Source organism: Ambystoma mexicanum, chromosome 9 (assembly GCF_040938575.1).
Source record: "Ambystoma mexicanum isolate Mex_15411 chromosome 9, UKY_AmexF1_1, whole genome shotgun sequence".
NCBI classification, from domain to species: Eukaryota; Metazoa; Chordata; class Amphibia; order Caudata; family Ambystomatidae; genus Ambystoma; species Ambystoma mexicanum.
The window spans coordinates 639158261-639734976 of NC_090931.1; the positions used below are offsets into that span (position 1 = coordinate 639158261).

General features: G+C 46.6%; 3 protein-coding genes across 4 annotated transcripts; 2 read left to right on the forward strand and 1 right to left on the reverse strand.

The window, feature by feature from the left end:
* Positions 1-15346: 15346 nt before the first annotated feature.
* VTN (vitronectin) lies at positions 15347-54646 on the forward strand. The gene is made up of 8 exons (XM_069615345.1): positions 15347-15554; positions 33015-33134; positions 36629-37006; positions 39635-39774; positions 40353-40509; positions 48413-48568; positions 50961-51263; positions 53330-54646. The coding sequence occupies exons 1-8, from the start codon at positions 15491-15493 to the stop codon at positions 53443-53445; spliced, it is 1434 nt and encodes a 477-aa protein (XP_069471446.1). The 5' UTR covers positions 15347-15490; the 3' UTR covers positions 53446-54646.
* A 28011-nt stretch (positions 54647-82657) lies between these two features.
* KIF12 (kinesin family member 12) lies at positions 82658-337406 on the reverse strand. Of its 2 annotated transcripts, XM_069615346.1 has the most exons (19): positions 337281-337406; positions 311438-311503; positions 264566-264644; positions 242505-242626; positions 225263-225338; positions 224375-224509; positions 206367-206502; positions 158972-159063; positions 157098-157248; positions 155988-156106; positions 143623-143727; positions 142175-142319; positions 138582-138711; positions 135028-135135; positions 122560-122695; positions 120524-120604; positions 113847-113995; positions 85068-85246; positions 82658-84144 (listed from the first exon to the last, which is right to left on the reverse strand). In XM_069615346.1, exons 1-19 carry the CDS (start codon positions 337298-337300, stop codon positions 83975-83977), a joined length of 2199 nt encoding a protein of 732 aa, XP_069471447.1. In that variant the 5' UTR covers positions 337301-337406; the 3' UTR covers positions 82658-83974. The 2 variants fall into 2 exon arrangements, with proteins under 2 accessions (XP_069471447.1, XP_069471448.1); XM_069615347.1 differs by lacking the exon at positions 120524-120604.
* A 77036-nt stretch (positions 337407-414442) lies between these two features.
* LOC138487359 (serine/arginine repetitive matrix protein 1-like) lies at positions 414443-415171 on the forward strand. The gene has a single exon (XM_069613939.1). The coding sequence runs from the start codon at positions 414443-414445 to the stop codon at positions 415169-415171; it is 729 nt and encodes a 242-aa protein (XP_069470040.1).
* Positions 415172-576716: the final 161545 nt, after the last annotated feature.

A 576716-nucleotide genomic window follows, 5' to 3' on the forward strand; every position in this document is an offset into this window, starting at 1 on the left:
CCAGGCGGTTTTACCGCCGCGGTTACCGCCGGACTCGTAATGAGGCCCAATGTATTCATGTATTGGAAATGAGAAGTGCTCTGCCAGGAAGCACTACATAGAAAGGGCGTATTGATGGCTGGAAACTGCATTGCTGTGTACTTTACTGAGCCATGAGAAAGTAACTAATGCATTAAACTAGATGGCGTTGGCGAAGGTGCAGAAAACAGCAAATGGGAACAGTACAGGGCAGACTTTAAAAACATATTGGGCCTCATTACGAGAAGCTCAGTAAAAACGGGGTCATTACTGGTATGGAGGAACTAGCGGGTCCGTGCTCGTATGATGCCGCTAATAGCCGGTGATTACGAGTGCGCGAGCACGCACGAACCCCTATGCCGGTAATGGCCATAACGCCATGGCGCTAAAGGCCCTCCAACCCCCCATAGCGCCATCACAGGACCCGCCGATACCATCTCCACCTAGGAGGCACCCCTTAGTACCCCCCATAGCGCCATCACAGGACCCGCCGATACCATCTCCACCTAGGAGGCACCCCTTAGTACCGACCCGGTAATAACATCATGCTAATACCGGGCTCGTAATACTGGACCCGGAAGTAACGTTATCGCGTCGGAACGGGAAATGCGCCGCCGGCCATCTTTAAAAACACAATCCATTGCAATCCTCCCAAAGCACCAGTTGTGTTCAGGAGAGACCAGTGCCAATCCCTTCACCATGTCAAAGGCTACCAGGAAAACAACCCCCCCGCTTGCGCAAAAAGCGTTTTTCAGACGATAAACTGAACATGCTGGTGGACACCCTTGCCGCCCATGCAGAGGTGATCAACCTGCAGAACCTGAAAAGGGAGGTGCAGCAGCGCAAAAAGGAGATCTGGGAGGAGGTAGCCCACAAGGTCTCTGCAGTTGGCACCACCCCACGGACAGTGAAAGACTGTAAAAAGAGGTGGGATGACCTCCGCCTCAGGGTACGGAATATCCTGGACAGCAATAGGAGGGAGGCCATGGCCACGGGCGGGGGTCCCCACTCACCTGCCAAACTGTCACCCTGGAAGGAGACGTGCAGCATGTTTATACAGATGGCTTTGGGGAGATCGAGGGCTTCGGGGAGATGGAGACGGGTGCCGCAACATCAGGAGATGGAGGTGAGTGACCCTGCAGATCCCAGTAGGGGAAACCATGACGTAGCACAAGTGATGTGGAAGAGAGCCTAGGCAAGGCAATGCATGTTCCAACACACACAGACATATCCTTGTTCAGATGGAGGCCCAAACCCTGCCAAACTGAAATGCATGCTGAGTGCCAATCCCATTACCAACACACAGCCAACACACACGGACCGTGCCCATGTAATACATCACACAAACCCCAATACAAAGGCATTCCACCTGTCATGCAGCAAATGCCAAAATGCCCCTTCATACTACCCTGTGTGACACGCCTGTAAGATATGAATGCATGATAAATGAAATACTCCACAGCACCATATAATGCATCTTGCATGTAACACCATCACCGATGCCCTGCATCTCTTCTACCCCCCCCCCCCAGGCACCGATGGAGAAGATGCCAGTGAGGAACCAACCACAAGGGCATCCACGTCCCGGTCGAAGACAACGGCCACCGACAAATCCACCTCCGGGGTAGCCTCACAGCCCACACCAACACCCAGGGCGAGTGGCCAGGCCATGGCACACATGAGGGCCCCACATCAATGCCTGACACCGTGGACACAGAGCTGGCTACACCAGTGGAAGGCGAGGCCGTTGCCCCACTGAGCAACAGATACTGCAGTGGAGGAGTTTGTGGACCAGGATGGACTGCGCATGTGCCATGTCCACACTCCCCAAGCCCCGTGTCCACCCCCTAACCCCACACTCAGCCCTCACCCACCTGCAGCAGTGCGGATCCTTTGCTGCACGATTCGGACCTCAGCAGCCTCCCCGAGGATAGCACTGACAATGAAGGCCTGGTCGCAGCACCCTCGACCACTGCTGCAGCCACCACCAACCTTGAGGTTGGCTAGCGAGGGTGGAGGCTAGACAGGACTCTATGTTGGACCTTCTCCAACAATATGTCGTGGATGGGGAGGACACGAGATGTGAGATTGCCCAGGCCATAGCGGTGACCACAGCCGCCACAGCGGCGAACACAGCCGCCGTCAATGCCTCTGCATTGATGATGCGTGACAGTCTGGGGGCCGTCACGCAGTTCCTCACCTCCATCCTGCTGCACATGCAGCAGCCACAACCCGCACCAGCCGTGCAAATCACCACGGCTTCCACCCCATCCACCACACCCGCTTCCTCTGCACCCACTTCCTCTGCACCCTCCAGCCCTGTGTGTCTAGCAAGACGGAGTGCCAGGCACTCAGAAATGCTGCCCCCGGACATCAAGAAGTCCAGGAAATAGTGTGGGACAACTATGGGAGTGGGTTAGATGGTGTTGGCGGCATATGGGTGTATTAGGGGGAGTTCACTGGGTGATTTGGGATTTCACTGGGGGGTTTTGGGAGTTCACTGGGGGGTTTTGGGAGTTCATTGGGGGTTTTGGGAGTTCACTGGGGGTTGGAGGGGGGTTGCACTTTCTGCAGTTGATATCAATACACCCGTTGTGTTAAATATCATTCAATGCCTGGACATTGTTCATTTCGTGTGTATACATTTAATTTATGACGGTGCACAGTGCCCAACTCCCCACATTCCCTGTGTGCATGTCCACATGGACACAGTGTACAATGTGTCACTGACACATAACTATCAACGTCCCTGTGGGTCAGAAGTATTCGTCAATCAGTGATTGGCGTACTGTACGGCCATCCTGTGCATCACGTACTAGCAGGGGTGCTGCTTCTCTTCCGTCTTCATCCTCATCATCTTCACCCGGTGCGTTTGCATGTCAATGTCAGGTGGCAGTGGTACATTTCTCCGGACGCACATGTTGTGCAGCATGACACAGGCCATGGTGATCTTTGCCACCTTCTCAGGCATATAAAGGAGTGCTCCACCAGACCTGCTTAGGCAGCGGAACCGCGCCTTCAACAGGCCAAAGGTCTGCTCAATCACAACACTGGTACGGGTATGTACTCGATTGTACTCCTCTTCATGGCTGTTCTGCTGATTCTGCACAGGGGTAAGTAGCCACGGCTTCAAGGGATATCCTCCATCACCTGCAAGCGAATATAAATAGGTCTATGTGAGTCACTCTGAGCTGCCAACTTCAGGATTCACAGTCATGGCCGCAGCTATTTGCTGTAGACATGCACATGTCCCTGTACGTATGCACGAATATTGTTTAGATGCATTCTATACTCCAATATGGTGTGGTAGTCTGGATGGCGTTGTACAGATGATGCAGGGTGAATTCTTGCATGCTGATGCGGATGTACTGTGGCTGCAGGACAATGTTTTGCCACCCATTTTTGCTGTGTATACTACACTGTGCATGGTCACACTAGCCACATTGGCACAGTTGCAATCATGTTTAGTCATGCATTGCTTGACATACCCATGGTGGCCAGGTTGTGCCTCTCACATGTTGTCATTGATATACGTAATTGGTCCAATGTGTGCCAGTGATGTGTTATGTTGGGGCTGGGAGGTTCAGGTCAGGAGTGTTTAGCTCTGCGTGCATTCTCCACTCACCGTCCATTCCCACCCAGGTGGAGTATGCATCCCCCCATTCCCACCCTGGTGGAGTATGCATCCCCCCCATTCCTACCCAGGTGGAGTATGCATCCCCCCCAATTCCCACCCAGATGGAGTATGCATCCCAACACATCACTACCCCGATGCACTGCCATGGTCCAGTCAGGCAACTCACCAAGCAGCCAGGCACGTCGTCCAGCATGTCGCTCCATGTGAGACGGGGTAGCGTGGAGTTACGCAGCACCATGGCATCATGTGTCGATCCGGGATATCGGACGCAGCAATGTGTGATGATCTTGCTGGAGTCACATACCATCTGCACATTGATGGAGTGGTATTGCTTGCGATTGCAGAACACTGCCTCTACGGCATGAGGGACTACCAATTCTACATGGGTGCAGTCCAGGACACCAACACAATTGGGCATGCCTGCCAGTGCATAGAAGCCTACTTTGGTGTCGGCTATCTCCTGGGCAGTCCGTGGTAGGGATATGTGGGTGCTAGCGTGCTTCAGGAGGGCATCCAGCACATGGGTCAGCACGCATGAAAATAGTGGTTGTGAAATGCCATGCAGCTTCCCCACTGTGTGCTGGTAGGTGCCTGTGGCCAGAAAGTGGAGCACAGACACCACCTTTAGTAGCAGGGGGATGGCAGTGCATATTTCTATGAGGCTGACGATGTCGTTGTGTATCATGTCCACTATGGTGGTGATGGTGTCCCGGTCCAACCGGTACAAGTCTGGATCTGCTCAGGGGTTCGATTGAATGGACTGGGTCTGATGCCAGGGATTGGTGGCTGCCTACGAGGTACTACTGGCTGCACTGTTGGTAATTGCTGGGCCTGTCTCACCCCCCTTATCCTCCTGCGTCTCCTCTGTGCTGCCTGTTGTTGCTGCTGTAGTAGTTGTTGTAGTTGCTGTTGTTGCTGTAGTTGTAGCAGTATAGGCATGTCCTCCAGCCCCATGATTGCAACAGCTAGTGGTATCATTTTGGTGTAGGAAGGGGTGTGGTGTGTGGGTGTACTGCTTTTATACTGGGCCATGCTCCATTAACTCCACCTGTGGTGATTGTGTGCACCTGTGGCAGTTGGCTTGATTGCAGATTGCTGTTTACGGGTGGTCTACGATGCCTGTATAGCCGCCATCGTGCAGGCCCTAATTACTGCCTTTCGGGATGCCGGTAACTGTATGCCCGCGTGGGTTGTGATGTCCTCCTATTACCAGCATCCCGGTATTTACTCCACGAAGGGGCGCGTGTACCTGCGCATGCCGGTATGAGGGGGCACGGTACGGGCAGTGGCGGTATTGTCAGGTTGTCGGGTCGTAATGCCCAGGACCCGTTAACGATGCCGGTACTACCATTCCGCCTTCGTTTTTTCGTTACCTCCATTCTCGTAATGAGGCCCATTGTGCCATTAAAGTATTAAGAGATAAGCACCTTGTTGGTTATGTTGTGTTTGCAAATGTATAATGCGCTCTATGGCCCAGAGGTTGGGGTTTATTGCTGGGAGGGGTGATGATAGCACTCTAAGATTCTGGTGCTGGCTTCAGGGAGAGAAGATGGTTGGTCTAAGGTTTGGGTGCTGCCTTCTCAGGAGAATAGCTCAGGGGCAACGTGCTCCCCTTGGAAGCAAGACGACATGGAGCACCACAGGTTCGATCCCCAGGTCCGCGCTTAGAAACCTCTGGGTATTAAGCGCGTTATAAATAACCTATCATATCATATCATAAGGTGGTTGTTGTTATTATCATTAGGGTATATATTGAGAGCGGACATGGCTTCGGGAAGCACCTGAGTGCTTTACAATCATAGGGGGAAGTACACAGTGAGGGAAGCAGAGACAAAAGGCACATGGAGCTAACAGGGGAGGATGACTCCTGAAGCCAGTCTCTGGTGGAATGTCACACATTTCTCGGGCTGATTTAAAAACGAGAAGGGATTTGAATGGGGTGGGATTCTTCATGAATGGCCGCCTACATGGCGGTGGTCAATGATCGTGGGCGGTTGCAGAGGGTGCGGGTAGTGAAGCTCATTACCTGGTTGAGAGAAGCAAAAGAGTGAAGGGAGTGTTCCATTAGAAAGCTGGAGCAGTGACCCAGACCGCTGACAATGCGGGTGGCGAGGAGTGTTTTGTTACAGTGAAAGGTGAAATGGAGACGGTTTTGGCAAATGGGCAGGTGGTTAAACCTGGCAGCCATAGCAGTGGAGGCGATGAAGTACTGAGGTGTCAGCTGTCAAAGAACACCCCCAATTTGTGAGCCTTAGGGAATGGGGCAAAGAGCGGAGGGAAAAGATATTGGACCAGAATTGGAAATCGGCGGAAGGATCCTTTTCGTTTAGAGGAGCTGAGTATCAGGCAACAGAGCCATCCAATGACAGAGGGCTTGTAGGCAGTGAGTGATGCAAGAGCACAACTCGGGCAAGGATGAGAAGATGAGTTCAGCAGGGGTGTTGCTAGGTCTGGAAAAGATCCAGGGCTATGCTAATTTTGGGACTGTCGGGACTGGGGGGCTAGCTAGACTTTTCTAGCTATAGCTCCCTCAGCCCACCCTAGCAACACCACTGGAGTTAAGTCTCATTGGCAAATATCTCATATGAGAAGCCAGGGGAGCAGATGCGTCTGCAGAGAGGGGAGTGGTAGATTGTTAACAGGAGGGCACCCAGGACAGACTGTGTAAGGACCGCTGCTGGGAAGGGGGCAGCGAGGCAGCCCCAGTGTTCCAGGAATTGGAAAAGGGCGATCAGTCATGTAGGAGCTCCCCCCAAATGATGACGGGGAACTGAAAGCCAAGCTGTGAAAGAGAGTGAAGGAGAGAGGGATTATCAACGTCCAAGAGATAGAGAAGGAGCGGTGGCAGATATGATATGATAGTTTATTTATATAGCACCTATACACAATGTGTTTCAAAGCGCTCCAAGGCAAGGGAGGGAACAAGGGAAAATCCAATGACATTCTTACAGGCCATGAACAGTAACGATGTCAAAATAACTACCGTACTCGGGGGCGCTGTTGCGCCGAAGTAAGATGGCCGCCTAACTGCGGAGCTCCGAGCCGGGAGAGCGTTCGATTCCAAAAAAAAAGACTCTTCTGCTGCGGCCATCCTCCCGTGTGCGGGTGGTGCTTCCTCCTCAACGCATCCGCTGCACCACTGCGGATTTCTGGCCCCTGCGGCCCCCCCTGTGGACCGTACTGCTGCCCTCTACTCAGCCGGGGTCTGACTACGCCTGACCGCCCGCCCGCGGCTCCACCGGCTGCGGCTCTCCCATCCACTCCAGGTCGCGGCGCTGCGGGCCGCTGTGGGGGAGGGGCGCCGGAGCCCTCCTCGTCTGCCTGGGCTGGCCGACTCCCGCGCTCCATCGACGGCCTCATTGCTCCTTCTGTGGACCCCACGCACCCTGCCTGGACCTGTGGCAGCCTGTATCGTCCGGCTCCCGCGGCGCCCGTGACACCGTACTGCCTGGCTCCCTGTCACCACACCGCGGGTGCCTGCTTCTCCGCTCTGCCTACTTGCGGCGCCCCCCCCTACCCGCGGCGCCCGTGACGCCGTACTGCCTGGCTCCCTGGCTCGGGCCGCGGGGAGCGGACCCCTCGCTGCGGACGCCTGATTCTCCGCTCTGCCTGCCTGCGGCGCCCCCCCCCCCTCCGGCGGGGCGCGGCCCCTCTGATCCACGACAAGGTAGGGGGGTCCGGGGGAGAGGGGCCGCTTGGCTTTGCTCCCATCTACCACGGTCCTGAGCTGCGGCTAAGCCTACGGGCTGCGCTAACCACTGTGCTGCCCCCTGCCTGCTCCTGTGGTCTCGGCCTGCATCGACCTTGGTCCCCGAGCCCCAGCGGACACTTGCTCTGGGACTCCACAGCTCTCTCCGGCCTCCACCTCGCCTGCCCCCCCCCCCACTCTGGACCCTCGAGTAATACCCCTCTCAGCTCCACCTTTAGCCCACGGACAACTGGCTCCCCTCACCAGCCAACCCACTGCTAACCAACTCTGTGGGCTCTCCAGCGCTCCCAGGCTTCTGCTGGCGGCCGCCAATAACCCCGGAGCACTCCTGGAGGAAGGGTCCTCACCCTCTACAATTACTGGGCTCCCCCTACACACCACTGGCAGCCTCACTCCTGGCCTACCCCACTGGCCCTGGGCCCGGCGGTCTCGCCCGCTGTGCTCTGTTGGGGACTCCTGGGTCTCCCCCAGACTCGTCAGCTGCTCTCCATACCTTCCCTCCTCCCCACCTGGGCGTCCTACGGGTCATCGATCGGAAGGCCTCCGGCCACACCTGCACCTGATCCTGGACACCGGACGCGTCATATAACCATGACCAAAGGAGCCGGATCTAACAAGAGGCAGGCCTCGCTAAATATGTTTGCCAAAACTCCCTCCAAACCTCTAACTGAGGAGTCACCAGTCATCGCAACGCCCTCTACCTCCGACGACTCGCAGAAAATGATGGAATACATGCGAGAGGGTTTTACCGCGCTCCACAGTAAGCTGGACGATATGAACGGGACCATCTCATCCATAAAGGCCCATATCGAAAAAACGGACAGCAGGGTCGCTGAGATCGAGACTAGGGTCGGCACCGCAGAGGACGACCTGGTCTCCCTTCGCACAGCGGTGACCACCCTGACCAGCCGGGTCTCTATGGTCGAAAAGAAGAATGACGACCTTGAATCCCGCTCCAGGCGGAATAACCTCCGCATTGTCGGCATTCCCGAGGACGATATTGGGGAGCCCATGGAGGACTATGTGGAGCGCACCCTTCTGACCCTCCTGGATAGCCCCAACCTTTCGGCACAATTCGCAGTGGAGCGAGCTCACCGCTCTCTGGCCCCGAGACCCAGGCCGGGCGCCCCACCCCGCCCTATCATTGCCAGAATCCTCAATTTCCGTGACCGCGACGCCCTGCTCCGTGCGGCCAGGGCCAAGGGTGAGCTTCATCTTGGGGCGGCAAGGATACACTTGTACCCGGATTACTCTGTGGCTGTGCAGCAGGAACGTAAGACCTTCCTTGCGGTGAAAAAGAGACTCCGGGACCTAGGGGTCAAGTACTCCATGCTCTTTCCCGCCAAACTGAGGATTGTACACTCTAATCAAACACACTTTTTCACTATCCCCGAAGAAGCCTCGAAATTTATAGATGAACACTTTCCGGGTTGATGTAGACAATGTTGATATGGGTTGTATGGTTTCTCATTGATTGCTGTTGTAATTGGCCCACGGGGTGGGGCCGCCACGGCGCTCCCCCCCCGCGATTGCCCCTATTCATCGTACTTTATTGTAGTTTATGTTGCTGATGTTGCTTCATATCCTATCTGTGTCGGTGTATTTCGCATCCTGCAACTGTTTCGCTCACTGTAATGACCATTTCTTAGGGGTCCCTCCCCGGGGTCACCCGACATTTCATCCCAGTCACTTTGCTTGTTTTGACCGCGGGACCCATGCCCCTTCTAGCTAAATACACACCCAACTATGTGGATACCGCGTCCTATCACACGGCGACATCCCAATCTCCGCTGGGCCCACTCTTTCACAGATTTGGTCCTGAGGTAACCCGCATACACTCTAACTGTCCTGCCTAATTCTACTACGTAGCATAACTCTCCTTACGCTCTCCCGGTCCGGCACGCCATTGCCCGGCCGCAAGCAGACCCCCAGGCGTTGATGCCTAAAAGTTTACGTTTGTTGTGGTTGTGTTTGGGTCTCGTCCCTCTGATTGGGGGAGGGATGTGGGTGGGGGGTAACTTGGGAATGTTATGGTTTGTTAAACTCTTGACAGCCTTCAGAGGCACCACGGGCACCACGTGCAATCAATTCACACATATGGTCGGAGGACCGCATACTCCATGGTTACACACCGTTCACCTTACTGGAATCCACTCTTATCTATTCCACCATCACCCCTTCAAATATGGCTGATACAACTCTGGCCTTCATGAGTTGGAACGTCAGGGGACTGGGCAACCATAAAAAGATGCGACAGATTCAGCTTCACGCCGAACGCCACGGAGTGAAGATCCTGTGCCTGCAGGAAACCCACGCTCGCTCGGAACACTGTGAGCGTTTTGCCAAGCAATGGGGCCCCCAGAGGTATTATACTAATTACTCCACCCAGAGCCGGGGCACCCTCACCCTAATACATAAAAGCCTGAAGTTTACGTGTCAGCACTCCCACATAGACCCACTCGGTAGGTTTGTGCTCATCATTGATGACCCTGACTTCTACCTTCACCTGGCCACTCTACTCGAGAGCTACCCCCTAATTCCCATTCTATGGGGCGGTGACTTCAACACGATATTAGATGTCAACCTGGATAGATCGGGTTCTCGCCCCCGCCAACTTTCTAGAGCAGCATATTCTATCCTCACCTCGCTCCCCCACTTGGCATTGGTAGACGCCTGGCGCCTGATGTATCCCGATGACCGTACATACTCCTTCTACTCCTCAGTGCATGACTCCCACTCCAGGATAGATAGGTGGCTCGTCACAGATATACTCGTTAGATGCATCACCCACTTAGCCATACTTCCCAGGACGCTATCGGACCATTCACCTGTACTAATCTCTTTGAACTGGGGATTAGATGCCAATAAAACTAGACAGTGGAGGCTGAGCCCCCACTCGCTTCTCGTCCAAGTCTTCGTGTCTGAACTTGAGACCTCTATTGAGGAATATTTCGAGTTCAACCTACATTCTGTCCCAACACACGCAGTGCTTTGGGAGGCCTTTAAAGCACACACTAGAGGGGTTGCCATCTCCAAGTGTAGTGGCATACTTAGGGACATCCGAGCCGACATCGCTGTCAGCGAATCGGCCCTCTCCGTCTATGAATCCCAATACGCTGAGGACCACTCCCCGGCCACACTAGCGCTCCTGGGCTCTGAGTTGGACAGGTTTCGTGGCCTTGCTGAGCGCGAGGTTAGGTTCTTAGATTCCCCCCAATCAGCGAGAAAATACGGCGAGGGTGAACGACCCGGCAGAATGCTTGCTAGACTATTGCGCCGCGAGTTTGGGGCCCCCCATATCCCTGCCATTTCCAGACCAGATGGCACACTTGCCACCTCCCCTCAGGACATCAATTCCGAGTTCCTCGCATTCTACACGTCCCTGTACTCGGAGGTAGACAGTTCCCAGGTCTCCGATATCAACACCTTTCTGGAGAATCTTCCTCTGTCAGTCTTGTCGGACGACGCTAGCGCCTCCCTTGAGAGGCCTTTCGCCTTAGAGGAAATTGTGGAGGCCATTGAGTCACTGGCGTCCGGTAAAGCCCCCGGCCCCGATGGGATCCCGATGGACTTCTATAAGCTATTTAAGACCCAATTGGCGCCGCACCTACTAATGCTCTGGGAAGAATCGTGCGACAGGGGCATACTCCCACCGTCCCTCCGGGAGGCATTGATTACAGTGCTCCTTAAATCAGGAAAAGACCCTACGCAGTGCAGCTCATACCGTCCCCTATCTCTGATCAATAGTGACATTAAGATATTTGCCAAGCTACTTGCTAACCGCTTAGCCCCGTACATGTCCCACATTATCCATCCAGATCAGGCCGGCTTCGTCCCCGGCAGGTCCACCTCCCTAAATCTGAGGAGACTTTTCAATGTGATCACCAGGATCGACCCTGCTACCCAGGCAGTGGCGGCTGCATTGCACATGCAAAAAGCTTTTGATTCAGTCTCATGGAGATACCTATGGTGTGTTCTTGAGAAATGTAACTTCGGTCCTAACTTCTGCACCTGGATAAAGCTCCTTTACACCGCCCCGTCCGCCAAAGTCCGCACAGAAGATAGGTGCTCCTCCCCCCTCCAGATTTTTAGAGGAACACGCCAGGGATGCCCCTTCTCCCCGCTTATCTTTGCTATTGCCATGGAGCCCTTTGCTGACATGATTAGACAGTCGCACTCGCACAGAGGGTTGCGCACATCTGGCCAGACCGACATAATCTCCCTCTACGCTGACGATACCCTTCTGTATGTTCAATCCCCTGTAGTCAACCTTCTGCCCATACTGAGGGATGTGGCCCGTTTCGGTGACATATCCGGTCTGAGGATTAACTGTTCTAAATCTGTATTGTTTCCGCTCACAGACTCCACACAGGCTCCCCCCGAGTTACATGGGTTCAACTGGTGTTCCAATAGCTTCACCTACTTAGGTGTGGCGGTCTCCCGGCACACACCCCAGCTGCGCGATGACAACTTCCACACCTATCTAACTACCCTGCAGACTAAGGCCGCCAGCTGGACTAAACTTCCCCTCTCGCTTGCGGGCAGGATTGGTATACTCAAAATGATTGTACTGCCCCAATTACTGTACCGATTTACTAATCTGCCTCTTTGGCCAGGGGATAACTTTTTTCGAATGCTTCGCAGCATATGTAACACCTTCCTGTGGCACTCCGGAGCTGTCCGCCTCAAATTCTCCACACTATCCGCCCCTAAGGCGTTGGGTGGTTTCAGCGCTCCCGATTTTGTCAGATACTGGGTGGTGGCCCAAGCACAGTTTGCGGCATTTTGGTTCAATACTGTCGACCCCCCCCACATGTTCGCCTTGAGAAGCTGTCTGTCTGTGACCGGGTTATAGGTTCCCTGATCCTCCAACCGATCCTCCCTGATCCGAACTCTGCAAATCCAGTGACCAGCACATCCCTGGCCCTTTCCAAATTCTGGTCCATGGTTGACACTCCCTGCCCGTTCCACGGGGACCTCCCGCTGTGGAACTTCCTGCCCGGTGTCCCGCACGTTCCACTCTCAGTGGTCACCCGCTGGGCTACTGCAGGCTTCCTGACTCTGCGCGATGCCTTTGAGCAGGGGAACTTTATAGAATGGTCTGACCTCCCCCCCTTACTCAGGCGCCGACCCTCGGTGTGGCTACAGTACTCGTCACTCCGCGGACACCTTAAAACCAGATACTCAGACTTCCCCGCCTTGCCTCCTGATGAACCGATAGTAGAGGAGCTCTGCTCCTATCTTTCCTTCAAAGGCAAAGTGTCGAGGCTCTACGCCTTACTTCAGACCAGAGCGGCCCCCCACTTCACCGAGCTTCGTCGCAAATGGGAGAGGGATCTTGGCTTGGAGGTCACTGATGAGAGGTGGGCTCGTATGTGCGCCCGCACCCACGAGGTTTCCTACAACACTAAATTTAAACTCATCCAGCTCAAAATCCTGCACAGGTATCATTATACGCCTATGAGACTTCATCGTATCTCCGATGCTAACCCCCCCTCCGGTCCCAGGTGTGGCGCAGACCAAGCGTCTTACATGCACATGCTGTGGCTCTGCCCCCGGTTATCCCAATTTTGGCTAGATATTTGCTCTACATTATCTGACATTCTGGAACACCCGATAACCCCTACCCCACTGCATTGTTTTTTCCATGATTTCCCTCAGTTGCCTCGAGACTCTAAGAAACTGGCAGGTCTCTGTATGCTGCTGGCAGTTCGCTGTATATTATTGTGTTGGCTCCGCCCTAGAACGCCTACCTATACACAATGGCTCGGTTCGGTCACATGGGCTCATGACACCGAGCAGTCCTGGAGTGCGATGCAGTGCTGCCGCTCCAGGCCGAGGGATATCTGGCCGAAATTTCGAGACTATATCTCTGCCCTGGCCTCACCATCAACTTCCGCCACTGCCTCCCCAGGCGGTCCCCCATAGTGGATGTCATGTAAAATGTATGTGTTAATCACCTGTACTCTCCATTCTTCTAAAGCGTCACTTTTTGATATGAATTGTATTGCCTAAAAATTTTCATTGCGTGCTTTCTGCACTGGTGCCATGTGGCTCCCTCTGTTTTTTCTTTGTTGTGCTGTCAAGTTAATAAAAAGAAGTTTAAAAAAAAAAATAATAACTACCGTACTCAGCCTGACGACATTTCAGATAGTGCAAGAGCTAAAACATAGATAAGGAAGGGAGAGTGGGAAGGAAATGGAAACAGACAGGCGACTACCGTATTAGGCCTGACAACATTTCTGGTAGAGCTGGAGAAAACAAAAGGTGAGGGAGAGGGGTGCAGAAAGGAAGGGGAGGAACAAAACAAGCAACTATCGTACTAGGCCTGACGACATTTCAGATACTGCTGGGGGGGAGGAATAAAACAAGTAAGGGGAGGGGGGAGGAGACAGACGAGGTTGCTATCATACTAGGTCCAGGGTAAATTCTGATAGAGTAAGTGCATAGAAGAAAGTAAGGGGAGGAGGAGATAGGGAGAGGGGAGGGGAGGAGAGAACAGAGAGTAAGCAGTCAAAAAGAGCAGAGAAGCAATAGGGGAGAGCGAATACAATTACAGAAGTCAGTAGTAACACATAATGTTGCAAGCCAGGAAACAAGATGAAGATGGGAACAGTATGATTCAGGGCCACCATGAGAAAGGGTGACGCACCGTGAATCAATGAATTCCATTAAAGTAAAAGTGGTGAGTCATGAGGGGGCTAAAGGAGGGGGTGAGCACTGTCTCCCCAGAATGTTTGCTGCAGTGCCTAGACCGGAGGCACCCACTGAATCCTCAGCCCTTCAGGTAGTCAGTGGTGTCCCAACTTGGACACTTAAAGTTAAAGTGAGACCAGAAAAAAACTTTACAACAGCAATGCTGACTATCCTGAACCAACAGAAGTTACGGAATGTGCCGGATGGCCATGAAGACGACCTGGGATGGAGAGGACAGCAACGGCCCCCAAATCCCTCCACCATAATCTAGCTGACACTGGGTTTAACATATGGCGGAGGGTAAGAAAATGAATAAAACATACGCTCTCTGATTGCCAGTCTTGGGAGGATAGCTCAGGCGCAACGCGCTCGCCTTGGAAGCAAAACACAGCAGAGCAACACAGGTTCTAATCCGGGTCCGCACTTAGAAACCTCTGGGTATTAAGCGCGTTCTAAAAAAAAAAAAAAAAAACGATTACAATGGCTCTTTGTCATGTTTTTGTAGGTCCAAAGGTCTTGGTTTGGGGTGCGCATTACGGGTAATGGGCGGCACTGCTTGAGCTATGCCAGCCTGTGTGAAATTGCATTTTTCTGGTGATCCAATAAGGATAATTATACGGGATTCTTTCTTGGACCGGCACAGCCACAAACAACCATTGCTCGGGATAGAAATGGGGACTCTGGTTTGCATACTATAAGGTTTACACAACTGTAGTGCATTTCAGCCCAAAATGTGCACTGGAGCAATATTTACCTGAGTGTAAAAATCCACCACTGAGAAACACATTTTCATCAGGCGAATTTTCAATGCAAATTTGCATTACACATGTACAAGGTTGATGTAAGAGAAGTCTGTTGCATGCAGTGGTGTGCACACTTGTGACTTATTTACGACGGTTTCTGGTGTTTGTTGTTTATCTAAGTAAATAAAGGCCCACCTGATGGTAAGGTTAAACAAACCCCAGTTCCAGGAAGAGAGGATGTGTTTGGGAAAGCGAGGTGGGGGCTGCGGTGGGCAGTGTAAGGTAGAGTCTTGTGCAATGGCCGCTTTTGGAGGCCAACAACTTAGTGGGCGACTGTTATGCGAGTCCAATGTGTCTGGCACGGGTATGGGGGCTGGGACTGGAATAGATAAGACAAGTGTGGGTGGGATTTCAGACTTGGGAGGGCTGACACCAAAGGTGGGGAGTGGGTGCTAACCGGAAAGGTATGGGTGGGCAGAGACAGGAAACGTGAGGGTGGGGTAGCGCGTGAAAGGCGTAGTCAAAAACAACTGGGGGGCGACATTTTAGCTAGGCTGTGGATGGTGACAGAAAACTAGTGTGGGTGGGGGGCAGGTCCTGAGAGAGGTACGTGGAGTGAAAGGCCAAAGGCAGGGAGGGCCAGTGGACCAGTGAACTCGGTGCTGAGAGGAGCTCCCGTCTGCAACCATGAAGGCGCTGCTCCTGCTGGCCACAGCGCTGGCCGCCCTCTGCTCATCTCTGGCCGATGAGGGTAAGGAGAACGACCACTTCCGGATAGCGAGAGGGGTGCGCGTGAACTGACACGGGATTTTGAGTGCAGGCAGGCAGGAGGGGGTGGATAGTGGTTATGTGTGGGATGAGGAAACCGAGGATAGAATAGCACACGGGTATGCACCACTGGTGGGAGAATGAACTCCTACAACTTCGTTTGCCTTCAGAAGGGAAACGGTGAGCCAGGCCTAGACTCCCAGCAAATGTGGTCGGTAGCTGGGGTGGACTGTGTGCCCTAGGAGGCCAGCTAACGCTTAGAGGGGTGAGGAGGAGGCGAGGCGGGAGAGCAACTAAGGTGGGGTGCCAGCCAGGCCAGTTCTATTTCACTCAGCTAGCACGAGCCAGTTTGTTAGCCCTCTGACAGAATCGAACTTGAAATGCGTGTGTGGTAAAACCACAAACATGTCTGGAGTGCGGTTGGTGTGTGGCTGCACACTTGCATTTTTTTTAGTGGTGTGCAGTGTAAACTCTAGACTCTATAGTAAGATATCATTTTGGGCTGTTATCGGAGCTGGGCGCGGAGGTCCACGTGGAACAGTCCTCTGCCATTTTGTATAATGCACACTCTACGGTTTTAAACTTGAAGCGGGAAAATCCATATATATATATAGTTACACCATCACCCAACCTGAAATTTGTATAAAACCGTGTTTCGTTTTAGAGCTAAAACACCACTGGGGGCCGCCGAGAGCCGCAAATAACATGTTTTAACGCGGGGGAACATGTGAGCACCCAGTTACGCGCAGCCGGTACTCCATGTTTTGGCGCGAGCCTTTAGCGCCGGCCATTTCGGCGCACCACTGTGGCCGCAGAACCATTTCGGCACGGCCACAGTAGCGCGGAAGCCAACTCGGCACCCGTCATTTGGCGTGAGGGTCGTTTAGACACGGCTGGCATTGCAGCCTGTGGGCATACCGCCATCGTGCCAAATGAGCTCAATAAACCAGTTTACACTGCCCCACACCTGCAGGTTATTTATGTTGTGAGCTAGAAAGGCAGCAAGAAACTAACACTAATATTACCAACCCTTATTAAAGAAACTGATGCACTAACCGCTGTATCGCAACTTGTACTGAAGTAGCACCGGTGGTGTGAGAAACACTAACGTTTCATATTTGCCAACAGTCTGTGACCAAAAAGATGTAGGATTTCTCAAGTTTCAAAAATAATACTTAGCATAACAAGGACAGCACAGAAAATTACAAAACATACACTGTTGGCACCACTGGAGCATTCTAAAATGCACAACCCATCAAACAGCACAACATGGAAAGATGCTCAAATGTTTAAAATGTATAATTGTGAATGGTAAATTGACACCAAATTCAAGCACCTAACTTCACAGAAGGTAATCACACAGAGCTGGTAGGCAAGGTTTGCCACGGCTCTGTAGCAGCAGCCCGGGCAGTTCCTATTTATTCCTGTATTCAGTGCATGTTGAACACTGAACAACATGGAGACTGACACCCTCCTCAGTCTGATAGGCAGATGCTGTGTGATGGGGGTACGCTCTGCCACTTGCCTTCCCTGGTGGTTCACCTAAGGTCTATCCCAGCAAGAGTGCAGGGCAGAGTCGTGTAGCTGTCAGGTCAGTGGATTGGTCTGAGCCCATCGCTCACATGTATCACTTACCCACCCACCTTACAGTCACATAAATTACCTGCCACTGCAAAAAGCAGTAGGACCTGTCACCCAAATCTGTAGGTGGTAGGAGTGCTTAAAAAGCAGAAGCCTACTGCCTAAATCTGTAGGGTTGGCAAGTATTACGTTTGGATAGCCTTCGTTCAGGGACGCACCCAGAACATATCCGAGGCAGGGCTTTAAAAATATAGTGGGAGCGAGATGCTGGGAATGCGTCAGAGGTGCTCATGTACACGATTCACACACACTCTTAATGCCATGCAGGGGTGTTGATTGGTCTGGAAAAGATCTGGGGCTACGCTAATGGCAGGACTGTTGGGACTCGGGGATAGTAACCTTTTTTGTTGTAGCCCCTGAGCTTCTATCCGGGGCTACAACCAAAAGACCCGGGGCTAAAGCCCCCCCGCTCCTCTACCAACGTCACCATGCATGTTTCGTGAACAGCTTTTAATTATTTTTTTTAACACAGTTTAGTCATGTTAAGGGCTCAGAAGAAAGAGCGAAACCTTTTAAGATTGTGACATAACATTTAAATATGGTTGAACATATTACCACATATAATTTAGAGACATGCAAAGAATGTCTGCATTTCTGCTTGTGATAAATCGATATCTTCGATCCACCCCTGCTGGAACACGTGCTAGAAGAAGCCCAATGTAGTAAAATGACATGCAGCACACAGAGTATTGTAAAGGCACAGGGGTTTATTGTGCTGCCTTAACTATGTACAAGGAGCAGTTAATGCACTTCTGTTATAATTATTATGCATCTCTTTAAAGGAGTCTTTGTATGCTAAGCAATCAAGTCCTGCATGCAACGCCATAAGGAGGAGCGCCAGCGAGCCCTTCTGGTGCCTCTGGGCTCTGGCGTTATCTGCCATCTCCTGCACGCGCTTTCTCTCCCCGCACGCTTGCGCTTGCTGACTCTCTCAAGCTCGCCTTGCTCACGAGTTCTCGCCCACCACACCCAATAGTACTCAGGCATGACATGCCGAAAGTCAGTGCACAGGGAGTACGTTACACCTGTACTATTCAATAATGAGTTTGCACTTACAGCTGGAGTATACTGTGTTCAGTGTTTGTGGGTGTGCAGCTTCATTTCAGCAGATCGCACATAAAACAATGTGAAACATACGCCATCATGTATCTACATATGGTCTGGTGTATCCATATGGCAAGGCATTTCAAAAATTGATTAGCAGAATGTGCTAATTAAAATGTTCTTGATTAGCAAACCCATTTGATTGCCATGCAATTTGTAATGTCACCAGAAGTTGTTTGTACCCAAGACATAAAACAAGCAACAATACAGCAATTTCGTGTACCGCTTAAATAACACATTAGTGAAAAAGACTCAGGCCTTGCAAAATGTTTAAAATTCCGCTAGACCTGCAGGTCTATAAACTTAGGATGAATGTAAGGTGATTTTTTAATAGAGATGTTGTAAAAGTTTGAAATGAACTAAATACTGAAAAAAAAGAAAACTTAGTTTAGCTACTCGAAATGCACTCGACCCTTGGCAACAGAAGACAACAAATTGAAATGTGGTTTCTGTAAAATGGTGCAAGTCACCAAAATCCCACTTTACGTTTGACATGCTGCTGCCACCCAGAGGCCAGCCATGCACAGTGACATTTTTATTTGACATTTACTGCAAACAAAGTAAATATTAAATAAAAGTTTCAAACTTCCCCTCCAAATGGTACTTGCCCTTCATAAAATCTACTTGACTATGCAAGTGGGTGAGTAGACTTTGCACGCCCTGGGTGAGTGTATGTGAAAGGTTAGCTCCATGAATGGACACAAACATATAAAATAAAAAGGCTCTGAAAGCAGTTTGGCTCCCCTCTCCTGTTTGTGCTGTTGTACAAGGCAGTCATAAGCATAGAGCAAAGTGAGCTCTGGAGGCTAAATACGGTGCATGGTATTGCAGCAGATCTGTAGATGTACAGACTGGATGGAACTATTCATCACTCCTTTGCGTACATATACATATGTAGTTAGTTTTGTGTATTCATTATGTAAAAGGAAGGAAGGTAAGAGACTAAGCAGAGTCGATGGCGTAGCAGACAGAGAACTGGACAAGCTAGGTGGAACATTGTAATTTGTGGCCATCACACTTTCAGGGTAGCTGGTATAAAGCAACAGGGTGATAGGATAGAGTGTCGAGGAGTATGGGTTCAGCTCATGGGCTGAGCACCAGTTGCAGATGTATGCAACAAGTAGGTCACAGGACTGGGTTTGCCATCAAGGGTAATTGGCTGTGTAATCATGTACATTTTCAAAAGTGTTCACTATCTATACGATGCATCTTCACCAATAACATGAAATCTAGTTGGCACTGAGATTTAGATATACTAACCTAAACTCTACTGTACATCATGGAGACACTGCAGTGTTTTACAGTAGCAATACTGTAATTATGCATTATGTAAGCAATGGCATTGCATGACTGTCTTCACAAAAATATAAAGTTAACACATAATGGTCTTTGCCAGGCAAGATATAGTTGGCTTAATAAAAGTGTCATACCGATTACTTCTGGCTTGCAATTATTTGAAGAAAAGTCATTCTTGACTAGCACTCCCACACAGGCCTTTGGCACTTAAGTGTGGAGGAGATGATTACTGCAGTGAACGGAGGAAAAAAGGGTGGAGAGATTCCTGAGGGCAAGAGAGGAATGTAGGGTGAACTGTGCTTTAATTGAACAGGGCAACTAAAATAGCTATTTTTGCTGCACAAGTGTCAATTTAATTAGCAAACCTACAGAGTTGCATAGCAAATTGCTATACGACACTGCTTATTTTATGCCTGTTAATGGTCCGGTGTACGTATGTGGCAGTCTTCAATGATAATTGCGTCCCTCTTTAGTAGACATTCCACTCAAGCGACTCGTTGATGGAGGCGATACTTTTCTATATGCTAGGAAATATTTATTCTTCTCCTCAGTATCAGTCTTTGACTCCTTAGTGTTGGGGCGAGAGTTCCCACACTGCTGCTAGCTCTACTATAGGACTTTGCCAATGGCAACGCCCTGGGGAAATATTAATTCAGTGAATTTTGAAGAAAGTGAACATTATAAATTTGAAGTTCAAGGCACTGATGGGGAAAGTTTATCATGTTGTAAAATTTTAGTAGAAGTCAATAATCTGAATGATAACGGCAAAGAAATACTGATTTTCTCTCTGCTCAATCAAATCATGAAAAATAGTCCAAGGGGTAGAGTCATTGCTCTGTTCAAGGTTTATGATATAGATGCAGGGGAATACAGTGAGGTGACATGTTCCATTCGACGCCTTCTTCCCTTTCGCTTGGAGAAGTCTTATGGCAGTTACTACCATTTGGTGACTGATGGTTCTCTGGACAGGGAGCACGTCTCGGAATATAATTTCACTATTACTGCCTCAGATAAAGGGAATCCACTGCTAACTAAAATCAAAACCATCAACCTGCAGTAGCAGACGAAAATGACAACGCGCCACGGTTTGATCACTTATCACACACTGCCTATGTGACGGAAAATACACCTGCAGGAGCTTCCATTTTTACAACCTAATTTCGGTGACTGGACTGGCTTCATTTATCTTCCCTGCTAGGTCGTCAGTTGTGGGACCCGGACAGTTGTGTGAGACTGCTGTGCACAATCTGTTTAAATATACTCCAAGCTACCAACTTATTCCACTATATGACAATCTAGGGCCATTTTCGGCACGTTGAAACGTGTCAGAGCCTATAGGTCCCTGTCCCTGCTTGCTGCGGCCAACAGGGCGCGCCGGCGGGACCTGCGGCAAAACAGCCACGCCAGAACATCAGGCGCCGAATAGCTTGCACCAGAGCGTCAGGCGCCGAATCACTTGTGCCTAAACGTCCTGCTTCGGATAGCAGGTCGCCACAGCAGGCGCAGTGTGTCTGACTGAACACTCCGGATGGATAAAACAGCATGATGAGGCATTCCATATTAGGAGAACAGGCTCGGGACCCCCTTTCAGACAACAATTCGTTGAGCTTATTCCATCCCCACCTTTCCCTACCCTCAGACCAAGGTCTGGTAACACCAGTGTGTAGTCACAGTATGCTCTGCCTGCTGATAAAGTCTAGGCGTGTAAGACCACTACGCACTACGTGTGATGAAGAGCGGAGTACAAATGCTGCATAACATAGGCCAGAAATGTCTTTGATATTCACCCCAACCCTCTGATGTGTGTGTCAGGTTGCCTGACAACTACAGAGAGCAGGAGACATACCCAGGTTTAAAACTTGAAACACTCAGTTCATGATGCTTGGTAGTGCATCAAAACATAGCTAATTACGCCCCAAAAATAGAATAATCCACCTGCGTTGTTCTCTTTGAAAGGTGTGGAAAATGGAGAAACATTTTCTATTTATTTGAATCACGTCTGCCAACTCACCCGCTTTTGGCACGGTGTTAGTTCATTCACCTGCCATGCCCTTACCCGTCCATAGACTTAAATGGAAACGTAATCGCTAAAGACCAAATCTTCTAGTTTCACCCTGCCTGGTGACTCTAAAGGTGGACAGACATGTGAATATCTCTGGGCCGGGCAGGGGATATGCACGCCCCTTGGTTGGGAGGGCTTAAGCCCCCTCACTTTGTGGCGGTTGCAGGCAGAAGGCCACACTCTGCCGTGATGCTCAGCCTGGGGAGCCGATGGAAAGGGGTGCTTCCTCAAGAGTCTGCCACATTTCTCACCTGGGAGAGTGGAGTTTTTACGTTTAGACCATCATTAATGTGGCAGCAGCAGCAAGCGCAAAGTGGCAGAGGGCAAAAGCTTGTCCATGCGATATCAATATACCCCTTATTATGAAGCAAATGCTTATCATCTCTTTGTGTAACTAAATATCCTCTGAATTGGGATGAAAGAGGCATCTAATGGGCCAAAGGAAGGCGTAATAATGATTCACCCTTTTGGGCTAAGGCGGGGGGTGCGGCGGCTTGACAGCCCAATGGGTTAATTACACCACTATTGACCAGCTTTCAAAACTGTCATCCAGCCGCCCCAAAGTTTTGAGGCTGCCTCCGCCCCTGAGACCGCACCAAAGGTTAACCGGGGAAATGGGTCAGTTTACAAACTACTTCAGTTATGAAATAATATGTGTTCCTATAGATATGGGATTTACTTGTTTGAGTAAACGTTTGTAAAGCATAAACACGTTAATGAGGCTTTATTTTGAAGAGACATTTTAGGAGACTTGTTAGCTTCCACCAACCTGAAGGTGACATTGACTGTTAAGAGGCAGTCACCAGTTGATAGGGACAACCGTTCTATAGGACACTGTGGTAACACACTGGCCACATATCCCTGCATCTTCATCTCACTCCTTTCTGATAAAGACCACATACCTTCCCCAGACCTTTGTCTCTGACTGCCCTCTCCATTTGGAGTGTACAAAATGGCTGCTAACTCCAAGGTGGTCCTATTTCCCTTTCTACCCTCTGGGCAGCTATTTCATTTTGAGGAGACGTACTGGGCTAGTATTCCTCACCACTTCACATGCCATCATGGGATTAGGTTTTTGCTGCCCCTGTCTGGCTTGGGTGGTGGTCAAGCAGCGCACTGTAGGGTCCCTGGTTGAGTGGGGTCCCCAAAACACACTCTAGGACACAGGCTGGCTTTCCTATGGAGACGTAAAGTTAGGCTCTAGCAGCACCTGCTCTGGTGAGGCCTGCTGCAGGGCAAACATGAAGGAGGTTCAATGACAACAGGGAATGCGTGAAACGGAGAGTCTCCCTTCCCTACACACTCACCAGGTCAGCAAGCTCTGGGCAGCACAGGGCTCTTCAAGAAGGCACAGCAGCTTTCAGAGGTCCGCTGAGCTCCTGATATGGGTTGTGTATCTTTAAAGATAATGGAGCACAGACCCGGGGTCGATCCTGTGATGCCAAGGCGAGCATGTTGCCCCTGAGCTATCCTCCCAGCCCAAGTCTTATTACCATAGCAATAGGAGTGTTTGTGTTCTTTCAGCACGGGCCCTCACAAATATGCGGGAAGCACAGGCCCAGGGAACCATCATCCTCTGGCTCTTTCAGCTCCTTTCAGTTCCTCACCCCATGCATCTAGCAGTAGGAGAACGAAGCGCAGCCGCGCAGGTCCTCCGACAAAGTAAAGGCATTCATCAGGGAGACCTTAAGCGAGGAACATAGAGCTACTTGATCCAGTGGCAGATCCAGAGACCAGTGGGGCAGAAAGTCTCCATCCTCTACCGCACGGTTCTCCACTTCGTCACTGCCGGCGTCTGGAGGAAAGCCCAGAGGAGACCCCAGGGGCAAATTCCAGGAGTCATTTGGGACAGGACTACAAAAGAGGTTGCCACGTCTTGTGAGCCTCCCCTAGAGATATCTGTAGGGCAGTCGCCTGGGCTTCATCAAACAAGTTTGCTAAACACTATTGGTTATCCTTACTTGGATGGCCAGATCAATGCTTTGCTTCTGCAGCCCTGCAATCAGCTCTCCTATAAAAGCCATATGTGTTGCCTTGAAGTGGGCATTAAAGGTGCACTGGGTTTTGCAGTACCTTTTGGTCTGTCTTTTTTTTGATGTGGCAATTGTGTACTTGGGATTCTTCATTAGGTAGAACTGGGACGAGGAAGATGGGATGTGGGGTAATGCTTGTATTACTTACTGGTAATCTTCATTACCCTAGGCCTACTCTTCATCTTCACAGCCCTGACACCCTGCCTGCCCTCCCTACGTACTGGATTGGTACTAGTATTGGATCACCCCGTCTTCTTTTTTATGGTAGAGGACTTCCTTGGGGGTTAGCAGTCATTTTGTACCCTCCAGGGGTGGGGAAGAACTTAAAAAAAGAGACGTTTATAGTGGAAATGGCCCGGATAAAAGTGTGTAGTGTATAGGTGTTAGTATTGTGACGAAGAAGGCGAGGTCTGGGTGTAATGAAGATTACCGATAAGTAATCAAAGCATTGCACTCTTAATCCACAAAATACACCATTTTGAGACATGAATGCCTACCAGTGGGGATAGATCAAAATGGTGGCAAACCATTGCTACACCCACCTGGTGAGGATGGAGAAGAAACTAAAGATAAGCGAGGAGACATGGAAAGAGGAGGAGCCAAGGGAAGTTGGAGCCATGTTGGGCTAGAGCTAAGAATGACAGCAAAAGAAGAGACTGGGTGAAAGAAGGAGGGCGAGAGGAAACGCGAAATGTAACATAGGCGAGATGGAGTGAGAACAATTAGAGAGAACACACATGTACAGCCTGGGTGGGAGGGGAGATGGGTTCCTTGGAGAGGACCGTAGAGTACAAGAAGTGGATAGCTTCCATCCCCCAGGGGGGCTTTGGGCAGACCCTTTGGTGCTGGTTGTACTCGCAGCTGCTGCTCCAGGCATTTGTCCCAGTGCATGTCGTCATATTTGGCTACATCTCTGAACAGCTGCTGCCCATAATGTAATTCTGTGCTTTTATGATGAATCGACCCAAGGCCTTTGAACCGAGTCCCTCAACGCGTGTGCAACAGATCTAAGTCTGGCAAAGTGCCTTTCTGGGCCACCTGAAGCAGAGTGGTAAGCGGTGTGATAACATGCTAGATTTTTAAGAAATGGGGCTGTCAGGATTTAAAACAGGGCTGACAACATTTTGACACAGGAAGGCCACTGGCACCTGAGAAAAAGAACTCTCACTCTCTACTCTCTATAAAGGGTGTCAGTCCTAAGTTGTCTTTTACTCTATACAATAAGGCTCTGCAGTGCTGCCAATGATGATGCCCAGTACACACTTTCTCTGTGGAGTACCTAAGCTCAGTACTACTTAGAAAGCATGACTCTTAATTTACCTCGCCGGCGAGCTTCTCACCAAGCACACAGGAACTAAAAGTCCACCTACCGGGCTGGCATGCCATGGGCCAAATCAGGGGAGGTGGTGTGGCATGAAGACATGACATGATAGGTTATTTATAACGCGCTTAATACCCTGAGGTTTCTAAGCGCGGACCCGGGGATCGAACCTGTGTTGCTGCGTGTCTTCTTGCTTCCAAGGCGAGGACGTTGTCCCTGTAATAAAATGAAAGTAACTGCTCAAAAACCTAGTGCTGGGAGCCCAAAAGGTATTGAAACCTTTCCCCATTTGGACACTTTGACTTCTGGGGGTAGGGGGATGGTGTGGTGGGCACCAGGCAGAAATTAAGTGTAGTGCCCTCCTATTGGCCCTGCCTCCATACTGTTTACAAGGGGCACCACTTGTGCCTGCGTAACAGCAAGGACTTTTCCTATAAAAGCAGCGGTCTGCAACCTGACGCTCCTCAGACTTTGTGGACTACGAATCCCCTGATCCGTCAATATTGACTATGCGGACTAGGGCTGATGGGAGTTGTAGTCAAAGGCATTGGAGAGCCACAAGTTGCTGTCCCCTGCCACACAGAACTTAACTCAGGGGCGTCACGAGGGGAGTGCAGGGGGGGCAATCTGCCCCGTGCCTCGCTCTTGGAGGGGCCTTGCAGCACCCCCCTGCACCGGAGTGGAAGGCAGCACAGTCCACCCGTGTTCTTAATTTACACTGGGGACGCTGCTGCCTGCCTCTCAGCAGGGTCCTGTCCCATGCAAAAGGCTTTTTTTTGTTTTAACTGAGAAATGAGAGACGGCGGGGCTCAGAAGTGAGCTCCACCGCCTGTGCTGGCAGCTCAGGCACACTGAATGATAGGGGAGAAGGCCTCTCCTCTCATGTTCACGATGCGAAAATCAGCAACATGAACATGCTGACTGACAGGAGAGGCCTCCTCTCCTGTCAGACATTGTGTCTAGGTGCTGGAGAGTAGGGAGGGCCATCCGGTCCTCCCGTGGCTGCGCAACCTTGTATGAAGAAGGGTGCATGGAGGTAAGTTGTTTTTTTTTTTTTTAATTAACTGTGTGTGTGTGTATATATGTGTGTCTGTGTGTATTTAAATGAACTGTGTTGGTGTCAATGGTGTGTTTATTTTTATGCATGCGTGCATGCAAGGAGTTTTGTGACTGGTGGGTGAATGTGCAGGTGAACGTGTTATATATATATGTGCGGACCCCACACCAGATTTTACTGGCCCAGGGGGCCACTACATTTAGGGGGGGCTACTGGGTTGCTTTATGGAGGTAAGTGATTTGTTTTAAAATTAAATATGTGTTTGTGTGTGTATATATGTGTATTTCAATTAACTGTGTGTGTATGCGTGCATATATGTTAGTGACAATGATGTGTTTGTTTTTATGTATGCGTGCATGCAAGGAGTTGTGTGACTGGTGGATGAAAGTGTTGTATGTGCCAGTGCCCACCCCTGAATTAAGGGGTGGCGGCTGCTGGGTTGTTTTACCCAGGATGCATGGATCCATGCATCAAGGGTAAAGCAAACGTAAGGGTAGAGCTAGGGACAGCATCAGGGCCTTTCAGACTTTTCAGTTCAAAGGGCCCTCGGGGGACCACAGCAAATGCTCCCATGTTGCCAGTCATCAGTCTTGTAACACAGCAATATATTCCTTTTATTCCGGGGCTTGAAATGAGCACTTTCAAATGCTCGCCTTACAAGCTGCGATTGATGAATCTCTTCCGGCTGTGACTTCCCTGGGGTACACATAAGTATTATCACCTTGTTGCCTTTTGACACCAGTTCTTCCACATCAGCCACTTGCTCACAAAGGAGGATTCAAAGATTTTCAGTGTGAATTTAGTGTTTCAGCTCCCTGCTAGCTGGCTGTCTCGCCGGGGCCTTTCAGCTCTTTCAGTTGAAAGTGGCTTTGGGGTACAACAGCAAATGCCCCCATGTTGCCAGTCATCAGTCTTGTAAAACAGCAATATATTCCTCTTTATATATTTCTTACTTTCTGGGGCTTAAAAGGAGTGCTTTGAAATGCTCGCTTTAGAGCTGCGTTTGCTGGAGGCCTTTCGGTTGTCACTTCCCTGGGGAATACAGAAATGTTATCACCTTGTTGCCTTTTAAGACCGGTTCCTCCACATTAGCCAACTTCTGACAAAGGCGATTTAAAGATTTTTAGTGGGCATTTACTGTTTCTGCTCCCTGCTGGCTGGCTGTCTTGTAATAATCAGGGGCTATTAACCCCTGGCTGTATTTTTCTGTCTCCATTATAATGTAGGCACCCAAAGGGGGCATCAGTCTGTTTTCCCCTGTAAGCAATTTGGGGCCCCCAACCGTTATGTTGAAATGGGCCCCAACTCATCTTCAGGCAGGCCTAGGTAAAGAAAACATTAGTGTCATCAGGTGGCTAGACTGGCCTACATTGAATGTTGGCCAGTCTAGCCAGTAATAACACTTATGGGGCACAGCCAGTCTAGATATACTTTTCGTGGCATGGTATTCTGTACTGGCTGTGAGTCCTTATATAGTAATACTGGCACATATTGGAGCAACCTGCATAAACATGTATGGGAACAGCCAACATGAACAAAATTTCATACTAGCATATGCTGTGGGCAAAGGCGGCATGAAATGCAATGGAAAATGCTCCTGTGCGCGGTTCGTGACTTACATCTATTGTTTTGTTTTCCATGTGCTACCATACAAAACCATTGCAAACTCTGTGGCTTTTTAACCTAATTTCTCAAGCAAGTTCTGTCAAATGCACCATTTTCATTGGTTTCAAAACAATTTTGAGGCAAGAAACCATCTCAAGCACTCTTTGTTTGGTTTGGGCTCCCTCACTGTGCACTGTGCTCTGTCAATCCCACATAATATGGTGCAAACATTTAGGTCTCTCCAGTTCAAAAATGTATGATGGGTGTTTTAATGTGCACAAAGGGGCAGGGCGCATCCTAAAACTGGCGTCACGCACCACACGTCGTCACGCCATCTTACATATATTTATGCATATGACAAAATTGTAAGTCTGGAGTGAGCTTGTTTTCAGTACAGAAACATAACTTTGCTGTAGTTGATTTGCTGTCATAATAATGAACCATATTTGGTTTCCTCCACACAAACTGAATGGGAGATTTCTTGTGTCGCCTGTTTGCGACGGCGCCGCCGTTGGCCCAGTGCAAAAAATGATGAGGGGGGCCCTCACCAAACGTTTTTCCCCCGGGCCTCACCACACCATGTGACAGCCCTGACTTAACTGCTACCTGAGACACCGGACTCGCACCCGGTTTAAGGTGCAGCATAAAAAAAAGGGCTCAATCTCCACTAGGGATGTCACTATTGACTGGCACACAGGAAGGACAGCACTCTATTCGGGACATCAATGGCCCCTCGGAAACTGGAATTGCACAGTCTATAAGATGGGACACTGCTGTTACTGGGAGCCTCTCGAGATGTTGGACAAACATCGAGCAAAGCTGAGTAAGGACTGGATCAGAACCCGGACTCTCTGATCAGAAGACTCACTGCCACCACTGCAAACCCTTTCGACCGGTACCCGCAGCCCATCACGGCAAAGACCCTGTGAAACCAGCCCTACTGTGACAAGTCCACACAGACCAAGAAGAATCCTAACCCACGACTACACACTCAACCCGAGAAGATGGAGTAATGATGCTCAAGCCTCGGGATCCAAAAATCACAGCTGATGGATAAAATCTATGAGCAAGAGGAAGACAGAACTGGGAACCTCGTTGCTACCTGGGACACATGAAAGAGGACTTGTACGCGATAAAGGGATGTTCTTGCCACAGTATACATGGCATCATAGAAGACTACCGGACCCATGGCGGCAAAGGGTGCTCACAAAGGCCGTCCGGCAAGTTAGGAGTGGGGGTAAGAGCTGAAGGCTTAACATGCTTGAGATAACAACCCACAACGCCTCAAGCTTAAAGTCTGCAGAGGAAGTCGGGAGCCTTCTTGAAAACCCCCTGACTGGCTAAACATAGCTCAAACGCCAACTCAAGTCTTGAGCTCAGCCAGAGGAGCCGAAGGGTGCTGCTGCTTGCAATTGATAAAACAATGATGTTAAGAATTCGGGAACCCAAGTCTAAAACGCATTTATTTATTTATTTATTTTATTTGTAATGCGCAGCAACAAGGCCCATAGGCATAAGAGCGCAAGGAGACACAGATTCGGATGAGAAGGCAGGGCAGGTGTGGGCAGAAATATCTAGCAGAAAAGGAGTGTCCTCATGGACAGGAGGAAAGAACAAGAAACAGAGACGACTTAATAAACAGCTTGGGTAAAGCACTGGCTGCCGCCATAGCGAGGTTTCCTCACGCGCAGGAAAGATACAAGATGATAACTGGGCAGAACTGGGCAGGCCCAGCAGAGGTGTGGTTATCGCCACTTTCTAAACCCCCACTGGTCTTGCACAGTCGGAGACAAAGAAAGTGAAGTTCATTCTAAAGGTATGGCCTCCCAGCCTGTTTCGCCCACTTCCGGGATTCGAAAATCCACACAGCCATATAATTCAAAACTGTCGAAAACCTGAAATAAGCAAAACACATCGAAAGGAGTTGGTCCCACTTCCAAGTGTCTGCTAGAGGTCATCAAGCCGCTGGGACGAGGCAGGCAGACTGGTCGCCTTCCGGCTTTAACACTTACGGCATGTAACTATTCTTTTGTACTGCGTCGAATCACCACCATAGTAGTTTCAAAGCACCAAATCCTTGTCCCAGGCATATTATACCTCTGTACTGGGGTTCCCTGACTTTACTGTACTGTGAATAATATCACGTATTAAGCAGAAAACGGTTCCTTTTGGAGCTGATATATGTACTGGGATTCTAAGGCGCTTTCAGAGCAGTAACTGCAGGAGTGGGCGGGGCCTACCATGGTTTACTATGGGAATTGAGGGGGAACACACTCGCTCTTAGCACTTAATTGGTTATAGCGATTGAGTAGTGTTGGGTGCATGATGGGCCCTGGAGCACGCTCAGGCAATCCTGGTAGATATGTCGGCTTAAACGTATACTGCAGTGTCTATTTGTGGTACCGCAGGTGCATTCCCGAATGATCATTCTGGGGCGGCTAAGCTAACGCTGACGGTAGCCTAATCCAAGAGCAGAACGTGTATTGTATTGTATTTGGTTATTTATATAGCGCTCTTTCCCCATTTGTATGGCCTCAATCCGCTTTGTGGTTAGAACACCCTCGGTAACCGTAGGCAATATGCTGGAAGTTCTAAAGGTCTTATATTAGGGGATGCATGTGTGCAATTTCACCAGTCTAGGACTTGGGTGGCTGGCTAGGCTCGACTAAGCGGAGATCAATGTTGGCTATGACCAGTGCCAGGCACTTAGATATTTTATGTTAAGTGGACGAACATACTCACCCATAGCACTTAAGGGGGTTGTGCCATGAAGTTCTGGTCTTGCAAGATTGCGCAGAAAGCACTAAAGGTAAAAGAGGAGTAAGGTAATTGTGAAGCTCCTATAGTAATGTGTGCCCGCAGCCAGCCAGGAGTCTGCAAACCGGAACTTCAATTTCAATGCAGCCCTCCCATGCCACCTACAGGCAGGGCACTGGGCCCCAGCTCTCGGCTTCTAGCAGCACTCTGATGCTTGCACATAGACCTCTTGGCTGGTCCAGAAGCCCCCTTCTGGTCCACGACGTCCACTGCCACCAGGCAAGGCACTCAGACTCCGAAGCCCACACATGGCTCTCCAACAGCAAGTGGGCCTCACAGGCCAGGCAGGGTTCTCCCCAGAGGTCCTGTGAAGCACCAGGGAGCTGGCTGATCCAATCCTCGCAGGGAAACGTCAGTGCAGACAGGACCCATTCAAGTACAATAGAGCTGTTCTTCGTTTTATTAGCAGGGAAGCAACACCCAGGATGCAAGAGGTTTAAGACGTCCAATTTAGCATAAAATGCAGACAACAAAGTAATTCATTGGTGGATTTTCAAGCCATCGAATGTGATCAATCCTAGCCTTTTCCTAAGCTAGTCGTCTCCTCCTTTTACGGCAGGGTGGCACGTCCCAAATCCCAACTGCAGCTGCTTTGTGGCTGTCAAAGTCTTAAGCCATACTAAGTCAGGGGTCTCCGCACAGCTGCTCTCCTGACGCTTTGAACTATAATTCCCATCATCCCTCACCATTCACTGAGATGCATAGGGCTGATGGGAGTTTTAGGCCAAAATATTTGGAGAGCCAAAGGTTGCAGAAGCCCGCCTTGGATCCAGTATGCCTGTGGTCATCTACACGAAGGGATTTGTGTTGCCTGAGAAGCAGAGCCGTGGGCTGTCCTTCTAGTAAACCGCAAGCATACCATTTGCTGTGGATTCCCTTTTGACAGAAGCCTGTCCGCCTGCCTCGGAAAGCCTTCTGCTGAAAGTTGTCCACATGTGTGCTCCAAATAGATTGAGATGTACAGCCCTTCAATACACATGCATACATTTAACTGAAGTTGTTAGAAAAATGTAGCAAGACCGAAACCTCTAAAAAAACTCAATTCACACAAAAAAGATGTCAACATCTCAATTCAAATTTGGAGTTGCATAGAGATACCTCTACATGCTGAAACAAATACAAAGTAATGGTCTTATGCTACTGCCCAGTTACAAGGTATGTCAGTTTAATCATTTTAAGAAGCTTGGGATAGCACACATACGGGAAAAGACTTTGAGGCACTAGAGATAATGCAAGCACCTTTATCTGGCTGCCATTTACAAATATTATGCAACTATCAGAGCCTCTCCCATTACCATTTAGCCACATTTCAGGTGCACTTGAACAAACAAAAATACAGTTGCAACTCAAGATGATCTTCCAACGCACCTTATAGGGAGACAGGTGTAGGCCTTCATGCAATATACATCTTAACCTTTCACTTATAACTTGACCCACCTCTTACCTCTCTCCAAACCCCACTCTCCTGGGTTCAACATCACCCTGGTGTACCTGGCTAGGAAGATGGTATGGGTAGGGAAGATCAAGAGGTTGGGGCAGGCAGGTTCCCCAAATACCCCTAAGGAGAAAACACTAGCTTAGAGTAACTGGAGCACAAAAGGAGAGGCAGACAAAGGAATGCTGGTGTACTGTTCTACTTAATTGTTAAAAACTTACTTATATACGTTTCCGGTACAGCAGCAGGGTTTTGTGAGTTTTTTACAAAAAGGAGCAAAACACAAGACACTATATACAGATTACACTAAACCTAGCAGCTTTGTAACTAAAGAATGAAAAGCAAAAATATAAAAAGAGTTGAAGGGTTTTTTGAACTGTCACCTGCGCTCGCTCACGCTGGTGACTGTTTTTTTTTCTCTTTAGAGTAATGGGACCCTCACCTGCGAGGGTCCTTTACTCTAATTTATTTCCCCTTCTTCCGGGTCCCAGGCACGCCTCGCGTCTGGGCCACGATTTTCTTTTTTCTTTCTGGGATCCCCAGCGCGGCTTCACGCAGCAGGATCCTTTCTTTTACCCCACCGCCCCACCCGATCGCGGGTTACATACAGAATGAGACAGGTAAGAAGTGGGTCAAGTTATAAGTGAAACGTTAAGCTGTATATTGTGTGCCCGCCTACACCTGTCTCCCTATAAGGTGCGTTGGAAGATCATCTTGAGTTGCGACTGTATTTTTTTTTTCAATCAAGTGCACCTGAAATGTGGCTAAATGGTAATGTGAGAGGCTCTGGTAGTTGCATAATATTTGTAAATGGCAGCCAGATAAACGTGCTTGCATTATCTCTAGTGCCACAAAGTCTTTTTTCTGTATGTGTGCTATCCCAAGCTTCTTAAAATGATTACACTTGCATACCTTGTAACTATTGGTACTCTCAGGGAGATGTCGTGTACAGGACCCTGTCTCTTGTGGTCATGTTTGGGGTTCTAAAGACAACTGTAAACACATGGAAAACAGAAATGTGCTGCCCAAGTGTCTGTGTCTCAAACTCTCTCTCTCTCTGCTTTTATTCCAGAGCTGTGTGTTGGCCGCTGCGAGGAAGGATTTATCAGCACCCGCAAGTGCCAGTGTGACCCTCTGTGTGTCTACTACCAGAGCTGCTGCTCTGACTATGTGAAAGAGTGCAAACACAAAGGTGCCTGCACTAACTGCGCCCTTTGCCTGTTATGATAAAGTACACACACAAGAGCACTAGCACCCACTGAGACCTAGGTCATGCAGCTGCCAGCACATCTCACAGACAGCACAAGCACCCACTGGGGCCTAGGTCATGTACCTGCCAGCACATCTAACAGACAGAACATGCACCCACTGAGGCCTAGGTCATGCAGCTGCCAGCACATCTCACAGACAGAATAAGCACCCACTGAGGCCTAGGTCATGCAGCTGCCAGCACATCTCACAGGCAGACAAGCACCCACTGGGGCCTAGGTCATGCAGCTGCCAGCACACCTCAAAGACAGCACAAACACCCACTGGGGCCTAGTCCATGTAGCTGCCAGCACACCTCACAGACATAACACACACCCACTGAGGCCTAGGTCATGCAGCTGCCAGCACATCTCACAGACAGAACATGCACCCACTGGGGCCTTGGTCATGCAGCTGCCAGCACATCTCACAGACAGCACAAGTACCCACTGGGGACTAGGTCATGTAGCTAGCTACCAGCACATCTCACAGACAGAACAAGCACCCACTGAGGCCTAGGTCATGCAGCTAGCTGCCAGCACATCTCACAGACAGAACAAGCACCCACTGGGGCCTACGCCATGTAGCTGCCAGCACACCTCACAGACAGCAAAGGCACCCACTGGGGACTAGGTCATGTAGCTAGCTACCAGCACATCTCACAGACAGCACAATAACCCACTGGGGCCTACGTCATGCAGCTGCCAGCACACCTCACAGGCAGAACAAGCACCCGCTGGGGCCTAGGTCATGCAGCGGCCAGCACATCTCACAGAGAGCACAATAACCCAGTGGGGCCTAGGCCATGTAGCTGCCAGCACATCTCAACATAACACACACCCACTGAGGCCTAGGTCATGCAGCTGCCAGCACACCTCACAGGCAGAGCAAGCCCCCGCTGGGGTTTAGGTCATGCAGCTGCCAGCACATCTCACAGACACTACAAGAACCCGCTGGGGCCTAGGTCATGCAGCTGGCAGGACACCTCACAGACAGAACAAGCACCTTCTGGGGCCTGGGCCATGCAGCTGCCAGCACATCTCATAGACAGAACACGCACCCACTGGGGCCTAGGTCATGCAGCTGCCAGCACACCTCACAGACAGCACAAGAACCTGCTGGGGCCTAGGTCATGCAGCTGCCAGCACACCTCACAGACAGCACATGCACCCGCCGGGGCCTAGGCCATGCAGCTGCCAGCACATATCACAGACAGCACAAGCACCCACTGGGGGCTAGGTCATGCAGCTGCCAGCACATCTCACAGATAGCACACGTACCCACTGGGGCCTAGGTCATGCAGCTGCCAGCACACCCCACAGAAAGAACAAGCATCCACTTGGGCCTAGGCCATGTTGCTGCCAGCACACCTCACAGACAGCACAGGCACCCACTGGGGCCTAGGTCATGCAGCTGCCAGCACATCTCACAGACAGCACAAACACCCACTGGGGCCTAGGTCATACAGCTGCCAGCACACCTCACAGACAGAACAAGCATCCACTGGGGCCTTGGCCATGTAGCTGCCAGCACATCTCACAGACCACACAAGCACCCACTGGGGCCTAGATCATGCAGCTGCCAGCATATCTCACATACAGAACACACACCCACTGAGGTCTAGGCCATGCAGCTTCCAGCACACCTCACAGACAGCACAAGCACCCACTGGGGCCTAGGTCATGCAGCTGCCAGCACATCTCACAGACAACACAAGCACCCACTGGGGCCTAGGTCATGTAGCTGCCAGCACATCTCACAGACAACACAAGCACCCACTTGGGCCTAGGTCATGCAGCTGCCAGCACACCTCACAAATAGAACAAGCACCCACTGGGGCCTAGGCCATGTAGCTGTCAGCACACCTCACAGACAGCACAATCACCCACTGGGGCCTAGGTCATGCAGCTGCCAGCACACCTCACAGACAGAACAAGCACCCACTGGAGCCTAGGCCATGTAGCTGCCAGCACACCTCACAGACAGGACAAGCACCACTGGGGCCTAGGCCATGTAGCTGCTGGTACACCTGATACACAGAACAAGTACCCACTGAGGCTTACACTTGTCATTTCCACACTCCTCCTGTCACACATTTCAGCAGCACCAGCACATAATGTTCCACAAGCCTCTTGTGCACCTGCTGTGACACTGCACACAGTGCACCAGCACTCGCTGCAGCCAAGGCTTTGATGGCTCAGACACACACCAAGCTGTCACTGTGACGTACGCCTGCAAAGTGTCATTTTTGATAGTTCCCACAGCAGCTACAGCACATAATGTGCTACCCCTGCAATGACCATGCAGTGAAACAAAGCAACACCCTCCGCCCCGTTGGGCCTATTTCTTCCTAGCTCCTGGTATCACACCTTAACTACAGACTGTTTTAACAACTTGCCAAACCATATTTAATAATTGAACACTTTACATCCCCCAACAAATAAATAATTAAATCAATCCGACTTCCTCCCTACCTATCCCCTGCTCCCTACAGTCTCCTTACCATCTTCTGAAGCCTTCCTTCCTGCTTTCTCCCATCATTTCCCTGGGGCCATGCCCCTCCATCTTCAAGACCTATTCCCCCTCTTTGCATCCCCGGGGTAGCCTGTTTGGGCAAACAGCATCACCCCCATCCTTTCCCGCGCTAATCCACCATTGTGCTTGCCCCCCCCATCCAAATGGGGCCATGCCCCCGACAACAAGCAACCTCATACCCCTTCAACTCCCCTCTACACCAAACTCCTCCTTCCTATGACCTACATCCAAGTTGACCTGTCACATCAGCAACGAAAACCTTACACGTAATTCCCCAACTAACGCCCTGACATGTCACACGAAAACTACCAAAACTTCCCCGCAGACCTAATAACCTTAAACCCAAAAAACGCGGAAAAAACGCACTTACTGGGGGAATAAGAAAGCTTCCCAATAAAACCTCGTACTCCAATTTGACCCAAAAGTACCCTAGTCTGGGGGAGGGAGGACCGGACAAAAGCTCGTCCTCAACCGTCACATGCTCCTGAACCTTCCCTGCCCCCTTAAATACACCCCAGAAGACGCGCTATGCGCAGGTCAGCTCGCTGGTGCAGCGCCCAAAACCACCCTGGGGGGGAAACGCTTTGCGTTCCCCCTGGGGCCCCCTTCTCCCTATGGCGCAGAGGCATAGACCGCGTAGGGCCTGAGTGGGCAAGGTAGCGCTGTGTGGGCATTTACAGTCACTTGTTAGACACTCCTGGCTACTTCTCTGCTATAGCGCCAGATTTGCTGGTTCCTCAGGAGTAGATTAACCACACCCAGAGAGCTCTGTTTTCCACAATATATCATCCAGCCTTTCTCCCATCATGCTGACAGAACCATGGCGCACTTACCATCTTAGCCGCGCTTTGGAACAGGCCATGACCGTTTAATATTGACATAGTTTTCTTTTGGTGTCCACAGTGACCCGTGGCGATGTCTTCGCTTTGCCGGACGATGATGAGTACCCAGACTACTTCGATGGCAACAGCACGGGGGTTCCGCTGCTGGCCACAGAACCTTTGGCAACGGAGCCCACCGTGACAGAGTCACTGGAGCCAGAGACCTGGGAGACGTACCCACTGGAAACAGAACCTGCAGGGACAGGAGTTCCGGTCCAGCAAGGCGTGGGGCCTCTCACTACCTCGAGACCCCCAACGTCCACCAGTGTCGTCACCTCCATTCCACCCCCCACGGATGCCAAAGAGAGCTCCGGGGCGGAAGAGGAGGAAGATGTGTGCAGCGGGAAGTCCTTCGATGCCTTCACAGACCTCAAGAATGGTTCCATCTATGCCTTCCGAGGTACAGGGTTCCACCCACTTTTTCCCCTAGGGCTCTTGGGGCGTACCAGGCAGGGCGGAGGCGGGGGGTGGGGATGGGGGGCAGTGTTACAGCAGTCACCGTTCTCCATTAGTGACTAGAAGGCTGATTTTAAATCGTTGTTCTGACTGCGCCTTTGGAAAACGTAAGGTGCCATGTTAACGCTAAGCAGTTGCAAGAGATTCATACAGGAACCGCTATAGGATTGTTTCCCACCGTGCTGGCCACATGCGCTAGGTGCGGTGCGCTCCAAGCAGGGCCGGCCTTTGCGGCCGCAGCGCCCCATACAGCAAAACAAAAATTTGGCACCCATCCTTCCGTGCGCCCCTGGACATGCAGGGCGGGGGGGGGGGCAAATGTTTCAATAGGCGCTGATGAAAATGCATCAGTTCTCTATTGTTATTATGCGCCCCACTCCCAAGAGCAGGGTACATTTAATTTCAGTAGGGTGCCTGCCGCACCTCTGCCACCATGCCAGCTCGGGGGAGACCTTGAAAGACTGCCCTGAGCTGGCGTGGCGAGGGGGCTAATGGTGCCCTGGGCGGTCGCCCGATTGGACCAGCCTTAAGGCCGGCCCTGTCTCCGAGAGATAGTGGCACAGCTCATTGTGACGGCCTTGGGGTAAACCTGAATGCATCTTGTAACCTGATGCCACAATGTTAGGCTGCATAATTGCTGTGGCCTTTTTGGAGATGGGTTCGTGCAGGACAGTCCTCATGCCTCTGCAGGCCTGTGGATGAATGCAGTTCTCTTTTCTACGGTCTCAGACTCTCCTTTTGTGCTGGTATCAATGCCATTTTTTTCCTATGAAAAAGGCCTTCCTCTTTGGTGTTCTCAATGAGGTCGGCATGTATTAGAAGTATGCGATTCTGATGGTCATTGTAGCAACAATCCTAATTGTAAGCAGTGTCACATGGCAGTGGACAGCAGGGCAGGTACGCGGTTGTAGGTCAATTGGTCGAATCTAAATGGTCGACAGGACAAATGGTCGACACCAAAAGGTCGACAGGTCAAATTATCACATTTTTTTTGTTGTTTTTTCCACATGTTTTTTTATTTGGGGGGTCCCCCCAACCCCCTCTTTTTTGCTAAAAACCCCTTTTTTTCCCTAAACGAAAACCTAAAAATATATATATATATAAATTAAGAAATAATTTGATCATTTGTCCTGTCGACCTTTTGTCTGTCGACCATTTGTCTGTCGACCATTTGACTAGACACCCAGGTACGCTTGTGGGGGCATAGGTGAGTTCAGAAGGGACACCTATGGGCAGCTTAGAAGTGTGAGGGGGATAGCTCACGGATATTCCCTGGGGACTAGGGAGCTGGGGGGTGTTGTTGTTTCCTAAAGGCCGAGGACCAAGGAGAGGATGGTGGAAGTTACCTAAGACTCCAAGACAGGAAACACAGGAAGGTTGCATGAGGCTGTCCTCACAGGTGGGACTGTTGAGGGAGGGTGGTGCAAAACAGACAAGTATAGCCCAGGTGGAGCGAGGGGGATGAGAGGGGAAGGGAGGAGCAGGAGAACGTAGGGGTTGTATGGGGTATTCTGGGAAGTGCCCCAGGGTCAAACAAGAACGGTTGCGGCGATCACCATGTTTGCTGTGGTCAGAGACTGCTGCCAGCAGCTGGGGTGTGATCAGAGCAGGCGGTTTTCTTTTGAGTGGCTTTTAGAGGCTGGGGACAAGCGGCATTAAGGCCGCGGGCTGGGATTCCTATTGGTGACGTCCTTGGAATTGTTGAAATGAGGAAACAGCATGAAGAAAACAGGCATGAAATGTGTTGAATCAGTGGGGGTTGATTTTTGTGCTGGACAGTGGAGCCACCCCTGGTAGATTTCTTTGAAGAACCAGGAAGAAGTGCCATTCTACAGAGAAATAGGTGAATGGGGCGGCGGGGGAGGAGGGGTTGTGGTTGCAACATGCATGGAAAGGCCCGAGTGGATATGAGGAAACTCCAGGGTCTTGAGCAATTCCATATTAGCCAAAACAAATTAGGTGGCCCAGGACTTCTGCTTTGCAGTCTGGCACCTGGCGGTTGGCCAGACTTGGCTTCGGTCACTACCTCACCCATCCTCTTCGATCGGCTAGAATGGCATAGCCAGATGGTTAAGAGACCGCCTTTGTGATAGGAATGAAACCATGCTTAGTGGTGTCTGGGTTGTTTTTCTTGAGCTCAGCCTACACTGGTTGAGGGTCAGTAGGCACTGGGCACCGGAAGCCTGCAGGGGCGGAGAGCATTAAAGTGGGTTTCTTGTGTGGTATAACGATTGGTGCGCCAGTAAGGTGGGAGGAGGAGGCGGATAGCTATGTTTGGTGAAGCAAATCCCCACATTATTATCCTGGGATGCAGAATTTCTCAAAAAGCACCAGTCCCATCTGCCATCTTGGCCCTTAACTAGGTGGAGCCCACGTGCCCTTATCATGCCTGATCGTTCTATCACCGCTTTCCATCCAGCACCTGTTTGCCATGCGCACATGTGCCTCTGTCAGTTGTGCTACAAGATAGAGCGAACTCATGCCCCTGTCTTCTACCCGCTTTCAGTCGCACAGCTCCCATATCTTGGCTGTTCTTGGTTCTCTCTATTAAACTCGTGCTATTGCTTCTCAGGAAAATACTTCTATGAGCTGGACGAGAAGAAGGCGAGAGAAGGGTACCCCAAGCTGATCGAGGATGTCTGGGGTATCCAAGGCCCCATTGATGCAGCCTTCACTCGAATCAACTGCCAGGGAAAAACATACATCTTTAAGGTAGGGTACAATATGGTATTTGTATTTATTAAATGTATAGGGCACTTTACTCCAAAGCGCTTTACATGACAACAACATGATACAAAAAATTGGAAGCATAAATGCAAAACATGAAACAAACCATCAAAACAATATGTAGAACAAATTTTCCTGGGTCGGTAGAGAGAAACAGAACAGTGGAAAAGGAAGAGAGAAGAGATGGGGTTAACCGGACGGGGGATGAGGAATGTGAGATTTCAAGGAAGAACAGAAGGAGGGGTAGGAGGAAATAGAGCGGATAGTGAGAGGGAGAGAGTTCCAGTATAGTGGGGCAAGGAGCTGAAAGGAACGGAAACGGGTAGGGGCACAAGGAGGCGGGGGTACGGTGAGTAAGTAGAGGTCGGCAGATCGGAGGTGGCAGGAGGGAGAGTAGAATGAGAGGAGGGAGGAGAGGTACGGGGGGCGCGTATTGGACTGGGGTGCAAGGGACTACATCAGCTCACTCCTCATCTGCGGCTTCCAGTAGGGAGGACGTCAGTGGTTGAATGAGGCATGTCCTGTTGGCCCCCATTTGTGACACTTTCACTTTTTACCCACAGGGCAATAAATACTGGCGCTTTGACAATGCCGTTCTAGATCCTGGATTTCCCAGAAATATCTCCAGTGGATTCGGTAAAATCCCAAGCGACATCGATGCAGCCTTCGCCATCCCTGCTAAGGACTACAGGAGCAGCGAGAGGGTTTACTTCTTTAAAGGTATGGGGGTAGATGGGTTGGGGTGCATTGTGTGTGGAGTGGAGATGAAGAGGGGGGTGAGGACGTCACTGGCAAAACTGTGGAGTAGCACGGCACTACTTCAAGAAGCTGAAGAAGAAAGATGCCATCAGCCTTCTTTCTTTGTTCGGAGTTCGCCAACAAATAGCATCTATTCCCTAGTAAAAGATGTTCTGATGCCAACCTGGTGGGTGCCTACTTGCTACACCCACTATGCCTATTTCAATACATCCCGAAGCCAGGAGGAGTTCTACTATAGAGTTCCTCTTCTGAACCTGGGGACATCTTGACCCAACTGGTGATATTGTCTGTTCCCTCGCTCGTAGAGGTGGTGGGTACCATGCCTACGCCAGAGGGCTCCTGAAACATTGAGTTGCAAAGAGGGCACATGGTGCTGGGTGACCATATTAGGAAACGGGTGGCCCTGTTAAGGAAAGTAATATTCCATCTTTAGAAAGGTCTCCAGGCAAAGTCAATACCTTTCTCAAGGGGACTTGACCCAGAAGGAGGTCCGAAAAAGGCGAATGGTTCAGCATTATACTGCTGGTGGTGCTGTATCTGCGCCAGCCCTGGTCAATTTTGCTATTCCACTTGCACTACATGTTTGACCATGACAGACCGTCAAGGTCTGAAAATGAACACACGCTGATCAAATGGAAGAAAGCCAAACTGCCATCAAAGAGACTGTGCTGACATTCCACCCTTTCCACTGCTGCCCTGGCTGCCCCTTTACGCTGAGCACCAGACGACTGCATCAGCCTGTTGTCTGGCTTGTACTTGTCCTTGTGTGTCTTGCTTTCTCAGTGCTGCCTGTCTGCTTGCTTGTGTTTGTAGACTTTGATGGGTTGGTCTACTGTCTCTGCTGCCCTGCCTGCCTTTCTACGCCGAGCATCAGACGACTACTCAAAAGCATGGTATAGCATGGGTAGCATGATGATTGAATTTCAGATTTCTTGCCACTGGGGATGTGTACTGCTTGACTGGTGTTAAGACACATTTCCTGTGTGTTCTTGTATCAAATGTCCTGGATCACTTGCACAAAGGCTTTGCGCATTCTTAGCTTTCATTATGATGGTTTGTTGAGCACATTTTTAGCTTTTCTTATGGTCGTTGGTTAAACAAAATAGCTATGGTCGTTTGTAAAGCAAAATAAGCATTAGTTCCAATTTCACCCAGCAGGGGCGCCTCTTTGGCAACTTTAAACCAAACCATTAGATTCCTTGTAATAAAAGGTCCCCCTGTTAGACCTCTTTGGAGCCCTCTAGATAGTTCATTTCTGTAGAGGACAAACAGACGGACACACTTTCAAAAATATATTGTTTCTCTTGATGGTTCAAGCCTTTCTTGATCCAAATGCTTTCATGTACATATTTGATGTTATTTGCTCATGTAGGTATACTAAAGCAGGGCAGCTGGAGGTTAATTTAGCTTGCTAAAAGGTGATCGAAAAGATCACAGCCTTGCCTCCATGTGGATTTGCAAAAGAAATGTAGTGTCTGGTTGCAGGACAAATGTATTACAGGTGGAAGATTGTTTCAATTAAATGTGTGAAAGGTTCTGTTGAGATACCAAAAGACACAATAAATAAAAAAATAAATACAAATTGTTTAAAATAGAAAGCCAATGAACTCTTACAGGCAAAGAATGTCTCTGCTGGATCTCGGATAAGGGGACGTCCATTTGTACCCTTTGATTATTCTAAAGTGTTCGGACTGCTTCAAACAATGCCAAAGCCGGATTCGCCCTGCGGTTGTTCACTTAACTACCAGACTCCTTGAGACTCTGACAGGAATTCCTGGGCAATCTCCTGTTAAGCTTGTACCCTGGCAGGAGATCACCAGTGAATCCGGTAGTGGTGAATCCAGAATAGAGGTCCCCATCCGCCCATGGACTGGAGGGCGAAGTTGGGACAATTTGAATTCCAAAAAACGGAGTCAGAGAGCAAGACCTTGAACTCCAACATGTTCGAGGTGGGGGATGACACTATTTCTACCAAGAGAGACATCATCTCACTCCTGGAGGATATTAGGGGGATGAGGGCCGACATTGGATGGAAAGTGGACATAATAAATGTCAGAATTGACAGAATGGACGAGAGACTCCCAGCAGTAGAGAAACACCAGACCTCCCTTCAGACAATGGAGACTCAAATAGATATGAGGTTGGCGGAGTTGGAGAGAAGGGAAGGGGAGGTTGCCCTGAAAACTGATGACTTTGAAAACTGTGAGAGGAGGAACAACTTGCTATTTTTTGGAATCCCGGAGAAGGAGGGAGAATCGGAAAGGGACCTAAGGAGGACCATCCATGAGGCGGTGAAGGTCTTGTTTGGAGACGAGAGCATCGATGAACCTAAAATTGACAGGGGTGCACAGGGCAGGGGTGGTGGAGAGGGGGCCACAATCAGTTTTTTGCGCGCTTCCACAATTTCCCCAACAGGCAAAAAATCCTGTCATAAGCGATGTGACAGGACAAAGTAGCCCTGGGTAATGTGAAAATAGCGATCTACCAAGACCGTTCTTCACTTACGCTGACAAAGAGGCACTTCTGTGACCCCCTCAATAAATAACTTAATGAGAAGGGAGTGAGAAACAGATGAGGCTTCCCCTTCTCAATATCCTTTGAAGTTGATGGCTATAACTATAAACTGGTAATGGAGGACGACATACAGAGGGTCATGGGAGAGCTAATGGGAGGGGGAGCACTAGTGGTGGAAGGAGATGAGAAAAGCCCTGGAGATAGGCGATGGCGCATAAAGGGGTCAAGCAGGCGCAAAGTCCCAGGCTTGAGGAAATTTATGAAACTCAATACGCCCCAGGCAGAGCCGTCTTGAGCTCGAGGAGAACAGCCAGTTGATTGGATAATGAAGTCGGTGTGACCGATGGTGAAGGGGGGGGTCGTCTTTTTTTTTTTTTTTTAGGAACATGGTGATGGAAGGGGGCCCAAGGAAAAGAGCTTAGTTAAACTGGTCTGGGTTTAGGAGCGCCGCTGGTGATTTAATCACATCGGAGGTGATAAATCTGGGTGGGGTTGGATGCTGTGGGGATTGGGGGGGAGCTAAGGAGGATTGTTTTATGTAATGTTCAGGGTGTGTCGTTTCATGAGGGGGGTGGATGCAGCATGGGCCCTGGCATCAGGCTCATCGATGGAACAGTATCAGGGGAGGGGGGAGTTATGTGAAGCTCCGGCAGCGGGCGATGTCTGGTCCTGGTGAAATTATAATTGGCTCCCTCAACGTACGGGACCTCAACAAACCGAATAAGCAATCAATGGTTCTTCAGGAATTTAAGAGGGCATGACTTGATTGGATGTGCCTCCAGGAGACACACTGGTCGAAGGGTGCAGAGCCTAGCCTACAATCCCGGGAGTTGGGGGAAATGATCACAGCTTCTGATGTGAAAAAATGTGAGGGGTAGAAGTCCTGATCTCTTCCAGGCTCAGCTTTCTGGTGGAATCGGTATTAGCCAACCCGAACGGAATGTATGTGTTTGTCAGGGGATAGTTGTACGGCTCCAAGCTTACGCTAGGTTCAGTGTACGCTCCAAACATGGGCCAATGTGAATTCTGAGAGGGGTCAGGGGCAAGACGATTGAGTTTGCGGAAGGACGACTAGTGGTGGGGGGGATTTTAACATGGTGTTGGACCCAATAAGTGACCACAAGAGAATGGCAGTGCGACCGGCAGCTAGAGCAAATTGGGGAGACTTGGAATGCTTTAAGCAGGTAAATGAGATTTTGGGCCTATGTGACTCCCTCACACGCCCGCTGGATAGTGATAGGGCGTACACCTTTTTTCAGCAGTACATGACTCCTTCTCGCGCATAGACCTGGTCCTGGTAGACTCGATCTTGAAGGCACAAATTTTGGACTACCAGGTCTCCCAATCCTATGGTCTGACCATGATATGGTGAGGGTCTAAGTGGAAATGGGGAGGGCAGCGGGCCCCAGGGGGAGCTGGAGTTGCAATGACTCCCTGTTTAAAGATAAGGACGTGCAGCAGGAACTATTCGTGGGAATCAAGGAATACTTCCTCATCAATGATATGGGAGAGGTTGGGATCCAATCTGTCTGGGAGGGCTTCAAGGCTACCATCCAGGGGGTCCTGATAAGAATAGGCTCAAAAAAGAAAAAAGAGAAGGAGAAAAGGAGAACACGCTTCATCAGAAAATAGCACAGATCCAGCCGGGGGGAACACAGGGAAAATATATATCTCCCGCGGAAGCGAAGGAGCTCTGACGGTATAAAACACAATTGAAGACCATTCTCACTCAGGACACAGAAAAGAAAACTCCTGTTCCTGAAACAAAAATATCATAAGAAAGGGGACAGGGCGGATAAGATCCTCACATGGAGACTGAGGGAGGAGAGGAAGCGGAGAACCATTGGATTTATAAAGACTGAGGAGGGAGGGTCTGTCTATGACACCAGAAGCATCGGAAACCAATTCGCAACGTATTACGGTAATCTCCACGCCTCAGAATGGATCGGGGATGAGGCACAGATAGATGATTTTTTGGGGAGACTACCCATCACGGGGATCCCCAAGGACGTTGTGGCGAACCTCGAGCACCCCATAATTGCCATCAAGAGGATGAAGTCAAGGTCAGCACCGGGGGAGGATGGTTTCTTGATGTGATTTTATAAATTATTCAGGTCATTGTTAGCTCATACCTAGAGAAGGTGTTCAACGCATGCCTTCAAGGAGAGGTCTTGCCCCCAATGATGTTATTCGCAACGATTGTGGTGATCCCTAAGGAGGGCAAAGATTTACAGACCCATCTCTCACCTAAACAGGGATGTAAAGATCCTAGCGAGAAGTCTTGGGAACAAGATTAGAGGTGGGTTTACTGCTATTAGTACATGGAGATCAGGTGGGCTTCATAAGAGGGAGGCAAGGAGCGCATAACATTCGGAAGACTATGGGCCTCATTACGAGTTTGGAGGTAGCCATGCCGATATTTGCGGCATGGCTGCCTCCAAACTCGGGTCCAGGTCCGGGTTCCCTGAATGAGAAATGACCGGGCCATTCCAACCTTGGAGGACCCGGTAATTCCCCATTCAATTAACCCATCCCATTCCGATTCGAGCCCCCATAGGGCTCAATGGGAATGGGGAGGGAGCTAACAACGGGCCCGTTAACAACGGACCCGTTGTTAGCTCCCTGGTCCTTTAGCGGCTCCCGCTAAGGACAGCTGGTTTTAGCAGCCGGCCTTGGTGGGACCCGCTAAGGGACCTCGTAATGCAGCGGTAAGGGGTTTACGGCACCGGCATCTTTACCGGCACTGTTAACCCCTTACCGTTGACCTCGTAATGAGGCCCTATAAATCTGATTTACGGTGCCCAAGTTAAGGGTTAGGATGCCTGCCTGGTGTCACTAGACTCAGAGAAGGCCTTCGGTAAGGTTGAATGGCCCTTCATGATGAAGGTACTGACGAGGATGGGGCTGGGGCCAAACTTCCTGAGATGGGTGGCGTAACTTTACAATAAACCCAGGGCCAGGGCCTGTGTCAACGGGGGTCTCACAGAGATTTTCCCGCTAACAAGAGGCACAAGACAGGGGTACCCCCCTCTCTCCATTACTTTATGCGTTGGCGATGGAACCACTGGCTATTGCGATTCGGACAAATGAACGAATCAAGGACATAGTGGGTGGGAGAGATTGAGTGCAAACTCTCACTCTTTGCAGACGATATATTGGCATACCTTACCAACATACACTCCCTCCCAGCACTCATGAATCAGATCTCGGAATATGGCCACCTCTCAAGATTAACGTAGGGAAACCTTGTATAATGCCGATACTTGAGCAGAGCCCCCTTCTTGATCCGAAAAGAAGATGCCAAGGCATGAGGGTAGACAAATAGAGCATACAGTATTTGGGTATTCAGGTAACTAGGGACCTGGACGAGATGGTTTCAGCCAATTATGATCCCCTCTGGGCATGACTGACGCACGACCTGAAGAGATGGGATCCCCTCATACTGACCTGGTATGGCAGGATGACCTCAATAAAGATGAACATGCTCCCCAGGCTGCTATATCTGTTCACAGCTATCCTGAGACATCGCCCGGAAAAGTTCTTCTTTGAAATAATAGGAGAGCTCTGTTGATTCATCTGGAAAAATAAGACTCCTAGTGTAGAAATGGCGACTCCCAAGAGATAAGGGGAGATTTGGGTTCCCAGACATCCTCCTGTATTATAAGGCGGGTTATGCTCCAGCATATGAGGGATGGCCTGAGGACCTACTGGACCTATTTTGAGGACTTAGTGGCACACCTGCTGAAGGTGAGGGACTTTCTTTGGTCCCTGATGAGGTCAATCTCGGAATGGTTACAGTCCCATCCCACTCTGGGGTGTCCTGGTCAATCTGACGAGAGTCCAGGGGCACCCATGGACTCACAACATGGCCCTCTTTTATGTTCTCTGTATAACCTTCTCACAGAAGTGGTCAGATATGGGCCTTGAACGGGAGGGACAACTATTTAAGAACGGGATCTTTCTGGACTTGGCAGCAGTTCGGGATGTATTGGGGAGGTGCTTGATTTCAGTATTCGAATATCTCAGCATCAAGGCTATATTAACGGACCCAAAGTGGGGAAGATCATTGGCAAGAGAGTTAACAGCAGTGGAAAAGGTAATTGACTTATCCACCACGAGAAAGGATATCCTGTCCAGGCTGTATAAAGCTATGAATGAGACTTGTCTACAGTGGAGACAAACATTCCAGAGGTACTGGGTAGACTTGGCTGGGGAGGAGATCTCGGAAGAGGACTGGGCAAGAATTTACAAAGTCGCCTACAAGCATGGCCTGTACACCTCCAAGATAGAAGACAACTTCAAATTGCTGATGGGCTGGCATGGAGACCCCCTGCAACTATTCAAGATGTTTGTGGGAGCCTCCCACATGTGCCCCAGGTGTTGTGGACAGCAGGCGTCTCTGGCCCACATGTGGTGGCAGTGTCCCATGGTGCAGGTCGTTTGGAAGGAGGTGCTGAGATGTATGGAGGAGGTTACAGAAATACGGCTGGGTTAGACCCGCTGCAGATGCTCTTGGGGATCCCGCAAAAGGACAGGGAAGAATATAGGCTCCCTAAAATGTGGGAAGCAGTGTTGAGAGCAGGGCAATTGGCAATAGCCCAGTGTTGGAAAAGTGAAACGCTTCCGTCAAAATAAATCTGAGAGGGGAAGTACACAACATGATGATAATGGAGAGATTGACAGCGGCAGTGAACGAGTGAACGATGGGATGAGTGAGTTTCATGCAGAGTGGAGCGCAGAGTGGAGCACACTGTTGCTCAAGTGGGGCTGGTTGAGGGAAACCTTGGGGGTCGAATAAGCACATGAGTGGTTTTTGAACTTGGGGGGGTGGGGGGGGGGGAGAGGCCACAGAGGGAGCCAACAAATGTTAAAAACAGAGACAATGAGGACGGAGCTGCTGAGACATTGGTGAAGGGAAAACAACACCACTGAACGAGTTTGGTTGTGAGGGGGGTAAAGGGAGGGGGGGTTCGAGTGGGAGTCTAGGGGTAGATCAGTTGGGGCGTCAGGTAGGGGGGGAGGCCAAGACTTTTGATAGTAAAATGGTTAGCGATTTATGTTTGAAATGTCTTGTTCTCTTAACAAATGCAAATAAAAATTAAGTTTAAAAAAAGATTGTACACTGAAGGAAATATTTAAGTACAGCTTTTTATGGAAACCGCTGATCTACAATATTAGTGCATCGCTCACAAAGCCGCTTTCGAGAATGACTGCTTGGTGAGAGTATGGGTATGTTAGTCATGCCAAAAAAGTGGAATGCCGGACTAGCTTGGTGTTATCGTCCTTTTCCTGTGATATAGGGATATCGGTCATGTCAGATATATGGGAACTGTGCGTTTTTTGTTGTTAGGTGCCTTGTTTTGGGAGTATGAATTTAAGAAGCAACCGAGCCTCCAGGACTGTCAGGACAGCCCGCCCTCGATGGCCTTTACACAGTACGCCCTGATGCAGACAGACGACGACTGGATCAAAGCCTTCGACCGGATCTTTGGAAGCAAAAAACTCAGTAAGTGGGTAAAACATTCAGTGCACACGTGTGCTCCATCATTGTGTACTTGCACCCGCCAACTCACACAGCAATGCATTCTCAAGCACATAGACACACGTATTGAACACACACAGGCCTATATTTCTTGCACGCCCAGTCCCACCATTCATAAAAACAGGCAGACATCTTGTACATATATCATTTGAAAACACCTAGGGTCTTACACTGAAACACACACAAACACGCATCACTGAAAGGCACAGTATTTTAATATATATGGGTCATACACACATGTCGAGACATGTGTCACAGGCATGTCCTCGTACAGGGGGATATAGGTCTTGTAAACAAAGTTCCACACCTCACACATGCATGGGAACAAGACACGCAAACAGACACACACATAATAAACAAAAACACACAATTGGCCTCATTCCGAGTATGGTGGTAGCCATGGAGCAACTAGCTCCATGGCTGCCTCCCATACCGGTACCGCCTCCGGGTTGGTTCAATGGGGACTTACCGGTCCATTCCGACCTTGGAGGGACCGGTAAGTCCCCATTGAATAAACCATTCCCCATTCCCATTTCAGCCCCCATAGGGCTCAATGGGAATGGGTAAGTAGCTAATAACGGTACCGCAATTTGCGGTACCGTTATTAGCTCCGAAGTTCCTTAACGGGTCTCGTCCACAACGCCTGGTCAGACCAGGCATTAAAGGGGGGACCGGCCAAGGGACCTCGGAATAGGGCGCAAAGGGTTTACCGGCACCAGTGTCCTTACCGGTGCCGGTAATCCCTTTGCACCCAACTCGGAATGAGGCCCAATGTGTAAACAAGAGCACAAGCCTAGTATACGCAGAAGCATGGAAATCACTGAGTCAATACACACCACACACAAGAGACAGACTCTCACACAGTCATGCACATTGTACAAAAATAGGATCAGGCAATGCACACATACATACACACACACACACGCCTTGTACACACCTACAGGTGCAGACCTGATAAACACAAACAAATGTTTTATCCACACAGGCATTTCTGGTTCACACATATGCACCTGCTTCCCTCTCTGAAACACAAACACACCCTGGGCAACAAAAGATTAAACTCGTTCAGACAAATTAACTCGCTCACCCCCTCCCACACAACCTTGCATTACCTGTACATACTGCCTCGGACAACCCTAGCACGCACATACACAAGGCTTGGACACTCACACAAGCAAAGTCTGACACACAGCCCGGCATCAGGAGCACTACATCCCTTTTACAGTGTCTCAAACCTCAGACAGGAATAGTATTACTTCAAGCTTCACAAACCCAGTGGCTCATATATTTTACACACACACACATACAATTATGAGCACACATGCACGGCACGCGGACACACAGGCTCACAGGCACACCTTTCATCTCTTAAGCATACACGCATATGCTAGACACACACAGGCCTCGAGCACAAAGAAAGCCCTCCCACATATACAGGCATGTCATGGTGCATACAGAGCCATGCAATGCATACAAGTACAAGCACATAGGCTCAGACCTTGTACACACCTTGGTTAATGTCTCAAGCCCCAGGCTTCTACACGTAGAGGTAAAACCCGACATCGAAGCACAGGAGGGAGACAAACGAGAATGCAGGAGGAATCTAATGCAAGACCTAATGAAAGGTGACTTCAAGTCCGATCCTCAAGAGTCCAACCACACCAGGTTTTCAGGATAACCGCTGGCTATGTAAATAAATGCCATTTAGATACACTGACTTCTATTGTATTTTGCGTGGATATTCTGAAAATATGGAGGTAGATTTGCCTATTGAAGAATGGAAACCTGAATTCCCAGAAACCCTAAGAATACTCCCCCTTAAATCATCTGGAAACACAAGGGCCTTACGGCTACACAGAAACAGTAATAACAGACAGACTCACATTCATGGTTTCCAACTATAAGACAAATCATGGAGAGCAGTTAAAGTCAAATAGGTAGGTGGAGTGTTGGGTGGAAGTAGGGTGGCCAACTTTTTAAAAAGTCTGAAAACAAAATGGAAGACATGGCAGCCATTAGCATTTGCAAAACTCAGATTAAAAGGCTATCATCCAATATCGAAAACGCCGCTCAAAAGCTGGGAGTGATATTTCAACACACCTGAAAACATTGAAGCCATTGATCTCATTGCCCTGAGCATTATTGATTTTTTTTCCGGAAATTTCCAAAGTGCCATAACTAACCAAAATAAATGAACCATGTGATACAGATTTATTTTATTGTTTGGTTTCTAAACGCGGATCTGGGATTCGAATCTCTGTTGCTCTGCGTGGTCTTGCTTCCAAGACCAGCGCATTGCCCCTTTGCTAGTCATGTACCTGAATATTCACAGCGCTTCCTTTTCCTGCATTGCTAGGCGGGGCCAGCAAACCCCAGTACATAAGCCGAGCCTGGCGAGGCCTACCCCGTAACGTTGATGCAGCTGTAGCCGGGAGGCTCTACCTGCCACAGCCAAGCAAGACACAAACCCGCAGGAACCGCCGGAGAAAGTCACGCAGAAACCGCCGGAAGTACCAGCTGAGGCAGCGGAAGTCCTGGTTTAGCTTGTTCGACTGGATGTCCGAAGAGGACGATGATGACTCCGATATTGACCCCGACTGGCTGATGCCCATCTCCCAACCGTGCCGGCCCATCCAGAGTGTCTACTTCTTCAAGGACGGTGAGCAGCAAAGTCTCACTCTGAAGTCAAAGAGTGCTCGCTGTACTATGTGTGTTTGTGTGTGTCGAGTTCTTTTCTCCACTGTGTACCAAGGGCGTTCTGTTTTGTGCGCACAGTGATCCTGAATACTGCTTACATAAAACTTCTCCTGCACAGTCGTGTGCATGCAGAGCCGGCCTTAGGGGGGGCAGGCCGGGTGGGCCGGGCGACCGCCCGGGGTGCCACACCCGCCCGGGGCACCATTAGCCCCTGCCACGCTAGCTCATGGCAGTCTTTCAAGGGCTCCTCCGAGCTGGCGTGGTGGGAGAATGCGCGGCAGGTGACATTTTGCTATTAAATGCGCCTGCCGATGCGAGTGCATTTAATAACAATAGGGTGCTATTGTCAGCATCCTATTGTTATTAAATGCGCCCTACTGCCGTGGGCGCATTTAATAACAAAAGAGCGCCATTAGTCCCCCACCACGCCAGGTCGGGCGAGTCTTTTAAGGGCACCCCTTTGTTGTTAAATGTGCCCACGGCGGCGGAGCGCATTTAATAACAATAGGATTCACAGATTCATTACCTTCTGGTAAAAAAAAGAAAAAAGTGCCACATCCTTGCCCCACCCCCTGTTAACCAGGGGCACGCGGGGAGGGGGGTGCCAATTCGCCCAGGGCGCTGATGCCCCTAAGGCCGGCCCTGTGTGCATGGTGTGCTCCTCCATTGGCATATAACGTGTCCCCTTCACAGCTGCCACTTCTGCTTGGCCTCTTTCTACAGTTCACAACATGCAAGCTAGATTCTATGTCAAAGGTGAGCAGCATACACTGTGCAGGGTGTGTATGCTCCACACTATACTGGGAGCTCCTGCCCAATTGTGCGCATAGACTGCTCCCTCCAATGTGTGCACAGAATGGCCCCCACTACTTAGTGTGCATTGTTTTCTTGAAGACACGTCTGTGGGTGTGTCTGTTATCTATTGGTGGTCTACTCGTCCGCCAGTCATCCACCTGGACTGTCTGCTTTAGGGTGGTGCTGGTGATTTAGTTTGTACCTGGTGTGAATTGGAGAAGCCCGAGTGACTATTTATTTTCATATTCTATAAACTGACCCCAGATCTCCCCATTGCCCAGTGTGTACTGTCAATCTAAGCCGTGTCTGAGAGAGGGTGGTGTCTAATGGCATTGTACATTTCGGTCCATTAGAGTGCTTTGTTCATTGTTCATGAAGATCTTGATGTTACTTGAGTTACTTTGTCCGAATGGTTTGGTTCTTGATGGGTTATGGAACACCTCGGTTGCATGTTTTGTTGGTGGTTACCCCGTTTGTCATCTAGGTGGTCCGTGTCATTCTTAGGTGACATGGGAGAGTATCTGACTAGTGTGTAGACTCTAAGGAGTGTGGTGTAGTGATCCATCCCCCTGTGTTAGGTTGTGTTAGCTCATAAATAGTGACACTGTAAGCTGCATGATCTTTGGGAGTGTGTTGGTTGCAAGAGTGTTCTTTGTGCGTGCCATGTGTTCTGTTGCTTTGGCTGCAGTAGGCTGAGGTGTATTTTCATTGTGCTTGTCTGATGATTGAGTGTTACATTGTAAGAGTCAAGCCTTGTTTGATGGTCGTGTACATTGCCAAAAGTTTGGCCTGTTGTGTTGGTTCCTTGAGAGCAGGCAGTGGTGGGTCTAGTGTAGCTTGTTTGTGTCTTCTCTGCTGGTGGCCAGTGGTCCCATCAGTGCTGGCTTTTCAAAGAATAGTTTGACTGTTGGACGTAATGTTCTTTAAAGAATATTTGTATGTTGATTTCTGCTACTGATTTTAACATAGAACATGCAACAGACAGAATGTGAACGATGTCCACTCTGCAGTGTGCTCCCTTAAAACCTTGTACAGAGTTTCTCCCCTGGTTGCATGTATTTAGAGCATGCGTGTGTGCGTGCTTGCGTGCGTGCGTGCGTGCGTGTGTGTGTGTGTGTGTGAGAGAGTGAGTCTTGGAAGACCATTGTTTGATGGTAGCGGCCTACTGCCTACAAATCCAGATGTTCCAAACTCTGTTGATTCCCTCTTCTATGCTTCTCCATTCTCTTTCAGATAAATATTACAGAGTGAACCTGGAGACGAGGCGTGTGGATTATGTGTACCCGCGTTATCCACGCCCAATCGCGCAGTATTGGCTGGGCTGCAGGGACCAGAACAAGCTGAAATAAGAAGAACAGTGCAGTCATGGAGGGTCCTATGGCTGTACTTCATCTCCATCATCCCAGGGGAGCCCTGGGGCATGCTGTAGCTCTCTGCTTTTTTCGGGGGGTCCCTGGCACTGTCCCAAGGCTATGCTATCCACTAAGTCCTGCTATCTCTTGTCTGCTTGTCCAGGGTTGAGGGATAATGCTGCTCTATCATTGTGGGGGAACAGATATCTCGGGAGGATAGCTTAGGGGCAACGTGCTCGCCTTGGAAGCAAGCCGGCACGGCGCAACACAGGTTCGATCCCTGGGTCCGTACTTAGAAACCTCTGGGTATTAAGCGCGTTATAAATAAACTATCATATCATATCATCCTAGATCTCCATTCTTGTTGTGAGGTGAGATTAGTGAGACTTCTACCACCTTGGGGTTGCTTGGGACGCTCTGCATATCTATCATCATAGGGGACCTGCTTGGCCTGAGAGGCGAGGGGGCGTCCTGCGACTCTACTATCCTAGAAGGCGTTTGAGGCTTTCTGTCTCTCTTGTTTTCCTCTCCGGGAACGTTGAGGTGGCTGCAGCTATCTGCCAACCTTCAGCAAGATCTTCAGGGAGTCCGTAGTCCTCTGCCCATCCCAGGGATGGCCACAATGTTATCCAGCTGTATGCCAACAAGCTGTCACACCTGAAACGTCCTGCGGTTCTCAACGTCCATTGTGGAGGAAGATCTTTTTCTGGGAATCCTGCCCTTATTGAGGTAATTGTGGTGAGGGTGTGTTGGTGCCTAGGACTCTGCCATTCTGGTGGTTTTCTTCTTCAAGAGGTCCCCCATGTTTCCTGAAGTTCTTTCTCCATGCCGTAGTCACAGTCAGTCTCCCTCAGCTCTTTGGCCATCCAGGAGGCCCACAGCATTCTGCAACCCGCTCACCGCTTAGCAGACACGGGAACCATCTAAGAATTGAGAACTGGCATATGAGACTCACTGCCCCTCAATCCTGGGGTTGAGTGGAGCATTTAGTGACTTGCTGATCTCCTCATGTTGACCAGCAGCACCATTTTGCAGCTCTTTTCTGCCTGACCATCCTCTTTCTAGCGGGTGGGGTGTTTGTTCTATTGTCTTCTCTCATGAACGCTGCTCCGAAGAATGCTCCAGCTCTCCACCCATGGAAAAGGCACCGCCATGCCCGCTACAGGCAAAGCACAATAAAGTCAACCGCTTCACACTGCCCATGCGTGTGTGATCTATGGGGGAGGGGGTAAGCGAGGTGTGAGGATGTTGCGACGATGGGAGTGTTTTTGACACCCTTGTGCACACTAAGGCTAAGCCCACACCAAGGTCCATACATTATGGACTGAAGACCTGGAGTGGACACGAAGGTACCGATGGGGGATGGGTAATTAGGACTGTAAGGGAGGAACAGCTGTTTCCAGTGCCCCTGGGAACCCAACATTCTATGGACACATTCAGTGCTGTAATACAAAAATAAAACAGCCCTACCACAGCATCCATCGCAGGACACATTAAAAGCTGCAACCAGTACTGATTGCTGGAGGCCCCGGCACAGAGACACCGGCACGAGACTAGAAAAAGACCACCTATGGAGGCGGTTGCGTGAACCAGACACCACATGTCAGGTTATTTCCATAAGGCTGATTAAAATAAAAGGAAGCACCAAAGTCTGTGGTTAAATGACAAGAACTCATCTTGGCATCGCTCTTTCCTAAGAAGAGTGACCAGAAATGCTGCTGCCATTACCAGTTACGTCCGATCTGGGAAAGGTCTTACTGTTAAAATCAGTTCAATTATTGGTTCAAGTTAATCTCATACCAATACCTGCACAGTGATAACATCAGGGGCGTTGCTGGGGGGGGGGCTAAGGGGCCATAGCCCCTGATCTTTTGGTTGTAGCCCCGGATAGAATCTCAGGAGCTACAACCAAAAGGCTAGCTAGCCCCCAGTCCCAACAGTTCTGACATCAGCTTAGCCCCGGGTCTTTTCCAGACCTAGCAACTCCCCTGGATAACATATTATTACACTTGCGCATCCTAATAAATAACCCACAACAGACTCTCTATCCTTGCTGTTCCAACACAAACTCAGCTGAAGCATGGCCATTCTCTCCAACCCGAGCCCGGGAGGTGTCGGGCGTTTCCCATCTCCTTATAACAGGAATTGATCTGCCTTCAGGGTCATCCCACAAGTGTTTCACTGCACAGCCACTCGGTGGCATTTGAAACTACCTACTTCGCCAGGGAGAGGCTGTCCCTTCCCATCACACAGTGCCGGGCCACCCTGCGGCTGCGCCCTGATGCTAACAGGAACAAGACTGCATTACACATGTGCAAGTAGAATCGACAACGGGGTGAAAGGTAGGTTTATTCCTACCAGTGCTAGATTTTCTGGAAAGATCCCATCCCGAGGAAGAATTGGCCACAACACACACTAAGAACACATCAACAATAGACACCTGCCTTGCTGTGCCACGCATTCACACAGTGCCCACATGGCACATCTGGGTCTATTCCAATCCCCACAGACGAGGAAGACTGCTCTAGAGCCAGTGCTTACTCAGGGGGTTGTTAGCACCAGAACCTACTAAGGTGATCCTCACATTCTAGTGACAATCCAGAGTGCCCACTTACCCTGACCGCACCCAGGGCAGTTTCACTCGCCATTTCTACGCATGGAGCAAGGTTACACAAAGCACCAGAGTGGAGAACAAGTCTGTAAACAGAAAGTTGACAAGGTCATCGTTTGAAATGAAATCTCAAATATTAAAGTTTGAAAATACACCTTTTATTTACTTTCCATGGCTGTAATTTTGAAAATGTAAAATTGAAATATTTTTTTCTTGGTCCATTTCATTTGTTAAAATCATGTGTGTTGAACCTTTACTCTGCTAGCCTACTTCCCTTCCCCATTCCCTTCTTCCCTCCTATCCTTGTGTTCATGTCCCCTCCACGACTAAAAACCATTTCTTATGTCCGTGTGCCCACCACATCCCCTCTGGTTGCCTGTGTTCACCCCCTTTGTTTGCCTGTGTTGTCCGTGTGCCCCCATCCCCTCCTCTGGTTGCCTGTGTTGTCTGTGTGCCCGACACCCCCTTCTTTGGTTGCCTGTGTTGTCCGTGTGCCCACTACCCCCCTCTGTTTGCCTGTGTTGTCCTTGTGCCCCCCACCCCGCCCTCTGGTTGCCTGTGTTGTCTGTGTGCCCCCCACCCAGCCCCTCTGGTTGCCTGTGATATCCTTGTGCCCCCCACCCCCGCCCTCTGGTTGCCTGTGTTGTCCGTGTGCCCCCCACCCAGCCCCTCTGGTTGCCTGTGATATCTGTCGTGCCCCCCGTCTCGCATGCATGTGTTGCCTGTTTTGCTTGATTTCTTCTATCCTGCTTCCCCTCCCGCCTTCAGCCCTCTCTTTCTACCCCCCCTACATCTAACCACTGCAGGAGTTTGTCTTGATACTTTATAGTTTCCCATCACCGTCTTGTTGCCAATGCTTGGATTTGACTTTTATGAACTCATTGACTCATGGTGCTTCACCCCTCTCAATTCTCGAGCTGAACTTCCCCTGCATCTCGTACCCAGGGTGTCCCTGAATCATGCTGTGCCCGTCTTCATCTGAATCCTGGCCTGCATTTGGTGTTCTCCTGCAACATTATGTGTTATTATTGATTTCTGCAATTGTATTTGCTTACCCCTCTTGCTTCTCTACTCCTTTTCTCTGTTTTTTCTCTCTGTCTCTCCTACTCTCCCTTTCTCCCTTCTCCCTCTCTCCTCCCCCTCCCCTTACTTTTTTTCTATGCACTTACTCTATCAGAATTGTCTTTGGACCTAGTATGATAGCAACAATGTTTGTCTCCTCCCCCTTCTCTTACTTGTTCCCCCCCCCTACCTCCAGCACTCTGAAATGTCATCAGTGCTAGTACGATAGTCGCTTGTTTTGTTCCGCTCATTCCTTTTCCTCCCTTCTCCATCACGTATTGTAAATCTCTGGCTCTACCAGAAATGTCATCAGGCCTCGTACGGAAGTCGCCTGTCTGTTCCCATTTCCTTACCGTCCCCCCTTCCTTATCTAGGTTTTAGCTCTTGCACATTCTGAAATGTCGTCAGGCCGAGTAGGATAGTTAATTTCACATTCTTATTGTTCATGGCCTGTAAGAATGTCATTGTATTTTCCCTTGTTCCCTCCCTTGCCTTGAAGTGCTTGGAAACACATTGTGTATAGGTGCTATACAAACATATCATATCATGCATTTTTTGCTGACATTTGCTAATATAACAGGTGATCCTTTCCCCTCCTTTCCCTTAACCATAGGTGCTGCTCTACCAAATCTGAATAGTTTTTATTTGACTATTAAGACAAGGGAATCCCTAGGTTACCCTTTGGAAATTCCCCAATCGTCTCTTCATGATTAGTTTTGAAAATGGTTTCTTACTTTTTCCCCCCCGCTTTTTGTTTTCAAACTTTTTCTTCAAACTTCAATCTTCGAATCTTCATTTTCAATTGGGCCCCGAAATCTCCTTAGACACAGAAATGTGTCTAATGTAGTACCCCAGGATTCGTCACATCAAGCTACAAAGAAACAACTTTTCTTTAGATAAAAAGGATCCAAATATTGCATAAATTTGCTAGATCCATCTTGACTTTTAGCACCATTTAACCAGACTCACCATGTGACTGTGGCCCCACACGTCTGGAGGAGGTGCGTCTCAGAGCACCCACTCTTATGCTAGGGAAACTCACCCATTCCTCTGCTTATAAGCTGTAAGATATTCAGAGCACTAGCACATTTTCTTACCATTTGGCTTTCCAGACCTTTTCAATTTAAAAGGAGCTTATGATTTTAGTAGCAACTGGCCTCCGGTCCAATTTCTCTTTCTTGGGTAAGAAGAACATGTGTTCATCCTGGAAAGCTTTTGGTATGTTTCCAAAGGAGATAAATACATTCAACATAAAAACACTGCTCGAAGAAAGGACATTTAAAAACGACAGTACAGAAAGATAAGATGGCAATTATATTCCTTATTATCACCATACAGTTCCCAGACAATTAAAATTGTGACATTCACTTCCAGGTGGATCCTGAAGGTTCTGTGACCCACCTCTCACTGGAGGAGGCAGCAGGCCACCTTTTTAATCGTGACATGATGAAATGCCATCCCAGGTAGGAAAGTCTTACTAATCGATGATTTCCAGGGGAATCATCCACCCATGTTGGAAACACTTAGAAATCTGGGTCCCAGATTTGAAAATGAACTATTTTTCAGGCAAAAGGTGAAAGCCCTTACCAGAGAAGCAACATACCCCTCACATAGTGATAACAAGGCAGCCCTGACTCCTGATTAGTTTCTTTCTTTGAATGCAATGTTTTTGTGCTTAAGTCAATCTTCGATGTGTTTTTCTTGCAAACCCCCACATCACTGGTCCATGGTCTAACTTTTATGAGAAATTTGATTTGTTCTTCTTTTTCTCTTAGCTTTTTATGTATTTGTTTTTACAGATATTTACAGATATTTTTAATGTGCATTAGCCTGAAACTGACACTAATGACTGCCCACTTCTATTGCTAGCCTCCGCTTAGGACCTCTCACTTTTTCTCTCTCCTCCAAATTATATTAAAAGTGGAAGTCTAGAATGTACCTTTGCCTCTTTTGAAATTTCTAAACGTGAATTTCTATCTACAATTGGCGCGATTCTCTTGGATCATTTTTACATTTCTTTTGCCTATTTCTATTTTCACTCTTCCAGATACATTCACATGGTTCCATGTCATTTCATCGTCTGATGAAATAACAATGGGTTTTTTTTCTGCAGATTTTTTAACGAAAACACTCATCGAAATTGTTTACTTTTTATTTTTTGGGGGGTTCCCCCATCCCCTATTATTTTTTACCTATTTCCGACCACCCCCACCCAATATATATACTTTTCTAACCCCCCCCTAAACATTTCGATTAGTTGTTTCATTAAACTATACTCGGAAAAAAAGCATGTTCTTTCATCCAACGATGAAAGAACACTATACCATGCACATATACCTATTTTCGTCATGATAATTGTACACTATCACCCAATTGTTGCATCCGTCGCTTCCGCTCTTCAGCCTCTTGAATAGCTATCAAGTTTGGATGCTGATATATGCAGTGAAAAGCTTTCATCACTAAAAATGTTGTGCGGCCACTAAATTCTCTCAAACAAAAATCACAACTGTCGTTTTCCAAATCATTGAGTAATCTTTGCACACGTAAGGCTGAAAACTTGTAGCATAAAAATAAAACGACAGCAATTCTTTTTGCTTTTTCTGAGCTTCACATTTCTTTCTCAGTACCCATTAAAGAGACTAAAACCACATTATTTAATATTCTTCTTCTGCTTACAGTTAATTCCCTCATTGGAGCTGTGTAAATGAGCCGTGATGTGAAGCTACTGTGTAAAAGGCTCACGTTAGGCTTTTTGTCAGGGCTCATTTTCATGGATTTGTATGGAGGAGAGGAGGAGCGGAACGTAGGTTAAGTTTCGGCCACTCCCTCTCTGCCATACCAATACCTCTCCTTCAAGAAGCGCACCGTAAGCAGACACAAATGGCTTGGTACCAACTTTCATTCCCATGGAAAATCAAGCCCTTCATCCCAGCAAAAAAAATCATATCTGGTGCTCAAGCCTTGGTCCTCTTCCACTTGGATGGTGGCGATGCCCTTTTGGAAGGCCTTCTGTCGTCTACCTTGTGACCCCTGAGATGTGTCCTACATGCTGTAGCACAACTCATCAAAAGACTCAACAAATTCGACCAGATTACCTGACCCTCATCGAAGTGTACTGGTACGCGCTGTAAGCATGTGTCACCTTCAAATGCTGATGCATCATCTACAAAGCTATCAACATCAAGTCCTCAAGCTACCTCGCTGAGAGGTTTCCACATCTCGGGTGGCCTACGATCCACCAGAAGGCAGGACATGTGTAGACTTGAACTCCCCCTTTGCAAGAAGGAAAGAACCAGAAGGCAGGCCTTCTCTGTCTTCACACCCAGATTCTGGAACCTCCTTCCCTTCAACACCAGATCCCCCCCTTGCGTCTACATTTCAGGAAGGAGCTCAAGACCCTCCTCTTCAAGGAATGCCTCCTCCCTAACACCTATGTCCACGCCCCTTCCACTCCCTATATTACCTCAGACTGCGCGATCTTCTCGCCCCTCCCCCCCGTTTCCTCCCATGGTTGCGTGTAGATCACTGGCTGCCTAGTTACCTGCCCTCCAAGACCCTCATTGTTAGTTCCCTTGCATTGATCCCTTGTGATCTGCTTCCCTCGCCGCGTTTCTCCCCCTAGGACTTGTAAAGCGCTCTGATGCTCAATAACTACCCTATTAATAATTGGGTATTTGTGGCACTGCTTTATCTTGGTGTTCGTTTTATCTATTTAATCATTCCTTTGCGGTTTCCTCAAAAGGTTCTACTTCTTCACATAGTTTGTTATATGGTGTTCCTCAAGACCCTTTTTCTTTTGACTTTATATACTATTCCCTTAGCTTCTACAAAACTGACCTGAATTCCTAACTCTCTGCCCCAAACCTTACATCCAAAATGGAAGATCTCTGTTCCTCTTTTTCCGTTGCTATTCCCTCAACTTCTTCACTTACCTCTCTTACTCCTTCCTCCATCTCTTGCTTTACTCGTCTCTCTGAAGCTTCTCTTAGTCTCCAGCCCCAAAGTGCCAATCCACTGCAGCTGCCCTGAGCTCTCTTGCATCTGCCCCCATCCACCCTGGTGTATACTAATTGTTTGATACTTAAATTCTCCCTTCAACTCTTCTATTTCCTCTGGCCTCTTTCCCCTTCGTTTCAAGCACACCACTATTTTGACTGTTATTTAAAAAAAGACGAATTCTGCCCCTCTCTTCATACAAATTACCATCCACTCTTCTCTTCTCGTAAAACCCCTCAAACGTGCTTTCTCCCCCAACTATCTTGATTCTAATTCTTTAATCTGCCTACTCTGCCCTTTTACATACCATTAGTTTCCTCACTTCTACTCGTCATCCCAAGCAATCCGCCATACTCATTGTTTTGTACTAATCTATTCCTTTTGATACGGCAGATCGCACCATTTCTCTGTTCCTCTTTTTTTCTCTCTTGGTGTATCTGACTTTACACTATCCTAGTTTTGTCCTATCTTTTCAATCGCTACTAATCTGTGTGGCTATCCCGGGCCCTGACGAGAAGAGTGGAGTAAGCCATGCCCCCTGCCTGAGAACGGAAGGAAGCGTTGAGGGATACATTTCTAGAAGCTTCACCCTTGCGGTGTAAGCTTGTTGCAAGGGCGCTGCTGTCTGTGGCTATCCCGGGCCCTGGCGAGAAGAGTGGAGTAAGTCCCACCCCCTGCCTGAGAGCAGAAGGAAGAGTTGAGGGATATATTCCCAGGAGCCTCACCCTTGCGGTGTAAGCCCGTTGCAAGGGTTGCTGCTGTCCGTTGCTGGGCTGCGGAAGCATTACCTACAATTGAGTTCTATGTCGGAAAACAGCCTGAAACTTGATTTTATCGTTGGGAACGTGAGCTCATTGTCCTACATCATCACACCATCTTTTGGGAGCTGGGAGCTTTGAGTACTGTTTATATTGGTGTTCTCCGCCCATGTGTGATAACGGAGGACTTGTTTTCATGTGACGGCGAGCGGTTCAAGGCTTTGTGCCTTTTTATGTAAACCCCAATCATCAACTACCAATTGATTAACTATTCCATGCAATCTGCACACTTGGCTCATTTGCACTACCTGTTCATTTGCACAATCAGCCTTATTTTGCACAGTCTTGCTTATTTACACAAATTCAACTGATATTAATTTTGGTATCAGCAACGTTGGCAGTTTGTAGTTAACTATAATGGGTAAAAGGAAAACAGACAATTCTATCTCCCTAGCGGAAGGTCACAAAAGACTATTTGAACTAATTAAAATCATTGACGATGTTAATATACTTATAGCACAGATCAAAGACCTTCTAGGAGACATCGAAGCTATTGACACTGCTGATGTTAAAAATACACTTGAAGTTCGATCTCTCTGCTCTAGTAATGCTAAAATATTGCAAATACCAAATGTTTCTCTCAAATTGGTAAAAGAAAGGGGGCATTTTTGGTGGCTGCACCTGTTGAATGGAATGCCTTGCCCCTTGAACTAAGAAATTGTGGTTCCATGTGTTAATATCCCCGCAAAAATATAGCTATACAAAAATATCACCATATTTTTGCGGCGATATTAAGGCATGGATCCTGCAGGGGATACCCCCGCAACCCCTGCATTATTTTTAAAGGAGCGGGGGACACCTCTGCAACCTCCTCTCCCAAACCCCCCAAAATTATCCCCCCAAAAAATATCACCGATGGCCGTTCCAGACGACCATATATACAGCAATATTTTTGGTGGGGATAATATGTAGTGATACAAAATTGTCCCTCCGTGGAGTGCTTTAAGAAACATCTTTAAACATATCTCTTTCGATAAACGGCCAGTCTAAGCCCCCTCTCTCATCCACTCTAACATCTACTGCTTTGTCGGTGCCCGTATGCCTCTGGGCCACTTTGGTCGCACCTTAGAAATAATCTAAAGTAAAGTAAAAAGTAAGGTGCCACTGTGGTACTCGGTGGTCGAACTTTAAACTCTAATTGTAGTGTAATTTTGAACGCACCCGATTTAACGTCAATATCGCTGAACCCTGTTGAACCTAGAAGTATTGTTAATCCCGCAATAGTGGGTGGATCTAGCGCTGCCAAGTTACAGAAAGTAGCAGACCTGTTGGGGATGTTCAGGTTTACAAATCCCCAGACCATAGTGGGGGAAGTAATTATAGGACTCCAATTTCTGGCCCTGATATTTGCCCGGGAAGAGGTCCCATTGAACGTCATCCATCCCCCGCATCAACACAAATTGTCAAGCAGAGCATCGGGGGCCGCAGTGAAAGCTCTGCCCCCCCGAGTTAGCTGTAGGGTGGGTGTGGTAGCTATGCCCCCTGATCCCTCAGCCTCATGATGATTATGCCCAGTCACTATGTACAACTTGTGCAGATAGATTCAAGCCTGTGGAGCAGTTGCCCATATCTAATTCCAGTGATTCCTATGAATTTGCTATCCCCGCGGTAAATAGCTTCGAAATACTGAACGAGGAGGTCTTGGTTCAGGTGGTAGATGAGGTAGAGACAGGGTGGACGAAGGGAGGGAGAAAGAAGGTGGGAAAGAAAGGTGGGAGAAAGACCACTTGTACAATCAGAGTGCACACCAATATTGTTGAGCCCGAGCCTCCAAGTTTGTTAAGTTGCAGTAAACCTCCTGATATAACTTGTGTTTGTAGTGTTGGGGGTCTCAGTGAAGTAATGGTTGTTTTAAATACCATGACAAAGGAATTAGTACATTTGAAAAGGGATGTGGCTAAATTGGTGAAGGCCACTGATTTAGGGGTTCCAGAGCAAACTGTCCTAGATTATGGGAAGGGCAACGTAACTGATTGGTCAGTCAATGAAATCGCCTATAGTGATGGCGACAAAGAGTTGCCTGACAATAAGGTTGTTCACATTGAAGCTGTAAAAGCGAAGGAAGGTCAGTGCTTTGCGAAAACCTCTAAGGGTCCTGGTCCCTTTACTAAAAGAGCCGAGAGCATAGGTAGCAATGGGTCAATCACTGGAGCTCTTCATCCATACTGGTAATACCGCCTGACAATGTATATAGGAACAGAGGTACCGGCTGGGATACTGATAACTCTTGGGGGAACCCGCAGGCATTCACCCCACTTAATTACAGGGGTTATCCGCCGTGGGGCAGAGGAAGAGATGTGTTTATGTATGATGTCCCACAACTGAAGGCAGGTTGTTAAGAGGACCAAGTGTCACTAGTGAATAAGTCTATACACTGGTTGCATTACGTCAGAGGCTGCAAGTCCGTAATCCGGGAAGACATTGTTCACTGTGCGAGAGGCAATATGCCTGTGGGTAACCGAGAATGTATTCAGATAACATTAGTTAATCCAGGTTTGGTTGAGGGGCTTTTGTCAATTGAGCTAAGATCATGCCCCCCAGCTTGTACTAATATTACTCTAAACTCCAAATTACCAATGTTTAATTACCCTTCATCTAGTGCCCTTAACAATATGAATTTGTTGCCAAGATTATGGATGGGACTGGTGAAAGGTTAGATGAGATTGACTGACTGGCTGGGATAAACAACACACATCTTTCTAGTCCGGCCCGGAGCCCCAGAAGACCCCGCAAGTGGTAGAGATCCCTGCTACAAAGGGATTGAGGGTGTTATCATGGAATGTGGCAGGGGTCCACAAACTTATGCTGGACTCAGAATCGGGTCAATTTATTCACAGATTCCACATTGTCTGCCTTCAGGAAACGTGGGCCACGGATAACATTGAACTGCAAGGGTTTAGTTCCTTTAGTTTAGGAGCAATACAAGGTCCTAGAGGTAGACCTTTGGGAGGGCTGTTAGTATTGATCAGTCCAGCACTGGACCTGACAGTAAAACCATTGCTGACGGGTTCAGTTGATCTGCAGTGTCTCGAGGCGATTAGCCCGAATGGGAAGTATATTCTGATTTTCAACATTTATAACAGGCCAGGTGGGAGTGCTCCTATGAAAAGTCTTAAAACCACGTGTCATATGATCCAGAAAGCCAGAACGCTGATAAACACCCACTGCTCATTATGGCTACAGGGATTTTAATGTACAATATGAACCTATAGAAGAACTAGACGGTTTTTAGGATGACCAGGATGTAGCAATTGGCATTACCAAATTGGAGTCTGCTAGTTCTAGTAGGCTCCATCCCATTGCCATTGAGGTTGCCAGGTTGATGAGCGAGGCAGGGTTGCGCTCCCGCAATGGGAGGGTCTCTCCAGATAAACCTGCTGTAGCTACCTATGTAGGGCCCAGGGTAGCTCTCGTATAGATTACATTTTGGTTAGTGCAACTAACTGGGATATGGTCTCCAGAATGGAAGTAATATAGCAGACGGATAGCAACCATGTCCCATTAAGCTTCATTTTATGTCCTGAATGAGGAGGGAACAATAATTCTGGAGGCCAAAAGGGTGGAAGTATGATCACAGTTGCTGCTAATGCGAAATAGGTGGTCAAATGGTCATCAATTGACTAGAGTGTGATCTTCCCGAGTATTTATGTAAGTATTGATCCCCAAATAGTGGGTATTTGTCTGGTGGAATCCATGTCTCCCATTGTGGGAGATGTATATTCAGATATGGTGAAGATTCTGTCATCCTTTTTTTAAAACCTGCTAGTAAAATTAGGAAGTATAACCTGGCCAACAAAGGGTGGTTTGATGAAGCTTGCCTGTTAGCTAAGCAGGACCTAATGAACTACTACAAAAATGTGATTATGATTGACAAGCCCCATTTAAGGCAACTTCGGGCTAATTACAAAGCGGTAGTGTCCCATAAGAAGTCACAATATTTTGTTAACAAATGGGATGAGTTATTGTCCTGTAGTGCAAATGGTGATCAGGTCAATTTTTGGAGGCTGATAGAAGGATAGAAATTAAGTGAAGTTGATGGGCCCTGTCTCCAGTCATTTTTCACCTGCTGCATGGTTCAACCATTTTAGTAAACTTTATAAGAAAGGACAGAATAATCCATTTGCACACTCACAGCAGTTTGTTAGGGAGAACTGCAATGAATCCCCATTGACGTTCTCAACCACTGAAGTGGAAGAGGCTATAGCTGGGGTAGGGAGTGGGAAAGCGCCTGGGCCAGATGGAATCCGGATTGATTTGCTAAAAGACAAGCCATCCGTTTGGGCCCCCCTGTTAACGTGTGTATTTGATTATGTTGCAAGAACGTGAGGTGTCCCTCAATCATGGTGTGAAGCAATTACCATCCCCTTGTACAAGAAGGGAGACAACAAGAACCCGGGGAAAGGTCTATGTAAAGGTGTTGCTGACCTGCCTGCAGTGTTGGGTCCTCGAGTGTAATCATATTAACGACCTGCAGGCTGGATTTCAGTCAGGCATTGGCACAGTGGACCAATGTCTTTGACTGTATGCAGTCTTGTCCAAATATATCTCCTTACAAAATATTAGAATCTACACTGTGTTTGTAGACTTATGCACAGCATTCAACAGCGTCTCACGATGCAAGCTGTGATCAGTGCTGAGAAGTAAAGGTGTTCCAGGGCCAGTGCCGTTTAGCATTCAATCACTCTGTACTAATAATGGGGTTTCTGTAAGGTGGGGGTCAGCCGGGGGACCACTGAAACGTTCTTGGTGGAGAGAGGGGCTGGGGGGTGTGACAGGGTTGTGTGTTGGCCCCCCTCCTATACCCTCCCAAACCTGGAACTGATATATTCCCTGATCCCTTTCATGCAGATGATGCAGTGCTGTTATCTGCTACCCCAATGGGCTTACGATGTAATTTGAATATTCTTGTTAATGGTGTAATGAACTTTCAATGGAGCTCCTCATAGCGAAAACCAAGGTGATGGTGTTTGGTCTCAAGCGTAGCAAGAACATTAATTTGAGGATTCTAATTGATTAGTGAGTTTTAGAGTAGGTATATTTTTATGATAACTTGGGGGCTAGGTTCTCGGAAGATTTATCATGGTCTGCGCACTGTACTAAGGCTGTGAAAACCCTAGAAAAGTACAGTAGCAGGAAACGCTGTTTTTTTAGTACATATGGGAGAGAAGCAATTCCCCCTGCTTTAAAACTGTATAAAGACCAGGGATGGGCGTCAGCCCTCTATGGGGCTGAGATGTGGGGTTATTGCATGTGCGCACAGATCAAGGTGGCTGATAATCAGTTCCTGAGGTCTTTACTCATGCAACCAGAGGGAGCCCCAATGGCTTGTTTGCGCTGGGAATGCGACCTCATGCCTTTGTGTGAAGTAGCAGCTAGTAAGCCATTATTATTCTGGTCCAGATCGTGGTGTACGTCCGAACTTGCAAAATATACAGAAACGATCATCAGCCTGCGGAATGTACCTGGGCCGAGTCCATTTCCATGGCTCAGGCATATCTGCATACGGTTTGCGGGGTTGGAATTGTCAACATTTTGACAATTTGGTGAGGCTATAATTATGAACATGAAAAGGGCATGTGCTGTTTTAACATGTGCACGTTATTTATTGTTGAAGCAGACAGAGGGCTTTGAGCCCTACTTAGACTGCTTGGCCCCTGGGTACTCACAAGCTCTGTTTTTTCAACTTTGTATCAACACTCTCATGGTGGACACTTTTAATGCAAGATGGACCAGTTCCGTAGACACACAATGTAAAGTTTGCAGTAACCCCGAGGAAACACTAAAACACTTCTTACTCGTCTGCTCTGGTTATCAGGGTCTTAGGAGGCGTTATTTGCCCCCCCTTGGATTAAAGGATTAAAGAGTGTCTTGCATACAGAAGCAGCTGTGTCACATTGTAAGAGTACTACTCATGTGATTTAAGTTTATTATATTACAACATTTCTCCATCGGGCAGGATTCAGAAGATCAAAATTGATATTGTGAGGTTGTGGAGCTGATTTCTTTATGAAGGATTGATTTTATTTATCTGCTGATATTATTCTTTTAATGTCTCTCTTTTGTATTGATAGTATCTAGTGATGATTGGTATCTGTTACTCATGAACTGCATTTTTAAATTTAATCTTAATTTATGGTTCTTATTGCCGAATAAAGCCTGTTTGAACACACTAATCTGTGTCCTGGGCTAGCAATTGTTCTCACTCACTTTGTCTACTTTTTAGTGTTAAGCAGGGCTTGGTCCTTTGCCAGTCTCTCTTAATACCCTTCGTCTCTCTTTGGTAATTTAATCTTTTGGCGAGAACTGTTACTCTTACGCTTATGATTTCCACACGTTACTCTACTTTTTGTCCCCCTCACTGATCGACTTCAAACTTCAGACACCCTCTTGGCTATCAAGCTCTAGATGCTCGCCCAGTCTCTTTTTTTTGTTGCCGCCCCCTCCCCCCACAACTGCCTGCCCTCTCATTCTAATCTTTTCCCCCAACTCTTCCCCCGGCCTGCAATATTGTCATTATTTACAGAGAAATTGAAGACAGTCCGGGGAAGGATTACCAATGAAGAACAACAAGAGGGGGAAGTTGTGAGAACGGGAAGGGAGCAACAATAGAAGATGAGCTGCAAAGTTAGCGAGGGAGTGAAGTGGATAAAGAGCATACAAAAGGAAGACTAAGAGATGAGGGAAAGTAGGCAAAGAGGGAAATTATCAGTGTAAGATAAAGAATCTTAGTAGCAAACAATGGTGGATTTCATGGATATTGTAGAGTTGAAAGTGGCAAGAGCGGGAAAGACAACAAGTGTGGTTGATGAAGGAAAGTGAGGAATCAAAGTTCACTGAAGTTGACGGCGCGTTCAGTGTTTTCTCTGGGCTGGCTTGGATTACCCATAATTGGTGGGTCAGCACCTTGTTGCCCCATTATGGACCGGTTGCCCCAGGCTTTATCAATATTTCTTACATTCTGTGGAAGTGTAGTGTGTTTTGCTACAATTTAGGATAATTTGTAGATGAAACATACACACGGCACAATGTGCCATTTAACAGGTTGAAGTTGTTGAACACACAGCTGAGCTCCAGGAACCCTAGACTAACATTCGGGCATAGACACTGGCAGCAGGAGGGGGGTCAGGATATATTGCAGGGGTTCAGCAGTAGCTGAACATTGGAAGACAGGGGGCAGATGCTCGAAGATGCCTTCTGAATAAGAAGTAATATGTTGTAGACCTGTCCTGCTGCGGACGGCTTTTGTGTGCTGTTTGTGGCCTCGCGCAATTTACTTAAAATTGTTGGTCACACCCACTAATCCCATTGTGAGTTGGCACAATACAGAGCAGGACGAGAGTGCTGCCATCAAGGTTAGCAAAGGGCACTGCAATCTTTTGGGAACAAAGAAATTGAAACACCCCTTGACTTGAGAGAGTTCACTGGGACACTGAGCTGCTACCCCTCATATGTTTTCTTTTATTGTATTTGGTTAAATTACTTCAACCTATACAATTTAAAATACATACAAAATACAATTATCCATTTATACAGCAAGTGAAGAGGAAGAAGAAGACAAAAAGGGGAAAAGGCATAAAACAGCCATGAAACAGTTATAAGATTAACATAATACCTCAATAAGCAGATTAAAAACTAAGAAATCCAAAATCTTGAAGCATAAAAAGCATAGCACCAAATTCCTTAATATAGTCACACTTAATCAACATACTAGCGTATTTCTACAGGTTATCAGGGAAAGAACACTAGCATACCTATTAATCTAAAACATATAGACTTTCATAGTATTGATAAAACCCCCAACAGGAAATGTCACAGACTGAGGAGTAAGACTTAACAATCTTTGCCACAAAAGGTTGTTATCCACATAACAAATATTGTATACAAATTGTCTAAGAGGAATAGCATGCAAAATAAAAGTGACCGCAGGACAGAATAAAAACATGTGCTGCCAAGTTTCTATTTCATTAATATCTGTACAATGGCGACAATATGCAAGATCACTTGAAATAAGACCTCTTTTCGCTAGCACTTCTCCATTGGGCATCCAGTTAATAAATTGTACCGTGCCTTGGCATCCAGAAAATGTATTAAGTAAAGTGCATCAGAGCCTAAACGTTTATGTTCTCGGGAGAGATGGACCAAAGAACTAGAAACTGTGCCGGTCCTCTATGGTGGTTATCCAATCCGCCCTGTATAGGCAGTCTTTACACTTCAGGGTTTTGAGATTAAATCATTCTCCTCAAATCCCAACCCTTGCAAGAGCTTTAGACAGTACACTTTAAAGTGGTCCAGTGTACCATTGCTCCCACTAATCCTTAAAACCGATACATCCTCATACAGAGAAGTGGCCGGAAGCACCCCCAATTTTTGGAACAGCAGGAACAGTTTCCAGTCTCCTCTCACACAAAATGATTTTAGGCCCAATTCAAAGCGTATCAGGGCCATTGACGTAGATTAGGTAATTTTGGCGAGAGCCCTCCTCCAAATTAGGGCTTCCAGTTTCACCAATACTCAATCTTGCATTATAGCCACACCATATAAGAGTTTAGGTACTATTCTTCCATCCTAAAAATTAATCAGAGGTGTCACAGAGAATCTGCCATATTTATTTGAGATTTTCCTCAATTGACCTGCCAAGGCCTCAGATTTATTACGCAAGAAATCCCAATAGACGTGTAGTCAAATCACATAAAATAATCGGCATAAGAGGCCCACTTATACCGCAGCTCCCCTAGCTTAGGTGAAATCAAATAAGCCTTCTCCAATGCCCCATCTAGGTCAGCCATAAATAAGTTAAACCCAAGTGTTGTCTCAATTTTTTGAGATAGCTCTCCCTCTATTTTCAGCCTAACTTGAATATTGGAGTGGGCGTGCAAATTGATTAAGATCTTAAGTAGACTGCATGAGATACCCCAATCTGCATATTGGGCCCACAAACAACCAAATCGACAGCAGATGAGAGATATACTGACGCCATGAAGATAGACTACTTCTTTTTGGACCATGCAAGTTCCTGTATACATTTTTAATAAAGGCCATTCAAGGAAGTTCCTATTCCGCATCGGAAGCCTGATTGATATTTTTTGTTTATGCCTCTTTCCAGCGCTCCAGATGTGACAATGCTAAGGACACAAATTTCTTACTATCGGCACCATTTAACATTATCGGTCGATAGTCCTTAGGGTCTGAACTAGGGGTGTAACGGTATACCGGAATACCGCTATAGATACTGTGAACAGCTTAAATGAACTCTAATAACCGTCACGTTGTTTATACTGGTATACCGTTTTAGGACATGCAGCTATTAAGTGAGCTTTTCAATCTGATTTGGAAAGGCTGCAGTAAGCAAGTGCTGCATAGTCTGGATCTTGCACTGTGGGATGTGGCGCTTGCCAAGGAGGCCTTGTTTGGCAGACAAGAGCATAGGGAAAGTGAGGCCACATTAGTAAAAGCAGCTTTGATGCTGTGACCGCTCTTTCTCTGTGATCAGTAGAGTCGGGTAAAAGATCAGCCGATTTGTAGTTTTCCCACCAATTTGAAAGATGGGGAACTGCACATCTCAGAATTCAAATGGGAATTAACTAGTTGCCCTTTTGATGAATGTCCATAAAAAGTGTTAGCTCTGTAGACTGTATGAACACTGGGCCTATCAGTGCTTTGTGTTAGTATATACATTGCCCCCCCCGACTGTCCTCTGTGTAGATTTACATATTGGCACTAGAGTTGTTGCTTCGCTTGATCCTTCACCTGCCTACTGCATATGCCACTGGACTCAAGCAGGCAGGACAGATTCTACATTCAATTTGAAGTATCCAGAGCAATGGGGGTGAGATATTTCTCTGGTCTATCCTCGATTTGTGACACCACCCATGAAAGCATTCCTCCGTCTCAACTCGCATGACAAGGGTCCTAATGCGCTCAGACCTGGGGAAAGTGGTAATGATGGGGCTGTGGTGATGTGGTGGTCTCGGCCATATTTGTGATGATATGTATTTTAACTTTGTCATTTTCAAAAAGCTTTTGTGCCACTATCTTTAAGAAGGTAAATGAACATGTATTGCGAGAATCAAGAAAGAAATCAACAGCGCCCACTGAACGCTGTCCTGTTAGGATTACATGGTCACTGGTGACTCCAACATCAGACCTTTATAATACACCAGGCTGTTGGTAAACAAGCTATAGTGATTTGATCAATATGCAACCTTTCGGTGAGTGTGTGTTGGCTATGACATTTTGACAAAAGAAACACAATTACATGGGATTTCAGACCTCACATGAGTGACTTTTCTCCCTTTATTGGGATAAAGCGTTATCAAAACAAACTTTTATGACTGATCTCAGCGAGGGGTCATGATGCCCATGCCATGTGGTTCCAAAATAATGCAGGTCGAGGCCAATAGTCAAAGAGATGACCTGTGACTGAGCGGAAAGCTCATTGCTCAAAATGTGCATTTTAACACTTCCACTGGTCACTCTTTCATTCATTTCGATCAACGAGTGAGCGCCATGAAAGACCAAATCTGCAGACGCCTTAGCTTCCTGGAGTATCAGCTAAATATGTGCAGAGACAAGTATAAAAATGCTGACCATTTATGACATTTAAGAAAATATTTGTTAAGATTAGATAACTCCACCTGCTATACCACTATAACCATGATCTACCGTCATTTGGCAAGAAGCTTATCATACCGCCATAAAACCAATACTGCGACACCCCTAGTCTGAACGAGACAACTTTTCATATATCGGAATCACGTATGAAATTTGCCAAGATTGCGGGAAGATGTTAGTAAGCAGTATCTGTTTAAAAAAACATGTCTAATATTACAGCTCAAACCCCTGGTGCATTTCTAAATAGCACATGGGTTAACATATTGGGGCCCAGAGCTCTGGACGCACTGGCCCCTCTCGATTTTATCTGAGATGTCATCACAATGAATGGTCATACTACAGTCGCGTTCCTGCTAAGGTGGCCCCTCCTTTCCACACTCGGTATCAAATGCACCCTTAAAGTCCATAGCCCACTCTTGTTCAGAGATGGAATTCGCCTATAGTATTTCCTGTGTGGCCCCCATGTTACTAATAATGCGTCAGAAGCCAGTAGCATCTTTCTTTTTGATAACGTTTTGCATGTTTTCACTATCTTGCTGATATATTTTGAATCTATGATTTTTTAACTAATTGTGATACTGCTGTTTAACCTTTTTAATCGCAGTTATACGTGAAGCTACATGTTTTAACTAAGTTCCTCACCGCCCTTCTCATACGATTTTTGCAGACTTTTATTTCCTGATCATACGGTCTCTTTGCCTTCATTATGATGGCTTTCCCTGGTGGAGTTTGACAAAAATGCTTGTTCATTAGCTCAATATATTTGTGAAAACCCTCAAGGGCAAAAGGATGCTGCCTCCAGCCATATTAAGAGTTTACCATACCGTACTGCACCTGCCCAATAATAAGAATTGCCCTCTGAGTGTTCCAAATACTATGGTTTTTCCCTGGATTTACTATTATAGCCGCTGGTAAACAGTCCTGATTAGAGCCTAACGCAATGGAAATTTCGGTATGGTCACTCAGAAGAGACCCTGTGATCTTCAAAGCCTTACACTTACCCAGTAACTTCTGGTCAACATAAATATAATCAATAACAGATTCCTTCGCCCCCTTATGCAGTGTGTTTTTTTTTTTAGAAAGATCGGCCACCTATAGCACCGTTGAGTTAAACCCAACGAGGAAAGGCAAGCCACCCATGTCCACCCACATATCAATTTATAAGAATGTTTATTCAGAGTAGAGACATCCATAACCCCCTCAATTCCTTTTTCCTCATGCAAACAAGTTGTAATTTAGGTCACCGCCAAATGATCACATACCCACTTGAATGTACTGAACACCATTCATCAGTAATTGTGTGTAATGTAACCAGGAAGTGATGTAAGGGTGCCACGCCCAGGTTCCAATAGATATTAATAATTATTAGTACCCCGCGAGGGACATTAAGCTTGTAAAAAGCAAGCTCATTGGCCCTCGCCCAGCCCTTAGCAGAACAACAAGGCTCTGAAACACTGCCGCAGCTCTGGGTTCCTTCGTTCTCTCTGTTCCATGGTAGCCATTTTGTTAGTTTGTTTATTTTTTTTACATAAGGTTCAATGGCTGTCATGGAAAGGGAGAAGAGAATATGAGTAGTCCCTTCTCCCGATTCCCGGCAGGCTTTTTGTCTGCTTTTTCTTTCCTCGAGTCGAGAAACGATCGCAGTGCTGTTTCTCGACTCTAGATAAATTGCAATTAGGACCCTGGTATGACATACCGGTGTTCTAATGGCAATATGACCCTCGAGGGGGGCATCACTGGTTGGCTAATGCCCCCGGGGTTCTGTTAAAGCCCTCGCTTCACTCTGGCTTGTAACTATGGCACCAGGGGCATTACCCTACCGGTAATGCCCCATGTCCTCGGGTCATATTGCCTAAACATAGGGCGGCACTCGCCTTCAGCTAATATTTGCACTTCCAAACCCAAAGCCCCTGGTTGAATTGTCGTGGGGATACACACATGAGGCAGAAAGTAGGTAGTGTGATACTTCCCGGGGACCGGGAAGTCACTCGGTACACTCACAGCGCTTCCCTCTCAACAGCTCTCTCGTGTCGTTCCCGAACCTGGGGAGGTTCCATAACAAAACGAGATAAGCAGAGAAACATCATAACATGAATGTCAGAGATCTTCATCACGGATATATTACAATCTAGTTTCACAGCAGATAGTGGGCCGCCAGTCAGATGGCCACCTCCGGCGGGTCGAGCTGCTCGAAAAGCCAAAGAGTAACCATCCACGACTGGTTCGGTCAGCAGCCCCAACCCTTGTAATACAATTCTATTATACATTTTCAGGCTTTCATACAAATCCACATTTTCATACAAGTGAGTGCCCTCTCGCTTTCCAAGAGACCAGTTTCAAGGGTTGTTAAATAGTGTTTGTGTCGTTCACCCCCATCACCTCTGGCACATAAAGCCCTTGACACCCAGAACCAATCGTGCACAGCAGAGATATGAGGCAGGTACTTTGATGCCAGTCGCTTCTCCAGTTCGGTCTCGCCCCCTGTATGTATGGCTATTAACAGATATTTCCAGTTGTGGGCAATGCTGCAGGGCCGCCCAAAGCGAGGCAGGGTAACTGCTGGTACCATCCGGCAAGCATGGGAGAGGGGCAGCTGCCTTCCCCCCAAGCCTGCTCCCCTCTCCCCCACAACACAAAGACATGCAGTCTCCCCACACTACAAAGCGCAAGAAGGGTGAGGTGTGAACAACACCTCACCCTTCCACAAAGCAACAGGGTGCCAATCACCCAGAGGAAACCAACAGGAGGCAGGAAGGAGTACAAAGGCTTGTCCCCCCCATTGGGGGGCAAGACAGTTGGCTACAGCCAGCCTGGGGGCTGGTCCAGCCCCCACAGCTACACACAAAGACCCAGGGCTACCCCTGGGTCTTATATAAGAGCTACACAGCTCACAGAAAAATACAAACTGTTTGTGGACCCTGAACGGGTTCACTCAGCGTCCTCCACTCTCTTTCTTCTTTTCTTCACGTTTGCTGTGCACCCAGCATCGTGTACTTCTTAATTTTCGTGTTTCACCGTACACACGGCGATCACTTCCTTTGCTTTGAACATTTAGTGTTCAATTGAGTCCCTGCTTCCACGCTTCGCGTAGCGTGGAAAATCTACAAGCAAGTGAGGCCCAGCTGTGCCCCCAGGGAGTCGTGAAGCTGCAGCAGAGTGGTCAAGTGAAGCACGGAAGGAAGGAACCCGGCGCCGCAGCGACATGGCAACATTATTTCAAGTAAGTCAGCCACAGCGCCGGGCAGAGGTTATGGTGCTCGCTGCTCATTAACAGCGTGACCAAACCAAATAGACTTAACCTCCGTTGGAGGAAAGGCAACACAAAGCAAACAGGCTCGCTCTTACGCGGCCCGCCCTACTTGATAAAAGGGGGTGCGCATGCCACAGGAAGAAATTCTTTTCAGCACTGTTTTTGTTGTTGCTTCCAGTGGAAGCAAGGCAACACAAAACAACATGGTCCGCGATAACGTGGCTGAAATTTAATGCCTAGAAACTAGCATTGCTTGCCGAGTTACAAAACGGTAACGAATTCTAAAATTAACAGAAACACGGGGGGCGGGGGGAGTAGAAACAGGAGGCCTATAATTTTGGGTGCAGTAGCATGTGAAGGTTTTACTCCATAAGGGTTGTGTTGTTAAAATCTGCAAAGGTGCAGAAAACAAAGCATCTGCAGACCCACGTGCCATGCCACAAACAAACCTATTTTGCAGGCGCATAACTAAGGAAGAATAAAAATGAACAAAATAACTGCCAGGCCCGTGACAACACGGCTGTTTTTCCATGCATAAACATCAGTCTAACAAAATAAATCTACAGTGAAAATATGAGTTTATCAGGAACTCGGGGGGCTGCCGGATAAATAAAACGGCATACCCAATAGTTTTGGGTGCAGAAGCTTGTCGGTTACCTGACAAGGGGAACTAAATACCTTGCCTGTTGTTGTCCAGGAATAGAAGCATCAATCACCTAACACGGGTGACAAACAAAAACTTTGCATGTAAGAACTTGTACCTGAACATCACGTTTCCATTTGGATAGAAAACGGGCAGTATGCTGGGGAAAGCTTTCGATGCATTTAAAAGACTATTTGTAAAATATAAACAGCATTGTCGGGAAGCCGGTCCAGTAGCACAGCTACAGTTTCGGATCCCGGCAGGGCCAAACCCAGCTTTTCTCCTAAGCCATTCTCTGCAGCACAGTCTGTAAGTGTTCGGATTGGGTTTCAAGCCAATCGCCCAGCCCCAACATTCTGAACTCGTTGTGAAATATAATTACAATTTTTTCCTTCTGAGTGATAAATGAGCACCACATACCATGTGTAATAATGAGCAGTGTTTAGATAACGGAGGGTTCGTAGCGCTATATAAATGCTAAATAACTATTGGCAGAGGGCGGGCTCTGAACAAGGTTTGTCAGAGCTTGTCAACACATTTCAATTACAGGCAGGCCCAAACTCAGTTTTTAGCCCTCGAGGCTGATAAAACGGAAGAGAAGGAGCAATAAAACCAAAAAATAGTAAGCATAGTTTGTTGCTACTAAGGGAGAGAAACTGGGGAATGTTCCCATGTTTATCATAATGACATTGGCACACACAGAACAGGCCATCAGTGGTGCAATAAAACCACAATGAACCCTGGCACTCCAGACACCCCAGCACGGTTGTTTAATCACCAGACATGGCAGGCCCCCGTGGGGAAGCCAAGAAAGCGAAGGGAAGCAAAGGAGCATAGGAGCTGACCCCGACCCAACCCTGCTTGCACTGCAGGACGTGCTTCTCCGGGGAAAAGTTTAAAGAAAACTCAAGTAGTAGAAGATATGACACAAAAGCAAGGGGTCTACGTCCGAAGATAAATGAATAAAGAATGGTAGTTACACCATAAATATGCTCCGGTGGAAACACGGGCAAGCAAACCCAAAAATGCGATGCAATCTCGCAATAGTTGAGCAGTTCTATTTGTTAAAAAAACACTGCAGCATCCACCAGTACCCTGATACGGGGCACAGCGCACAGTTAGCCGGGCACTGTCAAAAAGACAGTGTTTCAAACTGCGGATCGGAGAGCACAGCGTTTAGAACGCCGGTCTGTGGCATCCGCACAGAGCCTGCCAACACAGCTTCGAATCCCGCCATGCGCCAAACTCAGCTTTTCATCAGGGCCAAGCTCGTCCTTGCATCAGGACCAAACCCAGCCTTTCATCCTTCCGAGGTCAATAAATAAACATCACACACCAGTGGGCATAAACAGCGCGGCAAAGGCCCGAGGGCTCTTAGAGCCATATAGATGCCAAACCAAACAAAATGAAGCAATTGGTTATCATGCCCAGGAGACAAGGGTTTGTTACCCACATACCAGTACCCGGATAAAGGTCACAGCAAGACATAGAACATGCCACCCAACAAGGAGGGTGGACCCGGGACTGCGCACAACAAGCCAAATTACCACAAAAACTTGCACAAGCACTACAAAGCGCCATAACCAGCCATGAGACAAGTTTATATCTACAACACAGTCCTCTGATACAGGGCACAGCAAGGCGTGGAGCATGCCACCCAACAACAGGGATAGGCCATGGACAACGCGCAACAAGCCAAATTATCATCAAACAAGGCAGTTTCTCGAATTGCCATATGTGTTACAGCACAGCCAGCGCCAAGACACAAGCCTACCGCAGAACACTAGAAGTGTGAGGGTGGAACAAGGGCCAAGACGATACTTTGGACTGCAGGAACGAATTGTGAAACCGCTCGTACAAAAGCCAGCATAAGCACAGGGCAGAGCATACTAGTGCTGTTTTGTAGCCTGGCAGAGACGACACACAAGCCAATGCGTATCGGCATTAGCCTGAAACAAAGGCCACAAAAAAGAGAACCCGTTGAAAAGGATCTCCAACTAAATACAGCTATCCAAAAAATGGAGCTGGCCAAATATTTCTGTATAAGCAGAATAAACACAGAACACTGAAACGGGGTCAGCCTGAAACAAAGGCCACAAGAAAGAGAACCCGTTGAAAGGGATCTCGAACTAAACACAGCTATCCAGAAAATGGAGCTGGCCAAATATTTCTGTATACGCAGAATAAACACAGAACCCTGAAACGGGGTCCAAAACAACACACAACTAAGGAAAACCTGTACTGAGGGGATCCGGTTGCAACAACACTACTGACGTAGTGCAACAGATCCAGACCACAGGCACGGAAGGGGGCAACGACAATACGAAAAAAGAGCAAAGAAGCATCCAGGATATCGGGGGCTAGCCGTAAGATGCCAGGTGAAGAAGGGGCGACGACACCAAAGCGACACGGCATGGTAAGTAAGATAGCACCCACACAGGGCACTAGAAGACACAGATCCTGCACACCCTCCAATGGCACAACCAGCCAGGGTCCCGAAAGACATGCAGGCAGACGAACGGCGAGCCAGCCCCACAAACAGTTCAAAGAGCTGAAACACACAGCTAGGACAGGACAGACAACCCTAACAGTCTGGTAACACAGCAAGCAGAGTGTCTTGCAGCCACAACTCGCACTAGAGGGTGGTTTCAGAGCCCAGTCCAGCCCATACCAGACACAGCCCAACAGCACCCAAACATCGAATGATGTACGGTCTAATATGGAAAACCCGCACAGAATAACAGAGCCGGCCATTTTAGCACAACCACCGTCACACCTCAGGGGCAATAATAAATACGCAGAACCAAAGTGAGAGCCGAACGACTATAACAAAACCAGAAATTAAGGCAACAACAAGCGAGAAGTGTTCCAGACCATCAGGCCCCCTGCAACATGCAGGTAGTACGCAAGCGGATGACCAGTTTCCTCAGCGGTTGGAGGTGGCCGAGATTGGAACAGAACAGCATCAACACAGGTGACAGGACAAAGAAGCACAAACCAGGGGCCAGAATAAAAGCCCAGGCTTGCCGCTAAGGGCAGCCAAGGTAACAGGATAGAGGATATATTCCCAAAGCATAGTCACACCCTCCAAAACGGTACAGCGAGTCAGATAGCACAGCAAGTAGAGCGTGCACCCTGACACCAGGGCAGGGCCTGCTGACGCAAGGTCGAACCCCGGCAGGGCCGAACTCAGCTTTTCAGTTTTCTCCAAGGTCGATAAATGAGCACCACACACCGTGGAAAAGTAGCAGCACCCAGAGGCCTGAGGGTCTGTAGGGCCATATAAGTAACAAAAACAAAACATGTGATGCATATGTTTCCAGAACAGAATAGTTCATACAAGAGAAAAAGGTGTATTTGGCAAAAGAAAGACCATTAACACATGGGTAACATCACAAGTCAGGTTGACAGTACAACAAGATGTTTGAGAATAGGGTCACAGCCTACCAGGCAGCAAAAAATATGCAGAGGAAAATACAAGCGAGAAATAGAAGAAGACATGAAGCCAACAAACGAAGGCTGAGGCCCGAAAACTGCAAGTAGCACTGAACCCAAAAACGGGTTCTACAAAAATAATAAGCAGTGAGGAATAAACAACGCACAACACAGCAGGCCGATGCCCGAGGGCTAAGGCCAGAGTGCTGCAAGTAGCACAGAACCTGAAAACTGGTTCAACAAAATTAGGATGCAGTAGGGAACAAACACCACATAGCACAACAGGCCAACGCCCGGGGCAGGGGGCCAGTGTGCTACAAATAGCACGGAACCGGAAAACAGGTTCAACAAAATTAATAAGCAGTGGGGGAAAAGTACCTGGATGGACAGACACCACACAGCATAGACAAACAGGCCAACGCCGCAAAGGGCCGTGGCTTGCGCTTCTAAAAAACATAAGAAACTCAATAATATTTCTAAGATAAATAATCAGGCCAACACCACAAAGGGCTGTGGCCACACTTCTAGAAGCCCAAAACGTAAAGTTTTGAATAGACAAACAGGCCAACGCCACAAAGGGCCGGGGCCACGCTTCTAAAAACGTTCCAAAACTCAATAAAGGTTTTGTAGATAAATAATCAGGCCAACGCCACAAAGGGCCGGGGCCACATTTCCAGAAGCCCAAAACTATACGTTTTTTATAGACATACAGGCCAACGCTCCCACAAAGGCCAGGGCCAGTAAACAGCCAAGCTAGCAGATTACCTAAACTGTTTTTGGACGCATGAGCAAAACACGGGAAATCCAGGGGAACCAACCAGGGCTTCCCGGTAACATGCACGAAACACTAACATAAGTTGGGAAGCGAAGTATAAAACAGAGACAGCATAGGGGGCCATAAGGCTCCCCCAAGCTGGGCCACATTTAGCACGATCAAAGGAACAGTCAAACTAAGGGGAACAGGCAAGGCAGCTAGGACAAAGCAAGCAACAACTTTTTATTGCCAACACTTGACAAACGTGTGGCCCAATCTTTCTCTGGGGAGGGAAAGGGTCCCGGTAGCCCACAACCACCGTCACGAAAAGCACTAAGGTAAGTTGCGTACATATGAGTCCAGCAGTTATGGGCAATGCTGCAGGGCGGCCCAAAGCGAGGCTGGGTAACTGCTGGTAGCATCCGGCAAGCATGGGAGAGGGGCAGCTGCCTTCCCCCTAAGCCTACTCCCCTGTCCCCCAAAACACAGAGACACGCAGTCTCCCTGCACTACAAAGCGCAGGAAGGGTGAGGTGTAAACAACACCTCACCCTTCCACAAAGCAACAGGGTGCCAATCACCCAGAGGAAACCAACAGGAGGCAGGAACGAGTACAAAGGCCTGCCCTCCCAGCTACACACAAAGACCCAGGGCTACCCCTGTGACTTATATAAGAGCTACACAGCTCACAGAAAAATACAAACTGTTTGTGGACCTTGAACGGGGATCCAAACAGTCAGGAGGTTCGCTGTTCACTCAGCGTCCTCCACTCTCTTTCTTCTTTTCCGCAAAGCCCTCCCACCCTAGAAAAGAAGGGAGAAGAATAAGGAAGAGAAATACAGGACACTGTACGGTGACCACAACAAGTCGTGGGACAAGAAGGCAGCACGGGCCAGAGGGGGTAACCTCAGGACCCGGTGCCCAAAAGTATGATATTATTAGGACATGCAATTATAGTTATTGTTTCCATAACCATATCTTTAGCAATAAAATCCTACGGCCTTTTATTGCCAACACTTGACAAACGTGTGGTCTAACCTTTCTCTGGGGAGGGAAAGGGTCCCGGTAGCCCACAACCACCGTTACGAAAAGCACTAAGGTAAGTTGCGTGCATATGGGTCCAGCAGTTAGGGGCTGATGCTCTATACCACACATTCGATGCAGGAGTTGGTGATATCACATATGGAGAAATGCCATACCAAGCTGTCTCAATAACGATGCATTACACCATATACGATTCTTTATTTCACCCCTCATATCGAACATGGGCTTCAGACGCTCTCATGGGGTCTATGGGCAACACCCTGGGATGCATTCATGCTCACTGTGTTTACAACGGCTGTCTGAACCCATGCCCTTTGGCTTTGCAGAATTCTGCAGTGTCTGCAAGCACTCGGGGGCAGCCAGGGCTCAAGTCGAGGGTACACACGGGTGGACGGAGTCCCCCCACTTTTTTCAGGAGTCCCCCCACTTTTTTCAGAGGGCACCTTGATATGCTAATTTCTGGCGACGCCACATTCAATTGGTATGTTAATGAGTCCCCCCACTTTTTTTTCTTAGGACTTGACCCGGCAGGCAGCCCAGAGACAGCATGTTAGTGCCATATAAGACACTAAAATAATGTGAGAATTTACCAGAGCTTCCAAACCCATGCTCTTCTCCGATCCCCCCCACCTCTACTTCGAAACACCTCCCTCAGTCTTGTAGACGGTCTAGAAATAATCTAACTCCCTCTCCCACATATAAAATGTCTGCCACACTCTGTCCACTGAACCCATCGCACTAGTCGTAGTACTCATCTGCATCTCTGAACTATAAATGCCCACAAAAAATATGAAACTACAGACATCTTGTGAAGCTGCTGTGGTTCTGGTGGCAAGTTTTGCGGTATGCAGACTACACTACTTCAGAAGAAGAGGGGAGGATATTGAGCAGAGAGGGACGAAGGGAGCAACACAGCAAATCCCTTTCCTTCCTAGTCTGGAAATGCATATTTATTCAAATGTAATTATATTGAGCTGTGTCAAAGATTCTACTTTCATCAAAATAGTTTATTTCGGCACAAGTTATAAAAACAATAGCATAATTTCCGAGTTCATATTAACAATAAAAGATGCCAAAGATTCAAGAAATATGGCAGTACAGTCATAAAAAAAGCAAGTACTGGAAAAAAGTTCCTTACATCATTACACATGCCTTTAATAACTGGACAAGATCTGTTTCTTTTGTTTTATTTTGATAGTTGTGTGGTAAAGCCCCTCATTGGAAACCCAGTTCCTTCAAGCCGCAGGAGTGCAAAGGACAGGGATGAGAACGAAACAGTACCTAGAAGGTGTCAGGGGTGCAGTATACATTTGCAGTTCCATGATAGTGCATTGATTGTAAACACACCACCATAGAATCATAGAAAACAAAGCTATGGTCACATCTCTATTTTGAGAAGTAGTACTTGGTAGCCAGTTGGACGGCTATTGTGGGGTCTGCATCAATGGAGCTTCAGGCCTTTTGGACAGCAACTCCCATAAGACCTAGCCAGCGATGACAATGGTGAGGGGTCACGGGAGTCGTAGTCCAAAACAGCTGGGGAGGCAAACCTTGCAGATCCCTGCCAAATCCTATCATAGAAAGCACTGGCAGGAGAGAAGTGTGTGGGCCTAGCACATCTTGCTGAAATACACAAGCATGTTACACTTGCAGAATGACTCGCAAATGCTCATGTGGGAAATATTCAGAAAGTTTTCTACATCCTTAAAAGTAACTAAGCATTAGAAATGTTTGCAAAATGCTGTAACGTTTTTTATATGTTTGGACATATATTTCCTGTGAACACAAAGGAAGATTGAAATAAAATGAATGTATTGGGGATGTGGGGCTCAAAATACTGGGCCTCATTACGAGTGTGGCAGTGTAGTAAACCAAAATGGCAGTCACAAAATGGCCATGTTTTTACTGCACTGCCACATGCCAAGCTTGAAGGGAAAGATTGGGAAAACCTTCAGCAGTCGCCCAGCGGATTCTGTCTCTATTATACCTCCAAAACAATTGATGAGTTACCACTCGTGATAATTCCTCCAAACTCCACCACCACCTTCGAATCTGAAGGATGTGCCTCCAGTTTTAAGGAGGTAATCTGGTGGTTACACGAACCGCCTCTGGCGGAATTAACATTGGGAATTCTGCCACACTTGTAGGGATGTCCTGTCACTGTTGGCTACAACTGGGGCATTCCATATGCCATACACTGCTGCCAAGTGCATTGCAGAGGCACGCAATGATGCCAACAGTCACTGGTGAGAAGCCATGTCCATGATGCCCTGCTGAATTGTAATGGGAACTGCGGATAATGCTTATGCTCTGGGCTTTGGTCGTTCTCGGCCTTGTGTCCTGTTGCTGCTGCCGTAGTTCCTGGAGGTGTGCTGCAGGGGTGCCGTCCTGGTCCTCTGCAGCCTGTGGTAATGTTGCAATTGGTCTCGCGCTGGATCCGACCGCTCCTCTTGCCGGGCAGCTCGGCTCGGTCCTGCCGTCCAATTACAAAAAGACGTGGGGTCATGACACCAATACACACCACACATCCCCTCAGCACCTTCCCAAGTCACCCCAATCTATTGCGCCCTTCACAGAGTCCTCCTCAAGGATTCTGCTTCACCACCCAAAATGATACAATTGCACCCGCATTTCCAAAGGCCACAAACCGGACAATCCTGCTACACATTTTGCTACACATCCGTTTGTCATCCTGAACCTGTCATAACACATCTGAGGTAACCAATGATGTTATTAGTGCTGAAATGGTGTCACCAGTGCTAACAAGGTGTGTCCATCAATGACATCAATAGTAAGACAGGGAGCCTCATTATGACCCTGCCGGGCCGGAAACAAGGGTGCTGGTAAGCTTACCGTCACCCTTGTTTCTGGACCGGCATATTGCAGGCCTGTCTGCCGGAGCCGCGGTGGCCGACAGGTCTGACCCTGCCGGGCACAGCGGCCATGGTAGGCAGACCCGTCACGGAAGCACAGTGCTTCCATGTACCCATTCCCGTGGAGTCCTATGGGACTTCTCGGGAATGTGGAACAACATTTTCCCGGCAACTAGCTCCAGGTCCGCTGGGGGCTTGTAATGTCCCGGGGACACTAGGAAGCTTGGTGCCGGTAACTTTTACAAGTTCCGGCAACAAACTGCCGGTACACCGACAGGGTTACCGCCAGACTTGTAATGAGGCCCAGGGTGTCGAGACTGTGATGTCATCAGTGGTGATACCACTGGAACTTGGTGAAGTCCTGAGAGGCTCTTAGTGGTGTGTCTTTGTCAGGGAAGTTTGGTCACTGAGAAATACGGTCAGAATCAACACACAATGTCAAGTGCATGGTGAAGATGGCGGTGTGTGCGTCAAGAAGCCTAGCAGATGTTCTTCAGTCTTGCCTGGGGAGCCCTGGACCTACCTTTGACATCAGTGTGAACTCCTCCCCGGGACACAGAACTATCGATTTCAGGGAGGGGTGGGGCAGAAGGCAGGACTCTCTCTTGGGTGCGGGCTGCAACTACCGGGTCCGCGGGCCTTCCTTTGGCATCCGTCAAGAGCTGGCTTTGGTCTGTGCAACTTCGGCTTTTCCCCAAACCGCTGAAACAGGAAGGAAAAGGATCACTGAAAAGAAACATTGACCAGGGACAACTTCTAGAAGGCAGAACAGAAACAAGATAGACATATTGGGGCCTGGGGCCAGTATATACAAAGGTACCATTTACCTTCAAGTGAGGCATTGCCTGGAGCGTGCTAGAGGGAGAGTAGGGCAGAGGCGTAAACAGGTTAGGGCCTGAGCGGGCAGGGCTCACCCAAAATCTGCAAATGCCCACTCAGTAGCGCCATGTTATGTTATGTTATTTTGCATTTATATAGCGCCTTATATACCATTGGTATGGTCTGAAGGTGCTGGTAGGTTGAACGCCCTTGGGAACCGAAGTTCAGGTCAGTAGAGAGAGTAGGGAGAGTCAACGGCGCGTGTGCGCACCGGGTATGTGTGCAGCTTGTGCGGTATTCGTGAAATAGCTGCTTCTTAGCGGTAGGTGTGGTGGTTGAGATCAGGGGTATGTGTTCGTTCTGGCAGGATTTATCCAGACCGACTGTGGCTGCGTTAGGCCTGAGGAGAACGCCTGGCTGGGGGGGTGTGTAACCAGCAGTGATTACTTAGAATGTTGGGGAGTGAGCGGGAGATGTTAGTATGAGAACAGTTATACCGAATGGTGTCATAGTATCTCTGTGTTCTAGTTGAGTGGTGGTGTACAGAAGAGAGTAAGCGTGTGGTGTGATATGATGCGTTACATGCTCTTTCAAATGTTCCCTGCATTCCAGACCATACTATGTACGTCGTGCAGTTCTATCAAAGAAATGCAACTTTCTCAGAGAGGCTATTGGGCACAACTTCTAAATACACACATATGCTATTGGGTACACTTCTAAGTGCAACTTTTCTCAGAGAGGGTATTGGGCACAACTTCTAAATACACACATATGCTATTGGGTACACTTCTAGATGCAACTTTTCTCAGAGAGGCTATTGGGCACAACTTCTTACTACACACATATGCTATTGGGTCCACTTCTAGATGCAACTTGTTACGGAGAGGCTATTGGGCACAACTTCTAAATACACACATATGCTATTGGGTACACTTCTAAGTGCAACTTTTCTCAGAGGGGCTGTTGGGCACAACTTCTAAATGCACACATATGCTATTGGGTACACTTCTAAGTGCAACTTTCTCAGAGAGGGTATTGGGCACAACTTCTAAATACACACATATGCTATTGGGTACACTTCTAGATGCAACTTTTCTCAGAGCTGCTATTGGGCACAACTTCTAAATACACACATTTGCTATTGGGTACACTTCTAAGTGCAACTTTTCTCAGAGAGGGTATTGGGCACAACTTCTAAATACACACATATGCTATTGGGTACACTTCTAAGTGCAACTTTTCTCAGAGAGGGTATTGGGCACAACTTCTAAATACACACATATGCTATTGGGTACACTTCTAAGTGCAACTTTTCTCAGAGAGGGTATTGGGCACAACTTCTAAATACACACATATGCTATTGGGTACACTTCTAGATGCAACTTTTCTCAGAGAGGCTATTGGGCACAACTTCTAAATACACACATATGCTATTGGGTACACTTCTAGATGCAACTTTTTACGGAGAGGCTATTGGGCACGGCTTCTAAATACACACATGCTATTGGGTACACTTCTAGATGCAACTTTCCACAGAGAGGCTATTGGGCACAACTTCTAAATGCAGCTTTTCTCACAGAGGCTATTGGGCAAAACTTCTAAATGCAACTTTTCACGGAGAGGCTATTGGGCACAACTTCTAAATACACACATGCTATTGGGTACACTTCTAGATGCAACTTTTCTCAGAGAGGCTATTGGGCACAACTTCTAAATACACATATGCTATTGGCTACACTTCTAAATACACACATAGGCTATTGGGTACACTTCTAGATGCAGCTTTTTTCAGAAAGGCTATTGGGCACAACTTCTAAATGCAACTTTTCTCAGAGAGGCTATTGGGCACAACTTCTAAATGCAACCTTTACATGTATAGGACAGAGTTTCCAATGCAAATATACTGCAGATATAATTAATTTACAGTGGCGATGTTTTGTTAGATGAGTGGTAGGGAAGTATGGCCTGAAGTAGTTGCTTCTGGCCCCGCCCTTGCCACACTTACTTGTTGTTGGCTTCTTGCTTCTCCTGTGGATACCTGCAGATACGATCTGGAGTCGTCACTGAAGGAGTCGTCCTTTGCCTCAGGTCCTTAGCCGATGGGCTGCCAGGCAGAGGGCTGCCCTAGGAGAGCTGGTAATGGAGGGGAATCGTCTCGGCTGGACCAATCGGAGCGGGGTGGGCGGGTCGGGAGGCGGGAGGGAGCGGGACCAGGAAGAGGGTGCCGGGTGGGTAAGGGAAAGCAAACGGGGGATGGGGGGCCTGGAAACGTTTTTAGAGAGGGCCGGAGGGCTAATGGAGCACTACAGGTGCGCAGGACACTCACCGGCGTGGGGCCTAAACTCACCTGCACTCCAGGGTGGTAAATGGGGTGCAGGTGGGTTTGCTCACACACTAAACGCTCGCAGAGCGAGGTCGGTGGCCAATGGGGGGAGGGCTATACGGAAGAAAGAAAGACACAGGGAAAAGCGGGCAGAGGAGGGGGAGAAAGACAAGCGCAGGAGCACAAAATACAAAAAAAGAGGAAGAAAAGAATCGTACATCTGCAAGGCAGAGGCTGCAACAACGGGGTGGAATGGGGACATGAGGAAAATGGGGCCTCAACTCACCTGCGCTCCAGGATGGTAAAATGTGGGCCTTTACAGTTGCTGTAGGGGGAGGTGCAGTCAGCAAGATGATGGGGAGGACGGCCATCGCTAGATCTAAAGAAAAGAAGCAACGGAAAGAGGGCGGGACTGTGGATGGAGAGCCATCCGGTGTGGTGACGGTATGTTAAGGTGGGAGAGTATCTAAGGGATTGTGTAGCAACTTTGAGACTCTTGTTAAGGGGAGAAAAGGAGTAGATGGGAAGCGCAAGGATGAGGTTTGAGAAGCAGCCAAGCTGGCTTAGCATTAGGGTCAAGATTAGAGTGTCTGCAGAGTAGTGAGTGGCGTGCAGCTGGGCGGATCTCGCTAATTTTGACATTGGCTGCGGTGGAAGTGGGCATGATGAGCTGAAAAGGCTTAAGGTCACTCACTATCAAAGAGGACCCCAAGGTTGCAGGTCATGGGTGGCCAGGAGGAAATGAGAGATGCTTGCATGCACCTTACTGAGGGTAGAATGGGGAAACAGGACAAGATAGGAGAGTGCAAAGTGAAGCAGTGATTTATGTATTATACTGGGAAATGCAAGTGAGACATCTGGGGCCAGATTACAGTAACGTTCCCCCGGGCAAGTGAAAAGTTTGCACAGTATTAGCACTAGTGCAAAGTTTGCCCTTTTTTTGAAAAACACTGGGACACATTAAAAACCACTGCACCTCGACAAGTGCAGTTTGGCATATTAAAAGCACCAGGGCTAAAATTGCTCTAGTGCTAAAAAGATACATTTTTGATGCATTTTTGCATCAAGGCAAAGTTTGCCTTAGTGCTAATTCCATTCCGTATTAGCACTACGGCAATCTTTGCCCCGGTGCAAAAATGTAGTAAAAATGCATCTTTGTTGCACTAAGGCAATTTTTTTCCCCGATGCTTTTAATATGCCAAACTGCAGTTGTCGAGGTGCAATGTTTTTTTAATGTGTCCCAGTGTTTTTAAAATAGGGCAAACTTTGCCCTAGTGCTAATACCGTGCAAACGTTCTGTAATCTGGTCCTGGAACGCACATAATTTGCCATACGCAGCGCTGTGTAAAGTTCACTTCAACCTCATAGGCAAACCTAGCTGGACTCTATAGAGACACGCAAAGCAGGAATACTAGGATTTTTTAGAAAGCCTCTGCCTGTGGAGTATAAATATTATATATATATATCCATTGATTTTTTTTTTTAATCTAAGCCAAAAGCATAAATATTGGACTGTATGCACACACAAGGTAGTCTGAGGCCGTACCATGAGATCATTATAACAGACATGTTGTAGCTTTCAAGCAGCATTTACAATGGGATAGATCCAAAAACAAGAAAAGAAGGGCCGCACCTGTGTGGCGTTTGGAAGTGATACTGTGGAAGGAATGAAAGAAGAATTTGCTGAATAAAAAAGAACGCGAATATAGCAAATATAGCATGTCTGCCCCGTCCGGCAATCCCGTTTTCCACCGACGTCACAGTCCCCAGTTCCGGATAGGGAGCATTTGTCAGTAAGTGCCATTAGAAGCTGTCCAAGGGGGTGATGCACTGGCCTTGGTATAAGAGATTGGTTCGATGATGGCTATATGTTCTATTTGGCATTCTCCTGAAGCGCCCTCCCATAAATGGATGAACAACAGAAGGTTCCGGCAAATGCTAACAATGGAAATACATAAAGTGCCAGGCTATGTGGTGGATCCTGAACACAATAGGGCTATCAACCAACCGGGCAGTCGGAAGCCATGCCCTGTCCAACTCCAGACCTCCATGTCGGATTTTCTGGATACCCCTCATTAATAATCATGAGATAAATGTGCATACAATGATCCTAAATCCATGCACATTTTTGCTTATGCATATTAATGAGAGAAACCGCCAGGTTTCCGTTCCTCCAGGCCTGAAGTTGACCAACCCTGCCTAGAGCATCCAACAGCATAGAGCAGAAGATCTTCTACATAGTAGACCAAGGAGCTCTGGCCACTGACAGACGTGGAATGTTATCTCAAGTTAGGTGTCTAGATGGGGAGTCGATACGGAGCAGGCACACGCTGACCATGCAGTACACCTGAGTACTGGTGTCAAGGTTTTGGATGTCGCTCTTTCTCAAACCAGGAGCCATCCAAAATAGTGTAGGCCTCAAACCGAGTGTAGGGCAGGCAGCAGGTGTGCAGTTGGCATCTCAGATATTCTGGCAAAGTTTTATTTGAATAATGAAAACAATCTGTGTGAGGAGCACCAATGGTGGTTGGGGAATTGTTTAAGTGGAGGGCATACATGTTTTCCCCGAGTTGGTGTGGACTAGCATGGACTATTCAGGTGGCATCGGAGAGGGTTCTCCTCCACTAATACCTTTAAAATAATGGGTTGAAATGATGCATTTTTCAGCCCAAATATCAGAATTGGTTTTTATTGTCAAATTAATTTATCACAGCAAATGTTTGAGAGTGAAACAGTGGGGGGTGCACTAGCAGAGAGGAGTCCTAGGTGTTAGGCACTGCTACAGAAGAGGGCCTTCCAGGCTTGGAGAGAGGTTTTGAATGGTTTGGGATTGGCAGACACAAGCAGGGCAAAGCACCCAGGGTAAAGGAGTTACACCCACTTTTCAGCACTCCTGCATGATCTACACTAGGTTTGTACATCATATACCCCAGGTACCATGGAGCTATTTCGAGTGATAGATTTGGGAAGTGTTCAAAACGAAAATATGTGGAGACTACAGAACTCATTTCTTCACGACCAAAAGCAAATTGATTAATTGATGGAGGTGGTTGGCCGCTTCCTGAATACTGCAACAAACATGACACACCCCTGGCACTGCTGTGGAATTTCCCAGATGTGGTCAAATGAGGTAAGCTCATACAGGCTCATTATGAGTCTGGCGGTGTATGGTTAAAGTGGCGGTAACTGAATTACTGCCATATTACCATACCGCCGAATTAGGGGTCGTTGCTAATTCTCTCGGTAGAATTAGCACCGGCTGAATTAGTGCTGGCAGAATTAAAGCCAACATATGGCGAAATAAGCCCCGGTACTAATGCCACCAGCAGAATTACTGCCAATAATGAAAGCAGTATTTCTGCCATATTTCAAGTTGAAATACCACCGAAATACCACTGAAAATGGGCGATAATTCAGTCAAAAACACATTGAAGTTACAGGTGATGGAAATTAAGCCACAGGTGCAACCAATCCACTCACGAAGGGTACATAAGGCCCACATCTACTGCAAACACACTTTTCAACATGTTGCCGCTAGCTATTGCGAATTGGGACATGCAGCTGCTCCTGCTCCACATTGTGCTGCATAGGCTGGAAGAGAAGCACAGGGTGCAGGGTGCAGAGAGCAGGAGGAGTAGGAGAAGATGCAAGGCAAGCACCCATACCCCGGGTCAGGCCCTCATCCTGGACCTTGACTGATGACCAGCTAATCCCCCTGTACTGGCTGAACAGGGAGACCATTCCTGAGCTGCTCACCCTGATCCAGGATGACATAGAGAGTAGGATCAACATCAGCACAGCCTTAGCCCCACTGCTGAAGCTTATGAATCGGTCCTACATGTCTTGGCAACTGGCACCTGCCAGCCCACCGTGGGCATGCTGCATGGCATGTCCCACCCACATTTTCACACGTGCTTGTGCACCATCTATCTATGCACATCTCCCTGCCCACCACCCGGCACAGGAGAATGTCATGAAGGCACATTTTTATGCAGCAACCCGCATGCCCAATGTGACTGCCACTCTGGACTGCATCCATTTGGGGTTGGTGACCTCCCCCCCCAGGCATCGGAAGAGGTGTACCACACCAGGAAGCAGTATAACTCCCTGAATGTCTAGGTGACCTGCGATCCAGACATCCTCATCACACACAGCCGTGCCCACTTCCCTGGTTCCATCCATGAAGAACAGTGCCCTGCCTGGATACATGGAGAGGCACAGGGGGCAACAGACATGGATATTGGGTGAGTACAAGTGCTGCCATCACACGAACTGCTCTCACAGCACTAGTGAAGTGGCATGTGAAGGGGGTTCGCATTACCACGACTGAACAATACATTACCCTGTCAAACCCCTGTACATGCACGACATGCCCTCCCACCCCCTAACCCCCATGACAGCCAATAACCCACAGGACTAGGACATGCTTCACAATGCAGCAGTAAGAGTCACAAATGCAAATTGCCCCAAAAGGCAAGCAACGCAAGCAACAATACACACACAAACAAACACACACACACACAGAACCATTATACATCCCTATAAATGGAAGGACACTGTTCAACAATGCACAAATACAATTGCACACTGGCAGAAAGTAATGCCATGTATTCAGGTAACCATGTATGTGAAGCCATCATGGAATAGACACACACAACACAAAACTGCACAAGTCTAAGTGATCACCCATCAGGGCACATGCATGAGAGCAATGCGCAGGCCCAACACATGCACCATGGCATTCTGCTATGCCAATCACAGACCCTGAAAGCGATGAGTGTCGGTGGTGAGCTGTGTGCATTGTGTTACATGACAATGAAAATGTGCCTCCATAGTGAATAACTCCAGTACTATGAAGGTAAATCATGCTGGGTAACAATGCTTGTTAAATGCTTGCTCAGAGTGTCCATCAACATACCATTGGAAAAGACAACACATGCACAACACTCTGTGACTGACCTTTGCCCTTTCAAGTGTCTCTGGATACCCCCAGCAACTATGACTGGTGACACCCATACATAATTCACAGGCGCCACAGGTGGTGGCCTACAATGAGGCACACGTCCGGATCAGGCTGTGCATCGAGCGGACCTTTGGCCTGTTGAAGGTTGTTTCCGGTGCCTACATTGGACCAGAGGGGCCTTGAAGTACAGGCCAGAGAAGGTCAGACCAATTGTTCTTGCCTGTGCCATGCTGCACAACATTTGCCGCAGGCGGAATGTCCTCCTGCCTCCTGAAGAGGACATGCCAGCCAGAAGAGGAGGATTCACTACCTACGGGTTCTGTGCTCCCACGCAGTGAGTGGGAAGAGGGAAGGGGTGGACGTCTGGTTTGGCAAAAACTTTATAGACAATTTCTTTTTAGCACATTGATATGCACATGCTACGCACCTCTTTATATAGTCACGTTATGAATTCAACACATGCACACAATGAGGAATGCCCTAGCATTACTTCAAGGGAACAAGCATTTAATTATCAAGTGTGAAAACACCCTCCCCACCCACTCCCACTCCCCAACACACCCTCCCCACCCACCTACCTTATGAGCAAAAGTTTCATAGTGAATGTTACTTCCGAAGCCTCTTGGCATTGACCGCCTGCTCCAGCACCTTTGGTGTGAGGTTGGGCAAGGAGTGGCGCATTGGGGTGTTGGGCAGTGATCCCTCCCTGGGGGGTAACAGAGGTGGAGGGCTCAGAGCCCTGGACCGAATGTGCTGCAGAGGCAGCTGCATGCATGAGTTGAGGGACTCTGCAAAGTTCAACATGCCCTCCCTATGTTCCCTCATCCTCTGCCCTACTGTGGTGATGGCAGCAGTTGTCTGGCAGAAGGAACTGGAAATCCTCTGAGAGTATCCCTCGAGGCAGTCCCTCATTGCCTGCATGTGCTCCACCTGCTGGGCCGCCAGTTCTTCCACTGAGGCCTTCTCTATGGCACCCAGTCTCGACTATATGGCTGCCATGGTGTGGTCTTGCACACTGTAAAGGCATCATGAAGCAAGACACAGATGACAGATTCAAAGTTCAAAATAAAATGGTTATTAACTCGAATGTCAGGATAGTTAAAGGCCTAACTTGCCCTATGCTAAGGTGGGTTTTCCCTACCAGAACGAAACTAAGGAAAGTCTGAGTCATAAAGTTCAACTTAAAAGTCTGTCTGTGTCCAAAACCTATCTTTGCCCTCACAACTAAAGCTAACCAATGTGTAGGGATGTCAATAAGGAAATAAATAGTGATCAAAACACAGTTCTGAGCTTCTTTCAGCTCCTAGCTTCCTCTTCAGCTCATTTTCCCCAACCTGAAGAAAGGTCATCAAGAATCTCGAAAATACCTTTCCCAAGTTCAAACAGTTCCACAAATCCTTGGGGTTCCCTTCCCCAAGTTCAAGAAAACACAGTTCCAAAAAAAGGGTCTTGAGGAATCTGGGCCTCATTACGAGTTGGGCACTAAATGGTAAAATTGACGGTAACTGAGTTACCGCCAATTTTACCACTACGCCAAATTATGAGGTTGGGCTTTAATTGGAGGATTTACTCCAACAAAACCCCGAAGGTAAATCTTCCCACTCAACGCCAAAAAATTGGCAGAATTGGTGGAATTACTGCAGCGGTAATTCCGCAAAAAATAAGTCCAATTGAGTCCAAAGGACCCAAAATAAAAGGGGAATTACACCACCACTTGCAATCAGGCGGAAATTCTGCCTGACCAAGTGGCAGTAACAGTAATTACTTTTTGGCAGATTTATCAATGAATTTCCGCCTAACTCATAATAAGGGCCTCGGTCCTCAAGACAGCATTGCAGTTCATCAAGCCTCAGGGTTCTCTTTCCCAAGACTGCAACGTGTCAACGTATTCTTGGTTTCAATCTTTCAATGTTCAACACACCTCCAATTAACTTCACATTCCATCTGGATTGCATTAACAGTTCAAGTAAAGTGCTTCTTCTTGATTTATTTCAACAATGTCTTTGGCTGTTGTCAGACCACACCGTCCACCCATCACAGGCCACGCAACCAGGAACCCTATGCTCTTCAGCCCACACAGGTTCTTCTGTATTTGCCCCTGTGTACAGATTCACACTTATTTAGCTTCTTCTTGTCAGCCTCTTGGCTTTATGTGCAATTTCACAATTTTCTGGCTTCTCCTGGTTAGGCTCTTGGCTTTGCCACAATGTGTCAAACATCCTCTGCCAGCCTTTGGCCTTGCTACACTCTATTCAGGCACACAGTTCACTTTGTGGTGGTCTTATTTCTTCCCCACCTTTCTATGAGGCTCTTTCACACTTGCTCTCTTATTTCATATACTGCTTTCAAATGGGCACTCTCCCATTTATCTTTCATCAGAGCGTAGCTTTGCATATAAAGTTTTCATTCAGTTCGTACTCAATATTTACTTAACATCTCATTCTTAAGTGTTCCTTACTTGACTCAAAAGTGTCCAATATATTATTCAGGACTATGTCCAATTACTTTCAGATCACTCAGTCTTCACAGATTACTTGTTTCAGTTCGTTCGGCATTCTCAAAAATGTGTCAGTATTAGCTGGGCGCTCTGGACAGCGGGTGCCCTGTATTGCACTCGCCGGTTGTGCGCAGCCATTCTCTACTGCTTTGCCGGTCTTCTGTTGGATCCTCCTGGATTCATGCGCTTCACCTCCTTCTTGGCCGTCACCGAGAGCTTCCCTTCACTCTCCTGCTTGTCCTGGCGGCTGTGTGCTTCGGGTGGAGTACAGCTCCTGCAGTGCTCATCGGCAATCAGAGCTCAGCCAGATAATTAGACCCTCTCGCGGCCCGCACCCAGCCTGGGTGTCTCTCTCCTTCTCCGAAACTCACGTGGCCCCACTTCTGATTTCTCCGACATGCTTCTCTCCAGCCCGTTCCATGCCCTGCTCTCCTCTGTGGTGTGCAGCCCCACCTTTTATACTCCTTAGGAGTGTTAAAGGTCCACAGGTGTAATTGCCTGACCTATATGCAACCTATTTGTTGGACATGCCTGACCTCGTCTCAGTACTAGAGCAATGAAATAACCTGTTGGTGTTCATTACTCCTAGTTACCTCTTCCTCGTCCCAGTACTGTAGTAGTATGAATGGGGAAAATCGAAGGGAGTTGTTTTATTGTATCCCATAAAGGCCTGGGGAGGGTTAGGTTGGATTTCAGAAGGGAAAGGGGGATACCATGTCTCGCCTATGGGTACTCTGTTCCCAATCCCCAAGGACCCTACACCCAGGTGATCCTCCCTGGCTTCTCTGCCCTCATGGTCAGGATCCAAAAGTGATGGCCTTTCCCTGGTCACTTGAGAAGAGGATTCAGGTGGAGTAGGAGTGAGGATACCGTGAGGTTTCTCTCAACAGGTGGTGGGCTCTGCGGAGGGTGGGTGCTGAAATAAGGGAAGCGGAAGCCTGTGTCTTCCTCCTCCTCCTGGTTGGAGCTGTCACTGCCTTTTTGTCTGGGATAGGTTTGCACTGGTGATGCACGTCCCATGCTGGTGACGAGAGGGTGCCAGGGCCCAGATGTGTGGGTGCTGGTGCGTGGATGGTATCCTTTTGTATTGTCACTGGGGCCGGCAGTGGAGTGGCTGTGCCTGCATCGGCTTCTGTCATGCCACCTGCATCGGTGGTGGGGGGGCACTGGGCACTGATGTGGGGACTGTGGTTTCCACGTTGCCTGCCACAGTTGCCACAGCAACAGTGTCCTGTGATCTTGCTGCTTCCCTCCTGCTCTTCCTCCCGCTGCTTTCGGATCCGGCCTTTGCAGGGGTGGAAGGGGATGCATTGCCAGCAGTGGAGATGTCCATGGCAGTGGAGGAGACAGCATCTTCGGCGTCAGTGGACTGTGTACCTTTTGGGTGGATAATGACATGCTGTCAGTCATCTCACACACGTTAGTGGGCTAGTAAGACACTCATGCGAATTCGGGTTTGTTCTGATTACACTTATTTCGTATGATGGCCATGGGTGGTTTTAGGCCAATGAATGCTGCTACTGCTAGATGGAGGTAGTGCCTGCTGGGGGTGTGCAGGATTCATGCATGTGCACTTTGCCTCTTGGCCTGCCAAGATTGCTTGTTGTTGTGAGGGTGCTAGGGGTTCACTTGCCAACATGGATTGTCATGGCACATATGGGTGCTTCTCATGTTACCATGTGTTGGTATGCACATTTGACCTACAGCGCATGTGCATTACTTTGTATTCCCACCTCCCCTGGCACTTGCATGTAGTCACTGTGCCTTTGGACTGATTGCCATGTGGTTGCCCATTCCCCTGACCATTTTGCTCATCTATGCGGGGGACGCATGCTTTTGACCAGTGCTTTCACATGAGTGGGGACTGATAGACTTACCCCTATCCGAGTGACTTCCTGCTCTAGCCTCTGTGCTCCCAATTCCACCGATCCCCTCCCTGTGGAGGATGGAGCTGGCCTTCTCCTCCCACAGTTTTAGGGTGAGGGGTTCCACTGCGCAACCTCCTGTGGCTGCAGTCTCTCACCTGTGGTGGGAAATGAGGCTGCCGACCCTGGCCTTGAGGTTGTTCCACTTCTTCCTGCAGTCTTCTGAGTCACATGGGATAATGCCCACTGCCACCACTTGTCCTTTATAGTCCTTATGGAGGACCATATGGCAGCCTCCTCTGGGCAGAGGTCTTTTGATGCCTGCTGCCATACAACTCATCTGCGTGGCTCACTACCTTGTCTGCAAATACCTGGAGATTTGACTCTGTAAATGTCTGCTTACGTAGCCTCATCTGTGGGATTTTAACCTTTCCCTTTTCTTGCAACATGTTGTGACTGCTATGGTGTCTGGATGGCAACAGAAAATGAGAGATTGAGAGGGCATTGTGTTTTTAAAGATGGCCGCCACTGTGCTTCCCGTTCCGGGGGTGACACTATTTCCGCTGGCGCTAATTCCGCCGGCGCTAATTCTACCAGCAGAATTAGCCTTGAATGTGCCCGCGATAATGGTACTTTCACCGAATCTGGGTGGAATTTCCATCAGGAGCTCATTTTCGGCTGGTAACTCCGCCCAACAGAATTACCATTGGCGCCAGTGATGTGCGCACTCCTGCTGAACACCACAGCAGTAATTCTCCATATTACTGCTGTACTCATAATGATGCCCATAGTTTACACATCACAGAAGAAAAAGAAAAAGGATGACGACATGGACACTGAGATAGCAAGACTGAGCAATGCAGTGAGTTAGCATGGAAGGGTGGGTTAGAATGCAAAGGGCCCGGGTGGAAAACAGTAAAAAGGTGGAAGACACTTATAAAGAAGGTAGGGTTGGGATTAATACTCTTTACCCTTTGAGAATAGATGGGAATTTGAGCAATGTCATACAAATCAACACCAGAAAGGAGAATAAGGGGGTCAAAGCTTCTAGACCACAACATTCATAAAAGGAAGCAATGCTTACCATAGAGCACCAGATGTTTCTTCGGAACACTAAATTAATGATTGAAGGCTCTTTTGCTCATGATCGCAGAGAGTTTGCGGATATCCTTGCAGAGTTCTACAAAACCGAATATAATGATTCTAAAGTGGCAAATCTGCATCAGAGGTAGAAGTCCATTTTACTATTGAAACCTGTATGTATGCAGATGAGACACATGTGAGATGTGTGGGGGAAAGTTTGAGAATGTAATATTTTATGGTCTCCTCTTGATCATTACTGCATTATAGTGTTGAGCAGATTTGCAAACTGACATGTTTAAACAGCTGTTTCTTGCTTGTGCGAGGCAAGGCTTTAGAATTTACTGTGCATGCCTTTGTTATGAAGGCTCTTTGCTTAGTGTGTAGCTATGCTCGCCTTCACATACTTGCTTCTGACATGTCTCTCTTTTGGCATATGTAAGAATGTTTTAGGGTCCCAATTTCTTAGGAAAAGCGGCATTAGCAGACAGAAGTCATCATATTACAAGCGTTCCCGCCTGCCTCAGAGCAAGTGTGAATTTTTTAGGAGTATGTTCACCTTCAATAAATGTATTGCAATATGCTGTCCTTCCTGATAACACTGACTAAAATGAAAGAATGTAGCTGGTATCGAAGGCTTGTATAGTGGGCATGTGTTCCTTGCTTGCACAATTTTTTCAGTATTTTATTTATTTATTTATTTGAACATTTGTATAGCACCCAAAACCCAGAGGTATCTAGGCGCTTAAAATTTAAGAGATTGGTTACAGGAATAAATGTCAACTTAATCAATGAGGTTACAGAGCAGGGTACAATGCGAACAAGTGGTTAATCCACATAACTTGCAATCTTGACATACAGTATACATTATTGGTAATGTTTGCACTATTTACAAAGCGTGCACAGATTACACAGGCAGTCATATTTCTTTGCTAGATTAGCAAGCATCTTGTGTGAACATCAGAGGTTTTAGGTTTTTACGGAAGGACCGTAGGGACGTGTCCATTCTTAGTGATGGAGGCAGGGTGTTCCAGAGTTGGGCAGAAACCACCGGGAAGCTAGAACCGCCGGCTTTCTGTCTCCTGAATCTCGGTGTGGAGATTAGGCTGGTGTTGGAGGAGTGGGTAGGTCTGTTGGATTGGGTTTTTGCAATTGAATTGCAGAGGTATGCTGGGGCATTGTTTGAGAGGCATTCATGGGTCAGTGAGAGGACTTTGAATTTAATTCTGTCTCGTACTGGGCGCCAATGAATCTTGCGTCTTATTGATGAAATGTGTCCGTGCCTGGGTATGTCTAGCACAGCCCTGATTGCATTATTTTGCACCACTTGAATTTTTATGATGTTTCTGGAATTGGATCCGGAAAAGAGTGAGTTGCAATAGTTGATCCTCGAGAGGATGAGTGCTCTAGCCAGGGTAATGCAATTGTCAGATGAGAGGAAAGGTCTGCTAGCTCTAATTAGTTTGGAAGTATATGCTGATGAAGAGACAATGGCATTGACTTGTCTTGTTAAGGACAGGGTTGAGTCAATGTAGACACCTAATGTTTTTATTTCTTTGGCAACATTAATAGCATTGCCATCAATGTTGAAGGATTTATATTGTTGTGATAGGTTGTTTAGTTTTGACTTGCTACCTATGATGAGTAATTTAGTCTTCTCATCATTCAGACATAGTTCATTTTGTGCCATCCAAGCTTGGATAATGAAGTAGATTTTGTTAATGGTGTCTGAGTCAGTGTCGTAGGAGTCTGTGATAGGGAGGAGTATGTGGGTGTCATCCGCATAATTTATATACGTCACACCCATTTTGTCTAGTTTGTCGAAGAGAAGTTTGGTAAAAGCAAATATATAGTGTGGGTGATACACAGGAACCCTGTGGTACACCACACAAGACTAGGGCTGGGGTAGCAGCTGTGGAGGCTGAGAAAACCCTCATGGTACGGTTGGAAAGAAACGATTCAATCCACTTTATGGCTTCTCGGGAGACATGGGCAGCAGTTTCAAGATGATGGCAAAGGATTTTGTGGTTGACAAATAGAAAGCTGCGGACAGCTCAAGCAAGAGGAGGATGCATAGGTCCCCTTTGTCCTTAATCTGACCCATTTGTGTTTTTCGATCCAAGAGTGCTGTTTCCGTTCCGTGACCTGGGCAGAAGCCAGACTGTCTAAGGCATAAGAGATTGTTTGATTCAAGAAACCTTTGAATCTGTAGAGATAAGCTACTCAGTCTAAAATTCTTTGTCAAAACGGCACTGTGGTGATGGGACGGAAATGAGTTGGGATGTTTGGATCCAACATACGTTTTTTTATTAACGGTAGTATCCAAGCTTCTTTTAGGCCATCCGGTACTTTGCATGAGGCAAAAGAGCTATTGATGAGTGAGGTAATGAAGGGAGCCAATTCGTTAGCACACTCTTTAATGAATGTAGGAGGGCATTTGTCCCCTTTGCATCTTGAGGGTTTAAATCCTTTGATAATTTTGATGGTTTCTGAAGCAGTCAGAGGAGTGAAGGCGAATTTGTGTGTATTTTGCTGCCTTATGGAAGGGGCATCTTCAGGGATCTGGTCCTGGTTAAGTATCGCTTTTTTGGTTTCAATTTTATTTTGAAGGAGGGTGATCTTGTCCGCCAAGGCATTTTGGACGTACGATCACCATTGCTGGTTCTTGATGCAGTGGTCAGGGGTAGGGGCAGGCGATTCCAGCACGCAAAGTATGGCAAAGAGTTCTCTGGAGCTAGATTGGGCATTCTGGAGTCTCAGATTATAAGAGTCTCCTTTGGCTTTAATGGGGGCTGCCTTATATTCCTTAGTTAGGGTAAGGAAGTGGGCCTTATTTGCCGGTGTTGGTGTTTTCCCCCAGTTACATTCGGCTGTCCTTTTGGCTGCCTGTAACGTTTGTAGGCCTGCTGTGAACCAGGAGTTGGCATGTTCAATTGGTTTCACTTTCCAGACACTTAACGGGCTACTTTGTCAATAGCTGCTAAAATGGTTGTCTTGAAGAGAGCGACTAGTGAAGTAAGGTCCAATTGGGTGTGTGGAGTGTTCGTTATTGGGAGCAAGAGAGGTAGCATATTATCTCTATTGATGTTTTTCTGACTTCTTGACGGTAGTGAAGATGTAAGTAGAGTGGGTTTGGCCAGTTCAGTGGTTATAGCCGTCCTGAAGAGGCTGGTGTTGTGCTCAGACCATCGACACAGGGTATTGTCAAGGATGACAGTGGCACAATTAGGGTCCGCAAGCCAGTCTAAGGTGTGTCCTTTTTCATGGGTTGGGTGGGCTATACGATGTGTAAAGCCTTGGGCTGCCATTGAGTTGGAAAGGAAGTGTGCTTGTGAGTCAAGGGGGCCATTCAGACCCAGGTTAAAATCACCCATAATGATGATCTTTGATAAGGGTTTTGTGTTGGAAGCTAAGAGTGCGGTAATAGCATCTTCGAAGGAGGATATTGGGTCTGGGGGTCTGTACACTATGTGGAGAGTGAGGGTGCAAGTGTGGGTAAGGGCAATTTTCAGAGTAATTACTTCCCCTGATGGGAAAGAATGTTCTGCCGAAATCCTAAGATAAGAAGCTTTTTGCAAGGAGGGCTACTCCTCCTCCTTTAGTTGTAATTCTATCTTTCCTGTAGATAGTGTAGACTTCTTGGATGGCTGGGTAAATGGCCAGACCAGAGGCTGTATTTAGCCAGGTTTCCGTGATAGCAAGGATGTCTAAATTGTTAGTTGTAATGAGGTCTGCAATGTCTAGAGCGTGGGCTGGGAGCGATCTGGCGTTGAATGTATGATTCCTTGCTGGGTCTGGAATTAAATGCATGTGTTCCTTTGAGTATGAGACCGGTGCACAGAGGAAGGGGGTTGTCACTTGCACATAAGTCTCGTGCAGCCATCGGTTTTGTTCTTGTTATTGCTTTTACTAATAAATAGTTCTTTAATCCACTGCAGTCGTGAGTGGTCATTTTTCCACCCCAAGTGTGGTGCCTTAGATGTCAGATTACCTGCTGCTCTGCTTTAAGGTACAAGGGCTGCCGTGTGCGCTACCTGGTGTTCCCTGTGGGCCCGGGAGTGATGACTTTGACAGAGGGGAGAGCTGGCCGGAGTGGCCAGAGACTCGAGGAGGGCTGGCAGAGCTGGTGTGGAAGAAAGAGCCGACTGGAAATCATGGGTTGGTGAACACAGGTAATTGTGTCAATGAATTGTTATGTTTTGCACTGTGTTGTCTGAAACGGGTTGGGGTAAATGTTTGTCTCTGAAATCTGAAGTCTGGGGTCTCAACAAATGCCTGAAATCCCAAAGGATAAGGATGGTCACATTACAGCATGTGCTCAACCAGCCGGAAGAGGGAGATTTCCTATTGACACTAGATACGGAAGATGCTTATTTCCACATCCCCTTTCATCTGAAACACTGGAAATTCCTGGGGTTCATCGTCTAAGGCAGACACTATCAATTCAAGGTGCTGTCCTGCAGTTTCAAGTCAGCCCCAAGGGGTTTCACCAAGTGCTTGGCCACAGTGGCAGCGTTATTTTGCTGCAAGGGTGTGTATGTCTACCCCTACCTGGACGATTGGCTGGTCCGGTCCCTTTCTCACGCCCTGCCGGCCCTGCATACAGCAGAGATGGTTTGCTCACTAACCTCTCTGGGATTCTCTATAAACTATCCCAAATCATGCTTGATGCCGTCCCAAGATGATCTGTTCCTGGGGGCACGACTCAACACAGTATCATGCCTAGCGACACCTTCGGAGGAAAGGATAAAGACCATCCTAGGGAAGGTTCAACGGCTGTCATTGTTCTCCATCGACCTGCGTGGCAGGTGTCCAGTCAACTGGTCGACAACAAACTGGTCGACTGCAATTTGGTCGACGCAAGTTGGTCGAATGCCAAATGGTCGAATTTTTTTTTTTATATATATATATATATATGTGTTTTGTGGGTTTTCGTGTGGGGAAAAAAAAGAAAAAAAAGGGGGTTGGGGGGGGACCCCCCCAAAAAAAATAAAAAAATGGGTAAAAAAAAAAAAAAAAAAAATTCGACCATTTGGCATTCGACCAAATGGTGTCGACCAATTGTCCTGTCGACCAAATGTTTTCGACCATTTGACTGGTAACCGCGTGGCAACAGTCCGATCCATCCAATGCCTGTTGGGGATGATGTCCTTGTGCATCCGCCTGGTCCTTCATTGCAGATTGCGGATGAGACCACTTCACGAGTTGCTCGATGCCAGCTGGCAGCAGATCTCCAGCTCATGGAACGACAGGGTAGCCCTCACTCAAGCTTTCTGACAAACCCTGCAATCGTGGTCCATTTGCCCTCACATCTCACAAGGAGCTCCTTTCAGGACCCCTGTGCATCAGGAGACAGTCATGACCAGCACCACTCTGGAAGGCTGGGGCACCCACGTGGGCCCACTATATACCAGAGGCGTTTGGCTCCTGGAGGAGAAGGCACTGCATATCAAAGTCCGGGAACTGTGGGACATTTTCTGGGGTCTCACGTCTTTCAAGCCTCAGCTCGAGGGAAAGGTGGTCAGGATCTTTACAGACAACACGACCACCATGTACTACATCGAAAAGCAGGGTGGACGAGATTGCCCGTACTCTCTCTGCAGGCACAGAACCTATGGTGATGGGCCATTGCTCACCAGCTGTTTCTAGTCCTGTACCACCGGGCCGGCGTCAGGCCCGGCTCCAGGAATTTTCTTCTGGGGGGGCCAGGGTTGTGATCAGGAGGGCACACATTCCATTGGATGTGTGTCTAGGTGTACCCTTAACATTGTGCTGGCATTGATCCAGATTTCCCAGATCTGTGATCCAGCAAAACATTTCTTTTCCTAGATCTTCAAAAATACATTTTCACCCCGCTATACAACACTGTACATAGCAAAAGAGAGGCAAGGAAAATAGTGCTGCAACATCAATCTACCTATCTTCCCTTCCCATCTGCTCTCCCCTGTCTGTTATATCTGATCCGCCTTCACCCTTCACCGTCCAGTCACCTTCCTTCAGCTTCCCTAGCCACCATTCCCATGTACCTTCCCTCCCACCTATTCACACCAGCAACCAGCATGCCTTTACTGGACTGGCTTGGGAGAATTGATGGTGATGCCTCCCCCTCCTCCTCTGTGCAGTGAGGCCCCCAGTCTTTGTACCATCTCAGATGGTGTCCGCCCAACAATACCTTGCTGAGAACTGTGGCTACTCCCAACAGGCCCCGGTGGAGATGCTTGTGGTCACTCCATCGTGATGTGAAGGATATACCCTCCACCCCGAATACTGAAGTAAGCGATGGGAGATTTTGTTTCCAACAAAATTACATTTTTTTTCATTTCAAACTTCTTTAAATTTCAAGAACAGAACATGCCATGTCCAATCAATACAGGTAGTCTTGTTGATCGTAACAATATTTCGAGCACAACATATCCTCCAATAACATGCACATGTATACAATCCTCCCTTCACCCACCCATTCCACAACCCCCCCTCCTTTCCAACTGAACCCCTACAGTAGTCCCATTCTGAATGTTTCCCATCAATGGTTCATGTCCAAAATTACCTTTTGAACACAAAATTGTATTTTTTGTTGCATTTTTGCAGCTCATTTCAATTGAGTTGAGATTGCAAGGGAGTGCTAGGCCTGTAAAGGCTGCATCAGAAGGCAGACAGTGCTGGTTGAGGGTTTTGCGGCCTCCTGGTATCGCTCCGGGTGGGGTGTGCCCCTGTACATCATTGTCTGGTACATACTGTTACATACTGGTTATAACATGAAATTGTCCATGATGACTCCTTGTTTAACGTGTTTACTTTGATTTGCTGTTGAATGACACAAATGTGTTTAATAAATTACGGCCCGGATATTTTCAATGATAGATGTGTGTGTGTGTGTGTCCTAATCCCTGTGCTGCCCATCTATTAAACCATGAGTGAGGCTTTTTGGAATAGCTTATATTGTGAACTGATTCTCTTCTAGTGGCACCTAATTTTAACAGGTAAGGCATAGTAAACAATATGCCCAGGAGGATCACACACTTTGGTCAAGTGGTAAAGCCATAATTTGAGCTATCCTGAAATTTAGATACTTGACCACACATCTTCTGAGCTCAAGTTAGTACCAATATGTGTTGAAGTTTGGCTTTGAATACCTAAAATAATACTAAATTGTATACAGATTACTTTAAAAATGCACAAGTCACATGATACACCAACCTAACAATGTATTCATCATTGTAGAAACATGTTGATGAAAAGATTAAAGGGGGCATTTTTTTAATCCTAAATTGCACATATCGGAATTCTCCTGTTTGCACTTTTTTGCAAAAGGGGGCATTCATTAATTTTAATTGTTTCCACCAAGTACTGGAAAAGTAAAGAGTAAATCACAGGCGAAAATCACCTTAGCTCTTTACTTTACCACTACTTGTCTGGAAAAGTGAAAATCACTACCACAATTAACGATTGTGGGAGCCATCCACAATGGATTCCTTTGGACTCCGCCCTCTTTTTACAGGTGTAAATGTCAGCCAGGTCCCGTAGGAATCTATTGGTGTTCCGCCAACGTAAAAATACATGCCAGTGGAATACCAATTGGATTTGGCAGGGGGACCTTGTTAAGTTCGATCTGCTCTCCAACTTCACCTGTCAAATCATACAAAATCCTGCAGCTCATAAAAAATGGCGCTACATGCATTTAGCGCCACTTCCTCCACCATCCTTGACCTGGAAAAAGATCCCCTATGACTGTAGCTTTATTTTCCACATCCTGAATGGAAGCCTACAGGCTCCAGCGTAGCAATTAATGAGAACTTACAAAAAATCTCATACAGGCACAAAGTGAAATGAAATGCATCACAAGGTTATTGTTTCAAACAGCTTGTTCTGTATCCCCTTACTTACTAATCACCCAACAATTACACTTAAATAGCTTCTTAAAACCCTATATCATTATCTTTTAAAGTGCCACAGCAATGATCACTGCCGTTTTACCTTTTCCCATCTCTAATCACTTCCAGTTGTAAATAGTATGCCTCTGAGACACTTTAGAAAATAAGATCTCACTGGTAGTGCCTAATCAGCCCTGCTTTTTGTATTGCAGGGGAGCGAGTAGAGCAGGGGGGGCATTGGCATTTGTCCCTTGTTCATATGTTAAATCCTTCTCTGATTGCACTCTTTAGAAAATATTTAAATACTGCTTTTTAGTTATAAAAGATGCACACCTTTTATACTTTTCCCGCAACATTATAGAAAACGCTCTTCTTTTTTGTTATTTTACGGGTGTTCATGTCTCATTTCCGGCACTGCCTAAACACCCAGCACCCAGGATTTACATCATACTTTCCAAACAAATCCCACAACACACATGACGTATTCTGTTTACATGCAAACTTTGTTAAGTTACTCAAACAGAATGAGATTATCAAGTCAGTACTTATCCACATATAAGGGAATAAAACAAGGATGTGCATTGGCTGCATTGCTGTTTGTTCTCTATGTGGCAGATATGGGAATAGCTCAAAAGACGATTAGAGCTTTCACCCCGAAAATAAACGAAGAAGTGATCCCGTGGATCTTATATGCAGACAATCTGGTCTTTATAGACCAGACAGCAATTGGTCTGCAAAGACGTTTCAATGCATTTAAAGACTACCTTGATACTAATAACATGAAGATTAATGTCAAAAAATCAAAGGTATCGATCATGAGTTCAGCGCATGGCGACAGGAAAAACGAGAAAATCTGAAAAAAGGTGAATTACATCATCTCCCTTGGAGTCAGAATCAATAAGAATATAAACGAGCTGGGTCAATATCAGCTGATTAAAGACAAACTAACAAAGCTGACCAATCAAGGGAGAGCGATTCATAACCGATATGGAACTTTCTCCATGATACCCATCATAACGTTCTACAAACAAAACGTGGTGGCCGTGCTGACATATGGAGCCGAGGGCCTACTTAACCTATCTTGGAAGACTTGGAAAATCTGTGAGAGATTCTTCTGGAGAAAGGTACTAAGGTTACCAAATTGTCTTCCGGGATATATGATTAGGTGTGAACTCAGACTCCAACCCTTTACGTCGATAACCATGTGGAAAACCCACTCTTTATACTGGAAATGTATAATAGACTCTCTGCCAATACCATTTAAGGTTTTGAATAATCAAAGGGAGAAACAAGATAAATACCTCACACATTGGAAAAATCATTGCAAGGAATTTTTAGAGTCAAATAAAATCGAAACAGAGACCTTAAAAATAAACCTCGAGAAAGTCTGAGAAAGTCAAGAAATCATTCCAGAAAAAAGGCTAGATAAACATTCTAGAGATGAGGTGCAATAATAAATGCTGCACTTATCTAAAATGGGAACTGAAGCAGTTAAATCAGCCCCCGAAATATCTGCAAAAAGTTCCGCTCAGCCCACTACCGAGACTTACTTTTGAGGTGTAGAATGAACATCCTACTTACGAGGGAAGTTATGGATAAGAGAAAACAGATTGAACGCCAGGACGCAAGTTGCCAGTTCTGTAAAAAATAGGAGAATATGGAAACATTGCAACATATAATATTGCCATGTCCTGCACTGATGGACCGACGATCACAACTTCTAGGCGACTACTCCTCTCTGTATGACTCCAATTCTGAAAAAGTGAGGTGGAGGGGATATTATCGGCATAAAAAATTGGCCTAACAATGGTGGTGCTTAAATTACTGGAGAAATCACTTCTGGATTAGGTACATTGATGAACAGTGCTATGGAAAGAGACAGGGGACTATGTGATGAAATGTACTTTTGAGTACGAGATGATGAAATGTTAAAGGTTTAAAATGTATTAACGAATAACAAAAAAAAGAACAAAAAAAACGTATCAGTTTGAATCATCACATGTTCTGTCAGAGTAGACTAGGCTTCCAAACAAAGATACATTCTATTTAGGTTCAGAGCCCCACTGGTAAGTATGCATGAAAAGATCTGAAACTGGTCAATACTTGCCAACTTAGCCTTATCATTTTCAGGTAGGGCCTTGTTGGACCGGATCAGTGAGGTGCAGCTTGATTCCCAAGGCGCAGCAAGCAAGACACCCACATCTGGGCATATACACATTCACTTAGGGAGACAAACGGAAGCCAACATGCATTGGCAAAGCCAACAGCTTGGGCTTTTGATTAGGCATGGATAGGCATTTGCCAGGCACTGCCATAAGGGTACCACCTGACCATAAGATGGGAACAGCTGGAAAATGGCGCCAGTAACTGGGCATATGATGGCATTGCCTGGCAAAGTCTGCTAATACCTATACACAAGCCAAAACTGCTGGATTTGTGATTGCTTGTTTAAGACAGGACTTCAGTGCAAGTCACAGAGGCATTGACAAATATATTGCTTATAAAATCAACTGGCTGAAGACACACATTAAGAGAGTACTACACCAGGAGCTCATTTACATAGGCAATTAAGTAATTAAACACTCAAATGAATGCTTAAATATAACACTGTCAGGCCCTATACAGCAACACGTTTGGTGTTACTTTGTGATCGAGCTTTCTCAAAGAGTTTTAGAAAGGTTAGGTTTTGGTGGTGAGACATTGACATAGCCATGGTTAATCATTAGGTGGGTAAATGACCAGACACACCGATAGGATGTGCGCTTCTCCTCACATTTTATTGCCATCCTATCTGTGTTCCACAGCATGCGTTCTGGTTGTACCTAATAGGTAAAAAGTCTCTGAATATTTTAGAACCACTGCCATTGCTCTTGCCAGCCTTCCATACCATTGTTTGCATATCAGCCTTGACCCTGTCACTAATGTCAGGAGCCCATCCCAAACGTCTAGACCACAGGGCCTACAAATTCATATGGTTGCTTGTGTTCCAGTGCAGATGGAACATGGCCTAGCAATAGAAATTGAACTGCACCTTTTGGTGGCAGCACCAAAATTAATTTGGTAATGGTTTGTCCCCTTCTCTAATCGCACAGACATACTACAGAATTATGGCATGGAATGTTGAGCAGAGCAATGATAGTGGTAATGTTTATTTCAAAGCCTTGCATTTATCACTTTTTGATTTTACCACTCACCCCTCCAGAATTACATTTTTGTTACTATCAACCTTATCTTTTCACTTATACACTTATACTCAAGTAGTTAATGCAGCAGAATATATACTTTGAATGTAATTTGTACGGGCCCCCAGTCAGTTGACGTACCTTCGGCAGAAATCTGTGTTCAAGCAACCTTTTTTATCTGTCATTTATTGTTTGATATAGTTACCCATTTCATTAAGCATGATGTGAAAAACCACTATATTCCCACGAAAAATAAACATACTTTAAATTACAGAAACCAAAATTGCAATTTTAGGTTTAAGAAAATAGCTGTAGGCAGCCTGCTTAAATAAGTGTGCGACCTCACTTAGAGATGTGAATGGTCCTCCATCTCCCTGGTAATTTGTACTTTTATGGCGGTGGGGCATAGATCATTGTCTAGGGGAAGAAAACAAACCCTGGGCAGGCCTCCTGCAATTCAGCCTCTCAGAATGATGTCTCTGAAGTTGCTGCTGAATATTTAGAGTGACATCCACCCCCTACTCCCTCGGTTACCAGTGGTGTATAACACCACTGACATGGCCTCCTTTCTAGGGGGGAGCTAGAGGCTGGCTCTGGGGGGGCCTGGCCCCCCTGGCCCACCTACTGGAGCTGGGCCTGGCCGGCGTTCAAAACGGATGTACGTGATTATTTCGAATATGAACATATCGAACACGAAAATGTGGAATTTGAAATGTTCGTATTCGAAATAATTACCCCACAGCTAAATACTCTTCATAGACCCTGCTGCCCCCACCCCCTTACTTACCTTTTGGCGGCACACTTCGCTATGTGTCGCCGACTCCCTGCAGCACCAGTTCCCTTTGCTTCCGTGGATGGGAAACGGCACAGCAGGGTCCCTTTTTTTTGTTTTTAACATTCTTGTTTTGGTTGCGGGAAACACCCCTGCTACCCCCAATTTCATTATAGCGAACAAGGGTAATGGGGACACCCCCGCAACCCCTCCTTCCCTTTTTCACTTTAATGAAAAGCAATTGTTAAAAAAGTTCATCATGTTCAGCTGTTGTAATTTTGATAAAGCCGAAATGCGATTATTTCTACCATTTTTTTTAACGATTTCTTTGTGCAATACTGTTCAAAACACCATTGTGGACTCTCTCAGTAGGGAGTTGCAGTCCTGCCACAAATAGGAGCTTCAGCAAGCTCATGTCTTGCAGATCTTCAACGAGTGGGAACAACCTCACATCGATCTGTTTGCAACAGTGGGCAATTCCAAGTGCCAACGGTTTGCCAGCAGGTATCCTCGGGCAAGGAGTCTGGGGGACACCTTCTCATTCATGTGGGAAGGCCTATTCCTTTACTGATTCCCACCAACTATGCTGCTCTATGTGTGATCAACACACTCAAACTGGCCTGTTGCAAGATGATCCTCCTTGCTCCAGCATGGCCCAGGCAGATTTGGTACCCGAACCGTCTTCTCCTCTCAGTGTTTCCGGCCATCAAACTGCCTTCTCTTCTGGACTTGCTATCCACCGAAGAGGGGCAAGCCTACACCATGACGCAGCATCCAGGGTGGTTTTACAAACTCACCCATCCTTTATGCCAAAGGTCCCGTCTGCCTTTCATTTGAACAAGACTTTGACATCTATGCCTGCTGAGAGGGCCTTGCATTCACAGGACATGTCGTGTGCCTTACAATTCTATGTGGCACGCACAAAGGATTTTCGAAAGACTTCTCAACTTTGGACCTGTGGGGCATGGAAAGGCCCCATCGAAGCCTTCCATATCCAGGTGGCTCTCCCGCTGCATCATGCATTGCCATCAACTGGCCAACAGACCATTGCCAGGCCGGTCAAGAGCCCATTCCACCAGAGCCATCGTTTAGACTACAGCGTTCGCTAGCTGGATATTTGCAGGGCTGCTACGTGGAGGTCTACCCAAACCTTCATGAGATCCTACTATGTTGACAGGGATTCCAGGGAGGAGCCTTGTGTCGGCCAATCAGTGCTTCGCAACCTGTTTGCATGAGGTGAGTTTGTTCCAGGCGTAAGTGTATTGCTTCTGTTGAGCCTTGCCACCTCCTGTGGTTGTGTGAGTGTACTGCTGTTTAATCGTATTCATAGCATGTGAATCCATGTAAGACCCCATGCTTAGAAAGGAACAAGTTAGTTGCATGTAACTCTTGTTCTCCAGCATGGATCTTGCATAGATTCACATGCAAACCCTACCTCCTTCCCCTCTATGGCTGTTATTGGTTCCTACTGCCACTTTATGTGCGCAACCAAATCTGAAGATGGCCAACAGGGCTGGAGTTAAGGAGGACCAATGTCATTGGCTGGGGCAGTATGACCCAAAATGACAGCAATAGACTGTGCAAGTGACAGGCAGTTTGTAGCTTAAGGCTAGAATGCTTTATATATTACTGAGGATTCCCAGCCTGACGACGGGGAATAGTCAAAGCATGTGAATCCATGTAAGACCCATGCTGGAGAACAAGAGTTACAGGTAAGTAACTTGTTCCTTAGGTCCAATCTGTTTCCTCCATTTTGCAGAACTGTGGTCCACCTAACAGGACTGACACACACACATGCTATCACAAAACACTCTTCCCCCGCTGCAGCCCTCCCTCTCTTTGTTCATAGCATCTATTTCTTGCTTTGCTCACTTTCTCTCTCCTCCCTCAGCCTATGGTCTGGATACCCCTGGCTGATGCATAGGACGCCATTCAGTGGACAAGCCTTGGCGCTCTGAAACTATTATGGTGATTAATTGATGCAATATAAAAAGCATGTTAACTTAACATAACTGTTTCGTCAAGTCCTGCCTTTCCTTCCAGGCGAAGACCATGCAATCGTGGTGGTGCCATGGTAAATGCACAGATTATTGTAACAGCCTGTTGGCAAGCATCCCGGCCAAACAGCTACGAAGGCCCCAAAAAGCTAAACATGCGCTCATGTTTCACCCTCTCGCCAATCACTCCCCTGGCTGGTCATAGAGGACAGAATTACATTTAAGGTGGCATGCCTGATTTTTAAATGTCTGAATGGACTTGCTCTCGTTTATCTTGAGGGGCAAAATTAGTTAACACCCTATGAGGCTGTCACAATCAGGAGATCAGTTGCTGCTGACTGTTCCCCCATCAGCATTTGTTTCAAGGGGAGATAGGAGATAGAAGGGTTGCTGTTTTTGTCCCCAGGCTGTGGAATAGCACCCCCCCCCCGACCCCCGAGACATCAGAGCCCTTGAGTCGTTATATCAATTTCTAAGAGCCCTCAAGACCTTCCTTTTAAAATATGAGGGAAGTGGGGGAATGTGTGCCGGGGGGATGGGGGGCATGTTATTCTGTTAAAAGTAATGAATTCTTGTGCTGTTCTTTGGGACTTGTTTATGTACCAGCTGTGCCTTTATATGGTTCAGTCCGTTCTGAGTGCGTTATAAATAATCAAAGTCGAATCACAGGGGCATGAGGGTAGCGGTGCAGGTAAAGACTGCTGGCAAATTGCTGGGTGTTAGGAAGATTTTTGTTTTTGTTTTATCTTTTTCTTTCTCTTTGACGTACAGACCCAAAAATAGGCCGTTCCCGTTAATTGGAGCAGAAGGAAGGCATTGAACCAAGTCCATGTATCATGATTACATAATATAGGATGCAGTGTAAGTGTCTCCTCTTGTATTGTGAGTGACTTGCCTATAAAAACAGCTTACAAATAGGAATATAGTGCCACCCACTGACCATTGAAATATATACACAGACTGCAAGGGGTACCTCTCACTGACCGTGGGAATATGCACACTGAGAGCAGAAACATAACCTTCCTGTAGCTGTCACCTTACATTTGTGCAAACCAATCACCTTGCAACCTCACCCAAATGTCACTCATACATGACCGTGTGCCATAGCTCTGGTGGCCCCTGCTCTACCTGTTACCATGCTCTGGGTCTGGACACACCACTGACAGTATGGGATGCCAAGTGAATCCTCTATGCCTCCCCATACGGATGTAGGTCAAAATATCTATTGATAACATATCTTGTACTTAAATACCTTATACATTAAACACCTCTGAAAAGCTCCTTTTTTATTAGTATCTGATTAGCAGTGAAAGCCTTTTCCCCGTCTATTTGTTACTGTCTTGTTATTTACTTCATCTTCCAGTTTCTCCCCTTTGTAGTTTTTTCCTTACCGCCTTCCTAGCTATTGTTTATGCTGCATGTCATTTTTCGTTTTTTCCCTTTTTTTGAATTTTCATTTCCCCTCTGCCTTTATCGAGGTTGTAACCTCCTACTTCCACTCCCTCCCCTTTCCTCCACCCTGTAAACACACAAGGGCCCGCATTAGGAGTTTGGTGGTATCCCACGGGTCAAATGGTATTATTGTTCCCGCCGCCTGATTTCCTGGAATTACCGGGATATTGCAGGTGATAAAAAGGGCAGCAAATCCTCATTCAATGGACTCATGTAGGACTCCATGGAGGGAATTGCCGGTATTCCCGGCACCGGTAATACCGGTGCCGCTAATACAGGCTGGTTTTATTTGCCGGTGGGGGCCTGATTTACTTCCAGCTCTTGGCTAGAGGTAAATCAGGTAACCCCCCCCCCGGCAAACTTGTACTGTGCCAGTCCAGAAAAGTGCCGGTATACAGAATTTATTTTAATGATTCCCAAGGTGTTTTTTCAGAAAGTATTTTTCTGAAGGTGTTTTCACATGTTACCAAACCAGACTTACTTCCTCTTATGGGGCGGCTGCTGCTGCTGGCACCGGTTAGGAGCTGAGCGGTGCGTCCGTGGGCTCTGTGTTTGGTCCACGTCATTGTGCTCAGGCCGGGCATTGTGGTCACCAGTGAACATCTCCAGTGCTGGAAGATCTGGTAACAGCTGAGGAGAAAAAGAAAGGTCATCACTCAGAAAAAAAAGCCAAATGTTTAAGGGAGTGATGGGCTGGGTAGGTAGAGTGTTGGATATCAGGTAACAAGGTATTGGTGGGAGGTAGTACTGGACTACAGGGAACCCTGGATATTTTCCAGTGGACCTGTGAACCGTGGGCCTCTTTTGTGTGGGTGTCCTGGTTCTGCTCCCCTCACCCTATCTCCCATTACACTGTTCCTTCCATCTTTCCTCCAACTCCACATCCATTTGAATTAAATGCTTTGTTATACATCCTCCAGTATATTAGTACTTGCTATTAACAAACCTTGTGCCCGTTTTGTATTATGTTTAACTACTTTATATAGGGACAAACATGCTTTCAAAGTCACTATTTGGGTGGTGTCTAGTCAAATGGTCGACAGACAAATGGTCGACACAATTTGGTCGACAGGTCAAATGGTCGAATTTTTTTATTTATATATATATTTTTTAGATTTTCGTTTAGGGAAAAAAGGGGTTTTTAGCAAAAAAAAGGGGGTTGGTGGGGAACCCCCACAAAAAAAAAATGTGAAAAAAAAAAAATCGACCATTTGACCTGTTGACCTTTTGGTGTCGACCATTTGTCCTGTCGACCATTCATATTCGACCAAATGACCTAGAACCACCATTTGGACTCATTGTTTTCCAAATTGTGTTTTGGGTAGAACCTACCTGAACTATACTCGGAGGGGTTGGTCTTGCTACACACATTTGCTTGCACAGTGTAATGAGGCCACTTTATGCTCTCAGTAGTCCACCCCTGGTGAGTGCGGTAGGGTGGGGGGCTGTGGGAGGGCACAGATGGAAGTATGGAACCATGAAGTGGGGAGGTGTCTTGGTGCAAATGGGATCATTGGGAGGAATGGAGGGGTCGGGGTGCCAGGCATAGAGGGTATGGTGTAAGTCATGGGGCCTCATTACAACTCAGGCGTTAAGGGTTAACGCCGTCGTTAACCCTTAACGCCTGATTCCAATTTTAACGGCTGCTTTTAGCAGCCGTTAAAATCCATGGCGCTAAACCGCCTTGGTGCTAATTACGGCACCGTAATTTACGGTGCCGTAATTAGCGCCTTCCCCACTCCCATTATGCCCTATGGGGCAAAAATGGGAATGGGGAAGGGTAAATGGGAAATGGGGATTTACAGCCCCACTCACCTTGGAATGGGGCAGTAAATCCGCCATCCACCATGGTGTAAACGTAGTTTACACCATGGTGGTAAAGTTGGTGTACTTACCGCCTGGGTCGTAATGACCCCAATGGTGTCCTAGTTCCCTTTGGGATTGCACATGTGTGTGCGTCATGGTGGGGGCGTGTAAGGAAGGGAATCCAGGTGGTGCAGGGAGGGTGGGGCGGACGGGCAAGGCATACTTGCAAACATTCTGTCACCGGAAAGAAATTGGATTTCTTCATGTTTAAAAAATCACAAGGTGGCATAGCTAAGCACACCATGAAACTACGCTGGTCACCACAAAACTACACTGGTCACTATGAAACTATGCTGGTCCTCATGAAACTGGGCTGGTCACCACGAAAATAGTGTCACCATGCAACTAGGCTGGTCAGCACGAAACTATGCTGGTCACCCTGAAACTACGCTGTTTCACCATCCAGCGCAGTGACTTTTCAGGAAAACATCAGTTGACTTCTTATGTCACTGGCTACATGATAATTATGGAAGTAGTAGACGGGGCACGGAAGCAATCGTGCTTTATCTGGCTATGGCCCAGGGCCGGCTGAAGATATGTGGGGGGCCCATTTCAACATGATGGTTGGGAGGCCCCCCCTTGCTTTGAGAGGAAAGCAGTCTGAGGCCCCCGGTGGGGGAAGCATACATTAAGGGAAATAAAGATAAGGTTAATAGCCTCCAATTATCCCGAGACGGTGAGCCAGAAGGGAGCTGAAACACTGAATGCCTGCTGAATGGCAATGAATCCTTCTTTGTAAGCAAGTAGCTGACGTGGAGGAACCAGTGTTGAAAGGCATGCCAACAAGGTAATAACACATCTGTTTTCCGCAATGGAAGTGATGCGGGACATGCAACAGCAAACACAGCCTGTAAGGGGAGCACTGCAAAGCGCACACTGTAATCCCCAGAACGTAAGTAATATAGAAAGGAATATATTGCTGTGTTATTAGACTGCTCAGACTCAATATGGAGGCAGTTGCTGGGGCCCTCTGAGTCTCGAGGGCCATTTCATTTGAAAAGGTTGAAAGACCCTTATGCCACCCCATGGCCCATCTGAATTCCAGATGAGCACAGCATAAAATACATAGGACAAATCAAATAAAATCGTGCTTAGTGTGATGTGTATATATTTTGGGTTTTCGGAAAAGTCTAGAATTACTGTAATTCCCGCATCCATTCACTTCTTAATAAAGCCTGGCTCCGTTTAAAACATATATATTCACTTTACTCAGACTAAGGCCCGTCCTCAATATAACGCACACATTTGCTCAGCAAAAAATGTATCACAGTCTCCGTAGGGAGAATGCCAGTAATAATATGAATGACTGGCCCTATTGACTCTTGGAATGTAAGTGTCCGGCACACACCAACTTCTTCCAGGCTCGTGCGATGTCTGTAGTACCACAGTGCATAGGGTGATCAGATTTAAAAAGTAAATAAGGGACAGGGCAACTAACATAAAAGTAGGACTAACTCTTGAAAGTGGCTGTCAAGGCACTACACTTCAGCAGAGGTTGGTCGAGAAGGGGGTTTAAGTGTTACTGTTCAAATAAACACATATTATAATTAATTTATCACAAACTAACACTAGCTTGAGTTGTAAAATGCAGCCTTTCTTCTGTGCGACATGTGCATTCCTGCCTGCCAGCTATGAAGACCTACTACAAAAAACAGGGACCACTGCAGGTTTCAATGGGAACATAATCTTAAGAAAGGGGGACAGAGCCCCAAAACCCAGGACAGTCCTGGCAAAACTGTGACGTCTGGTCACCCTAACAGTGCAACTACAGAAGCATATTCGTTCAGAAGCATACCAAGTATACACATATGCTCCGTTCCACCCATGCCCCGCCCCCTCCGTCTACACACGCTGACATCGCTTCTCTATTGCTTTTCTCTTGTCGGTGCCCTATCACATTATTAACATAAGAGAAAGGGGGTGAGGTGGGTGGGCAGGGTCAGACTGGGCCAAAAAATTGCCACGGCACCAATAAAAAAAAGTGGCCCACAGTTGCAAATGTCAATTCATTCCTTTTGTGACACTGTTTGAGTAGTACCCAAGGGGGAGTGTGCATTTTAAAGAATATTTATTTAGCAACACCGGTCAAAACGATTAGTTGTATAGTGAATAAACTCATCAAACTGGCCCACATTGGCCAAAAAAGTGGCCCATACCAGCATTTCGCGTTTTTGGTTCAGTCATGGGCCTATTGCCCTGTAGGCTAGTCCGAGCCTATTGGTGGGTCTTTTGTAGGTGGAGGAGCTCACTCTCGCGGGTAATGTTGGCGCTCTTCCAGCCCACCATCCACTATCTGGAACCTCAAGATCTCATGTTATGTTGTAATCACTTGACTCAACATGAGCCAGAAGTGGCACCTTGGCACTGACGGTACCCTGAACACTAGCCAAGTTTGAAGGTGTCTGCAAAAAGGCTAATGATTTTCATCAGCTATTATCAAGGGTGGTAGGCCATACCATACAGTGGGAGCCATCATGCACGAAAAGGGACGACCACCTACTCGGCGGTTTCAAAAGCATGGAACGGCCATCTGCCAGTCACCTGACAGCTGTACATCATGAGGCAGTCCGAGAGGATGGACGGGCCAGACTTGCAGAAGGCACGATGAACCCTACAGGGCCTTGAACGGAATACGTCTCCCCACTGGCACCCAGTGCATTGAGGGCCCCATGGGTGATATATTTTCACGCACGTCTGGGAGCCCTAGATATAGAAGGGGAAGCAACATTCTGAAGCCTGTGTTGTCTCTAAATGGGGTTTTTCAATGTGCATGTGGAAAAATGGATTCAAATTGTGAAGCCCCCATAGGGCTCAATGGGAATGAGGAGGGAGCTAATAACAGACCCATTAATAATGGGCCCGTTATTAGCTCCCTGGTCCCCTTGCGGGACCCGCTAAGGACGTCTGGCCTGACCAGATGTTCTGAGCCGGTCCCGCTAGGGGACCTCGTAATAGGGCATCCCGTAATGAACGGTGCCTGTCCCGTACCGGCACCGTTCATTATGGGAGCGCCAGGGTCGTAATGAGCCCCAATGTCTACTTCATGTTTGGATGAGGGCAATGTAACAAGAAATACATGTTGAGAAAATAAGGATAAAATGTCTCTTTAAACAGAGAGTATTTAACTGCAATGAGTCAGAGTAGATGGAGAGAAGGAGATTGCCATGTGCAGGGGAAGCCTGCTGGCTTTATCACGCCTTGTGGAGGTGGAGTCCAAGCAGATCGCGAAGCTCATGAGTTTCAAAGAACCAGGGCAGCAGAGTGTGAGACGCTGGAGACCCTATGTACTGGACAGCAAAGGAAGTGGTACAAACAGCAGAAGGAAGAGGTACCTGGTAGTCGCACAACCACGTATTCAGAGTGGTGGGCAGGATGCCCAAAGAACAGCACAAAGATAACCACGATGGGAAGTCTGAATGCCTTCTGAGAAACAGCGTCTGAAGATGGCAGACGTCCAACGAGGAACCGAGAAAGGAAGACCGAAGATCAACGAAGAGATTGAGAAGCAGTAAATGAGCGAGTGTCAAGACCTGAAACCATTACCCGCATAACGAGAGGTACCGAGGGAATTGGGAACAGCAGGAGGCCACTGGGGAATCATTATCTACGTGAAGGAACTTGTCCCAGTCCTAAGGATGAAAGAATAACCAGAAGGTTGGATGATCGGAACTGTACAAATCTAAAAGAGCGAATAATAACCCGGTAGGAAAAGACCAGGGGTATATGAGGAGAGGAACTTGTCCCAATCCTGAGGACAAAGTATTATTGAAGACTACAGTTAACAAATCAAGTGAACAAGATATAAGAGGGAGATTTGAACAAGCCAGGTGGGGAGCCAACAGAGACTGGGAAGAGAACCACTGGGAGAAAGGGCAGCAACCCTATACAGTCAAAGTTGAAATCTGGAGAAAGTATAACCCTGAAACATATAACCACAAAGAGGAGATAAGGCTCGCAAATGAACAGGATAAAATAACACTGAGCCTCGGGGAGAGTATCATTGGCAAAGAAAGCCTGAGAGGAAATACAAGTAAATACAGTTTGGAAAAGGCTAAGCAAATAGACTGTTAAGAGCATATATGTGGTGACAGGAGTGTGAGGAACTATTGTGAGGGTACTACAGAAAGCACAAGATCCAAGGATTATCTTGAGGAACTACAAGAGTTGATGAGAAAGACTATCAAAGGAGATTACACTAAGAAGTATATAATCCAAAAGGAGACCTGTATATAAAAAGACTATCCACAACAAAGAGAAGATCAAGGGAAGAAGACATTCTCTTGGTTATTTACTTTAGTTATATTTAGTGGTAGGGTCAGGTAGGATTAGTTTGGACAGGAAAGGAGATACTTACTTTGTACTTCCTGACATCTGACAAGCACCTTTAGATTCTTTAGATAGGTAGGGTATTCCCTTTAGCCATAGGGAGAGATAGAGCTTATTCTTTAATTTGAATAGAGTACAAAATGTCCTCAATGTGTCCGACTCCTTCTTCCGACCCACCACACTATGCAGGAATGAAAAATAGTAAAAACGTACCAAAGAACTGACATATAACACTGGAAGTTGTATAATAATTTATTTCCTTCAAAAGGGATGCGGGATAAGGAGACATGGAGGGAAAGGGGTAGGGAGCATGTGAGAGGGTACGAGCAGCAGAAAGACAGAGTGCCCACACAAAAGAGGCCCATGATGCAGAGGCCCACTGGGACATTCCAGCCCTCGTTCATATCTTGGCCGTGCAAATCCAGCATTTTATTCTACACTGGTGATAACTAGAGTACGACAGAAGTGGTTAATTCGGGCACCTGTTTTCAAGCCCCAAATCCTCTTTATTCTTCTAAACCTTATATTGTTTCATTATGATTATTCACATTTGTTTCAGTCAAAATGGAATGCCCCTGACAGGTTACCATATTAGGATCTCCTTTATTCCAATGGGTATGTTTGCAACCATGAGCTCCCCTTTACTTCTGACCCCACCAGCCATGCAGGGTGATGAGCAAGCACTGGGAACTTTTCCCAGTGTGGCCTAAAGATTTATTTTTAAATGTCACACATTCTCATTCTGTATGTATCACCCCAACAAGCACGGGTTGAATGCTTTGCCCATCATCTTTCTCCGCCACCCAATCTCCACGGAAATTCTCCCCCCTGCTCCAATCCCTCCCTGGAGCTCTAATGACCCCCTCCTCCCTCAGGCTTCTCACTCTCCCATTGTCATGGTCTAACTCTCTCCACCCACCCATCCATGTGTGACCCTGTATTTGTGGAAAGGAATCCGAGAGTTACCTGGGGTCCCGGCTGTGGCACGGAGGGGCAACACTGGTGGTACAGGTGGCAGCAGCGGCAGGAACAGATAGCAGGTAACTTCTGGAAGCAGAAAGAATGGCTGGCAAATGAAACACAAAGCTCGAGAGTCTACAAGATAAACGGTGAGGAGGAATGGGTTTCTACCCTTCCCAGGGGAAGCCTTCACTGCGAAGAATGAGCAGAAGGAACTCATCTATCCAGCCATGGCAGCACTGAGATGAAAGACCTCATCAGAGGCCCTGAAACCACCTCCAGATAATCCTGGTCCACTATCTACAGCAGTTTAGGGTGTCCCACAGCCTATGGGCAAGCACATCCTCTCAAAAATACAGATTCAGGCGTCCCCAGAGGTCTAGGCCAATTTTACCGAAAATAAATGGTCGCAATGACCAAAAGTTCTAAAAATGCTACCACCAAAGGTTCGAACACCAAAAGTCCGAACCTTTGGTGGTAGCATTGTAAAATAAAACAACAGGGGCAGCGGGGGTGTCCCCGCATCGCCCCGCTCACTATACTTCATGGTATAGTGAGCAGGGGTTGCGGGGGACATCCCTGGAGCCTTCTGTTTAAAAAAAATAATAATAAAAACGGGGACTTTGGGGGTGTCCCCCGCAATCCTCTGCTCACTATACTTTATGGTATAGTGAACGGGAGCTGCGGGGGCCACCCCCACAGCCTTCCGTTACAAAATAAAAAAGAAAAGAAAAGGACCCTGCAGCTCCGGTTCCCGATTACGGAAGTGAAAGGGAACCGACGCTGCAGGAACCCAGCATGAAGATGAAGGTAAGTGGGGTTTGTTTATGTTGGGGGTGTGGGGTGTTATGGGTGTGTTGTGTGTGTGAGTGTGAGTTTGTGTGTGTGTTCGCATGAGAAAGTTGCGAACGTTTTGCCTGCGGTACTTTCAGCCACAGGCAAATCACTGCAAATCTCCTCAGAAGTTTGAACCGTCCTCCTAATTGTTCCTGCTGACCAATTATCTGCATACGCTCACTGTAGATGGTGTGTTGTCACATCACACTGTGTTGATGTGTGGGTCTACCCTGCCCTGCATTCTGCTACCCTCTTGTATGTTGTTTGCTGTGTAATGATGTATAGGGTAGTCTTAATGTTACTGTTACTGTTACTATTGCAATGACATGCCAAGCGCTTCAACTTAAAACAATAGCAGATCAATGTTTATGTTTTCCCTGCAAAACTGTGCCAATGTGTGCCGCCCATGCACCGGAGGGGAAAAACTACAGCAAAAACTGGGACAGTGCAGGGCCATCGTAGGCAGGGTCACTGGAAAGAATGTGAGAAAACGTGCACGCCTCCAGCCACAGGTTCATCCTAATATATCCCAAAAATAAGGAGTTAAGGCTCCTCAGGTCAGCTACATGTTCTTCATGGGTCATAGAAAATAACACACGATCCAAACAAGTGCACACAATGTCCCTGTAAAGCAACCCTATTCTAGGAAGTCTTTCAAATCAGCGTAGCGCCTATAAAGCGAGTGCAAAGTCAACCAAGCGCGAAATTGCAGACCGGAAGATTCGGTCTCCCTCGACTCACTCGTCTCTTAATGAAGAGTGAATCAACAAATGAACATTTTCGGTGAATTTAGACAAACCCGCTCCACAAAAGGACCCCCACACCAAAGTACTCTCTCACCGCCCTGGTACCTCTTCATCGGCCAGGCACCGCGTTGTATTTGCCCCTAATACCTCATCACCAGATACCAAAACCAACGTACAGGGCCAATAACTGCCCACCAGCAGCTATACCTCCTAACCAGCCCCTATTATCTTCCCACCTCCCAAATACTTCCTCATCGGACCCGGATTCTTCCACGCCACCCTCGAATGCCACCACACCAGGCCATGATATCATCTTACCATCCCTTGCCTCAACTACAGGACCGAGATGGAGGAGGTGGCGCTCGGATGGGAGATGGAGGCTCGGTGGGCACAGGGAAGCCTCAGCAGATAAGCAGGCAGTTGAGGCAAAAATACATAATATATGGCATGGTTACTCACTGGCACGAGGTCAGTCACAGGAATATGGTTACTTTTAGGCAGAGAGTGTCCGGAGGAGGTGGGAGTAGAGATGCGCAAGGACTGACTGCGCCCAGAGAAGCTGCGGCTGCTGACTGTCGGCGAGGAGGAGAGAACCCTGTAGAAAGAAAAAGAAAAAAGGGCAAATGTGAGTAACACACACACACACACACACACAAAAGAACTGAATATGGAGGCATTCAGAGGGAGTGGTTGGAAGGAAAACAGTAAAGATGTGAGAGAACCGAGCTCATTTCCAAGCCTACGATATGCACTCACCACATGAACTAAAATGATAATAAACTATTTCATTAAATTCCTGTGGTTCCTATTTTTCATGTAAAAGTCATTGGAAGAGAATGCAGGACCTATTTGGGTGATTTGAGGCTTGCACCCCAAACCTGGAGTCATCCGTAAACATAGCCAACATCAAGCACCAGAGCTAAATGTCCTGGGATGGAACCAACCACCCACCCTAGGCAAGCCCACATGACCAGGAAGGACCAAGCAGACCTGAGCTGGTGCATGTTCCCCCGAGAGGTAGGAGGCCAAATGTGAGCCCCTCTGTTTGGGCCTATGGGGAGCAGTCCTGGGGAAGCTGCCCGGAGGTTACTTAAGCGGCAGCCAGGAAGGCCAGCCAGGAAGGGCAGCTGGTGTGTAGCAACCAAGGTTGAGGGGAGCAAGAAGCACATGGTGACAAGAGTAGGAAAGCAAGAACCCCACCCCCGCCCCACAACCTAAGCCCCTGCAGTCCAGGGACACCTTGAAAATCTTTCTATGAAGCAAATTATGTTATTTATTGCTGTGACATTAAAAGAGTGACTGTTTTGTCTGATAGCATGCATGCAGTATCCTTATAGTTTGCTCGTTCTGGACACATGGATTCTTCACATTTGGACAGAAAAATAAAATATTTGCTAGAGACTCAACCTCTGAGCCACGTAATCCACAAGGTCTAGCGTGCTATATGCTCTTCTGTGGTGCCTTCCAGATCAGTCAAGGCAGGAGCCGTCCAAGTTTAGGGAAAACCCCTTGCCACTGAGATATGCAGCATAGCCTCTACCTTGAAGCATAAGGCTTCAAATAAACTCCAGTGAAGGAGGCACGTGCCTCAACGAGCTCGATAGCGCAAGGGGCAACGCGTTCGCCTTGGAAGCAAGATGATGCGGAGCAACACAGGTTCGATCCCGGGTAGTAAGCTCACTATAAATAACCAATTACAATTATGAAAAAAATGTATCTGTATTAAAGCAGGTCTTCTTCAGTGTTACATTCCTGTTACCAGATTTTTCAAATAAGAAACTGTCATCACAGCTGAAAGAGAAGTAGAGCTATAATTTGACAGTTGCTTCCAGGCCTACACTTCTGGGAAGGGGGGCAAGGGGGAATGGAGGGGCTGATTCCTGACATTCACCCGAATATACACTGTACATTGGGCTGTGACTGTAATTAAAGCCGGTTAAACAGGCGCGTGTGCTCCCATTGCTACTCCAGGCCTGACTATGAGAGGCCCCCTCAAAGCAGTCTCTGTGGCACCATCAGTGCAGGTGGCTACGGGCTGGAAGGTTGGGGCGTTTGGGCCCACCCAGGAATGGCAAACACATATGCATGGCCATTGTTCTGTACCTTGTGGGATCCCTGGTTCATACGCTCATGCTTTTGCAGATGGGATTCTGCAAGGCCAGCAGATCCTATCCCCCAAAAAACAGGAGGTGGTGGGGGCGGGGGGGCTTGTTAAAAAAAATAGAAATTGTCAGGCAGGGGGTCAGAGGGTCCAATTCTGAGACAGCGCCGGCAAACCCAGGACGACTGGTTAACATAGTGTTAATACATGTTTTAAATGTAAGTTCCACCCTATGGGGAACTGTAGGTCTACGGAAAAAGCAGCATCAAATTAAGTGATGTGTGTGGGGACATCACGTGATCGCGGGAGCGTGGTCTGGCAAGATCTCGGCCAACGTGATCTCGCAGACCCGCGCTCCGCGAGCGGGAACTCTTGGTGCCAGAGGGAGGCTGGTGGAGCGCCAGACAGGTCGGTCTGGACAGCGCTGCTCCTTAAGAGGGACCAATGTGACTGAAGGCCCAAGTCAATACCAGCTCACTTACAGGGCGTAAGTCCAATGCCATAGGAGGCCTCCTGGGGGCCCTGGAAGTACACTGCGTGCAGTCCTCTGCACACCCGCTTCCAGTGAGGTTAACTGGGAAGCTCAGCCAAGACTGTGAGTACTCGCCCTGTCCCGTCTCCTGGACTATTGCTACCCGTTCTGTTATTGAATAAAAGCAGTTGCAACTACCTTGGGTGTCCTGTCGTCCTTTGAGGCCACAACATAACTGGCGACGAGGATACCTGAATACCCACGGCCCACCATGCAAGGTGCCACGCCGCCCCCGGCGTTTCTCCCCTCGCCCGGGACTCCGGCAATTCCGTGGATGCAGTGGGAGCCACTTTTCTCCACGTACCTCGAGGCTGTAGGCGGCACGGGATACGCCCCCGCCAGGAAGAAGGCGATGTTGCTGAACGCAATGGGAGTCGAAGGGCAGCGCATTTTTGCCAGTTTGTCAGCCATACCAGTAAATGACGACGACGACAACAACGTCTACAAAGAGGCGATCCGTCGCATTGTAAAGCGTTTCACCAACAAGGAGAACATAGTCATACACAGGCTGAGGTTCTACACCCCCAAACAAGAAGGGAGCGAACCCGTGGTCGACTACATCACCCGGATGAGGGAGCTGGCGTCCTTATGCGCTTTCGGTGAAAACACAGAACAGGTCATCTGCGACATGCTGCTCGTCCACACAAACTCTAGAAAAGTACAAGACAAGCTCATACAAGAAAAGGAGGTAACCCTCGACAAGGCTGTCCAAATCGCCAGCGCGGAAGAAGAAACCTCCAGCAGGCGCAAGGAGACGGGAAGCCACTCACCCCCACCCGAATTGACGGCGCTGCAATGGAGAGGGCGCAGAGACAAGCAGTCCCGCGACAGCCCCAGAGAAAAGGGCCCCAAGCAAAGGGATTTGCCCAAATGCTACAGGTGTGCCAGTACCAAACACATGGCGAACGATCGCGACTGCCCCGCCAGAAACAAGGAGTGCTCGAAGTGTGGGTGCATTGGTCACGTGGCTCCTGCATGCACGTGGCGGGAAAAGACCATTTCCCGTGTCGATGGGGACTGTGCTTCAAGCGATGAGGACGAGTCACAGGACAGACCGATGGTCGTCATGGTCAACGCCCTTCACGCCAGGAGGGAAAAGCCCCACTGCACTATTAAAGTCAATGGGATGGAAACACGAGTCATGGCAGACTCCGGTTCGGACCTCACCATCCTTCCAATAGACACATACAAGGAGATGATGGGGAAGGAAAAAGTGGAGATCAGATCGACCCGACAAAAACCGACCGTGTTGGGTGGGGCAACCGTCGACCTACTGGGCTACATCAGGGCCCAAATTGAGTTCAAAGGGAGGTCTACCAACTCCAAAGTGTACTTCTCGACTAGAGGGCCGGCCGTGCTCGGGTGGGATGATCAACACAGACTCAGCATCAAACTAGACCCCAGCACTCCAGAACAGGTACTCATGGTGTCCTCAGGAGCAGCGCTAAACTTCAAGGAGATGTTCCCAAGCCTGTTTTCCGAGAAACCGGGGAAAGTGAAAGACTTCGTCCACAAGATTCTGCTCTAACCAAATGCCGTACCGGTGAAACACAAGGTCAGACCGGTGCCCGCCACAGCAAGGCCGGCACTAGAGGCCCACCTCCGAAAGATGGTCAAAGGAGGGACCATTGAGACAGTGGAATCCTCAGAGTGGCTGAGTCCGGTGGTTCTAGTCAAAAAGAAGTCCAGCAGCGACCTCAGAATATGCATCGACTTGCGGAGTCTAAACCTGGAGGTTGTTACCGATAGCTTCCCGCTCCCCAGTATCAGCGAAATTGTCTTGATGATGAAGGAAGCAACAATTTTTTCCGAGCTCGACATGCGCGACGCTTATCACCAGATTCCGTTGCACAAGTCTTCGCGCCCCCTAATGGCCTTCATCACTCCTTTCGGCACCTTCCAATACACCCGCATGCCATTTGGGCTGTCCTCGGCAGCGTCAGCATTCCAAAGGATGATGAATGCCCTCCTCAAGGACCTCCCAAACGTCTCTTTCTTTCAGGACGACATCCTCGTATATGCCAGAGAGAACAAGACTCATGACCAGGCCCTCAAGGCGGTCCTAAGCAGGCTCCAGGAAGCAGGAGTTCATCTTCGCCACGAGAAATGCGTCTTCCGAGACAGGAAAGTAGAATACCTAGGGTACTGCATCTCGAGGGAAGGAATGAGCCCCAAGAAAAACCTGATGGAAGCCATAGCAGATGCCCCAGCTCCGAGGTCCAGAGAGGAACTCCACTCATTCCTGGGCCTAGCGGAGTACTACGCGAAGTTCGTCCCTAGGTTCTCCAAAACCACTTCCCCCATGAGGGATCTCTTCAAAAAAGGGGCAACCTACTCTTGGGGCCCAGAGCAAGACAGGGCTTTCTCTGAGATCAAACGCAGAATTCTGCACACACCGTGAGTAAAGCCATTCAACCCCGGATGGGACACCTTCATCACCACGGATGCCAGCGCATACGGATTGGGGGCCACCCTGACCCAGAGAAAGGGCGACACTGAAAACATCGTAGCGTTTGCATCCAAGGCCCTGTCACCAGCGGAGAAGAATTACTCCACCGTGGAGAAAGAAATGTTGGCGTGTACCTGGGCCGTCGACTACTTCAGGTCGTACGTTTGGGGCACGAAGTTTAGGCTGGTCACCGACCACAAGCCCCTCATCCACATGTTGAACCCAGGTGGCACCAAGACTGCCACCCCGAGACTGGCCAGAATTGCCGCAAAACTCCAAGAATACACTTATGAAATAGCCCACATTGCGGGCTGGAGAAACGCACAAGCGGACTGCATGTCCAGGCTCCTTAAACAAGATGCCCCAGGGACCACATTCCTAGAAGACGAATGTGTCGTAGCCTCGATAAGCGACCTAAGGAACGGCGAGTATATGGACATGAGTGAGCGCCACTGGCAGGAGGAGAGTGACAAGCACTTAGAGGTCTCAGCCTTATGCCATACAATCATTTAGTTTCGGGTGCATCCTGGGACTGTTTTCATCCCCAATGTTGCGGGTTCAGGAATACAAAATTCTATGGGGAGTAGCAGACTTATGGGAACTTGCCCCGTCCACCCTTGAGGAAACAAATAAGGTAGCGGGCAGACGAATCACGCCCCTACTGGCTCACTACATTCACATGTTAATATCAGAAGTAGTGGGAACTCCCTACAGGATCCAAGGACAAACAGGTAAGGGAGCAAGGTAGGTTGTCAACAGAGCAATAGCAAGTAAGAGCAGAAGTACAGCAGGATACAAAATTAGGAATGTTTCAAGGAATAAAAACATAAATGGGAGCAAGAGAGTTGGATTCTACTAGAAAGGATAATATTCAGGAAGATTATGAAGTCAAAAATGCTAGGGGGAACACAGAAGTGCAGCATGTTGAGTCTGAATCTGAATCTGAAAGAAGAGTTGTTTGTGTTTGTATCATTTTGTATTTTCTAATTTCTACCAACCGTTAACAATTCTACATTATTGCATCAATATGCTAAGGAAAATACATTACATAAGAATCTTGTGTAAACTAACAATATTAGATTATACATAAATATGGTATGGAAAATACAGTACATGCAGTACATAAGAATGTAATGTGAAGCAACCTAGAATAATTGCTACATGGTGCACTGTGGTAACGGAAATGCCTGCACCCAGAATATAGATGTGACTGAGGCCGAAAGCTGTATGACAGCACCTCCATTTAAACACCTATGTAGCCAAAAGCCATACATTACTGTTGACTATTCAGGATTTCACCCCCAGAAGACATTATTCCCTGCAACAAGCCCAGATGTATGGGGACTATGTGGTCCTCCTCTCCCAGGCAACAGTTGGTCTTCAAAGGCTAATTAATACATTCTGCCATAATTCTAACACTTTAGGTGGACCTACCTCAATACATATAAAAGGGCTAAATTTGGTTAAGGACTCCACAAACTGCCCTAATGTAGCCTCGGTGTGTTTGTTTGTTTGTTAATTTATTTATTTATTGTGCACACCAGGCCCTTGGTTATCAGGGCGCAAGGTACAGGAGAGGTTTACAAGAATGCTTTCAACTTAGAGGTTACATGGTTACCATAATGCCATGCATACAGTCAGTTACAATAATTATAGAGGACCAAACATATAAAGACAAGGGGCCTCATTACGACTTTGGAGGTAGCCATGGCGCTATTCCGAGTATGGAGGGCCCGGTATTTTCCCATTCAGGGAACCCGGACCTTCCCCATTCCCTTTCGAGCCCCCATAGGGCTCAATGGGAATAGGGAGGGAGCTAACAACGGGCCCATTACAAGAGGGTCCGTTGTTTGCTCCCTGGTTCCCTCACGGGACCCGCTATGGACGTCTGGATAAACCAGACATCCACATCGGGTCCCGCGAGGGAACCTCGTAATAGTGCGGAATGCGTTTAACGGCACCGGCACCATTACCAGCGCTGTTAAACACATTCCGCAATAGGTATAATGAGGCCCAAGGACTATCATTACATTTACATATTTACGTGTATGGAGGGCTTGGGGGGCTATATACACAACGCATGACCGGTGAGATATTTTAGAGGGTACATTTTGGGGGTCTATCATTGCCCTGTTATAAAGTATGCAGTAAAGGATCTAAGCCTGGAGCTTGGACTCTGTAGTCTGAACTCAGGTGCAGGGTATCTCTGCCTGACACACAGAAACAAACTCTGTCTTGCAAAGCAAAGAGCAGCAAAATATAGTCTCCATAGAAATCTATGGTGCCAAAGTCACCTGTGTTCCAATGCATCAGCGAATAACACATGCCAGAGGTTATTATTATTATTATGGTATTTATTCTCGGGAGGATAGCTCAGGGGCAACGTGCTCACCTTGGAAACGCGACGAGGAGCAATACAGGTACGATCCCCGGGTCTGTGCTTAGAAACCTCTGGGTATTAAGTGCGTTATAAATAACCAATTACAATTACAGCTGAGTGTAGACCTAGCATTGAGAAGCAATGGAGCACTTTACAGAGGTAACAACAGAACAGATATACAGCAGGGGGTAGGCCACAGAGCACAGAGGGGCACAGAGGAGAGGGTACACTGTACAGGGTGGCGGAGATGAGAGGAGAGGACGCCGTCTAGCGAGTCAGGGGGCGCGGCGGGCGGCGTGATGGCCTAGGTGTTGAGGAGGAGGTAGAAGAAAGGCACCACTGGGAGCATTGGACACAGCACAGTGTGCTGAATGATCAGGCTAGAGGCCACATAGTAGCAAATGTAGTAGGAGGAATCGAGCACATCTTCATGTAATGTAGCATTTGCTCCAATGTGTTGCCCTATCGCCAGGAGCTCTGTAGTCAGATAGAGCCTGGCAACTGTCGGAAGAAGATTGGTCTAATTTATACTGCTTAAAAACAGTAAAATTGCTTAATGATATTTCATAGAATCGTACAGAACTGAGGATTGGGTGAAACCATGAAAGTGTATTATTCTTGTAAATATTGTGGATTTTTAGTTTGTATGGTTTTAATAATTCTTCAGCATACCTTTTTTTCTAAATTATGTAATAGTAAATCTGTACGGTATACTGACACTCTGATAAATGTGCGTCTTACAAATCTTTAAATTAATTTGTAAATTCTTGAAGGTAATGGGTGAGATTCTCAAAAAGTAGGACAACAAAAAAAAAAGTACAGAGGACTCGCTTGTTTTACTTTACAAATGCGCAGGTCACGTTATTCACAAAAGTGATCTGCCTTTCTTTACGGGGTGTTATTGATATTGATATTTTATTTCTATCGCGCTCGTACACAAGTGTTTCAGAGCGCGACAAGGCAAGGGAGGGGAACAGGGGAGAACAAACACAACGATCTTATTATGCCCAGCGACTGAGAACACGCAAGTGCATAGGAGAGGGAAAAAGGGGAAATGTGCATGGGAGGGGGGAGAAGTGGGAAGTGCGTAGTGATGGGTAGCACAAAAGATGCACTGGGCAGTCTTTTTGCTAGTGCGTCTCATCCCTAGCGTTAAAAAACATTTTGAGAATCTTTCCCAATGGGACTTAGTTGCAATGTGAAAAACATCAATGACAAAATATACATTCAAAATAAAAACATCCAACTCGATTGATTGATCATAGCAGAAAACCAGATGGCCTCCTCTGCCTTCGGGAAAGGGCAGTTACTGGGTCATTGGCTCAGTAATAGTATGGGTCATTTGGGGTGCTCCGATCAGCAAAGTGAGCAGAACGTGCTTTGTTTTGGAACTGCATAGTGCATTACATATCCTTAAACGTCTTCTTGAACAAAGAGGTTGATGACTTCTAAGAACTATAACCCACTAAAAAACTTGTACAAATTAAAAAAGGATATTAGCATATTCTCTAGGGTACAGACATATTCATACTTACTTCTGGACACAGCCCCCCTCAGATACAATTTGGTTATTCTAATAAATAGTACAAAAAGAAATGAGTGACTTTTTCAGCTACTAGTAGCTCATACAACGATGAAGCCTGTAGTAGAGAGACCGTCGAGCAGTCAGAATGAGAGAATTGACCTTTGTTTAGGCCGAGAACAACCTCACGGTTTTTGCCCACCGTAGGAGTGGAACAAGCCGCACCAAGAACCTCTATGCACATTCAGCACCTAGAGGAGGAATTATCCTCATTAGAACTTCCCATTTGCAACCTTTCCTCATGTCATCTGACGGAGGCACAACTCCGTTTTCTTGCCAAGGGCCTCGGTTGTGCTCCCACACAGGACTCGTCACGTACCAAGAAGGAAGTAGAACTTAGAAACCTTTTCAGGACCATGAGGCTCAAAGCATTTTTCAGTTCTCCAAATTCACAAGAAGATAGTGCTCACACTAGGTTTAGACCTTAGTCCAGCTTCACCGCAATGATAATGAGATCCCCACGGAAATTGTAACATTCAAGAAAATAGTCTTAAGGGAATGACCCTCTATTTCTGAAGGCAATACTGACTATGGCCAATTTAACAACATGAGCAACGGGTAACACTGCGCCCTTAAAGCGCTGGCTTCTAATAAAAACATTCTGATCAAACTTGCCGCCAATGGCGGTGGCATTGTGGTTTTGAACAACTCTCATTATATTGCCATGGAGACGACCTTAGTGGACAATACTGATCACTATGCTAGAATAACTATAGATCCCACTGACCGTTTGATATCCCATTTACAGGAACTTTTGTACTAAAGGTGTTGAGGAAGGTTTCTCGACTCAGAAGGAGGCAATATCCTTGACCCTGAAAGATTGCTGTCATCCAATCATATATGCCTCATCCAAAAGTCATACGAACAGTGCTGATCCACCTGGGCGTCCTATTGTTTCACTTTGTGGCTCTCTTTTGGAACTCAGTGGGCAATACATCAACACTTTTGACAACCTTTGGTTCAGGGGACAAGGTTGTTTCTCAAGTACACCATGGATGCTATAAATATCACTAAGGGGTGCCATATAATCAGGAGAATCAACTCCTGGTAGCACTTGATATTGCATCTCTATACACTAACATACCCCAGTTGGAGGTAATAGAGATCATCAAAGACAAGCTCAATGCTAGACCCTGTCTGCACACGGTACCTACAACCTTTATCCTGGACTTACTCTGGGTTACTCTTTGCTACAACCTTTATGCATTTGGGCCTTATTTGTATCTCCAGAAAAATGGCACAGCTATAGGGGCATCCGCTGCTCCCAGTCTTGCCAATATTTACATGTCCCACTTTGAGGAAAATTTCATATATGCCAACATCCCTTACCGTACACAAATCACACAGTGCAAATGTTACATTGATGATCTTATCTTTATTTGGGAAAGGCAGGGTGGAGGCTTTACAGGAATTTTTGGTTTGGCTTAACCAATGTAATTTCACTCTGACTTCCACATGTAATCATGTCACAGACTCATTGCCCTTTCTTGACCTCCTGACTAGCCACAGAAATGGCAGGCTGTATACGAATCTGTACGGAAAGGCCACAGATCACAATGCACTGCTGCTATACTCTAGTCAGCATCCTAAGGCCTTAAGATTAAGAGACAACCTTCCCAACAGGATGTGCCAGCCACTCTCCCTTATTTGCTCTCAAAATGGGGGAAACATCTCAGAGATAGCTTAGTCCATTCCTGTCTTTCAGGTCAACGTCCCAGAATGGTTCAAACACCATACAAGCTGCTTGGCATGCTCAGATAATCCCGTGGTTGGCCACTATCTGTGTGGCAAATGCAGTGCATCCGAATATACTATCAAAAACACTGTGTTCACATATGAGAGTTTTAAATGGACCTTGAAGAATTTTACAAATTGTAATTCATCCAGTTTGATTTACTTGATCCAGTGCCCTTTTCATTGGTATGACTACCCGAAAAGTAGCCACCAAAATCATTGAACACTGATGCAAAATAAGTAAAAGCACGCTGTCTGTGCCACTTGTGCAGCATTTTATTGCTAAAAATCATAAAGAGAGTGACATCAAAATGATGGTCATTGACAGACTGAAACCAGACAAGAACAGTTTTTCCATGGCCAATCGTCTGTACAAATTAGAACAAACCAGGATACTTTGGTTAAGAACCGACAAAACGGGCTTTAATGATGACCTTCAGTGGTCTGCTATTTTGCCCTAAGTGGTAGATAGGAGGCACCAATTCACGTTGGCCTGATCACTATGGTTTATTATGAACGAGAGACCCTTGCTGGTCCACCATGTAAGCGTGACTAATGCCTCAATTGCATGGTTTGCACCATTGCAGTGTTTCCTTCACTTTTGGTTCAATGATATGCTGGTCTTTATGCGTAGATAAGCAACGTGGCCGCCGGACTTGAGTGTTTCAGCACACCGTGTTGAATGTTCTAGCGATTGTACTCAGGTGAACACCTTGAGGACTTATTTAACCATGACTGACATGACCATGATCCTGATACTGCTAACAGTGTGATGCTTGCAAACACAGGTCTGCGCTGGGACCCCCAGAACTCCACGATCATGTTTAGACCCTTGGGTAGGTATAGAAGGTAAGTCCTGTATGCAATATATGCCTAAGGAGGTAGCATGTGGTTTCCGTTCAGATGCTGTTTTTAATTTAGTCCTGGAGAACAGGTATACTGACAAACTTGTTTGCATTTTTCAGGCAAATTGTTCATGATATTACCACAATGCCTTTCATGGTATGTCTGACTTTGTACCTTTTTATTTTTTATCTTTGAACAGTTAGTTGTCTCGACGACGCACTGAATCTGATCCTTGAATTGGTTGTTACGGTTTTTGTCTCTGTCTGTTGGTGTATCCTGGTGTGTGACCTGATGGGAAAAGTAACCATTGCATTTTGGATGGTTCCTTGCCAGCACGGAAGTTACTCTTTGACAAACTGGTATGGGTTCCCTGCCCTTTTATGTTAAAAATGTAACGCAGGCTGCTTTGTGTATACATACATACAAGATGTAACAGATCTAACAGGTGAATGTGTTTGATTAATTTTGCAGAATCTTCTTTGTATTCCCCATGTGAAGGCAAGGAATTGCCCTGAAGAAGGCTGGGTATTGGAATAATCACAACCCTGAAAGCCAAAACTCGAGATGGGCAATATTGAATCTGGTCCTTGAAGATTCTAGACTTTGTGGTTTTGCGATTGGTTGCCCTAGCGGTTGAGTCTCTTTATGCTGCCAGGAATTATGAATAAGGGCACATGGTCAAATAGTTTGATCAGTACCTGAATTCCATGTCAAGCAGCACTTTATATTGATTATTATCTTGCAATATTATGTGTCACTTGTTTGTTTGATGGATGTTGTGTGTGTCTGGTGTCATGTGTTGAGGTTATGTCACACACGAATGTTTGAATGCCCACGTCGTGTTAAATGAATGTTGATAAATTATATATTAGCATTTTGCAATAGATTGTGTTTTATAAATAAAATATTTTTGTACATATTAAGATGTTATGTTTTCTATGATTGATCACTAACTTTGTCAGAATGTTCATTAGCCACAGTGTTCTGTAGTTTAGGCTTCATTAACTTATATGAATCATAGGTTAGACTAAGAGTTAGGATCTTGTTAGGATCTTGTCCTGTGCATATTAAATATCCTTGAGCATACACACAAAACAATCCTCAAAACTGGCACTGGTGGCACCTGACCAGTAACTCAGACATTGATCAGAACACACAATGATCCCCTTCCCTCCCTGCCAGTCTTCTCCTTCTCCTGTTTTACACTTTCCACCTCTCCATTCTCTCCCATTGCCCCTCTCCTCCTAATCCTCTCCTTTCTCTTTGCGGCCCCTCCTTGGCCCATCCTCTCCCTTCGCCTCACCTTTCCAGCTCTTCCAGTTTGCGCACCAGCTGATCATTCTCGTGGCACAGGGCCCGCGTGGCATGCTTAGCTCTGTCACGGCTACTCATCAGCACCAGATTTTCTCTCCTGGAGAGGAAATAAAAGCACAAGGTGGGCATGATAGGGAGCAAGAAAGAAGTGGAACGGCCAATCTGCTCATGAAACTGCCGAGAAGCAAAGCCCTTGTCTCCAGAAATTAGGCCTCCTTACCTGGTCATAGCAATCGTAGAGTGGATTCCCCTTTCTGCTATTTATCTCTTTGGGGTACAAAGGGTTAAGGGATAAAAAGCAATGAACCATGGAGTGAGTCCTCCAACCCAAGGTTTTCTGTGTGAAAAAATCCAGGGGAAGCAGCAGGTACTTAATGACACTGGACACCTGCAAGTGCTCAGCAACCTCAGACAGCAGCAAATGCACTTTACCTCAGAGGGCAGCAGGGGCTCACTCACCTTCGACAACATCAAGGACTCGATGCCACTGGAAAGCTGCAGGGCTCAACGGCTTTGTGGCTGACTGTCTGTAAGATCCACTGTACGTATGGCTACAAACTATCAGCTCATCCGCTAACATGTCAGTCTATTCAAACTTTATATTTCACCTCCACAGTTACTTGTCATGATTTCTTTAAAGATAGGTTGTTTTTAAATACATCTATTGACCATCGGTCATAGAAGTTACTTTGTTGTTTTAATGATAAGACACACGCTGTGGGGCGGAAAGATTAAATACAAAATACCGACCTCCATCTTGTGTGCACTTGTAGACACTAGGAAAGTGTTTTAGAGAGGATAGGGTCAGGATCTCGACATCTCTGGTAGTCGGCTCAGCAGCTCTTACTAGGCCTTCAACCAATTGATACGAGATTTTTTACAGATAGGGTCATTTAACTTTGTGCTGGGGACTCAGCGTTAGGAATAACTTTGTGATAATTTAGCCTTCTGTTACGTATGTGTTATAATACTGAGGCATAAACGGGAGGCAACTGCCTTTCAACTCCATTTTGTAGTTACGTCACTCTATATTCCACATAACTTCTCTCAGATTCTTCTTGCTGCGGGCCCGCTGTTGTGCACCTTCACACGTTGGCCTATACTTGCCCATTGCTCTCAAACTGCAGAACGCCCTCCCCCACAAACTTTCCTTCCTATCGACTCACATTATGTTTTCTCACTGTACTAAATCTCCTTTTAAGATTTGGACAATTCAATTTTTATTGCCAACAAAGCATCATCAGGTTGCTAGCCATACCTTGCTTGAAATTGTGTGCATAATCCTAATGTGAAGTACTCTATACATCAAAATTCAAGCCAATAGAAATATGTCACATGATCAGGTCTCCAACCTTTGGTTTGTCAGATGTTTTAGACTAGAACTCCCATCAGCCCCAGGTAGCACAGTCAATGATGGGGGATCATGGTCTTCATGGTCTACAACGTCTGAAGATGCACAGGTTGCAGACCTTGACACGTGAACATACCCCATTGACAAAGTTTTTGTAAGGGCAAAACGCATGTCAGCATTTAATAGCCTCGGTAGTCACTTATTCTAAATGGAGGCCATGTGTTTTAAAACATTGTAATAAAGGTGGTGAATTACAAAGAAATTCACCTGGAGGGCGGAAACGTTGCCTGTTTCTGGTTTTGATAACATTGAGATGATTTTGAGTCTCATACTGGTTTCTGTTTGTGATGAGATCCACATTTCTCAAAACGGAATCCAGCTGTGAACTTGTGCATACAGAATCAGCAATCTTTGTTATATGTAGTGGTCTGCAACCTTTGGCTCTCCAGATGTTTTAGACTACAGCTCCCATCCTCCCTGGCCAGAATATTCATTGGTGAGGGACCATGGGGGTCGTAGTACAAAACATCTCGAGAGCCGGAGGTTGCAGACCTCTGTATCATATGACATGGGATTCATGAACTCCTGAATCATGTATCCGGTCTTCCAGAATAAAAGCTTAGAATTGTAGCAACCAGAGAGTCTACAAGTGTTTAGGGTCTTTATTTGTGGGAGCACATACGTTAGATTCCAGGCACAGAGGCAGATTTGGAAGAGACACCAAGATATACAGGCCCAAAAACTCCCAGTGATGAGAACCACATATGTAGTTTGGGAATAGGACCCCAGAGAAGAGAAATCTGAACCAGGCTGGGGAGTGGTCCAAGAGATTCAGACCCAGAGGCACATTGGGAAGAGTCACCCAGAGGCGACAACCGGTATCCAGTGAAAACGTTGCCAGCAAAAATGTCATCAGTGAAAATGTTGTGATGAAAATAGGCAAAAAGTAGTAAAAAAATATAGCTGAAAAGTAGCCAAAAATGTAGTGCTGCTCAGATCATTTTTAAGGTTAAGTACGGTTTTGTGGGCCTGTGATTGCATGGTTTAGGGTTAGAATAGAGGTTAGGGTTAGAATAGGGGTTATGGTAAGAAGAGGGGTTAGGGTTAGAGTAAGGATGTTGGTTGAATTAGGGTAAGAGTTAGAGTAGGGTCAGAGTGGGTGCTGCGGGCCTGGTGATGTTTGTGTTTGGCTAGTCGTTAGGGTAAATTAATTGTCAGGGTAAGTGTTAGGGTAGGGGTCATGGTAAGGCTATGGCTAATAGAATAATGCTTTGGGTAAGTGTTAAAGAAAGGGATAGGGAAGGTGGGGAGGGATGGGGGTGTTGCCATAGGATAGGGGTTAGGATACACCTAGTGGTCAGAGTAAAGTAAGCATTAGGGGAAGTGTTTGGGTTGTAGTTAGGGAAAGGCTAAGGTTAGAATTAGAGCAAGGGCTCGGGTTAGGGCAAAGGCTATGTCATTTGTGGCGAACTGGTGATGAGGTTGGAATTAAGTTCACTGTTTCTTTTCCATTGATTTTGTATTGAGTAAGGTGAAAATAAAATGTTTTAACACGCTGCAGGGTTAGTGCTGTGTAAGAGTTCAGGGTAGTAATTAGAATTAGGGACGTTTTAGGAAAGGAGTTAAGGTGATTGTGGAGGTTTTATCAGTGGTTTGGGACATTGTTAGGGTCACAGCCTTGTGCTTTTGTGTATTTAGACATAGCTTTTTTGGCGACCTATTTACTGGCAACATTTTCACACTTTGCATTGATTGTACTGAATAACAAACTTTTTGAAAACAACTATTTGCCAGCTACAGTTTCACATGATTACATTTTGCTGGGGACATCTTCACATAGAACCGTGAAAACCCTGAGGCAGATTGTGAAGAGACCCCAAAATATGCAGATCCAGGGGCGCAGCGAGATAAAGCCCACAAGTGTAGTTTGGGAATAGAGACAGGAAACATGAAGCGGGCTGGTGAGAGTGACAGAAATGAAGACCCAAAGGTGAAATGGGAAAGCCCTGCAGGGATGAGATTCTATAGGTAGCGACCCTAATGCAGAATGGGAAGAGACCCTGTTGATGAATTCCCTGAGGTACAATGGACCCTATCGACGGGAACTCCAAACCAGACTGGGAAAGATGAGTGGGGATGAGGACCCTTCTAGCATTCTGGGAAGAGGACACTAGAGATGATGTGACGTGTACCTGAGCTTTTCGTTCTCAGACAGGAACTCCTGCAGGATGCCGTAGAGCCCCTCCTCTGGGGCAGGCGATGCGCACCGTGGGTGCGCCACCAACCCACCTGCTCTGCTCTCGCTGTGCCGCTGAGGTAGCTCTGCAATAGCAAAAGAAAAGGACAGACATGATCACCCGCCCGCCTAAAGTGATTGCTGCTCCCTCACCTTTATCCCCCAACAATGACCTCACTATCAGCCATTCCAGTGCCTCACCTTTAAAGTTTTGTGGCATTGCCGGGTTACATGAAAACATGCTCGTGACTCTTAGGTGAAACATTCTTATCACCATGTCAATCCAAGGAAGAAACAAGAAGGCGTGGATTATAAAGTGTTTGACGCCCTCAGATCAAGGTGCTTCATAGGAAGCCACTTATCGTTATTATACCCATTAGACTTGGAACTCATTGGATTTCTGAAGCAGCAATGCTAGTATGAGTGACCCTTGAACCAGTGACTCTGAGGTCACATGGATTTAGTTCCAGCTGTTAACATCCCCGCAAAAATATCGCCATACAAGAATATTGTCATATTTTTGCTGCAATATTAAGCCATGGAACCTGCGGGGGACACCCCCGCAACCCCTGGTCCCAATAACCCCACAAATTATCCCCACTAATAATATCGCCTATGGCCTTACCCCAGGACCATATGTATGGCGATATTATTGGTGGGGGTAATATTACCTGATACCACGGATTCCTCTGCATTAAACCATCAAATACACGAGAATGTGCCTTCTGGTCCCATTAACTGTGTAGTGCCGTGCTGTCTACCTCCTACTGCTGGATGGGCAGTGCATCTGCCAATTAAATGGATCCCAGTCCAGGTAAGCAGGTGGTGTTCGTGTTGGGCGTATGCTATTGGGTATGGCTTGCATTAATAGTGTAAAGATGGCCACACACACAGTACTTGGTAACATTGGCCGACACAGGATGTACGCTTTGCCGCAATACCATACCCTACATCTCCGTGAGTAGATTCCTGCACATTTCTTAAAAAATGTTCCCCATCTCCAATAGGCCTAAAGTCATAGTGCGTTATAAATTACCTATCATATCATAGTTAAAAGAAAAGAATACAAGTTTGATAGTGAGGTGTAGAAAGCATGATTTCTCATCTTAACCAAGGTATGCTTAACTATTTATTTTTTTATTACTGTACCATCACTAAACAATGGCCTAGAAATAAAACACCCTAATGGTCCTTTTCTAGGCCCCGCAGTGCAAATGTACGGCATAAAAGCAAGGCGTTAGCCATTTACGCCTCACTTTTACAATCCGGGCATTTTGCGACCATTTGGAAGAAGAGTAGGGGCACAGGCAAGAAATAGCGTTTCCATTCTGCATTCCCCCTTCTCCTCCAAAGGACACATGCTTTTAAGCCTGCAAGAGATTTACATCCTCAATCCTCTTGTTTTGAGCATGCTGATAGCAGGCGGATTCCATAGGACTCCTTGGGTAATGCGGCATGCCATGCTTTTAGGGCAGATGGCCTTTACATTTTCTCACAAAACAACCTGTAAAAGCAAGGCCTAAAGATGATTTGCATGCTTTGCTTCTCTCCTCCGTTTTGCAAACGTAGATGACGGCAATGTGCAGACCTACATCCACATAAGTGTCGATGCTTTAGGTCCCCTCCATGCAATTACCACTTTTTATAAAATCACCTGCACTTGTGCTACTCTTTGTAAATAGATTGACAAATTACAAAATAAGGCAAAAGATACAAATTACCGTTACAGTGAGGCTCTACAATATGATAGGTTATTAATATTAAGTTTATAAGCGCGAATCTAGGGATCTAACCTGTGTTACTTTGTGTCGTCTTGCTTCCAAAGCGAGCACGTTGCCACTGAGCTATCCTGCTGAGACCTACCCTTGGGCAGGAAATCAAGAGAGGCTCTTTGACCAATGAAAGCTTTGTCACCAGATTCCCCTCGAGTAACAAACCCTTTTTTTTAATCCGCTGCTTTGTAAGGAGATCAAACTCTATATTATCAATGCTCAACTTTAGTATTTTTTTTTTTAGTCTGGTCAGTTAGACATTTTTGCCCGCTAAAAGTTAGGTCATTATCATTGTAGTTGTTACTTTGTTAAATGGCAGAAAAAGATAACAGGAGAGTGTTGATGATGAGGCTTCAGCCCAGCACTCTTGGCTGCTCCTGTCTTCTGGGCTAGTGTCCTAACCACTTGTTGAATGGTTTGCTAAGATGCGTGTCAGAATGCTCATGTAGCTGAAAACAGTTTAGCCATGTGCATTGCAGACTGGGCATGCATGTGCAGGTTCTTCCACATCTGTTGAACAATAAGGACACACTGAGTGGCGAAATGAAAGACAACACCTCACACAGCTGTATCAGCCTTGTACCTGAGAAGTATTGTGGGTAAAATGGTGGCAAGATCTGTTGGTGAAAGGACCTTTTTAGGTGATAAGAGTGCTATGTCCAAATGTCACTGTCAAGTTCAGTATTCCTTCTTCACTACTCCTACCATCTGGAGGGCTACAGGCCAGGCACACCTCCAAACAAATGGGGAGAATTTAGCAGGTCAGTTGCAAAGGTTTGTGCCTCTGCAGGAAAGGTCCTAACTTGGTGGCCCATCTCTTACAATGGGCCCAGATGATATGTTTTTTGCCTAAAGTGGTAATCCCTAGAGTCCCTCTGCAACGGTACCCAAGGAAGCTGAAGAGAATGCCCTTATTCTTGCACAGGCCATGGAAGCTAGTTGCATGACAAGTGGGCCTGAAATATAGCTAACCATCTCGCAGGCCTTGATATGATATGATAGGTTATTTATAACGCACAAGTGAGGACCTGGGGATCGAACCTGTAGTGCTCCGTGACGTCTTGCTTCCAAGGCGAGCATGTTGCCCTGAGCTATCCTCCCAAGACCTATAAACATTCTGAGGAGCAGGACTTTGATATTGATATTTTATTTCTATCGTGCTCGTACACAAGTGTTTCAGAGCGTGATAAGGCAAGGGAGGGGAACAGGGGAGAACAAAACAACGATCTTACTAGGCCATTGAGAATGCGCAAGTGCATGAGACAGGGGGAGGGGAAAAGTGCATGGAAGGGGGGAGAAGTGGAAAGTGCGGAGCAAAGGAGAAACACATACATAATAATAAATAAATAAAGCAACAAACTGTGGTAGTGCAGCCAGAAATTGGCAAGTGCTGGGTTTAAGGCAGCAGAAAGGGTAGGTCTGATAAGTGCAGGAAGAAAAAAGGGGGGGGACTGTATGGGTACAGATACAGACCCCAGTGCAATGGGTGGCCCGGAGGCAGTGCGGGAGGGTGGCAGGGTGAGAAGGTACCTGGGCCCGGAGGACAGTGGGTGGCCAGGTGCACGGTGCCAAGAGAGAACAGATCAGCAGGGGAGCGGGGGAGCTAAGGCAGAAGCAAAGAGGAAGGTCTTGAGGTGCTTCCGGAACCGGAGATGGTTCTCCTCAAGTTTTAGAGTGGCAGGGAGGCTGTTCCAGAGGGAGGCCCTGGGAGGAGACTGTCAGGGAGGCTCCTGCTTCTCTACAGTCCAGCCACATTTTGACAAGTGCAGGATCATACTTTGGTGGGATGAGGTCTCCTTCCCATTGATGGAGCCGCTGTGTTGAATGCCCACCAGCGGGAGCTGCTGCCGGAGAAAGACGTTCTCTGCTTTTAGGCACTGGATTTCTTCCTCCAAATTGCACAGTAGCCTTTCCTTTGGATCCTGGAAGATCAAAAGATAGAATGCAGTAATCAACACTCTTATTGGGGTATTTGCCTAGGATTGAGTTGCAGAGAATTCCTTGTTCTACGGCCCTATATGAAGGAAAGTGTATTTAAAGATGACTGGAGGCCGCTTGTAGGCTCATCCAAGATCCACGTTATTAAGTTGACATAGGCAGATGACACTGTAGAGGGGCTGAGCCCTGAAGGCACCAGTTCCCCAGGGCAGAACCTCACCAGCACCCACCACTCAGGCAGGCTGGCACCAACCGTCTCAGCTGGAACCTTCATTCACACACAAACATTCCATACGCACAGGAACATTCTCTCGCTGACATCACTCCCTCTGATGGCACAGGGACGAAGATGTAACAGAAAGTCATCACTGGCCTGGCTTGAGCTGCAGGGAATGCCCTGATCTGTAGCTCTTGGAAAGGAGCGTCACTGCTAGAGTAACCATGTGCGGTATTACAGAAACGTTGCACTGGTGTAAGTGCAATTAGCAAAAATGGTCCTAGTGCATAAAACATATTCTTCTGATGCATTCTTGCACCAGGGCAAAGCTTGCCCTTACCCTTTGCCCTGGTGCAAAAATGCATTTAAAGAATATATTTTTTGCACTAGGGCAATGTATTCCCTACTGCTAATTGTGCGTGCACTGTTGCAATGTTTCCGTAATCCCACCCCTGGTATAAGCTACAAAGAGGACCCCGATTTGCATTTCCTATTGGAGGAACTATCATTACCCTGGTGGGAGTGTAAGGGAATGCTCTGTTATGGAGCTCCTGCAGCGGTGTTTTTCCCCCTCTGGCTTAGTTGCATGGAATGTCCTGATGGGTGACTCCTTTGCAGAAATGTTATCATTTGAACATTTCTTGTGCTGCTGCAATGTCCTGATTTGGGCGATGGGGGGGGGGGGACTTTAGATTGAACTCTATCACTAACCCAGTTTAAGCAGCAAGACGGGTGTTGAACCGGGTCTACTAGAAAGACCTTTATCACTAATATGGGATGATTGTCAGGAGCCTGCCTATCCAGGTCACCTTTTCATGCAATGTTATGGTTAATAGCCTCCTGTGACGTGTATGGAATGCTCTAGTCAGAGCCCCTTTACAGGGATCCTCATCAGGAATTACCTGATCTTTGCTCCTATGGGGGGGGGTCATTCTCACAAGCCCGGGGTGAGCATCGAAATGTCTTAAACTCGACCTCTTTAGAAGACAGACCCACCAATATTTCTATTTGAACTATAACACCATTATTCTAGCGCGTATCTGAAATAGGATGTGCAGAACGGGCCTTACCATGTGAGCCATAGGCCTGTTCTTAATCCTTTTGGCTCTGTTCGCGTAACGCAACGTGTACATTGTTTCAGGGAGACACCGAGACGAGGGAGAAATACAGGCCACCTGTGGAGAAATGCCAAACAGAAGAGCAGGTGAATTGTGATGTCACTGCAGTGAATTCTCCAACCATACACACATCTAGAAATTTCTTTTTCTCTATCTCACATTGGTTTTCAAATGAGAAGGAGCAGGTAATACATTAGTCCTACAAAACACAAGAGAAAGTACCAGGAACAACCCGAGCTACTGAGGGGGGGAACTCAAACTCTACCACACCTGAAGAGGTCTAGGCACAGCTGGTAGCATCTTAGAAAGAGGAGGAAAGGTGTCCAAAGACAGCTGAGAAGGAGCTCCAGCTGAAGCTGAAATATAGATGTGTCCTAGACAGATTAGCAAGGAACAGATACATTGCTGGGTTGGAACCAAGAAGGTGATGCGAGGAGATAAGATACAGCCTGGAATTATCCTATTTAATATCAACCAATGGACCAGACATTATTTGATGCAACCCAGGCATTTCCTGGAAGGAGCCTAGACTCACCCGGGAATGAGAAGTGGCAGAGCCTGGAAGGAGCGAGACCAGACCTAGGAAGGAAGGAAGGAGATAAAACCAGATCCGGCAACCAGCCCAGGGCAGATCAAGGAAAAGGCACAGCCAAGTCTGAGAAGAAGCCCAGACACAACAACAACAAATACATCTGGAATGAAGCCTAAACACTTCTTGGAAATAATCCAGATAGTGCCCTGAAGAAGGCCAAAAGGTACCAAGAAAGAGCTAAGACACTCCTGGAAAATGGTGAAGACATTACTGGGATAGAGACAGACATTATCAGAAAAAGCCTACAAACAATAGTGTGAGGTTTAGATATAGCTAGTAACTAGTTAAGACAGTGTGACAAATCCTAAACAGAGCTCTGCGGAAGTCCAGAGAGAGTCAGCAAGCGGCCAAGAAAGAGCCAGGAAGGGACCGGCATTAGCAGGGACAATCCCTACTTTAACTGGAAATAGGCCACAACATGGCAAGCAAGAAGCCCAAACTATCAAAGAAGGGTGACAGACGCAGCCAGGGAAGAGTCGAGACATGAGCGGTAAGACGGAAAAACACAGCTGGGAAGATGCCTATGAAATGCTGAGAAGCAACGCAAACACAGCCAGAGTGGAGCAGAGAAACAGTAGGGAAGGGACCACTATCATGCGTAAAAATGGCCTAGGCACAGCCAGGAATGATCCCATAGTCATCTAGGAAGACGCCAAGACATCACAGACAAAGCAGGAAGCGTCCACATACAGGAAGCACCATATACACAGTAAAAGAGGAGACCAAACACCGTTCAGAATGACCCTAAATAAGGGCTGTCGTAATAAAACAGCTGCAAGGAGCTGCATAATACTGAGAAGAAGCTCGGATGCTGAGGGGAGCAAGCAATGGACATTCTAGTGGGAAACCCAGATAAGAGTGAGAAAGGAGCCAGACACAGCTAATAAAAAGACTTGACACAGCCCGAAAGGATTTCAAACACAGTAGATCAGGCAAATACAGACATCCTGGAAGAATCCAAAGCAGAAGGTTGGCCAGAAAAGGTCTGGAAAGGAGCACAGAAACCATCTAGAAGGGGCCAGATACATCTGTATAGGAGAACAGACATAACTATGATAACGAATAGAGACTCTGAACAAGTAGAATAGAGGCAGCAGAAACAATGTAGCGGAAGACCCTAAAAAGAGGAATAAAAGAACCCAGAGAAGGGTCAGGACAAAATCCAGGGACAGTCAGGAAGAAGAAGAACTTACACAGAGGGATAGACACATTTGGCAAGCAGCAAAAGGAAAAAGGATCCCTTGGCTAAGAAGGACCTAGACACATCTGGGATGGCCTCAAAACACAGAGAGAATGGAGAACAGAAAACATAATAAAGGAGCTAAAAAAAATACAAATCAGACACAATCCCATACATATTTGTATTTTCATTTATTTGAAGAAGAGGGTTGTCCATTTTGACCAGAAATGACTTACAATAACACATTCGCAAATGGTGGAGGCATTGCCTAGGAGGGTGCCTGTACCCTGCATTAAGATGAGAACTAGTGGTAATACCTGGCTCTCTGCTATGAACCTATACGGCTTCACATATTAGCTGATTACCTATGCCAAGCACCTTGGGCTTAACACCGACCAACACCTCTCCTTCAAGTAGCACATAGCAAGGAAAACACAAACTTTCCAACTTTCTCTCCTGCGGAAAATCAAACCCTTCATCCCAGAAAACAACTTCAGAGCTGCTGTCCAAATCTTGGTCCTCTCCCAAATGGATGGTGGCAATGCCCTCCTACAAGTCCTTCCGGTAACTACCCTGGCACACCTGAGATGTGTCGTACATGCTGCCGCACAAAACATCAAAGGACTGCTAATTCAACCACACCACCCAGACCCTCATCGAACTGCACTGACTCCCGCTGCGAGCAAGCATCATCTTCAAATCCTACTCCATTATCTACAAGGCTGTCGCCCAGAAGTGGTCAAGCTACCTCACTGAGAAACTCACCATCTACGGAAGTATATGATCCACCAGAAGTATGGACATGTGCAGACTTGAGCTCCGCCCATATAAGAAGAAAAGAACCGGAAGACAGGCCTTCTCTGCCTACGGCCCCAGACTCTGGAACCCCCTCCCAGTCAGTACCAGACTCACCCCTTGCTGCTACATTTCAGGAAGGAGTTTAAGACCCTCCTTTTTAAGGAATGCGTCCATGCTAACACATAGGTCCACACACCCTCCACTCCCAATTAACCTTAGACTGGGAATACTGCTTCCCCCTGTTTCCTCCCCTAGTTGCTTGTAGGTCGCTTGCTGCCAAATCACCCGCGCTCCCCCATTGTTAGCTCACATCTCCCTGGTGTCTCTACTCCCCTCACTGTGTCCTTCTACCTATGACTTGTAAAGCGCTCCGTTACTTCCCGAAGCCTGGTCAACACTCAATAAATACACTAATAATAACCATAAGAATAGGCCAGTTTATGAGGATATGAGCAATGAGGGGCATGGCCCAGTGATAGAACAAAACAAAAGAAACAAGTGGTTTACAAGGGTAACATTTCTGCCTTCTATCTTCCACTTACCTGCTGACCTCCTGTCTGATACTGCACTGGTCCGCCTGGCTACCCTCTGAATCACAGGCCCAGGTCCCCGCCCTTCCAGTTGCACACCTACACTGCCTCTGGCCACCCTGCACTGGGGCTGTATCTGCAACCCTACAGCCGCCCTATTTGCACTCATCTAACACCTGTTGTCTGCACTTAACCCCCTGCACTGCCACTTGTTGGCCGCACTTCTTTTTATGTCTTGATCCTATGTCTCGAACTTCTCCTCCTCTCCTTCCCCTGGCACTGCTTCCCCTTCCCCTGCACGATCTCAATGTCACTTGGCCTAATAAGATTGTTGTCTTGTCCTCCCTTGTTCCCCTCCCTTGCCTAGTCACGCCTTGAAACACTTGTGTATAGGCACAGTATAAATAAAATACCATATCATATATCATCAACCTAGGTGCTTCAAAATGAAGAGGACTATTGTACAAGTCAACAGAATTACATTATTACGTGGCACTAGAGGGAATGGTGGGACCACGTAGGGAGGATAAGGGACGGGGCGGGATGAATTACCTCTTTAGCGAGCAAGTGAAGTTTAGGCCAAGCTTTGAAGAGATCCACAGTCGGGCTGGCTTTGATTGTGATGGGCAGCAGATTTCAAGGGAGTGGGGTGAGTAGCGAGAAAGAGCGTAAGCGAGAGGAGGTACAGACCCTTCCGAGAGGAATCCCATTCAAAGCCAGGAAAATCCCAGTCAGAGCTGGGAAGGACCCAAGAGAATGTTGGAAAGAGATGTGACGGTTGGGAAGGAGACCCAACTCAGACGAGAAGGCACCCCAAAAAAGCACAGACAAAAAGTAAAACAGCCAGAAGGAGCCCAGCCCACACAAAGCCGGGAAAGAATCTGGAGAAAGCCAGAAAGCAGCAGACCCGGCAGAGATGGAGCCGAGAGTCCACTGTGAAGCTGTGAACAGTGACTGAACGGAGCCCAGATCACAGCCAATGGGAGACCAGACACTGCGGGGAAGTGGTTGCACAGAACTTTGAACAAAGGGTTAGTGAAAGCTGCATAGAAGATGTGAATGGGCTGGTTATAAAATAATACACATGGACAGGGCACTTACAGTTCAAGACCGCAGAAAATGGGGTAATTAAGGACTAGGGATGGAGCAACTACCATACAAGGAGGCGCTTAGCCAAGTCGAGAGTTGGGGCAGCAACTCACTGTGCAGGATTGTGCAGTGAAAGTTAGAACACACCGTGCATGGTGGCTGTGCCTATTTTCCACAGCTGGCGCACGCGCCTCTTTCTCCATGCTCCACCAGCAGGCCTCAAGAGGACCCTCCTGATTAGTAACTCCTGGGCCCGAGTCACTTCTGTCTAATGCCCAAACAGAGCCATTCCATGGAAGAGATTAAATATTCATCCCGATAAGTATGTGAAGCCTCGTGGGAGGGAGTGTTTTATGCCAGGGGAGATGGGCAGCAAAACCTCAGTGCTGCTTGAGGGGCTTGGAATCAATTTACAATGAGCCTGTCATAAATGGCCTGGTCTCCTCTACCCTGGCGCCCCTCCAGTCTGACCCTCCTCATGGGGCTTTTTCAGTGTCCCACCTGCTCTTCCAGAAGGGAACAGTCCCGTTGGAATTCCTTCGGCATCTATTGCATCACTCCCTTGAATCTATACAGTAGTTCTTTCACCGCCCCTAGCGCGTGCTCATTTCTGAAGTAATCAGAGTATTTTCTGATTGATGGCACATGGGAGAAACTGGGGGGAGCACATGGGTTGCTCGATGACTCGACATCAGGAGGGACACCATGTCCCAATCTTCTCCATCAATTGCCTGCTGGAAGTTGTAGTTGGGTCACTCCAAAAGAATAAAAATGGACTGATGTAAGATTAAGGTAAAAGCAAAGCCCAGGGGTGACATGGAGCCATCTTGAAACACTAAGGAGCACAACGGCAGCAACGGGCCAAAGGAAGAGGGTCGTGCTGGCATGTTTGGATGGTTAAATTGCTAGTTGCTTGAGGGACGGCAGACTCCTGCACTGCCCAAAAGGGACACGCTCCATGCAGTCGCAGTAATTATGAAGAGTATCGATGCATCACTGGGTCCGAAAAGACCCGAAAGGCACCGCTTAAACATTGTAAGGAGGAAACCATGTTCATTGCATTTGGGATTCACTCCTTTCTCATAACAAGCACAGAGCCACTATTCTTTTTAGTTTCGGCTGTTAGATGGCACTTGCGCCACCTATAAGCCGAAACGATTGCACTTTGCAAATTTTATCACTTGCGTCAAAAAAATCAGAGAATCTGTCCCGGGATGTGCTTTAAAATGCACAGAAAACACCTTCTGATTTGCATGAATGCACAAAGGGGCGAGAAGGGGTTTATCCACATTTACAGGCCCTTTGGCTGAATTGTTTTATAGAGTGGTACATGCCAACTTGTGGCACGGTCAATGCGCCTGTTGGCTTTGTAGATGTTGTTAAGGTGGTGTTTTGGCTACATGTTGATTGGCCACAGTGATTATCTAATCAGCCAGTGGAATAACTCCAGCATTGTTCTCCCATTGGTGAAACGACGAAGCGGTGGGGCTGTTCCGATTCCAGACTGCAGTGGATACAGATCTAAATGCTAGCTCACCCACGTGCCACCGGGCCCAATCCACTGTCAAATATCCATGCTTCAGTGTCGGCAGCAGCAGGGGAACCCCATAAGCAGAGAAGGTGAAAGCAATGGGGTATGTTGCTCTGCCCACCATAAAAAAGGAATTGAGGGTTGTCCTTGGGTTTGTGGGTTACTACCACAGATTCATTCCCTCCTTTACAGCTAAGTGTGGAACCCTAACCAACATGATAAAGCCTCCCACCCTAACAGACCTATGTGTAGAGGGCCCACGCAGGTGGTGTTTTACGGATCTAAAAAGTGCCCATTATAACCCTCCAGTCCTCATCATGCCTAATTTCAATTATGATATCATCCTAAAGATGGAGGCATCAGAGGTGGCATTAGGTGCCATCTTGTGAAAAGAATGCCACGGGTAGAGCAGCCCATCTGTCCAATAGAAAATTCTTTTAAAAACAAATACATTATCCCATCATAGATCAATAAGGCCTTAGAAGCTCTAAATGACCCTCTAACAGGAGAACATGTTACCCCTCACACAGACCAGGAAACCCTCACCTGTTGCAATAATGATGCTAATGCTTAAATCATGAGATGGGTCCTCATTTTCCAGCCATACCTGTCTACAGTCCAACAACGAGAGAGGGCAAAGATCAGGCAAACATGGACTATCTGTCCAGGCACCCGATGAAAAGCCAAACCCACGTGGAGAGCCAAAGGGAAAGAGCGGGATATGAGACTAATTCAGAGAAATGACCCCTTCTCAGGCCATGAATGGACTTTGTGACCCGGAAATGGTGGGGGCACAATGTGGTGGATTTAAGAATTGTCTGGGGGCACTACAACACAAGCTTGGGCATGGATATTGGGCCTCATTATAAGGGTGGCGGTAGCTGTGCCAGTAAATACTGGCACGGCTGCTGCCGGAGTCCGTTTTTGACCGGCACCCGGCATGGGGATGTACTGGGGCATTCTGGCTCCACCAGACCCGGTAATTCCCCTTCGCCGGGTGCCAGTAAAAATTATTCCCCATTCCCATTTGAATCCCATAGGACTCAATGGGAATGGGGAGGCCATTAACGGTGCCGGCGCTACCGAGTAGGTATGCTCACGAGTGCTGTTCCGCCTGGCAGGTCGGACCTGCCGGGCTGACAGGCACCCACGAGCAGACCTCGTATTTTGCCGGTCCGGTAACAACGGTACCGGCAAGCTTACCGGTACCGTTGTTACCGGACTGGCAACCTTGTAATGAGGCCCTCTGTCTTTCTTCGGAATAGATTTTTAAAAAAATGGCAAAAGTAGTTAACTAGGAATTAGTGGACATGAAATAGTAATATCATAATGTGTGTTAGACTTATAAGGACAGCACAACATTGTATAGTTTTAATGATTCGGCACATGTTTGCAAATTGTGGAGATGATCATGTTGTTTGTAATACTAGTAATGTACATTATCAATCATTTAAAAAACAATCAAGAAAAGAAAGATGTTACATTGAACAAAATAGTAATTATAAATTAATAGTGTGCACTAAAACCAAGCAACACAAATTAAATTATGATGACGAACCTGTATCCATGTGCTATAGAGAACACATTAATTAAGGTGGGGGATGGAATTTTCTTCAGCATATTATTGACTACAGAGGGAACCCATAGGACACATCCTTTAGCTGGCACACGCAGGACCACAACAGAAAAATCCCACACAAGGCTCAGACATCAGCAGACCACAGCAAACCAAGCCACCATCGGCCCAAATAGAAGACAACCTCAGCTGCCAACCCTGCACAAGGCCAACACCGTCCAGCACACAACAGGCAAGAGCTGAAGCATAGTGGACTGGGTCTCCAGCCACCAGCATAGGAGGGTTACACAGCCCACGTTACTATCGACCCACAAAAGGACCCGCCCATCACATATCTACACAGAATGAGGCAACGAGACAATTCCAATGCAAGCCCGCTTAGCACAGGGACAAAACTGGCCTTGAAGCGCTTCACAAACAAATATAATAATTGGTACAAACGTAGAAAATATACAAACCTAAATCTTAAATAGCAAGTTATGTTTGGGATTCTTCAGAGGCACGAGGTTTCAAAACTTTGGAAGTTGCTTAGTACTGCCCGCACTGACACCTCCCAATTATTAGTTAACCCAGTGAGTGAGGAAAATATGGCTAAATATATCACTGCCAACATGTTTGCTGATGAAAGCCACTCGACAGCAAATAATTATCAATCTATGTGGCCTCTTGCGTACTCTAAAGCCAGTATTGTTGAAATAATTGGGAAGCTTAGTAGCTCTCAAGCACCCGGCCCTAATGGCCTCGCCTCTGTGGTTGTGAAACAAGATCCGCTCCTGTGGGCCCAAGTGCTCTGTATTTTGTTTGATCAGATTTGTCGCCAATGTAGTGTCCCCGACTCCTGGAAATCAGCAATTATAATTCCAGTATATAAAACTGAAGTCAGAGATCTGCCTGTTAACTATCGCATGTTGTCAATTCTTGACACTACCAGTAAAATCTTCTCAGCAATTGTACTTGATCACCTCTTAAACTGGGCTAAAGCCAATTCTATCTTACATCCATTACAATCTGGCTTTAGGGTTGGCACTAGTACTACCAACAATATACGCCTTCTTGATGCAAATACATCAAGAGCCAAAATAGCTGGTAATCCATCAGTCTACATAACATTTATAGATTTTAAATCCGCATTTGATAGTGTCAATTGTTCTATGCTGTGGGCTCTACTTAAAGACCTATCGTGTCCACTATGGCTAATTGACCTTCTGAAAGAACTTCATGCTGAAAATACTGTTCAGGTTCGCTTGGATAACTATGGTTGACTTACTAAACCCATCAGAGTCAATAAAGGATTCAAGCAAGGGTCCTTGCTAGCTACCTTTTTTGTAAATGTGTACTTATCATTGTTCATAGGCCGCTTAAAAACTAAAGCAAATTGTCCAGCTACATTTGGTAAAGAACTAATTACAGCTATACTCTATGCTGACGACCTCGCAATTGTTCACCATAGGATTCCGGGCATGAAGTGTATTCTTCAAGAATTGGGCTCATTTGCCACTGAATTTCCATTAACTATCAATCTTGAGAAGACCCAAACCATGCTTTTTTCCTCCAGGCTCATTTATCGACCTAAAATGGAGGTGTCTTGTAGTACAATTGAGTATACCAGCAGCTACAAATATTTGGGCATCATTTTAGCAGTTTAAGTGGTTTTGAACTGTTAATTAGTAGTAAAATTCGGCGGGCTAAACAGATAATGCTCCTAATTAAGAACTTTGTTAATCACCACGCTGGATACTCTTTGAAGGGAATTATTCTGCTGTACAAACAATGGTTAACCCCTGTTGTAACTTATGGTCTTGAAGTTATGTCCATGGTAAACTTATCTTGGTTTGGCAAAATTGAAGGCTTATTTTGGCGAAACATACTGGCATTATCTCCCTCATGCCCAACTCAATATGTTAGGACAGAGCTTGGCCTTCAGTCCCTTAAATCAATTGTGTTGCAACAGCGTGGCCTTCTGGTCTTAAAAGTTCAATGTAATCCCCAGAGCGATCTTCTGCGTTTGATTGGCTCAAACATGATTAATTTGAAAACTGTTGATACCTCAAGTAAGTTTGTCCATTCTTGCAACACACTGTTCTCTGGACTTGGTTGGGCTATTGAGCGGAGCTGCTGTGGTTTTTATGAATCCGTCAAATCCACCTTTAAACACAAAGTATGCACTAATGACTGGGTGGCAAACTTTGATCGAATACGTGAGTTGCATAACTACCAATACATTAAAGGTATAGAACATAATTACCTCCGCCCCCAGTTATACCTTATGCGCTGTCCAGACCCTCTAATACGTAAATTCCGACTACTTATGAGAACCAATCAACTACCTGTGCGTGCCACTTATGGTACTAAATGGAAATTAGCCAAAGACCAACGCCAATGTCGGATATGCAATAACCATGACGTTACTGAAACAGTGAGACATGTGTTGGCAAACTGCATGACAATGAAACTTATTTATGTTTTGTGTTATGGCTGTTATGTGCACAACTTGGCTTTTATTTCTTCTAACCACTTTTGGCAACAATGTATGAATTCTGCATCGGAAGTTCTTTTAATAGCTTTGCACCTATTATGGTCTGCAACCAAAGTTCTTCTGGATGAGAATGATGGTCATTGAGTCATCAATTATATGATATCTGTTGTTTTGGTAACGGGACCTAGTGAAATGATATATGACCGGTTGGTTGCTGATGTACGCCTTAAATATTCTGTACATCCATCATCATTTTATGCTTTTTATTGCCATCCTACCTCTTTTTCTTTCCTTTATTATTGAATTGTATAAATGAATTATGGCAGTATGTACTAAGAGACATATTATGTATATGTATTGCTATTTGTTGTGTTGATAGTTGTATAAGTTCTGTGAACTAAATAACAACTAAAATAAATAAATAAATAGATAAATAAATAAAGCTGGCCTGCTGAGGGTGTTTCGTGGGATTGTTGACCCCAACAGAAATGGGGTAAATACATGGTCCAGCTGGGGCTTTTAGTAAATAGGTAATAGGAGTAGGTGTAAAATACACCAAATTCTTAATATCAGAATGCATCTATGAAAACGTCAGTTTTTTCCCTCCAAAATTTGAAGCTGATCTCAGAATAACTGGAGTAAATATTAGGTTCTGTAAGGGTTTGGATGCACCAGCATCCCGTATTCCCTCTTCCTGGATAACAGGTGAGTTATCTTCTAGGTGAAAGGCCAGAGGTTTGAAAGAAACCCAGGGTCATTGAGAGAATGCGGCTAGTGCATCCAAGATCAAAATATTAGTACCCAATTGGTGAGCATTCCAACAGCAATCATGGATAGCAGAACAGTTGCTAGACACCTCCATCATTTTCTTGGCTTCTTATGTAATCAGTGATCAAAGTGAGCGGGAAAAATCGGGAGCGGTGTTCCACTACTTTTATTTTTTTCTATTTACCATTCTTTACTTTTTACATCCATATTCACCATTTTTTATTTATTTTTTTATTGTATATGGTTAATAGAAAATATAACCTTTCACAAATCCAGCATAAAATACCAACTTTTAGTAAAAAAAAACACTAAACAAAAAAAAAATCATACACTTTGCGACCGCCAATTCTCATCCATACAAGAAAATTCACATCGTATTTAAAAATAAAGTTCTATCTTACAGTCCTCCAGCATCTTAACGACGGCAATCGTCTTTTTGTGTGAGTGACCATCCGTCAAGCTTTCCCAGAGACGGTCATATGCCCAAGATGTTACCTCGGACATATATCTACTGAGGAATTGATGCCTTGAATTTCTTGTACCCCCGCACTCCATCATCAGGTGTTTGATTGTTTGATTTTCAGGCTTGACACACAACTGGCATAGACTCACTGCGGAGGCTCCCAAGCCTCTTCTCGCCAAAATTTCCCCTGTGTGTAAAATGTTGAACCTCAGTCTGAAGAATTTATTCCTTATTCTCCAATCAGGGAATTTTATTAAGTATTTACTGAGAAAACCCTCTTTCCTTTCCACTCTTTGAAAGGGATTAGGGTACGGCCCTGACCGTATATATTCTCTAGGGTCCTGATCCAATCCATTTCCTCCCCTTTTTTTTGCCTTTAATGGGTTTTCCTTCAACAGTGATGAGTCTATGTCTGCCCACTCCTGCCACTCCCTTGCCAATAAGACAAATCTCTCCAGCTGGTGAGAGTTGCCAGCCTCTAGATGTTTTCTCATATCCGTGTATAGAGATTGATCATGAGAGAACCTGATCCGGTGGTACAGAATCAACAGTTTCCATTCCGCTTGTGATTTGAATGACCTTAGGCCAAGCTCAAATCTAATATTATCCATTGGTAGGCTCATTGGTAAACCCAAAGCATGTTTCCAGACCAAACCTTCCCATTTATTCACCTTTCTATACAAAGGAGTTCTCCATTCATGTCCTTGCACAAGTGTAAAGTTGTAACAGGAGCCTTAGTTACTAGCCACTTAGACTACTGAAATACCCCGGCTGCAATAGCTTGTTACATGTTGAACTATGCTTTCGCCTACCCTCTTCCAGGCCGAGACCACCGTTCCACTACTTTTCGGTACCCTCCTACCACTGTATGTACTCTACAATGGCCATGTGACAGGAAGGGGGAATTTACACTTCACATGACCATAGAAGAATGGGAAAAGCTCAGCAAACAACACCAAGAAAGCCATATAAGAAAGATGTTGCAATGTTAAAATTCGCAGCCATTTTGGAATGGATATACCACAAGTACTCTTTCCATTGTCACAATGCACATGCCATCTATCATGCCCAAAACCCACATGAGGTTACAAACACACAATCAGCGAATAGTGTCATAATACCATGCTGCCATGTTGGTCCTGACACCCCAGTGCACTGCGCTGGTCCCAATGCCTTGAGTACTACCGGAATACAATGCCCCCGAGTGACAACCTATCATGTCGCTGCACTCCAACTGTTTAGGGGATCAGCCCAAGACTTGCCGAAAGTAAGTTTAGGGTAGGGTAAAGTTGAATTTCACATATTGATTGTTACCATTAAGGTGACTCCAGAGCCCCCCAGGGAATCTGCCAGGAGCCGCGTGAGATTGCTGTCCCTGTATGGAATATGGCTGGGTTTCTTCTTCGATTCGACCAGTAGCGAGATGCAGTGACCTGTGAGGATGGCACAAAGAAGAAAGTAGCCTTACATGGGAGGTGGAAAAAAATTGGAAACAATGGATTGCCACTTCACTAATTGTGCCAAAAAGAGTTTAATCAAATGGGTGTCCTTAAGTTTACATGTGTTTCAGCCCATGGCCTTTGTCAAAACCGAACATATACCCAAAAATTGTTGAAATAATTTCTTATGGTTCCAGGGAGTAGTCTTGATGAGTTATGGAATACCGGGATAATTCCTGTTCCCCAAAAGTTGCTGAAATAGTTTCTTATAATTGCAGAAAATAGTCTTGAGGAGTACTGGGATACCGGGATAATCCCTGTTCCCGTATTTATGGAGGTGAGATTTCCTCGCGGCCGCGTTAATTTTCTATCTGAAGACAGTAGTGGGTCTACTCATACGCCACTTGCAATGCGACAGGTTTATTAACTTGGACAATTGTTACATGATATTAATGTTTCCAAGTCGTAGAAAGATTCACCTTAATATCCCACAACGCATTTGTACACTTACATGGGAAGTGGGGGGTCATAAGGGCCGAACAGAGAAGCTGGCCGCGCAAACGCCCATGACAGAGGCGTTAGATCAAAACAGTGAGTTCGGGAGATGCAGAGAGGGCAGCAGATTGGACAGAAGGGATTAGAGGCAAGGGATGAGTTACAAAGTCATCATGATATCAGTTGAGTGTCAGGTGTGCTAATACAGCATTGGGGTTAGCAGAGCTGGAGACAGCAGCTTAAGGGGTAGCCCGAAGGGCAATAGCGAGTTATGGTAGAGGTAAAGGGCAATGGGGTACCTGGGAAGGGGCAACAATACTGAAATAATGAGTACCAGAAGGGTGAACGGGGGGCTCAATATCGGTAAGTCAATGTTGTTAATGAGGGGACCCACAGACTAGTTAATCTTTTGTGACCTGACCCATCGGTACCTACCTACAGCCAGCAGACCCAGTGGATGCTCTTGGTGACGGTGCTGAGTGGTACGTACCTAATGCCAGCAGGCTGCGGTTGATGCTGTTGGCCTCCACCATTAGTTCCCCAGTGGAGCCGGTGTGCTTCACCTTTTCACTGCCTGCCAGGTCCACAAAACACAGCTTCCCATGTTTTGTGAGAAAACAGGAGCTGTTCAGGGGGTCTGGCTACATCAAGAAGAGGGAAAACAAATCGAAGGGTGAGTGCAGACAGCAGTGGGCAAATGCCCAGTTGTACATTCTTGAAAGAGCTCTCATATTGCCTTTGCCTCCTGAGAGGGCAATGGTGCTACAGTACTTAGAACCCACGTGTGTGTAGGTTTGTGGTTGGCCTGCAGCATGCTTTAGTATCATACCTTTTCTCCTCTCTGTCAGACCCCACTAAGTTAGAAATCCCTTTTTCTTTTCAAAAGTATTTGCAGCTAATGAAATGAAATGTAGATTTGATCTTAAATGTATGGTTATCAGACTTCCTATAATGTATGTATCAATTAATTGAATTGTACTACTTGTATCATTGCTTTTTCCACACCTCTGAGAATACGATGTCCTCTTTGCTGTACAGCCAGAACGGGTGGCATGCTGCGCATGCAATACAATGTCTGTGTAACACAACAGACATCCATCAAGTTCCTCTCCTTCATGTACCTCCCTCGGTCTCCTCCGCTACTGTATCTCCCTCTGTCTCTTCCCCTTCTGTATCTCCATCTGTCTCCTCCCGTTCTGCATCTCCCTCTGTCTCCTCCGCTTCAGTATCGCCCTCTGTACCCTCCGCTTCAGTATCGCCCTCTGTCTCCTCCCCTTCCGTATCTCCCTCTATCTCCTCCCCTTCTGCATCTCCCTCTGTCTCCTCTGCTTCTGTATCTCCATCTGTCGTCTCCTAGCGTTCTGTATCTCCCTCTGTCTCCTCCCAGTCTGTATCTTCCTCTGTCTCCTCCCGTTCTGTATCTCCCTCTGTCTCCTTCCCTTATGTATCTCCCTCTATCTCCTCCACTTCCGTATCTCCCTCTGTCTCCTCTGCTTCTGTATCTCCCTCTGTCGTCTCCTAGCGTTCTGTATCTCCCTCTGTCTCCTCCCAGTCTGTATCTCCCTCTGTCTCCTCCATTTCTGTATCACCCTCTGTCTCCTCCATTTCAGTATCACCCTTTGTCTCCTTCCTGTAGCTTCATCCAGCACCTCCCTTTTCTGTATATTTCTCAAACTCATGCCCCAACTGTCTCTCCATTGGCCCCCTCATTTTTCTTTACATTTCCCGGGATCCTCCTCTTCCAGTATCTCCCTAAGGTACCTATCCCTGCCTTAACCAACCTCAGGCCCCACCCCCTTCTCTGCATTTCTTCTAAGAATGTGGTGGATGGACTTTCCACCAATCCCAATAGCTCTTTGCTTTCCTGTATCCATCAAGCTACATCCTTTCCATTTATCCATTCTAAGATCCACTCCCTTGTGCCACCTGCACAATTTTCTGTATGTTCTATGCCTTCTTTGGAGTTATCAACTGTTAAGATTTTCCCTCGGGCTGTCTTTTCCTCCCTTGCTTCTCATATTTGCTAGCTCTTTCCCTTTGCCTACCAATGGACATGTCCCCAGGTCCGCCTTGGGCAATCTTGAGTTTGACCATAAAACCATACCATGTGAGATTTGATCAGGGGAAACGATGAACCCCAATGGTATGTCAATTGAGCCAGAGACTTTCACGTTTGCAGCCTCGGTGCAGACATTGGATACCCTCACAACCCCATGAATCTGCCTGTGCCCAGGGAACTCCAAGCCTTACCTGCATACCCTTGCACCTAGGATACTCACAGTCTAATAGATATTCATAGTCCTGGGGAACTCAGAGTCTGAAAGAGGATATTCCTGCATCTGCGATAGGGTCCGAGATACTCACAGCCTCACTGCGGATGCCGATGGTCAGCAGGGCATGGCTGCGGCTGGACGACTCGTTCAGTCTGTGGGCCGAATTCTGACGGTTCCTCATTCCTTAAAAGGCCCAGAAAGAGACACGTGTAAAAGTGAGGAACTGGAGAGAGGGAAAGGAAACTATCCAGGAGAAATAAAGGAAAAGAAGGTAGATGCAAAGAGAGGAGCCGGGAAAAGAGTGTAGAGAAATAGGCACATGGAAAGGAGCGAGGAATGGGGGAAGGTGAGACAGAGCTGCAGGGTAAGCAAGGAGTGGGTGAGAGACAATAAGGGGAAAGGATAAGGGGTGATAAGCATAAATACAAGAGAGGAAAGGAGAATGAGTAATAGATACACCCTATAAAATATACCACTAATGTACCTACCTAGCCAATGTCCCTCCTGACAACCACCCTCCACAGCCCACCGCCGCCACGGTCCCACCCCCAGCTCCCCTCTCAGCATAGTTCAAGTTTCCCACTAATTATCAGTATGAACTATTCCCTGCGAACTTCAATGGTACGCTGGTCATAAAAGCTATGTATTAAGGTAGCCCTCCGCCTCCCCTCCCCCCACACGTGACAAGGGTGAACTGGGACCAAACGTGGCCCTGAACCTGTTTCGAATTGTCCCCTTACTACACCATGCAAGCAAAACTAATCAGCCAGTCCAATGCCTCTAGGGAGGGTTGGACCTCACCCCCGCCAAGACAATTAGGAATACAACGGCCCAAATGGCGGGCTTTCTAATCTCATTTGCCCATTTATAGAGATTACGAAGAAGTCTAATATAACGAAAAAACATAGAGGAAGATTCATAGCAAATTATTCACACTAAAGGGCTACTTGGAGACTATGAAAAATGGAAGGGGGTGGGGAGAGGATAGGGGGAGCAGAACAAGCAGGGAGCATCAATCTTAGTTCGCTTATGTAGAAGCACTGCCCAGATGCTGCTTCAAGGCGCTAGCAGGTTACACAGAGCAGAGGTCAGATGGAGTGGGCGCATATGTGCATTTATGAATATTAGGTTATAGAGAAAAAGCACTCACAGGCGTTTGTCTGTTAATGGGATTGGAAGGCAGGTTCTAAGTGTCCTTTCCTTCAAAGTGCCCTCAGAGAGACGCAACCTGTGACAAAGTCTGCCCAAAGTTGCAATAGTTGACACAACAGAAAGAATATGATGGGTTTGAGGAACCATGACATTATTGGGAAATAGCCAGTCCCTGAGAGAAATGTGCTATGACTCATGGTTAAGCAGTGTGTGTATTTCGGGAGAAGCCGATTCTGTCCGAACTAGTCTTGTGAATGTGAACCAACGGAGTGCCCTCAAAGAGACACTTCTCTGGTGGGGGCAGAGGAGTAAGGATCATCCGTCTCCAAACCTCAGCCACTGCAGGAGCACAGTGACAGGTTTTAAGTCCTGAGTAAGTTAGGCAGGAACCCAACTATCGGTCTCTGTATCTTAGAGGTTTCTGCCCAATTAGTGTGTGCTCACAAATTATTCACACCTACATTTTGGCCGTTTATATCCAGTATAAAGCTTCACCCTGTATCCAGGTGTTTCCCAACACAGACTTCTTAGTATGGTGTAAGGAACCAGGAGGAAGACTCGGACACAGAGGCATTGTGATGATTGCTGTAGACGTTTATCAAAATATAAGTAGGGTTGGAGAAAGACCTAGCTCACCCTATTACTAAGAGGGGTTTCCCAGCGTCAACGAAACTAAAGGATGTCAGTATGTCCAAAAATAAAGAGTTCTCCGTCCCGTGTCCAAAATCCTATCCTGACCCTTAGAAGCTAAACTAAAAGAAATGTGCAATGGGGCAATGTCTTTCACTTGGCCATCTGTAGGCTTTCCAGTGTTCCAACACAAAGGTCACAATGTGCACAAATAAATAAATAATCAAAGTTCCACAAAGTTTCACAATTCTCAGGGTGGGGAGGCGGTGGGGGGCTTCCCCTGAGTCTCTCAGCTTCCTCTCAGCTTTTAGCCACAATTCTCTTTTCAAGACATGTACAATTATCCACTCTAGTGGGTATGGTTCCCTTCCCCTAGACTTCACACACTCAAGGGTTCTTTTCCTCCCTTTCACTTGATTGGCTCTCCACAGTTCAATCACCTTTCCAGCCCAAGGAGGTATGGTTCCTTGCCCTGGGATTCATACAATTCCAGAAGGCTACCTTTCTTCAACTGGCATCTCTTATTTGTAATCCTCTTCTTTGTAACTGGGTGCGGATACCAGACTCGCAACCACACTGCCTGGTATTCTCTTCTGCCAGGGCTTTCCCAATGTTCTCTTTCTCTTTGGTTGTGGGTCTCCTGACTCACAGTCACATTGCCTGGTATACTCTCCTGCCAAGGCTTATTCACTTTGTTCTTTGGATGCAGCCTCCTGCCTCCCAACAGGCTGCCTAGTTGACTCTCCTGCCAGAACGTCACATATATGCTACAGTTCAATTATTTCATGTACTGGGTCTTTGACCCCCTTTCTTCTGTCTCTCTTCTAAAGGTACTCAGCGTCCAAGCTCCGTCAACCGTGCTCACCCTGTGAGTGTCTCTGCCTTCCATCAGCATGCAGTATATGCAGCCTGCTGTCCCCCTTTCCCTCTCTCGGCTCATCGGCTTTCTCTGGTGGCTTCAACGCTCGCGGCAGCTCTCTGTCTTTCCAGCAGGGAACCTCCTCCTTCTGCTGGCATGCCGCCTGCCCTCCGGTGTTTGCTATGCCTGGACCTCCTTTTGTTAGCCTCACTTGCTGCAGGGCTGTGTGCGGCAAACTCTTCCCTTCTAGACCTCTCGTGACACGCCAATAGGAGCTCTTCTGCACCCTGCTGTAGCTGATCTGCTTCTTGCTTCCCAACCCGCGTTGGGTATCGTGCATCTCCATCTTCCTTGCAGTGCCAGGATTTTAACAGTCCTTGCACCTATTAGAACATCCCAACCACTAGAGTGCATCGCTAGTTCCAAGTCTTTTGCACTCTGCATTACTGTCGGACTATTACTCGTCTCAGTGTTTTGGCAGAAGTTGTCAAAAAGAGCCCTGTTCTAAGTATAGATGGGTTGGACTGGATCTGTACTAGAATAGGTGGCAAAAGTTGGTGAACTTAGAGGAATGTCATACCCTGAGTGGAAAGGTGGATACCATGTTTCTAACAGTAAGTCTGCTTCCCTCCTCTCCCCCCATGTGATCCTCCCTCGGAAATCCACCCCCAGGGTCGGGATCAGGTAGTGGCTGCCCTTCGCTGGCCACATGGGAAGAGAGTTTCCCCAGAGATGAAGTGATGACATCACTGGATACATAAAAGTGGGTATATAGTGGTTCCCATAACCAGGATTCTGACCGTTTTGGCGATGGCTTGGTTTTTGTTAGGTAAAAGTCAGATCATGCATCCTGCCGACGATTCCTCTCACTCCGAGAAATATCTCATTCCATTAGAGTGGCCTAGAGCACCTTGCGGTATAAAGTTATAATTTCTGTGAATCTGCGCCCATGCTCTAGAGAACAAAGAGAATTGCAAAGAGATACCTAATTGGTCTTTAGTGTATAAGTGTATCTTTTGCTGCATTTATCTTGCCTACTGCCCCACAGAGTCCCCCTAGAACAGGGACTTATCAGTGTCGGCAGCTACCGAAAAGACCCCCAATACAGTGATTCATCACTGTCCCCCTAACATGCTTTGTCCCCAGGAGCAGAAACTGAGCACATTCTACACTGCATTGGACTGTGCTGCATTGTTCACGCAAGCAGGAACCAACAGTCTTCCTCACCCAAAGTATTAACACTATCCACATGCTACAAACTAGTTTGTAATGTGCTTGCTCTCTGGTATGCCCAAAATCGAATGGGAAGAGGAGAGTAACATATATTTCCAATATCATGAATCCTTGCTTGTTGACTTTTTTTTATTGTGTCTAGAGGTTGCCTTATTCTTGTGCTAAATAGCACCAATTAGCCAAGATAAGCTAACTAAGCAATCTATATACAAACAATGCTTAGGTATGTTTCCGTACTCAGCTGATGCAGTGTATCTGTGTTAGGTTTCCCTCTGCTGTCCAAATGGCAAACTGCACCTCTGTGTGCCATTCCACTTCAACAACAGCTATCATTTTAACAAACAGAATGAGCACAGTTCTACATAGTCACCTTCACCTTCCACTATCGCAAACATTCTGAATAATTTCGAGTTACTTCTTTCCAATCCCACTTCACTTCACACAGCGTACGGCGGTTCCAGTGTCAATGAACAGTCAATTACTGGCTCAACGTTTCAGTCTCTAAAGAGCGTAAGGCTGTAGGACAAATTCCTCCTCACAAGCTCAATACTGAAAGTAGGTGCTGTAAATATGTGCTGTAATTATGCTACTACGCAACCTTATGCCATCACGGGGACTTTGCAATGGAACAAGGTGGACAATTATGCGTCTACAAAGACACATCACAGAGGTCCCTGTAACCGATCGATAAAACTTAGATACTGTTCTTATACTGTGCATACCTCTCATTCCATCTGATACAAATATACCTTTTAAATTCAAAAGAAGACACTATCCTATACTTTTAGCCTTTTCAATGACCATTAATAAGTCACAGCAGCAGACTTTTGACAGAATCTGCCCATACCTTCCGAAACCTGTATTCAGTCACAGGCAAGTATATGTTGCTCTCTCAAGAGTTTGATCATTCGGCTCCTTAAGTGTTGTAACTGAGAATAACGAGATTGTTAATTGTGTTTACAATTAACTATAGGAGTGAATAAATCAATAAAAGTGAGGTGATATTTAATGAATAACCTTTAAGATATGCTAGAAAGCAGAGGCGTAGACAGGGAACGGCCTAAGTGGGCAAAGCCCACCCAAAATCTGTAAATGCCCACTCAGCAGCCCAGTGTGGGCATTTACAGATGTTAATGTCACTTTGGTGGGCCCAACTACATTATCTTGAGGCCCCACTTGTTAGACAATCCTGGCTATGCACATGTTAGAATGGCGTATGTTACGTCGGGTACAGCTAGTGTATTCATGTGTTTCTTGGGGAATGGGTTTTGCATGTGTTCTTGCACAAAATAACTAGCAGTGTACAAATAGCTCAAATTGTTTAATAGCTGGGAGGATAGCTCGGCAAGTTAAGCATTCACTGCTGAGATCTGTGTGTGACCTACAACTTACAGGATAGAAACATGGCAAGGCCAATTCAGTCTTTCATCGTTCTGAGGTTGTTAAATAGGTACCAATTTCGGGTGAGTAATAATAATTATATATATAAACATTTTCCATGTAAAGCTCTTTGGTGAAAGTGCTATATTAATGACAGATTATTATTATGATTATTATTAATGCTAGTATCTACATTAGGCCATGTGATTATGTGCTATGCTATTTGCAATTCCCACTTCCTCTGAAAGCTCCATATGACATAATTCATGAAATGCTGCTCTTTCGCTTCACAGGAACCTCCATGCGGGCACCCCGGTAAGCAGTACTCTCTCAAAGGGCAGCTGAAATAGAGATTGCCAACTCCAGCAAGTCAAGACCCATAACAGGATGACTCGCTTCCTTTCACCACAGCACATATAGAGGCCGATTCATGGAATCAATGTGCGCCGAAAATTCCGGCGCAGAGGTGCCAAAACGTGCGATTCGCAGTAAAAGTGCGAAAATCGCAGTGCAACTGCGAAAATCGCAGGGAAACCAGCGCACATCGATTCATGGAAGTCCGTGCGCGAGAAAAATATTGGATGTGCACTGAAAAAGTGCGCGGCGCACGCCGGCGCACAGGTCATCCAACAGCGTGCACCACGGCCGCTGCGAAATCGCACATAGCGCGGCGCACATTACAAAAGTAGGCGTAACACGGGGCGTAACACTCGGAATGGGGAACAACGCATGAAAATATGGGCGGGGGAAGTACAGGAGGCAAGTGCGCGGAACGCCCACACGCTCGCCTACAACTCATATTCATGGAATCGAATAGGGCAAACCAGCGCATGGTCAAAGACGCGCACAGGGCCAAACAAGTACGACACAAGAAAGCAGGCGGTAGCGTCCCTGCGCCTGAAATAAATGTGCGCCAAAATGTGCGCTAACAAAAAGCACCCATATACAGCTATGATGAATGATCCATACAGTGGCCCTCTAGGACAAATGAGGTGCAAAAGGGTACCGACAAACACGGTCACACCCGCTGTGTGAAAAACAGCGTGTGCGTGTATTACGGGGTTCGCGGGAAGTTCCACACGCGATTGGCCTGGGCACGTGTATTCTGGGGTGTGCGTGAAGTTTCCCACGCAAATTAGCAGGGTACGTGTATTTCGGTGTGCGCGTGAAGTTCCACACGCAATTTCAGCAGGGTACGTGTACTCCGGGTGCGCGGCAAATTCCACACGCGAATCCAGCAGCCTACCAGTATTTCGGGGGTGCCGGGGAGTCCCACACGTGAAGTGGCTGTGTGGGTCCTCCCAGCTGTTCCCTCTACACCCTCCACGGCCCCTGCAGGCGGCCCACACCACAGGGGACTACCCTGCACCCCTGCACATGTCCCGCAGGCAGCCCATCCACCATGGCCATGCCCCCCAGCCAACCCACATGTCAACTTGCACTACTGCCCACCAACGCATGTCTCCCAGCACCCCCACACCCCAGCATCCAGGGGTACCCTCCACCAGGCCCCCACTCCTGTCTCCCTACACCCCCACCCCCTTGCATCCAGGGGCACCCTCCACCAGGCCCCCACTCCTGTCCCCCTGCACCCCCACCCCCCAGCACTGTAGGGCACCCTCCACCAGGGCCCCACTCCTGTCTCCCTGCACCCCCACCCCCCAGCACTGTAGGGCACCCTCCACCAGGCCCCCACTCATGTCCCCCTGCACCCCCACCCCCCTGCATCCAGGGGCACCCTCCACCAGGCCCCCACTCCTGTCCCCCTGCACCCCCACCCCCCTGCATCCAGGGGCACCCTCCACCAGGCCCCCACTCATGTCCCCCTGAACCCCCACCCCCCAGCACTGTAGGGCACCCTCCACCAGGCCCCCACTCCTGTCACCCTGCACCCCCACCACCCTGCATCCAGGTGCACCCTCCACCAGGCCCCCACTCCTGTCTCCCAGCACCCCCACCCCCCCTGCATCCAGGGGCACCCTCCACCAGGCCCCCACTCCTGTCCCCCTGCACCCCCACCCCCCAGCACTGTAGGGCACCCTCCACCAGGCCCCCACTCCTGTCTCCCTGCACCCCCACCCCCCAGCACTGTAGGGCACCCTCCACCAGGCCCCCACTCCTGTCTCCCAGCACCCCCACCCCCTGCATCCAGGGGCACCCTTCACCAGGCCCCCACTCATGTCTCCCAGCACCCCCACCCCCCTCCATCCAGGGGCACCTTCCACCAGGCCCCCACTCCTATCTCCCAGCACCCCCACCCCCCAGCATCCAGGGGCACCCTCCACCAGGCCCCCACACATGTCTCCCAGCACCCCCACCCCCCTGCATCCAGGGGCACCCTCCACCAGGCCTCCACTCATGTCCAACTCATGTCTCCCAGCACCCCCACCCCCCAGCACTGTGGGCCACCCTCCACCAGGCCCCCACTCATGTCCCCCTGCACCCCCACACCCCAGCACTGTGGGGCACCCTCCACCAGGCCCCCACTCATGTCTCCCAGCACCCCCACCCCTCAGCCGTGTGATTTGCATGGGTACGTGTATTCCAGGAGTGTGCGGGTAGTCTCACACGTGATTCCATCAGGGTACGTGTATTATGGGTCCGCGTGAACTTCCGCACGCGATTGCCCTGGGTATGTGTATTTCGGGGTGCGCGTGAAGTTTCACACGCAAATTTGCAGGGTACGTGTATTTCGGTGTGCGCGTGAAGTTCCACATGCGACTGGACCTGTGAGAGTGGGGTACGTGTATTCCAGGGGTGGGCGGGAATATTTACTCGCGACTGGGCCTGGGAGAGCATGTAACGTGTATTCCTGGGGTGGGCGGGAAGATTTACAACGCGCCAAAAAATAAAAGGTCCAATCCTGAAACACGTACGGCAGCATGAAGCAGGCGCACGTCCCGCGCAGCATAAAAGAGTGCGCAAACAACAAACAAGCTCAGGCGCCAGGATGAATATACCGTTCCTAGCAGCAGTGGCCGTGGGATACCGCAGGAGGAGGAGAAGGATAGTCAGGGCCAGAATCTTCACACCCAGAACCAGTCTATTTGGTATGCCTGATGACCAGGTGTATGGGAGGTACAGGTTTCCACCACACATAATACTCGACCTGGTCAGTGAGTGGGAGGATGACCTCACATCACCCACCCTGTGCTCCCAAGCACTCAGCCCCCTGGAGAAGGTCCTTAATGTACTGCACTTCTTGGCTACCGGATCATTTCAGCGGACAAGTGCCATAGTGGGGGGGGTGTCACAGGCCACGCAGTCACGGTGCCTACACCAGGTGTTGGCCATCATCACTGCATGCCCATCAGTCCGCAGGCACATATACCTGCCCAGAACACCTGCAGAAAGGCAGGCTGTCAGCCAGGATTTCTACAGGGTGGCACAATTCCCCAAAGTGCTAGGTGCCATAGATTACACCCATGTGGCTCTACGTCCCCCCCAGGGCATCTGAGCACATCTATAGAAACCGCAAGCACTGGCATTCCATCAATGTCCAGGTAGTATGTGATGCCAAGGGAATCATCACCTCAGTATATGCCAACTATCCAGGGTCCACCCACGACAGCTTCATTTACAGGATGTCAACCCTAAACCGGGACATGGAAGCTGGGCGGCATGGCGATGCATGGCTGCTTGGTGAGTAGAAATGCCACAGCACACACATGCATGACAGATACAGAGTAATGCCAATACCCCACTAATGATCCCCATCACCACCTCCCCAGGGGACAGTGCCTACCCTCTGAGCACACACATGATGACGCCAATTCGGAACCCCATCACGCCTCCCGAGGTAAGATACAACACAGCCCATATTGCAACACGGGGCATAGTGGAGCGCACATTCGGAGTGCTTAAGTCACGCTTTCGCTCCCTTGACCGGTCTGGTGGGCAGCTGTTATACGCTCCCCCAGTAGTGTGCAGGATCATAGTGGCAGCATGTGTCCTGCACAATGTTGCAACACGCCGGGGCCTGGCTGTGGACATGGTGGTGCCCCCACATCCCCAACCACATGCACGCCCACTGCGCATGGGAGGGGAAAGGGCATGGGGTGAGGCAGCCCGTACGCAGCTGGTGGCTAATTACTTCACATAGAAAGCACACCCCTGTGGAGCGCACACAGCCCTGGCACATACCATCTGACAATCAATGATGACTCAATCTGACAAATCTGATGAATTAAAGGACAGTCAACTGTTAGAACCATAGCAGCCTGAGATTGTTCATCTGGAAGTGTCACAATGTGTGCATCCCTACCTACACAAACACCACCAATGCAGTGTCATGAAAAGACACACTTCTATGCAGCAAAAATGGATACCCACTTGCAAAATCCAACATGAGAACAGTGCCATGTCACCCAACCCCTCCCCGGCACGGCCACACAACACACCATGGCATGTCATGCAATGTGAGAGCCACACAACACACCATGGCATGTCATGCAATGTGAGAGCAAACAAATTAATCCCCACAACATGACCCAAGTGTCACCAACTACAGTGTCCCTAATGGAAACTGGCCACACATGAAATGCTCACAGTAATGCATGACCAACCACACACATTACCAAATACTTACCAATAATACCAATCACCTACACAACCTCCAACCTACCATAAACATGACAGTACGGACTTAAAAAATTGGTAGCCTCACTACCTGATAATGCCAGCACTTCGAACACTTCCAACTATACAGTGTTGGCGCCACGCAAAAGTGTAGGCGCACTGCTTACAACATGGACTCCAGTTCCAAAGTAGACCGCCTTGTGAAGACATGAGAAATGGACCTGCAAATTAGGAGGATGAGATGGATGCAGAGGCACATATCAATACACCATGCAGTGTATAATACAACAATATGTACTAGGAATGTATACACAGTATTGACTACAGACTGCCCACACATCAAATGGGAGTCCAACGTCACCGTGTAAGTCAAAGTCACTTGGGCACACCCTTTGCAAGCCCATGGAAACGGGAAGCAGGAGGGGTGTGTGTCACACAAACCCAAGCATCTGACCCAAATTCAGGACAAGCCTGCATGTGCCCAGCCACAATACAGCGTATGCCCACGGGAGCCACACAAGGCAACACACTGTCCAAAAAATCAAGAATAAAAATAAATAAATAAATAAATAAAAAATGGCCATGAATGGGCCTAGGGTGTGGGGGAGGTCACCTAGGAGGTCCGAGGACAGGGTGCACACCAAAACCCACCTGTGTGGATCTTGCGGAAAAAAAACACCTCCATGAGCTCATGGGCTGCACGGCTGCCCTATTGTGGGAGAATCGCTGCTGTCGCTCTCCTCACCCTCTGCAGCTGCATCAGGACGTGGTGGCACTATGGGAGGCAGCCCACGCAAAGCCCTAGTCTGGTCCTCCATGGCAGCAAGCATGCGGGTGTGGAAGGTCTGGTTCTGGTGGATAATTGTGCGGAAGTCCCCATGCAACAACTCACGGGATGCTCGGACCTCCACCCTAGTTGCCTGCATCTCAGCTGAGAGTGTACGTGTATGCCTGTCATGATCTCTGCTTCCAAAAGGTCAGGGTTTTCCCAACTCCCTTGGAAGCAGATCCATAACCCAGGTTCCGAGTGCCAACCAGTCCCAATTGGGACCTTTTGGACCCAGTCCTGGCGCCAGTGGCACCAGGCTCATAAATATGCCCAGTCCCAGCGCTGGAAGCGCCGGGCTCATAATGCTTGGGTGGACTTACCTTCAGCAGACCATGCTGCTTACTTGCCTGCCAGTTGAGCCTCTGATCCTCTTCTGTTTGGAACTACTTTTCCTGTTGGTGGGGCTGGAGCCACTCCCTAGATTCAGAACACTGGAACTCTTCTGGAAGGCAGGAACTCTTTTCTTACCAGGAACTCTTTTCTTACTTAGGCGTGGCTGTGGAAGGAGACACCTAAGCACTACAGGAGGCTATTTAAACCACACCCGGTGGATGAATCTTGCTTTGCGTTATTCTGCAACCTCTGCAGCAGAACGCTCATCGTGTCTTCTGCATCTGGTCCTGGGCCTAAGGAAAAAGGCTTACCATCCTGAATCCAGTCTTCAGCAACACCTATAAAGACAAGAAAGAACAGGTTAGCATTCCGGCATCTGAAAGGCAAAGGCTTACCATCCTGAATCCAGTCTTCAGCAACACCTATAAAGACAAGAAAGAACAGGTTAGCATTCCGGCATCTGAAAGGCAAAGGCTTACCTACTCTTCGGCGCTGCATCCCGCATCTGAAAGACAAAACAAGGTGCGTTTAAAGACATTGGGGAACTTTAATACTCACGTGCCATGACTCCTTTCCACATCTAATCCAGTGGGTATTCCGGCACCCTGCAGCCGCTCCGAACTCGTGCCTGCAAAATAAAAAGACAGTTAGAGCGCATAGTGAAGCAGGCAACAAGCGCTTACTTACGTGCTTCCAGGCGCTTCTATTCATCACACGGGCTCCATCTTCAACTCACTTCAGCCCGTCATCCGCCATCGCCGGAACCCTGCAAAACAAGAGACATCATTACTAAAGACTTTAAAGACATTTGAATGACTCGAAACTTACCGTTCGTGCAGTAAACGACGGACAGCAGTCCTCTGAAGTCAAGAGGCCTGCGCTACCTATCCAGTGAAGAAACTGGTTACAGCACCCTGCCCCGAGGCAGATGGAGAGCTCGGCATTCACTTACCTAAGGTGAGAGCGTTAACCTTTGGGGGTCTACAGGAGAGGAGAAGAGGAAAGAGATAGGGACACCCCAATAACCCCAGTTCATTAACCCCATATTTTCTATTTGCAGACATCTTACTCTACACGTCAGGCATACAGTGCACAGAGGTCCAGCCCAAAGAGCCAACCGGGTGCTACACATCACCTTTGAAGATACGGTAGTCGCCCAGTCAAGACCGGCGCCTCTGCGAGAATCAGGTGAGCGTTACAGAACGCAAAGCCTACCGCAAAACTCTCGCCCAGGCGCTATGGAAACCTCGGATACTGACCCCCTAGCCCGGTTACTTGGGGAACTAAGGGCAGAAGTGCATGCAGCTCGTCAGGAAACGAATGCTCTAAGAAGGGAACTAATTATTTCCAAGGAGAGAACAGACAATCTTGCTAGACAAGTGCTACAGTCACAAGCCGGACAGACCCCGTTACCCGCATCAGGGGCAAATCTTCCTTCAACATCCTCTATGAATCCAGTGCAGATCAACCTACCTGGGAATGTACCTCTGGCTCCGCCCGAACGATTTTCTGGTGACCCAAAGAGGTTTGCAGTATTTATCAATCAGTGCCGGTTGCACTTCTTATGCCGGCCAGCAGCCTTTCCAACTGATCAAGCAAAAGTAACTTTTGTACTTTCGTACCTTAGTGGCAATGCGGCAGACTGGTCGATCCCTCTAGTTAATCAAGATGATCCGGTTCTCCATGATTTTCAAGCCTTTCAGCTTAGTATGGAAAAACTGTTCGCAAGACATTCACAGGGGCAGGCCTTGGACAATGAGCTTCTTTCATTGCGACAGGGTAATCAAGACCTTTTGGCTTATATTGCATCTTTCAATAGGCTAATAGTGGAAACTCAATGGCCTGAGGACAAAAGGATTACGCTGTTTTATAGAGGTCTACGTGGAGAGCTCAAAGACGTTTTAGCCCAAGTAGTGAATCCCCCACAAGACTGTTCGGATTATATAGACTTGGTCGTTCAAATAGATCACAGGCTGCAGAACAGGAAGGCCGATCGTTCCAAGTTTGATGCTCGAGTATTTTCCAAACCGCCAACTCCTTCCAAAGGAGTAGACTCCGGGGAACCCATGCAAATAGGGGGTCTGAAAGGTCCTCTAACACAAAGGGAGCGGGAAAGGAGGAAACAGTTGCAATTATGCCTATATTGCGGAAACTCAGGGCACTTTCTTCGAGACTGTCTGGTGAAACCTGCCAAGAAGGCAGTAGGAGCTGCAGTTACCAAAGTTACAAACTCTGAGCAGGGAAACGACCTCGCCCGACAAGAATAGAGGTCCTCTTGCCGAGCGTGAAAACCAGTTCCGTGACCTCGCATTTCGTGATACCTATGGTCCTCATTAGCCCTGATAATCCGGATCGATTACATGCAATTGAAGCTTACGTCGACAGCGGTGCCATCGGCAATTATGTGGATCATGAAATGGTTTTGAGGATGAATCTAACTCTTTGTCCCAAGGCTGTAAAGGACGTCATTACTACGGTGGATGGTACGGAGATAGCCTCCGGGCCAGTAACGCATACCACTCAAGAGGTGACGCTAGTAAGTCAAGATGGACACCATGAGAAGATCGTGTTCGATGTGATCAAGGCCCCTCAGTTTCAGATTATTCTAGGAATACCTTGGTTAGAGAAACACAATCCTCTGATCGATTGGCGAGCAAGAACGGTCCAGTTTCCAGAATGTGTATCTACTTGTCACCCTCCACCTGGTGTTGCACTGGCCGCAATTTCTTCAGAGACTCCCCAGTTACCTCCCGAATACCTAGAATACCAAGATGTTTTCCGGAAGGATCAGGCTAACTCTCTACCTCCTCATAGGTCTTATGACTGCCAGATAGACCTGATACCTGGATCTACTCCTCCTTGTAGTAGAATTTATGCCCTCACCGAGCCTGAGAACCTTCACCTTCGACAATACCTGGATCAATACCTGGCAAATGGGTTTATTCGTCCTTCCAAGTCCCCTGCGTCTTCAGCTTTGTTCTTCGTTCCAAAAAAGGAAGGAGACCTTAGAACTTGTATCGATTATCGCTCCCTGAACCAGATCACCGTTAAGAATAGATATCCGTTACCTTTGATCCCTGAACTCCTGGACCAAGTCAGAAAAGCATGCATATATACAAAGCTGGATCTTAGAGGAGCTTACCACTTGGTACGAGTAAAAGAGGGCGATGAATGGAAGACGGCCTTCCGCACCAAGTATGGGCTATTTGAATATCAGGTCATGCCCTTCGGACTTTGCAATGCCCCGGCCGCCTTTCAATATTTTATGAACGATGTCCTCAGAGAGCTCATAGATGTATGTGTTGTTGTTTACATTGACGACATCCTCGTTTATTCTTCATCGGAATCTGAACATCGGAAACACGTGAAAATGGTCCTCGAAAGATTGCGTCAACACAAACTTTTCGCTAAGTTGGAAAAATGTGTTTTCAACGTGACTGAAGTTGAATTCTTGGGATTCATATTATCACCTGGCGGAGTGCATATGGATTCAAAGAAGGTCGATGCAGTTCTCAAATGGCCATCACCATCCTCCGTAAAAGGTGTGCAAAGCATGTTAGGCTTCGCTAACTTTTACCGCAGGTTTATCCCCGAATTCTCTCGAATAGTCCAGCCCATCACTGCCTTGTTAAAGAAAAACAAACGTTTTGAATGGTCTACCGAGGCGGAACAAGCTTTCCAGGATTTGAAGACTAAATTTATCTCTGCACCAATCTTAAAACACCCTCGCCCCGAACTCCCCTACATCGTGGAAACTGATGCTTCAAGCCTTGCCATGGGGGCAGTTCTATCACAAAAGGACCCGGTAACCAATCAGTTGCATCCCGTGGCATTTTGGTCCCGCAAATTCTCGCCTCCTGAAATCAATTACACGATTACTGACAAGGAACTTCTGGCTATCAAGTCTGCCTTTAAGGCTTGGCGGCATTATCTGCTGGGGGCCCGACACACCATTACTGTGATTACGGATCACCGAAACCTGCAATATTTGAAGACCGCAAAAGCCCAATCCTCTAGACAACTCCGTTGGGCATTATTCTTTGCCGAGTTTGACTTCATAATTACCTATCGACCTGGTACAAAGAACGGTAAAGCCGATGCCCTTTCTCGGATGGGAGTGGAAGAACACTTGGTCAACCCTAAACCTGTACCAATCATTCCCGAACAAAGAATTCTGGGTGTAATCGCCACAGAATCCATAGAGGAAGTTAAGGATAAAGCCAGGCAACTTGTAACTCCAGCAGACATACAGAATTGGCATCTGCAGGGAAAGGACTTTGCAGTAAAGGACAACTTATTGTATTTCCAAGAACGATTATACCTACCCAGCACAGATTTACAGAAAAAAGTAATCTCGTGTTATCACGACTCTTTAATGGAAGGCCATCCCGGTATAGCCAAGACCTCAGAAAAGATCAAGCGCTACTTCTGGTGGCCGTCTTGGAAAAAAGATATCAGAGACTTTATAATGTCCTGTGGAGTATGCGCCCAAAACAAGAGTCAAAAGGAAAGACCAGCAGGCCTCTTACGCCCTATTGACATCCCACCTCGCCCTTGGCATACGCTTTCTATGGACTTCATCACCGATCTACCTCCATGCTCCGGATACAATACGATTCTAGTAATCGTGGACTTATTCTCCAAGATGGCGCATTTCATTCCGCTCAAAGGCTTGCCAACAGCAGCAACTCTGGCCCGAGAATTTCTCGAAAACATCGTCCGACTGCACGGTTTTCCTTCGGTTCTAATTTCGGATCGAGGTAGTCAATTTATTTCTCATTTTTGGCGAAGTTGCTGTCGGTCGGCTCAAATTGATGTGAGACTATCGACCAGTCACCACCCTCAGACCGACGGACAAACCGAGAGGACCAATCAAACTCTGGAACAGTATTTACGCTGCATGCTGCAACAAACTGAAAAAACTTGGAAAGATATCCTTTGGATAGCCGAGTATGCCTACAATAACTCTGTCCATTCGGGAACTGGGAAAACCCCGTTTTTTCTTTTGTACGACAGTCACCCTCGAACCTCGGAGTTGGATCCCCTCCAAGATCTTGAAACACCAGCAGTAGACTACCTGCATTCTACAATCACCCAAGCCTTTAAGGAAGCTGTTTCTCACCTTCAAAGGGCTAAAGAACAATACAAGAAAGGAGCAGATCAACATCGGAAGGAAGCCCCTCACTATCAAGTAGGGGATCAAGTCTGGTTATCCACCAAATATCTACCTCTAAAAGGGCCACGCACATTCAACCCAAGATACCTTGGTCCCTATTCCATCACTACCATAGTAAACCCAGTAGCGGTCAAGTTAGACTTGCCCCCGCACATGAAGATACATCCGGTCTTCCACGTCTCTCTATTAAAACCCGTGCAACCTCAAACCCGACTAACCAAATCTCCAAAACCTATCCTAGTGGATGGAGAACTCGAGTTTGAAGTCAAAAGCATTCTGGACTCCAAGATCTCCAAATCTAAACTATTCTACCTAATTGACTGGAAAGGCTACGGCCCCCAAGAGAGATCCTGGGAACCTGCTGAATATGTCCACGCTCCTCGCCTAATCAAAAGATTTCACCGAACATTTCCTGACAAGCCAAAACCCCCGGAGAAGCCCGGTTTGGGAGGGGCCTTGAGGGGGGGTACTGTCATGATCTCTGCTTCCAAAAGGTCAGGGTTTTCCCAACTCCCTTGGAAGCAGATCCATAACCCAGGTTCCGAGTGCCAACCAGTCCCAATTGGGACCTTTTGGACCCAGTCCTGGCGCCAGTGGCACCAGGCTCATAAATATGCCCAGTCCCAGCGCTGGAAGCGCCGGGCTCATAATGCTTGGGTGGACTTACCTTCAGCAGACCATGCTGCTTACTTGCCTGCCAGTTGAGCCTCTGATCCTCTTCTGTTTGGAACTACTTTTCCTGTTGGGTGGGGCTGGAGCCACTCCCTAGATTCAGAACACTGGAACTCTTCTGGAAGGCAGGAACTCTTTTCTTACCAGGAACTCTTTTCTTACTTAGGCGTGGCTGTGGAAGGAGACACCTAAGCACTACAGGAGGCTATTTAAACCACACCCGGTGGATGAATCTTGCTTTGCGTTATTCTGCAACCTCTGCAGCAGAACGCTCATCGTGTCTTCTGCATCTGGTCCTGGGCCTAAGGAAAAAGGCTTACCATCCTGAATCCAGTCTTCAGCAACACCTATAAAGACAAGAAAGAACAGGTTAGCATTCCGGCATCTGAAAGGCAAAGGCTTACCATCCTGAATCCAGTCTTCAGCAACACCTATAAAGACAAGAAAGAACAGGTTAGCATTCCGGCATCTGAAAGGCAAAGGCTTACCTACTCTTCGGCGCTGCATCCCTGAAAGACAAAACAAGGTGCGTTTAAAGACATTGGGGAACTTTAATACTCACGTGCCATGACTCCTTTCCACATCTAATCCAGTGGGTATTCCGGCACCCTGCAGCCGCTCCGAACTCGTGCCTGCAAAATAAAAAGACAGTTAGAGCGCATAGTGAAGCAGGCAACAAGCGCTTACTTACGTGCTTCCAGGCGCTTCTATTCATCACACGGGCTCCATCTTCAACTCACTTCAGCCCGTCATCCGCCATCGCCGGACCCCTGCAAAACAAGAGACATAATTACTAAAGACTTTAAAGACATTTGAATGACTCGAAACTTACCGTTCGTGCAGTAAACGACGGACAGCAGTCCTCTGAAGTCAAGAGGCCTGCGCTACCTATCCAGTGAAGAAACTGGTTACAGCACCCTGCCCCGAGGCAGATGGAGAGCTCGGCATTCACTTACCTAAGGTGAGAGCGTTAACCTTTGGGGGTCTACAGGAGAGGAGAAGAGGAAAGAGATAGGGAAACCCCAATAACCCCAGTTCATTAACCCCATATTTTCTATTTGCAGACATCTTACTCTACACGTCAGGCATACAATGCACAGAGGTCCAGCCCAAAGAGCCAACCGTGTGCTACACATCACCTTTGAAGATACGGTAGTCGCCCAGTCAAGACCGGCGCCTCTGCGAGAATCAGGTGAGCGTTACAATGCCGCTCCAGCTGCTGTTCTGTCCTCGTGTTAGCTGAAGCCTCAAGCTCAACCAGAGTTGCCCTGAGTTGACGGAGTTCCACCCTCAGGGCTTCCCTGTGGCCCTGGGACTCAATAGAAATGGCTTCCCGCAGAGTCTCCAGTGCCACCCGCCTGTCCCTGTTGTACGCCAACATGTCCTCCCTGTGTGACTGGCTAATGGAGTCTGTTGCCTGCTGTAGTTGTTCAATTAGCCTTTCTTGGGGGACAATGGAAGTGGCCACCCTATCCATGGCCTGAGCCATCATCTCAGTTGATGCTGCCTGTTGGTTTGCCATACCGTATATGGATTGCTCCCATGCGGTATTGCCAGGTGGCGTACGGCCACCGCGTCGGCGGGCACCACACCTGTCTGGGGCGAGGCGAACTGCGCCTTGCTGTGCCGGCACTGCCTGAGGCTGCAGGACTGCATTCCCCCTCTGACCTGCTGGCCCAGGAACAGGATCAGATGTAGCGGAGAGTGACCCTGCATCCGTAACCACCAAAGGCGGACCTACCAACACTGACATCCCCATTGAGGGTTCTACCCCTGGTGCAGGTAGGTTGGACAGTACAGAATCCCTCCCAGAAACACTTACCTGCGACGGCACGTAGGTCTCATCATCCAAATCGACACCTGAATAGAGCTCGGGGGAGGTGCACCCAGAGACACCCCTTGAGATGACGGTCTGCAGCAAGTGTGGGTTCTCACCCACCACCACACCACGTCCCTCACTGGTGCCCGGTCGGGCCTGAGACCCCTCCTGGTTCTGCATCATCTCCACAACCCCAGCAGTATCAAGTGCGTCATCCCCTGCAAAGACATGAAAGAAAAGAAATGGGAACAGGCATTAGCACCGTGTAACACAATTAGGCCTGAGACGCAACAGAAACAGTACTTCATTGACACATGTACCACATGACTATAACCCTCGCATGCATGCACTGTCACTGCGTATGAAGGGGAGGCAAATGGCACACATTGATGACACCAAGATGGAAGACGAACAAATTTGCTGCATGCTGCCTAGCAGTGCCATCACACATTGGCCTGTGATTGGCATGTCCAATACACATACATGACACATGCCAGCACACAGATGGCATGTACCCTAGCCATGTCACACATGTGACAATAGGACTGAAAAATGCCTAGTGAAAGTGGTGGAATGCAGACAATCAGCCTGAATGAACACAGAATAACATGCAACTATGTTGTGGCAAGATGACACTTCAAGGGCAACTGGCGTGAGGTTGGGCTGAATGTCTACTGTTGGCAGAAGGGATACTGCAACACCCAAATCCTGGTGCGCAGAATGTATTGGATGAAGCACATGGGTGACCCAAACCACTCAGGCACACACACCCTCACCTGGCACTCAATCAGAAGCACTCACACACACACACCATGCACATGGATGACACACACATGCATGTGCACTCACCGGACAATGCCTCGTAATCTGGCAGGTCTCCCACGCCTTGGATCTGTTCCTCCGTGACGTAGGTCCCAGCAACATACTCATGTGGAGTGAGTTCTATGTCCTCTGCCGGAGACCCACCTCCAGTCACTAGAATTGCGGCATGACTTGAGGCCAGCTTTTTCTTTGCCCTGCGCTTAAGGTCATTCCAGTGCTTGTAGCAATCATTAGCTGTGCGCCTCACGAATCCAAGGGCACTTATGAGTTCCGCAATGGTCTTCCAGTGTGCCCGACGTTGTGCAGGTGTGGTCTTGCATCCTGCAGTAATCACCATTTCGCTGTCATGTGCGGACACATACTCCACAAGTGCATCAAGTTCGGCCTGATTGAAGCTGGGCTTCCTTGGTGGGCCGGACTGTGTAGCCATGTCTGGGGCATCAGCCTGTACTGGACGAGCACTCTTCCTCTTCTGCTTGGAAGGATGTGGTGATACTGAGTGTCCTACGCCGCTCTGGACACTAGGGGCAGGAGCCCCGGTGGACTGTGGACTAGGAGTGTGGGAATGAACATTCACCATGGGACTTGGTGCAGGCATTAGCTGAAGTGTGATGTGGTCAGGGAGAACGTCAGCAGGATGGACTAGGACCGACACTGTCCTGGCTGGGAGACTCAGAGCTGGGGTGGATGGAGCCGCAGCTGCCCCTGCAGCCTCCCCACCCTGCCTACTCGGGGCAGCAGATGACATAGCTGCCCCTGATCCACGTGGGCTGGTGACACCAAAGTGCACCGCCACACGTGGCCTAGACCTGCTGACCTGGAAGTCAGCCATGGAGTCACCCTGTGCCAGGTCTGGTGCCACAATGTGCTGGTCCAACAAGGGCTGAGCAGGGATTGTGTCAGCCACGTTACCCTCAACCAGGGGGGGGGCATGGGTGTCCCTGACTGGTCACCCACACATGGGGGGCTAGGGGCACCCTGCAAGTCCTGGCCACGTCCCCTACCGTATCCACCTCGGCCACCTCTTGTGGCTCGCCCACCTTTGCCACCCTTACCGCGTGCTCGCCTCCCAACCATGGCACTGATGTTGTTGTGCGTATGGGAGTTGCAGTAAACTATTGTCCTGGGCAATTGGGGGTCAAAGGGGTAGGGTACTAGATGGGATTCATACCCTAGTGCTCTAGCAAGGCTGTATGTGACCCCTGGGGGAAGATGACGGGTCACGCAACGCACAGGCACCCGGAAAAAGGGAGATAATGCGCATGCAACCCCTCCTAGACCACGTGCGTGGAAAAGAAAACCTGCACTACGCTGTGGCACCCAGAAACACAAAAATGAACGTATGCGTGTCACACGCAGCCTAGACTGACCTCTGAAGGGGTAGGCAACACACGGGGCAAGCACAGATGTCAAATACGTGCGCGACTCACCGTCTGCCAGGAAAAATCACGTGAATAATAGGCGCGTGTGCGCGTTGGTAACATCCCCGCCAAAAGAAGAATTGTACGCTGTCTGAGGAGACAGGACAACAGGAGAAGTGAACGTTGTTTGAGGAAACAGGCCCAGGAAAAAGACAAGAAGAGAAAAAGCTGTCAGAGGTAACAGGGAGTACGATCTTGGAACGCCGTGAAGTAAATCGCGTGTGAACCGACAAGAAGAACAGATTTCACCCACTCGCTCTCCACGAAAAGCACGCACAAGGAAATGGCGTTCTACACGTACCTTTTAAACATGCCCACACATCCAGCCTCACTTCCGCGTGTACGCGCTGAGGCCCCATCCTCCAATTACACGAGCTGACACTCTGACGTGCAGTCATTGGACGTGTAACATGCACCCGTGTACACGGAAACACCCGTGCACGCACGTCACAGACGCGCATACGCGCTGGTGGCCTTTGGGCCAATGAATTCGCGTACGTGTGCTGACGCGCTTACGTGCTAAGGCCCTTTCCTCGAATTACACACAGACGTGCTGGATTTTCACGTGCCAAATCACTCCGTATCAAGCTGGCCACGCGTAAGCACACGGAACACCACGCTCCTGCCCAAAAGGCCAAATTACTGCCCCCCAGAGCCCGAGCATTCTCCCACCTGCCATCTGCTGCTGCCTGATTGCCTGCTGCCCACGTGCACTGCCATTTGCTGCCTGCACATCAGCCACGGGTGCTGTTGCTGTGACCACCCCTGCTGGAACCAAAGAATCCCGACTGTGATTCCATCGCTCCACAGCCCAGCCCCAGGACCCAGTTGCCCACCCACTCCTGCCTCTGGGGTTGTCATGTCGGGCACTGCAACATCTGGCACCACTGACAACCCCCGGCCAGAGAGGCAGAGGGGCACCAGCTTCACTGCCACCGAAGTTGGTGTCCTGGTGGAGCAAGTCCTGGGGCAGTATGATGCCCTCTTCGGAGGTTTGCGCGCCGACAAGGAAGGATGGACTCGGATCTGGACGGACATCGTGACTGCCATCAATGCGGAGGGGGTGGCAGTCCGACTATTCTATCATGTCAAGAAGCGCTGGGAGGACTTCAGGTCCAGGACCCTCAACAAGGCCCGGCACCTCTTGAAGGCAGCGGATGCTAAGGGGCGCCGGGGCCACTTGTCGGACGATCAGATGAGGGTCCTGGAACGCATATCCCCAGCGCTCCACGTCCAGGTCCTTGAGAGGCAGACCTGTCTGGAGTCGAGCGGTAAGTGTACATGCATCATGATTGTAAGCTGTGCGTGTGGTGATGTGCCAGTAGTGTGCAGGTTGCACATGTGTTTGTATGGGGCCAAGTATGGGTGGGGGTGTACAGGGCCGTGAGGCTAACACATGCGAGGGCTTTCATGTGTGAGACATGGATGGTGCTTGTGTGTGTGTGCTTGCATGCCAAATGCAGTTGTGTGGGCACAAATGTTTGGATGAATGTGTATGTAAGTAGGCATGTTCGTGATGTCACACATGGATGTTGTTTTCAGCTGCATGTATCAGCACTGTGTACATGTGCATGTGTGTGTATTTGACAAGGGTGCAACAGTGATGCAACATGGATGCATGTGACAGCGGGATGTGGAAGCCTGATTGGCAGATGTGACATGGATGCCGATCTGAACACTGCGACAGTTGGCAGAGGTGTACACATGCATGCAAGTGTGGTGGTGTGTGTGCATGTGTAGTGCACTCCCTGTGTTGCATGTGATGTCTGGCTCACCTTTGCCTGCTCATGCTGTTGTATGTGTATGGATGATGCTGGCTGTTGCGATATGGCTGTGGTATGGCTCATGTGTGCAAGTTGAAATGACATGTGTGTTTGCGATTGTGATGCCATGTCTGAGGTTTGCCAATGCCACTCATGTACAACTGTCATGTGTGTATGTGTCCATTGTACAGTGCCCTGATGCCTGTGTTTTATTTCTCCCTGTCTGCAGCGTCAACTGATGAAGAGGGCGGAGAAGGTGCTGTGGAGCACAGCGGCGGGGATCTCACCGCCGGCCGGAGACGCAAGGCCCGGCTCCCCTCCCAGTTTGTGATCTCGTCGGGGAGTGAGGAGTCCAGTGCCGCGTCCCAGGCCGCAGCTGCGGGGGGAGGTCCAAGAGGCGGAGGTCGGAGTTGGACTCCTCGGCAGCAGAAGGGGCAGCTGGGACCCCACAGGGCCCAACGGGGGAAGATAGCACGGAGTCATCCAGGTTGGTGGGGGGTTTGGTGGAGGAGGAGGCCGTGCAAGCAACAGAGACGGGGTCTGGAGGTGGGGATTCCACTGGTGCTAGTGGTGCAGTGCAGGACCAGGGACAGGAGGCAGCACAGGCCGCCGCAGAGGTGCCTGTGTGCAATCCTGTCACTGCATCATCTTGCACCAGCAGGGATGCCTACGTCCAGACCTGTTTTCAGGCAGGGGATGAGCTCACAACAACTGGCCTTCCTCTGCCTGCGGACGTGGCTATCCAGGTCCGGGTTGAGCCTGTCCTGACTGGTGTGGCGTTGCGTCAACGGGCCATGCGAGGTGACCTGCAGTCTTTTCATGAGGAGACTGCACGTCATCTCGAATGGCTTGTTGACCGCGTCGGCCTACTGGGACAAGTCACCCAGGCCGGATTCCTCCGTTTGATGGGGCTTGCTCCGACCCCCTCCTCAACTGAACCCCCTATGCGCCAGTCATCCTCCGAGCCATCTTCCCAACCATTAGTCACCTGGGTGCCCTGTGGAGTTGCCTCTGACGGTGCGGCCAGGCTGGTGGAGGAGGCATCCCTGCCACAGTCGGGAGTCGGACGTCCAGCAGGGGTGGCCACATCAACGACTGCACCCCAGCTGGTGGAGGATGTGCAGGCAACAGGAGCCAGGGCACGGGCACAGGCACAGCAGCAGCAGCAATGAGGTGGGAGCCATGATGGCTCGGGGCCTTCGACATCGGAGGGGCAGGCATCGGCCAGAGGGCAGGAGGACCCAGGACGGGAAGTGTCTTCCGTGTGGCAGCGGTTGGGCCACGCCACAGATGCGGAGCGGCAGCGGGCGGAAGAGGCACGGCTCACGATGGTCAGGGCGGAGAACTCCATGCGAAGGGCCCTGAGGCGGGCCGAGTGCCTCGAGGCAATCCGCAGAGAGTTGGAGGTGAACATGTCGACGGCCCTGCGGACCCTCGGGGCCATGGAGGAGGACCGCCTCCGGGACATTGAGCAGGAGTTCGATGATGCCCTGGCCCGGAACATCCCGAAGTGAGCCGTCGGACTGGCCCGCTGCCCTTGTAAATAGTTCTGTAGTTAGTGTTAGGTTTCCTTTGGTTTTGCATTTTTTTTGGACCTTTTGGACAATGGGCCACATTTTCGTATATAGTTTTTTTTATTAGGTAGTGTTATTAGATAGGTTTCATTTCTTCTGTTGGGATCATGGACCCTGGATTGTTTATCTGTATATAGTTGACTGTTGGATTTTCTATTTTTTTTTTATAATTTACCCATGGAGCAATGGTTTTCGATTTTAATTTTCCATTGGATTTACTTTTGTGAACTGTGACTTTGGACACCTTTCCTTTGGATTATGATTTGTGGTTTTACATTATTTTACGGACATGCTGCTTTCTTTTTTTAATTCCCATTTTCGTTTGTTTATTTTTGATTCAATTTATGTTGTTTTTAATACATATATTTTCTTCAAACTTAAATGTGTAGTATCATCTCATTGGTTTCATGCATATCATGATATGGGTTTTGACATTCACTGACACCCATTGCGTGTATGTGAGGGACATGTGTTCATTTACAAACTTGCCATTGGGGTTGTATCATGTAATTGCCATTTCTAAGTGGGTGGATGCAATACTTGGGTGGGTGTTTGGCATTTGGAGGCTGCCCATAAGGCCCAGGGATCTAGATCGTGATGACATGTTGGCTGGGGGACATGTGTGGGGGCCTGGTGGAGGGTGCCCCACAGTGCTGGGGGGTGGGGGTCCTGGGAGACATGTGTGGGGGCCTGGTGGAGGGTGCCCCACAGTGCTGGGGGGTGGGGGTGCAGGGGGACATGAGTTGGACATGAGTGGGGGCCTGGTGGAGGGTGCCCCACAGTGCTGGGGGGTGGGGGTGCAGGGGGACATGAGTGGGGGCCTGGTGGAGGGTGGCCCACAGTGCTGGGGGGTGGGGGTGCTGGGAGACATGAGTTGGTCATGAGTGGGGGCCTGGTGGAGGGTGCCCCACAGTGCTGGGGGGTGAGGGTGCAGGGGGACATGAGTGGGGGCCTGGTGGAGGGTGGCCCACAGTGCAGGGGAGTGGGGGTGCTGGGAGACATGAGTTGGACATGAGTGGGGGCCTGGTGGAGGGTGCCCCACAGTGCTGGGGCGTGGGGGTGCTGGGAGACATGTGTGGGGGCCTGGTGGAGGGTGCCCCACAGTGCTGGGGGGTGGGGGTGCAGGGGGACATGAGTGGGGGCCTGGTGGAGGGTGGCCCACAGTGCTGGGGGGTGGGGGTGCTGGGAGACATGAGTTGTACATGAGTGGGGGCCTGGTGGAGGGTGCCCCACAGTGCTGGGGGGTGGGGGTGCTGGGAGACATGTGTGGGGGCCTGGTGGAGGGTGCCCCACAGTGCTGGGGGGTGGGGGTGCAGGGGGACATCAGTGGGGGCCTGGTGGAGGGTGCCCCACAGTGCCGGGGGTTGGGGTGCTGGGAGACATGTGTGGGGGCCTGGTGGAGGGTGCCCCACAGTGCTGGGGGGTGGGGGTGCAGGGGGACATGAGTGGGGGCCTGGTGGAGGGTGGCCCACAGTGCTGGGGGGTGGGGGTGCTGGGAGACATGAGTTGGACATGAGTGGGGGCCTGGTGGAGGGTGCCCCACAGTGCTGGGGGTGGGGGTGCAGGGGGATATGAGTTGGACATGAGTGGAGGCCTGGTGGAGGGTGCCCCACAGTGCTGGGGGGTGGGGGTGCTGTGAGACGTGTGGGGGCCTGGTGGAGGGTGCCCCACAGTGCTGGGGGTGGGGGTGAGGGTGCAGGGGGACATGAGTGGGGGCCTGGTGGAGGGTGCCCCACAGTGCTGGGGGTGGGGGTGCAGGGGGACATGAGTGGGGGCCTGGTGGAGGGTGCCCCACAGTGCTGGTGGGTGGGGGTGCAGGGGGACATGAGTGGGGGCCTGGTGGAGGGTGGCCCACAGTGCTGTGGGATGCAGGGGGACATGAGTGGGGGCCTGGTGAAGGGTGGCCCTGGATTCTGGGGGGTGGGGGTGCAGGGGGACATGCGTTGGTGGGCAGTAGTGCAAGGTGACATGTGGGGTGGATGGGCTGCCTGCGGGACATGTGCAGGGTAGTCCCCTGTGGTGTGGGCCGCCTGCAGGGGCCGTGGAGGGTGTCGAGTGAACAGCTGGGAGGACCCACACGGCCGATTCACGTGTAGGACTGCCCGGCACCCCCGGAATACACGTAGGCTGCTGGATTCGCGTGTGGAATTTCCCTTGCACCTTGGAATACACGTACCCTGCTGAAATCGCGTGTGAAACTTCACGCGCAACCCAAAATACACGCACCACGGACAATCTCGTGTGGAACATCCCGCGCACCCCGAAATACACGTGCCCAGGGCAATCGCGTGTGGAACTTCCCACGCACCTTGGAATACACGTACCCTGCTGAATTTGCGTGTGGAACTTCCCGCGCACCCCGAAATATACGTACCCAGAGGAATCGCGTGTGGAACTTCCCGCGAACCCCGTAATACACGTACCCTGCTGATATCGCATGTGGAAGTTCACGCGGACCCATAATACACGTACCCTGATGAATTTGCGTGTCAGACTACACGCGCAACCCTGATATACACGTACACATGCAAATCGCACTGCTGGGGGTTGGGAGGGGTGGTAGAAAGGAGTGGGGGCCTGATGGAGGGTGCCCCTGGATGCTGGGGGGTGGGGGGGCTGGGAGACATGAGTGTGGGCCTGGTGGAGGGTGCCCCACAGTGCTGGGGGTGGGGGTGCAGGGGGACATGAGTTGGACATGTGTGGGGCCTGCTGGCAGGTGCCCCACAGTGCTGGGGGGTGAGAGTGCTGGGAGACATGCATTGTTGATCAGTAGTGCAAGGTGAAATGTGGCTTGGCTGGGGGGCATGGCCATGGTGGATGGGCTGCCTGCGGGACATGAGCAGGGGTGCAGGATAGTCCCCTGTGGTGTGGTCTGGCTGCAGGGGCCGTGGAGGGTGTAGAGGGAACACCTGAGAGGACCCACACGGCCAATTCACGTGTAGTGCTCCCCGCGCACCCCTAAAATACACGTGCCCTGATGGAATTGCGTGTGATACTTCCCGCGCACCCCTGAAACACAGGTACTCTGATGGAATCGCGTGTGATACTTCCCGCGCACCCCTGAAATACACGTACCCTGCTGATTTTGCGTGTGATACTTCCCGCGCACCCCTGGAATACACGTGACCTGATGGAATCGCGTGTTACTTCACGCGCACTCCTGATGTACACGTACCCAGGACAATCGCATGTGAAACGTCCCGCGAACCACTGAAATACACGTTCCCCGCTTGGCGTTTGCTGTTTGGCAGCCCTGTGAACTGGTCCAGGGTTAGCACAGCCCTTTGCGATGAATTGGGAATTTTGATGGCTTTTCCTTGCGCGATGGCGTTCTTGGGGGCGTAACTGGCGCTGCTGTAGGGTCGCTGCGCCACGGCTGGTTTTGGAGGCTAAAATCCATGAATACGCTGTGCGATGAAATGGATTTTATCGCACGTGGCTGGCGCAGTGTATCGCACGGGGACACTGTGCGCCAGCCGCGTGCGTCACTTTTGTGCAAAATTATATGAATTACCTTGATAGAGTATTCGTGGTAGTGTTTCCCCTTCAGCCTCCCACCGTCACGGGATGCATATCAGTTCAGCGCGCGTACTTGCACATTTATTTTATTTTTTATTTTTTTATCGTGCATTTTGTTAAAAGTGAAGTACAAACCTTTTAGCACAAATTGATGAAAAAGAATTGCAATTGCAATTCAAATTCAATCAATACAAATAGACATTTAAAACATTTAAATATTAAGAAAAATGAAGAATACCGTACACCTGTTGTAGATGTATCAGCGTAACGGCGTCAAGATGGGTAAAAATGTATCTAATTTAAGAATTCCGAGACAAAGTCAGGCATAGGCGCACCTGTATTTTTTTTTCTTGAGATTTAACCCAAATATGAAAGGCAGCTGCAGCGATCACAAGGGATTCGGCACCAACCATGTTTCCCCAGAATTGATCAGATGCTATGAAGTCATGGGAAGGCGCAACATGTAAGATAAATAATTTCCAAATGCAGACATCCCGTCAGGATATGGTATAATGTTCTTTCATCGACGGGTGCAATTTCGAAGTTTTTTTTACAAGTACATTTCACTGAATAAACTCATCGAAATATATAATGGGGGTTGGAAAAGTGTATATATAGGGCATAGGGGGCGGGAATAAGTTTAAAAAAAACACTTTGGGAGGATAGGAGGCTTGGGGGAACCCCCCCAAAAATAAAAAATAAAACATTCCGATGAGTGTTTTTGGTAAAACATACTGGTAAAAAAAAAATATAGAAATTGCACCCGTCGATGAAATGACAAACAATCCAGGATATTATAAAAAATAATACATTCCGATAAGTGTTTTCAGTAAAACATACTCGTAAAGAAAAACAGAGAAACTGCACCCGTCTATGAAATGACAAAGAACCCAGGATGTGTCAGGCAGTTTTAATGTGACTCATACATAATCGGCACAGCCGGTCTTTGCGAGGGATTTTTTTTCCATCTTCCATGATGTTCATAAGTGGGAATGATGTTGAGGCGTAAATATATGCCAAATCTTCTAAAGTGACCAGACCAAAGCTTTGTGGGGTAGGTACGAGGGGAGTTTGGGCTAAAACTCTGCATACATTAGATGGTATAATTGTTTTGGGCTGCCAGTCGGCACAAGTTGTTATTGATATCCCAAGTTCTGACATGCTTTTTCAGCAATATAATGTGGTTAGCGAGATCCAAAAGCGGCGCTGCAGTCAGTCCTAATTCTTCCAGAAAATGGAACGTACTTGCACGCTGGGAAGTAGCAACAAAGCCACCTAACCAATTTCAAGGAACAAACGGAACGTATAGAATCCCACCCGCTGTAGGGTATGCAGCGTTCTGTGTGTTTTTTTTCACATCATCATTTCATGTGCGTCTTGGGCCAGTGTATCAAATGCTGAGTACCTTGAGGTAAGATTCGTGACTGGGGCCTCTTCCTGATAACGACTGTATAGAAAGGAGGTTCAGGGTACGACACCAGGCTGGAGAAGGGATACAATAGGTATATCATATGCAAATATGCGCAAGAGTTCTAACTCCCTGGAGGGTAACTACGTATGGAAGGAAAAACTAATCTTACCAAACTGGAAGGTAGACCGGAGTGATTCTCTACTTGTGTTTCTTTCCACTAGGCAACACTCCCTACCCTCCTTTTTCTCAGGCATGAGGGATGAGGGATGATGAGAGTGATACAAACAAGAGAACAACTACAGAAACCCCGTCCCTAGCTTTAAACAATATCATGATTTTGCCATTCTGGATTTCATTGAATTTGGCCGCTGCAAAAACGCTGTACCTCGCGTCTTAGGTGATTTAGTACTTGCTGAACCTGAGATACATCCGCTTCCATCTCAGCTTCTGTGACACTTACTTGGCTACCAACTGGTGAGCCGCCATCTTGGGGACAGGCACCAGGCAAGATGGCAGTCAGTGAACTCCGCGATGTTCCGGGATGCCACTCTGTAACTTTGAGTAGACAGTCTTGCACGATGAGTGTGGGGAGTGGGTAGTGGGGGTTTCCATGTGAAGTGTGTCCCTGGATGGGGCTTCTCTGGTTCCCTTGTGCCACGACTTCCAGGATGAGAACTTCATTGGACAATGTGTCCTAGCAGGTGTTGCTTGTCAACACCTTTCTGATCCCCGGGCTGGCGATCAGAAATAGGCTTCCAAAACAACATGTGTGGTGCACTTGCAAATCCTGTTTTCTGCATGAAGGCAGGAACCTTAGAGAAGACGTTCACCACCATCCCATGGGTCAGGAAAGGTATATGCTTTTTTGAGAGAGAGAGAGAGAGAGAGAGAGAGAGAGAGAGAAAGAGAGAGAGAGAGAGAGAGAGAGAGAGAGAGAGAGAGAGAGAGAGGTGTGTGTGTGTGTATGCGCGAGCGTGCGTGTGTGTGTTGCACAGTGTACAGGCATGGTGTAATGAGCAAAGCCAAAGTGAGTTTTTTTTATTTGAAGATACTGGCATATCAGCATGGACATTATTTCATACAACACACTTGCTCATTTGTGCTGCATCTATGTAGACCAGTATGACCATTTAAGAATGCTAATCATGTTGACTTTGCCATATTGCCAGTTATAAATGCAATACCACTGTAAGAAAGCACATTCATACTTGATGCACCAATGACGGCCAGTATGGCCACTCCAGAAGAGCTATCATGTTGCCTTGTAGCATAATGCCAGTACAAATGCCATGCCACTGTAAGCAAACACGTCCATGCTAGCTGCACAAGTGTAGGGCAGTATGTCCAAATAAGAAAACCCATCACCTTGGCTTTGCTCATAATCCCAGTAAAAATGGCACGGAACTGTAAGAAAACATGTCCATATTGGCTGTGCTAATGTAGGCCACTATCCCCTTAAACATACTAATCATGTTTGCTTTGCCGATAATACAAAGCAAAGGGGTCAGCGTTCCCTCTAGTCCCAGTGGTTAGCCCTGAAGATGGATCTGTATTCGAAATGCATTGGCTGAAAAACACTAGGTCTATTTGTGCACTGTGTTTTATGATGCAATAAAAAGACTGAGTCAAGACACAGCGATGGCTTTGAGAAATAACATTTAAATGAAGTTGAATGCTCCATAAATTACACATATAGTTGTATTTGAAACCTGTTGTCAGGGGATGATAAAGAGAGTACTTCAGTGGGCTCAGTGGGAACTCTAAACCCTTTGCTTTGTATTATTGGTACCCTTGTGCCAGAGGGCTTTTGACCAAGGCGCGCCTTAAACTTAAATTAACAAATTTAATTACTGATTGAGGAATTCTTTACTATATCTAATTAAAAGAGTGGTGCCAACCCCAATCCAATATTCATACTTTGCCGATAATGGCAGTAAAAATGTTATGCTGCAGTAAGAAAATATGGTCATACTGGCTGCACAAATGTAGGCCAGTAGCCCGACTTAAAAACACCCATAATGTTGACTTTGCTCGTAATGTCAGTTCAAGGGATATGCCACTGTAGGCAAACATGTACATAATGGCTGTCTCCTTTTGAATAAATGGTGCAAAGGAATATCCTTTTTTGACAAATACAGAAAACTGTGCGAAAATACGGAAATTGCCAAAAATTGTATTGTGTACATAAATGTTTATGTCACGTACTAACCCACGTTTTTAAAAAAAGATCATACTGAGGAATTTGCTGAAATTAGTTTTATGTAGGTGTGCACTGTAGAAAGTGCAAATGTTTTTCAAATCATTTTAAATGTGAAATTGTTGTATGAATAACATTTGTTTTAAAGGTATGTTAAGTGTTGGACATGATAAATATGTTGGAACTTACCTAGCAACCAACATTTTGTGAAATATTGCTTGGTGTAAAGCGGAATGAGACAGGGGTAGGAGTTCTTAGTCTTGTTCTGTTTTGCTCACTTTCCCTAGTTGAGTTCGACCCCCTTAAACAAAAAATTGGGACACACCCATTTGATACCACTGTCCCACAGTAGGCCAGCATCCCTCTTAAGAACACCGATTGTGTTAGCTTTGCCCAAAGTGCAAGTAAACATTATATCCCACTGTTAGACAACATGACAGAGAAATCCTACCCTAGTGCCCTAATCCGAGACTCTCCTTCCTACAACATTCCCGTTGCACTGATTTACACATTCACACCTACCATACACTACAGCACTCACCAATATAGGTCAGTAGCCCCACTTAAGAACACCCATCATGTTGACTTTGCTGATAATGTCAGTAAAAAGGATATGCCACCATTAGAAAACCTGTACACACTTCCTGTGCCAATGTAGGCCAGTATCAACCATCCTCATGTTGGCTTTTCCATAATGGCAGCAAAAATGGCATGCCACTGTAATAAAACATGTGCACAATGGCTGTCCCACAGTAGGCCAGTATCCCCCTTAAGAACACTCATTGTGTTAGCTTTGCCCATAATGCAAGTAAAAATTATATCCCTGTGTTAGAAAACAGGTCTGTACTGGCTGTGCCAATGTAGGCCACTATCTTTTACGCTCACCTGGTCTCTGTGGAGACATTGGGGCACGGTTGCAGGCCTCCCAGGAATTAGATCACACCCGTCAGGTCTCTCCCCCTGTGGACAATCTTTGGGCAGCGACAATTGGGGGCACTGCTGCTGCGTGGATATGAGAAAATGTGAGTGCGCTGATCCGTGACTATGGTACCTCTCAAACCATTCTACCCAAGGTGCGATTTCTGTGGTCATGTACCTGCCCATAAGGCTCACCTGTTAATTATTGATGGTGATCTCTTTCCGTCCTGCTACTTCTGGCAGGGGCGCTTGTTGATGGGATCTAGTTACTTCGCTGATCCCTGGTAAGTAATAGTCCAGCTGCGACTATGCTTCTCTTGGTTGTTAGTAAGTGTCTCTATGTCTCTTGTCTTTTCCTCTTTCTGTTTTCTCTTTTCCCCTTCTCGCTTTCTGTCTTGGTAATATTGTTCTCAATATTGTTGTTAATTCCCGAATAACGTTTTCTCTTCTGTTTTCTTCCCAACAGATGGAAATGCAGCCCAAAAGCAGTTGTGGAGGTGCAGAACGCAGCCAGAAGGAAGATAGATGAAACCGCAATGTCCGACAACAGGTGAGTGATGGTTTAAGGAAAAGCGGGAGGTGCGGTGGAAGCGCAACCTTAAACTTAATGTCTTTTTAATGTCTAACCTTGCCTTTACCTTTTACTTGCGGTGCTGCGGTCGTGGATGAAGTGCATAGTGCTGTGGTGCCAAGAAGGAGATTTGAGTGACCGTGATGATTTGAAGATGAGCTGCGGTGCCAAGATGAAGATTTCAGCGCTCCGGAAGGTTTGAAGGTGAGATGCGGTGCTAAGATGAAGATGTCGGCGTTCTGGAAGATTTGAAGAAGACGCACACAGATGACAGTAGATTCCCCAGGTGGTAAGTATAAAGGCAGGAAGCAGGATTTCCAAGGTAATTTTAATCCCAGGCGGCGGTGAGCGTTACGCAACATGTAAGTGCAGAATAACGTGAAGCATCTGCCTCTTGGATTGTTGAAGCTTATATAGCTGTGATCGTGGGCATGCCCACTAGGCCTGGCTTGCCTGCCACACCCTGCCACTTCTAGTGAGTCAGCACATGCCAGGCAACCCAATAATAGCAGCCCCACTCAAGAATATACGTGGGGCTGCTTTAGTGATGGAAGTTCCCATGGTAAATGCACCTTGCACCTGAAATTAGGTGCTATGTTCACAATAAAAGCTTTCTTGTCCCGAATAAATGTTCATGTTGACTGTTATTCATGAGCCTGTCGTCAAAGGCGCCAGGACTGTGTCCATCCGGGCCCCGTCTGTGTTCTTGGCCTGATGACCATGACAGCACTCCCCCTCAAGGCCCCTCTCAAGGGTGGTACTCCTCCCGGTCCTGGCTTGGTGGGATTATTGTGATGGAACTGCCTGATTAAACGTGGAGCATGGACGTGTTCACTGGGTTCCCATGTTCCGTCTTGAGGTCCGTAAACTTCCCAGTCTATTAGGTAATACAATTTGGACCAAACCACCTTGGAGTCCAGAATGGATTTAACTTCATACTCCGGTTCCCCATCTAGTAATTCGGGCTCTGGTGGAGGACTAATCCGTGTATTAGATTTCATTGGTTTGAGAAGAGAGACATGAAATACTGGGTGAATCTTCATGTGAGATTGTAACTCCAATTTCACGGCGGCATGATTGTTTATTGCCTTGATAGTATAGGGGCCAAAATAAAATACCTGGAGTGGAAGGCCCTTTGTCCTTTCAACGGTACGTATCTGGATGCTAACCAGACTCTATCCCCAAACCTGGTAATCGGCAGCTTCTTTTCGGTGTCGATAAGCAAACAGTTTTTGTCTTTCTTTGGCCTTAGTCAAATGTTCTGTCACTTCCTCAAGAACCTGAGTGATGGTTTTATGCAAGGTTTTTATTGCTGGCATTTCCAAGTATTGAGTGGATCAAACACTGATATCCGCGGATGTCTTCCATGCACAGTATAGAATGGGGTTTGCCGAGTACTCGTGTGGACAGAGTTGTATGCATACTTCGCTACGCAGAGTATGTCTTTCCAGGAGTCCTCGGAGTGCTGTAGCATACACCTTAAAACTGCGCCAAAGTCTGATTAGTTCGTTCGGTTTGCCCATCTGTTTGACGGTGATGGCTTGTGGATAAATCTTGGCGATTGTACAACACCTTCTCCAAAAGGCGGAAACAAATTGAGTTCCATGATCTGATATTAATATTGATGGGAATCCATGCAACCGGACAATTTTTTCTAAAAACACAGTAGCGAGAGTCGATGCAGTTGGGAGTCCTTTCAGAGGGATGAAATGGGCCATTTTGGAGAATATATCCACAATGTCTATGATGGTGTTATAACCATTGGAGGGAGGAAGAACTGTGATAAAGTCCATTGACAGAGTATGCCAAGGTGCTGGCGGCACCATCAAGGGACGTAGTAAACCAGCAGGGTTTTGCTTCTGAGACTTGTGTTCTGCGCAAACACCACAGGTTGAAATAAACTGGGCAATGGGCCTCATTCCGACCCTGGCGTTAACCAAAGCACTATTAGCGCCTTGGTTGACGCCGTTATCTTTCCTACTCCGCCATGGTGAATGGCGTAATTACCACCCCATTCCAAGGTTGGCGGGGGCGGTAATTCCCCATTCACCATGGGCCCTTCCCCATTCCCATTTTTGGCCCATAGGGCTCAATGGGAATGGGGAAGGCGCTAATTACGACACCGTAAATTACGGTGCCGTAATTAGCTCGTAGGTCCCTTTGCGGGTTGGTTTTTTAACGCCTGCAAAAAGCAGGAGTTAAGTACCAACCCGCAAAGGGAACTCAGAATAGAGCGGTAAGGGTTTAACGGCACCGGTCTCGTTACCCGTGACCGTTAACCCTTACCGCCCTACTCGGAATGACCCCCAATATCTTTTCTCCATGTTGTCCACCAGTAGTTTTGCTTTATTTTAGCCTGCGTTTTGGCTATTCCTGAATGTCCTTCCACTAATGAATCATGGTAGTTTGTGATTATCTGGTTTTGTAGTTTCTTGTCCTGGATAGATAAGCACCCTTGAAAATATGGCAGATTGTTTTCGTTGGTGTACCTGTCTCCCTTTAAAAGCCATTCCTGTTGTGTTGACTGAGTCATCTGGAACTGCAAACTGGTTTTTAAGTCATCTATACACATGGTGGCAGTGATCTTGGTTTGGATTCGTTCTTCGGGAATGATGGCCACGGGATCAGATGTTGTAAGAGCCTCTTTTTCTTCACTCATGCGTGATAGTGCGTCTGCCTTTCCATTCCATACTCCGGTCTATAGGTGATAACAAAGTTGTATTCTACGAAAAAGAAAGCCCAACGAAGTTGACGCGAGGATTGTGCTTTGGCAGCCTTTAAGTATTGTAAGTTACGGTGGTACATGATGATGGTGACCGTGTGTCATTTTGGATACACCTCCTAGATACATTAAATGCACAAGGTCTTAATGAAGAGTTTTCCATGAGGTGCTTTATCTGATGGATGACAGACCTTTATTTTTTATTTTCTGTTTAATTATGTTGCATGTATAATTTTACACAGTTTTTTCCTATTTTTTCCCATTACTGTAAAGCCTCATTTCGATTGGGAAACACCCCAGAGGCAATTGCTGGGTCTACTGTGGAGATTAAGCTGGTATAAATGTTAAATGTGAGTAAAAGATGTTCTATATGAGACGTTACAGATGCCATACACTGTTCCTGACAGTGGAACAACTGTTAAAATATATTCAGTCCAGGGTATGTTTACCGGCCCACTGTTCACAGTAAGACCTTATTTATGAGTACTTGACATGTTGTTGACAGTGGAACAACTGTTATAATATATTCAGTCCGGGGTGTGTTGACCGGCCCACTGTCCATAATTAAGACCTTATCTATGAGTACTTGATATGTCTTATTTCATGCACATGAATGAATATAAAATAACCCACATAAGTTATATAGCATGGTCTCCACTGTGGTCAGATTGTAATTTTCAAACTCGTGCATCAAGGCAAATTTTTACCACCCCGCCCACTCTCATAACAAACATGGTCACACAGTAGTTTTTTCATTACTCTTACTTCATTTTACAACAACATTAGATTTGATTAATAATAGTATCACATCGATAAAAGCTTATTAATGAGCTTTCTGGATGTTCCAAGATGGCACCCACATATACACCTTCAATATAGCATCATGCACATAGAGATCCAGAATAGTCAGTTTTCTATGGTTATGAACACGCATACAGACGGAGATGGTCTTAGTATGCGTTGTGCTTGCCGACAACTAAGAGGGTTGCCAGGGTTACGAGGAAACGCACCGCAGCACGAATGAGGAGCGCATCTACCTGATTTGGAATACGCGCGACCACAGTGAGAAACGCAGAGTAGAACGAACATTTTTCATCCACGGCCGTGGATTTCTACAATAACACTGCAGAGGTAAACAGGTGCTAGTGTAGATATTGGTGTATTCACTGATTTTCATAGCCCCATGAAGGTTTTTTTGCAATAGAGCTCACTACTCATTCTCTTTATTTTCTCATTTTTTTCTGCACAGAATATCCCAATTGTCTCTCTGTTGACAACACCTATAATGCCAAGCTTTTTAAGCAAGACGAGACATAGCACTCTTATTTTTCTTCAAACCTCTAAACTTGAGAGGTAAGCCATTTTACTATCTAGTGTAATTTTTTAACGTAGCAGAATATCTTAGTTTTGCATTTTGTCTCCTTCAAACGTTTGGTTACAGTTTCTAATATTACAGGCTGTAAAGTATCTTTAGTTTTATTGATTATGTATTTTTTAGAGTAAACGGTACTTACGACATTGCAGGTATTTTAGTCGGAAAATTCTCTTTGACTTTAGGTGCTCTGAACACTGAAGAGAGGAACATTGTTTCTAACCGTAGTGGAACACACCATTCTGCCATTTCTAAGGGGAAAATACATACTTCACTTTCTCTACAATCAAGGTATGCCAACCCTACACTATTTTAATTGGGAGTTGCTTTAATAACTATATGGCTTCTTAACTGATTGATTTGGGACGTCTATTGGGTATACCAGTGCACACTGGCCGCAATGGTGGCCTCTGAAGACTAAAACAACTACGACCCACATGCTAAAATGTCGTTTTGAATTGTTCTCAGAATGTTATATTAATACATATACGACCATTTGGCAATGTTATGCACAGCTTGTTACTCCTTTGTAGATACATGATGTTTATGGGAAGAATACATGATTGAAACAGTCTTCATTTACTTTTTTGTTTTCTAGTTCAAACCACTTGGATCAAGAAGAAGGGATGCTTATCCCGAAACGCGTCAGCCACTTTTGAATTGTATACATGGATTACCATTACTTATCATCATATTCTGTTGACAGCTAATTTGGCTTTTGTATTTTTCAGTTTCAATGGTGAATTGGTTGTGACTACAATTAAAATTTTGTTGCTTTTTTAATAGATGAATGAACATCTTTGTTGTTTATAAATTGTATATACTTTAGAACTACAACAACAAGTTTATTTGACTTTGATGAACCATCTATTGATGGATTTAAAATAGAGTGCAGGGGACGGGAGGGCTCCTATCTTTGGATCCTCTTTTCTTTGCCTACATATACGTTGTACTGATCCTGTGCCAGAGTCACTTTTCCTCCCCCGCACCTGAAAATAATATCTAATTACTACACAGCATTCAGAAAATGTATTTCTCATAGAAAGCATAAGGTAGTGTGCCTACTTATCCCTTTTCTTTTCACAGACCGTGTGTCATGCCCCCAGAAGATAGGGTCTCCATGCCGTGAATGGTGCTTTTATCACCAGTAATTCCTTATCTGTGATCGCGTAGTTCAATTCGGGGGCAGAAAATTTGCGGGACCAGAATGCAACGGGATGTAACTGTCCTGTTTCCGGGTCCCGTTGGGACAACACCGCTCCCATTGCCACGTTTGAAGCATCTGTTTCAACCATGTATGGTGTTCTGGTCGAGGGTGTCTAAGAACTGGTGCTGTGGTAAATGCTAGTTTCAGTTTCCGGAAGTCTTCCTCAGCTTCTGTGGGCCAATGGAATTTCTTGTTCTTTATCAGGGAGGTAATTGGGTGTACAATTTGTGAGAACCCAGGTATAAATTGACAATAGAAATTAGCGAATCCGAACACACTTTGTACTCCTTTCATGGATGTTGGTGAGGGCCATTGGAGGATTGCGTCCACTTTTTGTGTGTCCATATGTACGCCCTGTGGTGTGAGCATGAAACCGAGAAATTCAACCTCGGTTACATGGAAGACATTTTTTTCCAGCTTGGCATACAAATGGTGTTGTCGAAGCTACTCTAAGACTGCCTGGACATGACCGACATGTTCTTCCTTGGAACTTGAGTAGATGAGAATGTCATCTATGTAAACAAGTGCGCAAACGTCCAATAGTTCACGGAGCACATCATTCATAAAGAATTGGAACTACGCAGGGGCGTTACATTAACCCGAAGGGCATGACCTGGTATTCTAATAGGCCATACTTTGTACGAAAGGTCATCTTCCACTTGTCTCCTTTTTTGACTCTTACAAGATGGTAGGCCCCTCGTAAATCAAGGTTTGTGTAAATCTGAGCGTATTTCACCTGATCCAGGAGCTCTGGTATAAGTGGTAAGGGGTATCCTTTTTTTACTGTGATCTGATTGATTGCTCTGTAGTCAATACAGGTTCTTAAGTCCTCCTCCTTTTTAGGCATGAATTAGAGGGGTGATGAAGCAGGGGACTTGGATGGGCGGATAAAGCCGTTTGCCAGATACTGTTCCAGGTAAGTTCTTAGATGTTGGTTTTCCTATTCTGTTAGAGTGGAAATCCGGCTGGAGGGAATTTGGGCTTCGGGCATGAGCTCTATTTGTCAATCGTAGGGTTGGTGCAGGTGTAAAACGTTGGCTTGCTCCTTTTGGAAGACATCCTGGTAATCCTGGTATTCAAGTGGTAAAGAGCCAGTGAGACCCAGCGTGATTCCTTTCTTTGGTTTCAGGTTGACGACTTCTTTGTTGTAACAGGTGTCGGCATAGTCTTGAGCAAAGGTCAGAACTCGTTTTCACCAGTCGATCCTAGGGTTATGGGTCTCCAGCCAAGGCATTCCCAATATCATCTGGAACTCAGGAGCACTGATGAGATCAAAGGTAATGTCCTCTTGATGTCCAGCCTGCAACAGAAGCTTGACTTTCTCGGTGTGTTGTGTCACCGGCCCGGATGATAGCTAAGAACCATCCACTGCAGTGACATTTTGCAATTTCTGCTTCCGTTGGAGAGGAAGGCCTATTGGGAATAGCCAAATCTTGCTCAATGTAGTTTCCCATCTCTCCACTGTCAATGTACGCCTCCAAGGCATTTATATTTGATGGTTGCTTGTGATGCACCAAAAGTACCGGAAGGACTAGATGTGAGGTCTGCACAGATTCCTCTTTCTCGCTCGACAAGTGGACCCCTATGCTTGCCGGGCATTCGAGTTTCCCGAGTCCTGTACTACTACTTCTTCGCCGTTTTTGTCGGTTGCTCCAATTATTTTCTTGGGTGGTTTTACCGGGCATTCACGGAGGAAGTGACCTGCTTTACCACAATATAAGCAGAGCTGTTGCTGTCTTCTTTTCTCTCTTCCCGCCTTAGTAAGAGGGTTCCATATTCTACCAATTTGATTTGGTTCCAACTGTTTGTGTGGTTTGGTCTGGTTCTCACGGGGTCGCGCATAAACTGACCTTCCTTCTGTTCTGGCTCGATCCATTTTCCTATTCTGCAACCTATGATCGATGTGCACTGTCAGGTCTATGTAGTCCGCACACCCCTCATGTGGGTTCACAACTTGAGCCAACACATCCTTAAGTTCTCCACGTAACCCTTGAGAAAAGAGCATAGTTCTCTTTTCTTCTGGCCAGTTGGTTTGGGCTATGAGACGATTGAAGGTTGCAATGTATGTTAGTAGATCTTGATTCCCCTGTCTGAGTGACAACAATTTGTTGTCCAGAGCTTGTCCTTGAGTATGTCCGGCAAACAATTTCTCCATCTCGTGCATAAAATCCCCAAAGTTCTGAAGTAAAGGATCATCTTGACTTACCAATGTTATTGACCAGTCCGCCGCATTGCCTCCTAGATATGAGTATGAATGCAACTTTGGCTTGATCATTAGGAAAGGCTCCTGGTCTGCATAAGAAATGAAGGCAACATTGGTTCATGAATATGGCAAACAAGTTTGGATCGCTGATGAAACATTCAGGTGGGACTAGAGGCACTGCCCCTGGAGGAACCACCTGAACCGGTGCTGATTGTTGTGGTGTGGAAGAGTGGGATATCCCAGGCAAGGGAACGTGTCCTGCTTGTGCCTATAGCATCTGTCTTGCTAAGTCATCAGTTCTTTCTCGAGTTACAATAAGATCCCTCCTTAATGCACAGGTCTCCTGCCTTGAAGCATGTACTTCAGCTTGTAATTCCCCTAATAATTGGGCAAATTGGTCTGTCTTTGAAGTTTCCATAACGCCCAGGCAGAGAGTTGTAGAGGCTTTGCGTTCTGTTACGCTCACCTGGTCTCTGCGGAGGCGTTGGAGCACGGTTGCAGCCCTCCCAGGAATTAGGTCACCCCCGTCAGGTCTCTCCCCCTGCGGACAAGCTTTAGGCGGTGACAATTGGTGGCACTGCTCCTGCGTGGATATGAGAAAATGTGAGTGCACTGATCGGTGACTACGGTACCTCTCAAACCCTTCTACCCAAGGTGCGAATTCTGCAGGCATGTACCGGCCCATAAGGCCCACCTGTTCATTATTGATGGTGAGTTCTCCATCCTGCTACTTCTGGCAGGGGTGCTTGCTGATGGGATCTAGTTACTTCACTGATCCCTGGTAAGTAATAGTCCAGTCCAGCTGCGACTATGCTTCTCTTGGCTGTTAGGAAGTGTCTCTATGTCTCTTGTCTTTTCCTCTTTCTGTTTTCTCTTTGCCCCTTCTCGCTTTCTGTCTTGGTATTATTGTTCTCAATATTGTTGTTAATTCCTGAATAACGTTTTCTCTTCTGTTTTCTTCCCAACAGATGGAAATGCAGCCCAAAAGCAGTTGTGGAGGTGCAGAACGTGGCCAGAAGGAAGATAGATGAAACCGCAATGTCCGACAACAGGTGAGTGATGGTTTAAGGACAAGCGGGAGGTGCGGTGGAAGCGCAACCTTAAACTTAATGTCTTTTTAATGTCTAACCTTGCCTTTACCTTTTACTTGCAGGTGCTGCGGTCGTGGATGAAGTGCATAGTGCTGCAGTGTCAAGAAGAAGATTTCAGAGACCCTGAAGATTTGAAGATGAGCTGCGGTGCCAAGATGAAGATGTCGGTGTTCCGGAAGATTTGAAGAAGACGCGCACAGATGAGAGCAGATTCCCGAGGTGGTCAGAATAAAGGCAGGAAGCAGGATTTCCAAGGTAAGTTTAATCCCAGGTGGCAGTGAGCGTTACGCTGCATGTATGCAGAATAACGTGGAAGCGTCTGCCTCATGGATTGGAGTAGCTTATATAGCTGTGATCGTGGGCATGCCCACTAGGCCTGGCTTGCCTGCCACACCCTGCCACTCCGAGTCAGCACGTGCCAGGCAACCCAATAATAGCAGCCCCACCCGAGAGTACACGTGGGGCTGCTTTAGTGATGGAAGTTCCCATGTTAAATGCACCTTGCACCCGAAATGAGGTGCTATGTTCACAATAAAAGCATTCTTGTCCCGAATAAATGTTCTTGTTGACTGTTGTTCATGAGCCTGGTGTCAAAGGCACCCGAACTGTGTCCATCCGGGCCCGATCTGTGTTCTTGGCCCGTTGACCATGACACTATCCCCACTTAAGAACACTCAGCATGTTGAGGATGCCCATAATGCCAGTACAAATGATACACCACTGTCAGAAAACATGACCTAGAAATCCTACCATAGTGTCCCTAATCATAGACTTTCCTCCCTACAACATTCATGCTGCACTCTTTTACATATTCACACCTACACTCACATACTACAGCATTCACACTGCACGTGTAGTCTCCCATTCACATGTGCACCCATACGCTACAACATTCACACTGCACTCTCATACTCCCATTCACAAATGCATACATACACTACCCGCATACATTGCACTTTCATGCTCTCATACACATGCACTCACATATCCAACAACATGCACACTACACTCTCATGTACATGTGCACAGACATGCCCCCTCACATATATGCACGCGTGCATACATACAGACATGAATATGTACACATGCCCACAGGTTTGTGTCTTGCCTTACCTGCACAACGTGATGCCTCAGGTCTCCTGTCTCAATCCAGGATCCCACACAGGCAACGTCCATAGCTCTCCATGTCCTGTGCATCCTGCACACACGAACCAGGAAGCATGGGAAGTTGGCAATCAAACACCTATCCCTTTTTGGTTCCTCACATTTGCATTGGAGGTGGAGCACCTTCAACCCGTGCCCCAGGCCCTTCTAGTGCTGGTAACAACCACTGCAAACTACTGGGAATGCAGCTCACCAGCCTGCATACCCAATGGGCCATGCAAGACTGGGAAAGCTAAACACCTGGACCATTGGGCATGAGCTGGCTGTGGTATTGTTTCCCTGCTACAATACCAGCACTGAAGTATGTCCTCAGCTGCTTGTTTCAGCTGAGCGAGCACTCTGTGTTTTCACTGGGCTAGCAATTTTAAAAATAATATTAATAGTTATAGCTTCTCCATAATGGGTCGTAGTTTGGCACCCTATCCACCTTTATGGCAATCCACCACTGTGAATGATGTAAATGTCACTTTTAGGACGGGGTCGGGGACCTGACCCTGTCAAGAAAAGATGGGATCCCTCTCAACCTGTGGTGGGAGGCCTCCCAGTTTTTTCATTTATTTTTTTTTTTTTTTTTTTTTACCAGAGCCATGCCAGTCCTGCCCCAGAGCCAGGGAGTGGGAGTTTGGAAAGTCCCAGTCTCTGTCCCTTTTACCTGTGCCTGGCTATTTGAGTCAAGTACCACCTTTTCTTATCCCATACCTGCATTGCACAATTCTGGCCAGTTTCTTTCTTTGTGTCCCTTAGTACCACATCACCCAGAAGGTCTGCTGGTGAAGTGAGTGAGCACCTCAACCGGGATAAAGTGGCAAGCAACTGCAGAACCGCTGTACTAACCACACATTCACCTGGCAATCCAGACAAACTACGTAACTTGGACTGCAACCCATGCTTAGATTTCAATGGGGCCACATAACGCTCTGCGTGTCAAACGAGCAGTCTAGACGCTGCACCTGACACGGACTGCAGCCATGATTATACTTTTTACAGAACTGTAGCATGGTCCGTGTATCTAACCGGCAATCTGGACACTCACTTTAAACCTGACACGAACTCTAGATTTGACTATCCACTGAGCAAGTCGCCATTTCCAAATGGCAGCTCCATCACACATGAAAAGGAGCTGTGGCTTTACGCCGGCTATATGTGCTTATATACCTGAAACTTGGCCCCTTATGAGAAGGAAGCCAACGCTTGGCACAGGGAGCCAGTTAGGGAAGAGAACCAATGTAGGGTGATGGGGATGATAACAGGGAAGATAGCTCAGTAGCAACGTGCTCGCCTTGATCCCCGGGTCCGCGCTTAGAAACCTCTGGGTATTTAAGCGTGTTATAAATATGCAACTAAGACAACAACAGCAACAACAAAATTATGTAACAGCGCCTCGATGTCCCGGACTGTGTGAGCGCTTTAAAAATGAAAATAAATAAATAAATAAGCAAATAAATTGCTTGGCTGAGGTCAAGGGAGGAGGAGGAGGAGGAGGAGGACCAAAAGGCCATGCAGACAAAGGACAGGGCAGAGGAGCGTGGCAAAGGATTGCTGAATTAGTGTGCAAGGTGAGGTATTGGTTGGTGAGAGAAAGTGGTACTTGGGTCTGAATTTGCATGCAAAGTGATCAAGTGAAACTATCAGAGAAATAGAGTAGGAAGTGAATAAGAGTGAATGGGAAGGTCACTGGGATAGTGAAAGGACGGTTACTGTAGAAGGTGTGGGCGGAGTGGAGTGTAGTACCAGTGTGGACAGGGGGTAGTAGTAGTGTGGAGACGGGAGAGTAGTAGTGTGGTGTGGGGCTTTCAGTATAATGGAAAGAAGAGAGGAGTAGTGTGGAGAGGGAGAGCAATAGAGCGCGGAGGAGAGTAGGATTAAGAAAGAGAGCATTGGATGGATGTAGGCGGAAGAGTGAGAGAGGGAGAGACAAAGTAGAGGGGGACGAAGAGAAGGCATGGAGAGTCGAAAGACGAAAGGGGAATGACAGAACACCAGGGCAATTGGTATAAAAGGACAGGACCAAGTGACACCTGCGATTTGAAGGCACCTCTTATTGTACTGTTGCATTGGGAGACCTAGGTTTCGATTAACCTAGATGATTCCCTGAGGATTAGAGAGAGAGAAAGGGCGTTCGCCCTTAGGTCACCACGATCATCCTGTTCGTTGCTAGACAGAAGGGGGTGCTCATCTCTAGTGACCATCCTGGGGGCCTAGGGATGCCTGAAATAGGATGGAAAATGCCCGGGGGAGACAAGAGATAGAGGGACAGTCCTTAGCGAGCCCATTTTCCAGTATTTTAATAAAAACCCGGCTTATAATGCAATTATATAATTCCTTGTTTACTTAATAATTTCTTTTACTGAGAATGCACAGCATTTTGTCTCATAACATTTCCTTCATTTTTGGAAAGGGCCTGGCTCAGATTAAAATCCAGATAGAGGGGATGGCTCTAGCAAAGTGTGCACGTGCAAGGCAACACGACTATTGTCCAGAGAGACAAAAGTGAGACAGAGCTAGGCAGAGAGAAAAAGAAAGCGGAGAGAAGGAGGAGAGAGAGCAAGCTGAATCGGCGTAGTATATGCCAGGCACAGCTATGTCTGTACAATATATAGGTACACCAAGTAGTAAAGTATTAATATTTGAACGTGGCTGTGCACCCTGTACATGACCTTGACTGTTTGCATTTTTGAAACATTTCATAAAGTGCTTAACCTGAGTACTTCTGAAGACACCTTAAAGACTAATCCAGGAAAGGTTAAAGGCAAGTTATTGGACCAAGACTGGATTGACACACAGGAAAAGGGCAGAACAATGAAACTATCTGGGCATCATGGTTTGGCATGCAGACCCAGGGGAAAGGTGGCAAGCCATTTGGAAAGATTCCCCAGTAGCACACCCAGAAGCCAATTCATGCCATTCCGTTTGAACTTGATGCCAACTAGAGAAATCACGGAAGTGAGAAAAGACAAATTACTGAGTGCAGGCTGTGTAAAGGAAACAGGGAAACACTGCGCCATTTGTCTCTAGTAGGCCCGGTATTACGACTCCAAAGAACAAGGTGGATGGGAAGATCTGTAACACGTACTACAACGCTGTTAGCGGACGATTGGTGGAGTATTCTACCCCAAGGAGGATGTGTTTCTGTAACATTGGCACTATTATCGTACTTAAAGGAAGTATTCTCGATCATGGCAAAAGGGCCAGAACATTAAGTTGAAAAACAGGAGCTTAACGTAAGTACCGTTTTTCCTAAAAGATTGTTCAATGGAGGGGGCTTTGACCCCGTTACGATGTATAACTATTTTGCCCCTGTTAAGATGTATAATTATTTTGTTTTTTATTTAGCGTCTTGTATTTGATATCTTATTTGGTATATAGCTGTAGGGTTTGAAATTTGAATAAAATTAAAACCAGGTATATTAGCCTCAAAACGTTCTTCTTAGTGGTATATGGGACTCATTATGAGTATTGAGATGACTTGTTTTTAAAGTTATACCATATTATACATGTCCATCCCCTGGAATATTAACTGTACGGGAGACATAGAAATAGCTGCATTGGGTAAATATATTTTATGCGTCCCTTATGCAGTAAATGTCCTATGTGGTCCTACTTCATAATTAGATGGTATTTTTAATAATAAGAGATATTGCATGCAAGGTTGGAAGGACTGAGGGCCTTCGTGGATATAAGGGTGATACGCCTTTTGTTGAATACGGACGTGATGAATGTGGAGAAATTCATTCAATATCTGGGATGCCAAAAAATGTGAGCTGTCATTTTACAGAAAGGGCAAATTCTATGTAGGGGCCGGCACATGGTAGGGGCCAACATTAGAACTTACATGCTGTCGGGTCACCTGCATGCAATTGTCAACGTTTACAATATGGAGTGCAAGAGCAAAAGAGAAAAAAACAACAAAATCGTCTTTACACTTTGCTTTGGTGCTGCATTTTGCAAAAAAATATGTAGCTGCTGACAGGAAATTGGGCTTTGCAGACGCACTTAGCAGGTACTCTATGGAGGCAGATGCCACAGGAATCCATGTGTTTACCGCACGCATGGAAGTCTCATGCAGGTGTAAAACAAAGTGAACTTTGAAGACGGAGGAGGAAAGTATGGTGGAAACGTTAATTTGGCTTAATGCCCTTTCTCTGCTATCAGGCGGTAGGAAAGGGTCCTGGAGCATGAAGGCAAGGCATAAATCCTTGCAACTCACTCTGATCCTTTGGCTCACTGCTCCGCTCCATGTCAGAAGGCCACCTTCATGTTTTTACCCTTATCTCATTCTCATTTTGAGGGTTATACATGATAATTGTTTGTGGTTTAGAGTTTTCCATATGACTTTGCAAATGAACAAAATGTAAAATGTTCTTAAAATCCTAGGTTGGTACATGAATTCTTTTTTTAAATCTGAAGCAATACTTTTCCCAGTTCTGGTAAGTAGGGAGTCAAATCTAGCAGAGGATAGCTCAGCGGCAAGGTGCGTGCCTTGGAAGCAATATGACACGAAGCAACACAGGTTCAATCCCCTGGTCAGCGCTTAGAAACCTCTGGGTGTTTAAGCGCGTGATAAATGCGCAACTAAGACAAAAACAATTATGCAACTAAAAAACAACCAATTCCTGTAACAGCGCCTTGATGCTCAGCAGGCTGTGTGAGCACTTTACAAATGTAAATAAATAAAATAGAATAAATAAATAGCACTTGAAGACTGTATCTGGGGTCTGTATCTAGCCACGGAAGCACTCTACTGTTTAAGGAAGTCAACGTATGGTCTATAACACATGGTCCTCTTCAGCATGGCCAGTAGCAGCCTGGTGGAAAAGTGGTTTCAGTACCATTGCTTTCATCCACTCCATTTTAGCACCATGAGACGTACCTTCCTGCAGAAGAGCCATGATGGTGTCCAAGCTTTCAAACTCCACGGTGAAGAGGCTCTCCACGTAAAAACCACGGGTTTTGTTCCAGCGGACGGGCAGTGAGTGGCATAGTCGTGGGCTCAGAAGGTCTCTCACCTGGGATAGGAATACAAAAAAAAAACAATGACCTTCATGATAATTCAGGTACTCTTAGTCTATGGCTCCATCTCCTTAACCGCTTGCTGGGACGCGTGCTCCTGCAGTAGGCCAGGCTGGAACATTGCTCCAAAGAAGCTGCATGTAACCTCACAAGAATTTGGAAACCTGGAACAAGACCACTCCATTACACACTGGCTTTCCACGCTCCCCTACATAGCTGGGACTACCTTGAGCAAAGCAGTAGTAAATTAGAACTGGTAAATGCGCAAGTTCTAAGCAGGGATGGAAATTAGGATTTGTTGACCAGGAGCAAAAAGCAGCTCCTGGGTATCAGACATCACCTGTTTGGCAGGAGCTACCTCTAAAGAGCCAGGTGCCAGACAATAGTGCACAGAAAAACTAACATGAGCACAAGATGCAAACTCTAGTTTTGCCCATTACATATCATACAATATTCTTTAATTGTGCCCTTAGGTGTGTCCTTTATTCTCATTTAAACACAGACCCAAATCTATACGTTTAAAATCACATAGCTTTGTTTGTATGGCACCACTTGCCTGGGGAGTCAAAAGTAGCTCCTGGTAGCTGTTTGTTTCAAGCTAAACAGGCTCCCCATGGCTATATCCAGGAGCTAAATAGATCCCAGCTCCTGGCAATTTCGAATCCTGCACGGCAGGGAGAAGCTGTGAATGAGGGAGAGCCAGGGAACAGGAGTGACGTAATCACCATAAAGGCATGTTCTTTTAATTTTCGCACTCCTCTATTTATATTGGGGCAGATTACATAGCAAAACATTACTGGGGGCTACTGACCACCTCCTGCCAAAGCAAGCATCTCGCCTGAAGGAAATATCTGGGCAATCGTTTTTGCACAAAACATGAGAAGTAGTCCAAATGGCGGACTGATCTGAGAAATTGCCACATGCCGTTGGAAAGCTGCTGATGCCGCCTTAAATACGGTGGAATGGGCCAGTACCGTTTCAGGAGCAGAAAGCCCATGCTGAGGATGTTCTGTTGAAATGCATGACACGATCCACCTGGCAATGGAGCCCTTGGCCACGTTGTGTCCAGTTGGAACATCAGCATGAGTAAGAAAAAGTGTGCTACAAGAAGGTTGTATCCTCTCAAATAAAGCATTAAGGTCCTAGCCACATCCACATTCTTCTGCTGGTGAATGATGTGGCTGAGGGGTTGTAAATCACCTGGTAGACGTGGATATAAGGTCAGACTTTGGGACTGAAGGACATAACTGTCCTTACAAACAGTTTATCTGCATGGGAAACCTTACAAGGTTACTTGCAGGAGAATACCTGCAACTTGCTCAACCTCCTTGCAGATATGACAGCCACTTGGATCCATAACTGGATGTCAAGGTCAGAGGAAGCCATAAGCCTTAAAGATCTCCTCTTTAGACAACCCAGAACCAAGTTCAAATCCCACCAAGGTGGAGGGTTTCTGACAGGGGGTAAAGGGGAAGTAGTCCATCAAAGTTACACATAATGGCTTTGTTCTGCAAAGTGAAGAGTGTCCCACCTCTTTTCGAATAGATTGCAATAGCCAACAGATGGTCCTTACAAAAGTCAATTTTGATACCAATGCTGGTGAAATGAGGAATAAAGAAAAGACATTTTCTGGGACTTGAAGATGGCCGCCAGCACCAGGTAGACGTGTCTGCAGCCGCTCCATGGGCTCACTTTCTTCCATTGGCTTTCCCACGACCACAAAGCCACTGGAAACAGCTTGTTGCCACAGAACGTGAGGGCGTGAGCATCGGCCCCACATATGTAGACTTTCTAGGCATCTGCAAGCCGTGGTACACCCAGGACAAACAGGGCGCAGGGGCCTTGCCATTCCGGGCCAGCATTGGGGCCTCATTGGCGAGAAGGGCAGCGGGTGCAAGCAGCAGTGAGCGCTTGGGACTGGCCTGCAAGGGAGCATCGGGCTGAGGCTGCCTGAGCCGGATCTGGCGGTTGCCGAGGGCCTGGTCCAGCAGGGGTCGCTGGCAGTGTGAAGAAGTGAGACTGCTGCTGATCGGGCAAGGCTCCATGGGCGGTCAAGCAGAGAGGGGGCTCACCGGGATCCCGCAAGTGAAGAGCGCTGCAACCCGGCAGAACATGGACAGCGAGAGCTCCCCTTGCCTGTACAGGCAGAGACTGTCAGCGGAGCGGCACAGAGCTTGACCATCATGGCGGGACAGAGAGGAGGTGAGAGGAGTGCAGCTTGGATCGGCTGCGCTCCTGCTGGTGAGGATTTGGAGACTGGTGCACCTCCCGGCGCGGCGCAGCAATGGGCAGCGGGGGTGATTTGGTCAGGGTCCCCACCCCAGGGGAGGTGGCTAGGAATTGGGGGTACTTTTGGAGCCCCAGGAACTGAAGGTGAGGAGGGGACAGGGAGGTGGTGCCCACCTTATACCCAAGCTGCCCTTTGCCAGATCCCCCGCCACAGCAAGACGTGTGGGCCATTGGGGAGTGCTTTTCTCCCACAAGAAGGCTAGTCATGCGGCTGGAGTCCTGCGACCAGGGAAGGATGTGAGGCGCAGCACTCAAGAGGGAAGGGCCTGAAAGGCCAGGCAAGGAGACTCTTTGGGTTGCCTGTGGAGTCCTCCTGTGCACACTGGAAGGAGGATTGAAAGGGGGGGCAAACTCGCTCAGCTTCTCATCGGACTCCCCTAACCCCTGTACCCCCACATTCTAGGGGAGGGGAGGTGGCACTTCGGAGCCACGCAGGACAGGCATTATGATCAGAAGAGCGGGGCAGGCCCTGTGGCAGTGAGAAAGGAGGCCATCTTTTCTGGTGGCACCCGGATTGTGCTGGGACTAATCTCTCTTACGGGGGATGGGGCGGAATGGACCGGTGGTGCCGGGGGAGTGGAAGCGAGGTCAGCCTACAACACAGGACCTTGGCTTCGACGCTGGGCCGGGGGAGTTCCCTGGATGTCAAAGGCCCAATCCAAAGCATCCCAGAAGCAAACCTCCTCCATGGGGGATCCACTGGGCACCCTGCCCACCATATGGGGGAGAGGCAAGAGGGACACATAAGACAGGGGCTACTATGGCAGAGCTGGGGGAACCAGTGGTGGGGGAGAGCCCTTTTTGATGCAGGACTTGCTGAACGACCTGATGAGCCTGCAATCCTCCCTGACTAAAGCCTTTCAGGAGCTATTTCAGCTGATGAGGTCAGATCTTAGTACAGCGTTGTCCGAATTGAGGCAAGAAGTGGGCCAGATGGGGGAATGAACGGACCTCCTCGAGAGGGGTCTTCAGGAGGTGGAGAACGACACCAGGGAACAAAGTGAGGCCATCGAAAGACTGAATGCGGCAAGTCCAGAAGATTTTTGCGGACATCTTTGGGTCAGGATGGGGAAGGCTGAGAGGATAGTTGGAGGTGTGGGGGAGAGCCTCAGTGGTTGGGTTTCGAGATGATGGAAGGTCAGGGAGGAGGGTTTTGGGAGTTGGGGTTTTGAATAGAGGAAGGTACAGGAGATGACTTAAGGGATCTGGTGACCCTGGGGCGACAGCCAAATATGGAGCCGAAGGTCTGTGAAGCAATGAGAGGAGGCATCTGTGTGGTGGAGGGTTGGGGGGACGCTTATGTGCGAGCCACAGCCCTGGCTATTTTCAAGTAGGTGACTCATAACGTGAGGTGGTTGAAAAGATTTGAATAATTCACCAAGTGATGCAGTCCAGATGTCTTGGCTATTCAAGAGACCCACCTTTTGCAGAAGGATCAGGCGAGAATCCACCTTAGGGGTTTCTCCCAGATCCTCCATGCCTCAGGACCTAACAAGACAAGTGGGGTGTTGCTTGTATTGAGGGATGGGGTAGAAATCCGAATAATGGACTCTAAGGCAGACAAAGGGTGTAGGTATGTTATGGTAATGGGAGAGATCGAAGGATCAAGCTATACAATAGCCTCTGTATATGTCCCCAATGTCACCCAGGAAGCTTTTTTAAGATATCTTTTGGTAACTCTTGAAGAGTTATAATGATGGGAGAATTCAACCTGACATGGTCACGAGATCTGGACAGAAGCTCGGGAGATCCCTCGCACAAAATTGGGGTAGCTTTCGCACCTCTGCAGGATAAATATGATGCTTTGGGCCTCCAGGATGCATGGAGAGGTGTGCCAGGGGAAGAGGAGGGGTTCACCTTCTTTTCAAATGTGTATGGTTCCCATTCTCGGATTGATTATGTGCGGGTCTCAACTCCCCTGCTGGGAGAGATCAGGGGCATCAGGGTGGGTCTGCTGGGAATAGCCGACCATGCTGTGGTCACCTTAGACCTAATGATATCCAGATGCAAACCAGGGGTGTGGGGATAGAGGGCCCCAGGTGAATTACTATGGGCCCCCGTCATTAGGGGGGACCTGGAGGGCAAGATGACCCAGTTCTTTGATTTAAACAGAGCTGAAAACACAGGAGAGAGCACACAATGGGACACGTTCAAGGCCACTATCAGGGGGGAATTCATCACTGCTAAGGCAATGAGAGATAAGCAAATGAGACTTATGGAATCCCATATGGAAGCTGAGATGGAAGACTTAAAGGAAAGGTCTATAACCGCTCTCACTAGGAAGGGGCAACGTGAATGTAGGCAAGCCATAGGGTAACTAAATGCCCTTAGGATTAAGAGAGCTGAGAGATCTCTGTTATTTGTTTGGCAGCGTTGCTAGGCTTAAGATAATGAAGCGGACAAGCTCCTGGCGAGGCTCCGGAGGGGAGCGGCTAGTTCGAAAATCCTCACAGGAGTCACTGATGACCAGGAGTACAGATACTCCGGCACAGAAGACATAAAAGAATGTTTTACACGATACTATGCAGAACTTTACTCATCCCAGGACTCCACTGACAGCCTACAGGGGGAATTTGTGAACAGAATTAGCCTGCCCACGCTAGGGTCTGAAGCTAGAAGGGGACTGGGGCAAGAAATAACAGAGGAGGAGGTCCGAGAGGTAATAAAAAAGCAGCCTCTTAACAATCACCTGGGCCAGATGGCTTTACCACAACATTCTAAAAAACGTTCACTAGAACCCTAATACCACACCTTACAAAGCTCTTCAACCACTTTTGTAGAACTGGTTGTATCTCAGCATCAATGGAGGAGGTCATGTTCACACTTATTCCTAAACCCAATAAGGACCACTCAAAATGTAGCTCATATAGGCCCATAGCCTTAATTAACATAGATGCTAAAATGTATACAAAAATTCTTGCCAACAGACTGGAGGGGTTTCTCCCAGCTTTGATTCAGCCTGACCAGTCAGGGTTTATACAGGACTGACAGACAATATTAGGCGCATAGCCCATCTGGTGGAAAAGGTACATAAAATCTCAACCCTGGTGGGCCTACTTTCCCTCGATGCTGAGAAAGCTTTTGACCGGGTGGAGTGGTCTTTTTTGTTTAAGGTAATATGGTTGAAATGGGCTTCGGAAGTGAATTTATTCAGATAGTCTGCGCCAACTATAAATCCCCTCCTGCACGTCTTCTCATGAACGGCTCCCTCTCAAGGGCATTTTCTTTGAGCAGGGGCACCAAACAAGGACGTCCCCTCTAACTCGCCCTACTGTATGCAATCTACCTGGAGCCGTTACTCCAAACCCTCAGAGATTCTGAGGTACAAGGGAGCCCGTTTGGGGAAACTCAGCACACAGTGGCGGCATTCACAGACGACTGGCTGCGTATGCTTGCGATCCCGAGGCCATCACTGGGGGGTCAGTGTGAGAGTGTTTTTGGATTCCGGGGCAATTTCTGGCTTAAAAATGAATCAGGCTAAATTAGAACTGTTTAGGGGAGGAAAGAAGCAGCAGCTTTGAAAGCAGCCTCACCTTTCAGCTGGAGCCCCAAAGGGATTAGATATCTGGGGGTATTTATCTCTCTGACCCTATCAAATGGTATGCAAGTAACTTCCACCCGATTCTGTCATCTATCAAAGCTGACCACCACAAATGCAATTAAGGTATCCTGGATGGGCAGAGTCTGTGCAGTCTTAATGGTCATCCTTCCCCAGCTTCTTTACTTGTTCCAGGCCCTCCGAGTGTTAGTCTCCCAGAGCTTCTTCAGAAAACTGTGCAAATTAACAGGCCACTTCATTTGGGCAGGCAAGAGACCCAGGATTAGCTACTCCCAGTTAACAGCCCCGCGTAGGGAAGGCAGCATGGCACTCCTTCACTTTCACTTGCTCTTCGAGGCGGAGCAGATTCGGATATTTAGGGACTGGTTTGCAAGGCATAAGGAAAAATTGTGGGTGGGCATGGACTGAGCGGTGGTGAAACACGACGTGAAGGACGTGCTATGGCTGCAACAACCCGATAGACCCCAGCGTATGTACTTGAGCGCAATAACAAAATTAATAGCTGACATCGGGGACAGACTGTCCAGAAAATATGGTATTACTTCCTTCACATCCCACTTTAGGCCCATTTTCAGTAAGACGTGATTTTCTCCAGGAAGGGAACATGGGGCACTCTACAAGTGGCAAATGGGACAGTGTCATAGGCTTAGAGATGTGTTTGAGGGGACTGTAATCCGATCCTTTGTCGAATGCAAACAAGTCCTTGGGGTGGATCAAAAGTAAAGTCTGAGGTACTTTCAGATTAGGCACTGGCTATCGAATCTGCAGGTCAAGGCGGCGGCATCACACCAGTTCACTCCCTTTCAAAAGTTTCTTACCACACAGGATGGTTCCAGTGGCCTTATCTCTGTATAAGATCCTGGATGAGTCTATCCCACGGAGAACTTGGTCATACATGGGTGTGATGGGAAAGATCTCTTGGGAGGGAATTACCCAGGGACAGGTGGGAGAGGTTGTGAAGACTCATGCCCAAGTTGTTTAAATCTTCCCAGCTGCAGGAGATTTGGTACAAAATAATATTTTGATGGCATTATACTCAGGGCAAGCTCCAAACGATTCTTCTAGACTCCTTGGAGGCATACTGGAGAGGGTTCGGGGGAACAGGCACTTGGTCCCACATTTGGTGGAGATGTCACAAAATAGAGTCCTTTTGGTGAGAGGTGCTGGAGGTGCAGGTCCAGGCCTTCAGTGAAGAGGCAAGCGCACTTCCAGAGGAAATACTGTTGGGATGGATCAAGGGTCTCCGGTAGTTATGTCTAAACCGCAAAGGAAAGCTGGCATAATACTTACACTTTCAGCTTTTCTGCTTATAGCGCAACGATGGAACGGGGCAGAGATCCTGTCACTCCAAGACTTGTTTAGGAAGGTTTGGGACTTTGTGGCTCTAAAATGGGCATCATTTGCCATGATCAAGGAGGTACCCAGATTCGCCAATGATTGGAGGGAGGTAATCTCATTTCTTAAGGAAGACTACAGAGTCCAGGGGTGCCCTCAATGCCTGAAACATTTGGAACTGGCATGAGCTGTGCTCTCAGGGGGAGGTTGGCCACGGGACTGAAGCAACCAGAGATCCCGTTTTTAGGAAGCATAAGACTGACCATTGCTGCAAACAAATCTTTCTGTGTGCCATCCCATCATTCATTCATTCAGTCATTTGTTATAGCACCTTTCACCATAATTACGGTCCCAATGTGCTTATGGTTGAAAGCCTTGGAGGGAACGGAGTCAATATATTTGGGAGAATTTTGGAGGTGCTATTATGCGTGTGTGTATTTTAGCCATTGAAGTTACGTGAACGTGGCCAAGACCGTGCTAGTCACCCATGTCTAAATGGAGTGTGTATGGGCGCAGCAGAGGCATAGTAAGGACTAAAGGGGGGGGTTGTGTTTAAGGAGATAGAGAATTTGAGAAGGCATCTGGGTGCATTTCTTAGGGAGGGGGTAACAAAGGAGGTACATAAAGTAGCAGTGAATTTACAATAATAGCAAAATGCAACACTGAAAGCAAATTTACAACACTGGAGCAATATAACTGAGATGGGTACACATATTTACAGAGAAGGCACAGTTACTAACATATGATAGTGTATTTACACGCGGTAAAGGGAGATGATAGTGGAAGTGCACCAGATTTACATAATAGATATGGGGCCTCATTACGACCCAGGCGGTAAGGGGTTAACGGCGCCGTAAAAGGTGTCAGCACCGTTAAACCCTTACCGCCTAATTACGAGGTCCCTTTGCGGGTCCCGACCTTAATGGCTGGTTTTACCAGCCGTCAAGGAAGGAACCTGCAAAGGGACTTTCGAGGTAATTACGGTACCACAATTTGCGGTACCGTAATTACCGCCTTCCCCATTCCCATTGAGCCCTATCGGGGCAAAAATGGGAATGAGGAAGGGCCAATGGTGAATGGGGAATTACCGCCCCGCCAACCTTGGAATGGGGCGGTAATTCTGCCATTCACCATGGCGGAGTTGGTAAAATACCGGCGGCAACCATGGCGCTAGTAGCGCCATGGTTACCGCCTGGATCGTAATGAGGCCCATGGTGTGGTCCTGCTCGATGAGCCATGCTTTGACTTTATTCTTACATGCGAGGTGAGATGGTACAGCTCCAAGTGAATATGGTAACGTGTTCCAGAGTTTAGCGGCGAGGACTGGGAAGCTGGATCCCCCTGCTTTCTGGAGCTTGAATCGGGGTATTACCAGTGAATGAGTTTCTGCAGATCTTAAGGGTCTGTTAGGAATGTGGGCAGTGAAACGGTTAGCAAGATAGACGGGTGCCAGGTTAGTTTTGGAACTGTGAGTAAGCACAAGAGTTTTGAGTGATATTCTGGAGGCAATAGGGAGCCAGTGTAGACTTTGTTGCCTGTCAGAAATGTGAGATTTCCTAGGGATGTTAATGGCTACCCTTATAGCATTGTTCTGGGTGACTTGGAGCTTGTTGATGTTTCTTTGGCTGGTACCTAAGTATAAGGCATTACAGTAATCAATGTTTGCCATAACAAGGGTTCTGGCGAGGGTGATACAATTAGGGGCAGTCAAAAACGGTCTGCAAGCTGTTATAAGCTTGCAGGTGTAGGCCGATGCAGATGCAACAGCATGTGTTTGTTTTATGAGTGACACAGTGGAATCAAGGTAGATACCTAATGTTTTTGTATCCTTGGAAACGTTGATGGTATTCCCGTCAGTGGTAAAGGATTTGAAGGTAGAGTCCAATTTACTAAGTCTACTGTGAGAATCTAGGATGAGTAGCACAGTTTTCTCATCATTTAGACACAGTCAGTGATGTGCCATCCAGGCCTGGATGACCGAGTAAACATCATTACGTGCTTTGGAGTCAACAGTATGGTAACCTGTGATAGGGATGAGTATCTGGGTGTCATCAGCATAATTGGTATAGGTGACACCCAGATAGTCGAGAATATCAAAAAGGGGCTTAGTATATACATTGTAAAGTGTTGGAGAGTCACAAGAGCCTTGTGGGACTCCACACAAGACTGGTGGTGGTTCAGCCGAAGCGGTCAGTGAGAAGACACGCCTAGTTCTGTTTGCTAAAAATGATCTTTAAATTAAAGTGCATTTTTTAATATTGATTTTTGTTTGTAGAGATGTGACGTTATCAAGGAGAGCTTTCTGAATGTTAGTGCACCAGGAGGAATCTGTGTTACACTGATCAAATGGGGCTATGGGTGACTCAAGTTCTTTAAGAATCTTAAAGAGCTCTTTAGTATTCGATTCAGACAACAAGATACGATTGTTGTAAGCATCTTTTTTTGGGGCAGAATATAGCTTCTTTATAGATCGATGATGCAGTGATCAGGGAGTTTTTGTTGGTGTCAGATGGGATACTTTTCCAATGTGCCTCTGCATTTCTTTTTGCTATGCGGAGGTCTCTAAAATGAGGTGTGAACCTTGAATTCAGATGAGGGCGTGGTTTCGGTTTACGCAGTTTTAATGGTGCAATGGTGTTTAAAGCTTTTAGGATAGTACGGTTTTGAGAAGCTACAGTTTGAATGTTTGTTGTTAAAAGTAGCTTCTGTTACGCTCACCTGGTTCCCACAGGGGCGTCGATCGGACCCAGACAGCTGCGATCTCCACCAACGTGATGAGTAGTACAGAGATGACAGTCTGGACTGGCCCGCCTAATCTTGTCTGCTGGACTCGTAGAAGTATTCTCCTGCAAGTGGAGAAAGGGATTTAGCCACCCGTGGACTTTAGTGATGGCCCCCCAACTGTTCTCGTTCTCCCCACTAAAACTATGTTTTCAAATGATGAGCTCTCCATCCTGCATGGCATGCAGGGGCGCGTAGATACCAGTTACTTCACTGGTTTGAAGGTACTGGAGGAGTTCCGGAGGAATATTGACTCCAGTGTCTATAAAGTTCAAAGAGTTCAATATGTCCGATGTTCACTCATGTTCCATTCCCTCTTTAGGTTGCAGCTGGGTCCAAAAGAATATTGCCTGGAGGCAGCTGATGGCGTTCAGGTAAGAGTCTGTATTACCAAACACTGTCCGGTAAAAGTTGCACGAGTTTAACTTGCTGTTTTCTGTCCCTTTATATGTGCGGCATAGGAAGATGCGGCGAATTAAAGGATAATACCTCCGGTGGTAAAGCAGGTAAGCCTATGGTGGCAAGAGATTGTCCTTGTCGGTTTTCTCGGCTCACCTTGTTATTCCTTTTGTTTTCCCCCCAGGTGCTGGGTTTCGACGAAGAAAATGATGGAGGCAGCGCCGAGTCGAAAGATGCAGTGGACTGGTGAGTATAACGTGGCGTTGCTGCTGGCGAAGTGACGCATGCTGAAATAATGTCCTTTCCAGGCTCGGATATGTGCTGGGTCCGGAAACAGGGAAGGAATCAAATAATATCCGTGATCTAACCTCTTCTCCTTTCTTTTCCTTTTGTCTAGGAGCTATGGATTCGAGGCGGGCGTGGCAGAAGACTGGATGCTGACTTGCAGACACGGTGAGCGTTACGCTGCTGGATGCAGAATAACACGAAGCATGGGCTTCTGTTCAGGCGTGGTTTAAATAGCCTGCAAAGTAGTCCCAGGTAAGAAGTTCCCCAGAACCATACCCGAGTGAAAAATAGTCCCTGTAATAAAATAGTCCCATCCAGGCCTCATGTTGGCTTGGACTCATTTGCAGCATGGTCTGCATAAGGTAAGTAAAGTCTATGAGCCTGGCGCCTATGGCTGATTTCTATGATGAGCCGGGGCTGTTGGGGTTTTAATAAGTATCTGGATGCCTGCTTCCGGGGCTGATGGACTCGATCCGGATGCCCGGGGGTAGGCATCATGACAGCTTCATTCCTATGGCAGAAGTGATGTGCAAAAGTGTTTGTGTTATATGTGAGTGCAGGGTGCGTGGAAGTGAGCCGGTGCCTTCCACTTAGTTGCAAAGGTGAGGTGTGCAAGAGGAGAATGGAGCAGTGCTACGTTTCACAGGCGATCTAATTGCTAGATGATTGCATAATACCTTACCCAATTAGGCTAAATGCGAGATATGGCTGACTAACAGATATGGGGCTTCATTACGACCCTAGCGTTAAGGGTTTAACGGCGCCGTAAAAGGTGTCGGCGCCGTTAAACCCTTTAACGCCTGATTACGAGGTCCCTTTGCGGGACCCGACCTTAACGGCTGGTTTTTCCAGCCGTTAAAGTAGGGACCTGCAAAGGGACTTTGGTGCTAATAACGGTACTGCAATTTGCGGTACCGTTATTAGCGCCTTCCCCATTCCCATTGAGCCCTATGGGGCAAAAATGGGAATGGGGAAGGGCCATGGCGGCATGGGGGAATTACCGCCCCACCAACCTCGGAATGGGGTGGTAATTCCCCATTCCGCCATGGCGGACACCGGCATGGACCATGGTGCTAATAGCACCATGGTCCTCCGCCTGGGTCGTAATGAGGCCCATGGTCTAAAAAGAAAGGAAAGGCTACTTTACACAACTAGGCTAAATGTGAGAGATGGCTGACAAACACAAATGGGCTAAAAGCAAGGTAAGGCTACCTTACACAACTAGGCAAAATGTGAGATTTGGCTAACTAACACAAATGGGCAAAAAAGCAAGGTATGGCTACCTTAAATAATTAGGCTAAATGTGAGATATGGCAGACTAACAAACATGGGCTAAAAGCAAGATAAGGCTACCGTACACAATAAGGCTAAATGTGAGATATGACTAACACAAATGGGCTAAAAGTAAGGTAAGGCTAACTTACATAATTAGGCTAAATGTGAGCTATGGCTGACTAACGCACATGGGCGCTTGTATAACCTTGCAAGGTTATACAAGCAAGGTCTTATTTGTGTTGACTGCATTACTTTTCCCTCTCACAGTTTGCCTTGACTTATACATGGCAAAGGAAGTTTGTTAACAGGTCTGTTAGGGAGTTTTACAGAAGTTGCTGTCTGTGACAGAACTTGGAAATGCCCACCTTGTTGACAGGGTTACACCTCTTAGTTTAGGCCTGTACTACCTAAAGGTTTGGTCGCAATGGCTGAGCATCCAGGCTTAGTCTAAGGAGGGAGAAGGGCTGTAGTGAGGTACAGAGTACTTAGAGCATAGACTCAGTTCAAGGAAACACTGACACACTAGAAGTTATGTAAAAATAGTGATGTATTTAATATGCACTAAGGGCCTACAAGTCAGGTAAGTATTATTCATACATCAATATCACATTCGAATAAAAGGTAGCACACTTTAAATCAAATGTAAAGCAACACAAAGTGAGAAACTATTGATACTGAATAGCAAACATTAGATCAACTATTGCAACTTCAGTTAAGCCCTGCTTAACCAATCTGTACAAGTCCATCCCTATACTAGGTGAGTATCAGAGAGTTAAAGGGGGCACTGGGTATCCAGTGACCAAGGGCTGAGGAGAAAAGAAGTGGATAAGTAGCAGACAGAGTTGAGTCTATGAAGCTTTCTTCAGGTCTTGCATGTAACAGTTTATCAATTTAGGGCCCAATGCGTGGTCCAACCAGAAGGGACTTAGGGTTCCCTGGAGCAGGGGTGCACGTAACAGCTTAACTGCAGCCCTCCAAGAACAACTCAGCGAGACTAAGGTATGTACCTAGGCTTAGGACAGTACCTTTGCAATGAAGAACTTGATGCAGCAGGCTGGTCCCCAAGGTGAGGCAACAGTTGTCCTCGATTTGGATTTCTGGGCAGACTTCTCTTTGGTTCTTAGTCCACAACTCAGCTGAAGGGACATCTAGGAGTTGAAAAGAGTCACTGCAGGCCCACAAGGATGCCCACAAGGTTCCACCTGAAACCGCACTTCGCAAGACATTGCACGGCAAAATGACACAGGTCCCAGGGTATTGGGAGTTTGAAGCCCTGGAAGGTTGCAGCTCTTCGAAGGATGTCGCAAAATACAGGTGGTCTTGAGACTGGTTATGCCCACCAGTTCATGGGAGAAGGCCGTCTTCAAGAGATCTTCTCTGTCACTAGGAATTCGGGTCAGGTCTTCAGAGGTTACTCAACGGCTCTGGCAGTTGCTTGGAAGTTGCTGGGACACTCTTCTATGAATTCCTCTTCAGTCCAGTGTTGATTCTGATGTTGAGCTCCAGGGCCAAAGCATTTTATGCAGGAAAACTGGCTGAGCCCACCAATCACCAGACAAGCCTATCATGCAAATCAGGGGGGTTGCAGTCAAAGGGGAGAGCCAGCTCCCCAGTTCAAACTGGTTCCAGGCAGGCACACTACAGGACAAAGACCAGCGTAGTTACTGGTACCTTCCCCACTTCCTGTCCTTTCAGGCACTCAGAGAGCCTTTTGGGCTTCCCAAGGAAAGCCCGCCAAAGACAAAAAGCCCATCAAGACCTCCCCCACCCAGGCAGGTTGAAGAAGGCTCAGGAAAGACCAAGTCATCATGAATAGGGCTTAAAAAAGTGCAGCCACCATTTTAGGCAAATGGTGACCCTAGTGTCCTCTGTCGCAGCTGCAATGGCAGCCTGCAACCAAAGTCCATGCAAAGTTGTGCAAAAAGGCATACTACCACGAGCCAGTCAGATGAACTTGTAACAGTTACTAAAAGTTACTGGAACAGTGAGAAAAGGGAGACAGTGTTTCCCTCAGCCCTCCTCATATGGTGGGGTGTGCTAATCCCACAAATAAATTACAGAAGGGACACAAGGTTGTCCCCCTGCCCTGGTAACATGTGGCAACACAGGTAAGATAAAAAGGAAAGTTCAAGGGGCTTCCAGCAACACTGCACAGACAGTGCTGCATGCTGCAATAATAAAATGCAGATGCCAGAAAACACTAGGAAAATGTAACTCCACTAAAATGTAGCCAACATAGGTAAACAGGGTTCCCCGTGTTAGGGTTAAAGAATCAGTGAGTGTTGAAAAAGGCTCCCCTTTGATAAAAAATCCAATAGTCCATTCTACCTAACAGGGTCCAAATACCATATCTCAACAGTTATAGGAAAAATATATTTTTTTTAAATTGTTGAGATGGCATCAAAATAACATACCTCAGACTGGCAAAAGACAATTTAAAGGAGATGCATTATTTTTTCTCTTACATAAAATACAAAAATAAATAAAGACATCCATTAATAACATCAAGTCCTAACACAGAAAAAAACTATCAATAATCTATTCAACAAACACACAAAATCGTAAATATTTTACACAATCACACACAAATAACACACAATAATAAATCAAAAAAGGTGCTCAAACAACAAATCAACAAAGAGACAAACAGAAAAAACATTTCTGTTTATTCTGTAACATTAATGAAAAGGCTCTTGTGTTGAATCCAAAAGTCATCAACTAAATATTCCATCCTGTTTTTACTTGGATTCCTAATCATTTTCATCATGGTAATCTTGAACTGAGCACCTTAAAAGTCTGCATAAAATGCAATGCACTCCCCAATGTCTTTGCAGTCGCAGCAAAGACATTAGGGTTCATAAAATGTGTCCATCTCTTCCAAATTCTGAGATGAGTAATACGTCAGGCTGGAGGCGCTGTTGATCTGCGGCAGGGCTATGCCGGAACTTTGGTAAACGTAGCCTGCCACATCCCAGGCCTTCCTCTCCTTCTCTAGAAAATGGAAACCCTTGGAAGCTAGAGCCTTGTCCTTTCCCAAAGCTGTGGTAACAATCGCTGACTCAGCTAACAAGTTGCCCTGGAATAGACACGAATCATCCAGAGAAGACATGTGCTGGTTATCAAAGCCCTTTAAGAAGATTATCCCATTGCTGAGCTGCAAAGTCCAGCAAAGACAACTCCAGAGTCACATAAGAGGAAGAGCCTCGCGCCTGAGTTCTTCTTGGGTGGAGCAACCTCTGGCCTCCCAGACCTTTAATATCATGTCCCTGAAATGCCTATTAGGTGAGACTGGCAGCTCCTACTCCTCAGAAATGTGCCCGAGGCGCCTTTGGCACAGGAGTAGTTTCCAGGAGGAACAGATAGAGTATCCATGAGGACCAGATCCTAAAGCTGAACTGGAGCAGTAGCAACTCTGCCCCAAAGATTGTGAGCCAAGAGTTCCTCTTTTGGAGAACATACTATCCAGAATCTGGCAGGTGCTAGTTGTTGAAGATCATGGGCCAAGGACAATGAACACTAGCTCAAAACGTGTGCTATACCGTGGGCCAAGAAGAAGACAACTCCTGGACTGTACAAATGAAATCCGGGGGGTATGGAGTTGAGGGAAGACATCAGAGGCCTCCACCCCCTAATCCGAGATAGCCATACCCGAATCCTCTGGACACATTTTACATGCCCAAAACAGCCTCCAACGGTACTCCTGCAACAATTCAACTGCATTCTGCCAGGGATCATTGCGATGCTTCGGAATTCAGCGGGAGGCGGGTATTGCCCCTCTTTCCTGTTCTGTACTGGGTAGAAGTGAACCCAACCAAATCCGATGAAGCGTCAGGCCTGCTGCTACGCTTAGAATTGTGTTTTTGCTCTTTCATTGCTCATCCAGAGCTTTAGCAGAGGAGGAAGACGTTCTATCAGGTGGCAACTGAGAGATTTTGTTCCAGAGATTCTGGTCCTGAAATACCAAGTGGGTGGATGGAGCGTCTCTTACTCTCTAAAGGATGGAGCAGAGGTACGACCCGCCCAGATTGAGGGATTCAACCAGAGCCTAATCAACTTCAGGGCTCGATTATGTGAAGTGGTTCCAAGGTCCTAATATTTCTCTTTTCGGCACCATAAATACCTTGTCTTGGTGGAAAAGGGGTTTGGGCACCAGACAACTGTTGGAGGTTACACAAAGCACGTTTGTAAGACTGGGTATACCTAGGTATGATATGATAGATTATTTCTAACACTCTTAATACTCATAGGTTTCTAAGCGTGGACCCGGAAGCCCAACCTGTGTTGCTCCGTGTCATCTTGCTTCCAAGGCGAGCATGTTGCCCCTGAACTATCCTCCCAAGACAAAGTGTCAGAAATTGGGAGTAGATCACCTGTTAAAAGCCTGTAGAAATCCCAAGAACTTGAGTTGCGATTTCCTGCCCGATACTATTAGACTCTTCAACACACCCCCACCGAACCCCGTAGTGAAATCCCCTTACCTACATCTGAAAGTTGGCGATTGAGGATGAAATTCACCGTCGACACTGGCCCCATTCTTTTTACCTTCATATGCAGAAGATGTTCCGTAGTGACCGATGTGTCATTCCCACACCCTTCCGGGTTCATGTTGCCTACGCATGTGACGCAGGCTCTGTGTGGGTGGGCAGCCAAGAAGAGTCATGTGCACTGGATACACAACTTGAAGCCAGTGACATGTCCATGCGACTCCTCACAATAAGGGAAGGCACTGGTAGAAAGGTTTGAAAAACCCAAATTAATCAGAGATTTTGTTTGCAGTAAAAATGAACAGCATCTAAGACCAAGGCCTCACATATCAAAAGAAGAAAAAAATAGATCCCTTTTGTTTCAACATAATCACAAAGGTATCAAAAATGCAGAAAGGAATGCTCCAAAAGAGAGGGAGCGAAGACCAGTTCTCCGATATGACCCCCAGTCAGTAAAGTATATTTTGATGGTTGGGCCACTTGGGTCACTTACATAGGCGAGCGTGGAGCATAATGGGGGTTCATGTATGGGGACCTACTTTCCACATTCTTTTGTTGCTTCTTGCAGCCTCTTTGGAGCCGTTTTCTTGCCTGGCCTTCTACAGCAGCAAATTGGGAAAGAGGCAGAGCCAATGGACAAAAGAGCAACAGAAGGGATCTCAGGTCTCGTAGGAGAGAACCTTCCCGTCTGCAACTCTCGGGGGTTGGAACTGCGGATCCCAGAGTAACTTCATGAGGGACCTGCAATGATTCAGCTGCATTCTGCCAGGGATGGCTGAGATGATTCTGAATTCAGCAGGGGGATGGGGGGACTTGTCCCGCAGAATGCACTTGTCTGCACTTGCGCTTTCTTAAATGTCACTGGGCCTAGTAAAATCGCTGTTTTCTTTTTTTTTTTGTTCTCCCTTGTTCCCCTCCCTTTTCGTCTGGTCGTGCTCTGAAACACTTGTGTACGAGCGCAAAATAAATAAAATAATAACAACAACAATAACAATAACAAGTGTGTCAGTGTGTCGGAGGCGGCCTCTGCTTTAGCGTGACTCTCTCGCTTTCTCGCGTGAAATCCTTAGAGGTGTGGCTTGACACGCTGGGCACATTGTAGTGGGTCCTTTCCTCGAGCGTTGTGCGGCTTTCGTAAATAAGATATCATTTCATTTCAGAATGCCCGCTCACTTTCTAAAGCATCTGGAGGATGTCTGTTCTTCTATTGCTGGGCTTGTGGAGCCCAGAGATATATCTCACATTTATCCTGTGGCTCAGTTCTTTCTCTTCCAAACAGGAAAGGGAACAGGCAGGATATGGAGAAGAGGTGAGCAGAATGCCAGAGGGGTCACGACATATGGCAAAGAATTAAAGTGAGACGTCAGTATGTTTCCAAGATACTGAAGAGTAGGCATGCCTCATCTGCTTCAGGCAATGGTTTCAGGACCACAGACCTCTCCTACCATTTCCACTCACCTGCTCATTGTAAATCTCCATGTAGGAAGCACTGAGTGTAAACTCTGAAGCGTGGGCCTGGCACTGCTCCAGGAGGTACAGGAAGGATCTTTGCATCAGGCCCGCCAGGCTTTGGGTCATCAAATGCTCCTCAAACTGTGGAAGAGTAAGAAGAGAGACAGTGAAAGAGGAAAGTAAGAAGAGAAGGCAGCCAAATGGGAGAAAGTGTGAACAGACAAGCGGGGGAGCATACAGTGAAAAAGTCAGAGAAGGAAGGTGGCACTTGAAAGGGTTAAGTGCATGAAAGAATTACAGCGAAAAGAGGGTGTGAGGAGTGGATGAGGAGACAGTGTAAAGGGAGATGAGACAACATTGAAATAGAGAAGAGAGTGATAACAAAGAAATATGAATTTGAAATATTTTAGACATAATAGGGACAAGCCACAGTGATTCAGCCTTTGGGGAGAGGGCCCCTAAACGATATCCTACAGCCCGCACCCCTACTACACACCCTACAGCTCCCACAGACAGGACATCAAGGATACTTTCAACAGCTCACCCACAGCCCGCATGTCCACACTACTCCCTGCAGCTCAAGACAGCCAAGGCTGCTACGTCATTTCCCGCAGCCAGCACTCCTTCACCATCTCTAACAACCCACTTTCTTCGCATCCAGTGTGCATGCGCCATTCCCTTCTGCTCCTCCACAGCCAGGACTCCTGCACCATTCACGCCGACTATGCCAAACCCAGGGGATGAACACAAGTCCTGAAAACTCCCTCAGAGCCAGCACTCTTTCATCATGGCCGCCTTCTTTGCCACAGTGGGCCCCGTGCGCCATTCCCCACACCTCCTTCTGCTGGACAGCCAGGTCGACGCTTTGGCTCACTTAGTCAGGGATATTCTCACCATTGTCTGGGGACCGGTTAAACTGTAGGTTTTTCCTGACCCCGTTTGTCCAAAAGCAAATACAGTGCAGGAATATCTGAAAGATAATGAGGGTTGAAGAGAACAATGGTATGCGTCAATGTAGGTCAGGGTCAGAGCGGGCAACAACAAAGGCACTGTGCCTGGACATAGCTAAATGCATGACAGGTATATCACACGTAGGGAAAATGGCTGCCTGATCAATGGACAGAGACGTTTTTATGGGAGGGCAAAAGGGGCACTTGCCCAGGGCCCCCACATTGGAGGGGGGCCCTACAAGGCTGCCTGATCTAAAGAAGTAAGATTCCATTGTTCACCAGGCTTAAATAGCACCTGTCAGGACTTTTTCACTGTGGTATACATAGTTTGTGTGTTCCTAACGGCACACCTCTGTGGCATTCTTTCCTTCCTGTGGGAATAATGTTTATCATGTGCAATTGCTAAAGTTGAAATGCATATTGATAAAGTTAATACCACAATAATTGTGAAGTTAGCTCAGTGTGTCAAGCACTCATTGCAGAGATGTGTGTTCATATGCAAGATTAGAATAGCACATCCCAGCAATGCTGGCGAGCCTTTCATGTGTTTGAAGTTTATAAACCTACCTGCATATGTACTTGGTTTTATAGCACAACACGTGCTATTATCAGCAATGTACCTGCACCGGATAGGGTTTGCTATAAAAACGAACATATCATCTGTATGGTGAAGGTCTAAAAATTGGTTTGTTCAGATGGGGTGTTGTAAAAACTAGGAAATCACCTCCAACGATGAGCATAAACTGTTAGTCCAAGAGGTGAATAAGTATCCAAATTCAAGACTGTGCAACAAAAGCGTCCAATCTTGTATCCTGGCTTTGTCACCAGACGATACAGTGATCCTGGTCAAATCATCTAATATCTTTTCCATTACTGTGCTGTCTTCTGTGACGTTTCCCTTCTTGCATGCAGTGGCATTGCTTAGCCCATTACTTGATCTTTCTTCTTATGTAGGCCATTTGACTGGAAGGGGTGGTAGACAGAAGAGAGCAGACCAGATGTTGAAGGCCTCGGGCAAGCATATTTTAACGTCTGCTCGTTTGACACAAAAACGGTTTGCTTTTTTGTAAAAGTCAACGTTTTTTATGCACGTTTATAAATGACAATGTCACAAGCCATTGTTTTGGAAGTATTTAAAGCTTTAAATTACGAAAGAAAAGCTCAGATTAAATGTGTTACATCACATCGATTTGTTATGCTGGTACTTATATACTTCCCCTTATGATGGAGAGAATGAAGCTATAATCATTCCCATTTTGTGTAACACCCTTCTATAATATTTTGTTTGTATAAATGGTCATGTTTGGTAATGTGATGTGTTTACTTTCTAAGTCAGTTTTATAAAAAAAAAGGTTGTTTGAGTTCATGATAAGAACTGGAAAATAAAGTGTTCATATGCAGAAAGTGCAGAGTTGGCACAAATCCGCTCCTTAACTAATGTGCGATCCTGGGCATCTCATTTAATCTTGTATTGCCTAACCTCTCAAAATTGCCAATCCCTAAACCTTTAAAAATATTCAGTCCTTCAGAGTGATTTCCTTCGCAGGGTATGAGCTTCATAAATGCCTCACTCATAGGTTCACAGGCTATAGTGTTCCTTCCACTATAATAGTGAGCATTGATATATTGCACACCACACCACTTGTTCCTTTCATCTCTAATGGCAATACTATTTGAAAACCATATCCCACTTCTTATCTCAGTCTGTCTGGATACAGACACGTTCCTGGTACTTTCTAATCTGCATCCACTAACCATGCTATGGTGTGTGTAGATTTCTCCTTCCTTCCAATTGGTCTCCTCTATCCATGCTTAAGCACTTTTGCATTCTCTGAGGCAGCTAATGTGAGTTCTCTGTTATGATATGGCATTTATAACGCGTCAATACACAAGTGTTTCAAGGCACGAATATTATGTTATTTTATTTAGCATTTATATAGCACTCTATATAGCGCTCTGTCTATTCTGGGTTACATGTACCTTTTACATACGGTCCTGAATTAATACTACAGGCTGCATACCTTCCTGGATGCTTTTGATAAAAAGTATCCTGTATCTATACTAGAACATAAGTAACCTCTCTGTAGACTGCTAATGTTGGCCTTCAAATGCTACTTGTTTATTATTCTAATTAGAGCAAGAATTAAGAGGGTAAGGGGACTTGAAGGGAGTAAACATGCTTATTTTGAATGCTGCAATTTTGAATGCTGCAAGGTTGTGATAAGGACGAGGGGGTCGGGGTGCAACCATATATTCTTGATCACTTAATTCCTTTGGTTTGGTGGTGGAGGGGGGCCCAAAAGATGTCCGTCCCTAGGGCCCCAAAAGTGGTTAAGATGGCACTGTCAATGGAAAGTATAGCCATGGCATGAGCAGGAAAGATGAAAGCATAGTAGGAAGGCTGGATAGCCACCTCACAGCTGGTGAATACCCACTTCTCCCATGTGGTCAGGACAACCACCATGAAAGAATGGAAAAAGCTATCACCAGTACAGCAGAGCCTTCAGCCATGGACAACATGGACCCTTGCACACACAATTGCCAGTCACTATTCATGCCCCTCACCACATGTGGGCATAACCACCAACCCTCATATTGGTGTCACAGTTGTTCCCCCAAATTCCTCTCCTATGCCAGCCCGGAGTGTTGGAGTGGACATCAGCAAACGAATTCAGAAGCTCATCAACCAACTTACACTACAGGTCACCCAGTGCCATAGAGCAGAGCTTTGTCACCCCCTGATTCTTGCCTTGAAAGAATGTCCGGATTATTTCTGCTGATTGTCCAGTGTTCTGATTAATTTTGAATCTGGGGTCAAGTCCTAAAATTAAAGTAGGGGGGACTCATCAACAAACTGAATGGGATGTGACGTCGCCAGAAATTAGCCTATAAAGGTGAAATATGCACACTTCATTAAATTGGCTTTGCATAACCACCCAAATTGCACAGGACAAATGGCGTTTGCCTTTCATAAAATCAACACACACACAAAACCAAGAGTGGATATTTTCTTCTAATAGTGTTTTTGAAAACGTTAAACGGTGTGCATGTTTTAAACTCCAAGAACCAATGCAAATGTTTTCCCTGGAACTTGCAGTACCGAAATGGGATATTTCCCCTTTAGTTGTTTATTATTTTTCACCAGCTTATATAGTGCAGTGGTGAAGTGTCTGGCCGGCAAACCTGACGAATGAGGTTCCCCCAAGGTCGGCTTTAATTCATAAATTCAAAGAGGACATTCAATGTTTCTTATTTTAGCTGCGGGGACTGAGTCCAGCCTCTGAAAAAAGTGCATGGACTCCGTCCCCCCGCGTGTACCCTCGACTTGAGCCCTGTTTTTGCTAAGCACTGTCATTTTCAGCCTCATTTATCCACTTGCGCCGGGGACTGTGGAGTAGCCAGTGTGCATTCTCCAGTGACTCCTCCCCAGCCCATCGCTATCCATTTTCACCTGGGTAGGGGTCAGGGCTTCGGTAAACATTCCTGCCTCCATTATATTCAATTTTTGTGTCCTATTTAAGAAGCTCTTTGAGAACAGGAAGAAGTGAATATCTGTGAAAGTTCTGTTAAAATATAAAACAAACCTGTATGTATCCATACCCTATCAGTTCAATAACAGTGAGGGCTCGATAAGAAAAAAGTTCTGCATTTGATTATTTAGGACTGTATCGTTGGACCTCATTCAAAGTTGAATGGTGCAGTAAAATGTGGCAGTAGTATCATTACTGCTGCAATACCACACAGACCAACTACAGGTTTGGGGGTAAGGTGGAAGAAAAACCTCCAGCAAGAAGCTGGAGGTATTTCCGCCACCTTACCATCCAAAATTGGCCAATTTGGCAGAATTACCACTGGCGGCAATACCGCTGAAATCACGCAGGAGGTCCTATGGGCTCCAATTAAAGGGGACTAACACTGCGTACCGCCACTTGTAATCTGGCAGTAATACAGCTGAAACAAGTGCTGGTACCAGTAATACAGTTTGATGGTATCTGAGCAGATTTACCGCAGAGATACCACCAAACATGTAAGAGGCCACTTGTCAACCACCTAGATCTGTCGGGAATGAGTCAATCGTCATGTTCTTATCACCTCCCAGAATCAGCCGGGCTTTATTCCCACAAGTTTCCTTAACACCCTTGCAAAGAATCCCAGCTGCCCTCTTTTGGATGCGTGTGCTGATTGCACATTTATAATGAGCTTATCATGCATCATTCTTCCATTCACGTTCACCCCTAATTTCATAATTCAGCAGATGAGGGACTTGTAAAAAAAAAGATTGCACCTCCACATTTGCAGCTGTATTGTTTCCTGGAATTTCCTAGACCACACTAGTGATGTCTTCCCGTGCCTTTTCAGTATCTCAACATCCTTTCCCCTCCAGATGTGTCTCTTCTAGTAATGCTATGTCTGGTTTCTCAGAGACCAGGCACGCTAAGATTTTCTTATTTTCCCTACAGTGCCTTCTTATGTTTGCATTTAGCGAAATTACTTTCTGACTTAGGGGCTTCCACTGTGTCGCATCTTGCAAGCTGTCTGTTTCCATTGGGTTCCTACCTGTGGTGGGCTTGCCTCCCTTGTCTCTCTCCTCCCTCATGGAGGAGAGAGACAAGTAGCATTTTTCCAACTTTTTGTACTGTCAACCCTTTTTTTCGGTCCGATCGTACAATTCCACTTACAGCATGTCCGGTAGCCATTTGCATCATAACATGGTTCTGTGTCTTTTCATCCTTAATGTTTTTTTGGGACATACTTACATTTATTTTGCTTTTTGTAAGTCACAAGTTCGATTTCTAAGGTAGCCTAGATCCCAGTGCCGACTTGCCATGTGCTTCATCTCTTCCTCATGTTTGGGCAGCCTTTCCTCCACTGTGTCCAGTCTCTCAGCGATACCTGCCTTGCCCGATCTCACCATTTTAGGTTTTCTGTTTTGTTGCATGGTTCCGTGCCTCTGTAATTTGTTTTGTTTTACTGCGGTTATTATCTCCTGAACTGTCTCAAGACCAATGTCAGCCACTTGCTCAGCTCCTTCAGCTGGTGCGGTCGGTAGTTGACACCCTCTTGTTTCATGCCACCTGCTCCTCCCCATCTTGGCAAGGCAAGGGCTTACTGGTTATGGGGGATACCTGGGGGTTTTGGTCATTTCATCATCTGGGGTTTAGTTCTCTTTTTCATTTGTCCTTTTCTTTCTTTTTCTCCTTTTAAAGAAGCAGAGGAGAGAGGCATTGTTTGCATTTTTATCTTTCAAATCAGGTGCAGTCCTAGATATTGCCTTCCATTACTTCCCCCTTGCTCTCTATCCAGGCTCTCTACTCTCCTCTCATCTGGAGCTCTTGTGTTCCCTGGCTAAGGCTCTTCCCGCACTGCCAACCTCCTTTTCTGTCATCTGACCGATGACGCGAGTGTCAGTCGCTGCTTTTGCTGCCTCTTTTATTCCCCCCACCCATGCTATTGACTCTCACACTCACTCAGCCTTTGCTAAACTTCACCTCTCCATCTCCAACACCCTTGCCCCTGCATGAGGATCTGCATGAAGCCTCCCTCCAGGTGCAACAGTTGGTATGATTGTGAGCTAGCCTCGCTGAAAAGCAAGTGCAGAGTTGCGGAACAGATGTTGTTGGTTTTTCGCACATCGTCTGACAAACTGGCCTGTCGCCTGTTCCAAAGGCATTACAGATGCTCCATCCGGTCTAAAAAGTGGGCCCATATTAAAGTCTGCAACTCTGAGACCACAAACAACACAGCTGAAATGTTCAAAATCTGTAAGGAATTTGCCAATCCTACTGCAATCTCTACTTCTCTTCCTTCACAGGCCATCTGCACAGCTTTGCCCTCCCACTTCACATCCAAAACTCTGGACATCCTGTCCTCACTCTCCTCTACATCCCTCTCTCCTCCACCTGCATTTAGGCCTCCCTTGGCCCGTCTCTCTACATCCCTGGTACTCTCCTACAACTCACCCATAGCACCGGGTGAGGTTACAAAGACTGCTCTATGAAAGTCTCTGCCAAACAGGTGCTTCCCTGCTCCTTTAGAATGATCAAGGACAATATTGCTGCCATCACTCCCTCCTTGGCTGAGTTCTGCAATCACTCCTTTGCCACTGGCTCCTTCCCATCACCTATCAATCACTCCCTTGTGCACCCCCTCCTAACAAAGCTGTTTTCTGACACTTCCTGCTTTGCTAACTACTGCCGTATTTCCTGTACCCCCTTCTTGGGCAAACTTTTGGCGACGTTGATCATCTCCCAACTACTCCATCACACAGTCTGGCTTCAGAGCAGCCAGAAGCATGGAAAATCCTCTACTGAACACACATGAAGACTTGCTCTCAAACCTCGACTCCAACTCTCCTTCGGTTCTCACCCTCCTTGATCTGTCCTCTGCCTTTGACACTGTCAATCATGCCACCCTCTTAAATCGACTCCAGGACACTCTGGGCATCACAGACCAGGTACTGGCGTGGCTGACCTCTTTCCTTTCGAATCAGCCCTCCCAGGTTCAACTGGGCCCGTTTCTCTACTCTACCTCACTCACTTACTTGCAGCGTCCCTTAGGGCTCTATCCTCTCGCCATGGCTTTTCAACATTAACCTTGCCCCTCTTGCCCACTTGATCTCCACCTTCTCTCCTCACTTCCAGTGTTATGTGGAGGACACTCAGCTCTCTTCTAAGCTTCCTCCCTCTACCTCCTCTCCTCCGTCTCTTATTCCCAAATGTCTGACCACTATTCAGGCATGGTGAGCTGTTAACGATCTCTGTCTTAACACCAGTAAGACCGACACCTTCTCATTGGTACTCCCCCTTTCATTCCCCCTTACTCTCTGGCAGCCCTCCGTGGGGCCCCTCCCGTTGCCTTTTTGTGAGGCAAAAAAACTGGGGGTCATCTTCGACTCCTGTCTCTCCTTCACACCTCATATCGCTGACCTTGCCAAGAAGGCTCACTTCCAGATTTACCTCCTCAGAGGCATTCTCCCTTTCCTCACCTTCTCCCAGAAACTCAATGTCTCCAGAGCCCTAGTTCTCTCCAGGCTGGACTACTGCAACAGCCTCGTCCTCAATCTGCCTCTCTCCTCCCTCCGCCCTCTTTAACTAATCTGGAATAGGACTGCAAGACTTATCCTTGGCCTCAAGCCCAAGGACTGCATCTCTCCACTGGCTCCTGGTAGCTACAACAATCAAATTCAAGATCCTCTGCATAGTCCACAAGGCTTTCTAGGGCCTGGGACCGCGCTACAGCCAACTTTCTCTCCCCTGCTAGAGTCCTTCGGTCCTCTCGCTCTAACTCTCTGCTGGTCAGACATTTCTCCAAGCAGAGAGTGGGGGTGGATCTCTTTCTTCGGCAGGAGCCTCCCTCTGGAATGGCCTCTGCACCCCTCTTAGACTTGAGCTGGATCTCCTTAAGTTCTGGAAGCTTCGCAAGACCTTCCTTTTCTCCCCTCATTCCCTCACCCTTCCTTGCTATTGTCCCCTGCTGCTGCAACTGGTTACCTGCTTCCTTCTGAGTCATACAGGGGCCAGGCCCTCCCTCTACCAGTCTGTCTCAGCAGCTCCTTCCAGCACTTGCCTTCGGGCACCCCTCCCTGACTAGACTACTAGTCGGGTCCACCCCCTCTCCTCGCACTAGTTGACCCTTATGTTGTCCCCTGCACACTTGCCCTGTGGGCTCCCCCCGCCACCACTTACCCAGCCCTTCGGGCCGTCCTGCATCCTCCATCCCCTTACCTTCCCCCTTGCTCTGACCTGCCCTCCCACCTCATTTCCTTCACTGCACTTGCACGATCCGAATGTCACAAGGCATAGTAGGACTGTATATATCATTTATCCTCCTCTATACCCCAATACCTCCCCTTTGCCTCGTGGCACCTGGAAACACTTTCTGCTGTATAGGCGCCATACAAATGCTCAATAGATAAAAAATTAAAACAGACTTTATTTCCTTTGGCCATTTTTAGTCTGGGCTATTAGGTGCGCTTGAGCGCCACCTACAAGCCAAAACTAGTGCAATGGGGTACAGATATGAAGAAATGACATATGAGGGACACACACATTGTAGATGTTTGGCTATTTGCCCACCCATTGACTGTGCATGGGCATGCTAATCTCTATGGTCGTTCCCACCCAGTTCCTGCCCCTGCCCGCCCAAAACGCCTCCTCTTGGGATCTCTTTGAGCTCGCTTCAATGAAGCCTTACCATCAAACTTTGCACTCGAAGAGCCTGCCAGTGTTTTCTCAGAGCAGTCTTCTGAGAGGTGACTTAATTGGAGCAGCAAATGTGCTACTAATAATTTAAAATGTCTTAACCAGATCTGCCTTCATCCATTGGATGTATAAGTAGTATGCATGTTCTTTAATGAAGTCCTGTTAAAAACAAGCAAGGACAAAGCTAACAATGTTGACCTGTGTATAAGCATTGGGCATTTAACAGGCACTGCTATTAGATGCCCAGGTACTGGAACCATTTTGCACCTGCTACCATCAACGGCCAGTTAATACCACTACAGCAGTTCCTGGCAAGTGCCTTAACCATGATTATGCAAAAGCACAAACTGTTGGCATTGCCAGTGCTTGTTGTAAAATGTGTTTGCATCATGAGTTGCAGTGTCAGTGGGATTAACACCCCTTCTTCATTAAGCATTGCTTTTGTCACGTTTCCTTGATTTGCCGCCCTTCCTTTGGCAGAGTCTTGCTCACCCCATTGATTTGTGTCCGCAAGTGCCTGTTTCTCATTCTCTGCAGCTCAATAGGCCTGCCCTCTGGTTCTGCGCACCTCTACTGCAATGCTGTTCTCACCACCCTTGGCTAAGGAAGACTCTCCAGTGTGATGGTTGTGATGGTTAAAGCTTTATGGCCAATCCACGGCTCCAGTGCTTTACCCAGTCCAGTGTCCATCTCCCTAGCCGGCGAAACAGAAGCCGAAGCGACTGCAGTCACATTAAACTCATAATACGCTGCAGGTTATGGTGGGTGAGTGTGCTACATGACGGGCCTTCGGCTACATCCAGGGGTGGACTGGGAACCAAAAGAAGCCCTGGAAATAATGTTTAAAGTGCCACCATAGTACACATTTTCAGACACCCCAATCCTTTTGCTATGAGAACATTTGGAAACAAAATAGGTTACCACACAAAAAAGACCCAGGGTGTAGAGGCCTACCGGGATATTTCCAGAGTTCCCTATAGGCCAGTCCATCCCGGTCTACATGAAGGTCAACACTGAGGGCCCAATTCAGAGGTCTGTGCAAAATTAGAAAAGTGTTGATCCATGAAGGAACAGCACTTTTCCTAAAAGCACCATGTTCTGTGAAAGAAAGAATGTGGCGAACTGACGTCAATTTAGCCTCAGCTCTTGCATTTCCCTGATTTTTCGGCCTTTTAATAAAAAGGAGTTAAAATACGGCACCCGTAGGGTGTCATTGACATCTACTCCACATCTGTCGCCTGTATAAACTGGGCATTTCACAGACGGAAACACCACTTTTCTGATTTACCGAAGGCTCAAGAACACTTTTATTAATCAGAAAAGTGGCAGACTTTTTTTTAAAAAAAATGGACACAGAAAGCAGCCAGACCCTTATTTTGCGCCATACTCACCTCATTCTGGGCCCGATTCGGGGGACCTGGTAAATTCCACGTACAAATACGATATTCCTCCCTCCAAATCCTTTCACCTCCATTCTGAGGTAGAGAGAGGAGTGGTGGAGAGTTGTCGTGACAGCAGCCCAATAAAGGAATGTAAAGTGGGCGCATTTCTATATTACCGAAAGTAGTAGCAATTTCGGTAATATAGAAATGTGACATACTGCAATAGAAAGCACGGCTATACGGGACATGTAGTAACACTAACCATTATACTTCATGTTCTTTTCTTTTTACACTACAGCGCCCTCTTGTGGCCAAACTAGAAAATAATTTTGTAAGGTCAGTCTACCTAACCCGTTCGACAATAAGCACTTAACGAACATTGCTTCTTTTTTTCCTTAAGGAAACACCTATTATTTTATGTGCAAATGTGGTGCAGGGTGAGCAGAAAATAATGCTCTAGCTGCTCAGGGCCGATTCTTGAGGTGCGTGCGAACGTAAGAAAGTGTTCTTGCATGCAGGAGGAACACTTTACTTACAAACACCATCTTTATATATAAAGCTGAATGTATGTATGTGTGTGTTTGTCCGGCTGAACCCACGTCTACCGAATTTTGCATGGATTCCTCTTTTGCCTGGGGCAAGATCGTAGTCTATGTTTGGATGCAAAAATCTTAAATGCAAAATTAATTTGGAAAAAATAAATCTTTTTTTTTCTCGTGTCACTCCAAATATGGGAAATGGCAACGTTGCAGTTTACTTAAGTTCATTTATAAGAAGAGAGCACAACCAATCAATCTTTCTTGGACATTTTCTCAAGTGTGCTGAAGCCATTGAGTGACTGAAACATGCCGCACAGAAAACGAACATCACTTGGAAAAGCTCCACCTGATGCAAAGCGACAATCAATATCAAGAGCTTCTGAAACACAACAAACAACAGCAGCAGACTTGCCGACCAGAGGACAAGAGCAGCATCCTCCAGGGCACATGAGACACCCCTCAATCAGGACATGGGCAATGCTGGGTACCCCAGCTAGTGTTCTGATAAAGAAAGAATGTGATGCAGGGACATGAAAGCCTCAGCTTTGGCATGTGCCTGATTTATGGCTTGACAACAACCCTAGCAACCATAACCATCAGGAATGCAGGGCAGCCACATGCAGGGGATTCTCCTCCCAGCAGCACTGGTTTAACAGGACAAAAGAGGAGTTAAAATACAGAACATTTAAGCATACCTGCCTAACCTCTGGATTTAGCCCGGGGACTCTTGGTTTTTATGCTCTTCTCCGGGTCTCTGGTTAAGAGCGTGGAGTCTCTGGGTTTCCCAGCGCAGGCACAGAGTTGCTGCTGCTCCACTCCATCCGATTGGCTACAAAAGACCCCTGCTGGCTACTAAAGACAGCTGCTGGTTGCCAATCGGGTGGAGGCATGCGTACGACCCTGTAGTGCCACAAATTTGCCAAAATACGATATTCCAGGAATAGAAATGAGAAGTACTCTGATCTCTTGGAGGCCTTGTGAGCACGGGACAGATATAACAATGGTCAGTGAAAGAGTCAGGTCAACTATGGTGTCAGGGAGAGGCAGTACAATCTTTGGGAGATAGTTCAGTACCTGACAGCATCAGTTCAGTATCGGTCAACACACAACGCAACCAATGCAAGAGCCGTGGTCTCATCAAGTGTCTTCAGTTTTATTTATGATGCTCATATTGAGGTCATTTGACACCGGGTTTGTTTTTTTTGTGTAAAAAGTGTGGCCGGAGTCTTGCCAAAAAGGGGGCAGTGCATCACTGATGTCATTCCCTGGGTTTCTCTTCTACAAATGTTGGCAGGTATGCCTTTGAGGTGCCGTAAAAACTCCACTGCACACTTTTCCCCTTAATAAATATAGTGTTTCTTAGACTGCAGCATCTCTTTTCTAGTTTAATGAAAGTTTAAGAAAACATTCTTCAATTGGAAAAGTGGCAGTCTTTTAAGAAATGCTTGCAATGCCACTGGAGCACATCTTTCCCCCACAAAAAGAGATTGTTGCAGTTTTTGCTGCTGGAAAGCACATTTCCCCTCCAATACTTCCACCCACTTCAGAATGGTGGTGCTGGAAACCGGAGAGGAGAATGTAGTATTTCCACACTCTTATCATGAGCTCAGAATCGGCACTTCAGTAGTCGGTGCGGTCACTAGGGTCATTGCCAAGTCATAAAGTGAGGATGTGGATTGGAGAACAAAAGAAGCAGATTATATTTGGAATCTGCCACTTTTACATTCCAAGTCAATCTGGTGCAAAGTAGTAAAGTGTTCTTCCTTCAAGGAAATACACTTTTCTATTTTACATGCACCTCAGAATCAGGCCCTCATTGTCTGATTCTGAGGTCTTTGGAAAGATTGTGTGGAAAGCTGACATTCCACATTCCAGCACCACTGTTCTGAAGGGGGTGGAAGGATGGCATGCTTTCCAGCTGCAAAAGCTGATACAATCTGTCATTGTGGGGAAGGTGAGTGCATTAGTGTTCTCCCATTTCTTCCCATCTTTTAAGCATGTTATGTCTCCTTGATTGAGGGTGGGGGATCCAAGGATGTCATTTAGGGGTCACAACTGCAACCCCTGAGGTCTCCCCCTTTCTACCCTTTAGAAAAATGTATATATGTATTTTTTTTGGTTTTTTTAGTGCAAGCTCCTGGGCTGTGGCTAGCGCCATGTGGCTCTTTGCTTCTGGAGTGGCTGGTTTTCTTGTTCAGGCCTCTTAAAAAAAACACACACACAAGAAGAACAGGAGTACCACAAGTCCAACACTTTCAGCACTGACCCTAAATAAGAAAGAATAGGAATACCAAATAATGCGTCTTTCTGGAATTCTATACAATAATTGCTGGACTCATTAAAGGTTTTTTTCAGGCACACTTCAGGGGGTGAGTCACTGATTTGGTCTGTTCTTAAACACCTCAACTCAGCCTTTCATCCTTTTGGAACACAGGTTCGGTGATATTGAATGTATATTTTTTCTATACAAAGCACTTAAGCGTAAGTGCTATATAATAACACATCATTATCATTTGGCCTTGGATGTCTTCTTGCATTCACAGTCATTTGGTAATATGGGCCTATATACATATACTGTGATCTTAACCATACATATGGTGACCCATTCTTGTATGAAATGTACATCACATTATAGTGATATTGTAATCATATTTTTCGTAGTGTACTTAGGAACGTGGCTATGTGATGCCACTAACTGTTTTGTCAAGGGGTGAAAGGTTGTGTTCCATGCTTCCCACAATATCACTTTGGGGGGGGGGGGGTCAAATTACATCACGTCCTGTGATGTCATCGGAGGTCAAGGGTCATGTGATGTCACTTCCGCTACCCCTGGCATTTTGGTGTAATGACGTCCCTAGGGGGATCACGGACGGGGGGAGTTATGGAAGAGGGGAGGGGAGCTTGTGTGAGCAGGGTTCGGACAAGGTCGTGTCAGATATGGGAATAACCGCCATTTTAGGTCCATCTCCTGACCTGACCTTTTTTTTGTGCGCCCTTGTGCCAAGTGATGAATGCACAAACAGTGGTAATGAATCCTGCGGTTCCGAATCAAACGGCACGTGAGAGGCAAGATTGGAGTGGACAGTCTGCAGCGCAAACAAATAGTCTGAGGTGCAGCTGTGTGTGCAACTCTGGATGTCACACACAAAAAGGGTGCGCGGGTGTGTTAAGAATGTAAATGACCACGCTTCACGGTGATGCTTGTCTATATAGAGAGGCTTTATTTCTTTAGTTCATCCAAGAGAAAGGCCCCCAGCTGTGGCTGTCCTCCTGCTCTCAATCCTCTCTCCCTCTGCTGCTAGAATGTGGAACCTTTGCTTAATCATAACAACAAAGGTTCCTTGGTAACTAGGTTACATGGCAGCAGCTGAATTGATGTGATTGTAAGCTCAATGAAGTAAATATAACCACCTCCTAACACCTCCCTTCCTTTTACCAAAATATAAGTATTTGCCTAAACTAGATAATAGATTTCATTGAACATAAGTAGTTCATTATTTACATAGTATCTGATTCACCGCTATGTGAAGAAATAATTAAATTGCTTTAAATACCTTGCAGTGCAGTTACAAGTTGTTGTTTACCTTTTTGCAAATTGCTATCCTCTCCTTGTTCCAGACCCCACCCCCTTTAACAAGCACCGAAGATCCCAAATCTTTAACAACTTGTTTGGGCTGTGAAAATATGGATGCACCTTTGCGCACCTTGGTGGGAAGTTTGATCTTGATCCAATCACCTTCCTCAAGACTGAATTCTCTACAAGCATTCTTCCTGTCATATTGCTCCTTGGATCTGACCCCAGATTCAAATATCTTCTCTCTCACTCCCTCCAGATCTATTCCTACGAATTTTGACCTTCCCATCCAGCCTGGACACATGTGTGAGTTAGGTTTCCTCCCTCTTAATAGTTCAAATGGGGATACACCCGTAACACTGTGTGGTGCTAGTCTATATTGGAATGTTCTCTCCATTATGGTCCTGATCCAGTCACCTCCTGTTGCTACCGCAATTCTAATTGCATCCATGAGAGTGCGGTTGAAGCGTTCTACACACCCATTGGTCTGGGGATGATATAATGAAGTGGTTACTTGTTCTATTCCATGGTTACTCAAGAACTCTCTAAATTCCTTGGAAACCAATTGGGTCCCATTATCTGATAAACACTTTCTGGGGAATCCCTCTCTCCAAAATAATTGCTCCAAACATTTAATGATGCTACTGCTGGATATGTCTCTTAGTGTAACTATTTCGGGCCACTTGGATAATAAATCTATGACAACCAGTACATAGGTGTCTCTCCCACCCTTGATATTGAAAGGCCCTAGTAAGTCTAAAGCAACCTCATCCCATGGAACTGTGGATGGCTTTCTAACAGTCATGGGTACTTTTTGAATCCTGAGACCCTTATTACCTTCAATGCAATCACAACAATTGTTGACCACTTCTTCAGTGTCTTTGTCAAGATTAGGCCACCAAAATTCTGCTCTAACCAAGCCTTTGGTTCTAGGCAGTCCCAAATGCCCAACATGAGCTAGCTCAATTATTAATTTTCTCATTTTAATAGGTACAACCATCTGATGTCCTCTATGTAAGTATCCTTTATCAATCCAGAGTTCTTCCTTAACTTTGGCAAACCCGCCTAAATCACCAATATAGTTTCTTATTCTGTTCTGTGTCACCAATGTTAAAACTCTCTGGTACAATTCATCCTCTGAACATGCATTGTCCCACGCCTCTTTCTTTACTGACTCATGAACCTGAAATATTTCAACACCTTTCTCACGAGTCAGAGGAGACTCCTCAGACACTGTTTCTCTCACTACTGATCTGGATAAGGCATCAGCAACTACGTTGGTTTCACCACTAATGTGAAGCATATCATATTGCAGGCCTTGTAGGGATGTCACCCACTTCATGATGCGTCTGGAGACTCCCTCCAGACCACCTTTGGTAAATATTCCTATTAGGGGTTTATGGTCTGTACATACTGTGAATGGCGACGAGGATGGGATACGAACCCACGCGTGCAAATGTTAATAATGTAAATGACCACGCTTCACGCTGATGCTTGTCTTTATAGAGAGGCTTTATTTCTTTAGTTCATCCAAGAGAAAGGCCCGTAGCAGTGGCTGTCCTCCTGCTCTCAATCCTCTCTCCCTCTGCTGCTAGAATGTGGAACCTTTGCTTAATCATAACAACAAAGGTTCCTTGGTAACTAGGTTACATGGCAGCAGCTGACTTGATGTGATTGTAAGCTCAATGAAGTAAATATAACCACCTCCTAACACCTCCCAGATGGTTGTACCTTTCAAGAATTATATTTTCTTCAACACAGTAGTGTTTGTCTAATTTTGCTAATGTTTTCTCATATGGACCCCCATCAGGAATGTCTGGAGGTTCTGGTAGTTTTTTGACCACTTCCTGTCCTGCGGCACCTAAACAGTGAAATAGGAGCACCTCTTTGCGCTCATTGGAGAAATTGGGTCCAAATGCTGCCAGTGCATATTTTTGAAAACCCTCTTTCCAGTCTATCCAACGCACTCTGGGCTCACCTGGTGTAGGCAGGAAGAAAATTGGGGCTGGGACGTTTGCCATGTTGTGAATTAATTAATGTCACCCCCAGGTAGGAAACCTTACACAGCCACACTGTCACTTACTTGTACTTAAATTTTATAAGGTGTGATTTCAGGTGGAACCTGTGCTGATATTGTCAGCGCTGTCTGTGGTAGTTGCAATTTGTGATCCACAGGTCAGCCTCCTCCGTAATCCACAGGTGATCCAATTTGTGATCCACAGGTCATCCAACCTCCTCAAAATTCGTGCTCAGCTCCAGTATGCTTTTATGGTTCTCTCCACTGCCAGGCACTGACTTCTTTCTTGGTGCTCCACTCCAAAATGCGCTTTGCTGGTTTACTCCGCTCCAGGAGGATGGCCGTGTTTCTCGCCTGCTATTACACAACACATCTAGTGTAACACTCCGTCCATTTGCATCCAAACTGTAATCAATATTGCTGCAGTGTTGCTGCTGCTGGGGGCCTTTTCTCCTTGGCCCAATCCTCGTCGCCAATGTTAATAATGTAAATGACCACGCTTCACGCTGATGCTTGTCTTCATAGAGAGGCTTTATTTCTTTAGTTCATCCAAGAGAAAGGCCCCCAGCTGTGGCTGTCCTCCTGCTCTCAATCCTCTCTCCCTCTGCTGCTAGAATGTGGAACCTTTGCTTAATCATAACAACAAAGGTTCCTTGGTAACTAGGTTACATGGCAGCAGCTGAATTGATGTGATTGTAAGCTCAATGAAGTAAATATAACCACCTCCTAACAGGGTGTCAGACGGGTGTCACTCTACTAGGAGAGAGCCGGAGGACGAATCTGCTGACTTTACACGTGTGTCATGTGTGTATGCCACTGGGAAGGCGGGGCTATGCTCAGACAACCTGTGTGTTAAGTGAAAGTTACGCCCACCATAGTGCTGCAGTCATGTGTCTGAAGGCAAGGGGTGAGATTCAATCCCATCACAACTCTTCCTGACTTGAGGGTCTGGACTGTTAGGCCTCAGCCGCCCACTTAGGTTTGCATGGGTTCACTCTAGCGCAGGGTTCTTCTAACACTCAATGAGGCATCATATGACATCCAGTGGATGAAAAGGTGGAATACAGGTTTTGAAACAAAAATAATTTCTATTTGCCCGCTGACGACCATCCAGCATTTTCCCCAAATATTCCACGACTGGACTTTGATTAATATATGACCCCAGTCCTAGAATGTGCAGGAAGGGGATTAAAGGAAGACCTATAATCTCAAAACGCTATTTATTTCACTGATATTATCATGTAGAGTTTATTCTATTACCCCAGGCTAGAATCCACCCACACGGTGTCAGCTTGATCAGTTGCGTTACCATGGGCTAGGATTCCCCCAGAAATCCCCTACTTGATTGGCTGCTTAACCCTCTCTAAGGCCAGAGTTAAACTCAACCCGGCAGCAGCAGCTGGGACTGCCATTTCATCGCTGGATGTGCAGTGAGACATTCCCACCTGGATCAGCTCCCAAGACAGAACTCACCCAGACAGCGCCAGCTCAATCAGTCGCTTCACACCGCTCTCTTCGAACAGCTCTTGCTGAGAGGTGCTGGAGTCAAAGACGGAATCAAACCGGAAGATCTTCTCCTGGCCAGCATGGCTCACCTGGATAAGAGAACACGGGGGACAGGGCAGTTCTGTTACCCAAAGCGATGAGAACCGCACACATCTCAATCCCAATGCTCCATCTCCAACAACCCCGCTCCCCATGCGCGATTTACCTGAAACAGAGTTTACCATAGATAGACCTACTGAACAATGTTGAAGGAGACTGAAGGAGACTGACAGCTGTGGGATATGCAGAGGCCATCAACATACACCTAAAGACATCTATGGCTTAACCATGTGCTATATATGTCCATATAGCAATAACATTATAGGGAGCCAAGTTGTGCGCTGGTCATGTACCAGCATATCATGGATTGCCTTGCATGCATAATGTTGCTTAAACAGAATCACAGCCCTTATTATACAAGTGGAACCTCCTAACATATTCAGTGTATATGCTTAGTTGCAATCGGGAACACATTCTGACATAAAAAACATTTAAAAGCAGAAAGTTTTCTGCATGGTAATAAATGAGGCTTACCCTTCAGAGTGACTTCACTCCTGACCCAATAGCTGCATAACAAGTCTAGCCCTCACCCACAGCTGATAGCATGATTGCATATTGCTCCTGAGGTGTATTTGTACTTGTATTTGAATTTATTTGTACGCGCTTTACGCCAAAGTGCTGAACAGAGAACACACTTAACAGTACAATACAACGCAGGGTTAAAAACTACAAAAAGGTAATTCTTAAGAGTAGTACGAAATAGCGAGTGAAAGGTAATGGAGCCAAGAGATAGAGGAAACGCATTTCAGTGAGTAGGAGCTAGCAAATGAAATGATCGAAATCGTGATTGGGCACGGGGAGGAGGGAACGGATAATAGAAATTGAGACAGAGACGAAGAACACGTGAAGGAGGATAAAAAGAGACAAGAGAGGAGATATAAGAAGGAGGCCATAGAGAGATTCTTTTATTTTTTTATTGGCATTTTGCAACATAGAACACACATTACGCCAGCCCTCCCTCCACCCCTCTTCCTGTCTTCCACCATTACACCCCCAACCCCAAGAGTTGCTCCCCTTTCGACATACAAGTTGTACAATTAAGTCCTTAGTTTCAGCAGTTACTTGAAAGCATTAGGTAATGTCCACAATCTGTATGTTCTGCGGACACATTTGAATTTGGTAATCATCCTTGGGGTATCCCAATAGTAAGCCTCAGTCTTCCCTGAATTTTTGATAGTCTCCCTGTATATTATAAGTGACTCGCTCCATAGCCAATATATGCCAGATCTTGTTTAGCCATTCATGATGGGTAAGGGCAACATTTTTCTCTTCCCATTCCGGGCAATCACTAGAAACGCTGCTAATACCAAAACCATACATGCCTTAGAGTGTGCCCTTCCCTACGGTGCAGTTTCATTTTCCAAGGGCCCAAAATACATTCCCCTATCCCCATAGGTGCATCAACCCCTACCACCTCTTTCCTTGTCCTGCACACTTCTCCCCAAAATGGATTCAGACCACCAGGCAAGACCACCATATCGGTACCAAGTCGCCCTGCGCCCTACATCCTCGCCAGCAATCCGAGGATACCTCCGGGTACATGGATCTAAGCCTCTCTGGGGTATAATGCCATTGGGTGAGGGTTTTATACCACACCTCCCTTAATTGGATGGACCGAGTTAGCCTCAGGATATTTCGCCATAAAACCTCCCATTAATCCTCTCATATTTGTCGTACCAGGGTACTTTCCCACTTGCCCATATATGTCCACTTCTCCCGAATGACCCCTTGAGATAAAAGTGCATAGAATGCTGAGATGAAATGTGTATCCTCTGAATGAGTTGTGATGTATTTTTCAAATGATGTTAGTTGTCTGCCTGCCGCCAATCTATTGGGGGGTGTATAGCCCAGTGCTGCAGCTGGTAATAGCGGAGCCTCTCCCCTTCCGTAAGGCCAAAGGACTGTTTGCACTGCTCAAATGTGTTGACTTCCTGGCCATGCATCACATTTTCTAGCCTTAAACATCCCCACCTTTTTCCATTTCCGGAAGGCTCTCGCCTACATCCCTGGCGTGAACTGGGGGTTCCCAAATAGTGATGTTAATGGGCCTGGAATCATTGCGATATACCCCTGTTTTTTCACATCATCCCAGACCTCGCCCACAAGTGCAGTGATCTGCAATGCCCGCATACTAGGAGGCGATCCTCTTTGACTAACCATAATACTTCATCCAAGCGAGCCCCCACCACTGCTCTAGACATGAACCCAGAGTTTACTATCGTCCCCCGATAGCCATTGTTTTAGCACCCTCAAATGGGCCGCCCGATAGTACTGTCTGAAATCCGGAACTGCCAGTCCCCCCCTATTCTTTGGGTCCATTAATGTTTGCAGGGCCATCCGCTGTCTTTTATTATGCCATGTAAAGGCAGATAGGAGATCATGGGAGGGTCACTATTTTAATCAAGTCCATCCGCCCCATCCATGATAAGTGTAGCGGGCTCCAATGTCGCAAATCTGCGTTACGGGTGCTGAACAATTGGGGATAGTTTGCATCGTGTTATGTTGTCATTGAATTCGTAATGTGAATCCCAAAATTTTTGATGCTCTGGTCCACCCACTCCTTTTCCACTTCCCTTGGTAGTGTGAGGTTTAGTATCTCTGATTCATGTGTATTTATTTTTAGACCTGACACATCACCAAACAATGCTAGCTCCGAGGCTATCACCCTAAGGTACACCACCGGGTCAGAGTGAGCCAACAACATAATATTGGCAAATGCAATTATTTTATTTATTTTATGTTTGCACCCCCCAACGTGGATACCTTTCACTCCCGGTGCTTCTCATAGACGTTGCAGAAGGGGTTCCAAAAAGATTGCATAGAGCAGGGGGACAATGGACACCCATGCTCAGTCCCCCTCTCCAAGCGGATGGGGCCGCAGAGCTGTCCATTAATGGACAGACACAAAGTGGGGGTTTGATAGTTAGCTTGTATTTTCCGAAGATATTGCTCCCCAAACCCCATGTATACCATAGTCTGAAAGAGAAATGACCACTCAACCCAGTCGAATGCCTTTTGTCGGCATTTAGGGCAAGGAGATCCACCTGAATCCCACGCTTCTTAACCCTCTCTACTGGATGACACACCCTTCTTGTATTATCAAACGTTTGACGTTGTTTAATGAATCCCGCCTGGTCAGGTCCTATAAGAGTTGGGAGCTTATCTTCCAATCCAGAAGCCAAAATCTTGGTATACATTTTAGCATCAATATTAATTAGTGCTATTGGGCGATATGACCTGCACCGCATCAGGTCTTGGCCCGGTTTTGGAAATACCACCAATTTGGCCTGGTCCATCAAAGCTATAATGTTCCCTGTTCTTTCAAATGACTTATATAATCGTGTTAAGTGGGGGATAAGGGCCATCCAGTATTTTTTTTATAAAAAGTGCCAGTGAAGCCTTTGGGACCCGGAGCCTTGTGCGTGGGCAGTTTCCCAATAGCCACTATAACTTCCTCCTCCGTGATAACCTCTTCTAAATCTTCCCTCGACAGAGTTAGGAGTGTTGCGGCTTCAAAATAAGTGTTCCGGCTTCGAAATAAGTGTTCTGCAGCTCTCCCAAAGGCTTGCGGAAGACTACAGGGCCCTGTAGAAGCGTTCAAAACACCCTATGATTCCATCTGTGTCTACCACGTAATCCCCTTGCCCCCTCTGATTCTGTTTATCTCTAAAAAGGCTCCTCTCCGTCTTTTTGGCTCTTAGTGTCCCAAGCTGCCCTCAAATTTCTCTAGGAGTTTTCATCATGTCCCTCGTCGGATAATTGCCCATCTTCAGCATGATATCTTTAAGTTGAGTTTCTAAGTCCTCCTCTAACTTCCTTCTCTGCTTTTCCCTAGAGGCCATAAGAGCGATAAATTCCCACCTAATTACCGCCTCAAAGGCATCCCACCATATACCCCGGGAGGTATCTGACATCTAATTTTCTCTAAAATAGGTCTGAATCATCTCCTCTACTAGCGCCAACAAGACCGTATCTGCGAGGATCCATTTCGGTAATTCCCACTGCCAGAGCCCCCTCCGCCGATAGTTCATGTCTAACATTGCACACACGGTTGCATGGTCGTAAAACGCGATCGCGCACAGGGATATCTTGCTGACACGCCCCGCCAATCGGGAGGACATCCAGATATGGTCTATGCATGACTGCGTTATGTGTACATGCAAATAGAACGTAAATCCTGCTTCCATGCCCCTGCAAGTGCGCCAAACGTCCACTAACCTAATCGCTTAAACTTCTTTTTAAGTTGCAGGGACGGTGTGCCCTGGAACGCATAGCCCACTCTGCTTCTATATGTCTCTGGATACCAGGCTATATTTCGGTCGCCTGTTAGTATGACGTATCACTCCGCTATATTTTCAAGTGTCGTTAAGGTAGCCCTGAGCAATTCATCCTGTCCGGAGTTAGGTGCGTACACCGTTACTACAGTAAATATGTCTGCCTTAATGTGAAACTTAACAAAGAGGTATCTTTCTAGCTTATCCTCTGTCGAACCCAGAACCACCATGTCAGGGTTGTTTTCAAATGCTATCAAGATCCCTGCTTTTTTATCTTCCGCATTAGCCTGAAAGATATGTGGGTACCGTAGCAGTCTAATTCGCAATGTATCCTTCTTACATATATGGGTTTTTTGGAGCGCGAGAAAGTCAGTTTTCTCATGCCTCAAAAAAGTGTCCAGTTTGCATCACTTTACCGGCAAGTTTAACCCTCTGATATTGCAAGTGGTGATTTTAAATCCCATGGTTGGTCCCTGTCCCTCTAGATCTCACCCCCTCCTATGGTCCCTTATCCCTGCCCCCATAGGGGTCCCTTGTGTTAGTATAGCCTTCGCCTCTATGAATGTGAGTGACTCGATTTTTGGTCTTTGTCCCTCTTTTCGCCTTGCCCGCCTCACCCACCCACTTCAACTTGCATGCCCCAAAGCTCCCCCTCCCATTCCCTCCTACTCCCCCCCTACCCCTTGCAACAACCCAGGCCAGTCCATGGGTCCTAGAGCCATCTTCAAGGAAATCCCCGACCATGTAGCGGTAAACTACCTGGATCCAACCAACTGAGGAGAGGTGAAACTAGCCCTCTCCCTAAGATTCCAATCAGTCTAACTGTCCCGCCTCCCCCACCTCAACCCAGCTCAATTACAGCTACCCTTACTCGACCCACTGGGCCTCACAACAAGTTTGGCGGTAAGCCTTGCCGTTAAAACTGGCGGGCTGCCGCCAAACTTGCAATATTTTCTGGCGCCTGCGAATGGGCAATTACCGGAGCATTCTGGCCCTGCCAAACCTGGTAATTGCCCATTTGCAGGCGCCAGAAAAGAGATACTCCCCATTCCCATTCAGCCCAATAGTGCTGAATGGGAATGGGAAGGTCGGATGCACAGGCACCGTTTATAATGGTGCCGGTGCATCCGACATGCTGTGCTCGCGGGTGCCATTCTGCCCGACAGGTCCAGCCTGGCGGGCAGAAAAGCACCCGCAAGCACAACTCGTAGTTTGCCGGTCCAGGAACTACGGTACCGGCAAGCTTACTGGTACCGTAGTTCCCGGACCGGCAAACTTATAATGAGGCCCACTGTGTTTTATACCACTGCACTCACCTGTGAGCCCGACCCCCCGACCGCCCCCTCCATGACTTCTCCATACGTGGCGTGTCGGTCTGTTTTTCCCAGCCTCTCGGAGCACGGGATCTTCTGCTTTCTCGCATCACCATGGACCACTCCCTTTGCTGCCTCTTCTGGATCGTTTGAACCCCATCATCTTGGGTCAGTGTCCTGTCACTGTTCTCGGGTGCCACCAGATTAAGGCCCTCTTTGCAAGTAGTCAATCTGCACTGCCTGCCTTTCCAGGGGAATAGCAGGCCAAACGGAAAAGTCCACTTGTATTGGACCTTCTTCTGGTTAAGAATTCTGGTAACCGGCCCCATCAACCTTCTTTTGAGTAGAGTGGAATGTGCCAGATCCTGGAAGAGTTGTACTTCCGAGCCATTGATGGTCAATGAGGTGCCTGCACGTACTGTCCTCAGAACTTCCTCCGTCTGCCCATAGGAAGTAAAAGCTCCAAGGACATCTCTCGTCGGGCCCCCGGTTCTTTTCCTGTCAGCCCCACTCTATAAATCCTATCTAGATGGATCTCGTCCAGGGGGACCTCAAGGAGAAGGTCAGCACAAAAAGTCTGGATTGATTTCTTAAACTCTTTGTCCAGAATCACTTCTGGAACGTTCTTAAAGCGAATGTTTGAGCACCTTGACCTATTCTCAAGATCCTCGCACTTGAGCTCTAGATTATATGACATCTGTGCTAGATGTTCCATGTTTTCGAGAGTTTTCAGCCAATTCATGCAAGGCCCGCTCGTTCGTGTCTACTCGCTCTCCTAGTTTCGAGAGTTCTCGTTTGATTTCCTGCAAAGCACCTTTTAAGTAAATTTTCAGAGAGGAGATCTGCTCTTGAAGAGATTCTTGAAGCGATTCCGTGAGACGCTTCTGGTGGTCCTCTAGACACTGCATCAGTTCTTCCTTGGGAAATGCCATGGTATCCTGGAGCAATGGCGTCTCCTTGTCTCGAGCTACTGTTTGTTGAGATTGGGCGATTTTTGGAGCCCTGTGCGCTACTGCCTGCCAACACCTACTAATCGGGCCCTCTGCCCCTCGAGCATTTGCAGTGGGGTGTGCCCTTATTTCGTCCTCTTCCCTTGGTTTTCGACATGTGCCCCCTGAAGAGTCACCTTCCTGATGATTCCCAGATTGCTCTCATCTAAGAACCGTGCACCTTGGTGTATGGGTCAAGCCCTCCGGCGGCCGGAGTAAGCCAGCCCCTGCCTCCGTTGACTTGCTGCTCACAGATGGCCCTAGTCTGCATTGCAGTTGCGTTAATAGTGCCTGCAGCCAATTAAGTAGTGTCTACCCATTGGGCTTAGGGGGTTCTCTTGTGGGTTAAGCCTGGACTCCAAAACTGTCTTGACCCTGTGTACACTTCACCTCGCAGAGCTGTTCTCCCCTCTGCTACATAGTGCCACTTGTCTCTTAGAGGGCACCTCCTCACCCAGGAGCGTCGGGTATGCCTCTGCCTCTGCTTTTCAGAGTTCTCACTGTGGTAAGGGCCTTCCCTCTGCTGTTGGTCCTTAAGTGCTCCTCAGGCACTGGCAAAGGCCCTCCCTTTCTGTACACCTCTACTTTAATTAAAGTACCGTGATATCCGGGGGCCCCCTTGCTTCTCCTCACCTTCCGCTTATGCCACTTCTGCGCAGGAACCCCTCTAGGCCGCACCAGGGCCCCTCCTGATCCTCCTCCTGGCTCCTCACTTGCCCTTACTTGTAATGGGGAAATGAGCAGTCAGCTTTTGGGTGGAGCAGTCTGAGCGCCTCGCTTGTTGCCCTATAGCTTCAGAAAAGTCTCCAGAAACAACAAAGAAGTGAATGTTGCCCACCGTTGCAACGAAAAAAGATGATTAAACCCTTTATCACTTCTATTGGGAAAAGTACCAGTCAGTTTTTAAATGGAGCTCCCTATGAACGCCTTTGGAAAAATATCATCCCCTGCAACAAAAAACCTGCGCATTTCCAAAAGACTGTCTCCCATCTCAGGAGCGCTGTGTGTGCTTAAACGTGTGCAGTGGTTATAAGAATGCTCCCTTTACTGTTGTAAAAAGTAAATGTGTAGCTCCAATAATACGAAAAGCAACACTGTCTTCCAAATCCGCAATTCCGAAATAGCTTCGCCCATGGAGCTGCAGGCCAAGGCTGCCACGCTTACCGACTAACAAAGCCCAACATTTTACAACACAGGACTTCTCCCGCAAGCAGGCAATCTCCTCGGTTCCATGTCTTAAAACCGTGGCAAAAATGGCTGTGGATACAAAATATTGCAGCAAAAATGCAGTGGTTTTGCCGCCACAATCATGTAAAGGATGCGGGGACACCCCCGTAACCCCTGGACCCATTATACCATTTAACATGAACGGGGGGCACCCCCACAGCCCCCACCCCCTTTAAATGGTATACACCTTTACCGGGCCAAACCACAGCATTTTTGCCATGATTTCTTTTACCGGTGACATTTTTGCCGCGATTTTGTTACCTGTTACCATCTCCTCGGCTGTCCAGTCATGAAGCGAATGTAGTTTGTGCCTTAAGAGGCAGAGATCGCAGCTTCCACACTGCGGCTCCAGGCATACTGAGACCGGCAAGGGCCTCACACAGCAGCCACTCAAACCAAGTCAACATCAGAGGCACACTTCTGGTGCCCAGCCCTACAATTCACTCGGAGGCCGCACATCGTCAAGAAAAGGCAGATCTTCAGCTGTAGGCCACATAAAAAGCCCTTGGGCTCAAAATACTCCAGGGCGCTTCACACACTTTTTCCCAGGGCATAAGAGTCAATCATAGGGTCTGCGAGGGTCCATATCCTCCGTCTTCTTCAGTTGGGGAAAGGAGACAACAGATCAACCAGCCACGTCACCTGCGCCCCCTGGTGGGTCCGCCATAGAGAGATTTGAAGACAAGACAGGGAAAGTTAAATCTGAGGTGAGAATGGAAAGAAAGCCAGCCAAGAGAAGACAATGCCCGAGAAATAGATTCACAAGGCAAAAGAAGATATAGGAAACGAATAGAAGCATTGAAGAGAGACTTTAGAGGGGCCACATGAGAAACAGGGAGTCCAAAGAGTGTAGCGGAGCAATGGAATAAACGTGAAAAGATAAATGAAGAAATCAAAAGCTTAGTGGCATCAAACATAAGAAAAGGGCGTGATTTACAAATGTTGAACAGACGATAGTGACAGGCACGTGAGGTAATAGAACTATGATGAGAAAAGTATTGGTCAGTATCAAGATAGAGACCAAGATTTCGAGCAGAAGATTAAAGAGGTAGTTGTGAAGGGGGAAATTAGACAAAAAGAAGGCGAGGGAATAGTATTAGTGGGGAAAAAGAAAAAAACAGTTTTAGTAGCACTGAGGACTAGAAAATGATCTGACATCCAGGATTTTATAGCTCGGAGATAAGAGGTAAGATTACTATGAATAGAAGATGAAAAAAGGAGAAAGACAGAAAGAGCTGGGTAACATCCACATACAAATGATGGGATATCCCAAAAGATAACAGCAAGAGGAGATGTGTAGAGAGCAGAAAGAAAATGTGCTAGAACAGAACCTTGAGGGATGCCGAAGAGGGAGTGTGTCAGAAGAGGACCCAGCCCAAGATACCGGATACGTTCTTTTAGATAAATATGAGCGAAACCTAGATAAAACGGAACCAGAAAACCCAAAGGTAGAAAGAGAAGATAAAAGAAGAGTATGATCCACAGTGTCAAAAGCTGGCGATAAATCCAATAGATCCAGAAAAGAAGAGTGTTTAGAGTAACGAGAAGAAAGCAGAGAATCACAAACAGAAAGGAGAGCAGTTTCAATAAAGTGGAGAGGCCAAAAGTCAATCTGGGAACAAGGAAGAATAGAGGTTTCAGTGACAAAAGTAGAGACCTGAGAATAGACAAGATGCTCAAGAAGCTGAGAAAGATAGGGAAGAAGAGAAATAGGTCAGAAATTAGCGGGAAGTGAGGGGTCAAGGGAAGATTTCTTTAGAATGGGAAGAGTGCTTGATTGAGGAAGGAAAAGTTGAAGTCAGCAGAGAAATATTAAGGAGAGAGGTAAGATAAGAAACCAGCGAGGGATAAACCTTAGTGATAAGTAAAGAAGGAATCAGATAAGAGGGTGAAGCAGTAGGGTGGGCACGAGCAGGTAAATAAGAAGTCTCTGAATTAGAGATCTGAAAAAAAGACGAGATGACTGAGGTGGACGAGGAGAGTAGGGAAGAATAGAAAATAGTAGAGGATGGAACAATGGCTGCTCGAAGAGTGGCCACCTTTGAAGAAAAATAGGAAGAAAAATCAGAGGCTGTTAAAATAGAGTTAAGTGAGTAAACAAGAGAAGGGGGAGAAAGAAGACGAGATAGCGATTGAAACCGAGGCCTAGGATGAGAAGATTGAGAGTGCAGAAGATCAGAATACTATGAGCGTTTAGCTGAAAGACAAACATCATCATATAGTGTATGATAGGAAGAGAAAGACAACTGATCTGTGTCAGGAAAGGAACTACAGCAGTGTCCCTCGAGGCAGTGAAGTACTCGTCGCATAGAGCGAAGGTTGGGGGCAAGCCATGGCTGAGATGGTTTCCGAGAGGGGCAAAAAGAAGTAGGGGTAAATAGAATCAAAAGAAGAAGAGAGAGAGGAGGCCAATGCAGTAGTCGCATCATCAGCAGAAAGGGCGGCAGCAAGATAATAGAAGGGTTGCTCATAAATGTTTTTGGGTCTCAATACGTGTTTGGAGGTAATTTCTGTGCAATTTACCACCAAGCTCGATTACTATTAATGCCACTTGGTCTTGCTGTAAATCCCCCACATTTTGAGTGTTGGTAAGACAGTGTTAGCCTGCATTCGTGGTGTCTCATATAACTCCATGGGATTCTACAGGCATTGCCATGGGTGGTAATTCTGCCCACAGTAATTCCTCCAGTTTGTGGAGCTAAAGTGAAGGAAACACCTCAAGCCAAGTTCTATAAGTATTTCTTCTATTTTACCTTCAAACCTGTAGTAAGGTAGTGTGGTTACAGTGGAGCTTATTCGATTACCACATGTTTATCTCTCTACCATACTCGCAGTGAGTACCTATTTTTTAGGCAGATCTTATATTACCCAATATACTTGCATAGCCCCTTCACCACTCTGTTGCAGCTTCAAAGCATTAAATGAGGTGATGACAGAGGGGCCGGGAGAAAGAGAGACGGAAAAAAGGAGGTGGAAAGGGTGACGTTAGAAGAGAAGTCTATGTGATAATGTTAGTGCAAAAACATTGCTTGGGTCGACAATGTTTTTTTCAGCAACCTAATAGCTCTACCAACATATTTTAGGACCAACATAATTAAAAAACAAATTACAGCCCTAGAATATGTGGGAAACCTGAGAAATTACACATTGCTTCTCCAGAAACACATTTTGAAATGCTTAGAGTTTCATTTGAATTTAGTAAGTGTTATTCAGAAGTGAACTCCTACCCTCTACACATAGTGAGACACTAAATTAGAGCCACACCTTTCTAAGGGCACCCGAAAGGGCAGAAATGCATGTCTCTGAATGCTTTTAGGGCTCTTGTTGAGACAAGAATTCAGTAGCATTTCAATGCTGGACTGTCCTTGTAGCTGGGTCTAGACTGACATATAAATGGATATTTTCTCAGGACAAACTGGTCATCAAGTCAAATAGCCAAAACATGAGGTCCAACAACGCCACACAGCTGAAAATTCCCACATGTAAACTCGCTCAAGTTAGGAAAGGAGCTTTCTATGCAGCAGCACCGGTGGCTTGGAATAGTCTGACACTGGCTCTGAGGGAGGAATCCTCCATCACCTGGTTCAGGAAGCGACTTAAGACCTTCCTTTTTAATTAGTTGCTCTGTTCAAGTCCTGGTTCTCTTAAGCAGTGGTGTTCTCTCTCCCAGCTTGTTGTCCCCTCTGCTTATGTGTTGGTACTGTCTGACCGTTAGCGCTCTTAAGCCTCTGGGTCAGTGGCAGCGCTATACAGATGTAATAAAGTAAAGTAAAGTTTCCCTCTGGTATGGTCCGGTGAGCTAAAAAGTGCTTGAAGACCTTCTTGAGTGGCCACCATGCCTTACACCAGGCTGTTTGACCGTTCCCGTTCTCAGTAATAGGGTCTCACATTGAATCTTAAAAACTACCCCCTCATCATCTACAAAGCGCTAACCATCAAGCTCTGCCATAGCCCGGAGGAAAACAAAAATTTCAGAAGATTCCGTGGAAACATTCAACTGAATAGGTGGTTCAGACGATCTGAAAATAGGCAACAGAAAAATACAAAAGACAATTCAAATTTTAAAACAATCATTGTATGCCAGGATCACATGGCAGAATTGGTTTTCAACAATACATCTATCAATACCAAACGGCATTATCTAATATTGTTTCGATTAGTTTGGCAGTAGACAGGGTCAGTGCAGTACGGGTTCCTGAAGACATTCTATGCCAAGACCAATCAGTAGTTATGGAATCCATGGAATTAACAAAAGGACTGAGGGGAAGCAGGTGGGGTGGAAAAGTGCTTGGACATTCTTCCAGCAAATGTCTCCAGGATTCAGACTGTGTCAGATTGTTACAGAATGTACATGATTCCATAGCCGGTCAAGTGGCACAGCGAGTAGAGCGCCCGCTTTGACACCCGTGCAGAGCCTGTTAACGCAGGTTCGAATCCCGGCGGGGCCAAACTCAGCCTTTCATCCTTCCGAGGTCGATAAATGAGCACCACACACCGTGGGTAATAATAAGCAGCGCTCAGATACCTGAGGGTTTGTAGCGCTATATAAAAGCCTAATTATTATTATTATTATTATTATTATTATTAATCTGCTCAGCCCAGCTTGAATGTTCAACGTTTCTCCACACAATAAGGTATTCATTCGGAACCTTAAATAAATCTCTATAATAAAAACTTTGCATAAGTATCCTGGAAGGAACCCAGTTTTTTCCTCCTCATAAAATAGTTTGTACAACTTATAACTGGCCAGGGTGTCATGTGCATTCATCCAGTCCCTCTCCCACAATTTCTGTTTAACCTGGTTGGGACGGCCAATCAGATTTGAAGAATCTACATCTAGAATCTGACTGTTTGGGGGAATGTCAATGCAACAAAGATGATGGCAGCATCGGATCGGGAATTACTTATATACTATATATGTTCCCGTAGAGAGTTAAAAGAAGCTTCTGATAAAGAGTCACAAGGCTTGCTTTGGGGAGGTAAACTCTCAAAATTGGCATTTAGGAAGATACAATTACAACAAATCCTGGGAAGGATGAATCTCCCAAACCTTGCACACTAAGAGTTAGCTTACATTCCCAATCTCCTTGCACAACAAGAAGATTGGACAAGGGCAGACATTAATGCACTGGGACAGCTAGATCCGTTGGCATTGCTCACAATACAAGCAAGGAATGGAGGCGATATGCACGAGGCAAACAATGCTATCAGAGAGTGCTGAATAGAAATGGCGAAGAACATTGTCAAGACCCACATAACCATGGTGGAGCCGCTATCTGGAACACTCCTGCGGTCAACGTGGTCTTCTGGCCACATGGTATCTCAGTGGGCTCAAGTAGATAGGTGAACTGATTGAAGAAGAGAATGGGCTTATAATGTAAGTGGTCCTAATAGCGCATGTCTAACACTATTGTTGTCCTCGCTGAGCTTAGCTCCTTAAGGAAAAAAGGGAGTGGTGTTAATTAGCGTAACAATGGGAAAGGTAGGTGCACAAACGTGTCGTGCTGATGGGTGCAGGTCAGAAGTACTGGGTTCCTGAGTGTCAATCTGCTTTCAATGTGATTGGCGGGATAAACTTGGGAGTATGTTATCCATAGGGAAGAGTTCAAGATCTGCTAGACTACAGTGCTTTGGGTCTGGTTAGCCACGCTGATGTAGGAAAGCGTTGGCACTCTAGGCACAGCAGGCTCGGGGCCCAAGTCTGGGCAGACTCGTTCCACTCAGGATGGCCTTTACACAACCGAAGCTTGATGCCTAGAAGGTTTTGAATAATCATAATCAATGACATTGCTCTGGGCAACCTTCTACATCATCATTTTTTAGCCCACCTGCATCACTGCAGAGGGGAGGTGTGGGGGGGCAGCATGAAATTAGTCTTCGTCCTGCCAACTTTGGAAGCATTCCAGTCTGAACTGTGAAGCATGTCCTGTCTGCATGCAAACACAGGCAACCACCGACATGCTACGGCCTAGTGGCCTTGTGGGCTGGTTCAAAAGGATTGTAACCTAAGTCTTTGGGCTGACTGTCCCTTTTGGGGTGGAACCATCCCTGATTTGCATATAGTCTTTCGCCTTCTGTAATGGCATGCAAGGCTGAAAACCAATGGTCTTGAGAGTTGCCCAGAGCAATACCAGAGGTTATGATTATTCAAATCCTTCTAGCCATCAAACTTCAGTTGTGCAAATGTCCTCCCAAGTGGGAACGGTATGTCCAGACATGGGCTATGAGCTTGCTGTGCCTAGAGGTCCAAATAGTACCTCAGTGATGACACCCAATGAGTCTCTAACATGTCTGGGGTTGTTAATGGCTTCGCGCTGAAGGGACGTGGCCTAGCAGTTTTGGATAGACTGTTTCTTTTGAAGTGGGACCAACCCTGACTTGCATATGATCCCCTTTTGTAATGGCATGGCAGGCTGAAATTCAATGGTCTAGAGGGTGGTCCGAAGCAATGCCAGAGGTTACGGATGATTCTAAACCTTCCAACCATCAACCTTCAGTTGTGCAAATGTCACCTATAGTGGGACGAGTATTTGCAAACCTTGGTGCCACGCTTGTGCCTAGAAATGCATGGTCTACCTCACTGATGAGACCCAATGAGGCTGAAACAAGTAATAAGTCTGCGGTTGTTTGTGTTCTCCTGCAGAAAGAATGTGACCTAATAGTTTGGGCAAGACTGTTCCATTTGGGATGGGATCAACTCTGATTTGCATATGGTTTTACCCGTCTGTAATGTTATGGCAGACACACAAGATGGTCTGGATGTCTGCCCAGACCAATGGCAGAGATTATGATACATTCAGAACTTTCCTTTCATCAACCTCCTGTTGTTCTAACGTCACTCCAAGCGGCACGGGTATGCCCAGACCTTTGGTTGAATCCTGATGTGCTTAGAGACCGAATATGCACCCCACTGATGAGGCCAAAACAAACTGGGGTTGCTTGCGATATCATGCACGATGGATGTGACCTAGCAGTTTGGACTGGACTGCCCCTTTTTGGGTGGGAGCACGCCTGATTTGAATATGGGCTTTCTCTCTCTGTAATGGCTTGGCAGGCTGCAAAACAATGCCAGAGCAATGCCAGAGGCTATGATTAATTCAAGACCTTGCAGCCGTCAACCTTCAGTGGCTCAACCAGCCTCTATTACTACATGAACTAAACAAAGAGCTATCGTTTAGGGTAATCCCACATCATCTTGAAAGATTTCAGAGTTTTGTTTTTGGTTGGTAAAACTCTACACATTATTCCTGTGTTCTGTTCCTATGGTTGATGGCAAGCATATGGCCCACGTTCAGTCTACACAGAAGAACAAGTTACTTACCAACTGTAACGTTCTTTCGATTGGATGTTCCTCCCACGTATTCCTCATCTTAGATATATCCTTACCTTTAGGTTTCGCCTCGGAACATTTTTTCTCTTGTCCAGCAGAGGGCGTTCCACTCGAGGCCGCGGCGTCGATGTCCCTCGGCAGCATCCGTCGAGTATCAACGTCATCCCTCGTATAAAAGCTTTGAGCGCGCCCGTTGGCCTCAGTTCTGTTTTTTCGTATAATATAGTCCATGTATCTTACTTCGTTTTAGGTATGCCTCTTTTGACCCAAGCCCTAAAAGAGTTTAGAGTGTAATACACATAAACTATACTGTGGGATTAGGATGGGAGGGTCGATGAGGAATACATGGGAGGAACATCCAATCGAAAGAACGTTACAGTTGGTAAGTAACTTGTTCTTCGAATGGATTGTGTCCTCCCACGTATTCCTCATCTTAGATAGACTCCAAAAGCAGTTTTGTCTCGGAGTTGGGAGTACAGTATCCTTTTCTAATCATGTACAGAATGTAGTACAGATTTTGGAAACAGACCCCCTTGAGAAGTCCAGTCCAATGCATAATGTTTTATAAAGGTGTGCATAGATGACCATGTGGCTGCTGCACAAATATCTTGCACAGGGACACCCTTTTTTAATGCTGTAGAAGTTACCATGCCCCAGGTCGAATGAGCTCCTAGTACATCAGGCGGTTCTTTTCCTGCCAATCTATAACATTCTGTTATGGCTAAAATTATCCATCTGGATAAAGTTTGTTTTGTTACCGGAAGGCCCAGTTTATGTCCAGTGTATCCCACGAAAAGTTGATCACACTGGCGAATCTTTGCAAATCTTGAGATGTAAAAACTAAGAGCTCTCCTGGGATCTTGTCTATGAAGTCTTTCCTCTTCCTTGCTTGCATGAGGAGGAGGGTAAAATGTAGGCAAAGTTATCTTTTGTGGGAGATGAAAATCCGAAACAATTTTTGGCAGAAAAGAAGGTTTAACCAAAGAACTACTTTGTCCTTATAAAAGATGGTGTGAGGAGGTCCGCTCGAAAGCGCCTGCAACTCACTTACCCTGCGGGCTGATGTCAATGCTACAAGAGGAATTGTTTTTAACGTAAGGAGCCTTAAAGGGCAAGAATGTAAGGGCTCAAATGGAATACATGTGAGAAATTTTAAAACTAGATTTAGATCCCACACTGGAACTTGGAAAGGTATTGGGGAAAAACATTATTTAAACCTTTTAGGAATTGAATTATCAAAGGTATTTTAAAGTAAGATTCTTCCTCAGAAGAGCGCTTAAAGATGGATAGCGTTGCTAAATATCCCTTTATTGTCCCAACCTGAAGCCCCATATTGGCCAAATGTAACAGAAAAGATAAAATTGTGGGGATATTACACTGAAAAGGGTCAACATTCTTTTCTCTGCACCAGCTACTGAGCTTGTTCCAACGACACCGATACAGAGACTTAGTTGCTGGCCTTCTGGCCGAAAGCAAAATCTCCATCACGTCATCCGGAAGGTCCCAATCCTTGTATCTCAGCCTTTCAGAAGCCATGCGTGAAGGTTGAGTGTGTTGACCTCCGGATGGAGAACATGACCTTCCTGTCGCGAGAGAAGATCCTTTCTTCTTGGAAGACGTATTGGAGGGCAGATGGACATGTTGAGAAGGTCCGGGTACCACGTTCTCCTGGCCCAATCCGGAGCAATTAGGATCATGGTCTTCCTGAACTTTCTCAACCTCCTGATTACTTGAGGGATCACAGGGATTGGAGGAAACCCGTACAGTAGTGGGAACTCCCATTCCACCACAAATGCGTCCCCCAGAGCTCCTCTCGGGGGAAATTCCCTTGAGCAGTACAGTTCGCACTTCCGGTTGACCCCGGTCGCGAACAGATCCACTTGAGGGGTTCCCCAAAGGGCAAAGATCTCTTGAATGACTTCCTGAGCTATCTCCCACTCGTGAGAGACTGTGCTCTGCCTGCTCAGAGCGTCCGCTGTTGTGTTTCGCTCTCCGGCTAGATGAATTGCTGATAGAGAGATCCCTTCTCGTATTGCCCAGAACCAGAGTTGCATCTCCTCTCTGCACAACGGTAGTGACCCTACTCCTCCTCTCTTGTTGAGGTAGTACATGGCCACTGTGTTGTCCATCATTATCAGAACATTCTTTCCCCGTACAGAGGGCAGAAAGGCCTCCAGCGCTAGTCTGATTGCCCTCAACTCCAGAAGATTGATATGTAGTTTGGACTCCCATGGAGACCAACGTCTGCTGATTGTTAGATCGTTGATGTGGGCTCCCCACCCCATGAGTGAGGCGTCTGTCACTACTGTTATCTTTGGCCATGGTTGCCAAAAAGATTCTCCCCTGAGGATATGATGTCTGCAAGCCCACCATTGGAGATCCTGTGCTACTTGGGATGAGACTTGCAGTAAATCTGACATTTCCCCTGAGAACTGGGACCATTGAGTTCTGAGAGCCCATTGAAGAGATCTCATTCTCAATCTGGCTTCTGGCACCAGGAAAGTGCAAGATGCCATCAGACCGAGCAACCTGTAAAAATTGAAGCCCGGAAGATGCTGGGCATTCTGAAACTTTGTCACCATCTGCAGAATGTGGTGAGCTCTCTCTTCGGGAGCCGAGGCTTTGCCCGAACAGGTATCCAGGACTGCTCCTATAAATTGGAGCTTTTGTGATGGTATCATGTTTGACTTTTTTAAATTCAGAGAAAAACCTAGTTTGTGAAGGAAGTGACAAGTCTTGGACAGGTGATCCAGGGTTTGTTCTGGAGAACGTGCTCTGATCATCCAATCGTCCAGATAGGGGTAGACATGAATCCCCCCTCTTCAGAGACTCGCTGTCACCACCGCCATCAACTTGGTGAAAACACTTGGGGCGGAGGTCAACCCGAATGGCAGAACTCGAAACTGATAGTGAGAATTGCCAATCGCGAACCTCAGGTACTTTCTGTGCTTGAGATGTATTGGCACATGAAAAGTAAGCATCCTGAAGGTCCAATGATACCAACCAGTCCTGGAGTTGGAGAGCCTGAAAGATCTGAGAAAGTGTGACCATCTTGAATTTGTCCTTCCTTGGGAACTTGTTCAAGTTTCTCAAGTCCAAGATGGGTCTCAGTCCTCCGTCTTTCTTTGGAATAAGGAAGTATGGGGAATACGAACCCTTGTTCCGCTCCGCTACAGGTACATGTTCTACTGCATCTTTCTGTACTAGGGTTATAACTTCCTGCAACAGGAGCGGATTCAGATGCTTGGCAGAGTTGTATTCCGGAGGATGGTTCTGAGGTTTCTCTAGAAAAGGAAGGCAGTAACCTTGGGATACTGTTTCCAGTGCCCAAGCATCTGAAGTAATGCCCCGCCATTCTTTCAGATACTGTGAGATCCTGCCTCCCACTGGGGTCTTGTGGGTCAAAACCTCAGAGTGGTTTTGTGGCAGCTGCAGCAGCGGCTGATGGTACAGATGCCATTGCTGGGGCTGATCTAGCACCTTTTCCTCTTCCCCGAGGAAATTTTCTTTGACCTCTTTGATTGTCCTGCCCTCTTCATCTTCCAATTGAGGAATAATAACAAAAAGGACGACCCCTTCAGGAAGATGAGCCTGTGTAGGGGCGTTGTTGAGGTTGTCTTATAGCGGCACTTAGAGATTTTGCTGCCGCTTTGGAGGTCTGAGGTCTGTAGCTTCTCCAAACTTTCATCTGCCTTGCTACCGAACAACCTCGAGCCATCAAAGGGCATATTAAGAAGTCTGGATTGCACATCAAGAGCAAACCCAGATTTTCTTAGCCACGCAAATCTGCGTAGCACTGTGCTAGTCGCCATGGACCTGCTGATGCTGTCAGCTGTGTCCAGTCCTGATTGAAGGCATTCTCCCGAAGCCTCCTTTCCATCCCTTATAATAGCTAGAAAGCCATCACGCTCTTCGCCTTCTGGGATGTGTTCAGCTGCCGCTGACATACAGTCCCACAGGGTATAAGAGAACCTTGCTAAAGTACAGGTTACATTGGTAGACTTCAAAGCCATACTGCCCGATGTAAAGATTTGCCTGGACCATGCATCCACTTTTTTATCATCCCTATCTGGAGGGATTGTAGGGTATGCAGCATTTTTTGTGGAAGTGGCTGCCTGTACTACTAAGCTTTCCGGAGATGGATGTTTACTGAGGTATTCCGGATCAGATGTACAAGGTCTATACTTTGCCACAAACTTTCTATTCACAGCCCCTAGGGCTTCAGGATGTTCCCATGCAGAATTGACCCTTCTTTGTAATGCAATGTGAAAGGGTAAAATGGGGTCTTGTTGGGGTGTTCCAGATAATATATCTGTCATGTCATCATCATGACTGACTGGTGAACTCCTACCCCACCCCATAAATTCTGTAACTCTGCCCATGAGTCTTCTATAACTCGTATCCACTTGTTCTGATGGGTCTGGTTTGACAAATTCATACTCTGGAGAAGTATCCAGGCCACTTGCTGTTTGCAAACATTCTTGCAAGTCTTTAATTCTTGATTGAGGATCAATTAATTCCTCTGGGACAGGTCTTGTACCATATCTAACACCAGCAGAGGTCACTTCATCTTGTTCTGATGAGTCTCCCTCATATATGGATGACATGGTCCTGAAAAACTCATGTCGACTCTCAGGTTAAAAAACCTTTTCAGGCATTACAGGTCTTTCCTTCAATAGAGGCTTGGGCGTCGACGAAAGCGTCGATGGCGCTGTAGTCTTAACCACTTCCTTCGATATCGTCGAAGGAACTTTCGACGATCTCGATGTTATCATCGAGGAAGCCGTGGAAACCGTCGAAGGAACCTTCGCGGTCTTCGAGCACGAGCTCGACGTAGCTTCCTTCGAGTGAGTTGTCGACTCGAGGAGCTTCGAAGTCTTCGACGGCGTTGATGTCGACTTCGATGGCATATGATCTTTCGACGCCATTTTGTTTCCCTCTGCCTTCGATTTATGCACCGAAGGATGTGTCATACGAGGTGATCGAGAAGAATCCCTCAATGACATTCTCGACGTCTTTTTATGAGCCTTTCTTGTTTTGGACCTTCCTCTGTCACCTTTTTCGTGAGCAGGAGCATTGTCTTCCTTAGCTATTTTGGAGGGGGTATGGGCCGCGTTCTCAAACATTTTTAACATGGATACTCGAAAGGCTTCCCATTTCCTAGGAGAGTCATGTTTGGATGGGCATGTTATAACCTCTTCCGAAGATGTCGAAGAGGATGAGGGAGATCGATGCCGTCTTTTCTTCGCCTTCTTCGAAGACGAAGAAGAAGATTTCCTCGATCTACTTCTCAAATGTCTTTTACAATGAGATTTTGAAGACTCGTCCGAGTCTTTCTTTTTTAAAGTAGGCTTCGAAACACCCTCCCTCATTGCCAGTTTACCTCTACGCTCTTTTAGGGCTTTGTGGGTCATCGACTGGCACAAACCACAGTCTTCCGTTCGGTGGTCGGGGCCGAGGCACCATAGACAGTTCTTATTTGGATCCGTCAAAGACAACTTCTTTCCACATCTTAGGCATTTTTTAAAGCCTGTCTTCGGCATGGAAGGGTTCGAAGACGACGACATCGCTTTTTGTCACGAAATACTGAAGCGCCGTTTTACTCGTTCCGAAGCGAAGCTAACAGAAAAACGGAACTGAGGCCAACGGGCACGCTCGAGCCTTTCATACGAAGGATGACGTTGATACTCGATGGATGCCACCGAGGGACATCGACGCCGCGGCCTCGAGTGGAGCGCCCTCTGCTGGACAAGAGAAAAAAATTTCTGAGGCGAAACCTAAAGGTAAGGATATATATCAGATAAGGAATACGTAGGAGGACACAATCCATTCGAAATTAAATATCTTATACTCTAAATGGTGAGGAACACGGCGCAATGTGAAAATGCAAAATATCGTTATTGAATCAACAAATCCTGAGTTTTTCCCTGCTACATTTCAAAATCAGAATAGAGAAAAACTGTCCAAAAGTGGCCAATTCAATAATATATTAGGCAGGGGAGAAAGGATTGAAATAAGAAAAAAAGATATGGAGTGAATAAGGAAAAGAAAGGGGAATGCTGTATCAATTTGTTAATTGAAATATCAATTTGTAAATTCACCCATATGTCACCTTGCTTATGAAATTGTCTATAAAAATCATTTAACTTAAAAAAGAAAGAGAAAGGCTGGAGGTTTGGGGGAACCTCACATTAAGAGAGAGGTTTTGAGCTGTGTTTTTGATGTTATACGAAACATAAATATTTATTTTATTTTATTGATAATTTGTAAAATGCTTTATACAACAGAATTGTGTTTCAAAGCGCCACAAGGCTAAATGGGAAGGGCACAGGGGAAATAAAACACTGGAAAGAAAACTAAAAAGTAATAATAATACATATAAAGTCGTGGTCCTACTAGGCCTTGTGGCATTCGGCCGAGCAAGTGCATTGAAGAGAAGTGCAAGGGAGGGGGATCCGAAGTAGCAGCAGAGGACAGGACAAGTGCTGGAGGAGGGCCCAAGAGGGAGGTGCTAAAGGGGATCTTCAATCATTAGTTCTGTGTTGGGCACATATAAATAAATGCATGGAATAAACGTGGTATGCACCCCATGCAGAACTTTCTATGCATAAATACCCCATGTGACGCCAACTCAGAATGAGGCCATTTTAAAGAAAATAGAAGGTATATAAAATACTGCAGGTTTTTAACTGTATCGCCTGACTCATAATGATGACATAGTGATTTAGAACTACATAAAACCTCAGTTAATTCCCTCCGAATGTTATTATTACAAAAGGGATCGGATGGTACTCACAAATACAGCGCCCTCTCCTGGGCAGTAAACAACTGCCTTCTCCCCTCGCTGGATCTCCGTGTTGGTGAGCGGCCGCACTCTGTCCAGAAAATGAAACAGTTTACATCTCACTCAGTTCAGAGAATACAGCAGGTAGCATCATGTCAATTGCAGTGAATACAGCAAGGAGCATCACGCTAATTCCAAATACTACAGCAGGGAGCATTTTGATGGTTACAGCGAAAACAGTATGGCAGTGGCGGCTGGTATATTTTATAAGTGGATGGGTGTAAATATTTCCCCAAATGTGCCATAATAACAAAGAATAGCGAGAAAGTCTGAACCATTTAGGAGAGGTTCCGGGGGGGGGGGGGTGTTCCCCTTGAGAAACCTTTTAAAATAATGGGTTTAAAGGGTCAATTTTACGTTTTTTTAATAAATGGGTAAAAAGCCAAACAGTTTAAAATTGGTTTTGTAGAGAAACTCATTAAACAAATCCAATAGATGCAAATCACCAACAGTGCACAGAAGCATTTCTCCAACACATTTTCATAATGCCTTTGCCCACAATATGTGCCAGGATAAAAACATGTTCGCGCTGGCTGTGCCTATACACTTCCATGCTGGCTGCACCAATATATGCCAGTATTCCCCTATAAGGACATATTCATGTTTACTTTGCGCATAATGCGAGGAATGATAGTATAAGAAAACATATAGACCAGGGATACCCTGCACTCCTATTCGATACTTAATAATTCTACGATATAAAATGTGTTAAGAAGTAAGTTATAAAATGAGTTTAAGGTGTAGAGGAATAAATGACAACCCTGGCATATGGGTCGTTACAAATTGGAACAAATGGATTAAGTTCCCAAATTGGGGGAACTCGTGACCCCTGCACGCTTTCTATGGTCCAATAACTAAGCCCAACTTTAAAGTGATGGTTGGCCCAATGAATAGGCAGCTGTTACTGTCTTTATATAGGTAATGATGTCACTTGATTTAAGATTATGTAGCTCCATACATTTTCAAAAATAACAACTTGATGTTTTTCATGTAAATCGTTTTATTCCTATTGCCCAACGCGTTTCGAGATTCTCATTCTCTTCATCAAGGGCTTTAAATTCAAATCATTTCTATAAAGAAATGGGAAATAATAGAGTTTTAGATAAATTATTTCAAATAAGTCCAGTACACATTATCTTTGGCTCAAAAATGTCAATAGTCCTTTTTGTACTTCTTTTTTATTTTTTTTATTTATTGTGATATAGCCAAAATAGAACAAAAATCTTGACTTTTTACACAGTAAAACAGCAAAGAAGGACAAAGAAAGCCCACAAAAAATGTAACAGGTTAAAACAATTAACCAATCCACAACCTAAAAACTAAATTAAAAGAAATCATATACATAGTGAGAAAAAATACAAGAAAGAAAAAAACAAGTCAGAACATACGTCTATCATTCTCACCATATATAATTATCACTATCAATCAAATTTAAGGCTTTCAAAATCTTAACCACTTCTACAGTCAAGAATAATTCATCACCTGGTGCCAATCTCTCCCAAAACATAACGGAATCCAAAAACTCCACATTATGAACAAATCTTTGCAATATACGCAGCCTCAGTTCCTTTGTCACCAGACAGACAGATAGCAAATGTTTCAATGTTTGTTTTATATTCATCTCAAATTCTGACAGGTATCACTTGGATACGCTTTCATATCTCTAACATGTAGAATTTCAAGCGTCATAGTGATAGTCAATCTGAATCTTAGAAAGGCCGCCCTGACTTTTGGGTCAGGAGATTTTCTTAAATAAGTGGGTAGGAACGATCTCGGTTTATCGAGTACTGAAAGCGTACAAGCAAGTTTAGTTGCTCTCAGCTTATCAATCGTTCTAATCCAGTCCAGAGTTTTAATACAATGTTTTACTTTCAGAGGGTTTTGGATTACAGTTGCTCAATCAGTGCCTGCTTTGTCTAAGATCTCAGTGCACCTGCCTCTAAGGTTATTAAGAAACTTATTATCACATTTCTTTAGTTGCACCGCCACATCTTCATAAAGTGATCTACCAGGGGGGTCTAAGATGAGTCTATAAAGCAAGACCCATCCTCCAATTCGTACCGAATAGAAAGCATTGGAACCAAGTTGGGGAGGGTCAAGGTTCTCTTCCATACTTTGGCCTCGATTTTTTCCCAGTCAATCTCAAAGCTGCAGATTTTGCATTCCAGACCGAAGAGTAGGGTCAGGACCACTTTGCCCATGTAGTATTTTATTATTGGGAAAATGGAAAACTTACAAAACTTCATATGAATCTTGATCATTTGAGAATCAAGATTTAAGATCTTGTTATTCAAGATGTCTTCAAGCTCCCCCTTAGACGGGCAGACACTGATCTTAGAGCCCAAATATGTCATCTCCCTTACTATGGGAATTACCTGATTGTCAATCCTCCAAGCAAAGGGTTTGGTTTTCACTAGGGGAGGCTTAAATATCATTACTCTGGATTTATTGTCAAGCTATTAAATTTGGCGTATTCTGCCAAAGCATTAAGGAGCCGTTGCAGGCCCAATTGAGTGTAATCCAGAATAACGATATTGTCAGCATATGCTAACCAAGAGATTTTTGTCTCACCCATTTTAGGGCTTGCCACTAATAAATTAAGAAGCCACAAAAATAGGTCTGAGAGATACAAATTAAAGAGAACTACCAAGCAGCCCTGACAAAGGCCTCTTTCTAACTTGATTAACTGAGATAAATTGCCAGATTTAGATAATCTGACACTTAAGGTGGAATTCTGGTGGAGTTCTATCAGGATTGCCAGAAGGTGATCTGGCAGGCCCCAACTGTTAAATTTTCCCCATAGATGATCACGGTTGATTGTGTCAAATGCCTGGGCTAAATCCACCCAGGCACCAGAAAAAGGTCTACCGTCCTTCACTGCAGAGCCTGAACTCAAACAACTCAGGACTAGATTATTAAGTGAGGTGGATAACCCCCTCCTAAAACCAGTTTGAAACTTGGAGATGATCCCCTTGGTTTTTGCCCAATCCTGCAAATCTCTCAGAACAAGCCCTGCGAAAATGTTTCTGTCTGCATCCTGTAAGGAAATCGGGCAGTAATTAGCTGCCGCCAAATGATCCCCATGCTTATAAATTGGAACTATCACGGAGGTTCTCCATGAGTCAGGGATCATTCTTGACTCAATTACATTATCAAACAGGGCTTTTAGCATTCTTGCCTAAAGAGTCGGATTAGAATTCAGGATGGCATTAGTGAGGCCGTTTGGGCCCGAGGCACGAGATGCTGACGATTTCAAAATGATACTCATGATCTCCTCTAAGGAGCAACTAAGACTCCATGGGGTGTTCAGAGAGATCTTCATCTCCATCTTGTCTGCCGGTCCATATCATTTCACAAAGTGGCTAACCCACGATTGCTCCTCGATAATCGCATCCTGAACTTGGATCGCCTTCCTGTTAATCAAAGTCCAGAAATTACACAAATTATTAAGGAACAAGGTTTTTAACATAGCTTCACCATCTTTGTCTAATCTCAAAAATCGGTGGGATTTTATCCAATTCCTAAATGTGTTCTTAATCGCCATAGCCTCCTCTGCTCGCCTGGCGGGAGTCATTATAGATTTTTTTTAAAGCATTCAGGTTTCTCCTTTTTTCTGTCTTTTTCTCTAAAATTTGTAGATCAAAAGAGTGTCTATTGGGGGCTTGTGTTTCGGAGACCCTGATGCAGGAGGATCTATTTTCCACAGTAGCTTAACAAACTGATCTGGATTGCACTGTGCAGATAGTTCTTGATCTGTCCAATTATTCGTCGTTCCCTCCAAATTACAGTTTAATTTTTGGCCACCTCTTATGAATCTCACTAATCTGTTACCTGCCCTGTCTGAGGCAAGTTCTTGCTTCAAATTAGAGCCTGTAATCCGCCATCCAATCTCAAAGGAGGCCTATGGGATGGCATGATCACTCAAGCGCCCTTCTTTGATTTTAAACTCTCTACAACTTTCAAAGAGTCCCCTGGAAACAGAGACATAGGGCCTGATCACGACCTCGGCGGTAACCCTTAAATCCGGCGGTAGCGCTATTACCGCCGGATTTAAGGGTCCGCCGAATCAGGGCTTCGGTGGATTTGCCCCAGCTCTTGGCTGGGGGGAAATCCGCTGAAAATTTGCGCTATTGCCGCCGGCGGGAAATCCGCCGGCGGTAAGAGCGCGAATTTCCCCCATTGAGCCCAATGGGGAATGGGGCATTCCCGAATGGGCTCAATGGGGAATGGGGACTTCCAAGTCCGCCCAACTCGTGATCCCGCGCTATTAGCGCCGGGGCTATGGCGGTCGCGCTAATAGCCCCCACGCTAATAGCGTTAGCGTTACCGCCGAGGTCGTGATCAGGCCCATAATCTATGGTTGAATGAGAATGTCCCCTCCTCCATGTTGGAGCAGGTGGAATGTCATCACACATGTTTCCATTTAGGACCATTAGATTCTAATCATCCATAAATTGGCACCAGACCCTCCTGTCAGCAGTCTTACGTTTTCCTTGTTCAATTTGAAGAGGGCTACCTCCAATAAACTGAGAATTAAGATCCCCCATCACCACAATTTCATCTTTGGGGTATTGGGTTGAAGATGATATAAGTAAATCCCACAGGTTCTGAATAAAAACCGCTAAAAGCTTGATTGCGGGGTTCCAATAAATGTTTACCAATAACCATCCACACTTCTTAGCATTACCCTTTAATACCACTCTAGCTATCATGATGCCTGGGTCATCAACCGAGATCAGCTCTGAACCAGGAAACACCTAATTTCTGCACATAATACATAAATCCCCAGCAGGTTGTCCCAAGCCCATTTAATTGGCTAGTTGATGGTATGAGGAAACCCCATTTATATCAAAAGGAATTCTTAACCATGTTTCTTGATGAAAAATCAGGTTAAAAGATTCAAAGATGTAACATTTCGTATAGTCATTGGTAAACAAGTTAAAACCCCTCGAGTTCCATGAGAGAGTTCTAATCGGGGGATTGGCTAGAGATGCTGCTCCAAAATTCCCAATTTAAGAAGGATCTGGGCTACTAACTCTGGAACCATTTCCAAAACTCCTGTTGATGAAATTAGGGTCTTCGTATTTACTTTGGCTTGGGGATGACAGGCATTGTCACATTGTGGAACCAAAGAAGAATCTATGAGAACTGGCATGTCTCTTGTAATTAAGAGACCCCTCTTGTACCATTCTGCGCTTGCTCCCAAGATACAGTCCAAACCCAATTTCAATTTTAGAGCGAGTTCGGGAATGTTAGTATTCAAAGGATAAGGAAAACCAACTCGATCAATATCAGCCGTTGTGATATATTTTAAGGAGGGCATAGCTTTGATTTCAGACAGAATGGCCGAACGATTCAATGGAGAATTTCCTTTAGGGTTGGGAGTTATGCGAGACAAGAATAGCATCAGGCCCGGTGGGACATTCTTAGAATTGTCTTCTTTATTGGCCCCCTTTGGGTCATTACTTTCGTTCCACACTGGTCGCACTGCTTTGACCATATCACTAGTTTTAAAAGTCTCAAGTGGCTATGTCTTCTGAAACACAGTCCCCATTTCAGTGGCCTGGGGCATCCAATTAGGGTCATTCCTAGTTATACCTTCATCACCTGGAAAACGATCTTGACATCCCATTACTTCCAAAGATTTATCTGGGATCTTCACCCCTTTTAGATTGGATTTTAAAAAGATTGGCGCAATCCTCAAAGATGGCTTAGCTTGAGCCAATGTGAAAAAGATTGACGCAATCTTCAAGGGAGGCTTTAGTAGATCTGTTTGAATCCCCACAGTAACCTTCTGAGGATCTTTTCCGTTTGAAGGAGGATCCGGTGGTGTGAGAAGTCCTTGGGCCTCTTTTTGTTGCTTATTATGATCCTTCCTTTCATCCTGAATAGGACCTTTCTTTTTATTTTCCCTTTCCCCCGATCTTCAGCTTGGGGCTTTTTTAACAAGTGAAAGAAGCGGGTTGTTGCCCCTGATTGATTTTTGTTTTTCTTTGTTGATTTTTGGGATTACTTAGCCTGAAACGCCACAGTCTCTTCTGACTCTGAGATAGCCTTGAGGAGCTGTTGTCGTTTTTTCTGTTTTATTTTTACTTCCCATTGCACTTCGTTTTTGGTTTTTGATGAGGGAGATCTATCAGACCATTTGAGCATGGGCTCTTCACCTCTACCTGCGCATCAACCGGAATGCGGGCGGCCTCTTCAGAGTCCAATAGTTGGTCTAACCGCCTAAATTCACTCAAAGTTGAGGCAGACAAAGGGGTATCATCCATTTCATGATAGCACGAGTTGTTCAAAGGAGGCTGGGAACATCTCAGGCAACAATACCGAGGAGTGTCACCCAGATCGCGCAAGGTCTTTAAGTTGAGGGAAGATAAGACCTCTTTTGCACCCTCCCAATTAGCTGCCATCACATATATTTTTTGTGATTGGATTGCAAATTGTTGTCGAAATTCCATTATAGTATCTCCTAGTGACTCATTAACCGCTGTTTTTAGAGCCACCAATGAGCTATCATTGATTTCTAAATCCTTTGGTAATTTCCAAAAGAGAGCCCGAGTGTTGTTGCACTTCATGTTTAATACTCTCAAATACCTTAACCAATTAGCTCAAAATGAAATTAAGTGCACCCATCGAGGAGGTATTCTGCGACTCTTGAAACGGACTAACACCCTTCCTCCCACCTTCCAAGACTTTCTGGTCTGTCAAGTCAGGTTTTTCACAGAAGTCTTTTACTATTCTGGAGACCTCCATTAGGGCAGAAATCGCATTGAGTTTGAAAGAGGAGTCCAATTTGAAGGGAAGATCTGTGTTTATCAGGTCGTCCTCCCTCAAGTCTATATTAAGGCCCTCCATTATTGGACGTTGTGTGCAGAACTTGGGGAGGCCTGGGTCACCCGACTGATCAATTCTTTTGACTTGCTCGCCACTAGTTTATGTTCCACTGGGAAATAGTTCAGAATTGTATTCTTAATTGAGCTGGACAGCAGAGTATAATCATGGTTTGGAAATGGACAGTGCATCTGCGCTAGAACCTTGGTAGTTGATTCACCCAACTCTTTATACGAGAGAATAGACATTGGTGCCAAGCCCGAGCCACAGGCTTGTTGATCATATTTAGGGAAGATGCTTTGTTTACAAAAGAAAATCCCCCCCTCAACTGGGGGCGTTGTGAAAATTGATCTATTGATCAGGGCCAAGTTTATGTCCCTTCCATTGGGCTCTTCCATTTCAAGCCCTGGAAGTTCTATTCCCACCGACGTACTCTATAGATTATAGGCTTTGGTAATACTGAACCCCTCTTTTTTATATTCGGTTTGCTTCCTTATTTTATTGATGTTTTTTTTTTATCTTCCTCTTTAAACTTCTTTTGACTTTGATCGTTTAAAGCTCAGAAATGAAACCATAGGTCACCGTACGGGCAAACGCGTGTCAAAGGCGTAAAGCCTGCAGTCCCCACGAATCCCTACAGGAAACAGCCATTGCCTGCAAGGAGCTGAAAGCTGCTGGCTCGATGAATAAACAGGGTCAGCTGATTTTATCAGCAGTTTCAACAGTTTTGGGGTCCACTAGATACCAAAGCGGCAGCGGACACCCAACTTTTCACCTCGGTCCCATACTGGACGTTAATTAGAGGTGACACTTGGCACTTAGCGTTTGACTCTTGAGGCAAGAGGGGAGGACTGGATCCACTTTTCAGGAATGGAAAACGCTTCTTTTTGATTATTTGCATAGGGACGGAACACAAGCCCAGCATTTAACCCAAACCGTTTTTGAATACAGTCAAACACAATCAGTCCCGTTCACTGGGTTTTCCCCATTTTCAAACATTTTACGTTTTTGCAAAGTCTTCAGGCTACCTGCGATTGTCTAGAGGAGGACACAGCGTATTCCACCGGGCCACCACTGACCGCCACGGACAGCCACAGACTGCAGCAACTCTCACTCAGCAGCCTCATTTTGAGGCCCGCTCCGCTGCTGCAAAGAGGTTTTGAAGGCACGCTGAACACCAGGGACTGCTTCTCCTTTCCTCAAAGTGAAAACAACTGAAAGACTCCAAACTGCAGCAACTCTCACTCAGTAGCCTCACTCTGCGGCCCGCTCTGCGGCTTCAAAGAGGTTTTGAAGGAACGCTGATCACCAGGGACTCATCCTCCTTTCCCCACAGTGAAAACAACACAAAGACTCCAGACTGCAGCAACTCTCACTCGGCAGCCTCACTCCGTACTTCAAAAAAGGGTTCAGTATGCAGTATTACCAATTTCAATCATATCCCTGAGCATCATTGTTGTTATTTTTGAAAATGTATAGAGCTAGATAATAATAAGTATAAGAAAACATGTCCATGCTGGTTCTGCCAATATTTCCCAGTACCCCCACAACATACTCATGTTGGCTTTGCCATTAGAAATACATGACACAGTATGAAAATATATCCAAGCTGGGTGCACCAAAATGCCAGTCTAGCTACATAATAACACTTGTTATGCTTACTTTATCAAAGATGCCCAATACAAAATGTCATACCACAAAATGAAATGGCTAGACTGGCTGCATTAAAAAGCCAGTCTAGCTACATAATAACACTTAACGAGGCACTGGGGGGCTCAGGCATGGCCTTTTTTACTGGGTACTACCATAGATGCCCATAAACAAATGGCATGCCTTCCCCCTGCGCCCCCCAGCACCTCACATGCCCAGATAATCAATTGTGTGCATGGGAGGTGCTGAGGGGCTCAGGGGTCAGGCATGACATTGCTTGTGAGGCGCTGGGAATCCCACAGGACTGACATGGCATTTTTTACTGGACACAGATGCCCAGTAAAAAATTACCTGCCTGCCCCTTAGGCCCCCTAGTGCCTCACATACACACAATCAATGTGATTACATGTGTATGCAAGGGGCTGGGGGCCTCAGAGGGAAGGCATGGCATTATTTACTAGGCATCTATCATACGAAATGACCCCATATCCCCTGCCACCCGTGACCTCCCTTCCTCCCTCTGTCCTTCCACTCCTCCTTCTCGCCTATCACATCGGATGAGATCTCTAGGGTTGGCCGCTCTATGAAGGTCTCCTCCAAACAACCCCCCCCGTTCTTGCAGAACTATTAAGGACAACATTGGCTCCCTTTCCCCTGCACTTGCTGATTTCTGCAATCATTCTCTTGCTTCTGGGTCTTTCCCTTCTTCCCTGAAGCACTCTCTTGTGCGCCCCATCCTAAAAAAGGCTTCTGTAGACTCCTCATGTTCGGCTAACTATTGCCTCATCTCTATCACCCCCTTTCATGGGACACCCCTTGAGAAATTGGTCCGCCCACAACTGACTCAGCAAACTGAGCTTGTTGGTTGCCTGAACAACCATTAATCTGGATTCTGAGCATCCAGGGGCATATAAAATGCTCTCCTGAACACCCGTAAAGAACTGCTCACATCTCTGAACTCTAACTCTCCTGCTGTTCTCAATCTACTCGATCTCTCCTCTGCATTTGATACGGTCAACCACTCCATCCTCATTAAACGACTCCATGATACCAATGGTATTTTGGGGCGGGCACTGGACTGGCTGACCTCCTACCTCACCCACCTTCCCTCCCAGGTTATCTTAGGCTCTTTCTCCTCTCCCGCCTCTATCTCCACCTCTGGTGTCCCCCAGCGTTCCAACCTCTCACCCTGGCTCTTCAACGTCTACCTCACTACACTTGCTAACCTTATTTCCACTTTATCCCACCACTTCCAGTGTTCTGCAGATGACACTCAGCTCTTCTTCAAACTTCCCTCTTACCCTCTTGCTACGTCCTCCACCATTCCTGACTGCCTTTCTGCTATCCAGTCCTGGTGTACATCTAACGATCTCTGCCTCAATGCCAGCAAGACTGAGATCCTTCCTATTGGGATACCTGCTGCCACCTTCTCCTTTTTCTCTGTGGCCACCCTCCATGGGCTCCCCCCTCCACCTCCTTCATCAACTGCCAGAAACCTCAGAGTCATCTTCAACCTCTCTTTCTTTCCTCCCTCACATCATGGATCTTGCCAAGAAGGCCCATTTCCAACTCCACCTCATCAGAGGCATCCTTCCTTTCCTCACTTCCTCACCTTCCCCAGAAGCTCAATGTTTGTAGAGCCCTGGTACTCTCTAGGCAGGACTACTGCAACAGCCTCTTCCTTAATCTACCCTCTTCCTCTCTCCGCCCCCTCCAGTTTATCCAGAATAGGACTGCAAGATTTATCCTTGGTCTCAAGTCCAGGGTATGTATCTCTCAGCCCCAAAATCTCTCCACTGGCTTCCGGTTGCTGCATGGATCAAATTTAAATCCCTCTGTATCATTCATAAGGCTGTCTGGGGCCAGGGACCATGCCATCAACAAACTGCTCTCAACAAATACTCTCCCTCCAGGTCCTTGCGTTACTCTGGCTCCAACTCTCTCTGTGCCAAGCGCTTCTCTAAGCAGTAAACTGGAGGCCGATCTCTGTCCTCGGCTGGCTCCCTCCTCCGGAACAACCTCCCCCCTCTCCATCTTGAATGGGATCTCCTCAAATTCCAGATGTGTCTCAAGACTTTCCTCTTCACCTCCTCCTTCCCCCTCCCGTGTTAAACCCTTCAGTTGCTGAGATTGGTGGCCTTTGGCCCATGTGTCCTCCAGGGTCATGGCTGTCCTCTCAATTGCCATCAGCCCCTCCTGCTCCCAGCACTTTCCCTTGGGCACTCAGTGGACCGTGTTCCCTCAAAGGACTGCACTTTGTATCAGCAGATGGCCATCCACTAATATGTGACCTCTGCCAAGGACTTTGACCGGTTCCTGGCAACTACTCCATGGCACTAGCCCCCTCCCTCGTGAATCTCTTAGCACTTACACCTCTTTCCCCGGCCCTTTTCTCTCTCTCTGCACTTGCACATCTGAATGCCCACAAGGCCTAGTAGGACCACGTCTATCCTGTTCATTTTCTTGTCTATTGCCTTTGTCTCATATTCCCTCCCTTTGCCCTGTGGGTGTTTTGAAACACAATTTCTTGCTGTATAAGCGCTTTACAAATGCACAATAAATAAACAAATAAATATCATAGATACCTAGTAGAAAAATACCATGACTGTTCCCTTAGCCCCCCAGCACCTCACGCGCACACAATCAATGTGATTATGTGCGAGTGTGAGGGGCTGTGGGGCCCAGGGGACAAGCATGGTATTTCTTACTAGGACTGCATCATAGATCGGCAGTACAAAAATGCCATGCTTGTCCTCTCGGCCCCTCAGCGCCTCACACACAAACACAATTAATGGGATTATGTGTGTGGGCGAGGCGTTGGGGGGTCAGGGGACAGGGATGGTAGTTTTTTTACTAGGACTCTATCATAGATGGGCAGTAAATAAATGACATGCCTGCCCCTTGAGCCCAAAGCTCCTCACACACAAACACACACACACAATCAATGTAATTCTGCGTGTATGTGGGGCTCAGAGGGGCCAGGGGGTAAGAATGGTATTTTTTTCTAGAAATCTATCATAGATGTCCTGTAAAAAAAATGCCATGTCTGTCCCGTGCCCCCCCCCCACCGCCTGACACACAGACACAATTAATGGGTTATGTGTGTGGGTGAGGCATTGGAGGGGTCAGAGGACAGGCATGGTATTTTTTACATAGAGGCCCAATCAAAAATACCATCCCTGTCCCCGTGGGCCTCCAGCACTTCAGAATGGAAGCTGGTTTTTGCCAGAGGGGAAGAGGGTTGTGAAACAAAGGCATTTTTAAAATGCCATTGTTGTACAACCCTCCTCCCCCCAATCGTCAAAATCAGCTCCCCGGCATAGCACAAGCACACACACAAACACCCACCCACACACACACACACACATTCACACAATATTCACACGCAGCATGAATGCGAGCACCCATCAACATACAATCACTAATAACACAAACATACACGCATGCATACACATATTTAAATAAATAACATAACCTTACCTTCTGTCCCAGTCCAGAAATTACCTTCCAGTGCTCCATCTCCCGCATAGCATGAACAGCAAGAGCTTCCTGGTTCCTGCAAATGCGTGCAGGAGCCAGAGCATTGGTGACTAAGTGCCCCGCTTGAGTCTGCTCTATTTGTATGTGCGGGAAGGTGCAGGAGCACCCCCTCACACATACAAACATTTAGTTCCCCAGCCTGCATGTCAAATTAGCTATGCAAAGCTGGGGAAGAAAAAACAGCCCGGCCTTGCATGGCTCATTAAGCACGCCTGTCTGAGGAACGGAACTGTCAAAGGGAAACAGAATTTCCCATTGACAGTTCAGCCAGTACAGGACCGTTTCTTCAGCTGCAACAAGCAGTTGAGGGAGCACCCAGTCTTTGCACTGGGCTCGCACCTCGGCTTCACCATAATGGGTGAGAGGGCCGGTGGATCGGCGCCCCCTTGCCAATTATATACGAGCCTCCACTTGGGAGCATCACAATGAGTACAGTGATTAGAGCAGGGCACATTCCGCTGTCTCTCTGGCGCCTTCCTCCTCCTCTCTGGCTTCTATGCTGCCCCCTTCTATCCCCTATGCCCATTCTTGGGCCCCTCTGCTGGGTGTACCTCTAGCCTGTACCCCACACCGGAAGTCTTTCAAATGTGGCAACCTGCTCCACGTTGTTACTCTAAACTCTTGCTCTGCTGTCAAACACTCCTCTGACATCTGTCACCTCCTCAAAGAACTTGACCTCAATGTCCTTGCACTAACTGAGACATGGTTCACGGCCAGCTCTGTCACGAATTTTGACACTCTCCTCCCTGAAGGCTAGATCCTCTCCGAGCCCAGAAGCAATCAACCCAGAGGTGGAGTAGCTCTGATCTTTCTGGAATGGATCCCTGATTCTGTCATTCCTACGCAGGCCTACTCCTTCTTTGAATGCCTGGTCTGCAGGCTCTCTATCTCTCCAGGTCTGCCTCTAGATGTGGCCACCATCTACAGGCCACCTGACCAGGTTGCCCTCTTCCTCTTAGAATGGGCTGACCTCTCCTCGCCTCTACCTCTCAACTTCTCCTCGGAGACCTCAACATCTACCTGGATGCTTCTAATCCCTCTTCTGGGCTTGTCTGCAACCTCTGTGACTCTCTCTCTCTCTCTCTCTCTCTCTCTCTCTCTCTCTCTCTCTCTCTCTCTCTCTCTCTCTCCATTCTACCTTCTAGACTAACACATTCTGTAGGTCGCACCTTGGATGTTCTCATCTCCTCAGACATCCCCCTTTCTAATCCTCTCACCACTCTTCTTTCTTGGACTGACCACTTTCTGCTTTCCCCTCACCTGAAATTCTCTGTCCCTCAGGCAAATCCCACCCCAGCACTGCCACCTACCTTCTTGGTCATTCAGCCCATGAAGCGTGTGTCAGTGGATTCCTTTACCGCTACTTTCTCTTCTCCTCCTACTCCTGTGGCTGACTCACACACTGACACAGCCCCCCCTAATCTGCATCTTTTTATCTCCAATACCCTGGACATCCTTGCCCCTGTCATGAGAATTCGTCTGAAGCCTCCCTCCAAGTGCAATTCTTGGTATGACTAGGCCGAACTCTTTAAAATCTGCAAGGAGCTGGCCCCTCCTTCTGCAGCCTCCACCTCCCCTGTTCCCCCCAGGTCCTCTGTATGGCTCTGGCTTCTCACTTCACCTCCCAAACTCAGGACATCCTGTCCTTGCTCTCCTCTTCCACTCCCTCTACCTCTTTTGGCCCCCTCTGGCCGCCTCCCCCTCTCCTCTTTCTCTCTGACAACACCTGACGATGTTGCTAGACAAGTTCGATCTATGGAAGTTTTGTCCAAACAGGGGCTCCCCTGTTCCTCCAGAACCATCAAGGACCACATTGACACCCTAGCTCCAGTCTTAGCCAATTTCTGCAATCACTCTTTCACCACTGGATCTTTCCCCTCTCCCCTCAAGCACTCCCTTGTGCACCTCCTCCTTAAAAAGCCTTTGGCCAATCCTACCTGTCTGGCAAACTATCGCCCGATCTCTATCACTCCTTTCCTGGGCAAACTCCTGGAAAAGCTGGCCATATCCCACCTTATTCTCCACACTGAATCTGTTGGTTGTCTCCATTACCATCAGTCTGGCTTCAGAGCAGCCTGAGGCACAGAAACTGCTCTCCCGAACACCCGTGAAGATCTTCTCTCTAATCTTAAATCCTGCCTTCCTTCTGTCCTCATCCTCCCTGACCTTTCCTCTCGCTTTGACACAGTCAAATATGCCATAATGCTCAATCGACTCTGTGAAATCCTGGGCATCACGGATTAGGCCCTGGAGTGGTTGACCTTCTTCCTGGACCAACCCTGCCAGGTCTAACTTGGGTCCTTTCTTCTCCACCACCTCTCTCTCCACATGTGGTGTTCCTCAGGGCTCCATCCTCTCACACTGGCTCTTCAATGTCTACTTGGCCCACTTGGTCCAGGTGATCTCTACCTTCTCTTCCAATGTTCAGTGTTATGCGGATGACACTCAGTTCTCTTTCAGGCTCCCCTTAGCCTCTTCTGACTGTCTATCCACGACTCAGAATTGGTGTGCCTCCAACAATCTCCGCTTTAATACCAGTAAGACTGAGATCCTTCTCATTTGAATCCCTGCTCCTTCTTTCCCCCTCTCACTCTGGCCACCCTCCTTGGGCCCTCTCCCTTCGCCTTTTTGTGAGGCAAAAAACATTAGTGTCATCTTCGACTCCACTTTCTCCTTCTACCTTCACATCACGGACATGGCCAAGAAGCCCCACTACCATCTGCACCTCCTTAGAGGCAGTGGTCGAAGTGTGCGGGAGCGGGCAGGATCGGTTGGGAGCGGAGCTCCTCTACTTTTATTTATTCACTTTCACCATTCCTATAGTTTTATTTGAAAAAGAAACCGTTCCGGACTGATTTCATTTTAAAATTAAAGTGTAGGAAGAAGGTGAAAGTTACACTTCAGTGCACTGCACTGAACGTTCCCTTAAATAGCAAGCATGCTTGTTTGGGGGTTTGTCTTGTGCATGGTTGGGGAGCAGAGTGATGCCAGCAGGGAACATAGTTCCACTACTTCTTTTCGTACACTTTGACCACTGCCTAGAGGTATTCTTCCTTTTCCCACTTTCCCCCAGAAGCTCACTGTCTCCAGAGCCCTGGTTCTCTCCAGGTTGGACTACTGCAACAGCCTCTTTCTCAATCTGCCTTCCTCTACTCTACGCCCGTTGCAACTTATCCAGAACAGGACTGCGAGACTTATCCTTGGCCTCACGCCCAGGGAACATATCTCTCCAGCCCTGAAATATCTCTACTGGCTCCCGGTGGCTGCAAGGATCAAGATCAAGACCCTCTGCATCGTCCACAAGGCTTTCTGGAGCCAGGGCCCGCACTACATCCAACTCTCTCTCCCAAAATACCTTCCTTCTCGAGCCCTTCGCTCAACTACCTCCAACTCTCTGAGGGTCAGACACTTCTCCAAGCAGAGAGTGGGCGGTAGATCTCTCTGCAGGTCCCTCCCTCTGGAAAGGCTTCCTTGGCTCTCAAACTTGAGCCGGAACACCTGAAGTTCCGGAAGCAGCTCAAGACCTTCCTTTTCTCCTATGCTTTCTCTCTATCCCTCTCCTGCTGACCTATCCGTCTGCTGCGCCGACTAGTTGCTTGGTACCCTCATAGTTCTCACTGGGTATCAGGCTACTCCATGATCAGTCCCCCCTGCACTGCCTCTGGGCCTACCATGCACTTAGGAGCTGTAACTGTAACCTCCACAGTCCCCTGCATCTTTGCACTTACCCAGAGCCACGCTGCCCTTGCTGCACTACTCGGAGTGATGCTCCCCTGAATGTGCTTCCTCCTCCCCTTCCCTTGCACGATCTGAATGACACAAGGCCTAGTAAGATAGTCTGTCTTGTCCTCCCTGTCTTTCCTCCTTTGTCTTGCCGCGCCTAGAAACGCTTATGTACAGGCTCGTTATAAATGACATATATTATATATCATATCATGCTAACAGAGATTACAGTAGGAAGCACTGTGTTGATTATGGAGAATAGAGCGGGGGTCATCGAGCTGATCACAGTGAATACAGCAGGGATATGGTGCATCAATCGGATTAAAGAGAATACAGTCAGGAGCATTGTGCTGATTAAAGACAATACAGCAGGGAGCATTGTGTTTGTTATACTGACTACAGTAGCTCCCATTGTGCTGATTACGAATACATCAGGAAGCATCAGGTTCACACCAGTGTATACAGCAGGGTGCCTTGTGCTAATTACAGTGAACACAATAGGGAGAATCATGCTGATTAGAGGGCACATTGTGCTAGTTATAGAGATTACAATAGGAAGCATTGTGTTGATTACAGAAAATAGAGAAGGTCATCGAGCGTATCACAGTGAATACAGCAGGGATATGGCACATCAAGCTGATTAAAGAGAATACAATAGAGAGCACCATGCTGGTTACAGTGAATACAGTAGGGAGCACTCAGTTAGTTACATTGACTACAGCAGGGAGCATCATGATGATTTCAGTGAATGCAAAAGTGCTGCGCAAAAGGCGGTGTACTTGCTTGTACGCTGCCTTTTGCCCGGCACTTATGCACTCTGCCGTGCAAATGACCAAAATTCAGCTGCGGTAATCCATCCATGAGTGTGTCTATAGTTATATGTATTTATTTATTGAGCATTTGTATGGCACCTGTACAACAGAAAGTGTTTCCAGGTGCCACAAGACAAGGGGAGGAGGGAACAAGGAGGATAAACAACAATAAACGGTCCTACTAGGCCTTGTGACATTCGGATCGTGCAAGTGCAGCAACAGGAAAGGAAGGGGGGGCAGGTCAGCGGAAGAGGAAGGTAAGGGGTGTGGGAGGGGGTATGCAGGAGGGAGGGGGCCCCAAGGGCTGTGTTCATGCTGGGGGTAAGTGCTGTGGGGAGCATGGAGGGCAAGTACACAGGGGGAGGGTTACGGGTGGGCTAGTGCGAGGAGGGAGGTGAACGAGACTCAGTAGTCAGTAGTCTAGTCAGCGAAGGGTGCCTGGAGTCAAGTGCTGGAAGAGGGTGCTGAGGTTGGGTGGGTGCTGTGGGGTAAGTGCCGGGGGGAGACCGGAGGGCAAGTGCGCGTGTGGATGGGTTAGGAGTTGGCTATTGCAATTAAGGGGTTAACCAGACTCAATAGTCTAATCAGGGAAGGGTGCCCGAAGGCAAGTGCTGGAAGGGGGTGCTGAGGCAGACTGGTCGAGGTAAGGCCTGGCCCCTCTGTGACTCAGAAGGGACCAGGCAGCCAGTTGTAGCAGCAGGAGGGCTTTAGCAAGTAAGGGAGAGAGGGAAGAAGGAGGAAAAAAGGAAGGTCTTGAGAAGCTTCCTGAATTTAAGGAGATCCGGCTGATGCCTGAGAGGGGCACGGAAGTCATTTCAGAGGGAGGCTCCTGCTGACGAAAGAGATCTACCCCCCACTCTATGCTTGGAGAAACATCGACCTGCAGAGAGTAAGAGCTAGAGGACCGAGGGACTCTAGCAGGGAGGTATTTAGGGAGAGAAAGTTGGATGTAGCGTGGTCCTGGGCCCCAGTAAGCCTTGTGAATGAGGCAGAGGATCTTGATTTTGATCCATGCAGCCGACGGTAGCCAGTGGAGAGATTTTAGGGCCAGAGAGATGCGGTCCCTGGGCTTGAGGCCAAGGATAAGTCTTGCAGTCCTGTTCTGGATTAGTTGAAGAGGGCAGAGGGAGGAAAGAGGCAGATTGAGGAAGAGGATGTTGCAGTAGTCCAGCCTGGAGAGAAGCAGAGGTCTAGAGACAAAGAGTTTCTGGGAGAAAGTGAGGAAAGGGAGAATGCCTATGAGGAGGTGAAGCTGAAAGTGGGCCTTCTTAGAAAGGTCAGCGATATGAAGTGAGAAAGAGAGAGGAGTTGAAGATCACACCCAAGTTTTTTTGCCTGACAAGAAGGTGAGGGGAGGGCGTCGAAGGAGGGCAGCCAGAGAGGGAATGAATGGGGAGAGTTCCAATGAGAAGGATCTCTGTCTTACTGGCATTAAGACAGAGATCGTTAGCAGCACATCATGCCTGAATAGCAGTCAGGCAATTGGGAATGAGAGAGGAAGGAGAGGAGGTAGAGGTAGGAATCTTAAAGGAGAGCTGGGTGTCATCCGCATAACACTGGAAGTGAGGAGAAAAGGTGAATATCAAGTGGGCAAGAGGGGCAAGGTAAAAGTTCAAAAACCACAGCGAGAGGATAGAGCCCTGAGGGACCCCGCAAGTAGAGAGTGAGATAGAAGAGAGAAAATGGCCCAGTAGATCCAGGTAGGGTCGATTCGAAAGGAAAGCAGTCAACCAAGCCACTGCCCGGTCCGTGATGCCCAGAGTATCACAGAGTCGATTCAGTAGTGTGAATTGGCAGTGTCAAAGGCACAGGCCAGAACAATAAGGTAACGCTGCTAACTGCAAAAGAAAAATGCACTCCACGCCTGGCTTAGTGTGCTAGATTGGCGGGGTGTCTTGCACGAAATGTTTTTACATCAAATGACACCCCTAGTTGAGACCATATTAATGCATGGTTGATGAAAAAAGTAGAAAAGTATATATGACCACCTAGTACCACAATGTTCTCAGTATATAACTTGTGCTTGTTTAGTATTATGAACGCTGTCACAGAAAAAAGTTTCGATGTGTTTAATAGCAAATTTGGACAAAAACAATGTTACACCAAATTGTGCATATATTGGAGAAGGAGATAAACAGAACCATTATTAGCATCATTCATCAATCATGTAATTATATATAAAAAGTGGATGAATAAGAGACGTAATGTTGGTAGAATAAAAAAGGTGAGTGAGCGAAAAAGCAAAAGAACCCCATTGTTCAGAGAAAAGAAGGGGAGAGGAAGGGAGGAAAGTGTCCTCTAGTTGAAAGAAAATTAAGAACAAATGAATTATACAATGTTCATATTCGCCATTACAAATATACAAATTATGAACAAGAACAAAGCAAATCAGAAAGAGGTTACAAATCCCTCAGTTCTTTGATATCTGCTATTGGCTATTTGTATACAATTTGTTCTAAACCAATCATGGAGTTTCTTAATTATTTTTAGAAACCTTTTTTTCAGGACTTCTTATTGGGAAAACCCCACAGGCCAGATCAAGGAGGATGAGAACAGAAGGAGAGTTGGAGTCATGGTTTGAGAGCAAGTGTTCACAGGTGTTCAGGAGAGCAGTTTCAATGCATCTGGCTGCTCTGGAGCCAGACTGGTGGTCGTGGAGACAGCCAACAGATTCAGTGTGGTGGATTAGTTGGGAGATGACTAACTTCTCCAAACCTTTGCCCAAGAAAGGGGTAGTGGAGATAGGGCGGTAGTTAGCCAGGCAGGAAGCGTATGCAGATGGCTTTATTTAGGAGGGAGTCCACAAGGAAGTGCTTGAGAGGTAGTGGGAAGGAGGCAGTGGCAAAAGAGTGATTGCAAAACTCAGCCAAAGAGGGAGAGAGGGCAGCAATATTGTCCTTGATTATTCTAGAGGAGCAGGGAAGCACCTGTTTGGAGGAGACTTTCATAGAGCAAGCAGACTTGGTGACCTCATCAGGTGCTATAGGTGAGAAGGAGAAGAGTAGAAGGGATGAAGGGAGAGGAGCTAAGGGAGGCCTAAGTGCAGGTGGAGGAGAGAGGGGAGTAGAGGAGAGTAAGGACAGGATGTCCAGAGTTTTGGTTGTGAAGTGGGAGCCCAAAACCGTGCAGAGGGCCTGGGAAGGAAGGGGAGAACTAGAGACTGCAGTAGGATTGGCAACTTCCTTACAGATTTTGAAAAGTTCAGCTGTGTTGTTGGTGGCCCCAGAGATGCAGGCTTGAATATGGGCCAACTTCTGGGACCGGATGGAGAGTCTGTAATGCCTTTGGTGCAGGGGATAGGCCAGTTTGTCAGAGGATGTGCGAGAAGGCAACCACTTCCATTCCGCAACTCTGCACTTGCTTTTCAGCAAGGCTTGGTCCGAATCATACCAACTGTTGCACTTGGAGGCAGGCTTCATGCAGATTTTCATGGCAGGGGCAAGGATGTCAAGGGTGTTGGAAATGGAGAGGGTAAGATTAGCAAGGGCTAAGTCAGAGTGAGAGTACACAGGAGGAGTGGAGGGGGATAAACGCGGCAGCAAAAGCTGCTACTCGATTCACTGGTCGGATGACAGAGAAGGAGGCAGAGGCTTAGCCGGGGAGCCCAGGAGGTCCCAATGAGAGGAGAAGAGTGAATGATCAGACCAAGAGAAAGGTGTACTGTGAGGGGTAGAGAGAAAGAGGTCAGCTGAGATGAGCACATCCAGAATGTGCCTGGCTGAGTGAGTTGGACCAGAGGGAAGAATGGTGAGGGTGAAAGAGTCACAAAGGTTGCAGAAGGGTAAGGCCACATCAGGAGAATCAAGATGAATATTGAAATCTCAGAGGAGGAGAAGTTTAAAGGTAGAAGTCAGGAGAGAAGAGGTGAGGTCAGCCCACTCTAATAAGAAGAGGGAGACTGGCCCAGGGGTCCTGTAGATGGTAGCAAATGTGATCGACAGGTTGGGGGAGATGCAAAGCATGCATAACAAGACATTCAAAGGAGACGTAGGATTGAATGGGTATGATAGAGGAAGGGATCCATTCAGGGAAGACAAGGGCCACTAATCCTTCAGGCCAATTAGGCCTGGACTTGGAGAGGATCTTGCAGCCTTCAGGAAGAAGAGAGTCAAAAGCAGTGACAGAGCAGGCATTGAACCACGTCTCAGTGAGCACAAGGGTGTCAAGATCAAAGTCTTCAAGGAGGTGACAGATGTCAGAGGAGTGTTTTTCAGCAGAGCAAGAATTAAGGGTAGCTAAGTGAAAGTTGCTTACCACCTTTGGAGGTTTTCCGAAGAGGGGTACAGAGACAAGGTACCACCACTGGAGGGGGCGAGGGGGCAAGGAGGCAGGGGGAGTGGAAGAAGGAAGAGTGGTAGGAGAAGAGACGAAGTTAATGAAAGACAGAAGACGCATGTCAAGGAGGAGGAGGTTGGGCTGAGAGCCCTGGGCCATGATAGTGCCATTCCAGTAGACATTGATGCACCTGGATGATGAGAAGTGTGCCAAGAGCCCTTCTCATCTGGTTCCACCATTAAAGGGTGAAGAAGAGAAAGAGGAGAGGACATAAACCATATGGGGAGTCCATCAGTCAGGCGAGGGAATGACAAAGAGAATGTCAGTAATATTCTGCCCGAAGGAAGCATTGGCATAGGTGTCGACAATGGGCAGACCTGGGTTAGAGACCAGGAGACCCTCTTAAACGTTTTCCTTCCAGGCTTCGAAACAGAGGGAGGATAGGTAATAGAGTAGCAATTCGAAAAGATAGGAGAGATGGAGAGAACCATAGGGAGGGGAGCATGGGGGGAGACATAAGGATGTCCAGGGGAGGGAGAGCGACAGAAAGCTGCTCGGTGTATGAGAGAACAAAGCAGGTGGCCTAGCGGCCAAGAAGGCACAGATGAAGCAGGTACTTTAAACAAGAATCAAACAAGGGCAGAACATTTTAAAATGCCCAGATTTGAAATTCAGATATACACAGGAAATGCCAGCAATTAAACAGAGCTACAGGTTATAAAATACACCCAGATTTAGAATTCCAGAAAAATCAGGGAAATGCAGCGATTCAACACGGGCAATAGAGAGGCTACTTTTTAAAACACATATCCAGCAGTAAAAGATAGGCAGATTCAGCTGTCCTGCAAGTGAATAGCGAGTATACTTTACGGCAGAGCCGTAGGCAGGGTAGGGCCTGAGGGGCAAGGCCCCCCCAGAATGTGTAAATGCCCACTCACCAGCGCTATGGGGGTATTTACAGATATTTTTGTCAGTGCAGTGGGCCCAACTACATTAGCATCAGGCCCCGTTTGCTAGACAATCCTGGCTACGCCTCTGCTTTACGGGTGCCTGCCGCCCAATTACGGAGAACTCAAAAAAGAGTCCAATGTGTAAAAACACATGGGGCCTCATTACACGGAAGACGGTAGGGGATTACCAGCACCGGTAAGGGCACCGTTGCCAGTAATCCCCACCGCCCTACTACGAGGTCTCTCAGCGGGTCCCATCCTTAACGTGTGGTCAGACCACAAATTGCGGTACCGTTATTTGCTCCTTCCCCATTCCCATTGAGCCCTATGGGGGTTCAAATGGGAATGGGGAATGGTTCCCGCAATGGGGACTTACCGGTCCCACAAAGGTCAGAGTAGGCCGGTAAGTCCCTATTCCGGGAACCCGGCCTCCGACGGCGGTAAGGGGGTAGCCATGGCGCTAATAGCGCCATGGCTACCGCCTTCCGTGTAATGAGACCCATGGCCTTAACCAAATGTAACAAGAATACATGCAACATCTGTGATCATTTCAAAATAAAACGTATCACAAAAATAATTCTGACTTATAAAACTAGTTACAAATCTAAAAGCTTGAAAACATTACCTGTTCAATTAAATTCAATTTACTTTATGTCGGTTAAATAAAACAAACATAAAAGTTGACAACAAAAAATCAATAGTAAAAGCAATCAAATAACACAATCTCTTATACTAAAGCACAGATTTCTCAAAGTTCAATAAACAATACAGATTTACTGTAAAAATAAAATCACTACATTTTCATCAGTTAACACAATATAATAACATCATGCGAAAATATGTGCCGATTAATTTGCCGCAGCCACATTTTCAATCTACATCTAAGGGCAGCCCTTAAATAAGACTAGCAAGATCATAGGTGCAATCCTGAGTGCAGCTGGGATGGTGTTGCAGTAGGCTTGGGCGTAGCAAGGGAAGGCCTGTTTCCTTTTGTTTTCCCTGGCATGTCAGTTTCGTCTCAAGCCAAGCCATGGCCTTGCTCCTAGATGATCACAATAAGGCATTTACCTCATGCAATATTTCAAAAATATTGCATGCACTAACTTGAAGTAGGTTATAGGTTGAAAACGTACTATAAACAAGAGGCGCTTCCCCATAACTTAAACGACAAAAGTGTCTCCCTTAGGCGAAAGGGATGCATGAGAAAACAGGGGGAGAGAACGTGAGAATCTGTGGTGTTCATATTTTCCCCAAGTCCACTTGAAGGCTGGAGATTACAATAAGCTGAAGGGCCATTACTGATCCTTCTATACCGTGTCTACTCCTCGGGACAGCAGAGTTATGAACCACTGCTGTCCCACATGCATTATTGCTATCCCTCAGATAGTCATAGAAATTCATGTTTAGCATTTTTGGGACAATGGTAGTGGTTATTTCTGAAATATCACCAGCAAATTTCAAAAGTATTGCTTACCAAGCATGAAGTAACAGATCAAGTAGCATTGAAGTCTTGCGACATGAAGCAGATTCAAGATACCAATTCCATGATAGCAGCCCAAATATGACTTAGCTTGGTAAAAAGATAGTCTCTGCCAAATGCTGTAGTCTTCTTTTTCAAGCGAGCCAAACTGTTATCAAGAACAACATGCATACATCATGAAATGGCTGGCAAGAACAGGAAGGGTTCACCTATCTATAAAAGGTAAAAGTCCAGGGGGTTATGTAGGGAGCAATTCCTTTGGTTGATCCATTTCTAGGTTCTCCATAGTTTGGCAGACCAAGTAACTGGGGCACTTGGAGATGATGTCATTTGCCCCGGGTCAAACTTTCAGGTCAAATGGAGAAACCTGGACTAGACGCAAGGTAGCCTGGATCCACAATTGGCAATTTAGCTGTTTTACAACACATTTATGCTCAGTAACAATAACATTCTATAGTCTACCGGCATGTCGCAACCCTGTAGGGCTACATTTGTAGGTCCATGCAAATTGCATGGTAGGGACCGCACAAATGTGCACTTACATGCATGCAGTCCCCTTCAAAAAATGTTCATTGTTTGCACTGCAAAGTGTAAAGAATGCACACAAAAGTGGGTGGACCCAGGCTTCGGTAAATGATTGCACCTCATAGTGCAACTAATCGTAAATGCCACATGCCATGTATGTACATTGCAGAAGGCGTTTGCATGGACTTCATAGGAATCCAATGCACATGTGCCAGCTTCAAAATCAGATCCTGGCAGAAATGCATTCAAATGTATAAGGCGGAGTGGAAAGGGTGGAGGAATCAAGTCAAGTTTGTTCAATTGTATTGCCACAATCATACACCTAGGATATATAAATACAACATAGCTTAAGTAGTATATAATAATTCCCTTGTAATTAAAATCTGAAAACAACTTCAACATAACCAAGAATTGATAGTGAATCTTAACATGGCAGTTGATCAAGGAGTCGAGTAATTAAAAAACACCACAAATGTATACAGAATATGGTTAAGAAAAATCCTAGCCATTAAAATATTCTTGTACTTGCCTAGAAATATTCTTTATGAAATCTCTAATTCCCAAGGCCCTCATGGTCCATTGATCCAATATGATATGATAGGTTATTTATAACGCGCTTAATAGCCAGAGGTTTCTAAGCGCGGACCCGGGAATCGAATCTGTGTTGCTCTGTGTCGTCTTGCTGCCACTGAGCTATCCTCCCGAGACAATGTACCCATGTTTTAGAGCGGTGTTCCCTCATGAGACAGGGATACAAGGCAGGCCTGAACTGGGAAAATCCTCGTTGTCTCAAAACTGGTACTATAGTTGCCTTTTGTATTTGTTTATATAAAGGGCAACAAAAAAACAAAATTACCATGCTTTTTACCCCTGCATTTTAGCCTCTCCGGGACTCTTGCAGAGAACATATTCAGACATCCTAAACAGATGATATTTTTCTATAGCATCTACTCAGCGAGTGCACTCAAACTTCAGAGGTATGTTTATCCAGTGCCTGCATGGTGACCACGCAAAGGCATCAGAGGAAATGATATTCCCCTATGGCGCTCGCTCAAAGAGCCCACACAGAGCCGAGGTACCCACTGTGTTCCCCTTGAATCATTGTCTGGCATGCCCACTGTGAACAGTGACACCATCTGTTTTCTTGCACCTTGGGCCTAAAGAGCTCCAGCAGGGAAACAGCAGCACATCCAAAATTGTGTGCACCTTGCTTACATTCCAGAACAATACACGGAACCATAGCAAACCTTCCACAAGCGTTATGCACCCGGGGCTTTCACGGTGATCCAATGTACTGCAGGAAAAGGAGATAAAATCCAAAAGGACGACCATGTATTTAAAGGTTGGCCCAATATCAAAACCCTACACCACACTCAGCAGAAATAACGAACCTGGGCAAATCAGTGGCACACACTCCTCCCCCCCACAGGTGCAGGCCATCACCGGAATCCCAGCCCAGAGAGCGGGGTGGGGGTGGCACAGGGATATTTAAACCCACACTGTCAGTCACCCATTGTGGGTGAGTGGTATAGGAGCCTGCTGCGCAAGTTTGGAAAAGTTGCAGAGGAAGGAAAAGGTTTTGAGGTGGTTAGAGAGAGAGGGGAAGGCACATTGAGTAGGAGGTTGTAAAATAGAGGGGTAGAAAAGGGAGAAGTAAGGTGGTAAATGAAGAACGGAAGGAGGTGGAGAGAGGAGGCGGTGTAAAAAGTTGCAAGTCAGGCCCTAGTAAGGAACACCAGGAAGAAACAAGTGGGCATGTTTGGCACAAGACAGGGAGTGAGGGTGAGGCCCAATCTAAAAGGGCCAAACACACAGTCAGAGAAGGAAGGACCATGTGGCATGACATCAAAGCGTGGCAGGACCAGGCCATGTGCAGAGAGCAAAAGCCGCAACTATTAGACCAATCCTTTCAATCTGAAGTCAGTGAGCTGTGAGCGGTCAGGAATGTGAGGCGGACAACTTTGTAAAGAGTTTTCAAAATGTGCCATTTCATTAAATCAAAAAGGTCGGATAAATGCCTCACTGACACTTATACATTCAACAAATCAATAAGAGAATGCATGGCAGTTCAACACAACAAAACCATATCACGTTTGACTCTGTAACGTGACCACAGTCCTGGTTCATGATCTGGGTGAATTCCCCTTCCGCCAATTCAACCATGGTTCTTTCTTCACAGTTCAAAGAAAATAAGAAAGACTTGGTTGGTAACAAAGTTCTAACACAGTTCTTTGTAATTACAGTAGATAACATAATGTTCCAATACTTCAAGGATAAACCAAAATAAAATGTTCTTTCTCTTTTCTGCGTAAGAGTGAACCACAAAATGATCTGCTCCACAAGATAATGAACATTGTCTTTGTCAGGATGATTTTTGCCACAACTGAATGCTTTCAAGAAAAGTAGCTCCTCCACAGCAGGACTATACAATTCTTCCTTTAGCACCATAAATGATATAAAAAGATGTATCAGGACCACATTTCAGCACTTTAGCAACTGCCACCTGGCGTACTCCCATGCCAGTCCTACTACTTCAAAGGTTGTCTATCCAGGTGTACACCCCTGCCCGAACAGCTCTTCAGTGGTAACCTTCAACTTGAACAATCTTTGAACAAGCTTTGAACAACTTCACAATGTTCCTGGTTTTAGCAGCATTACACTTATATCAACCTTTCAGGGAAACAAGATTCACCTTTGTGCTCCTTAATACTCCTCTGAAAATGATGCCCCTCTCCCTCTGAATAACCTTCTTCAGAATTGCAGCCTCTTTGCCACTTTTGTTTCCCCACTGCACCATTCACCAAATATTGACAAGGATACAGGTTTGTTATGCCACTTTCTTGGGATTGGCAATGTGTGCTTATATTAGCTGTTGTTATATAGTTCACCAAACATGAATAACAAACTTCACAACCCTTGGGTCTCCCATTACTCCCCTTTCGCCTTTGGCAATATCTGTTAGACTTATATTGCTTCGATTTGAAGTTCTCTTGGCTTGGGTAATAGATGTAGGCATTAGCTTTAAACAATGTTGCCTTCCCAGGTTGTTGGACTTTCCATAAACTCACATGCCCAATCTTATAGTCATTTGGTTTATGGATATGGCACTCTTGCTGCCTTTTACTAGTTTGGTATTCAAAATTATTATTGACACTTCGGTCACTTGCCGTGAGTGAAGATGCTTGCCTGAACCAAACAAGCAGTATCAGAGCATCCCGGAGTCTCTTTCACACTGTGAACTCACTGGATAGGTTGCACGCCTCCGATCCTCTCCGCGGTTGCAGGTTTTCTAGCGCTGTAGCTCCCAGCGACCTGGCGGACAGTTTCTCTTGCTCTGCCTTCACCCGTGCTTCTTGTTGTTGGAGCCTTCCTGGCTCCTGACAGTTCCTGGTGCATGCGCAGCCACCAGAGACCTCTCAAGAGGAAGAACTTCCCACGCTGCTTTTGCCTTCCACTAAGCAGCCTCTGCAGAATGAGCTTTTACAGGGCCAGCATTCCCTCGGCATGCTTCCCGCTTCACGACCTCTACACCGGGCACATCTGGAGACAAAGACCCTCTCCAGACCAGTCACAGCCCTTGGCTTCCTAACGATCTCGGCGTCTTCCTTCTCTAGACTCAACCTTGGCTCATGCACTGTCTGCACTGCTGTTTCTGCTCACACTGCTCTCCTCCTTCTCTCTCTACTGCCTGAACCTGAGAAGGCCTTTTAAGCCCCCCAGTCTCCCTCAGGTGTGGGTCATTAACAGCAATTAGTTGACTGCTCCTGCATTGTTCCTTGACTGCTTCGGATCCTTTCTTTCTGAGTGCTCCCAGTTTCTTTTACTTCCTCCTTTCACGTCGGCAGTTATGCCTCTCAATTGTAGTGTTCCTCAGCGTTCAGCTCTTGCTCCTCTCCTCTTTAATCTGTATATTCTTCCTTTCACCAACTTATACACTCTTTTGGTTTTCAGTGTTTTTCTTATGCTGATGACACGCAAATCCTGGTGAGCTTCACCTTTCTGTGCCGGCGGTCCATTCCTGGATGGGTAAAAATTGGCTGTGCCTAAATGGAGAAAAGCCTGAGGTGCTTATTGTCAGTTCGACGCCTGAGTGCTTGGGGTGGTCTTCAGCTTTCTGGCCCTCGGAACTTGGCCCTCTTCCCCTGCCTTCTCTTGTTGTTAAAAATCTAGGTATGAAGTTCTCTGCTTCACTAGCCATGCAGAAGCAGATTAGTGCTGTTTGCCATTCCGTTCTCTTTAAGGTATGGACTCTTCGCAATGTCTTGCCCTATCTTCATTCTTCTCTTCATCCTGTGGTAGTTTCTTCTCTCACGTTGGGTTCACTTGATTACTGTAATGCTTTGTTTCTGGCACAGCTGTCTTGTCTTCTCCAATGGTTGCAAATGCTCCAGAACTTGGCTGCCAGATTGGCCGTTGGTGCTTCCTGTGGGTCTTTAGCCTCTGGGATCCTTAACTCTTTGCACTGGCTTCCGGCGGTTAAACCACTTAAGTTCAAGGCTTTGTGCATTGTTCACCGAGCTTTTATGGGACAGGCCTGAGTATCTGTAGGCCAAATTCAGACATTATGTTCCGCCTCGTCTCCTATGTTCCTCCACCTCCCTGCTCATTGTAGTTCCTCGGTTCAAATATTCCGGAGTGGGTGGTCATTCGTTTTCTGTGGCAGCAGCCCTGCTTTGGAATTCAATCCCATTATTTCTTTGTGAGACTACTGATCATCTCTCCTTCAGGAGGGCTCTGAAGACCTTTCTGTTCTCTGCCTGAGCTTGCTTCTGCTGCTTGGCGCTGCCATGTGTTTAGTCCCCAGCCTTAGCGCCATGATGCCACTGTTGGTGAAGGTGCACTTTATAAATCCGGATAACATAACATAACATTCCTCTTCAGCCCTCTTCCTCATCCCAGTACTTTGAGAATTATGAGACTTGCAGACCCTATTAACGAAAAAGACATTAAAAGATGAGGATTTCAGTGAAAGTTAAACAGGGGGGTTAAAGAGGGCGCTAGAGGGCCAAACAAGATGGCCACACTGTAGCGAGCTCCCGCATGGCCAGATATTAATCCTGAATAATCCTGCATAATTTTGGAATTCTACCGCCCTGACCTGAGTCTGCCTGAACCTCCTAGACTCACTACGCTCACCAGCGAAATTTCTGCAAAAATCGGTGCCCCGGCGACCCCTAACATGGTAGCCCGCGCTTGCGGCCTGCGACATCCGGGTAGGCCCATCCACGGCCGGGGCTGTGTGCCGTCATCAGCGCCAGAGCGGAGTCCCGGAGCGGCAGGGGCTCGTCCCCTCCACTACACCCTCGAGAGAAGTGCCGTGCGGCGCACCCGTGAGCACCAGACAAAAGCAGAGCTAGACCCCACCCCCCGCCGAGTCAGCAACCCGTGACACGCAGCCCGTGGTCGCGGCCGGAGCAGGCATCCGGGGCACGCAGTGGAGGAGAGGGGTCTCCAGCCAGAGGAGAAGGGGGTCAGACACAGATCCACCTCTAACGTCCGGACCCGTCGCCGGGTGCGGCATTCCCTGACGGACAGCCAGGAAGGAGGAGACGACCTGAGAACCACGGCCCTCCCCTGAGGAAATAGACCCGCACAACACACGGAGGACAGGCTGAGCCCAGAGGCGGGCACCGAGTAACAGACTGCTCGGCACAGGTACGGCGCGGGCTGGGAGGTAACTCAGGCTCAACTGCCTCACTGCGTTCCCATACTGCTAGCCCCGTGCTGCACGCTCGAGCCGCATCAGCTGCCACGACACACTCGGCCACGATGGTGAAAACAGACCTGCGGCCCCGCGGGGAGCAGCGGACGCGGACTGCCGCAACGTCTCCATAGGGTCTAAAGGGATCAGGCCTAAATCGCCAAGCAGCGACCCCCCTCCCAGCAAGCAGACCACTGGGCTCCCGGTCCCCCCGGAGAGCGCATTATCAGCAACTTACACCAGAACTGAGCTCGACTTTCAAGCTCCCCCTCATACAGTGATAACTGGCACCACAAATCCAAGTTCTTCCACAAGGAATAACGCACAGACGCCTCCAGCAGACCTGGTCCAATGGGGAAGACAGACAAATCCCAGAGAAAGCTAACCTTCGAAGCTGGAACTGCCCCCAAAAAGAAGAACCGGATTCCCCAACCAACGGTGAACACCAAATGGCAGAAGGGAACGCCACGAGCGACATCAAGGGTCTCTTACTGGACCTAAAGGAGGGCATAGGGAATCTAAACAATAAAATGGACGGCCTCTCCTCTAAAGTTGATCTCCTTCAACACAGAATGGACACCCACACCGAGTGCCTCAATGAGGTGGAACAACGCATCTCCAACCTTGATGATAGCACAGTGACCATAGAAGCCAGAATCTCTCAGCTCGAGACCCAAATGAAGGTCACCATCTCCAAGTGCGAAGATCTGGAAGGCCGATCCCGATGGAACAATATCAGGATTGTTGGGGTGAGAGAACACCAGCTTGACACAAAAATGGAGGACTTCGTAGAATCGCTATGCACTACCCTTTTCGGCCGAGATGCCCTCTCACACCTTTTTGTCATGGAACAAGCACACAGAATCCCATCTGTCAAACCCATCCCTGGGACCCCCACCAGGCCAATAATAGCGAAACTACTCAACTATAAAGACCGCAACGCCATCTTGCGCCTGGCCAGAGAGAAAGGAGAGCTCCTCCATGATGGGGACAGGATACACTTCTATCCAAACTTCTCCCCAGCCGTCCAGTTCCAGAGAAGATCCTTTACTGCTACAAGACAAAGGCTGAAAGAGAACCAATTCTCTTACTCAATGCTCTTCCCGGCGCGCCTCAGGGTCCAACATGGGGGGAAAGTCCATTTCTTCCAAACACCGGAGGAGGCCAATGCTTTCCTGGATCGGGAAGGAGGCCCCGGGCTGAGCACCAACCAAGCATGCATGCAAAGAGAAAGAAGCCGCAGAAACCCTTCTTGACAGTCTCAAGGTCATCGAAACTAAAACCAGAATACAAAACACAGCAACTGGTCCAAAATGTCACAGGAGTCTAACACTCCGCGGCCGTGCAACTTGGGAAGCCCCTATCGCCCCTTGCACAGCAAAGTTAATTTAACTGTTCATTGTTAATGGGTGGGAAAGTAAGGGATGGATCCACGCCATTGCGGATCCCACCCCGACCAAAAGCACCAACAGGCGAGTTAGGGGTTGCCTGTGTAAGGAAGGAAGTTGGAGAACAAGGTTGGGAATGCGCCCCCAGACCGCCGACCCCCGTCATCCCCTCAACTCACCGTGCTCTGTCGCTCCCACTCCTCCACTTGCTCTGGAGACCGGCAGGTATCAGTCGCCGACGCTACCATCAATACCAGAAGATCCCTCATGTCAAGCCTAACAATAGCAGCATAAATATTCACAATAAGCAAATAATTCAAGGTCGCCACTTGGAACATTAGAGGGGGCAATCGCCCCTCAAAAACAAGGAAACTCCTGCAATACCTAAAGATATAGACGTTGCCATGCTCCAAGAAACGCATCTCCTTCCCGAAAAAGAACACCAATGGGCCCGCAGCTGAGGCTGTCACAGGTACTTCTCCTTGTACTCAGCCTACGCCAGAGGATTGGCAATCTTGATCAACAGGCGATGCGGGTTTCGACTGGTAAACTCCAAAAGGGACACCGAAGGCAGATCCCTCTTGGTGAGAGGGATAGTGGAAGGAAAAGAGGTCACTTTAGTCAACTCATACTGTCCCAATGTTGATGGAGCAAATAACTTTGTCTGGGTGCTCACACACCTCGCAACACAGGCAGCGGGAACGATCATCTGGGAAGGCGATCTCAACACTGCCCTAGATCCAGCTAAGGACAGGTCGTGAAACACAACACTACCGATCTCCAAGGCCGCCCTCCAAATACAGGAAATTTGCAAGGTTTATAACCTGGTAGATGCATGGAGACATAATAACTGGGAACAGCGCGACTACACATTTCATTCAGCAGTGCACAACACCAGCTCCAGAATAGACTACCTTTTTATCTCCACCGGAGGTTCGCTCCAGCCAGGGCTCTGCCAAATATTACCGAAAACCCTTTCTGATAACTCCCCGGTAACCCTCATCTGCAATCCAGCCACCTACAAGTCTTGCCTGCTACATTGGCGCTTCAAGCCGGGCTCACTGCAGGACCAAGTGTTCGCCTCAGAACTACGCAATGAGATCTCAACATTCTTGGAAAACAATGTGGGTTCAGTGACTTCAGCGAGCACAATCTGGGAGGCACTGAAGTGCTTTGTGAGAGGGGTCTGCTTGGCCAAAGAGAACGGCATCCTTAAACTGATCCGTCAAGAGCTAACCTTCAGTGAAGAGCGCTTGAAAACCCTTGAGCTTATACTCTCTTTCTCCGCGGACGACTCCGCAGTCCAGGCCGCTCTTAAGAAAGAACTACAAACGTTCAGGGCCACAGCAGAACGAGAAATAAAACTCCTAAACCGGAACAGCCAGATCCGTCACTACGGCGAAGGCCAAAAACCTGGAGCCCTCCTAGCGAAGCTAGTAAATGCTGACAGGAAGCTCACAACGGTCGAGAGAATACGCTCCAGTCACGGCACAATCGTGCACACAGATGAAGAAATGGCAGACACATTCCGATCCTTCTACCAAGACCTCTACACCTCTAAATACACCGCAGACACCGAAACATTACACAGATAACTTGAAGACACTGAACTATATTGGGTAGAAAGAGATCTACGGGAACCCCTTAACGAACTCATCACGTCAGACGAAATAGTCGAGGCCATCAAATCCCTCCCAAACACCAAAGCCCCAAGGCCCGATGGTCTAACCGGGGAATTCTACAAAGCTTTCGCAAACACCCAAGCCCCCCTTCTTACCGAGGTTTACTGTGAAGCGCTAGAATCAGGTTCCCTCCCACAAACCACCCGAGAGGCAAATATTATCCTCCTACATAAATCCGGCAAACCCCCAGAAGAATGTGCGTCATATAGACCCATTTCCCTACTTAACTTAGATAACAAAATACTGGCAAAAATACTTACCAAGAGGCTGCTGCCGCAGCTCTCAAGATTAACAGAAAGGAGCATATATCCTCGGTAAGAAGAGAATATAAATGGCTATCCACTCAGGATAAAATTCAACTCAAAATTGCCTCCCTCACCCACAAGTGCCTCAACAACAAAGCACCACCATACCTCAAGGATAGGCTAAACCTAAGAACCTCGACTAGACCCACAAGAACAGCGAATGCTAATTGCCTACAAGCCCCGCAATTTACACTTGCGACTATAGGAGGACACAGCTTCCCAGTCAAGGCAGCGCAGTTGTGGAACTCACTACCCCATGGCATCAGAGAACCTCAGCCCTTTGTGAAATTCAGGCAGAACTTGACCAATTGGCTGAGAGCAAACGACACCTAACTACCCTGACCTAATTGTATCTATTGGCAAACTAACCTGAAGTTCTACTTGCGCCCTTTACCAGACTATCTGAATCAGCCTCTTCTTGCATTGGAATGTTCCTGGTAACTGTATATTATTACTGTATATATTATTGTATACTCCCTCAAGTATACCCACACCTGTATAACTTTGTTTCTGGACCTAGATCCGGCCGTGTATATATATGCCTACTGTATATTGTATATTGTATGATAACCTTGTACTGTTCCTACTTAATATGTACCTGTAACTAAGTTGAGCAATTTCTTGTCCTGTGCGTCCGGATGCCCCAGGGTATGGCGCGCCCTATAAATAATAAACTGAACTAAACTAACTAAACTGATGCCGGGTCTCGTACTTGCATATCAGGCCGGCTTTGTACCAGGCCGCAACACGACATTCGGCATCAGAAGGCTGTCCGGGGTCATGGAGGCTCTCTACCCCGTTCACCAAGCCGTCGCTGTTTTACTTGATGCCGAGAAGGCTTTCGACTCGGTGGAATGGCCCTTCTTATTCGCAGTACTCACTCGGATGGGCCTAGGAGCCCATTTAATTAAACTTATATCCCTACTTTACAACAATCCCCAGGCGACAATAGTAGTAGGATCGGCGAGATCGACTCCCATCAAGCTACAACGGGGTACCAGGCAAGGCTGCCCTCTGTCAGCATTAATATTTGCATTAGTAATGGAACCTCTGGCGTCATCCCTACGATCCAATCAGCTCCATCGGGGACTCAGCATAGGCCCGCACAGGCTGATCATATCCCTATATGCAGACGATGTAGCATTGTTCATCCATGACCCCGCTGAAAACCTGAACCCAGTAATGAGAGAGGTAATTAAATTTGGGGCAATCTCCGGGTTAAAAATTAATCATACTAAATCAATAATATTCCCGCTCACCCCCGCCACTGCACCATTTGCTGACGACTTTCACTTTACATGGGAAACCTCACGGGTACGCTATCTAGGAATATTAATGTCACTAAACTACCATGAAGTCTTTCGAGACAACTACGAGTCAACATTAAAAATACTCCAGGAGAAGGTTAACCGTTGGAAATCTCTCCCGCTAACCCTGTGGGGCAGGGCCTCCTTAGTTAAAATGCAAATTTTGTCGAAACATCTTTACCTTTTCTCTAACATCCCCATTCTTATCCCACAACTCTTTTTGACGAAACTCAAGAGTCTTGTCCTTGAACTCCTATGGGCAGGCAAACCCGCCAGAGTGGCTCATTCAACCCTGATACTCTCGGTATCCAACGGGGGACTCGCTCTCCCGGACCTAGAGAGATATTATTGGGCAGTACAGGCACAGTTCCTCGGCCACTGGTACAACCCACCTTGTCAGACCCCATGTACAAATAAAGCGGGCCCTGGCGACTCCTAACCTGCTGAGGGCGGTGGTCATTAGTCAGCTCCCAGTGCCCTATAACACTATGAATGTTGTCCTCACGACATACACGGTCTGGAAGAGACTTGCATTAAAATACAAAGTCTCAGTGAGATACTCATCCCTCCTCCCGATCAAATTCATCCCAGGGATCCCTCTGACCTCCGAAAAAGTCTTCCATACCTGGTTAGCAAAATTACAGCTAAACACCCTAGGCGATCTGTTCACTGAAGGTATCTTTATGAATCCACAACAGGTAACACAGAGAGGAGGCACTACTGCTTTAGATAAGTTTCTTTATTTTAGAACTAGATACACCATCCAAGCACTCTTCCCCACCTTCCCACGTGAACCCTCGACTTGGCAATTATTGCACAACGTGATCCAAACGCAGGGTGAGGGAAGACTAGTTTCAACCATCTATAAATCTATCCTATCGGACACAGCAACCATTAACCCTCGCACGAAAACTAGATAGGAAAAATCCCTTCAAGCAGCGATCCCTGAGGTGGAATGGACATTTATACTACGACAAACACAAAAAGCAAACAACATTCAGATTCACCGGCAAAATGCGAGAGATGTGGGAACTTAACTGCAGACTTTGTACACCTCGCATGGGACTGCCCCAAGTTATCACCCTTTTGGTCCCAAGTCCTTCAGACCACGTCGACAAGTATAGGGGAAGAAGAGCAACCTGTCCCGGTGGTGGCACTTCTCTGGATGACGCAACAACTTTCACCAGCTGTGAGGAAACTAACAGGGGTGCTACTGACCCTGGCCCGTAGAAGATTCGCCATGACCTCGGGACGGGGGCCAGTCCCAACGGTAGCAGACTGGCAGAAAGACATCCTTTACTGCCAAGACTTCGAGTCTGATTTCATCAAAACACTGCCACAACACTCACACCCTCCCGACATCTGGGGCCCGTTCATGGCATTCCTAATCAACGAAACAGCTGATGACGATGACGCATCGTCCTCGACAGGGGAACTCGGCACCTAATGCAGGGACACAAACCTTGGCCAAGCAAAAAAATCCTGGCATAAGTACTTACCCACATGGAGGAGGGGTCGAACTACGACGAGTGTTGACAGACTGAGTGAGGGTGAGAGCGGGGGGTAATGGGGGAGGTGGGTCGGGCGCTTTGGGAACACACCCCTTTCAGATGTGAATGTTATTGTAACAAGTTTGGAAAAATGCAAAAATAAAGGTTTTAAAAAAGAAAAGAAAGAAAATAAAAACAAGGGCGTTTCCCGTTCCTCCTGACCTGTCCCCCCGCCTCATGTGATCCTCCTGCAGAACACTACTCCTAGGGTCAGGATCAGAAAGCGTCTGCCTTTCCCTGGCCACATGAGCAGGGTCACAAGTCAGGTTTTTCTGGGGGAATCATTGCTGATTCATCACATACCCTTCCCCTAATGTTGCTGGTTCTTTCAGCCTCTATTGGAAATTGAGAAAGGAAATCAACATTACCTTGTTCTTTTCCTTTCCGATGCTCAACAGAGAAACAATAGGGTTAGAGGTCTAAAAACCAGCGCATGACTCTAGCATTGGTATCTTTCCTTAAACTCAACCATTTAAGGGGAGCATGATCAGTAACAAATCTGAACTTCCTACCCATTAAATAGTATTTCAAGTAGGTGATGGCCCATTAGATGGCAAGGGTTTCCAATTCTAGAGTGGCATAGTTCTTTTCCAGGGAAAACATTTTCCTAATAATATAGAGGACAGGATGTTGTATACAATCATGACTTTAAGATAACACTGCCCCAAGACCAATATGTGAGGGGTCAGTCTGAAAAACGAAGGGTCTATTGAAATCTGCTACGTTCAGAGTAGGCTCGCTGCACAATATGTGTTTTAATTGCTCAAAACATTTTTGATCTTCCAATTGCCATGTAAGTTTCTGTGGTTCAACATTTTAAAATTTATCAGTAAAAGGGGCAGAAATAAAAGAAACATTCTGAATAAATCTGTGCTAATACCAAACAAGGCCAAACAAGCTTCTAGGTCCTTTTTAGTTTTTGGAGATGGAGTTTCCATAACTGCTTGAACTTTATTTGTCAGATGTTGAATCAACCCATTCCCTACAAAGAACCTCACATATTTTACAGCAGATCTGGGCAGATGACATTTCTTTGGGTTTGCAGTGAGTCCCGCTTTTCTTAAGGCTCGGGTGAGCTGGTGCAAATGTGGCATATGCTCAGGACAGGTTTTGATATGGATAATAATATCATCAATATAAGCCCTGCAAAATGATGACAACGTCTGAAACGTGATCCATTAGTCTTTGAAAAGTAGCAGTGGCCCCATGCAGCCCAAAAGGTAGCACTTGCAATTGGAATAACCAAAAAAAGTGTAGAAAAAGCAGTCTTGGGCTAATCGCCTGGATTAACTGGCAATTGCCAAAAACCTTTAGTTAGGTCAATAGTGGAAAAGTATACAGCGTCCCCATATCTGTCAAACAAGTCATTTATCCTGGGCATTGGATAGCTGTCAAACTGTGACAATTCATTAACTTTCCTTAAATCAACACAGTACCTCCAAGAATTGTCAGGTTTGGCCACTAAGACCATAAAGGAAGACCAGGGGCTTTGCAATGGTTCAATAATATCTGCTTTCAACATGGCCTCTACTTCTTCCTGGATGATTTGCTTTCTACTCTGAGATTCTACATGGTTTTTGATGAACTACTTCTGCAGGGGGAGTATGCATGTAATGATATACTCATTTCACTCTTCCTGGTTCATTTTTAAACAAATCAGGAAACTGCTGTTAAAGGTCTAAATAGATCTTTCTTACGATTCTGAGATTACTCAGGAGGGATGAACTGACTGAGTTTAGTTTCTTCAGATAACAAGCTTTTTAACATGACTGATGTATCTTTCTCTGGGTCTTCCTTCCCTTCTTTAAGCAGGTTAACATGATACATATGGGTTTTAATTTTCCTGTCAGGCTGGGAAGTTTTATAGTTATAAGTTCCCATTTGTTCAATAACCTCATATGGTCTGTGCCAACTAGGAAGCATTATATTTTCACATGAAGGAAGGAGAACCAACACTTTCTGGAATATGGAAAAGGATCCAATTACCATTATTTTTATTATAGCATTCCTTCTGATGTTCTTGAGCTCGGGTCATACTATATTACTAACCACAGTCATGTGTTCTTTTAGTCTTTGAGCAGTTTGTGAAAATGGAATAGTAGCACTTTCCCTTTCTTCCCAGGTCTCACGTAACATGTTCAGCACATCCCTGGGTTCCCTTTTGTATAATAGCTCAAAGGGAGGGACTCCAGTAGATGACTGAGGAGTTTTCCGAATGGGAAATAGGACCCAAGGTATAATGATATCCCAATTTTTCTCATCCGCCTTGACCAATTTCTTTAAAATGTGTTTCAAAGTTTGGTTAACTCTTTCAACCAGACCATCATCTGGGGATGATAAATAGAGGTTTGCAGAGTTTTAATCTGCAGCATATCTTTCTCCTGAACCATGAGTTTTCTCATACATCAGTTAGAATCTCTTTTGGAAATCCTGTTCTGGAAAGAAATTGAAGTAAATGTTTCAAGATCTGCTGTGAAGTATTGTTCTGTAAGGAAAAGGCTTCACAGTAATGGGTTGCATAGTCTAAAATGACTAATATGTACTTATTACCCAACCTAGATGTTTCTTACGGTGATGGACCTACTATATTCATCCCAATTCTAGAAAAGGGAACATCAATAATAGGTAAAGGTTGTAAAGGAGTGGGAGGGGCATTAGAATCTGTTTACAGTGTAAGCTTTTGTTTTAGCTGTTTCTAAATGTCCCCCTGTTAAATTTGTTAAATGAGCATGTGCCATTTCAAGTATAATATATTTTATGACTTTTAGGAACCACAATTTGAGTCCTATGATTACTAGAAGGTTTTACATCACACATTTAAATAATCCAGCCTTTAGAAAAAAATGAGCATTCTTTCTTGTCCCTTCTTCCTCATTTGTTACCCGATAAAAGGTTTCAGCCAGTAATGGATCATTAAGCTTTGCAAAAGCCAGGTATTGAATAATTTCTTCTTATCTTTCTATGTTAACTGGGACTTTGGGTCAAGGTATAATCCTTCTGTGGAGAAGCTACTTTTCTTGAAAGCATTCAGTTGTGGCAAAAATTATTCTGACAAAGACAATTTTCATTATCTTGTGGAGAATATAATTTTGCGGTTCACTTTTACGTAGAGAAGAAAAATAACATTCTCAGGAAACCTTGAGTTCCTCTTCCAGTTTGATCACAAGTTTTAACCTCTTCAGGTTTTGGAAACATAGCCCTATCCAATATGTCTTGGGATGTCTGTTCCCCAGTTTAATTTGGTAGGCTTTCTTCACATTATTCTGCATCAATACTTTAACATCTCCTCTACAGTCCGGGTCAATAACTCCTGCCACCATCTACGCCATAGCACCAGGCTAGACCTGACTTAGAGAGGAGGCAGACATAAGTTCTCTTGGGAGAAATAAGAATGAAGTCTTAGGTGAACAAAGCCCTCTCCCCTGGTTGGATTAAATCTGCTCTGGTGCTATATATATTAAAACCTATTGATTGTTCAGTAGCTATAGTGGGAGTGGAGGCTCTTTTGCTACATTTCTCAAATTTAAGAGTTCCCCAATTTGTATCAATTGATTTTGTTCCCACTTCTTACACCATATGTGAGGGGTCAGAAATGTGAGGCGGGCAACTTTGTAATGAGTTTTCAAAGATTTCCTTTTTATTAAATCAAAAAGGTTGGATAAATGCCTCACTGTCTCTACCCTAGCGAGGATTTCCCTGCCTAAAGTAACTAACGGAAACACTCTAACAAAGGATATCTGTCCCTCACACTTATACATTCAACAAATTAATAAAGAAATGCATGGCAGTTCAACACAACAAAACAATATCACATTTGACTCTGTAATGTGACCACCGTCCTGGTTCATGATCTGGTTGAATTTCCTTTCCTCCGATTCAACCACGGTTCTTGTGTCACAGTTCAAAGAAAATAAGAAAGTCTTGGTTGGTAACAAAGTTCTAACAAAGGTCTTTGTAATTCCACCGGATAACAAAAAGTTCAATTACTTCAAGGATAGACCAAAATAGAATGTTCTTTCTCTTATCTACATAAGAGTCAACCTCAAAACTATATTCTCCATAGGATAATGAGAATTGTTTTGTCAGGATACTTTTTGCCACAGCTGAATGCTTTCAAGAAAAGTAGCTACTCCACAGACGTATTATACAATTATTCCTTCAGCACCATAAATTATATAGCAATAAGCATCAGGACCACAGTTCAGAACGTTAGCAACTGCCACCTGACTTACTCCCATGCAATGCTTACTCCTTCAAAGGTTTGCCATACAGGTATACTCCCCTCACCGAACAGCTCTTCACAAAAGTAACGTGCATCAGTGGTAGCCTTCAACTTGAACAACTTTTGAACAACTTCACAATGTTCTTGGTTTTAGCAGCATTACACTTGTATCAACGTTTCAGGGAAACATGATTCACCTCTGTGCTCATTAAGACTCCTCTGCAAATTATGTTCCACTCTCTCTGAATAACCTTCTTCAGAAGGGCAGACTCTTTGCCACTCTTGTTTCCTTACTGCACCAGTAACCAAATATTGGCAAGGATACAGGTTTGTTCTGCCACTTTCTTGGCTTTTGCAATTGTGTTTATATTAGCTGTTGTTATATAGTTCACCAATCATGAATAACAAACTTCACAACCCTTGGGTCTCCCATTACTCCCCTTTTGCCTTTGGCAATATCTGTTGGACTTATATTGCTTGGATTTGAAGTTCTCTTGGCTTGTGTAATAGTTGTAGGCATTAGCTTTAAACAATTTTGCCTCCCCGGGTTGTTGGACTTTCCATACACTCACATGCCCAATCTTAGAGTAATTTGGTTTCTGCATATGCCCTTCTTGCTGCCTTTCATAGTTCTTTAGTCAAAATTATTGACACTTCTGTCACTCACTCGCAAGTGAAGCTGCTTGCCTGAACCACGTGAGCAGTATCAGAGCGTCCCGGTGTCACTTTCACATTGTGAACTCACCAGGTAGCTTGCACGCCTCTGATCTCCATGGTTGCAGGTCCTCCACCGCTGTGGCTCCCAGAAACCCGATGAACAGTATCTCTTGCTCTGCCTTCACCTGTACTGCTTGTTGCTGGAGTTTTCCTGGCTCCTGAGAGTTCATAGTGCACGCCAGCAACCAGAGACCTCTCGAGAGGGGAAACTTCCCTCACTGCTTTCGCCTTCCACTGCAAAGCCTCTGCAGAATGAGCTTTCACAGGGCCAGCGTTCCCTCAGCATGCTTACCGCTGCACGACCTCTGCACCTGGGACATCTGGAGACAAAGACCCTTTCCGGACCAGCCACAGTCTTTGGCTTCCCAACGGTCTCAGTGTCTTCCTTCTCCAGTACCCATCTCGGCTGCATACACAGTCTGCACTGCTCCTTCTACTCACACTTCTCTCCTCCTTCTTTCTCTACTGCCTGCACCTGAGGGGGCATTTTAAGTCTCCCAGTCTCCCTCAGGTATTGGACATTCACAGCAATTAGTTGACTACTCCTGCATTGTTCCTCTTCAGCCCTTTTTCTTGTCCCAGTCCTTAGCGAATTATGGGACTTGAAGTCCCTATTAACAAAGTTAGTTTTCTTGACTTCTTTAGTTTTGCAATAAGCCATTAAAAGATTAGGGTTTCGGGGAAAGTTAAACAATGGGGTTTCCCATTCCTCCCGACATGCCCCCCCTCCCAATATGTGATCCCATGTGATCCTCCTGCAGAACACCACCCCCAGGGTCGGGATCAGAACATGTCTGTCTTTCCCTGGCCACATGAGAAGGCCCGGTTTTCTGGTGGAATCACTTCTGATTCATCACAGAGCCCAGTGCAACCCTGCCAGTTAGCTACGTATCTACTACAAAATTATGTCAGTTTTGATAGAACTGCTTACTAGCCCTAGCAGCAGCCGATAATATGCACTACTTACTGGAGGTATTTCCTAAGGGATGTGCTATGACCAGAATCCACCAGGGTGACAAGAACGACCATGACTGACAAGTTTGGAGGTGGTCCCTTTGCCATATTCCACTATGGATGTCTAGGCTATGGAGCGTTGAGTCTGATTGATACCCAGGCTCAGGGAAATCTTTTTTTGTGCAGACTACCCTGATTGTGAGGAAATTGCTTTGTATCCTGTAGTGGTGAAGGGTTCTGAGGCAGCAGGAGTGTGACTACTTAAGGAAGCTGGCCCTGCAAGAAACAGGCCCCCACGGAATTGGGCTGCCAGACAGTCAAGTCTGCAGGGCGATGTGATGTGATGTGCGACAAGCAATGTCAGCCTTGCCAATCAGTACGGACAAAGTGGGCTCATCAGAAGCTGTGTGGCCTATGGTGGGAGTACCTAGCACTACCCAGAAGCACACTGCTTGTAGTCAGTGAGAAGCCTATTCAATACAGAAAATCAAACAGCAAGCCCCCTGCTCGGGTTTACATAAAAGCAAGCATCCTGTTCCAGTGGTGGACTGGCCTGCAGGGAAGTCTGGCGATTTCATGGGGGGCTTTGCATCATGGGCCTCTTTTGTGGGGCTACACTGGTTCAGTGGCATGTCGTTTGACTGGGGTGGCCCAACTGGGGCACTGATTTATGCAGGGGTGACAAGATGTATGAGTACACACACAGACACAATGATCATAGTTTTGGATAATGGGGTGGCACCTGGGGTGGCCAATCAGATTCCAGGGGTAGCACGTGCCACAGGCCACTCCCTCCACACAACCTTGCTCTGGTTTTCTGCTCCTCTTATGTTCGTTCTCGTGTACACTATTCCCTTCCTTACAACTCTCCTCAACACCCACACTGCGAAGTAAATAATTTGATATAAAGCTACCAGTATGTTATTCTTCACTCTTAACATATGTTATATATTTCTTTTTGCTTACCTACGTTTAAACCCCTTTATAGGAGCCAAGATGCTCTATTTATTTATTGTATGATTTAGCTTTACATAAGCTTTTCACACAAAAAACATAAATACACAGATTATGAATACATTAAAACACATACAATTTGATTTTAGCAAAAGAAACGGTTCCATGTGAAAAGACCTTTTTTAAAGGTCTCAAAAGAAAAAGAACATTTTTACTTTGACCGATTTTCTTTTGATCAGAAAACTGGCATTGTAAAGGTCTTTTTCTTTTGAGACCTTCAAAATTAGGTTTCCCTTTTGTTTTTACATATTTGGGGGGTTTCTCCCCCGATGCCTTCATTGTTCCTTAAAGGCCCTCACGCCCCATCACTCCCTGCCCCTCACTCCCTCAAACCAAAACACATACATAGGGCCTCATTACGACTCAGGCGGTAAGGGGTTTACGGCGGCGTAAACAGCGCCGACCCTTACCGCCTGATTCCGAGGTCCCTTAGCGCCATGGAGGTTTTAACACCTGCTTTTAGCAGGTGTTAAAATCCATGGCGCTAAGGGACCTTGATGTTAATTACGCCACCGTAATTTACGGTGGCGTAATTAACGCCTTCCCCACTCCCATTATGCCCTATGGGGCAAAAATGGGAATGGGGAAGGGTAAATGGGGATTGGGGACTTACCGCCCCGCCAACCTCGGAATGGGGCGGTAAGTCCGCCAACCACCATGGCGTAAACGTAGTTTACGCCATGGTGGTAAAGGTACGACCCAGGCGGTAACTTACCGCCTGGGTCGTAATGAGGCCCATACACACCCACAAACCCCTATCTCTCAGTCCCATCCCACCCCCAAACCAAAATTCATCCATACACACAAAACACACACACCAACACACACGGACCCACATACTTACCCTTTCTCATGGGCCTGAACTTCCGGGTCCCGACCTGCCGGTCAGCCTCTGCGCGCTCTCCTGTACGGCAGGGGTGTGACAGTTCCATTTAGAAAGACCACTCCGTGCGGTCACGGAGCAGTCTTTCTAAATCGGTCTTTAAGTGAAAAGATCTTTTTAAAAAGATCTTTTCACTTAAGACCAAAGAAACACACTAATATAATAAACACTTTTCATCCAAGAATAAAAAAGCTTAAAAAACACAAAGCAGAAATGTAAAGTGCAATACTACAGTCACATAACAAAGGTTGCCAAAAGAAAAGTAAAACAGCATCTTCAGCTGGCCCAAACTTATTGAACAATTGATTACGCAGGCTGACCATATTTTTACACCTAACAAATAGATGCTCTAGAGTTTCAACCTCCTTATTACAAAGGCAACATAACCTTGCATGTTTCAACATTTTTAGTCTGGCACCGATAATGTCCAGAGTGGGGAATAGATTTAATTTTAGTCTCAACATAATATACCGACATATTTTAGAAGGGTGCTTCAATAAAAAAAAAGTTTGTAATACATTAAAAGAGTTTATATCATAGATAAAATGGTTTGAAAAGTTATATGTGGTTAGCAAGTCTATCAGTAATCCAATCATGGATATACAGCTTTTTCTTGATGCAAAGTGGATGATTAGATAGTTCCTCTTTAGATGATCCAATTTCACTTAATAATCTTGTGCACTCCTCACCCCGTATGAATACAATTGGACGACAAGAATTCAGATTCATAACATCTTCGAAAAGAGTATATGAGGAGCCTTTGGGGGGACCAAGAAGCCACAGTATAATCTCAGGTGGCCTAACGCAATACGTGAATTAAGGAACAGAAGACCCAATACGTGGCGAACAGGAGACAGAGGAACTCCTTGGAGTAGGGATAAGGACTTTCATCAAATTCTGGCTTTGACCTTTGCCCCATCCCTTTTATCTAAAAACGTTTCAGCACCACAAACAAGCTTAGGTACAACTTTCTGCTGGTAATTTAATAAAGCTGGTGATAAAGAAAATGTACCAAATCTAGCATCTAATTGGCGCAACTGAGTAATGGCAGACAACATTGATGAGGCAAGTGATTGAGTTAACACTTATTTTTCTCTTCTGGAGCATATTGCCAAGAAGTCCCACTTTCAGCTCTTCCTTCTCAAAGGAATTCTACCTTTTTCTCCCCATCCCCCAGAGGCTCAATGTTACATGGGATCTGATTCTCTCTAGGCTTGACTATTGCAATAGCCTCCTCTTGAATCTACCTGCGTCCACTCTGTGAACCCTCCAGCTAATCCACAATAGGGCAGCAAGACTTTTCCTTGGCCCCAAGCCCAGGGACTGCATCTCTCCTGCCCTACAAAGTCTGCACTGGCTCCCGGTTGCTGCATGGATTAAATTAAAATCCCTCTGTATCATCCACAAGGCTGTCTGGGGCGAGAAACCACACTATCTGCAACTCTTACTTACTAAATATTCTCCTTCTAGTCCTCTGCGTCCTCCTCTGCGTCCTCTAGCACTAATTCCTGGTGTGTAAAGCGGTTCGCTAAACAGAGGGTAGGTAGTTGATCGCTTTCCTCAGCTGGTTCCCTTCTTTGGAACAGCCTCCCCCTCCCTCTTCAGATTGAGCAGAACCTTCTTAAATTCTGGAAGAGCCTCAAGACCTTCCTCTTTACCTCTTCCTTCCCTCCCTCTCTCCCTTGCTGATTGCTCAGTAGCTTGATTGGTGTGCATGGCCGTTATGCATCCTCAGGGCCCTGACCTCCTACATCATGTCATCCCAGCTGCTGTCTATCCTCAGCACTTGCCTCGGCTCACCCTCCACCCTTGGAGGCTTGCACTTTTCATTGCAATTCACCAGCTGCTCACCCACAAGCACCACAGCACCTATCCCATTCCCTCTCTCTTCTGCACTTTTATGTTCTGAACACTCACAAGGCAAAGTAAGTTTGTCTTCCCCTCCCCATTGTTTTTGTAATTGTATTATTTTTCTGTATTCTAATTTTTATTGTCTATCATCCCCTGTCCCCTGCATGTTGCCATGTGGGCGCTTTGAAACAGTATTTGCTTCCTGTGTAGCCCCTAGCAAGCGAACAATAAATAAATAAATAAATAAATAAATAAATAAATAAATAAATAAATATAGACGCCCCCAAAATACTTGAATGTATCCATCTTTTCTAGTTTACAGCCTGATAAGAACCATTGGAAGCCCTTCCTCGTTGACCCGCCACATTTTTCAGGGTTCACCACTAGAATTTTGGACTTGTCGACATTGAGAGTCAGGTCTAGATTTTTACAATAGTTATTCACCGTCATCAATGCCTGTTGCAATCCAATTGAGGTAAAATCAAATAAAACAATATCATCAGCAAAACGCAAATAGTGCAAAGCGATCGAGCCCAGTTTGGGTGGCTTCACTGTAATATTTGAAAAGATAGATTTGAGATCCAAAATGTACATGCTAAACAAAAAAGGCGCCAGTTCGCAACCATGGTGCAATCTTCTATCAGCAATAATCCAGCTGGTGTAGGAGCCCTGCTGATCTAGACAAACCCTCATCCTGATGTTTGAATGAGGGCTATCAGAATATTAAGCAGGGCCCCTGGGAACTCCCATTCTGCCAACTTCTCCCATAGCCTTGACCTCTTAACGCAATCAAATACTTTTGTGATATCGAGGAAGGCAACGTAGAGTACTCTATTGGCGTTCACAGCTTGCATAGCAAGTAATAGGATAATCAAACAATTGAATGATGTATTAACCTCCTTTTTGAACCCAAATTGAAAAACATCCAAAATCTTTGCAAATTTTCCCCAAGCTTGTAATCTCTCCAAAATAAAAACAGCAAATATTTAGTAAGAAGAGTCTATTCCCTTTCTTATAAATGAGATGATTTAAAATTCACTATTTTGCCAGATTTTTTAAAAATGTTTTTTCTTTTGAGAATGGGCCAGGCGTTACTCGGATAGTTCAGAGTTAAACATGCCCAGGGCCACTTTTGGGTCCCAGTCTACCCGTTCAATATGTGAAGTACAAGACCAAACAGTAAAACAATGCAACCTGGTGCAATACGGAAAATTAAACACTATCCACCCTTTTCAGAATGGAGGGAAATCACTTCAGAGACTAAAACAGAGGACTTCCGCCCCGTACAGAAAATAAAACTGTCAGCACTCCTTTCAATACATGCAGACATCTGAGGAAGGCACGGCAATATTACATCAACACAATTAATTTAGTGATTGCGGTTTTGCGCTCTCTGACAGGAAAAAAAGCAACTGGCGTCTCTTGCTTTGCCACTGCGCATGACATATGATTTTGCCAACTCACCTGACTGCCACAGATATGTTCTTATCTTTAATGACGTCAGCCTCTGAGGGGTCCTCCAATGAGTTTCTGAAAACAGGAAGAAAGCAGGAAAAGGTGAGCATGGCTAGTGAGTAGCCCATGGCACGAGCACTACCTTAATTTGTTCCTGTAGTTTAAGCAACAACAATGCTGCTTCCTCTGAACTTATGGGAATTGGAACGCTACAATTCCCATAATGCAAAGCAGTGTTAGCCAAAAAGGTGATATAGGCTGCAGGCCAGCTGGTTTTACCAGCCGCCCTTAGAGGGACCCGCTAAGGGACTAGGGAGCTAATAACCGGCCCGCTATTTGCTGGCCCATTATTAGCTCCTTGCCCATTCCCATTTAGCCCTATGGGGGCTCGAATAGGAATGGGGAATGGTTTTCAGAATGGGGACTTACCGGGTCCTCCAAGGTTGGAATGACCCGGTAAATCCCCATTCCGACTACCTGGACCCGGACACGGTTTGGAGGCAGTCATGGCGCTAATAGCACCATGGCTACCTCCAAACTCGTAATGACCCCCAGTGTCTCAGTTCGCAGTGTGTTTGTCATAGGAAAAGGAAGGTTTTAAGACTGCAAAAACCCATGAGCCGGAGTAGGAAAAGCCCCATACCGAACAATGGGAAGCCAGATTAGATATGAACGAGCAGTGATAGAACCGAATGGGAACTAAAAGCAACGCCGCAATAAATGATCCCCCAAGGAGATCAATGCTCTCCATGAGTGCCATATCAAAGGGCCAACCATGGTTTAAGTGTGTTAAGAGGGCCTATTCCACCCGAAGAAATTTGAACCCGGGTGAGGTAGAGAATTTACATGAAGACTTTAATTGCTCCGGCTCTCAATCCCGACAAGAAGTGAGAGGTGGCACCTAGGGCACGCAGACCAAGCAGCAGTGGTAGATGTGTACCAATAAAAGTAGTGGAACTGTGACCCAGAGCGGGGCACAACGTGCAACACATTTTTCAAGGGTTGCAGCCATGCTGGTTGACAGCCAATTGATTTGAAACAGATTTCAGTTTAGCTGTAACTCCTATTGGGTGGTAAAGTGGAGAAATGCGCATTTAACTTCACAAAGTACAGTGCCTGTTCCATACTGTTTTATAGGCCGTAGCCCTTGCCCGTGGAATTTCATGCTGTACTTCTTGTCTACCATTCGCCATCTTGGAATGGTGTGTCTTCTGACCTTTTCTGTGCTTCATTTGCCTAAGGCTCACCAGCTTCCTGTCCTATTCCATATTTTCCATCTGTCACATATTTTTCAGATACTGTGTCCTGTTCCCTTCTGTTTTTAAACCTTCAAACATGACATAAAATCACCACATTTATGTAATAGAAACCTAAGAAACTAGGACACCCACTTGAAATAAAGTAACGTCTTAAAGTATATTTTTTAAAATTGGTTTCTTTTATTGTTCTTCATGCCGGACTCCAACCTCTAAGCGTACCGAACCCATGGTGCTCAGTGTAGTCTTATTTACAAGACCAGAGCAGAGTGTTGTCCCTGAGCTATCCTTGCTGGTATTTCCAGAGAAAACCTGTGTTTTTGAAGTAACACTGAATGTATGCCATTGTACTTTCTCCACAACTCTTAAGCAACCACTTTAGGTCAGTGCTGAATGGGAATCTGAACTGTTCAAAGCGATATTTTTGTAATTTGTAAATTTCCTAGTGTTTTTGTTGTTGTTGTTGAAATTAAGACAGTCAGAAGACGTCTGTGGACCATGTTGGGCAAAATATGTTGTTTCCTACCACCCACCGTTAGGAAAATCTTTCAAACTAGTTAGCCAGTGAAACGTCCGCTGTGTAGTGACCTACTCTGCTGAGCACCCCCTTGTTTGGATCCTTCTCTCTCTTTGTAGAGCCTGAAGAGTTCTTCTCGCACCCTGGTTGTTGTCTAAAGCATAACGCCCCCCACCCCCATTTGGTTATGTCCCAGTGGTGTAGAAAGCACTTTTGCCTGGTCACTGTCCGGCAGGTGAAGATCTGGTGCTGCATAGCACCGAAAAGTCAAACTTGTGCATCACAGGTCTCCTCGTAACTGAGGAGCTCTAATACACAACATTTGGGTTGATCGGTGTTGTTGTTCCTCATAACGCCTTGTGGATGGCCTGCATGCAGTCTTTATTCTAGTGAACATTCTATCGTCCATTGAGGCATTCCTGAACGGCCACAAAAGCCATCAGAACATTTAAGCATATACCTGGCGTTTCTAGTGAGCCGATATGCCCCCAAGAGATGGTGGGCCGACCATGTATGTAACGAACCAAAGCCCAAGCTAAGGGTCCGAGCACATGAGAGTCCCTTAATGAGGGTGGCAGTGCTGTTACCTATAGGATCGGCCCACCACTGAAGGGCATGTCGCCATTAGCACCTGTGTACTTTAAAAAAAGAAACGCTGCAGTGCTGTCATCCAGGGAAGTCCCGCTTCAGTGGTCATGAACATTAAAGAGGGACTGCCGGGAAAACAGCACTAGGTGGCGCCAGGCCTCTCCACAAAGGTACGATCATTAATTTTTTGGGAGGGCAAAACCACTTAGCACCCGTGTAGGGGTGCTAAAATGTGTGGGGGTTGAGAGACCTGGGGAGGGAAGGGGTGCTGGCTGCCCAGGCAGCTCAGAATGCAGGCTTGTATCATACAGTACAGCTTGTGTTCCAGACTGCCTGATTGGCCAGCACCCACATACAGAGTGCTAATAGTCAATGCAGATAAATGTATTAAATGCTTGTTTTCAAGACAAAGCATAACAACATTCCACATACAGCCTGTTTAAAAATGAACACAAAATAATAGCAATAGTGTAGGCCACCCATGCAAAAGAGAGAACATAATCACCAGTCAATAAGTTATTTTAGGTTATGTTATGTTATGTTATTGGGTATTTGTATAGCGCCTTTTACCATGATTTCAAAGTGATGTGGGTTGAGCGCCCTGTGGGACCATAGTCCAGGTCAGTGGAGACAGTAATGTAGTAAAACGTGCTTGGGTGCACTTGATCTGTGTGCAGCCAGTGTGGATTAAGTGGTCTGAAGCTGCATTCTAGTGCTAGGCGTGGTGCAGTCGTTGTGTGAGATCAGTTGAATGTGTGCAGCAAGGCCAAGTAGACTTGGGTATCAGCATTCTGGCTGTGCTGGAGTTTGTGAATGAGATTATGTTTGCAGCTAGGCCGGTTTTGTGGGGTATAGCTGTGTTCTAAAGACTGTTAAGGTAATCACGGATGTGTATAAGTATGTATGCAGCTAGGCTGAATTAATTGAGTGGTATAGCTGCATTCTATTGTTTGTTGGTGCAGAGGAATGAGTTAGCCTAATGGTGTGTTTAAGTGTACGTGTGCTTTCCGAGGGGACCCTTTTCCCTGATGAGCTTCGAGTGTCTGTCGAGGGGATGGTATCTCCCTTTGATTCAGGCTGTTAGGCTAGTCCCCCCTGTGTCTCGTTGGGTCAATTGCTTTTGGCAAAGTCTGACGGGCGGTGACAGGCAGGTCTGTCCCAATGCTAGTCGTTACAGTATAGGTGCTAGAGACACCCTCGGTTGGTAGTTCTGCTAAATAGATTTCCCGATAGGTCGTTCTGGTAAGTACATTCACAGATAGGTGGGATTAGCAAAGAATAAGTGCTAGACGGTCCTCGGTATGTAGTTCTTCTCCTGGGATTTCCAAGAGTAGGATTAGCAAGCATGGGCATTTCCTGGACTGATAGTGTCATGCATATTTGCAGGGCAATGGTCAAGCTCATAAGTGCTATTAGTGCTCGGGTTGGTAGTTCTGCTAGATAGATTCCTGTAATAGGTAGTTCTGGTAAATACATTCCTAGATAGGTGGGATTAGTAAAAATAAGAGCTAGACAGCTCCCGGTATCCGGTTCTGCTCATGGATTTCCAGATGAGTAGGATTAGCAAGCCTGGGCGTTTCTTGGACTGATAGCTGAGTGCATAATTGCATGCCAGTGATCAAGCTCCTAAATGCTATTAGTGCTTGGATTACGAGTCTAGCACAATCCGTCCAGATTACTGGAGATAGATATCTCTAGGCCTCAGAGCATACGGTATTCCTGCTGGAAGAAGGCAATGATTCAACTCTGTCATGTACATTGATGCAAGTGCGAATTGGGTTTAAAGTCTTGGGCAAAGGCTCCAGATAATGCGGATAGACATCGTCTGGCCACGGGACTCTTAAAGGGCCTGTATTGAACTGGTTACCATGCCACTTTTTGGTTGTGGTGGTAAGTCGAGTGGTCAGGGTGTTCCCTTATATGTTTTGGGGGGAAGAGACAGGTTTTGAATGCCTTCCAGAAAGCCTTGTAGTCTTCGCTGTGTCTAATGCAGGGAGGCAGTGAGTTCTACAAAGTTGGTGCCAGGGTTGAGTAGGCGGAACCTCCAGTCCTGGCCGAATTGGAGGAGGGCAGTGCTTGACCTCAAGGTGTGAGTTGGGTGGTAAGGTGTAATTTTTTCTTGTAGATATTTGGGGCCTGCTTTGTGCACCGATCGGTGGGTAATGCATAGGATTTTGAAGGTGGCCATGTGTCCAACCGGTAGCCAGTGTAGGGTGCGGAGAGCAGGTTAGATGTGGTCCCTTCGTCCCAATGCGAGAAGCAGTCTGGCAGCCGAGTTTAGCTGGTAGGCTGGTGCACCCAGGTAGAGGGAGGTCGCATAATCAAGCCTAGACATGACCAGTCTGTTGGGGTAGGTGAGGTAAGGGAAGATGTGCTTCAGGAACCTAAGGTAGAAAGGACGGAATTTGGATGCATTGTTGATGTGGTGAGACAGAGATAGGTCAGAGTACATTGGGCAACCAAGGTTTTTGACAGTGGTGGTGGTCGGAGGGCAGGGGGGCCCGAGTGAAGGTGGCCAGGGAGTCGATTGGGGGAATAGAGCAGTTTCTGCTGCATACCATGATCTCCGATTTCCCTGGGTTCAGAAGGAGATGGTTAGTTGTCATCCAGCAGTCAATGTCAGTGAGACATGCTGCTAGGTCAGGGCGAGGGTAGGTGGTTGATTTAGGAATTCTCAAGATGATTTGTGTGTCATCCGCATAGCAGGTGAGGATGTGCCAGTGGATGATCCTGGGCAGGGGGGTCATGTGAAGGTTGAAGAGAAGGTGTGAGAGGCAGGCGCCTTGCAGTACTCCAGTGTTCACTGGACATGCAGTGGAGAGGAAAGGAGGGAGACGGTGATTTGCTGTGTATTAGTGAGGAATGAGGTGACGAGTTTTGCCAGGAATCGGGTGTTGGAGAGGATCCTGTAGTTGATTGGTGGAGAGGGTCAAGAGCTGCTTTTTTAAGCAGAGGTTTGACATGCGCAGTTTTGAAGGATTCGGGGAAGTTGCTGGAGGTGAGGGAATCGTTTAGTATGGACCTTGCCAGTTCTCCTGCGCAAGTGGAGGTGAAGATTTCTTTGAGGAGAGAGGCAGGACAAGTGTTGAGAGGGGAGCCAGAAGTTAGGCTCTCGGACAGTATACGGATAGTTTGAGGAATTCCTTGCTCGAAATAGGGTTAAAAGAGCAGAATGAAGGATTCTCAGTAGGGGGGCTGGTTCTTGAGGAGTGGGTGTTGGGAGGGCAGACAAGTCGAAGAGCTTGGCGTTGAGGGTCGCCGTCTCTCTAGGGCTGTTTTGTGGAAATGTTCAGCGAGGGAGTTGCAGAGAGTTTGTGAAGAGGCAGTCGGGTTTGTGGTGTAGGAAGGGTTTAAGAATTCTGTGATGATCTGGTGGAGCTCTTTGCTGCTGCTTGGGCAGCTCAGGATCCTTTTCTTATAATAGGCTTTTTTGGCCTTTCAAATCACAGTTTTGTTGTTTCGGTAATGGTGGGCGGGTACTGATTTGCTTTGCGAGTTCTGGAGGCTCGACATTTGCGCTCAAATGAGTGGTTTGGGTTTTGAGAGACTTCAGGTGAGGGGTGAACCATTTGGGAATAGGTCATATGTGAGAGGGAGTGGACTTGGAGGGAGTTGGCGGAAGGAGTGCGTCATTTGTTATAATCAAACTGTAATGTACAAACCAACAATGCTATTTCACACAAAAATCCTTCTTGTTACTGATTTGATTTGTAAATGTATTATATAATTGATTCTCTGTCTTTCCAGAGAAGGAAGAAAAAACTAATGTAAAGCTATACATACATAATTTGGTTTCCCATATTAAGACAACGGAATGCCTCCCTAAGAAAGTCCAAATTAAAGTGGGGGCAGTGGATTGGAATTGGTTACCTGACCTCTATTCTAAATTCAAGGTTAGAAGCAATTTAGACATGGTCCGTGGCATACGGTATATATTTGTTCTATTAATTACCTGTGCGCTTTTGAAGTCCGCTTAGAAAGTCTGCTGTAACCGCTGCGGAACGCTGTGCAGATTGTGCTGACTTTGTGCTACTTCAGGAGCTTTCATTCACCAGATCCATTGGTATGGGACTTGTATTGTGGGACTGTACTAGTGAATTATGAAACGGACTCTGAAACTGACTAGCAAGACACTAGCAACTGTTACAACTGTTGCCATTTGTTGTTTCAGGTCTGTGTCTGGACAATTCTCCACCCACTTTTCCCAGCATTCCATATCAACCCAAGACGCACGCTTTTGAAGTCTGCTTAGAAAGTCTGCTGTTACTGCTGTTAGAGCGGTTACAGGGTTATTGCGAGAGGGCTATGACTGATCATTTTCAATTGGTGTTATTGTATTGATAATACTTCATTTGAATGTTACATGTTGTATTAAGAGTTAAAAATCTAACCTACAAGTAACCATCTATTGAGTACCGGAGTTTGGGTTAGGACGCTGCATGTGAAGGCGAGGGATTGCTTACACGCTCAAGTTGGGAATGCCGGCTAACAGGGCAGTGGCCCGTGCGTCGGTATTACTGAAAGCGGCAACGCAGAAAGCTTCCCCCACAATTCCGCTGAAAAAGAAATTAAGTGGACAGCCGCTACGAACACCTGATAGGAAGAATTCAGCAGTCGATATTCGGGGCTTCTGTGTACCTAGATGTGAGGCAGATACTTTATCAACAGTGAGCATTGAAAGTAACACTGTATGCAATGCTACACCGCCTGCAACCAAGAATACTTATATCAATGTCCAAGAGACCAGAAAGCAGACACCAATAAGTCAATTTCAGACACAACACTTAAAAGTTTAGTCTGCAATTCACAGCAAGCAGCTGAAACAGCTATGCTTATTGATCTCACCTCTCAAGCAAGTAGCTCCTTAGGCATTGTGTATAACACTGACCCATTGATTGTGGCGGGTGAAGAGGTTCAAAGCCAGACTATCGCGACAATTCCATTCAATACTCTGGGGTCAGGGGCTTCAAACCAGTATGACACGTGTGTATTTGTGAATAATCAGGGCTCTCCTGTTTGTCCATCCCCGATAGTAAAGGATAGGACACAACAAAACAATGGTAGTTTATGTGGCTCTCCCAGCCTTTTTGATCAGCTTACACATCCGTCCCCTGGGCTTACATCATCATTTGTGCAACCAACTCCGCACAAAACTCTTAAAACTGTGTTACCACTTAGTGCCACCTGCACCTGAAAATGCTGCTATATGTAGCTCTCATACAGCTCTGTTGGAAATAACTCTCAATGCTATAAACATGTCAATTATGTCTCTGTTTAAACTATTTGAACCTCTAGACACAAAAATGACACAGCAGTCTTTATAGTTAGATCAAGTAGTTCAACATCTGAAGGACCTTAGCACTGCTGTTAATGGAAGGACATCCTCAAACAACATGCGGGTTACATTTGTTCTGCCTTCCAATAAACCACAGGGCAGCAAATAGACCACAAATATGCACGTTTTAGAGAACGGCAGCATTACCATTAATTGCAGATATTATTCGTCCAATAGATCCTGTGATAGAGAACAGTCCTTCAGTTCCTGCGATTTTACTTAATTCGACTACTGATACCTCAGAGACTGCTGGAAAAAAAAAACATTGCACAATGATGTATAATATATTTGATGTAAAATCAAGCGTAGGAGATAAACCTGAGATGACTCTCTTAAAAAAAAAACAAGAATCAAAAAAATACACTGCATGTGTTAAAATCTGATATCAAGCAGTTTGTCAAACGCATTCAGGAGGCCCATAAATCTGCAATCAAAACTAGTGATTCCTTGAGGACAAAATATAATAGGTTAAGACATTAAAAACGACCAATGTCCACGATGAATGCAGATGTTGACCTACCTCTTGATTATCCACCCCTAACTCAGTGTCACTAATTGATGAATCTAACAAGGGAGGAAAAGATAATGGTCTATGTGTCGATTAACTACAACCAGTGACTTTGGCGAAGGTGGTAATGGCTGAAAGAGAGAAGACTGTCAGTGGTAACAGCAGTGCTTCACATGTGATAACATTGGAACCTGCAACCTACATGAAACATACTATCACCAATACCCACACGTTTGACAAATCAAGAGGGGTGTCCAATGACATGCTATAAATCTAAACACACTTTGTTGGAAAATAATTACCATCGGTTTATATTAAAATGTCGTCCTTCCCCTTATCCCATGTATGATCTCAATCGGGCGAGTGTGATGGTAATATTTCACGAAATAGATCTTAGAGACATTGCGTCCACAGATATTAACCAGGTGGAGTTCTTAAACGAGGAAAATCTGGGGATTGTTAGACTGTGGATAGCGTCCAACCTAGTGCGAAACACCATCTGGCAGGCCAGAATGGAACTATTCTCCATGGGTTTTCTCCTAGCTGTTGATCCAACAACGCTGAGTTCTGCCACAGGAAGTGAGTATGACAATACTAGAAATAATCTCACTGTACAAAGACCAATGAAAATATATCAATCACAAAATTCAGAGCAACAATCACAAATTGATTTCGGTTCATGTATTGAAGAACACACTACACTAATGTTGCCCTTCAGGAGACGTGGATGGTTGAACACCCTGTATGGGATGGCCATGAAATTATTGCACAACCAGCCAAAGCTAATCCTAGGGGACGTCCATCATCAGGGTTGCTGATTGCGATAAAGATAGGCCAAGGACTTACGATCCACCCATGGGCAGCTCAAAATTTCTTTCTCCAATTAGTTAAAATCACACACGCAGCTGGGACGATAGCTTTGATTAATATGTACCGCAACCCTCTGACCTTAGCAGATCATGTGTTCTTTCATGAACTTGAACTGCTGTTTAATGTTATATCTCAAACATCGGAAATAACTAGCACTATTCTTGTGGGCGATTTAAACCTACAATGTTTAAATCCCTCGAAAGTAGCCAAAAATCCAACATGTGCACGATGGTTTATGTTTATGGCACATCGTAATAAGATGATGCTGAATGGATCTATACCAGGTGATGTCCCTGGGCAAAACACATGGGGTAGAGGACAACGTAGATCCATTATTGATTATGTCTACACAGATGGATGCAGGGTCCAAAATGTTACTCACTTTAAAATGACGTCCCAACCGTTTAGCGATCATCAAATGTTGACTGTTAAATGGAACCATGATTCCGTAGTGTATGATTCCAACCAAAAAAGATACACATATCATCTCATTGCTAATAATTCGAGAATCCGCTTTCGGTGGACTGAAAATTCATTGAGGCATCTTAATGATAAAATCTTAAAAAATCAATCCAGCCCACAGAGGATAGAAGAACCATACAATGCTACTTTACAGATATTTAAAGTACACTCTAATACAAAAACTCTTGCATATTTTAAACCAAAACATGTCTTCAATGCTGAAATCCAAAAACGCAAAAGCAAGATGCGTCGACAAAAGAAATCAGCCTTATTGTTACCATTGGCCATTAGAGCTCAATCTATCCATCAGATACAACGCACATATCTAAACTGAGTGAGATCCCATAAGAGCGCCCTATATTAAACTGATAGAGAGGTGATGCTCAAGGCAATTGTACCGAAAAATACAGCTGAAATTTGGTCCCTCTTGAATGTGGCAAGTCATGCTAAACAATCGCTGATACCGATCAATGTACTACTTGGAAGTAAATGGGTAACGTATTACACAGACTTATACGCTGCCCCTTGTGTAGGCCCACCCCTTGTGTATGCCCGCGCATTTGCGTAATAATGAACACAAGTAACCAGTGCTTACATATACAAGAAGATGATATATTAACATTCATAAAAAAAGCATCCAACACCCGAGCTCCAGGGCCTGATGGATTTACTAACTTAATGATGAAGCAACACCCACAACTATGGGCTTGTATTCTGTTTAACATCTTTTCCTTCATCATTAAGATGAATTATATACCAACTTCTTGGCGGTCATCTATAATTATACCAATCTTTAAGCAAGGCGACCGTTGCTGTCCGGCTAATTATAGGCCGATTGCCCTCCTGGACATTCCATGGAAAATCTTTTCGCGATTAATTCTGAGGGACTGCAATCAATTTACTCACGATAACATCAATTATTCATCACTACCAACAAATAAGGCAACCTTTATATTTTGTTTTTGTTGATTTTAAGGCTGCTTTTGATTCAGTTTCCTGTGAGCTGTTGTTTGAGAAATTGGCACAAGAAGGGAGTCCCCCATATTTAATCAATCTCATCCAGGCTTTGCACACTGACACTAACCTCCAAGTAAGACTCGACCTACAAGGATCCCCGTCACCTGCAATTAAAACCTATCGACGGCTAAGGCAGGGGTGCATATTGGCATCTGCTTTGTTTAACTTTTTTTAATCTGATATTGGTAGAGCATTTGAGGATATAGTGTCAGATGCTCCAAAATGAGCAGGTAGGGCCCTTGCAGCCCTTCTTTATGCAGATGATCTTGTGCTACTTTCACAGACACCTCGTGGCTTAAAGAATCGTTTAGATGCGGTTGCGGCTTACATAGCAAATAACTTATTGACCATTAATCTAAAGAAAACCAAGCTGATGGTATGTAATACAAAGATGATGACTAAAAACGGGATAAATAAACACTATATGAAATGGCACGTCCAAAACGAAGTGCTTGAAGGAGTGCCGCAATACACATATTTGGGTGTCGTTATTTCTGGTACGAAAGATATAGTTTATTTGACGAGCGTAAACAACAAACTGGACATGATGACAAACCAAGCTGCAATTATTCAAGCCAAATATAGCAATTTCTCGATAGTACCTGCAATAACCTTTTTTAGACAAAAGGTAACTCCGGTATTGCTTTATGGGTCTGAAACTAAACCTGTCATCTCAGACAATATTTGGGCAAGATATGAAAGCAAATACTAGAAACGCATTCTAGGATTACCTAGATCTAGTCATATTGCTTGGATCAGAATTGAATTGGGGCTCATATCACTGTATGCGCGTTACCTTTGGCAAATAACTGCTCTATATAGGAAATGCCTCATGGCCGTGGACTCAAGCAAATTGATAAGTGTACTATCTAAATTTGTTTTCCAATCGCAGGATAGCTTTATTTCTAAATGGCGTGAGGTTGTAGTAAACCTTTCTGGCAGATGCTGATGTAACTCTGAATGATCTTCTCACAAACCCGACTAGAGTTAAAACTAAATGATTCCAAAATGATTGGCGGCTCACAAGACAGAAATGTTTATTACATTGTGACTTACCAAAAAATCTGTTTCTGCTCAAAAAATGTAGTCACATCGAGCCATACTTGTGTCAATCACTATCAGTGGCACATAGAAATCAATTTCTCCATCTACGGCTCAATTTATGGATGACGAAAGACGTGCAAGCAAAACGTAGACTTATTCCATCACAAGAGAACGTTTGTCGGTTTTGTGAGACTATTGATCAGCCGGAGACTGTCCGACACTTGATGATAGAATGCAGGATGCTTAGACACAAGCGTGAACAACATCTTAAACGTGTATTTCGAGAGTACAAGAACCTCAATCCTGAGACATTATGGTGGATAATCTTTGTGGGCAAATAACAGCTGTTAGAATTGCAGTAATTGCCTTTTTGAATGATCTTAAGTTAGACAATGTTTAAACACGTCACAGCCTATCATGCCAGTCATTTTTAATGATGTTAGGAATTCTATATGGTAATATGACAGTAGCAATGCTGGTAGGTAATTTTTACACCCTAACATGGTACCTTGCTCTTTTTTCTTTTACTCTAAATACAGGTATTTTACTCACTTGGGTAGTTCTCTTTTCTTGTCTTTGCTTTTTTATGATTAATGGTGATGTTATGTCTTATTATTATTATTATTACCATTAGCATTATTATACTTAGAACTAGAACAATTTAATTTTTGTTAATTTTTTTTGGGAGGTTTAGGCTTACGAAGAATCAAGTGTAAACTGGCATGTTTTTTTTCTTTTTCTTTTTTTTCTTTTTCTTCTCCTTTTAAATGACCAATATGTATTATGCTTAGTGGCTAAATGTTGATATGAGTTTTGACATGATTTTATTTTTAGTGTCATTGTACATGAATATTGTAACTGATTAAGTTCAGTTATATCACAATAATAAAATGTTTTTAAAAATAACCTGCTAAGACCATATTTATTTATTGAAATTGCATCTGTGTGCTATGCTGCAATCTGAGCCAGCCCGCCGACCTTCTATATAGTACAATCTGAGCGCTCAGCCTCGCTATCAAATAGTGAACCAGATCTTCTCAAATCTTTTTTTTTTTACTTTAGATTAAGAGTTATGAATGTTGGGAGTTTAAGAAAGACCACCTTGGCACCTCCCCATATCTCCCTGAGGAGTACAGACCAACTTCCGGTCTCACATTTTTCGGTTTATTTCATTTGCCTTCTGGTCCCTGGGGTACTGCATTGATAAATGGGTACAAAAACTGCAAGCAATAGAAAGCAAGTACAAAACAGCAAGGGATGAGCAATCTCACGTATCATAGGGCAGCATGGACACATCTGAGAAAGAGACACATTTCCGCCATAGGAATGATCTCCCACTAGTAGAACCAGCCCCTAAATTCACAAATGTTGGCAGGTGGGAGGGGGAAATGACAGCAGGAGAAGGTAGACCACTCCCCAAAGTGCCAATCTTTTGCACTTTCACAATCAGATGGTGTGCAAACAAAAATCAGTCTTTGTAGTTCTATGTCTTCCCCCGGGTCTCCCAGCAGGGAGCATATGTATCTCCCGGGCTCAGGAGTGGAACCTGATACTGCTTCCCAGAGAAATATGAAAGGCTGTACCTGTGAGACACTAAGAGCAAGGTGCCAGAGACACCTTAGAACCGTGATTCAGTCTCCTAGTGGACTGTGCCCCGGAGGTCCAATCAGTAATATTTGGGAGGTCTGAGATTTTCCCCAACAAGCTGTGCGGTGAACCCAACTAAAAAGGGGAGCACGGTGAGATGGAAACCAACACTTAAGTCTATGCTTTAAAATAAATGTAATGTGTACGTTTCATTGTAACAGCATAGCTTTGCAGAATGTATCTCATACATAATCGCATCCTTTCACATCTCTTACCCTGAATTCTGCCTGGTACTCTCCAATGACCTCTCTCCCACCTTACACCGAACTACCAAACATTGTAGCATCATTTATTTAATTTAATTAAAGAGAATATGACCATTGCCCACAAGCGATCTTGCCATGCGTTGGACAAGAGACGAATTCAGCCTGAGTGATGCACTATATAAATGGTCAATTGATGCTGCGCTGTATATTTTTAAGCCGGGCACTGATAGGTCTATTTACGTAGTTCACACTTAAACAAATTTCTTCTGGTTGATACCAGCTTGGTCGGCTAAGAAAAATAAGGCACAGTGATGTAAAGTGGCTTGCCCAAGATTGCATAGCTTGGTAAACGGGTGAATCCAGGAATTAAGTCCAGGTTTCTGGATCTAACGTTTGCAATTTAGTTGGTACACTACGTCTCCTCCCTTTCCGGCCTTAACGTTCACATCTATGTGCAATGCTTTCTCCATAGTTGTCTTTCAATGGCTAAAGTAGAGGTATATGTCCAATAAAGCATACTGAAGGAAAGCACGATCACAAAGTTGGAGAATTGTCACCGATCAGAAGAATACCTCATAAAAAGTACCACTGGGATAAAATGGGCAATTCTGAGAGAAGATTGGGTCAATACAATAGATCAAAAGCACAGTTACACTTTAGCCAAAGTATTTTCTACCCTCGATAAACGTGAGGATTTCTACCTTCATATTTAAAGTGTTTTCCAGATTCCCGCTAGAGGGGGGAATTTTTGGGATTCCGCCAAAACTTGGTACCGACGGGAGACATTTTGGCAATTTGCAACATGGAACTCTATAGAGATGATAATTGTACGTTGTGTCGGGAAACATCAAGACAAAGCTTAAAACATATCATGATCGAATGCCACGCAGTCCAGGCTCAGAGAGTTAAGCACTTTATACATTTCATTGAAAAAGAAGGGTGGTTAAACACTGAGGTCTTTTGGGAGAGACTATCCGCGGCACATGAAACACTCCTTCCTGTTTAAGTTTTGAGAATGCTGAATGATTTGGGTTTTATTCGTTTGTGAAGAGATTGCAGTATGGAAGGGAGCGTTATATAAGTGTTCTATATAAGTGCTCTATATTGTGTTGTGAGTATTGAGCAGTTGTCTGCAAATTTTGTTTATTTTTAATGTTTTATCGCTTTTGTAATGATGTTTTATGTGAAAAGTCTATTGTATTGACTAAACCACATTAATAATACAAATTAAAAAAATAAGGAATACTTGCAAAGCATCCAACCCAGCAACATATAGGAAATGTTTATAGAAACATTTTAGGTACACAAAATATGACTCAATCTGAAAAGGTCAAAAGGTCAAAAGGGCACAACCGAGCATGTGTATTTGCAAAAGGAGTGCAAGGCAATCCATCCAAGTACATGAATTAAAAATGTACCAATGTCAATCTCCACACAGATGGTCAAATGCAAGGAAGGAAAACAACTGTGTGCATGTTCAAGTAACCACAGTCCAATGACTTACCAGGAGTAACTTTACACGAAGGTGACAACTTGGTTAAAAAAAGCATTCACCAAAAATACACTTTGGCGATTGATTGTTGAACAGCATACACCTTACCATGGAGGACCACAGTGACAACATAGCTCGGGGTGTAGAGCTGCGTGTGATCTCTATGTCACAGGTTTGAATCCAGATAGGGATGACATGGTGTTTAATTCTTCCGAGGTCAATAAAACAAGCATCTTGTTAGGGCATACTGACTCCCCCTTACCAGCCCTCACAATGGAGGTGTCGTCAGGAAGAAGACCGACCTTTGGCTCTGTTGTGGTGGGCAGCGCCTCATCTTTAGAAAGCACTGACAGTGCTCGTGCTTTCCTGATTAGCCTTCTGCGGTATGGCATATGCGGTGGAGGAAGAACGGTGCCTTTCACGGCTCCTGGCTGCTATCTGGCAGCTATGGACAGTGCGCCCTTTCTAGCGGCAACATGCCAGCAGGACGTGATCACACATGGATTCCAGGTCAGATCCTGGACCATACAAAACCGCAATTATCAATGGATAAGTGCAACCCCTCCATTCATTTGTAAAATACTTTGCACCTTCAGGGCGCTACCGGAAAACATCCCTTCCAAAAGCAAAACCCTGCATGAAGGCAAATATTATAGACGATTCGTGGTGTGTGTGTTTGAAGTTCGTTTATTACATTTATTAATCAATTTTGTTAAAAACCAAGACATTTGTTAGAAATAACCACATATTAAACACATTCACAGTTCATATTTTTTTTTAAAAAAAGAGAGTTAATTTTAACAGTATATATCTCACATCTAGAAAAAAACACCTATCATACCGAAGCCAGTGATCACATCTCACCCATTCTTACTTACATACCAACTATCATTCACATTCATACGACCCACCATACGTACTGTGCAAAAAACCGCAATGCTAGTAACTTCGTTCTAAAACTAGAACACCCATCTGTTAGGGCAAGAGACATTTTTTTGTGTTTCACAGAAACTTATTTCAACAACAAAATTGTTTCTTTTACTGAGTTCTTAAGGCCAGAGTTCAAAGAAAACCCTTTTTATGAACCTGTACTAATGACCATATTTCGAAGAAAACTCAAGGCTACCCAAATGCGAAGCAGTGGGAGCTAAGGTGTTGTCTACTCGAGTTTCGGGAACCACAATAGACAGACAAATCTTGCTATTTGGTGCACCTCATCGGGACATACATATACTTGTTTTACAATCAAGGAACAATTTATATTAGCAAAGTTCGGCTCGATGTGTAATACGTGTCATCCAGATGTTCCATCTACATTTTCTTCCCATTCGAGAAGTGTTCACCTTTCTATGAGTCAATCTGTGTTTCTGTGGACATTATTTCAGCCCAAAGCTGAAGGTATGGCAGAAGCCAGCCGAAAAGCAACGAGGTACCATATGTTGATGTAGCTTACTTCCGTGCAGTGTGTTTCCACAATCAAATTTATGTGGTAGCTGCCAGTGCTTTTCCGATTTTTTCTTGGGGCAGAAACTATTCTATCTTGCAACAAATGTTCCTCATTGTCGATTGGAGGGCACTTTGCCAACTTCCTTCATATCCTACTAGGAACCAATTTTCATGTGGTGGAGCACATGTCCCCTATCTTGGGAGTCGAAGTTCATGCTCCCATCTGTGGGTCTCTATTGTGCGTGTCCGACAATGGCTCCTAATCCACTGCAAGGGCTGCTGCACCTTCGCAAGGCGATCCGCATACACCTCTTGCTGCCGCCGATCTCAAAGATAGAGCCTGGAAACATAAAAGAACCAAGAAACACAGAAGACAGAGTCTTCATGAGCATTCTCTAAGCCACACGACCATTCGAGAGGGGCACAGTTCCCAAGGACCTTGGTTGCCACAGACATCAACAACAATAATTATCAGCGAGCCTGCGCTACGTGGCCGACCCCCTCCCCTTTTTTTTCTTCCCACCAGGCCTTGACTTTTAAGCCAAAACTCTGGTGCAGTAACTGGGGATACCAGGATTAACATAGTCCTGACGAGACCAGCGAATTAATACTCTGGGGTCTGTGACTGAGAACAGTCTTCATTTGTGTTTCATGCCAGGTGGGGGGTTACTTGGGTGTGCCTCAAAACCTGGGAGAGCAGAGTGGAGAGATTTTGAATAATTACTGCAAACTGATGCTCTCTTTCATCTCCCACTCTGTAGCTCCTGTGTCATGGTAACATTGTTTTGATTATTTGGGGGTGTTGAAGTAAACGCATCCCTGCCTTGTGAATGGTTTCCCCTCCACCTGTCTATCATAATGGAGGGGAGATTACTCATGATTTTGGTGGATTCCAACTTTCTGAGGAGTCCACATCCCGACCAGTCCACGCTTGACATTGGATAAACATTTTCACCTGATTTGCGAGGCAACGAACCTCGGGGTAATCTTCGACTCCAAACTTTCCTTTTCTCCTCACATCTCTGTACGTCTCAAAAAGGCCTAACTACCAACTGCACCTCCTCAGAGGCATTCTTCCTTTCCTCTCCTTCCCCCAGAAGCACAATCTTCAGAGCGTTGGTTCTCTCTAGGCTAGACTATTGCAACAGCCTCTTTCTAAATCTGCCTGCTTCTACTCTCCGCCCTCTGCAAGAATTGCCCTTGGCCTCAAGCCTTGGGATCGTATTTCTCCAGCTCTGAAATCTCTTCATTGGCTCCCAGTGGCTGCAAGGATTAAATTCAAGACCCTTTGCATTGTGCACAAGCCTTTCTGGGGCCTGGGCCCACAATACCTTCAACTCTCCCTCTGTAAATACATTCCTATTCAAGCTCTTCATTCCTTCACCTCCAACTCCCTCAGAGTCAGTCGCTTCTCCAAGCAACGAGTTGGGGCTAGATCACTTTCCTCGGCTGGGGCCTCCCTCTGGGACAGCCTCCCTGCCTCTCTGAAACTTGAGGAGAACCATCTTCGGCTCCGGAAGCGCCTCAAGACCTTCCTCTTTGCTTCTACCTTCGCTCTTCCTCGCCCCTGCTAATCTGTCTTCTTTGGCACCAGGCACCTGGTTACCCTCTGGTTTCGGGCTCAGAAAACTGCCCTCCCAGCCACACACCCACACTGCCTCCTGGCAACCCCTGCACTTTGGTCTGTATCTTTAACCCTACAGTCCCCTTCCAGCCCTTATCAGATACCTGTTTTCTACACCTTATGCTCGCACTTACCACCTGCTGGCCGCACTACTTGTTGTTCTATCATGTGTTCAGCACGTTCCACGCACCCCGACCTCTCGCACTTGCCCCCTTCCCTGTCCCCTGCACTTGCACGTTCTCAATGTCATTGGGCCTAGTAAGATCGTTGTTTTGTCCTCCCTTGTTTCCCTTCCCTTGCCACGTCGCGCTCTCAAACCCTTGTCTATGGGCGCAATACAAACAAAATACCATATCATAATATTTGACTTTACTGTCACCTTTGGCCAGGGTCCCAGAACACAATGGCTGATGCCCTGTCCAGAGCTTAACATGAGGGCATAGAGTACCCCATAGGCAACCCCTTCCTTTTCCAGATAAGATCATCGCCTTGATTACCCAGCCACTGGTTATCTACAAAAGCATCCATTGACCATCCATATTGCCAAATCGGCCACATTCCATATTATCTCTGCAAAGGGACATTAGACATCTAAATAGTCCTTCAGGGATACGTATAATAGCCAGGCCAATCCATAAGCCATCCATAACGTACCCGTAAGTGTCAAGTGTCTTAAGTGGCCGCACCGAGTTCAAGGAAGTCAAAAAACATCTTCTCCTTTCTAAAAATACAGACCGTTGTCATGTAAGGTTAAGAGTGAGACACTGATCTCCTATCTTGAAACCCTGCTGTGAAGGTATGATACTCCTATATTTTGTAGTGGTTCAATCTACTAATCTATTTTTTTAAAATATGTTTGCATGTGAGCCTATCACAAAAATCTGGTGATACCATGTTGGATCACTCCAAGCACCCCTTTTTAAGAACAAGCACTTACTTCACTGCCCTTTCCTGGAAGATGGAATTGCCACAGAACCGAATACGGCAGCTTGTGGTGAGTCAAAAGCGTGTTACGAATATGTTTGTGTTACAACAGCTCTGTACTTTGAGAGTTTGTACCTAATTGTACCACACAAACTGCCTATTACTTTCGTTAATTATGTGATTCTGTCAACATTACTGCAATTCAATTTGTGCTACTTTTTGTTGTCTTTTAATTATTAGCTCTGCACTGACCTTATAAAAATGTTCTTCTAAAAAACTCTCCCTCGTTTTTTTCAATGTGCTAACTTCTGAACTATTCCAATTTAATGCTCAAAAATGACCATATAATAAATAACTGATTGATTCAATTTACAATAGATAGTCTACAATATATTAGGGAATTGATTCCCAGAAATTACCCTTTTCTTTGTTTTGAAAAATAATTTCTTCTTTTTCTCCCCTCTCCTTTCTCATTCTCATCATGACTCTTCTTCTCCCCTTTTCCTTCTTTTTTTGGCCTCACTTGCTACACTTGGGAAATGGAAAGGGGATTTTCCCCACAAAGTAACAATGTTATCGTTTTGTAAAAATTGTAAATCAATTGAAAAAGTCATAAAAAAAACATTCTAAACGATTTACTTGCTAAGTATTTAGACAGGAACATTTCTGATTGTTGTTGGGATCATATTTCCCCGGTTCCTGATTGAGTAGGCAACCCCTCCCTTCTGTGTTTGATCTACTAAGGATGAAAACAGCTGAAATAACCTTTACTATGGGATGGTCCCCACTCACGAGGATCTACATTAACATGTTAGGTCAACGTGCTTTACCAGAGGAGAAATAGCCATTTGCATATCAGTCTGGTCCCGGACACAAGGGACAGTCAAGTACCGAAATGATCAGCAATTCTCCTCTGAACACAACTAGCAACCCCAGACATGTGTGTGTGCCTTGCTGAGTGTCATCAGTGATAAGTTCAAAATTAGGCAAATGTGTAAAAGCCCCTCATGAGTGGGGAACATCCCAAAACCCTGTTATTTGGCCATGTTCGTTCTCAGTAGACAGGCTCCCACATTTTTGAAAAATCACTTTACGGAAGAAAGCTTTTTTTCAGTTCTATAGTGCCAGAATGTGTTCCCATTATGTTATGTTCATAAGCATTAATACTGCACCCATGAGCACCGTGGTGGTCTTGTGGTGCTAAACCTTGTCCTAGGGGTACTGTATTGTGCCCCCATTCAGGTTAAATAAACAAGGCGCCAAGTTTGTATAATCTCTGCAGGTCATTAATATATGTTATCAGTACTTGACATGCCAACTTGACTTGATAAAGATATGTCAGGGATGGAACAGGCAGGATGCAGGCACCATCAGACTCCATCGGAAACCTAGAGGAAGTCCCCCAAACCATTTGGATACAGGCTCCATCCCTCTCTATGATTGAAAGGGGAAGAGATCAATCATCCTCAAGGCAAGGGCACATTCACTTCACCCTCCCTCCAACCCCGAATAACCAAAACAATGGCACTATAACACAGGCGCTACAGGGGGAGCAAGAGAAGAGAGAATCAGCACCCAGTAATTGCTCAAAGTCCATCCTCTTGACTCAACTTGGTTCAGATGTTTACCTCTTCTGGCACAAACTACTAATGAAGCCTGTTCTCAGGCGCAGGCCACCAGCATTATAATTCTCCTACCTCACCAGGGCAATGTTAATCCAGTGGTGCTTTTAATGCGGACCCGCCAATACATATTGTTTCTGGTATCAAAGTTGTCTGTGGCACTCAAGATGCTAATACAAATGGTGATACGGCATAAGGACTGTCCTTTGCATTTTCTGGTGCCTTTATGATTCTGGGATCTGGCTTGGCCCTCATACCGCACCACGTGCATCTGGTGTGCTGCAGCCAGTCGGGAAATACTATCCGTAACTCCCAGATAGTGGAGAAGGAGCCATAAGCATGGTCCTTCCTCCATCGCCAGTGCCAAGGTGCCCTGCCAAGGGCCATAATCACAGATCCACTAGCCATGCCACCATCTTCTAGGAAGGAGGTGATGGCCACCACAATGCACAATGGATCTAACAACTGGTCATTCCCTGGATGCTCTTTCAATGGCAGAGCTTGTAAGAGAAAGCCATGAGCTGTAACACATGCCCCCCCTTCCCCTAGTGATCATTCCCCTCCTGGTTTGAGGAGGCAGTGAAGGGCCCAGTTTACCCAGAAACTCCCTGTGAAAACGTGCTATCAACCTCAAGGCATTCATACCTGATGCCTGGAGTCACAATCCCTCCTTAGGGCCATACCTTTTCCAACTTACCCGGGGAACTGAAGGAGATTTCAGTAGCAAGGAGAATCTAGAATTTACTGGAGCTCATATTTTTTTATGGGGCCCAGCAGCTAGAGGATTGTGTAAAATGTGTTTGGGGATAAAGGGATGAGGACAGGACACGTTTCAACAGGGAGACATGGTACAAAGAGAGGATACCATAGGTCAGAGGGGGGCAGAGTCCCATTGTAAAGGTGTTGATAATCCTATTTATCCAAAATTGAATGGTGTGTCATGATTTAATCATACAAGCGAGATAGGGATATGTAGCTGGGCTGTGGACAACCATAATAAGTCCTGTGCTCGATTCAAAGGAACTGCTTTTTGTCTTATTATTGCAGGTTTTGGCTTGGGCTTTGGACCTGTGGAAATGTTTGGCAGCAGCTTCAAACCTGGATGTAACTTCACCATTTAAGAGGACGCTGGTACTGGTGAACGGGGTAGGCTCTGCAGAGAGGTGAAGCTTGGATGATACCACTAGGCAGTATGAAAGTGATGTCAGCAAGAGCTGTATGGAAAGAATCATTATAAATACATTCTGCAATGGGAAGCAATGACACCCAGTTGTGTTGTTGGTTGGTGGAATAACACCTCGGGTACTGGACTATGGTTTGGTTTGCTTTTTCTGTCTGGTCACCACTCTGTGGCAGTATAGAGAGGTTTAATTTAGGTGAACTCCCTCAAGAGGCACTCACCTGCCGCCAGAATGCAGACACAAACTGGGAGCCTATGTCTGTGATAATGGATTTGCGGAGGCCATGAAGCAGGATTCGTGTTTCATAAAAGGACAAGCCAAGATCGGAGTGAAGGGGGCTGTGGCAAGTGCCACAAAATGGGTTACCTTGAAAAAGAATCCACTATTGTTCATCATTCGAACTTGGGTAGTTGTTGTAAAATAACTGCCACGGTGTCTCAGGAATAGGCAAGGGTAGTAATAACCCACGGTTTTCCCTCGCAGGGTCTTGGACTCGCACATACTCCACCAACTTTAATGTAATCAGGGACATAACTTCTCAAAGATTTCTACCATACTTATGGACTTTGTTTATTCAGGATGTTAGACAAACCATGAAGGCCTTCCCCAGGAATATCATGACACCAATGCAATATAATGTGTTCGCTGTTACGTGTGGGAAGCCATAGCTTGTTGCCATGGAAAAATAGACCCCGTTTCTCAATGTGGGAAGGGTCAGATGTCAGGAAGGCTGCGAAGTTAAGATTCCCTGAAAATGGTGTGCCGCTGGAAAGGATACAGTCATACATTTATCTCGGGATTAGGTTTTCTGCTTACTTTTCCTTGACTTCTCGAATAACTAATGCACAGATTAAAACGAAGCAATCGTCTAGGTCACTATTAGCCTTCTACAAGATCCTGGGCAGCACCTCCTTTGAAATGGCGAAAATGGTTTACATTGCAAAGATAACAGCCCGAGTGTAGGTTATAGGACTGAGGCCTGAGGCTTGGTCTCTGGCAAGCACTTTGAGGCAATCGAAAAATAATTTCTCAAAAAACTCCTAGAAGTTCCAAGCTCTACAGCCAAGTTAACTGTCCACAATGAGGTGCATCTTGATAGAATTTCAGATAAGATATTACTGAGGGGCAGATTAGCGTGGGACGGGTTTTAATACAGAGGACCCCCCCCCCGAGTCATCACTGTGGCATTGTAGAAGATATGAATGCATAGCAATGAGATCATACCCTGGCTTAGTGACATAAGAATGGTACTATGCCAAAGGGGAAAGGAGAGTTGCTATACAAGACTTTCATCTATTTCTGAAGACACAAACAGATATTAACTACATCAGCTCTTATTGAACTGGGGGGAAGTCCGCCCGCTTGAGGCATCCTGGATGTCCTCCTTAGTAAGGTACAAGGGACTTACCAAGATGGGAAGATTTGAACTTGATCCCGGATAGAATCAATTGGAACATGATTATCCAACTGAGATTAAATATATTAAAAGTAACATGCATAACTGGGAAGTCTTTGCATATCTTTAGAAAAACTATATCTGTGATATGGGAATAGTGAAGACTTCATGTATTTTCATTTCTTCTGTCCCTGGTACAGCATTGGAAAGAGATGGATAAATCAATCATCAGGGTCGGTCGTTGCCCCAAAATCGGTGAATCTGTGATTTTCTGATTATTGGTGTTTTATGTAATTCGTTGTAATGCTTGAACTTATTTATATTGTGTAAAAGTTTGTTTACCTGTATGTTTTTATGGAAGTCCAATTTCGAAATGCATATGTTTGATTGACATCTACTACAACCAGTTGTCCTTGCTAGGGGGAAACAAAGAAGAGCAGATCCCACTCTACTGGATTAAAAACTACAGCCTAGAGCACACATTAGCCAGGAACCTTCGGGGGTAATTATAATGAGATCTCTTAACTAGCATTGAGAGGAAAGTGTGTAACATGGGTTGTTTAGCTGTATAGTAGTAGTCTAGATGCAAAGTAATCTATTAGTAAAAGTTTTCCGAAGACCAATTAAGCAAATAATGTTGACCAAAATACTGCCCGCTTTTGTCATCTAAACTTGCTCATTCTTTGACACTTATTTCTATAAAAATGCACAGACACAGAACTTCTGTGCTGTCCGATGTCAGGTTTGACATTCTCCATTAGTCTTGTTTTTTTGGTTTGTGCTCATGCCATTTTGCGTTTAATGTTCCCATTATATGTGTGATTGTTATTTTGCATTTATCTAGCGCCTTATATACCATTGGTATGGTCTGAAGGCGCTGGTAGGTTGGAACAACAAGTGGCAGATTTTCAGGGCGGTGTGGAGCTGTAGGCCGGGACAGGTGGAGTATTTCCCACAGTTGACATTAGATAACCTAACAGATCAAGGGAGAAGGGACTCCACTGTATCACACCTTTGTATGCAAGGTGGTCCCAAGGCATGTCTGGCCCCTTCCTCCAGCACTTGCCATTAAGATTCTGGGACTTCTAGTTTTGCTTTTCCCATAGGTTTGGGCCTATAAATAATTAAACGCCAAGTGCTAATGGCTATAGTGCAAGGGTCAGCTAGTAGTCTGCTTTGTTCCTGCCACTAGGATGCGAAGCAGACATCTATTTCCTCACACCACGTCCCTGGCCCTGTGCCGAACTACAGATCCCAGAATTCAAAGAAAAAAGATAATCCAGACTCGACGGGTTGCATACAGTTTACATCGGACAAATTAAGTTATCTGAAGTATTTTCCCGATAAAGTACAGACCTCAATTACAATGAAGGTGTTTGCATCAGTTTGATTTATTTAATTTGATTGCTAAAGCGCTACTTGCCACAATTATTGCATAGAAATCTAAACCCAAAGATGTAACTATGCTCCGGTCAGGAATAGCTGGTTGTTTCTCTCAATTCTGGTACTGGTCGTTTTTGCATTTCCTTTAAAAATGCCAGGGTGCAAGCAACAGAATCAGAAAAGGAGACAGAGGTGGGCGTGCCATTCACACATAACATGGGGACAACGTGAACGTGGTGTCGTCTGCATACTCTCGGTGGGTTCGTTCTAATATCTGAAAAGTAAAGGTAGCCTACTTTTCATTTTTTTGAAACATGCTTGCAGCTTGTCGTTATACATTGTGTCAATAATGGCAAAATGTTATGCATATCCTTGCTTGTCAAACACAGAGCAAGCTTCGTAAATTGTACAATACTTAGTTGACATTTTCTTCCACAAATTAACGAATCGGGTACCGTAAGCTGTAGTGGGAACCTTACTTTAAAATGCATATAGTCCATCGCAGTTAGTAACTTTATTGTCACACATTGTGGTGATTTAGAACTTTCCACATGGTCACTCAAAAGGAGTCTATCCGGCCATGGGGCTGTTCCAGAGTCACCCAGCAGAATATGCCTGAAATACACAAAGAAACGTGCCTGAAGCACCTAGGAACTGTGCTTGAGACGCCCGTTGTAGGGTAAGGGGGGGGAGGAGGAGGTGAGCGGCACCTGGAATGCGCCGTATCACTCTTATGGCAGCCAGGCGGCAGTGCCTGTGACACCCAGTGGGGGGTTGCCTGAGGCATACGTGGGACTGTGACAGTAACATGCATGCTACGGGGACTGTACCCAGACTGCACAGCAGCATATACCCGAAAAAAAACACGGAGAAGCCGGGCCACCCGGAAGTGCACCCGCGACACGCACGGGGCTGTGTCGCAGCAGGGAGATGCCAAAACTGAGGAGGGAACTTTTACGCATGCTGAAAATCAAACAGTAATACATGTTATTCCTCACGTGCACTATTACTTCTAAAAAGTAAACGTCTTATGAGTGCAGACTGCATCACCGCGTATAAACTGGCGGAACAGGTTTAAAAGCCGTTAAAACATGCGAAATAACAATAGGCAGTTTCCAGTGAGGGCGCGGAGAGAAACGCTCCTCGAACGGACTTGTGTCTCGAATTTTCCTGAGTGTTTGACGGCTGAACACCCCGGAAAAGTGTGACCTTGGGGCCACTGCCCCTCACCTACCCACGGTATGACTAGCACCCCAACCCTCAATGCAATGCTTCAGATAGGGAGCCCCCAGTTCAGCTTTTTAAAATCCCAGGAGGAGCCCTCGGATACTTACAGGTGGTTGAAGAAAGCCATGGCGCTGGGTTTGTCCAGGACGCGGTTTAATATTAACCTGCAGTCTGCAGATCATTGAATGTAGACGCCGTGAGCGGAGACCCCCTACAGACTGCAGCACCCCCGCCATGCGCCCAGGAATGCAAGAGGAGGAGGCAAAGACAAGACCTGCCCCCTATGACAGCATATAGCTGCCCTATACCCCGAAATCACCACCTGGTCCATGGCAAAGTCACCACTTGCACCCAAAGCCACCACCTGTCCCTCAGGGCACTTACCTTTCAAACAAGGCTTCCACGTGCCCCCTCCTAGGACCAGACGTACCGCCTATTCACCCAATACCCCCCAGAAACATCATCTGCCCTCAGGGCTGCTATCCAAGCTTGGGCTAGCCCATAAGGCAATGCCCGAATTGCATGCCCAACATGCTAGCGTGGGCCAGTTTTTGGGGTCAAAATGGGCCAGTATCTTAGCCAGAGTGATTAATTAGTTCACTATGCGGCTAGTAGTTTTGAACAGTGTTACTGAACACATATCTTTTAAAATAAAGGATTTGCAGCACATTTTACCCAAAAATTCCCCCCTAAGTTTTGATCAAACAGTGCTTCACAAAGGAGTGCATTGCTATTTGCAACTGTGGCCACTTCTTCATTGGTGCCCCGGCAGTTTTGTGTCCCAGTCCGACCCTGCTGCTGTCTGCCACCCTAGAACCACTACCCCCCAAACCTGCCACCCATAGCAGCTACCAATGACCTTCCTGGAGAACAGATGGACTCTCTGCGCCACCACTTTACCCACACCTCCGCGGCCTTCATCAACCATCCATGCCACCACCTGCCTCTCGGGAAGCCACCATCTGTCCCCTAGAGAAACCACAGCCCCTCCCATCCCAAGTTACACTTGCCAATTCCCGTGCCCTTCCCAGCTACACCCAACATTCGAAACACCACCTACAAGCCCAAAACCACCACCTGCCAACAACAACCCCAGAGTCACTCACTTCCCCCTTTGAGTCACTGAATGCCTTCCAAAACTACTGTCAAACTCCAAGAGGCACCACTGCCCCTACACACCGAAAGTCACTTCCGGTGCACAGGAACCACCACCCTCTCCTCTCAGAGCTCATGATCCAAGTCAGCGTCACCACCGTCCTCCAGCAGCCCCCTATGTCCCAGAACCACTACCACAGCCCCCTCCCCCAGTCACCACCTCTACTATGCAATGGAACATACTTAGACAGCATGACTAGCACTGCCAAGGTAAGCACGTATGGTCGGTTCTGAGGCATTCTGCTTTGTTCCTTGTCCCATGATGTGCTATCTAATAGGCTTTGTGGTGGCCTCCTAGGGTCTGTTTTAGGCTTTAGGCTCACAAGGGCTCCATACCTGCTGTGGGTTGCTTCTGATATTGTGATGTCGGCAGGTAGTGATACTTTGAATAGAGGTGCTGTGCCACAGATGAAAGGCATGATCCCCCTCCCCCACCCCCTCCTGCTGCAGCCTCCCCAAGGGTCACTACCTGCATCCTCCTCAATAGGGCCATTTCTTGTTCATGGGGGTCAGCGATAGCCCGGACACAAGTGATTTGAGGGCCAGGATCAGCTTTTCCCAGCTAGTGCTCAGAGGGCTCCGTTTCCATTTTCGTCTGTTCTTTACTCTTTGCGATTGAAGTGAAAAGAAATAAACAGACATCTCTTTTTTAACAGTAGAACATTTAAAATGGTGATAAGCGGTAGATCACTGTAGACACAGCACTGAGTGGGAAAATGGCAGTGACTGTTAGTGGGATGTTCCTTTAGAAGTGGAAATGTTGGGTAATTAGAAATGGGAGAGATATATTATAAACTCCATGCGGTGAGAAGCAATGACTACAAGCAGGGGATCCTTTCATACATTTACTAACAGTCTATTATTGTTTCTCTTCAGGATGGGGAAAATAAAGCTGCAATCATGCTCGACTTGCTCTACATGATTTCAAACACAGGTCAGTTTCCAATACAAATATTCTTTTCCGGTCATCCAAAACAAATATTCTTAGTCCGGTAACACAACACGTGTTTCGACCTTTTTGAAAAGGTTTTCTTCGGGGTTTTAATACCATATTCTTTGCATATTGGTCATGTGAACAAAAACATATGTTATTCTTTGGCTGATATTATTTCTTTCTTTTATTTATTTAGGCTTTTATAAAGTGCACCTAACCCTGGGGCATCTGGGCGCTGGATTAATAAATTTAATTTGTGTTATTCATTGTGACTCAATATTGACTTATGTTATGGTATTGGCTGACCAGTAAAAGAATATTTGACTTGAAAACGGACTTGTGTTTCTAATTTGAGAGCTTACACATGAGAAGTTGACATCTATTATTAATTAAGTGTTTGGCGCAAGTGGTCGGTATTGTATCTAATTCAGTGGCTTTGGGCTGTAGTCGCTTACCATTGACCAATGCAGCCAATCCACTTTCAGTAGAATAGATCAGTTCAAGTAGAGTGACAATAACTTGAAACATGTTTGGTAGGTAGCCCAATGGAGTCTCAGCCCCGCTTTTCTGATTCATGATTCCATAACAGTTTATTTGTTGTCATGTATGTTGATTTACTATGTGATTTGAGTACTTTTCAAACCATTGCTAAAAAGCAGAATATTATTTTAGATCTGGGAAGCCAAGCCTTAAATAGAAGCTTTTCCAACTGGAGATGAGCAGCTGCGTTATCAAGGGCCTAAAATGTAGACGTGGCTAAAATCCCACCTCCACCACTTCACTAAAGTATGTTACCCCGTGGAAATCATGCAATATCCCTGTGCCTTGGTTGCCAATTGTAAGTGTCTAGACTAGAAGTGATCCAGGGATAGAGTGTGCACTGTACAGTAGTCGAAAAAGCCTCATTCATGGATTACCATTGACACATCCAACAATCATGGCGTGTGTGGCTAGTGCAAATGTTTCCTTTATTGTAACAAATCCACCATATACAGAAATATGTGTTGTATTTACATGTTTGGGTAGCCCTCAGGATCTTGGTTTCAGGTGATGTTGCCAATTATGGAAAGGAGTTTCAGGTAATAAAAACGGGTGAATACAAATGTATTGTTGGTGGTGGCTGAAGAGTGGCTAATGGCTAGAGTAATACTTTCGATTGAAATAAAAATAAAAAAATAGATTGAGCAGCAGCAAGAAACACTTTTGCACACACACATCTATGAGGGGAGTGCATTAGACAATGAACAGCAGAAATGCTGTTTTATAAATTCCATATGTAGGCAATGGGAATGAATTTATGCGATGTATTTATTCATTTATTTTGACATTTATAAAGTGCACCTAGCCCTCAGGCATCTAGTGTGGAAAGTTTAATTGAAACTAGCACACTTATAATAACATATATATATATATATATATATATACATATATATATATATATAAATATATATATTAAACAAACAACCCGTAACTTTGTGCCTTCATCACAGCACAAGTTAGGTTGCAAGAGATGCTACAGGCACTCGTTTCCTTTAAAATGCAGGGTGCCATTTGTATTCGTTAAAATAACGTAAATCGCATTTTCCTAAAATGGCGGTAGGAGTATCTGATCCGTGAATCCACGTGTTTCGCACCTATCACGGAGCTTCGTCAGGCAAGTTCAACTAACACTAAGAGACTTCCTAACAATAAAGATTGTGTAGCGTAGGCCAAGATAATAGGAGAATAATTTCTTGGAAGAGGCGATTTGCTACATGTGGTTGAGAATGCCTTTCAAAAGGCTAAAGTGAGAACACGAGGGGATCTACTAAAGAAACAATCTAAGGATAATGAGACAGTGAATATAATGAGATCCCTGCATTGGGGAGTGGACATACAGAAATGTCTGCCACTCCCAAATCTAGCAGAGCTCTCCTAATATGGAACAGGAAACCTTATTGCCGGAAAAGAGAAGCCAGACATCTCTGGACACTACAGGAGGGAGAGATGTTGCAGGCGTAGTACTTCGATTGTACTGAGTGATTCAATCATATAACCCTTTTATAACAGGCTTATTTGTCAAATAAAAAGACCTGCAGTCATTCTTATATTCCCAAAAGGCTCTTTGATTTCATTCAAAGCAGTCAGGATCCCCCATTGGTGCTATTTGTCCCCTTGCCCTACGTTTACAATTGCATATTTCGAATTAGTACATTAGGAGTGTATCATACAGTCCATGTTGTAATGATAACCTTTAATCAGAAAATAGTGTATGTGGCTATTCTAGGTTTTGATAATGTGGTTTGCTAAGACAAGTGTAACATTCGTATAATTACTATAACATAAGCAGGACGTGAGCAATAGAAATTAACAGACCAGGCGTGCAGAGCAGCACCCACGAGCAGTACAGGATGGCAGCAACAGCCCCGTTATTAACGGGACCGTTGTTGCCATCCTCCTCATTTGAGCCCTATGGGGGCTCAAATGGGAATGGGGGCGTACCGGGTCTGGGTCCCGCGAAAGGGAATTACCGGGCCCTCCAAGGTCGGAATGGCATGGTAAGTCCCCTTTTGCGGGACCCGGACCCGTACCCAAGTTTGGGGGTAGCCATGCCCTTATTAAGGGCATGGCTACACCCAAACTCGTAATGAGGCCCCATGACTATGTACGTCTCTAAATATCATGCCATTCCCCACCTCAGGGGATGCCTCAGTCACTACATGTAACCCTAATTAAACGGCACCGCCCTTCTCCTCCGTGGGATCGATAATTTTTCTCTAGCTGCGCTGTTTTCAGCGGCTGGCACACCTCTAGCAAAACAGGCATCTGATTGATAATGTGACGTTCACTGCAACTAGTCTGCTGGCTAGGCCATTGGGTGACGGGCTCCCAGCACCCTCCTGGGTGATGTTCCCTCTATGAGCACGTCGCTGTCATTGCTGTGAAGTGCATTATTCAGTTTCTAAAGAATGAGGAAAACGACTTTGGTATTTCACTTCCGGAAACATGGAAGCCGATGGTGTAAGAACTTTGATAAGGTGATTTGGTGTTTATGCTCCACACAAAAAAAAATGTTTTAATGAGAAAACAGCTAGGGGATGTGCCGAGCGCAGTGAGGGCTGTAGCAGACGCTACCGTAGCCGCGACCCACAGCAGGCTACCCTCGGGGCCTAAGTACCCCATCCCCCTACAACAACAAGATCAGACTGAGGTGGGGTCAGGCTCCCCTCGCCAGACTACCTGGTACCAGACCCAGGAAGTAGGAAGAAGGGAGGGACAGTACAACAAGGTGCGAAAAGGGGAATATGGGGGTAGCGAGCTAGACCCTCCCCGAGTGTTGGGCTTATAAGCAGGGTAAAGTGGGGAAAGCAGCCTCATTGTTCCTGCCCTCAGAAGGAAGAAAGATCCGCCCGCTCACCCGAACTATAAAAACACAAATTGTTAGAATTGTTGAATGTATTAATCTCTGTTTCAATTTTTCAGCAGATTGTCGCAGCAGAGGTACATGGTGCTCCAGGCTGGTAGGCCTGCTGGAATCCACAAGGGACCGAGTTTGTCGACAGCAGAGTACTTAACTCAGCAAGCCACAGGGAACGGGGGAGCGTATGTGTGGGAGGCAAGAAGGAATGAGAGGTGGATAGGTGCAAGGATCAAGGCTGGCGGAGGACTAAGCAACTGGCGGTAGGGGCTGTCAGGCACAAGGTAACCGGGCGCAGAGGTATCCAGTTAAACGGGAAGGGGACAAATGTACGGAAAGCAGCGCAGCTACTTGGGGAGTTGGTAGAGAACTAGTCGTTGGGTACCAGGGGGGAGCAAAAGGGCTGAATGAACTCCGGAAGTGGTCTAGCTGTGGGTATAGAGATGGGCTTCAGCAGAGGGTGGGGCGGAGTCGCCGACTACTCCAAAACTAGGTTGTTTGTGGCAAGCCATGCTGTGGATCCAGGCACGCAATCCACACACATTTCCTCTCGCACCCGCAGCCTCCCCCTCTCTTCTACTCTCCTTTCGCCCGACCACTCGGGTAGAGGAACTTAATGTTCAGGTTAAACATTCAACCAAGATTCATATGAAAAACGCAGACTTCCCAAAACTGAATGACAACAGGAAATGCAAATCCTCGTGAGCGGAAACTGTGGGAGCGTAAAAAAGCACCAGCCTGCCAGAATGGCGTGTATTTCAATGCAGGGCAAGGCGAGCAAGCACTCTGATACCAGACGACAACAACCGTGAGAGCAGAGCACTTCCTGTGGAAGGCGCTTTACAAAGACAGACAGGAAGCTCCATCAATATTATAGCTGGTTCAAAAATGCAAAGAAATAAACCCTTCTACTCTTGCCATGTTGAACTTCCAGTGATGGCTACTAGAGGGCACTGTGACCTGTGCAGCATGTTAACTGAAATTGCCTATTTTACCCTCACTGATAGTCATTAGTCAGCCTAGCCTGTCAGGGTCCAGATGACAGAGAGGGGAAAATGCTAGTAGACTCATAAAATACATACCTGTAACCTATCAACTCAACCACTTTTTGGCAGATGACACCCGCCATAGAATCAGGTTCCTCCCCCACCAATCCCCTTGCTCGTCCATAGGTTCCAATGGGGAATTCAACCGCAAAAGTTACATCTTGGAAGCCATCAGGAAACATAGTTTGCTAGAGCAAAGTTCTGGAAGCTGGGGAGATGAGTAACCGCGTGCATGCCTGCATGCATGCGGTAACTTGTAATTGTATTTCTACATTCGCAAACCCTGTCCATGTACACCGAGAAGCAATACAATGGTGTAAACACTTGTAACTCCTCCAAAATCCAAAATGGTGAAATGCACTGGGCTTAGGCCTTGGAAGCTAAATTTGTTTTTCTACTGCCCCAAGATTCTGCCACCTGGATTTCCGGTGCATGCACATAAGTGTGGCAGTGCTGCATGAATGCAATGCATGTAATGAAAGGTATGGGATACATTTTGGCACACACATTTTGGTTGGATGATTTACCCTAAAGCATCCCTCAAAGCGAGGCATTTTGTTTGCAGGTGTGACAAATCAACTTCCGGGGCACCAGTGGTCCAGGGATGAATATCGGTTTCTATACCATCAATCAGCCCCACACCTCTAGTACACCAGAAGGTATCCAGATTGGAAACACAAGCAAATTCTAAACCTTCTTGTCCAATTTTGGTAATGTGGACAGAATGGCAGGCTTATCTCCAGAAGGTTGTGGATCATTGGTTAGTTGCATTACCCAATTAATTATACTTGGTTTCAACACGAAGGGAGCAATGAGTCGTAAAATATTACTAGGGACCTTCGGAGAAGGACCAGAGGGACAGAACGACAATGTACCTTGTGCTGCAGGAGTTCTTGGTGCTCGACAGGGTCGAGTCGGTTTCAGGGCGCTTTGCAGCTTCTGCGACAGAATTCGTGATGGGAGACAGCTGCGGGCAACATGCGGCAGGCTGTTCGGCAAGTGAAGCTGCATGAACTGCTGCAGGCTGGCCTACCATGCGGCTCGGGTTCAGGAATTGTCTCAGTGCTGGTCGGCGGTTCTGAAGCACTGGTGGAGGCACTTCGGACGGCTTTAGCATTTCCGGCGTAACAACAGTCAGCGGTGCAGTCGGTTGCAGCTCGAGGGGCTCAAAAATGTCCTTTAAGGCCAGACGACAGTAGTTGCTTGTCAATGCACTCCTCCTAGCTTCCTCATTGGGCTCGCGTTTGTTTGTTTGTTTGTTTATTTTATCTGTATAGCGCTCCAGACCCGTGGGTAGATGTGCGCATAAAGAGTTCCTTTACAAGAATGAGGTATGCATTATACATGGTGCAACAATTACAAATTACAGCAATTTACATTATTCACAAAACTTCATAGGAGATTCAGAGGTGATCGCTACTCTTTGTTCAGTAGCCAGCGAATAACCCGTTTCCTAAAGATTGGGAAGGACTCAATGGTTTTCATATTGAGGGGTAGGGAGTTCCAGAGAAGTGAGGCAAGCACTGTGAAACTGGAGCCGCCTGCTCTATTTAATGTGAATCTAGGCACTACCAAGCATAAGGATTTGGATGACCTAGTGATTCTGGGAGCGGATTTCATAGTGAATTTGTTGGTGAGCTATGGTGGGGCTAGGTTGTTTAAGGCTTTGTAGGTGTGGCAGATGGTTTTGAGGTCAATTTCTTGTATTGAGAGCCATTTGCATGCTTTCCTAGTTGTGGAAATGTGCTCTTGTCTTGGGATGTTGAGTGCTGCGCGCAAAGCGTTATTCTGGAGAACTTGGAGTTTGTTAATTATTGATTGGTTGGCACCTAGGTATAGGCTGTTACAATAGTCCAGTTTGGACTGTATGAGTGCTCTGGCAAATGTGAGGCAGCTATGGGGCGAGAGGAAAGGTCTGCAGGCTCTTATCAGTTTGCCAGTGTAGGCGGTGGCTGATACGGTCATATTAGTTTGGTGAGGTTGGTGTTGGCATCAAAGTAAAAGCCTAGGGTTTTCACACTATTAACAATGGGTATGGTGTTACCATCGATAATAATGTTTTTGTAGTGAGGACTGAGTTTGGACAGGTTGCTGGGAGAGCCGACTAGGAGAAGCTCTGTCTTCTCATCATTTAGACATAGGCCGTGAGTGGCCATCCATGCCTGACCGATGGAGAAGATTTCATTGTTTCGCGTGGCGTCTGTGTTGTAGTTGCCTGAGATAGTGAGGAGTATCTGGGTGTTGTCTGCATAGTTAGTGTAGGTGACACCCAGACGGTCCAGTTTGTTGAATAGTGGCTTTGTAAATATGTTGTACAAAGTCGGGGAGACACAAGAGCCTTGTGGGACTCCGCATGTGATGGGGATGGGTCTGCTGCTGATGTGGTGGAAAAGACTCTCATGGTTCTGTTTGCTAAGAAGGATTGTATCCAGGAGGTAGCAGAGGGGGAGAAATGTGCTGCACTAGATAGGTGGCTGCAAAGGATTTCATGATCGACTAAATTGAAGGCTGCCGAGAGGTCTAGTAGGAGTAGGATAGCGGCCTTGCCTTTGTCTTTAATTTCATCAATCTGGCTTTTGAGGTCCACAAGGGCAGTTTCTGTACCATGTAGAGGTCTGAAGCCAGATTGTCGTATACCTAGGAGTTGGATGGATTCTAGATGCTCCTGGATTTGGAGGTAAGCGACTTTGTCCAATATTTTTAGCAGGAATGGGACAGTTGTGATGGGTCTATAGTTAGTGGGTATGGCTGGGTCGAGTGATTGTTTTTTAGCAGGGGGAGAACCCAGGATTGTTTTAGTTTGCTAGGGACTGAGTTATTAGCGAAGGAGAGGTTGATAAGTTTAGTGATGAAAGGGGAGAGGTCTCTGGCTGTATCTTTTATTATCTGGGTGGGACAGCTGTCCCCTTTGTAATTAGATGGTTTTAAGGAGGAGATGATTTTTTGGACTTCTGTAGTAGTGACTTTTTTAAAGGTGAAGCCTGTATTAAGATCGGTGGGTGAGTATGAGCTTGGGCTGGTAGACTTACTACTAAAGAGTTGTTGGCGTTTGTCCTCAATTTTAGTTTGGAGTCCTATGATTTTGGAGTTAAGGGCGTTCTGGATGCTGGTGCACCAATGCTTGTCTTTTAGTCAGATGTCTGCTGGTGGATTTGGGTTCTCTAGTTCCTTTAGAATTTTGAAGAGTTCTTTAGTGGAAGAGCCTGCCTGATCTATTCTGACGTTGTAAGCGTCTTTTTTGGTGCAAATCATCTCCTTTTTGTATAGGGTGGATGTTTTCCTGAGGTTAGATTTGTTTTCCACTGATGGCTTAGTTGAGTTCTAGTTTAGCTTTCTGTTTCCTGAGTAGTTTAAGTTCTGGCGTGTACCACGAATTTAAATGGGCTATTGGTTTACTTTTGCTTAGTTTCAGGGGGGCAATGGTATCGATGGCATTGGCCATGGACTTGTTGAAGGTGTCAACCAGTAGGTTTAGTTCAGCATTGGCCGGTAGTGCGTTTAGGGCTGGTAGGACCAGTGGTAGCAAGGCCTCGGCCGTAATGTTACGTTTGTTTCTGGTCGGGTAGGCAGGTGCCATAGGGCATTTTTTGGGAGCTACCTGATAGATGTTGATTTCGAGGGGGATAAGGTAATGGTCTGACCATGTGAGGGGTTGAGGGTCGCTGCATGTGGTGGTGCAGTTGAGTGTTGCCACCCAATCTATAATTCTGCCTTTCTGGTGAGTGGGTAGGGTACTGTGTTGAGTGAAACCGTGCTCGGTAAGAGCGTTTGCTAGTGATGTAGCTGGGGCGTCGTTCGGGTCGTTGTAGCCAAGATTAAAGTCGCCAAGGAGAATAGATTGTGCTAGCGGCTTGGAGTTTTCGCCAATGAGCGACGTGATATCTTCTTCAAAGACTCCATGTGAGCCTGGTGGTCTGTATATAAGATGAAGTGTGATTGTACTTGTGGGAGAGGTTTGTAACTTGACTGTGAGTAACTCACAAGATTTAAGTGATGAGGAGGCGACTGATCTGCAGCCAAGTAGTGATTTAGAGATGAATGCTACGCCACCTCCCCTACCTTTAGGTCTATCAGCTCTGAGGATGGAGTAGTTGGCAGGGATGGCTATAGATAGGTATGGCCCTGATGCCTCATGTAACTACGTTTCCGTTAAGGCAAGGAAGTCAAGCTCATTAGTTAAAATGGTGTCGGCCACTTCAGTAGAGTGTGCTGCCAGGGATCTGACATTGAGCAGGGCTCCTTTAAGGGGCCCTGGATCAGGCTTGTTGAGGGTCTTTGGTGGCTCCTGGGTTGTGGAGTTGTAATCCTTTAAGGTGGACGGCCCAAAGCTGAGGAGCGTATTGCAGGCAGCTGCCTTATACTTGGTTTGGTTCAGAATCTCTGGCATTTCTCACATAGGAAGTTTGCTGGCAGAACCTAGCAGGGTTCTCTGGATTCAGTATCTCCCTCTTTTCCCTGGGAGATGTTTAGAGGAGGCATCTTGCTTCCCTCTTGTAGATCTTGGCCTTCCTTCACTGGCGGAAGATGTAAGGTAGACTATACATTCAGGCAGGGTCCAATGAAGAGTTCTTCTTGCTACTCCTTGCAAAGTCTTGAGATGATCTGCCAAAAGAGGGACTCAGCCCTCTTTTAAAGCCAAATGAACCACAGAAATTGGTATATGCCAAGCCTACCTTAATGAACCAATCCTGGATCCCCACCAACAATCTCATGAGGGGTGAAAGCATGTGATTCTAAGTCCCACCCAGCATCCTGTCTGTTGTGCATCAGAGTCATTCTGGTTAATGGAGCTCTGTGTGGTTCCTGATTAAAGCAGAAGGTCTCCCTTGAAGCTGCAGGGAGACCAGACTTTCTGGCTCTGTCAATCCACATACTCGTACAGTTGAATGGGTTCTCCCTGCAGGGATGACTACTGTAAATGTGCAGTCCCAGACATGACATTACACTGTCAATTGATACTGAGGGCGGGAGCTGGCATCAGGTTGACACTGCTCATGCTGTCTTCCTCATCATCTTCCACTACCCCTCCCGGAAGGTCTTCTTCATTCGGGTACACAGGGTCTAACCCGTCCCCTGGGGTCTTCTCCCCAACCGCCCTCACTTCTACCCAAGTTTGGAGGCAGATCAGAAACTCAGGTTCATTAACCTTCGTGCTGTGGGGAAGTTCTCTCTCTTAACATAAGATGCAGAGGACATCCTTGCACATGCCTTTCACAGTCTCTATGTCAAAATCCATGATTATTTACTAATACCTAGTAGTATCTAAACGTTGCCTGCAACAGTACTTTTATGGTTGAGTAACTAAGCTGTGCGCAAGGCTCCAACTAGATCTGAAAACCTGCCGCCAATGTGACGAATCAACTTCCGGGGATGAATATCGGTTACTAAACCATCAATCGGCCCTACACCAGAAGGGATCTGAACATATTGGAAACACAAGCAAATTATAAACCTCCATGTCCAGTTTTGGTAATGTGGATGGAACAGCAGGCTTATCTCCGAAAGGTCATGGATCGTTGGTTATTTTCAACACAGCAAAAATACAATTATTACCCAGTGATAAAAGGGACTGTGAATGTGAAGAATTCGACCATCTGCACAGTGTTTGTGGGGTCACCTGGGCTTTTAATTTCTTTTATATGAAATTGAATGATGTAGATCCACCTCTGGAAAATGTGTGGGGCTAATCCGCACAAATTTTAATATGCTCACTGCACGACATACACATAGACCTGTGTACTCTGGGTGGACACAGCCTACATGCGCACTCCTCCCTGTCATATTTAGTTGGGATCTGACAGGTGGAGTACACATGCATCTCAGAAGGGGGAGGGCCAAAACCTTCCTTCTGCCATGGCCAGCCTAATTAACTATCAAAGGCTCCATGGATCCACCCTGTCCGTTTGTTTACCCTCTGCAGATGGTCGCAGCAATTAACATAATTAACATTCTATTAGAATATACTTCAAACAGGCCCACATGGGGCCTGGCTGCAGAGGCTAAAACAAAGGAGACAGGAAACCCCAACACCCCTTTCATATGCACTGTGTCAGCCTGAAGCGAGCTCCCGTCCTAAAATAGCAATGACAGTGAGCTGTCATGTCTGGTACATGTGTTTACAGTATGCAACCCCTGCAGGGGGGCCCCCATTCAGAGGGTAGGAGTATGTGATTTGATGGAGACAGAAAGTCTGTTCCCGCCACAGCTTCAAGGGAGACCTGCTGCTTTAATCAGGAATCACAGAGAACTCAATTAACCAGAGAGACCCTTTGATCCACAACAGACAGGAAGATGGGTGGAACTTAGTATTACATGTTTTCACCCCTTTATCTTTTCTGTTGCAAAGCACTCTGGTTATGACCTCATGCACACAGGAGATTGTTGGTGGGGACCCAGGATTGGTTCATTAAGGTAGGCTTAGCCTACACAAATCACTGGGGCCCATTTGGCTTTTAAAGAAGGTCAAGCCCCTCTTTTGGCAGATCATCTGAAGACTTCGCAAGGAATAACAAGAAGAACTCAGTGTCATGCCCCAGGCCCACCACCGCATTTTCCGGCGCCCTCTTACCATGGCATCTCTACTGTCGATGGTGACTGAGGCCCGAAAGATGCAGCAATGGTCTCCTGACCGGCTACCAACAGCAGTATCAGGGTCTCAGCAGCACTCACAGAGCAATCACCACAGTTCCTGGTTCCAGGGTGCATGCGCAGGATTGGAACACTGTCTCCTGCGCCGCCGCCTTGTACCCGGCATATTGCGTTCCATTGGCAACGACGTCCGCCGTGGGGGATGGTTTACAGGAAGTGCAGTCTTTATAAGCCGACTGTCCCTTTGAATGGACGCGTCTTAATGTGCTCCGTATGTTCATTGCCGGTGAGTTGCTGAACATCTGTTTGGCTCTGCCGCTTACTGGATTCCTTGGCTTTCGCTCAATGCCTTCCGCTACTCTTACCTGTTGCCTTCTTGCTGGTTACCTGCCGTATCCTGCTTTGCCCTGATTCCGTCTGCCTTCCTTGGCTGGCTCCTTCTGAATCTACCCTTTCCTCCTTTTCCCCACGGTCTTGTGGGGGCTGCATTATCATCCAACCAGCTGTCCCGGCCAGCGCTTGGCGCTGTCCTTTCACGATGCAAATCTGGGAACAGCTGTTTCGTAGTGAGGGGAGTCGGCCCCCAGTGACCTGGCCTAAATCACAGCCACAGGGGGGTCCTGGTGGTCTACCCCCACGTCACACTTTCACCTACTGGAACACTGGAGGACACAGGAAGGACCAAGAAAGAAGAACAAGTTACTTCTTACCTGGTAACGTTCTTTCGACGGGATGGTCCTCCGACGTTTTCCTTATCTTTGATAATACGTTTCCAGCTTGCTGGCCTCGGAAATGTTTTCTGTAGAGGGCACTGCGCGTCGACGTCCGCCGAGTCAATGTCCCTCGACGGCCACCGTATCAGCGCCGACGTCACCATGCCCATAAATAGACACGCGCTGCGTCCGTTGCTCAGTTCTGTTTTGTAGCATAAGAAAAGACATGCCTGAATCGGTTAGTAACCTTGAAGGAGCGAAAGCTGCAACTACAAGGGAAGTTATCAATGCGGGGATGGATGGGAGGGGCGATAAGGAATACGTCGGAGGAACATCCCGTCGAAAGAACGTTACCAGGTAAGAAGTAACTTGTTCTTCGAAGGTATTGTGTCCTCCGACATATTCCTTATCTTTGATAGACTCCCATAGCAGTGGTATGTAATTGGAGGAGAGAGTGATAGTGTTATGTATCCCTTTAGGGATGGACCGAATGTAATACGGCCTTGCCAAATCTGGTCTCTTGAGCAGTGGAGGAATCCAGATTGTAAAATTTTGTGAATGTATGTGAGGACGACCATGTGGCAGCCGCACATATGTCCCCGACCAGTACCCCTCTCTGGAGAGCCGAAGAGGCTGCGATACCCCTGGTTGAATGAGCCCTGAGATTTTGGGGTGGCTCTTTCCCTGCTAGTCTATAACATTCCAGGATGGCCAAAATAATCCACCTGGAGATGGTTTGTTTTGTTATGGGTAGTCACACCTTGTGACCTGAGTATCCTACAAACAGTTGGTCTGCTTGCCTGATCCTAGCCATTCTGCTGATGTAAAAGCTGAGAGCAAGCCTAGGGTCCAGCCTGTGTAGCCTTTCCTCCTCTTTCCCCGGATGGGGAGGAGGGTAGAATGAAGGCAAGGTAATTTTCTGAGTAATATGGAATTCAGAAGCCACCTTTGGGAGGAAATTAGGCTTCACCTGTAGGACAACCTTGTGCTTGTGTAAGATTGTATGTGGTGGTTTACAGGAGAGAGCTTGTAGCTCACTCACCCTCCTAGCAGATGTTAGTGCTACCAGTAGGACAGTTTTAAGTGTGAGAAACCTCAATGCGCAAGAGTGAAGTGGTTCGAATGGAGTGCCCATTAAGAAGTTTAAGACTAAATTTAAGTCCCATAATGGAACCTGGAATGGTTTTGGAGGGTAAACATTAGTTAGACCCTTGAAAAATTGTACCACTAGAGGAATTTTGAAATATGATGGTTCCTCCGCAGTGCGCTTGAAGATAGAAAGCGCTGCGAGATAGCCTTTTACAGTGCCAACTTGAAGGCCTGAGTTTGCCAAGTAGAGTAGAAACGATAACACTGTTGGTGTACCACATGAAAAAGGGTCGATATTCTCTTCCCTACACCAGCTGCAAAACTTGTTCCAACGGCAGCGGTATAAAGACTTTGTTGCTGGTCTTCTGGCCGAAAGCAACACCTCCATGACGTCATCACGGAGATCCCAATCCTTGTACCTCAACCTTTCAGAAGCCAAGCGTGAAGGTTGAGGGTTCTGGTGTCTGGATGGAGAACCTGACCTCCCTTCTGCGAGAGAAGATTCTCTTTGAGTGGAAGACGGATTGGAGGGCAGATGGACATATCTAGAAGGTCCGGGTACCACGTTCTCCTGGCCCAATGCGGGGCAATTAGGATCATGGTTTTCCGGAATCTTCTCAACCTCCTGATCATTTGAGGAATAACAGGGACTGGTGGGAATGCGTAAAGGAGTGGAAACTCCCAGTCCACTACGAACGCATCTCCTAGAGCTCCTCTCGGGGGAAATTCCCTTGAACAGAACAGATCGCACTTCCTGTTGGTGCTTGTGGTGAACAGATCCACCTGAGGGGTTCCCCAAAGGGTGAAGACCTCTTGAAGGACTTCCTGAGCTAGCTCCCACTCGTGGGAGACTGTGCTCTGCCTGCTCAGAGCGTCCGCTGTCAAATTCTTCTCTCCGGCTAGGTGGACTGCCGATAGAGAGATTCCTTCCCGAATTGCCCAAAACCAGAGCTGCATTGCCGCTCTGCACAGTGGCAGTGATCCTACGCCTCCTCTTTTGTTGAGGTAGTGCATGGCCACCGTGTTGTCCATCATTATCAGGACATTTCACCCCTGTACTGATGGCAGGAAAGCTTTCAGCGCTAGTCTGATCGCTCTCAGCTCTAATAGGTTGATATGTAGTTTGGCTTCGATGGAGACCAACGACCGCTGATGGTCAAGTCGTTGGCATGGGCTCCCCACCCTGTGAGCGAGGCGTCTGTGACTACTGTCATCTCCGGCCATGGTTGCCAAAACAGTTCTCCTTTCAAGATGTTCTCTGGATGGGCCCACCATTGAAGGTCGTGGGCTACCTTGTCCGGAATCCGGAGGAGGTCTGTCATTCTCCCTGAGAATTGTGACCACTGACTTCTCAGTGCCCACTGAAGAGATCTCATTCTCAGGGGAGCCTCTGGCACAAGGAAGAATGAGGATGCCATGAGGCCTAGCAACCTCAAAAAGTCGAAGGCTGGGAGACGCTGGGCATTTTGAAACTTGGTGACCATCTGTAGAATATCTTGAGCCCTCACCTCTGGTGGCGAAGCTTTTCCCAGGGAAGTGTCCAGGACCGCTCCAATGAACTGGAGTCTCTGAGATGGTATCATCTGTGACCTTCTTTAAATTGAGGGAGAAGCCCTGTCTGTGAAGGAAGAGGCAGACATAATCTAGCTGGGTGTGGGCCTGTTCCGAAGATAGGCCCTGATCAGTCAATCGTCCAGGTAGGGATAGACGTGAATCCCTTCCCTCTTTAGACTCGCCGCCACTACCGACATCAGCTTGGTGAAGACCCTCGGGGCGGAGGTCAGCCCAAATGGCAGAACTCGAAATTGATAATGAGAGTTGCCAATTGCGAACCTCAGGTATTTCCTGTGCTTGAGATGGATTGGCACATGGAAATAAGCATCCTGAATGTCCAGAGATACCAGCCAGTCCTGGAGCTGGAGGGCCTGAAGGATCTGAGAGAGAGTTACCATCTTGAACTTGTCCTTCCTGAGGAACTTGTTCAATTCTCGTAAGTCCAGGATGGGTCTCAGTCCTCCGTCCTTCTTTGGTATGAGAAAGTAGGGGGAGTACCAGCCCTTGTTCCTGTCCGCTACAGGTACCGGTTCTATGGCACCTTTCTCTAGCAGGTCCATAATTTCCTACAAGAGGAGCGGATCTGGAACTTTTAGGGAGCTGTTCCCCGGTGGATGACTCTGAGGGATGTGTAGAAAGGGTAAGCAGTAACCTTGGGCAACTGTCTCCAACGCCCAAGCATCTGACGTTATAGCCTGCCATTCCGTCAGATGGTGAGTTAACCTGCCCCCTACAGGTGTCTTGTGTGTGAAGGCCTCAGAGTGGTTTGGGGGCGGCTGATGCAGATGCCAAGGGTAAAGAGGCACCTGCTGCTGCTGCGGTCTTAGTACCTTTGACCCGTCCACCTCGGGTGGATCTCCTTTGGCCTCTTTGAGCCAGCTGTCCTCTGCCTTTTCCGAATGCGGAATAATAGCGAAAGGACTTTCCTCTCCCAGAGGTTCCTGAGGGGCGAAAAGGAGTTTGGCGGATAGCAGCTCCTAAGGATTTTGCTGCTGCTTTAGAAGTCTGTAACTTTTCCAGACTGTCATCAGCCTTTTTCCCGAATAATGAAGAGCCGTCAAAGGGCATATTCAAAAGTCTGGCCTGTACATCAGGGGCAAAGCCCGACTTTCGCAACCACACATGCCTGCAGATTGTTGTACTTGCCGCCATGGCCCTGCTGATACTGTCAGCGGAATCGATGCCCGTTTGAAGTGATTCGCACATGGCATCTTTGCCATCTTTAATGATGTTAAGGAAGGCTTCCTTCTCCTCTCCATCGGGTATGCAGTCAGCCGCTGATGAAGCACACTCCCATAGTGTGTGACTGAACCTGGCGAGCGTACAGGTGGCATTGATGGACTTCAACGCCATACTACAGGCAGAGAAGACTTTCTTTGACATAGAGTCGTACCTCTTGTCATCCCTATCCTGTGGGACAGTAGGGTAAGCAGTCCTACTGCTGGATGAAGTTGCCGCTTGGACCACCAGGCTCTCTGGGGTCGGCTGTTTTGACAGGTACTCAGGGTCAGCAGCCACTACCCTATACTTTGTCGACAATCTTTTATTGACTGCTGGGATAACTTCGGGAGTTTCCCAAATGGATGCAATTTTTCTTTGTAGGGCTGCATGGAAGGGGACCACCGGGTCCTCCTGTGGGCCTTTGTCCAATATATCTGTTAGATCATCCTGTTGGAAAACAGGTGAAGGCGCAGACCAACCCATAAACTCAATTATTCTTGCCATCAGGGTTCTATATGGTGTTTCAGCATGTTCCCCTGGTTCTGGCTTTACAAATTCCACTTCTGGGGAAGTGTCAAGTCCACTTGCCCAATGAAGTGACTCCTGTAGTTCCTTCAGCCTTCTTTCTTCAGAGGTGAAATCCTCTGCAGCAGGCAGTGTAAACCAGATATTTCCTGGTCAGAGTCTTCCCCTTCTTCATAAATTGAAGCAAGACCAGGGTATTCGGATCTCTGAAATGGAGTAAAGCCCATCTCTAGGGCCGAAAGGAGCCAAACTCGTCGTTATTGGACGAGAAAATGTTGAAGTCGTCGAAGCCGATGTAACCGGCTTCGAAGGCGCCGAAAATGGCGTCGAAAAAACTGGAAGGGGTCTCGAAAAACTCGAGAGGATCGGAATCCTACTCGAGGGCATCGACGACGGTCTCGGCGTCGTGCCGGAGGCCCTTGAAAACACCGTTGGCTGTGGACCCTTGGTCCTCTCTTTCATCGGCATCGGCGATGGCGTCGAGTCGATCGACCGATGCGTCGAGGAACCCTTCGACAACGGCGTCGATGGTGCTGACCCGTGCGTCGAAGGAACCTTCGACGACGGCGTCGAAGACGGTGCCTTCTTACCCGATGCCTCATGGCGCTCTCGGGTGGAATGTTTCGCCGGGTGCTGCGACTCGCGGCGTTTTGATTTTTTGGGTTTTTCACCCGGGGTATCACCCTCAGCTGTCTTCGAGGGGGTCGAGGCCGCGTTCTCGAAGACGCTTCACATTTTCTTTCTGAATTCCTCCCACTCAGCTTGAGAACTGTGTTTGGTGGGACAGGAAACTCTTTCTGGGGACACTGAAGACGACGAGGAATGGGACCTTTGATGTCTCTTTTATGAGTGTCTAGATCTCGACGAATGGTGGGAGCTGCTTCGAGATCTAGAATGGGAGTGTTTTCGACGGCGAGGAGACGAATGCCTCGACTCAGCCGTCGAAACCTTCGAGGAAGATTTGGCTGACTTACCTCTCTCGAGCTTCCCCTTTTGCTCTTTCAGGGCTTTCGCCGTCATGGACATGCAGTCCTCACACTCCGAACAATGGTGCTCGGACCCCAAGCACCATAAACAGACCCTGTGTGGATCCGTTATTGACATTTTTTTACCGCAGTCTCGACATTTCTTGAAGCCGGATTGCGGCGTCGTCGGTTCTGATGAAGAAGCCATCGAGAACGATAAGGAATATTCGAGTTGAAATAGATAGATAAACATGACTGAACTGAGCAACGACGTTCCGAGGCCCCACAAAGCGCGGAAAAACGGAACTGAACAACAGACGCAGCGCGTGTCTATTTATGGGCATGGTGACATCGGCGCCGATACGGTGGCCGTCGAGGGACATCGACTCGGCGGACGTCGACGTGCAGCGCCCTCTACAGAAAAAATTTCCGAGGCCAGCAAGCTGGAAACGTATTATCAAAGATAAGGAATACGTTGGAGGACACAATCCCTTCGAAACAGCACATCAACACGCCCAGGCCCGACAAGATCAGGTACTTGACAAATTAAGATGCCAAACTACCCCTGACAATATGGAAGATGTGCAGGAATTAAGGAACTTTTTACAGGCTCTCAGAGAAGAGCTGGAAGCAGTGAAGCAAGAAAACATGTTGCGAGAAGCCTTTACGAGGTACCCTGCTTCTGCCTCAGCTAAGACTACAGTTGCCCAGTTTACTGCCATGAAATATGATGGTGATCCCGGAAAACTGGTGGAATTCTGTAACCATTGCAAAGTTCAATTCCACTTTCGAACACAGTACTTCCAACACAATAAAGCCAAGATAGGCTTTATATTGAGCAACCTGACAGGAAACGCCTTGGCCTGGGCTGTTCCAGATATTCCTGCCAATAGCCCGATATTGGATGACTTCAGTGAATTCGAAAAGGCTTTTCTGGCAGTTTTTCAATCACCCAACCTAGCCGCCATGGCCCAGAACCTGATCCTTGACCTGAAACGGGGGCCTTTGGAGCTAGTGGTTTACCTAAGCTGATTTTGTCAGTTAGCCGCTGAATCCCAGTGGCCAGAGGTGACGCAACATACCTTGTTTTGACGGGGACTTCGAGAGGGATACAAAGGCGAACTGGTCCATTCCCCAGAGCTAGAAACCTTGCAAGGACTAATTGACCATGTAAAACGTATCTGTTCCGAGAGAAGAGGTGAGCGAGGGAAAACTGGAGAAGTTACATCCCGACCAACACTGCCTCCTACCACGCCTCTCCCATCTCGGGACAACCCTGATGAGCCTATGCAAGTGGGGGCCCTTCGGAGACCTCTGTCTGAAGCGGAAAAGAAGAGGCAGCATTTGAACAGGTTATGCCTGTATTGTGACGGGAGTGGACATTTTCTAGAGAATTCTCCAATCCACCCTTCTAAGCAAGGGGGAAACTAAAGGGCTTGTTGCACATGCAGAAGGGAGAAACACGTCTTACTGTCTCCAAAGGCCTTCTGGATTCCCCTGTCACCAATGTCTCCTTCACAGCTCCTTTCCCTTGAAGTCAGTCTGTCATGGCCGGAAGGGGTCAGTTCTATAACTATGCATGCCCTGCTGGACTGTGGGGCCTCCAGGAATTATATTGACAATCAGTTAATTCAGCACTGGGATACCAGTGCTAAACAAGTCTGTGGCTGGTATGATTGAAGTTATTGATGGGTATCCCCTAGCATCCAGACCCATGTTTCAACACACAATACCCGCTCTGTTGACCATGGGTAATCTGAGGGAGCAGATTGTGTTTGATGTCATACACACTCGGTCCTACCCGATTATATTGGGATTACAATAGCTGCTTCAACATAATCCCTCGATCAACTGGACAGCCAGACCCTGAGATTTGAAGGAAACGGGAAACTCATACTGTTACTGGACATCAATGCCAAACAAGCCACTTTGACTCCCATTTCCATTTTGAGATGTACCATCCAGGGAGTACCTGAGAAATATTCTCACTTTTCCCACATGTTCGCTGAACCAGATCACACTCCCCTACCCCCTCATCGGGTACATCATTGCGGAATTGACCTTCCTGATAAACCCATTCCACATGGACACATATACTCCTTAACTTTGTTAGAAAAGCAAGAACTACGTCGATACCTGGATGACTGTCTACAAAAGGGGTACATCACACCATTCAAATCCCCAGCAGGCACTCCCTTGTTCTTTGTGCCAAAAAAAGAATTTATTTATTTATTTATTCGTATTTTTAAAGCGCACGCTCAGCCCGTGGGCATCGTGGCGCTGTTACATATAAGCATTTGGCTGGTTACAGAAGGAAGGTTATTAAGTTTACAGGCATTTTGATTTACAGTGACATGTTAAGATATATACGTTTACAAGGCATTTAGATTTACAGTAATATGTTTTAGTTACATACATTAGCGGTGCAGACATCAGGACGTTTAAGATATGTGCTTTTCATGTCAGAAGGGAAGGTGGGAGGTGATTATGTGAAGAGCATGGTTTTGAAGGATTTCCGAAAGGAAAGCAGCGAGGGTTCCGCTCTGAGAGAGTTAGGGAGGTTGTTCCAGGGCTTAGGTGCTATGTGTGGGAAGCCAATGCCTCCAGCTTTAGCTCTTCTTATGGTGGGAACTCGGAGTTGGTTGTCATGGGGGGTCCTTATAGGACGAAGGGAAGATTTCCTCATGATGGTTTCTGCTAGGTAGGAGGGAGCGGTGTGATTGAGGCATTTGTGTGTAAGGGAGAGTACTTTAAAGTCGATTATTTCTTTAACTGGGAGCCAGTGAGCATTTCTTCTGGCCTGCACCAAATGGTCGAATTTGGGGATGTGCAGAGCAGCGCGGAGCGCATTGTTTTACACTGTTTGGAGCTTGTTTAGATTTTTAGTTGAGGTGCCGGCTAAGAGGGCGTTGCAATAGTCTAGCCTGGCTCCTATGGTGGCTCTGGCGATTGAGAAGCAGTTGGGAGTGGTAAGATAGGGTGTTATGGCAAAGATGAGTTTAGTGGTCAATGCGGCGGAGGAGGAGGAGATGGCGTTGACTTGTCTCGTCCTGGAGAGAGTAGCGTCTAGGTATACTCCTAGGGTCTTCACAGCCGTGGAGACAGGTATGTTGGTGTTGTCGATAGTTATGTGTGCGTAGTCTTGGCTGAGCTTGGATAGGATTTCACTGGGGGCCAGGATGATGATCTCTGTTTTGTCTCCGTTAAGGCAGAGGCCATCGATCGCCATCCATGCTTGAATCGTAGAGTAAATGTTGAGGAGGGCTTCTGTGTCTTGGGCATAGTCTCCAGTGAGGGGGAGGAGGACCTGAGTGTCATCGGCATAGTTTGTGTAAGCTATGCCGAGGGAGTCCAGTAGGTCGAAGAGGGGTTTAGTGAAGAGATTGTGTAGAGTCGGTGCAGTGCATGACCCTTGTGGGACTCCACAGTTTATGGTGGTCGGGGGAGCACTGGCCTGGTCGGAGTACACTTTCATGGCTCGGCCTTCTAGAAAGGAGGTGATCCAAGAGGTTGCTTTGAGGGAGAAGTGGGCTGCGTTGAAGAGGTGAGATGTGAGGATGCCATGGTCCACTAAGTCAAATGCTGTGGAGAGATCGAGTAGCAGGAGGAGAGCAGGTTTGCCTGTGTCCATTATTTTAGTGATTTGATTTTTTAAATCTAGTAGGACAGTTTCAGTCCCATGGCCTTTGCGGAAGCCCGATTGTCTTCTGCCTAGGATAGCATGGGTCTCTATGTATTGCCGAATTTGATTGTGGGCTGCTTTATCAAGGATTTTGAGGAGGAAGGGGACGTTGGTGATGGGGCGATAGTTGCTGGGGCAGGTGGGGTCTAAGGAGGTTTTTTTTAAGAGTGGGCAAACCCAAGCTTCTTTTAGGCAATGAGGTACGGTTCCTGAGGGGAAGGAGGCATTGATGAAGGCTGTGATGATGGGGGTGAGGGCTTGTGAGCACTCATTGATGATAGTGGGAGGGCACATGTCCCCCTTGCATGTGGAGGGTTTCATGTTTTTGAGTAAGGCGGCGGTTTCTAGTTCTGTGACTTTTCTGAAGGCAAAGAGGGGTATTTCTGAGTGAGGGTTGTGAGGGGGGAGAGAAGGAGGCGTGGCGGAGGTATTGAGTGCTTTACGTTGTGATTCAATTTTGTCTTGAAGCGTTTTGACTTTATTTAGGAGGGCTGTCTGGATGCCTGTGCACCAAGCTTCATCCTTGATGATTTCGTCCGGGCTGGACTCAAGAGTGGTGAGTTCTTTGAAAATAGAGAATATTTCTCTGGTTTTGGAGCTGGATTTGGTTATTCTTTGATTATATGATTCGGATTTGGCTTTGAAGATGGCATTTTTGTAGGTCCGTGAGATTTCTTTGAACTCGTTGAGCGAGGACTGGTTGGGCGTAGACTGCCAGTTGGATAGGGCTTTGCGCTTCAGGTTGCGCAGGACAGATAGTTCTTCTGAGAACCAAGAGTTGGAGTGCATGGATTGTTTTCCTTTTTTATCTTCCAACGGGGCAATAGCGTCAATGGCTCGGGTGAGGGCGTTTTGACCTTTCGACCTTGTATCGACTATCGTTTGCTGAAGGAGATAACCGTTAAGGATTGGTACCCCCTGCCTTTGATACGCGACATCTTCGAATCCCTACAATCACCCGGCGTATACACAAAGTTGGATTTACGTGGTGCATACCATTTAATACACATCAGAGGGGGTGATGAATGGAAAACCGCGTTTAAAACACCATTGGGGCAGTTTGAATACCGTGTCATGCCTTTTGGTCTATGCAATGCCCCAGCGGTTTTCCAGCATTTTATGGATTCCATTTTATCAGACCTGGTTGGGGTGACTGTCTGGGTGTATCTGGACGATATCCTTGTGTTTTCACGGTCTGTAAATGAACACGTGGGGCATGCCTCTGAAGTCCTATCTCGGTTGGCCACTAATCATTTATTTGCGAAGGCCGAGAAGTGCCTTTCTCACCAGGAACAGATTGAGTTCTTGGAGTACATCATCAGTTCGGCTGGAGTGCACATGGACCCGCGCATGGTCAAGGCTGTCATGGAGTGGCCACAGCCTAAGATGTGAAAGCCAAGCAGCTTTTCCTAGGATTCTCTAACTTCTATAGGCATTTTGCTCCTGGCTTCTCTCTTTTGACTGCGGAAATCACGCATCTGCTCAGCTCCAGTACTATGTTTCAATGTGATGCGGCTGCTGCCTCCTCCTTTGCTTCTCTCAAAACAGCTTTTACGATGGCTCCCGTATTGCAATATCCATCCCGACCCTTCTCGTCTGTTTATAGTGGAATCAGATGCTTCAGCCAGTGCTATAGGAGCCGTCCTCCTCCAGGTTAATCCAGAGACTGCCTTGGAACATCCAGTGGCCTACCATTCCAGGAAATTACAAAGCTGTGAAAACAACGATTCCATTATTGAAAAAGAAATCCTCGTCGTTGTAGAAGCATTTGGGAATGGAGGCACCATCTTCCTGGGGGTTTACATACAGTGGAAGTACATACAGACCATCACAATTTGCAATACATGCACACTCTTCCTTGTACCAACAGTCACGATGGGCCCTCTTCGTCTGCCAATTTAACTTTATCATCATCTATGTTCAAGGCTCTCAGAATGTGAAAGCTGGCGCCTTGTCTCGTATCTATGACCATGAGAAGCACAGCTCCATCCAGCTACAACCAGTTCTATCAGAAAGGCATTTCCTTGGTGTTATTATCCCGTTTCTACAATGGATCAGGGAAGCCAAGTCAGTCCTGTTGCGTGATCCTCAGGTGAAGAGCGCTGTTGGTCTTTTGATATGACAAGGACGCCTCTACGTTCCATCTGCTGTTCTACCTTCTAGTCTTTTGTCTGCTTTTAACGATTCCCATCTTGCTCGACACAGGGAATGTCGACTACTTACAGAATTACCTCTGCGTCAATTTTGGTGGCCTGGACTTTGACGTGATGTTAAAATATACATTCAACAATGCCCGGTCTGTGCTTAAAGCAAAACCAGCAAAAAACATCTGGTTGGTCTTCTTCAACCCCTTGAGAAACCACCCTATCCCTGCCATACTATTGCCGTTGACTTCATAGTGGAACTACCCGAGTCATCCGGATTCACCTGTGTCCTGTTCATCGTTGACTGCTTTTCCATGCTGGCCCATTTTGTTTCTCTGCCAGCCTTGCCTACGGCTGTGCAGATGACCCAGGTATTCCTCCATGTGATGTACCGATTGCATGGACTCAATGAAATGATCATATCTGACCCGGGATCTCAGTATATTGCTCGTTTTTGGAAGGCTCTCTTTGATCTTGAGTTCTGGCTACCATCCGCAGTCCAATGGGTAGACTGAGCGCGCCAATCAAAACCCTGTAGCAATATATCTGTTGCTATGCCAATACCCTACAATCCAACTGGGCAACCTTTTTGGATACTGCCGAGGTGGCTTATAACAATGCACGACACTCATCTACTGGTTGCAGTCTGTTCTTTTGTACCTTTGGTCAACATCCAAAGATCCTTCCTCTGTCTCTCCCTGCCAGGAGTACCGTGCCTGCTGCTGACGATCTGGTGCAACGATTGGCTCAAGTCCACGAGAGTGCCTCTGCTGAACTTTGACAAACTATGTCCATCCAGAAATTAATGGCGGACCATACGTGTTCCGTGGCCCCATTTTATCAGGTTGGCGATAAGGTATGGTTGTCCATCAGGGTCCTGCCTGTGCGTAACTTACTTGTGAAGAAGTCTCTGCATTTCTTGTGGCCTTTCTGGATTGTTGCAGTGGTCTCTCCTGTGGCTTTTCGTCTTCAGCTGCCTGTGGCTTGGCGTGTCCATCCGGTGTTCCATGTCTCTCTCCTGAAACCGTATGTGCAGGACTCCTTTGAGTGTGCCCCACCTCGTCCATCTTCTGGCACAGTCCATGGTCTCCTGCAATATAAAGGCCAGGATGGATGTGATGCTAAATTCCAACATAGGCGCCTGTACTTCCTTATTGACTGGAAGGGTTATGCTGCTTGCGACTGCTCCTGGGAGCCTGCCACTGCAGTGCATGCACCCTGCTTGATCCAGCGCTTTTACGTGAGGTTTCCGTGGAAGCCTTGTGCTCCGGCAGGGGGGCCAGGTGTCATGCCCCAGGCCTATCACTGCATTGGCCGGCACCCTCTTACCTGGCATCTCTACTCTCGATAACTGAGGCGTGGAAGATGCAGTGTGTGCAGGTTAGGATGATGACTGCAGGATGAGATTGTTTTCTAATGAGGGAATTACCGTATTTTACAATTTATAATAATGTCAAGATAATTATCAAATTTGGATAATCGATTGTTTTATAATTTGTTTTAAAGAGAAAAGAAATGTATATGAAATGTATTGTATGTATATGTAGGGTGACCAGACGTCCCAGTTTTCCCGGGAGTTTTTTCATTTTCCAAACCCTGTCTGGGGATTGGAAGGCTGGCTGGCTACGGTCCCGGTTTTTGCTGGGACCCAATTTCGAAATCCCGAAATCGGGTCCTGGGGTGACTTTTCCTGTGCATAAATGGGGGTGCAAATGATTTTCATGCCCCCATTTCCTCCCTCTTCCCCTCCCCAGCGCTCTCCAGCAATGAGAGAAGTATGCCTGCCCCCGCTCCTCTGCAACAGGCCAGCGACACAGAAGCAGGACTACAGTTGTATTGTAGTCCTACTTCTATGTCTATGGCCTGTCCCGTTTTTTTTTTATCTGGTCACCCTATGTATAAGTAATAAACATGTAAAAGGCTAGGGCCTCATCACAGGTTTGGGCCAAAAGTTGGAGATTTACCTCCAGCTGTGAGCTGGAGGTAAATCTTGCCACTTTTCGTCCATTTAGCGCCGCGGTAATAGGGCTCAGAATGCCCCATTTGGTCCAATGGGGATGGGGACTTAACGCAAGCGCTACTCGGGATCCAGCGCTAATAGCACTGTACAGAGTTTGCAGTAGCGCAATTTGTATTGGGCGGTATCCTGGCGGATTTACCACTGGGATACCGGCCAACTTGTGATGAGACCCAAGGTAACTAGCCATACACATGTTTAAAAAAAGAAAAATGAAGCCGGCCCGGACACCCTCTAAACTGATTTCACTGCTAGCATGCATTTTTAATTGTAAGTGTTCAGAAGGAGCTCTTATCGATGGATTAGTTGTTGGTGCAGAATTATCTATTAATGCTCAAATACCTCTAAGGAGGCAGGGTTCGCTGTTAGGTCAAAGCTCTGCTTGATAGTTTTAAAAATTGGATGTTTGAGGACAGAATTTGTGGTTGGCCGCTGGATTAGCTTTTGGGGCCAAGATGATCAGTTAATGTCCAGGATTATCGGATGGTGTGCAGGGGTGGTTATTGGTGGGCCTGATAACCTGTCAGTGTGTACGATAGTCAACCTGTTAGTGTTCTGGCGGGCGAACGCGCCGGCGAAGGGGGCATGGCGGCCGCCGCCCCTTAGTGGGGGCTGCCCAGCCAACCTCCTCCCCCCCACGACTCCAACAGGCCAGGGGGCAGGGAGGGGGGAGGAACAGATAGCCCTCCCCCGGAAGTGAGGAACGGGAGCGCGCCAAAAGCAAGGGGCGGGCCAGGAAACCAAGGGAGAAACATGCCCCACAAAGACACAGGCTGTACAAGACACAGCACAGTCTCCCTCGGTTTCCTGCCTCGTCGGATTATCGTTTTTGTTTCCCACTCACCATCCCGAAAAACTAAATGTTTGTAATGACTTGTCTTTTGTTTTACAGGTCGCCCAGCGGAGTTACATTGCGATCCCTTTAACGAAGCACTGGCAGACCCATAGGGGAATGATCAGCCAACAGATTCGTTGTACGGCGCCTCAAGAGTAATAGGCTCGGGGGATGCCCTGGGAAAAAGGGGAAGGATGTAGGGGACTTGGGAGCCAATTTCAAGCCCAAAATTGCGGGGGGGGGGGGACGAATAACAAACTCACAAACAAGGCCATCAAGGGAAGTCGGTCGGGGGGGGACAAGAGGAGACTATGGGGGGGGCAGGCAGATAATGGTGACTAAATAACAGCAAGGGGAAGTCTTCACAGAAGGAGGAGGGCAGGAAGGGGAGGGAGGTGGGGGGGGATCCAAGACAGGGGCGGCAAGGCGAATAGAGGGAACAGGGGGGAGGAAGCCAGTTCCAAGGCAAGGGAGGGGGGCAAGGACCAAAACTGGGGGGACTGGAGACGGGGTACGGAAGAACTGTGCTGGGAAGGCGGCCTATGGGGGGGAATGAAGGACCTGGGGAGCGGAGGAGCAAGCTTGGGATTAGGAAGGATGGAGAAGGGATAGGGCACCCGTTAGAGACATTACGCGGGCAGGGGGGGCACTGGGTCAGGCTTCACAGGGAGGCCCTGGGGGAGAGGGAACTGGGGAAGTTCTTAGGGGCTCGGCAAGACAGAAGGGAGACATAGGGGGCGGCATAGCATAGATAGGAGTGGGCTCCCAGTACAAGCGGCAATTGGGGGATGCCGGGGGGGGGCAGAGGAGAGTAGAAAGGACAAAATAATAGACGGGCGTCGCAAAGCGACGACCATATAGGCAGGCAGAAAGGGGGGCCGACATCGGAGGTCGGTGTCGGCCTCAACAACGGATGTGCGATATGTGTAACGTTGGGGCACTTGTGGTGGTGCCGGTATAGGAACCTGAACACTAGCGGGGCACCGCGTGGCTGCCGGTTTCATCTAGGACACAGGGGAAGTGTCAGGGGGAAGGGGGGGCAGGGCATTCCCAACCAAGACCTAGTGAAAATCGGGGGGACATTGACAACACGGTCATGGGAACTTTACAAACGGCCGGGGGTAGAGAGAGGTTATTAGCAAGGGCCGCGCTCAACCCGAGGCGTCCATCGGACGAAGACGGTAAGGGAGAGGGGGGGGGCAAGGGATACCTAGGTAGCCGCACACAGAGTAGCGTACCTGTGGTGGTGAATTACGGATTGCCTGTAAGATAACTCCAAGACTTTATGCAAAATAAAGCTGCTGTGGCATTTTAATCTTCCAACTTTACAAACGTGTTCGAGTGGTTCCTTCCAACGTACGATGTATGACATATGTATGCCGGGTCGCAAGAGGAGTGGAGAGGGGGGGTAGGAGGGGGGGGCAGAGCATGGAGGAGGGGGGAGGACAAGGCACTGGGATGCCCACGCTAAGAATCAGCGTGGAAACACCGAATTTTATGGCATACAATACATGCCAGACAACTAAACAATTCTCATTCCTTGCCCCTTTCATCCCACAGAACCTACATGTCTCCCATCTTTCCTCTTGCTTTTTGGAACCATATATGTCCTGGTTCTAAAGGTTTTTCGGCCGGTTGGTCGCCTTTTTTTCTTCCCTAGCCACAATGTTTTAAAGAGCTGTTCTGACACACATCTCCCAACCCACACACACAACCCGCTAGTGACTTCATACCTCTGAGTAGCCAATCCCCCCGCACCCTCCACCCCTCCACCTCACACCCATCCTCGGGTCTATTCTGTGCCCACGGCAGTCTGGATTTTCTCGGATTCGAAACCAGAAATACGTGTCTGCCTGCATTCCAAATCTGAGGCAACGAAAAGCCTATGGCCGAGCTCCACAGCTCCTATAGCAAACAAATTTTAAGCTCAGAAGAGCCCTGCCATGGTGTGTCTTTGTTTTACTTTAAGCACACTTTAGTTAACGCATGATGGCTGCAGACACAGTAGTGAGCGGGTGGTTACTTTGTATGCTGGTAGCTATTGTAGACGTCCGTTCAGCATGTTGAAAATAACACTATCATATTAATTTTGCGCAACATGTTACTCTTTATTCGTTGCTGGGTTGGTTTATTATGGGATTTGTCCACACCGCGAGGCTTCTCTAGAAAATGCAGTGCTATTTTATTTCCTATCTGTTTGACTACCCCCCCCCTCACTCCCTAAACGGCATGCCCCCCACACCCCATCAGGGAATCTCCGCGTCATTTTTTTTATTTATGTGTTACACAGCATTATACACGATAGCTTTTCAACACAGTAAACGCCATCTATTACAGCACAGTAGTCAATACAAAATGACCGGTCTAAAAACAACTATGTAAAACATATATCAATGGTTCATTCCCATTCCAACAAAGCCGTTTCCCAATTAAAATTCCGAAATTGCATGAGTTTGGGTCCCGGGCAGTGTCCCCAGGGGATGGGCACAGAGGACAGTCCTCTAAGATAGACACCACTTGCCTCCAAGAAATCGTAAAGAAAATAATACAGGGTTCACTTTTCCCCCCAATAAACAACACCCCTAAAGCCTCCCATTGATAAGCAGGCCCCAGACCATCCACAATAAGCGCCTTCTGTCTCATTACTCTCAGAGGTTCACAGCCAGTTAACAAGTGCTTAACGGTCTCCAGCTCGTTATCCCCACATAGTCTACACAAACGAAGTGACCGTTATTTCCAGCGGCTTCACTGAATTCATTTTGAGGTTAAGGTAATCCACACCAAGGGATTACCCACAAACTGCCCCAATATATATTCGGAATGTGCGTCCGAGTAAGAATGTATTCAGTAAATAACCCACTGTTACTTTTGGTACTGCTCACGACTACAAGCGAGGACACCTCCTCTCATGACTACCTCAAACGTGAGAGAGAGTAGTTCAAAAGATCGCCCAGAGCCAGTGACAACCATCCAGTGGCAACACCGTTAACAGCGGACAAAGCACTATCCTCCATGAAAGTGGATTTAACTCGGGCAGCATCGAAAATTAGGACATTCAAAGTACCAGCATGGGCATTAACCTGCTTCCAGTAGGTGTTCGAACAAATAATTTGGAATCGCGCCAACCAAGAGACAATGCCAAGCTCAAGGAAAATCATCTCAACCGAAGTACGTATCTGGAGGCGAAATAATTTCTTGAGTAAAGAAGACACCAACTTGGCTACTTCAGGGGCATTGGCGAAAGCCCAAGCTTCAACCATATACATGATTATGGGCAATATCTTAGCCGAGTATAATTGTGCCAGTATGCCAACTGAATATCCCTCTCCTGTGTGGGCTAGCTTACCAAGGCTCCCAATGACCCGAGAACATTTTAACGACGTAATTCAACTGACGAGTACCCTGTAATTTGTCACAGAGATAAATTCCTAGATATTTGTAATCCTGGACCACCTCAAATTTCTCAAGTTTCTTCCCCTGAAGATTCCATTGGACTTTAGTGTGTTTAGAGCCAGAGGGAAAAAATGCCATGACTTGGTTTTATTCATATTTACAGTCAGGGAAAGGCTGTCTGAGTACTTTTTTTAACGGGTCTAGGTAAGCCTGGAGGCCGATCAAAGTGAGGTCCAGCAAGACAATATCATCTGCATAGCCCAGCCACTGGATGGATGTATTTCCCAGTTTTGGGGCGATAGATGTAGGGTTTTTCAGGGCCTCTCCCATGTCTGCGAGATAAAGGTTGAACAGGAGTGGGGCAAGGATTCTTGTTTCAAACCACGATTCGTGGTGATCCAAGGGGATCATCTGATTGGTCCAAGCTTACTTTTACCTGGGTATTAGTGTGAAGGGAAATGATCATAGACAGCAATCCTGCAGGAATTTTGAAATATGATAGCTTCTGCCAGAGCTTATTCCTATCGACAGAATCAAAGGCAGCACTATAATCAATCAACGCTACATAGACAGGTCGTCATCAGATGAGCAAAGCCTGTTGGATCACAGTCACCAAGGCGAGACAGTTCGTCGTCGTGCTGAGACCCTGTTGGAAGTCAGTTTGATTTAAAGAGATAAGCATAGGGGCCCTCAAGGATTTGCTACCAATGATTAATCTCAGTATGCCGTTAAAAGAGTTGGTATATTTCCATTTATTCACAGGCAATCTGGTTGCAGCAGTAGTCATCTCTCCACCTCTACGAGATTTAGAACATAGTCAACCCAAGTAAGTTCAGGGACGCTAAGGAGATCATGTGTTAAAGAAGTAGGGCCTTCAAGCACACTCCAAAATTCACGTAGTTCGTTGGCTAAAGCTAGACTCACCAAGGACCGCCAGCGACAGCACTCTGTATTATACTGATGTTGTGTCAACCACTTTCAGTATCGATATTTTGCTTTATTTAAGAGTAGATCGCAGTCAGCTCGGTCAAGATCCATTCCCATTTAAACTCGCAATTGTGTCAGCAATTCCCAACTCTTGGTAATTATTTGTCTATCGAAGGGATAGCAATGAGGAAACAAGGTGGTGGTTGGCCTTTTGATGCTGCAACCACACTTAAAAAAAAAGAAATCAAGGCGACTGATGCCGCTATAACTTCCCCAAGTCCCAAATTGGATCCATAGGACACATATCAGAGGGATCCAAATACCTAGCTGAGCAACGATCAACAAACGAAGCCAAAGATACTTTCAGGCCAAAAGAAGCTTCGCCCAGCCTATGGTCATTCCATGATATGCGGTTTGACGTAGTGTTAACCCTGAGATACCCAACGATGTCAAGGGGAAGAAAAGTCAGATGTTGGTTCAGTGTCAACACCGGTTGCAAGTGGTCACTCTCAAGCCGATGTATTATTGCCATGTCACTAACCAAGAGGGGGTCATTAGCCATAAAGGCATAATCCAAGATACTACAGGATTTAGGCCCAAAGCGAGTATATTGCGGTGGCGAATCTGATGGAAATGCGCCATTAACCATGGAGAACCCAGAGGAATAAAGCAAGCCAGCCCATTCAAGGCCCCTTGTACAATAGCAGGATAGTGGTCCATCGACCCCAGATGCAAATTGTAACATATGCCCACAACAAGGGGTCAACATGCTAAACAAGGTCTCAATCTCAAGCAACAACAAAGCATGAGGCTGCCTATAGGGAGGATCATAAATGTTAATTACATTGACCTCCCTATATCCTTGTTGGCCAAAGTCGGTAGGGAAAGAGATCCTTCCCATAAGGATGTTATGGGAGCTCGTAGGGAGCTCTACCATGCTCAGGGGATTCTTAACCCCAAGCAGGAGGCCACCCATTGGGCGACCACGTGATCCCTGAGAAACTGGTTTGTGTACACAATGCCAGCCATCCACCAACACCAAATCAACCATCCACGTCTCCTGGAATGCCCCCAGGGAATACAGACAAAGATCTTCCATGAGACCGTATTCCTCAAATAGGTGGGAATTCCCATGAGTGTTCCAGCTAATAAGTTGGACACAATGAGAGCTATTTAGGTTTAAAGGCCCTTTATCCCCTTCTGAGCGACCAACCTGGCTAACCATACGCAGTGCTGCTCTTCCCCTGACGAGTCATCATCTACCCCTGCTTCACAAGGCAAGCTACAGGCAAGAGGAGAAACATGTCTTTGGCCAAGTGCAGCAACTGTATGTTCCCCAAGAGCGCGAGGTTGACATCTCTTGACGTACTCGAGCTCAGTGATGGTACCTTCGTAGCCCAGTCGTTTAAATGATTTGCTATGTTCTGAGATGAATGCCACGGTGTCATGGGCGTAAAAATACACTACAGATATAGCGTTACAGGTGTTCTCACATATGTCCACTGTGTTAATATCATCATTTCATATGAAGCGGAGCAGTATACGAGCACACATGCACGGTTTAAAAGTAGTCCATTGTCATTACGAAAAATGCTCTGGATTAGCAGTGCCTTAGTCTTAGATTTAGGGAACACGGCAATGTGTTCCTGGAAATGGGCCCGTCCAACTTTACCTTGGGGACGAAGGGCCATCGACTTCCCGGATGGCGACAGCCTAATGGTTGGGCAAAGGACACCGGCGGCAGGACTGAAATCTCTCTGGACAGAAGCACTGCCAGTGGCGTTTGTAACAGTGTTTAAGGGGAGAGAGGGCAGGTTATCTCTGCCAATTACCGATACAACCGGGAGAGGAGACTTTGGGTGCAAAACAGGAGAGCGGCTAGTTTTCAAGGTGGTGTCAATAGGCAATAACCCTTGGACAGATGAATCCATTTCGATGGTGTGTTAATACCTTCCTTCTCATCGCCAAACAACACACAATTAGAGGAAATAATAGCCTTGATAGGTGAGGGGGAGGAGTGAGGCCGATGGCATGCACTGGATGACAAATAGGAAATAATGCTGCAGGCCCATCCAACTCCTTCATCATAAAGATCCCTGTAGACTTTGCAGCCCTCAGGCCCTTTCTCTTTTTTTTTATTTATAAGTGGCTCATACATTAGATCCTGGTTAACAACCTTTCGAGGTATCTTCTTTCTGCCCTTCCCGATAGGAGATACATCGGGAGCGGTCAGGCTGTTGCCATCCAATAAGCTATTAAGATGGCAGCCAGATGAAGGGAGTCTGCCAATGGGGACAAGTGTGGGGATTAGCTGGGGCCGTGCTTCAGACCAGAGTAATTAATTCTTCTGGAGTCTTTTGGTGAGACCATTGATCAAAGCCAAAGATCTAGAAAGCTGAGTTTCATGTATATCCAATTTGTTTACGATTAAATTTCATTTAGTGGTCAAGTCCATCAACATTGATCCCAAGATGTTAAACATTACAGCTGAAGACCTCCTCTCATTAGCAAGGTCGATAGAAACGATAGATCTTCAGGGAGAAGATCTTCGGGGAGAAGGTGAGAAAAATCCAACATTCTGGCGTAATGATACGGGATGTAGCTCATCAGGTTGGTCAGAGTAGGAGGCCTCCCTAAATCAGGAAGGAGAATCAGCCATACTATCCCGTACCACCAAAGTCGGATCCAACCCAGGCGAGATCAAAGGTTGAGCAGCACAAAGCAGAACCGAGTTAGTGGACACAGGTCTCGAGTGTACCAGACACAACATTTTCCCCATGTTCGAGACCACATTTTGTATCAATTTCTTCCTCATAGTCTAAGGTTGTCATGCCTGCGCCATGGGCGCATCCTTTTGCGCTCAATATAGACTATTTGTTTATCATTTATTTACAACAGACTCTTGGATCAATCTATATTTACTTTGGGGACTTTATTTCCCATTTGCGAGACTTTAGTGCTTTATTATTTTTTCCAACAAACTACGCATACCACAATGCACTTGGCTATAAGCATTGATTCCTGGCTGTTCCTAATGGTCTTCAAAGGAACTACACCCCCCAGAAGCCCTAGGGATTGGCTCTGCTTCCACCAACTCAGGAACAGAGAGGGAGGTGGCCGATTGTCTGCAGGTGTGCTTAGCCAGGTGCAACCAATTAGCCTGCCTCTGTGCTGGGCTAGGCAGTATGAAAGGCTGCTGCCTGCAGTGGCTCAGCCTCTTGCATTGAGAGACCTTCCTCCACCTTTCGTGTCTTTCTACGGATCTTTGTATGCTGTTTACCATCACTCCTGCTTGGACCCTGCCTTGCAGCTTGCTACACCCTGCTGCCTACAGCCCTAGCCTTCTGGGCTCCCTGCCTCAGTCCAGCTCCTCTGGGCTTCCTGCCTTGCAGCCTGTTACTCTTCGCTGCCTACAGCCATAGCCTTCCAGGCTCTCTTCCTCACAGCCCTGCTCCTCCGGGCTCTCCACATTGCAGCCGATCACGCTCTGCTGCCTTCCAGCCTCCGCCCTTGCCCTACCGGGCTTTCTACATTGCAGCTGATCACGCTCTGCTGCCTTCCAGCCTCCGCCCTTGCCCTGCCGGGCTCTCCACATTGCAGCCGATCACGCTCTGCTGCCTTCCAGCCTCCGCCCTTGCCTTACCGGGCTTTCTACATTGCAGCTGATCACGCTCTGCTGCCCTTCCAGCCTCAGCCCTTGCCCTGCCGGGCTCTCCACATTGCAGCCGATCACGCTCTGCTGCCTTCCAGCCTCCGCCCTTGCCCTACCGGGCTTTCTAAATTGCAGCTGATCACGCTCTGCTGCTTTCCAGTCTCAGCCCTTGTCCTCTGGGCTCCCTGCTCTGCAGCCTGCCTCACTCCGGCTGCCTACAGCCCTTGTCCTCTGGGCTTCTACTTTGCAGCTGATCACGCTCCACTGCTTACTACCTACCTTTTTCCGCTGGGTTCTCGGCCTAGCAGCCCTCTACAGTCCTCTGCAACCTTCTACGGTCAGCGGCCCTGCCCCTCAGGGCTCACTCCTTGCTGCCCGGTCCTTCTGGGTTCCTTGCCGTGCAGCCTGCTTTACTCTGCTGCCCTAAGCCCTTTCCCTCTGGGCTCTCTACCTTACAGCCCTGCTCCTGTGGGCTTGCTCATTGCTTTCCTGCTCCTCTGAGCTCTCAACCTTGTTCCTTACTGTCCTCTGCTATCCTATCCTGTTACACGACTTTCCCTTCATTTCCTTCTGCTAGTTTGCTATCAACCTCCTTTTCCTGGATGTGTCTGTAAGTATCTTCTCTTGTCCTGTTTGTAGACCCTTTTGTACAGAGCTTGTCTGTTGGTTCCCATCAGTCAACCTCTGCCCCTTCCCTTGTCTTGTTTCTACATTACAGACACCCATAGCTGCTGTTCCAAGTCATGAGCAAACAGCGTGGGCCTCTGTTATAGCAAACTGTGCAGAAGGCTTGAGTATTTCCTAAGGTTCGTGGAATACTCTTTTTTCCTATATCTGCATACACCCCAAGAGGGAATTCATTCTGTACCTTTCCTTGCTACTCTTGCCTACTCTTCGTTCTCTTTCCTTTCTGCTGTGTGTGTGCTTCTCTGTCCACGTTATTTAGGCACAACCACCCAAACCCTTTTTGGGTGTCCTGTGCCACTCTTAATAGAGTGCCATCCCTGACAGAATGCAAGAGCCAAAAATGTCTTGTTCCATAGGCCGGAAAGGCACACACAGACCAAAGATGCTTTCCTTTCGGGTTAAGAAACCTTTGCATAAACCTATGGTTTCCCTAAAGACAGCAAACAAGAACCTTAGTCTAAAGGACAGCCTCGCCTTAGTAAACAAAGATTTACAAGCACGGTACTATACTCACTGGCTAGCTGACCCTTCTTCCATGTACAATTATTATGACATTTGCGACTATGATCCGCAGTCCTCATCTGTTGCAGAGCTACAGCAAGATAATGAATTCTTACAGATCTTGTTAAACCAAACAGTGAAAAACACTCCTGCGTCTTCTGACAAGCCTTCTAACACCGCAACAGCCAAGGATATAGCACTCATTGTGGGAGACTCTAAACCAGAATACGCTGTTGCCAGAGTGATATGCGCAAGATCAGCTTGGCAAGCTCCCCAGAATGCTGGAAACCCTTATTTGACAGGACAAGGCAGTCATTATCCTGAGGTTTGTGCATCTGGTCCTGGGTACAAAAGACCTATACTAACCATCGGTTGTCTTAATGCTTCCACAGTATCTACTAACCACAATAACCCTAACGTCAGTCTTCCCATTGCTACAACCAAATTTTCTGCCACACCAGCTTCTGAAGCTTTAGATCAAACTAATGATACTTACCTGCTACACGAACAACTCCTACGCCTTAAAAGAAAGACCGAAGACCTCTATGATGACTTTGTTTATTTGCATTATAAGAATCTTATGAAGGGACACAAGTCACCAGACCATCTGACACTATGTCCAACACCTGACATCTTATCTTTAGAGATCGACATGATAAGGCCTGGAATTGCCATGTAGAAAAGTATACAGACTTATACCAAGCAGATGGAAGACCTAAATATAGCATATGTATCCCTTCTAAAGACTGACACAGCTCTTTCACCTTCCAGCCACAGAAACTCAGGTTGTTGTACTGACAGAAAAGAATTAACTCCTCCGGTGGGTCAAATCACTCACACAGCCATTACATCACAAAACAAGGGTGGTCTTCTGATTGGAAATCCCTCTGAGTCAAAGGATGGTTCCGCCATCACCCTTGCCTATTGTCCAGTACTCACACTTACAACCTCTTCTGGAATGACAACGTCAGCTGAGGAGACTGGCGCAGTTCACACCGAGCATGCTGAGTTGGCAAGCGGGGCTTGCCAAAGTGTGGCTGTGCTATCAGACAACACTCCTGAGCAATCAACATCTCCAGTTTCTTCGATACCCCCTGAATCGCCAGTGGTTGTGGTACCCGATCTACCAGTGGTTGCAACACCTGAACTGTCTGTAGCTGCTACAGCACCCATACTTCCAACTGCAATTCATGATCTTCCTGATGCTGTGGCTCCTAAACTCCCTGCCACATTTGAGTCTCCTGAAGTCCCTGCTGCAAATCTTGAGGTTGCTATAGCTACTGTGATTCCTGAAGCTACTGCTAATTCTGATGCTCCCGATGCCCAGATTTCTACTTCCTTCGCAGCTGTGCTAGCTGCAGCAGAATCCTCTGCTACACAACCTGATCCCGCAGCACCTTCTCTTCCTGATCCTACATCCACCATGCTAACTGTTGCAAAGTCAGCGAAGGGTTTTCCTGTTAAGACTACTTCTCCAGTTGTTCCTGCTGGTGTATCTATAGCACTAAGACTGCCAGACTCTACTCTACCAGTCTCAGGTGCGTTCCAGCCCGCTGGTTCCGCTGGTTCTCTCATGGCACCCACACACCCAGTTGCTACAGCCTCGATACTCTCTACAGCCATTCAAGATCTCAATGCTGCTGTAACCTCTGAACTGTCTACTAATCATGGGGAAACCGCCGCTGTGACTCCTGAACTCTTTGCGGCTAACCCTAACGTTGTCATGGCTGCTCCGGATGTCTTGGAAAACCTTCCTAAAGCTACCAACTCTGCTGTACCTATGTCTCCACCTTCCAACATCATACTGTTGCCCGTCAAAGCAAAATCTATCATGGAGCCTGCAGCAGTTTTTCGCAGTTCCTCTCTTCTTGCACACACAGTTGGGGTTTGTGTTCCAAAGACTTCGTCTTTTCTGATTTCTACATCTAAAGTTCAGAACATTTGTACTGTCTCCGTCATTCAAGACTCTCACCTTGCAACCTTAAACCGTTTCTGGTGCTTCATGATGTGCCTTTTTGGATTAAGACTCTTGTACGGTGTGACAGACATTCTTTCTTGTAGGTCGGTCTTCAGGGAGCCTGGAGAGGGGCATACTGTCATGCCTGCGCCATGGCTGCATCCATTTGCGCTCAATATGGACTATTTGTTTATCATTTATTTACAACAGACTCTTGGATCAATCTATATTTACTTTGGGGACTTTATTTCCCATTTGCGAGACTTTAGTGCTTTATTATTTTTTCCAACAAACTACGCATACCACAATGCACTTGGCTATAAGCATCGATTCCTGGCTGTTCCTATTGGTCATCAAAGGAACTACACCCCCCAGAAGCCCTAGGGATTGGCTCTGCTTCCACCAACTCAGGAACAGAGAGGGAGGTGGCCGATTGTCTGCAGGTGTGCTTAGCCAGGTGCAACCAATTAGCCTGCCTCTGTGCTGGGCTAGGCAGTATAAAAGGCTGCTGCCTGCAGTGGCTCAGCCTCTTGTATTGAGAGACCTTCCTCCACCTTTCGTGTCTTTCTACGGATCTTTGTATGCTGTTTACCATCACTCCTTCTTGGACCCTGCCTTGCAGCTTGCTACACCCTGCTGCCTACGGCCCTAGCCTTCTGGGCTCCCTGCCTCAGTCCAGCTCCTCTGGGCTTCCTGCCTTGCAGCCTGTTACTCTTCGCTGCCTACAGCCATAGCCTTCCAGGCTCTCTTTTTTTTTTATTGTATATGGTTTACAAAAAACCTTTACAAATAGAACAAACTTTATAATTAAAAAAAACAAAATAGTAAAAAAAAAGAAAGAGATAAACATTCATTGCTTTGCATTTGCATTTGAAAAAAGAAGAAAAAGAAAATACCCGCTAAAGAAATACGAAATAACAGATTTACATAAGTTGCAAGAGTTAGCAAATTTTACAGAAAAGGGACAGACAATAGATAATCAACCGGTTTCAGATTTGAAATTTGATTGTCTAAGATTAGTCAAGTCAATATAAAGTACTAGTTACAGAGAATAACAGATAGTATAAATACAAGGTATAAAATATGAAATACATTGCTCATATTAAAAAACACTGTGCTCCTATAGTAAAAAAAATTCATAGTTCCAAGAATAGGAGCAAAATCAGACCAAAGGGGCATATAGGTCAAGGGCTCTGATAAAGCCCGCCACAGCCAGACCAACCTTGATGTTCGAGATTGAGAGACATTGTGACCAAATCCAATTGTCTACCCCAAGTCGCCCCATAACATTAAAAATGCCTAGATATTTGTCCCTTAAAGAGGTCAAAGCCTTGCAATCAAGAATGAGATGCCGAGAAGTTTCAGTGACCCCCAAAAGTTTGCAAAAACGACAGGTGGGATCCAAATCAGAAAACTTCTTCCTTTTACGTAGGACTTCCCGAGTGGGAAGAAGGTTCCATCTGAGTTTTATAAGAAGAGAGCGGTAGTGTCTATTAGGAAATTGGAACAAAATAAAGGACATCACACCTCTCTTCTTATGATCAAATTGAAGATCACTCAGTGAGGAATAACCATGAAGTTTTTCGATAGTGTTACTCCAATCATGGCTGAACAGAGACTCCTTTACCTTGTTAGGGTTTGTAAGTAATGTGTCCCTGTCGGAGGATATATCCATCAGGGTCTTATCGCAGAGAGTGGAGAAAAGATGGAGATATATGTTGTGGCCCGAGTGTGTCTGGGAAAAAATCATGTGGCCCACATCAGCATATAAAGTATCGGGTCTGGGGGAAAGCAAGGCTGAGAACAATGAGAGAACCTTCCAAAGAATCCTAGCTCGTAGAGAAACCAGACCCAACTCATATCTAATGGCAACAGTAGGAATTGAATTGGGCAGTTTTAAAACTTTCCTCCAGTAAATACCTTCAAGAGAGTCCCAGAAGGGCAGAAGTGTAAGGTAATGGAGTTCCATACCATACAATAACTTTGGAGTCACCTTACCCTTGAAAAAGTCTACCACAGGTTTAAGGGAAAACGTACAATATTTATTCTCCAAAGTACGTGATTGGGAGATGAGAGGGAGCAGTTTCTGTCTAAGAAATCGTCTCAGTTCTATCACCGATGGTTGGGCCAAGATCAAAAAGCCCAAATAGACGATTTTGTTAACTCGAGAAATGTTTGTTCCCCCCATTTTCCATACTTTGTTGTTTCGGGTTCTCCCCTTTGAGAATTCCATGATACGTGTTTTACCAGGATTGATCTTCAGCCCATTTAGCAGTGCATACTGTTCAAATTTACACAGGAGCCTCTGCAGGCCCACTTTGGTCTGGTCGAACAAGAGAAAGTCATCGGCATATGCCAACCATGAGAATCTCAGGTCCCCAAGTTTAGCACTCACCATGCCTGCATTTTTCAGGAAGTTATCCACATCCGCCAAATAGAGGATAAATAGACAGGGAGCTAACGAGCAACCCTGTCTCACCCCGATACGCGTCCTAATCCTCCTAGAGAGAGTACCAGCCAAATCGAGCCTGATGTGTACCCCCGAGTTTTCATAGAGGGCCATAATGAGAGAAAGGAGGCCCGCCGGGATGCCCCATTTAGTTAATTTTTCCCATAATCTGGATCTAATGACCAGATCAAATGCATTGGATAAATCAATTGAGGCGACATACAAAGGACCATCAGATTTTCCCCAGGAAGAGGTCTGAAGGGCAGTTATAATAAGACCATTGAGATTGGTAGAGTGGCCGGCCCTGAAGCCAGTTTGGTATTTGGGGAGAATATGATTGTCCCTAATCCATATGTTAAGATGGGAGAGGAGCAGAGAAGCAAAAAGCTTACAGTCCGCGTCTATAAGAGAGATCGGTCTATAATTCTTTACCTCAGAGCGTAAGCCTCTCTTAAAGATTGGGACAATATGGGCCGTATGCCAACTCATAGGGACCTTCCCGGAGTTTACTACGTCCTGAAAAAGCAGGAAGAGTAGATTGGCCCAAATCTCGGGCTCGGCTTTGAATGTATTGTTCGTAAGGCCATTTGGGCCTGGCGCCCTAGATTTCTTAGCCTTAGAAATAAGACAGAACACTGTCTCCAGATCAAAAACTGGTTTCCATGCGTCATTCGATGGGTAAATCATCAATGCATCCGAAGCCAAGTCTTCCTCCCCAATATCAAAAAGTTTAGAGTAATAGTCAAACCATTTGGCCTCTGGGATTGCATTAAGCTGATCAGCCATCAATGTGTTATCAAGGCTGGAAACCGAAGCCCAAAAAGCCCTCACATCTCGTTTTATTAGTACTGCAAGCATATACTGTGCGTCATTTTGAATCATAGTAATTTTTCTATGCTTACAGTAGTTTTTGTATTTTTGACGAATGGTTTTAATTTTTGTTGTTTTATCTGCCCAATCCATATCTAGGGCTTGAACATCCCTAATAAGTTTCTTAGTAAGGGCCTTAACATTGGCCAATTGTTGGTCGAAACTATGGTTGTGAGATTTTTTGAAGACCCCTTTCCTTAGCTGGCCATAAATACTACTCTGTAAGACATTGAGAAAACTATCAAAAGAAGAGGTGTTAAAGACTGCTATTTTCCAGCAGAGCGAGGTGTGGTTAAGGGAAGAGATCAGTTTATTATTAAGAACACTGATGTTAAAAGGAGACCACCTTATCCCTGTCCCTTGCCTAACAGTATAAAGCTGAGTGGGTCCACCCTCCGGCAGAAGCTTGGTGAAAAAGGGGCATAGAAATTGAACCCGGAGAATACCATGATCGCTCCATGAATTAAAGGACACCTCGACATTAGAAGAAAATGGAATCAGGGAATGGTCGACAAAGACGTAGTCTAAGGTGGAAAATGAGGACGATCTACGCCAGGTTGGGCAGGAAGGATTAGTAGCATCATAATGGCTGTTAAGACAAGTTAGGCCAATTGAATCCAAAGCCAGATTCCAAGATCGGCCCCATGTAAGTTTTAGTCCTATACGTGGGTCGTCTTCCATAACCAAACCCAGGTCATCATAATTGGATTCCAGACAAAGAGTGCAGTCTGAATTTAGATCGCCCGCCAAAATGAGTTTGCCCATGGGGTGCAGATATCTCCAGGCAAGGATTGTATCAGTTAACTTCTCCAGAAACAATTCGAGAGGAGAGATTCCCGTATGCCAGTAAACATTGACCAAAAGAAAGTAACAATTAGAATCCGGAAAAAACACCTCTAAGGCCATAAAGCCAAAAGGTGTATCCGAAAGCTCCTTAGCAACAGAGCCGAAGGAGGTTCTTACCCCTATAATGAGTCCCCCCGATGCGCGGCCTCCCAGGCTAGGTTTGGCACATTGAGAGAAAATATCGAATCCATCAAGAACTGGAGTTGAAAGTAGCCAAGTTTCTTGGAGAAAAAAACAATGCGAAGCCTTAATCACGGCAACCGTTTCTAGGTTCGTGAACAGATGGGAATTACCTCTAGAGTTCCAAGAAAAGAAACTGAAGCTATTTAGATGGCGGGCCTTCGAAGAGGATTCTGATTTAGCGGGAATTAAGTCATTTCCATAAGCCTGCGGTGACATGTGCCCAGCTCGCGGAGTCTCCATTAGATTTGGGCAAAAAATGCCTCCGTTGGGGTGGGGGAGTTCTTTCTGGATGGTAGACCATTGTAAGATTACCTCTATATTCAGCCCCCTCTCCGTTATTTTTGGCAAATTGAGAAGAGTCCACTATTTTTGCTTCAAATCCTAGTTGCTTCAACCCTTCCATATGCCCCATGATCAAGTTTAAAACTACCTTCGATCTAAGAATAATATTACTAACATCTACCCGATCATGGAAAGGGAATAAAATGCAATCGATGTCATAGCTAGAGATAAGCGAAAGCGAAGGAAGTTGGTGAAAGATTTTAAGTATGTTACCACGATTTAAACAGATTGGCATATCTTCGCCCCAAAGACTGGAAAGCTGTATAACATCACCAGAACCTTTTGTTGTAGCAGAGACAGGTAAGGACTCAGTAATTTTTTTGGTAAAGTGACCAAGGGGGTCAGCCGCCAGATCACAACCCCTTGCCCCTCTTAGTATAGTCCTATTGTGGTTGACATTTGGCCCCAGTGGAAATCTTTCCCAAGATTTGGAAACGTTCTTATTATGGGCAAAGTCAAACCCAGAGGGGACCGCTTCTCGAGCCGCAGACATACGCATATTTGAGATGCTAAGAGAAGCAAGGTTAAAAGGGGGGAGAGTCGATAAGACATTGTCTGATCGATCTGTCATATCTCCATCCCTCTTAATGCAGTCCATATTAGCATGGGGCTCCTCAGGAGCAGACAAGAATGCCGGGTCAGAAGGAGAGAGCCGAGTAGTAGGAACCTCGTCCTGTGACAAGCTTACGTTGGAATTAGACACTGTCACCTTGCTGATCTTGGGAACAAGTAGTGACTGAAATAAATGTTTAACCATATCAATGTTAACCATATTAACAGTCGGCGTAGTTAGAGAAGTGTCCGGATAATTCAGGCTTTTTCCCGAAGTAGACTCCAGAGAAGTAGAGGGGAGAATTGCTTCTGGGGCAGAGTCCATAGCCTCCGCTGCAACAATATCAGTAGGCAGTGCTACAGGGTTGGTACTAGTGGATGCTGGTACGGTAAGAGGTGTTATCCGAATGCTAGAAACTGCAATTTCACCAGTACCCACAGTCCTTGGCCCCGCATCTATAGAAGCAGAGGTATTAATCAACATACCCACCGCATCCGTTAAAACAGATGCAGGTGGTAAAATAGGTGGAGCATTGGTGGTATCTGGAGTGGTCACATGAATGGAAGGGGGGATTGGTTCAACAGAGTTATCAGTCCACTGTGGAACTGCAACAGTGGTTGAAGGGACTAAAGAGTTTGCCATAAAGAGGTTTTTGAAAAATTGATTAGTATACGAAGTAATCTTTTTGACATTCTTCTGATTTTTAGTTTTCTTCATTTGTTGGCTCATTTTCCTTTTCTTTCCTAGACAGGGGGGGACTTTTGGACAGGAATTTTCCTCTGGGGGCTCAGAGGAAATTGCTGCGATTTCTGGAGTTAGGCTAATCATGTTTTCTCCTAAGGATGCGATATGGTCACCTTTAGAACGGACGGCCGACTCTGCAGTCCCACCTGCACATGAACGATCTTGTATAGAGGGTTTGAGGGATACCCTTGGCAGATCCTCCTGTACTTTGTCCTCTCCTCTTTCCGTAGAGAATACAGTCGGGACACTGGGAAGTATATCTGTAGGGTCGTCATCCTCTCGCAAACCATCAGAGGCAGCTCGGGGAGTCATAGAGGAAGGGCCCCGGGAATCAGGATCTAGTGGTTGGAGAACCAGAAGACCCGGGGCCGCATTGGGGTCCACCCCTAAAGTAGTTGCCGTAGTCCCCGTAGGCCCCTGATGTAAATCGTGTATAGGGGCCAAAGGTGGATTGATGGAGGTAGGGTCAAGACCTTGAGTGTTCAAAAATTGATTTTCTTCTTTTATAATTTTTACTAAATCTTCAAATCTATCTAGGCCCTCCAGCCTAGAATATATTTCAGAAAGTATACGTGAATGGGATGTAACCTCTGACCAGATGTTATCATAGAGACTCACAAAGGAACTCAGAACCATATTCAACGCAGAGATAGTTGGATGAGAGAGTTTAATTCTATCATCAACATCTTTAAGGGTATGATGTAGAATAGACTCACTGGGCGGATCAGTTTTGAAGTCCGGAAGAAGACCTCTTTCTTTTAACCAGTTTTGTTTTTCAGTATACTCGTCAATAAAGTTAGTGAGATCTGAAGGGGAACCTGCCCATGATTCATCACAAATTTGTTGTGTTACATTATTTGTTTTGTTAAGATGGGAGTCCAAGTGGCTATCAGCAATAGCCTTATCTGCACATTCTATGATACTGATATCGTCAATATCCTGGACTGAGAGATCTTCAATATCCAGTTTCTTAGCTACGTTAATTAAGTTAGTGTGGGCCGGGGTATGTACTGGAGGAAGAGGGTAAGGAGATTTAGCCAGAGTGCTAGAAACAGATTTCTTACCAAAAAAATGTGTGATGTTTTTCCCCTGGATTGGATTCCCCTGAGTACCTAGATTAATTTTTATTTTTGATATTGAGTTACGGGGTTTGTTGAGAGGGGTTTTGAACGGCAAAGGGATCCCATTAGGGGAGAAGGGAATTCCCACCACACTAGTAGAAAGGTTAACGTGAGAAGAGGATGTGTGCTTAATATCACTAAGTAATACTTTGGATCCTAAAGAGGGTTGAATGTGAGAGATAACAACGCTCCCACTGTCCTTCTTCTCTAATAGTTGTGATACAGTAACTTCTAATTCATCCACCAAGACTGGGGGTATGGGCATACTAGAATTCAGTGAGGCAGTCATTGGAAGAGGGATATTAGGCAAAGGGCTGTTGTCATATGCCATATTGCTTTTTGTCTTTGAGAAACTGACCCCGACCAAAAGATTGGAGGCAAGAGTAGCAGCTAGACGTTCTTCCTGAGTATCTATAGAAATGTCATGTATTCCATTGAAAATACAGTTATTATGAGCTGTGTTACGTAAAGTGATACCCATAGCATTGCAAACCTCAGGCCTCTCTCTCACATGAATTTGGGCCTGGGCTATGTCCCTTAAAAGGAGAGGGTTATAATGGGCCTGAAGTGGAGCATCATCAGAACTCCCCATAGCAATAGGAATGGGGGTTTCTGGCACAATAACTGTAGATGGCATGGAGGGTATACTGACAATGGGCGGAGGGGACAAAGGAGGTGAGACCTCCATAGCAGTCTGACTTCTAAGTCCCTTACGTGTCATTCAGATAAAACCTCAACCTGACAGTAGGCAGAATGAGAAAGAAAATAAAAGTTATGTCAGAGAAGGTACCCAGAAATACACTAGAAATAAGCCTAGATGTCAGGGGAAGTTAGACATAGAGACACACAGTAAAAAAATACTAGGCAATTTTTAAATTTTAAAAATGCAAGTGTTAGAGTATGGCACAAATAGCGAAAATCAAACTCTGAAAGACCAGTATATTGTCTAAAAACCCTTTGAAGTATATATGTACCCTAGCATTAAGAGCGAATTAAAATAAAAAGCAATGTTACACACTCAATTAAATAAAAGTTTTAGTAAATGAGTTGTGTCAGCGTAATAGTCATTTTCTGGGAAGGGAACGCCCGACGGCTTGTGGAGCTGCCAGAGTCCGACTCTCCACCCCAAACCCTCGTAGTAAGAATACAACTTCAATTGGGTTGGCTTGGGAAGGCCCGGAACAGTGTACTCACAGATCACAGCCAAACAGCAAAACAGTATCTCCAGCCCTTACAGTCTCCAGGGCTTAACGCCGCAAGGGCGGCTGAGCCGGCAACTTGTGCAGGCTGGCAGTCACGTGCTGTGTCACGTGTTCAGGAAGGGGTCCGCCCCCTCCAGGAAGCAGAATGGGCTGCAAGAGCTCTGCTCGCAGTGCAGCTGTGAGGGATGGACCTTGCAAGCACGAGCGTTCGTAGGAGAATGAAACGCTCCTTCCAATCAGCAGGAAATACGCCGCAAGGGCGGCTGAGCCGGCAACTTGTGCAGGCTGGCAGTCACGTGCTGTGTCACGTGTTCAGGAAGGGGTCCGCCCCCTCCAGGAAGCAGAATGGGCTGCAAGAGCTCTGCTCGCAGTGCAGCTGTGAGGGATGGACCTTGCAAGCACGAGCGTTCGTAGGAGAATGAAACGCTCCTTCCAATCAGCAGGAAATACCTCTTCCTCACTTCCTCACAGCCCTGCTCCTCCGGGCTCTCCACATTGCAGCAGATCACGCTCTGCTGCCTTCCAGCCTCCGCCCTTGCCCTACCGGGCTTTCTACATTGCAGCTGATCACGCTCTGCTGCCTTCCAGCCTCCGCCCTTGCCCTGCCGGGCTCTCCACATTGCAGCCGATCACGCTCTGCTGCCTTCCAGCCTCTGCCCTTGCCCTACCGGGCTTTCTACATTGCAGCGGATCACGCTCTGCTGCCTTCCAGCCTCCGCCCTTGCCCTGCCGGGCTCTCCACATTGCAGCCGATCACGCTCTGCTGCCTTCCAGCCTCTGCCCTTGCCCTACCGGGCTTTCTACATTGCAGCTGATCACGCTCTGCTGCTTTCCAGTCTCAGCCCTTGTCCTCTGGGCTCCCTGCTCTACAGCCTGCCTCACTCCGGCTGCCTACAGCCCTTGTCCTCTGGGCTTCCTACTTTACAGCTGATCACGCTCCGCTGCTTACTACCCACCTTTTTCCGCTGGGTTCTCGGCCTAGCAGCCCTCTACAGTCCTCTGCAACCTTCTACGGTCAGCGGCCCTGCCCCTCAGGGCTCACTCCTTGCTGCCCGGTCCTTCTGGGTTCCTTGCCGTGCAGCCTGCTTTACTCTGCTGCCCTAAGCCCTTTCCCTCTGGGCTCTCTACCTTACAGCCCTGCTCCTGTGGGCTTGCTCATTGCTTTCCTGCTCCTCTGAGCTCTCAACCTTGTTCCTTTCTGTCCTCTGCTATCCTATCCTGTTACACGACTTTCCCTTCATTTCCTTCTGCTAGTTTGCTATCAACCTCCTTTTCCTGGATTTGTCTGTAAGTATCTTCTCTTGTCCTGTTTGTAGACCCTTTTGTAGAGAGCTTGTCTGTTGGTTCCCATCAGTCAACCTCTGCCCCTTCCCTTGTCTCGTTTCTACATTACAGACACCCATAGCTGCTGTTCCAAGTCATGAGCAAACAGCGTGGGCCTCTGTTATAGCAAACTGTGCAGAAGGCTTGAGTATTTCCTAAGGTTCGTGGAATACTCTTTTCCTATATCTGCATACACCCCAAGAGGGAATTCATTCTGTACCTTTCCTTGCTACTCTTGCCTACTCTTCGTTCTCTTTCCTTTCTGCTGTGTGTGTGCTTCTCTGTCCACTTTATTTAGGCACAACCACCCAAACCCTTTTTGGGTGTCCTGTGCCACTCTTAATAGAGTGCCATCCCTGACAAAGGTTACCAGAGCAGGACTTATGACATTAGTTGAGGGCACAAAAGTTAAATGAGAATCACAAATCTGTTCTGTGGTAAAATCATCTAAATTCACAGGACACTCAGGCAGGAAGACATCAATGAGGGCCAAAGCAACATGTTTGATAGTCTTAGAGCCCAAACACTTAAGTGGTGGGGCTAGATCCAAAATCAAATCCTTAGTTAAGTCACTAGTAGTAATGGAAGAAACTGCTCAGTTGGTAACTTTTTTTTGTTGCCAAATAGAAGTCGATAATTTTAGAGGGTGCTGGAACCCCCTCTGCCAATTTGACTGTTCGCTAGGGACACACACGCTTCGCACGACTAGTATTATTTGCTGTTATATCAGCAGCTCCCCCATCCAAACTTTCAGGGCCGCTCAATTTAAACCCCTATTCAAGTGAAGTGACGGACAATGCTTGGTCCACCATGACACCTTGCAAGGAGAACAACACACTTAAGCGGTTGTGCGGACAAAGGGCAACTAGCACAGCGCTTCAATGTGAATAATCAGAAGATGGCGGCAGAAGCGAGTAATTTAAAAAGCAGCAATAAAACAAATGAGGTCCCCCCTAATAGCCATAACTAGGTGCAACTTCAAAAGCCAATATGCTGAAAGTTCCACACAGCAATGGCAACGGTCCCAAAACATCCAGTGAACCTTAAGGCGAGAAGCCGTGAGTATGACTTAACCCCCGTACTCACTGACTGCCAAACTGTAATAACACTTCCAACTCACTTCCATACTCGCACAAGCATTTGAGAAGGCAGAGAGGTTTTGAAGGAGTGAGTGAGTGAGGCAGGGCCAGCCAAGCACTGAGCTCCCAAGCAGGACCAGTTAGTAGAGTGCAGAGAGCTGGATCCCGCTCCACGGATGCAGAACGGAGCAATCAGGGTAAAAGCAAGCGAGCCAGAGGAGAGTCCACTGCCAAACTGTAATAACACTTGCAACTCACTTCCACACTTGCGCGCCAATTCCTGCAGGCAGCAAGGTTATGAAGGAGTGAGTGAGACAGGGCTAGCCGAACACTGAGCTCCCAGGCAGGACCAGTTAGTAGAGGGCAGAGAGCTGGATCCCGCTCCACGGATGCAGAACGGCGCAATCTGGGTAAAAGCAAGCGAGCCAGAGGAGAGTCCACTGTCAAAATGTAATAACACTTGCAACTCAATTGCGCATTCGCGCAGGCAGAGAGGTGTTGGAGGAGTGAGTGTGGCAGGGCAGCCAAGCACTGAGCTCCCAAGCAGGACCAGTTAGTAGAGTGCAGAGAGCTGGATCATGCTCCACGGATGCAGAACGGAGCAATAAGGGTAAAAGCAAGTGGCCAGAGGAGGGTCCACTGCCAAACTGTGATAACAATTGCAACTCGCTTCCACACTTGCGCGCCAATTCGTGCAGGCAGCGAGGATTGGAAGGAGTGAGTGAGGCAGGGCCAGCCAAGCACTGAGCTCCCAGGCAGGACCAGTTAGTAGAGTGCAGAGAGCTTGATTGTGCTCCACAGATGTAGAACAGAGCATTCAGGGTAAAAGCAAGCGAGCCAGAGGGGAGTCCACTGCCAAACTGTATTCCACACTTGCGTGTGCAGGCAGCAAGGTGTTGAAGGAACGGCGGGCGAACGCGCCGGCGAAGCAGGCATGGCGAGCGCCGCCCCTTAGTGGGGGCGGTACAGGCCGCCCTTCCCCTCCCCCCACACACGTAAGGGAAATGCGCCGGGGGGGCGGATGATGACGGAAAGGGGCCCGCCCCCCCCTGGCAGGGCGCGAAAGCTTCGGGGCAGGGCGGGAAACCGGGGAGAAGCCGGGCATAAAAGCCCGTGCTGGTGTGAGCATTCACACATCCTCCCTCGGTTTCCCGTCTTGCCGGAGCTGCGTTCTTTTTTTTTTGGGCCGTCGAAGGTGGTGGACAGCGTCGTCGAATCTCGTCGGGATAGGAAGCAGCGGACGTGTCGAGGAGTTCCTGTGTTGCAGCGGTCGGTTCCAGATACAAACGCTGGAGGTAGGCAAGGGGGGATACATGTTCGTTGGGTCGGGGGGAAACGGGGGAGTCGAGGTCGACGGGGGCCGCGGGCGGATGGGGGGGGGGTAGGAGCATCCATTCGAAGGGGTGCAGCTCCGCTTAGGGAGCCGATGATATCGCGGGGCGTGGGCCTCTGAACGTCGTCCGTGTGCACCACAGGGGTGGCTAGTTTTGTAAAAATCAGAACTATGTTTACGCGATCGCTGCGAAATATGTGCTTTGGGCATGCTACATAACGTGATAGGATTGGGAAAATGCTAAGATGTAATATGTATCAGAGTCCAGCCAGTGTGGTTGGCAAGTGCCCGTGTGCCCCCTTCCTAGCCCGCCCCGTGCCAGAAAGAACACGTTCTTCTAACGGATAATTAATATCAATAATGACTATGGGGATCTATGGACTCACTGTGCGCCCCGTAATTTCATGTATGATATGTATGTAATATGTTTGGGAATGCATATTTCAAGGAGTCTCCGCGGCCGCAGTATGTGTTTGATTTGCCATAGGGCCGCCGTCCTCCGTGTGCCCCACAGGGGTGACTCGCGCAGTTTTGTTTGGAGAATCAATACCGTTGTTTTAAGCGTCTGCAGCTTTCGTTCGCGCCTGAATATTCCCGGGGACAGGCGTGATCACGCAAGTCTGCCACATGCCGCACTGGCGGGGTAGCGAGTGGGGGGCATGGGGGCTCCTCGTTTGCTGGGGCGCGAACACATTATCACCTCGGAGCCGATGAGTTACGCGCTGACGCAGGTTGTGCGACTACTGCTTAGAGAGTTACTCCATCTACTAACCCCCTCTCTCTAACCTCACTCCTTATTGTTCATGGCAGCCCGCGGTGACTAGGTCTGGCGCGACCTCTTATCCGCTGGGTCCGCCAGCCTCGCTACCCCATCCCCTCTGCAGCCGCAGCACCTCCTGGATCTGTTAACATTTAGTTGTGCTTTTCAGCCTTTTAAAAACCGACTTTGCTTCTACCACGATCCAACCGGTTCACTGTGTGTGCCGTATCCCAGTCCCTTCCCTCATTGCCTCTACTGGCTTTCACTCACTACCCCATGCCCCTATGGAAGACGGCCATTGCCTTCCTGTTTAAGCCGCCTTCTCAGTGTTTTTTCACGGTCTCTGCCTTGGTCCGTGTTTCTGGCAGCAAGCGGGATGCAGTGCGTTTGGGGGTGGCTGCCGCGGGATGTGTTTGGGTGGCCCTGGGGCCGCCGTCCTCCGTGTGCCTCGCGGGGGTGGCGCGCGGTGGTTCGGAGGGTGGAGAGGTTGTTTTGGCGATGTCGGCGCTTGGGGGTGTGCGCGGTTTGGGTTGCCCCGGTCTGATTCGTATGTACCTTATGTACCGTACCGTATTCGTACCCTCCTGAAACGATGACAGCATTCCTGTGCGTTATGGATTTCATTAAACGAGAAGTCACCGGGGGAACCAGACTCCTTGTTATTAAATAGTGCTACCACATCACGTTATTGATTCCCCATGCAAGTATCTGGTCATTGTCGGCTTGGTTAGCTAGTCATTGCATTTTAATTATTTCTTCTGTTTAATTAGCACTCTTATCTTCACAAAGAATTAAGAGTCTAAAGATGTTGGCGCTACTCATTCCTATGAGATTAGAAAAGCACCTACTTCTGCAGAAGAAAATTATGTTAAGCCATTATTCCAATCAATTACGCAGCCATTTTGGTTTATTATGACGGAAGGCCCAATTTCCAGTGAAACTGGGTTTAGAAGCAAAAACAAAGGTGATGGCTGGAAGGTTTAGACTGAATCTTAACCTCTGGGCCCGCGGGGACTTCTCCCTCGCGCTCAGACACGGCCTTGTCGGGGGGGGAGAGCCATTGTGGTGGCGAGGGACGACGCTCTGCATTGTGCTGTTGTGCATGTCGTGGGTTTTTCGCGGGCCTCCCTGGGAGGGGTGGGTGCCTTGTGGAGCCCAGTCCCAGCGGCAGCGTGCGCAGGAAGGGCGGCGGGGGAAGGAGGGGGGATTGCAGGGAAGAGGGTCAACGCGTGGGAAGGAGGGTGGAGAGCATGAGAAATAAAGGGGAGGAAGAAAAGGGAGAAAAAAAAAAAAAAATTCTGTGTGGGGGGGCAGTGGTGGGTTAGTACAAGTTTTTGAAGGGAGGTCAGTGAGAGAGCGGGTTCAAGTTGGCGTTGGTGGTATTCCGCTGGGTTTCAGGTTGGGGCTAGTCACTGAGGGTATCCATCCTCAACATGGGTTAGGAAGGAGTCCCCAGTTTGCAAGGGGGCACACCATTAGGGAGATTTGAAGTTCTTCGGTGCAGAGTATCCCGCAACTTTGGTTTGTGCGTTGAATTCACCCGGAAAGGCGCTGGGGCTTGATGTTCGCAAATACACAGATGCGTCCTCGATTGGGGCCAATTCCTGCCTGGAAGTGGGCGGCCAGACTATGGATTGTGTTGGTTAAATTGACTTGTGCCCAACGCCTCGCCTTAGCATGGGCACACGTGGATAGGTGAAGACATGTATAGGACTGCTAGGAGGGAAGTGGGTCCAAACGTCTTGGGGCATATGTTCATAAATTGCGGGCATATATAGACATTGTTAGGACTGCTGGTAGGGAAGTGGTGTCAACTGGATCTTTCAGGCCGTCTTGCCGGAGCTGCGTTCTTCGTTAGCTCGCTCTATTCTCTGTGTTCGAGCGGCTGTTTGGTGTCTGGGTTTCCCGCGGTTCGGGTGGAGGAGCGAGGAGTTCGCGGTTCCAGTGGAAGAGTGAGGAGTTCGGGAGTCGCTGGCGAAAGTTGCTGCCCGGAGATCGTTTGTCGCCACATGGTGGATTGCAGGTAAGCGCTCGAACGTCGGGCCGGTTGTGCGGGTCTCGTGTGGACGGGTTCATGGGGGGCGATAGTGGGGGGAAAGAGTTCTCGGGGTGGTGTGGCGCAGGCCCTCATAACGCAGAAGTTCGGGTGGGGATTGTGCGGTGGCCTCGACGCGAGTGCGCAGGTACTGTTGGGTAGTGAGCGAGGGCACCGTCCGAATCCCGCCCAGGGAGGATTATAAGACGGTGGATTTGGTAAGTATGGGGGGGGAAGGGAGAAGGGTCTGCTCGCTGGCCGCCGCGCCAGCTGGAGCGGACCCGAGGAATACAATATTTTACGGGATCAATCTCCTTTTCTTTTAATTGTACGTCAGCATCAGCAGTGGCTGTATGCAGGCTTCAAAAAGGGGTTGTGCAGTGGAAGCAGCCTGCACTACAACAAGTGCCGAATCTTCTGCTCCCGACCACCTTGTGGATTGTGTGGTGGGGAGGAGCAGAACTGGGGCTGTCTGCCGGGTTACTTGTGTGCTTTGGGGCCGCCGAGTGCGGCGGTACCGATCGCGGTGGCGCGGGCAGCAAATCTGCTGGCTTGGCTGGCTTGGCTGGCTTGGGTGGGCGGGGGGTTCGTGGGTTCACGTTGGGCACCCTGACTTTGTGGTTAACTGGTACCGGGGCCGCCGTGCCTCGGGTGTCGACGAAGCAATTTTAAAAGCGATGGTGTGTTTTTCGTTTTAATTGGGGCCGCCGTGACGATCAGGGCCCCGTGCCTCGTTTGTTCAAGAAATGGGCTGTTACCACGACGGCATTGTTATGGCGTGATATGTTTACAGCAGGGAAAAACTAAATAAAGCAGCTTTAACGAAAGCTGCTTTATCTAGAGTGAATTTTACGTTTGTTTAGCGCAGCCGCCAGTGGCGCAAGCGTTAAGGGCTTGGACTGGTAATGCGGGAGACCGGGGTTCGATTGCAAGGTGCGGAGTCTCGTGGGCATGCGCCTTTTCGTATGGCGCGCCGAAATTTTTGGTTTATATGATGGCCACTGTGCCTCGGGTGCCACAAAGTAATGTTTTGTTTTAAGCCCGCTGTACGGCTTGTCTGTTTACATTGGGGCCATCGCGAAGGCTTTCTGTGCGTCAGGGAGCGCCATGGCCTCATCGATGCTCGAGGCAGGTAATTCGGCGCACTTCTCACTCTGCATGGGGTCCTAGATAGAGGTGGGGACGAGAGGGGTGGGTTCACACAGTACCTGTCCCCTCCCGTCGAACGCGTGGTGAAGACGGACCTACAATTCCCAGAGTTCGCCTTTCAAGACTACAACCCCCGGCAGCCCCTCTGCCTCCCAGGAGGCTGCAGAGTCTCCGCCAGGCCCAGCTGGTAACACACCCCCTTCCACATAGAATGGTCCATTCTAAAACAGCCCCCCAACCGCTCAGAACAACCAATGACTCAATTACTCCCACTCGCCACACAGCCCTCAAATACGCCAACACCGGCCACGAGGTTACTAAAACGAAACATGACGGGATACTAGAGGGGTGCCATGCAACAGGGATGGGGGGGGCGTATCAATGTGCGAGGGGAGTAAAGGAGGGTGGTCAGCTGAGAATACCCCCCCGTGCAGAAGCCAAATGCGCCGTTCAGGACTACGTGTTACCAACGGCCACGAGGAATAATTATATAAAAAAAAAAAAATAAAAATAAAAAAAAAAAAAAAGTCCCCCGGAGATAGCAGACGGGGGATTGGAACTGGGGTCTTCGGCGCTCCAAGACCAAGCACTTACCACTTGAGCCACTGGAGGCTGCTCTAATGCCAAAAACAAATAATCAGCTGTTGTGTGGCGCGGCGACCATCTGCTGAGCATAAAGTGAAGACATGGAAAAACATTGCTTGCAATGCATATTAACTAAGTAAAACGTGACGGCGAAATCTATTCCTTCCTCCCTAAATAGGGCCCGCTCAAGCTGACGCGGCGGTCGGCGAGCAGACCCGTTCGCCTACCCCCCAATACTTACCAGATCCGGCGTGGGTGGATGGTGATTAGGACAAGGCGGGAGCTGCTAGAACAAAGGGGAGAACTCGCGGCACCCTACCAGCCTCCGAACTACTTCTGAACGTCTCCCGCCGTCAGTGTAACCCGCGGGTGTGTCCTCTAGGGGGCGCTATTCTTTGGTTCGCAGATGGGTTTGCACTTTATGAATCCTGTACATTATAATAGTAAGTTACAGCAGAGCCCACAACTGTAGAGAGTTGCCCTATGGGCTGATAGACTATAGTAAGAATTCCCAGGAAACCTTTGCTCCAGCTGTCTGTCACATAGTCGCTGACATAGCAGTCATCTCTGCGCCTCAGCACAATCCTCTGCATAATTTTGCAATGTTTTTATACCAGTCAGCTCTGCTAGCAATTGAATATGAACCCAATTCTAGTCATTATTTGCATGTAATGTGATGCTCTTTTCAAGTATATGTTTGCACAGACTATGGTCTTCTGAAGGGCCTTGCAACCCACAGCTCTCCACAACCTCAAGACTACATTTGAGGCGCTAACTTCAGCGATGGTGGGGGAGGGGCACACTTATTGGTGTGGGGGCATCCAACTTTTTTACGCATTCTAATAAGACTGTTCTAGTGCAGCTTCAATGTTACAGGCAATTAACTCTCTCCTTTAAGTCTGAAAGCACCCACTCCAGGAGTGCTGTGAGGATGGGAGGTCTCCTGTCCCCCTCTCCATCATTCCAGACACCCCCCTTACATGCAAGTTCTAAGCCCCCGTCATGACTTTAATTGCCCTAAAAAAAAAAAAAAAAAAAAACAAAAAAAAAAAACAAAAAAAAAAAAATCAGGGAGTGCCCTGTGGAAGCAAGCTGGGTGTGGGGGAACTCTCTGCCGCCGGCAGCCAGCAGAGAGTCTTGGAGGAATCACAGGCCAATCCCTGAAACAAAGCACTGCTAGCAGACCCACAGGGGAACGAGCAGCCAAGAGTTTAGATGCACGGCGCCCCAAGAGCAATAGGCTTGGGGGAGGCCCTGGGAAAAAAGGGGAGGGATGTAGGGGACTTGGGAGGCAATTCCAAGACCCAAATTGCGGGGGGGGGGAGGGAACGAACAACAAACTAAAAAGAGGGCAGCAAGTGAAGCTGGTTGGAGGGGAACAAGAGGAGAATACGGGGGGGTATGCTACCGGGACAAAAATTTACAGCAGGGGTAAGTCGTCACGGAGGGGGAGGGGCAAGAGGGAGGAGCTCGAGGAGGGAGGAAGAAAGGTAGGAGCATCGGGGGCGGGGGGAGTCCGGACAAGGAGGGCCAGCAAGGACAGGAAAGAGGGGGCCTGGGGGGGCGCAGCATAGGGGACCGGGGGAATGGGGGAGACAGTTGGGAAAGGAAGACAGTACGAGGGACAGGGAATCTGGAAGAGATATGACACCAGCCAAGGGGGGGAGGACACCTGCTAAGGCTGCAGTTGGAGGGGGGGGCCCCTTGAGTGAGAGGGAATTGCGATGTTTCTGGGGGGCTCGGGGACACAGCAGGGAGACCTGGGGGGGGGGGGGGGTTTGGCATAACGGGGGTAAGACTAGGATGCCAATAACCGGAACAACGCGAAGGCGTAGGGGGGGCTGAGCAGAGTTTGGCAAGAAAAGGTTAGATGGACGTCGCAAGCGACGGCCAACTAGGCAGGCAGAAAGTGGGGGCCGGCATCGGAGGGCGGTGCCGGCCCAAATACGGATACGTACATAAATTGTAAGGGCACTTGTGGTGGTGCCGGTATAGAAAAATGTAAGGGCACTTGTGGTGGTGCCGGTATAGGAAATTGTAAGGGCACTAGTATGGTGCCGGTATAGGAAATTGTAAGGGCACTAGTACGGTGCCGGTATAGGAAATTGTAAGGGCACTAGTACGGTGCCGGTATAGGAACCTGATGTTAGCGAGGCACCGCGTGGCTGCCGGTTTTAGCTAGAGCCCGAGCAGGAAACGGGGCAAGTGTGCGGGGGGTCGGGCACCCGCAACAAGACCTAGACATGGGCACGGGGGGAAATGGTGGGCACACCAAAAAATTCACTGCAAACAACGGCCGGGGTAGAGAGAGGTGGATAGTCAGGGCCGGGCTCGATCCGAGGCGTCCACCGGACGAGGACGATCAGGGGGGGGGGGGGGGGGGGAAGCCCTAGGTAGCCGCACTCGAAATAGTGTATCGGTGACGGTGAATTACGGATTGCCTGTAAGATAACTCCAAGACTTTATGCAAATAAAGCTGCTGAGGCATGTTAACTTTCCACACAAACTGGTGTCGTGTCAATTTTCTACTGCTTGCATGGTATGACTGATTAGGAATAGAGGGGGGGGGTAAGGAAGGACGGATAAAGGGGGGGGAAGGCAAGGCGCTGAGTGCCCACGCTACGGCGGGCGAACGCGCCGGCGAAGCAGGCATGGCGAGCGCCGCCCCTTAGTGGGGGCGGTACAGGCCGCCCTTCCCCTCCCCCCACACACGTAAGGGAAATGCGCCGGGGGGGCGGATGATGACGGAAAGGGGCCCGCCCCCCCCCTGGCAGGGCGCGAAAGCTTCGGGGCAGGGCGGGAAACCGGGGAGAAGCCGGGCATAAAAGCCCGTGCTGGTGTGAGCATTCACACATCCTCCCTCGGTTTCCCGTCTTGCCGGAGCTGCGTTCAAGCTGCCAGGCAGGACCAGTTAGTAGAGTGTAGACAGCTAGATCACGCTCCACTAATTCAGAATGGAGCATTCAGGATAAAAGCAAGCTAGCCAGAGTCGAGTGCACTGCTAAACTGTAATAACATTTGCCACTCACTTCAACACTTGTGCGCGCATTCGCGAACGCGGCAATGTTTTGAAGGAGTGAGCTGAGGCAGGGCCAGCCGAGCACCAAGCTCCCAGGCAGGACCCGTTAGTAGAGTGTAGAGAGCTGGATCCCGCTCCACGGATGCAGAACGGCGCAATCAGGGTAAAAGCAAGCGAGCCAGAGGAGAGTCCACTGTCAAACTCTAATAACACGTGCAACTCACTTCCACACTCGAGTATTTTCTTTTTCATTTCCCAGCCCTGGCCTTTTTCTCTTAGTTCAGAGGTACCTTCTCCAGCCTTATGCAGTGACCTCTTACCTGTTAGTTTCCCCCTTCAGTCCCATATTGCGAAATCTTACTTTTGCTCATCTGTCCAGTACACTGGGACCAGGGGTACCCCCCTAAAGCCAAGTCTAGCTTCCTATCACAATCTCTTTATCCCTGAGACCCTCCACCCAGGCCTATATTGTGATCTCTCCCATACCGCTTAACCTTTTCGGTCCCAGGGCGGGTGGGTTCACAAGATTTCCCTTTAGGCAGGTGAGGGCCCATTGAATTGAATGGAGGGATTACTGGCTTGGCGGGTGAGTGAACTAATGTCTGGGCGGTTGACGTCCGCCAAAGCGTGAGTTGAGAGGTTGCATGGCATGATCTCTTACTGCCTCGCGTGCTTTTCCTCTCTTATTCATGATCTTATAATGGGACGTCCACAAATTCGTTCACTGAGCCCAACAGTTCACTGTTGAAGTCTTGGCTATGGCAGTGCTTGCGGTCTCGCGCTGTTCTTGAGTGTCTCTGGGATTCGAGGCGGGGAGGCCATTGGCACTGAGATGCTGAGGGTTCAAACGCGCAGAGGCGTGTGGCACAGCTGCTCCTTAGTGGCCCCGAGGTTTTCCTCTCAGTACAACGCAATAGATGTAGTATAAATATATAATAGAATAATGCCCCACTGGCCCCTAATTCTCCTGTTTAATTTTCTCTTCCGTGTTTGTCTTTCCTTCCTTCCTTCCGGTCCTCAGCGGTAGGGTGTCAGCCCTGCTCCCCGGCACCGCTTCACACCCCTTTGAAGTGCTCACCTCTCAGGGAGTGCGTCTCTCGACGCACTGGCTGTTCATGCCCCAGGTTTCATTCGCACCTCCCCCAATTCACATCAGAAAATGCACTGGGCTCGGCCAGACAGGAAGCGCGGCTCAGTCAGAACTGGGGCCAACCACGGGCGGGGGACACGGAACACAGGCGCCGCGTGCGTATACCGTATAGAGACTCCGGCCTTGGGGCCAACCGAGAAGTTTGCAATTTGTAGTCTGCGACTCTGCGCTCAGCATGCGCGCCCTGCACACTGCACAGAATGGATGGAGAGAGACCCACGCTGCCACCCGACCTAGAAATCAGTGCTTCGCCCAGTATGCAGCCCCCAGCCCTATACACTGTAGGCTCTCCGCAGCCAGTTCAGAGCAGGAGGCACCAGTATTGTTGTGCCCAGCATGGAGATCCCGGTCCTTGTCCAAGCAGAGGAAGCCATGGAATGGCTGCCCAGGGTCTGACCTAGATAGACAGTTCTCAATGCTGAGCAGCCAAACCGATCCACAGAGAATGCCCAGCAAAGAGTACGAGCCCCCAACAGGGCTTTAAGTGGGCCGCACTAGCCAGGGCTCAGTCACGGCAGTTTTCAGCAAGCATTGGCAAAGCCAACCGTTTTGGCTTGTTTCCATTAGGCATTTTCCAGGCACTGCTTTTAGATGCCCAGGTACTCGCGCCATGTAGCAGCTGCTACCATCAATAGCCAGTTAACAGGACTACGGCAGTGCCTGGCACATGCCTTTCCAATGCCTACACAAAAGCCCAAACTGTTGGCACTGCCAATGCCTGTTAAATTCTTAGATCTGCCACTGCATCTGGCAGAAAGAATCAAACCCTACACGTTTGATACAGTGTGCCTTGGTATCACGACTGCCAAAAGTTCGTATTTTGGGGATCCCACATTGAAAGCAAGTGTAGCTTTTTTTCAAAACAGGGGCACCCTGAGATCAAATAAACATATAAAACAAGGAAGGATTGCTCACGTGCTTTTTCTATTAGCTGAATCGCACCCTGTATGCAATTAGGCATAGTTGTGTGTTTCCTCTGCATACCGCAGCATTTTATGTTTGAAAGCGAGGCTCTAGCCGGTCAGGTCGCTGTTCAAGCACAATCTCCAGTATACCATGCATCGCATCACTTGGGAAGCACCCATGTGCCAATGTGCCATCTGCACACACGCATTCTAATCCTACTCCGTGACCTCTAACTCTCTGGACTTCGGTCCCCCAGGGCATTCCCACCACCAGCGCATTGAGACTATAATAATGATAAAAGGTGCTATGTAGATGACAACTACAATACAATACATATCCAGCAGGCCGCCACTTGGCAGCAAAGATCATGTTTAATTACCCCAGTTATTTATAGATATACCCGTAGATATTGCTGCATTGGGATACCAGATATACTGGCAACGCCTGATTTCCATGAGTGGAAGAGCACAGGTGCTGAGCCAGCAAATGGAGGCACTCTTATAGAAGGGGCGAGGTCCACATTACAGATGCTTCAGAAGTTCGGCAAGAGCAGAAACTCTCCATGCTGTTTTAGTTAGGTTATTTTACATAAGATGTCACAATACCTGCACTGCATGCCATCGGCCATCCTTGTGCCTGTCCAATCTTTCTCACGTGTTCACTCGCCCGCCCTCTCGCTCACTCGCTCACTCACTGTCAAAAGTAGCTTGTTAACCAAAAATGGAAATGGCTGCAAACAGGAGAAACTAAAATAAAAAGTATGACTTTTCATTGCATACTTTGTAACTGACCTCCATTCTTTGGGCGTTTGCTTCTTTACCGAGTGCCATTGTGAAGTAAGCTGGGGCTTTAATGTGGAAAATAAACAGGAAAAGAGATACGTAAATTAAATCTTTCGTAGTCAATGATGACCTAATAGAATGTCGGATTTTCACAATACATAGTTTTTATTTCATATATCAAATATAAATTGAACATACTAAAACAAACTCAACAAAAACTTTTCCCATCATTCATAAATCATTCATAGCTCATATACACCATCTTCATACCAACAAATATTCCATACATGGGTTTGTTACTGTCCCCATATAGTCCAAACTAGAAATTCGAAATTTGAAACTTATTTTTTTTCAGATGTAGCCCTCTGTTTTTCTTGCAGGGGTTATATGTCTGTCTGTTGTCAACATGTGTTTCGGTTGTAATCCACTGTGGGCAGGAAACATCTTGCCTCACTAGTATAATCAACCTTCCTCAGGACGGAGTGCAACAATCCATTATGTGTTGCCTCTTGATAGAATGGGGTGAGCCTCAAAATCTCTGGAAATCAGGTGATGGTGGTTTGATAATGGGATTTATCCCTACTGTATATCCTGTGCAGTGGTATAGTTGAAAATTGTATACAACCTTGTAGTGTAATCTGCCAGAAGTAGTTCACACGTAGTGAATGATTTATGAATGATGGGAAAAGTGTTTTGTTGAGCCTGTTTTAGTATGTTCAATTTATATTTGATATATGAAATAAATACTATGTTCTATTGGTCCATTTTCGTTTTTGACAGTGTATACTCACCTGGAGGACCCTAGGCGTACACCAGGTACCCTTTATTTACCAGACTAATAGAATGTCGGACATCACACAGTGAATCTGATGCAAAACCTAGAACCATTCCAAGAGGTAGGACTGATTTATAAGAGCAGCTCATATGGAGGGAGTGAGCAGGGGCCGATATTCAGCTTTGGGATTTAGTTATAAATACATGCACTCGATACGAGCAGGTCTTCAAATCTCGCACATTAACGCACAGCTGCAGCAGGGCGAGCTCATCAAATCCCAGGCATCTGGAAAGTTCTGTAGCGAGACCAATAATAATAATAATAGTAATAATTTGCATTTATATAGCGCTACAAACCCTCAATCATCTGAGCGCTGCTTATTATTACCCAACGTGTGTGGTGCTCATTTATCAACCGCGGAAGGATAAAAGTCTGAGTTTGGCCCTGCCGGGATTCGATCCTGTGCCGGCTGGCTCTGCACGGATGTCAAAGCGAGCGCTCTACTCTACCAAACGGACGCATATCCGCTCAATGCCCCCCGAAATATTTACTTTTACATTTATCATTTTCTTTAAGGGCAGCAGACGTTTAATTGACAGTTTGAGAGGTTTTCAAAGCGGCTGGATCCCAGTGAACCTGGGAGGCGTCAAAGTTCAAACGGATATCAATAAGACATGCAATAAAGACAAGACGTAATGTTGCTTGCTTGTTGAACACCTTTATTCTAACTGTCTTTACTTTTCCTATTTTGGCAGTAATCCCACCTTGCTGTGCGCCCGCCCCTTAACCTCTAAACAGAGAAAGAGGACTAGTGGTTTCATGTCCCTGTCTGTTCATAGACAGAGGACGCTACTTCCCCCTCACCCCCCCACTTAAACTAGAAAATCCTCTTTTCAGTCCACCTCTTCAATCCATCCATCTGCGAATGGCTCTTCTGGACGGAATTCTTATCACTGAGGTGAGATCTTTTCTGTCACTGTCATTTCCCATTTTCCTCAGTGTCTACATCTCCATCTGCAAAATCTGAACAACTGTCAGAGGAGATTTCAGCGACAGCTGGGGGCTCACATCTTTGGGTTGCAGTACTGTTAATCGATTTGAAGAACAATGAATTTCTGGTGACTGTACCAGTTGGGCTTGCCGCTGTCACCATGGATCCTTTGGTGTGTGTCACAGTCATGGGCTCGAGGCTGAATGGCGGCACTTTTTTGGATCCTTGTGATTGTCAGACCAGCACCTGGTCTCCTATGTTGATCTCTGTGTCTTTTGCCTTCCGCCTGGCATCAGCGTATTTTTTCATTTTCTCCTTGCTTACTTTGTCTTTTTCTCGTATCAGTGGTCTGCGGTAGAGTCGTTTTTATAACTCTGCCGATCACCAGTTCTGATGAGCAACACCCGTGGAACTGTGAGCTGTGTTGCAGTAGTTTCTGTGAAGGGTACAGATGGCTTGTATGAACAATCCCTTTGTTATAGAACATATTTGTAGCGTGCGCTTTAAGTTTGCCATGAATCTCTGCGCTGCGCCATTAGCCTGCGGCCATAGAGGTGTGATTCTCCTATGTTGGAAACCCAGATGTTCAGCAAACATTGCAAAATCATGCCCAGTGAACGGTGGGCCATTGTCAGACTTTACAATGCTAGGCATGCCATAGTCAGCAAATGTTTTGTCTAACGCCAGGATAACTGTGTGCAGCTGTCGAGTGTATCAAGTGCACTTCTGGGAACCTCTACATCTCATCAATGATGACTAGGCCATACTTTCCATTTGGCATGGGTCCAAACATGTCAACAGCCACTTCGTCCCATACTTGTAATGGCCTTGAGGTTATTTTGAGTGGTTGTGGGACTGTGCGTGGTGCGACCGCTTTGCAAGGGATGCAGTGTCCAAGTATCTTCTCGATTTTCATGTCCATTTGTGGAAACCACACTTTGATTCTGAGTGGCCTCTTGGGGGACACAATTCCCCTCTGACCCGTGTGTGCCATGGTAATGACTCTTTCCTGCAATCCAGCTGGGATGATGATACGATCTTCCTTCAGCAGTAGACCTTCCCAGGATATGGCTAATGTTTCAGTAGGTGAAATGTCTGAAACAGTGCTTGTTCTGTCTCAGAGAAGTGCATTCCTATTTTCTTCCAGTCATACCATCTGCCCGAGGACACGCTGTCTTTCACTGCCATGAGTATCTGATCTTGTGTCATGCTGTTAAGTAGCTCAGGAATGGTGAGCAATTTGGGCAGCGCATTGCTGACAATGTATTTGATTTATTGATCAGCTTTTACGGATTGTGTCTCTTCTTCCGCCGGCAGCGGATGCCTTGATATGAAATCGGTCAGGTTATTGTCCTTCCCCGGGCGATGTATGAATGTGAACGAATATTCTTGGAGACGTAGTGTCCATCGAGCAATGCGAGGTGACATTTTGGCTGTACGTTTGCCACAAATGGTGGTGAGTGCCTGGTAGTCGGTGACGACAGTACATTTCCGCCTGTATAGAAATAGATGCTAATGGTCACATACCCAGACCACTGCAAGAGTTTCTTTTTCGAGCTGCGCATTGGCACACTCAGCAGGGGATAAGCTGCGGCTGGGATAGGCAATGATGTGGTGAGCCGATGTGGCAGTGGACAATGTCGAATTTCGTTTGACTTGAGCAAGGATATCCCCTAGTCCTATGGGGCTGGCATTGATGGTCAGTTCTGTTTGCAGGTCAGGGTCATAGAATGCCATGCAGGGTGCAGAAGCATTGCAGTTCTTGGTTTCCTGGAAATTAGTCTTTACAGTCTATGGACCATGTGAAATCCTGATCCTTGCCCGTATGGAGGCACAACAGCGTGCTTATGGAGGCAAAGTCTTGGATGTATCTGGTACAACAGCTTGCCATGCCGAGAAATGATCTGACTGCCGATGCGGACGTGGGCGTGGGCGCCTCAACCAATGCTTGAACTTTGTCCATCTGGAGAGAAGATATGTCCAAAGAATTTAAATGTTGTCTTGCTTATTTCACATTTTGAGGCGTTGAGGGTCAGACAGGCTTCTTCCAGCGCCATGCAGACTCGACATAAGGCATCATGAGCAGCTTGTGTTACCCCAAATACTAGGATGTCATCACTATAGTTCGGACATTGTGGGATATGTTTGATGACCGGGTGTATTTCATTTTGAAATGTTTCTGCAGCAGAAGACACGCCGAAACTAAGACGCTTGTAGCGATATAATTCTAGATGGGTTAAAAAGGTAGTTATATAACGGGACTCTGGATGTAATTCAAGTTGATAATATCCCTTGTTGAAATGTAAGTTCGAGAAGATGTTTGCTCCATGCAGCAGGTGCATCATGTCAGTCATTCACGGCGCTACATGTCTTTCTCTTCCAATGGCTAGGTTTGGTGCCCTCGTATCCACACAGATGCAAATGGTTTTGTTGTTTTCTTTCTTGGGAACTGGGACGATGGGGGATACCCATGGTTTGGATCCCGTTGCATGTTCTATGATATCTTGGTATAAGAGTGACTGTATTTCATCTTCTACTTGCCTTTGGACGTTCAGCGGAATGCCTCTATAATGTTGAGCCACTGGTTTGATTTCTGGGTTGATATGTAGTTTGATCTGCTTTCCTTTCAGTTTGCCTAGTCCTTTGAATAATGACAGGAACATGTTCAACATCATGTCTTTTGGGTTTGCGGTGTGCACGGTCATGATTTGGTACATGATGTGCACCAGTCCCATTTGTATAGCGGACGTGAAATTAAAAATGCTGCCTCCTGGCACTTCACCTTTGAGGACATATATTGTCACCTTTGCCGCCTTATCCCTGTATGTGCACGTGGCCTTAAACATTCCCTTGCAGGTGAGTGGTGTGTTTATGCCATACAGATAGATGCCGATGTCAGGTGGTTGTAGTGTCTTCTTATGAGTGAGTTCTTTGTAGGTTTCTTCGCTTACCACATTGACCGTGGCTCCTGTGTCAATTAGAAATTCACAAGGGTTTCTGTTTAACTGCAGCAGTAAAGTCGGGCTGTATTCAGCTTCAGTCATGTTGCCTATAGCATGTACGTAACCTCTTTTCCGATCACCACTGGACGATGATGAGTCTGAGTCATTGTGTCGCCTGGGCAAGGCTTCTATGTATCTTACTTTGTGGAGAGTTGACCTTTTCCTTGAGTCCTCTGGCAACAGTCTCCTATGAGTGTCGTCCCTCCTATCTCTTTGTTGCCTGTATTTGCGGGGAGATTCTCGTTTCCTGCTGGCAGAGCGACGCCTTCTGCTGGTGGGCGGCCTCCACTGTTTGGAGCAGGAGTCCTTTCATCTCCTGTTGTGCTCCCCTCGAGTGGAAGATTTCTGGAAATACTTCACGTTTTTACACACTGACTGCAAATGATTTTGACCTCTGCATTTGTCACAGTTGTGTCCTACCGCTGGACATGGGCCTACATGAGGAAAGTTGTACCCGCAGCAATAACATTTCTTTTGTTCTTGCATCTATTCTTTTCCAGAGGATCACATTTAGCAGAGGGGTGCGGCTTGAGCCGTCTGCTTAATTTTGATGTTGCCCAATGATTCTGTTTGTAGCGACAGTGCCACGTTTGCCCTTGCACAGAGACGTTTTTATGGGAGGGCAAAAGGGGCACTTGCCCAGGGTCCCCACCTTGGAGGGGGGCCCCACAAGGCTGCCTGATCTGAAGTAGTAATATTCCATTGTTCACCAGTCTTAAATAGCACACATCAGGATATTTTATGGGGTGCTGCTGAGCCTATAAATTCATTGCCTTTCTGTTTTGACAAGTACATTCTGCCTTGATCAATTCATCATGTATTGCTTTCTGTGTTCACTGTGCTATACATAGTTTGTGTGTTCCTTACGGCACATCTCTGTAGCATTCTTTCATTCCGGTTTTAATTATGTTGATCATGTGCAATAGGCAACAGTGAATTGCATATTGATAAATTGAATGCCACAATGGTTCAGAAGTTAGCTCAGTGTGTGAAGCGCCCTTTGCTGAGATATGTGTTCATAAGCAAAATTAGAATATCACATTCCAGTAAGGCTGGCTGAGCCTTTCCTATGTCTGAAGTTTATAAAACTGCTTGCATATGTAATTGGTTTTGCAGAAGAACATCTGCTGGTATCAGCGATGTACCTGCACCAGATAGGGAATACTTTAAAAACTAAAGTATCATCCGTATGGTGAAGGTCTAGAAATTGGTCTATTCAGATGGGATGTAAAACCTAGGCAATCGCCTCCACCGATGCCATAAACTGTTAGTCCAAGAGGTGAATAAGTATCCAAATTCAAGACTATGGAACAAAAGCGTTCATGCTTGTATCCTGGATTGGCCAGCAGATGATACATACGGTATGTGTAGCTTTCTCCTTCCTTTCAATTGGTCTCCTCTATCCATGCATGAGTGCTTTTGCATTCTGTGAGGCAGCTAATGTGAGTTCTCTGTATATTATGGGTTACATGTACCTTTTACATACGGTCCTGCATTAATACTACAGGCTGCATACCTTCCTGGATGTTATTAATAAAATGTATCCTGTATGCACTAGAAGAGTAACCTCTTCGTAGACTGCTAATCTTGGTCTCCAAATGCTACTTGTTTATCATTCTGATTAGTGCAAGAATGAAGAAGGTAAGGGGACTTAAAGGGAGTAAACATGCTTATTATGCTGCGAGACAGCATATCAACCTATAGGTTGTGCACGTGACGGGCAGGGTTCGGGGGCGCGACCAGAATTCATGATCCCTTAATTCCTTTGGTTTGGTGGGGGGGCCCCAAAGATGTCCGTGCCCAGGGCCCCAAAAGTGCTTAAGATGGCCCTGCCCTTGCGAGATGCAAAATTTCCTCCAATTACCTCGATTTCTGCAGTAGTTTTTTGCGGAAATCAACTGATTCACAACCAGCAAATGGCAGAGATTTCAGCGCTTCTTCTGTGGAAAAATGTTTGGAATCGCAATATTTAACTCTCTTGCGTAGTCTCATTACAAAATTAACAAGCATTTTTCCCCTTTCTTGCATGGACGTATGAAAAATGTGGCGTTCATGGTCTACGTTCCTTAGTGGGGCAAAGTAGTTGTTTAGCGAGGTAATGATACTTTGAAACTTGTTGGTTGTGCTTTCTGGCATCTCAAACACAATGGGCCTGGTTACGAGTTTGGAGGTAGCCCTGGTGCTAATAGCGCCATGGCTGCCTCCAAACCCGTGTCTGGGTCCGGGTAGTGGGAATGGGGACTTGCTGGGTCATTACAACCTTGGAGGACCCGGTAAATTCCCATTCTGAAAACCATTCCCGATTCTCATTCGAGCCCCCTTAGTTCTCAATTGGAATGGGGAGGAGCTAATAACGGGCCCACAAATAGCAGCAAATAGCGCTGCCGGTAACCCACTAACGCCGTACTCGTAATGAGGCCCAATGTCTCGTACTACCGGCCCAATGTCTCGTACTACCGGCCCTAATAAATGCATCAAGATGCCCCTGAGCCGGCGTTCCTCCCTCACCCCTGTCGCATCAATGTAGATATTTAACTCTTTTAACCATCAGGCCCATCACTGCGCCAGGCTGCTAGCATCTGATATGTCAAAAGGCAGGACCACCTGCAAATGTAAGGAGTCATGGCTGTTTTCTTCTCTGACAGAATGACTGGGTGCAAGGGGGGGCAGAGGCTTGACTTGAGCTGTTGTCGGCCTCATTGTCAGACATGGTTGAGGTGTGCAAAACAAATGAGTGATTATTGGTCTTGCGCTCACCACTGGAGACATTGGGCCTCATTACGAGTTTGGAGGTAGCCATGCCACTTTTAGCGGCATGGCTACCCCCAAACCGGGTACTGGGTACTGGGTCTGGGTTCCAGGAATAGGGAATTACCGCCCCATTCCGACTTTGGAGTGCCCGGTAATTCCCTTTCCCAGGATCCGGACCTGGTACATCCCCATTCCCATTTGAGCACCCATAGGGCTCAATGGGAATGGGGAGGATGCTAACAATGGACCTGTTAATGACAGGCACGTTGTTAGCATTCTGGTCTGCTAGCGGGTCCCGCTAAGGACGCCTGGTCTGGCCAGGCGTCTAGAGCGGGACCCGCTGCAGACCTCGTAATTAGGCGGCCCAGAATGAACGGTGCAGGTCCTTTACCGGCACCGTTCATTCCGTGGCGGCCTTCGTTGTAATGAGGCCCATTGTGTTGCTGGGCCCTCAGATGAGTGGTACGTGCTGCAGATGATTGCTTTTGGCCGCCTGCCAGCAAGTTTGTAACAGCGTAGGAAATGTGTCATACACAGCAGGAAGTGCGCAAGCTGCGAGAATCACATTGCAAGAGGCAAGCGGGGAGCGTGGTACAAGCGATGAGGAAAATAAGAAACGTTTTGCCCAGGAAAATGTCCATAATGCCGGCGGCCCTTCTAGGGCATGTGGGCTGCTTGATGTGCAGGGCGAGAGCCACGTGTGCTCGCGGCATGCTCCCAGCACTCGCGTGGTATGCGGCAGGTCCTGAGGGACGAGCACAGGAATCCGATGATGCAGCAGAAAGTAGAGTGCTCAGCACGAGCTGGTATTACGACATCCTCGTCGCCATTGTCCAAGTTCAAACGGATATCAATAAGGCATGCAATAAGGAAAAGATGCGATGTTGTTCGTTGAACACCTTTATTCTAACTGCCTTTACTTTTCCTTTTTTGGCGGTAACCCCGCCTTGCTTTGCGACTGTCCCTTACCCTCTAAACAGAGAAAGAGGACTGGCGGTCTCATGTCCATGTCTGTTCATAGACAGAGGACGTTACAGGAGGCACTTATCACCGCCACAAATGTGACCTGTTCTTTGGAACACGCGGGATGATGCAAGCCACCACTTAACAGAACTTCTGAAATGCCTTCAATGGCAAGAACAGAAACACTTGTCTGATACGTGGGATCAGTAGCCATTTGTACGTCATCCTTTTCTTGTTTTGTGACACGCTGTAAACAGGGACTGAAATCTGAAGTGACAGACGAAATGCCAATACTAGCATAGCTCTCAACTCACACGCTTTTGGCGGGTGTCACCCGCCTTGTAAACAGCTGACTCACCCGCCAAGCCTCCTGCACGCCCATTCGTTTCAATGGGCCTCTCACCCGCCAAAATTAAAATCTGGTGTTTTCACCCGCCTTTGTGACACAAATGGTTGTGAGCTATGTACTAGTGACTCATACATATATAGGAATATATACCGTATGAGACTAAGCAGAAACACTAAACCGACAACCACAATAAATGGACATTTTCGATCACATTTTTGATCCCAATATATCTGTACTGATTTTAAATAAGTTGTTTCTTTTTATTTAAAATAAATAATCATTGCATAACGTCGTGTTATGCAATGATTATATTATATTCAAAAACCTGCTGCATTATGACACCTAGGGCCTCATTACGAGTAGGGCGGTAAAGGATACTGGGCACCGGTAAGGAGACCGGTGCCGGTAATCCCTTACCGCCTCACTACGAGTTCCCTTAGTGGGTCCCTTATTTAACGCCTGGTTTTACCAGGCGTTATGGACGGGACCCTTTAAGGGAATTCAGAGCCAATAACGGGTACCGCAATTTGCAGTACCGTTATTAGAGCCTTCCCATTGAGCCCTATGGGGGCTCAAATGGGAATAGGGAATGTTTTTTTCAATGGGGACTTACTGGTCCCGCAAAGGTCGGACTACACCGGTAAGTCCCCGTGCCGGTACCGTTATTGGAGGCAGTCATGGCGCAAATAGCGCCATGACTACCTCCAATCTCGGAATGAGGTCCCTAGGTCTTTCTCCCACTTTACAGGACTCTCAAATCTAAGCGTAGCCTCCATATTTATACATGGTTAATATACCATTAGCCTGTGTCGCATACAGACAGAACTGTGATTGTTAGTAATTACCACACTGAGACAGAATTGCGAATGTTAGCAAGTGCCACATTCAAAGAACTGTGAACAATAGCCTACACCAGACCCAGATATAACTATGAATGATAACAATTGCCCAACTCAGATAGAATTCATGAACATTTACCTGCGTCGCATCTAGACAGGATAGTAAATGTTGCCTTGAGTAACATCTAGACAGAATTAGTTAGCATTGTGAACATTAGCCTGCGTCGCACCCACTTCACAGGACTCTCAAATCTAGGTATAGCCTCCACCTCTGTCTACTGTATGGTGAAACGTAATGTATCATGAAACCTAGGCCTCTCTCCCTTCTAGACAGGACTCTCAAATCTAGGTATAGCCTCCACCTCTGTCTACTGTATGGTGAAACGTAATGTATCATGAAACCTAGGCCTCTCTCCCTTCTAGACAGGACTCTCAAATCTAGGTATAGCCTCCACCTCTGTCTACTGTATGGTGAAACGTAATGTATCATGAAACCTAGGCCTCTCTCCCTTCTAGACAGGACTCTCAAATCTAGGTATAGCCTCCACCTCTGTCTACTGTATGGTGAAACGTAATGTATCATGAAACCTAGGCCTCTCTCCCTTCTAGACAGGACTCTCAAATCTAGGTATAGCCTCCACCTCTGTCTACTGTATGGTGAAACGTAATGTATCATGAAACCTAGGCCTCTCTCCCTTCTAGACAGGACTCTCAAATCTAGGTATAGCCTCCACCTCTGTCTACTGTATGGTGAAACGTAATGTATCATGAAACCTAGGCCTCTCTCCCTTCTAGACAGGACTCTCAAATCTAGGTATAGCCTCCACCTCTGTCTACTGTATGGTGAAACGTAATGTATCATGAAACCTAGGCCTCTCTCCCTTCTAGACAGGACTCTCAAATCTAGGTATAGCCTCCACCTCGGTCTACTGTATGGTGAAACGTAATGTATCATGAAACCTAGGCCTCTCTCCCTTCTAGACAGGACTCTCAAATCTAGGTATAGCCTCCACCTCGGTCTACTGTATGGTGAAACGTAATGTATCATGAAACCTAGGCCTCTCTCCCTTCTAGACAGGACTCTCAAATCTAGGTATAGCCTCCACCTCTGTCTACTGTATGGTGAAACGTAATGTATCATGAAACCTAGGCCTCTCTCCCTTCTAGACAGGACTCTCAAATCTAGGTATAGCCTCCACCTCTGTCTACTGTATGGTGAAACGTAATGTATCATGAAACCTAGGCCTCTCTCCCTTCTAGACAGGACTCTCAAATCTAGGTATAGCCTCCACCTCTGTCTACTGTATGGTGAAACGTAATGTATCATGAAACCTAGGCCTCTCTCCCTTCTAGACAGGACTCTCAAATCTAGGTATAGCCTCCACCTCTGTCTACTGTATGGTGAAACGTAATGTATCATGAAACCTAGGCCTCTCTCCCTTCTAGACAGGACTCTCAAATCTAGGTATAGCCTCCACCTCTGTCTACTGTATGGTGAAACGTAATGTATCATGAAACCTAGGCCTCTCTCCCTTCTAGACAGGACTCTCAAATCTAGGTATAGCCTCCATCTTTGTCTACTACGTGATGAAACATAATGTATTATGAAACCTGAGCCTTTCCACGACTTTGCAGGACGCTCAAATCTAGGTGTGGCCTACATCTTTGTCTATTGTATGGTGGAATCTAGTGTACTGTGAGACCTGGTCCACTCCACCACCATAAAGGATTTTCAAATCTAGGCATTTAGCCATACTGCGAAGGTCAGCTGCGAGACATATATCCCACTAACCAAAAAGATCAAACTTTCTGCATACTTAACTCACACAAAAACTCAAACAACCACCTCTCGCACAGCAAGCCGCACGCACTTCACCACAAGAACAAACAACACATAAGCCACAGCAACAGCATACAGGGACTGACATCGATCCGTTATTCGCACCAAAGCTCAGTGCACGTTGTATACCGACTGAAGCTGCCAACAAGGCACCACCTCTCTCACTATCCTACTCCCTCTCCTCCTTACTAACCCACCCAGCCTTCTCGTTTGCAGATCCGCCTGAGCGCCTGGGGACCAATTCCATTGGTGACGGTGCACGTACAAATACCTTTAACATTTAACATAACTTATAAGCACCAGTATACATTTTTTTAAAGCAGAAAACAAGTAAAATTACTTTTTAAAAACATTAACATAAAGCGGCCCCCATTTTGGAAGTAAAAATGGCTGCCATATTCAAACCACAATATAAATGCAAGGAAAGAGTGCAAAAGAGGTGTGGCTTTAGGCAGGAATGGGTGGAAATGACCATAGGTTTCACATACAAATGGGCAGAAATGGGTGGTCACATAACCAAACAACACCTACAGGCTATATGTGTCCATCCTCGTATTGGAAATCATTACAAGCACTCATGTTCATCTCCAGTCTGAAGCTCCTATTTCTTAAAGGTAGTGCTTTCAGCGCCATTTAATAACCAAAACCAAACAAATGCCCTCCAGCTGAGTCTGTGGATGGGCTCCACAACTCAATTCCGCGACCTGATATCCTCTCGCAGTAATGACATTGAAAAGATGAGAGGCGTTAGTGCTCTTCCCCAGCAGATATCACCATTGCCATGTTTAGAGTTACATCAGTCGAAGGCATCTGAAATGAGGCTATTTCTTGGCTCTCACGGAAGATATTGAATAATGGAGAAACTATAATAGGGTAAGTACATTGTTTGATTTGTGTAACCAATTATACTAAGTGTTGTCACTAGAATTCTTTAATAAAATAAATACATAATCATGGATTTCGTTGAAAAGAAATGAAGTGGAACACTCGTTGACCTATTTTAATTTGAAATTGGTATATATGTATTTTAGTTGTTATTTTGACTGCATATTAATTATATATTAAACACCCCTTTCAAAAAGATGTTACTCCCTTTAGGTACAAAAACTGCACCCTGTCTTCAAAAGCCCTCCTTTCATTGAATGGGTTCCTTGCAGAGTACCGACACCGCTCAATCTGATTTTAAGAACTTCTCACACTTAGGGGTTCCAGGCTTTCAACATATGTTGACATTCGTCCATCAGACCATACCTCTTTTTCTTCCCCTCTGTTGTCCACAAACATTCACCTTCTACACAGTCTATTTTTAATAGGCCGCAGTTTACCGACAGGCTGGCCAGTCCCTGAATTAATATTCTGTATTTTGGACCGCGGTGAAAGTCAAAGGTGGACCTGGAAAAAAAAGTTCCCACATTTTTTTAGGATTCTCCACGCACATGTTTGAGTATCTTATGTATCCAAATAAGAGTTGTGTGGTATTCTGGTGGTAAATCAGTTGGAATACCGGCCAATGGAATTACCCTTACCGCCACTTGATCCCACGGATTTACCGCCAGATTACAAGTGGTGGGGGTGGCAGTGTTAGTCCCCATTAATTCCATAGGACTCCAATGGGGATTTTGACAGAATTACCGCTGGTGGAATTACTGTCAGTGATTCCACCGATTTTGCAGATTCGTAGGTGGAAAGTGGGAAGATTTACATCCAGCATGATCCTGGAGGTAAATCCCCCAGTCCAAGGACAAACTCGTAGCATGGTGGAGTCGGAAAAGTGCCCATAATTCTTTTACTGCCACTTTTTTCCCACATTGCCATACTCATGTCTTAATTTTTCTATTCTCCAAATCTGCCATCTAATGCATTCTAGATAGTCCCATACACATTGGAATAAACCCATCTTTTGTACATCATAAATTCTATGGCCCACCTATAATACTGGAGTATACCCATATATCACAAAACATTCTCTACCTTGCACCACCCTGCATCTCTCTGATTTTGGTCACTGGCACCAATCCCCTCTCTACCAAGCCATTATCTTTCTCCTGCTCTTTTCCCTTCTGCAGGCTAAGGCCTTACTACCCCTGGCAGGAGCCCAATATGCCAATTCTCATGCAAGCCTGGGTGGTCGGAGACTACTATGGTTGTGATTTGGCCCAGTATTAGCACCCGGTGCGGAGGCGCAGCCATGGTTGTTGCTAGGTCTGGAAAAGATCTGGGGCTACGCTAATGTCAGGGCTGTCAGGACTCGGGGCTATCTAGCCTTTTGGTTGTAGTCCCTGAGCTTCTATTAGGGGCTACAACTAAAAGACCCGGGCCTATGGCCCCCACGGCCTCCCCCTAGCAACGCCTCTGGGCGCAGACAGTCAGGTTCGGCGGATCAGGGGCTGAAACCTCTAATCTCAGCCTGTGTTCCATGGTACCCACCGGCTACCTCCCCCCGCCCTCAAAGCCATCCCTCTCCTCCCCCTTTTTAAATTCTTTTAAAAAAACGATTCCTCCACCCTAGCCCCACTTACCTGTTGTTTTCGGGCAGCGCTCCCCACCACCGCGCAGCAGCAGCTTTGCTTTTCAGGCTGCCATGGAAATAGAAGAGAGGCTTTGCACGGGCCTAACTCGGGCTGCCGGACCGTCAAACGCCGTTCCAGGCCTTTGAAAAGGGTGATGACGCTATATTAAAAAAAACTATGAACAAAACATAATTTCGCATTCAGAGGCTGTACCAGGCACATACTGCGCCCCAGCCCCCACATAATGCTTTATGATGCATTAGAATCCCCCTCAATGTCTTATTCCACTTAAAGCACTGGGTCTCAACCATGTACCCAACAGGGAGACTCAAGACCAGTTCCCAAAACAGAGACCACAATCCTGTGCCCAGCATAAATACCGCCAACCCAGCACAAAGCATGGGTATCCCAACTCAGTGCAGATCATGTCTGATCCCAAGCTCAGAACATGGGGATTCTAACAAACTGCAAACAGGCCCCAACACAGTGCAGAGAATGTGCGAACCTAGTACACCACAATGCAGAAAGATGCCATCTCCAAGCATGGGCACCTCAACCCAGGGCATGGTGTGTACGACCTCAGCTCGTAACACAGCCTGGCCATTCCGGCCCCAACCCAGCGCAGAGCCTGTAAAAACCCAGCACAGTGCATGGGGAAAAACAGCAAACAGAATGGATGCTCCAGCCCAGGGCAAAGCTTGTACGACCCCAACCCACAACACACCCTGGCCATTCCAGCACACACCATGGATGCTCCAATACAGTGCAGAGTGTGTATGACCCCGGTGCAGACCCTAGCCATTCCAGCACAGAACCCACGACTCCTAACAAACTGTAGTACCTGCACAAATCGAGCTCAGCACAGAGCATGGAGCCCCCCGACTAGCACAGAGCATGGAGCCCCCGACTAGCACAGAGCATGGAGCCCCCAGTCCAGCACAGAGCATGTAGCCCCCAGCCCAGCACACATCATGTAGCCCCCAGCCCAGCACACAGCATGGAGCCCATCATGTAGCCCCCAGCCCAGCACACAGCATGGAGCCCCCAGCCCAGCACACAGCATGGAGCTCCTAGCACAGCGCATGGAGCCCCTAGCCCAGCACAGAGCATGGAGCCCCCAGCCCAGCACAGAGCATGGAGCCCCCAGCCCAGCACAGAGCCTGCAGTCCCTAGTCCAGCACAGAGCCTGGAGCACCCAGCCCAGCAGAGTGCATGGAGCCCCCAGCACAGACCATGGGGCCCCCAGCACAGACCATGGGGCCCCCAGCGCAGCACAGAGCCTTGAGCCCCCAGCACAGAAAATGCAGCCCCAACCCAGAACATGGAGCCCCAGCCCAGCACAGAGCATGGAGACCCCAGCACAGACCATGGAGCCCCCAGCCTTGTGCAAAGCATGTAGGGCCCCATCAAGGCGCAGAGCATTGATATTCCAGAATACAGCTTAGAGGCCTCGGCACAGTCCAGAGCATGGATGCCCCCAGCCCAGTAGCGAGCATGGAGCCTTCAGCTCAGTGCAAAGCATGGATGGCCCGTCCTACCCCTGGACAGAGCATGGATCCCCCAGCTCCACACAGAGCACGGAGGGCCCTACCTGTTACATAGCATGTGCAACACCAGCCCAGTATAGGGCATGGAGCCCCTCCCACCAAGGCAGCCTCAGAGCTTGAAGGCCTCACACTGTTACAAAGCATGTGCAACCCTAGCCCAACACAGAACGTATACATTCCAGAATAGAGCATAAAAACCCCAGCCCAGCAGAGAGCGCGGAGCCCCCGGCCCAGCAGAGAGCACAGAGCCCCCAGCGGAGAGCACGGAGCCCCCAGCCCAGCACAGAGCATGGATCCCCCAGCCCAGCAGAGAGCACAGAGCCCCCAGCCCAGCACAGAGCCCCCAGCCCAGCACAGAGCATGGATCCCCCAGCCCAGCACAGAGCATGGAGCCCCCAGCCCAGCACAGAGCACGGAGCCCCCAGCCCAGCAGAGAGCACATAGCCCCCAGCCCAGCAGAGAGCACATAGCCCCCAGCCTAGCAGACAGCACGGAGCCCCCAGCAGAGAGCATGGAGCCCCCAGCCCTGCAGAGAGCACACAGCCCCCAGCCCTGCAGAGAGCGCACAGCCCCCAGCACACAGCCCCCAGCCCAGCAAAGAGCATGGAGCCCCCAACCCTATACAGAGCATGGAGCCCCCAGCCAAGCACAGAGCATGGAGCCCCCAGCCCAGCACAGAGCATGGAGCCCCCAGCCCAGCAGAGAGCATGGAGCCCCCAGCCCAGCACAGAGCATGGAGCCCCCAGCCCAGCAGAGAGCACAGAGCGCCCAGCCTAGCAGAGAGCACGGAGCGCCCAGCACAGAGCACGGAGCCCCCAGCCCAGCACAGAGCACGGAGCCCCCAGCCCAGCACAGAGCACGGAGCCACCAGCCCAGCACAGAGCACGGAGCCACCAGCCCAGCACAGAGCATGGAGCCACCAGCCCAGCACAGAGCATGGAGGCCTGAACCCAGTGTAAAGCATGTACAAGCCCAGCCCAGCCCAGTGCTGGGAGCTCCAGCACAGCACGGACCATGACGCTGCTAAACTGGTGCAAAAGCATGTACGATCCAAATGCAGAGCGTGGAGATTCCAGAATATAGCATGGTGGCTTTAACCCAGTGCAGAGCATGGATGACCCTGGGCCAAAGTATGGAGCCTTCAGCACACAGCATGGAGGCCTGAACCCAGGGCAAAGCATGTACAAGCACAGCCGAGCATCATGCTCGGGGGTCCAGCACACCACAGACCATGGGGGCGCAAAACTGGTGCAAAGCATGTATGATCCCAATGCAGAGCGTGGAGATTCCAGAATACAGCGTGGTGGCTTCAACCCAGTGCAGAGCTTGGATGACCCTAGCCCAGAGTATGGAGCCTTCAGCACATATCATGGAGGCCTGAACCCAGTGCAAAGCATGTACAAGCCCAGCATAGTGATCGGAGTTCCAGCACAGCACAGACCATGGGGGCGCTAAACTGGTGCAAAGCGTGTATCATGCAGAGCGTGGATGGAGATTCCAGAATACAGCATGGTGGCTTCAACCCAGTGCAGAGCATGGTAGCCCCAGGCATAGCACCAAGCCGGGGGCACCAACCTCATGCAAAGCAAATAGGGCTGCAGCCCAGAACATGGAGATTATGATACAGCCATGAGCATGGAGATTCCAGTCCAGCTTGGAGACCTTGACCACTTAAGAGACCTAACCTAGACCCGTCCATAGACACCCAACCATGAGTCCCTCGTGTGACTAGCCAAATGACTAGCAAAGCATCCTTAGGTCAGCAAAGACAGCGTAGACCCCATTCCAGTGCAGAGAATTGGGGCCTCACACCAGTGCCCAGCATGAATACCTTAGCCGTGTTTCCAGCATGGAGACTCCAGCACAAGGTCCTGCCTGAAGAACTAAGCCCTGACTTCAGGGATTTGAGGGACCAGGAAAAGCTGGAAAGTCCTAAATGTCATGTTAACTGAGCCCCCCTCACTAACCACAGGTCGACGGCGTGCCAAAAACAGAGCAATGCATGGCTCCTAGGCCTCCATGATCCACTCTTTGGAGTGGTGAGCAAACAACAAGCCCAGTACCTCCAAGTGCTAGTTTGGATCTATTTAAATACAGTATAACACATCCATCTTATAAATCAATAGTGATAAGGGATTGGAACAAAAAAAAAGACATTGCCCTTTAATCAGATACAGAAACTGCACACAGTAAACATAGATATGGAAAATTGGGGCAACTTTGTAATTACTTATGTATTTATTTTACTACCAAGGGATGCCCAGCATGTCAACCATCATGCAGAGAGTATGCCAATTTCTCCTCAAGAGATGCAGAAATGTGTCAAAGAATAAATCTAACAGAAAGCAGAGAGAAAATGCAAAATAACATAACTTCCTAGCCTCCCTATAGTTTATTAGATCCCTGCAAGACTTCCTTAAGTGATGAGCGCTTTTGTGTGATGTGAGAACTCGTTGCTCCAAGAAATACACATTCATCAGTTCATTAAACCCTTCATTGACCCTAGGAGGGTGATGGTCTTGCCATTTAGGGTAACCTGAAGTCTGGCAACAATAACTCCCCTAACAAGAGCATTGTGCTCTGTGTCTCACTGTGTTCTTCATCCCTTAGTTGAGCAACAAATGTCTTAAATACATCAAAATGATCTTCCCCTTTCATACTTTTAGCGAGAAAAAGTCAAAGATCCTTGTCCCATATTCAGTTAGCGCTGGACAAACCTACCTACCTATTTGAGCAATCGAAACCAAACAGTGCATCTTCCCCCCTTTTTCTCAGTCGTGAGAGATATCATTTGTCGGGTTTGTCCGGGATCTTCCTTCCGTACATTACTATTTAATCTATGATTCCTCTGGCAGAGCTAGTGCATAGTTTAAGATGACTTGTTACACCCATATAATATTGCATTTGAGTAACTCCAACGATGATCCGACCGATCAATTCAAGCGCTGCTTTCAACAAGTGAAGATCTGGATGAAGAGTAGCTATCTCCAATTAAATTAGCAAAAACAGGAAGACTTTTTTGCAAACCTAATGAGATGAATACATCTGTACAAGAACCTCACGAACAATGGGACTTCTGGCCACCTCTGTTGGGACTCTGCCCTAAGACATCAGATTTAATGTGCACCCGCTGCGTCGGGTTGGGCCTCAATCTCACTCTAGATGGATTAATTAGCAAGGCCCATATGAGCTTCTCCTTTCAATTGAAAACCTTGATGTGCTTGCTGAGCTATTTTCCTTTCTCAGAGGAGGTGCAGCTAACTAATGCATTAATTCATATCTAGCCGCATGGACTACTGCAACGCTATTTATTTATGGCAGCCTACTAAATCTTTAGCTATATTGCAGTGCAATGAAAATGCAGTTGCAAGACTGGTCTTCCATCTTGAAAGATGTCACCACATTCCCCCCTGTCTTTGCTCTCTGCATTGGCTACCATAGGCCAAAAGGATTCAATATAAAGCTATGTGCCGTTTGCATATGATCTATTATAAAACAGGTTCTGCGTTGACCAGGAACTGTTTCTCTCACTACGTTCCTTGGAGACATCTTATACCTGCCTCTGCTAAACGTTTCACATCCACCAAATTTAAGCGACATAAATGGAGCGGCTGCACATTTGCTGTCCAGGCTTCGACACTCTGGAACTCCCTCTCTTTTTCAGTTCGAGACAAGTATGATTATCCGATCCTCAGAAAACATCCAAAGACTTGGCTGTTTCCTAGATAATGTGATTACCTTTGTGGTGGACAGCTGTGAGATCTGATATTAGCGCCTTGGTGCCTCTCGGGAGGCGAGTTGCCACTCTTTATAAGATTACTACCTACCTACAAATGAAGAAAGTGCACATCAAATCTGACAATTGATCTCTGCATCCTGGACAGCAGGGCATTGTGTTCGGATATATCCCTTGCTCATCCTTGGTGGAGTATATGAATAATTAAACATCTGTTAGTGGTGATGCAAAACAACCGCTGGCATTGTTCGGGCCAACCCTCCAGACCATCGTTCTTCGCCTGCCAAGACATTACAAAAGGGGAAACACCATATTCAAATCGGGCTTGGTCCCACCCCAAAAGAGGCAGTCCAGCCCGAACTGCTAGATCAAATCCCTTCTGCACGAGACCACAACAATCTTCAAACATGTTTCAGCCTTATGGCTCATCAGTGAGGAGTAGCTTGGGTCCCTGGGCCAAGCAGGCACCAAGCTCTTTACTCTTCTGTAATGGCCTGGCGGGCGAAGAACGATGGTCTGGTGGGTTGCCCAGAGCAATGCCAGAGGTTAAGATTGATTCAAAAGCTTCCAGCCATCACCTCTTTTGTTTTGCAGATATGTAATGTTCATAAAGACTTTCAAACTACACGCTAAACCTTCCGTCTAGAATCCAGTTACATCTGTCTCCTGGAAACAGCTGTTTTGCCCATTCATAGCTGGATCAGGACTGATTTTAAGGTCATTAGTAATATAATTCTCATTGGCACAGATAACACCTTTTCCAGTGCATTGTTTCCCAAATAATATTACCAAAGCTTAGGAGGGAGGGGATCCATCACACTATGAATTCAATAATCTGTACCACAAACATTTGAAAAAGTCTGTTTTTGGCCATTGGTACGGCTTTCAAAAGTACATAGTGTGGTCCCACAGCAGAGATAATCTCCTCTGAGCAGCCCACAGGCTTACCAGATACTGCTAACATTACCTGAAAATATTATGGGAGCGCCAGACTTAAAGAATATGCACTTTTATGCTTGTATTGTAGGCATGCTGGGAGCTCACCAGCGTTCAGACCCCGTATGTATGATATGATATAATGGATTTCTTTTACAGTGCGCCTACACACAATTGTTTTGAAGGCGTGACAAGGAATGGGAAGGGAACAAAGGGGAACAAGCCAACGATCTTACTAGGCCCAGTGACATTCAGATCGCACAAGAGCAGGGAGGGGAAAAAGGAGAAAAGTGCCAGGGGAAAAGAAGGGGAGAAGTGCAGGACATATGATCAACAAAACACAAACAAAGCGATAGAATAAAAAGGAAGTGCCGCCAGCAAGTGGCAGTGCAAGGGATACGTGCAGGCAACAGGTAATTGAAAGTGCTGGTAAGGGGAATATAGGTTAACAGATACAGCCCCAAAGTGCAATGTTGCGCGGCGGTGGTGCAGGTGTGCAACTGTGGTACAAGGACCTGGGCCCGAGGTTCTGAGGGTAGCCAAGTAACCAGTGCAATGACAAAAAGGAGATCAGAAAGGAAGAGGGGAGAGAAAGCAGAAGCAAAGAGGAAGGTATTGAGGTGCATCCTGAACCTGAGATGGTTCTGCTCAAGTTTCAGAGAGGCAGGGAGGCTGTTCCAGAGGGAGGCACCAACTGAAGAGACAGATCTGCCTCCAGGTTTTAGCTTGGAAAAGCGACTGGCCCTCAAGGAGTTGGAGGTGGAAGAGCGAATAGCTCGCGTAGGGAGATACTTCAGAAGAGAAAGCTGGAGATACTTTGGTCCCAGCCCCCAGACGGCCTTGTGAACAATGCAAAGGGTCTTGAATTTGATCCTTGCAGCCGCTTGGAGCCAATGGAGAGATTTCAGTGCTGGAGAGTTAGGATCCCTGAGCAAGTCTTGCAGCCCTATTCTGGATGAGTTGGAGTGGACGGAGAGTGGAAGCAGACAGATTTAAAAAGAGGCTGTTACAGTAGTCAAGTCTAGAGAGGCCAAGAGCTCTAGAGACAGTGAGCATCTGGGGGAAGGAGAGGAAGGGAAGAATGCCTCTGAGGAGGTGAAGTTGGTAGTTTGACTTCTGAGAGACGTCAGAGATGTGAGGAGAGAAGGAGAGAGTGGAGTCGAAGATAACCCGAGGTTCTTAGCCTCACAGGTGGGGGCAGGAAGAGGGCCAAGGGAGGTTGGCTAGATAGTGCAGGGAAAGGGAGGTGTAGGTGCGCTGGTGAGGAGGATCTCCATCTTACTGGCGTTCGGGCAGAGATCATTGGTGGCGCACTGTTATTGGACTGCAGACAGACTGTCAGGGATGAGAGAAGGTGAGGAGGTGGCAGAGAGGAGCTTAAAGACAAGCTGGGTGTAGTCTGCATAACATTGGAAGTTGGAGCAGAGTGCAGCAATGCGGTGGGCAAGAAGTGCCAAGTATTAGTTGAACAACCAGGACAGGGAGAGAGGTTAGACCCCTTGGAAACACTGCAGGCAGAGAGAGAGATAGAGGAAAGGAAGGACCCGCATTGTACCTGGGAGGGTCGGTCAGAGAGGAAAGAGGTCAGCCAGGCGAGAGCCTGATCAGTGATACCCAGGTTATCACGGAGCCAGTTGAGCAAGGCGGCATAGTTAACCGTGTCAAAGGCAGAGGAGAGATCATGAAGGATGAGGACCGAGGGGAGATTAGAATCAAGGTTAGAGAGCAGGTCTTCACAGATGTTAAGGTGAGCAGTTTCCATGCTTCTGGCTGCTCTGAAGCCAGACTGATGGTTGTGGAGACAACAAACAGATTCAGTGTGAAGAGGAAGCTAGGAGATGGCCAGCTTTTCAAGTAGTTTGCCCAGGAAAGGGGCGATAGTGATTGGGCGATAGTTAGCCGGAAGGGATGGGTCGTCTGAGGGTTTCTTGCGAAGAGGGTGCACAAGAGAGTGCTTCAGGGGGGGGGGGAGAAAGGTTCGAGAGGCGAAAGAGTGGTTGCAGAAGTCAGCCAAGGCAGGGGCGAGGGTGTCGATGTGGCCCTTGATGGTTTTGGAAGAACAGGGAAGAACCTGTTTTGATGGGGTTTTCAAAGATCAGACTTGTCTAGAAACCTCCTCAGGGGAGAAGACAGGAAAAGCAGAGAAGGGAGTGGTGGTGGCCGCAGGGGGGCCAGAGGAAGAGGGGAGGCTGGAGGACGAAGCAGGAGAGGCTGAGAGGGTGGACACAATGTCCTGAGTTTTAGAGATGAAGTGAGAAGCCAGGGCTGTACAGAGTGCCTGGGACAGAACAGGAGAGGTATAGACTGTTGCAGGATTGGCCAGCTTCTTGCAGATTTTAAAGAGTTTGGCGGAGTTGTTAGATGCCGCAGAGACGCAGGCTTGTATGTGAGGTCTCTTCTTAGTGAGGACAGAGAGTCAGAATTGCCTTTGGAGTAGGCAGCAGGCCAGTTTGTCAGAGAATGTACAAGATGCCAACTATTTCCTCTCAGCCACCCTACACTTGCGTTTAAGGGTGACGAGGTCTGAGTCGAACCAGGAGTTGCACTTGGCTTTAGACTTCAAGCGGAACCTCATGAAAGGGGCAGATATCAGAATGGAGCATGGAGAGGGCTGTGTCAGGATATGAGTCGGCCAGAGGTGCAGGAGGGGAAGAGAAAGAGGTGGTGAAAGCCTCAACTGACACACGCTTCATGGGTCGAATGACTAAGAAGGTGGATGGCAGTGTGGGGCTAGGATTGGCCTGAGGGGTGGAAAGAGAGAGATGAGAGAAGAGGAAAAAGTGGTCACTCCAGGAGAGGGGAGTGGTGGTGATGTTCGAGAGGGGGAGATCTGAGGAGATCAGAACATCTGGAGTGTGCCCTGCAGAGTGAGTCGGGCCAAAGGGATGAAGTACATGAAATACCTTCAATTGGACCTTTCTTAATAAACTGAGGGCCCCAAATTCTGTGTCACCATTCACATGGTATTATGACATGAAACATTTAATCAACAGTGGTGTCATACTAATTAACATGGACTATTTGTCATATTGATTAAAGAAACAATTGAGTTGGAACGCCCAATTATACGAGTAGTGATCAAGGAATGAAAGACTACCATTGATCCAAGTTTTCTGAAGTCACTTTAAGCAGCATGGCCTATTGCCAATCCAGATGAAAGAAAAGAACAGAGGATACAATCTGTCCAAAACAGGAACTATTTAGGTGAATTGGTAGCGTCCAAAAAAGATACAGATATTTGGGGAGGGCAACCACTTTGACCAGTTTTACTTGGTCTATAAAGGTAATCTGAAGGTTGCCCCATCGGGTTACAAAATGCTTATTTTATTGTATAACCTTATCCTTGTTCAGTTGCTGCCTTTTATCAGTTTGCCACTCAATATTATGAACCAAATACATTGATTTCTTAGACATATTCTAGAGAGGTAATTACAGATTTAAGCGATAATCTGATAGTCTCCCAAATTCTCAGGCAAGTTCAACAAGCGCAGCTATTATACATGCTGGATCTGAGAAGACGTTCCACCGGATTGAGGGGAGTACCTGTTCCCTGTTCCCTGTTCGGATTGAGGAGAAGGATGGGATTGGGCACGACACTAGTGAAATGAATATGCTTCACATAGTCAGCCAAGACATTGAATGTCCTCACCAGAGGATTCTGCTCATAGTAATGCAGACTGGGAAGAGGAGGAGCAGGTGGAGGTGGCGTATGTCCCCCTGCCATTCATCCTTGCAATGCACCCATGTTGATATCCTACTGGGGAATAACGAGATCATCCAAGGGCTGTGCTATGGAGGAGTGACTCCTCTGGCTCTATGCAGATGACCCCCTGGTGGTGATGCAAGAAGCCCAGACCAGCATGCATGAGCTTTTGTAAGAGATCGAAACCTTTTCAGTTCTCTCTGGCTACAAATTGAACTGGAGTAAATCCTAAATTATACACTATCTGCATCTTGCCACAGACAGCTGGACCGGGATATCCTGTGGTCACCCATGAAAATGAAATGCCTAGGCTGCGAAGATAGCACAGAGGCAAAGCGTTTGTTTTGAAAGCAGGCCAACGCACAGCAACACAGGTTCAAATCCCGGTCCCATACTTAGAGATTGGTCTCCGGTATTAAGCATGTTATAAAATATGAATTAATGAATGAATTAATATAGGGTCACCAGAAAGATGTGGTTCAACTTCAAGTTGTCGTTGACATGATCAAATTGGATCTGGAGAGATGGTCGCTTCTGAGGCTTTCCTTCTGGGGCAAGGGGAATGGTAATAGGATGAATGTGGTGCCCAGAGTGAACCACGTCTTGTTGATACCACCTCTGCAGACCTCACATAACATGCGCAGAGACTTGGCCAATTCCTCTGGGCTGGGGAAGCATTAGTTGCAACCATCACTGGGGGGAATGAACCTGCCAAATTTCAGGACATAATCTCGTCGTGACCTCGTGACATATAGGTACTCTGATGAAATAAGGAGCTGATGACTGGGTGTTATATGAATCCGCAGAGACTTCAATCCTAGAGCCCAATATGCCGATGTTCACAACTATGCAGCATGCAAAGAAGAGGAATTCACTGACGGAAATTGTGTGGGCCAGCTGGGTCTCCATGTGGACACCTCTGCGAGCTGGACCACACTCCTTTCCGGGAAGCTTTGCTCTGGGACCATCCCTCGATCAAGATCAGAAGCAGTGTATCAGTGCTATATGGCTAATATGCTTGAGGAGCACCAGGCCAGGCCCAGCACCCCCGGGAGCAGGCATCATGCCCCCGGGTAAAAGCCCAGCGGCCCCTTATAGGGGCTCTTTGGCGCCAGGCTCATGTTGGACATCAGTCCTGGCGCCATAGGCGCCAGGCTCATAAAGGAAAGTGTTTGGTGCACTCACCTGATGCAGACCAGGCTGCATGAAGATCCAAGCCAAATGAGGCTTAGGAGGGACTATTTTACTGAAGGGACTATTTTGTTACTTGGGTGGGGCTGTGGGAGAATGCTTACCTAGGACTTCTTCCAAGGCTATTTAAGCCACACCCGGACAGCCACACGTGCTTCGCGTTGTTCTGCATCCCAGCAGCTGAACGCTCACCATGTCTGCTCCTGCACCTGGACTCCAGCCACACCCGCCTCGAACCTGGAACACCTGTAAGGAAAGAAGAGAAGAGAAGAGAAAGGTGAAAACCAAGAACTTATTCAAACTTCTTACCTGCATCCGGAATCTTCACGCCAGCATTCTTGAAGAAAGACTTCCATTTAAAAGCATCGCGTTGCTTACTGCAGCGCCGCGCTTCACTCACCTGTCCTCGAGACATCTCCCGGCTCCATCACGGCTGTCAGCACCGGTCGCCACATCTCTGCACCTAGGGGAGAGAAGAAGAGACAAAAGGTGAGCAGAGGGAACACAGGAGGAAAGCCGAATTTTCAGCCATAATACTTACTGGCTTTTCTTGGTGAACCATTCGACATTTCGGGTTGGCGCCGCTTCGTTGGCAGGTACCGCACCCCGGCCCCTATGGGGAAAGGACAAAAGACATTACTGGGGAATTATAAAGACATTTAGAGGGGTCGCCCTCATCACTAACTAACCTGATTTTACCATTGGCAATTTAACCCCTCAACGCATCGCCTTCGTTCTGCACCTGAAATAAAGGACAGATCACAGGTTAGGAAGACAACATAAAAAGAGGCTCACACTTGAACTTTTGAATCTTCACACTTACGGCGTATCGCTCAGAAAAGTCAAGTGGATTTTGCCAGCGCCATTCTGAAAACCAGTGAAGTAACTGGACGAACGCGCGCCCCTGCACCAGAAGCAGGATGGAGAGTTCATCCTTCCAAACCATAAGGTGAGCTTAAACCGGGGGTTTTGGAGGAAGTCAGAGAAGAACGAAGGGGGAAAGGGGGGAGCTAGCACACTATTTTGCAGACAGTTAATCCCCTTTCTCATCTGCAGAAGGATATTCCTACCGGCCAGACAAGCAAGATTTGGGGGTCCTGTTCAATCGGTGGTCCGAGTTCTGCGCATCACGCTTGAAGAGGCCACAGCAACCCAGACTAGACCAGCGCCTCCGTGGGAGCCAGGTGAGCGTTACAGAATGCAAAGCCTTCCTACAAATTCCCACCCAGGCGCTATGGAAACTTCTGAGACTGACCAGTTGGCCCAACTACTGGGGGAATTACGGGCAGAAGTACATGCCGCTCGTCAAGAGACTAATGCTCTCAGGAGGGAAGTGATTGTAACAAAGGAAAGAGCTGATGACCTGGCTAGACAGCTTTTGCAAGGTCAAGCTGGACAAACTCCTTTACCCGGTTCCGGGGAACCCCGCTCCTGTGCTTTCCAGTAACCCGGTGCAGATTAATCTACCTGGAAACATGCCGCTGGCCCCACCCGAACGCTTTGCTGGGGACCCCAAACGATTTGCCGTATTCATGAATCAGTGTCGTTTGCATTTCCTATGCAGACCTGGGGCCTTCCCTAATGACCAGACCAAGGTAGCCTTTGTATTGTCATATCTCAGCGGCAGTGCTGCCGATTGGTCAGTTCCACTGGTAACTCAAGATGACCCGATTCTTCGTGATTTTCAAGGATTTCAAGCAAGCATGGAAAGGTTATTTGCTCGTCACTCCCAGGGGCAGGCTCTGGATGACGAACCTCTATCTCTGCGACAGGGCAATCAAGACCTCTTATCCTACATTGCAACCTTTAATAGACTAATTGTGGAAACTGGGTGGCCAGAGGATAAAAGAATCACGTTATTTTATCGAGGTCTACGCAGAGAACGTAAAGATGTCCTGGCCCAAGTTGTAAATCCGCCCCAAGAATGCTCAGAATATATAGACTTAGTGGTCCAATTGGATCACAGACTGCAAAACAGAAAAGCAGATCGGTCCAAGTTAGAGACCCGGGTGTTGGTCAAGACCCACGCTAACCTCAAGGGGGCTGAAGCCTCTGAGCCAATGCAAATCGGAGGGGTTAAAGGACCTCTAACTCAAAAGGAACATGAAAGAAGATGGCAGATGCAATTATGTCGTTATTGTGGGTCCTCTGGACACTTTCTACGAGATTGCCCGGCAAAGCCGCCCAAGAAGGTGGTAGGAGCCGCTGATAAAATCCATGAAAACTATCGGGAAACGACCACGCCCGACAAGCGTAGGGGTCCGCTTGCCGAGCTTGAAAACTAACTCTCAGACCTCGCATTTCATTGTGCCAATGGTCCTCGTAGATCCGGAACAGCCTAAGCGGTTGCATGCAATAAAGGCATACATCGATAGTGGGGCTATAGGAAACTATGTGGAACGTGAATTGGTCTCCAGGATTAACCTCCCTCTGCGTCCTAAAACCAGCAAAGATGTCATCACCACAGTCGATGGAACCGAAATTGCCTCTGGACCGGTAACACATTCCACAGCTGAGGTGACACTTGTAGGTCCGGACGGCCATCGGGAGGCAGTTGTGTTTGATGTAATCAAGGCTCCACAGTTTCAGGTTATTCTTGGAATCCCTTGGTTAGAGACACATAATCCTCGAATTGATTGGCGAGCGAAGAGAATAACCTTCCCAGATTGTGCACAAACCTGCTACCCAGAAAATCTGAAGATCAGTCTAGCATCAGTAACCTCTGTCTCCATTCAACTACCTCCGGAATACCAAGACTTTCAGGACGTCTTCCAAAAGGAACAGGCCAACACGTTACCTCCTCACAGATCGTACGATTGCCAAATTGATCTGGTGCCCGGTGCACAACCCCCTTGTAGCAGGATTTATGCCCTTACTGAACCGGAGAATCTGCATTTGAGACAATATTTAGATCAATACCTAGCCAATGTTTTCATTCGCCCTTCAAAGTCTCCGGCATCCTCGGCTTTGTTCTTCGTGCCAAAAAAAGAAGGCGACCTTAGAACTTGTATCGATTACCGTGCATTGAACCAGATAACTGTTAAAAATCGTTACCCTCTGCCTTTGATCCCTGAACTCCTTGACCAGGTGAAGGACGCTTGCGTATACACCAAGTTAGATCTCCGGGGGGCTTATCATCTGGTACGAGTAAAAGAAGGCGACGAATGGAAAACGGCCTTCCGTACAAAATATGGACTATTCGAATACCAGGTGATGCCTTTCAGGTTGTGCAACGCGCCTGCTGCCTTCCAATTCTTCATGAACGATGTCCTTCGGGAACTCATCGATGTCTGTGTTGTCGTGTATATCGATGACATTCTGGTGTACTCCTCTTCGGGATCAGATCAAAGAAAACATGTCAGGGCCGTCCTAGAGAAATTGCGCCAGCACAAACTGTTTGCAAAGCTGGAAAAATGCGTTTTCCATACCACCGAGGTTGAGTTTCTTGGATTCATCCTGACACCTAAAGGGGTCCAAATGGACTCACGGAAAGTGGATGCCATCCTCAAATGGCCATCACCTAGTTCGGTGAAAGGTGTCCAAAGCATGCTTGATTTTGCCAATTTTTATTGCAGGTTTATCCCGGAATTTTCACGTGTGGTGCAACCCATCACTGCACTCTTGCGGAAAAATAAACATTTTGAATGGACAGAGGAAGCTGAACAGGCCTTTCAGGAATTGAAAGCTAAATTTACGTCCGCACCTATTTTGAAACACCCGCGTCCCGATCTCCCATATATAGTCGAAACCGACGCGTCCAGCTTAGCCATGGGAGCTGTCCTGTCTCAGAGAGACCCCGAAACCAACCAACTGCACCCCGTAGCATTTTGGTCCAGAAAGTTCTCGCCACCGGAGATAAATTATGCAATCACTGATAAGGAATTATTAGCCATTAAGTCCGCCTTTAAGGCTGGGCGGCATTATCTTCTTGGCGCCAGGCATACCATCACCGTGATCCCTGATCACCGAAATTTACAATATTTAAAAACTGCCAAGGCTCAGTCTTCACGACAGCTCCGATGGGCTTTGTTCTTTGCTGAGTTCGATTTTGTAATCACTTACCGTCCCGGCTGTAAGAATGGCAAATCGGACGCGCTATCTGGAATTGGAATGGGAGAAATGGACACAAACTCAGAACCTGTGCCGATAATTCCCTTACAGAGAATTTTGGGGATAACCACTTTACAAACCCTTGAAGACATTCAAGCACGGGTAAAACAATTCCTGGACTCTTCATCCTTGGAGGATTGGATCAAGAGGGGGACTTACTTTTCAGTCAACGATGGCTTACCTTACTTCCAAGGATGCTTATTTTTGCCAGAAAAGGAATTGCAAGAACTGGTTATTTCCCGTCATCATGATACTCTGATGGAAGGACATCCTGGCATTGCCAAAACAGAGGAAAAAATTAAACGACAATTCTGGTGGCCTTCCTGGCGAAAGGATATCAAATTTTTCGTGATGTCCTGTGGAGTTTGCGCCCAAAACAAAGGTCAAAAAACAAAACCCGCCGGTCTTCTTCAACCCTTAGACATTCCACCAGCACCTTGGCACACCTAGTCACTAGATTTTATCACGGACCTGCCCTCTTGTAATGGATACAATACTATTCTGGTTGTGGTGGATTTATTTTCCAAGATGGCCCATTTTATTCCGTTGAAAGGATTACCTTCAGCTTTTGTTCTTGCCAAGGAATTCCTCGAAAATATCATCCGTTTGCATGGATTCCCGTCCATACTAGTCTCCGATCGGGGAAGCCAGTTTATTTCTCATTTTTGGAAAAAGTGTTGTCAACTGGCACAAATCGACGTAAGACTCTCAACCAGCCACCACCCACAGACCGATGGTCAGACGGAGAGAACGAACCAGACCCTTGAACAATATCTACGATGTATGTTGCACCAATCGGAGGGTAATTGGAAGGATATTTTATGGGTGGCTGAATATGCATACAATAACTCGATACACTCTGGAACTGGTCAGAGCCCCTTTTATACCCTATATGGACATCACCCTCGTACTTCAGACTTGGACTCACCTTTGAGCCTTGAAATGCCCGCAGTGGACCATTTGCATTCTACGATTACTCAAGCCTTCAAGGATGCAACTGCACACTTACAACATGCGAAAGGGAAATACAAAAAGAATGCGGATCTGCATCAAAGAGAGGCGCCTCCATACCAAATAGGGGATCAAGTATGGTTGGCTACCAAACACTTATCGCTCAAGGGACCTCAGACTTTTAATCCAAGGTATTTAGGCCCTTACTCGATCAAAGCTATAATTAACCCAGTGGCAGTCAAGCTAGATCTACCAGCTAACATGCGGATTCACCCCGTTTTTCATGTGTCACTTTTGAAACCAGTGCAACCAGGAACCAGATTAATAAAGCCACCAGAACCAATCCAGATAGATGGGGAGCCTGAATTCGAGGTGAAGAACATTTTGGATTCTAAGATCTCAAAATCAAAACGTTTCTATCTAATTGATTGGAAGGGGTACGGGGCTCAGGAAAGGTCTTGGGAACCCAGCGACCACGTACATGCACCTCGGCTAGTAAAAAGGTTCCATTGGAATTTCCCAAACAAACCGAAACCTCCAGAGGGAACGACCTTGGGAGGGGCCTTGGGGGGGGGGGGGGGGGGGGGGGGGGGGGGGGGGGAGTGCTGTCATGATGCCTACCCCCAGAGCACCAGGCCAGGCCCAGCACCCCCGGGAGCAGGCATCATGCCCCCGGGTAAAAGCCCAGCGGCCCCTTATAGGGGCTCTTTGGACTCTGTCCTGGCGCCTTTGGCGCCAGGCTCATGTTGGACATCAGTCCTGGTGCCATAGGCGCCAGGCTCATAAAGGAAAGTGTTTGGTGCACTCACCTGATGCAGACCATGCTGCATGAAGACCCAAGCCAAATGAGGCTTAGGAAGGACTATTTTACTGAAGGGACTATTTTGTTACTTGGGTGGGGCTGTGGAAGAATACTTACCTAGGACTTCTTCCAAGGCTATTTAAGCCACGCCCGGACAGCCACACGTGCTTCGCGTTGTTCTGCATCCCAGCAGCTGAACGCTCACTGTGTCTGCTCCTGCACCTGGACTCCAGCCACGCCCGCCTCAAACCTGGAACACCTGTAAGGAAAGAAGGGAAGAGAAAGGTGAAAACCAAGAACGTATTCAAACTTCTTACCTGCATCCGGAATCTTCACACCAGCATTCTTGAAGAAAGACTTCCATTTAAAAGCATCGCGTTGCTCGCTGCAGTGCTGCGCTTCACTCACCTGTCCTCGAGACATCTCCCGGCTCCATCGCGGCTGTCAGCACCGGTCGCCACATCTCTGCACCTAGGGGAGAGAAGAAGAGACAAAAGGTGAGCAGAGGGAACACAGGAGGAAAGCCGAATTTTCAGCCATAATACTTACCGGCTTTTCTTGGTGAACCATTCCACATTTCGGGTCGGCGCCGCTTCGTTGGCAGGTACCGCACCCCGGCCCCTATGGGGAAAGGACCAAATACATTACTGGGGAATTATAAAGACATTTAGAGGGGTCACCCTCATAACTAACTCACCTGATTTTACCATCGGCAATTTAACCCCTCAACGCATCGCCTTCGTTCTGCACCTGAAATAAAGGACAGATCACAGGTTAGGAAAACAACATAAAAAGAGGCTCACACTTGAACTTTTGAATCTTCATACTTACGGCGTATCGGTCAGAAAAGTCAAGTGGATTTTGCCAGCGCCATTCTGAAAACCAGTGAAGTAACTGGACGAACACGCGCCCCTGCACCAGAAGCAGGATGGAGAGTTCATCCTTCCAAACCATAAGGTGAGCTTAAACCGGGGGTTTTGGAGGAAGTCAGAGAAGAACGAAGGGGGAGAGGGGGGAGCTAGCACACTATTCTGCAGACAGTTAATCCTCTTTCTCATCTGCAGAAGGATATTCCTACGGGCCAGACAAGCAAGATTTGGGGGTCCTGTTCAATCGGTGGTCCGAGTTCTGCGCATCACGCTTGAAGAGGCCACAGCAACCCAGACTAGACCAGCACCTCTGTGGGAGCCAGGTGAGCGTTACACTGCCTGGCTGCAAATAATCGGACTATAAACTGCTTAGGGATGCCCTAAGAGGTTAGCTGGGATCGCTTTGCCACACCCTTGCCAGGAAGAATGGCGTTTGCATTGGATAGATTGCTGGATGGCCCCACTGGGCTCCAATATATAAAGCCTGGTTGCAATATGTGTCATGAATCGCTGATTCCACCCCTTTTAAAAAATGTTCCCTCAAACACCATAGTATTGCAACCATTGTACACCCAACATGGCCGACGCTGTGGGGAAACACACGGGATAGTCTCCTAGTAATGCCTGTTGCTTCCTTGAAAACAGACACACCGCCGCGTCTCGGCGCGTCTCAGCGCTAAGCTTGTTTGGGCTGTTCGTACCAGCAAGTTGCTACTCTGATTCCATCCATTGTCCGCTACCCTAATCCTTTGGCTTCCTTGCGGTTAGCCTTCCCTTCCTTTCCGGTGTGTTGTTCTGTCCCGCTCCTCGCTATCTCCGCTTCACTGAGCCGTGCAACTATCTTTCACAACTTCCTCGACTGTTGCCTTCCCTCCAGGATTGTTACCTGGTCTTTTCCTGGAATCCTTCCTGGAACACTGAACGCTACGCAACATCGTATCCTTCCTTGGCAGGAGCCCATACTTACATCTACACATTACCCGCCTGCATACTGGCGACAGAGGAGACTCGCCCCTTCTTGTACAAATCCCAAACTTCTAGAAAGAAGGAGAAATCTGCAAACCCAAGAAAGAAAACATCAAGAAACAAACAGGGGAGCCAAGAGTCGGAGGACTCAGAGTGTGACAATATGCCAATCTGGGACACCAAATCTGGCACTGGCACAGTCACAGTATTTAGGGGAAGAACTGGAGCTGGAGACCTAGAAACAATGCTGCAATCATATTTGACTGACCTTACTTGAGTGTAATACAACTGCCAGCCAAATCAAATAGTCTAGTATGGTCTAGCATGGAGGTACTGAAGACATTTCGTTGAGAGCAAAGCTCCTGGAAATGCAATAATTACAGAGAATCAATTGATGAGTTGATAGTCTCTACCCCAAGAGTCAAGATTTCTGGAAAGAGGGGTCCACAAGAGCCTTAACGTGATGCTGGAAAAAGACATTCTGTTGAGACCATCAAGCGTTGTACTTGGGGATGCAAAGCTCCCTCAAGCTGTCCAAGCAGTAGCAAGTCTGGCTTTTCAGGAACGCCATAAGGGCAAAGAAAAGGATACTGCAAAAATGGAAACCCTCTGCAGACGTGCATGTAGACGACTCTGTTCATGAATTGTTGAACCTTTTGGCAATAGAACAGGACATTTACAAGGGTATTCAAGAATAACTATGACCCCCTTTAAGTATGTGTCCAGTTAGGTCCCACTGCAGAGTTGTCTAAAGATTGAGTCTTCACGACCCATGCTATGCACATGGAATAACATTTATGGCTGTCCTCCCATTCCCTTCTCCCTGTGTTATAGCCCGAATTGGTCCTACATTTATTGTTTCTCAACTCATTAAGTAGATATGGTATGTTACGTTATCTAAAATGTACACAGCGTTCATCATCACCGTAGTGGTCTTACAGCACCTGGCCTTGTTTGAGAAAGTGGAGTATTGCAACGCCTCCAGGGTATCACCAAATCTAAGTCAGTGGAAAGGAAATTATAGGGATGGGTGATAAGGTGATGTGGAAGAGGTATTGGGCAATAGAGGAAATTAAGGTGTTGTAACCTGTCCACCCTGTGGGGGTGAAACTGTATCTCACAAGGTTGTTCATGTGTTCTTCTTTGTCTAGGTTCAACATATGTCATGTGAGTGTGTGTTTATGTGCACATATCTATATGTATATAAAACATTTGACTGGCAAAAACAGAGTGTATTGTCAGTGTATAGTACCAATTCTACAGGCATTCCATTCCGACAATTATATGGTACCATGTCCTCACGGTTGTGAATCAATAACGAGAAAGACTCTGGGCCTGATTCACAGAAACATTTTATAATGGTGCAACCCCATAGGAAAACAGGCCCTCTATGTATAGTGCAAAGCACAGGGGTGGCATTGGACACCCCCTGTCGTGATCCATGCATCAATGGAAATTCCCGTGACCAGGGGTGTCGAACTCCAGGCCTCTAGGCCTGAAAGCATGTCTAGCTTTCAGGCTGTTCCTGTTTATATGAATGTGTTCAATTTGTATACACGTAAAATCCTTGTATGTACATGTCTCTCATGAATATTGATGAGGGATAGCCTTAAAACCTGACATGTTGGCGACCTTCAAGGTGTGGAGTTCGACCCCCTGCCCTAGGCTGACCCCGCACTGAAGTTAGCAAGGATACCAAACCCACATACACCTGCTTGATCATTCGAACAAATGAGTTGGGACTCATCATCTTGGACATCGGTGGCCGAAGAAACTTCCAACCTACCCTGTCAAATGCCTTCTCTGCATCTAAAAAGTACAGGATAAGGGCAGTTTGCTTCTGGTGGAAAGCTCAAGGACTTTAAAGGTAAGAGTTGTATGCTCAACAGCTGGTGCTTGGGGACAAAGCCATGCTGTACTTTGCCCACAAGAGATTTGGCCATGCCCGCCACTCTATTAGCAAGCAGTTTGGTAAATACTTTAGTGTCTTCATTTAAAAGCGAGACCGGCAATGCAAGTGTTCCATTCATTTGGCTTTGTGTTCCTTTAAAAATGCAATGATATCTGCATTTTGCCATAACGTAGGGGCCTGCGCACCAGGATCTATTTCCTGTATCACTTTAAGAAGCTGAGGAGTTAGAAGATTGCTAGACATTGTATACAGCTCTATGGGAAGTCTGCCTCTTGCAGCAGCTCTACACTTTCGGGACTTCTCGCTCAGATAAAGTGGCAACCAATGCCACTCCTTGACTTTCATCAAGTGTAGGGACTCTGAAGTCTTTGAGAAACAGGAATCTGCAATGAGACGGACGGGTGCGGACGACAGTTCAATCATGTAATGCCATTTTATGGCTGCCTGCATCAAAGAATGACAAATACACCAGGATTGTTCTTATGATTCAACAGTACAGGACACCGACTACATTTAAATGACATTTTTGCACACAATTATCAGTGGATATTCAACAGCAAGACGTTTCATCGAAGCTTTGCCTTGACAAAGACATTTGGGGGTCGAAACACGGGTTGGCATAAGACTCTGCCATCTGGGCATACAAATCTGCAAATGACTCTGCCATCTGGGCATACAAATCAGATGTTGGATCATGGACTATGCATATAATTAGAAATTAAAAATGCCAATATCTATCCATGTTTCGATCAAAATATACTCTGTAGATGGACTGATTATGAGGATGTTTAATACCATAGATGTATAACGAATATGAGCTGGCAGCGCATCTGATTGTGGAACATTTACTGTTGTCTTTGAAAAACAGTTTACACTCTGTGTGTGACACATGAATATCCTCTGTGTAGTCTCATGACAGGTAGTTAATTCTTTTATAATACCAACATTCTCCCTTATTATCACCCCAGTAGCACCCCCAATCACGTCAGCCCTGGATTTCTTCTCGTTTTCGCAGTCAGCAACGCAAGAACCGTGCCCATTTTCTCTCCTGCGTCTATGCGCACGTCCTATGGGAGTGGAATTGGCTATCAGCGGTGTCAGCCCTCCAGGAAGCCCTAAGAACTTCCAAGGTAACTGCTATCTCTTCTCTTCCTGGCATTTCCGGTAGATACTCAGCATGCTTCCTTTCTATGGCTACTAATGTCTCTCTTTTTTGGTTTACTCTCTTTCTGAGAAACTCTATGGGCATTCATCATGTATGACGTTAAAGTGCAGCAAACATATGCTTGGGAGCACCTTAGATCAACCTCTGCAAAGGGCTGATCCCTCATTATGATGAATAAACTCTTCCATTTGAGTGCTACGCTCTTGACAAAAGTAGTAATTACTTGACAAATCCTATCTAGAGGTCTCTCAGCGCCTTCCCCACTCTCACAGGAGAACCCGTCATAGGAACGGATAATATCAGGACAGGTGTGGTGGCCTCTAAGGACGACAGGACGCTTGGATGTGTTCCAACTGTCTTTATTAACAAGACAAACTGGTGGGCATAACTTGTCCTTGTGCAGGGCAGGGGAGCTACTCACAGTTCGAGTCTGGGCCTCCCAGTTGCTTCACTGGAGGCAGGGTGTGGCCATGGATGGCATGCTGTAAGCTTCCAGGGCCCCCATGTAGCCTCCTGTGGCATTGGACTTATGCCCTGAAAGCTAGACTGTATGGGCTTCTCTGGGCCCCAGTTATGATGGCTCCTTATCAGGAGCAGCGCTGTCTGCAGACTTCTTGGTCTGGTGCTCCGCCAATTCTGGCAGCAACGTTCTCCCCATGTTCTCTCATGGGGCGCGGGCGCGCGAGATCTTGTTATGGTGAGATATTGCGAGATCGCGAGATTGCGCTCCCGCGATCACGTGACGTCCCCACACCAGGCAATTCACATAACCATTTATCTTCAACAAAAGCTACGTTGATTTGCCTGGATTGTTTGTGACGTGCAGAATAATAAGAATTTACTTCCTCATTTAGGTGCGGGAATCCTCATAGTTCGACCTGCTAATCGGACAGAGGATCTCTTTAAGCCATTGCCTTGTTTTATGTACTGTGGCTTTGAAACTATTGGGTGTTATAAAGCACTGTCGATGAATGAATGTCGTACTATCCTTTGTTAGATCAGGTAAAATCGCCACATAAATATAGTGGTTCATCCATCTAAATAAGACAAAACAGATATCACTACGCAGGGGAGTATCGTCCTCATTCGCAGCACATGCCGCAGCTAGACTGACGCGCAGCATCTGAAAATAAATAGAGTTGTGATCACCCACGCCCTCTGCAAGAGAATTCCATACACGGATATGGAGATTTAATGCAAATATGATAACTCTTCCCACACACCTGTGAAATAGCCAACACTTATCCTTGCCCCTTACAGTTTAAGAAGATTACATTTCGAATTTGTCATATTTCTTTCTTGGAGACAGACGATATCACAGTGTGCTTCTTGAATGTATATGAAAACTTGAAGTTCCCTTTGAGCACAGCTTTCACCATTAACATTCCAGCAGAAATTGTCAGCCTCTTTTATATCATACAGTTTGGGCAGATTTGGACTTGTTTCTTTTTATGTCCTTTTTCATTCACTTAGTTCGGCGTCTCATTGTCTTCTTATAATTCCACTTCCTCCTTGTGCTCAATCTCGTTTCCGTTCTTTTTCTCTTCTAGCACCTCTAAATTGGAACTTGCTCCCTTTTTCTCTCTGTTCTATCCCTATTTATTCATCTTTCCGGGTCGTTCTAAGATCTCACCTCCTGCTATCTGATTAACAAAGGTTGTTGCAATTGTTGTAATACTTTATGTTTTTAAAACTAAATAAAATACTAATACAAAATACAAATTGAGACACTTAAGTGCAACAGGATGCGTCCTTGCATAGGAATACTGACATATATTCAACATAATAGCAATGCTTTGCTGGAAGTCCACCATGCATATTTATCCAACCTTTCACCCAAACTCAACCAACCCCATCCTCACTTTGCTGTCACCTCCCCTAAAATAAAGCCCTCGATCATGGGTGAAAGTTTCAACGATGGCGGTTTCAGCAAAGGCCCCCTCCACATGCGACCCCAACACCACACCCTTACCAAAGCAGTTCATTAACTTCCAGGTGTACCACTGTGACCATTGATACCAGAGAAACTGAAAAATAGAAAATGAAGTCCCATCAAAATCTAAGGTTCAAACTATATAATAAGTGCTATCAGTGGCTTAAGTATATTTGCAGGTGGCCAAAATGCAAATCACCTGCTGCACAGACCTTCCCCTTGACTCAAATTCATATTAAGCTTGAATGTGCCTGCCTCTGTGTTGACCTTCAAGAAGTGTACCTCTGCAGGTAAACCTCACACACCTTTATCTATTTCTTTTATTTATAATACGCCCAAACCCGGAGGTATCACGGCGTAGGTTACATGAATATGGAAAGCCTGCTGGTTACAGTGATCTACGAAATTAATTTTTAAGAAGAGGTCCATTATATACAGTGGCAATAATGAATAGCAAAAAACACAGTATTTTTTCCTTATTTTTCACAGTGTCCACAATTGTCTTCAGTTCTCACAGTATTTTAGTTCTACGAGGGTATTCATCTGCCAAGATACAGAAGGAGTATGAGCCAGCGAAAGCCTTGGCCTGTGATACCAAAATCAATTTCTCATAGACATATGTTAAGAGAATTTGATAACACAGGACAGGTCTTTTTCTTTTTTGTGGTCTTCTTTCTAGAGACCAGTTAGGCACCATGCAAGTCTTTCTCAAGAGCAGCCAAAAAGTCCACTCCGGAAAGGGATTCGGAGAGTAACTAAGTGATAAAGTAGCGCAGAAAGCTGAATGTTTTTCCAACAAGCCTTACCCTCTATATATTCCATCTGAGAAATGCGTTGAGACATGGGAAGCCTATCCTGCGTACAATCTTCTGCATCCTCTTTCAATGCATTTAACTTCTCTGCGTTACCCTGCATTGATGTCTGGGTTGTCTCTCTCCGGCCTCTGTTGTACATATGGCCCTCTGCAGATTGATTAAACATGTTTCTACAGGGCCACCTTAAGCACTTTTGGGACCCGTGGTATGGACACCTTTGGGGCTCCCTGCCCCAAAACAGAGGCCTTAAGGGATCCTGAATATCTCATTACACCCCCCATCCCCTGTCGTAACCCCTTGTTGCAATCACAACCCTTAGTTTGATATGCTGAATCGCAGGGATCAAAATAAGCATTGTTACTCCCATTCAGTCCCCTTTACCTCTCCATTCTTGCTGTAATTAGAATGATAAAGAAGTAGCATGTCAATGTCAACATTATCAATCCCCGGCAAGAGTACTTGTGTTCTAGCACAGGCACAGGACACTTATCAATAGCAGCCACGAGGAAGGCATGCAGCCTGTAGTATTAATGCAAGCCTGTATGAAAAAGATACACATAACCAAGAATAGAGCGAGGGCTCACATTAGCTGCCTCACAGAATGCAAAAGTGTGCAATCATGGATATAGGAGACCCATTGGAGGCAAGGAGAAAGCTACACATACCATGGCACAGGCAGTGGATGAAGGTGAAACGCTACCAGGAAGGTGTCTGTATCCAGACGGACAGAGATTAGAAGAGGAACATGGTTGTAAAGTGGTGTTACCATTAAAGAATCCCCACTTTACACGCATCTGTCTATTCCCCAAGACCCTGGAACCTACTCCCCATCAACATCCGACTCGCCCCCTCGCAACTACAGTTCAGGAAGGTGCTTAAGACCCTCCTCTTCATAGAATGTCTCCTCCCTAACACCTAGTTCCATACACCGTCCACTCCCCACCTTACCTGAGACTGGGTGATCAGATCCCCACTGTTTCCTCTCCTGGTCACTTGTAGATCCACTGCAGGCTATTGCTCTCCTCACCCTGTTAGATTCCTACTCCTGTGTTTCTCTGCTCCCTAACCTTATTCTTTCCCCTATGTTTGTAACACGTTCCATTGCTTCCCGAAGCTAGGTCGGTGCTCAATAAATACCCTAATTAGAGATTGAAGAAACAAGTGGCTGTGGTGTGCAATATATCAATGCTCACTATAAATATAAAGAAAGCAACACTATAGCCAGTGAAACCATGAGTGAGGCTTTTTTGTAGGTCATACCCTGAGAATGGAATCACTGTGAAGGTTTGAAAGGTTTAGGGACTGGCATTTTTGACAGGTTACACCAGTGGTGAACAACATGCGGCCCCTGGGCCGAATGCAGCTCTTTAGGATCTTATTTATAGGTATATGACGAAATTACTGAGTTACAATTACCAACCCCACAAAATACCTAAAAAGCATACCACCAAAAGTTCTAACTACTAAAAGTTCGAACCTTTAGTGGTATGTATGTTTGGTGGGGTCGGTAATAAAAATAAACAGCTGCAGGGGTTTCCCTAGCAACACCCCCCTCACCCTACTTTATAGTATAGTGAGTGGGAGTTGCGGGGGACACCCCTGCAGCTGACCCGAAGAATAATAAACAGACCTTTTAAATGCGGTAATTTCCGTCGTGGAAATGTAGCCGCGGATAAATCACACAGATCCTATTTATAGCCCTACAAGTCACATGAGTTTAATGATGAAGCGTTACCTCGCCTAAAGTCGCTTAGTCACCAAGTCTGTCATGTCAGATGTATGAAGCCTCTGTGGTACAGTTTTTATCTTTGCATCATGATACCTGCTGTTTTCCTTCTATTTAAAAACATGATTTCAGCCCCATAATACAAACAAAGTATCACGTGTTCAAGTAAAAAAAAGTAATACATGAACAGGACACCTCAAAGCCAATTGGTTTAACTCAAATTCATGCACCAATGCCCCTACCATCCGCTCATTCCCATGGATAGCAGATGGTCGCTTGTGTGGTACGTTTGGACCTCCAATGGAAGCAGTTTTGGACCCCTAAGATAGGCAATAGAAGATTAAATGAAATGCTGAAGATCACACATTGGCTAAGAGGTAAAACTGGGAATTGTGCCCACTCTACTGTGCCTGCACTATAACAATATCTTTTCCAGTTCTTAAAATGAACAAAAATGATCCCATTTTATAGAACTGACATGGAAAGTACCCAAATCACATAATCAAACATGACAATTTTTAAAAACAAAATGTCATAGAAGCATATTATGTGAAATGTGAATTATTCTAGCTTCAAGGGAAGTATGTAAATGGATCTACATGATTTCTTTGAGAATTTTTCTTCTAATATTTTTTTAGCACATTTCACCGGAAATCAATGCAGAGGGAGACCCCCGCATCCCTCACCCCATATCCCCCACCTAATTTAATACCTTAACCCAATCCCCCATCTACATTGCAGCAAAATGTGTTAAAAACAATTCAATGTAATGGGCTTCGAAGAACTGGGCCTGCAGTGTAATGGTAGAATACCATATAAATACCAATATACTAATTGATGTAATTTAGAGGATTTAATCTAAGTTTCTCTTTTGTATTTTAAAGCTTTAAAACACATCCAAAGCACAGGCTTCTGAAATTGCTGTAAACGTGCAGAAACACATTTTAAATTTGACCAACAGCAAACCATATTTTGTGTCAAATGAGCAGGTCTTAAAATATGCTTGAAAGAGGCCTGCAATTTCTGTGTGCTTTCCAGAGGCCTGCAGTATATGATTCCCTCTCTTCTCTCTAGAACCCCTTCTACTCAAATGGCCTACATAAAAAGAAAGATTGGAAAATAACAATGCAAATTAACAATGGGGGTCCTGGGAGTCCCTCTGCCAGACATTAGTCCTGGTTACGAGAGACGTACCCAGAGTCTTTAGCTCACTATCTTTCACAGAGAAGAAATATCCCAAACATATTAGTCTTTGTCCTGCCCTGGGTCAATCCAGCACCGAAATGCTAGGCAATTCTCCTCTGAACAAGAGTACCAACAGAAACCCCAGACACGTGTTTCGGTCTGGTTGGACCTCATCATTAGGGTGGCTCTGTGCCTCTCTAAGAATAGTGAGCAAGTGGTCCACGTCTGGATTCCCCATGTAACTTAGGGTGAGACCCAAAGTTACGTAAATATGCAAATTAACAAGGGGGGGTCCTGGGAGTCCCTCTGCCAGACATTAGTCCTGGTTACGAGAGACTTACCCAGAGTCTTTAGCTCACTATCCTTCACAGCGAAGAAATATCCAAAACATATCAGTCTTTGTCCTGCCCTGGGGCAGTCCAGCACCGAAATGCTAGGCAATTCTCCTCTGAACAAGAGTACCAACAGAAACCCCAGACACGTGTTTCGGTCTGGTTGGACCTCATCAGTAGGGTGGATCTGTGCCTCTCTAAGAATAGTGAGCAAGGGGTCCACGTCTGGATTCCCCTAGTAACTTGATATCCCCAAAATTACGTAAATATGCAATTAACAAGTGGGTTCCTGGGAGTCCCTCTGCCAGACATTAGTCCTGGTTATGAGAGAATTACCCCGAGTCTTTAGCTCACTTTCTTCTCTGTGAAAGATAGTGAGCTAAAGACTCTGGGTAAGTCTCTCGCAACCAGGACTAATGTCAATTTGCATAATTGGCTAACAATGCCACCAGCATGAGAGAAGGGAAACCTTTGGACAGAAGACAGCACATATAAGTGATATAAGATGATCTGATCAGGATCACTGTATAGTTTGCTGGCAAAGCCAGGATATAAGCATGCACGCCTTGGTTCCACAGTCTTGAATTTGGATACCTAATCACCTGTCGGGACTAACACTTTATGCTCATCATTGGAGGTGGCTGCCTAGGTTTCACAGAGAATCTCATCTATTGTATTAGGTGTCCGTGTGCCATGTACTAGGTGGGAAAGACCAAAAGGAGGGCAAAGGTAAGATGGAACAAGCATAAATTGTGCTTAAAAACCAACAATCAGAACTCATCAGTGGCACAACATTTTATTGAACATGGCCACACTATTGCGCAAATGAAATTTCAAATCCTAGAGGTTCTCATCACAAAGGAATTCCAAGGCGGCAATGCAAGGAGAAGAGTGCAAAGAGAGGCGTTTTGGATTCACAGACTAGAATGCTTGGTGCCTAACGGCATGAACGAAGAACTGTTTTTACACTGTTTCTTATGAACAAGATCTCTCTGTGTACTACACACACAATTGCATATGGAATTTCATGATGTTTGCACGCGTGTTTCCTTTGTACTGATTTTGCTTTATCTTTTCAATGTGGATATTGTATAACTGTGGAAATTGACAACTTCACCGCCTCAGATGTATTCTTCCTTTCTTCTCCTTCCCCCAGAAGCTCACCGTCTCTAGAGCTCTGATCCTCTCTAGGCTCGACTACTGTAACAACCTCTTATTAAATCTGCCTGCCTCTACCCTCCATCCTCTCCAATTCATCCAGAACATGGCTGCAAGACTTGTTCTTGGCCTCAAGCCCAGGGATCGTATCTCTCCAACACTGACATCTCTCACTTGGCTCCCAGTGGCTGCAAGGATCAGGTTCAAGACCCTTTGCATTGTCCATAAGGCATGCTAGGGCCTGGGACCAGAATACCTCCAGCTTTCTCTTCAGAAGTATCTTCCTTCTTGAGCTCTTCGCTATTCCACCTCCAACTCCCTGGGGGTCAGTCGCTTCTCTAAGCAACGAGTTGGGGGCAGATCTCTCTCTTCGGCTGGTGCCTCCCTCTGGAAAAGCCTCCCTACCTCTCTCGAGCAGAAACATCTCTGATTCCGGAGGTTGCTCAAGACTTTCCTCTTTGCTTCTGCCTTCTCTCTTCCTCTTCCCTGCTGATCTCCTGCTGTCCGTCACTGCACTGGTCACATGGCTGCCCTCTGAACCCCTGACCCAGGTCCCTGCCCACCCAGTTGCACACTTGCACCACTGCCTGGCAACCATGCACTTGGGGATGTATCTGTTACCCTACAGTCCCCTTATCCGCACTTCCCAACTGCCTGCACTTAACCATTGCACTGCCACCGGACTTAACCCTTGCACTGCCACCATCTGGCCGCACTTCCTTATTCTTGTTTTGTTTTTTGTTTGTTGATCCTATGTCCTGCACTTCTCTCCCTCCCCTTCCGCTGACATTTCTCCCCTTTCCCTCTCCCTGCACTTGTGCGATCTCAATGTCACTGGGGCCTAGTAAGATCGTTGCCTTGTTCCCGCTTGTTCACTTCCCATGCCTTGTTGCACCTTGAAACACTTGTGTATAGGTGCGCTATGAATAAAATATCACATAATATCATGTATATTCCGCTGGATCTGAACAATGAGCACATTTGCAGTTGTGCACAGATATAGGGCCTCATTACACGGTAGGTGGTAACCATGGCGCTATTAGAGCCATGGTTGCCGCCGTTATTTTACTGTGTCCGCCTTGTTGGATGGCGGAATTACCGCCCTACTTCAAGGTGAGCGGGGGCGGTTATTCCCCATTCACCAAGGCACTTCCCCATTCCCATTTTTGCCCCCATATGGCATCATGGGAATGGGGAAGGCGCTAATTACGGTACCGCAAATTGCGGTACCGTAATTAGCTCCAAGGTCCCTTTGCGGCACCCTACTTTAATGGCTGGTAAACCCTTACCGCCTAACGTGTAATGAGGCCCATAGTCTGGTGTTAACACTGATCAATTTGAGTCCAATATGTTCTTTATTTTTTATTTTGTTTGTCTCTAGGTTGTCTTAATCGAGTTAATGTACCCCTTATCTGTCAATTAAGATAGGCCGACCGTTGAGGTTCATCCTATTCTTTCCTTTCTCTACATATTCGTTCATTTCCTATTTGTTCATTCTCTTTTTTTTATTAATTACATGGAATGTGCCTGGATGGATGTTGAAGCAAGTCCGGCTTTATTCTTTAACTTTGGTCACGGTTTCAGTGTGTTCATAGTTGTTAAACTACATGTTCCCCCAAATACAACAATTGCAACACATTGGGGGTCATTCCGAGTTTGGAGGTAAGGTAAAAAAGATGCCGGTAAAGGATTACCGGCATCGCTTACCGCTATGGGCTATTCTGACCAACCAGACCGCTATTAACGGCACCGTAAAGTACGGTGCCGTTAATTGCAGGCTGGGTGCGCGCACGCGACCCACCATGCCGGCATTAGCGGCATGCCGTAAACCGGAGTAGATCACAAGTGAGGCAGACATGCAAATAACAGCCGCATGAAGGCGGAAAAAGGACCTACCGGCATGCCATATATACCAGCATCTCCGACCTGCCGTAAAAAAGAGCCCTGAGCAGTGTTTCCAACTGCCACAGGTGCACACAATCAGCACAGGTGGAGGCAATGGAGCCAGGCCCAGTACAAAAGGAGCACACCCACACACCACACCCCCTCCCACACCAAGATGATTCCAATAGTAGTAGCATTACTGGAGCTGGAGGACCTGCTTGCATTGCCTCAACATCAACAACAACAGCCGTCACCACAGAGGAGACGCAGGAGGAGGAGAGTGAGACAGGCCCAGCATGCCTCACCAGTGCACCCACCGTTACTACGCCGGAAGCCCCCAATCCCTCGCTTCAGAGCCACTCCCTTCAACCTAACCCCTGAGCAGATCCACACCCTGTACCGTCTGGACCGGGACACCATCACCACCATAGTGGACCTGATACACAACGACATAGTGAGCCTCACTGAAATACGCACCGCCATCCCCCCCTCTTCTGAAGGTTGTGTCTGTACTCCCCTTCCTTGCCACAGACACCTACCAGCACACAGTGGGGCACATGCATGGCATATCGCAACCCTTATTTTCCCGGATCCTGAGCCAAGTGCTGGATGCCCTCCTAAAGCACACAAGGGACTACATATCCCTACCACGGACTCCCCAGGAGATATCTGATACAAAAGTTATCTTCCATGCACTGGCAGGCATGCCAAATTGTGTAGGTGCCCTCGACTGCACCCACGTGGAGATGGTGGTCCCACGTGCCATGGAGGTGGTGTGCCGCAACCACAAGCAATAACACTCCATCAATGTGCAGATGCCCGCAAGATCATCACACATTGTTGTGCCCGATATCCCGGAACAACTCATGAATCTTTGGTCCTTCGGAACTCCACGCTACCACGCTTCATGGAGCAACATGCTGGACGACGTGCCTGGCTGCTTGGTAAGTAGCAGGACTGGCACATGGCATTGAAAAGGGGGGAGAGATGCACACACCACCATGCTGCCAATGTTGATGAGACTGTACAATGTGCACATCACCAAACATTGTGCCCCAAACCATCACCTACCGTACAAGACACACAAATCCAATATGAATGAAGTAAGGTCCACACCTATCACAACATGACTAACAGGAAACCACCCCACATCCCACGACACGTGCACCACCCATCAGCGAACCTCACCCTCTGTAACGCCATCCTGCACCATGCAGTGCATATGCACCATGTTGATGTCTCCAGCATATCACCACACAGGACAAGCATCCCTGGGAGTGCATCATACTGAACCTACTAGGGAATCCACAGTCCGGCACAGTGCCGGGACAATCACAGGAGTGCTGCATGTCACCATGGGAATGCCAATGCTGATTGCCCAATATTGCACAGACTACTGCCAAATCTCACAGGACACAACACTTCACTATTTTGACACTTACACAGCAGTATGCATACACCATGCATGTGCAACTAGACGTCAGTGCACACCATCATCTTGAAAATGAAACCCACACCATTAGACCATGGCATAGGACACATGGAGGGACAGTTAATGGTGGCAATGCATCCAGGGGCATGTGCATATGGGCAACTATAACCTGCAGGCATGTGCGACTAGTACAGCTGTCCTTCATGATTCCCCTGACATTTACCTTAATTTTTCTCTCATAAAGCTGATAGTGGCTATCCCTTGAAGCCGTGGCTCCTCACCACTGTCCGAAACCCACAGAACAGGCACGAGGAGGACTACAATTGTTCCCATACCCGTACACGTGTGGTCATCCAGCAGACCTTTGGCCTATTGAAGGCACGATTTCGCTGCCTCAGCCGGTTGGGTGGGGCACTCCTCTACAGGCATGAGAAGGTGGCCAGGATCACCATGGCATGTGTAATGCAGCACAATATGTGCATCTGCCGGAACGTGCCCCTGGCCCCTGACATGGAGCTGCTACCACCTGATGATGATGAAGGGGAGGAGGAAGATGTGGCAGGACCTCATCACGGTGCCGATGCACAGGAGGGACATGCTGTGTGGCAGTCAGTGATCGCACAATATTTCTGACACACATGTCAGCAGAGGATGACATAATGTTTGGACATAGGGCACTGGGTGTTGGGGTACATGTACACTATGCACTGTGAATGATTAAATGACACATGCGCAATGAAGAATGTCCATTGAGGTTTTCTTTTTCACACAACTGGTGTATTGAATGTAACAATATTAACGTAAGTGTCAAAACCCTCCACCACTCTCACCCCCTCCCCTCACAACTCCCCCACACTCCCTCACCCCTCCCCCTACCCGCACAACTCCCCCACACACCCTCACTCCCCTCACAACTCCCCCACACAACCTCCCTCCCTCCCCCTCCCCCCACAACTCCCCTACACATGTCCCTCCCTCCCCCTCCACCTCCCCCCACAACTCCCCTACACATGTCCCACTGAGTTCACAAAGCCTACATGAGGCTGCCATAACATTCACTCGGCACTCCCAGAGCCAGGAGGTGGCATGTCCCGTCGGCGCAGTGCACGGACCGACCGGCAGAGCGGGCTGGTTTGGGTTGAACTGCTGGAGGATGGTGTGGCCTCCTGCTGAGGTGGTGGGGCGGGAGGACCTGCCTCCAAGGCATCAGCGATGCGCCCTAGCACCTGTTAGAGGGCCGAGACCTCCTCGCAGAGGCAGTTGGTGTTGTCCGTAAAGGACCGGCTCAGTGCTGACAACTCTGTACGCCACTCCTCCCTGGCCTGATGGTTGTCCTGTACGAATTTTCGGATGAATGCAGTGAGCACGTCAGCCCGCTGTGGTCCTGCGGCTGCACCTGTGGGTGTGCCGGGAATCTGGCTGGCATACCCAGCCTGCTCATCCTCCTCAACACGGAATACTGGACTGATATGTCCCTGGGTGTCGTCATGGGCAAACTGCTCTGGGGTTTGGTGTTAACGGTATCGCTCGCAGATACCTGGGGGGATGCAATTTGGGTTGAGGTATGGACCACATCCATTGCATCATCCTCAATGGTGCCTCAGATGTCATCCTGGCTGTCTTCCACTGTGAGGGGTGCCGTGGCTGCCACCTCCCCAGCCACACTGGACTCCTCCGAATGGGGTGTCTAACAGGTGTCTCCAGGCAGAACAGCGGGTGGGGAGGTGGGGGTGGTGTGCCCTCCAAGGGCCTTGGTGGTACAGGTGCTATGTGTCCCTGCGGTGGCTTGCTTGCTGGGACACAGCACCCTCTGGCTTGTCCCCTGGAAGTTGACGGACAGTTGCTGTCCTCCTGGGACCTCTTACCGGGTGTGGCCTGTGCAGAGGTGGTGTCCTGCTCTTCGCTGTCATGCTCACTGCCTGTGGGGGTGGAAGAGAGGGACGGCATGAGTGATGTTTGGATAGGCATCATACATACATTGGGACAATTGCTCATCCACACAATTGTGGGTGATAGGCATTTGTGTTGGGAAGGGCACGTCATTTCATACATGGGTGGTAAATGCAGCCATATGTCGGAGTCACTCATGTTGGCCAGGAACAGTGCTGTCTGACATGCTCACTATTTTGGTCACGCATGCTGTGTGCCTCGTGGAATTGCCTACTTTGTGTGGTATGTGTCATGTACGATATGGCCTTGCAGCAGGCATCAGCATGTATTTATATTTATATAGCGCGCAAGCAGCCCAAGGGCATTGAGGCGCTGTTACTTGCATGAGCTTAGTTACAGAGGTACATGTGTCTCACTTGCTTCGGCCTACTTTACAGGGAGTTTGTGTGTGGCCGACCATGGCGTGACTCTTTGGACAGACATTGGCATTGACTTTCATGAGATTTGGCTTAGCAGTGTTTACTTTGGACACTCACCTCCATCAGCAGATGTCGTGGCGCCACACTCCATCTCACCTACTTCTTCAATCGATTCCGACCCAATCATGCTTGCACATGTGTCCTCCCACGGTGTGAGCTTCATGGGTGAACTAGGTCCTCCTCCAGTTTCCGTGGCCTGGGTGCGATTTACCGATAATATGTTGCGCACCCTTAGGCGCAGATCATCCCACCGCATGCGGCAGTCTTTCAGCGTGCGGGGTGTGTTGCCCACTGCACTAACCTTCTGGGCAACAAGTGCCCAGATCTCTTTTTTACGCAGCACTGTCTCTCTCCTCATGTTGCTGCTGAAGACTGTGCCTGCATGCTCATGCAAAGTGTCCACAAGCATCTACAGTTCATCCTGATTAAATCTCTCCTTTCGGAGAAGGGCAGATCCCTTCTTCAGAGCTTTAGGCATTCTTGGCTTGTAGGGGGTACTTTTCAGTCGATCAGCAGTATTCCAGGGGTCCTGTGTGCTGAGGATGGCAATAGATTGTGTTTTTAAAGATGGCCGCTGTGCTCCTTCCCGTTCCTGTGCGATGACGCTATTTCCGGTTCTGCTATTTAGCGGTGACTGTAAATAGCGGTGTTCGCTAATTACAGTCACCGCTATTTACGGTCACCAGTTAATGACGCATTGCACTATGTCGGAAGTGTAATCTGCGCCTAGCATCATGCCGGTAAGGGCTTTTTGGGAGCCTTTTGTGGCATGGCGCTAGGTACCTTACCAGCATGGCGCAAAGCTCGTGCCCGCGAAGTCTTAATAGTCCTTTATTAGCGGACTGGTGCCAGCACGGACATGCTATTTGCGCCATGCCGGTAAGGGACGTTACTTACCTCCAAACTCGGAATGAGGGCCAGTGACATTGTACCCTTGCAATTGGTAATACGCGCAGCATGGCAATTATCCTACAACTGGCTGGTCTGTATAAAGATACATTTTTCCTTTAAGAGCTAGTGGATGTATGCAGCGCTATACGCTTACATCAAACGCCTGAACAACGTTTGTCGATTCACGGAGTCATGTGATCAGAAGTCACAGGGTTCCCCCTCAGGCAGTAAACTCCGAGAGAGATTGAAAGCTACACGCGGCATGAAACAGGTAAGATACTGAGACCAGAGAGTGTGGTATATGAGATGGGGTCACCAGTAACAGAACATTAGAGTGAGGGGCAGGATGGTTCAGTAGTAGTTGATAGGACTTGTTAATATTTTTTTGTCTAGATTGGAGTTTGTAACCGCCATCCACTGAACACAGAGTACGGACATGAGGACTAGCGTTTGCCATATACACTGTGTCATTTTGACACACATCTATTTTAGAATTTATGCCAGGTAGGAAAAGGTACTAAGATTGGAGGTATCATTCTATATATTAGTTTTTTATACTACGATTTTGTTATAATGGCCTTGTGTTTTCTAATTTGATTAAGATAGTTATAATAAGAAACACTGTGAACTACAAGTAGTATTTATCGAGGTTTGCCTTCCACTGATACTTCATCTTTATTTCCTCTTTCTTTTATTGTTTATTGTTTTTTGTTTCCTGGCTTGGTCTTGTTCTTGTCTGAACCAAATTCAATGTACCTACCCCATGATTGTCTCTGTGAATTGATACATGCGAAACGCATTATTTGCGTTTGGTTTAATAATGAAATTGACCTCAACATTATGGTAATTAATGGGATATCAACTGATTATTGTACTCTGCAAAATGACGTGCTGGTTATGGTGGCTGATTTTTTGGTTATGTGCACTAATTTCACGTGGTGTGGTTTTTCAACCGCCATTTTGGTTAAATCTGTTATTATGGTGTTTAATATGATTCGGTTATTTTCGGTTTCCTGTACATGTGTGGCCCGGGTGACTGGTCATATCGACGTTTGCATGAAATGTGGAGCTGTTAACCCCGATGATGGACAGAGTGTCCGAAATGCATTGACATTTGTAGCTTTTTCTGGCAGAGGCTGCTCTTTGTAGTCTTGAGAAGTTATGACATCAATACAAATGGTGTTTTTCAAAATGTATGAGTGTCAGGAGTATTAATAAGAAAAAAAACAATAAGGGTCTTATCATATGTTTATCTAGTCTGTGCACTAGATCAAGGGTGTGCAACCCGCACCAAAGGTGTCCTAGCCTTGGTCCATAGTGTTGCTAAGTTTCACAACTCCCCATCTGAACAAACCAATTTCTAGACCTTCACCATATTAATGCTACGCTCAATTTTATAGCAATCAGTATCTGGTGCAGGTATATTGAATGGCACCTGATCTGATACAAAACAAAGTACATAAAGAATCAGGTTTATCAACTTCAGACATAGGAGTCAGCCTTGCTGGAATTTGCTATTGTAATCTTGCGTAAGAGCACAATCTCTGCAATGAGTGCTTAAGACACTGAGCGAACTTCTGAATCATCCATTGCGGAACTCAAAATTTATCAAAATGCCTTTCAACTATGGCCATTGCACATGATCAATATAATTCCCACAGAAAGAAGAGCACAACACAAGAGCTGTGCTGTAGTGAACGCATAAACTATGTATACCACAGTGAACACAGAAAGCATTACAGGATGAATTGATCAGAGCAGAATGTCCTTGTCAAGAGCAGACAGGTTTACAGCCTCAGCAGCATGCCAGAGAAATATTCTGACGTGTGCTGTTTTAGATCCAGTGAACAATGAGAACTGACTTCTTTAGGTCAGGCAGCCTTGTGGGCTTTTCTCCAAGGTGGCGGCCCGGGGCAAGTGTCCCTTTTGCCCTCCCTCAAAGATGTCTCTGTGTTTCTATGGTATTATTGCTCTGCATACCAGCTTCGATTCTCTTACACATAGTACAAGTGTGTCTTGTGCACTCAAATTATTTTTCAGGCAGCCTACATGCATTTCATTTAAGATGCCCCCAAGCCAGGAAGTAGCCTCTTGAATAAGCCAGCGCTACTACTTCCACAGTTGACATAAGTGCATAGTGATTATTTATCACGGCTACACTAGTGTTAATAGCTTCCTGGTGACCAAAGGATTGTATGAAATGTCCCAAAAATGTTTTTTTCCTGCACCATCTTGACCTGGACATAGACAGCATTTCTATACCTAGCACAGACTCTTGTTCTTCATCCATTCCAAGATTATGCATGAGTGTTCTTTCTCTTGCATCCCCTTGAGTTGTAGCAAGTTGCCTATTTGGTAAGACATTCAATGGCTGAACCTTGTATCCGGTGTGTGTATTTTACAACTGGTGGCTACCACCAAAAATCACTCTGGTTTGTCATCAGAGGAAAACCGTAAAACTGTGCAGTGGTTGATTACAAGGGACTGAATGTTGAGCTTAGCTGGTGTGGAATCTAAATTTTCTTTTTGCCCCCCTACCATCCCCCCATGATGAATCAATTTCTGCTGTACCAGTGGTCCAAGGGCGAATATCGGTTTCTAAACCATCAATCAACCCCACACCTCCAATACGCCAGAAGGGATCCAAACAGATTGGAATAACAAGCAAATTATAAACCTCCTTGTCCAAATTTGGTAACGTGGACTGAACGGCAGGCTTATCTCAGAAAGGTGACGGATCGTTGGTTAGTTGCAACACAGTGAAAGTACAATTATTACCCAATGATAAAAGGTATTGTCTAGTCAAGGTTGTATCAAACATATCTACTGTATTTATATCACAACAGACAGTTCTAGCAACACTAGGAAATCTAACCTACCTTGTAAAGGAATGCAGAGGACAGACAGTTTAAAAAAAGTTAAAAGGGATGCACTCTGGATACTGCCAGCCGGGTAGTCAGTATGGTTAATTACAACAACAGTTTAAAGTTACTTGGCTTTAGCACAAAAGGAGTAATGGGTCTTAATATGTCTCTATGGGCCTTCTGGGAAGGACCAGGGGGACAGAACCACAATGTACCTTGTGCCGTAGGTGAATTTGATGCCCGACAGGGTTGAGTCGGCTACAGAGTGCTTTGCAGGCTTCTGTGACAGAGTTCAAGATGAGAGCCAGCTGCGGTTATCAGGCAGCAAAATGGTTCAGCGAGTGAAGCTGGATGAACGGCTTCAGGCTGTTCTACACAGCGGCTTGGAATCGGGAACCGTTGTCTCAGTGCAGGCCGGCAGTTCTGAAGCACTGGCCGAAACATCTCAGATGTCTTTAAGCGGCTGCGGCTTGATACCGGTCAGCGTTGCAGTTAGGCGGACATCGGTAGATGCTCGTTGAGGCACTTTTCCCAGCATCTTCAACATGCTTGGTTTAGCCTTTAAGGCGTACGGTCCAAAGCTGAGGAGTGTCTTGCAGCCAGCTGCCCTGTGCTTTGTTATAGGTTCAGAGACCTTTTAGCGCTTCCTACCTAGGAAGCTTGCTGCAGAGCCTAGCAGGGCACATTGTGTGCTGGCTGGGTACCTGTTCTGGAGTGGCTGGAGGGTCCTGAGGTCTTTATATTCCTCTGTTCCCTTGGAGATGTTTACGGGCAGGATCTTTGGAAGTACTGGCCTTCCTTCACTGGCGAAAGATGCAAGGTAGACTGTACATTCAGCGAGGGTGCAATGATGAGTTCTTCTTGCTACTCCTTGCAAAGTTTTCAGATGATCTGCCAAAAGAGGGGGCAAGCCCTCTTTTAAAGCCAAGCGGGCCACAGTGATTGGTGTAGGCTAAACCCAACTTAATTAACCAATTCTTGGGTCCCCACCAGCAATTGCCTGTATGGATGAGGTCATAACCAGAGTGCTTTGTAACAGGAAAGGCAAAGGGGTGAAAACATGTGATACTAAGTCCCACCCATCTTCCTGGCTGTTGTTGATCAAAGAGTCTCTCTGATTAATGGATCTCTCTGTGATTCCAGTTTAAAGCGGCAGGTCTCCCTTGAAGCTGCGGTGAAAACAGACTCTCTGGCTCCTGAAAATCACAGACTCTCACCTAATAAATGGGTCCCCCCACAGGGGAGGCTTACTGTAAATATGCAGTCCCAGACATGACAGTTCACTGTCAATCACACTGAGGGCAGGAGCTGGCTTCAGGTTGACACAGTTGCACATGAAAAGTTGTTGGAGTTTCCTGGCTCCTTTGTTAGCCTCTGCAGCCAGGCCCCATGTGGGCTTGTTTGAAGTACAATCTATTAGTATGGTAATCGCTGTCACCAGCTGCAGGGCCCAACAAAAGAGCAGGGCAGATCTATGGAGCCTTTGTTAGTTAATCAGGCTGCCCATGGCAGGGGGAAGGTTGGCACTCCCCTTTTCTGGAGATGACATGGTGTACTCCTGGCTGTCATATCCCAACTAAATATGGCAGGGCGGACTGTGCCTCTAAGCTGTGTCCACCCAGAGTACATGGCTCTTTGCGTTTGTCATGGTGTGAGCATAGGAAAATCTGTGCGAATTAGCCTCACACATTTTCCAGAAGTTGGTCTACTATCATTCCAATTAATTAAAAACTTCAAAAAAGCTCAGGCGAGCGCACACCCACTGTGTGGATGGTCAAATTCCTCACCCCCCCCTCCAATGTCTGATTGATTGCTTCTTTCACCTTTGCTTTTTCATTTCAGAGTACTTGATTTTTTAAATAATGTTGTTTAATAGATTGGCTTAGCGCAATTTTTGTTTCCTGTTCGTCTCTTGAGCATGCGCATATGGTAGGAACGAAAAGTGCTGCCTTGCAGAAATGTAATGCAAGGTCTTTTAGACCCATGTGATTGAATAAACTGGTTTGGTCTGGTACGGACAAAGGATCGTTCAGATTGAATGAATGATGCGACAATGGGAAGGATGTGCATGACCCTATGTGGAACGCATTCAAGAAGGGTATTGTACGAAACTACCGACTTTAAAAGACGGACCCCACCAAAAGACCTAAAACACACACCACGAAATGTTCTAACTACCAAAAGTTTGAACTTTTCGTGGTATGTGTTTAGGTGTTTCGGTGGGGTCAGACTTGGGGCTGGGGGGGTGTCTCCCGCAACACCCCGCTCACTATGCTATACAGTATAGTGAGTGGGGTGTTGCAGGGGACACCCCCGCAGCACACCCGAGAAAACAAAACGGGGCTGCGGGGGTGTCCCACGCAACACCCAGCTCACTATACTTTACAGTATAGTGAGCAGGGTTTGCAGGGGAAAACCCTGCAGCTGCCTGGAAAAAAAGAAAAAAGAAAAAAGAAAAAGGACGCTGCAGCGCCGGTTCCTGATCATGGAAGTGAAGGGGAACTGGCACCACAGGGACTCAGCGCGTCTTCAAAGGTAAGTAGGGTGGGGGTGTGTTGTGGGTGTGGGTGGGGGTGTGGGTGTGGGTTTGTAGGGATTTTTAATGTATGTTTGCATGGGAAATGTGCAAACCTTTTGTGGTTTGTACATTTCTCATGCAAACATTTCCGTCGCGGACATTTTCGCGATGGAAAATTCACGCAGATGCTTCAAGGAGGAGTCATTATGCAACATGGTAACCGGAAGTTGATATCAAAGAAGGATGACAAGCAGATGAAAAGGAGCATTGTGTTTATGGAAGGCGAGCTATTCCTGTCGGAAATCCCATTGAGGGTTTCCAGAATGTGCTCAGGTTTCTGCAGTAGAGGTGAGGTTAGAGTGGTCAGTTTCCAACAGACATAGGATGCTGTGGTCTTGTCTTGTAAGACAATAATAAAACTGTCTCTGATTGTGACCACATGAAATTGATGTGTGAGCCTGGTTTCCCCAACACTTAGCTTAACAGATCAGGAATGCTCGTATCCCTAACAACTTTGTGTGCCTTGCAGTGGCGATCAGTGCCTTACTTTCCCCGAGCCTGGACACTAAACTGTAATGAAAAAGGCTGTGTAGCTCCAGTGCACTACTTTCCTACACAATCAATCAAATAGGTGTTATTAATTTTCCTCTCAGCCTAGAGAAATCCTTGCAACACTTTCACCACCATATATAATGTACTCATTGGTTTTTGTAGGTGGAGGCAATGAATTTGTAAGCCATTCAAGGATTAGACCATTCTTTACCTGTCTTTGGTTAGACTGTCCAGTCACTTATTAAGCCAGTCTTAAATTCAGTACGATAGTTGTATCGAGGTTTCTGAGGGTTTGACTTGAGTGCTTAAAGTTTGTGCCTAATGTATTCTATCCAAGCCTCCCAATGTCCCTCTCGTAATATTGGTATTTGGCGGTTCACCTTTAGGATTCAGGGCCTGTTAAGCCAATTGCAGTTCTCCCATCCGAAAGGGGTGATGCACTAACCCCAGTGTTGAGGCTTTCAAATGTTTGGCCACACCATGTCACCAACCCGGAGTTCGGGTTCGCGAGTCTGCCATTTGTCAGCCTGAGCCTTCATACGTGCTTGTGTCTCTGCTAAGGTACTGGCCGCCAGGCGATTTTGCTCACAGATGATGGACACCATTGCATCAGCGGTAGGAACGGTGCTAGGCGATACAGGACGGACAGGCAGCAGTTTGGGGTGCACTCCAACGGAACAAAACAAAGAGGCTAAATCCAGTAGTAGAGTGTACTGCATTGTTATACGCCACCTCGGCCGTTTCTAACCATTCCAACCAGTTGTCTTGTGTGGCACTGCCGTAGCCATCACAGGTACTGCTCTAGAGTTTGGTTGGTTCACGCGGTTTGTCCGTTGGTCTGGGGATGATATCCAGAACTTAAAGCCCGCTGAATGTCCAAATGACGACACAACTGGTCCCAAAAAGAAGAGATGAACTGAGAACCACCGTCTGACAGGATCTTCTCGGGAAGACCGTGAAGGTGATACACCTCGTGTAAGAACCTTCATGCCATCTGGGAGGCATTCGGTAGACTCAGAAAAGGAATGAAATGAGCTAGCTTGGTGAAGCAGTCTACCACTACCAGAATATAAGGATGTCGTCAAGGTACACCCAAGGGCGGTAGTTCAACATTGAAATCTGTGGCAATGATATGCCATGGGTAAGGTGGCGTAGGAGTGGGTTGCAGAAGGCCTAGAGGTTTCTTGCATGAAGTCTTTACCTGAGCACAAATGGGGCATGAGTCGACAAACTTTTTTACCTGGCTGGCCCATCCCGGCCACCAGAACTGTCGGGCAATCAACTCCTGAGTGGCTTTGACCCCGCGATGACCACTGACAACAGAATCATGGCAGCTCTGAAGAACAGTCCTCCACAAACTAGAAGTGGGCACATACAGGCGATCCTTGAAGAACAACAACCCATTGCATTCACAGGCCTCCGGTTGTTGTAGCAGTTTAAACCTGGCTGGATCTGTCCATGTATCATCCAAGAGTTGCTGAAGATGAGGGGTCAACATAGACAGAAAATGCTTCGAGGCAATCAGTGGGTCATTGATGTTGGCTCTCTCGATGTCGTTTTCCAAAGAACGTGAACGAGCATCAGCTTTGAAGTTCTGGGAACAAGGTATATAAGTCACAAGGAAATCAAACTGAGAGAAGAAAAAGGCCCAGCGCGCATGTCAAGATGTTCTACATTGAAGGGAACATAGGAACTGGAGATTACGGTGGTCGGTGCATACTTCTACCGGCTATCTACCACCCAGCAAGTGATGCCGCCACTTCTCAAAGGCTGCTTTTATGGCCAAGAGTTCTTTTTCGATGACTGCGTAATTTCTATCACTCGATGACAGCTTCAGAGAATAATAAGCCACAGGATGTTCCTCCTCCGTATCTGGATCTCAATGTAACAGGACTGCGCCAATAACATAGTCAGACGCATCAGTTTCAACTAGAAAAGGTTTCTCTTCATCAGGATGTTTCAGTATGGGTGCAGTCATAAAGGCTTTTTTCAATGCCTGAAAGGCAGCTTCAGCCTGAGAATCCCAGAAGAAAGGTATCTTATCATTGGTCAAACGAGACAGCATCGCAGTCAAGTGGGAAAAATAGGGAATGAACCGCCGATAAAAATTTGCAATACCCAAGAACCGCTGAAGTGCCTTTAAATCGTGTGGCTGCTTCCATTCTTGTATTGCATGTAGTTTTGCAGAATCCATCCGAGCTCCCATGCTGCTGACCACATAACCCAAATATTCCATACTCTCTTGATGAAACTGACATTTCTCGGTTTCGGGATACAAAGGTTAGAGGACAAGCTACGAAGGACCTCCAAAACATGTCCGATGTGCGCCTCACGACTAGAAGAGAATATAAGGATGTCGTCAAGGTACACCCATACTGACACACCGACAAGATCGGAAAAGGCGACACCCATAAAACGTTGGAAGACGGCAGGGGCACTGCATAGACCGATCGGCATTACCCTGTACTCGTAGTGCCCGAATGGAGTTTTGAAGACCGTCTTCCACTCGTCTCCTTCTTTGATTCAGGCCAGGTGGTAGGCCCCTCTTAGGTGCAATTTGGTGAAGATCCGATCAGAATTTAATGACTCAATAATGTCCCGAATGAGCGGCAGCGGGTATCTGTCTTTGCACATGATTTCATTTAGCTGACGGTAGTCGATGCACGTGGGTAATGTACCTTCTTTCTTTTTCACAAAAAAATGAGAAATCCCATAGGGGATTTCAAAGGCACAATGTAGCCCTTCTTAAGGCAATCCTCGATGTACTCCTGTAAGACACGTTTCTCGGATGGGGCCAAGGAATAGATCTTCCCATGAGGGATGGTTGCATTGGGTAACAAGTCGATGGAGCAATCATAGTGCCTGTGAGGCGGTAGCGGTTTGTCTTCTGGCTCGGCAAACACATTGAGAAAACTAGCGTATTCCTGCGGGATGGACCGGGTAGCGCACAGGCGGACTAGGGGATTCCCAGGAGAGGATGAACGCTCACCAAAGTGTTCTGGAGAAGCGTCTGGGGAGCAACATTCTTGAGAACAGCACACAGAAGTGAAAACCAAGGTCCGGGATGTCCAATTAATCTGTGGGTTGTGGTATAGTAGCCAAGGCAAGCAAAGCACCACCGGAAAGGAGGGAGATTTAATCACGCCCAAAGATATCAGTTCCTGGTGCCCCTTGACCGATAGGCGTAACTGCCCAGAATGCTGGTAAACAGGACCTGAAGACAGCTGTGTGCCATCGATAACCTCCACTACTGCGGAGTGTTCCTTGTAGTGAAAAGGTATGCCATTGGAAACTGCAAATGTTGCATCAATATAATTGCCCGATGCCCCGCAATCCAAAAGAGCCACTGTCTTTATGCTTTTCCCTGGCCACGCAATCCCAACTTCCAGAACCAACAAGGGCATGGATTGCATGGGTGGAAGGTCTGGCAAAGAAGAACAGCCCGCCGCTGCCTTCTCATCACACAGCGGGCCCTTTCGTTTTCTGACTTCCTTAGAGGGCTTAACGGTCAAGACCCCAGATAATGACCTGCGCCTCCACAGTACAGACATAAGCGTTGCGAACGCCTTTGCTTCTTCTCTGCTTCAGACAAAGGTCCCCGGATAGCCCCAAGCTGCATATGCTCAGGACCTAAGTCGGCCGGACCCGCCAACCCTGAAAGAGGTGCTAACAATCCAGGGTGACATCTTTCCGCCCGACGGCGTTCACTCATTCTCTCCATAAGCCTGTGGTCGATGCGTAGGACCTGATCCACCAACGCTGGAAGTGTATCAGGTTCCGGGATGTGTAACAATTCGTCCTTATATTCATCACGTAGTCCACGACGAAACAAGGTCTTTTGCGTTACCTCAGGCCACTGAGAGTCCGTTGCCAGCTGACAGAACCGACTTATGTAGGTGATTATAACACTTGATCCGTGTTTAATGTCCATCAGCTGATTTTCAGCAACGGGTGCCAGGTTTGGAGGTTTGAAGACGTCCAAGAAAGCCTTCTAGAAAGCTGTGAAATCACTTAACAGGGGACTGTTAGAGGAAACCAGGGGAGCAGCCCAGGATAGAGCGTTGCCGGGTAAGTACCCAAGGATATAACCAATCTTTGCCTTGTCTTGACTGAAATTACCCGATCGGAACTGAAAATGGATCTTGCGATGGTTACAGAACTCCGCCACTCAATGAAGGTCTCCATCGAACTTCATGGGAGTTGTATAGGCCATAGCACTCTCCGGCTGTGGAGCAATAGTCAACCCTTGACCCATGGCTTGCCGAAGGGAGACATTTTCTTGGTGAAGAGCGATCATCTCAAGGCGAAAGGTCAGAGTTCCTCCCACAATTCCTGCATTTCATCCATGTCTGGACTGGAAGATAGGCGTCTCAATCTGTTGTACAAGGCGTCTCGTGACTGCTGATTACCTGTTCTTCCAGAAGAGCGAGGAGATGAGGCTGCCAGTCTGTCGATGGGTCTTCACTAGCTGAATGAGTGACGCGGGGTACCGATCCAGCACCCTGCTGGCAGTAGCCAACAGGACAGGGCTAAACCAGCTCCCAGCGCCACGGGACGGCGCTTCTCTGATTATCGTGACGTCAGGACAGTGTAAACACTAACAGAGAAGGCCAAGTGATATGTCCGGTGCCAGCTGAGAATGACTGATAGCCAGATGAGAAGGTTGCAGATCGAGATGGTAGGAACTTCAGAAGGAATCCGGTGAAGATGAAGTCCAAGGCACTGATACCGACAGGGCACAATGTGGTAGAAAGGCCAGGAAGGAAAAGGAAGGCGGACGCACCAGGGCAAGGAAGGACCCAGTAGAGGAACGGGACTCAAGCCAACCCCAGAACCAACCCCCAGAAAATCAGGAGGAAAACGGGAAGAGAACCCAGAAGAAACGAGGCAGGGAACAAGGAAGGACCAAGGCAAGAGCAGGCAGCAAGGCAAGGAGGGGATCCCACAGGCAAAGGAAGGATCCGGGCAGCAAGGTAGCTGAAAGGTACTGGGGAGCACAAGCAAGGCAGGCACAAACCCAGGAGCAAAGAACACGATCAGAAACCAACCGCGTTGAGACTCGTTGGATCCCTGCCTGCGGAGCCCTAAAATAGCCAGGGGCCAAAACGAGACTTGGAACGCAAGCCTGTGTCACTGCTCATGCGTGGAGTGTCGAACACTGACGACCGCGCGTGCTCAGAACACCAACAATGGCAGCGCCCAGGGAGCCGGGAACCCGGACCGGGGAACCCCGAGGAAATTGCCAGCATGGATAGAGTCTCCACGAGGGAGACCGCCGGACCTGAGGACCCCGACCCCTGGACCAGGTTAGTGGCGTGACACCAGGATGGACATTTCCTACAAGTGGGCCCAGTCTTCTGCCATTATCTAGGTCAGGTTCCCTGAAACCCCCGTTGCAGCAAAGTGTCTTACAGTTCTATGGAACTTCTTTTCAGATGCCCTCAAGCAAACAAATTCTCTTACAGGTCTCTGGGTCTTCACTACTGAGACCCTCAAGGACAACACAAAGCCTCTGAACAAAAGGGTGGTACTCCTGGGCTGTGGTCATCCATATGCCATTGAAAGTCTATTTTTTGCCAGTATTTTTAGTCATTAATTTATTTATTTATTAAAGATTTGTATTTAGCGCAAACAAAGTACTGGTGCGCCAAAGCACTGCATAGAAGGATAAATATATAAATAGTGATCAATAAACAAATTACAAGAAAAACAAGGTGTACAGTTAAAAACAGCCAATAAAAATACAATTAAAACATGTCTCAGTACAATATAATAAAATACAGACTAAAACTGATAATCATAAGCAGCCAATCGATGATGTCATTTAGAAGGTGGAACTCAACAACCATGCTTTCAATGCTTTCCTAAATGTCAGGTGTCAAGGATTTTGCATAGATTAGGGGGCAGAGGATTCCAGTGAAAACCTGCCACAGCAGTGAACGTTTTTTTTTTATAGATGATTGGCGTTTAAAAGAGTAAACCTCTAAGAGAAGAGGCTCACGGCTACGCAGGCTTCTAGCGCCTCCTGATGTTTTACATTTTGCAGCCAAATAAACAGGGGACTGAAAATAAATATCTCTGTAGACGATATAACAGTTTCAAAATCATCCTAGCATCCAGTGGAAGCCAATGGAGCAATTGTAAAATCAGAGACATATGATCAAATCTTTTGGCCACCGAAAATGGGCAGCCACATCGAAAGCCACTTTCAGGGGAGCCATATAAGATTGTCCAAAGCCAACTAAAACTGAATTACCAATGTTGATTCTGGATAAAGCCCAAGAGTGTGCTAAAAGAAGAAAATGATCTCATGTTTAGATTTGTAGGCCTTTGTCAATATAGCCCCACAAAAAAATTACCAATGGGTTGGTCTGCTCACTTGTGCGGTAGTTTCACAAATCTTCACCTATGAATCTGGTCTTGCTGAAGCCTGTTAGAGGTCTCTGCACCTTCAAAGGAGAGACTGGGACTCTAGGCGGGAAGTGGGAGGAGCTAAGGGAGCAACCGTTAGTTCCAGTGAGGTACTTGAATAAATATGACGTGTTCCCTCACATCTCCGGTGTTGTGTCCTTCTTGTGGTGTGTGCCTGGTAACAACTGGCGGCGAGGATCCTCCTCACACACCGGAGTCCTCCTCAAGACAGCAGTGATCCTACTGCCTCTCGTCCACTCCATGAGGCGATCCTGCATCCCATACAATGGGGTGCCTAGAAATCCCGTGGCACGCCCCGCTCCTGTGGCAGTCTGCCACTCCATCATCAGCCTCCAAGGCAATCCTGCCTCCCATGCCCACGTGGCGTCTGCCCTCTGACATCCTCAGGAGACCCAGCGATCCCGCCGGGTCGAATCTGAAGGTCAATCCGCCCAACACCAGCCGCACGTCAATCCTCCAGCGGCCCTCCACAGCACGTGGCTGTGTCCACATACAGCAGTAGGCGAGAAAACCAAGTGAACTGGCGACTTCACCCATGGCGGCATGCAATTCCAGCACACAGTGATCCCGCCCAGGAGGTGTGGCAGACAGACACACCCTCACGATCCAACAACTGCATTTCCCCCACAGCTCCTGCTTACATTTACACGCCGAGAAAGGAAAATGGTACAGTGACTGCCACCAGCAAACAGCTACTGCTACCCACACAGTGCCATTTGAAATAACACCCTACCAGTGTTCCTCAAACATTGCAAACACAGCCCTGTCAAAGATATCCAGCTCATAACAAGGGCAAACACCACCACTGTCACCGCCACACCAAGAGTCCACGTGTCAGAGAGAAGAGTACAGCTCAAACCGACACTCGAGACGTAGACGTCATGAGTAACCAGGAGGCACCACTGCCCACCCCACCCCTTCATCCAAGGCAGCCCTACTACGCAGGCCACTCCCGTTTGCCCTGATGCCCCAGGCAGACAAAGGGCCACGATGGATCGAATGGGTCGAGGACTTCAACCATTTCGTAAAAGCGGCAGGAGAGGAGAAATCACCAAATTTATGTGACATATTCAACAACCTGGTGGGCAATGAAGTTAAGATGATTATCAAAACCATCACCCTGGAGGAACAGACAGAATTCACTGCGCTCATCACATCCCTGAATAGGAAACTCAGATTTGAGACCAACAGAGACTATGAGAGAAACATATTTCACCAATGCACGCAAAGGGCCAAAGAAACCATCGACAAATTCATCACTCGACTACGGGTGAAGAGCACGCATTGCCAGTTCAACCTATTCTCCTCCTATGAGGCAATCAGATTGCGAGTCATTGAGGGCTGCCTCTCGTCTGCTCTCAGGAAGCAACTACTGAAGAAACCCCTTTCAATAGATGAGGAGAGCGTGCTTGCCAGGATTTTTGAGAGGGTAGACGCTCACGCGGCTAATATTGAAGGCCACCCGAACACCAAACACGAAAAAAAGGAGACCATTGCTGCAGTCCAGCTACCAGCTCAACGACCCACAGACGCAGGAACCACACCCAATAGGATGACTGGCCAGATAGGGTTCAGGTCCCAAAGGCAATGCTACCAATGTGGTATGAACTTTCCCCATTCGGGGACATGCCCAGCGCTGTCACAAAGATGCACCAACTGTGGCAGAGAAGGCCATTTCCAATCAGTCTGCAGGGAAGGGAGACCATTCCCCACCCCCCAAATGAACCACCAACCGCATAACAGAATGAACAGCCTCCCTCCCAGGATCCGGCCTGCCAAAACAGGCCCAACATACCCTACCACTAAGGCCTGCAATAGATCCGAGCCATTGAGGAAGCACGCCCACAATACAACGCCCAAGAAAATAATCTCTGTATGCCTGAACCACCACATGCTTACCAGGCATACAGAGAGAACCAACAATACCCCACATATCAAGGTGGAGACGAATATGACCAAGGATACCTGGATGACTTCGTCAATCTCATCCATGATGACAACAAAGCCAGGGAAGCACCCAGAATAGCGGTGAACCTGGAAACAGACATTTCTGTTTTCTTATTGACTCTGGCGCAACCGTTAACATCATGGGGGAGCAAGAATTCCTGCAGATGCCAGAGAGACCTAAACTTGTAAATGCCACCTCAAGGATCTTCCAATGGGGGGGGCTGCACTACCCCTACAGTCGATAGGACAATTCAAGAAGTGCCTGACCCACAATGGTCTGGCATTAAAGGCATCACCCGGAGCCCTTTGAAAGGCTGCTGCCTCCTCAGCTACCACACAGCCTGCTGCCTAGGCCTGGACCTAGGCCTAATTGACATCCACTTCCAAGAAGGCGAGGTGATCCAGTCCACCACGTCAGGCGGTAACAACGGAGAGCAGGTGCGCACAATCAACTCCACCCCGACGATTGCAAACCACATCACAAAAGAGACACTCCAAGCCAAATTCCCTAGGTTGTGCAGATGCCTAGTAAAACTCAAAGGAGCACCAGTTAGACTGCACATAGATGACACTGTCAGACCCGTCTGTCAGCACCCCAGGAGAGTAGGATTCCACCTCCAGGACGTCTCGAAGGAACTCAACCAATTACTACATGATGTCATCATCGAGCCGGCAACAGATCCCACTCCATGGATATCCCCATTGGTCATAGTTCCCAAAGAAAGAGAATGCCTACGCATGTGCGCTGACCTGAGGATGGCGAACACCACCATACAAAGGGAGCAACACCCTGGTCCATGCATTGAGGACACGATTGTGCTGCTAAATAAATCAACCATGTTCTCAAAACTGGACCTCATAAAAGGATACCACCAATTAGACTTTTTCGCTACTGACGACTACATTTCGGCATCTCCTCTGCCGCTGAAATCTTTCAGGAGGCCATACGACAAGTAATTCAACCAGTCAACGGCGCTCTGAACTACAGCAACAATATCCTCTTTTTTTTGGCACGTTGCAAGAAGACCATGACACGGCACTATTAGACACGTGCAAAGCACTACACAAAGCTGGCCTGACACTTAACTTGGAGAAGTGCAGATTTAGCAAATGGAAATTCAAACTCTTTGGACACATCTTCTCCGACGAGGACACTGGACCCAGATGAGGTCAGTACCATAACCAACCTACAACAGCCAATGTAAGTAGCAGACATGCAATAAGTTCTCGGAATTGCAAGATACTGCGCACAATACATCCCTGATTGAACCCCTGCATAGATTGCTGTAGAAGGACTCACCATTTGAATGGTCAATGGACTGCCAAGCCGCGTTCCATGGCATCAAAATGGATCTAGCCGAGGTACGCCGGCTTCCATGCTTTTACCCAAATTGGCACACCACACTGAGATAACTGTAGACACCAGCCGGTGAGACTGGTGCCATCCTAGCACAAACGAGCGGGCCTGACACACACCCCAGACACATTGTCGCTTATGCGAGCAGGACCTTGTCAACCAAAGAGACAGCTTACTCACAAGCCGAGAAGGAAAGCTTAGCGGAAGTGTGGGCGTGCAAACATTTTCACAATTTTATCATTGGAAAGAAATTCACGTTGGTCACCGACCCCCAGACTCTCCTCTCACTCTTCGGAAACCCTCGAACGAAGATGCCACCCAGGATTGAACGTTGGGGCATCAGGTTGCAGGAATATGATTACACCATCATTCACAGACCAGGGGATGACCATATCCCAGCAGACTACCTGTCCCGCAGTCCATTTGGAGTGCCCATCAAACTGAAAGGGGATTCTGAATACATCAATTATGTGGCTGCCAACGCCCTACCACCACCTGCACTTTCCCTGGAGGTCGTCACCACTGCGTCCGCTGCTGACCCATCCATGGCACTGGCCATCAGCCTCACGAGCAACAACAAGTGGAAGGATTACTGCTGTGCAGTCCAAAACAATCCGGGGGTATGCAAAGAGGAACTAGAAAGACTATCAAGAATACATACAGAACTAGTGGTCAAGGAACACTCCATCCCATTAAGAGGGTATCGCCTGATCATACCCGCAACTCTCAGGGCTGAAGTCATAAGAACGACACATGAAGGCCATCACGTGGTGGACAACACTAAAAAACAGCTGAGATGCCACGTATGGTTCCCACTCATGTACTCACTATTAGACAGCTGGGTCAAGAACTGTCTGCCGTGTCAATGGACCGCACGAGCTGAAGCACCCATACCACTTCAACCGACACACATTTCAGAACGACCATGGGACAGGGTGGCCATAAACCTTTACGGGCCCATTGCATCTGTAAAATACCTCTTGGTATTTATCGATGAATACTCCAGGTTCTCCGTCCTAAAGAAAATGACTACAACGGCATACCCCTAAGTGGCTGCTACGTTTGACGAAGTCCTCAGTGAGTGGGGCATTCCACGATTCATTAAATCAGACAACGGACCCCCCTTCAACGGCCATGAATTGTCAACCTTCGCCAAGCACATGGGATTCACTCACCAAAAGTTTGCTCCCCGCTGGCCACAAGCCAACGTAATGGCAGAACAATTCATGGCCTCCATCAAAAAGACAGTACAAAGAGCGTGCATGGAGCCTACCAACACACATCAAGCCCTCTGTAGGCTGCTGCAGGACTATCACAACTTGCTGCACGAAGCTACCAACAAGACACCTGCAGAGCTAATGATGCATTACCAAGTGCATACCAGGTTGGTGAGGGACGCCAGAGAGCAAGGAACAGAAGATGAAGAAGTCATAAGGAGAGAAACAGAAAGGAAAGAACATACAAAAATAGACACCGACATGAGGCGATGGGCAGTGCCCAAAGATTTACAAGTGGGAGACAAAGTCCTAGCCCAGAAAGCCATGAGAAGGAAAACAGATGCCAGATATTCACAAAGGCTGCTAAAGGTGGTCGCTGTCAAATGGTCCATGGTAATGGCCCAAAACTCAGCCCACAAGATAACAAGGAACAGCTTGCAGTTCAAACATCTCATCAAACGAGAAGAACACAAACTGCTCCTGCTGGGACCACACCCGGTACCGAGGGAACCACATGATGATACATGGATTACTCCGGAGGTGGATCGGCATGAGACACAGGACCTTTCTGAAACGACAGACGGCCAGATGCAACGAGCCCTGGCACGGCCCCAGCGCACAAACAAGAGACCAACCCGCCCAGTAAAAGAGTGTTGAACCCGACGACAGAACATTTGTCCGGAGGTGATGTTAGAGGTCTCTGCACCCTTAAGGGAGAGACTGGGACTCTAGTCGGGAAGCGGGAGCAAGAGAAGGGAAGGAAAGGAGCCAAGGGAGCAACTGTTAGTTCCAGTGAGGTACTTGAATAAAGAACACGTGTTCCCTCACATCTCTGGTGCTGCGTCCTTCTTGTGAGTGTGTGCCTGGTAACAAAGCCCACCACATGATTAACTTGTTCTCAATTGTCCTCACCTCGAGCTTAGATCTTGGGGACTCTTCCATGGTCTTATGTACCCAGGGAACACTGGGTTTACCTCACAATGGCGGAAACGTTTTCTTTATACCCTTTGGTGGCCTTGCCAATCCCACAAGTCTGGGTTATGGCTCCTGGCAAGCCTGTCTTTTATCTCTTATATATCAGCTTCTCTGAGGTCTGTAGGCTAGGTCCAACTAGACTTCGGCCGCAGATCCACACAGTCTAAGCTTAAGTACCGTGGAGGCTCCCCACCTTGGACCACACTAGCTTCTCCTGCCACCTCCAGGTAAAGCCCTCTTCCTTTTGGCTGTCTTATCTTTCCAATGCTGGGTTTTCGCTCTATCTCTTACTGTGCACAACCACTTTCTGCCCTTCTCGTCCTTTTCTATTAGATGCTGCTGTTCCTCTTTCCCTCCCCCAACTGCTACCCTCCCTCCTGCCTACCTCTTTCCTTTTCCCTACTGGTCTATCCATCCTCCAGCTCTTTCCTTTCCATGGCCTTCCATCCTTCTGCCTGCTTGCTCACTCTCCTTTCACGTCATCTGTAAAATCCCTCAATCTTCCCAAACGCCAGCCATTTTTTATTCCTGGGGCCTTGGGGTAGGGGTGATAATAGTGATCTGAGTGGGGACACCTATTTGCATTGATCATTCAGGTACTGGGATTGGTCTGTTGAGTTCTGCCGTGCCCCTCCACCCCACAGTGCTATTTGTGTACTAGACATCAATGGGTGGCCCATACCTCTGTGGGCGGAAGTCGCAAAAGGAGGTTCCACCATCTTTAATTCAGGCAGCCTGATTCCGCCATGGCTCCCTCCATTGTGTGTACGCAATCTCTTCTGTACCATTCCAAGGAATAAGGGCCTGAGCTACCACCAGTATCTGGTGTAAGTAGTGGTCCGCTGTCCACGAGCCCATGCATTTTATTTCTTCTTGTTTGTGTCTACTGCTCACAGGCCACGCTCATTATTCGCAGTTGCATGCAAACTGGACCCTCGTTTTCAATGCTGCATTTCTTTCTTTCTTGGGGTTCAGTTGCTGGCACTAATCCGGAGGCTGGGAATAGAGGAAAGTGCAGGGAGCATCCTTCATATAATTCATCCAAGGTGCCATCCCAGAGCAGGTGACCTCGCACAGTCGCCAGGATTCCTCTTCGGAACATCGAACATGGGATTTTACACATGCAACTGCAAGGGTCCACAAACACATCACTCATTGGTCAGCATGAGATGGCCGAGAAGAAACCTCAGTGCTGGGCCTGGTCGAAACATACACGGGTTAGTTGTTCAGAAGCAGTTCTGGTAAAAGGCCATGAATACGGCACTTCAGGTCAGAGCCTGGTGTTAAAATGCTGAAGCAGAAATAAAAGAAATCATTCCAATGGTTAACGTGCTCAAACTACCCCTACCAACACCTGGCAGTGGAAGAAAGTCACCAAATTGGGACTTGTGTGAAACAAAATGGCGCTTGTGATCTTGTTCTTAAGTCCCATTTTGCAGGAGCGAAAAAGAGACTTCTTGGAGGGGGCTCACCAGGGAGCAAGCCTCAATTTCAATACTCTGAAAGAAAGTGCATCAGAGAGTGCATCTAATCAGATATGGTCAGGCCTAAGCACTCCAGACACAAATGAGGCTTGAAGTCAGAGAAGGGCTACCAACAGTACCAGCATTTCCTGTGATCTCAATCCTCTTGGTAAGCATTAAATGAACACTTCGGGGATTTAATCTCGTAAATAATAAAACAAAAAATTAAATGAACAGTAGTGATAATGAAAACAAGGTAAAAGGAAAAATAAGATTTCCAGGAGAATGCGGTGGAGCAACTACTGTGGTCCATATTGCGCCTGTTCTTCGTGTTAGGGAAGTCTGCTCTACCTTTACCTGCGTTATGCCAGTGTTCAGTGTTTCCAGGTCCGTCGTCAGGGGCTTTCAACCGTCTCAAATGAAAGGAGCCTTGAGCCTTATGGAGGCCCTCACCAACTGCCCCTCTGTCGCTAGTCAGCAGTCTTGTAACACAGCAATATATTTATTTCTCTATTTTCGTTTTGGGGCTTAAGATGCGTTTTCTCTTCCCACAGGATATAAAGAAGTGTTATCACCTCATTGCCTTCTAACAGTGGCTCCTCCACATCAGCCTCTTGCTGACAAAGAAGGGTTTATAGCTCTTTAGTGGACATGTAGTGTTTAAGCGCCGTGCTTGCTGGCCGCCTCGTGATAATGTACAGCTTTTAACCCCCCTCATGTTTGTCGCTATTGTAATCTATGCACCACACAGGTGTCTCAAACTGTTTTCGCTTTAAGCCAGGGCCCCAAATCACCATATTGAAATGGGCCGCCACACATCTTCAGCCGGGCCTGAGTGTGTCTCTGAGGGATCACTGTCCAAACTTCCTGTGACTGTTCTCACATTTCATGCTTCTCATCGCTGAATGCTTGACTCAAACCTCATTCTGCATCTCTGGGAAACCCCCATCCCCGTGATACCCCTATACACAGTAGAGCCTTGACTACCACTGCACCCTACTTTTAACCCCATATGTGCATCCCCTAGAAACAGCACTATGTTGCTTTCCAGCTAGGTTCATGGTTTACAAATCCCATGCATAGAGAGTAGAGACACGCATTCTGATGGGTGGGGAAGCAGGGGGAGGGTCAGTGTGTGCCCATTCATTACATATAAATGCTGTAGGGTCAGGGTGCATGAATTCAAAATGGCTATTTTAATACATTTCTTTTGGAGGGAGATTAAGGGTTGACTGGGGATGTCATGTGCTCTGTAACGCAAATGGTCACACCATGTGCATGGGATACGCACTGGCCCTGTCCATGCTATCCAAATTATGAGGTAATCTTTCACTGAAACTGCACATGCTGTGTCTGTTTCTGAGCGACATTTGCACTAGCCCAACCCATGCGTCCATGTATCCATTTATTAGGGAAATATCTGTTAGCCTCGCCTGTGCTGTACCTGTTGTGAGGGAAACATGTGCTGGTCCTGTCCATTCTATGCTTGCACTTGTTTGTGAGAAATGTTTGCATTGACTATACCCAACCTGAACTTTCATTTCAGGGATGCTTGCTCTCGCCCTGTCAATGCTGTACCTGTTTGAGCAGGAAGCTTGCACTGCCCAGAATGAACGTGTACATGGTTGTTAGGGAACAGTCACCCTGAACAAGCTGCACCTGTTTGTGACGAAAGCTTTCACAGGCTCTGCCCATGCTGCATTTGTGAGATGTCGAGGGACTTTTCTGTATCCATATGAATACTGTACCTATTTGAGGAAAGCTTCCACAGGCTCCGCCCATGCTACATCTGTTAGATTTAGAATTTTCTCTATCCATATGCATAAGCATAAGCTTCAACAGGCTCCGCCCACGCTACATCTGTTAGAATTTGAATTTTCTCTATCCATATGCATAAGCTTCCACAGGCTCCGCCCATGCTATATCTGTTAGAATTTGAGGGAATGTTCTCTATCCATATGCATAAGCTTCCACAGGCTTCGCCCATGCTGCATCTGTTAGATTTTGAGGGAATTGTCTCTACCCGTATTCATTCTCTACCTATTTGAGGAAAGCTTGCACTGGCCGTGCTAACGCTGTGCCTGTTACCGTTCTATTGGTGATGGAAGCCTGTGCTTGTCTAGTCCAAGCATGATCTGTATGTGGTATATTTATGGGGGAAAACTCAAACTTTGGAGATGTTTGCAGTGCTGCTGCCTTTGGAGTGACTGTTTTGGGTGCCTGTGAGGGAAGCTGGCACTGCTGCTAGCTCTGCTGTACCCGTTCTGTGTGTGATAGTAGCTTGCAGTGCTGCTTTCCATTATGTACCTGTCCAGTTGGATGCCTTCAATGCTGCTTCCTGTGCTGCACCTGTTCTTTGTGTGGGGATCACTTGCTCTATTACTACCCGTATTGTACTTTTACTATATGTGGGTGAAGTTTCAACTTTTGCTGCAAGTGCAGTGTTTTGAGCGTACGTGTATAAGGTATGCTCTGCCAGTGTTGTACCTATTTAGTGAATCAAGCAAGTACAGCCCACATTCATGGAACACCATTCATGACTTTACACAACAAACTGAGAAGTACCATGTGTGGTCTTTTTTTTTTTACACAGCTTGTGGGAAAAACACTGGGCCAGTAACATTCTTTAAAACTCCCAGCTGTACAGTTAACTAAAGTCCATATTGAGGAACCCTAGTGGAAGCACAGCTCCACCTCATGGCGGCCAGGGTGGGAGGCTCTAACTGCTGTGCAGTGACTGTAAGCAGCTTGGTGGAAGAACCTATCTGCTCCTCCAAATCGTGCTTTGTGTGCACAGTTCCACTCCTTTCCTTCAGCATTATTTCTGAGATGGCAAAGGCATTCCCTCTTGCTTGGGCAGGCTATATCCTGTTCTATCTCTAATGCCTGGATGGATGGTGCAAAGGGAGATGCCAGTATTCCCAACCTAACGGTGGCGATATTAAATCTCCCGCCAGCCACACTGCCCTTTACTGACTTGCTTCTCAATTATCTGAAGACTGAAAGGATGTAGGTAGGGACAGGGGAGAAATACTGCAAGCAAAGCCTGGGGTAGCGCGGATCGATAGTATTATTGCGAAAATAAAATTTTGAATCCCAAAATATCGATTTTCTTTACCCCTTACTACCCCATATATATGCAGGGGGGAGACCCACCTCAACCCAACCCAATACCCCTCTACCTTTTCTATCAACTTAACCCCCCCCCCACACACACACATATATATATATATATATATATATATATATATATATACATATATATATTTGAAAAACCTTCTGGGTCCAGGTCCGTGAGGGACCGGGCAAAAAGTTGATGGATTGCACTCCTTCAAAACAGTAGAGAACGTCTAAGTGACTCTACTAAAAGACAAAAAACACTGTGGCTCGCCAAGACTGGAAATTCTTTTATTTTACTTCAGTCAATATGGCAAGTAACTGCAAGAACGACGCGTTTCACGGTGTCACACCGCTTGATAGCGTAGAAAGTACAAAACATGAACAAGGTCACTAAAAAAGACTCTACAGACTCTATGTACACATAAGCAGATAGAGCGTCTCCGATTAGAGGCACTGGTTCCCAAATGCGGCAGACATCTTAACACTGGCAATTCATAGCGTGACTGTACCAAAGTGCGAGGTGTTTGCTGTGCAACAAAGCTTAATTTCAAAACAAGTTACATTGGACTAATACATTGTACATCTTGGAAAATTATAACATAGCTGCGTTGCATCAAAATTCCATGCAAAATGCAAAGTTAAATGTTCACGTGTGCATAGTGCACTACATAAAAACATAATGCGTAAATCATCCAACATATTGCACATTTAAAACCACCATATATAAGATAAATACAGACCATGTATAAGAACACCTTTGATTGCCAGAGATAAATGGAGTAAAAAAGCCGCAATATGTTAATGTCTACGTTCCTCGTAATACAGGTAAAACATACACCGTTGATGTGCCCTAAATTTGGGCCGGCGTGGTTTGATAAAGTGCACAGTGCAGATATCTATTACTATAATAAAAATTCAAGCCATAAAAATAGATGCTAAAGTGCACAGTGCAAGTGCAAATTGGCATGATAAACAATTTGACCTGTGCAAATATGCAAAGCAGCATGGATTGAGAAATCCCACGGCAATAAAGTGCATAGTGCTTGTAAACATTCTTTGTAAACAATTTTATCTGTGCAAAACCTGCAAAGAAATTTTTCTTAAACGAGAATATCGATAGCTATGGCTAGTTCAAGCATACACTTGAAATGTTACCGATAGAGCTAGAACATCCATCAATGTAAGTCTTGATGCTATCTCTAGCCTCCTAGAGTACTATATATGTCTAGTCCCATCGGTAGCCTATGCCCTGAGAGATCATAGTAAAATATACCTGCATAAACGAGAAAAATATGCAAGACAAAAAACTCCACATTTACGCATAAAGATTATAAAGGTGCCTGCCACTTCAGGAATCAAGAATAAAAATAATAAGAGAAGGAGTAAGTGTCAATTTATTAGGACCCAATAACAAACTGCAGTGTACTTTCAAGGAAACAAAAAGTAATAAACAGTATAGCAAAAAAAAAACGACTAAAAAGAAGCTGTGCTATATAGTAAAAATTGGGTTTTCGAAATTCGGTATTTGGGGATTCTAAATTATTTCAATCTTTATTTGGGATTCTAAATTATTTCAATCTTTATTTTGGTATGTTACCGGGTAGCGCCACCTCCAAATCCAGCAATGCAGGAGAGCCCTTGTGGTTGGTGGAATGAAGTGGAAACCACCTTCCAACAACCTTTCCAGATGACTACTGTATGTCATTAAAGTGACCCACATTGGGCCTGCAAACTGGCTCACACTAGCACATTTCTAATTAGTACTCGGCACGGGTTATGCGAAATTAAACAAACGCACCGATTGGTGCGTTTGCAAGCCTTACCACAAGGCTGCACACGTCCCTGCGCATCCCTCATGCCGGTCTTTGGCTGTTTTTTTTTATTTCTTTCAGGCCACCATGGAAAGGGAGAAGGGACTACAAGTAGTCCCTTCTCCCTTTCCATGGTGGCCATGTTCTTTGTTTACTATGGCCACCAAGGAAAGTGAAAACAGACTACGTTTCCCACTCCATGGCAGCCATTTTCTTCTTTTGGCTGCAAAAAGCAACGCATTTCGCAACAGAAAAAAACCCAACATTAGTACCCCGGTGTAATGGGCCAGGATACTAATGGCAATTAGCATCTTGCCGCAGGCCATTACAGTGTTCGTTAATGCCCCCGGGGCCTTCATTAACTATGTAACTATGGGCCCCGGGGGCATTACCTTACACGGTAATGGCCCGCCGGCTCAGGGATTATTGCCTAATTGTACCTGATATCATAGACCTTTCCTTATTCTGCCTGGTATTTGTATTTCTAATCCTGCCTGAGCAGGTCATAGTTTCTAAACCTGCCTGAGTGTTAAGATTGTATGTGTAAAAGAGAGTGATTTGATTTTACCTTGTTATGAATAGAAAGTCTGAAACATCTTAGCGAAATAACCGCTCACTTGTGAATGGGATGTAGGACAAAAATTGTGAAGAGGTGAAGAAGCATTTGAGGAGAGGGGATGCTATAGTCAAGACACATGGCGCTGGCAATGGGGGCAGAAAATGCCCTTCACCTAGGGCAGCAAAAATCCTTGCACTGGCCCTGCCCCTAGAGTGGGACAAGGTGACCTCGTTAGGATGGTGGCTGTACCACACGATGCCAGAGGCCTGGGGAAGTACCACTACTTTGTTCTTATCCAAAACAAATACTTAAAGCATCCTGGATGCCTTCGTCCTTAATTTTTGTTTCTGTTGAAGTGAGAAGGGTTGTTAGGAGAAACTACGGAGTTTTTCTCAAGAGTGCAGCACAACATTCAAACACGAATATGAGGATAACAAAAATGGGCACGATGGCTCTTCTGCAGAAAATCCTTTTTTTTTTTAAAGAGTTAACTTTCTTTCTCTACTGACAGAAGTTTTCATTTGTTTATGTCATATAGACGTGAATGTCAAGGGTGGTATTGCTACCTTAGCGGTGTATGGGGAAATGTGATGAAGGATCTGCAAAGCTTTAAGTGGGACTGGCCTAGCCTGGACTCACCTCTAGCAGTCTCCAAATATTGCCCTTGAGCTGGGGGAGGGGCAAGGGGGGGTAGCAGGGAATGCCAAACTACATTTCCTGTTTGCATTTCTTCCCTGAAGTAATGTTAATAAAAAAGAATGAGTGGCAATGCTGCTCTTCGTCAGTAAATGTCAGTATCAACTGTGCCTAAATTCACAACATCAGTTAGAGACATTTGTAATTAGGTTGATTCCGAACAAAAAAGGGAAATTACACCAGAATACATTGCTTGATTTTTTTTTTAACACACTGCATTGTTGGTAGGATGATTTTAATGTAGTACTTAAGAATCATGAATTTCTTTCAAAAGAACTGTGGGAAAGCATGCTGCACTGACCAATTTTAAATAATGTTCTATTTCATATTTCAGTATATTTCGTTTGCTCAATATTTTTACAGCACATTCATTATATTTTTAATACATGTTTTAAAGTCCAATTTACTCAATGTCATTGTATATTAAAAACGTGATTGAGTCAGTTATCTCACTTCTTTAATTTTTATTTTTTTTATTTTTTATTTGTGTTTAGCTAATTTAGGCTTTTACAAAGAAACATGTAGGTGAAAAGTCTTAGAGAGAAAAGAAGAGTAAAAGCGGCAAGGGGAAATTGTTGTTTTCTTATGTTTTGCTTGTGTTTTCATTCTTGGTTAAGATCCATGTTGGTCAATTTCAATTTGCTCAAAGCATACTCCAGGATCTTGGTCGCAGCAATGGTCCATCTGTTTTTTTTCCCCGGAGATGAGTCGAGACCACCAGGGTTCGATTTCTTGAAGTACGCCGTCTGAAAAAAGTGGAAGCAAGTAGAGTTTGCGGGCCTCTCTAATAGCAGGACAGGACATCATCAGATGTTTTATAATTTCCACTTGATTGCTGCCCGGGCAGAGCCTACATTCGTTTGAGTTCGATTGTAAGCAAATGTTCAGGATTTCCCTGGTCTGAAGGAGGTTTAACCTGGCTCTAATAAAGGTTCCTCCGAGTGCTTTGTTAGGGAAAATCTGGATGTAAGTCATGGTTTCTTTTCTTTTTAGAAGGACCAAAGGGAGGTGGGTCAGGAGTTTGTTCTTGGCTACGTGCTCTAATGTAGTAATCCAGTCCAATTCCTCCATTTGGTTTTTTACTTTTTGAGGGTTTGTGATCAGATCCTCTTCAGTGCAGACGATGGTAGTTAGCCGGATTTTTTTTCTTTCCATCCAGGAATTTAGCGAGCTGCAAGTACCTTCTGTGGCCTCTTCTGCGATCATTAGGTAGACTCGTGGACTTTCAGGCATGAAGATCTTCCTGTAAAGTTGCATGCCACTGTGCTCAACCATCGCTTACAGTGAGACTAACCCAAGTTCTCGCCGAATGGCTGCAATTTGTGTAGATTTTGGAAGATTTAATACCGACCGCCAAAAAGAAACCTTCCAATTTTGGCCATGTCGTCCAGGGTATGCCGAAGCAGGCCTCCATCCCGTAAACAATCAAAGGGATTACCTTCGATTTATAGAAATTGATAGCCGGCATCAAAGAGAACCTTCCATACTGCCTATCGATCGCTCTATTTTGGGCGGCGAGATTTCTTATTTTGGACCAGAGTACTTGTTCCATCCGTGTGTCGAGTTTTGAGGAATCGATTGTTATGCCCAGATATTTAAAATGGGTAACTGACTCGAGCTTTGTTTCTCCTAGACACCAACGTGACTTTGTGGTTTTCCTTTGCGCTTTTTTTCGAGGATCAAGATTTTGGTCTTACGTTAATTTCTAGGTTGTTATGAGTTGGGTACGCCATCAAGTTATCCAACTGTGTTTGGAGCCCAATCAGGGTTTGATCCAAAAGCGTTACATCGTCGGCGTACAAAAGACGAGACATAGGTGTTTTCCCGATTTTTGGTGGAAAAATGCGAACCTTCTCTGCATGCTCCTTGTAGTCGCAAGGGCCAGAGGACAGCCTTGTTTGACGCCCACTTCTTTAATTCTTTAATTACATAGAACCCACCTCTTTTAAAGGTTTAATAGCTATTTGGGGTGGCACCAGAACCTTTTTAGGCCCTGCTCTCAAATATTGCATCACAAAACGTTAGAGCCCTCCCTTCACTCACCTAAAACACTCTGAAGTGGAACAGGCTATATTTCCCATGTGTCATGATATGATATATGATATGATATGGCATTTGTAACGCGCCTATACACAAGTGTTTCAAGGCGCGACGAGGCGGGGGGGACAAGGGGAGACAGACAACGATCCTACTAGGCCAGGTGTCATTCAGATCGCGCAAGTGCAAGGGTAGAGGGGACTGGGAAAAGTGCAAGGGGAAGGGGAGAGGGGGAAAAGTGCTGTACATGGTTAGTAGAATACAAGATAAATAATAGGGCCAGCTGGTGGCAAGTGCAAGGAAAGTGCAGTACATGGTTAGAAGAATACAAGATAAATAAGAGGGACAGCTGGTGGCAAGTGCAAGGTAAGTGCCGGGAGAAGGGGCTGTAGGATACAGAGACAGTCCCGTAGTGCAGGTAGGCAGTGCAGGGAAGAGTGGCTGGGCCAAGGACCGAGATCGGCGAGTGGCCCAGTAGCAGACTCAGTGCAGGTTCAGTGATTTTAGCAGGGGAGAGAGGGAGAGAAAGCGGAGGCAAAGAGGAAGGTTTTGAGGTGCTTCCGGAACCGGAGATGGTTCTCCTCAAGTTTCAGGGAGGCAGGAAGGCTGTTCCAGAGGGAGGCCCCTGCTGCGGAGAGAGATCTACCCCCAGCTCGTTGCTTGGAGAAGCGGCTAACCCTGAGGTAGTTGGAGGTGGATGAGCGAAGAGCTCGAGAAGGAAGATATTTCGGAAGAGAGAGTTGAAGGTATTTTGGCCCAAGGCCCCAGAAGGCCTTGTGGACAATGCAGAGGGTTTTGAACTTAATCCTCGCAGCCACTGGGAGCCAGTGTAGTGATTTCAGTCCTGGAGAGATACGGTCCCTGGGCTTGAGGCCAAGGACAAGTCTCGCAGTCCTGTTCTGGATGAGTTGCAAAGGGTGGAGAGTAGAGGCGGGAAGATTTAGATAGAGGCTGTTACAGTAGTCCAGCTTCGTCATACCTAATTAGGGAGAAACGTGTCTTGTATTGTTGAACATTAGGTAGAAACGTGGCTATCCTTTGCTTGGAAGCAGCTATACAAGCAATATGTTTCGACTCATTCAAATTAACAACACATTTTAGACAAGCATTGGCAATGCCAACAGTTTGGGCTTTTGTGTAGGCATAGGAAAAGCACTTGCCAGGCACTGCCATAGTGGAATTAACTGGTCATTGATGGTGGCAGGTGTAAAATGGTATGAGTACCTGGGCATCTAATAGCATTGCCTGGCAAATGGCTAAAACGTATGCACAAGCCAAAACAGCTGGATTTGACAATACTTGTTTTTAACAGGACTTCAGTGAAGGACACACATAGTGCTTATAAATCTAGTAGCTGAAGGCAGACCTGGCTAAGAGTAGCAGGTTTACAACTCCAATTAAGTCATTAACTCTCAGAAAACTGCTTTTAAAGAACATTGGCAGGCACTTTGAGTGCAATGTTTGATGGTAAGGCTTGATAAGGTTAGCTCAAAGAGTTCCCATGAGGAGGTGTTTTGGCAGGGAAGGGTAGGAGTTGGGTGGGAATGGCCATAGGGATTAGCATAGCCATGGCAATCAATGGGTGGGCAAATAACTGAACAACACCTACAAGCTGTGTGTGTTCCTCCTGCCATGCCATCTCTCCCTATCTGTACACTAATGCAATAGTATTGGCTTATAAGTGTCGCAAGCCCAAACTAAAAATGCCCATTACAGACCTCCCACCCTTGTTCCCACCTCCAACCAAGGCCAGAGTAGCAGCTAGTGTGTGCTACACTCTGACCCTGAGTGGCATGAGTGATGTACACTACGCTCCCTTCCTTTCTCCTAAGTCCGTAAACAGATCTCGGTCACTTACACCCCTGCAAAGTGCCAAAGGAAACATTCACTAAACATTGAATAACTCCTCCCCTGTTAGAAAAGCTACCGTTTTGAAACATATCAGACATATGTGAAAGTTGAAGTAAGTGAATCTAAATGAATACCTGGTTTTTGTTTTAGACATATGTTGTTTTAAATCATAATGAATTTACAACCAATGATATAGGCGCCACCATCATTATTCGAACGTGAGGTGACATGTTTTGCGCTACAAAGCACTTTCCTGTGGTTCATGAATAATCATTTAGGTATGGTTCATGCTGTTCTTGCCTTGTTGGTGTCTCTGGTGCCAGCCCAGGGAAAAGTAGGGGCTCTGGCCTGACCCTCCTCTCGGGCCAGTACCTGCCCAAAGCAGGGGCCGGCCATGAGCTCCATCACCTCCCCACCCACTGCGCTCGGTGAAAAAAAAATAATGCACTCTTTGGTTGCCAGCAGCACTCACAGGAGCGTGTTTGCCTGATTTCTCCTCCCAGGAGCCCTACTTCGGTCCTGCCCCAACCACTCATTGATTGGCTGGGGCAGGACAGGAGTCTATCCTGGTGATGCTGTGAAGCGACTGGTGGTGAATATAAAAGGTAAGTGGCACCTTTGTTGCCCCAGTTCCATTTAGCCAATTCTCTTGCCCTGTACCTCCTTTTCTTGCCTCGAGCGACCGCTTTAGCCCCTTTTGTTGGTCCAGTCCTGTATAGCCCCTTTTTTGCCCATTAACTCCTTTCCTGTAGATTTTTTTGTTGCCCGCCCAGCCATGTAGCCCTTTTTCTTAACCCCATGCCCCTCGTTCCTACTCATTAATTGCCTGGCTCTTCCAGGTCTACCTAAAACGTGCATTAACTGATTGAATTGTGACCACATTCAGATAAGAAAGATGTCTTCAGCATATAGTTCACCAGACAATTTGAACTATGACTCCTATTGAGCTCAGAGCCCTTTGAATAACCTGCATGGCATGGATGGGTTGCAGAATAACTCTGACACCAAATAATTGAACCAACTCAGGAAGATGACAACGTTTTCTGTTTTAATATCAATTGTCTAAACAGGCAAATTGTTTTTGAACTTCGCCTTGCAAAGTATTCTTGTCTCTGGGTATATAAGGGAGTGCGAGCATGCACTATCGTTGTTCTAGAACTCCAAACTCAACTCTATTTCCATCCTCAGTTCACGTGACAGGAGACCACGATTTGGTCCATTTTGCAGCAATGAAATGTCTTAAATTAATAAAGCTTGACACGCTTGGTGTTCTTTCTTAGCACCTTAACAAGGTATGATCCAGCTTCGCGCGTTCACCACCTTCAAGAATAGATAACCGCCTTGGCTACCTTCAGCTTTGATAACAGGCCAGACAGCCTTGCCATTCATTTTCATGATCCAAGCTAATTCCTGCTGTGACACAGCTCTCTTCCTTTCTTCTCCATGGGTCCGGGCTAACTAAATTCATGACACTGATGTCCAGCTTCTATACAATGGCAGCTCTGCCTGCAGTCTATTCACTACATATAGCCAGCTTCTAAGGTCACTTAGACTACTTGTGTTACAGCATCTATACAGTTATTGAATGGCTTGCCTTTTCTGCAGTGCTTCTAACAGGTGCAATCTTCTCTCTGTTCTCTCTGCATATGAAACTTTACCCAATTCTTAATTTCATCATCAGTTTCTATAAGGTTCATACATTTTTTGTCAGCTAGTTTTATCAGGACATCATGCTCGTCTTTCGTGACGTCACTAGCTCCTCTTTCGTTCTTTTTCATATTTCTTCGGGGAGTTCCTCCCTCAGAGTGTCGTCTCTTCGGGAATACATTTGGTAGGGCTTTCTCAGAGGGTCCCTTCTTTCGAATAATCTCTGTGGTATGGTCACAACTGTTGGTGTCAAGCAAGGCACAATTTCAGGCTTCCAACATACAGGAGGTAGGGGCGGGGCTTCCTGCAGAGGCATTCATCTGTTCCTCTACACTCCCCCCTATGGTTGAATCATCGACCACGCCTTCACCGGTTTCCACATCTTGATACTTCCTCTTGAAGAAGTGCTTCTTCAGAGTATAGATCTTCAGCACCCTCTATAGGGTGCCGGCCGATTTTACATGTTCATTTACACTTCAGGTCATGCAGCTGCACTGTCCATTCGGATTACAATAGACCCATCATCCTACATATTTCTTATGATTCTTCAGATACAGGAACTTCGTACCCTCAGGTGCTACAATGTTAGCCTCTATATATTTTCTTACTTCTTCATCTGTCAATTCTTTGGGTCCAAACCCTGATTTGACATTGATCATGATCTTCATTCCCACTGCCTTCTTTGCTGTCTTCTTACATTGTGTAATTATTATACTGATCACACAGAATCCAAACATCGCCTTCGCTAATACTACTTCAAGAAACTTGAAGATGTTCATCATCCACTGTGGAATTCATGAGAATATGGACGCAAACCAACTATAATCTGCAATGTCCCCTGTCTCATCTTCCATCCTGTTATGCAAGTTCATCAACAATGTTATGGCCTCTGTCAGGGTCCTATTCTCGTCATTGTGAGAAGGTATAAATGTGCACCATGATGGCCCAATTCTGGCACAAACTCCTCCTTTCATTGCTGTGATCATATCAAGGACATATCTGTTCTGTAGGGTCCTGAGTCGTATGCCCCTCAGCTCTTCCGTGATAGCATTGAAACCCTTTATGATGGTGTTGATAATCTGCAGGAGCTCCCATCTAGTAATCTGTAACCATTTGGCATTGGACATCGTCTGGATCCAAGGCATGAAGATAGTTGTGAATATTGAAGCAGTGTTGCTGAACAACCTGTGTTCATAGGGAATAGAGTCAAATGCTTCTATTGACTTAGCTGAGAAGTAATTCTCTCTTCTGGTTCGATTGAGAAATACAGTGCACTTCTCTTTCTCAAATGGGCATCTACTTTCCGAAATTTTCCAATGTTCAAGTCACTCTGAGGAATCACTAATGCTGGAACATGAATGAGCACCAAGGAACACGATCCTTGCCAATCCTTGGGCAGCTTCATGTAGGTCCTAGGCCCACAAGCCGTATATCGATCCACCAGAACAGCTGTTCCTGCTCCCATCCTGAACACGTCAACTGTAGTCTTCCCGCCTATGTTATCTCCCACATGCTTCTTTCTTTCTCTTTGGAAGCACAGTGCCGCATTCGCCAGTGGAATCACAATCATTGGACCTGATTCATCTTCTACCCATGTTAGCGGTTTGGCATGTTTAGCCCATGACTTCAAACATCTATTGTTTACTCTCTGTACCTATTGCACATATTCTGGCTTTAATAGATGAGGTGCACAGGACACGAGTCCTCCTTCCCATCCCTTCTTGGACTTCACTCGTCCATATATTAAGACTTGAGTTTGTTCACAACATCCAGGCAATCCAGCTATTTCTGGTATATCAGGGCATTCCATTCTCTTCATGTCTTTGATGACCACCTCTTCCTGTCGGTCTGTAGGATACCCAAGCATCTTGCTCTCCCATCCAGGTTGCCTCTCCATCTGTGAAGTCTTGATACAATCATCCTTGAACAGAAACGACTATTTCGTTCTCCATCGTAAAGTGGCCCAACTTTCTAGAAATTGTCCTCTGGTCATACATGCTGCAAGATGAACAAGGCAACTGGCATCGTGTTCTGGAACTTCTCTGGATATGAAAGTGCATACTGTATTCATGGCATAGGGTATGAGAGCGCAGATGTAGCAACTCTCCTTAGACGTTCTCTCTTCCACCTTTTTTATGTGCTGATACCACATGTTACCTCCATGTGACAACTCCTAGATGGAGGTATAAGAGGCGTTCTCATTCGCCTCCCTGTCACTAGCTCGTGAGGAATGAGTTGATGGTCTGAACCAGGCTGATTCCGAAGGGCATATAAGGCTATGAGTACGCAATATAGCCATCCCTTCTTCAATGTCAATTTAATCTTGGCAATCCTTTCTTTAAGGAGGACCTTGAGTCTCTGACATATCCCGTTTGCTTGCGGGTGATAAGCAGAAGAAAATGTGTGTTTTATAGTCAATAAAAGCCTTATATGTTCAAATACTTAATTAACAAAATGTGGCCCATTGTCGGATCTCAGCACTTCACACACGCCCCATCTCTGAACGACTTCTCGCACTAAAATCTTCACTGCGCAAGTGGGAACAGGGTGTGTACACTCACCTGCCTTGATCCACCTGGAAAAGGGACACACCACCACTAATAGATACATATACATGCTTGCAGAACATCGACATAATCATTATGTAAGTGCTGAAACAAACCATTCGGTTGAGGTATTACCCCCTCTAATTGTTTTTAGTATATGCCCAGTAGTAAATCTTTGACACACGATGCAGTTTACTATAAATAGTGCAATGTGTTCCAATAAATTCAGAATGAACCAGTCTTCCGCAATCATTGGGCAAGAGACTCCTAGTTACATGCGCGATGTACTGTAGCTGTTCAAGTGCTACTTTTAATAATGCTACTGGCATCACCGGCTTTGCAGTGCTATCGTGTCACCATAATGCTTCAGTGGGGGATAAAGAACACCCCCTTTGCTTCCATAATTCCTGCTCTTCCTGCGGTGCACTTCCTTGAATCTCCAATAATTGGGTTATCAGTAACTTATTAAACCATTCCTGCACTATCATAGCTATAACTACCTTTTCTTTAATACTCAGAATATCAAAAATTGAAATATCTGGAGAACATGCAACCCTTTTGGCTTGTACATCTGCGGCTTTGTTCCCGCAAGAGATAAAATCTGTTCGCTTTGTATGAGCTGCGTATTTAACAACCGCTATGGCCACTGGGAGTTGGAGTGCCTTAATAAGCCTGTCCAATAAGAATACGTGCTGCACTGGAGTGGCATCTGCACATAGGTAGCCCCTACTTTTCCAACGTGCTAGCCCTGCATGTATGGTTGACGTCACATAGGCGGAGTCACTGTACACCGTCACTTCCTGCCCTTTGTGTTTCTCGAGCATGACAATGAGCGCTGCCAATTCTGCTGCTTGTGCTGAAAAGTGTGACGGTAGCCTTGCACTTAATACAACTTCAAATTCTCTATTTAATCTATGTTTCACTACTGCTGCGCCTGAATGCCTTTCCCCACTAGTCTGATCAATTATCTAAGAACCATCAATAAAGAGGATTTCCCCTCCTGACAAAGCATTTTTTTTCACACAGGGTATTTCATCATAAAATTCAACATAATTAGCACAGTCATGCACCTGATCGCCTATCGCTACTGGCTCAGCTATAAACGTGGCAGGATTCACTATTTTACATCTGACAATCGTAATCTTTGGATTCAAAATCATTACCTCATAAGCTGAAGCTCTTGGGATGTTAATGTACCTTTGGGTTTCTCTCAAATAACAAACAGAGCATGCTCCATGAAGAGAGTCATAGAGCAGCCCATGACAATACTTGTAGACTTCTCAATTGCGCAATGACTGTTCGCAAGGAAAGTGTCCTCTCATAACTGGGTCTAAAGTCCCATTGTAATATGCTAAAGGCTTATACCCCAATGAGGTTCTCTGCATAAGCACTGCTGCCCTGACTGTCCCATTTGTTGTCAAAACAAATGAAATTCCTCAACATAATTGGGAATTCCTAAAACAGGGGCTGTACAAATTGCTTTTTTCAATTCCTCCAGCCCTTCCTCCATTTCCTCGATCCATTCTATTTTCACTTTATCCACTTGTGCTTTCTTTAAAGCTTCCAAAAGTGGTCTCGTTTATGAACTGTAATCAAACACCCAGGCTCCAACATAGTTGCATAGCCCCAAAAATGGTTGCATTTGTTTCACTGTAATTGGCTTTGCGGTTTTCATAATCTCCTCAGCTCTTTCAGGTGTCACCTTCTTTCCTTTATGTGAAATCAGCTGCCCTATGTATAAGTATAACACCTCTTCTTGACAATATTTTAACTTCTCCTTGTCTACCTTGTATCCCTTACCTGCTAGAATAGATATCAACTGAATAGAATCTTGTTTGCACTCACCTTCTGTGGTGCTACAAATTAAAATGTCATCTACGTACTGTATCACCGCACTCTTAAGATCAATATTGGCTAAATCCATATGTAGAACTCTGTTAAAGATCGATGGGGACTCAGAGTACCCCTGGGCCAAACAAGTATGTTTCAGTTAAGTTTGGCGGAACGTAAAGGAAGTCAAGTTTTGTGAGTCTTTGTGCAACAGGATCAAGAAAAACACATTTTTCAAATCGATCACCGTGAAATATTGAGCTTCCACTGGGATACTGCATAGTATCGTTGCTGAATTAGGAACTAAAGGAAACTCCACCTCTACAATCCGGTTAATGGGTCTCATATCTTATCTAAATCTCCACAACCCTCCTTTAGATGTTTTGATCAGATACACTGAGGTGTTACATGACGATTCCAATGGCACCAGAATACCTTGTTTCATCAGTGCTGAAATAGTCTGAAATATACCTTCATCAGCCTCCCGAGACATGGAGTACTGTCTTCCCTGAGGTAAAATCTCCCCTGCCTTCAGCTTTATTTTAACTTCCCCTATTCCCTTCAATAGACCTATGTTCTCCAAGTCTTCCTGAAAAAATGCTGGATGCTGCCGCATTATCACCATTCGCTGTGGGACTTCCCTTTTCTCTATTATTATCCAGTATGTGACGATAAAGAACACCACTTCGTCGTCTGTTCGATCTTCCCTAAACATGTAGTCATCAGGGATGTCAGTCAATATATACCCTTCTTCGAGAGCAATACTGTTCTCCATGGTCTACCCTCATCGTCCATTCCTTTGAGCATTGCCATTTCCCTTTAGTACTATGACAGCTTCTAATTCTATAGGGACAGTCTGTCCCCCCCTCTTCGGCCATAGGTATTTTCCTCTGGAGTCAAAGGAACCCTTGTACCTCCTATCTGCATGGGTTCTTCTCGTGGCTGTGGTGAAGTGGTGGGTAAAGAGAGTTCAGGGGTGGGATAAGTTTCACGATGGGGTCGTCGTTCGGTTCTGCGTTCCTGCATTCTGTAGTCAATCTGTAGGACCGACGACAACAGATCCGAGAAGGTAGGAGGTCTTGGGGTCTGAGCCAGTTCATCCTTTATGTCTTCCCTAAGAACACGCCTGAATATGGAGTATTGTGCCTGTTCCAGCCAGCCGGCCTCCGCTGCTAGTCTCTTGAAGCTGGTTATGTAATACAACAGATCGGCCGAGCCCTGACTAGCGTCCAATAGTTCTTCACAGGCAGTGTAGAATATTTCTGGTCGCTCAAATGCTTGTCTGAGTTAAGCAACAAATCCCCCAAAGTCATGGAGAAGAAGACCTGAACCTGTGACAAGCGGCGTGGCCCATGCCAGTGCGTTACCAGTGAGATTGGAGATCATGAACCCCACCCGGACATGTTCCGAGGTATAATTGGTGGCACAGAAAGTGAAATGGATAGTACAAGCATCCAGGAATTCTTTTAATTTCTTGGGCATTCTGTTGTTTTTACCGGCAGGTAAAGCCATGGGGGCAGTTCTGCTGGTAGGTGCTCACGGGTAGTCACTAGCTGCCTAAGGACTATATTTTCTCCCTACAGGTTTTGTACCTCCAAATTCAAACCCTGAAAGGTGGCCAGAAGTTCCTGTACCTGTTCAGCGGTAGCCATGTTGGTAGTTGGGGGTTGCAACCTGTCAATTCCTCTATCTTCCTCCTCAGATCCGCTGAACTCCCCTTCCTCACAATAGTCTGAGGTCTCTGTTTCCAGTTCCTTTTGCAATGATCTTCTCCGCGTGTTGCAGTCTCTCTCCTTTTTTTTGTTGGGCAGTGGTCTCCCCCGGGTGAGAAGCCACCGTAGCTGTTCCACTGGTGTGGCAGCAACGGGGGCTCCCCTTCCAGGACAGCCTGAATGGGGAAAAAGCCTGCTAGACACAAAAAAACCAAAGAATAGATGATTACTGAGGTGACAAATCACGTAATAAAGTCAAAAGAATCCGAGCCGTAGCCCGGAAGGCTGAGAGAAACGAAGTACAATGTTTATGAAGAGTGGCAGAGTATGAGCCGTAGCCCTGCAGGAAGAGCAAGGAAAAACACAGAGACAGCGAATAGGGTGGCGTGGTAATGAGGAGGCAGGTAAACAAGAACAAAGCAGGTAGGTGGAAAGGAGAGAGAAAGCGAGCGCAAGAAGATACAGGACCGCTGGTAGGCACGGTAAGCAAGCAACCGCCCGACAGTGGTTTGGAGAGAGAGAGTAATGAGCTCGTACGAGAGTGAGCAGAGAAAAGAAAGGCAGCGCCCCGGTACATAACGAAATGGAAAACCAAGAACTAGCGTTGAAGTGTCAGCGAAAGCAAAGTCTCAGTTGCAACGAGTTGGACCACCGGGAGGGAAGTGAATAAGAACCACCCGGCGGCCGCCATCTTGGAACAACCACTAGACCGCACAAAAAAGCGTATGGGTAACGTGGCGGCACCATTAATGGCGGAATTTCTTCCACTGATATCACAGGGCGCATAACATAGATGAGGAAAGAGTTGATGCGGAAAGCATCGGAGAGAGGATTGGTAAGGCCTATCAACAGATGAGGCGAAATAGCGAGCATTAAACACGAGGGAATGGTGATCGATCCCTAATGCCTCGATCACAAAGAGAGGAGGGAAGCCTGCTCAGTCACAAACATAGAGCATTGTGCTTAAGCAGACTGAACTTAGAACAAGGTGAAGGGGATGATAGTTACACTTCTTGGGGACAAGACATGTCAGACGAGGAAAGAAACTCCATCCTTGGGGTAGAAGGAGGGAGCACATGCACCCCTGAAGAATGCCTGCAGGTAGACAAAAAAGTAAGATGGTCGGATCTGGAGCAACCTAAGGATAGGATGCCAGATCGCATACTATTCCACAATGTCCCTGAGGATGATTGTATAGTGAGAAGGGAGAATCGCCACCATATGTGAGCAGATTAAGGTCACTACCATCAAGGAGACAGTCAGGCTGATGATGGGAGCCGACTGCGGGTTGGGGTTTACGCAGTTTCCCTTATTGCAAAAAGGGGGAGCAAGACCACAGTACATTCCATGGCTGCAAATTGACAAGGATAATTTAAGGTGTAAGCTCCTGAGTTTGACTTCGGGGCGCTTGGAAATGGATATACGAGTTAGAAAAAAATCACAGGAGGAACCACACTGGCCATAGGGGACATTAATGGTGTCCTGGCAACCATTCTTGGGGAAAGAGCTGATGACATATGGAGGAGAGCAGGGTATTCAAGTGTGACAGAACAAACCACAGCATATGACAGAGCACTGTTTAATAATTGCAGGGGAGATGTTTGGAGGGCACTCAGGTTACAGTATCCTGACACATCAGATATGGGTGCAATTATGACACGTAAGATGAATACCCTATTGATTACATTCAGGATATTCAAGAGAAATGGTAACTTGAAACTCACAAGCCGTGGGAAAAACAGTGGCATTCCTTTACCACATTTTATGCCAGGGGTTGCCTGAGCCAGTACAGAGGCAGATGAAGATACAAGTGGGAATGGAAGCAAAACCATGGGCTGAGATAAAGTTGACGATAGTGCATCACTGTTGGCTATTGCAGGAGAAAAACAGGAAGAAAGATGAGACTACGAAAATCGAGGAAGCCAAGTTAGTTCAGAAGAAAGTGTCACATTTTGCCATAGATGGGGCGGTATTGATAAGCGGAGAAGGATTGGGAATGCAGGAAGCAATGGGTGCATTGCAGGTGAATAATCAGCGCCCTAGAGACCAAGGTGGATATGGGTTCCTGCCACGAGGCAGAGATATGGGCTATAGAGGAGGAAAAGGATTCCACAATAATCAAGGTGAGTTTCAGAATGAACAGAATGAGAATCAGAACACCCAAGGATGATTTAACCAAGGGGGACTTGTCAGACGAGCACCCCCCAATATGTTGGACTTGTGGGATGACAGGGCACATTGCAAGTGTGTGTGGAAGCCAAGGTAATGTACAGAATGGCCAATTCTCAAGAGTGGGACAGCTTATCCTCCACCATATAGCATACAAACTAGGGAAGGGTATGTCAAGTGCAGCAGGTCCAGCAACCAGAGCGAGTGCAGATGAATTTGCTCCTCTACCTCTAACTCCCTCAGAGTCAGTTGTTTTTCAAAGAAACGAGCTGGGGTTAGATCTCCGTCTTTGGCTGGGGCCTCCCTCTGGAACAGCCTTCCTGCCACTCTGAAACTCGAGGAGAACCATCTCCGGTTCCAGAAGCACCACAAGACCTTCCTCTTTGCTTCTGCCTTTGCCCCCCCTGTCCCCTGCTGTTTCTGTTCTCTCTCGGCACCGTGCACCTGGCCACCCTCTGTCCTCCGGGCCCAGCTACCTGCTCACCCTGCCGCACTGCCTCCGGGCCACCCCTTGCACTGGGGTCTGTATCTGTACCCATACAGTCTTCCCCACCGTTTTCCTCCTGCCCTTGTCCGACACACCCTGTCTGCTGCCTTAAACCCAGCACTTGCCACTTGCTGGCTGCACTACCACTGTCACTGTTTATGTGCCTTATTACTTATTTATTTATTATTATTATTTATTTGTTTCAACTTTTTTCCGCACTTTCCACTTCTCCCTCTCCCATGCACTTGCGCATTCTCAATGCCACTGGGCCTAGTAAGATTGTTGTTTTGTTCTCCCCTGTTCCACTCCACTGCCTTGTTGAACTCTGAAACTCTGAAACACTCGTGTATGAGCGCGATACAAATAAAATATCAATATCAAGGAATCCACTGCAAGGGCATTCGCAACAAGCCACCATGCAGTCACAGCAATATGCAAACACAGGACATGTGCTGACACCCAGGATAGGAGGTGTCACTGTGGTGGGAGGGAATCCTTTCACAGGGACGGGGATGAGCGTGTACCCACAATAGGACAGCTCACAGGGTGACTTGAGGTGTTCTGTACTGTGACATGAGACTCCCAAGAGGAACCAATGGTCGATGTGACAATAGGAGGCAAATCTTTTTCTTTTCTAGTTGACACTGGGGCTATACGTTCATGTATACGAGAGGGAAAATATCCAATGTCGGGAATTGCCATGAGTGCTCAAAGGTTCTCTAGAGCTACAAGTCGAGTTCCTTTTACTGATGATTTACCAGTCTCTATAGGAGAGTGTGACATGCCTGTTCCTTTCTTATATTCACGGCAAACACCAGTTAACATTTTGGGAAGAGATTTGATGACAAAACATAACATGATGATTTCATTCACTGATCAAGGGATAATGTGCTCCACTCCAGGAATACACTATTTAAACTTGGCCAGATTTATACTGGCATTCACAGGGCAAATGGCTCTGCGAGGCATTCCAGTTGAGCCAGAGATGTTTCTGTATGGAGTGAGCATTCTATTGACATGGCTACCTGGCTTAGTGGGAAAGGTGGTGATACACAAATACCCATCCCTGAACTCTCTTTACCCACCACTTCAGCATAGCCACGAGAGGAACCCATGCAGATAGGAGGTACAAGGGCTCCTTTGACTCCAGAGGAAAGGAAGCAAAGGAGGCACAAGGGGTTGTGCGTCAACTGCGGCTCTGATGGCCATTTACTCCAGGATTGCCCGGAAGTGCCTCCTCGGAGGTCGGGAAACGCAAGACCTTGGTCCTAGAGGGGATGGGAAACCGACGTTATTCATCCAGTCCCTATGTCACTTTGTCAGTGGCCTCATCGTCTCCCAAGGGGGATGCTCGGCTTATGGTGGTTGCCATCCAGGTTCTCTCGGGACACCGCAAGATTGATTCCATGGTACTACTGGACTGTGCCGCAGGAAATTTTGTGGACACAATCTGGGAAGTCCAGGTGGGCCTCCACTGTCTTGAAAGAACAGAAGGTCGGGATGTGGAAGGAGTGGATGGGAGCCCTCTTAGTTCCAGCCCCATCACCCAAACCACGGAAGAACTGCAAGTCACAGTCTTACAACACACAAAGAGTCTCTAATTTGACATAATCCAAGCCACACATTTCCCAATCATCTTGGGGATCACTTGGCTAAGGAAACACAATCCCAGAATAGACTGGACCCTGAACCAATTGGTATTCAACTCCCGCTAGTGCAGACAACATTGCCTAACAGGGGTGACATGCAGTACCAAGCAAACGATTCTTGCTGATCAGGAAGACTCCCTTTGCATACATAACATACCCAAGAAGCTTACTGCATACAGCCAGGTCTTCGTAGTGAAAATCCCACAGGAGTTGCCTCACCACAGACCAGAGGATTGTGCAATTGAGTAAATCCCTAATGCTTTAGTTCCATTCGGCAGGATGTTCTCACTCTCTCTAATGGAAAAGGAACCTCTCAGAAGATACCCAGATGTCAACCTACAAAATGGCCTCATTACACCATCTAAATCCCCCGCTGGGGCACCTCTGTTTTTCATACCCAAAAGGGACTCTACCAAACTCTGTCCTTGTATCGACTATAGAGGATTAAAATAAGGTTACGGTGCGGGATAGATACCCTATGCCCCTCATCACTGACATCATAGAGGCAGTCCAGGGTGCTAAAATCTTCTTGAAACTGTGCCTCCACAGTGCATACCACCTCCTATGAGCCTGCTCGGGGGAGGAGTGGAAAACGGCGTTTCACACCCCCTTTGTATTATATAAGTACAGAGTGATGCCTTTTGGGCTGGTGAACGCCCCAGCCATATTCCAGCGGTTTATAGACCGAACATTCTCTGACATGATGTTCTTGTCAGTAATTATTTACCAAGATGACATCTTGGTATACTCCAAATCTCTACAAGAACACAAGGACCATCTACAAAAGGTACTCAGTCGACTTCAAGAACACCATCTACTGGCTAAACCAGAGAAGTGTATTTTTTGTGTTTCCTCTGTTCGATACCTTGGGTTTATCTTGTCTCACGACGGAATCCGTATGGATGAAAGGAAGGTATCAGCTGTGCTCGATTGGCCATCACCTACCTCTGTTAAGGAAGTACAATGATTTTTGGGGTTGACAAACTTCTATTGTCGCTTTATTCCCCAATTTTCAGAGGTAGTTCTACCCATCACATCTCTCCTAAAAAAGTCTTCCAAACCATTCAGTTGGACTCCCAAAGTAGAGGACAGTTGTCTTCGCTTAAAGGAGTTGTTTTGCTCAGCCCCCATATTTAACAACCGAATCAAAGCCAGCCTTTCATCGTAGAAATGGACGCCTCTGATTCTGCAGTGGGGGCTGTGCTTCTGCAGCCATACCAGGGCTTGGAACACCCAGTGGCCTATTTTTCTAGGACTCTCACTGTAAGTCAGCGGAACTATTAAATGATAGAAAAAAACTCCTTGCAATGATGTTAGCATGTGAGGAATGGAGACATCTTCTTCAAAGAGGGAAGCACCCGTTCCTCATTCGCACAGACCACCGGAGCCTGCAGTTCTACAATCCATGGACTATGTAAACTCACACCAGGCCAGGTGGGCGCATTTCTTTGCCGAGTATGACTTTCGAGTGACCTACCTTCCAGGCAGCCAGAACATGTTGGCGGACGCCCTGTGCCGCAAACACCCTACAGATTCCCACACACAGCATCAGCAGGAGAAAATGCTTCCCCAAAGATGCATTGTGGCTCATGTTTCCTTGTTTTTACAGAGGGTCAGAGAAGCAACAAGGAAAGAACAGACGTCCCTTTCTATCTCCACGTCTTCTACCTTGGAGGAAAGAGGTCTTCTATATTTTGGAAATCGGTTGTACATACCAACAACCCCTCTCCGTCGCATAATCTTAAACTGGTGCCATGATAACAAGACCGCAGGTCACCGCGGGCAGACCGACATGTGGGAACTGGTAAGCCGCTCTTTTATTTTGGCATAGGATGAAACAAGACATTGTAACATGCACTCTCTCCTGTCCAGTTTGTGCCAAGAGCAAACATAAAACGACTCAACCCTTAGGTCCCCTGCATCAGGAACCAGTCCCTTCGCCTCCTTGGAGAGTAATTTCCACGGACTTCGTAATGGATCTTCCTTGCCCCAATCCTGCACCTGCATTATGGTTACAGTGGATTCTTTAACTAAATTGGCGCCTTTTTCCCCACTAGAATAACTGCCTTCAGCTACGGGGATGGCGTGTTTGTTTCCCAGAGGCATTTTCCGTCTTCATGGACTTCCTGATAAAATCATATCGGACAGAGGAAGTCAGTACACTTCCAAATTCTGTACTGCATTGTGTAAACAACTAGAGATCGAACGGGCACTCTCTTTAGGATTCCACCCACAATCAAATGGACAGACAGAATGTCTGAACTACACTCTTGAACAGTATATACGGTGCTACACCAACCAGCAACAGAACAACTGGGTTGAATTACTGCCGACAGCGGAATTTGCATACAATAACGCACAACATTCAACGACTAGTCACTAGTTTTTCTGTACGTATGGCCTCCATCCAGGCAGCATATTTCCTCCATCCCTCACTCCACTGAATCTGCCAGCCATGGACACCATTCTGACTAACATCACGGCTGCACACAAAAGCACCATACGGAACCTGGAAGACAGCCGAAAGGCGTACAAGAGGCAAGCTGACCGCCACCGGATCAAGTGCCCAAGCTGGCAAGTGGGGCAACGTGTATGGCTCTCTGCCAAGTTATTGCCTCGCTGGGTCCGACCATCTAAACTGTCTCCCTGATACTTGGGCCCTTTTTCCATCCTGGCCAAGATTAATCCAGTTCCTTATCGGCTAAAGCTTCCCCACAGTCTTAGCAGAATCCACCTTGTATTCCACACCTCTCTACTCAAACCATTTATTGCTGATCAGGCAGACTGGTCGGTTCCCAGGACCCGTTTCAAGCGACCAGCCCCTTCTGCGGATTACAAGGTCTCCCCAATATGTGATTCTCATTATCATAGAGGCCTCTTGGAATACTTGGTCATCTGGAAGGGCTATCCTCATTCCGAAGGCTCTTGGGAACCAAATTCCTATGTCAATGCACCCATCTTAGTTGGCAGGTTCCACCGGTTCCATCCCGGAAAACCGGGGAACCCGAGGAATAGGAGGGGGCATACTGTCATGCGCCTGTGGTATCAGTGGAAGAGATTCCACTATTAATGGTGCCGCCACGTTACCCACACGCTTTTTCGTGCAGTCTAGTGGTTGTTCCAAGATGGCAGCCGCCGGGTGGTTCTTATTCACTTCCCTCCCAGCGGTCCGATGCGTTGCAACTGCGGCTTTGCTTTCGCTGCGACTTCAATGCTAGTTCTTGGTTTTCCATTTTGTTCTGTACCGGAACTCTGCCTTTCTTTTCTCTGCTCACTCTCATACGAGCTCCTTACTCTCTGTCTCTCCAAACCGTTATCGGGCGGTTTCTATCTTACCGTGCCTGCCAGCGGTCCCGTATCTTCTTGCTTTCTTGTTTTCTCTCTCCTTTCTGCCTAACTGCTACATTCTCGTTTACCTGCCTCCTCGTTACCGGTCCACCCTATTCGTTGTCTCTGTGTTTTTCCTCGCTCTTCCTAATGGGCTACGGCTCGTACTCTGCCACTCTTTGTAAACATTGTACTTCGTTTCTCTCAGCCTTCTGGGTTACGGCTCAGATTCCTTTGACTCAATTACGTGATTTGTCACCTCACCAATCATCTGTTCTTTGTTTTGTTTTGTGCATAGTAGGCTTTTTCCCCCATTCCGACTGTCCCGGAAGGGGAGCCCACGTTGCTGCCATACCAGTGGAACAGCTACGGTGGCTTCTCACCGGGGGAGACCACTGCCCAACAAAAAAAGGAGAGAGACTTCAACACACAGAGAAGATCACTGCAAAAGGAACTGGAAACACAGACCTCAGACTCAGGTGAGGAAAGGGAGTTTCAGCAGATCTGGGGAGGAAGAAGGAGGAATTGACAATCTATCACAACTCTGGATGCCTCTGACGTTGCTTCCTTTATCAGAAGGAACTCTTCTGTTCTGTCCAATCTTAGTGCTGGGCTTAGCCCTACTGGTTTCTTACGAATAAGGCTAATATCAAGATCCCAGTGTCACCTTCTTCGGTCTAGTTCTCATCTAGTTTTCTTGGTTTTCTCGCCTCCCTTCTAATTGTCTTCCTCTTGCCTTCGTTCTTCCCTCCTTACTCCTTCCCTGTGTCTCTGAATTATTTTGTCCCTTAATTTCTGCGCTTCCTCCTCTTCCTTTCTCTTCTATCCCTGTCTTCTATCGCTCTCTGCCTATTATCATACTTCCTTTGCTCTTCTGCCCATTCTTCTTTTTTCTCTTGCTCCTCCTAATACATCTGTTCTCGTCGTGCCCTATTCTTCGTTTTTTGCTCGTCTTCTTTCAATCTCTTTTCTCATCTTTTTCCCTTCTATCTTGCCTGTCCTTATCTTCTTTGCCTCACTTCCTCAATGTTTTTCCCATCTAACTTGAATAATATCTGTCCTCCCATCCATTCATTCTGCACAAGCATTACCTCGTCAGCTTTATCTTTCTCTCCTTTCCATCTCTTAATTTCCCTTTTATTTCTGTGGGCATATACAACCGCTCACTCTTTTCTTCTTTATCTTACATGATTTTACAGATCTCTTATTTTCTCTTGTTCTCCTCTGCACTATCATCACTGCTATAAGCGGGAGGTTCGTATATTGGGTTACTATACCCCGTCGCTGTTTTCAGTTCCTTTAAAGGATACAACCCTATTTCTTCCGTGCTATCACCTTTTACTTCGGGTGAGGTAAGGGTAGCTGACGGCTCAACACCTTCCTCCTTACGCTGACTAAAAATCCAATCCTCAGGTGGCGGATCCTCTCTCCCTTCCTGGTACATTTTCCAGAGCTCTAGAATAGCTAACCTTTGCTCTAATGTCTTCGCCGTGTAGGCAGCATGCAAGTATGTGGTCATGTGTTGCAATACCACTTTTCACAGTGATCACCCTTGTGGCCACAGTATGAAAATGTTATCTGCCGTTCCTTTCACCCATTCCGCACTACACTGTTTGAGCTTGGGCATGTGCTTTGGCAGTGTCTTGCATAAGTGCATAAGAGGAGTGTCTCCCATAATGACAAGTCTCAATTGACTGTCAATACTTACCAAACTTATAAAATAACTTTTATACTTTCTGCTTAAATCACCACTTTTTCAATACCTTTAAAACAGCAAATATGACAGTCCACCATCAATCGCCGCTCAAGGCTCTCATTTCTCAATAAGCTATCTCTGCCTTTGGATTGGTACCAACCACTACACTATGGTAGTTACTATAGCTCCTCAACTATTTTCAATGACTTCACAATTTCTACTTTTCTCAGATAGTTTTACTCAGACAACATACAGACTAGTCGCTTTACACATTAATAAACACTGTGATCACACTTCTTTTCGCTTTCGCCTTTCTTAATACCCTTTACAGGGTTTGAGACATCACCTTACATGAACCTATTCATACCTTATATTTTTCACTCTACCCCCGCTGGGATTTGAGATGTCTCCTTCTAAAGACCCTTGAGTTAGGACTCTAGGCACTATTTTCTCTTTACACAATATTTCCTGTTACTCAATAGTTATCAAAATGCCATCCCCTTATTTTGCCATTCCCCTTCGTCTACTCACCAGTCGTTCATTAATCGACTCAAGGCCTTTGGTATCGTCTACTCCTCCAACCGACCACTTCACCTTCCGTCTTCAGTGCGCCTGTGGAAATCGGGCAGGGATTTTTTGTCAAAGTGGGATCTGCCCACCGTCTCGGTTCTTCTTGCAAGATAATTTCTATTTGGCCGCTCTCCACAGGAAACCCTGTGATCTTCTATCTAATGGCGGAGGGTGCCCGATCACCCGAAAGGCTGAGGACAAACTAGTTTAAACTTCCCGAGTGCTACCACTTAAGCTTAGAGCCCTTTGGATAACCTGCATGCAATGGATGGGATGCAGAATAACTCTGACACCAAATAATCAAACCAACTCAGGAGGATGGCACAGTTTTCTGTTTTAATATCAATTGCCTGAAACAGGGAGTTACAATGGACATCAATGGATGTTTGCTCGAGCTCTCAGTTTATTTTACAAAAAAAATCACATATTTATAAAAAGAATGTGTCATAAGTGATGTCATACTATATGCCAAATAAGAAAAACCTAAGAGCGGTTGTGATAGGCTCAAGGGGAACATCTAAGTATACTTTCAATACTAGGTGGGATTGTGATAGGATGTCTACTGTCAGGTGGGCAACATATGTCTATCTGTGATGCAAGTCATCTTCAACACTTATTAAGTACACAATATATCATTGGCTCACAACCTATAAGGCCCTTCATTATAAGGCCCTCTACAATTGGTTGGCACACTCGTGCCATGTCTGGAACATTCGGTTCACTTAGCAGCAGGTAAGCTCATAACCAGGTGCCAGGAGGTGGACATTACATTACCTCCCCACCCAATTAGCCCAACATCTCTCATCACCCATGCCTTCTGCCATGAAGTTTGTCTTTGAACTTGGCGAGCACCCACTATTGTTGTTCTAGAACTCCAAGCTCAACTCTATTTCCTTCCTCGGCTCACATGACAGGAGACCACGATTTGGTCCATTTTGCAGCAATTAAATGTCTTAAATGAATAAACTTTGGCGCGCTTGGTGTTCTTTCTTGGCACCTTAACAAGGGATGATTCAGCTTTGCATGTTCACTGCCTTCAAGAATAGATAACCGGCCTTGGCTGCCTTCAGCTTTGATACCAGGCCAGACAGCCTCACCATTCATTTTTACGATCCCAGCTAATACTTGCTGCTACACAGCTCTCAGCTTTACTTCTCCATGGGTCCGGGCTTACCAAATTCATGAAACTGATGTCCAGGTGCTATACAATGGTGGCTCCGCCTGCAGTCTATGCACTACATATAGTCAGCTTCTAAGGCCACTAAGTCTACTTGCGTTACAGCATCTGTACAGTTATTGACCGACTTGCATTTTCTGCAAAGCTTCTCAAACGTGCTATCTTCTCTTTGCATATGAAAGTTTACTTGACTCTTAATTTCGACATACGTTTCTATAAGGTCCATACATTTTCATCAGCCAGTATTCTCGGGAAGTCACGATCGTCTTTTGTGACGTCACTAGCTCCTCTTTTGCTCTTTTTTATATTTCATCTGGGAGATCCTCCCTTAGAGTGTTGTCTCTTCAGGAATACATTTGATAGAGCTTTCTCAAAGGGTACTTACTTTTGAATATTCTCTGTGGTATGGTCACAGCTGTTGGTGTCAAGCATGGCACAATCTCAGGCTTCCAACATACAGGAGGTAGGGGCGGGGCTTCCTGCAGAGGCATTCAGCTGCTCCTCTACACTATGATCTCTCACCATTGACTATGCTGGAGAGCACTTATGGGCATTGTAGTCCAACACATCTGGTGAGCCAAAAGTTGTGTGAGGAATTGCCATCCGCATGGGGGGAGTGCGGTGGCCTGGGTTTTTTAACATTTTTAATTAACTAAAATGATGGTAGACCAACCTCAGGAAAATGTGTGGGGCTAATCCACACACATTTTACTATGCTCACACCACGACAAATGTATAGGCCTGTGTACTCCGGGTGAACACAGCCTAGAGGCACAGGCCGCCATGTCATATTTAGTTGGAATGTGCCAGCCAGAAGACCACTTTGTTATTTCCAGGAAGGGGGAGGACCAAGCTTCCCCCTGCCATGGCCAGCCCGATTAACTAACAAAGGCTCCATGGATCGGCTCTGCTCTTTTGTTAGGCTCTGCAGCTGGTGGCTGAGATTAACATACCAATAGAGGGTACTTCAAACAGGCGCACATGTGGCCTGGCTGCAGGGGTTAACAAAGGAGACAGGAAACGCAACAACCTTTCATATGTAACTGTGTCAACCTGAAGCCAGCTCCCACCCTCAGTATCAATGACAGTGAGTTGTCATCTCTGGGACTACTGTTTACAGTAAGACACCCCACTAGAGGCACCCCCATTCATAAGGTACAAAACTGTAGTTTGCAGGAGCCAGAGAGTCTGGTCTTGCAGCAGCTTCAATGGAGACCTTCCACATAGAGAGGACCATTAACCAGAGTCTCTTTGATCAACAACCGACTGAAAGATGAGTGGGGCTTAGTATCATAAGGAAGAGTGGCCATAGACTTTCTGTTGAGAGAAGGCTCTGACCATTTTAGTGCTGGGGCATACCTTTTTCCTGTTTTCACCCAATGACCTTTCCTGTTGCAAAGCACTCTGACTATGACCTCACGCATACAGGAATTGATTGGTAGAGACCCCAGGATTGGTTCATTAAGGTCGGCTTAGCCTACACGAATCACTGTGGCCCACTTGGCTTTAAAAGAGGCCTGGAATCCCTCTTTAGGCAGCTGATCTGAAGACTTTGCAAGAAGCAGCAAGAATAACTTATCCTTCCACCCTGTCTGAAGGTACTGTCTGCCTTACATCATCTGCCAGTGAAGGAAGGCCAGGATATCTAAAGTGGGAAGCAAGATCCCTCACCTAACCATGTCCCAGGGAACAGAAGGAGATACAGAACTAAGAGGACCCTTCAGCCGCTCCAAAACCGGTACCCAGCCAGCACATAGCGTGCCCTGCTAGGCTCTGCAGCAAGATTCCTGGATAGGAAGTGCTAGAAGGTCTCTAAACTAACAACCAAGGACTAGGCAGCTGCCTGCAACACACTTCTGAACTTTGGGCCATCTGCCTTAAAGGACAACACAAGCCCATTGAAGATGCTGGGAGAAGTGCCTTGACAAGCATATACCGATGTCCGCCTTAAAGGACATTTTCAAGCCAGTCGAATTCCATCTGCAACCGGCAGCAACACTGACAATTGTGAAGCTGCCATCGCTTAAAGGCATGCGAGACATCTCGACTAGCGATTCAGAACCACCAATCAGCACTGAGACAACAATTCCTGACCCCAATCTGCCATGTAGGCCAACCTGCAGCCGTTTGTCCAGCTTTGCTCACCGTACTGTCTTGCTGCCTGACACCCACAGCTGACTCATGTCTCGAACTCTGTCACAGAAGACTGCAAAGTGCCCTGAAGCTGACCTGACCCTGTCGAGCACCAAGAACATCTAGAGCACAAATAATATTGTTGTTCTGTCCCCTGGTCCTTCCCAGAAAGCCCCTAGAGACATTTTTAAAACCATTGCTACCTTTGTGCTAAAGCCAAATAACCTTAACAAACTGTTGTGGTTAAAAACCATCCCGACTCCCCTCCTGTCAGTATCCAGAGTACATCAATTTTCCTGCTTTGAAACTGTCCTCTGCATTCCTTTACAGGATGGTTGTATTTCGTAGTGTTGCTAGACTGTCTGTTGTGATTAATAAAGTAGATATTTTTCATACAACCTTGATTGGGCAGTTCCTGTTATCATTGGATAATACTTGTGTTTTCGCTCTGTTGCAACTAACCAACGATCCACAAACTTTCAGAGATAAGCCTGCTGTTCCGTCCACGTTACCAAAATTGGACAAGACGGCTTATCATTTGCTTGTTATTCCAATTTGTTCAAATCCCTTCTGGTGTATTAGAGGTGTGGAGCTGATTAATGGTTTAGAAACTGATATTCACCCCTGAACCACTGGTAGTAATACCCCAGAAGTTGATTTGTCACAGTGGTGGCAGATGGTCAGATCTAGTTGGAGTCCTGGCACAGCTTAGTCACCAACGATAAAAGTATGGTTGCAGTTAACCTTTAGAACACTGCTAGGTATTTGTAATAATCATGAATCTTGGCATAGATACTGTGAAAGGGTTGAGCAAAGATGTCCTGCGCATCCTATGTCAAGGGAGGGGACTTCCCCACAGCACCAGGAATAATATACCTGAGCTGCTGATAAGCCTACAAGCTTGGGTAGAAGTGTGGGCAGCTGGGTAAGTGACCCCAGGGGACAGGCAAGGCCCTGTGTACCCGAATAAAGAAGGCCTTCCAGAAGGGATGGTGGAAGATGGCGAGGAAGACAACCTGAGTAGTGTTTCTCACCAACCATCCCTTAGGGGGCAAGTATGGTTTCACAACATTCCAGAGCGTCAGTGTTGTCAGGCGCTAGTGCGACATCCCGCAGGCCCCAGGCCTCGGCACAGCCTCTAAGTGGCCCAGTAATTGTTCCAGCTGTTAACAAGGTCTCCTGCTGGAGGAGAGGAGACTTGCGCTGGAGGAACAAAAACTGCGGGACAAGGCTACCCTAGAGCTGCACAAGCTGGCACTTGTAGAGAAGAAGGAGGCCAACAGATCCACCTTGAGTGAAAGCAGCAGTAGTGGCTCAAACCAGGGTGCTCGGGATAAGCCCAGGCGCAACAACCCTAAAGACTTAGTGCAGGCTTATGAAGTGGGGAAGGATATTCTTGACTGGTTTGATGCACCCGAGCTTGCTTTTCAGCTAAAAAAGGTGGACAAGGTTCAGACCTGGTGAGTCGCTTACCGACACCAGGGACTGATTACATTCTTCAGTTAACTCCAAAGGAAAAGCATGTTTATGAGAGCATGAAGGTACCTCTCCTCAGAGAATTCTGTAAAACCCCTAAACCGTATCTCAAGAGCTTCAGAGAACTCAGGAAAAGAAAGTGGGCAGACATTTGAAGCGTTCGCCCACTTGTTGAAATATCTTAGCGAGTGGGTGTCTGGTAACAAAGTTGACACATTTAAAGGAATGTACAATTTGATTGTGTGTGAGTATGTCTTGACGATTTGTGAGGTTGACCTACACCAGCATCTTGTGCACAAGACTATTACAGACCCTAAATAGCTTTCAAAGGTTGCCGACAGGTTTGCGAGTACTTGAGTCCAGAAAAAGGCTCAGGCCAGCACACCCAAGCCAGACAAGAAATCCACAGACAAGAAAGGTAACAAGGATGGGAAGGACAAATGTCCAAACCACTCCTCTTCGAAGTCAGGTCCCCAAAAGAATGAAGCGAAATCCCAAAACTTGAGTTCAGTCTTACACACCGAAAAGAAGAGCGCAGGCATCCCTAACAGTGGGACACCTGCATTCTCACAACCCAAACGTTGTTTCATGTGTAAGAAACTGGGCCATAGAAAAGGGGATCCTGCTTTCAAGGGCTTAACCAAGCAAGCCATAGTGAATGTTGGACTCATGGAGAAGGCCATCATTAGTGTGGGCCTTCTAGAGGCGGACTTTCCACTACGCCAAGGAGTGTTTGAATATGGATTTGTTACAGTATTGGGTCACCAGAAGAGATCCCAGTTCCCAATAATCCTCAACTGTTCTTAGAACATGTGTATATCAATGGACACAGAACTCCACCGGTCAGAGACACAGCAGCTAGCATCACTGCTGCCACCCGGCAGTGGGTACAGCTAGACCAGTATATTGATGGGCCTGATTGTAGCGTCAGAGTGTTTGACAGAAAGAGTAAGTGCCCCTTGGTGATAGTAGAGTTCAGCTGGTGAGGTGAAATGACCCAGCGCCTTACAGTGGTGAAAGACTCAATCCCTGTCCTATGTCTTTTGGGTAATGATCTTCCTGACCCTGAGATAGTCGCAGTAGCAACACTATGGATGATCAAAGAGGATGCCAGATTGAAGCCTCTTAGCGCCTTACAGCCTGGAGTTCATCCAGAAGGCTTGTTGGTTTGACTGGCATGGCTGGTAGCCCCATGTCCAGTTCCACAGACTGCTCAGTCGCCTACTCCTTTGGTAGAGGGGCCAGTAGCCACTGAGGACCCTACTTTGGAAACAGGGAACAAAGTGACTTTAGAGTTGCCTGGTGCAGCGCAGGAACCTGAGGTGCAGGACTGGGTGAATTCAGATCTGAAGGGACTGCACAAGCTGGATGAGTTTGCATCAGCTGGGGCCCAGACCAGACTGACTTCTTCAAAGCCCAGAAAGAGTGACCCACTCTGGCGTGCCTGCAGAAGCAGTTGGAGGAGCAGGCTAAGCGTGAGACCCCTGGACTGTTCAAGAGATACTGGGAGGATGGACTCCTGTACAGTGAGCCAAAAGACTCTGAGGGTGAGGGCACCAGAAGGTTGGGGATTCCCCAATGCCACAGAAAGTTCCCTTTGGATTTGGCTCACCAAACAATTCCTTTAGCGGGTCACTTGGGAATGACTAAGACATCAGACCGGTTGTATGAACACTTTTACTGGCCCCAGTTTGGCGTAAAAGGAATTTGTCTGGTCTTGCCTGATTTGTCAGGCTTTTGGCAAGTCAGGCGGTGCCACAAAGGCCCCTTTAATTCCACTACCTGTGGTTGGGCGGCCTTTCGAGAGAATAGGCATGGACATTGTGGGTCCTTTGGATTCCCAAACGAGCTCAGGGAATAGACACATCTTGATGGTTGTAGACCAAGTCACAAGGTATCTTGAAGCTGTCACTCAGAGGAGAATCAAAGCCCCTGTGGTTGCCAAGGCTCTGATTGGGATATTCTCCTGTCTTGGTTTCCCCAAGGAAGTTGTTTCTGACCGGGGAACAAACTCCATATCAGAGTATATGAGGACTATGTGGGAAGAGTGTGGAGGCACCTACCAGTTCTCTACATCCTTCCATCCATAAACGAATGGGCTTGTTGAGCAGTTTAACAAGACCCATAAAGGCATTATAGGTGGCATGGAAGGGCAACTGAGGAGAAAATGGGATATTCTCCTGCCATGCCTACTGTTCACCTACAGGGAGGTGCCACAGAATGGAGTAGGGTTTAGCCCCTTTAATATTCTTTTTAGACACCCTGTATGAGGTATCATCAGTCTAGTGAGAGAGGGTTGGGAGGGCAAACCCTCATCAACCCACACGAGATGTGGTGGACATGTACTTGGCCTTCGGTCTAGAATTACCAAGTACATGGAACAGTCAACAAAGAATCTAAAGGCCAGTCAGGAGCTGATGAAGCATTGACACGGTCTGAAGGCCACAGTGACAGTTTATTCTCCAAGCCATTTGTTGTGGATTATGAGAGGTTATGAAAAGAGAGCTCTCGAAAGAGCTTGGAGGAAAGATCCCAATGATAACACCCTAACAAATTATCAAAAATCCATCCTTAACTATAAAAAAAACTCATCATAGAAGCTAAGGCCACACACTATAATGAAAGAATAGTGAATGCTCAATCCAACACTGGGGAGTTATTTAAAATCTTAGCGGAGTTCCAAAATCAGCCTCCACCCACTAACAACATCATCAAGGACAATAAGTGGTGTCAGGGCATTCATGACGCCTTTCTACTTAAGATCGATTCTCACAAAGAAAAAATCAATAAAGCCCTAGGCAACGTAACACTATCCCTCAATTTTCATTCACGTACTATAATGAAGATGAAGTATCCAAAATCATACAGGACCTCAAAGCCACGTCTTGTCCTGCTGACGACTGCCCCACAAGCATTTTTAGCATTCCTTAGAAACCCTGGTTCTATGGATTACCAAACTGGTAAATCTCTCCTTCGACGAGGGCCTGTGCCGGACCTGTTAAAGTCGGCATGGATCACACCTTAATTGAAAAAGGAAAACCTTGATCCAGCCAACAATGACAACTACAGGCCCATAACTAACGTGCCCTATGTCCTCGAGATACTTGATAAACTTGCCTACTTACAGTTACAGGCCCATGTTGAAAGACATAACATCTTGGGTATCCGTCAGTCGGGCTATAGAGCTCGTCACGGGACTGAGATAGCTATGCTAGATCTCAAATCTACCCTAGCTAGCTTAGCTGATAAAAAACAAGCTGCTCTACTCATGCTATTAGACCTCTCCGCAGCCTTTGACCTAGTTGATCACAGCCTACTGGTGTCAAGGCACGGAGAGGTCGCTAACCGCTCTGTAATTGCATCCAGATGAATTGCTTCCTTTCTGGGTCCCAGAATGGTAAGGGTTTACGTTGGTGATAATCAATCTTCTCCAATCTCTCAGACATGCAGAGTTCCTCAGGGCTCCTGTCTGTCGCTTCTGCTTTTCAATCTTTGCATCCGTCCCATTCTTGACCTCTTGAACAAATTAGGAGTGCAATACACAAACTACGCTGACGATACTCAGGTAGTCATACAGTTGAGTGGCTCATATAGCAGTGATATGGAAACCATCAACAAAATATATAAAGCCATACAAGATTGGATGGCCTGCAATTCTCTTGCCCTGAACAACAAAAAGACCAAACTCCTTATCGTAGCATCCAAAAACACTTGGGCGAAACTTGATTCCAACTATGCTAGTTTCCATATTGCCGACAATACTATTATCGTCCAAAAGAAAGTCAAGACCTTAGGGGTTGTTCTTGATGAAATCCCACGTCTCCAGCATCAAATCTAGCTGCGGTCTTATAAACAAGAGAATAGGATACATTCGACCATTCATATCGGAAGAGAACTGTGCTCTCCTGTCTACTGCACTGATTAATTCAAGGTTGGACTACTGTAACAGCCTCCTAGCGGGCACCACAGTCTCTAACATCCAGTCACGACAAGTGGCTCAGAATAATGCTGTGCGTAACATCTTTAATCAGTCTCGTCGTACACATATCTCCACCTTCAGGAAAAAACTTCATTGGCTTCCTGTCAAACATGGTATAACACACAAGATGCTTACTACGACCCACAAATGCCTCAGTCTAAGTAGTCCCACATATCTGTCAGCCCGTATTAGCACTAAACCTAATGTGAGGAACCTTCGCTCTTCCTCTGCGATCATTCTCAAACATCCCAAATTCAGGACAGCCAAATTTGGAGGTACCACTCTTGATGCTCAGGGTCCCCTTCTTTGGAACACACTTCCAGCCCGGATACGGCAGATCCAGAGCTATACCGTGTTCAAACGTGCCATAAAAACACTTCTTCAACTTGGAATAATCCTCTGACTCTTTCCTCCTTCTGCCTTATACGCCTGTTTGTCTTTGTCTTGTCTCTGTGTTTGTTTGTTTGTTTGTTTAGTATTTATTATGTGCACCGGACCCTGGAGTATAAGGGCGCAAAAGGTAAGAAGATGTACAGCTTGGAGCACAGTTACAGGTTGCAGGTCATCGGTTACAGGCATGTAATACATGAGACAGGTAACAGGCAAGTGGGAGCAAGTTCATGCATTCATTTAACATTTGTTGTCGTCAACCAGTTGATCACATTTTGCCTGAATTTGGTAAAAGATTGTTCTAGGCTCACAGTGGTGGGTAGTTCATTCCACAGGTGAGCGGCTTTGACTGGGAAGCTGGTTCCGCCTATGGTGGCAAGTTTAAATCGGGGTACTTGGAGATGATTGGTGTTGGCTAGTCTTGTTTGTCTTGTGGCGTGAGTTCTGGTGAATCTGTCCTTTAAGTATTGTGGGGCTTTATTATAAAGTGATTTGTGTGTGAGGGATGCAGTTTTGAGACTGATTTTCTCGTAGGTGGAAAGCCATTTATGTTTCTTTCTTGTTTCTGAGATGTGTTCTCTCATGGGAATGTTCAACACAGCTCAGAGAGCATTGTTTTGCTGTATCTGAATTTTGTTAATGGTAGATTTAGTTGCTCCTATGTACAATGCATTACAGTAGTCTAGTCTGGAGATGATTAGGGCTCTGGCTAGTGTTAGGCAACTGTGCTGAGATAAGAATTGTTTTCCTGCTCTAATTAGTTTACATGTGTAAGCTGTTGATGAGGCTAGGGAATTTACCTGTTTGGAGAATAATAAGGTAGAGTCAAGGTATATACCTAGCGTTTTTACTTCTTTGGCTACTTTTATACAGTTCTCAAAGATGATAAAGGAGGAGTAGTTTGTACTTAGTTTATTAATGAGGGAAGCGGTACCTAGGATAAGAAGCTCAGTTTTATCATCGTTCAGGCATAATCCATGGTTTGCCATCCATGCCTGAACGATGCTGTAAATTTTGTTCACCAGTGCTAAATCCTTTTCATAGGCCCCTGTGAGTGGGAGGAGGATCTGGGTATCGTCAGCATAGTTGGTATACGTGACACCCAGATGGTCCAAGTCATCAAACAGGGGCTTAGTGAAAATGTTATACAGCGTTGGTGAAACGCAGGATCCCTGTGGTACGCCGCAGGTGATGGGAATGGGGTCTGCTGCTGCTATAGTAGAGAAGACCCTCATGGTACGGTCACTAAGGAATGATTGGATCCACACTATGGCCTCAGTGGAGAAGTGTGCTGCTGTATCTAGGTGGTTGCACAAGACTTTATGATCCACTAAGTCGAATGTGGCAGATAAGTCTAATAGCAGGAGAAGTGCTGGTTTTCCAGAATCTCGTACTTTGTCTATTTGGGCTTTTAGGTCAATCAATGCAGTTTCTGTGCCGTGGAGTGGGCGGAAACCGGATTGACAGGAGCCTAGTAGTTGGTTTTGTTCCAGGAAGTTCTGGATTTGGATATATGCCATCTTATCCAGAATCTTCAAGAGGAACGGTACGGTAGTAATCGGTCTATAATTGGTGGGTATGGCTGGGTCTAAAGTTACCTTTTTAAGGAGTGGGAGCACCCACGACTCTTTTAGGTTGCTCGGGATAGTGCCCGTGGTAAAGGAGGCATTAATCAGCTTTGTGATAAACGGTGCTAGGTCTCGTGCAGCGTCTTTGATGAGTTGTGCTGGGCAAAGGTCTCCTTTACAGTTGGACGGTTTTAGGCCGAGTATTACTTTCCCCACCTCTAATATAGAGACTTTGGAGAAGTGGAATTGGATGGTGGGTTTAGGGTTGGAGAGCGTCTTAGTAGAGGGTAATGTGGCAGAGGCTAAGGTGTCTCGTTTTAGATCTATTTTCTTTTGGAGGTTTAGGACTTTGTTAGATAATGCATGCTGGATTTCAGAGCACCATTTTTTATCTTTGAGGCAGTTATCTTGAGGCGTTATGGGGTTTTCCAGTTCTCTAAGTATGGAGAACAATTATTTTGTACTTGAATTAGCTTGTCTAATTCTTTTGTTGTAGGTCTCTATTTTAGCTGAGATGATTTCTTTTTTATATTGAGATGAAATGCTGATTAATTTCAGTTTATTTTCCAGAGTAGGGTAAGCTTCCCAGGTATTTTCCCATTTCCTTTTTTCTAGTCTAAGATTTTTTAGGAGAGGGGTGAACCAGTTATTCAGGTGGCTCTGTGGTTTACTGTTTCTGAGCTTAAGCGGAGCGATATCATCAAGGGTTTTGTTCATAATATTATTGAATTCTTCTACTAAATCGTTCGGGTTAAGGTTGTTAGGTAGAGCGTTCAAAGTGGGCATGATGCCGGGGAGTAGTTTGTCTAGTGTCTTATTTTTTTTGTTTCTGGTAAGGGCAGGTGGTGCACAAGGTTGTTGCAGTTTAGGGGTTGTAGTGTCCAATGAGAATGAAATTAGATGGTGATCTGTCCATATTTGAGGTGAGATAATAGGGGTAGAGATTTTGCTGAGGCCCACGGGCATGTTGGCGCGTTACAAAAATTAAAATAAATAAATAAATATGGAACCTGTCAAACGCAGTGCACTTCAGGAGAAGTTGACTGGGCCTTACTGTGTGATGGAAAAAGTTAGTAAGGTAAATTATCTCATTGACATGAAAGGACCTAAGCAGATGTGCAGGGACTTTCACGTCAACCAGCTAAAACCCCATTATTATAACCACTTGTTTTCATTTTATTAATTGTTATTATTTTCTTTATTTTTCTTTTTGTAATGATGACTTAATGTGATGGGTTAAGAAAGTTGTGGGTGTCTTTTTTTTCCTTTTTTCTTGCTTTTATGATATGAATGTTTGAATGTTTGTATGTTTAATATTGAAAGGTTGAAAGCTTCCGCCGCAACAATAAATAAAAACCCATTATGGCCGGGATGACTTAGCAATGGAATTAGTGACAGGTGGAGAGACACTGAAGTCACAGATGGGTCCGTTAAAGGTGTCAACCTTGCAACTGACTTGTCAGAACAGCAACTGACAGATTGTCGCCGCTGACTGGGACCGTTTGCCAGACTGTTTTCACTGTCTACAGGTCAAGCAGATTGGCGTATCCATGATGTGGACTCTGGAGACAGTAAGCTGGTGAAGAGGAGGATCGACCAGATGTCTGATAAGGTCATGGACACCATCATGGAGGAAGTCTCCAAGATGTTGTCCTTGGGAGTGATAGAGCAATCCCACAGCCCCTGGACTATCCCAGTTGTACTGGTCCCTAAAAAGACCAGCAGTGGGAAGACTGAAGTCTGATATTGTGTGGTCTACAGGGGGCTCAATTCTGTCACTAAGACAGATGCTCACCCCAATCCTCGGGCATATGAGCTCACTGACAAGCTTGGTGCTGTCAAGTTCATGAGTACCTTTCACCTCACGGCAGGGTACTGACAGGTCAGCTTCACAGACAGAGTGAGAGAGAGCTCACCATTTTCAACCCCAGAAGGACATTATCAGTACACTGTGATGACCTTCAGATTGAAGAATGTCTCTGCCACTTTTCAGAGGATGGTTAACCAGGTTTTTTCTGGACTGAAAAACTTCAGCGTTGCCTATATAGATGACATTGCTGTGTTCAGCCACACCTGGGAGGATCACTTATCCCACCTGAAACAAGTGCTTCAGGCACTGTAGAATGCAGGCCTGGCTATCAAGGCCACAAAGTGCCCTATAGCGGGTGGCACAGTAACTTACCTAGGCCACCTGGTCGGTAGAGGTAGGAAACAACCTTTAGAAGCTAAAGTACAGACTGTGAAGGAGTGGGACATCCTCACCACACAGACACAGGTGAGAGCCTTTCTAGGTCTCACCAGGTACTATTGCAGTCGATTGACAAAAAGGAAAAGGAACTGGGCCAATGTTGAAAAAGAAGCTTATGCCGTCATGTGGGCAGTGTAGAAGCTGAAGCCCTACATTTTTGGGTCGCACGTCACTATCCAAATTGACCACCGGCCTTCTAGATGGTTAATGGCCGTGCAAGGGGAGACCGCTAAGCTTTTGCGTTTGAATACCACTGCTCTAGGGATATGGCCAAACTGTGGGGCGAGGCCCAGTGTGGGGCCGCAGCCGCATCCCTGGGGGGTTGTGAGAGCTCAGCATGAAATGTAAAAAAAATAATTAAAAAAAAATAAAAAATGAAAGAAATGGGCAGGGGCGGCTCACATGGTCGGGCTGAAGCATGACACTGTCTCAAGCACCAATGAAAAAGTGGCCCGCAGTTGTAAATGATAGGATTGTGATTGTTAGCAATGCTGCACTTAGTTCGAATTGTGAACAGTAGCCTGTGTCACTTATAAATAGGATTGTGAATGTTAACAATGCCACACTTTGTTAGAATTGTGAACATTAGCCTGCGCATGACCCAGATGGGATTGTGAATATTGGCAATTCCACACTTGGTTGGAATTGTGAACATTAGCCGGACCCAGACAGGATTGTGAATGTTAGCAATGCTGCACTTGGTTAGAATTGTGAACATTAGCCTGCCCCAGACCCAGACAGGATTGTGAATGTTAGCAATGCCACACTCAGAATTGTGAACATTAGCCTTTGCCAGACCCAGACAGGATTGTGAATGTTAGCAATGCCACACTCAGAATTGTGAACATTAGCTGGCGCCAGACCCAGACGGGATTGTGAATGTTGCCAATGCCACAATCAGTTAGAATTGTAAACATTAGCCTAGGCCGGACCCAGATGGGATTGTGAATGTTGGCAATGCCACACTTGGTTGTAATTGTGAACATTAGCCGGACCCAGACAGGATTGTGAATGTTCGCAATGCTGCACTTGGTTAGAATTGTGAACATTAGCCTGCCCCAGACCCGGACAGGATTGTGATTGTTGGCAATGCTGCACTTGGTTGGAATTGTGAACACTGGGCTATGCCAAACCCAGACAGGATTGTTAATGTTAACAATGCCACACTCAGTTAGATTGTGAACATTAGCCTGCGCTGGACCCAGACGGGATTGTGAATGTTGGCAATGCCACACCTGGTTGTAATTGTGAACATTAGCCGGACCCAGACAGGATTGTGAATGTTAGCAATGCTGCACTTGGTTAGAATTGTGAACATTAGCCGGCGCCGGAGCCAGACGGGATTGTGAATGTTAGCAATGCTGCACTTGGTTAGAATTGTGAACATAAGCCTGCCCCAGACCCGGACAGGATTGTGATTGTTGGCAATGCCGCACTTCGTTGGAATTGTGAACACTGGGCTATGCCAAACCCAGACAGGATTGTGAATGTTAACAATGCCACACTTCCACACTGAATTAGAATTGTGAATATTAGCCTGCCCCAGACCATAATCGATTCTGAATATTAGCAATACCGCACTTAGAATCATGAATATTAGCCTGCCCAGACCCTCACTAGATTGTTAGCAATGCCACACTTAGTTAGATTTGTAAACAGTAGCCTGCTTCACTTCTAGATAGGATTGTGAATGTTAGCAATGCCACGCTTTGTATACTTGTGAACATTGGCCTGCGCCAGACCCAGACATGATTCTGAATGTTAACAATGCCACACTTCGACATTCAGTTAGAACCGTGAACATTACCCTGCCCCAGACCCATACTAGATTGTGAAGGTGGCCACATTTGGCTCGGATTGTGAACATTAGCCGACGCCAAACCCAGACAGGATTGTGAATGTTGGCAATGCCACACTTTGTTAGAATTGTGAACATTAGCCTTTGCCAGACCCAGACAGGATTGTGAATGTTGGCAATGCCGCACTTGGTTGGAATTGTGAACACTGGGCTATGCCAAACCCAGACAGGATTGTGAATGTTAACAATGCCACACTCAGTTAGAATTGTGAACATTAGCCTGCGCTGGACCCAGACAGGATTGTGAATGTTGGCAATGCCACACTTTGTTAGAATTGTGAACATTAGCCTTTGCCAGACCCAGACAGGCTTGTGAATGTTAGCAATGCCACACTCAGAATTGTGAACATTAGCCGGCGCCAGACCCAGACGGGATTGTGAATGTTGCCAATGCCACACTCAGTTAGAATTGTGAACATTAGCCTGCGCTGGACCCAGACGGGATTGTGAATGTTGGCAATGCCACACTTTGTTAGAATTGTGAACATTAGCCTTTGCCAGACCCAGACAGGATTGTGAATGTTGCCAATGCCACACTTGGTTGTAATTGTGAACATTAGCCGGACCCAGACAGGATTGTGAATGTTAGCAATGCTGCACCTGGTTAGAATTGTGAACATTAGCCTGCCCCAGACCCAGACAGGATTGTGATTGTTGGCAATGCCGCACTTGGTTGGAATTGTGAACACTGGGCTATGCCAAACCCAGACAGGATTGTGAATGTTAACAATGCCACACTTCCGCACTGCATTAGAATTGTGAATATTAGCCTGCCCAGATCCTCACTAGATTGTTAGCAATGCCACATTTAGTTAGATTTTTAAACAGTAGCCTGCGTCACTTCTAGATAGGATTGTGAATGTTAGCAATGCCACGCTTTGTATATTTGTGAACATTGGCCTGCGCCAGACCCAGACATGATTCTGAATGTTAACAATGCCACACTTCCGCATTCAGTTAGAACCGTGAACATTACCCTGCCCCAGACCCATACTAGATTGTGAAGGTGGCCACACTTGGCTCAAATTGTGAACATTAGCCAACGCCAAACCCGGACAGGACTGTGAATGTTGGCAACGCCGCACTGGGTTAGAAGTTTGAACATTAGCCTGTGCGAGACCATGACAGGATTGGGAACGTTACCCTTAGTCGTTTCTTGATAGAAATGCAAATGTTGGCATGTCCCACACTTGGGTGGAGCTGTGAACATTAGCCTGAATCGCATCTGGATAGAAATGTGAATGTAGATGTTAACATGCCCACACGTGTATAACCGTGTACCCTGCTTTCCTGCTTCCCATGCTGTTGCTATATATCCATATCCCCCCCTGTCACTGTAAGCCCAGCCACATGTCTCTATGTGTCCGTGTGTCGCCCTGTTCCCTGCCATCCTGTTTAAAGATAACCATCATATCACATCACTACGCTTACTCTTTACTTTACACCATCATTCAACTAGAACACAGCTATACCCCTGACTAATTCAGCCTAGCTGTTCACATACGAATACGACCCCATGAACACCTCATCACCCTAATAAAACGCTGCTAGCCGAGCACATTCCGGCCTAGTTGCTCACAAATGCGTCGATCAGGCCTAACACAACCAGCGCCCAGTCTGGGTGTCCACCCACCAGACTGCACACATCCAACTGATATCTTCAGCACCACACCTAAAGCTAGGATGCAGCTACCATCCGGCAATTACACCAGCTGCACACATCTGGTGCACGCATGCACCCTACAACACTATCTCTCTCTATTGACCAGAATTACGGTTCCCAAGGGCGTTCAACCTAGCAGCGCTTTGAGGTCATACCAATGATATATAGAGCACTATATAAATGGTAAGTAACATAACATAACATAACAATTCATTCACAGACTGTTTGAATAGTACCTAAGGGGGTGCTTTGTGTTCAAATGTACGTACATTGGGATATTTATAGAATATTTATTCAGCAAGAATGGTACAATTACTAACTGCATAGTGAAGTAATTCATCAAACTGGCCCATTTTGACTGGCCCACGCTAGCATTTCGTAATTTTGGTACAGGCATTACCATATAGGCCAGTCCGAGCCTAGCGGTTCATCCATAATGGCAAGGGGGCACCCACCCAGTGGCCCCCCTCACCCATTATGAAGGAGCTAAGGAGCCGGCCCAGTGAAACAATCAGCACTCCCTCAGCTGCGTTTTCCAGCTGAGGGAGTGCTCCTGGGCTGGCTGAACAGTCAAAGGGAAACCTCATTTCCCTTTGACAGTTAAGTTCATTCCCCAGCCGCACATGCTCATTGAGCCATGCAAGGCTGGGGCATTTTGCTCCGCCAGCATTGCATAGCTCATTGGAAATGCTGGCTGTGGCACTGCATGTCTGTATGTGCGAGGGGGAGCTCCTGAGCCTCCTCGCACATATGGACAGAGCAGCCTGGAACAGGGCTTTTCAGCACCCACATGCAGGCCAATGCCAAAGGTATGTTTATGTTCATTTATTTTATTGAAACATGTGTACTCCACTAAAAAAAAACTCACCAGCCGCCACTGGCTCTTGGACTGTGTTGGGAACGGGATGGGAGAGCCCAGGGACTGTGGTAGGAGCAGGATGGGCGGGAACCATGGAATAGTGGTGGGACAGGGTGGGGAGAGCCCAAGGTGTGTGATGTTGTGGGGAGAGCCCAGGGACTGGGTAGGAGTGGGATGAAGGAGCCCAGCCACTGTGATGGGAGCAAGTGGGGGAGCCCAGGGACTATACTGGGAGTAGGGTGCAGTGACAATGCGCAATACATACTTTCCATTTGTCATTTTTTGGGTGCCCGGCCTGCCCAAAATTTTGAAGACTACTGGCCTAGTGGATTTACAATGTGAGGCAACTTCTTTGATTGGCATGCTCTGTCAGAGTCCCATATACAAAACAATCCAGTGTGCTCGTGTATGGACATCACACATTTCGCAGCTATCTCTATAAAAAAAATAACACCAACACAGAGGCGTGGGGCAGGGGGGTCCCGAACAATTTATTGTTTGCTCAGGGGGGCCGTGGCATAAAAAGTTTGAAAACCACTGCCCTAGAGGGATTCAATATTTACTTCCAGCACAAGCCAGGCTCCCAGCATGGAAATGCAGATAGCCTAAGCCGGTACTTTCGCCTAGATGACAATCCAGACACTCAGTAGGGTGGTGGTCCACATGTTGATGCTTGGGGGTATGTGAGGAATTCGACCATCCACATGGTGGGCGTGCACTCGCCTGGGCTTTTTGACATTTTTTAATAAATGGAATGATGGTAGACCAACCTCAGGAAAATGCGTGGGGCTAATCCACACAGATTGTCCTATGCTTACACTACGACAAACACATAGACCATATTTAGTTGCAATGTGACAGCCAGGAGAGCACCATGTCATCTCCAGGAAGGGGGAGGACCAAGTTTCCCCCGGCCATGGCCAGCCTGATTAACTAATAAAGGCTCAATGGTCCACCCTGCTCTTTTATTAGGCTCCACAGCTGGTGGCAGCGATTAACATACAAATAGAGGGTACTTCAAACAGGCCCACATGGGACATGGCTGCAGAGGTTAACGAAGGAGACAGGAAACCCAACACCCTTTCCTATGTAACTGTCTCAACCTGAAGCCAGTTCCCACCCTCAGTATCAATGACAGTGAGCAGTAATATCTGGGACTGCTGAAGAGAGGGTCCCTGGAATGGCCCTTATGGCCCCTATGCGACTATCGACTCGCAGAATGAAGAATGAAAGGTGTAACTCGCTGTTTGGTCAGTCACCGACTGCACCAATGTACCACGGGTATGACAAAAGATATTCTCTCAGACAGCTATTCAAACTGTATCAAGTTGATAGTTTTGCAGAGACAGAGGTCTCATCAATGGATCAGATCGACTCACAATAAAGCCAGGTATCAACTACATCATTAGGGACATCACGACATAGCCGTGTTAGCTATGAGGCAAATATGCATCCGTTCATGAAGAATACACAGACACACACTCGTTTATTGTCTGCAGACATGAAAAACATGCTTATAACTCCTGTAGATAGAGGACGGATACATTGCGTTATAAAAAACCAATTATAATTACATAATGCTAAACTGCAAGATGCAGAATATTCATGGACCAAGCTTGCATATGCTTTATTGCAGCTAACCATAAGAAGCCATGAAAACACATAGGGAACCTATAGAGTGACTAAAGTGAATCAGGTTTGTAAACAACTGATGGTAGCAACAGTAAAGACAGACACAAGTGATCACGGTTCAAGGGTGTTTATTAAACTGTATGCAGGTTGGGAAAACGACCTAATCTAAACCTATTTCTAAGATGGGAGCAAGTGTTGACCATCAAATTAAAATAAGGCAGTCCTAGTGGCATTGTGTCAAATAAAAAGGCCAATACTAAGAAACATATTGCCAAACCTTACAACTAATACAAAAAGAGTGTGGGATGGTTTTCAAGGAAAGAAAGAAGTGTTCACAAATAATATGTCAGGATGCGGTAGCTTGGGTCTCCCTTCCCCACGTTTTCAGCACAGGGTAAGAAGGGAGCTTGGAGCACAACACACACACACACAAGCTTTCCAAGGACAAGTCAGCAGTTCCACTTTCAGCTATCAGGGCCGTCAAAGGCCAAGCCTAGTTTCACTTGAACGTCCCTTGCCTTCAAGGGTCAGACGTATTTAAATAACCAAAAACAAAAGTTTCTTCAACAAAATGAAAGTTAATTTCCTCAGTTCACGTTGGGTGATGGCTTCACCCATGGGCCGCCCCTCTTCCAGGTACAGACCCCTCTTTACTTTAAGCCTCCTTCCTCTGGGTTCAATATGGCTTTTCCTTTCACTTACAAATCTTAATGTGTTTTTAAAACAGTTCCAGTGGACATCCCTCAGTCGGGTTCACCTTTGTCAACACACTGTTTCTTCGGACTTTAGACTTTCCCCCCTTCTCATCAGCAACCCTCTTCCAGGTTCACTCTTGCCAACTTCACCTTCACGTTTACTTTAAAAGTCTACGGGATTCACTTCCCTTGCTTTCTCATGCGGCAGGATTCACTTCCCTTGCCTTCTTTAGGTCAAAGGCTTTCGACCGTACAGGGATTTTGCTAGACCTCCTGTATGACCACTTTCATCTATCTTGGCGGCTCTCATACGGCCTTTTGGTATCTGTAGTTTTACTCAGATGGGGACCCACCAGAGTTTCTCGGAGCAGCACCCACATGGTACCGGCCCCCTTCTGCAGCTTGTCTCCCCTTTACAATTGTACAGTTCTTTGAGCTTTTCTCTCTTTGCCACTTTGTGACTTTCATTCAACAGAGCCCAGTTTTTTATCGGTTCGCCCTTCGACTAACCAGCTGTGATGAAGTGCTTGGCTTCTCTCTTAACTGGAGTCAAGGCTGGTAACATCAAAACAGCAGTCTCCCTCACTCCGGCTTATCAGTGTTGATACGCTCTGTGCACCGTTGACATCTGCTGCAGCATGCTTGGGCCATTGTCCTTACGATTCCTTCTGCAGAGGTTTCGCAGGGTTTTGGCAAAAAGGGCATGGTCGTGTCCCTCCTCGTCAGCCTCTCGATGTTTGCCGCCTTTCTCCTCCGAACTGCCCAGTCTGGATAACTGTCTAGTTGCACGGTCTGCCTTTCTCGTACTGTGCTCTCTTGCCCCATATTTTATCCCTGTGGGAAAGGGAAAGGGCCGTCAGGTTTGTGTGATTCTGATCAATTGCCTGACTTTGCCTGACCCTTGTATTGGGACATGTGAGGTAAACGGTTCTGGTGTTAATCTGTTCTCTTGTGTGTTGTGTGAAAATGTTTGTGTCGGATAAAGGGGGGCAGTGGTTTTGAATGTGTAGGATGGGGAAAAGGCGTTGAAAGAAAGGGGATGCTGTGTCTCATCCGTCAGAGTCCCACTCCCAGAGGACCCCCTATCCAGGTGATCCTCCCTCACTGGTCCACCCCCAGGAACTGGATCCAATAGCGATGGCCATGTCCTGGCCACCTGGATGACAGATTCCTGGGGACTAGCTAGGGAGACACCTCCAGGTTTCTCTCTGGTTGGAAAGACATGCCTCAGATACATGGAAGGGGAGACATGGTGCCTGCAGCACGAGGTCCCAGAGTTGGTGTTCACAGCGAAGGAAAAGGGTGGGTGGAAAATTCCTGGTCCCCGAGGGAGCAAGCAACCTGCAAGAATTCCGAATAAAATCCTCGTAATTGCAGACAGAAAGGCTTCATTTTGCGGTCCTCTCACACGTGACCCAGCAGAACAGGACAATGCTCAATTGCTTGAGGTGAGAAGAGAAGCTGTTCCCACTGAGACAGAGTGGAATGATACATGTGTTGCCCACCAAAACTAAAACCTGCAGGTACTCTCCCAGGCTTAGGTGATAAGACAGTGTAACAATGTGCAATAGATAGTCCTCCATGTCCCTTCCCATCACCTTAAAAAGGTACACTGAGCTCTGTGACCAGACAGGGTGACCAGGCCTGGGATGACCCACTCTAGCCAATCCAGAAGCTCCATTTGTGAGGTGGTGTAAAATGTTGCACGTGGCAATGGTCTTCCTGCGACCCTGCAACAGTATAGTTTGTAACTTTTAGGGGTAGTCTCAGGCAAAGCCATCTGATATGAGGGACCAAAAGACTCACTAATGTATAGTCTGTATATACATAGTTAGCCCAAACTGACCAATGAGGGCACCCCATAGGTTTTTGGGGTGGACCTGATTCTTGTGATGTCACACATGCCTAAAAACATGAGACACAGGCTCAGAAGCTGAGCATGCCGGAGAATTGTTTGTCCTCTATGATCCATGTCTATGTTGGATAATAAAGACAGTATACCTTGCCTCATGGCTGAGTCTTCCATTCTTGCGGTGGGGAGTCTTTGATGGGCCCAAGTGTCTCTGCTCAAATGTTGGACTACTGCTGTGAGGTCCCATCCGCAAGTTCTTAACAATGTTTACAGTAAGCCACCCCGCTAGGGGAACCCATTCATATGGTATGAGAATGTGGTTTGCCAAAGCAAGAGAGTCTGGTCTCGCCACAGCTTCAAAGGAGACCTTACGCTTTAACCGGGACCACACAGAGGGGACCATTAACCAGAGAGACTCTTTGATCAACAACAGACATGAAGATGGGTGGGACTTATTATCACAAGGGAGTGTAGCCAGAGATATTTCTGCTGAGAGAAGGTTTCTGCCATTTTAGTTCTGGGACTCACCTTGTTCCTGTTTTCACCCCTTACCTTTCCTGCTGCAACGCCCTCTGGTTATGAACTCACGCATACACGAGATTGTTGGTAGGAACACCGGGACTGGGTCATTAAGGTAGGCTTAGCCTACACCAATCACGGTGGCCCACTTGGCTTTAAAAGAGGGCTGGAGCCCCTCTTTAGGTAGATGGTCTGAAGACTTTGCATGGAGTAGCAAAAATAACTCATCCCTGGATCCTGGCTGTAGATACAGTCTGCCTTACATCTTCTGCCGTGAAGGAAGGCCAGGATATCCAGAAAGGGAAGCAAGATCCCTCGCCTGAACATTGCCTAGGGTACAGAGGGGGATACATAACTCAGAGGATCCTCCAGCCACTCCAGAACTGGTACCCAGCCAGCAAACAGCATGCCCTGCTAGGCTCTGCAGCAAGCTTCCTGGATAGGAAGTGCCAGAAGTTCTCTGTACCTACAAAGGACAAGGCAGCTGCCTGCAACACACTCCCGAGCTTTGGGCTGTCCACCTTAAAGGATGGCACAAGCCCATTGAAGAAGCTGGGAGAAGTGCCTCGACGAGCATCTACCGATGTCCGCCTTAAAAGACATTTTCACGGCAGTCGAGTTCTTCGATCTGCAACCGATGGGAAACGCGGAACGCTGTCAAACTGCTGTTGCTTAAAGGCATCGTAAACCTCTCAACCGGTGCTTCAGAACCACTGATCAGCACTGAGACAATGATTCCTAACCCTGAGCCGCTGTGTAGGCCAGCCTGCAGCTGTTCCTCCAGGTTTGCTTGCCGAACCGTCTTGCTGCCTGATGCCCACAGCCGAATCCCGTCTCGTACTCTGTCACAGAAGTCTGCAAAGTTCCATGAAGCCGACTCGAACCTGTTGAGCACCAAGAGCATCTACAGCCCAAGGTACATTGTGGTTCTCTCCCTGTGGTCCTTCCAAGAAGGCCATGGAGACATTTTAAGACATGTTGCTCCTTTTGTGCTAAAGCCCAGACACCGTAACAAACAGTTGTGGTTATTAACCATGTCAACTCCCCTCCTGTCAGTATCCAGATTGCACTTTTACTGATTTGAAACTGCCTGTCCACTGCATTCCTTTATAGGGTGGTTTGTATTTCACAGTGTTGTTAGACTGTCTGTTGTGATTAAAAAAGTAGATATTTTTAATACAACATTGACTGGACAGTCCCTTTTTCCATTGGGTAATAATTGTATTTTCGCTGTGTTGCAACTAACCAACGATCCACAACATTTAGGAGATAAAGCCTGCTGTTTCATCCACGTTACCAAAATAGGATAAGGAGGTCTATAATTTGCTTGTTATTCCAATCTGTTTGGATCCCTTCTGGTGTATTAGAGTGGTAGGTTTGATTGATGGTTTAGAAACCGATATTCACCCCTGGGCCAGTTACCCCAGAAGTTGTTTTTTTCACAGGTTGTTAGTCCCCTCTGACAAGACTTGCAACACATATTTTACCAGTTGTAAATTCCTTGTGAATTCAAACACCGCTGACTAAAAAAATACTTGGTAAACATGTTATTACTTACACTACGATTTAAGTTTCGAAATCACATGCTGCATTTCTTTCTATATTTGGACAGTGCAGCTGCTCTGGCAAAATCCAACTACAATATTTGTAAGCAAGAAAGTAAGGGCACTGCAGCAGTGTTGCATAAAATATGCAGAGAGTTGACATGTTCTGTGGTGGGTTTGATTCTGCAGACTGTTGAGGTCGTTTTGTGTCCATTTGTAGACACTACTCCATTTCATCAGACCTTATTTGGATTGTATAACAGAATGCCACATCGGAAGTGCTATTCTCAGTTCTGGAAGCCACATCTGAGCATTGCATCAAGTTCTAGCAGCAACATCTGGAGTACTATGTCCCAGACTGGAAGCCACATCCATACTTATCATGTACAGTTCTGGAAGTCTCGCCTGAGGATTGTATCCAGTTCTAGAAGTCACATCTCGAGCATTGTGTCCAGCTCTGAAAGCCAACATCTAGTGTGTGGTGTCCAGTTCTAGGCATGGTGGATAGCCCAGGGGCATTTCCTTTGTCTTGAAAGCAAGACAACACACAGATACACAGGTTCAAAACCCAGTCCCACGCTTAGAGACTTGTCTCTGGTATAAAGCGAGTTATAAATTATCAATTAATTATTGTATTGAGTTCGGGAAGCCACATCTGGAGTATTGTATCATGTTCTGACAGCGATGTCTTAGTTTTGTACCCAATTCTTGAAGCCACATCTTGTGTATTCTGTCCAGTTCTGAAAGCCACATCTATAGTATTGTGCCAGTTCTGGAAGCCCTGTCTGAGTATCTTAACCTGTTCTGGAAGCCACTTCTGAGATACTGTGCACAATTCTAGAATCCACTGCTGGAATATTGTGTCCATATCTGCATGTTGCAGCCAACTTTGGAAGCCATGTCTGGTTATTGTGTCTAGGTCTGGAAGACACTGCTAGTTTTTGTATTCAATTCTGGAAACCATATCTGGGGCATTTTGTCCCGTTATAGAAGTCACATCTAGGGTATTTTGTCCACTTCTGGAAGCCACGTCTGAGAATTGTAGCCAGTTGTGGAAGCTAGATCTCAGTATTGAATACAGTTCTTAAAGCCATGTGTGCTAGTAGCTAGTTCGGAGAGCCACATCTGGTGTATTCTGCCCAGTTATGGAAGCCACAGCTGGCGTATTGTGGGCAGTTCTGGAAGCCACATCTCAGTATCACATACAGTTCTGGAAGACAAGTGTTAGTATTGCAGCCAGTTCTGGAAGTGCTATGTCTGAGTATTATAGCAAGTATATACATCTGGAGTATTGGATCCAATTGTGGAAGCCATGACTGGGTATTGTAGCTAGATCTGAGTACTGGTTTATAGTGATATTTTCGAATGACATTATGTCGAAAGTAATTTTTTTGTTTTACCCCATTTTGTTTACTTGTGGAACCCAAAAAAAACATGTAAATAAAAAAATAATACATTCGGAAAAAGAAATGTGACTTTTTTTTCCGACATTTTTGGCATTCGACCTAATGTTTTCGACTTTTTCACTGCACACCCTGAGTACTGTATCAAGTACTAGAAGTCATGTCTTTGTATTGTGGCCAATTCTGACAGCCGAGTCTGAATATTGTATCTAGTTCTGGAAGCCACATTTGATGTATTGTGCCTAGTTCTTGAAGCCAAAGTAGGTGTATTGTATCAGGTTCTGGAAACCACATCTGGGTTATTGTTTCCAGTTCTGGAAGTCACGCCTTAGTATTGTAGTAATTTCCGGTAGCCATATCTGGTGTATATAGCCCAGTTTCGGAAGCCACATTTGGTGTATTGAAGCCAGTTCTGGAGACCACACCTGGTGCATTGTGTCCAGTTCTGGAAGACACATCTATCAGGCCCGGTCTTAGATGGCCCCGATTCCTGGTCACCCCGCTCCCACTCCTCCTCCTCACCTGATGCTTCGGATTCCGGTTTTGCTGCAAACCTCTTTTGCCACAAGGATTTTTCTTTGCTGTGCAGATAAGGTCGGCCTCGAGAGGAAGCCACCCTGACCCTTTGAAAAGAGGTCTCGGAGGGGCACTCCTTCCGCAGCAGACCGGTCCGGGGAAAAAGCCTTACGGCATAAAAAAACACTTTGCCAATCGGCGGTCCTCGCTGTCTTTGGTGAATTGTAGAAGAGATCCGGAGGGATGCGTGTGTTCCGATGTAGGAGTACCCTGGTCGTTCCAGCACACATGCACAAGGCGATGAAAGGTAAGTAGGGGAAATGCAGGTAAGCGAGTGCGGTGAGAAAATGGAGTAGAAGGCAGGAAGAGAGAGAGGAGCACTGGGACGGAGCAGAAGCAAGGAGAACAGGGGGGGGGAGGAAACAAGTACGAACAAGGGAATAAACAGCGTGTCAACCCGAAAGCCTGAACGCGAAGGGTTGCAACGCGTCGGCTTCCGGGTTGAACGCCAGAAAAAAAAAGGCTTGCGACGGCGTAGCCCGAAAGGCTAGACCGTCACAATACGGTACGTGGGAGCGTGGCGGCTTACTCAATGGCGGCTCATACGCCAACGGGGCCACAACCGCCAGCTTCCACGGTTTGTGACACATCTGCATAATTGCATGCCGCTGTGGAGGCCTCATCTGAGTATCGCATACAGTTTTGGAAGCCACATCTGAGAATTGTAGCCAGTTGTGAAAGCTACATCTCAGTATCAGTATCAAATAGTTTTTAAAGCCACTTGTGCAAGTAGCCAGTTCTGAAAGCCACATCTGGTGTATTCTGCCCAGTTCTGGAAGCCACAGCTGACGTACTGTGTGCAGTTCTAGAAGCCACATCTCAGTATCGCATACAGTTCTGGAAGACAAGTGTTAGTATTGCAGCCAGTTCTGGATGCTACATCTGAGTATTATAGCAATGATATACACCTGGAGTACTGGATCCAATTGTGGAAGCAATGATTGGGTATTGTATCTACATCTGAGTACTGTATCCAGAACTAGAAGTCATGTCTTTGTATTGTGGCCAGTTCTGGTAGCCAAGCCTGAATTTTGTGTCCAGTTCTGAAAGCTGCATCTGATGTATTGTGCCTAGTTCTGGAAGCCACATCTGATGTATTGTGCCTAGTTCCTGAATCCACAGCAGGTGCTTTGTATCAGGTTCTGGAAACCACATCTGGGTTATTGTTTCCAGTTTTGGAAGTCACGTCTTAGTATTGTAGTAATTTCCAGTAGCCATATCTGGTGTATTTCGCCCAGTTTCGGAAGCCACATTTGGTGTATTGTAGCTATTTCGGGAAGCCACATCTGGTGCATTGTGTCCAGTTCTGGAAGACACGCCTGGGCTATTGTAACCCATTGCAGAAGCCACATCTGAGTATCACATACAATTTTGGAAGCTTGTAGCCAGTTCGGGAAGCCACATCTGATGTATTGTGTCTATTTCTGGAAGCCACAGCTGGACTGTTGTGTACTGTTCTGGTAGCAAAAGCTCTGGGGTATCATGTCCACCCATCTGGGCGTGTGATGTTCCAGAAACCACATCTGGACTATTGTGTCGAGTTCTGGATGTCACACCTCCAGAAGAAGCACAGATGACAAGAGACAAAAACAGGGCACGAAAACCCACAGGTCCTATGACGAGTAGCTCATGTATGTTAACGTGAAGGTTGAGTAAGAGGTGTCCTCAGATAGTGCAACTTCTAAAGGCAGAGTAAGAGGAAGCCACTTGTGCTGAAAAGAGAAAACTTGGGACATAACATAAGAGTGTCTGGAGTAGTGCAGGAGAGGGGCCGGGGGGGTTACATTGGCTCAAAAGTAGCATTAAACGATATTTTCACCGCAGCAGAAAGTAGTTAATGCTTTGAATAACTTTCAGTGCAATTAAGGGAGGCTAAAACAGCAAACAAACGTATACACTTTGGGTCAGACATAGTGCAGCAATAGTGCGAGCCTGCAAGGGAAAACATTTAAAGCTGGAAACCATGTAGGGCCTGTATATAGTGTACAGGACAGTCGGAAGTGCGCAATTAGAATAGTACTGCTGATAAATGATGTTGTGTGACAGGGCGGGGACAACTCAAGGAAAGGTGTAGTACCATCTGTGTTGCCCATGCTTTAGGCCACGCACGCCTTCACAGAGCGGCGGGGTGCCAGGTCCAAAAGACCCGAGCTTTGACAGCGGCCGCTTCAGCGTGACATAAACTTAAAAGACTGCAGCCGAAGCACACTAGCTCCCCAGGGGGGCACTCTAATACACAGGAGGTGGAGTGGGGGCAGGGACAGTCTGTCATTAGGGTACCTTTGAATGAAGCCGCTCCTGCGCTGTCTGGACACCCTGTTGCCAGGGGACGGGTGCAAATGATCCCTACACCACAGGACTGCAGGCCTTTCAGGGTGATACCGGCTCACAAACACACACAGACAGCGATCGAAGCGTCACCGGAAGGGGCGGAGCACAAAATAACAGGCGCCAGCACTGCACGCAGGTCAAAACGGCAAAATATTGTATTAGTATGAATAGTAAATATCCTGGGAATTTACATTACCCTTGACCTCAACAATAATATATTTTGGACCACACGAGTGGTTCAATCCGCTTCTTGTCAAGCACACGTGTCCTGCAAGTAACTTCGCGGACAGTTTATAAAATATGCAAACGTCTACATAAATCACAGACCGGATGGCCACAGTCTGACCACCTCTCAGGTTTTTGGATTCGGTGAAATATATAAATGTCGGGACTGGGAAGAACCATGCCCTCGATTTCTGGTTGTAGTAAGAGTGGACCACTGCATTACCATAAGCGTTCAGCATGCATGCCAACCCTCCCGATTTAGGCGGGAGACATCCGATTTTGAGATTAAAAATATTGCTATTTTTCAGTCTCCCATCTAAAATAACTGTAACCCCAATGCATTCCTATGGGGAAATATGCGTCTCCCGATTTCCCTGTGGACATCTCCCTCCCAGGTGCATCTGAATGTTGGCATGTATGGTTCAGTATTACATAACGGAAACAAATGCAGATATTTAGACAACCTGCATTCAATATATCTGAAAATCTGTATGTCCCTATTAGTACCCTGTTTTGGGGCTGGAAATAGATTAAGTACAGTAGCAGATCAGCATTAACATTAATAGGGTCAGTAATGACCCTTCTGTACATTTCCTTTAAAAAGAAGGCAGGCTTCCATAATGCCCACTTTTTCACTACCCAAAGACGCCCCTTCCCAATTTCATGTGCAGGGATGCCTGACTACATCCGTTCACATATAGATACATATATAAAAAAAAGTTTAGAACATTTTAGGGTGCTATTCCAATTTTGTACCTCTACCTTTGTGTTAGAAGTAAAAATGTGAGCATTTTTCGAGAGATAGTTACATCATACAGCCTCATTTTGATAGACGTGCAATAGCTCAGAAGCATTACCTCTACGCGTCGTCCACTCTTCCTCGTCCAAGTACTCAAACATAAGGTGGCCCACCTCCCACAGGAACCCTTTTTCTATTTTTATTTCCCCTGGCCAAACCCCCCTCTCCCCCCGACTCCGGGCATAATAGCCCACCTCCTCCAAGCCATAACCGTTCTTTTTTTCCTGACTTCGGCAGGGACTCCTATCGGTTTTTTCCCCTCCCATGGCATAGCCTGGAAGGGGGTTGGGGGTGTTCCTAACTCCAGTGCCTTCAAACAGTCCCTGCTGGGCTATGGGCAACTCAGCAACAGGGGCGTTTTGCTCCGGGGATCCCTGCTGGACAGGGACCCTCTGGTCTGTTGAGTGGGGCAGGGTGCCCGGTTCCTCCCACCATCGCCGGCATTGCCGGGGGTGGTGGTTGAGGAGGCCTGAACCGGTTGGGGGCGGACCCATGCGACACCCCAACCTTGGAGCGGCTCGGATTCCTGCTGCTTCTGGCCCAGGTTTATCGCACACGGGTGGAGGTGAGGAGTTGGCTCGGGTGGGGATCCCTTATGTGACCTATTCTTGTGTGCCTGCCACTTTCCTATGGGCCCTCTGATTGCTTGGCTCAGTGAGGCTGGTTGTGTATGTGGTTGCCTGGCAACGCTTTTCCCGCATTCTGGGCCTTGTGGAGCTTGTTGGCTTCAGGAGCCCCTGTCTGTGTTTCTTTGTTGCAGTCATGGAGAAGCACGCTGAAGATTTCCAGGAAGGCTCTGCAGGAGGATGGTATCCAGGGTCAATGCAGTCGAGGATACCCCCTTCTTCTTCCTCCTCTGATGCCTCCTCTTCTATCTTGGGGGCTCTCTCTCCTCCAGGTCTACTGAATTTAAGGACAAGTACTTGGACAAGGAGGCAGCGGCTGATGTCCTGCTGCAGGAGCCCCGTTATGTGGGGTGCCTGGACTCTGAGCCCTCGCCGTCTCTGTCAGGCGCATGCTTAAGAGAGGCCTTTCCCTCCTTGAGGAGAATAAGGCTGAAATCTGACAGGAGGGGACGGAACCAGATAAGACTGTGGACGCCAGATTTTTGGCTAAATTGAATACCTGGCAGGGGGAGGAGGTTGTCATGCCGCAGGATGTCCAGGTCGATGACGACATCCCTAGCCTGGTGGGTAGGTCTTCTATGTCTACCGAAGATGCCATCAGAGACCCTACTGATAGGAAAGTGAACCTGAACTCCACCTTGAGGAAAGCTCATGGGGGTGCCCATTTGGCCTTGCGTTCTGCCACATACTCTTCCTACACAGTGGAGGCACACTCGGTGGCTTGAAGTCCGCCATCAAGGTTGTGGAGGATGGCTCTGACCGACTCTTCTTCTCCAGGTAGTTAAGGCTCAAGGTGGAGTTTTTGTCAGACCTTGAGTATGATGGTGTGAAGGCTGCTGCCATGTCCACATGGGTTCCATCATCGCTGGTCGCGGGCACCTTCACACCAGGGATTGGAGGACGGACTTGAGGCAGAAGTCTACGGCAATGAAAATTCCTTTGAAGGCTGCATGCTGTTCAGGGATTCCCTTGAGGATAAGGTGCACAGGGTTTTTAAAGCTGACAAACATGCGGGACAGTTCCGTAGGAAGTCAGCACAGGTGTCCTGTGACCGAGAGGAAGAGGCGCTCTGGTCGGGTCTCCTCTCAACGCCAGCCAAAGTCCTGACACCATGCCTGTTGGGGGTCATCTGAAGTTCTTCTGGACCCTTTGTACCCGTCTTACTGGAGATGCTTGGGGGAATCGTCTGGTTCGTTGGGGGTACAGGCTGGAGTTTGTGTGACCCCCTCATCTGTCTGGCATGGTTCAGATGTCCCTCTCCAGGCACCCTGTCAAGAAGTTGGCCATGCATCATGCCCTGCGGGGCCTGCTCTCCAAGATGGTCATTTGGCGTATCCCACAGGTTAGCAGGGTTTGGGCGTGTACTGCATTGTGTTCCGTGTGCCAAAGCCCTCAGGGTCCTAACGTCTCATCATAGACCTCAAGTCCCTGAACCGTCACATTCTGACTCAACGTTTCAAGATGGAGTGTCTTCAGCGGGTTATTCCTCCCGTGAGAGACTTGGATTTCCTGGCATGATTGGATCTGCAGGATACTTACTTTCATGTTCCAATCTGGTCCTCTCATCAGAAGTTACTCAGGTTTGCTGTGGGCAGGGATCATTTCCTGTTCCGAGCCTTGCCTTCTGGCCTGTAATCTGCACCTTGCGTCTTCACCAAGGTTCTGTGGCCGGTCGTAGCCGCTCTGCACCTCCGCAGCATTCAGGTTTTTCTATATCTCGACGATGGCCCCTGAAGACCCGGTCGGAGGCCCTTCTGCTTCATCATGTGGAGACTACCTGTTCCATCCTGCACAACTGGACCAAGTCTCACCTCCAATCCTCTTAGGACCTTCAATTTATCGAGGCCAGATTCTGGACGGCGAGGGGATGGGTCCTTCTTTCGCTTGAACAGGCTCAGACGTTGAGGGACTGCCTGGTTCTTCTTCTTTCTCGGAAGGTGGCTCCAGCCCGGGACTTCCTTCTGGCTCTTGGGTACATGGCAGCATGTGTGTTCCTTGTCCCCTCGGCCAGGCTTCATCTTCTTCCATTGCTGTTCCACGTCCAACGGTTCTGGAGGGAATCCTCTCTGGACTTCAAGGCCCCAATTCCAGTGGTCCCCTCCCTTTTGGTCTCGCTCCGTTGGTGGCTCCATCTGCCAAATCTGCTGGGGGGTTTCCTCTCTGTCTGCCCTCTCCAATCATTGTTACCACAGATGCCAACCTATTGGGGTGGGGTGCGGTTTCTCTGGGACAGACTCACCAGGAACTGTGGTCCAACGTGGAGGCGTCCAGGTCTACCAACTGGAGGGAGCTAGCCGCGGCCTTTGGGCTCTGCCCATATGTTGCAAGGGGAGGCAGCCCTCTTGTGCTCGGACAACACTGCCACAGTGGCCTGTATCAACCACCAGGGGAGCTCCTGCTCCCATCCTTGGGGTCTTTGCCTCTACAACTGTGTGCCTGGCAGGTCCGGCTCTAGCAGGGGGGCCAGGCCCCCCCTATGCCACCCTCTGACCCCCCTAGAAAGTACGCCATGCCAGTGGGACCTGAGGGGATATGGGTGTGGGGGTGGATTTCACTCTACACATGCAGCAGCAGCAACCTCAGAGATACCATTCTGAGAGGCTGAACTGCAGGAGGTCGGCCAGGATTTGTTTTCATGCCCTAGAAAATGATGTAGCACCTGGATGCCTATGAGCTTTGGCGCTCTAGAAATATATGGAAATGTATGCCCCACAGCCATGAAATGACCAGGGAGATGGAGGGCCATTCACAACTATAAATGAGGTAGCACACTTGTTCAAGCTGGCTGCCTACAACTATTTTCTCATACCTAAAATCACAGTTTTGCTTTCTGTAATTTAAAGCATGTTTATCTTTCATGCCAATATAGCGGTTATTCCCATCATGCTTAATAAAATGGTTAACTATAACAAACAATAAATGACTGCTGATGTTGCTTGAACACAGATTTCTAAAGAAGGTGCATCATCTGACTGGGGACCTTATAAATGACATTCAAAGTATTTATTCTGCTGCATTAACTACTTCAGTATAAGTAAAAAGATAAGGTTGATAGTAAGACAAATGTAATTCTGGAGTGTAGTAAAATAAAAAGTGATAGATGCAAGGCTTCGAATTAAAAATTACCACTACTGTTGCTCTGCGCAACATTCCAGGCCATAATTCTGGGGTATGGCTGTGCCATTACAGAAGTGGACACGCCGTTAGCAAATGACTCTTGGTGCTGCCACCAAAAGGTGCAGTCCAATCTCAATTGCAAGGCCATGAACTCTCTGCCCTGGAACACAGCAACCACATGCATGTTTAGGCCTTGTGGTCTAGCAGTTGAGAAGAGCTTCTCGCATTGGTGAATGGGCCAGGGCTGTTTTGCAAACAATGGTAAAGAAGGCTGGCCAGTGCAATGACAGTGGTTATAATTGATTCAGACTTTTTCCTATTAGGTTCAAGCCAGAACTCATGCAGTGGAACACTGATAGGATGGAGATAAAATGTGAGGAGAAACACACATCCTATGGGTGTTTTTGGTCATTTACCCACCCAAATGACTTGCCATGGCTATGTTAGAGCACATGCCATTACCACCAACTACCTGTCTCTCACCACCAAAATGTAAACCTTTCTGGAACTCTTTGAGCAAGCTCTATCACAAAGTAACACCAAACGTGTTGCTATATAGGGCCTATATGTTCAAATAGGTACACACAGTCCCTATTTATATAGTGACATCTTACTCCAACAATAGGGATATCAATTTTTATAATACAATAAAGAGTAAGATGATTTGTTTTCTCTACTCACACCCAACCACCTCATTCAGGAACCTCTGATAGATTTTCCAGCACTACAAGTCCTGACAGAATGGACTGCGTGCTAAAATTGGCTTACAAAAATATTATTTATTCAAAGTATTTCAACTAAAATTTAAACATAAAAAACTACCCCCACCTAACACAGTGCAGCTTCTAACAATAGAAAAAACAATTTCTAAAAGATCGGCCTCAATTTGTATACATACACAAGACACAGAAGATATCACATAACAAAACACAAAAATCTCAATGTGTCATTAAAATAACAATCCCTACATATTTCTGTTCTTCACAACCCCTTTCGGGCAAACATTATTCAGGGAAAATCTAAAACATATACTATTCTCCTCAACACCATGTTGAATTGGTAGTTTCAGGCACCCTCAAAGGGAAAAAGACCAACGGGGCCTGTAAAGGGAAGACAGAGGAAACTAATGAACTCAAATGAGAAGGGGTACTACAAAATGTAGATAGGAGGCCGGCTCAAAAAATAGTGCCAACCTCACAAGGGTCCCAAAACAAATGGGACACTAAGATTTACTTTTAAATGGTGAACCTTCGATGCACGTCTGAAAATGACAAATTTGCTGGTCTCTCGCCAATGGGAAACCAATACTTCAAAAGGCATCACAGTCCGCCGAGGTATCGCAACACCTGAATGAGACAAACCAACACACAGAGACCACATGCTCGGTTTCAACCAGAAGTCACTAAAACACAAGCTATAACAAAATAGCAACAGAACTATATTCATAATTACCTCCACAAATGTAGGGATGGGTACTGCGGAAAGCAATGCAGCAAAGAAAGCCCCCAAGACAACATCAAATGGACCAGATCCAAAAGATTCTATGGCTTATCACAGTATCAATCTGTAAAGCAAATATAATCGTAAACAACCTGTGGTGCCTTACAATGTCAAACTGTCCACCTTCTCCACCCCATGCATTATCAGAACTAAGATTACCATAGTGAATAACGGGATGCCCCCCTCATGCCAAAGTGTATGCCAGCACAACCCTCGTGGCAGATATTACAAGGGCACAACTGAGTGATATGCGGACACCAGCACCACGTGTCAATACGGGTTCGAGTGTAATTAGACCACACCCCAGCGAAACACCAGTACGTGACATCTGTAGCAACTGAATCACCTGGCATTACAACCACTAACATTGTGAGTCATAAGGTATCTAGGCAAAAATACATGCCCACGCATAATAACGTGCGCATAGAGTATGCATGTCATACAGTCACTGACAAGCTTACCTGTAAAGCAAGCTCACTCCGCCACAAAACCAAAACGGCGGTAGAAAACCATTAGCCGTCCACCCACGAGTCCATGCAGTCGCGGAAACGCTGTCTGTGTATCTAAGACCCAAACATAGGGTGTAAACACTGAAGAGGGACCAATCTCTTCAGCGGGGCACAATGTTCCCGAAAAACGGGTGGGCATCTTAACAAGGACCCATAATCAGTCCACATGCAGAACGTGCGGCCGGTTTTGAGGAGATTAATGGACCCCAATCTAAAAAGCTGGACCGTTGTTAACAAATAGAAAGTGCAATTTGGTGCGATTACAAAAAAGCCGTACAAAATATATTAGACCACATTTGCAAATACATGGTATTAAGAAGTGTGCATAAAATTGTAGTCAATACATTTTTTATAATTGTTTACAATATTGTGCCAGCTCTAACACTTCATATTCAGAGTCGCACCCCCAATGTATCACAATATTGAAGGGCACACTCAATTTATGGAGGAAGAATATGTAGACATAATATAATCATACAATACTCATTCATATTTGACTAACCAAATGCCAATCAATGCTCTCATTGAGCCCTAGCACACTACTTTGTAATTTGAAAATAATTTTCTGCTCCAAATTCAGTAATTTTAGATCTGTCTCAGCTTTATTGTGACCATGCACCTTTTTCAATATGAGCCACGTGAAGTCATTATGGCCATGTTTCATTTCAACAAAATGTTTGACTAAAGGGGCTGTAATCACTTGATTTCTCTATGCAGCTCCGATGTTCCACCATTCGAACTTTACACTGCCTATTAGTCTTACCCACATAATGTATGCCGCACTGGCACGTGATTAAGTACACAACATTGGATGTGTTACAATTGGTCATTTCAGTAAAAACCCACTTGACATTAGGCAAAAAATTTGTATAGATCTGATTTCTTTTGTTTGGGCACACACACTGCATTTGCCACACGGAAAATGTCCTTTTACTTCCGGCAAACCCCACAATCTTGTTTGTCTGACAGGTGGTGTATGGATTTCTGTCACATCATTTCTGATCAATATATTCCGTAAATTCTGACTTTTTTTGAAGGCCACCAATGGTGGCAACACCTCTTTGCTTCGGTAAACTTTCTTCCATGTTTTCATAACAATGGTTTTGATTTTGTAGGACAAATTAGAAAAAGTGTTCACAAAGACAGTGCCGATCTTTCTCGTGTTTTTTTTTACTTTTCTCTAGCAATGCTTCCCGGTTATTATTGTAAGCTCTTTTGGAAGCATTTCTAATCACCCTAGATGGGTAGCCTTTGGCTAACAATTTGTGAGTTAGCACATCCGCACTCTGGCTGAAATCCTCTTTCAAGCTACTGTTGCGTTTCAACCTTAAAAATTGTCCAAAAGGCAAATTGGTCTTTAAATGCTTTGCATGATGACTATTAAAGTGCTACAAGGAGTTTTTATCAGTAGTCTTATTGTATGGCTTCACTTTCAATAGCCCATTGTGATGAAAGATGGTGATATCCAAAAAATGAGTCTCAAGATCACATATAGACCCTGTAAATTTCAAAAACCGGTTCTGTTGGTTAAGCCAAGTCACAAAACAGTCAGCCTCTTCCCTCGAGCCATCCCATATGATCAGTAGGTCATCTATATACCTCAGCCACTTCCTCAAATGATGGATATAAGGATTAGGGGATGGGTACATCACCGCTTTCTCAAAATACTCAACATAAAGGTTAGCTAGATTGGGGGCCATGCCCGCCCCATGGCAGTACCCTCAATTTGTTGGAAAAATGTCCCTTGAAATTGAAAGAAATTTTGAGTAAGGGCAAACTCTGTGCACCATAGAATGAAAGCATTGCTCACAGGATGTCCGTCCTCTCTGCTAAGCAACATTTCTTCAACTACCTCTAGCGTGGCTCTTTGGGGTATCATAGTATATAAGGATTGGATGTCCAAACCTAACAAAAGGGAATGGCCCAGGACAAATTCTATACTCTCTATTTTGTTGATGGCATCGGTGGTGTCCCTCAAATAACTTTTCATTTTTAAAACAAAAGGTCTCAAATAAAAGTCTGCAAATTTCGACAGGGGTTCCAAAATGGAGTTTACTCCAGAAACTATGGGCCGCCCTGGGGGATTAACAAGTACCTTGTGTACCGTAGGCAAGATGTGGAAAACCGGTACCCTTCCTTGTTCCCTGGTCAAAAACTCATATTCTTGTTGACTGATCATTTCTGAGTCAAATGCTGACTTTTTTCTTTTATAATCTTCATAAGTCTGGCTGAGGGGTCACTAGTTAGTTTCAAATAGCTGATGTCATCTGATAGGAGTCTCTCACATTCTTTTACATAGTCGCTGTGATAAATGAAAACAATCGTTCCCCCTCTGTCTGCTTGTCTAATGATGAGATTCTTGTCTTTAGCTAACTTCAGCGCAGATGCTTTTTGAAGTTTACTAAAATTCGAGTTGTGTGACTTCTCACGGGACTCTAGCTTTCGAACTTTCACCAGGACCTGTCTTTCAAACACCCTCGATTCAGCGGTGTAGTAATGTCTAGGTGCACAAAAAGTAGACGCATTACGCAGCCCACTATAGTTGTTGCTGGTATATCCTTCATGTTCACTGAAGTATTCATTTAGACGTACCTTTCGCATGAACGCAAAAAAATCAGTTCTAAATTCGAAAGGATCATGTGATTTAGTGAATACAAAGCTGAGACCCTTATTAAGGGTACTTTCCTCTTCAGGAGAGAGGATATAGTTGGACAGATTAATCACCACTGATTCCTTGTCCGGCTTCTTGTCCTGACCTGGTTGTCCCAATCCCCTCGATTTGGGCCCTGCCCTAAAAAAGACATCCTTTGTCATTGTCTATTAGCCTCTTTATGGCCTCTTCCTCTCCCTCTATTCAAATTTGACTGAGCCTCAGGGCAATTATCTCCTGTGCTACTCTCTTCACTTGAACTGTACGAGGTATCTCTAAAATGTACACGTCTATTATTCTTAGGAGTTTGAAATGTGTTACCAAATTTATAACCCTCTGTGACATAGGGAAATGATTTTTCATGGCAGAAATTGGTAAGATCTTTTTTCAATCTTTTTACCCTTTCTAAGGTGGTATCATTTTTGAAATCCACTAGTCCTTTCAAATGCTGTTCCAATTTTGCTTTAAATGTATCTAAATCTAGATCTTTTTTGATTTCTTCTTCCAGCTTGGTGATATCTATCTCTATTTGTTTGGAGACTTCTGTCGCTGTATCAATGATTAAGACTAACCAATCCCTCCCACATTTATTTGATATGTAACTCCATTTTAATTTAAATTGTTTGTTGTCTAAAAATAGACGTGGCTCATTTCTTACTGTGAGGCCTTGAGGAAGAGCCTGGTTCTTCAAGTACTCGAGCAGAATAGCTCCATGTAATTGAGTACGTATAAGGCGTTTCCTTAATTGAATTGATTTGTCCCACTGATCATTGTTGTTAATGCTGATCTCATTTTCACCTGTCCCTGACAATACTGATAGTGAGCCAGTGTTATATCTAAGCATTCTTTTAGTGTTTAATTAATTAATTGCCACTATAAATCTGCTCCTGGTATGATAAAAAAAACCTCTTAATGTGTGTGTCTTCCGCCAGTTGATTTTATAAGCAATATCTTTATCAATGCCTCTGCCTGATGTACTCTCTTAAACAAGCAATTGCAAAGCCAACAGTTTTTGCTTGTCTATAGGTATTAGACATTTGCCAGGCAATGCCATCATATGCCCAGGTAGTCGCACCATTTTCCAGCTGTTCCCATTTTATGGCCAGTTGGTACCCTTATGGCAGTGCCTGGCAAATGCCTATTCATGCCTAATCAAAAGCCCAAGCTGCTGGCTTTGTCAATGCATGTTGGTGTCAGTTTGTCTCCCGAAATGAACATGCATATGCCCAGATGTGAGTACCTTGCTTGCTACGCCTGGGGAATCCAAGCTGCACCTCACTGAGTTGGTCCAAAATGGCCCTACCTAAAAAATAAGGCTAGGATGGCAAGTATGGACCCGTTTCAAATCTTCTCATGCATACTTAACAGTGGGGCTCTGACCTAAATAGAATGTATCTTTGTCTGTGTGGAAGATTAGGCTACTCTGCCAGAAGGTTTCATGATTCAAACTAAGTACCGACTTGATAAGCTCATGCTGTTTGAGTAGCTTAACAGAGTTTTCATTCCAACAGAATACATCATTTGCATTGTGGGTTTTGTTTGGAAAGTATAATGTAAATCCTGGGTGCTGGGTGTTTAGGCAGTGCCGGAATTTCTTAAAGAGCACCTTTAAAATAACACAAGAGAAGAGCGTTTCCTATAATTCTGCGTGCAAAGTATAAGAAGGGGGTACATATTTTAAAACTAAAAAGCAACATTTAACTAAACAGTGCAATCAGAGGTGGATTCAACATTTGGACCATGGACAAATGCCCATGCCCCCTGCTCTGCCACTCTCCCCCAAATACAAACAGCCAGGGCTGCACAGGCCCTCCCACTGAGGTTGTATCTTTTTAATGTGTGCAAAGGCAACTTATTTACAACAGGAAGTGATTAACAGAAAGTAATTAGAGATGAGAAAAGGTAACAGGTGGGGACCATTGCTGTGGCCCTTTTTTCTTTAAATTATATAGGGGTTTAACAAGCTTTTTAAGTGTGATTTTTGGGTGATTAGGATACAGAACAAGCAGTGTGAAACAATGATCTTGTCATGCATTTCATTTCACTTTGTGTCTGTATGAGATTTTTTGTAAATTCTCATTTATGTCTATGCTGGAGCCTATATGCTTCCATTCAGGATGGGGAAAACAAAGCTACAATAATAGGAGTCATTTTCCAAGCCAAGCGTAGTGCAATATGTGGTGATAAATGCATTTATCTTCACTTTTTATGACCTGCAGGATTTTGTATGATTTGGCATGTGAGGTTGGAGACCAGAAGTCCCCTTGCCAAATCAGATTGGTTTTCTACCAGCATGTATTTTTATGTTGGCAGAAAACCAATGATTCCTCTGGTATTAATCCTGGTACCTGTGAAAGGATTTCCTCCTACTACAGTCACACTCCCTAATTTGGGTGCAGGTGCTTGCTGGGCTCCTGTAGTCAGAGTTCATTGTGATACCATAGCCTGATGTGCCTGGGCTTGCTGGGTTTGTATCTGTATGCAGTTGTCCTTGCGGTGCTTGCATTTGAACTGGCACTTGCTGTATCTGCTGTGGTTGCGGCGCTTTTGTCTGAACCTGCATGTGATCTTGGGCATAATACTCCTGTGGTTCTGTATTATACTGTATAGCATAGCCCATACCCCCTCTTGGTGCTTGCCAATTTTGTTGCATGCCTCCTCTGCTTCTACATGTTCTGGGAATGTGTCGTATTCTCACAAAATTCCAACATTGGAATGGTTGTCCTCCGTTAAACCCTCCCCTTCCCTGAAGGTTCTGAAATCCACCTTATCCTCCTCCTCTAGGCCCATTCCCTGTTCCTCTTGGCCAAAAATGGTATCCCCCTCTACCCATGGGATGCACTATGTTGTTTTGCTGCACTGGTTGCATCTCCTGTATCACCAGACCTTCATTACTCATCAATACCGCTACCTCTATAGCTAGTTTTGACAATTTGTTTGGAACTAACTACGCCTCCTCCTGCTTTCTGCTCTCAGCTTTCTTCCTATTCTTCTCTTGCAACAATCAGCAGTGATGCACGATCATCAGTTGTATTTTTGGCCATAGCTTTGCTTCCATTCCCACCTGCTTCTTCATTTGCTGTTGTACTGGCTTGAGCAGTCCCTGACACAAAATATGGTAAAATAATGCTACTGTTTCAAGACGCCATCTCTCTTGAATATCTTGAATAAAAGCAACAGGGTCTTCATCCTCCCCCATTTTCCTAGTCATAATCGCACCCATATCTGATGTATCAGGATATTGTACTCGGAGTGCCTGCCAAACATCTGCTCTACAATTATTAAATGGTGCTCCATCATGTGTTGTCTTTTGTGCAGTCACACCTGCGTATCCTGCTCTCTCCCCTAGAATGGCTGCTAGCAGGCCTTTCACATCGCCTATGGCTAACGTCATTACTGATGTCATTCTCTCTAACTCATGCATCAATTTTCCCGCACCGGACGTTAAACTCAGTAGTGTACATTTTAAATTGTCTTTATCCATTTGTGGCCATGGAATATACTTCAGTTGTCCTCCCCCTTTCTCTAATAATGGGAATTGTGAAAATCCTTGTTCATAATCATACCTGCCCACACTTCTTGATCGCCAGGTAGGGCTAATCTCACCTGCTTGCCTTCGTCTGGTAGTGCCCTTAATCTGCTTACATAAGACAGGGATACATCCCCTGTACTACGCGATCGTGCTTGTGGTCGATCAGTCTATAGTGTCGATTCTGGTGTTCTCTCTTTGGGGTCCTCTAGATCTGACCATTTCACCCCTTTCTCTACACTTGATTCTTTTGAAAATCTGCATGCGCTCTCCTCCCTTCGTGCTCTCTCGTTTCCTTCCATTTCTTCATCTGCCATTAATATGCCCCAGCTTCTATGACTGTTATCCTTTTCTAAGTTATCAAGATCTGATCTGCTTAAAGACAGAGTTCTGTACTCATCTGTTATAACATCATCTGACCTACCTCCCGTTTCCCTCGATAAAGATCCTTCTATATTCTGTGGGGTTTTATATCCTTCTTTATCCCTCATTTACCTATGTAAATCCCCAAGTCTCTCTTCTACATCTTCTGTATCTCGCTCATCAGCCCATGTTGATAATCTCAGTATTCCTTGTTGTAATCGTCTCTCCTCCTCAAATCGGTCTTTTGCTTTGATCAGCACTATACTTCTATGACATAGATATTCTATCTCGTCAACTTTTGACCCCCTACTTCTGTTCATGTATTCTTCTCTTTTCCTCATCCCCCTTAATTCATCTTCCTCTCGCCTTCTTTACAAACTCCATACTTTCATTCTTTGTGCTTCTACCTCCTCCCGTCTCTTCTCTTCTAGTATCTCCTTTTCTTTCCTTGCCTCGTACCTTCTTCATTCTTCCCTTTGCTTACATTCTCTTTCCTTCTCTTCTTTATATACTCTCTCTTCTTCCTTCTCTTTATTTTCCCGCCTTTTCTGTAACTTCTTTCCCTTATATGTGGCATGCAAATACGTCATTATGTGTCGCAATATTGTTTTTGACACTGAACCCTCTGAGGCCGTGCCATGAGTGTCTTATTGGTCATGCCTCGAACCCACTCCGAATGATATTTCCTTACCTTAACTGTGTATCTTGGCAATGTCCTACATAAGTGTAGAAGAAGAGTGTCTGCCATGATGACAAGTCAATCTTGACTGTCGATACTTACCCGAACTTGTATTCTGTTCTTTATTTTATCAAATATACTACCCTGATCAGTTTGAGCAGGCACCATAAATCACCGCTTATTATTCGAAATTTGAAATAATGTAACCACTTTAAAAAATGTATGCAACAGTATTCATTTTTTCCTTCTTAGATAAAAGATCTATGTGGGTATTCTCTCCGTCAGCATCTGCCGAGCCTTCTCCCATTCACTGTGGTGTTTCCCAAGGTTTGTGGGTGTCACTGACACTTTATAACGTGTTCACCATCTTTTTGATGTCCTTGACTATCTGGGTGTCACGTACACTAATTCCGCTGACGACACCCAGATACTCATCCCTATCACGGGTGACTATGAAGTGGACAGTAAATCCCTGAATCAGCACATTTCAGACCATAGACACAATCTACGCTGGCTCCCTGTTGCACAAAGAATCTCCTTGAAAATGCTTGCCCTCACACACAGGTGTTTGGCGAACCAGGCCCCTCCTTACTTGGCTAACCGATTTACCCCTCACACTGCTACCCGACCTTTGAGAGCTGCCCAAGCCCATAGCCTCTCCCTTCCTAGATTCAAGCTCCAGAAAGCTGGCGGGGTGAGCTTCCCAATCTTAGCGACTAAATTATGGCATACCCTGCCTAACTTTATTAGAGCTGAGCCCTCCTTTCAATCCTTCAAGAGTAAAACTAAATTGTGGCTCTCAACTCAAGACATCTGAGACACCTGTCGCTGATTAGTCAATGCCGCCCATGCCAAACCTGTATCGCAACTGCACCTTTGTATATTACTTGTATGTAACCTTGCAACCTTGCAACATCATTGTATTTTACCGCTCACGCATTGGTGTATCATCGTAATATTTATCTTGCCTGTACATACAATACTGTATTTTTACCTGTTCTATGTGTTTAAATTACCTGTCTGTGTAACCTAAGATATGCGCCCAGATGCCTTTGGGCCATGCGCGCTATACAAATAAATAAAATACAAAATACGATTTCGATCAATGTTTAGTATCACGCTGTTTTATCATTGATATTTTAAGAATATCTTCTCTTTTTATTTGTTTGCTTTGATTTTTGATTGACGTCAATCCCTTGATTAAAACAAAAATCGACCAACCACCTTAATCTTTTAATATCGTTTTATACCTATTAGTCTAAACACAACAAAACATTTTATACCGACATATTATAACCCCATACACGTGCATTTTTGTTTAATTTTTTGTGTACGCCTTCCTTTACTATCTTTAGTAAATGTATCTCATCTAATTTTTACTCCATCTTTGAGATCGATGCACACTCTTCTTTGGCCTTGCCTCAGAAATCCTTAACACCCCCATTTGGAGTCTTTTTAGTGCATAAACTTCCACCCCTCTTGGAACCAGGAATAGGAGGTATCCACTTCTTCTCTTTATAATCCCCCAAAATCCTGTTACTTTTATACATACTATTTACAATACAGTCCCTCCCCCTATTGTTGCCACTGCCGATGTTCTACTTAAGTATATGGCTCAGCTAGAGTCCCTCGGCATCGACTCTCCCTCAACTGACCATATCACCTTCTGTCCACGGGTCACCTGTTGTCATGCGCCGGCAATGGAAGTACTGGAGCTGATGGAAGATGCAGTAACGTGACTTATTCCTCCACTGTGCTGCACGGTCCAGCCTTCTCCCAACATGGCCACCGTCTATATTTCTATCGGCGTGTTCCTTCTCCCATTGCGTTGTATCCGTTCTTTGGAGAAAGTCGCCCTGCTAGTACTTTGTTCCTGCAGTACCAGCCATTTCTGTGCCTGTTAGCATTTCTCCTCCCTTTTTGGCTTGCTACTTCTGTTCTGTTTTTCATTGCCAAGTGATTCCTTCCCTTTCCGGTACTCGACCGTGTTTGCTTTACTCCTGTTCTGTTTCCATTGCCAAGTGATTCCATTCCTTTCCGGTACTCGACCGTGTTTGTTTATTTTTTCCTTTGTCATCTTTTCCCTCTTATTTGATACTGTCACCGCTCCTTCGCAGATATCTTTTACTTTCCCCTTCATACTGTCAGAGCTTTGTTTTTCTACCTTTTCACCTGGTGATTCCTTCCCTTTCCGGTACTCGACCGTGTTTGCTTTACTCCTGTTCTGTTTCCATTGCCAAGTGATTCCATTCCTTTCCAGTACTCGACAGTGTTTGCTTATTTTTTCCTTTGTCTTTCCCTCTTATTTGATACTGTCACTGCACCTTCGCAGATATCTTTTACTTTCTCCTTCATACTGTCGGAGCTTTGTTTTTCTACCTTTTCACCCGTAACCACGTTACAAGGTTTTGAACTGTTCTTGATCACCACCCCCTTTTCTTCGGTCGGCAGGGATATGCTTTGTTGTCTTGCCTCTCCTCAGCTTCACTACTCTTGCGCTACCTTCTGTAAGGTTCGTCGGCACTTCATACGGTATACCCGAAGTAGCGGAACAAGCCTTGCATTCTTTCATGCTCTGTCCTCATTTCTTTCCTGTACTTCTCCTACTTTCTCCACTCCTGTTCTCCTCTTCCTGACCCTTTCTTTCTATCGGTTCAGGGTTTCCCTTGTTTCATACCGTTCTGGCTAATGCCCTCATTTACTTACCTGGGAACTCCTGCAGCACTGCATTCATCGACCTCCCTGGTTGCAGAGTGATCCTCCACTCTTCAATCCGGGCTCTGTTACGTGGTACATTTCTGATTCTGCACTTTCTTTTGGTTCGAGATACATCACATCTGAAGCAGGAACACTGGCCTAATGATTTGACATAAGGACTGGCCTAAACATCTAACAGCCATGAAAGCAGATGTCGCAGAGAACCACCAGAGCACAACCAGCCCAGCTAGCTGTGGAATGCCGCAGGCCTCGCAGAGACGGGCATGAACAGCCCTCCCTTCGAGAATGTACACAGTTCGGATGCTGCTGGCTCAAGTCCCAAGGTTGATAAGAGCCTGACTTGCAAAGACAATCTGAAGTTACGAAATGTACTTGATTGCCTTTTCTTCGGCAAAATGAACTATTGTTATGAATACGTACGGCTAATGGGAGGAGATTAATATGTAGCTTTGCATTGTACATAAGTATGAGCCAGGCCTGGGAGGGGGCAGAGTCGATGCAGCCCTCCAGAGCCTGGTGTGTGTGTTAACATTACAGCACTTTTACAACCCCACTTCTGGCTTTGTGGGTTATTTGTGTCCGAGTGCCAAGTGCGTGGAATGCCTGAGACGGTGCGAGGGAGCTGGATTTGCACTAGTATCGGGGAGAGCAGGACGAACGATTGTAACAGGCTCTGCTTGCCATTATCCCAGTACTCACAGGTATAGAGAAGAAAAAGACCCGTGCTTTCTCAGGAAACACTATTGGAACTGTCTAAAAGCAAGAGAACTGTTTCATCACTTATCTATCTTCAGTTCCACAATCCACATCAAGACATCCACAGGGTTTTTTGTGCCTTTGAGGCTTTTTCCCCTGGACTTTTGGGGGCTTGCTCCTCGGGGGTTCCCCTTGGCCTAAGTGCTCCCACGGGCCAAAGTGGCCTCCGAGAGGGCTTGCCCTTACTTACATCAAAAGAAGGATAAAAAGACAAAAGACAACAAAGAAGACTCGCAGAAAGAAGGATTCAGAGACCCAAGAAGGACACACAGAAGACAGAGGTGAGGAGGAAGAACGGGAGGGGTTGTTGGGTTTTGACACCTGTGGGCACCGGACAGGAATTTCGTCAAAAGAGGGACCTGTCGACCGAATCTTTAACACATGTTTTTGTGTGCCATTCTCCACAGGAAGGTTCGCGGTCTTCTGGCTAATGGTGGGAGCAGTCAAGCGTCTGGGGATCTGGATCTGAGCCTAGGTCGACTGGACCTGAACCAACCCGCAACGCTAACAAAATGTGCTCTAACACCTTGAAGCATCTCTTGTGCTAGATGGGCTTACCCAAAAAGACCTCAGACCAAATAACTTGATAGACTCAAAGAATATGGCAAAATACTACTTTATTCTTAATTTAATAAAGCAGGCAAACTGGCAGACATCGGCCTGATGCTTGCACACTAACACACAAACTTGATTATACAGGGGTTTTATACCCCAACATGCGTCATCTATGATGCCATTCTATGTGGTAAATTATAAAACCTATTGAGGGGAGGGATTGGCTAGGGCAACATATGTACCTATGGTATACATAGGGGCTAGTACATCATTTGCTGACTCATCTGTAAGGCATGCCTCAAACTACCTCTAAATACATATGATACTGATTATAGCTGAACCTAAGGCCCTTTGGGTAGTGTATCATGCAGTGGATGGGAAGCAGAGTAACTCTTACACCAAATAACAGAACCAACTCAGGAATATGGCAAAGGTTTCTGTTTTAATATCAATTGTCTAAAACAGAGAGGTAGAACGGACATCAACGGATGTCGCACAAACTCTCGGCGCATAATACAAAAAAAACCACATTTTTATAAAGTAAAAATGTGTCATACGTGATGTCATACTACATGGCAAATAAGCGAAACCTACGGGGGATTGTGATATGCTCAAGGGGAACATCTAAGTATACTTTCTATAAGGGGTTCGGTTGTGATTGGGTCTCTACTGTCAGGTGTAAATCTTGAGCCTACCCTAGTGCAAGTCATCTTCATCATTATTAAGTACACAGTACATCATTGGCTCTCAAATTATAAGACCCCTCGTTATATGGCCCTCCACAATTCCCCACCCAATTAGCCCAAGATCTCTCATCACCCATGCCTTCTGCCATGAAGATTGTCTTTGAACTTGGCCTTGCAGTGTTTTCTTGTCTCTGGGAATATTAGGGAGTGTGAGCACACACTATCGTTGTTCTTGAACTCTTCGCCCACCTCTATTTTCATCCTTGGCTCACATGACAGGAGACCACGATTTGGACAATTTTTCAGTATTTCATTGCCTTAAATGAATAAAACTTGACACCCATGGTGTTCTTTCTTTGCACCTTTGCAAGGGATGATTCAGCATCTCACATTCACTGGCTTCAAGAATACATAGCCAGTCATGGCTGCTTCAGTCTTGACACCAGGCCAGACAGCCCTTCTAGACTCATCCATGATCGCGTCTAATTCTTTGCTGCGAGACAGCTCTCGGCTCTTCTCTCCATGTGTTTAAGCTTACTAAAATGAGGACACTGGTGTCCAGTTTCTATATATAATGCCGACTTCGCCTACAGTCAATTCACTACTCATATCCAGTGTCTAAGATTACTTGATCTACTTGCATTACAGCATCTGTACAGTTATTGAACAACTTGCATTTTCTGCAGTGCTCTTACCACGTGCAATCTTTTCGCATATGAACGTTTTCTCGATTCTTTATTTTGTCATCAGTTTCTATATGGTCCATATGTTTTCGTCTTCAGACATTCTTCTCAGTGCGTCATGCTCGTCTTGTGACGTCACCAGCTCCTTTTCTTGCTCTTTTCATATTCCTTCAGGGATTTCCTCCATTAGATTATCATCTCTTCAGGAGTACATCTGATAGGGTTTTCTTAGGGGGTATCTTTTCTCAAAGATTCGCAGCAGAATGGTCACAAATGCTGATGTCAATCATGGCACAATTTCAGGCTTCCAGCATACAGTTGGTAGGATGGCAGTACTTCCTGCAGAGGCATGTGGCTGCTCCTCTACACTCACCCCTCTGGTCGAGCCAATCGACCACAACTTCACCAGTCTCCACATTTTGGTATCTCCTCTTGAAGCAGTGCTTCTTCGGAGTCCAGATCTTCATCACTCTCTTCAGGGAACTGGCTGATTTTACATGTTCATCCACACTCCAGGTCATGTAACTGCACTGTCCATTCGGATTACAATCGACCCATCGTCCTACATACTTCTTGTGATTTTTTGGATGCAGGAACTTCGTTCCCCCAGGTGCTACGATGCTGGCCTCTATATATTTTCTAACATCATCATCAGTCAATTCCTTGTGTCCAAACCCTGATTCGACATCGATCATGATCTTCATCCCTATGGCTTTCTTTGTGGTCTTCTTGCACAGAGTAATTATCCTAATAACACAGAATCCAAACATCACCATCACTAATACTACTCCAGGAAACTTGAAGATGTTCACTATCCACTGTGGAATTTATGGGAAGATAGACGCAAACCAACTGTCATCTGCAATGTCCTCGGTCTCATCTACCATCTTGGTAGGGAGGCTCGTCAGCAGCGTTATGGCCTCAGTTAAGGTTCCATTCTCGTCATTGTGAGAAGTTATAAATGTGCAACATGATGGCCTGATTTTGGCACAAACAACTCCTTCCATCGCAGTGATCATGTCAAGGACATATCTGTTCTGCATGGTCATCAATTGTATGGCCCTTAATTCTTCTTTGATAGCATTGAATCCCTTTATGGTGGTGTTGATTGTCTGAAAAAAAGCGCCCATCTGGTAATTTGCAACTATTTAGCATTGGCCATCGTCTGGATCTCAGGCATGAAGATAGTCGTGAAGATTGAAGCAGTCTTGCTGAACAGCCTATGCTCATATGGAATAGCCTCATATGAGTCTATTGTCTTAGCTGAGAAGTAGTTCTCCCTTCTGGTTCGATTGAGAAACTCAAGCGATCTTCTCCTTCTCAAAGGGGTATCTACCTTCAGAAATTCTCCAATGTTCAGGTCACTCTGAGGAAATACTAATGCAGGAACATGGATGAGCACCAAGGAACATGTCCCTCCCCAAACCCTATGCAGTTTCATGTAGGCCCTGCTCCCACAAGCCCAATATCGATCCATCAGGACTGCTGTCCCTGCTCCCATTCTGGAAACGTCAACTGTAATCTTGCAGCCTTATTCCCCACATGATTTTTTCCTTCTCTTCTAAAGCATAATGTCGCATTCGCCAATGGGATCACAACCATTGGACCTAGTTCATCTTCTACCCATGTCAGCAGTTTGGCATGCTTAGCCCACGACTTTAAACATCCATTGTTCACTCTTTACACATCTTGCACGTACTCTGACTTTAGTAAGTGAGCTGTGCAGGACATCAGTCCCTCGTCCCATCCCTGTTTGGATTTCACTCGTCCATAAACTAAGACCTGAGTTTGTTTGCAGCATCCGGGCCATCTAGCTACTTCCGTTTGATCAGGGCAGTGCAGTCTTGTCATCTCTGCAACAATGACCTCTTCTTGTCCTGTTGCAGGATACGTAAGCATCTTGCTATTCCATCCAGGTTCCTTTTCCATCTGTGTAGTCTTGATATAATCATCCTCGTATGGAAATGACCATTTCGATCTCCATCACAGAGTAGCCCAACTTCCTTGGAATTGCCTTCTGGTCATGCATGCTGCAAGATGAATGAGGCATCTGGCATCGTGTTCTGGGACTTCTCTTGAAATAAATGTTTGCACAATATTCATGGCATAGGGTATGAGAGCCCAGACGTAACAACTCTCCTTAGACGTTCTCTCTCCCACACATTTCATGTGTTGATAGCACGTTATGACCGAGTTGTGCTGAGTTGGCTAAATAGGTATTTAACCCTTCATTATCTTCCTCTGCATTCCTCATATGTCTCACCACAAAGTCAGACCTTGCATAGTAGTCATGAAGCAAATCAAAAAGAGTTCTCTTTGTGGGGAGAACCATAGGAGCCTCTACCTCAGTGGAAGTAAGCAAATCAAAAGCAGTTCCTGTACTAGTGGAAACCATAGTGGCCTCTACCTCAGTAAGAGTACTAGTATAATAGAGACTGTGAATGAAGAGGGATAGATAGACAAATGGCCTCATTACAGCATTTCCGGTCCGGAAACAACAGTGCCAGTAAGCTTACCGGCACTGTTGTTTCCGGACCGGCAAAGTACAAGTCTGGTGGGCGGGTGCCCTCCCGCCCGGCAGGTCTGACTTGCCATGTGGACTGGCACCCGCCCACAGACTTTCATGGAAGCACCGGCAACATTATTACTGGTGCCAGTGTTTCAGTGGTCCCCATTCCCATAGATTCCTATGGGACTCTATAGGAATGGGGAACAACATATTACTGGCACCTAGCTCCCGGTCCGCCGAGAGCTGTAATGTCCTGGTGTTACCGGGAGGCTAGGTTCTGGTAACTGTTTACAGGTCTGGCGGCTACCTGCCGGTTTTACCGGCACGGTTACCGCCGGACCCGTAATGAGGCCCAAGGAGTGTAATCATGCAAGCATATATCATGCACCAAAACACTGATATCCACCTTTTATGACATATTGGTACTTGTTGTTCTTTTCCTAAAACCATGCCAGCTTCTTCATGTCTCATTTCTACTATAATCATAAGAATATTCTTTTACTCTTGCAATTCCAGTATCTGTTCTATTATAGCGATAAGAAGCCTTCTAATAACAGGGCTATTTTTAGGATCCTGTAAAAAATTGTGAACATCCACGTCTCTTTTGACAAGAACAGGTTAAGCTTGAAGGATAAATAAAAAAACAGCAAGCACATGCCTATGCACATCACTGTCAGTGAGAACCATGTCTTGAAAGAAACAGATATTCAGTGAGAACTGAATCTGGATATTAAGCTTGCTTTCAATTTCTGATCAAGACCGGATGTTTAGGCATAATTTTGATAGGTCAATGTCATTCTAAAGTTCATTTTTCAAGATTCCTAAGACTGTCACCAAGGGTTTGCACTCCTGCTAAAATATCCATAAAGAGTGTCCGTTTGAGTCTTAGTCCAAATGCAAAATCTGCATTTATCAACTGGTCACCTTATCTTCCTTCTTCTTTGTCATCGATCGAGTCTGCACACGCTGACATTTTTCTTCTTGTCTTGCTTCTGGATCGGCAACGGTGGGAGGGTAGGCCTCGCCTTTTTATACTTTCACATCACTTAAGTGAAGCCAAACTCGCCTGCCTTGGACATTTACTGCTGAGGGGGGTTATATTTTAAATGCAAAAGGGGCCATGAAAACATGGCTCATGCCACTTTCATAAGGGCATATAAAGCTAAGGGTAGGCAATATAGCCATGCCTTCTTCAATGTTATTTTAATCTTGGCAATCCTTTCTTTCAGGAGGCAGTTGAGTCTCTCACATAGCCTGTTTCCTTGCGGGTGATAAGCAAAAGAAAACTTATGCTTAATATTCAGTAAAACTCCTACTTGTTCAAACACCTCATTTACAAAATGTGGCCCATTGTCGGATCTCAGCACTTCACACACACCCCATCTTGGAAAGATTTCACATACTAAAGACTTTGCTGCACAAGTGGCATCAGGGTGTGTACACGGACCACCTAGAGAAGGGACACACCACCACTATCAGATACATATATCCATTACACACCTGCAGCATATTAACATAGTCAATATGTAAATGCTGAAATGGACCATTCGGTCGAGGTAGTACCCCTCTGATTGTTCTCAGTGTATGCCCAGCAGTAAACCTTTGACACACAATACAATTCAATGTAAATAGTGCAACGTGCTCCAATAATTTCAGAATAAACCAGTCTTCTGCAATTGTTGCAGCAAGACTCCATTCTTACATGCGTGGGGTAATGCAGCTGTTCAAGCACTACCTTTAACAATGCTACTGGCATCACTGACTTTCCAGTGCTATCCTGTTCCCATAATACGTCAGTGGGGGATAAAGAGCACCCCTTAATTTCCATAATTCCTGCTCTTCCTGTGATGCACATCCTTGAATCTCCATTAGTTGGGTCATCAGTAATTTATTAAACCCGTCTTGCATCAACATAGCGGTGACAACTTTCTCCTTAATGCTCGGAGTATCAAAACTAAAAATATCTGGAGAATATGCAACCTTCTTGGCTTCTACATCAGCGGCTTCATTCCTGCAAGAGATCAAATCTGTTGCTTAGTATGAGCTGCGCACTTAACGACCGCTATGGCTACTGGGAGTTGTAGTGCCTTAATGAGCCTGTCCAATAAGGATGCGTGTTGCACTGGAGTGCCATCCGCACAGAGGTAGCCCCTCCTTTTCCAACATGCTAGCCCTGTGTGTACGGCTGATGTCACATAGGCGGAGTCAATGTAAACCGTCACTTCCTGTCCTTCGTGTTTCTCAAGCGCATCAATAAGCGCCACCAATTCTGCTGCTTGCAGTGAAAAGTGAGGCGGTAGCCTGGCACTTGCTACAACTTCAAATACCCCATTTAGTCTATGCCTCACTACAGCTGCGCCAGAATGCCTTTCCCCACTAGTCTGATCAATTTTTGAAGACCATTCAATAAAGAGATTTTCCCCTCCTGACAAAGCATTTCCTTCACACGGGTTATATCATCATAGAATTCAACATAATTAGCACAGTCATACACTTATCACCTTGTGCTATTAGTTCAGCTATAAACATGGCAGGATTCACTATTTTACATCTGACAATTTTGATCGCTGGGTTCGAAATTATTACTTTATAGGTGGAAGCTCTTTGGGATGTCAATGTACCTTTGGGCTTCTCTAAAATGGCAAACAGAGCATGCTCCATGAAGAGAGTCATAGAGCAGCCCATGACAATACTTGTAGACTTCTCAATTGCGAACACGGCGGCTGCCAATGACTGTTTGCAAGGAAAGTGTCCTTTCATAACTGGGTCTAAAATGCAACTGTAAAACGCTAGAGGCTTTTACCCCAACGTAGTCCTTTGTGTAAGTACTGCTGTCATGATTGTCCCATTTGTGTGCGAAAATAAATAAAACTCCTCAGCATAATTGGGGATTCCCAAAACAGGGGCTGTACAAATTGCTTTTTTCAACTCCTCAAACCCTTACTCCATTTCTTCAGTCCATTCTATTTTTACTTTATTCACTTGTGCTTTCTTTAAAGCTTGCAAAAGGGGTCTCGTGTATGAACTGTAATCAAACACCAAGGCTCTAACATAGTTGCATAGTCCCAAAAACTGTTGCATTTGTCTCACTGTCTCTGGCTTTGTGGTTTTCATAATCACCTCAGCTCTTTCAGGTGTCACCTTTTTTCCTTCATATGAAATCAACTGCCCTATGTATAACACTTCTTCTTGGCAGCACTTTAACTTCTCTTTGTCTACCTTGTATCCTTAGTCTGCTAGGATAGTCATCAGCTAAACAGAATCTTGTCTGCACTCATCTTCCATCATGCTACAAATTAAAATGTCATCAACGTATTGTATCACTGCACTCATTGCCTAAGTCCATCTGTATGACTCTATTTAAGATCGATGGAGACTCACAGCACCCTTGGGGTAAACGAGTATGTCTCAGTCGAATTTGGCAAAACATAAAGGAAGTCAAGTCTTGTGAATCTTTATGCAACGGGATCGGGAAAAACTCCTTCTTTAAATCGATAACAGTGAAATATCGATCTTCTACTGGGATACTGCATAGTATCGTCGCCGGATTAGGAACTAAAAGGAAATTCTGCCTCTACAATCTGGTTAATCGGTCTCATATCTTGTATAAATCTCCATGACCCTCCTTTCGATCTTGTGATAGGATACACTGCGTTATTGCACCATGATTCTGATGGCACCAGAATAACGTGTTTCATCAGTGTTGAAATGGTCTTAAATATACCCTCATCAACCTCTCGAGACATGGGGTACTGTCTTGGTCGAGGTAAAATTGCTCCTGGCTTCAGTCTTATTTTGACTTCCCCTATCCTCTTTAACAACCCTACGTCATAATGGCCTGTAGTCCAAAGGACGCTGGGCACCTTCTCTAAGTCTTCCTGAAAAAATTCTGGACGCTGCCGCATTATCGCCATTCGCTGTGGGACTTCCCTCTTTATTTTTATCTAGTATGTGATGCTCATAAAGAACACCACCTCATCATCTGTTCGGTCTTCCCAGAACATGTCATCATCAGTTATATCAGTCAATTTGTACCGTTCTTCGAGAACTATTACTGTCCTGCATGGTCTACCCTCATCGTCCATTCCTTCGAACATCGCCATTTCCCTTCGTACTATGGTCGCTTCCAATTCTATAGGGATAGTCTGTCCCCCCTACTTCGTCCATAGGTATCTGCAGTCTAAACAGAAACTCATCAGGTATCCACACAATTTTTCCCACTAAGCCAGGTAGCCATGTCAATAGAATGCTCACCCCATACAGGAAGACCTCTGGCCCTACTGGAACGCCTCGAAGAGCCACGTGCCCTGTGAAAGCCAGTATAAATTCTACCACATTTAAATAGTGTATTCCTGGAGCGGAACACACTATCCATTGATCAGTAAATGAAATTGGCATGTTTAGTTTTGTCATCAAATCTCTTCCCAAAATGTTAACTGGTGTCTGCCGTGAATACAACAAAGGAACAGACATGTCACACTCTCCTATAGAGACTGGTAATTAATCAGTTAAAGGAACTTGACTTTTAGGTCCAGAGAACACTTGAGCATTCATGGCAATTCCTGACATTGGATATTTTCCCTCTCGTATACATGAACGACTAGCCCCAGTGTCTATGAAAAAAGAAAAGGATTTGCCTCCTATCGTCACATAGACCCTTGGTTCCTCTGGTTCCATGTAATAATTGCATGGAACATGCGGGGGACACCCCCGCAACCCCCCATTTATTTTTTTTGCCCCTATCGCCACATATATGGTCACCCAAATAATATTGCCACGACATTTTCCCGGCGACCATATATGTGGCGATATTAATACCTGATACCGTTCCTCTTGGGGGTCTGGTGTCACTGATAGTACTGAACACATCAAGTCACCATGTGAGCTGTCCTATTGTGGGTACAGGTTCATCCCTGTTCCTGTGAAAGGATTTCCTCCTACCACCATGACACCTCCTATTCTGGATGTCATCACTTGTCCTGTGTTTGCATACTGCTGTCTTTGTATGGGGGGGGGCTTGCTGCGACTGCCCTTGAAGTGGGTTAATTTGTGCTTGCTCTGGTTGCTATGGTGGAGGATAAGCTGTTCCCCCTCTTGTGAATTGGCCATTCTGTACATTCCCTTGGCTCCCACATATACGCGTGCAATATGCCCTTTCATCCCACAAGTCTAACATACAGGGGGGTCCCGCCTGACTAGCCCCCCTTGGTTAAATCCTACCTGTGTGTTCTGATTCTCATTCTGTGTATTCTGAAACCCGCCTTGATTATTTTGGAATCCACCCTTTCCTCTGTATCCCATACCTCTACCTTGTGGTACAAACCCATAACCGCCTTGGTCCATCGGGTGCTGATTATTCACCTGCGATGTACCCACTGCTTCCTACATTCCCAGTCCTTCTCCGCTTGTCAATACCACCCCTTCAATGGCAGCCTTTGACAATATTTTCTGAACTAACTTGGCTTCTTCGATTTTCCTATTCTCATTGTTCTTCTTATTGTTCTCTTGCAACAACCGACAGTGATGCACCATTGTCAGTTGTATCTCAGCCCATGGTTTTGCTTCCATTCCCACTTGTTTCTTCATATGCCCCTGTACTGGCTCGGGCAACCCCTGACATAAAATGTGGTAAAATAATGCCACTGTTTTTTCCCCATGGCTTGTACGTTTCAAGTTGCCATCGCTCTTGAATATCCTGAATGTAAGTAATATGGTCTTCATCTTCCATCATTTTACGTGTCATAATTGCACCCATATTGGATGTATCGGGATACTGTACCCTAAGAGCCCTCCAGACATCTGCTCTACAATTATTAAACCGCGCTCCATCATGCGCTGTTTTTTGCTGTCACACTTGAATACTCTTGCTCTCCTCCATGTGTTATCAGCTCTCTCCCCAAGAATAGCTGGCAAGAGACCCTTTATGTCCCCTATGGCAAGCGTGTTTCCTCCTGTCATTTTCTCTAATTCGTATATCCATTTCCCAGCACCCGAAGACAAGCTCGGGAGCTTGCACCTTAAATTGTCCTTATCCATCTGTGGCCATGGAATATACTGTGGTCTTGCTCCCCCTTTTTCCAATAAGGGAAACTGCGTAAACCCTAATCCGCAGTCGGCTCCCATCTTCAGCCTATCCATGGCAGGGATGATCATCCCTGTCCATCTCTTTGATGGCAGCAATCTTAATCTGCTCACATATGGCAGTGATTCTCCCTTCTCATGATATGATGGTCCTCGGGGACGCTCTAGATATACTATCGGATCTGACATCTTATCCTTAGGTTGTTCTAAATCCGACCATCTTACTTCCTTGTCTATCTGCAGGCTTCCCTCGGGGGCCCATGCGCTCCCTCCTTCTTCCCCCAGGAATGATTCTATTTCCTCGTCTGACATGTCTCGTCCCCAAGAAGTGTGACTATCATTCCATTCACCCTTGTCTAAGTTCAGTCTGCTTAAGGACAAGGCTCTATGCTCGAAACTGAACAGATTTTCTTCTTTGCTTTGTGATTGAAATGCTAGGGATTGAAACTGAAAGCGGTAATTGTCGTGAATGAGAAGGTGAAAAAGAGCACAATTTACCTTGCGCATGCCGATGCATGCATGCTTTCTGACACTAGCATACAATAATGGAGCTGATCAGATGGCAAAGGATTCGCCCAGTAACAACACTGGAAGAAAAAGAAATGCTGCATGCAAATGGCAGGATGGGCGCATCACGCATCTGGACATTTGAGGAAACTGTGAACCTGTGGATGGGCTAAGAAAAGACAGCTGCCCATTTCAAGAGACATTGCCATGCAATCTGCATCCCAGTGCCCCATATGAAGTGAAGTAAAGTGCTGTGCACTGGAAAAGAAACCTCTAGGTGCTTTGAGGAGAAGTGAAAAAACACAGCCAGCAAAATGGGAGCTACATTGCGAGGGCTGGAGTAACGGATGAGACATTATGGCATTCCACATGAAATCAAATCTGACAAAGGTAGCCATTTTGCAAGATACAACATGCAGAACTGGGCTTCGGAGTATAACATGAACACTGCACATTAGCCATGATGCAGAAGCCTCAAGGCTTAATGCAAGCATATGAATGAGTGATTAATGCTCTCAAGAGGCGGCCCAAGAAATCAGAAGACACCCCTTGGGAAACTGACAAGTGAAAAACAAGAGGCTTTAAAAACACTAGCTGTATGGAGAACTGGAAAAAATAAGCAAAGCTGCTTGTGCAAGCAACTGCAAGCAGTATTGGACTAAAAGACGTTACCTTTGAAAATAGGGTAATGCCAGCAGAGCAAACCAAATTAAGATCATGCGACACTGGAAGCAAGTTGCCGCCTGCCATTTGTGAACGCTTTGGTGAAAAGAAAAGCATTGATCTATTGCGAGATGTGATCTACTGGGGGTACTTCTAGTATTGCTTTTGCAAAAATACAGATCCATCTGAGGTACCTGACCAACTATGATCGCATTGCACAAATGAGTCATGATTAGGCAGTTACACCCCTAATGTTTGAAGGCAAAAACGCCCCTGATACCGCACAGAAGGGTGAAAAAAATGGTTGAGGTAGCAATGATATGAAAGTGTGTAATCACCTGATAAGACTTCTGAAGGCGGGGGTGGTATTAATCGAAGGGGTGGATAACACTGATATTGTACTTCTGTGAAAGTCTAACATTTCTGTTTGTTTTTGCCTAGGCAAAAACCAAGAAAGTGGCGTGCCATAATTGGGGTTAGACACAAGCAATTATCAGGTGCTTCTGATCAGTCAAGCAGACGCATTCTCAGAGAAAGCGGGTCACTGCAGGGTGCTATGTGAACACTGAACACTTCCTGCACCGCACTCAATGCTACTGACGTGCGTGATGACAAATGTACTACAACCTGTGAGAAGTGCCCAACAGAGTAGTAACTTTTATAGAACTGCCACGGTGCTGACTTGGCATATTGTCAGACTTAATGATGCACATTCTCAAATGATTCAATGGGCCTCATTATAACTATTGCGGAATGCGTTTAACGGCGCCGGTAATGGTGCCGGCACCGTTAAATGCATTCCGCACTATTACGAGATTCCCTCGCGGGACCCGATGTGGACGTCTGGTTTATCCAGACGTCGATAGTGGGTCCCGCGAGAGAACCAGGGAGCTAACAACGGGCCCTCTTGTAATGGGCCCATTGTTAGCTCCCTCCCCATTCCCATTGAGCCCTATGGGGGCTCGAATGGGAATGGGGAAGGTCAGGGTTCCCTGAATGGGAAATACCGGGCCCTCCATACTCGGAATGGCCCAGTATTTTCCCATTCAGGGAACCCGGACCCGGTTTTGGAGGCAGCCATGGCGCCAATAGCACCATGGCTACCTCCAAAGTCGTAATGAGGCCCAATGAGTGGTTATAATAACCTGTTTGATATGTTATGCCTTTTTTGTCTAACGGACTGTGGAGAAAGCAACCGGAAAGAGTTGCGGACTATGACATAATGTGACACAAACAGCTGTGTGAAACAGCACTTGAATGCCGAAATGCTGCAAAATGGTTTTTATTATTAGTGAAATGCATTTAGAGATGAATCTGTGAAAATGAAATGTTTTGCTCTTCAAACTCAGCTGCTTTACCCAGAGTTGTTGTACGTAGCAGCCAGGAGAATGATTTATGAATTGTGGGGGCAGCAGGTTGAGCAAGCAGGAGCATAAAATGCTTTGAGATAATATGAGTGTGCACACAAGCTGTCTGTGCGTATGCTAAGGTTTTGCTCTAAAGAAATGCTGCTGAGAGTATGAGCTCTAATTGGAGATGGTTGTATTTAGCTACAAGGATATTTTTTGCAACCTTAAAGTGGGTAAATGAAATTGTAATGGACTGTAGATGCATTTTAAGACACTATTTGTTGAACCAGCAAGTTTCATTTTTTTTGTGGGGACGGCTGTTTCCAGCTCACTTATACAAAGAGTTACATTTACCTGCAAATGTTTAGATTACGCCATTTGTTTTGGACTGTTAGAGCCATAATTTGAGTTTAGATGCAAATTAGTAGAACATTTGTGAACCTGGTGCCCATGTGTTAATCTTGCTAATGAAATTAGTTGGTTTTGGTTGGGTTCCACATACATGGGGGAGTGTCTAATCACACAGCCCACAGTCATACTTGTAGGCCGTGGGAACAGGGGGGTGGTTAGGCCCTCTGAGTGGAAGGATGCCAGCTTTAGAGCTGGTGACCATACATAAATGCAATAGCGCATTTTAGACCGTACATCACCTGATTGCCTTGTGTTAATCACATGCTGCTTATTAACCATATCAGTTAGAAGATATTTTTAGGTATTTTGTGTAGGTCACAGTGAATACATTTTTGTTTAGGTAGGCCTACATTAAACTTGCATGATGCTATGACTAACAGCTAGAAGACAGTTTGCTTAAACCTCTTGGAAAGTTCCCAGATCTTTAACTGCCTCAGTTATCACTGCACAACATACAATGAGGATAGGCATAAGCCAGCATTGTCGCCCACACTTTGAAAAGGGGTGGAATGTAGTGGAATAGAAGTTGCATTTTCTTTAGGTGCAGTAGCCTGCTCAGCTGACCATGTCACATATGTAACAGCTAAGACTAATAGTTTATTCAAAGTAGGTGCTAAATGCTGAAACAGATCTTTATAGATGATTTAGTAATGTGTTAGTAGCGCCTACATTAGTAGCATGAGGAGCTACATTGAAGGTGCAGGCCTCAAAGGAAAGGAAAGTTGCATTGTGCATAGAAAGGCAGGGCAGAGGCCCAAGTTTAGCAGCTAATAGAGACCTGTATTTGAGTGTTTGAAGCATTATAGCACTTATATAGCGCCTGCCTTGTAGCATTATGACACTAGCTAGCAAAGCACAGGGCCGGTAAAGCTTGCTCACTAGGTGTTAATGACAAGCTGATCATGGAATATTCTTTCTTTGCAACCGTGGCGCTGCCAGCCTGGTAAACAAATCCTCTTTTGTATGAGAAGGAATGGTATGGCCTTGCACGCACCGATAACAAACATTCCTGATTTTGCAGATGGGCTTTGGGGAAGGAGCGCCTTGGAGAGAAAGCAAATTGGGTTTTTCCATCGGTAAACATGTTTGCACTGGGCAAGGTCTAGAATAGTGTGTCATGCTGATTGACAGCACAACGTTATAAGAATGCATGCAAACATGGGAGATTCATCCGTGTACTCGCTTCGAGCAAGTGCCCAGAGCGTGGTAAGGCCCCAAGCGGTTTCTTGTGGCACTGTCATTTACAGAGTTGGCTGAAGAATGATGAGCAGCAGTTCGTTTTAGATGACCTGGGTCTCCCAGCGCTAGTAATAACATACAAGGGACGTAAGACTGTTTCCCTAATTAGTTTTGTGATTTTCTCGAACTTGAATTTACTTATTTCCAAATTGCTGCTATATTTACTGTTCTGTTATATTATACTTTATGTCTAATAAATGCTACATTTATGTGAAGGTGTAATATCTCCAGTGATGAGTTCATGGCCGTCGTGTGTAGGACCTGTATGTGGGTGCAATAGGGTAATTTATGGCAAAAAGGGCTGGTCCCGGGGAAAAAAATACCCTTTCCAATACAGCCTCTGTATTCTTTTGTCCCTTAATTTCTGCGCTTCCTCCTCCTACTCTCTCTTCCTTTCGCTTTTATCCCTTTCTTCTATTGCTCTCTGCCTATTGTCATACTTTCTTTGCTCTTCTGCCCGCTCCACCTTTTTCTCTTGCTCCTTCTGATACATTTATTCTCGTCGCTCCCTGCTCTTTCTTTTACGCTCCTGGTCTTTTCAATCCTGTTCGTCCTTGTCTTCTCTTTGCCTAACTTCGTCAATGCTTTTCCCATCTAGGTTGAGCAATATCTGTCCTCCCATCCATTCATTCTGCACGAGCGTTACCTCGTCAGCTTTATCCTTCTCTCCCTTCCATCTCTTAATCTCTCTTTCTATTTCTGTCGATACATTTGATCGCTCACTCTTTTCTTCTTTGTCTTGTATAATCTTAAAGATCTCCTCTTTTCTCTTATTCTCCTCTGGACTATCGTCACTGCTATAAGCGGGCAGTGTGTATATCGGATTACTATACCCTGCCGCCGCTTTCAGTTCCTTTAAAGGATACAATCCTACTTCCTCCGCACTAGCACCTTTCATTTCAGGTGAGGCAAGGGGGGGAAGAGGTCTCAACACTTTCCACCTCACACTGCATAAGCATCCACTCCTCAGGTAGCAGATCTTCACTCTCTTCCTGGTACATTTTCCAGAGCTCTAGGATCACTAGTCTTTTCTCTAATTTCTTCCCCGTGTACACAGCGTGCAAGTCTGTGGTCATGTGCTGCAATACTGCTTTTTACAGTGATCCCCCTTGGGCCATGGCATGAACATCTTATCTGCCATGCCTTTTACCCACTACGCACTATACTGTTTGAGCTTGGGCATTGCAATGTCCTGCATAAATGCATCAGAGGAGTGTCTCCCATTGTGACAAGTCTCAATCGACTGTCAATACTTAACAGACCTGGTGGGCGAAAAGGCAGCCTCTCGCAGACCTCGTAGTTTGCTGGTCCTGTAACAACGGTACCGGCAAGCTTACCGGTACGGTTGTTATTGGAACAGCAAACTTATAATGAGGCCCTTTGTCTTAATATCAATTGTCTAAAACATGGAGTTACAACGGACATCAATGGACTTCGCACAAGCTCTCGGCACATCATACAAAAAACACATTTATATAGTAATGATTCATCATACGTGATATCATACTATGTGGCAAATAAGAGAAACCTATGGGGGATTGTGTTTCGCTCAACGGGAACATTTAAGTATACTTTCTACTATAAGGGGTTGGGTTGTGATTGGGTCTCTACTGTCAGGAGGACATCTTGTGCCTACCTCTAGTGCAAGTCATCTTCATCATTATTAAGTACAGAGTACATCATTGGCTCTCAAACAATAAGGCCCTTCATTATATGGCCCTCTACAATTGGTTGGCACGCTCGTGCCATGTATTGAACATTCGGCTCACTAGCAGAAAGTAAACTCATACTCCAGGTGCCACGAGGTGGACTTGACTGTACCTCCCCACCCAATTAGCCCAACATCTCTCATCACCCATGCCTTCTGCCATGAAGATTGTCTTTGAGCTTGGCCTTGCAGTGTATTCTTGTTTCTGGGAATAGAAGGGAGTGAGAGCACGCTCCATCGTTGTTCTGAAAGTCCTCATCCGCCTCTATTTTCGTCCTTGGCTCAGGTTACAGGAGACCACGATTTGGCATATTTTTCAGTTTTTCATTGTCTTAAATGAATACAACTTGGCACCCATGGTTTCTTTCTTTGCACCTTAATAAGGGATGATTCAGCATCTAACGTTCACTCTCTGCCTCCAAGAATAGATAACCACGGGCTACAAGACAGCTAAGTAGTTTTTCCATACTTTATGTTATTCAGATGATGTGGAAAACTTTTGTGTTGCATTCTTGTGTTGCTGGTTAATATTGGACATTGTAGAAGAGTTACTGAGGGGGGGTGTTTTTTTTTGTTTATTATAATTCGTGGGTCATTGATGATTATTTTCATTATTGTGGTCTGGTATATAAGTGATTCAATGTTTCAGATGTTTTTGTATTTTATTTTGAGAAAATAATACATTTGTTCCAAAAAAAAATAGATAACCAGTCTTGGCTGCTTCAGTCTTGACACCAGGCCAGACAGCCCTTCCAGACTCATCCATGATCTCGGCTAATTCTTTGCTGCGACACAGCTCTTGGCACCTCTCTCCATAGGTTTAAGCTTACTAAAGTTACGACACAGATGTCCAGTTTCTATATATAATGGTGCCTTCACCTGCAGTCGATTCACTACTCATAGTCAGTGTCTAAGATTACTTGATCTAATTGCATTGCAGCATCGGTACAGTTATTGAACAACTTGCATTTTCTGCAGTGCTCTTCACACGTGCAATCTTTTTGCATGTGAACATTTACTTGATTCTTTATTTCGTCATTAGTTTCTATTTGGTCCACATGTTGTCGTCTTCAGCCAGTCTTCTCAGTGCATCACGCTAGTCTTCTTGTGACATCACCAGCTCCTTTCTTTCTCTTTTCATATTCCTTCTGGGATTTCTTCCATTAGATAATCATCTCTTCCAGAGTACATCTGATTCTCCTGAATCTCGATGTTTCGCTGCAGAATGGTCACAACTGCTGATGTCAAGCATGGCACAATTTCAGGCTTCCAGCATAAAGGTGGTAGGGGGGTGGGACTTCCTGCAGAGGCATGTGGTGCTCCTCTACATAGCAAAGAAAATGGACTGCGGATTGGTCTATGCAACATTGTATAGCAGGTTGCCCCATAGACCCTCTGATTGGTTGGCATTCTCAACAACCTTGGATTTTTTTTCGGGTCATTAGCGGCAAGTAAGAGAAACGAAACCCAGGTGCTTGATTCACGTGAGATTACTCCACACTTTCCCAATCAACCCATCATCTCTAATCAGTTTGGCCATGAGCCAAAGTCTTCTCATCTGTAGTTGACTGTGTAGCCTGCTCACTGTTCTGAAACATTTAAGGGAGTGTAGCACATCACTATCTTCACCCAAAGCTTAATGAATAGCCCTTGTTTTTGACTTCTGAATCATATGTGAGGAGACCACAAATGTGCCCATTTCGACACTCTTTTTACTGCTATTTGATTTCATTATACTGGGTGTTCTTGCTCCTCTTGGCCTCTAGAGCCTTGCTCACTTAATCTTGTATATACTTCATACATTTTTAATTGTCCAATGCTTGGCTCTTGCAGATGTTTTCTCTTTCTTTAATCTAAGAAAATATGTCTACTGTTCAAAGCTCATCCGTCTGCCTCCCCTTCTGCCTTGCAATTATTCCTCAAAATTGCCTCATTTATCCCAGGCCAACATAGACTGCTCTTCGTTTTGCACACTGAGCTATTCTCCAGCGTTTACGGATTCTGCAGCCTTGGTCTGTCTGAGGTAGCTGGCTTGAAATTTGACACGAGCTGACATCCATTTTCCATTCATGGCCGTTCTTGTCCTCTATAACAAGTTTCTATATGCCTCTTCTACCTTGCATTACAGTTTATCTACATTCATTGGTCAGAAAATTACTACTGTATCTTCTTTGGATATATGATTACTTTATCCTTAAGTACATGTTTCTTTTGTTGCTTCGGTAAGATCGTCACTCTTATAGATTTTCATTTCGTTTCAGTATGTATATCTTCTTAACGACATCACGCTGCCCTTTGCAGATTTCACGTAACACTCCATAATATCCAATGGTGCGTGCTGACATCCTTCTATACAACATCCGTCCACTCTTTCAGTGCAAGGATTGTCTTTCTGTATGGTTGTCTGAGTGCATATTGTCTCTCGTACACTCATTGTGGTATGGGGACAATGCATGGGGTCCCATTTATAGCTCTTCTCTTTCTATTCCAATATGACGGCGGTTAGGGGGCAGGAACTAGGGAAAATGCGTCCATCTTCTCTTCTACAACCTAAAAGACAGCACCAAATACTCCAAACACAGTACCCTGCACATTCCAACCCCTCTCCTTCTCTGAGAATGCTGTACCACTTCACCCCTCTCATAGGTCCTGGCAGAACCATCTAGATTCTGCTGCTGCCAACCATGTGCTTGCCCCTACAGTCCCAGACCTGCGTCTTGGTAAACATCTGTAACATCAACTCCTTGCAGCAAGATTCAGTGGCATGCCCAATGCCATACCAGCTGCCCTCTTTCAGCACCCCTCATATCAGTAGGAGTCCATCAGGACCACTTTGAAGTCACTCAAGGCCAAGTTTGCAGAGGTAGAGCTCTGTGCTGTTGTGGTTGTTGTGATGTAGGAGTCATGCCTCTTTGGGTCTTGGGTCATGACAATTAGTCCCGGCCCACGACACAAGTTGTGGAAAGAGATCTGTAGAACAGTCAGCACCGAGACTATAGGAGGCCTTTCCGCCTGCTGGTTGCTGATCACTGCAAATTGTGCCAAGCCACAGGAGGTGGCTCCCCAATGGAGTTGCGGCAATGCAAGGAGCAAGCCCTCTCTATTGTCGATATGAGCAGCATCGAGGGAATGGAAAGTTTCAAAGCAGGATGTGATGGTGTGCAGAACACTAAACAAAAAAGAAATGCATTAAAAGACATACATGCCATACAAGGGCCTGCGTCGCCACAGCGCCTAATTTTGAAAAAATGGCAGAGATGTGTGAAAACCCACACAAACAAACTTAACATGGGTGTTCACGCATCCATGCCAATTCCATTGCGAATCCTACTCAGAGTGGGTGGGATACACAGCAGGAATGCTTTCCTATCTGTTTCTTCACACTGTGCAGGTGTGCATGTGACTACTTGTCCGTCCCTTATCAATATTTTGATGCCACCTCCCCTCCCAGATGTCTAGACATCAGCGGACCCAGAATACCTCAGAGACCGCTCAGAACCTTATGGCCACCTCATCGAAACTGCACTGTAGCCAGTGCAGAGTTCAGTGTGGAACAAATTGAAATAACATACTACAAAGTCAATAACCCACTTAGCATCAGTCACCGGGGGATATTGGAGATTTGTAACAGGTGACTTATTCCAAGTGTAAGGTGTAGAATCCTGTTTGCTTATTTTTTAAACACAATTATTGTTGATTTTTTAAGCGCTCACTGGGGCAACATCTGTTTTATGGCTCCCCAGGGCTAAGAAGAGGTTGTGAAAGGAGAGGGAACTTGGGATTCAAGGCCCAATCATTCAATGAAATGTAAGATCTTGGCGCATACCATGGCATTAACAGAAAGGAGATAACAATATCAAGAGTAGCAATAGATCTGATCATTCACAATCCTTGGGCATCCCAGATCCAAGAAGAGCATGGCGGAGGGGAAAGGGGGAGTGGAATAGTACAACTACTACAGCAACTGACAATTTGGCAAATTGCAGATCATGTGCCGTTCACACAACAATCTGGGGTTCCATTTTCTACCTCAGTGAACAAAAGAGGAAGTGGGAAGTGGGGGAGAAATGCATCTGTAACAAGGGCATGTAAGGAAATCTTCCAGCTCAGCAGGAGATTGCTTAACCCTCTGGAGTAGTCCAAGTGCATCAGCAATAGTGGTCATTAGGACCTGGAGAGTTCCAGCTCTTGGACAGTACACTCCGAATTATGTTCTCCATGCGAGGAAAGAGGGAAGGGAAAGCTGTATTAGCAACAGCCAGATTGCTCGAGGTTGAGGGGTTTTCAGATCTGCAGCAGCTCAATTAAGGTACTAGAAAATAAGAAGTACCCTGCTAAAGGAAGGCAGAGAAAAGGTGAAAGATCACAAAATCAAAGACGCTCCCATAAACAGTGTGTTAACTCTACCGCACTCTAGGCAACAACCCCTTTATATGAATTTATAGAAAGATATTTTGAAAGAAACGTAACCAGAATTTCTGATAATCATGTACACAAAATGTTTTTTTTTTAAAGAAAAAGACTCAAAGAACAATGAGTATTTCTTAAAACACCTTGAATGTATGCATACAAATAATACAGAAACTTCTTTTGTATTGCGTATAGTTCTGCCAAAGGATAATTTAAAGATAATTTAAGGATAATCTGCCAAAGGATAATTTAAGGATAATTTAAAAAAAACACACAGTTCAAACTGGGGTATCTCTGACACAATACGCACTTCAAGGCAACCAACTCTTATTCGGGAGAAATGTATTCCAGTTTAACAGTAAACATGGATGCATCACAACAAATTAATAATTTCTTGGATTTTTTGAAAATTGCTTCATATTCGAAAAATGCTTTTTTCACCAAGTACTAATAGCTTACATAGGCAGATATTGTCCCTCATTGTTCAATACTATAATAGTTATTTAACCTCATTGTGTCACTAAATTAATTGCACCTGTATTAGGGATAACAAATTCATGTTTGTTGTTTACAGTAAACAATATGTCCCTCCAAATATTCACATTTTAGTATTCAATATTCCATATTTGTTAATCACAAGGCCTCAGGGATACCGCCTTGTCAGCACATTTCTTAATTGCTTACATATTACTTCTTCAAACATTGTATGACTGGACACTTTAAGGAATCAAAATAATCAAGCATGTATTGTTGGGTGTTCGAACAAGGTAGTTATATAGCTTTTATTAACATAGAGGTAATGTATCATTGCTTACTGAGCCTGCACTTATATGATATGATATGATATTCTATTTATCTCGCGCCCATACACAAGTGTTTCAGGGTGTGATGAGGCAAGGGAGTCATACAAGAGAGGACAAAAATAACAATCTTACTAGGCCCGGTGACATTGCGAATGCACAAGTGCAGGGGAGATGGAGGGGGGGAATGCCAGGGACAGGGGTGGTGAGGGAAGTGCTGAACACAAAATCAAACAACAACAGGTAGTGCGAACAGGAGGAGACAAGTGCAGAACTAAGTGCAGATAATGGGTGTCAAATAAGTGTGGGTCAGGGGTCTTTAGGGTTACAGATACAGACCCAAGTGCAGAGGGTTGCCAGGAGGCAGTGCAGGTATGTGGCTGGGTGGGCAGGGATCTGGATACATTTAATGTATGCTACTCTGGCTCAATTAAGTTTTATAAGGAGCGTTTCTATAAATCACTGCTGACCACTATAAGAAATTCAAATACATTCTACTTAGTGTTTTAACTTCAAATGTTGATGCCCTTTTTGTAAATGTGCAACCCTCTCTTATTGTTCATACCTAATCAGTTCTTCTTTCAACCATTGATTCCTGTTTCATCATTTCAAAGTTTGGTGTCATCAAGAGAAGAGAACTTTTTTAGCACATATATTTGATTTTAACTGGAAACATGTAACACATGATCCATAATGGAAAAAACGTTTGCTTTGTAGAACCATTTTGCATTGAGGTTACTATTCCACATATATATTGTCTCCCCCTTAGATATACTGAATGATTCTCTGTATACAGATACAAATTGCCATAGTTTCTGAAATAATTCTGAATAAAACACATTGCTCAAATATCTCTGTTCAATGCCCATCTCAGTACAGACTTTGGGGTTGCAGACATTTCAAAAGAAAAGCCCACTTTATTTCAATGAAAAGGTTTCTGTCAGCCCGAGGCAAACCCCTTGCTTGCTGTGGGACAAATGTCACAAAGGACTCCCCTCATAGAAGGCTGGTGGACATCCCCCCAGCTATTTTACAACAACAATAAAAGGTGGCTTGCCTGAAAGGTGTGGAAACCAAGTGTCCTTTAGACTTGCTGTCTCTGCAAGACAATTTCCCTTGGCTTAACATAACCAGAATCTAAGAAGCAAGTGTGAAAAAGGGGGCTACAATTGTGGAAGGCTGAAACTCCAACTTCAAAGATCAAACAACCAACTTCAATGAGACTAATAAAACCACTCTGGCCGCCACAGGCTGCCCCAGAGTTGCAGATGCCATGGAGGAAGAGAACTCATATTTGCACATATGAATATTCTATTTGTTTAAAAGAACTATAATCATATAGGCACCTTTTTCTCAGCAACCATAAGTAGTAGTAATTACATGTATGTATCATTGTGTAGGTAATTTCAAGGGAGTTTTGGTGTTATAAAATTCATCCACCTACGACTCAGAGAACTGTAATGGCTGTCTAAAATGGGTTTCTGGCTGATCTGAAAATGTTCCAAATTTTCTCAGCAACCATAAGTAGTACTAATTACATGTATGTATCATTGTGTAGGTAATTTCAAGGGAGTTTTGGTGTTATAAAATTCATCCACCTACGACTCAGAGAACTGTAATGGCTGTCTAAAATGGGTTTCTGGCTGATCTGAAAATGTTCCAAATTTGGGAGTTGGTGGAGGGTGAAATTAAAAATATGGGGTATAAATTGCATGTTCATAGCTGTTACGCGTTCTGTTAAAACAGTGGTCAACTGTCACATGGCCGTGCAACATGGCGCGTACCTGGCTGAATCAGAAAATATATATCTTATGGCAGTTGTTTGTAAAATGATGAAGTTTTCGCCACATATTTGACATGAGAACACATGGTGATTACAAATGGGAATTGCCATATGTCTGCTCCAGACTTCTAAACCAATCCACAGAGCTGGGCTGGAGTATGCAGGAGAGAGAAGGGTTACTGTCCAATCCTAGTTGTGAAACATCTTGCAGGGTACTCCCCCGAGATTGTAAACTTGATGGTGTCATCACTGCTATATAAGGGGGAATGCACTATGAGGAAGGGACAGAGCTGCTGAAATTTACCATCGGGGAGAGCTGCTGAAATTTACCATCGGGGAGAGCTGCTGAAACTTACCATCTGACAGATGCAAGGAAACACCAGAGGAGATCGCTGAGAGTGCATCTGGGTGGAACTGTATTTCTAGGAAAGCCTAAATGCTTACTGGGTCCTATAGTGGAAAGCGGGAGGCCATTCTTGAGAGTGGAGTGGCCAGACCCCTGCCCTGTCTTTGCAGAGGGTCCTGACATGCAGCTGGCTGTCCTGAACTTTAAACAGAGGTTTTCAATGTAAGTAGACTTGAGCCTTTATAACCAAAAGGTGTGGGAATCTGCTGGCCTTAAATCCTTTACCTTTATAGCAGAAGGTGGTTCCGAGGTGGGGGGGTAAAACGGTGTAGATCCTTAGCCTATTTAACTAAAAACAGTAATTTAATGAATTCCCTTTGGCAGAACACTATGGGATGATTTTTGTTAAAATTCAAAATTAACAAAGCTTGCTTCCCAGTGTGCGCTGAAAAACTATAGCCTATAATTTAATTGGGTAATCTTTTTGTTCAGTTTACCCTTGGCTTCTTTAAGGAAGAGGGGTGTGTTTGTTCTTACATCAGTCCAATCTTTTTATCCAGCTTTCCCCAACACAGGCTTTTCGCTAGAGGGGAGTCTGAAATCCCAAATTCTTCAGTCATCCTAATTTTTCTGTCAGACTTCCCCAACCTAGACCAAAGTAGGGGGGGTCTAAAAACAAACTGCTATATCACCCTGCATTTATTTTAAACGAAATGTGTGGGTGAAATCATAATTGCTATATGCATTTATCCAAATCTGAAAAACCAACTGCTAGACTATTAAGCATGCAGAAAAATAGAAATAGCAAAGCACTACATTTGAAATTGTGCTTACTGACTTGTACTAATTATTTCTTGAAGGAAATAATTGTGATGTGCCTCCTTTTCAACTCACTTGTGTGATTTATTTATGCTGGGAGAAGTTTGTTGTGTTGTGCCACGATAAAGTGGAATTTGACATTTCAGTGCGAATTTCATAACATCTATTTCAAATAAATAGAAATATCTATTATCTCAATGGCACTTTAACTGGGGGGGTCCCTCCTGTGTTACTGGTGGTCCTCAATAGATATTGTTACAAAGTGGAGGCTCGGTAGCCAGGAATTAGCCTGTTGTTCTGACTCATGACAAGTGCATGGTATAGTAGGCCATTCATTTTTGTGTAACATCACTAAGTGTTTGACGGGTTATTCATGTTTTATTGAAGTGCCACTTTGGTTTGACCTCTGAGAACCAGAGGAGTATCGAGGAGCAAAAGTACCCAAGTAATCCATTTGATTTGACCAGATAATTAAGACATTGTAGACATTTACTGACTGCAAAAGACAGGACTGTGTTGCGGTAGAAGGTGTTTGCACATTTGTAAGAAAAGGTCATTTTTAAGCATGAGTGCTGTAGAAATGGAACAGGCCAGACAGCATCTCATCTCATAGTTGTTCATTCGGGGTGAATGGGCAGAGATGGATGCTGGTACTTGCCAGGTCTGAATTATTCAGGCAGTTACAGCAGTAACCATGGATATTTGGCTGGATATAGGTCTGTTAGACAAAAGGTTAGAATAATTCTCAATGACCCACAATATTAAGGAAGAGCAGATTCAAATGGCACATCTCTTGGCTTATTTATACTTACCTTTGCAATGAGCTCAAGAGCGACTGCAAAATAAAGAAGACAGTTTGCTGGATAAGACTGGGCACCTAGAAGAGACCCAGAAATCATTACAGAAATTAGAGGAACAATTACAAAACAGTCACATATCAGAGATAAAAATATTAAGGGTGCATTCAACAACTCAAACAGGAGATAGAAACCCATTTGCAGTCCAGCGCTGAACTGGGAATGCAACGTTCAGCACTGCATGATGCTCATAGGTAATGTATGGAGGATGTCAGCACACTCCAAACCAAGACAAAGGATCAAACTGCTTACAGTAGGATGTTGTTAGATGAAATTGTAGCTTTTAAACAAACCATAAATGAAATGAAAGCTGAACATAGTCAGCTCATTATAAAAGGGATTGATTCACAAGGCGAATTTGATCAGATGCACCAAGACATGGGCAGTTTGAAAAAGCAAAATAGGCAACTGATGAAGGACCAATGGGCCATTGCCTTTTAACTTTAAACTGGATTGAGGAGGTGCTCCAAGCATCGAAAACAATGAATGGTGCGGTCCAGGTAAATCAAGGCGCCACCCTGCCTAAGAATTCCCAGGACAGCAATCCCGGGCACCGTGGAAGCATACCGGGAAGGACCCATAGAGAATGACTGGAATCGTTTGACTGAGACCAAAGCATAGTCGCTCCTTGGTAGGCAGTACATTGAGCCTAAACTTTAAGTATATGGTTCTAGACCACTGATCCGGGAAACAGGCCAGGTATTCTAATCCAAATTGTTTGTAAGACCAGATAAGGCACCCAAGGTAGGGTCCCCAAAGGCCCACATGAAATGGTTGCTTGAATTGGACAGGGACGACATTATAGTCCTCATCAAAAACCTAAACTCTTCACAAGCAGCTGGTCCGGACGGTCTTACCAATGATATCATCAAACGTAATCCAGATGCATGAGCCGACTTGTGTACAATCCTATTCAATTGAATACTGATGGCAAGATTATCATGAAAATCAGCATTAATTATTCCGATCCATTAGAAGGGCGAGCGAGACAATCCAACCAACTACAGACCTTTCGCCCTCCTAGACTCACTGGGAAAAATGTTTGCATCTATTTTATTAAAATTGCTGAATCAATGGGCTAAAGCATCGGGTCACATGGATGAGAGGCAAACTAGCTTTGTGAAAGAAAGGTGTAGGAACGTCCCTGAACCTTTTCTTGCTAAATACATTGAAATTGAGAGCCATTAGGAATAAAATCAAAATCTACCTGCCATTTGTAGATCTTGAACAGGCCTTTCATAGCATTCCCAGAGATTGATTATGGGACAAACTATCAGCCTGGGATTGTCCCCCTGATTTCTTGGAGGCTATCAAGGCTCTATACACCTCAATTTCTGTTCAGATTAGACTGTCCATGGAGGGGGCCCTTTCAGGGAAAATTCCAACATTTAAAGGGCTTAAACGAGGCTGTCCACTGGTGCCGGCTCAATTCAATCTTTATCTCTCGGATCTGGCAAGGGATCAGGAGGGGGTCTACGCTTTCCCTCAGAAGATTTATGGGAAACAATTACCGTGGGTCATGTACACGGACGTTCTGGTCATAATGGACCAAACCCCTATTGGACTCCAGTGCCGATTAGACCAACTGATAACCTATTTCGCGAGAAATGGCCTCAGGATAAATGCCATGAAAACTAAAATAATGGTGCTATTGAATCATCGAGGAAAACAAAGGCACACGGTTTAGATGGTATGTTGGCAAGGAGAGTCTTGATTGTGTAGATTCAATAACATATCTGGGTGACCCATTAATTGTAGCCTCGTTGAAAATAACTGGATGGAACCGGTAAGGCTGAACTGCAAAAGACTTACCACTCAAGTCTTAATCTTCCCTAAAAACTATGGGAAGTTTTCCATAATCCCTACCATAACATTCTATAAGCAGAAAGTAATTCCAATTCTCACCTATGGAGTAGAGGCAGCTTTGAGACTCCCTCTACACTTCTGGGAGGTTATGGAGGGGTATTTCTGGAAAAGGTTTCTCCATCTTCCTAATAGCTTGTCAATAGCCTTTATTAGATATGAACTGGTGCTACAGTCGATCCACTCAACCATCCAGTGGAAAACATTGGCACTCTATCAGAAATGTTTCAAAACGGATTCAGGTCATCAGTGGGACATTCTAAAGAACAAAGATAATCTGTTTAGTGGTGGCATCATTGACCAATGGAAGCAAGAATGTAAAATCTGGCTAACTGGTCTAGATGTATCAACCGATAGATTAATATTGAACCCAGGAAAGGTTAAAGACCCAAATACCGAGACTTGATTGGATAGAGACAGAATCCAAAAGATTAACATATAACTGAGCCCTGGCACTGACACAAGAGAATAAGGCTATCAACAAAGTCCCAACATATTTCACTAAGTTCCCCAGCATAAAGTACCGCAAGATGTTTTTGAGATTGAGGTTGAAAATACTGCCTACAAGAGAGGTATTAACCAATAGAGGACACGACGAGAATCAAGATCCGTCTTGTAGATACTGTAAGACCCTGGACAAAATTGAAACTTTAAAATATCTTATGGTGGAATGCCCGAACTTGAGGTTGCTGAGAACAAAACATCTGGGGGCCTTTGCAAGCCAGTTTAAAACACTGACAATAGATTAATGGTGGGACATGTTCTTAATTGGAGAAAAGCCATCAATGATGTTTGCTGCCTTGGAATGTATGGACGAGGCTTTAAAGCTATAAACTATATCAGTGATGATGATTTTCCTTTTGGCTTTAGATAATGAGATATTGATATATCAATAATACTATGATGAAATGATGTAAGCTAAAGAACGGAAGAATGAATTTGCTGATTCTTTGATTTGTGAATAACAGGACCCCTGATGGTCTATCGCTCTTGATTGTATCTATTGATGTATCAATGAGACGATGAGGTAATGATGAAATGATGTTTAAATGAATAGACGATTTGACCTGTTACTTAAATGACAGGTTTATTAGAAACCGACCATACATAAATAAAAAAATAAAAAAGACCTCCTGAACTAGGAGGTAAACCAGTTGAAGAGAGGAGTTGGAAAGGATCAGTCAGGTTCTCAGGAACTGACCAGAATGAAGGAACAAAATGCACAACTTTCAAAGCAGTTGAGGCAAGCAGAAAATGACTTAGTACAGACAGTGCATTGACAAAATGCTCAGGAACAGGAAATTAACATCTGAAAAGAAAAGGGCGCAGGACAAGCTTTGATTCATAGCAACACATTAAATTAAAACCAGCAAAAAGATCACATCAACACTTAATGGGCATGTGACTAAACGAAATGACGCTACGAGTGCCCACCTCCAAAGCAGCATCCCCCACCAAGTGTGCTCACACCACCACAAGAATACCAAGTCACTGACAGTAATACAAAAAAGCTGATGATGAACACCTAAATATGGAATACACCTTGAGCTGCACTTGAGTGTCAGCTCAACACCTATTAATGTTGCATCTGTCCAATTTACTCAGGAGACAAATACATGCAAGCAAGCCAATGCATATCTATCCCAATGGTAGTGTTCAAAGAGATATTTGAACTTGTTCCAACTGTGCCTACTCGAGTTTCGGCTGGAAGCGGCCCAAAGGTGTTAATGGCCCAGCCTTCTTCAGGGAGAGAAAAAGAGTTCATTGGAGATGGAGTTTAAGGTGCACTACCTGTCGGATAATAGTTGCACAGTTATGCCATACTCCCGAAATAGTCAAACAAATAAATAAATTCAAAATATAAAATACAAAAGAGAGAACAAATCGAAAAAGCCTACTCAAGCATATAAGACACCAAGGATACTTCCATTCAACATGACCCATTTGTCCGCTTCTAAGGCACGGGTATCTTTCCAACACTGGTTAGCCGACTTCACCCAATGGAGGAGTCTGCAAAAACAGATACAAACTAGTCCTGAATACACATTCAAGGTTATCACAGAGTACCTGGTTGCTGAAGGGCCAACTAAATGTCAATAAAAGCCATGTGTGGGATTAACCTCAGAATTTTTGATTTTAGAAGACCAGGATAACTCAAAAACAATGCACGGGCTCCTGACTGAAACAACGAAAATAAATTGGGTAAATACACAAGTCAAATCAAATATTCGAGGCTGAAAAGTCATGCCTCAAGCGGGAGCACTGCCGTCCTACCTGACGATTGAATGAGGAATACTCTTGATTCGAGTCACAGAAAGGGAACACACGTGTCCATGTTGTGTGGACCTCAGTGGCATTGCGCCATTTTGTAGAAATCTTGAGTCAACTGATTACGTCAGAAGCGTCATGACAGTACATGCGGGGCTTGTGCCCTTCTTAAAAAGGGAACCAATATGTCCAAGTGCTCTACAAAATAGAGCCTAAAGAATTTACCTAAGTACAGTTACTCTATAAAATGTATACTGACTACATCAAAAAAACATCATGATAGGACATGCATAGCTGACGGCCATCTTACAAAGGGAACCCTCTTAGCAGGGGAACCAAAACCTCAAAGTACTATACAAAATAGAGCCTGTAAAACTTACCTAAGCTCGGCTACTGTATAGAATACATAGACAGAAAAAGCTGATAAGCTGTCTTGGAAGTGGGTGCAAAGCGTTCTAATAACTAACAGGTGGCCACAGGCAGGGTCTGTATAATTGTGAGGCAGGGACCTCACAATTATACAGACCATTGTATTTCCTCATTTAAACCCATCAAATGGGTTTTGTGGAAGAGAATCCATTGTTGTTCAAGCCTCAGGAGTCAGTTAGCAATGTTAAAGTTATTCGGGTGAGGTTTAATGCTGTCAATTACCATCCATTGGAGATCATGATCAGAATGGTTACAAGCAATATAGTATTGAACCAAAGCTGCAGCAGAGGTACGGTTGCGTATCCTCAACCTATGTTCACCAATTCTTATAGCCACTTTCCTGGTTGTCACGCCTATATATACTTTATGGCACAAACACTGAATCATATAAGTGACACTATTTGTGTTGCAATTGGTGTGTGTTTTTAAAGCCCAGTCCATATCATTGTGAATGATCACAGTGCCTGCGATACCAAATTCACAGGCACTGCAGGTTTCACATGGGAAATGGCCTACCACTGGGCTGAATGGCATACCCAAACAGTCTGCGAGGGTGTCATTTCTGAGTGCCGTGAAAGCACAACATTGTCCCTAAACATTGAGCCTAAAGTTCTTGCCTCTCTTTTAAGGCAAACAATGGGAACTCTGATGCTCAACCAGTGCTCCGCAATACTTTTTGACAAGCGTTTTGACCTGAGATGTATTGTGAGAGAATGTTGTAACAAACACTAGTCTGTTCTCTGGTTCAGGTTTCGGTAATGGAGATAGGAAGGACTCCATATTTGTGTAGAATGCATGCTTGGCAGACTGTTTCAAAAAAATGTAAGGATATCCTCTAGCCATTAACCTCTCAACCAAGGCATTTGCTTGAGTTTCATAGTTGTCCTTAAATGAACAGTTATGCCTAATTCTCAGTAATTGGCTATGTGGCAGGTTCTCCCTTAATGCTGGAGGATTTTGGCTACTGTAAAGTAATAATGTATTGCGGCCTGTCTCCTTCCTATATATATGGTATAGCTCTTACCATGAGTCTGTCTCATCCAAATATCTAAGAAGGGCACCTCATCAGGGTCACTATGATGCGTGAATTGAAGATTAGTGTTGCAGGTCTTAATCCACGTCATAAATTCCTGTAATTTGCCTTTACTTCCGATCCAAATGAGGAAAATATCATCTATGTTCCAATATCGGATAGACGAACTATAGGGATTATTGGAGAAAATAAAGTTGTCCTCAAAATCAGTATGTAAAGGTTTGCGAGGCTTGGAGTAAACGTTGCTCCCGTAGAAGTTCCCTTCTTCTGTATGGGAAAGCTCCTTCCCAAACATGAAGAAATTCTGGCACAAAACAATTCTAAGCAAATCAATGAAAGAGTTTGTCGGCACTCCATAGGGAAGAGGACGATGATTGAGTTAACTCTCTATCATTCTAATCGCTTCTTCCTGGAGAATATCTGTATAAAGAGATGTTATATCACAAGTGATTTATAGTTCTTGTGCAGTAGAGTAATCCACACCCTCCAGAAACCTAATCGTGCATGTGGTATCCTTTAGGAAGGATCTAGATTCCATACAAAGGGTTGTACAAAGTTGGCAATATATTTCCAGCTTGGCACCAGGAGCTAGTCACACAGGGAGACAATGAGGTGGCCTGGTGGATTCTGGAGATTTTTGTGCACCTTAGGCAAAACATAAATGACAGGATTATGTACGTCCATGTGTGTAAGGAAAATGGCTTCTTTGGTGGTCAGAAAAGCACTCTCAACACTGTCAGTGCATAACTCTTGTAACTGTGTCATAATGGGCACAATGGAGTCTATCCGTGTCAGCAGATGTGAGCCTGATTTTCCTGAAGAATCTGCACAACTCTAGTTTCACAGTGGGCCTCATTACAAGTTAGCCGGTCCGGATATAACGGTGCCATAAAACCGTCCCGGCACCGTTTTCTGGACCGGCTAACTACGAGTTCTCTGGCCATGTGGTAGTACACCCGCCAGGTCTGACCTGGCGGGCATAACGCCACACGGCCAGAGACAGACACGGAATCACCGGCACCATTACGACATGGTACCATTGTGTTTCCACTTCCCCATTCCCATGGAGTCCTTTAGAATATAGTGAGCGAGGGTTGCGGGGGACACCCCTGCAGCTCCCGAAAAAAAAAGAAAAAGAAAAAGGACCCTGCGGCGCCGGTTACTGATCACAGAAGTGAAAGGGAACTGGCGCCGCAGGGACACAGCCTGGAAGAGAAGGTAAGTAGGGTTTGTTTATGTTGGGGGTGTGGTGGGGGTGTGTTGAGGGTGTGGGTGGGGGTGTGTCATGGGTGTCTTGTCGGTGTGGGTGGGGGTGTGGGTATGTAGGTGGTTTGAACATGTGTTCGCATGGGAAATGTACAAAACTTTTGTGGTCCGTACATTTCACATGCAAACATTTCGGCTGCAGGAAAATCAGCCGCGGTCGGATCACGTAGATCATGTTCTACTAGGACATTCCAGGAGAGTTGGGATTAGCCTAGAATAAGTGCTAGAATGTGCCTTGCTTTATAATTCTCCACAGGGATTTCCAGGTATGTGGGATTAACAACCGAGGCCATTTACTGATTTGATAGCGTAGTGCATATTTGCAGGTCAATGATCAGGTTCCTAAGTACTATTAGTGCTAGGGTTGCTGGTTGCTAGATAGATTACCGGTGGGTGGTTCTGCTATATTCACACGATGGTTAGTGTGATTTAGCAGATTCACTGCTAGACGGCCTCAGGTATCTAGTTCTGCTCTTACATTTCCAGGTGCGTAGGATTAGTAGGCAAGTGCCTTCTTTGGCCGATTGCATAGTGCACAATTGCATAGCCTTGATCAGGCTTGATCATGAATGTTATTGGTTCTTGGGTTACAGGTCGAGCACAATCGGTCGTGATTAATTGCAATAGATAGCTTTAGACTTCAGAGCGTATGGAATGCTTGCATGTGAGGTGAAGAAGATTCTGTCAGACTCTGACTTCTGTCATGATCCCACAATGTATCAGGATCCAAGACTGGGCAAAGGTTTTATGTGGCGGATTTAGATAGCGTCAGGCCTTACAGTCTATGGCAGGGTCTGTAATCAGTGGGTTACCACGCCAGGTGTCGTCGTGGTGGAAGATCGGGTGGTTCACTGCAATCCCTTGTGTTTTTTTATGCAAAGAGCCATGTTTTTAGTGCTTTCCGGAAGGCCATGTAGTCTTCGCTATGTCTAATGCAGGGAGGCAGTGAATTCCACAAAGTTGGCACCAGGGTTGAGTAGGCTGACCCTCCGATCCTGGCCCTATTGGAGGCCGGGACCACTAGGAGGAGGGGAGTGCTTGACTGAAGGGTGCGAGATGGGTGATAAGGCATAATCTTATCTTGTAGGAATTTCGTACCTGCTTTGTGTGCTGCTCTGTGGGTAATACATAGGAATTTGAAAGTGGCCCTGCGTCCAATTGGGAGCCAGTGAGATGTGGTCCCTTCATCCCAGTGCGAGAAGCAGTCTGGAAGCCAAGATTTGTACTCTTTGGAGTTTGTTTAACTGGTAGGCCAGTGCACCCAGATAAAGGGAGTTTGCATAGTCAAGTCTGGACATGATAATGGACATAATTGCAGCCAGTCTTTTCTGGTAAGTAAGGTAAGGAAAGATGCGCTTCAGGATCCTAAGGTGGAAGTGGCGGTCTTTTGAAGTATTGTTGATGTGTTGAGACAGAGTTAGGTCCGAATCCATTGTGAAGCCAAGGTTTTTTACAGTGCTAGTAGTCGCAGGGGACAGGCCGAGTGAGCGAGGTCAGGGAGTCGGTGAGGGAAATAGAGCAGATTTTCTGCATGCCATGATCTCAATTTTACCTGGATTCAGGAGGTGATGAGATGATTAGTCATTATCCAGCTGTCGATATCTGAGCGACATGCTGCTAGGTCAGGGCTGGGGTAGGTGATAGATGTAGGGATTCTCATGATGATTTGTGTGTCCTCCACATAGTTGTAGCAAGGGAGGTTGTGTGAGTGGATGATGTTAGGGAGGGGGTCAGGTAAAGGTTGAAGAGAAGGGGAAGAGAGGCAGGTGCCTTGGGATACTCCAGTGTTTACTGGGCGTGCAGCGGAGAAGAAAGGGGGAGGTGGGTTATTTGATATCTGTTAGAGAGGAATGAGGTGATCCAGGAGAGAGCCGAGTCACGTATTCCTAAGGAACTCAATCTGTCAAGGAGGATCATGTGGTTGATGCTGTCAAATGCTGCAGGGAGGTCAGGAAGAATAAGAGCTGTGCATCCCTCTGAGTCTGCTGTCACTTTGAGGTCATCCCAGATAGAGATCAGCGTGGTTTCTGTTCCGTAGCGCGGATGGAAGCCTGATTGTGCAGGGTCTAGAAGATTGCTGGATTCCACAAAGCCATTGAGCTGTGAGTAGGCAGTGCGTTCAATGAGTTTTGCCAGGAATCTGGTGTTGGAGATTGGCCTGTAGTTGATTGCTAATAGAGGATTGAGGGATGCTTTTTGAAGCAGTGGTTTCACCTACACAGTTTTGAAGGAGTTTGGGAACTTGCCGCAGATGAAGGAGTTGTTGAGAATGGACCTTGCCAATTCTCCCGCGCAGGTTGATGTGAAGATTTCTTTTAGGAGAGAGGCGGGACAAGGGTCCATGGGTGAGCTGGAAGGCCGGCAGATGGATAGTAGTTTCGCAAACTCCTCACTCAAGATACGGTTGAAGAAGCAGAAGTTAAGGTTTTTGGGGTGGAAGGACGGGGGGCAGTAGAGTGGGTGTGGGGCGGGTAGGCAAGAGGGAGAGTTTGGCACTGATGTTGGATGTCGTGTCAGGGGCTGTTTTATGGAAGTGTTCAGACAGGGAATTACAGAGTGCTTGTGATGGGGTAGTCGGGCTGCAGTGCAGGGCGGATTCAAGAATTCAGTAATGATCCTGTGAAGCTCTTTGCTGCCGCTCTGGCAGTTCAGGATCCTCGCAATATAATATGTTTTTTTGGCCTTTCAGATCCCTGATTTGTAGTTTCTGTGGTGGAGGGCAAAACTCAGCCTTTCATCCTTCCGAGGTCGATAAATGAGACACCACACATTATGGATAATAATAAGCAGCGCTCAGATGCCTCAGGTTTCGTACTGCTATATAAATGCAAATTATTATTATTAAATGTGAAATATGGCTATCTAACACAATCAGACTAACTGCACAATCAGCCAAATGACAAATATGGCTATTCGGCACAGTCAGGCTAACTGGCACAATGTAACGCTCACCTGGTATCCACGGGGACGTCACTCAGCCTGTTCTGACCTCCTACGACCTGGAACCCTCCCCTGGAGGCTATTCGACTGGAGACTGGGCCTGAAACACAGGATTGGTAGAGTTTAACTCCCTATTGTCTCTGCGTGCTTGAACCCCTTCTTCCCTGGGGTCTAACCCTTCCCTCTGATCCACAGCTCACCTTGTTTTCTTGGATAGTGTGCTCTCCGTCCTGCTTTCAGCGCAGGGGCTCGTTGATTGATGTGGGCTCGTTGCTGCCTAGTTACTTCACTGGCAAGAGTACGACAGGCAAGTATAATGAGTCTTTTGAACAGTTCTCTAACTTCGTTCCTTTCCTTCCTTAGATGATGGCCGGCGTCCGGGGATGGCGGCGTGCTGCTGAGATGAGTAGCGCTGAAGGTGAGTGAGAGCGCGATGCGCAATGCACCCCTTTCGTATTTGTATTGAACTGAGTTCTTTTTCTGTGTCTTTTAGGTGCCGCGACGTTTTCAGCATGGATGCCGGTTATGAAGAACAAATGCGGTGAGTAAGCGCGGTATGCGGCGCCTCTAGATGTTTCCACACTAACCTGGAGTGTCTTTTCCCTCTTGCAGATGGATGAGAAGTTCCGGAGACAGAGTTCCCCCAGAGCGGCTGGGATTCAGGTAAGCGTTTGAAGCTCGTACAGTATTTGAAAATAAGCGAAGATTTGCAGAATGCTTACTAATGCCTTTTTTCTGTTCTTTTCCCTCTTCCTTAGGAAGCGGCGTGCCGGGATGGGAATGACACTGCCGAAGATGCCCGCAGAACAGAAGGAGCGATGGAATGATGGGCAGAAGCGCTGCAAGGTAAGGCTGTTCCTAACGGTGTTCTTGTTCTTGCAGGAGC

Coding starts and splice junctions, on each gene's coding strand:
- KIF12 (XM_069615346.1), bottom strand. CDS start 337,300: ATGGCTTTCTTCAACCACCT. Junction 242,627..264,565: donor CAGGAGAGGGCGCTGTATTT/GTGAGTACCATC, acceptor TCTCTTATCCAG/GTGAGCCATGCTGGCCAGGA. Junction 143,728..155,987: donor GCTCTGGAGTCACCTTAATG/GTAACAATCAAT, acceptor ATTTCTCCACAG/GTGGCCTGTATTTCTCCCTC.
- LOC138487359 (XM_069613939.1), top strand. CDS start 414,443: ATGGATCCCCCAGCCCAGCAGAGAGCACAGAGCCCCCAGCCCAGCACA.
- VTN (XM_069615345.1), top strand. CDS start 15,491: ATGAAGGCGCTGCTCCTGCTGGCCACAGCGCTGGCCGCCCTCTGCTCA. Junction 33,135..36,628: donor GAAAGAGTGCAAACACAAAG/GTGCCTGCACTA, acceptor TGGTGTCCACAG/TGACCCGTGGCGATGTCTTC. Junction 40,510..48,412: donor GAGGGTTTACTTCTTTAAAG/GTATGGGGGTAG, acceptor TTTTGTTGTTAG/GTGCCTTGTTTTGGGAGTAT.